Source organism: Pleurodeles waltl, chromosome 7 (genome assembly GCF_031143425.1).
Source record: "Pleurodeles waltl isolate 20211129_DDA chromosome 7, aPleWal1.hap1.20221129, whole genome shotgun sequence".
NCBI lineage: Eukaryota > Metazoa > Chordata > Amphibia > Caudata > Salamandridae > Pleurodeles > Pleurodeles waltl.
The window spans coordinates 1,268,896,311-1,269,473,026 of record NC_090446.1 but is presented as its reverse complement, the minus strand read 5'-3'; the positions used below and the strand labels follow the sequence as shown (position 1 = coordinate 1,269,473,026).

Here is a 576,716-nt window from a genome sequence, read left to right as displayed (position 1 = left end):
CAGCCACAATAGTCAGGTAGATTAGCTGCAGTGTGTGAATTAAAGATGGACAAACCTTTCCTTACAAGGTTACAGGGCCTGATTCTATCATACCGGATTTAGATTTTGGCAGACAGGATATTAGTCATTGTGACGGAGTAACCTATCTGTCAAGTTCTAAATCAGGCTCTTAGATGTTAAATTGTTACATTCTAATGGTAGTGTTACATTATGACCTGGCTATTGATAAATCCAACATCCATTGTTAATATTTGTAGGACGTGTGAATTTACTGAGATTATATATGGTAGTCCTTAAGAGATATACTCATTTTCTGACGCATTATTATATTTAAACATTAGAATGCTATATTGTGTGTTGATACTACATACATGTAAACACAGCTAAGAGTAAGCCCTGTAAATATGTCTCCTTTGTGAAAATGTAGTACACATTGCACTATGAGAATATTTACACATTGACTTTCGCCATATATTGTGAAGGCCCATGCAGATCCCACGGTCTGGCTCCCAAGTACTAATGTTACATGATGGTACAGAACTTAGCCAATGACTGCAACTGTTTGAAGTGCTTTAAGCAAAGGACAACCAACACAGATTGTGAACCTCGTGTGCAATGGCCCCAAGGGATACATGTTTTTCTTATTTTAATTTGTGTTGCCCTTTCCTGAGATGGTCAAGATTTGTCTATAATTGTACAACATTTTTTAGTCCTCAGTCTAGTAGCTGCAAAATACAGACCTCTTGTTCTGTAATCAGTACACAGGCTATTGGATGATGGCTTCTTGGAAGTCTACCGGAACAAGTGAGTTGCTACGTATTTCAAATGTTTAAATTATAGAAACTGTCATCTGTATGATCATTCATGTTGTTGCACTTGAGGTAGAAGTGACACTTACACCTGAGATAGTTGTACAACTTTGCTTCATGTGATGTGATTGAAGAGTGGGTACCATTATAGTATGCATTATAGTATGCAGAGTCTCTATTTTAGTAACGCTTAACAACGTCATATCATTGAATCAGAAATAACATGTTACAGAACTTTAGATAGATACAAACGCTGTTGATATGTTAAGATAATTATTTATGTCAGTGTTCAGAAATTGCACTCACTGCCTTATATTAGTCCTACATTTAACATACTTCACATCATAATGACGCATAATGTTGGATGGCAGCCATTAACAGTCATGGAATATTTTATAGTAACTGAACCTCAAGAAACTTTCAAGCACTGCATCACTACAATTCACATTGATTTCCTGCAGTTGTAAGATATGATCAAATGGAACATTTTACACATCATTGAGAGTAGTAATACATTAAAATGCATAGGTATTCTCCTTCAAGATTTTGTCTTAGGGTTGGATTTAGTGGCCACGTTCCCTCCCTTCCTATATATAAAAAAATAATCCCACTATAATTCTAGGCCTACTAACAGGTATGTTTTTGTCTTTACTACACTTCCATACTTGTGTCATTGTGGGTGTGAGGCACCTATCTAGGTAGTCCAGTGGTTAGGGTCATGAGTGAGGATAAGACAATGCATTTCTTGGATCTTGCTATCATCAACTCTGTTTATGTATCATACATGGGGCATTTGTGAAGGCATTACACAAATCTACACACTCAAAGAGGCCTGGATGGCAGACACCCTCCCAATTTGGTGCATGAGAGGAAGATGCGAAGGTAGGCAGCACACAATGCACCCTACCTTACTATTATATGGATTGCGTGCCTGTATCGTTACCTTTCATATAATAAAGTACACTCCCTTTCTATGTAAACACCACTCAAAGTTGGCTTGCAGGCTTACAGTACCTGACAATGTCGTACCTTGAGCCTATGTTTGTGTGAAGGCAGATTTGTGTGTTTCACAGATGACCTGGTGGTATGTAGAAATGTTAGAAATACACCTACATATCTGTGTGTTACAGTACACCTACACACATACACCCATCTTGATTCATGATGGTAAGTCTACAGTTGGTTACAGGAAATTCTGCACTAGCACTATACGATTATGTGGGTTCAATTGTATGACTTACACTTGCCCTAAGTGTGCTTACATGTAAGGATTATTTTATTATGTTTGTAAGTACTCATATTGGCAGTCTAACCATATATATTGTATGAATTATGTTATAACTCACCCTGTACATTTAGTTGGCCCTCAAGTGCAGCACGGTACATGGCCTCTACTCCAGGAACAACTCAGTTGAAATGAGTGATGCCACCTGCTCCTCCTTCGGTCCTAGTTGCAGCCTCTGGGTTCAGACCAGTTTCACCTTTTTCTTGCGTTTGTGGTCAGACAACCTTTTGTTACATTCAACTACAGTCATGCAGTTTATCTTGTCCACTATTACTTGCCACAATCATTCTTTTTGGCAAATGGTAATTTACAAACGTTCCTCATTTCTGGTCACCTTACTGATCAAAATATGGCTTTCATACTCTTCTGCACTGCATGGTAACCCCATCTACTGGGTTAGTCCTCTCCTGCATTCTTGACACCCTTCAATGCCTCCAAAATTGTGGTGTGGTAGCGCAAACAATTATTTTGTGCTGCACAGGATTTTGAACATTGAACATTGGGCTATTGTTAGAAATGGGGTTTTTTGGTTGGCAGTCAGGTTACCCTCTGTCCAAGCAAGAACCCTCACTCTAGTCAGGGTAAGTCACACACAATCCAAAATTAGTCTGTGCCCACCCTCTGGTAGCTTGGCACGAGCAGTCAGGCTTAACTTAGAAGGCAATGTGTAAAGCATTTGTGCAATAAATCATACAATACCATAATATAGCACCACAAAAATACACCACACAGTGTTTAGAAACATATATAATATTTATCTGGGTATATGCAGGTCAAAACGATCAAAGATGCAATATGAATTTGTAACGATATCACTGAAAAGTGATATAAAGGGTCTTAAGTCTTTAAAAAGCAAACAAAGTCTCTTTCAAGCACAAAGTACCTGGTTTGGCGTGGAAAATCTCCGCAAAGGGCCGCAGAAGAAGAGATACATGGAAAAATGGTCGATTTCTCCCCAGCACACACAGACTTGCGTCGTTTTTTTTCACGGGGGGAAGTCGTGCGTCATTTTCCTGCGCGCGGACAGTCTCTTTCTGTGGATCGCGGGGATTACCAGATGTCCCGGGTCTGTGCGTGGATTCTCCTGCTGTTTTCCGGCTGCGCATCGTTACGCGGGGCTGTGCGTCGAAGTTTCGCTCTCACGGCAGGCGTTGCGTCGATTTTGTCTCTGGGAGTCGGGGCGGCGTTGTCCTTGCGAAGCCATGCGCCGAAGTTCCGGTCGCCCCGAAGGTGTCGCGTCAATCAGCGTCGGTGTGCGGCGTTTTTCTCACCGCGGAACAAGATGTGCGTCGAAATTTTCGGCGCACGAAGCGTCCAAGTGAAAAAGAGAAGTCTTTTTGATCCTGAGACTTTAGGGTACAGGAGGCAAGCTCTATCCAAGCCCTTGGAGAGCACTTTTACAGCCAGACAAGAGTTCAGCAAGGCAGCAGGCTCACAGCAGGGCAGCCGTCCTTTGGAGAAAGCAGACACGTGAGTCCTTTGAGCAGCCAGGCAGTTCTTCTTGGCAGGATGTAGTTTCTGGTTCAGGTTTCTTCTCCAGCAAGTGTCTGATGAGGTAGGGCAGAGGCCCTGTTTTCTACTAAATTGTGCCTTTGAAGTGGGGGTGACTTCAAAGAGTGTCTAAGAAATGCACCAGGCCCCCTTTCAGTTCAATCCCGTCTGCCAGGGTCTCAGTAGGGGGTGTGGCAGTCCTTTGTGTGAGGGCAGGCCCTCCACCCTCCCAGCCCAGGAAGACCCATTCAAAATGCAGATGTATGCAAGTGAGGCTGAGTACCCTGTGTTTGGGGTGTGTCTGAGTGAATGCACAAGGAGCTGTCAACTAAACCTAGCCAGACGTGGATTGAAGGGCACAGAAAGATTTAAGTGCAAAGAAATGCTCACTTTCTAAAAGTGGCATTTCTAGAATAGTAATAATAACTCCGACTTCACCAGTCAGCAGGATTTTGTATTACCATTCTGGCCATACTAAATATGACCTTCCTGCTCCTTTCAGATCAGCAGCTGCCACTTCAACAATGTATGAGGGCAGCCCCAATGTTAGCCCATGAAGGGAGCAGGCCTCACAGTAGTGTAAAAACGAATTTAGGAGTTTTACACTACCAGGACATATAACTACACAGGTACATGTCCTGCCTTTTACCCACACAGCACCCTGCTCTAGGGGTTACCTAGGGCACAGATTAGGGGTGACTTATATGTAGAAAAAGGGGAGTTCTAGGCTTGGCAAGTACTTTTAAATGCCAAGTCGAAGTGGCAGTGAAACTGCACACACAGGCATTGCAATGGCAGGCCTGAGACAAGGTTAAGGGGCTACTGAAGTGGGTGGCACAACCAGTGCTGCATGCCCACTAGTAGCATTTAATCTACAGGCCCTAGGCACATATAGTGCTCTCTACTAGGGACTTACAAGTAAATTAAATAGCCAATCATGGATAAACCAATCAATAGTACAATTTACACAGAGAGCATATGCACTTTAGCACTGGTTAGCAGTGGTAAAGTGCCCAGAGGTCAAAAGCCAACAACAGGTCAGAAAAAATAGGAGGAAGGAGGCAAAAAGTTTGGGGATGTCCCTGCCAAAAAAAACAGGTCCAACAGCTATGCATTGGGCTCCTGCTTGATGCACAGCTGTTTTGCATCACCCAGGTAGATGTTGCATTATGGCGTGTTGCGCTGAAACTACAGCCTTGCATCACGATACGTGGTGCATCTCTCACCCTTGGTCATGATGCACCCTATTGTAAGTACAGTGCATCAATGACACACTAAAGTTGTTGTTGGACTTTTTTGCTTATGCAGGGTCATCCCCAATCTTTTTGCCTCCTGCCTCCTATTTTTTTCTGACCTGTTGCTGTTGGCTTTTGAACTCTGAGCACTTTACCACTGCTAACCAGTGCTAAAGTGCATATGCTCTCTGTGTAAATTGTATGTAATTGGTTTATCCATGATTGGCATATTTGTTTTACTGTTAAGTCCCTAGTAAAGTGCACTAGAGGTGCCTAGGGCCTGTAAATCAAATTTTACTAGTGGGCCTGCAGCACTGGTTGTGCCACCCACATAAGTAACCCTGTACTCATGTCTCAGACCTGCCACTGCAGTGTCTGTGTGTGTATTTTTACACTGTAAATTCGACTTGACAAGTGTACCCACTTGCCAGGCCTAATCCTTCCCTTTTCTTACATGTAAGGCACCCCTAAGGTAGGCCCTAGGTAGCCCCAAGGGCAGGGTGCAGTGTATGGATAAGGTAGGACATGTAGGGGGTCATTCTGACCCTGGCGGCCGCCACCGACCACGGGAGCACCGCCAACAGGCTGGCGGTGCTCCCACGAGCATTCTGACCGCGGCAGTTCAGCCGCGGTCAGAAGCGGAAAGTCGGCGGTCTCCCGCCGACTTCCCGCTGCTCGGGGGAATCCTCCATGGCTGCGGAGCGCGCTCCGCAGCCATGGGGATTCTGACACCCCCTACCGCCATCCTGTTCCTGGCGGGTCTCCCGCCAGGAACAGGATGGCGGTAGGGGGTGCCACGGGGCCCCCGTAAGAGGGCCCCACTGTGTATTTCAGTGTCTGCAATGCATACACTGAAATACGCGACGGGTGCAAACTGCACCCGTCGCACCCCTGCAACTACGCCGGCTCAATTCTGAGCCGGCGTCCTCGTTGCAGGGGCATTTCCTCTGGGCCGGCGGGCGCTCTTTTGGAGAGCGCCCGCCGGCCCAGAGGAAATGTCTGAATGGCCGCCGCGGTCTTTTGACCGCTGTGCGGTCATTTGGCGGCTCCCTCCAGGCGGGCGGCTCCCGCCGCCCGCCGGGCTCAGAATGAGCCCCATAGTAATGTGGTTTATATGTCCTGACAATGAAATACTGCTAACTTCGTTTTTCACTGTTGCAAGGCCTGTCTCTCTCATAGGATAACATGGGGGCTACCTTTAAATATGATTCAAGTGTAGATTCCCCTAGAGAGTAGATGGACATGTGGAGTTTGGGGTCCCTGAACTCACAATTTAAAAATACATCTTTTAGTAAAGTTGATTTTAAGATTGTGCGTTTGAAAATGCCACTTTTAGAAAGTGAGCATTTTCTTGCTTAAACCATTCTGTGACTCTGCCTTGTTTGTGGATTCCCTGTCTGGGTCAGTTTGACAGTTGGGTTGTTTTTCACCTCGCACTAGACACAAAGGGGGCTGGGGTGTAACCTGCATTTCCTGATTAGCCATCTCTGCTACGAGGGAGGGGTGGAGTGGTCACTCTCATCTGAAAGGACTGTGCCTGCCTCTGACAATGCCGGCTCCAACCCCCTGGTGTGTGTCTAAGGCCTTGCCTGGGCAAGGCAGGATTTCACAAGTAGGTGTGAGTCCCCTTTGAAGAAAGGTGACTTCAAAGACTAAAATGGGTATAAGACGGGCACCCAAATCTGCAGACTTTAGAAACACTTCTGGAACCAAGAGGAACCTCTGCCTGGAGAAGAGCTGATAGCTGAGGAAGAAGTGCTGCCCTGCCTGTGACTGTGCTTTGTGGAGCTTTCCTGCAGTGCTGCTTCTGCCAGAGTAAGAGGGCAAAGACTGGACTTTGTGTGCCTTCCATCTTGTGAAGAAATCTCCAAGGGCTTGATTTAGAGCTTGCCTCCTGTTGTTTGAAGTCTCAGGGACAGCAAAGACTTCTCTCTGCCAGCACCTGGAGTCTCTGGAGAGACTCCTGCTCCGACAAGTGGTGCCCTATCCAGTCCCTGGGCCCTTGAAAGGAAAGCTGGTGGAAATCCAAGGAAATCGACTTCGGATGACTCCGGACCGACGCCGCTGCTGAATCCGGTAACGCCACCTTCACCAGACGCCGTGACCTTCGCTGGAACGCGACGCTCTTCGCAGGCCCGACACCGCTGCAGCCCCGCTGAAGTCCGCGACTCCGTGGAAGTCGCCGTACCACATCGTGACCGACGCCGCTCGAAGTGCGTGGATTCAACGTTTCACACAGACGCCGAGATCCCCGACTTCGCGCATCGGCTTGTTTTCACTCTTCACCAAAGGTACTGTACTTGGGGGTCTACACGACTCCGTGTCCGGCGCCGCTGGTGTCGGCTTGTTGGGAACGACTCCGTCACGACGCCGTGTTAACATCTCATCGAAGCATTTTTGTTTCTAAGCGCTATTTTTGAGTTTAATCTCTAAAAATTCATAACTTGACTTGTTTATGTCGGATTTTTGTCGTTTTGGTCTTGTTTTGTTTAGATAAATATTTCCTATTGTTCTAAACTGGTGTTGTGTCATTTTGTAGTGTTTTCATTAAGTTACTGTGTGTGTTGGTACAAGTACTTTACACCTAGCACTCTGAGGTTAAGCCTACTGCTCTGCCAAGCTACCAAGGGGGTAAGCAGGGGTTAGCTGAGGGTGATTCTCTTTTACCCTGACTAGAGTGAGGGTCCTTGCTTGAACAGGGAGTAACCTGACTGTCAACCAAAGACCCCATTTCTAACAGTTGTGTAATGCAGCCCAATGCATTTTCATGCAATGCTACGCGGCGCTGTGTGAGCCTTAAGAAATCTGAGCCTAGATTTGCTCAGTTAAGGTGAAATGTTGTTTTTCCTTCAAAATGTACTAACCCTGTGTCTGAAATGCTCTCTGGGCTGCTGTTTGTACACAAATAACCCTTTCACGACACAGCACTGTGTGATATGAACTAAATCAGTCTTTTGTGGAGAGTGGGGTGTTTCCTGTGTGTTGACATTGTAACAGGCATGTTCATGGTTAACTCAGAGGTGCAACATAGGCCTCTCACGCCCCAGTTCCCATTTACTGCACCCACCTTCATGCTTGACTCAGGACATGTGTATGTCTGGGAGGAAGCTAATAGTGACATTTTAGGGGGGACCTCATTAAAGTACGGAACGGGAAGTAACATGTTTTTATTTTATATCACTAGGTTAACTGGGTCTGGGGGGCGGAACTAAAAATCTGTTAGCAAGTCCCACGACACGTACAGGCTATATTTCATGCACGTCACAGAGGAAATCTGTGTGCGCTCGAGTTGTGTGAAAATATCAGATACCATTAGTGCGATGCAGTATGCGTTGCAGAAGGCTGCAGTCTTGCAGACACTAGGCAACAGAGGAAAGATACAGATGACTGATTTACCGTTTTTTTTGGGGGGGGGTAGGGAATTCCTATTTTTTCTTTTTCTGTATTGAGGCTGAACGGCAGCATACACCAAACAAGGGCTTCACTGCCGGGCTGCACTTACACTCAGCTGTCGTTTCAAAGCAAAGGAGTAGGTCATTAATATCCTTATTTTAGCCTAATTTGTGCTCAGCTTGAGACGGAGGTATCAATTGCATCCAGAACTGGGGTGGCTTCTGCCCTTTTTATAGTAAATTTCTCTTTTAAAAAGAAAACACACCATATGACAACAATGTCCAAGGTATACGGATGCCAGGGTTTTACTTTTAAAAAAAACAAGATTTTACATAACGAAATACATTATATAAATTCTTTCAGCGAATGGGAATGAGGTTTATGGTGCTCTTTTAGCTTGAGGTACATCCCATCATGTTCTAGGTTTTCAACCCACGCGTCTTTCACCTGTTGATGGCCAGATAGCCTGAGGCCCACTCAAGGCCGGAGTATTATGCACCAAGTGAATAATGTACATCGTGCTATGTATGCAACAAATATAAATCAAGAGTTTTTGGCGTGTGCACATACTTTGTGTGAAGCACTAAACGTCAGGTGCTAAGGATTGAGGCAGCCAAAGGGGACCTGGAACCGGAGAAGCAGAATGCCTCTCTGTTGGCAAAATAACTCAAGTAACTATCAAGAACAAAGGAAAACCATACCGAACCCATGACCCCACCAACCATTGCGAACTTCCAAACTTCCTGGAAGCACCCCTGATTGACCTCCCTTGCTCCAGAGGTAATGTTTGTCACACTTCTGACAGACAAAAGGAGAACTGGCAGGTGTCTCCCACTCCTAACTGTGACGATTTAGGGTCACTCAGTCTCCGCCAGAGGAGGAACACTTTATCTGCAGGAAGAATGGACATACACCTATGCAAAAGTCTGTGCGGACCCTCTCCCTGGCACCTGGAAACAGTAGACATGCGCAGTAGTTAATAATTTGTAATACAAACCTTTATTATGAAAAGTCAGCTCATAAATATTGTGTATCAAAATTAGGGTAATTATAAGTAAATCTCAGCAATCATAATCTGAAACCAAAGTTTAAAAATACCCAAACATTTTAACAGCGCGCATTGCTACTTCCCCAAATAGATTGGTATACTTCCTAGCATATACCAAGATGTGTATTTTTACATATTCATTGCGCCATTAGTTTAGTTATCGGGGCACTTGTTCTTCTCCCTAGTATAAATGTGCCACTTCATGTATCCATCCCCGCATGCCTCAGACAGCTGTCGGTCACAAGTTGGATACCTGGTTTCCAGAAATTCCCCTCTCAGCAACTGCAGCCTGTGCGTCACCCCTCCCGTGCAGTCACTTCTCTTAATACTCTTCCTTCCAGTGATTCCAGTGCTGGAGAAATGAAGGGCTGCTCCCTTCACATCCTCTCACATCATCGCTGCATAACCTTAGGCAATGTCTCTGTCCCTGCAGCTGCGGACAGAATGCAAACTTTGCAGAGGCACACAAAATGCTAATCAAATGTTTAGGATCGAGCCTGCGTCGCATTCGCTTGCGCATGCGTATAGCTTGCAAGACGCTTTAGTTGTTAGAAAAGGGCTTGGAGCCCCATCCATGTCATGTCAGTGGTTCGTGGGCTTGCCTTTTAAAATCTGCTTGCTTTCATTAGTGGAAGGCATGCATACGTCATGCCTTTTCCAGTGGTTAAACCTCCTCGAGCGCAGCGTCCAAGTACTGAAAACATACGAGGCTCGCTGTTTTCTGTCTGATTTAGGACTACTTTTTCTCATTTTTCGCAGTGCGATCTCGCTTGTTTAGCAGCGCGATCGTGCTCATTTTTTTTACATTTAATGGGGCAAGAAAAGTCAGGTTGTGAGTTTACAACTGCCAATATCTCTAACTCGGAGAAATGCGAGACCCGGTGCATTTCAAATGCTTGTTTTATGGGCGAGCGCAAAGCACTCCGTCCCGTTCTGTAATTTCTTTTTGGGCTTCAAACCACGCCCATGTCACGTCAGTCACTTACATTGGTTCGTGGGCTTGCCTTTTAAAATCCGCTTGCTTTTATTTGTGAAAGGTATGCATACGTTATGCCTTTTCCGGTGTTCAGCCCACCTACACAGCACCGGTAAACTACTAAAAACATACGAGGCTCGATGTTTTCAGCATGGTGTCCGGACTACTTTATCTGTTTATTTTCCACGCAGCGCGATGGCGCTGCATTTTACATAGTGCGATCGCGCTGCATTTTTTTTCTTTACAACGCTAATAGCTCTAACTCGAGCTAATGCAAGACCCGTTGCACTGAAAATGCTTGTTCTTAATTCCTTTCAAAAAGTGATTCGGCAAGGCAAGCTGACCTTGTAATTTTGTTCTGTAACTTTCAGAAAATGGTTAGCACTGTACAGAAATACAGCAATCTCATGTGCACAGTAAGGAGTCGAAATGTCTCTGTTTTGCCAAAATCTGAATTAAGTATGAGGTGGTGTGTGTATATATATATATATATATATATATATATATATATATATATATATATATAAAAAACTCTCTTAGCTGAAAGGAAACCGAGTGCTGTACAGGGTCAACGAGAGGCATAAAGTCAATGAGTGATGAGTGGTAGCTGAACTGTGGATGGTCAATCCACTGGGATGTAGTAGTCTTTAAAAAGGTGAGTCGTCAACTCTTTCCTAAATTGTAGCAGCATTGGGGCAGCCCTGGTGGTTATAGGGGGTGCTGTGCCATGTATGACTAGTTCTGAAAATAAGGTTCAGATATATATATATGGCTGTCCCAGAGACACATTAGTAGTTCATTAAGAATGCTAGGGCCTGATTTGAGAGGCCCTAGCGCCACCTTAGCGGCACCATAGCAACATTTTTTTTTACACTAAGGTGGTGCTAAAGTGTCTTTTTACACACACCATATTTACAAAGTGCGCAATGCACGCATTGCTCCACTTTGTAAACCCTTGTGCAACATTATGCGTAAGCCAGGGGGGGCTGAGAAAATGGCACATTGTTTTGGCACTTTTAACACTTGCTTAGAGCAGGAGAGATTGGTATCTGTGCAAGTTCAACAGTTAAAACAACAGACACGTAGGTGCAAAAGTGGCTTCAGCTTTTCTCTATTCTTTGATGGTTTAAAAGGGAACCCCGACAAACACACATGGTAATGAGAATCCTTTGCTGTTGTCCAAAGGGGTGGTCGTGTGTGCACAGGATTTAAATTGAAAAGTGAAGTACATTAGTGGGATCTACAAGCAAAATAGAGTTGTTTTATGCACAATGGAGGAAAGAGAAGCTATACGAACTGCAACAGCTGCAGAGATTTTTAATGAGGCGACAAGTAGCTCAAACTTGAATGGCAAAAGTAGTGGAGTGGCGCAGAATCATGGTGGTGTGAAGATGAAATTACGTGAATGGGAGAAACTATCACGCAAAGAGATTAATAAATGGTGGGAACTTTTTACCCTGAAGAAATATGTTGAAGTGAACAGAATCCCAAGAGGCCTGCGAATTGGTATCATGCCCAGTCACCAAGATGCAAGCAGTGCACTGTTGGAAGAATGGGGTGCACATATCTTGGATTCATCAAAGGGATTAGTTTTGATATTAATCAAACATGTGGAAATAGCATTGAATAAAATTCAGATTGAATTGAAGGCTTTAGAACAAGAAATTGCGGGCATAAAATTAACTGAAGAAGAAAGTAAAATCAGGAGTGAAATGGCTTCAAAAATTCAACAACATGAGGAGACTGTGAAAACACGCAAACAAACTAAATTTCAAAGGGACAAAAGTGACTATGAAGAGGGGAGAATTTTCACCTTTGCAAGGAGATTTCAATATGCAAAGTTGAAGGAACAAATAGATGTATCCCAATTTGAAAAATCGGATAAATCAAGTAATGAATCAAGGTCAACTGATAATGAATCCAGTGAAGGAGAATCAACCTCAATAAATACACAGGGAGTAAAATTAACTTTGTTAAACGAGATGCGCCTCGCCCTCCAACCACAATCCAAAGATCAGCAAGTCAAAACAAGAGGGAGAGGAAGAGGACGAGGCGCAAAAGGAATAAACCCACACGAAGGGGACAAAGAGGGAAGACAAAGAAAAACCAGGGCTCAAACAGCGGCAACTTTCAAGAGCTAAATATTATTAATCTTTCCACCAGAGAAATGTCCCAATCGGAGGAATCTGTCCTAAAAAAGGGGCTACAATTCTGTCCCTCTACAGATTTGGATTTAGTACAAACACGCATAGACTTTTATAAGTATATACGCAAAATCAAACTTGCCAAAACCTTTGCGGAAACTAAAATGAAAGAGAAAAATGATCCACCAACACAGGAGTATGACCTTACTGTGGGAGATAAAGAGACGTTGATGACTCTGGTGAATTTAGATCTGGGAAACAAACCATTGGAAGTTACTGAAATAGTTAAACCCCTTGGGGCGGGCCTGACAGATAAAAGACCACCTTCCAAGTTTTACCCAGCACTACCAGCAGGGAATAAAATAGATTTATTTGCGGAGATGGTCATTCATGATCTTTATAAAAAGAATTGGAATAAGAAAGAGGAGAACTTAACTATACCAGAGAAACAGGCGTTGCACAGACTTCAGATGGAAACAATGGTTGAAATCAAACCTGCGGACAAAGGTGGAAACATTGTAATACAAAATAAACAGGATTATGTGAAAGAAGCGATGCGGCAATTGTCGGATAAAACCTGTTATGCACTTGCTACTGGGAACCCAGTAATAAAACTGAAGGAGGAGATAAATTTGTGTATCTTAAGGTGGGAAGATCAAGGCCTCATTGATCAAGTAGAGGCAAAATATTTGTTAGTGGAACATCCTGTAACTCCAACAATATACTTCCTCCCTAAAATTCATAAAAATTTGCAACATCCACCAGGTAGACCTATAATATCAGCCAAAGCATCTCTATTAGAACCTATGTCAGAATACATAGATTTCTTTCTAGCACCCTTGGCAAGAAATTTGAACTCCTATTTACGTGATACAGGAGACTTACTGTTACAATTGGAAGGGATACCTTGGCAGGACACCTATAAATTAGTAACAATGGATGTAGTTTCGCTGTACACGAACATTGAACATCAAATAGGAATCCAGGCATGCAAATTCTTTCTCAACCAAAGGAATATACGTTTTTATCAACACAATGAGATGCTTCTGGAAATGATTAACATTTGTCTAACAAATAATTATTTTTTGTTTAACCAACAACTGTATCTGCAAATTAAGGGCACGGCAATGGGTTTTTCTTTTTCTCCCAATTTTGCGAATCTGACGATGGGATGGTTTGAACAACGAATAGCTTGGGCAGAAGAAAACGAGATTTACCAACAAAAAGTAGTGACTTGGTTGAGGTTTATTGATGACCTTTTTCTTATCTGGGATGGTACTGAGTCAGAATTTGATGAATACTTTAAGATCTTGAACTCTAATGTAGCCAAACTTAATTTCACCTACGACATCAGTGCAACACATGTGACATTTCTAGATACAGAAATTTATGTTAAAGAGGGGACAATTCAGACTTCATTGCACAGGAAAATAACAGCTACGAACTCCATATTACATGCTAATAGTTTTCACCCACCACGAACAAAGTGGAACATTCCCTATGGTGAATTTCTACGAATAAAGAAAATCTGCTCAGAGCCGGAAGAGTGTGAGAAGCACTTGAAATTAGCGGAGGAGAGATTCCTGGCAAGACAATATCCGAAAAAGTGTTTAGCTCTGGCACAGAAACGTGTGAAACAATCATCAAGAGAACAACTAATTCATGGAGGAAACCAAGCCATTAAACATGCCAAACAACAACAGCTGAGGTTCATAACAACATACTCACAGAGTGCTACACAAGTTCGTAAAATCTTGGAAAACCATTGGGCAATTTTACAAATGGACCCAATAGTGGGGGAAATCATGGGACAATACCCATTAATGACTTTCAGAAGAACAGCAAACTTACGGGATAAATTATCGCACAGCCATTTCCAAACTACAAAAGCAAACTGGTTACAGAAAACTGGCTTTTGGAAGTGCAGCAGTTGTAAGGCATGTAAAATTGGGGTGAATAAGAAAGAGTACTCAACAAATACTGGCATGGAGAGAGTGATACGTAAGCACTTGAACTGTAAAAGTCGATTCACAGTATATGTGATTGAATGTCCTTGTGGGTTGAAATATGTTGGCAGTACCATATGTGAGACTAAAAAGCGAATTTTAGAACATATTCGAGCAACTATCAATATAGATAGGAGCTATGCAACAGCGAGACATATGGAACAGAAACATGATAGCAAGTGGGAACTCATGACATTCTATGTAATTGATCAGGTACTAAAATCAGAACGCGGTGGTGACAGAGAAAAGAAATTGCGTCAACTAGAATCCAGACATATACTTGATATCCGATCTCTCACCCCGCTAGGTTTAAACCAGGATGAGGAGTTATTTGTACACCTATAAGAGTTGTCATAGCTCATAAGATGTTGCCATTCATTTATTTTATGTTATTTCCACCAATTGATAAGATGCTTTCTTTCCCGTTGTCATTTGTCAGATAGACATACAATTTTGGTGCTATCAATATAAATTGACTGAAGGAATAATACCCAAACATTAATTTTCTTCCATCAGAAGTGCAGGATTTAGCGAGGGCCTTGTTTAAAAGAAACTTTGGGGATTGTGCTATTGTAGGTAACATGCAATACATGAATATGAATCCAATGTGAATATAAATAAAAAACTAATGAGGGCCCCTATATTTTGTTAACACACCTCAGAAATTGTTTTGAAGTCTCCATTAGTCGCTGAAACAAGATTTTATGACATATATTTAAAAATAATTTGATTTAATGAAATGCTATAAACTACATATACCAGAATGCAATGTGGAACTCAGTGAAAAACACCTTGGATTGTAGTCAAAACACTGTTACAATTTGGTAAATATGTATATAGAAAAACATTGAATTTTTCTTTGTTAAAGTATATATATTTAGTGATGTTATGGAGTAACTCTTGATAAGTGGTGTAACTTGAGTATTTTTTCTGTTACTTTGGAGTACTTTATTTTAAGCGCCGAAATTAGCACACAGGAAACACCTGTGAACAAGGTCTGGTGAGACCGAAACGCGTCAGGGGATTCCTGTTTGTTTGTTTATGATCTCACTAATGTATTAAAAGTTAAGGTATTTTTGGCACAACGACAGAGTGCGGTTTTCTCTTGCTAAAACAGAAAGAGAATCTTGTTTTTTGAAAATATGGTTGTCCTGCCTCAAACCAGCACCACCGGAGAATTAAGTGCGCCGTAACACGCAGATCAGGACATCTTTTCTTTCATATATATATATATATATATATATATATAAAAAACTCTCTTAGCTGAAAGGAAGCCGAGTGCTGTACAGGGTCAACGAGAGGCATAAAGTCAATGAGTGATGAGTGGTAGCTGAACTGTGGATGGTCAATCCACTGGGATGTAGTAGTCTTTAAAAAGGTGAGTCGTCAACTCTTTCCTAAATTGTAGCAGCATTGGGGCAGCCCTGGTGGTTATAGGGGGTGCTGTGCCATGTATGACTAGTTCTGAAAATAAGGTTCAGATATATATATATATGACTGTCCCAGAGACACATTAGTAGTTCATTAAGAATGCTAGGGCCTGATTTGAGAGGCCCTAGCGCCACCTTAGCGGCACCATAGCAACATTTTTTTTTACACTAAGGTGGTGCTAAAGTGTCTTTTTACACACACCATATTTACAAAGTGCGCAATGCACGCATTGCTCCACTTTGTAAACCCTTGTGCAACATTATGCGTAAGCCAGGGGGGGCTGAGAAAATGGCACATTGTTTTGGCACTTTTAACACTTGCTTAGAGCATGCGTTAAAAGGGGGCATGTCATTGAATACAATGGGCCCCTATGAACACTGCAGGAGTAGCGCCATATTTTGGTGCTACTCCTGCAGAGTACATCAATAGGGTCAGGAATTCTGACACAATGGCCCCCTACCCTGCACCATGGTGCTCCATATTTTAAATACAGCACACACATGGTGGCGGTAGGGGAGCACTAAAGAGTGCAGCGAAAGTGGCACAGCACTGGGTGTAGCGCACTTTACACTGCTAAGCGCTGAAAAGTACTCCTAAAACTTTCAAAAAGTTTGAAAAAGTTTGAAAAAGGTTTTTTTATGTTCTTTAAAAAGTCCTAAAACTTTTTCTCTCTTCTCTCTGTCCCTAAACCTTCTTCTATCATGTCTGATGTAGGAACTTCTCTTAAATTGGTCACTACAACATATGACAATCTTAACTTTAAGAGCCTAAGAAGTCTCTGCATTGATAGAGGTTTAGTGGTAGGAAAGAACCATTCTAGAGAATTTCTGTTTAACATGCTCATTGAGAATGATAAGGCCCAGGGTGGCCCTTCATCTGAGAAGTTGGTAGATAGCTCACACTCTGACTCAGGGGAGCCCTTTGAGGGAGGTGTACAGGGTTCTCTTCCTAATCTGCCCCTTAGCAGACCACATAGCAATGCTGGTAGTAATAGAAGCTCCCATCATAGTAGGGATGTTTTTGTTCCTGAAGGCCAGGTTGTTAGAGTGCAAGCTGTTAGGGGCAGGTCTCCCTCTGTTGAATCCAATATATCTTCTGTGTCCAATCATTCCCAACCCACCCACCCTGAAGACAAAATGTTAGAAAGGGAACTCAACAAGTTGAGAGTGGAAGAGACCAGACTGAAGCTTAAACAGCAACAGCTGGCTCTAGACAGGGAATCCCTAGATCTGGAGAAGGAGAGACAGAGGTTGGGGTTTGGACCCCATGGTGGCAGCAGCAGTATTCCTGATAGCAATCCTGTGAGAAAGCATGAATCCAGGAATCTGCACAATATAGTTCCCCCTTACAAGGAGGGGGATGACATTAACAAGTGGTTTGCTGCACTTGAGAGGGCCTGTATGGTACAGGGGGTCCCTCAAAGGCAGTGGGCTGCTATCCTATGGCTATCTTTCAATGGAAAGGGTAGGGATAGGCTCCTTACTGTTAGAGAAAGTGAGGCCAATAATTTTGCAGTTTTGAAGGATGCACTCTTGGATGGATTTGGCTTAACCACTGAACAATACAGGATTAAGTTCAGAGACACCAGAAAAGAGTCCTCACAAGACTGGATAGACTTTGTTGACTGTTCAGTGAAGGCCTTGGAGGGGTGGTTACATGGCAGTAACGTTTCTGACTATGAAAGCCTGTATAATCTTATTCTGAGAGAGCATATTTTGAATAACTGTGTGTCTGACTTGTTACACCAATATCTAGTGGACTCAGATCTGACCTCTCCCCAATGATTGGGAAAGAAGGCAGACAAATGGGTCGGAACAAGAGCGAACAGAAAAGTTCATACAGGGGGTGACAAGGATGGCAAGAAGAAAGATGGTGAGAAATCTCAGGATAAGCATGGGGATAAGGGTAAAACAAAAGATCCTTCTTCAAATCCTAAACACTCTTCAGGGGGTGGGGATAAATCAAATTCTTCCTCTTCTTCACAACATACACACATTAAAAAGCCTTGGTGCTATGTGTGTGAAAATAAAGGCCATTGGCAAGGGGATAAGTCCTGTCCAGGTAAACCCCCTGAGCCAACCACCACTAATACATCAAACTCTAGTGCCCCTAGCAGTAGTGGTAATAGTGGTGGGACTGCTGGCAACAGTCAAAGTAAGGGTGTATTTGGGTTCACTTATGGGTCCATCATAGAAACTGGGGTAGTCAGTCCCAAGACAGTTTCTGTCACACCTGGTAGCATTGGCCTTGCCACACTGGCTGCTTGTCCCCTTACAATGGAGAAGTACAGGCAGACAGTTTCAATAAATGGTGTTGAGGCCCAGGCCTACAGGGACACAGGTGCCAGTATCACTTTGGTGACTGAAAACCTAGTGCCTCCTGAACAACACATCATTGGACAACAGTACAAGATTATTGATGTCCATAACTCCACTAAGTTTCTTCCCTTAGCTATAGTTCAGCTTAGTTGGGGTGGAGTTACTGGCCCTAAGCAGGTGGTAGTATCACCTAGCTTACCTGTAGACTGTCTCTTAGGTAATGACCTAGAGACCTCAGGTTGGACTGAGGTAGAGTTTTATACCCATGCAGCCATGATGGGTATCCCTGAGGAATTGTTCCCTCTCATTTCCACTGAAATGAAAAAGCAAAGGAGATAAAAAGGCCTGAAAACTCAGGATCCCTCTCCAACAACAGGTGAAAAGGGTATCACAGTATCCCATTAACCACCCTGCCATTCAGGATACCATTCCTGTGGTGGGAGAAACCTCTCCTGGGGTGGCACCTGTACCAATGGAATCATCAGCTGGCATAGCTGTACTCCCTGAGGTGGAAGTACCTCTCTGTGGGATAACTAATATTGGTGAGAAAAAGTCCACCAATGTAGTTGACATGGAGCATCCCTCCAACCCTCCCAGAGAAACTTTAGTGCAGAAACCCTGCACTGCCTCACAACACTTAGGACAGCAACCCTGCCCTAGTGTGGAGCTCATAAGACAGCATCCCTGCCCTGCTCCAACTAAAGAGAAACAGCATCCCTGCTCTCTCTTACAGCCATATGGACAACGTTTTTGTCCAGCTATGGCTTTACTGAGACAGCATCCCTGTCTGGCATTCTCATCACTAGAAATAGGTCCAGTGGACAATTCCCACTGTTCTAAACTAAAACTTACTGAAAGAAACTCTGAAAATATATCTTCACATTGTTGGTTAGCTAAAAAACTTCAAACAGGGTGGTTTACATCCCCACAGGGAAGTAACCATATAGTGGATGATAAAGGGAGTAACCAGTCTATTGCAGAGCTACTCTCCACTTATCACCACTTAGACAATAAAGTCTCAACTGGCCAAGGTTAGCCTTATTGTCCTTCGTTTGCGGGGGGGTTGTGTGAGAACGTAGCCTCTTTCTAGCCTTGTTACCCCCACTTTTGGCCTGTTTGTGAGTATATGTCAGGGTGTTTTCACTGTCTCACTGGGATCCTGCTAGCCAGGGCCCAGTGCACATAGTGAAAACCCTATGTTGTCAGTATGTTTGTTATGTGTCACTGGGACCCTGCTAGCCAGGACCCCATTGCTCATAAGTTTGTGGCCTATATGTATGTGTTCCCTGTGTGATGCCTAACTGTCTCACTGAGGCTCTGCTAACCAGAACCTCAGTGGTTATGCTCTCTCTGCTTTCCAAATTGTCACTAACAGGCTAGTGACCAATTTCACCAATTCACATTGGCATACTGGTACACCCATATAATTCCCTAGTATATGGTACTGAGGTACCCAGGGTATTGGGGTTCCAGGAGATCCCTATGGGCTGCAGTATTTATTTTGCCACCCATAGGGAGATCTGACAATTCTTACACAGGCCTGCCAGTGCAGCCTGAGTGAAATAACGTCCACGTTATTTCACAGCCATTTACCACTGCACTTAAGTAACTTATAAGTCACCTATATGTCTAACCTTCACCTGGTGAAGGTTGGGTGCAAAGTTACTTAGTGTGTCGGCACCCTGGCACTAGCCAAGGTGCCCCCAAATCGTTCAGGGCAAATTCCCCGGACTTTGGGAGTGCGGGGACACCATTACACGCGTGCACTATACATAGGTCACTACCTATGTATGGCGTCACAATGGTAACTCCGAACATGGCCATGTAACATGTCTAAGATCATGGAATTGTCACACCAATGCGAATGGCATTGGGGAGACAATTCCATGATCCCCCGGGTCTCTAGCACAGAACCCGGGTACTGCCAAACTGCCTTTCCGGGGTCTCCACTGCAGCTGCTGCTGCTGCCAACCCCTCAGACAGGTTTCTGCCCTCCTGGGGTCCAGGCAGCCCTGGCCTAGGAAGGCAGAACAAAGGATTTCCTCTGAGAGAGGGTGTAACACCCTCTCCCTTTGGAAATAGGTGTGAAGGCTGGGGAGGAGTAGCCTTCCCCAGCCTCTGGAAATGCTTTGATGGGCACAGATGCTGCTCATCTCTGCATAAGCCAGTCTACACCGGTTTAGGGATCCCCCAGCCCTGCTCTGGCGCGAAACTGGACAAAGGAAAGGGGAGTGACCACTCCCCTGACCTGCACCTCCTAGGGGAGGTGCCCAGAGCTCCTCCAGTGTGCCCCAGACCTCTGCCGTCTTGGAAACAGAGGTGTTGCTGGCACACTGGACTGCTCTGAGTGGCCAGTGCCATCAGGTGACTTCAGAGACTCCTTCTGATAGGCTCTTACCTTTCTTACTAGCCTATCCTCCTTCCTAGGTAGCCAAACCTCCTTTTCTGGCTATTTAGGGTCTCTGCTTTGGGGAATTCTTGAGATACTGAATGCAGGAGCTCACCAGAGTTCCTCTGCATCTCCCTCTTCACCTTCTGCCAAAGGATCGACCGCTGACTGCTCAGGACGCCTGCAAAACCGCAACAAAGTAGCAAAGACGACTACTGCAACCTTGTATCGCTTCATCCTGCCGGCTTTCTTGACTGTTTCCTGGTGGTGCATGCTCTGGGGGTAGCCTGCTTCCTTTCTGCACCAGGAGCTCTGAACAAATCTCCTGTGGGTCGACGGAATCTTCCCCCTGCAACCGCAGGCAACAAAAGAATGCATCACAGGTCCTCTGGGTCCCCTCTCAGCACAACGAGCGTGGTCCCTGGAACTCAGCAACTCTGTCCAAGTGACTCCCACAGTCCAGTGACTCTTCAGTCCAAGTTTGGTGGAGGTAAGTCCTTGCCTCCACACGCTAGACTGCATTGCTGGGAAACACGTGATTTGCAGCTGCTCCGGCTCCTGTGCACTCTTCCAGGATTTCCTTAATGCACAGCCAAGCCTGGGTCCCCGACACTCTAACCTGCAGTGCACAACCTTCTGAGTTGTCCTCCGGCGTGGTGGGACTCCCTTTTCTGACTTTGGGTGGACTCCGGTTCCCTCCTCTTCTAAGTGCCTGTTCAGGTACTTCTGCGGGTGCTGCCTGCTTTTGTGAGGGCTCCCTGACTTGCTGGGCACCCCCTCTGTCTCCTCATCCAAGTGGCGACATCCTGGTCCCTCCTGGGCCACAGCAGCATCCAAAAACCCTAACCGCGACCCTTGCAGCTAGGAAGGCTTGTTTGCGGACTTTCTGCGTGGGAACACCTCTGCAAGCTTCTTCACGACGTGGGACATCTATCCTCTAAAGGGAAAGTTCCTAGTCCTCTTTGCTCTTGCAAAACACCAAGCTTCTTCCATCCAGTGGCAGCTCCTTTGCACCCTCAGCTGGCATTTCCTGGGCATCTGCCCACTCTCGACACTGTTGTGACTCTTGGACTTGGTCCCCTTGTTTCACAGGTACTCAGGTCCGGAAATCCACTGTTGTTGCTTTGCTGGTGTTGGTTTTCCTTGCAGAATCCCCCTATCACGACTTCTGTGCTCTCTGGGGGTTGTAGGTGCACTTTACACCTACCTTACAGGGTCTTGGGGTGGGCTATTTTTCTAACCCTCACTGTTTTCTTACAGTCCCAGAGGCCCTCTACAAGCTCACATAGGTTTGGGGTCCATTTGTGGTTCGCATTCTACTTTTGGAGTATATGGTTTGTGTTGCCCCTATACCTATGTGCTCCTATTGCAATCTATTGTAACTTTACACTGCTTGCATTGCTTCCTTTTGCTATTACTGCATATTTTTGGTATTGTGTACATATATCTTGTGTATATTTGGCATCCCCATACTGAGGGTACTCACTGAGATACTTTTGGCATATTGTCATAAAAATAAAGTACCTTTATTTTTAGTATATTTGTGTATTGTGTTTTCCTATGGTATTGTGCATATGACACCAGTGGTATAGTAGGAGCTTTGCATGTCTCCTAGTTCAGCCTAAGCTGCTCAGCTATAGCTACCTTCTATCAGCCTAAGCTGCTAGAAACACCTCTTCTACACTAATAAGGGATAACTGGACCTGGCACAAGGTGTAAGTACCTCTGGTACCCACTACAAGCCAGGCCACCCTCCTACTTTGGCAGTTCTGGCCTCGTTATAAACTTACTGACAAATGTATGACAAAAGTAAGCACTATCCTTGGACATTCCCAAACATGTCTTCACCCACCTTAGACATAACTATATAGTGTACACATCATGAAATGAAACAGAATAACATTTAGATACAAGCCTCCCAACACCAACGAGCACTGCACAATACTTATGGACTTTCATGAAACCTTGAGATCAGGAAATAGCCATATTGTGGCATATAGCTAGGGGTGGATGGTTAACTTCACTCCACTGGCAGAGATTGCAGAGATTTGCCACTCCATGTTCTGCTTGGGGCGCGGAGTTCTGCAAAAATTCCAAACACACCCTGTGGTTGAGTTTACAGTGCTCACCTCCGTAGAATTTATCTTTTAGAGGATTCCCTTTCCTTAGAATGATCATCAGTCATCTTGGAATGGGGAAGACCTGTAGTTTCACTTTCTCTTTGTCCATGTCTTACTCTTTACTGTCCTTCGAAGAGCTTGTGGAAAAGATGTCTCATTAACTCTCTCCCACCTCCTATTGGCTTGGACATGTTTGCTCCCGCTCCCTCCCAGCCCGGCAAGCCAGTGACAGCCAAGGCCTCTTCCAGAGCTTCCATGTTCTCCTAATGAGACCAAGAGTGTGCAGGGTGACCAAACCTTCCCACAACCAATCAGAGCCGCCCACCATGACCCATGTAGTACACAGAGGGGCATATTTACAAGCCCTGTGGTGCAGGGCAGAAATGTACTGTATTTACAAAATATGGTTCATTTCTTTCCTTTCCCCTGCACTGGCAGAAAAATTGCTGCCTAGTGCCAATGCAGGCAGCCTTGCACCATGGTGCAAGAGTGTCTGTGTTCTCAGCAGGATTATTTTTGTGCAGGAAGGGACGCCTACCTGCACAAAACAATCAAGAGAGGCAGTTTCCTCTTTCCATGTGTGCTGCAGAATGCAGCACACATGGAAAGAGGAAACAAGCAGGAGAAATACAAATATTTCTCCTCGTGACTGCCCTCGGGAGGCGTACAGTTTTGACACATTCCCAGATTTACAGTTTCTTGTAAATCTGGGAATGCATCAAAACCCATAAGTGTTGTGTGGGAACATCCACACAATGCCCATGGTACGCCCCCCTGACACAGTTTAAGGCAGCGAAGAGACTTGCACTGCTTTGCCTTACACCATATCTACAGAACCCTGAAAAGCCAACTCAATTGGCTTTGCCTGGCTTTGTAGATATGGGTCTGCACTATGTGCCACGGGTGTGCCACAAAGGTGATGCAGCCTGTCGCCCAGGGCTTGTTATTATGTCCGAGAGTTTCTCAGGCGTTTTACCTTAGATAATATCAGCACAGCTGGGTAGGAATGGAAATCGAGGAGCAAGGTCATGACATTTTCAGAACACTTCAAAAGGAAGATCGGGGTCGTTGACTGCAGACGACAACAGCATTACATCTCCCATCGCCTGGCCAACAGAATCCTCTCCTTCTTTTCCTCTCTGCTTGTGCTCTTCGACTTTCAGTATACCCTCCCTCCTTCTCCCGCTCACAGTCCGTCAGAGGTCAGACTGCTCTGGAGGGGTTGCTCCCACTGAAGTCTGTTTAATATTGTGCTAATTTGGCACCTCACTACCACTTCGGATCATTTAGAGCCCTTGGGAGGCTGTGAAATTGGAATAATGGGGGAATGGAATTAATACTGAGGAATCAGGGCCAGCAGTGAAGAGAATAATGAGAGTTTCAGGGTTCATTAGGGGTGGGCAGAGCTCCACAGAATCTCACAGAGTTTTAATGCAACTCAATGGAATTTCGCAGAGTTAAACTCTGCTTGTTCTGCCTAACCTTACATATAATGTGGCTTCTATGCTGTCCTAAAGAGCTGCCCCACTGTATACTGGACAGCCTCTACACATGCAGCCTAGGTCCCTGGTGTAAGCATGGCTGCAATATAAGCTGCCTTGTGTATGTGAATGAAGCGACACATCCTTTAACGTTCATCAAAAGATGCACCAAACCCCTATGTGTGTTGTTGTAGGTGATATTTGAACACATTAATAAATATTGACGTTATCACTTATAATAAATATTGAGGTTATCCACCATATATACGTTCATACTCTTTACAACTGGATATGGGATCCCCTATAATGAGATCCCTGATTTTGTCACAACTACTTCATATATTGAGATAATCATATTTTCCATGTGTTTTTGTATGGGCACACACATACTCCAGCAATTTTTGGATGAGTGGCTGCTGTCTAAGGGAAGCCTGTGATATGAGCAGCCTAACATTGCTCAGAGTGTTCTCAACAATCCTGAAGGATAGGAAGTGAGTGTGTTTGGGATAGTCATCATCAGTTACATTTTATGGCATAAATAGCAGTTTCCTAATCGAATTTCTACTTCGTTAATTTGTATTTTGGTCCCTCTATCTTGTACGTCATATTGTGTAGCTTGTATCATACAAGGTCAAGCAAGTAGTCCACAAATGCTTTATTGATACATACTAAGACACACAAGGCCTGATTTGTGTGTCCTTGGGCTGCATTGTAATGTAATGCTACACAGGACGAGTGCTTGGACTAAGGGCCATATGAACGAACACATTTTCCCATAGACATAGAATGGGTAAAACACTTTCCTACATCTGGCCCTAAGTTACGTCAGAAATCCGGAAGGTACACATTGCATAGATGTTTAATGGGCATTTTCAATCATACACCCATAAATCTTGAATATTGTTCAAACATTAATCAGGTAGTCCACCTGAAAATGGAGAAACATTGTACTTATGCCACACTCAGGCATCACCATAAAAACTGTCTTCATGACTATTCATTATGTTATATTTCCACTTATGATGCACTTAGCAGCTCAAGCTGTAATGGGGACACGCCAGTACTCTCCTTTTGACCCAACACAAACAAGCAATTTGATTACTGACCTGCATATATAAAATATGATTTTGAGGTAAACATTTGTGTCTTTCTATTCTTGAGACAATCCCACACGTTGAGTTAGTAATCAGTTACACTTCAGTAGGTCAATATATTCGCGACTGAGCAATGGCATGAGATAGCTAGTGGCTACAGCCAATGCTGGTTTCACACCAGTGAATGGTATGTGTCCTGGATAGCCATAGACCACCCATGCATACACTATCTAATGGGCTATATATATGTACTGAAATATGGTTAGATGATTCGCAATACTGGTACGGCTATGCAAATTGCTTGAAAACAGCCAACCGACATGTAAAGTGTTTAGGTACTTGTAAGTAGATGTGCCTTGCCCTTACTATGCAGTTCAATTTAAGTGTATAGGACATAATAAATAAGATACAGCACATGTGTAATTAACATACTGAAAATACTTTTTTGCAGAAAATGTAGATTATTATGACATATATTTATAAATTGCAACCTTTCATTTGTGTAGCCAATATGACTGTTGACGTAAAGAAAACATGTGTGTCCCAAAAAGCTTTGTACGAAATACTGCAGAAAATGGCAAAAGGTTTTGGCAAGATGGTCAAGCTGTATGAAAATAGAAAACTACAGGGTGCAAGGAATTAATTCACTGGTTTACACCAGCTTTCAACATCCACAGGAAGAACAGCTCCGTATGAGAGCAAGAAGGCCAGCTCTCATATAACCGGTTCATCTTCCAAGAAGTTGGGACAGCAAAGAACAACAACAAAGGTGGCCAGTAGGGGACTTGTCCTATTTTATGTAATGAGGAAACAACAGAAGGGTGTGGACACCTTCACTAGACATATTGACATGGTGAACAGCCTGCTGCTAGATAATAACTGTCCGCTACGTGGGTGGCAGCAGGCACTCTACACCATATCCCAATAACAGAGCCATGGGCACTCTCCCTCGTTTTGAGTTCCTATTTGTTCATAGTGTTTTCATAGCTTGCTGGGCAATTTTAAGTTATACAATAATAATTTAAGTGTAGGTTAGGGAACTTATTTAATGTTAACAATTAGATTTAGTATGATAGGTAATTTGGTGGGGGTGATTTTAGCTTTTTAGATTTTATGTTTAGTGATATACGTATAGTATAGTTAATGTTTAGGGTTTAGTATGTGTATATGTTGTATTTGTTCATGTGTGTTAAGAGGGGACGGGGGTTTGATGTTTAAAATGCCTTGTGTTAGATTTATATAATTAGTGATATGCTTTAGTATATATAGAGTAGTTAAGAAATTATGTTAAGTGGATAGGTTTTTAATAGTTATAGTTAGGATAGCATCAGTGTGCAGTGGTTTCAATATGTTTTACTACTTTAAGTGAGTGATTGATAAAAGTACAGTTTTACAATATTTTAGATGAAATCGTGGGGATTTACTTTATAGCCACAAATATGTAGCTGTTATAAATGTTTTGTAGTTGCTCAACATGATTTTTACAAATGTGTATTTGATAGGACATACTCTGACATTGGTCACGTGCTATTATGTAGACAGTTAGATACCACAGCCACAATAGTCAGGTAGATTAGCTGCAGTGTGTGAATTAAAGATGGACAAACCTTTCCTTACAAGGTTACAGGGCCTGATTCTATCATACCGGATTTAGATTTTGGCAGACAGGATATTAGTCATTGTGACGGAGTAACCTATCTGTCAAGTTCTAAATCAGGCTCTTAGATGTTAAATTGTTACATTCTAATGGTAGTGTTACATTATGACCTGGCTATTGATAAATCCAACATCCATTGTTAATATTTGTAGGACGTGTGAATTTACTGAGATTATATATGGTAGTCCTTAAGAGATATACTCATTTTCTGACGCATTATTATATTTAAACATTAGAATGCTATATTGTGTGTTGATACTACATACATGTAAACACAGCTAAGAGTAAGCCCTGTAAATATGTCTCCTTTGTGAAAATGTAGTACACAATGCACTATGAGAATATTTACACATTGACTTTCGCCATATATTGTGAAGGCCCATGCAGATCCCACGGTCTGGCTCCCAAGTACTAATGTTACATGATGGTACAGAACTTAGCCAATGACTGCAACTGTTTGAAGTGCTTTAAGCAAAGGACAACCAACACAGATTGTGAACCTCGTGTGCAATGGCCCCAAGGGATACATGTTTTTCTTATTTTAATTTGTGTTGCCCTTTCCTGAGATGGTCAAGATTTGTCTATAATTGTACAACATTTTGTAGTCCTCAGTCCAGTAGCTGCAAAATACAGACCTCTTGTTCTGTAATCAGTACACAGGCTATTGGATGATGGCTTCTTGGAAGTCTACCGGAACAAGTGAGTTGCTACGTATTTCAAATGTTTAAATTATAGAAACTGTCATCTGTATGATCATTCATGTTGTTGCACTTGAGGTAGAAGTGACACTTACACCTGAGATAGTTGTACAACTTTGCTTCATGTGATGTGATTGAAGAGTGGGTACCATTATAGTATGCATTATAGTATGCAGAGTCTCTATTTTAGTAACGCTTAACAACGTCATATCATTGAATCAGAAATAACATGTTACAGAACTTTAGATAGATACAAACGCTGTTGATATGTTAAGATAATTATTTATGTCAGTGTTCAGAAATTGCACTCACTGCCTTATATTAGTCCTACATTTAACATACTTCACATCATAATGACGCATAATGTTGGATGGCAGCCATTAACAGTCATGGAATATTTTATAGTAACTGAACCTCAAGAAACTTTCAAGCACTGCATCACTACAATTCACATTGATTTCCTGCAGTTGTAAGATATGATCAAATGGAACATTTTACACATCATTGAGAGTAGTAATACATTAAAATGCATAGGTATTCTCCTTCAAGATTTTGTCTTAGGGTTGGATTTAGTGGCCACGTTCCCTCCCTTCCTATATATAAAAAAATAATCCCACTATAATTCTAGGCCTACTAACAGGTATGTTTTTGTCTTTACTACACTTCCATACTTGTGTCATTGTGGGTGTGAGGCACCTATCTAGGTAGTCCAGTGGTTAGGGTCATGAGTGAGGATAAGACAATGCATTTCTTGGATCTTGCTATCATCAACTCTGTTTATGTATCATACATGGGGCATTTGTGAAGGCATTACACAAATCTACACACTCAAAGAGGCCTGGATGGCAGACACCCTCCCAATTTGGTGCATGAGAGGAAGATGCGAAGGTAGGCAGCACACAATGCACCCTACCTTACTATTATATGGATTGCGTGCCTGTATCGTTACCTTTCATATAATAAAGTACACTCCCTTTCTATGTAAACACCACTCAAAGTTGGCTTGCAGGCTTACAGTACCTGACAATGTCGTACCTTGAGCCTATGTTTGTGTGAAGGCAGATTTGTGTGTTTCACAGATGACCTGGTGGTATGTAGAAATGTTAGAAATACACCTACATATCTGTGTGTTACAGTACACCTACACACATACACCCATCTTGATTCATGATGGTAAGTCTACAGTTGGTTACAGGAAATTCTGCACTAGCACTATACGATTATGTGGGTTCAATTGTATGACTTACACTTGCCCTAAGTGTGCTTACATGTAAGGATTATTTTATTATGTTTGTAAGTACTCATATTGGCAGTCTAACCATATATATTGTATGAATTATGTTATAACTCACCCTGTACATTTAGTTGGCCCTCAAGTGCAGCACGGTACATGGCCTCTACTCCAGGAACAACTCAGTTGAAATGAGTGATGCCACCTGCTCCTCCTTCGGTCCTAGTTGCAGCCTCTGGGTTCAGACCAGTTTCACCTTTTTCTTGCGTTTGTGGTCAGACAACCTTTTGTTACATTCAACTACAGTCATGCAGTTTATCTTGTCCACTATTACTTGCCACAATCATTCTTTTTGGCAAATGGTAATTTACAAACGTTCCTCATTTCTGGTCACCTTACTGATCAAAATATGGCTTTCATACTCTTCTGCACTGCATGGTAACCCCATCTACTGGGTTAGTCCTCTCCTGCATTCTTGACACCCTTCAATGCCTCCAAAATTGTGGTGTGGTAGCGCAAACAATTATTTTGTGCTGCACAGGATTTTGAACATTGAACATTGGGCTATTGTTAGAAATGGGGTTTTTTGGTTGGCAGTCAGGTTACCCTCTGTCCAAGCAAGAACCCTCACTCTAGTCAGGGTAAGTCACACACAATCCAAAATTAGTCTGTGCCCACCCTCTGGTAGCTTGGCACGAGCAGTCAGGCTTAACTTAGAAGGCAATGTGTAAAGCATTTGTGCAATAAATCATACAATACCATAATATAGCACCACAAAAATACACCACACAGTGTTTAGAAAAATATATAATATTTATCTGGGTATATGCAGGTCAAAACGATCAAAGATGCAATATGAATTTGTAACGATATCACTGAAAAGTGATATAAAGGGTCTTAAGTCTTTAAAAAGCAAACAAAGTCTCTTTCAAGCACAAAGTACCTGGTTTGGCGTGGAAAATCTCCGCAAAGGGCCGCAGAAGAAGAGATACATGGAAAAATGGTCGATTTCTCCCCAGCACACACAGACTTGCGTCGTTTTTTTTCACGGGGGGAAGTCGTGCGTCATTTTCCTGCGCGCGGACAGTCTCTTTCTGTGGATCGCGGGGATTACCAGATGTCCCGGGTCTGTGCGTGGATTCTCCTGCTGTTTTCCGGCTGCGCATCGTTACGCGGGGCTGTGCGTCGAAGTTTCGCTCTCACGGCAGGCGTTGCGTCGATTTTGTCTCTGGGAGTCGGGGCGGCGTTGTCCTTGCGAAGCCATGCGCCGAAGTTCCGGTCGCCCCGAAGGTGTCGCGTCAATCAGCGTCGGTGTGCGGCGTTTTTCTCACCGCGGAACAAGATGTGCGTCGAAATTTTCGGCGCACGAAGCGTCCAAGTGAAAAAGAGAAGTCTTTTTGATCCTGAGACTTTAGGGTACAGGAGGCAAGCTCTATCCAAGCCCTTGGAGAGCACTTTTACAGCCAGACAAGAGTTCAGCAAGGCAGCAGGCTCACAGCAGGGCAGCCGTCCTTTGGAGAAAGCAGACACGTGAGTCCTTTGAGCAGCCAGGCAGTTCTTCTTGGCAGGATGTAGTTTCTGGTTCAGGTTTCTTCTCCAGCAAGTGTCTGATGAGGTAGGGCAGAGGCCCTGTTTTCTACTAAATTGTGCCTTTGAAGTGGGGGTGACTTCAAAGAGTGTCTAAGAAATGCACCAGGCCCCCTTTCAGTTCAATCCCGTCTGCCAGGGTCTCAGTAGGGGGTGTGGCAGTCCTTTGTGTGAGGGCAGGCCCTCCACCCTCCCAGCCCAGGAAGACCCATTCAAAATGCAGATGTATGCAAGTGAGGCTGAGTACCCTGTGTTTGGGGTGTGTCTGAGTGAATGCACAAGGAGCTGTCAACTAAACCTAGCCAGACGTGGATTGAAGGGCACAGAAAGATTTAAGTGCAAAGAAATGCTCACTTTCTAAAAGTGGCATTTCTAGAATAGTAATAATAACTCCGACTTCACCAGTCAGCAGGATTTTGTATTACCATTCTGGCCATACTAAATATGACCTTCCTGCTCCTTTCAGATCAGCAGCTGCCACTTCAACAATGTATGAGGGCAGCCCCAATGTTAGCCCATGAAGGGAGCAGGCCTCACAGTAGTGTAAAAACGAATTTAGGAGTTTTACACTACCAGGACATATAACTACACAGGTACATGTCCTGCCTTTTACCCACACAGCACCCTGCTCTAGGGGTTACCTAGGGCACAGATTAGGGGTGACTTATATGTAGAAAAAGGGGAGTTCTAGGCTTGGCAAGTACTTTTAAATGCCAAGTCGAAGTGGCAGTGAAACTGCACACACAGGCATTGCAATGGCAGGCCTGAGACAGGGCTACTGAAGTGGGTGGCACAACCAGTGCTGCATGCCCACTAGTAGCATTTAATCTACAGGCCCTAGGCACATATAGTGCTCTCTACTAGGGACTTACAAGTAAATTAAATAGCCAATCATGGATAAACCAATCAATAGTACAATTTACACAGAGAGCATATGCACTTTAGCACTGGTTAGCAGTGGTAAAGTGCCCAGAGGTCAAAAGCCAACAACAGGTCAGAAAAAATAGGAGGAAGGAGGCAAAAAGTTTGGGGATGTCCCTGCCAAAAAAAACAGGTCCAACAGCTATGCATTGGGCTCCTGCTTGATGCACAGCTGTTTTGCATCACCCAGGTAGATGTTGCATTATGGCGTGTTGCGCTGAAACTACAGCCTTGCATCACGATACGTGGTGCATCTTTCACCCTTGGTCATGATGCACCCTATTGTAAGTACAGTGCATCAATGACACACTAAAGTTGTTGTTGGACTTTTTTGCTTATGCAGGGTCATCCCCAATCTTTTTGCCTCCTGCCTCCTATTTTTTTCTGACCTGTTGCTGTTGGCTTTTGAACTCTGAACACTTTACCACTGCTAACCAGTGCTAAAGTGCATATGCTCTCTGTGTAAATTGTATGTAATTGGTTTATCCATGATTGGCATATTTGTTTTACTGTTAAGTCCCTAGTAAAGTGCACTAGAGGTGCCTAGGGCCTGTAAATCAAATTTTACTAGTGGGCCTGCAGCACTGGTTGTGCCACCCACATAAGTAACCCTGTACTCATGTCTCAGACCTGCCACTGCAGTGTCTGTGTGTGTATTTTTACACTGTAAATTCGACTTGACAAGTGTACCCACTTGCCAGGCCTAATCCTTCCCTTTTCTTACATGTAAGGCACCCCTAAGGTAGGCCCTAGGTAGCCCCAAGGGCAGGGTGCAGTGTATGGATAAGGTAGGACATATAGGGGGTCATTCTGACCTTGGCGGCCGCCACCGACCACGGGAGCACCGCCAACAGGCTGGCGGTGCTCCCACGAGCATTCTGACCGCGGCAGTTCAGCCGCGGTCAGAAGCGGAAAGTCGGCGGTCTCCCGCCGACTTCCCGCTGCTCGGGGGAATCCTCCATGGCTGCGGAGCGCTTCGCAGCCATGGGGATTCTGACACCCCCTACCGCCATCCTGTTCCTGGCGGGTCTCCCGCCAGGAACAGGATGGCGGTAGGGGGTGCCACGGGGCCCCCGTAAGAGGGCCCCACTGTGTATTTCAGTGTCTGCAATGCATACACTGAAATACGCGACGGGTGCAAACTGCACCCGTCGCACCCCTGCAACTACGCCGGCTCAATTCTGAGCCGGCGTCCTCGTTGCAGGGGCATTTCCTCTGGGCCGGCGGGCGCTCTTTTGGAGAGCGCCCGCCGGCCCAGAGGAAATGTCTGAATGGCCGCCGCGGTCTTTTGCCCGCTGTGCGGTCATTTGGCGGCTCCCTCCAGGCGGGCGGCTCCCGCCGCCCGCCGGGCTCAGAATGAGCCCCATAGTAATGTGGTTTATATGTCCTGACAGTGAAATACTGCTAACTTCGTTTTTCACTGTTGCAAGGCCTGTCTCTCTCATAGGATAACATGGGGGCTACCTTTAAATATGATTCAAGTGTAGATTCCCCTAGAGAGTAGATGGACATGTGGAGTTTGGGGTCCCTGAACTCACAATTTAAAAATACATCTTTTAGTAAAGTTGATTTTAAGATTGTGCGTTTGAAAATGCCACTTTTAGAAAGTGAGCATTTTCTTGCTTAAACCATTCTGTGACTCTGCCTTGTTTGTGGATTCCCTGTCTGGGTCAGTTTGACAGTTGGGTTGTTTTTCACCTCGCACTAGACACAAAGGGGGCTGGGGTGTAACCTGCATTTCCTGATTAGCCATCTCTGCTAGGAGGGAGGGGTGGAGTGGTCACTCTCATCTGAAAGGACTGTGCCTGCCTCTGACAATGCCGGCTCCAACCCCCTGGTGTGTGTCTAAGGCCTTGCCTGGGCAAGGCAGGATTTCACAAGTAGGTGTGAGTCCCCTTTGAAGAAAGGTGACTTCAAAGACTAAAATGGGTATAAGACGGGCACCCAAATCTGCAGACTTTAGAAACACTTCTGGAACCAAGAGGAACCTCTGCCTGGAGAAGAGCTGATAGCTGAGGAAGAAGTGCTGCCCTGCCTGTGACTGTGCTTTGTGGAGCTTTCCTGCAGTGCTGCTTCTGCCAGAGTAAGAGGGCAAAGACTGGACTTTGTGTGCCTTCCATCTTGTGAAGAAATCTCCAAGGGCTTGATTTAGAGCTTGCCTCCTGTTGTTTGAAGTCTCAGGGACAGCAAAGACTTCTCTCTGCCAGCACCTGGAGTCTCTGGAGAGACTCCTGCTCCGACAAGTGGTGCCCTATCCAGTCCCTGGGCCCTTGAAAGGAAAGCTGGTGGAAATCCAAGGAAATCGACTTCGGATGACTCCGGACCGACGCCGCTGCTGAATCCGGTAACGCCACCTTCACCAGACGCCGTGACCTTCGCTGGAACGCGACGCTCTTCGCAGGCCCGACGCCGCTGCAGCCCCGCTGAAGTCCGCGACTCCGTGGAAGTCGCCGTACCACATCGTGACCGACGCCGCTCGAAGTGCGTGGATTCAACGTTTCACACAGACGCCGAGATCCCCGACTTCGCGCATCGGCTTGTTTTCACTCTTCACCAAAGGTACTGTACTTGGGGGTCTACACGACTCTGTGTCCGGCGCCGCTGGTGTCGGCTTGTTGGGAACGACTCCGTCACGACGCCGTGTTAACATCTCATCGAAGCATTTTTGTTTCTAAGCGCTATTTTTGAGTTTAATCTCTAAAAATTCAGAACTTGACTTGTTTATGTCGGATTTGTGTCGTTTTGGTCTTGTTTTGTTTAGATAAATATTTCCTATTGTTCTAAACTGGTGTTGTGTCATTTTGTAGTGTTTTCATTAAGTTACTGTGTGTGTTGGTACAAGTACTTTACACCTAGCACTCTGAGGTTAAGCCTACTGCTCTGCCAAGCTACCAAGGGGGTAAGCAGGGGTTAGCTGAGGGTGATTCTCTTTTACCCTGACTAGAGTGAGGGTCCTTGCTTGAACAGGGAGTAACCTGACTGTCAACCAAAGACCCCATTTCTAACAGTTTGTGTAATGCAGCCCAATGCATTTTCATGCAATGCTACGCGGCGCTGTGTGAGCCTTAAGAAATCTGAGCCTAGATTTGCTCAGTTAAGGTGAAATGTTGTTTTTCCTTCAAAATGTACTAACCCTGTGTCTGAAATGCTCTCTGGGCTGCTGTTTGTACACAAATAACCCTTTCACGACACAGCACTGTGTGATATGAACTAAATCAGTCTTTTGTGGAGAGTGGGGTGTTTCCTGTGTGTTGACATTGTAACAGGCATGTTCATGGTTAACTCAGAGGTGCAACATAGGCCTCTCACGCCCCAGTTCCCATTTACTGCACCCACCTTCATGCTTGACTCAGGACATGTGTATGTCTGGGAGGAAGCTAATAGTGACATTTTAGGGGGGACCTCATTAAAGTACGGAACGGGAAGTAACATGTTTTTATTTTATATCACTAGGTTAACTGGGTCTGGGGGGCGGAACTAAAAATCTGTTAGCAAGTCCCACGACACGTACAGGCTATATTTCATGCACGTCACAGAGGAAATCTGTGTGCGCTCGAGTTGTGTGAAAATATCAGATACCATTAGTGCGATGCAGTATGCGTTGCAGAAGGCTGCAGTCTTGCAGACACTAGGCAACAGAGGAAAGATACAGATGACTGATTTACCGTTTTTTTTTGGGGGGGGTAGGGAATTCCTATTTTTTCTTTTTCTGTATTGAGGCTGAACGGCAGCATACACCAAACAAGGGCTTCACTGCCGGGCTGCACTTACACTCAGCTGTCGTTTCAAAGCAAAGGAGTAGGTCATTAATATCCTTATTTTAGCCTAATTTGTGCTCAGCTTGAGACGGAGGTATCAATTGCATCCAGAACTGGGGTGGCTTCTGCCCTTTTTATAGTAAATTTCTCTTTTAAAAAGAAAACACACCATATGACAACAATGTCCAAGGTATACGGATGCCAGGGTTTTACTTTTAAAAAAAACAAGATTTTACATAACGAAATACATTATATAAATTCTTTCAGCGAATGGGAATGAGGTTTATGGTGCTCTTTTAGCTTGAGGTACATCCCATCATGTTCTAGGTTTTCAACCCACGCGTCTTTCACCTGTTGATGGCCAGATAGCCTGAGGCCCACTCAAGGCCGGAGTATTATGCACCAAGTGAATAATGTACATCGTGCTATGTATGCAACAAATATAAATCAAGAGTTTTTGGCGTTTGCACATACTTTGTGTGAAGCACTAAACGTCAGGTGCTAAGGATTGAGGCAGCCAAAGGGGACCTGGAACCGGAGAAGCAGAATGCCTCTCTGTTGGCAAAATAACTCAAGTAACTATCAAGAACAAAGGAAAACCATACCGAACCCATGACCCCACCAACCATTGCGAACTTCCAAACTTCCTGGAAGCACCCCTGATTGACCTCCCTTGCTCCAGAGGTAATGTTTGTCACACTTCTGACAGACAAAAGGAGAACTGGCAGGTGTCTCCCACTCCTAACTGTGACGATTTAGGGTCACTCAGTCTCCGCCAGAGGAGGAACACTTTATCTGCAGGAAGAATGGACATACACCTATGCAAAAGTCTGTGCGGACCCTCTCCCTGGCACCTGGAAACAGTAGACATGCGCAGTAGTTAATAATTTGTAATACAAACCTTTATTATGAAAAGTCAGCTCATAAATATTGTGTATCAAAATTAGGGTAATTATAAATAAATCTCAGCAGTCATAATCTGAAACCAAAGTTTAAAAATACCCAAACATTTTAACAGCGCGCATTGCTACTTCCCCAAATAGATTGGTATACTTCCTAGCATATACCAAGATGTGTATTTTTACATATTCATTGCGCCATAAGTTTAGTTATCGGGGCACTTGTTCTTCTCCCTGGAATAAATGTGCCACTTCATGTATCCATCCCCGCATGCCTCAGACAGCTGTCGGTCACAAGTTGGATACCTGGTTTCCAGAAATTCCCCTCTCAGCAACTGCAGCCTGTGCGTCACCCCTCCCGTGCAGTCACTTCTCTTAATACTCTTCCTTCCAGTGATTCCAGTGCTGGAGAAATGAAGGGCTGCTCCCTTCACATCCTCTCACATCATCGCTGCATAACCTTAGGCAATGTCTCTGTCCCTGCAGCTGCGGACAGAATGCAAACTTTGCAGAGGCACACAAAATGCTAATCAAATGTTTAGGATCGAGCCTGCGTCGCATTCGCTTGCGCATGCGTATAGCTTGCAAGACGCTTTAGTTGTTAGAAAAGGGCTTGGAGCCCCATCCATGTCACGACAGCGTCTTTCATTGGTTCGTGGGCTTGCCTTTTAAAATCTGCTTGCTTTCATTAGTGGAAGGCATGCATACGTCATGCCTTTTCCAGTGGTTAAACCTCCTCGAGCGCAGCGTCCAAGTACTGAAAACATACGAGGCTCGCTGTTTTCTGTCTGATTTAGGACTACTTTTTCTCATTTTTCGCAGTGCGATCTCGCTTGTTTAGCAGCGCGATCGTGCTCATTTTTTTACATTTAATGGGGCAAGAAAAGTCAGGTTGTGAGTTTACAACTGCCAATATCTCTAACTCGGAGAAATGCGAGACCCGGTGCATTTCAAATGCTTGTTTTATGGGCGAGCGCAAAGCACTCCGTCCCGTTCTGTAATTTCTTTTTGGGCTTCAAACCACGCCCATGTCACGTCAGTCACTTACATTGGTTCGTGGGCTTGCCTTTTAAAATCCGCTTGCTTTTATTTGTGAAAGGCATGCATACATTATGCCTTTTCCGGTGTTCAGCCCACCTACACAGCACCGGTAAACTACTAAAAACATACGAGGCTCGATGTTTTCAGCATGGTGTCCGGACTACTTTATCTGTTTATTTTCCATGCAGCGCGATGGCGCTGCATTTTACATAGTGCGATCGCGCTGCATTTTTTTTCTTTACAACGCTAATAGCTCTAACTCGAGCTAATGCAAGACCCGTTGCACTGAAAATGCTTGTTCTTAATTCCTTTCAAAAAGTGATTCGGCAAGGCAAGCTGACCTTGTAATTTTGTTCTGTAACTTTCAGAAAAAGGTTAGCACTGTACAGAAATACAGCAATCTCATTTGCCAAAATCTGAATTAAGTATGAGGTGGTGTGTGTATATATATATATATATATACAAATATATATATATATATATATATATATATATATATATATATATATATATATATATATATATATATAAAACTCTCTTAGCTGAAAGGAAGCCAAGTGCTGTACAGGGTCAACGAGAGGCATAAAGTCAATGAGTGATGAGTGGTAGCTGAACTGTGGATGGTCAATCCACTGGGATGTAGTAGTCTTTAAAAAGGTGAGTCGTCAACTCTTTCCTAAATTGTAGCAGCATTGGGGCAGCCCTGGTGGTTATAGGGGGTGCTGTGCCATGTATGACTAGTTCTGAAAATAAGGTTCAGATATATATATATGGCTGTCCCAGAGACACATTAGTAGTTCATTAAGAATGCTAGGGCCTGATTTGAGAGGCCCTAGCGCCACCTTAGCGGCACCATAGCAACATTTTTGTTTACACTAAGGTGGTGCTAAAGTGTCTTTTTACACACACCATATTTACAAAGTGCGCAATGCACGCATTGCTCCACTTTGTAAACCCTTGTGCAACATTATGCGTAAGCCAGGGGGGGCTGAGAAAATGGCACATTGTTTTGGCACTTTTAACACTTGCTTAGAGCATGCGTTAAAAGGGGGCATGTCATTGAATACAATGGGCCCCTATGAACACTGCAGGAGTAGCGCCATATTTTGGTGCTACTCCTGCAGAGTACATCAATAGGGTCAGGAATTCTGACACAATGGCCTCCTACCCTGCACCATGGTGCTCCATATTTTAAATACAGCACACACATGGTGGCGGTAGGGGAGCACTAAAGAGTGCAGCGAAAGTGGCACAGCACTGGGTGTAGATCCACTTTTCTTAAATCAGCCCCTTAGTTTTCTAGATCCTGAGATATCATAACCTTACTCCAAAAGAGTTGTCTTTCATGTTTGCCTATAGTCAGGCCTGGTTTGTATGTAACATGTGTGTATTATACGAAAAAGCCGCCACACATGACACCACATCATATGCCACAATTGTCAGATTGACATTCATATGCCCCCATCTCAGAAGCATTGCATTTCATTAACTTTTGTAAGCACCGTTCGTATCTATATACAGTAGCCTACATGATTTAAGTAATCACCTATATAGTGAGCTAAATAATCTATCATATCTAGTCTTTATGTATTTTTGGTGTAGTGTCCTATACCATATTGTAATGTTATGGCATTGCTCCATGAGGAAAAACAAACCTAATTTGGTTCAAGCAGTTACTCTTTGCTTCAGACCATTTCATTTCCTGGAGTTTTATGTCATGTGGGTTAAGGGAGCGCTGAGTTTCATGCTTACAGGTTCCACGAGAAGACTCGCATGTCAGAAAGGATCAAGTACTTCATTTGTTCAGTTTACTTTATACTTGTGGGTTAAATGTTAACCCATTTCTTCAGTCAGTCCATCCTCAATTGGAAAACATTTTATGCCGAGTTTCTTTCTTTTTTCCAACATAAGTATTACAAATAATAATTAGAATAAGAATATTCTGTGCAGGACCTTCATCAAACATATGTACATATTCGATTATAATGCATTAAAATTAATCCATCAAGGCCAATGTTAGTATAGCTATTACCGAGGTCTATCTTAAGTGATTGTAAGCTGAACAAAAAAAACACAATAAATGTTCTTCAGTTTCTGGGTTTGATTTACAGGATGGACAAAGATTTGAGCTTTCAGTGAGTACATGCCATTCACTGCGAAAGTGGTTTATTGGCAGAGTCCTGCGCCTAAATTTCACAAAGAGCGATCAAGTGACTTTATCCACTCCATAAATTGTTCAAATTCCAGCACACATGAGAAACTTCTCAGAGAGGCTCCCACAATGTGACTGCAGGGCCGCAGCCACGGGAAAAGGGGGCATTTGCTGTCGGGCCGGGCCATATTAATCTTTGCCCCCAAAATGACCAAGGCAGCTGGCATAATATTTACAAAAACTCATTTTAAACCCAGTTTAGCCAAACAAACTGAATTCAAATTTGAATGCACACAGTCTAATTGGGAAAAACAATGACGTTCAGAAGGTGAGTGAGCAATAAAAATGTAATTTTCATCCTGTCACATTTGCTGCATATTCAAAGACAGAGTTTAAATATCAGGCTATGCCTTCTGATAAATTGGTCCTTTACCTTTAAAACATGTAAATGTTGTTTACTTTTCTTTCTCTGACTGCAAAGTGAAAGGAGTTTGTGAACTATATAACAATCTCGCTGGGTAACAGTAAGGGCCCCTGTAACTTAAGGCAGGGGAGGCACAAATTATGCAGCAAGGTTGACTCAATTATGCAACAAGAAAACACAAATTATGTGGCTTAATGCAGCACATTTGTGTTAGTATTACTACATTATTTTCAACTTTTCTTACATGTTAGCAATGTCCGGGCAAATGTTTCATTTAATTGGTATCATTCTACATCCAAATAAAGATATAAGTAACTGGAAGGTGACCAGTCAAACTTTAGAAACAGCCTTCTAATGTGCAGCATTTTTAGTAACCTTTGATCAGTTGGAGCTAGAAACAAATTATTTTGATGTTAAAATCAGCAGATTATGCAGCAGATGATAGATTTTTTGGCAAATTTGGCAAATTCGGCAAATTCATAATCATGCTGAAAACACCTTGCCACAGAATTGAATAATTCCACTGGCCTTGCGTAGAGGGAGTGTGGAAAGAGAGACTGTAAATTTGTTTCTAATACACAAAAATGAAAACACCTATGAATAAACTGTACACATATTTGAACAATTATCAGCAGTTATGAAAGCACAAATAAAGCCATTTTTGTTTTATAATTCTGAAATGTCATGGTATCAAATATATTAATAGGATGAAAACAAATCTTGATAATGCACAAATGATGAAAATTGTATTGTATAGCATTGAACCATTTGTACAGCGCTTACTACTCCTATAGGTGGCATTGAAGCACTTGCGTACATGGGCAGCAAGTTGCGCCACTTAGGATGGTGTGTGGTTGAGAGAGTGTTGTCTTTGTTTTGTGTTCTTACATGGGAAGTGTTTCCATGTTGTGCTTATTGACTACCGATGAGTAGTTATCTTGTTATGGGATGCAGTGCATAGCACTGAGGTGGATAATGGGGTGTGAGAGACACAGACACATAGTTTATGTTTTTTCAGTACACTGGCAGCTTTGAACAGCTCTGTGAGTACTTTCATGGTATTTCTGATGACTATAATCTGCTTAGATACTTACTGCACTCGGTTGCCCAATCAGAAATGACCTGTGTAGTTGTGGACCTGACTGGCATATTTGTAGGGAGAGAGACATGGAGAGATCTGTTGTTAGGTGCATAAGTACTATCATCCCATATTCCATATCATATGCCATTGTGAGATGTGCAGAAGCCTATTTATATATTTGGAACCTGCAGTCGTGAACTAGATTAAAGTCCTACGATTGATCTGCAGTGTGTGATAGATCTCTTCAGTTATTCCATGCCTGCTCATGTAATGATGGCTGGTTTATGGGCTGCACAGTACTGATGATAAACAACCTTCATAGCAGTACTGGTGATAAACAACCTTCATAGCAGTACTGATGATAAACAACCTTCATAGCAGATATGTCTTATGTCAATGTAAGAGGTGTAAGTTACAGTTGGCTGCAGACTGCTGAGAGTTATATTATGTGTGAGTCAGTAATGTTATCTATGAAATTACATAACTATATAATATCCTAGCAATCTGTGGGTGAGCCCTCCTTAGCTTATCTACCTACCGAAAGTAGTATGTTGGCTGCGTTGCGTCCAGTCTGTGGATTGTAAACTGAAGTTTGAGCTTGAGGATGTGACTGCCTTTCAGGGTTCTGTTGTTGGAATGAATGGTGGTGTATTTGTTGGAAATAACCATGTTTCCAACTGTCTTCTGAAGTGTATATGTTCCTGGATGCTTCTAATGTTGGCTAGTAGTGAGTTATCTGAGCTTGGCAGCGTGTACTGATAAAGCAATGCCTCCTACAGGTTTCCGATGGTAGTGTGATAGGATGATAAGTGGCGCAAGCCTGGAGTGCAGTGTTATGTTTTGTTTGTATTGCTTGAAGTTAGCTTACAGGTGTGGCGATCCTTTTACTTTGAGGCTCTCTGTACAATGCAAAGTGCTTTGACCATTGCCCTTCTCGCTATACTTAGTCAGTGGAGCGATTGCAAAACTGGAGTTATGTGTTCTCTTGGGTGAAGGCAGAGGACAGTCTTGCAGCAGCATTTTGGATGAATTGTATTTTGGGTATGATGAATGCGGATGCAGCAAGGTAAAGGTTATTGGCATAGTCAGGCTTGGAGATTACAGGTGGGAGCATAGCTTCCAGTTTCTGCTGGTGCCTAAGGTATGGCAGGATGCAATGTTTCACCGTTTACGTTATTCAAACATAGTTCTGAATCCATGGTTAACCTTGGTGTTAGCAATTGGGTCTCTAGTTGGCAGAGGTTTGCACCCTGTCGAAGTAGAGACCAAATCCTAGTCAGGGTAAGTCACAACCTAAATTACCCTCTGCTCACCCCTGGTAGCTTGGCACACAGCAGTCTGGCTGAACTTAAGAGGCAATGTGCAAAGTATTTGTGCAACACTTATTTCCAGTAACACAGTGAAAAACACCACAAAAATACTCCACACCAGTTTAAAGTATCTGAGTAAAACATGACCAAAAACAACAAAAATCCAATAAGAAGATCCGGAGGAATTCAATTTTAAAGATTTATGTGAGGATAGTGAATAGAAGTGCAAATCCCCAACACTGGCCATGCTGAACTAGAACAAAGACAAGTCCTGGCTGCCCGCGATGGAGCACAGGCCGGCTACAGGGACCCACTTGGACCCTTTGAGCAGAGTACCTTCAATCCTGGTGCGCAGTCTGTGTGGCACTGTTTTGCAAGGTTTTGCGTAGTGGTTTACGAGAAGCTCAGTGACGAGGCTCTGCAGGGCTTGGCATCACTGTGCGTCAGTTCTGATGGGCTGGCGGCTGGGCAGCAAGGCTTGGCGGGGCTTCGCTTCACCTGCTATCGAATCCAGTGAAGCTGGCAGCTGTGCAGTGAGGCTTTGGGGTCTTTGTGTTGCTTTGCAATGATTCTGATTAAAATCACAGCAGGCAGAGCACCTGAAGCTCACTTCCAACGGTCTAGGACTGGGCACCACTTAGCACAGTAGACTCCCAGATGGCAGAGACCAGGTACTGTAGCAGGTGAGTTCCAGCAGCCTTTGAAGTCCATGAGACTGCAGAAGAACGGAGGGCAAGCCAACAAGCCCTTGGAGATTCTTAGGTCCAAGGATATAGAGATCAAGTCCAGTCCCTCTCACTGCAGGAAAGAAGTAGCAGGCAGCAGGGGGGCACAGTAAAGCAAGTAGCAAAGTGGCAGCTCTACCTGCAGCACAGCACGCAGGAGGCCAGCACAACAATGTAGTTGCAGAGTGGCAGACCCTCCTGGCAGCACAGCAGTCCTTCTTCCTGGCAGAGTGTCCTTGGTTCCAGTAGAGATCTGATTTGGTGGGGTTTGGGGTCCAGTATTTATACTTTGGTGCCCTTGATCTGGAAGGTGGGAGAAGCTTCCAGAGGCAGACCTTTGAAACGTACAGATGCCATGTCTCCCCTGCCATGGCTCCACGCTGACTGGAGTATCAATACAGGGTAGTTGAGCCCTATCGTGGGTGGACAGGATAAGTATATTCAGATGTAAGGAAGGCAGTGTTAAGCACTGCCCACATCAAGCCAGTTAATGGCAAATTAAGGCTCAATAAGGCCCATCAAGTCACACCTAATCTCCCATTGTGTGTGACTGTCTAGAGGTAATACACAGAGTCCAGCTGTCGCCCAACCCAGACACATTTTCAGAGGCAGGCAGAGGCACAGAATGGTTAAAGTAAGAAAATGCCAACTTTCTAAAAGTGGCATTTTCAGATATACAATTTGAAATCCAAGTTCACTATAAGTTGTGATTTTAGATTGTGAGTCCAGAGACATCAAACTCTATGGGGGTCATTCTGACCCCGGCGGTCAGAGACCGCCGGGGCCAGGGTCGGCGGGGCATTCTGACCGCGGCGGTTCGGCCGCGGTCAGATGCGGAAAACCGGCGGTCTCCCGCCGGTTTTCCGCTGCCCTTGTGAATCCTCCATGGCGGCGGAGTGCGCTCCGCCGCCATGGGGATTCTGACACCCCCTACCGCCATCCTGTTCCTGGCGGGTCTCCCGCCAGGAACAGGATGGCGGTAGGGGGTGCCGTGGGGCCCCTGGGGGCCCCTGCAGTGCCCATGCCAATGGCATGGGCACTGCAGGGGCCCCCGTTAGAGGGCCCCACTTTGTATTTCAGTGTCTGCTATGCAGACACTGAAATACGCGACGAATGACCCCCTATATTTCTATCTTTTCCCATTTGTGAGTTACATTTAAAAGATGACTTAAGGTTCTCCCAATGTTATCCAATAGGAGAGGTAGGCCTTGCAATAGTTAAAAAAGAATTTAGCAGTTTTTCACTACCTGGACGTGTTAAAAGTACATGTCCAACTTTTTAAATACACTGCACTCTTCCCTTGGGGCTAACTAGGGCCTACCTTAGGGGTGACATACATGTAATAAAAAGGAAGGCTTGGTTCTGGCAAGTAGTTGCAGTTGCCAAGTTGAAAGGGTAGTTTAAAACTGCACACAAAGGATCTGCAGTGGCAGGCCTGATACATGTTTAAAGTGCTACTATAGTGGCTGGCACAGTCAGTGCTGCGGGCCTACTAGGGACATTTCATTTACATGCCCTGGCACTTTACTAGGGATTTACAAGTAAATTAAATGTGCCAATTGTGGATCCGCCAATGTTACCATGCTTTAAGCAGAGAGCGCATGCACTTTAGCACTGGTTAGCAGTGGTAAAGTGCCCAGAGTCCTAGAACAAACAAAATCAAATTCAGCAAAACGTGGAAGGAAAAGGCAAAAAATTCTATGGATGAGCCTCACTTGTTATTTGTTACTATATGTTCTTGGTGAGAAATGCACATAAAAGAGTAGAGAAAGATCATAATTCTGGAAGTTGAGGACTTCATAGCATTCAAATGGGAAGCACCCATTAAGCGGCATCAAAGAGAGATGTTATCACTGAGCAGGATCATAGATGCAAACCCTGAAACCACCACTCAGAACTTGAAAGGCAGTGCTTCTGGCTGCACATCCACAGTTCCTCTAATTGGAGATGGAACTAGTTTTCTCTGTAGCATTCTCCCCAACCCCGGAACATGTAAAGAACGTCTTTATTCCTCAGTATACAACCACACACTGCACTCTGATTACATAATAACTGTTAATAGCCATATCTCAACACCTCCAAGCAAGTTAAGTAATTCCTCTATTGAGTCTGCATAGAACTGCGAGGGTCCTAGTGCATTTAGTCTCACAACGCTATATCTCCCCCTTCTTAAATAAAAAGTATAAACCATGGTTACATTACATTTCTTCAATAGTCATTGAGAAACTTGCACAAGTTGGCCAGAGTGAGTGATATGTGGTAGTTGAGATGCACTCTAGTTGTGCACCGAGGGCGCAGCTTTTGATGCTTGATCAGGGCTGGTAGGGGGTGTTACCTCATTCATAATTGTAGAAGCTGATGAATGTCAAGGTAGGTGCTTAAAATGTTATGAGTACTGTATGTTGAACTGTCACGGACAATGGGCCATCACCATGTGTCATTTGCATATCACTATCCTCAGTGAGTAAACAGCAAAGACAGTGTCTGTTCTCCACTTTCATTTCTATCTGACCAGAACTCAGTCACCTTCATATAAGATTGATTCCTGAGCTTGTTGACGCCAGTCGGCATATGTATTCTTTCTGCACTTTCGAGAAGTGTCTGTGACAAGAACCTCATCAACCTTCAAAGGCCAGTCCACTGTGGCTCCTTCAAATATTAAGGTGGCAGGACTTTCACCAGTTGTGGAGTGAGAAGTTGAATGATAAGTACGGAGGGCTCGATACGGGGCCTGCTTAACTCAATCCCCTCCATTGACTTGGGGCCACAGAGATGTATTCTTTTGATGCTTGACATTTAGTCTGACCAGAAACTCCTTGAATTATTTGCTATTGAATGACAGACCATTTTCAGATTTGAGAATAGTGAGGATACCCCAAGCTGCAAAGACGTTGTCCAGTCGCTCGATGACCTTTTCAAGGGCTGTTGATAGCTCCTCTGCTAAAAGAAAGCGTGAATATTCATCAATGACTACCATGAGATGATGTCTGTTTCTTAAGGGCCTAAAGAAATCAATAGTAACTCTTTCCCAAACCTGTGCAGGAAGGTCAGACACTGTCAATGGATGCTGTGTCACTTTTGGGGGAAGGCAGTTGCAAAGATGGGACTCTTTTAGTTCCTTCTCAACTCGCTCGTCTAAGTGCGGGAACCACACTCGGTCTCATAGGGTTCTTTTTGTGGCTAATGTGAGAAATCAGGTTGTTGGCTGACTGGGGTGTGAGCTCTAGTCAAACAACAACCACAATCCCTTGCAGGGTGAGCCACACAAAGTTATTAATTTAACCTGATCTTAACCCTGGGTAGCTAGGCACAAAAACAGTCAGACTGAACTTAGAGGCAATGTGTTAAGTATTTATATAGCACACAAACACAATAAAAATCCCAACCAAATTTAGAAAAAAGGGAAACTATATTAAAGGATTTGACACCAAAACCATGAAAATCCCATTAGTTGAACCAGAGTTCCTAATTTTTGAAGTTTAAGGTTAAAAAAAGCAAGTCCTCATTTTTGGGAAATGGCCACGTCGGCACCTTTAGCATTGCAACCAAGGGTCTGGGAATGGATGGATACCTCTTGGAGATTCAAGACTCACTCAGGCTGGATCCAGGATTAAGATGGTGGGAGCCTTTAATGTCCCAGTGGCGTACAACAGGAGACCAGTTAAACTAGCCCTTGGAGTCACTTCTGAATCCTGGGTGCAGATGGTGATGCTAGGCTCTACAGTAGAGCTGGCCCCTGAAAGTTCCAACCAGGCTCCAGGCAGCAAAGCAGTCCTTCCAGGTACCCCAGCAGTCTGGTAGAGTGCACAGGAGGTCACAGCAGCAGCAGTCCTCTGAGAGTTCTTCCGTAGGTCCAGTAGTGAACTGAGGAGCAGGCCTGAGAGCCCTATTTTTATACCCTGGTGCCCTGCGGCTAGAAGTTGAGTGAAGTTTCCAGAAAGGTTCTTTGAAGTTCCAGGAATTTACTGCCTCCCCTGCAATGTCTCTTAGCTGGCTGTACTAACAATGCAGGGTTGTTAAGCCTATTGTGCAGTGGCAAAACCCAGCCTATTCAGATGCAAGTGGGGCTGGGCTTAGTTTCCTCCCCATCAAGTCAGTTAATGGCCCATTCAGGCTCCATTGTGTGACTGTCTGCGTGAATTCACAAAGTCCCAACTGTCAGTTAGACCCAGTCATGTGACCCAGGCAGACTGCAGGCACAGTGGGCTTAGGGCAGGAAAATGCCAACTTTCTGAAAGTGGCATTTTCAAACTTCTAATAATAAATCATACTTTACTATTAAAGAGGGTTTATCATTCCAGGTTCATAGATACCAGCCATGATATATCTATCACCTCTGATTTAGGAATTGCAACTTATTAATTTTAATGAAATATCCCCAGTGGCACCCTATAGGAGGGTGTGAGAAAACAGGGCTGATTGCAGAGGCCCCATAACTTTTTGCCCCCATTTCACACTTGTTGCTGGTTTTTTCCTGACTCTGATGGTGCCCTTGGTACTGCTAACCAGTCCCAGGGCCTGTGCTCTGTGTAAAATAGATATGCAAATTAGGCTAATTATAATTGGATAAGTTAACCTACCTATAAGTCACTAGTATATGGTAGGGTATGTAGGTTTAGGGACCACAGCATAGGTGGTGCACCCATAGGTGCACTGCGGAGGTGCCCAGTGTCATTTTAAAGGCAGCACTGCCTTGCTGGCTGCTTTTAAATTAAAGTTATATGCAAATTCGACTTTGGAATTAAAAGTAGTTCCAAAGTCTTAAACTACCTTATTTTTACATATAAGTCACCCCTAATGTGTGCCCTATGTGCCCCTAGGGCTGGGTGCCATGTAACTATAAGCAGGGACTTTATAAAAATAGTTTTATAAGCCCTGGTGAGGTAATAACAGCCAAATTCGTTTTTCCCTCATAGTAGTAAATGGCCTTCATAGGCTAGAATTGGGAGACTTTATTTAAATTTTTAAAGTCTCCTTAAATGATGCATACCAACAGTTTGGTATCAAATTAATTGTTGTAATAAATCCCACAACTTCCAGTTGTGGGATTTAATATAACTTGTCAGGTAAAGAGTTTTAAACTTTACCTGAAAAGTTTCCAATTTCAGCCCTGCATTGTTTTTGCTGCTGTGCTCTGATTAGCCAGCTTCTAGCAAGCCTAGCCAGGCTGCCTTGATGAGGTGCGAAGTGGCCTGGCTTCACACAAAGGAATGTGCCAGTGGGAGGGAAGCTCCACTCAGCAGATGGTGAGGGAGGAAGGGGGATGGCTGCCAAACTGTTCTTCAAAGGCAGAGAAGGACATTTGGAGCAACCAGCAACACCCCCACATCCTACAACCCCAAACAACTAGGTGCCCCCTTGATTAGATTAGGAAAGGGCAGGAGAGGGGTGTGTTTATGATTTTTAGCCACACCAGAGGGTGGGCTCAGCCATCAGCCATGATTGATTTTTGGAGAATGTCCCTCCTGGGACTGATTTTTGCCACACTTCCCAGGCAGTGGTCATCACAGGGGGAAGGACCCTGCACCTGATTGGAGAACCAGGACCCCCCTGCTTTTCACCCAGGAGCAAGGATAAAACTGGCAGACCTGCACCCACACCTCAGTTCCCTACCACATCCAACAAGGAAGAACAACAGAAGAAGAAGGACTGCCCTGCTGGACCTCTGGCTTGCACCTGGAACCTGCACTCAGAAGGACTGCACCAGCTGCACACTTGGGCTTCACCACAAGAAGGACTTTGCTTGGCTTCAACTGGTTCAAGGAGGGACTCCCTGTTTGCTACAGGTAAAAAATTGCTAACCAGAGTCCCCTGCACTGACTCCTGAAGAAAGTGACCAGCTGAGCACTGTACAGTGGCCAAAAAGGAGTTTGCGCCAGGTGCATTCTGGGAGTTGTAGTCCGCACCCCCCAAGGACCATCTCAGAACTTCTGGACCCTTGGGGTGAGCTGTGGACCTCAAAAGAACCTTAAAAGGACATCTGGGAGAAGCCCCAGAAGTTTGGAGAAGTTTGGAGAACTTTTGTAAAAAAAGCTCCATAGAGGGACCGACCCGCCGCGGCAACTCTAGTCGGCATGCCTCAACCGCGACCCGGCCTGATTTGCTGGTTCGTCCCGGTAAAGAAAATCTCCAAAAAAGAGACTAAGGTGGTCATTCCGACCCTGGCGGTTTCAAACCGCCAGGGCCGGGGACCACGGAAGCACCGCCAACAGGCTGGCGGTGCTTCCAGGGCCATTCTGACCGCGGCGGTAAAGCCGCGGTCAGAAAAGGGGAACCGGCAGTTTCCCGCCGGTTTTCCCCTGGCCCAGGGAATCCTCCATGGGGATTCCGACCCCCTTCCCGCCAGCCTGTTCCTGGAGGTTTTTACCACCAGGAACAGGATGGCGGGAACGGGTGTCGTGGGGCCCCTGGGGGCCCCTGCACTGCCCATGCCACTGGCATGGGCAGTGCAGGGGCCCCCTAACAGGGCCCCACCATGATTTTCACTGTCTGCTATGCAGACAGTGAAAATCGCGACGGGTGCTACTGCACCCGTCGCACCCCTGCAACTCCGCTGGCTCCATTCGGAGCCGGCTTCCTCGTTGCAGGGGCTTTCCCGCTGGGCCCGCGGGCGATCTTCTGGAGATCGCCCGCCGGCCCAGCGGGAAAGTCAAAATGACCCCCGTGGTCATTTGACCGCGGTGCGGTCTTTTGGCGGTTTCCGCCCGGCGGGCGGGCCCGCCGCCCGCCGGGCTCAGAATGAGGGCCTAAGTCTGAAGGTAAAAAGTTGACCGGGACCTTCCAGCCAGCGTACCCGAGGAGGGCTCCAGGGACGTCTGATCAAGATCCAGGTTTACCCCGGTCGAAGGATTTTCACCTCGAAAAAGAGACTAAGTCCGAAGGTAAAAATCTCCACCGAGGATTCCCGCATCGTGTATCCGGAGAAGGGCTCCAGGAGGTCGGATTGGACTGGCAGGTTTGTCCCGCTGAAGAAAATCTTCGAAAAAGAGACTAAGGGGGTCATTCCAATCCTGGCGGTCGGTGTAAAAGCGGCGGCCAACCCGCCAACAGGCAGGCGGTCAAAAAAATTGAATTCTGACCCTGGCGGAAACCGCCAACAGAGACCGCCACTTTAACACTTCGACCGCCACGGCGGAACAAACAAACAGCGAGGCGGTCACCACCAACAGACAGGCGGCACCGCCCACCCTATCACAACTCACCAATCCGCCACCTTTTCCGGGGCGGGAGCCCCGCCGATAAAAACACGGCGGAAACAGACTACGAACGGGAAAACGCTCACCTCTACACACTCCACGAGGAATCTGGACAGCATGGAACCAGAACTACACATCCTACCAGCTATTGTCTACCTGCTCCTCTACCAGGAGCACGAACGCCGGCACAGAAGACAACGGTGAGTACTGCACCTACGACACAGGGGAGAGGGGGGGGAAATTACAGGCACACACATACGCGACACACCCACCCTCACCCACAACTACCTACACATCAATGCAGAGCAACAACTCAGAGTGACACCCCCCAAACCCCCCGGAAGAATGCAAAGACAAAATAAAATGATCATGAAATTTAAATATATTGTACGGCTAAGTAAATAATTATTTCGAACATCTATAACTATATACACATATGTAAATTGTCCTGGCCAAATTGGGTTTCAGTCATTGTACGTGGGCCAATGGGCCTCAACACATGGGCAAAGCCCACACAGGAGACCCGAATCCTTTGGAGAGAACACTGCAGGGGCATCAGATAGCAAAACTACAGGCACCTCAGGGGGAAGGGAAGGGGGGGCACCTCAGCCACATGAGTCCACGACGCCAGTTCCACGAGGGGCCTCCATGGCCACTGTCCCATCCTGGGGAGTGCAAAGCCACAGTCTCTCAAGTCTTAACAGTGGGTGGCTTGCCCACTGACATATCCTGGGGAGTGCAAAGCCACAGTCTCTCAAGTCTCTACAGTGGGTGGCTTGCCCATTGACATATCCTGGGGAGTGCAAAGCCACAGTCTCTCAAGTCTCTACAGTGGGTGGCTTGCCCACTGACATATCCTGGGGAGTGCAAAGCCACAGTCTCTCAAGTGGATTATAGACTCCACTGGTACTGGAGGAGGCATGGTGCCCAGAGTGCATCGTGCAGCCCTGCCCGACACAGATCCGGGCCTGCCCCTTCTGCCAATGGGCCAGCGGTGCTTGACTTGAAGGGCACAGCGGAGTGGTGCAGAGACGGCGGTGCCCAGCGGAGCGGTGCTTGAGATGAAGGGCCCAGCGGAGTGGTGCAGAGAAGGCGGTGCCCAGCGGAGCGGTGCTTGAGATGAAGGGCCCAGCGGAGTGGTGCAGAGACGGCGGTGCCCAGTGGAGCGGTGCTTGAGAGGAAGGGCCCAGCGGAGCGGTGCAGAGACGGCAGTGCCCAGCAGAGCGGTGCTTGAGAGGAAGGGCCCAGCAGAGCGGTGCTTGAGATGAAGGGCCCAGCGGAGCGGTGCTTGAGATGAAGGGCTCAGCGGAGCAGTGCTTGAGAGGAAGGGCCCAGCGGAGCGGTGCAGAGACGGCGGTGCCCAGCGGAGCGGTGCTTGAGAGGAAGGGCCCAGCAGAGCGGTGCAGAGACGGCGGTGCCCAGCGGAGCGGTGCTTGAGAGGAAGGGCCCAGCGGAACGGTGCTTGAGATGAAGGGCCCAGCGGAGCGGTGCTTGAGAGGAAGGGCCCAGCGGAGCGGTGCAGAGACAGCGGTGCCCAGCGGAGCGGTGCTTGAGAGGAAGGGCCCAGCGGAGCGGTGCTTGAGATGAAGGGCCCAGCGGAGCGGTGCTTGAGAGGAAGGGCCCAGCGGAGCGGTGCAGAGACGGCGGTGCCCAGCGGAGCGGTGCTTGAGTTGAAGGGCCCTGTTCAGCGGTGCTTGAGACGGCGGTGCCCTGTTCAGCGGTGCTTGTCTTGAAGGGCCCTGTTCAGCGGTTCTTGAGACGGCGGTGCCCTGTTCAGCGGTTCTTGTCTTGAAGGGCCCTGTTCAGCGGTTCTTGTCTTGAAGGGCCCTGTTCAGTGGTTCTTGTCTTGAAGGGCCATGTTCAGCGGTGCTTGTCTTGAAGGGCCCTGTTCAGCGGTTCTTGTCTTGAAGGGCCCTGTTCAGCGGTGCCCTGTTCAGCGGTGCTTGTCTTGAAGGGCCCTGTTCAGCGGTTCTTGAGACGGCGGTGCCCTGTTCAGCGGTGCTTGTCTTGAAGGGCCCTATTCAGCGGTTCTTGTCTTGAAGGGCCCTGTTCAACGGTGCTTGTCTTGAAGAGCCCTGTTCAGCGGTGCTTGTCTTGAAGGGCCCTGTTCAGCGGTGCTTGTCTTGAAGGGCCCTGTTCAGCGGTGCTTGTCTTGAAGGGCCCTGTTCAGCGGTTCTTGTCTTGAAGGGCCCTGTTCAGCGGTTCTTGTCTTGAAGGGCCCTGTTCAGCGGTGCTTGTCTTGAAGAGCCCTGTTCAGCGGTGCTTGTCTTGAAGGGCCCTGTTCAGCGGTTCTTGTCTTGAAGGGCCCTGTTCAGCGGTGCTTGTCTTGAAGGGCCCTGTTCAGCGGTGCTTGTCTTGCAGGGCCCTGTTCAGCGGTTCTTGTCTTGAAGGGCCCTGTTCAGCGTGCTTGTCTTGAAGGGCCCTGTTCAGCGGTGCTTGTCTTGAAGGGCCCTGTTCAGCGGTTCTTGACATGTGTCTCCAGGGCACCAGATCCGGCCAATATTTGGAGTTCACTTGCCATCCGACTTCTCACTTGCGGGGCCCTCCTGTGCTGGAGTCCTGGGCCCGTGGGTGTCCTCCTTCACACCCGGAATGGGGCTGGTGGGGCCCTCCTGGGCAGCTCGCCTGCTGCCGGACTTGTCGGCCGTGCTGCCCTTGCCATCCTTCCATGATTCTCTGTGGCCCAGGTGGCACCCCACTTCCTGACGGTGCCAGGGTAGTGCCTTCGGAGGCTGCCGTCTCTGGCCTCTCGCGCCGGGCCTTGCCTTTCTTAGATTTTTTCCCAGGGGGTGGGCTGGCTGTCCCTTTACTGCTGGCCGATGTAGCTGCCCTTGAAGGTGGTGGACTCCAATATCCTTGGACTATGGTCCTTGTAGGTCCAGGGGTTGTGGTGGCTGAGGTGCTGATTGGACTCTTACGAAATGGAGGGGGTGGGTCAGGTGATGGAAAGAGGTTAATTTTGGACAGGAAAAACTTTTTAGGAGCAGTGGGAAGGGTAGGTGCAGTGGGTATGGGAGTGGAGGTAGAGGATGTGGTTGTAGAAGAGTCAAGTCTGGTGTCTTTGGGTGCAGGTGCTTGTGAAGGAGGCTGTCGTGAGGTGGATGGCTGTTGGGTGGGTGGCTGCCTGCGTTTGTGTGGTTTTGAAGAGGGGGTGACAGACACACTGGGAGAGGACACAGGGGACGTGTAAATGGCAGTGGGGGTGGTGACTGCACGTGTGCGGAGTGTTCTGGTGGGTGTGCTCGTGATGGACGTAGTGGCTGATGATGTTGTGCATGCAAGTGTGAGTGGAGACGTCACAGGGAGGGAGGAGGGAGACGAGGAGGAGGGGGACACAGAGGAGGCAGTGGCTGTTGGCATGTCTGCATGTGGCTGTTGCTTGTGTGAATGCTTGTGTGATGTGTGGTGCTTATGTGTGGATGAGCTGCCCTTGGGTGTTGAGGTGTGTGCAGGCTGGTCTGTAGGTGTGTCTGGGATAGGCAGAGGAACAGGGGAGTGGGACTGGGTTGAGGAAATTGGAGGAGGGAGGCAGGAGACAGGGACAATGGCTGCCGTCAGTGCTGAGGCCAGAGCGTTGAATGATCGCTGATGGGCAGCCTGACCCGAATGAATGCCCTCCAGGTATGCATTGCTCCGGTGCACCTCCCTTTCTACCCCCTGGATGGCATTCAAAAGGGTAAACTGCCCAACAAGGAGCGTCCTGAGGAGGTCAATGACCTCCTCACTGAGGGCAGCAGGGGTAACTGGGGCAGGGCCTGAGGTGCCTGGGGCGAAGGAGATGCCCGCCTTCGTGTGCGAGCGGGCACGGGGCGAACGCTGAGGGGCTGCTTGGAGGGCGGAGCTGGTGCGCTGGGTGGCGGCTGTACCTGTCGTAGCGGTGGGCACGGATGTTGCTGCCACCACAAGGGAGCTCCCTTCCGAGGATGTGTCTGTGTCGCTGATGTCTCCACCTGTCCCCGTTGTGGAGCTCCCCTCGCCCTCCGTCTCACTGGTGAAGTCCGAGTCGGTTGCATGGCCCTCCGGGGCTATGTGAGATGCAGCTCCCTCGTGCTCCGATGCCACTTCTCCTCCGTCTGATGATGCAAATGCACATATGTACAGGAAGAGCAGGAAAAAAAGGGGGGGGAATAAAGACATGTTGAGTGCATGCATTGGCAACACAGTTGGTGGAGAGGACAGACACAGAAGCCCCCTGCACTACGCCGCACACTTGGGGTACACTACTCAATCTTTGGGACTTGGCCTACATGCCTATGGACGACAACTGCACACATAGGTGACACAGGGCCATGGATAGCTGTACTTGGCACCCTACAGAGGTGGGGGGCGGGGGCACAGGGCCATGCCTTACGGAGGGGCCTAGCCTACAGAAATCGCCCTGGCCTAGGGATACCCACAGCCCTCCTCCCCCACCCAGACACCTCCACTGCGCGCTAAGATAGCAGAATGTGCTGGTACTCACCCCCTTGTGTCTGCTGTGATGTCCTCACGCGCCCATCCAAATCTGGGTAGGCCACCGCCAGGATCTGGGACATCAGGGGGGTCAATTGACGAGTGGCACCCCTCCTACGTTGGGAGGCCATCCCCAGCAGAGCCTCCGCGGTCTTCCAGCTCCCGCGGCGGATGTCCTCCCACCTCTTGCGGCAGTGGGTGCCTCGTCTGTTGTGGACCCCCAGGGTCCGGACGTCCTTGGCGATGGCACGCCAAATGTCGATTTTTTGATGGGCGCTGACCTATGTGACATGTACAGGGGGAGAAAATAAAATATCATCATTTTCTGCATGCTCGATGTGAGTGGCCCCCCCTCCCCACCCTTGCCATATGGCACATGCTCTCATCTGTCGTTTGATGCATGCCTCATTCGCTCCCCTCCCCACCATCGTTCATTCACCCCACTCAACCCAGGCATTGGCTATAAAGCATGGTCCCAGTGTACTTACCTGTTGGTCTGGAGGACCGTAGAGTAGCGCATACTGGGTGAGGACCCCATCCACGAGTTTCTCCAATTCTTCAAAAGTGAAGGCAGGGGCCCTTTCCCCAGTCACAGCAGCCATTGTCTCTTCCAGACCGAGGTCACAGCAGCACTTGCAGTATAGGTCCTCTCCTGTGGATGATCAGGTCTCGAGTGATTAAGCAGATAGAAAATGGCGGTCACGCCTGCGGCAGTGCGTACCGCGACCGCCGGCACACATCGTCATTGGCTCCTGAAACCCATAGGGTTCAATGTTAACCAATGCAGCTTTGCACCGCGGTCTTTGACCGCCTACCGCCACGGTGTGCCACGCCAGCGCATTGACCTCACATCCCACTGTCACACTTCACAGGTCAGGCAGCCGCCATTTCAAGGGCCCACATGGCTCAATTCCTACTGCGTCACACATGCCTAGGCCTTGCATCGACGCTCATACAAGCCATTCACTGCATAGAGAATCGTGTACTGTGCATGCTGTGGGAACGTACCTGTGGGTTGATTGACTCTGTGCTCCATGTTATCCTTCCTAGGCACCGTCCGCTGGGACTTGCGAGGAGATGGAGGAATCTTTCCGTGTACAGACCGCTGGTGAAACTGTTGACAATGGAAGAAAGACATGTCATATTGACATACAGGCTTGACCGAGCCACTATACAGGAACTGTGTGCCCAGCTGGAGCCAGACCTGATGTCACCCATCCGCCAACCCACAGGGATTCCCCCTCTAGTGCAGGTGCTGTCAGTACTCCATTTTTTGGCAAGTGGGTCATTTCAATCAACAGTGGCCATTTCATCAGGGATGTCACAGCCTATGTTTTCCAAGGTGTTGTCCAGAGTGTTGTCTGCCCTGATGAAATACATGCGGAGCTACATTGTTTTCCCTGAGGTGACCGATTTGGCTACAGTGAAGGGTGATTTCTATGCCCTTGGACATATTCCCAACATCATAGGTGCCATTGATGGGACACATGTGGCTTTGGTCCCCCCCAGCAGGAGTGAACAGGTGTACAGGAACAGAAAAAGTTATCATTCGATGAATGTCCAGGTGGTCTGTTTGGCTGACCAGTACATCTCCCATGTAAATGCCAAGTTCCCTGGTCAGTGCATGACGCGTACATCATGCGAAATAGCAGCATCCCTTATGTGATGGAACAACTACAGAGACACCGTGTGTGGCTAATTGGTGACTCTGGTTACCCCAACCTGTCCTGGCTACTGACCCCAGTGAGGAATCCCAGGACCAGGGCAGAGGAACGGTACAATGAGGCCCATGGGCGGACTAGGAGGGTGATCGAACGCACCTTCGGCCTCCTGAAGGCCAGGTTTAGGTGCCTGCATATGACAGGTGGATCCCTAATGTACTCACCAAAGAAGGTGTGTCATATCATCGTGGCCTGCTGTATGCTTCACAACCTGGCTTTGCGACGCCAGGTGCCTTTCCTGCAGGAGGATGGTCCAGATGGTGGTGTAGTGGCAGCTGTGGAGCCTGTGGAGAGTGAAGAGGAGGAAGACGACGAGGACGACACAGACAACAGGGACACAGTAATAGAGCAGTATTTTCAATAACACACAGGTAAGAATCAACACCGGCATTTTACATTTACTTACAGTCTCCTGCCTCTCTACTGTCTGTCCTTTTCCCCCAGTGTATGTTAACTGAGTTGTGACTTTCCCTTCCAATTTCAGAGATGTGGGCCCCACTGCGTGACCTCTGCTTTGTTTGCCCATGGACTACAGCTGTGTGACAGTGGTATGTTGTCATCAGAATGTAACTTGACATTTTGCAACGGTTAAGTTTAATACATTTGTTCAAAATACAGGCAGACTCCAGATTATTTTAGTGCAATAAGTGGTTTTATTAAAGTGCTCAATTTAGGGACATGGTTGAAAAATCGGTGATGGGTGATGGTGGAGGAATGTCCATGGCAGAGTCCAGATTCTCAGTCTCACAGGTGCATTGTCCATATGCCTGCGGAAGGTGGAGCAGGGGCAGTTTAAGGTTGGACAGGGTGACAATGTGGGACAGTGGGATGACATCAGGGGGTATCCTTTCCTGGCGGGGGTCTTGGCATTCTACTCTGTCTTCTTCCTAGATCTCAGGCCCCGCTTGCGGGGTGGTTCTCCTTCTGCAGGGGGTGGGGTTCTGGTGGCCTGTTGTTCTTGTGTGGGGGCCTCCTGTCCACTAGCGCCGGCGGAGGTGGTAGCCTGTTCTTGGTCCATGCTAGTGACAAGGGCCCTTTGTGGTGCCACAGTGTCCCGCAATGTGGTGACAATCTGGTTGAGAGCCACGACGATGGTGCCCATTGCAGAAGTAATGTTTCTCAGTTCTTCCCTGAACCCCATAAACTGTTCCTCCTGCAGTACCTGGATCTCCTGTAACCTGGCCAGTACCGTCGCCATTGTCTCCTGGGAGTGGGGGTAGGCTCCCATGATGGAGGAGAGGGCCTCGTGGAGAGTGGGTTCCCTGGGCCTGTCCCCCCCCCTGTCGCACAGCAGCCCTCCCAGTTCCCCTGTTTCCCTGGGCCTCTGTCCCCTGGACCGTGTGCCCACTACCACTGCCCCCAGGTCCCTGTTGTTGTTGGGGTGGTGGGTTAACCTGGGTGCCCTGTAGTGGTGGACACACCGCTGATTGACGTGTCCTGGAGACAGAGGGATGGGCCCGCTGGGTGGGAGCTGTGCTGGTGTTCCCAGAGGGGGGTAGGTCTGCTGTGGCCTGTGGCTGTGTGAGGGGAACCGACTGTCCCGAGGTCCCTGATGGGCCGGGCTGGTCATCTGGGTCCAGGGAGACAGAGCTGCTGTCATCACTGGGGGCCTCTTCTGGGGGTGGGATGGACATTTCTGGACCCTCCTGGGCGGTGTGGTGGCGTTCAGGTCCTGCAGGGGTATAAGAGTATGGTTATTGCTTTTGTGTGTGCCATATCGTGCAATAGGTGGGTGCCCCTGTACCGCAGTGCTGGCATTTCCTTGTGGGGGCTGTTGTGGCAGTGGTTTGTGGGGGAGATGGGTATGTGCAGTGGGCATGCTTAGGTGATGGGTGTCCATGGTTTGTGGTGGCATGCAGGGTTTGGTGTTGGGATGGGTGGGTTGTGATGGTGAGACATTAGCAAGGAGGATGTGTGATGGGGTGGGGGGTGAGGGTGAGGGTGGGGGTATGAGTTGGCATGCTGGATGGGGTGGGGGGGATGAAGTAGTGAAGATAAGACTTACCAGAGTCCATTCCTCCAGCTACTCCTGCGAGGCCCTCAGGATGCAGGATGTTCAAGACTTGCTCCTCCCATGCTGTAAATTCTGGGGATTGAGGTGGGGGTCCGCCGCCAGTCTTCTGCACCGCGATGTTGTGCCTGGATACCATGGAACGCACCTTCCCCCGTAGGTCGTTCCACCGCTTCCTGATGTCGTCCCGATTTCGTGGATGCTGTCCCACAGCGTTGACCCTGTCCACTATTCTTTGCCATGGCTCCATCTTCCTGGCAATGCTGGTGTGCTGCACCTGTGTCCCGAAGAGCTGTGGCTCTACCCGAACTATTTCCTCCACCATGACCCTGAGTTCTGCGTCTGAGAACCTGGGGTGTCTTGGGGGTACCATGGGGTGGTGTGGATAAGGTGTGGGGTGGAGTATGTGTTGATGAGGGTGGTGAGTGTGGTGGTGTGTGGTGTTTTGTGCGTGGATGTTGTGTGGGTGATGGTCTTTTGTGCCTCTGTGTGGTGGTGTTCTCTATTCTGTGCTGTCTCTCTCTGGCCTTCTCTCGGTAATTGTGGTCGTAGGGGTTTGTGGGTGATGTGGGTGTGTGTTTCATATTGTATTGGGTGTGTGGGAGTGTTGTGTGTATGTGTATCAGGTGTGTGTATTTCAAATTGTCCAATGTGGTTGTGTTTTGTAAGTGTGTGTGTATTTTGACCGCAGCGGTGTTTACCGCCAATGGAATACTGCGGTTGAAAGACCGCCGCGTGGATTCGTGGGTCGAAATGGCATGGGCGTTTCTCTGTTGGAGTGACAGTGGAGGTTTGGTCATCGCCAGTTTTTCGCTGCCCTTTGATGTGGCGGACTTTTGTGGATGTTGGGATTTTGACGGTTTGCCTGTTGCGGGTCAGAATGACCGTGGCGGTTTACCGCGACCGCGGCGGTGTTGTGGCGGTCTTCTGACCGGCGGTAAGCGTCTTTTACCGCCGAGGTTGGAATGACCCCCTAAGTGTGAAGGTAAACTTTTAACCGAGGCCTCCCGCGGCCTGTAGCTGAGAAGGGCTTCATCGCGGTCGGCCTGAAACTTTGACTTTACCCCGGTCGAGGTGCAACCAGATGAACCGATTGGCGCTTTTTGTTTCTAGGCGCTAAAAAACAATAATTCTTTAAAAATTAATATCTCCGGTTCCCCTTATCCAATTTTATTCGTTTTTGTGTCATTTTAAAGATAAAGATATAGGGGGTTATTCCAACTTTGGAGGAGGTGTTAATCCATCCCAAAAGTGACAGTAAAGTAACGGATATACCACCAGCCGTATTACGAGTTCCATAGGATATAATGGACTCGTAATACGGCTGGTGGTAAATCCGTCACTTTTCCGTCACTTTTGGGACGGATTAACACCTCCTCCAAAGTTGGAATAACCCCCATAATCTATTTTTATAAATTGGTTTTGGATTTTTAAGCTGTTTCCCGTGTTTTATTTAATTACTGTTTTGTGATATTTGAATGCTTTCCACTCTGGCCCTCATTCTGACCTTGGCGGTCGGCGGAGAGGCGGCGGTCGGACCGCGAACAGACCGGCGGTATTAAAAATGGCATTCTGACCGCGGCGGTCCCCGCCGCGACCGACCGCCACTTCCCCACTCCAACAGCCACGGCGGTCATGACCGACGGGCTGGAGTCTGCGCACTCCGGTCCGGCGGTCGACCCAAGACCGCCAACGCTATCATGACCCTGCTTACCGCCGCGGTTTCTTGCGTTCGGGAACCGCCATGCGAACCATGGCGGTAGGCACTATCGGGGCCAGGGAATTCCTTCCCTGGCACTGATAGGGGTCTCCCCCACCCCCCACTGCCCCCCCGAGTCCTCCCCCCACACCCTCCACCCCCCTGGCACCCCCCAGAGGTGGTACGAACCCCCTCCCCACCCCCACCCCGACATGCACATACACGCACCCCGACATGCACACACCCCCAACATGCACATATACACACCCCCTACACACACACATACACAACGGGGACACATACCCGCACACATACATGCCGACATGCGCACCCGCCGAACTACACACATTGCCCATAGGCACAGCAGCAATCCCCGCCCGCATGCACGCACTCACACACCCCCTCTACACACTCACACGCACACCCCCATGCACGCACACATCACACAACACCCCCCCACCCCCTCCCCTCACGGACGATCAACTTACCTTGTGCGTTGGTCCTCCGGGAGGCGACGGGAGCCATAGGGACGTGACCGCCAACAGAAGACCGCCAACAGAAGACCGCCACACAGAAATGTGGGTCGTAATTCTGGGGGCGGTGTTCTGCTGGCGTGGCGGTGGAGGTTGACCAGTCTCCACTTTCCCGCCGACCGCCAGTGTGGCTGCTGGCGGTATTCCGGCGGAACGCTCCCAGCGGTCGGAATACGCGCAGCGGCATACCGCCGCGGTCGGCGGTCTTTACCGCGGCGGTAACTCGGCGGTCTTGCGAAAAGACCGCCAAGGTCAGAATGAGGGCCTCTGTCTCCTAAGTTAAGCCTTGACGCTCGTTGCCAAGCTACCAAGGGTTGAGCTGGGTTTAATTTACTGAGACCTAACTGGACCTTAGTGGAGGTTAGTGGCCTATTGCTAAGTGTAGGTACCTACCTGCCCTTACCAATAACCCATTTTCCAACATTGTTGGTGAGCAGTGGTGGGATCCTGTACTTGTGTTCAGTATCACATTACAGTTTAAGTAAAACAAATAAAAAATCCTTAAAATTGTCCTAGTGCAAAAATTGTTTTTAATGTTTAATTTGGATTAATTTCAATTATTTAATTTTTGTGATTTTTCTAAATTCTTGTTTCCAATTTTTGCAAAAAGTTTTTGTTGACACAAAACTAGGGAACCATGGAGCTTGATCTGGCTAGCCTACCCACACTGACAGTAGTCCGGCTTAGGGGGTTGTGTACTGAAAGAGGGTTGCCTGCAACCACTGACCTCAGGAAGCATGTCCTGATCAAATCCCTGACAGCATGGGCTGAGGCCCAAGAGGTAGACTCAGAGAAGCTCCAGAGGAGGGAGGGCATCTGAGCCTAAGTGAGGATGTGGAAGACCGGTCCTCATTACATACAGTCACTAGGGGCAGACCCAAAGCTAGTTGGGGGATGGGGTCCCTTCAGGAGGAGAGAACCTGTCCCTCAGAGAAAGAGAGCTGGAGGCCCAGCTAGCATTTATAGCTTTGGAAGCACAGAAGCTGGCCCTAGAAAAGAAGAAGTGGGCAAAGAAAGAGAAAAGAGATGGTGGCAGCAACAGAGAAGTTGAGGTGTCCATGGGTGGGGGGGTTTGCCCCAGATTACCCAAGGGGGTGGTTCCTGCTTATGTAGAGGGGGATGATATAGACAAGTGGCTGGAGGCCTTTGAGAGGGCACTCCAAATGAGAAGGGTTAGGCCTCAATACTGGGGTTCCCTTTTGTGGGAGTTGGTCCCCAACTCAGGGAGGGATCGGCTTCTGACCTTAAGTGGGGAGGAGGCAGATTCATACCCTAGTATGAAGAGGTGCCTAACCAAGACGTTTGGTCTGACCCTAGAGCAGTATAGAATGAAGTTCAGGGACACCCGGAAGGTCAGTACCCAGTCTTGGGTTGACTTTGTAGACACCTCACTTAAGGCACTAGAGGGCTGGATTATTGGTAACAAAGTAAATACTTATGAGGGGTTATACAATCTGATCATGAGAGAGCACATCTTGACCAATTGTACCCAAGAAAGGTTACTCCAGCATCTAGTGGACTCTAAGCTGACCAACCCTAGAGAGCTAGGGGAGGCAGCTGATGAGTGGTTGAGAACCAGAGTGGGTGTCAAGTCCCAGGGGGGAGACTCCAAGAAGGGGGGGTCAGGTCCCCAAAAACCTAAGGAGGGAGGTGGTAAGCCCACCACAGAGACTCCCTCTGTACCCCAGAACCCTAAGAAGGGGGAGAGTAAATCCCACTCCCACACTGACAAGCAGGGACAGGGAGACCCAGGGTTAAAAAAGCTCTTGGACAGTAAGGCTTGCTTTGACTGTCAGCAGACAGGTCATTTCAGAGGAGATGCAGCCTGTCCAAAGAAGGTGGTTAGCACTGGGCTGTCCAGTGTAGCCATGGAGGAGGACTCCTCAGATGATGAAGTCCTCCTAGCATTGAGCTGGGAGACAGGACCAGATGATAAGCTGGTGATCCCTTAGGGTGGGAGTAGGCACCTCCACCCCATTCAGGTGAATGGGATCCCTACCACTGGCCTGAGAGACACCTGTGCCAGCCACACTATAGTGAGTGACCGGTTAGTGACCCCAGACATGTATGTCCCAGGAGAGACCAGGAAAGTCAGGATAGCCACAGGGGAGGTCACCTCCAAACCTGTAGCCATAGTGCCCCTAGAGAGGGAGGGTATCCTTGACTGGTTTAGGGTGGTAGTCAGTGCTGACCTCCCCCTAGATTGTATCCTGGGCAATGACCTCCCAGAGGTGAGTCTGGTCCCAGATGGGGCGGTCGCCCAGGGCGCCCCCCAACCCAAAGTTCTGGGGAGTCAGTCCCTACAGTTAGGAGACAGGGGTCCACAAGAAAAGGAAAGAAGAAAAGGAAGGGTAGGCCACTCTTAAAGAGAGTTCCAGGGAGCCAAAGGCCTTCTGCCCCAGTAGGGGGGGAGCCCGGTGTTGGCACTGGGGAGGCCTCACTTGACCCCAAGGAAGTCCTGAGTAGTCAGGCAGCTGTCCAGATGCAAGGTGTTGACCCTGCACTGACAGAAGGGAGAGTGGAAGGAGGGTGTCGGCCACAGGAGGTGGTAGCCCCCCACTCTAGACAGCAAGAGGGCTGCCAGGGCCCCCCAGTTGCCCCTAAAGCAGCTCAGACACCTGTCAGTAGAGAGCTTAGGGTGTGGTTCTGAGTACTGACAGCTGTCAGTAGCCTCTGCTGGGTGCTAGCCTTCCTGGCAGCACTGCACTTGGCCTGGGAAACAGACCCCAGGGCCAAAAGCAAAGTAGGCCCCCTGACCCTGTTGGTCATGGTGGGGTTGCTCAAGTGTTGGGTGACCTCTTTGGGTAAGCTAGGTGTTGTCCTAGCAAAGTTTGGAGTAGGGGAGGTGGGCACCTCACTACCCAAGTTGGCAGATAGAGAGGAGGAAGACCCCCCTAGAGGAAAGTTTCAGTTTGAGATGGGTCCTTTCACTTTTGGGATGGCTTCACTACCCAGAGGGAGTGGCCATGACAGGAGGATGTAAGGCAGAGTAGGCCCTGAAAAGGGACAGCCAGTTTTCTTCACTGTCTTCCTCGCCTAACAAGCCAGGAAGACTCTCCCAGGGTTGGGCTGAGTCTCCTGGGCGTGTGGGCTGGGGGGGGGGGGCTTGTGTGAGAAAACAGGGCTGATTGCAGAGGCCCCCTAACTTTTTGCCCCCATTTTCCACTTGTTGCTGGTGTTTTCCTGACTCTGATGGTGCCCTGGGTACTGCTAACCAGTCCCAGGGCCTGTGCTCTGTGTAAAATGGATATGCAAATTAGGCTAATTATAATTGGCTAAGTTAACCTACCTATAAGTCCCTAGTATATGATAGGGTGTGTAGGTTTAGGGACCACAGCATAGGTGGTGCACCTATAGATGCACTGCTGAGATGCCCAGTGTCATTTTAAAGGCAGCCCTGCCTTGCTGGCTGCTTTTAAATTAAAGTTACATGCAAATTCGACTTTGGAATTCAAAGTATTTCGAAAGTCTTAAACTACCTTATTTTTACATATAAGTCACCCCTAAAGTGTGCCCTATGTGCCCCTAGGGCTGGGTGCTATGTAACTATAAGCAGGGACTTTATAAAAATAGTTTTATAAGCCCTGGTGAGGTAAAAACAGCCACATTCGTTTTTCCCTCACGGTAGTAAATGGCCTTCATAGGCTAGAATGGGGAGACTTTATTTTAATTTTTAAAGTCTCCTTAAATGATGCATACCAACAGTTTGGTATCAAATTAATTGTTGTAATAAATCCCACAACTTCCAGTTGTTGCATTTAATATATCTTGTTCAGGTAAAGAGTTTTAAACTTTACCTGAAAAGTTGCCAATTTCAGCCCTGCATTGTTTTTGCTGCTGTGCTCTGATTGGCCAGCCTCTAGCAAGCCTAGCCAGGCTGCCTTGATGAGGTGTGAAGTGGCCTGGCTTCACACAAAGGATTGTGCCTGTGGGAGGGAATCTCCCCTCAGCAGATGGTGAGGCAGGAAGGGGGAGGGCTGCCAAACTGGTCTTCAAAGGCAGAGAAGGACATTTGGAGAAACCAGCAACACCCCTACATCCTGCAACACCAAACAACTAGGTGCCCCCTTGATTAGATTAGGAGAGGGCAAGAGAGGGGTGTGTTTATGATTTTTAGCCACACCAGTGGGTGGGCTCAGCCAGATGTAACCTCCAAAATTCAGATTCAGCCATGATCGATTTTTGGAGAATGTTGCCTCCTCGGATTGATTTTTGCCACACTTCCAGGAAGTGGTCATCACAGGGGGAAGGACCCTGCACCTGATTGGAGAACCAGAACCCCCCTGCTTTTCACCCAGGAGCAAGGATAAACCTGGCAGACCTGCACCCACACCTCAGTTCCTTACGACATCCAACATGGAAGAACAACAGAAGAAGAAGGACTGCCCTGCTGGACCCCTGGCTTGCACCTGGAACCTGCACTCAGAAGGACTGCACAGCTGCACACTTGGGCTTCACCACAAGAAGGACATTGCCTGGCTTCAACTAGTTCAAGGAGGGACTCCCTGTTTGCTACAGGTGAAAATTGCTAACCAGAGTCCCCTGCACCAACTACTGAAGAAAGCGACCAGCTGACCACTGTCCAGTGTCCAAAAAGGAGTTTGCGCCAGGTGCACTCTGGGAGTTGTAGTCCACACCCCCCAAGGAGCATATCAGGACTTCTGGACCCTTGGGGTGAGCTGTGGACCTCAAAAGAACCTTAAAAGGACATCTGGGAGAAGCCCCAGAAGTTTGGAGAAGTTTGGAGAACTTTTGTAAAAAAAATCTCAGAAAACGAGACTAACGTCGTCATTCTGACCCTGGCGGTTGAAAACCGCCAGGGCAGAGTGCCGCGGAAGCACCGCCAACAGGCTGGCGGTGCTTCAGGGGCAATTCTGACCGCGGCGGTAAAGCTGCGGTCAGAAAAGGGAAACCGGCGGTTTCCCGCCGGTTTTCCCCTACCCCAGGGAATCCTCCACGCCGGCGCTGCTTGCAGCGCCGCCATGGGGATTCCGACCCCCTTCCCGCCAGAAACAGGATGGCGGGAACAGGTGTCGTGGGGCCCCCTAACAGGGCCCCATTAAGATTTTCAGTGTCTGCAAAGCAGACACTGAAAATCGCGACGGGTGCAACTGCACCCGTCGCACACCAGCAACTCTGCCGGCTCCATTCGGAGCCGGCTTCATCGTTGCTGGGTCTTTCCCACTGGGCGGGCGGGCGGCCTTTTGGGGGTCGCCCGCCCGCCCAGCGGGAAAGTCAGAATGACCACCGCGGTCATTTGACCGCGGTGCGGTCTTCTGGCGGGGGAACTTTGGCGGGCGGCCTCCGCCGCCCGCTGAAGTTGGAATGACCCCCTAAGTCCGAAGGTAAAAAGTTGACCGGGACCTTCCAGCCAGCGTATCCGAGGAGGGCTCCAGGGACGTCGGATCAAGATCCAGGTTTAAAGAGACTAAGGGGGTGATTCCTACCCTGGCGGTCCGAGACCGCCAGGGTAGGGGACGGAGGATGCACCGCCAACAGGCTGTCGGTGCATCAAGGGCAATTCTGACCGCGGCGGTAAAGCCACGGTCAGAAACAGGAAACCGTCGGTGTCCCGACGGTTTCCCGCTGCCCCTGTGAATCCTCCACGGTGGCTCTGCTTGCAGCGCCGCCATGGGGATTCTGACCCCCTTACCGCCATCCTGTTCGGAGGTAACGGGTGTCGTGGGGCCCCTGGGGCCCCTGCAGTGCCCATGCCACTGGCATGGGCACTGCAGGGGCCCCCTAACAGGGCCCCACATTGCTTTTCAGTGTCTGCCTAGCAGACACTGAAAATCACGACGGGTGCAACTGCACCCGTCGCACACCAGCAACTCCGCCGGCTCCATTCGGAGCCGGCTTCCTCGTTGCTGGTGCTTTCCGGCTGGGCGGGCGTCCTTTTGGCGGTCGCCCGCCAGCCCAGCGGGAAAGCCAGAATGACCGCCGCGGTCTTCTGACCGCGGTACGGTCTTCTGGCGGTTCCCGCTTGGCGGGCGGCGACCGCCGCCCGCCAAACTAGGAATGACCCCCTAAGTCCGAAGGTAAAACTCTCCACCGAGGATTCCCGCATCGCGTATCCGGAGAAGGGCTCCAGGAGGTCGGATTGGACTGGCAGGTTTGTCCCGCTGAAGAAAATCTTCGAAAAAGAGACTAAGGGGGTCATTCCGACTCCCGCCGGCGGCGGTAACCGCACGCTCGGCGGGAGCCGCCGAATGACCGCACCGCGGTCAAATGACGGCGGCGGCCATTCTGGCTTTCCCGCTGGGCGGGCGGGTGACCGCCAGAAGGCCGCCCGCCGGCCCAGTGGGAAAGCGCCTTCAACGAGGAAGCCGGCTCCGAATGGAGCCGGCGGAGTTGAAGGCGTGCGACGGGTGCAGTGGCACCCGTTGCGATTTTCAGTGTCTGCTTTGCAGACACTGAAAATCTCAATAGGGCCCTGTTAGGGGGCCCCTGCAGTGCCCATGCCAGTGGCATGGGCACTGCAGGGGCCCCCAGGGGCCCCACGACACCCGTTCCCGCCAGCCTGGTTCTGGCGGTGAAAACCGCCAGAAACAGGCTGGCGGGAAGGGGGTCGGAATCCCCATGGCGGCGCTGCTTGCAGCGCCGCCATGGAGGATTCATTTGGCCAGGGGAAAACTGGCGGGAAACCGCCGGTTTCCCTTTTCTGACCGCGGCTTTACCGCCGCGGTCAGAATTGGCCTGGAAGCACCGCCAGCCTGTTGGCGGTGCTTCCGTGGTCGTTCGCCCTGGCGGTCAATGACCGCCAGGGTCAGAATGACCCCCTAAGTGTGAAGGTAAACTTTTAACAGAGGCCTCCCGCAGCCTGTAGCCGAGCAGGGCTCCATCGCGGTCGGCCTGAAACTTTGACTTTGCCCCGGTCGAGGTGCAACCAGATGACCCGATTGGTGCTTTTTGTTTCTAGGCGCTAAAAAACAATAATTCTTTAAAAATTCATATCTCCGGTTCCCCTTATCCGATTTTATTTGTTTTTGTGTCATTTTAAAGATAAAAATATAATCTACTTTTATAAATTGGTTTTGGATTTTTAAGCTGTTTCCTGTGTTTTATTTAATTACTGTTTTGTGATATTTGAATGCTTTACACTCTGTCTCCTAAGTTAAGCCTTGACGCTCGTTGCCAAGCTACGAAGGGTTGAGCTGGGTTTAATTTACTGAGACCTAACTGGAGCTTAGTGGAGGTTAGTGGCCTATTGCTAAGTGTAGGTACCTACCTGCCCTTACCAATAACCCATTTTCCAACAGAGGGTTAGTCTCACAGTAGTGAAAAGGGAATTTTGGAGCTTTTCACTACTAAGACATATAAAACTAAAAGGTACATGTTCTACTTTTTAATTACACAGCACCCTGCCCAATGGGCTTCAATGACACTGGGCATGATTTAGATATTGGCAGAGGGGTTACTCCATCACAACGTAAACGAATATGCCATCCGCTGTAATCTAATTCCGTTAGGATATAATGGGATTCATTTTTTGGAAGACGGGATATCAGTCACGATTGTGACGGAGTAACTCCTCAGTCAATATCTAAATCAGGCCAATGGTTTTACATTATTCTTGTTTATAATTTTCTAGTTTATTTTTTCATAATATTGAAAGCAATTTAAATCATTTCAGAATTTGATTATACATTCTTAATCACCACCCTTAAATCACTGTCTATCATTTTAAATGTTTGTGGAATGTTCTCTGCAGTTTTTTCTCTGATATGGGATGAATAATAATTCTTTAGTATTGAGGGTTTTAACAATTCTTCAGATTTTGCGAAACCTGCACATGTTATCTGTTAAACAATGTTATTTTCAAATCTAAAGTACTCTAAATGCTGATAGTAATTTATGATTCTCAAATTTGTCAATTTTCATTCCCCCAGACAGACTTTACCAATATCATTTTATTCCATATTGCATAAACGTTCTCAGCATATTCATCCAAAAACTCAAAAATTGAACACTTTGAGAATAGAAAAAGAATGAGTGAGGTTGGTTGCCTTTTGATTCTAAAAATATGTTTCAGCATCATCTTTAGATTTAAAACAAGGAAACTTTGCTTCAAATTCCAGCTTCCTCCCCATTATTGGAACTGGCCCATTCCAATTTTTTATGGTGATGTATTGTTCTGGTTGTATTCAATATATAAGTAGATACCAGTCTGCATACATGTTGCAGCATGGCATTTGCTTATGATTCTCCACATGAGATAAGGATCAGAGCTGAACATTGAAGTGTTTGTCTGTAACTCCATTAGCAAGCTTTTCAGAGTGTCTCTATCTCACTCATTTGTAAAAAGGCTTGGAGGTAAGGTGAAAAGTATGGGAATTTGAACAGTCTCTGCTAATCCTTGAACCTGATACAGTAATTCTTCCCAGTAGACAAAATTGTGAATGTTGTGAAGCACAGATACTGGAAGATGCGTTTTTTTTATTGCAATTGGGTTATTAGTTGGGGGGGATGAGGAACCATCTCTAGTAATAATCATAATCCTTGTTAGGGTGAACCACTAAAGTCACTAAATAAACCTGAGCTCAATATCCTGGTAACTATGGCAGAGAGCAGACACACTTAACTTAGCGTCAATGTGTAAAGTATTTATGCAATACTAAAAGGTAATAAAGTCAAAATGAAAAACAATAAAAATCCCAAAATGAATTAGGGACTGGAGATATGAATCTTTAAAGCAATTTTACAATGGCTGTGAGGGAATGTGAGTGGGCTACTTTGCCACGTTCTCCGTGGTCAAACATTTTACCTAGATATGAGTCCTGTAAGTCCCAATCCATCACAGGAGTACACTTCTGTAGACCCCAGGACCTCAGGGGAGGCACTTAGAGACTAGCAGTGTGTCAGGCAGAGGCCAAACGGCAGGTTTTCATCCATGTCAAGTTACCACTGGTCAGCTGTGCACCTGAAGGAAAAGGCCACGTGTAGGTTGTTTTCCACCGCTAGCTTTAACAATAGGTCAGCCTTATGGTTCTTTGAGTCCAATTCTTTTTCTTGGGTACAAAAGAGAGAGAGCAGGTCCAATCCTTCAGAGCTCTTCTCAGGTTGCAGACAGGAGATTCAGTCCTCTTCTGATGTTCCTGAGACCTAGGAGTGTTCTGAAGTGAAGATGTGGAGATGCCACATTTGTGTGTAATGTCACAGACTATTCAGCATGAGCAGGACATTTTCCTTCATGAGCAACTTTAATTACACTTAATCAATTAGATTAATTTGATAATTAACAGTCTGCTACCTTCTCCAGGTTTTTGATTATGAGTAGAACATTGTTTGCTTACAAGAAATATTTCACTGGTCCCTAAGGGGTGAGTACACACTTACCCACTTCGGAGGTCCAGTAGGAAAGGTAGAGGTGACAATGGACACTCCTGCCCTGTCCTTCTGATTGCAATTGTTCGGGAGAGGAAACTACCACAACTGATTTGATCTAGCAGGATGTTTTAACATCATTGACCTAAAAGATTTATTGATAACCCAATTCTGCCCTCTCTAATGGTGTGAAAGAGGTTTCTCCATTTTCCTGGTTTGAGGCATTCTCTGCATCCACTCAAATGACCAAACCATTGTCTATGCATGCTTTGGTCTGATAGGGAAGGTGGGAAAGATGCTGAAAATGATTTCTGGATGATCTCCCACGTACAAATCGTTCCTGTGAATCACAAATGAGAGAAGGTATTACCTTGTGCAACCTGGAGGCAAGTGTTTTTACTTAAGTCTTACTGTCCACATTAACCAGTCAAATACGGTGATATAAGATGGCAGCTTAATCAAGAGGATCCTTCCCCTATTTGGAAATGAGTGAAATGTTAGTCTTGTTGAAAATAGGCTCCACTGACCTGGTGGTGTCTGCCTTCTTAAATACTGCGTGACATTTTGGGGCTAAGAGAAGTTTACGGGTTTTATAATAATCTCCAGGTAATCAGCCTCCCTTGAAGGTTTGCAAGTGGGAAGGTCAGTTATAACACAACATGACGTATACTATGCCGTGTTGGCACTGAACAGCAAATGTTTATTGTAACGCAACTCAATAGTATTCACTTTATTGACCTCAGAAACATGAAAGTCTAAGTGGGATCACAGATTAAACCTGTGACCATAAGGTCAAATACACATCCCTACAGTTGATGCATTAATTCCCTGAGCCACTCAATAGGACAAGTGATATCTCCTTTAGGATAATTGTGCCCTCTAGGGGTACCCTAACATATTGAGAGAGTGCAGGGCATTTTAAGGGAGAACAGAAAGGAGTTTTTAGTCTCCAGAGTTTCAGCACACTCGGATCTGTAGAATGATACATAGAATGAGGCAAATGGCTCACTAATCACAGTAAAATCGGGCACCAAACACCCGTTTTCAGACAACTACAACTCCCGTTGACACAACTGGGGTGCTAGTGGTCCTTCTGCTTTCTTACAGGATTCATAATGTCTCTGTCTCAACTTAATGAGGCCCTTCTCTTAATTTGAAGTGAAGAGGGAGTTAAGTGCAAGGTGTTTACCTTGCAGTCATCTCAGTAATGAAGTTGTCAATGTTCTGTCATATTGTCGGTTTAATTGCTGATAGGCACTTCAAACTGAGATTACTCAGTCTTGGACTTCCTCTTGGAATCTAAAGGTTGCCTATCCAATAGCCCCACAGTATCGGGGCTGACGAGACTGCTTGGCTTTTCTCATCCCTAAATGTTTGTGCATATGATCTAAGATATCTTTTAGATCCCAACGGTTTATATTTTGTAAAAGGCATCTACCACTTCAAGAGTGGATACTCCATGTCAAATAATTTTGAAACGGTTAACATAAAGTGCATGGTTTGTCCATGGAGTGTACGAGGTGCCACTCGTCTAGGAGTCTGTCAGCCAAAGTGCAGATGTCAGTCTGTCCAGTCCTATCCCATATAGCATGTGGTGCAAGGTGCCAGTCCATACCTATAATGGCACTTGCCTTTCCGAATTCCGCCCATTATCTAGTGTGTAGCAATTGGAAAACTGTTTGCTCCTATTAGGTGCACGGACAGAACCTACAAAAATAGTGGATTCTAGCATTCTGAATTTCATAAAGCCATGTCTGCCCCTCAGGTTGATCGAGGACGTGAACAGCTTATGAGGGAACGCTTTCTCAACAAGGAAAGCCATGCCAACTTTCTATGGTGCTTCAGGGGGCATGTGTGGATGCTGCAGGGGGGCTATGAGACTACTGATAGTCATCTGCCTCCCCACCAGAAATGATGAGAATAATATAGATTAAAGAACCCAGAGGCCACCATCAGACATTGAGCACAATCAAGCAACCAAACATGCAAGTAGCCATACTTCATTTAAAAGAGGTTGTATACTTCATTTAAAAGATATTATTCTTGCAATGGTAAGTGCAAAGAAAAGGTAGTCGTTGTTGCATGACTCTTCGATTTCTCCTTTTTCAGTACCTCAACAATCTAATACAAGCCTTACCTATTGGATTAGCTCTTGTGTCTCTAACACTCACAGATGAGATTAGGATGTGGGATAAGTGAAGAAGAAGTAGGAGTGTGCTGTGTCTGGTCATGGGGCCAAGCAGGTCAGACCTCAAATGTATCCATAGATGAGGAGGCAAGCAAGTTCAAGGTAACCTCCAATCCACCACTTTCTGGGAATTTTATGTTTTTTCTTTCAGTCGTCACAGTCTTCACCGCAGGATTCAACAGGCCATATTTAATGTCCATATTTAATGTGTCAATGGCAAGAATTTGTTGCACTTCCTCAGACACGCATTCAGAACTAACATTTCTTCCTACAGATATTTGTGGGATGTGAGGAGTCTACCACTATCAGAACAGGCTGGTCTTCCATCATTAACGGGCTGTCCTTTTTAGGTTGAGCATAGCAGCAATGATTTTCCGAAGTGTTGGCATGTATCTGGCCTTTTAACCACGCCCACCGCACGCCCATCACTATCACTAGTTTGTGGGCTTGCCTTCCAAAAATCCTTTCTTTTCATTGGTGACTGCTTTACATTTGTCCCTCCTTAGGGCGGTTTTGTTACTGCCTTTGGGACTTACCCTGTTACGTGGATAATTGCACGTTTGCCGATAACATTGACTGCGAGCAAACTTTATTCTCCTTTTGTGTGTCTCCTTCACGCTCACAGCGGCTCTAGGAACGTGCCCTTGTTGGCATAGTTGCCCCCCACTTTTTGCCTGATATTGATGCCAACGTTGATTGAGAGTGTGGTAGGATCCTGCTAACCAGAGCCCAGCACCAGTGTTCTTTCCCAAAATCTGTACCCTTGTTTACACAATTGGCACATCCCTGGCACCCAGATAAGTTCCTTGTAAATGGTCCCCAAGGGCTGCAGCATGTATTATGCCACCCTACGGGACTCCTTACCAAGCACCTACACACTGTCTTTGCAGCTTGTGTGTGCGGGTGGGGAGCAAAAGGCAAAGTCGACATGGCACCCCTTTGAGGGTGCCATGCTCACAAACCACTGCCTGTGGCATAGGTAAGTCACCCCACTGGTAGGCCTTACAGCCCTAAGGCAGGGTGCACTATACCACGGGTAAGGGCATAGCTGCGTGAGCAATATGTCCCTACTGTGTCTATTCTTAGACATTGTAAGTGCAGAGTACATGGTCTGGGAATTTGTTATTATGAACTCCACAGCTCCATAATGGCTTCACTGAATACTGGGAAGTTTGGTATCACACTTCTCAGCACCATAAACCCACACTGATGCCAGTGATGTATTTATTTAACCATGCACCCAGAGGACATCTTAGAGATGCCCCCTGTGTTTTACCCAATCCTTTAGTGCAGGACTGACTGGTCTGTGCCAGCCTACCACTAAGAGATGAGTTTCTGGCCACATGGGGTGAGAACCATTGTGCTCTCAGTGGCCAGAAACAAAGCCTGCACTGGGTGGAGGTGCTTCATACCACCCCCCTGCAGGACCTGTAATGCCTTGCAGTGAGCCTCAAAGGCTCAGGCCTCTTGTTACAGTGCCAGGGGCACCCCAGCTAGTGGGGTTGCCCCCCCCGTGGACAAAGCCCCACTTTTGGTGGCAAGTCCGAAAATTAGGAAAGCAGGAAGGTGTGACCGCCCCAGCTGGGACCAACCCTAAGATGTCCAGAGCTGAGGTGACCCCCTCCCTGCAGAATCCTCCATTTTGGGTTACAGGACAGGGATCAATAGGGTTAGGTTTGTGTTCCCGTCCCCTAAAGGGAGTGGACACAAGAAGGGTGTAACCAGCCTCAGGGTCAGTAGCCATTGACTACTGTCCTCTGACCCCTGTAACAACCCTAAAGCCAGGATTTAAGGGCTCCCCTGGACCCAAGTTGTCAGATTCCTGGTGGCCTCACAAGAAGAAAGAAGAAAGAAGGACTGCTAAGCTGAAGCAAGCAGAGAAGAGGGAAGACAAAAACTGACTTGGCCCCAGCCCTACCTTTCTGTCTCCTTCTTTAAAGAACCTGCAAAAGAAAGCAACGCATCCTGTGGTGAAGCGACTTCTGCAAAGCCTCCGGAGGACTGCCTGCATCACAGAGGTCCAAGAACTCCCATGGACAGCGACCCTGTCCAAGAAAAAACAACATCTAAGGACTTCAGAACCTCCCCGGATCCGAGATACCCTGACCAATCTGCACCTGATGCCCACGGCCCATATCCAGGTGGCCCAACTGGCTAGAGAGGATATCCAAGTGATTCTAAGTAAGTGTCCACCTTGGCTTGACCTCTACTGCCCTCACGATGACACCTGCAGTGTGAATCCAGAGGACCCCCCTGACCGCGAAAGCTCTGGATGAAGATATCGAACACCTAAAGGTACACTGCACCCGCAGTGACCAGGTCTTGGAGAATCTGACCTCCAGTGCAGCAACGCTCAGCAGGCAGCCCACGTACTTGTCCATCCAGTGGTCTTCCTGAACCGACACCCTGGACCCAGCCTGCAGCATTTAAGTGACCCCTGGGATCCCCTCATATGAATGCATTGGGAGCCCCACACTCGGTTTGCACCCGGCCGCCCCTGCGCCGCTAAGGTTGTGAGTTTGGTGCCTACTTGTGGTCCCCCTGGTGCTCCTCTAAACCCTCCAAGTCTGCTCTCTGAAGACACGGATACTTACCTGCAAGCAGATCTGAAACCAAGTGCCCCCAGCCTATATAGGAGCCCATGTTAAACTTGCCTCAACTATGACCTCTGCTCCTGGCCGGCCCCGTGTTGTTGGTGGTGGGTGTTTGGGGTTAACCTGAACCCCTACCAGTGGACCTCCTAAACTCGCAGACTGGAACTGTAAGTGTTATACTTACCTGCAAAATTTATTAACTTTTCTTACCCTGAGGAACTGTTCTGAAAATTGCATTGTCAACTTTTAAAAGAGAATAATGCCAATTTATTCAAAAACTCTACAACTTACCAATTCCAATCAAAGTGATATTGATACATACGTGAAATCCTTACTCATTTATGTACTTACCTGCAACTTGAATCTTGTGGTTCTAGAAATAAATTAACAAAAGTTATTTGTGCTATATAAAAACAACTAGTCTGGAGTTAAGTCATTGGGAGTGTGCTTCTTCTACTGTCTGTGTGTGTACAGCAAATGCTTTGAACTACTCTCTGGTAAGCCTAACTGCTCAACCACACTCCCACAAAAGAGAGCATTAGTATTTTCTACTTTAGCCTCTGTTGAGCCTCTGGGAAACCCCTGGACACTATGGCCCTCATTATGACTTTGGCGGTATCTAAGCGAGACCGCCAAAGCCACGGGTGCCAGAAGTCTTCTGCCCACCATATAATAGTTACTGCTGGATTTCCACCACACTTTGGGTGGAAATCCGGCAGTAGCCATGTTGGCGGGCGGTGGCGTTCTGGCGTTGCTACCACCTGCACCGCACCTCCAGTAGGATGCCACCAGCAGTATTAAGACCATTAAGATGGCCTTGCAGTATCCTGCTGGCGGGGCGCTGCTGGGGGTGGGAGCACCCCTTCCCTGCTGGACAACCTCCTCACCAGACAAGGTAAGTCGGCGCCTGACATGGTAGGGGGGCGGGAGGGTGGTGAGTGTTGTGTGTGAGTATGTGGTGTCTGCGTGTATGTATGAATGTGTGTGTGCATGTGTGTGTGAATGTGATTGTGAGTGTTGTGGTGTATGCCTGGTTGTGTGAGTGAATGTGTGTATGAATGTTGAAGTGAGTGTGTGTTTGCATGTCAGTGTGTATGCATGTGAGTATGCGTGTTTGGATGTTTGTGTGTATGCGTGCCTGAATGCGTGTGAGTATGTGTGAGTGAATACATGTGAGTATGCATGTTTGGATGTTTGTGTGTATGTGTACCTGAATGCGTGTGAGTATGTGTGAGTGAATGCTTGTATGGAAGTGTAGGTGAAAGGATGTATGCGCCGTGCATGTGGGTGTCTGTGTGCATATATCCGGGGAACTGGGGTGGATGGTGTCATGTAAGTAGGGGAAGTGGAGGTGTCATGTAAGTAGGGGGCACTGTGACTGTAGGGGGTGGGGGCCAGGTGCTTGCTGGGGGATAGGGGGCCATCTACTGGTGACAATGAAGGAGTTCCCTGTCACCGTTAGCCCTGTCACCATGGTTTTCGTGGCAGTGCTACCACCGCGGAAACCATGGTGGTAGGCCGGATCATAATACCACGGCGGTCCTCTGTGGACCCCCGGGTCGGAGATGAACATATATTGCCCGGTGGTTCATATCACCATGGCAGTATGGGTGGAGATGTGGCGGCCAACCTGCCACACTCATAATGTGGCGGTCTTTACCACCAGCCTGATGACCACCTATTTCTCATTTTGATATAGTAAGTACAGAGCCAGCTTCCTACACCTGTGTTTTGAATCGGCTTCCTTATGTTAACTGCTTTACTTTTTATTTTCAGTTTGTGTGGCAAGAAAAGTCCAGTTAGTAATTTACAAAGTTAATAGCTCTAACTCGAGCAAAGCAAGACCTATTGCATTGCAAATGTTTGTTTTACTTGAAGCATCAGTCACACCTGTTGGTGGCACAACAAGCACATGATGATGGGACAAGGCTTGTTCGAGCCACGGGGATGTGGGAATAAGTCACGTTTGCTTTCTGAAATTCAGTCAGTTCAGAGAACAGGTAAGACAGGAGCTCCACCAAGAAGCTAAACAAATCTTCCTTCTCTGCCCTTTCTGGCATTCGGTACAGGCACATATTGTCATTGTGTGAATGGTCCCCTTACTGCAAGATTTTGCAGGAGGAAAAGGAAGAGTCACCTTCTGAACCCAGTATGAGTATCTATCCAGTGTGTCTCCCTACCACTGCTCAAGCCTCTTCTCTGTTGAGTCCAGATGCTTGTGGAAGGAAGCAATATTAGCATGCATAGATCTGACTTCAGTTGACATGTGTGAAGCCTTATAGTCCTGGGCATCCATTACCATTCTAGACTGGATATTTGTTTTGAGTCTGAGGGCTGATTCACACAGGTAAATTTACACTTTTTTGTAAGTTTATTATTTTTTACTATTCACAAACTCTGAGCTAATAGTATGTTTACAAATGCGGAGACCTTACAGTTGGAGCAGAGCATGCCGCACATAAAAAGATAGGCCTGAGCCGAAAATGAGCCAAGTGTCCTTCTAACATTGTGTCCCCCTCATGTACTTTCTGTCAGAAATCACTAATCTCGTACTGTGGAGCCAGCAGGATTGATGCACTCTTGCATCTGTCATCATCGCCAATAATGACCAACAAAAATATGAGGAACTGTGTGGGGTGGCTCATCCGCAATGGCGGACAAGCGTTGTCACCCTGGCCAAGAACCAGAAGATGAAAAGTAAAACAATAGTTGACTATCATTTTATTTTTCATCTGCTGGGTCAGCCAGCAGGTGCAGGGTGGGGCTGGGCCACGGGAGGTGAGAGGTGTAATGAGGAGAAAGTGCACTTAAGTGTGCATGTGTGTTTGGCCCTCCATCTCAGACCAACCCTGGTGCTGCTTTCATGCTAGCTTTAGCATGAAAGCAGCTCCAGGGATGCTGGGAAGCCTGTGCTGGTGTCCCAGGAAATGTTGGGACACCAGAAGAAGAGGAGTGGCAAGAAAAGCAGCAGGAGTCGGCTGGAATGGTGGAAAAGTATGTTATATATTTTTTTCATTGTTTATACCATCCCCGTTGTACCCCCCATTCTTCCTTGACATTTCCAACTGCTGCTGCTGGGAACAGTAGTAGAAACAGGGAAGGGGGATGGGATAGAGTGTGAAATAGAAACAACAGTCACCATGACTCTGGGTCGTCATGCTGCAGGATACTGGTGTTTGCTGGGCAAACTGGGTATCTGAAGGCAATAAGAAAGATCTTAATGCTCTGCAATGACAGTCTTGAAACTTTGTTCTTGGATGTAAAATGTATTATTCCTGAAACTAGAATACAGAAGAGAAGAGAACTTTAAAAATACATTCATTAACTTTTCCCTATTAGTAAGAACCTACTTGATGCATTGTGGCTATGCGTTCTCTGTGGAAGATGACTTTACTTACTACTTGAGTCTGGTGCCACTGAAATAGTTAATTAACAGGTGTTGACATTCTGTAGTTTCTATTTTAGCAATTTATATATGCCTTACCAAAACTGTAAAAACCATATGCACAATCATATATACATACCATTTGTAATAGTGTTTATTACTGAGATTTCTACTTGTTCCATTACAGGATCAAAGTCTAACAGTAATACTACAATCTTGCATTCCTTTGAAATGTTCAAAGTTAAAAGCTGAAAATTGTTTGTTTTCACAATGACTCAACTTGCAAAACACTTCTCTGTATTCCCAAACAGCCTCCTACAATCTGCAAAGTAAGAAACTGCTCTTTAAACCAGGAAAGGCTAACTCTGTGAAGCAGTCCTGGCTGCAGCAACATTGTATTACAATTAATTAAAGGTTCTGTAAAACATGAGGGAAGTTATACTCAATATGCCATGATGACTGCTGCTCTCTCAAATCAACATGAGAGTTTAGCGACTTCTGGGAAATGTGGTTCATTGTTAGGATGCGGTCGCTTAATGTGTTGTACTGACATGAACATTCTCACACCTGACAGGGACGAAACTCTGGAATGTCAGCTAACATTTCATTCGCAGGACTCAGAGTGAATGGCTAAGGAGTATCATTCCCCCACACCTCCTGACATTCCTCCTGATGCTCTCCATCATTATTCTACTGATCCCTCTAAGTGCAGCTGGAGAAAAGGATGGCCAGCAGCAGGATGTGTATACTGATTTGGCCTGTACTAGTCCACTGGATGTGGGTGAAGGGTGGCTGTGTGGGGAGGAGGGGCTGATTTAAAGGTGTCCAACATTGATATCTTGAGGGAGCCCAGCAGAATAATCTCCAGATAAACAAGGAAAAGTGTTGTGCAGAGCGTGTAGTAATTAGTGATTTTTTTTGTTTTGTTTTTTATTCATGGCATTTTTGAATGTGGAAGGAAGGGTGCAGGAGAAATTAAATTGTTTCAAATTCTTATGTACCCTAGAGGTTGGAGGTATGACAGTCTAGGTACCACTGAGCAGATATTGCAGTGTGCTTACCAGATGCATATGTGGAGTACGCTGCTTTTCTGCCCAGGTTCAAACAGAGATATATAGACCAGGGAGCTTATTGTTTGCAGACTTTCTCCTGTTTGTCTACTGTCAGTCCTCTCCCGGCAAGATGCAAGATTTCCATGTGAAACCGCATGCAGATGTTTGGTTCATTAAATGCTCAATACAAGTAGCACAATGTGTTAATTGAATGTTCAGTGCTTTCATTGCTGAAGTGCTGCTGTCGCGTAGGCTCTCATAATTCTAATAAGACAACTGGACTTTGAGCGGCAGAATGGCCTGCGGTGTGGGGGACTGAGTCTAACCCACTACAGGTAACACCTATCGCCACAATCCGGGTTTTGCTCCGGCTAACTAGTAGTGCCTCACCTCTATCCAAGGGCAGGGATGATTAGGCAGCCGAGCGCATGACATAATTGATTTTGCAGGGAAACCGTGGTCAATCAGGTCTCATCTGCTTCTCTCAGTTACATTAGTCTCAAATACACAATGACAATCAGAGGCAGTATATGTTTCAATAAGATTTTATTGAAGCGACTGCATCTTAGATAGCAAAGCATGGGCTGCAATAACCAGGACAATACAGCATGACAGGATTAAAATTGTGACAAGGAGAGTAAAGCATAAGAATAACGCTACCATATTGTCACTAGAGTCAATAGACTAATTCCTACCTAGGCTATAATAGAGCACAGCATGTTAAGCTCTAATTCTGCCCTTCAGGATCCCCTGGGAAGACACCATCTCCCATACCTGAGCAAAGGCCTGAAGTCTGCATAAGCAGCTGTATCTAAGCGTTCAGCAATCAGCAATCAGCATACAGTCATGGTCCTCTAGCTAGAATCTCCCTCTAACATGTAAGGGACAGGGAAGTGTTTTTATAATAAAACAGCTGATGTTCTGAGAAAATGTCCCTACGTAAGGATGTGTGTTTTCTATGAATACCAGAGACAAAACTCTTACCACGTTCACCTGCAACCTATCTTACTACAGCCGTGGACGAAGCACAGAGTGAGCAAGAATGTCTTGTTTGAGAACGTAGTGCTGGTCTAGGCAAAATTAGCTAGACAGAGAAAATAAAACAAGACCGCAAAAGTGGCTATTGTAAGAAAGATAAAATGAAGCTGAATAAAATATATCTAGGTTAAAGTGAACAGCGCAGGCCTCGTATGCTAAAGTAACGTGCATAGAGCTATAACTAAAATGGCTACACAACACTGCTGAGTGGCCATGTGCATGAGTGGTTGATCATAAGGACAGTGAGCACCAATCTTTAATTGCTTGAGAAATGTAGATTTATTATGGCAAAGGTGTTATTGAGGAGAATGGCCTCACACAAAACACAGTTATCTCATTACTGTGATTTAAATAATACTATTTTCAGTTTTTTTTGTGGGGTTGGCTCATGCTTTGGCTCTTACCCTAAATTCTCTGGCTTACCCACCTAAAGCACTGTACAGGAGGGGTGGCGACAACCAGTGAAATTTAACCCAGTCACAATATTTCTCAGCGTAATGTCCTTTATTTTTCTTGGCAGCTACAAAAAACTGAGTACTTGGAGGCTAAATTTCTCTGAACAAACAACAATGCGAATGAACCTGATGATGTTAGGGCTGCAAGACAAATCACTGGAGACAACCAAAGTAGAAAAGAATGATTGGTGTTGTGGTGCAGTAACAAGTAATCTGACAGCTAAGATCAGACTGTTAGTTGGGAGGGTGAGAATTTAGAGGGGCATGGGAGTGAGAGGTATATGACTGTGGGAGAGGTCAGACATCATGAGTCTAAAAGGTGGACAAAACTATTTTCCATAGTGGATAGAGATCAGGTACCTCCCCACAATGGAAAGAGGGATGGAGGGTTTCTCCGGGTCTGAATAGAATGGTCATCTTTAAATGTACAGGACCTGTACAGTTTGGAAGGAATTGACAGAAAAGTCAGGATGGGTAAGGCCAAACCTTAGAACCCAATTGATGGAAGTGAGGATTGAGAAAGAAAAAAGATTAGTCTGTTATTAGGACCTTGCATCAGAGTGCAAAGACTGACAATGTCTAAAAGGCCAGATACTGAGGTGAACAGTCCTCATCTGAATCTGGCCATACATCCCAAGTGACAAGATAGTTAAGTAGTATTTTATGGTACGACCCAGTGAATTCTCAGTGGAGGGACGTAGGTAGCATAGCACAAGGCAAAGATATACCTTCATGTTTGTCTTATGAGGTTGCTTATTAGGGTCAATGTTCAACTGCAGGATGTAGCCCAGGTCATCAAAGATTGAGTGCTGATCATTAAGTCTGTCAATTAACCTTTTTGTATTATGCTGTGTTCTCCATTTCGCTCATACATTAATTCAAGTAAGGGAAGTCCATTTACAATTCTTCAATATGCAAAGCTTGCCTACTTCCAGGACAGTGGCAACTCGCCTAAGTCTGTAAATGTTCATAATTAGGTTGTTGGAAGCATCACGCAGCAGGGACAACTGTGTGAAGATGGTCAAGTCAATAATAATTGATGTCCTCATTTGTGTTTCTTTTCACTCATTCCACTGTAGAATGTCAGTTTCAGGCATGATTACAGGACATGAATTATGTTACAACTTAGAAACTTCCATCTCCTGCAAAGAGAGTTCGGACTGAGGTTGTGCCAATGAATCTTGACTGACAATAATTCACCATTTTGGAGGATCATAAAGTAACTAAGCTTCAATTTAGCATCTAGAATGTCTCTGTCAAGGTACAGAAATTGGTCAGACTTGCCCTCTTCAGAGTAATCAGTTCTCAGCTACGTGGGCTAGGCTTGAAATAAGACTTTCTCAGTACACCTGTTGGACAAGGCTTCGAGCTTGCAGCCATACAGTACAGAATTCTGCCTAGGCCCTGAAATAAACATGCATAGGAGTAGCCTGTTGCATACAAGTGCATGGCCTATGGTTCTTCTGCTGCAATGTACTAGTTGTTTCCCTCTTGTGCAGAGTAGTGTGGTGAATCATGTTAACTTTAAGAGAACCTGAATTCTATCTGGATGAATGTAGATGGTAGATCTTTGAACTGTAGCTATTGCTGACACCTGCAACTGTAAAGTGTTTGATCATACTTGAGGATCAACTTGAGTGTTTGACTTTGAGGGTCCAGCAGTCATTCCTTTGTCCACAACCAGTATCAAATTTTGATAAGCCATTCGTGAAGTGTTCAGAAAAAGTTGCTTTATTTTTACAAGTGATGAAAGAAGTGAGAGAATGGTTCCATAGAAGTGATTCTCCTAAGAGGCTTGGGGAGATTCAAAGGCCTACTGACTTGCACTCAAACCTGTAAAAGCAGCTCCCAAGGATTAATGCTTATGCCTTCATGTGATGCAGTGAAACAAAATGGACTTCATTCTCTGATTAGTCCAAATAACCTAAGCATTGACTAAGTCAAAAGGTCTTGGCTAATTGAGGTGAATGTGTTCTTTTTTCAGATAGGTCAAAGTAAGTAAGTTTATTGATGCATAGTAAATTAAAACCATTACATAGTGTACATACATGAACAGAAACAGTTAAAATATTGCCATACTTATATAGTATAAGCACTGTAACATTGTAGTTAATAAAATTTTAGCTAGACAATAGAAGTGCTTCTAAAGTTGACCTCATTAACAAAAGAGGCAAATCTAAAACTAAACAAAATGACCCAATGTGTTAATGGGCTAACCCTGAACATGTGGGAGATCATGCCTGTGCACGTTTAGACTAAGGGGCTAGCAGCTTATCATAGCATGCACATGTGGAGCACTCTGGTTTACTATACTTGAATTACTAGGATTAGGACAGAAACACCGACACAAAATTGTGCTTTTATGTTAGTATTCCTAGTAAGGAGATTACTAGTCTGAGATCGCGAGCTAAAACACGATAATAAGGTAACCGGACTCAGCTGATCACTAAACTGCCAAGGGAAGCAAATTCAGTCATAATTATTCAGTGCAAAATCAGAAGGCTCTCTATCTAAGCATAAGAAACACCAATATAAGCACATTGGTAAGGAGCGACATGGGGAAGACCCTCCTAGTTCTCTTCTGATGGGATGAGCAACTCTTTAACATGCAATGAAAGTTTAGTGACTCTAGCCACAACCACTAGCTGTATGTTATGCCCGTTTAAAAGCGCCATCACAGTTGTGCAACAAGATCTGATTCAAAGAGCTTTTAATGCGGTATATAACGACTTCTTTCTCATGGGCGTAACGGCCGGGCAAATACACAAGAAATGTGTAACACTTTCGGTCAACAAACCACTAAGGTGGCAGGAAGGATCTGGCCAAGTTTGCTTGCACGATGGGACCAGATCCTGAAAAACTCCCATACGGATTTGAAGAAAGAAGTGTAGGATAGTGCCTGCAAGGTGGGTTGTAAGATATGCGAGGGGTGCCAGGTGGTGCATGGATGTATAACAAACAAATCGTGGTGTTGTCTCACCATGACTGCTTTGTCTGATGTCTAAGAATAAAGTTTAGAAAGCCTTGTTGATAATTTGTTTGAACAAAGGAAAAGCAATGTTGGTGTCCCATGCTTCATGTAAATTTAGGTTGGTCAAAGCTTGCCTAAGTATAGATAGCCAACAAGTTCTATAATCTGGTTGCAATCCCATTTTCTTCCAACATAAAGCGGCCAATGTGTCAGCAGGAGTGGCTCTTGTTAGACTTTTCATCCTTGGTGTGGTCTTCCTTAACTTTTTGCCTCTGTTCCCCAGGTTGTTCATGTGGGCTGGACTCTGATTTTACTGTTTTTGTTACTCTGGGCACTTTACCACTGCTAACCAGTGCTAAAGTGCAAGTGCTCCTTTACAAAATGTGTATGTAATTGGCTTATCTATGATTGGCATGTTTGATTATTAGTAAGTCCCTGGTACAGTGCACTAAAGGTGCCCAGGGCTTGTAAATCAAATGCTACTAGTGGGCCTGCAGCACGGGTTGTGCCACCCACATAAGTAGCTCTGTAATCATTTCTCAGACCTGCCACTACAGTGTCTTTGTGTGCAGTTTTAACTGTAAATTGGACTTGGCAAGTGTACCCACTTGCCAGGCCTAAACCTTCCCTTTTCTTACATGTCAGACACCCCTAAGGTAGGCCCTAGGTAGCGGTCGGTGTTAAAGCGGCGGTAAAACTGCCAACAGGCCGGCGGTAAAAAAAATGGAATCACAACCGTGGTGGAAACCTCCAACATAGACAGCCACTTTAACACTCCGACTGCCACGGCGGTACAAACAAACACCGCGGCGGTCACCGCCAACAGACAGGCAGAAGACAAGGTTCCACCCACTGTATTACAACAGTCCAATCCGCCACCTTTTCCGGGGCGGATTCACCGCAAACAAAAACACGGCGGAAACAGAACTTGGAAGGGAAAACGCTCACCTCTACACACCCCACGAGGAGTAAGGTCGCCATGGAACCCGAGCTCCAGATACTGCCAGCCTTTATCTTCCTGCTTCTCTACCAGGAACAACAAAGACGGCGGCAAAGACCACGGTGAGCACTGCATCTACGACACAGGGGAGGGGGGAGGGAAAAAAGAGTGACACACACATGCAACACGCAACACTCCCACCCCCACCCTCATCCACTACAACACACACACAAGTACATGTTGATACATTACATTAACAACCCCCAACTCCTCCTGGAAGAATGCAAGGACAAAAGGAAATGAGTCGAACGTTTGTAATCTATTCAAAAACATATACATATGAGTAATCAAAAATATATACATTCATATACATATATTTACACTAGAAACAAATATATAAACCAAGAATACAAGTCCAAGGTATTCCACCATCATAGTCCGTGGACCACTGGGCCCAAAATGCATGGGTGAGGCCCACACGCAATACCCGATCAAAACGGAGAGAACACTGCTGGGGCATCAGATAGAATTACAACCTCATTGGTAAGGGAAGGGGGGCACCTCAGCCGGATGAGTGCATGACGCCAGATCCACAAGGGGGCTCCATGCCCATTGATGTATCCTGGGGAGTGCAAAGCCACAGTCTCTCAAGTCTCTCCAGTGGGTGGTTTGCCCACTGCTGCATCCTGGAGAGTGCAAAACCACAGTCTCTCAAGTCTCCCCAGTGGGTGGGTTGCCCACTGCTTTTTCCTGGGGAGTGCAAAGCCACAGTCTCTCAAGTCTCTCCAGTGGGTGGTTTGCCCACTGCTGCATCCTGGGGAGTGCAAAGCCACAGTCTCTCAAGTCTCTCCAGTGGTTGGGTTGCCCACTGCTTTATCCTGGGAAGTGCAAAGCCACAGTCTCTCAAGTCTCACCAGTGGGTGGGTTGCCCACTGCTGCATCCTGGGGAGTGCAAAGCCACAGTCTCTCATGTCTCTCCAGTGGGTGGTTTGCCCACTGCTGCATCCTGGGGAGTGCAATGCCACAGTCTCTCAAGTGGATGTCTTTCTCCACTGGTTCTGGAGGGGGCTTTGTGCCCAGAGTGCTTCATCCTGCCAAGGACAGAGGTAGTGGATGTCTTTCTCCACTGGTTCTGGAGGGGGTTTTGTGCCCAGAGTGCTTCATCCTGCCAAGGACGGAGGTAGTGGATGTGAATCTCCACTGGTTCTGAAGGGGACTTTGTGCCCAGAGTGCTTCATCCTGCCAAGGACTGAGGTAGTGGATGTGAATCTCCACTGGTTCTGGAGGGGGCTTTGTGCCCAGAGTGCTTCATCCTGCCAAGGACAGAGGTAGTGGATGTGAATCTCCACTGGTTCTTGAGGGGGCTTTGTGCCCAGAGTGCTTCATCCTGCCAAGGACTGAGGTAGTGGATGTGAATCTCCACTGGTTCTGGAGGGGGCTTTGTGCCCAGAGTGCTCCATCCTGCTCGTGGCGGCCTCAGTAGCATCGGAATCTTTGGCCCTCATTGGCCGGCGGTGCTTGTTGCGGCGGTGTCCTGTTCAGTGGTGCTGGTGGCGGCGGTGTCCTGTTCAGCGGTGCTGGTGGCGGCGGTGTCCTATTCAGCGGTGCTGGTGGCGTCGGTGTCCTTGGCAGCGGTGCTTGTGGCGGTGGTGTCCTTGGCAGCGGTGCTTGTGGCGGCGGTGTCCTTGGCAGCGGTGCTTGTGGTGGTCTTGTCCGCTGTGCAGGTTTTCCCAGACTTGCCTGTTTTACTGTGCCCCTTCCCCACCTTGGATGGTGGCGCAGCTGTCTCCACACTCCCAACTGTACCCCTGGGAGAGGCTTTGGTGGAAGATTTTTTTCCTCTCTCCCGGCGGGCACTGGCCAACTTTTTGTGCTTTTGAGGTGGGGGACTGTCCGTGCTCTGGCTCCTTGGCACACTGGCTACCCTGCTGCCTGGCGCACTCCAGAAGCCGGTTACTACTGGCACCACTGTTCCCGTAGATGTTGTGGCTGAGGCGCTGGGTTGGGACCTGGAGAGGCGGGCCCTAGGAGACTGAAGGGGTGGGGGAAGTGAGGGGAAGAGGTCAAGGTTGGACAGGAAAAGTTTTTTGGACACACTGGGATGGGTAGATGGAGGGGGTTTGGGAGTGGAGGAAGAGGTTGTAGGAGGTGTACGTTTGGTGACTTTGGGTGAAGGTGCATGGGCTGGTGGCTGTCGTGAGGTGGATGGCTGTTGGGTGGGTGTGTGGCTGCGTTTGTGTACCTTGGGAGGTTGGCTCCCAGACACACTGGGAGAGGACACATAGGATGTATGAATGGTAGTGGGGGTGGTGACTGCACGTGAACGGGGTGTGGTGGTGGGTGTACTGGTGATGGAGGTAGTGGCTGATGATGTAATGCATGCAGGTGTGAGTGGAGACGAGACTGGGAGGGAGGAGGGAGACGAGGAGGAGGGGGACACAGTGGAGGCAGTGGCTGTTGGTATGTCTGCATGTGTATGATGCTTGCGTGAGTGCCTGTGGGATCTGTGGTGCTTATGTTTGCCTGAGCTTCCCTTGTGTGTTGATGTGTGTGCATGCTGGTCTGATGGTGTGCTTGGGATAGGCTGAGGTACAGGGGTTTGGTTCTGGGTGTAGGAAGTTGGAGGGGGGAGGCTAGAGACAGGGGCAATGGCTACCATCAGTGCTGAGGCCAGAGTCTGAAAAGCTCGCTGATGGGCTGCCTGACTAGAATGAATGCCCACCAGGTATGCATTGGTCTGCTACAACTGCCTCTCTACACCCTGGATGGCATTCAAAATGGTAGACTGCCCAACAGTGAGGGACCTGAGGAGGTCAATGGCCTCCTCACTGAGGGCAGCAGGGCTGACTGGGGCAGTGCCTGAGGTGCCTGGGGCAAAGGAGATGCCCACCCTCCTGGGTGAGCGGCCACAGGGCAAACGCTGAGGGGCTGCTGGGAGGGCGGTGCTGGTAGGGGGGGTGGCGGCTGTACCTGTAGATGCGGGGGCACAGAGGGGCCCGCCACCGCAAGGGAGCTCCCATTAGAGGAGGAGTCCGTGTCGCTGGTCTCAGCTCCCGTCCCCGCCGTGGAGCTCTCCTTTCCCTCCGTCCCACAGGTGGCTTCTGACTCCATTGTGTCACCCTCCAGGGACATGTGGGATGCAGCTCCCTCCTGCTCCGGTGCCACTGCTCCTCCGCCTGATGATACTAATGCACACAAGCACAGGGAGACCACAAAAAGGGGAGGGAAGACAGAAGATAGACATTTTGAGTGCATCCAATACCGCTACCGTTGGCGGACACTACAGACACAGACACAGAAGCCCCCTGCACTACGCCATGCACTTAGAGTTCCCTAATCAGTCACAGAGTCATGGGTTACAAAGCTATGCACGACTGCTGCACACATGGAAGTCACAGGAGCCTGACTAGGTGTAGTTAGCTCCGTACACAGGTGGGGTGGGGTGCCACAGGGCCTGTCTTAAGGGACCTTGCCTACTAAACTTGCCCTGGCCTAGGGGAACCCACAGCCCACCTCCCCCACCCAGACTCCTACAATGCGCGCTGAATCAGCTGAATGAGAGTGTACTCACCCCCTTGTGGCTGCTGTGATGCCCTCAAGAGCCCATCCAACTCCGGGTACGCCACTGCCAGGATCCGGAACATCAGGGGGGTCATGGTGCGACGGGCACCCCCCCCACGTTGGGAGGCCATCCCCAGCTGGGCCTCCGCCGTCTTCTTGCTCCAGCGGCGAATGTCCTCCCATCTTTTCCGGCAGTGGGTGCTCCGTCTGTGGTAGACCCCCAGGGTCCGGACTTCCTTGGCAATGGCACGCCAAATATCCTTCTTCTGGTGAGCGCTGACCTACAGGAATAGTACAGGGGAAAAGGAGAAGATATAACCGTCCACACCGTCACAGTCTTTGCCCCCCATCCCTACCCTTGCCATGACGCCCATGCACTCACCGTCGTTTCATGCACGTCTTATTCTCCCCCTCCCCTATCTTTCATCCACACCACTCCAAACAGGCATTGCCCATACAGCATGCTCACAGTGTACTCACCTGTTTGTCTGGAGGACCGTAGAGTAGTGTGTACTGGGGGAGGACTCTAGAAGCGGACGTCGCGGATATTAGCGTAGTCCTAGGTTGTATGTATTCCTATTTGGAAGGGTAACGTCAGTGGAATGTCAGTTGGAAATTACCGAGTGGAACAGCGAGGGGTGGGAAGAAGGGAATTTCCTTTTACGGACTAGGTGGTCTCACACACTATATAGTGTCATGCTTCATCATTTGACCACCTAGACCCACCCAGGTAGGACAGTGCCACCTGGGCGGACTCAACCTCACTGTTAAAGGAACAGGAGGGAGTGCGTAAATAAACTTGTTTCTGGAAAGATCGGGATCCAGCTAATCTACTGAAAAACTAAAAACACCTAAGCAGACACCTGTGAAGGAATACATACAACCTAGGACTACGCTAATATCCGCGACGTCCGCTTCTAGAGAACCCCGTACTTTTGTGTGTACTTTGAATTATAGGGAGCTAAGTACGGAGTGTTCCTCCATAGTTATCCCCCCTCCTCCCTCTTCCTCTCTCCATGTGTAATGATACTGGGGGAGGACCCCACCCACTAGTTTCTCCAACTCCTCCGTGCTGAAGGCAGGGGCCCTTTCCCCAGACACACGAGCCAGACTGAGGTCACAGCAGCACTTGCAGTGTAGGTCCTCTCCTGTCGAAGATCAGGTATCAAGTGATTGAACAGAGAGAAAATGGCGGTGACGTCCGCGGTGGTGCATACCGTCACCGCCGGCGTACATCGTCATTGGCTCCTGGGACCCATAGGGTCCAATGTTAACCAATGCAGGATTGTGCCGCGGTCTTCGACCGCCTACCGCAACGGTGTACAACGCCTGCGCAGTTACCTCATATCCCCTTGTCCCACATTACAGGTCAGGCAGCCGCCATTTCAGGGGGCCACATGGCATTATTTATGACTGCCTCACACATATCTAGGCCTTGCTTAAACACTAATACAGCCATATGTCGATTTTAAAACATTTTCCGGTTAAGTTGTGTTTACGTACCTCAGTGTTGGTTGACTCTCTGCTCGCTGTTCTCCTCCATAGAGCACGTCCGATGGGGCAGGTGAGCAGATGGCGGCATCCTCCGGTGTACAGACCGCTGGTGGACCTGTCGACAATGTAGGAGCGACATGTAATTATCACCTACAGACTTGATCATACCACAATCTTGGAACTGTGTGCCCAGTTGGAGCCAGACCTGATTTCAGCCATCCGCCATCCCACAGGAATCCCCCCTCTAGTGCAGGTGCTGTCAGTACTCCATTTCCTGGCAAGTGGGTCTTTTCAGACGACAGTGGCCATAGCATCAGGAATGTCTCAGCCTATGTTCTCCAACGTGTTGTCCAGAGTGTTGTCTGCCCTGCTGAAACACATGCGCAGCTACATCGTTTTCCCTCAGGTGGAGGATTTGCCTACAGTGAAAGGTGACTTCTATGCCCTGGGACATATCCCCAACATCATAGGTGCCATTTATGGGACACATGTGGCCTTGTTACCTCCCTGCAGGAGTGAACAGGTGTACCAAAACCGGAAGAGTTACCATTCTATGAATGTGCAGATGGTGTGTTTGGCCGACCAGTACATCTCCCATGTGAATGCCAAATTTCCTGGCTCAGTGCATGACGCTTACATTCTGCGAAATAGCAGCATCCATTATGTGATGGGGCAACTCCAGAGGTACTGTGTGTGGCTATTAGGTGAGGACATGGACCCAATACAGTGTGTCTGGGGATGTCCCTAAGAGTTAGTGTGTGTCTAACAGTTGCCCCTCGCCATTTGCAGGTGACTCTGGTTACCCCAACCTGTCATGGCTACTGACCCCAGTGAGGAATCCCAGGCCAAGGGCAGAGGAACGTTACAATGAGGCCCATGCCGGACTAGGAGGATTATAGAGAGGACCTTTGGCCTATTGAAGGCCATGTTCAGGTGCCTCCATATGACAGGTGGTTCCCTATTCTGCTCACCAAAGAAGGTGTGCCAGATCATCGTGGCCTGCTGTATGCTTCACAACTTGGCTTTGCGACGACAGGTGCCTTTTCTGCAGGAGGATGGTCCAGATGGAAGTCTTGTGGCAGCTGTGGAGCCTGTGGACAGTGAAGACGAGGAAGCAGAAGAAGAGGACATAGACAACAGGAACACAGTGATCCAGCAATACTTCCAGTGAGACACAGGTAAGAAGACAACACTGCCTGTTACATCTGATTTAATTCTTCTACCTCTAATCTGTCTGTCATTTTCACCCAGTGTATAGTCACTGAGTTCTCACTTTCCCTTTCGATTTCACAGATGTGGGTCCCACTGTGTGACCTCTGCTTTGTTTCCGCATGGACTAGAGCTGTGTGACATAGGTATGTTGACATTACATTGGATATAGCATTTTGCCACTGTTATTGTTAATACACATTTTCGAAAACACAGATTGACTCCAGATTGTTTTGTGATTTAAGGGTGTTTATTTAAGTGCTAAATAGTGGAGGGGGATGTAAAATGGTCAGGGGTGATGGTGGAGGAATGTCCATGGCAGAGTCCAGTCTATTAGTCTCACAGGTGCATTGTCCAAAGGGGCATAGGAAGTGGAGCTGGGGCAATTGATGGATGGACAGGGTGACAAAATGGGACAGAAGGATAACAATCAGGGTGGTCTCATTTCTTGGCGGGGGTCTTGGCATTGTTCTCTGTCTTTGCCATGGATCTCAGGGACCGCTTGCGGGGTGGTTCTCCATCTGCAGGGGGTGGGGTGCTAGTGTCGTGGTCCTCTGGCGGTGCCTCCTGTCCACTAGCGCCGGCGAAGGTGGTGGGCAGTTCATCGTCCAGGCTAGTGTCAGTGGTACGCTCCCATGATGTTGGAGAGGGCCTCAGGGAGAGTGGGTTCCTTGGGCATGTCCTCCCCCTGTCGCACACCAGCTACCCCCAGTTCCCCTGTTTCCCTGGGCCTCTGTCCCCTGAACCTTGTGCCCACTACCACTGCCCCCAGATCCCTGGTGTTGTTGGGGTGGTGGGTTAGCCTGGGTTCCCTGTAGTGGTGGACACACTGCTGCTTGACGTGTCCTGGGGACAGAGGTATGGGCCCACTGGGTGGGTGCCGTGCTGGTGTTTCCAGAGGGGGGAAGCTCTGTAGTGGCCTGTGCCAGTGTGAGGGGAACCGACTGTCTCGAGGTCCCTGATGGGCCGGGCTGGTCATCTAGATCCAGTTGGACAGAGCTGCTGTCATCACTGTGGGCGGAGTGGACATGTCTGGACCCTCCTGTCCGGTGACGTTGGGTAGGGGTCCTGCAGGGGTTTAAAAAGCATGATTATTTCATCTGTGTGTGCCATGGTGTGCAATGGGTGGGTGACCCTGTAGCCCAGTGCTTCTATTCTTGTGTGGGACCTTGTGTGATAATGGTTTAGGGGGGTGTATGGGTATGTGCAGTGGACATGCTTTGGTGATGGGTGTCCATGCTTTGGTGTTACATGCAGAGCTTGGGTTTGGGATGTGTGGTTTGTGATATTGGGACATATGTGAGGAGTTGGAGTGATGGGGGTGAGGGCGAGGGTGGGGGTATGTGATACCATGCAGGTAGGTGGGGGATGAAGTAGTTAAAGGTTTGAATTACCAGAGTCCATTCCACCAGCTACTCCTGCGAGGCTCTCAGGATGCAGTATAGCCAAGACCTGCTCCTCCCATGTGGTGAGTGATGGTGTTGAGTGCCAGTGGATGCTATTTTTCTTTCTGGTGGTGTCTCTCTCTGGCCTTCTGTCGCAATTGTTTTTGTAAGGGTTTGTGGGTGATGTGGGTGTGTGTCCCAAGGGCAGGGTGCAGTGCATGGTTAAGGTAGGACATATAGTAATGTGTTTTATATGTCCTGGCAATGAAGTATTGCTAAATTCGTTTTTCACTGTTGCAAGGCCTGTCCCTCTCATAGGTTAACATGGGGGCTACCTTTAATTCTGATTAAAGTGTAGATTCCCCTTGGGAGCAGATGGACATGTGGAGTTTGGGGTCTCTGAGCTCACAATTTAAAAATACATCTTTTAGTAAAGTTGATTTTAAGATTGTGTGTTTGAAAATGACACTTTTAGAAAGTGGGCATTTTCTTGCTTATACCATTTCTGTGACTCTGCCTGTTTGTGGATTCCCTGTCTGGCTCAGTTTGACAGTAGGGCTGGTTGCACCTCACACTAGACAGTGACACAAAGGGAGCTGGGGTGTAGCCTGCATATCCTGATGAGCCATCTATGCTAGGAGGGAGGGGAGGAGTGGTCACTCACACCTGAAAAGGCTGTGCCTACCTTCACACAATGCAGTCTCCAACCCTCTGGTGAGTGTCTGGGGCCTGGCCTGGGCAAGGCAGGATTTCACATTCAAAAGAGACTTTACTTTGAAGTAGGCCTACTTCAAAGGAGAAATTGGGTATAAGAAGGGCACCCAAAACCACAGACTTTAGAAACACTTCTGGAACCAAGAGGAAACTTCGCCTGGAGAAGAGCTGAATAGCTGAGGAAGAAGAGCTGCCCTGCCTGTGACTGTGCTTTGTTGAGCTATCCTGCAGTTGCTGCTTCTGCCAGAGTAAGAGGGCAAAGACTGGATTTGTATGCCTTCCATCTTGAGAAGAAATCTCTAAGGGCTTGATCTAGAGCTTGACTCCTGTTGTTTGAAGTCTCAGGGACAGTAAAGACTTCTCTCTGCCAGCACCTGGAGTCACTGGAGAGACTCCTACTCTGCCCTGTGGTGCCCATCTAGTTCCTGGGACCCTGAAAGGAGAAGCTGGCAGCATAAGGACAAGGAAATTCACGCACAGAGCGCCATGCGGGGAAAAGATTGACGCAACTCTGATCTGCGGCTGAAGAAACAACGCGCTGCCGGCTCCGCAGCTGAGAAACGACACTTGCAGGAAACACGACCAAAGAATTGATGCACAGAGTAGGAGAAACGACGTGCAGCATCGCTGACGGAGGCTGGGTGATCACAACCCGCGCTGCAGGGTTTTCGGATCATCGTGCGGCTGGATTTCCGACTCAAGTACCGCTGTGCGTGGAAAAACAACGCAAGGCCTGCCCGGACCCGAGAGTGCTGAGCGAATCAACGCATCACTCTCCTGCGGAGAGAAGAAACGACACGCCCCAACCTGGCCAAAGGAGAAACGACCCACAGTTCCTGCTTGTGAGTGGAATCAACGCCTTGCAAGCCCTTTTTGATGCACACTCGCCCGTGCGGGGTTATTTTTGACGTGCACCAGGTACATTTTCACGCTATCAGCGCTAGTGTGGGTTGAAAACTACTTAAAGACTCTTTTTGCATTTTTATTGATAACTTGACTTGTGTATTGTGGATTTTTGTCATTTTGGTATTGTTTTGTTTAGATAAATATTTCCTATTTTTCTAAACTGGTGTTTTGTCATTTTGTAGTGTTTTCATTAAGTTACTGTGTGTGTTGGTACAAATACTTTACACCTACCACTCTGAAGTTAAGCCTACTGCTCTGCCAAGCTACCAAGGGGGTAAACAGGGGTTAGCTGAGGGTGATTCTCTTTTACCATGACTAGAGTGAGGGTCCTTGCTTGAACAGGGGGTAACCTGACTGTCAACCAAAGACCCCATTTCTAACAGCTCTTAATTTCCAGCACGGCTTTTATTATTGCCCTCCAATTAATTGGGGCTTGATGAAACAACCTACGCTCCAGTCTCACCTGAGCTTGTGATATATGCTTCAGTAGATGGAAAATAGTCTAAAACAAAACTGACTGGAACTGGTTGAGCATAGGGGCATCAGTAAGGATCAATGCCCAGAAAGGTTGGCCTTGTTTAAAAAAGGGAGACCATTCAGGCCAGGAGCCCCATCAGGTCTCAACTTCTTAACTCAACTTCTTAAGCCTTAACCGTAGTTGTGCATCAGACAACCATTGGGTTTCCGAAGAGGTTTGCAGTTGGAGACTTGGAAGAGTACCTTCTAATTTAAGAAGAGCGAGCAGCATGTTCCTTGCTTTCTGATCCCCTGAAAATGCTGCCAAATTAAAGCCTGACCATTCTGCTTTCGAAATACCTATGTTGTGGTGACTGGATCTCCTATGTACAAGGGAGTTAGTTTCAGCCCAGAAGAGATGACTATTTTTCATTTTGCTTGAACCATACTTGGGTCTGATATGACCATTTGGCAGACCAGATGTTGTTCTTATATTGTTACCTTAAGGCTACTATCTGTTACCTATAGTCATTGCTGGCCATTGAGTCCTGTAGCCTAAGCTTTCTAACAGCCCTATTTAGTTTTCTTTTTTCCAACCAAAGTGAAAAGGTAAACCATGTGGCCCCTTCCTTGATGGTTTTATGATTTTTAGGGCCGACTGCTGCGAAACAACCCAAGAGCGTTGTAGTCAGGGACTCCCAGAAGTGCATCAGATGTGTAATTTGTAAAAGTGATTGTTTCCTACAATGCATATAATAAGAGCCACTGAACCATCACTGCTGAATGTGGTCAGCAACAAAGAATCAGGGCTGAAAAAAGCCTATTAACCACAAATGTGGTTTGATATGGGAGGAAAACAGAACAAAATGAAGGCTATTTAAGAGTATCTGGATGCTGCAGTTGGCAGGCGAAATAGCAAAATATGAGGACTAGTTAATCTCTTTTCTGACATGATGCGTACTGCATCACATGGGCTGGGACAATGGAGCAGCCTGAAGGACAGCATCGACATTACACTGTGTTGACATTATGTAAAATCTCTCCAATCTCAAAATTCTCGCACAACTATTTGAAAATGTAGGTGTTAGTCAGTTGCGGATCTCGTGGGGGCGGTGAGCCAGGCAGCACGGTGCGGTACGTGGCTGGGGAGGGGTGAAATGACAAAAAAAGAATAATAATTTGGAAAAAAATTACCTTCCTCGCCTTGCTGCGCCTCTCCACTGTCCTCACTGCAGGCACAGGCACCCAGCCTGCCTTGCGGTCAATCCTGACTCTGCTTTCATGCTGCTGGCAGCGTGAAAGCAGTGTTAGGATTGGATGGAGCACCTTGACTTAGCGCTCTGAGACAGAGTGGGAGCCTCTGTCTGCTCTTTCCAACCCGGCAACACAGTACCGGGTTGAAGATAGCTCAGTGCTCATGTATGTTTGGCCGGCCCGAGATAGCCGGCCAAATGTATATGCGCACTAGGTCGGAGTGTTGTGTACTCCCCCTGCATCCCTGTAATCACCCGTGGCACTGCCCCTTTTACAATAAAACCATAATAAACTAAGTTTATTATGGTTTTATTCTAAAAGTTTTGTATCTGCTGCTGCTGGTGGGAGGGGGAGCAATGTTACTCCACCTTTTTGTTTTAGGCACCGTCTCTGGTGTTAGTTCTTATTTTGTCAGATAATAAAGGATGACCACAAGTATCAGAACGAAAGGATGAATTCTGAGCTGGGTGAGGAGATCATGTGCTTACCAGGGGAACTTGAGAGCTTTGAGTTATCTTTTTTCTTTGAAAATATTGAGTTCAGTACATTCCAATATTTTCTGGCTTTGGGCCCTAGAGCTACTTGGAGTGATTGTTAAGAATATGACAAGCTCAGTTTTAGCTGCAAATGTAAATACTTTAAACAAACTGCAATACTGTACTTATGGATTTTTCACTGGAAATCCAATAAGTGAAATCTGTGAATCCATCTTTTTCTTTTTTTGTCTGTACTCTTGAAGGAGAGGCTCAGGTCTCCAACTGTGGCTAGCTTCTGCCTTCACTTTACTGCAATCTACATATGTGGGTCATTTGCATATTTCAACCTATTCTTTAAACAACTAAACTAACCCATTCAGTTGCATAATGGCATTCTGAGCTATTGTCTACGTGGTGCATGATCTTGATGCATATGTGTTTGTGGTGTATGTGTGTGCTATTGGTTCCTGTGCTTTTATGTGAGAGTTGTATGTGAGAGTTTTAGGTGTGTGTGTAAACGTGCTGTGTGTGCATAGATGTGTGTCTGTGTGATGTATCTATGGAAATGTCTGTGGTGTATGTGTCACGAGGGTGTGCACACACATGTGCCTGTGGTGTGTGGTAGTTTCAGGTAAGCATGGCTGTGGTGGTAGAACATTTTTCCCGCTGGTGGTGCTGGGCAGGGTAATCAATTCACTACAATTAGAGGGGTTCTAAAAATTCTAGTGTATAGAATGAGCATCAAATGAGCAAAAATCTTAAAACAGAAGGAAATTAACGCATGCTCCATCTGATTATTAATGATTAGGTTTTTCCACTTAGAGAGTTTGGAAAAACCTAACTGGTTTTTGCTGCAGCAGCTAAGTCTCATGCCAGATTTGTCTAATAAGGGAAGTATATAACGCTCCTCCTGATAAAATAAAATCCCTTTCCCTCCTCTACCCCCAACCCATGGCAGGAGCCCTGAATACATTACCCCCTCATGGGGTGATCCTCGTCCCAGTCCTAACATCTGAGAGACTGTCCCTCTACCAAATCGTGCATTGACCTGCGCGACAGGGCACTGCTATGGGGACCCTGCACTGCTCATGGGCACTGCAGGGGCCCCTGGTGGGGCCCCGGAGTACCCCTTCCGCCAGCCTTTTCCTGGCGGGGGAACCCACCAGGGAAAGGCTGGAGTATAAAGGGTTCATAATTCGGAGGGTGGTGCTGCTTGCAGCGCTTCCCTGTCGGATAATGATATCCGCCATCGTCAGGGTGCCTGTCGGCGGTAGCCTGTGGCGGCCCTCCCTTGTAAATTATATGGCAGTTCAGACCGCCATGCTGGTGGTGGTATTTTCCGCCGCCGCCGGCATGGCGGTCTGAACCGCCATGTTCATAATGAGGCCCTATATATTGGAAGGATTTCAGGATGAGTTCCGTCAGAGTCTGATGAGCAATACAGTTTTGGGCTCTATGTCTTCTCCATCCTCTTTGGCTTCTGAGGATGTTGCTACTTACTCTTCTTAAAGGTGTTCATGCTCTGTTTGATTAACTTCAGGCAGAACAGGACCTCACTACTCTTTTAGCCAATATGTAAATGGTGTCTCAATTTTTGTCCAGCTCTGTGTTTGGCAGTCTTTGGGCTTCTACATCTGCAGCAGGTGCTTCCATTTCGGGATGTAGAACTCTGTGGTTAAAACCATGGAAGTTGGAGGTGAGTCAGAGATCCATGATTTATAAACTACCCTTTTTAGGTCCCAAGTTATTTGGTCCTGAATTAAATGATATGGTGGGAAAAGGGGCAGAGGAGAAAAATATTCTAAAACCTTTTGAGCAGTTTGGGTAAAGAAAGAGTGTTTTTCAAACTACCCAAAGGTGTCTCTTTGAGGCTGAGGCTACGGTCGAGGGGCCATCTTCTATAGCAAATCCCGACCGACATTCTACCGCACTCATAACACCTAGCAGCCCAAGTCACTATATGGCAGTGGGAGGTCAGATCAGGACATTTCTACATCATTGGAGGAAGGAAGTAGCAGACTCATGGGTCCTTTTGATAGTGGATCATGGCTATTGAAACACGTTCAAAGATCAGCCCCCCGATCCGTGCTTGAAAGTCACTCCTCCTCCCAAGGACCCTTTAAAACTTCGGAGTCTAATGCCAGGAATACAGGCAAGCAATAATCCATGTTCCAACAGATCAGCGGGGATTGCGTTTTTACTAAAATCTGTTTTTTTTGTACCAAAACCAGATAGTTTCTATCGCCTGATTCTCATTCTAAAAGATTTCAATTTTTATTCTTCTAGAGCATTTCAGGATAATTTCTCTCACATCCATAATACCTCTTGTCATGAAATGAGACTATTTGGCAAACCTCGACCTACTGAATGCCTACTTTTATGTGCCTGTGCAGGTAGAGAGCCAGACTTTCTTAACCCCTTCGCTGCCAGGCCTTTTCCCCTCTTGTGCCGAGCCTTTTTTTGGCTATTTGGGGCAGTTCGCGCTTAGGCCCTCATAACTTTTTGTTCACATAAGCTACCCACGCCAAATTTGAGTCCTTTTTTTCCAACATCCTAGGGATTCTAGAGGTACACAGACTTTGTGGGTTCCCCTGAAAGAGCCCAAGAAATTAGCCAAAATACAGTGAAAGTTTTGTTTTGTTTTTAAAAATGGGAAAAAAGGGCTGCAGAAGGCGGCTCATGTTTTTTTCCCTGAAAATGGAATCAACAAAGGGTTTGTGGTGGCAAGATCGCCATCTTCCCAGCTTTCAGGAACAGGCAGACTTGAATTAGAAAACCCAATTGTTCAATATAATTTTGACATTTTACTTGGGCATACCCCATTTTTACTATTTTTTGTGCTTTCAACCTCCTTCCAGTTAGTGACCGAAATGGGTGAGAAACCAATGCTGGATCCCAGAAAGCTAAACATTTCAGAAACGTAGACAAAATTCTGAATTCAGCAAGGGGTCATTTGTGTAGATCCTACAAGTGTTTTCTACAGAAAATAACAGATGAAATAAAAAAATATTGAAATTGAGGTAAAAAAACAGCCATTTTTCTCCACGTTTTACTCTGTAACTTTTTCCTGCGATGTCAGATTTTTTAATGCAATATACCGTTACGTCAGCTTGACTCTTCTGGTTGCGGGGATATATAGGGCTTGTAGGTTCATCATGAACCCTAGGTACCCAGAGCCAATAAATGAGCTGCACCTTGCAATGGGTTTTTTATTCTATACCCAGTATACAGCAATTAATTTGCTGAAATATATTGTATTTCCGAAATGGCCACAAGATAAGGTGCTGAGAAGCAGTGGTTATTTGCACATCTCTGAATTCCAGGGTGCCCATACAAGCATGTGAATTACAGGGCATTTCTCAAATAGACGTCTTTTTTACACACTGTCTTACATTTGGAAGGAAAACATGTAGAGAAAGACAAGGGACAATAACACTTGTTTTGCTATTCTGTATTCCCCCACGTCTCCTGATAAAAATGATACCTCACTTGCGTGGATAGGCCTAGCACCCGCGGCAGGAAATGCCCCAAAATACAACATGAAACATCACATTTTCCCAAAGAAAATAGAGCTGTTTTTTACAAAGTGCCTAGCTGTGGATTTTGGCCTCTAGCTCAGCCGGCACCTAGGGAAACATAGCAAACCTGCACAGTTTTGAAAACTAGACACCTAGAGGAATCCAAGATGGGGTGACTTGTGGGGCTCTGACCAGGTTTCTGTTACCCAGAATCCTTTGCAAACCTCAATTTTTGCCCAAAAAACATTTTTCCTCTCATTTTGGTGACAGAAAGTTCTGGAATCTGAGAGGAGCCACACATTTCCTTCCACCCAGTGTTCCCCCAAGTCTCCTGATAAAAATAGTACCTCAGTTGTGTGGGTAGGCCTAGCGCCCGCGAAAGGAAATGGCCCAAAACACAACGTGGACACATCACATTTTTCCGCAGAAAACAGAGGTGTTTTTTACAAAGTGCCTACCTGTGGATTTTGGCCTCTAGCTCAGCCGGCACCTGGGGAACCCTAGCAAACCAGTGCATTTTTGAAAACTAGACACCTAGAGGAATCGAAGATTGGGTGACTTGAGGGGCTCTGACCAGGTTCTGTTACCCAGAATCCTTTGCAAACCTCAAAATTTGGCCAAAAAACACTTTTTCCTCTCATTTCGGTGACAGAAAGTTCTGGAATCTGAGAGGAGCCACAAATTTCCTTCCACCCAGTGTTCCCCCAAGTATCCTGATAAAAATAGTACCTCAGTTGTGTGGGTAGGCCTAGCGCCCGCGAAAGGAAATGGCCCAAAACACAACGTGGACACATCACATTTTTCCACAGAAAACAGAGGTGTTTTTTACAAAGTGCCTAGCTGTGGATTTTGGCCTGTTGCTCAGCCGGCACCTAGGGAAACCTAGCAAAACTGTGCAGTTTTGAAAACTAGACACCTAGGGGAATCCAAGATGGGGTGACTTGTGGGGCTCTGATCAGGTTCTGTTACCCAGTATCCTTTGCAAACCTCACAATTTGGCCCAAAAACACTTTTTCCTCTCATTTTGGTGACAGAAAGTTCTGGAATCAGAGAAGAGCCACAAATTTCCTCCCACCCAGCGTTCCCCCAAGTCTCCCGATAAAAATGGTACCTCACTTTTGTGGGTAGGCCTACTGCCCGGAAAAGAAAATGCCCCAAAACACTATCTGGACACATCAAAATGATCAAAAACAAAACTACCTGTTTTTGTGGGGGGCACCTGCATTTTTAGTCCTGGGCTCTGGAGCCATCTAGGGAGACCTACCAAACCCAGACATTTCTGAAAACTAGACACCCGAGGGAGTCCAGGGAGGTATGACTTGCGTTGATCCCCCAATGTGTTCTTACCCAGAATCCCCAGCAAACCTCAAATTTAGCAACAAAAATCACATTTTTCCAACATTTTTGTGTGGGATTACCGCACTGGGACAAATTCCATACCACTCAACGTTCCCCTCAGTCTCCCGGTAAAAATGATACCTCATTTGTGTAGGTGGGCCAAGTGCTTGTGAAAGGGAAGAGCCAAAAACATGTCGATATTGAGGGGGAACCAAAGGGGATCCAAAAGGGCAGTTTGCATAAAAACATTTTTAGGCTGACAAGTGCAGCAGAATTTTTATCGGTATAGATGAGACAATGCTGGGTGGTAGGAATTTTGTGGATTCCTGCAAATTCCCGAAGGTTCCATCACAAAAACCTGGGAAAAATGTGTGATTTCCAGTCAAGTTGGATTGCAGGGCATTGTGGGTATGAAAATGGTGCGGGTGCATGTGAAAGACACCACCCTGGAATCACCCAGATGTTTCATTTTCAGATGTGTCTAAGTCTTGTGGATTTTTCTACATGGCAGCGTCCCAAAGTCCATAAAGTGCAGCCCTCACCATTCCAAGTTTGATGATTTTGAGAGTTAGCCAAGGTCTCATGGGCCAAATGTAAAACCAAAACCCAAAATAATCAAATGTCTGCTTGCTTGCTGTGGGATAAGATGTTTTAGAGTGCAGGGGAGAGCTGAAAGACTGTTACCCCCATCAGTTGGGAAGGGGGCATAACCAGGCCCATACTGGTTGGTAGCCACCACCCCAATATTTTTTGTTTTTTTTTAATTCCCTGGCATCTAGTGGACTTTCTGTCCCCCGGGGTGTGGATCCGGGGTAATTGCCCCATCTGCCCACTAGTGGGCAGAACAACTTTGCCCACATTTATTTGGGTGGAGGTATGGCAATACCCCCAACCCTCTTATTTTTGAAAAAAAAACTTCCCTGGCCTCTGGTGGGCTTTCTGCCTCCCCCCCCCCCCCTTTAGGGCAGATGGACCTTCCAAAAATAGGCCCATCTGCCCCCAAGGGGGGCAAATATGGCCAACAGTAATGTGCCCCCATGGGGTGCAACCCTTACCCAAGGGGTTGCCCCCCTAAAGAAAACGCATGCATACACACACACCAATCCCTGGTGCCTAAGTGGTTTCTGCCCCCCTTTGGGGCAGATTGGCCTAAAAAAAAAAAACGGCCAATCTGCCCTCAAGGGGGGCAGAAATGTTCTAAATACAAAATTGCCCCCAAAGGGGAGCGACCCTTGCATAAGGGGTCGCTCCCCACTGCTAAAAAAAAAAAACTAATAAAATGTCCCTGGCTCCTAGAGGTTTCTGCCCCCCCTGGGGGCAGATCGGCCTACTAACAATAGGCCGATATGCCCCCGGGGGGGCAGAAATGGCCTAAAATAAATTTGTCCCCCTGCCCCCTTCCCAACCCCTTGGCGAGCGACGCTTGCCTAAGGGGTCGCTCCCCTTGCGTGACATTGGCGCAAAAAAAAAATCCTCGTGCCTAGTGGTTTCTGCCCCCCTTGGGGGCAGATTGACTACAATTGGCCAATCTGCCCCCAAGGGGGGCAGAAATGGTCTAAATACAATTTGTCACAAGGGGAGCGACCCTTGCCTAATGGGTCGCTCCCCATCTCTAAAAAAACAAACAAACAAAAAAAGAATTTGCCCTGGTACCTAGAGATTTCTGCCTCCCCCCCCCCCCACGGGGGCAGATTGGCCTAATAACAGTAGGCCGATCTGCCCCGGGGGGGCAGAAATGGCCTAAAATAAATGTGCCCCCGCCCCCTCCCCACCCCCTCGGGGAGTGACCCTTGCCTAAGGGGTCACTCCCCTTGTGTGACATTGGCGCAAAAAAAAAAGATCCCCGGTGCCTAGTGGTTTCTGCCCCCCCTGGGGCAGATTGACCTAAAATCGGCTGATCTGCCCCCAAGGGGGGCAGAAATGGTCTAAATACAATTTGCCCTCCAGGGGAGCGACCCTTGCCTAATGGGTTGCTCCCCATCTCTAAAAAAAACAAACAAACAAAAAAACACAAATAAAAATTTGCCCTGGCGTCTAGAGGTTTCTGCCCCCCCTGGGGGCAGATCGACCTAATAACAAGAGGCTGATCTGCCCCCAGGGGGGCAGAAATGGCCTAAAATAAATTTGCCTCCCTGTTCCCCCACGCCCCCGGGGAGCGACCCTTGCCTAAGGGGTCGCTCCCCTTGCGTGACATTGGCGCAAAAAAAAGATCCCTGGTGCCTAGTGGTTTCTGGCCCCCTTGGGGGCAGACTGACGTAACAAAAATCAGCTGATGGGGGCAGAAAAGGTATAACTACAATTTGCCCCCCAGGGGAGCGACCCTTGCCTAAAGGGTCGCTCCCCATCATTAAAAAAAAAAAAAAAAAAAACCACAAAAATAATTAGCCATGGTGCCTAGAGGTTTCTGCCCCCCCGGGGGCATATCGGCCTAATAACAATAGGGGGCAGAAATGGCCTAAAATAAATTTGCCCCCTGCGCCCCCTGACCCGCCCACCCCCTTGGGGAGCGACCCTTGCCTAAGGGGTCGCTCCCCTTGCGTGACATTGGCGCAAACACAAAGATCCCCGGTGCCTAGTGGTTTCTGCCACCATTGGGGGCAAATTGACCTAACAAAAATTGGCCGATCTGCCCCCAAGGGCGGCAGAAATGGTCTAACTACAATTTGCCCCCCAGGGGAGTGACCCTTGCCTAAAGGGTTGCTCCCCATCTCTAAAAAAACAAACAAACCCCCCCCCAAAAAAAATTTGCCCTGGCGCCTAGAGGTTTCTGCCCCCCCGGGGGCATATCAGCCTAATAACAATAGGCCACCCTGCCCCCAGCGGGGGCAGAAATGGACTAAAATAAATTTGCCACCCTGCCCCCCCCAGCCCTCCCGGGGAGCGACCCTTGCCTGAGGGGTTGCTCCCCTTGCGTGACAGTGGTGCAAAAAAAAAGGTGCCTAGTGGTTTCTGCCCCCCTTGGGGGCAGATTGACCTAACAAAAATCAGCCGATCTGCCCCCAAGGGGGGAATAAATGGTCTGAATACAATTTGCCCCCCCAGGGGAGCGACCCTTGCCTAAAGGGTCGCTCCCCATCTCTAAAAAAACAAACAAAAAAAAACACAAACAAAAAAAATCGCCCTGGCGCCTAGAGGTTTCTGCCCCCCCGGGGGCAGATCAGCCTAATAACAATAGGCCGCTCTGCCCCCAGGAGGGGCAGAAATGGCTTAAAAAAATATGCCACCCATCTGCGGAGCGACCCTTGCCTAAGGGGTCGCTCCCCTTGCGTGACATTGGTGCAAAAAAAAAGATCCCTGGTGCTTAGTGGTTTCTGCCCCCCTTGGGGGCAGATTGACCTAACAAAAATCGGCTGATCTGCCCCCAAGGGGGGCAGAAATGGTCTAACTACAATTTGCCCCCCAGGTGAGCGACCCTTGCCCAAAGGGATGCTCCCATCTCTAAAAAAACAAACAAAAAAACCCCACAAAAACAAATTAGCCCTGGCGGCTAGAGGTTTCTGACCCCCCCCCGGGGGCAGATTGACCTAACAAAAATCGGCCAACCTGCCCCCAGGGGGGCAGAAATGGCCTAAAATAAATTCCCCCCCCCCCCCCCCCCCCGGGGAGAGACCCTTGCCTAAGGGGTCGTTCCCCTTCCGTGAATTTGGTGTTAAAAAAAAAAAAAACCTGGTGACTAGTGGTTTCTGCCCCCCCCCTTGGGGGCAGACTGGCCTCATAAAAGTAGGTCAATCTGCCCCCAAGGGGGGTAGAAATGGCCTAAATATAATTTGCCACCTAGGGAGCGACCCTTGCCTAAGGGGTCGCTCCCCAACTAAAAGAAAAACAAAAAAAAATGATCCCTGGAGCCTAGTGGATTCTGCCCCCCCCGGGAGCAGATCAGCCTAACAATAGGCCGATGCAGAAAAGGCCTTGAAAAATATTGCCCCTATCAGGAGCGACCCTTGCCCAAGGAGTCGCTCCCCTCATGCCAATTTCAATTCTAAAAGAATTCCCTGGTGTCTAGTGGGCATTTCAAAAGCCGGATTGCTTTACAATCCGGCTTTTGAAATGCTCTGAGAGACTTCAAAGGGAAGGAAATTCCTTTCCTTCCCTTTAAAGCCTCACAGGCCCCCATCACATGATCGGAAGAGAAATGCTTTGCATTTCTCTTCCGATGGCGCTGGAAGCTGAGCTTCCAGCGCGATGAGGAAGTGGTCTCTGATGAGGTCAGCGCGCAAATGTGCACTGATGTCATCAGACGTCACTGGGGGGATAAGGGAGGTGTCGGGGGTGGAAGGGGAAGGGCTTCCCCTTCCATCCCTGCCTTTCGGGGGTGGGAGGGAAGACCTCTGAGCTCTGTGCACAGGACGTAATGGTTACGTCCGCAGCACGGAACCGGTTAAGGTTTGCTCTGGACAACAGTCACTTTCAGTTCCAAGTTCTGCCATTCAGCCTAGCAATTTCATCCTCCTGTCTTCACAAAGGTATTTATTGGCTCCAATTATTGCTTTCTTACATTTGAAAGGTGATGTTCCTTATTTTTACACGGATGATTGATTATTGACTGCCCCCTCTCCAAGATGTGGATCTGGTCTTCAATCCCTGAAGGAACCTACAAAAATCTCATCTGACTGCATCTTAGAAAAAGATTTTTATCGGCGCTCGATTGGACACTCAAGCAGGAGCAGCATTTCTTCCTGTGGACAGAATGCACTCTCTCCATTCAGGTGTGAGAGACTTGTTGACACTTTCACTGAGTTCTGCAAGATGCTGGTTAAGAGCATAGGGACTGTTGGTAGCCTCAACAGCTGTGGTTCTGTGGGCAAAGTTTTATTTGAAACCAGGAGTGAATCACATTCTCAAACATTGGGATCCCAGTTCATAGATGGATCTTATGGATCAGATGTCTCAGGATCTGTCATGCTGGCTGGTTTAGGGCCATCTGTTGAAGGGAGGACCTTTCCAACTTCTGTCTCCTGTGCTCCCGACTACAGATGCCAGTATCGGGGGCTGGGAAGCAGTGGTGGGTTAACAAGAAAAGAAAGCTCCCTGGTCATATTGGGAAAGTCACCAGTCCTCGAATTTGGGGAAACTGATGATTATCAGGATGGTCTTGGTAGCATTTCAGGACCTTTTAAGAGGGGAGAATGTAGTGGTTTAGACGGACAATCAAGTGGCAAAGGCATACTTGAACAGACAAGAGGGTACAAGGAGCATGCCCCTCAATCAGACTGCATCCCTGATTTGTTCATAGGCTGAGGTGTATGTTCCGGGACTGAGAGCTGTGCACATTCAGGGGAAGATTCATTTTTGGGAGGAGAGCCTCAGCAGAAATCTGCCTTTCCTGCGTGACATGCCACTTGTCCCTTCCTTAGTTTCATCTTGTCTGTCAGAAGTTTGTGAGTCTGTGGTTGGATCTATTTGCTTCCCTAGAGAATGCACAATGTTATCTTTTTTTGCATGGAGCTACCATACCCTCTAGCATGGACAGTAGATGCTCGGGCCTTCCCAGGTTGCTGTATGCATTTTCCTTCGATTCCTCACCTTCCAAATGTCCTCCAGAAGATCAGGTGTTCTTAATTGCAAAGTACTGGCCCAGACACCGTTGGTTTCCTCTCCTTCTATCTGTATACAGGGGTTGTTTTTTCATCTCCTACATGACCAAGCTCCTCTTCAGTACTCAATGCAGTCTCACCAAACGGGGAAGTGGTTGTGTTTGATGTCTTGGCTGTTGAAAGAGTAAGGTTGGAGAATTTAAGCTGCTCTTCCCAAGTAGCTGTTAAGATACAATCTTCTCATAAACAATCTACCCTGAATCATATAAACAATTGGTATCCCCTATCAAAATGGTGTTTCATTATATTTGAGGATACTACTTTTACTGATTCCTTTAAGATTCTTGATATCTTATGGGATGGTTTTATGAAGTGATTGACTGCTAGGACACTTTCCATCCAGTGGGTGACAATAAAGGTGTTCTGTACTTTTTCTGATGATTTCACCACTCTTTCTCCCTTGGTATTAAAGATGCTTAAGAGTTTCAAGGCTCATGGACTTTCTATTAGGAAGGAGGTTCCTTCTTGGGATTGTCTATTGTTTTACAAGGGTTGCAGGTTGTTACTTTTGAACCCCTTGAGGAAGCAGAATTGGCCTGGCTGTCTGCTAAAGTTGTGTTTTTGGTGGTAATTACTTGAGCAAGCCAGCTGGGGGAATTAGGGGCTCTCATTGCCATCTTTTCCTGTCTGAAATGCTTTCCTGATTAAATGGTACTTAGGCCAGATTCCAAGATTATTCCTTACATTTGATCTACCTTACATTATGCGCAGGTCATTTTACCTCTTTTTCCAGATCCTTCTTCAAATTCTCTTCCTTCTGCTGTAGATATGAGAATGGCTCTTCTGACTTATTTAGAACACACAAACATTTTTGTTCCTCAAACTCTTTGTTTAATGCACATCATTCTGTTGCAAAGAGAAGGAAGGTTTCTACTCAGATCCTGAGTAAATGGGTCTGTTAGGTCATTGCTCACGCATATTCTTCAGTAGGGGAACCTCTTTCAACTAATGTCTAGGGTTCCTCAACTAGCTCAGTTTCCAGTTCCTGAGTACAGGCAGGAGGAATTTCCTTGCTGGAGATTTGCCCACTTAGTCCCCACAAGAAGCTATCATTAATCACTATCATCTTTATGTTTGTGATGTTTTAGATCTAAAGTTCTGATTACAACAATGTATCAATTTGATTTTTTTTTTTATAAACATATATTGACATTTGTACTGTTAGGTCCAACTCTAATTTTGTCTGGCTCGGATACATCCTCAGATGTTAGGACTGGGACGAGGACCCAATGAGGGACAATTAACCTATTACATTTTTTTATTGTTTATTTATTGTTGAGGCAGGGAAAACAATACAAGGCAATAAGACTTAAGCAGTCAAACATGATAGCTAATACATCATGCATGACATGCAATCAAATAAGCAGCAGCTCAACAAAACCAATATGGGAGAGATCAACAAAGGACAAGAAACAATCACCCATAGACAGGAGTCAACGTGAAGGGTCCCTGCATAAATAAGAGCATCAGTTAATCAAAAGTGAAATACCAAGTGTCCAGCTTGAAAAAGGCAGTACCAAGATATATCCCTCAGGCAGCAGCCAGAGAGCAACTAAGTGCACAATGGCTTCCAGAAGTCTCTAGGTCTTGCAGAGTTTGGAAGGGAGGCAGAAAAATGTTTCAGAACATTCTTCAAATAGTCATATCTTTAAGATAATCTTGGAAACTAGGGGATTGCCACCCTCCTCCATTCCCTACATCATGGCAATCCTATGTTTACCTAACAAGATTGCAGTTGAAGTTAGCTTACGGAAGGTCTTAGGGAAATTTGTAACATGTCCCAAAAGAACAGTGTCATCAGAGATCTGAAATTCATGTTGTATCATGATCTCCACAGCATTCAGGACTTGGCCCCAGAATGCAGCAATACCTGGGCTGTTCTATGCCAAATAGAGGAAATCTTCATCCCTTATACCTCCTCCTATACACCAGTGTCCTTTTTGTTAATATACTTAGATAGGGTCATCAGGTTGGATAGGCCCTTATCAGGACCATATAGGGTATAAAGCTGAATCCACCATTGGGGGAGACATCTGTAGTCTGCTGGCAACAATATTTCCACATTTTATCCATGACCTCAATGCCAGGCATCTATACCAGCACAACTGTGCAGGCAGGTTCCCCATCTATCATGGACATAACAGCTGAATACAATTGTGAAAAACGTTTAATGGGGCATGGAGCAGACAGAAGGATGAATAGTGCTGGCCACTCTGGTGGCTCTTTAGGAAACATTTGGTAAAGCATATGGGCAGCATAGTACAACATGCCATAAGTAAAGATATCCAATAGTGTGTTTTCTGTGTCCCCCAAGAACTTCTGATATGGTTTAAATTCATGATTTTTTAGCAGGTCACCCAATGTAATTATATCTTTGTTGCTAAAATGAGTCATCATGGCTGAAGAGCAGTCTATCCGAAGGGGGGCATAGTGTTTGGTAGGAATGAATGAGGAGTATACCACAGAAACATCACATAGTAAAGAGAGTCTAGACAAAGCCCAGGCAATGCATCTCACCATGTGCATCTACTGCTCTGGTATAGCAAATCAGGAGTATAGGGCCTCCTGTATAAGAAGAGCATTAATTGCCCCTTTTTCCAGAGTGATGTGTGGGGCATGTAAGTTGTTATGTATCCAGTGCTGCATAAACTGAACCTCAGCCACCAAATAATATACCTAGAAAAACAGGTCACTGCAAATCCCCCCATCATAAGGCAGGTGTAACCAACTCCAGCTCAGAAAAAGCTGCCCAGGCCAAACGATTCAAGCGCAAATTAAACTGGTTAGAAAAGGTCTTGTTCAATGGGATGGGTATGTTCTGAAACATATAGAGCAACTTTGGCAGTATTACCATTGTAATCAGAGCTATTCTGCCTACGAGAGATGGTGGAAGAGGAATCCATCAATCTACTCATTGACTTAGTCCTGCAACATATTTCCTATAATTCTCTAGAAGGATCGTCTGTTGACCTACATGATAAATTATGCCCAAGTAGCAGACCAGTACCGTCTGCCACTGTAACAGACATGACAAGGAGAGCTGCATCATAGCACTTGTGAGGGGGGACTAAAATGGATTTCCACCAGTTAATCTGCGTTGGAAATGGCCCTCTCTACAGGATCACCCCCACAGATTTTGCCTTCCTTCTCCTACTTTTTTCTGGATTTTTGCTTGCTGGCCATAGGTCTCTGTGCACTTTATCACTGCTAACCAGTGCTAACGTGCTGTGCTATCTCCCCTAAACATGGTTTAATTTGTTTATACCCAATTAGCATATTTAATTTCCATTTAAATCCTTTTTACAGTGGTATACCATATACCCAGGGCCTGTAAAATAAATGCTACCAATGGGTCTGCAGCTCTTATTTTGCCACCCCCTTAAATAGCACTTCAAAATATGTCCGAGGCTTGCCATTGCAGCCTGAATGCAAAGTCCCACTGCCATGCCGACTTGGCATTCAAAACCCCTTGCCAAGCCTTAAACTCCTCTTTTCTTACATATAACTCAACCCTAAGTTAGGTACTAGGTAGCCCATAGGGTAGGGCGTTGTGTAATTAAATGGTAGGACGTCTACTTTTAACTTTTAAATTTGTTTTTCACTACTGTGAAACCTATCTCTCCCATAGGATAACAGTAGGGATTCCTTATTATATTTTTTGGCCTGTAATTCCTAATCCAGAGGTTGTAGACATATCATATTTGGTATCTAGGAACTTGTAATGATAAACACTCTTTAACAGTAAAGTTGGATTTTATCATTACACAATTAAAAATGCTTGCAGCCTGTCTTAGGTCACATGACTGGGTTTAACTGACAGTTAAGACTTTGTGAATTCCTCCCAGACAGTAACATAAAAGTGGGATTGGCAGAGCCTGAATGGGTCATTAACTGCCTTGATGGGGGGTGGAGCTAAGTGCTAAGCACAGCCCACTTGCACCTGAGGCTGTGCCCTGACTCCTCACAATAGGCTTAACAGCCCTGTATTGTCAGTGCAGCCAGTTTGGAACCAGGGTGAGGGAGGCAGGAAACTTCCAGAACTTCAAAGAATCTTTCTAGATACTTCTCCGAACTTCTCGGTGCAGTCCACCAGGGAATAAACATAAGGCTCTCAGACCCACTCTTCAGTTCACTACTGGACCTGCGGAAGGACTCTCAGAGGACTGCCTGCTGTTGTGCATTTTACCAGACTGCTGCTGTACCTGGAAGGACTGTTTTGCTTCTTGGAGCCTGTCTTTAACCTTCAGAGGACAGCCCTGCTCTGGAGCCGTGCACCTTCACCTACATCCCGGACTTCAGAAGTGACTCCAAGGGGTACTTGGCTGGTCTCCTGTTCAGAGCCACAGGGCCATAACAGGCTCCCACCATCTTGAACCGGCACCTGGACCCCATCTGAGTGAGTCTTGAACCCCCAAGAGGTCCCCATCCTCTCCTTGACCCTTGGTTGTGGTGCTAAAGGTGATTAGAAAGCTGTAGTTGACACTTTTATCTTTTAAGCAGCATTTTGAACCTTACATTTTAAAAATTCATACCTCTGGTTCTACTAATTGGATTTTGATGGCTGTGGTGTCAAGTATTATAATGTACTCTGTTTCTCTAAATTGATTTGGGATTTTTATTATGCTGTGTTTTCACTGTATTGCTGTTTGTATGCTGCATAAATACTTAACACATTGCTTCTAAGTTTAGCCTGACTGCTTTTTGTGCCAAGCTACCCAAGAAGCATGGTTAAATTAGTGACTTTTTGCAATTCACCCTGCAAGGGATTGCGGCTGTTGCTTGACTGGCGCTCACACCCCAGTAAAACAACAACCCAATTTCTCGCAAACTGAAAACCTGCCCATTGATGAATTGCATTATCTCATTTATAAGTCACCCTGTTTAGTGTCAGAAACCCATACCACCAGCAGAGCATCATTTATGTACATGGAAAACAAAATGTACCGATAGGCCAGATTATTTCCATGCCAGTTATGGAACTCTCTAAGGAGACATGCCAGAGGCTCCAGAGCAAGAGCGAATAGAGGGGGGTATAATGTGCAGCTTTTGAGCATACCTTTAGTAACTGAGAAAGCTGGGGCTCACGCTCCATTGGCTCCATCCCATGCTAGGGGGTCAGTGTAAAGGAGCTTAAACCATCTTATCACAGTCCCACCCAGTTCGTTCTAGATACCACCCACAAGACAAGTGGCCATTCAACAGTATTGAGCGTTTTTCGTGGCATCTAAAAAAATGACGTCAACTTTGAGAGTAGGATTCAATTCATATATGAGAGCCAAAAGTGGTCTAAAATTATCAGTGGAGGATCTTCTGGGATGAAATCAGATTGATCTGGTCAGACCAGATGGGGGAATCAGGGGTAGAAGTCTGTTCACTATTTTAGCTAAAATTTTGCTGTCTACATTTAAAAGGGACTTTTCAGGCTTGAGGTGAGTTATAATAATCAAATCCCTCATGGTATGTGGGAGTTTCCCTGCTTCGTATGCCTCTTCATGGACCTCCAGGAGAAAAGGAGTGAGCTCTTCAGTGTATGCTTGTAAAATTCAGCCAGGAGGCCATCACTGCCAGGAGCACTCATTTCTAAGCTGGCTGATCACAGACTTGATCTCTTTTATCGTGATCTGTTTATTTAGTAAGGTATATTCCTCAAGGCCTAACCATGCCAAAGTTGCCCTATTCAGATACTTGTGAATATCAGAATGTTCAACTTGCAGCTTGGAAGTGTACAAGTCTTTATAGACGGTGGCAAACATTGATAGACTGGCATCAGGAGTGTGTAGGTTCCGCCCCTCAGCCGTCTGTAGGTAAGTGATGTGGGAGGCAGCCCAATTAGTTTTTAAGCAGCTAAACCAGTGTCTTCCTTGATCAATTGCCCTCCTCATTGTGTCGGACTAACCTGTCTAACCTAACTCAGGAATTTCAGCTCTCTAGCTGCCTCCTCCTTGAACTCCATCAGTTTAAGTTGCATAAGAACTAAGAGTGACCCATCTTGATTGGAATCATACTGCTTTTCCAGGGAATGCAATTCACACTCTAGTCTACTGAGCCTGGCTCGAATCAATTTTAGGATCCTATTACCCTTTTCAATGCATTCACAATGGATGACAACCTTAAGGGCATCCCATAGGGTAGCAACTGATTAAACGACCCCCCATTTATCACAAGACAGTTTCCAATGGCTTGGCAAATTTCCTCCCTAAATGCAAGATCCAAAGGGATTTTAGGTTGGATTTGCCACAAATACATATGATCCATCCACTGGGCGGATCCAGGATTAACACCACTGGGGACTGATCCGCTTGGGTCCTAGGAAGATGAACTATCTACCTCAGCCAACCTACGACATCCTGTGATTCAAGTCAAAAGTCAATGCAGGAAGAGGTGTTATGTACCGATGAGTGGAAAGTGTACTCTCTGACTTGCCGGGTGTTGCGATCTCCAAAGATCAACCAGATCTAACTGCTGCATGACCCAAATGCACCATCCAAGTTCTAGTCTTTCACCAAGCATCCCAGGCTGAGCATTCCAGAGTCATGTTTAGAATAAGGTTGTAGTCACCCTCCATATATTGATGAGTGGATCCAACTGTGCACAGTGTTTCATTACTGTAAGAAAGAACTCAGGACTGCCCATATTCGAACCATATGTATTAACAAGGGTGACATGTGTATAATTTCCCAGACCTTGCAGAAGGATGAATATACCATCTGGGTCCAGTGTAGTTTTGATATGTTGAAAATGGACTGACTTACGAATAAGGATAGCCACTCCTCTGGAATAAGTGGAATATGAGGAAAAGTATCTATGAGTATCCCATGTAGATGCCAAGGTGTGTCCTCAGCTAGGTGGTAGGTGCGGCTCTTGCAAACAAAAATAAGGTCTACAGTGTGCCAGTTCATATAGGCAGGGACCTGCCTGCATTTACGATGGTTATTGAGCCCTCTCACATTCCATGTGGCCATTGTTAATGTGTTTTGGCCTATATCTTGGAAACAAGCAAACAACTATATTGAGCGCCAGTTAAAAAGCTTAGAAGTCAACTGCCTTACACCCATTACTTTGGACCCTGTACAACACAAGGTCTGCAACAAAATAGGTGCCTACATAACAAAATCGAATCCCACAGCTGCTGAAAGCCAGGGGGGTTGGGCAGAGCAACATATAATGCAATTTAGAATCAAATACCCGGCATGCACTTACAGCAACACTTCAACACAGCAATAATATGTCCGTGTCAAACGTAGTAGTACGGGCAACATGTCACCTTTCAGACCAGAGAGCACCTTGTTGCAGGACATATCCACAGATCAGTTGAGGCTAGCAAGAGAGATAAATAGGTGTTGATCTGTGCTATACAGTCAGGGCATTGCAGTCCAGCAGAGGAAGAGATCATTTGATCTCCTCTATGGATGATCTGGTGTCATCCTTCTCGCGCAGTGAGCCTGAAGCCCAAGATGGCGCATGATGCTGAAGAAAAAATAGAGCGTCTCCACAGTCTGAATTCACCTATGTTTTGCTCTTTCAGGTGAATCTATGTCATGCCAGATAGAGCATGGTATACTGAATGCCCTGTTTTTGAAGTTTCTTCTTAACTGGGTGAAAGTTCTTCCAGGCATCTTGCACTGTCTGAGTAAAGTCTGAAAAGAAAGAGCAGCACATTCACTCGTAGTGCATTTTCTTGGCTTCCCTACCCAGGTGTAGTACTTGGTCTCAATCCCTATAATTAAGGAACTTGGCAATGATGGGACATGTGGTGCACCCGGTATCATCTTGGGGGCCAAACATCGATGCGCTCTCTCAACAATGGATTCCAAAATAACCAGTATGCGCACATTATTCCTCCATGATTTAGATTCCAAATCTTCATTTTTAAGAATCATGCAATGGAGTTCTTCCTGCATACAGGAGCAGCTCGGGGATGCGGAAGGGGTGGCGTGGCACGCAGAGGAGGGGGGAAATAAACATTAAAGTAAAATAAATAAAAAAATAATTACCTTCCCTCACCTCTGCGGCTCTCCTCTCCTCCTTCGCTGCAGGCAGGTATGGGCTCCCAGCCTGTCCTGCGTCCAATCCTGACGCTGCTCAGGATTGGCTGGGAGTGCCCAGCCAGGAAGCCCCCAGGCAGACTGGGAGCCTGTGCAGGCTCTCTCCAGCCCGGCAACTGTGTTGTTGGGCTGTAGAGCACACACTATGCATGTGTGTTTGGCCGGCCCGAGACGGCCGGGCAAACGCACATGCGCAGTGAGGGCGAGTGCTATGCACTCCACCTCACCGCTCGTCACCCTAGTGGCTCCGTCCCTTTAAAAGAAAACAATAATAAAAAAGTTTTAAACAAAACAAAGTTTATTATCGTTTTGTTTTAAAGGTTTTGCAGCTGCCGCTGCTGGCGGAGCACAACGCTCCTACATCCTAATGGAGGAGCCACCCTGCCTGCATACCCTTTACCTGTTTGGATTTTTGCGCATAGCTAAACTCAGTGTCGGAAATCTGCTGTTCAGCAAATGCGATGCGAATGTGCTGTTTGTTAAGCTGGCCCCATATGTCATTCATTCTTTGTGTCAGTGTGTCTATTTTAATATCTACTGCTGTGAGGCTGGATTTAATGTCTAACAATAATGATTTAATGTCCACAGTTGAGAGGGATTCCCCCTCAAATTATGTTGTCCCTGTGAAAGCAGTGGGTATCGTCAGGAGTGGAGTACTTAGCATGTTTCTTTGATTCAAACACCAGACAAGACGGTCTAGTGTCCATTTTGCCCACGATGACCAAAAAAGTGAGGTTAACCAATCCTTAAGACTACAAAACCAGAATCAACCACTCCCCTGGAGACAAAGCCCCAAAGCATTGAACATTCAGCTGGTACAGATGATAACATCAGAAACGGTTATTGGGGCCAGTCCATAACCACCCTCACTGTAAGAGGAGCACCACAAGGATCTTCTAGTCTCTAATGTGAGGGATAAGGCCCCAGGAGGCAAGCAAACCTCAGCAAGCCCAGTCAATGATAAGAAGAGCTACCAAGCATCACATTGAAGTGGGCCGCAAATGAGTAGAAATCACCAGGAATCCAATAGTGCCATAACGTTCAGCATCCGTACAAAGATATTCACTTGTCCATATCACATGCCAAAATCTCACTTCATAGTTCAGTGTGCTTACTGCTGAGTCAGCACCCTCTTTAGCACTGTACCACCCAGTCCCATCAGATCACATGAGGCCCGTTGCTTGGTTTGATCGACAGCCGGAATTAGCCGTCATTGGCTATCTCCTGCAGCTTGCCCGACTGCTAGGGAAACCAGAAAGGGCATACCCAGCTCGGTGGCAGTCAGGCCAAAGGTAACACTGGGTTATTTCCCAAAGTGGAGGCATCGTCCAGCTCAGCCTCCTCCGCCCCTCCATGACTCCGGGTCAATGCAGGAGGCCTTCCTCTGATGTGTGGCCATTCACACCTGCACCAGCACCACACCTACATCCCAGGGTGCCAGGAGTCGAAGCCCATCATCCCGCATTGGTGTGCTGGAGGCAGGCGATTGACGCTTGTTAAGGGAAGGGCATGCTGAACTTTGAGCACTAGCTGCAGAGCTTGCCTAGTGTGCCACCATCTTGTTACGCTGCTTCGCCATGCCTCCACACGTTACTTACCTGTAATCTGCATTACCCTGATCAGGAGGACCCTCATCCCAGTCCTTTTCCCTCCCTCCCTTCCTCCCTTCCTGGTTGCACATTATAATCCACAGCTTGGTAACACAACAGGCGGAAGTGAGGGGGTAGTGATTTTCTTCTTTTTTTTTTAAGAATTTAAAAAGAAATAGAAGAAGTTCTTACGTGCTACGCCTGTCGGTAGAGGGACAATACCTCAGATATTAGGACTGGTACAAGGAGGACCCCTAATCGTGGTAATGAAAATTACCAGTAAGTAATGGCTTCATTAACTATCTGCTCAAAGCAACTGGTAAATGTATACAGTAAAACCTCATATAATAGGGGATTCTGTGTGTTTTAGGACCAGAAAATTCTGCCCAATTAGATAATTATACATTCCATGGGGTTTTACTCGTAGCTGCAAGGTACTGGGACGATTTTAACACACAGTAATTCTAAAATTGCATGCAATTATATTTTGTACCCATACCGTGCAACTCGTAAGTAGGGCCAGTGTGGGGAGCATGCTTTTGTGGTTGGGAAAGAGGTAGACGAGATGGCAGTCCGAGGCATTTTTTTTGAAGATGTGGTTTAATGGTGCATTATGATGCAATATCCTTAAATATAAAAATGAATTGAGTCTATTTTTAATAACAAGCATTTGCAATGCAATAGGTGTCACATATTTCGAACACGTTATTTGCCATCTTCTGAACAAAGCGCCCACTAGCAAAAAACAAAAGAAAACATGAGAAGAAACTGAGAAAAGCCGACTTAATAAATAAAATAAAGTTAGCTTTAAAAAATAAAACTTTTTAATTTTGTGCCTGCTGGGCACGTTTATGCCAGCCACAAGCCTTCTGTTTGCAGGGCACTCAAAGTTAAAAACAACGAATAGTACATCGATCACATCGGGAGCAGCAGACGGGCACTAATTAAGTTGTATCAATTAGTGCTTGATCCCTGCACCACACAGAGAAACTGAAGTGATGCCAGGCATGTCTTGTCGAATTATGAGACTGTAAAGAAGAATGACACGCAAACCACTAAATGGCGAGTGACACACAGGCTCCTTGCCCTTTACTGAATGCAACAGAGTCTTGCATGCAAGACCCATGCACAAGCGCATGCACTTGCAGGCTCGAACCTAAAAAAGGAGCTATGTAAAAGAGTCTTATAATTATACTCCAAGCTCATATTACATTTTGATATAATGTATTTATTAGGACACACATGACTACGATTGGTGCTCCCTCTCCAGCCAGCATGCAACTGTCCGCAGAGAGAGCCCCGCACAATCATAATACATAGGAACAAGAGAATCCATACTTATTTAACATTCTAAACGTTAAAGATACATACATATCTACCATACATAAGTAATATACAAAGAGCTACTAAAAGTCAGAGTAATTTTAGCCATGCATTCACAAAAATGCAAATACAAGTTGGTTTTCACAAATTTATAATAGTTGTGAACTTTATAAAGGAGTTATATTTGACATTGGTACCTTTCATGTGCCTCATTCTTTCACTTAAACACACAAAGAACAAAGGTGCCTTTTCTGCATAATAATATATAGGATTTTTATAATTGCCTCCTATGTCATGCCCACAGCAATTGGGACTTTGAAATCATCCTGAACTGGGCAATTACCCACACATAAGGATGAGTGGCTCTCACATATGAGAAGCTACAGAAGGGGCATGTTTGTTCTTTGTGTGTTTTGATATTTAAAAAAGGGAAAGCATAAATGTATACCCCTGTAATTAGTCTCTTCTTCCCCCAGCCCTCCATTGTGAAAGGGCAGTGTGTGTTGTCATTCTTTCAACCTCCTTTAGATTCAGTCATAAGAGTGACAAATGTTTGTTAGCAAATGCCCCCTTTTTGAGGCTACATAATGTAAAATTAGAAATACATAGCACGCTAATGTGCAGTGGTTTGTTAAATGTTGTTCTCTGGTTGCTCCATTATGAAGTGACCTCTCACTTCATTTGAACAAATAATTATTGCTGCAGTGAAAAGAAAAATGATACTGATTGAAAGGCCTCTTTGTTGTCCAGTATCTTTCTGAACTGCCTCCCGGTTGGGCTACTGCAGCACAGGCCACAACCCTTGTTCCAACAATGTTGTGTATGGAAGATTCACTGTGGTGTTGAGTGCATTATCTTTGCTTACACTCAAGCAATATTACCCTGGACCTTGCCCGAGGCTGCCCATCCTTATTGTGAGTTGGTCTCTGAATGATTTAGAAGTTAAGATTTTTTTACAATATGTGGACTTTGAAAGCAGAGTAAAGTACCACTAGGAGCACTAAAACTACACAAATTAGAAGTCTAACCAAGGAGTGAGGCTTATTTCTCCTATTTTTAACCAGGCTGGTAACTGTTAGGCTTCCTGTTCTGCTTATGGTTATAGACTTCAGGTTTCATTCTCGAGCTTTCTGGGCATGCAGTTCAGAAGCAAGAGTTAGGAAAAACCTTCATAATAATAATGTGATTTTTGTATAGTGCTTCTTACCATATTTATGTTATTTCTAAATATCAGGTGTTATTGTTACTCAATGTAATGGTACACAACATGCCAATGAAGTAGATGCTTTGTTATCTTCCTATCCAGACCGTGTTGTGTGCTTGTGCTGTGCCCCTTTGCGTGCCAAATCTTAGTTAAATTGCCTATGGCAGTTTGCATCTCTGAAACGGTTTGTAAACTGCTGATTTAATGGAGCGTCTCTCAACTGCAGTTGAAAAGCCACCTATATGTATAATTGACTTTATATCCTACATATGCGATGGCAAATACAGAGCTGGGGACTTTAAGAGGGTTTGAGAGCTAAATATGTTCTTCTCTGTTGAGTACCCCGTTGTTTATTCAGCACAATACATGAACATGTAAGGAATACTGCATGAGCAGCCACTTTTATTATTATATGTAGTCATTAAAACCTCAACGTATAGTTTTAGTATTTACATATTTGCTGCTTCAAATAATACGAGGTGCAAGGAGTACATTTTAGGTAGTTGTGTGAACTTCTGAAAATGTATTTTTGCTTGCATGTTCCATGAATGGCCGCTGGTGAGACTCGAACTCGTAGACACGTGAGGCCAAAACCAAAAGCTTCTTCGCTGTTTCTCTCTATAACGAAAGAAATGGAGTCGTTTATCCACGTCATCGAAGACATTGTCTCCAGATCTTACCTTTCTACCTACAAATCACTGTTTTCCAGTGTTCTTCTTTAAGTAGACGGATGGAAGAAAAACTAGACTACAATACCCATTATATTATGTTATCACATGAAAGTCCAAGACCTGAAACTGTCCGTAATGACCTGGATGGGGGTGGTCTCCCTACTTTTAACTCTTGTACTGGTGACAGCCTTTTGTGCCAGTGCATGCATATTTAGCATAACCAGAAGATGCATAGGATATACAATGGAAGGAAGGAGGTTACATTTTGCAGGGTAAAGTGGCCTGGCTTACATGCCTTTTCCCAGTGAAGTGGCGGGGGGGGGGGGCGATCAAATTGGCTCAGTGGAACTTGCCTCTGGCAAAATCTTCCTCCAGGTCATGGCGTACACTGTTTCTGGTCTTTCAGATGATAGCTTAAGCATTCTGGGTATTGTACTCTAATTTTCCTTCCATTCACCTAATTGCACAAACAGACCTGAAAACAATGCTTTGCGCGAGGCGAGGGGCCAAGGACTGGACACAGGCGGTCATTCTGACCCTGGCGGTCAAAGACCGCCAGGGCGGAGGACCGCGGGAGCACCGCCGACAGGCCGGCGGTGCTCCAATGGGGATTCCGACCGCGGCGGTAAAGCCGCGGTCGGACCGGCACCACTGGCGGGCTCCCGCCAGTGTACCGCCACCCCATTGAATCCTCCAAGGCGGCGCAGCTTGCTGCGCCGCCGAGGGGATTCCGACCCCCCCTACCGCCATCCAGATCCCGGCGGTCCGACCGCCGGGATCCGGATGGCGGTAGGGGGGGTCGTGGGGCCCCTGGGGGCCCCTGCAGTGGCCATGCCACTGGCATGGGCATTGCAGGGCCCCCCGTAAGAGGGCCCCTACATGTATTTCACTGTCTGCTGCGCAGACAGTGAAATACGCGACGGGTGCAACTGCACCCGTCGCACAGCTTCCACTCCGCCGGCTCGATTCCGAGCCGGCTTCATCGTGGAAGCCTCTTTCCCGCTGGGCTGGCGGGCGGCCTGAAGGTGACCGCCCGCCAGCCCAGCGGGAAAGTCAGAATTACCGCCGCGGTCTTTCGACCGCGGAACGGTAACCTGACGGCGGGACTTTGGCGGGCGGCCTCCGCCGCCCGCCAAGGTCAGAATGAGGGCCACAGTGTCTGCAATGACCGCAGGCAGAAATAGAAACTGGGAGGCTCGCTTGCAAAAGTCGTGTTGTGAACCGTCTGGAGCCCATGAAGAACCGCTGGCGGAAAGGCAACGAATCTTTGGGTGAGGCAAGAGGAAAAAACCTTACAAATAATAATTGATTGCGATGATTTCTGGGATGACTCAGCAATTGGTATTGCAGCCGGTTTTCCTTAAAGGAAAATGAGTTGCAATACACTCGAGAAAATGAAACCATTTGGTTTCATTTTTTCAGAGCAGGCAGTGGTCCATAGGACCACTGCCTGCTCTGAACAAATATTTTTAGAGCCATTCACAAAGGGGAAGGGGTCCCATAGGGACCCCTTCCCTTTTGCGAATGGGTTAGCACCCACTTCACATGGGTGCTAACTGCGAATTGCTTTGCGACCGCGTTCGCGGTCACAAAGCAATTCTTCTTTGCGATGCGAATCGCAAATAGGAAGGGAAACACCCCTTCCCATTTGCGAGTCGCATTCCCATTTTGCAAGTTGGTAACCAAGTTACAGAGTTGCAAAATGGGAATGTGCATCGCGATGCGCGTTTTGCATGGCGCAAACTGCGAATTTCACAGTTTGCGCCATGCAAAATGTTTCCTGCATCTGGCCCCTAGTGTCTGAATTGCACAATGTGAAACCATAAACATAGGAATGATCGCTGCTTCTCCACTTAACCAATTGCTTAAACCGAGCAAAATGTTTTATTTCGCTTTCCTTGCTTTGTGTTCATTATCACAAATGAGAACCTCAAAATACATGACTTCAGGGTGTGTGCTGCACAAAACCTTCTTTTGTTTTTGAAACTATAATGTTCATTTAAAATAGAAACCCAGGCCAAGAAAAGAGTGTACATAAGAACTGACTTGCCTCCTAGCTCACCTTTTGCATTGTTGTCAGGGTGGGGAGCAAGAGTGAATATTTCTAGATTCTTGTTTGAAAAATATTACTTTAAAAATATTTCTCAATTCACTGATATATTCTGGTGTACTAAAATAAAATGGTTCTACATGTTAATGAAATACACTTTTTGAATTTTGAACAGATTTGATAATGCTTTTACAAGTTTTCTGCAAATATGTCTTTAAAAATGAATGTGTTTCTGATGTTACGTTGTGCAGGACACCCTAGCTTCTTCCTTTTTTTAAAACTTCAACAATTCACCCTAGATAAATGCTTCCTCGTTTAATCAACATCTTTTTAATGGCAGTGCTGAGTTGAGTAAACAGCAGCCCAGTCCTGCTGTTAACCAGGTGGCCGAGGGGCCGCAAGTAAAAGCCGAAGGGCCGCATGCGGCCCACGGGCCGTACTATGAGTATCACTGTCCTAGAGAGAAGAACCACCAACCGATTCAACCTTAATTCAGGCTTGGCGTTTTACCAGTGCATGTTTTCACTAAGAAATGTAATCCAAATAGGGCAAAGACAGGCATGTGAGCATGGGCGTCAATTCACCAAAATTCCAGGGGTAGCGGAAGTGACATCACACGCCATTTAACCTTTATATTGACTCACACACACATACCTACACATACAAACACACTCTCTCACACATAAACACTCTCACCTGGAAGCATGCACACAACATACATTTAAAAGCATTTTTACTTACCTTAACAGCTAGATTGTGTCATATTCCAGCTAATTTGTGTAATACTAAAAAATTGACAGAAAAACAGGAAACTGGAGCCTCAACCGTCGTCTATGTGTGTTAGAACACATGGAGTACTATTCAAACCTTTCACACTAGCTTAGACTCCTTGGCGCACCCTTGTTTTTCTTTTTCTTTCTTTTTTTAAGGAGTGAATGCATTACAATAAGCTTGTGGTGCAAAGCTAGCTTAAAGACAATGTTTACCTTTTAGGTAAATACCAGCAACTTTTAACAATTCATTCCTGCTTTCTGTTTGATTTTAAGGTTGAGTTGGGGCATTTCAGTTATGTATGTTTTGTTATATTATGTAAAAAAAAAAAAAAGCTGCTTCTTCTCACAAAAATATGACATGGCACATCAAGCTATTCCATACCACTATCACAAAATTGCTCACCAACTGGAAAACTAACTATGCGTCACAAGATGCTAGCCCAACAGACCATAAAGCTTTATAATGTAGCAGTGCTTTCTTGCACGTACACAGGCATCTCCAAAGAAAGGCCTGATACATTGTTGCGCTTTATTATGTTTGCTACAGTGGTAGTTTGGCATGAGCAGGCAGGCTTAACTTCACAAGCAAGGTGTAAAGTATTTGTACCAACACACACAGTAATTCAGTGAAAACACTACAAAATGACACAACACAGGTTCAGAAAAATAGATAATAGTTATCTAAACAAAACAAGACCAAAACAACAAAAATCCAACATACACAAGTCAAGTTTTTAATTTTAAAATGAATAAGAGTCTTATGGCCATTTGCACGAATATTTGGTTTTGAGACTCACAAATTGCGAGTCTTAGCGACTCACAATTTGTGAGTTGCAAAACCTGATGCACAACAGTGTCATTGACACTGTTTGCGTTTCCCAATGGGCTTGCAAATGACCTACCTCATTAATATTCATGAGGTAGGTCGCAATTTGCGACCCGATTGGGAATGGCCTCCCTCACAGGGATGGTGGCCTGCTGGGGAGAGCAGACCATCATGTCTGTGACTACTTTTAAATAAAGCAGTTTTTTTTTTTTTTTTTTTTTTTTTTTTAAATGGGCCCAGTTTACTTAAAGGAAAATGGGATGCATTGAAAAAACGAAAATGAAAAGTTTTCTTTTCATTTTTTCAGAGCAGGCAGTGGTTCGTGGGACCACTGTCTGCTCTGAAAAAATATTTTGACTACCAATCACAAAGTGGAAGGGGCCTGCTAGGACCCCTTCCCGATTGCGTATGGGTTTGCACCAATTTGAAACTGGTGCTAACTGCGATTGTTTTGTGACCGCATTCACGGTCACAAAACAATCCTACATCGCACTGCGACTTGTAATTAGGAAGGAAATACCCCTTCCTAATGGCGACTCACAAACCTATTTTGCGATTTGGTAAATAGGTTACCGAATCGCAAAATAGGGTCTGTACATACCAAAATATTTTTTTCCTCTCACAAATCGGGCAGTTTACAACAAGAAAAATGGTAGGTACATCTGGCCCTTAATCCTTAGAAAACAGTAAGAATGCTGTTATCGCACAAAGGTACCTGGGTAGTGTCAAAATAAAGCCGCACGCCGAGTCTGCGTCAAAAAAGGCCAGCGATGCGTTGATTTCCTCACTCTGAAGATAGACCATGCATTGTTCATCCTCCAGTTGCGTCGGCATGCATCGTTTCTTCTCTCCCGCAACAGAGCGATATGTCGATCGGACTGACATCTCTGGTCCGGGCAGCCTTTGCGTTGATTTTCTGCACACAGTGATGTTGCATTGAAATCCTGTCGCACGGTGTCAAGAAACCGCGCTACATAGGGGCTTGCGTCATTAACAGCAGCTGCTGCAGGTGTTGCACGTCGTTTCTCCAGCCCCATTGCATTGATCTTCCAGCCGCGATGCAGGTGGAATGTCGTTTTTAGCCGAAAGGCTGGCAGTGCGTCGTTTATCAGCCGAAAATCAGGTGGTGCATCAAAAGTTTCTCTGCTCGGTGTTCTTTGCATGGGTTTCTGTCCTTTTCCACCAGCTTCACCTTTCCAGGGCCCAGAGACAGGTTAGGGACCACTTGGAAGACAGGACTTTCAGCTGAAACCCCAGGTGCTGGCAGAGAGTAGTCTTTGATGTCCCCGAAACTTCAACAACAGGAGGCAAGCTCAGCTCAAGCCCTTGGACATTCTTCACCAGTGGGAAGTTGCACAAAAGTCAGTCTGTGTTCTCTCTCAGGCAGAAGCAGCTACTGCATGCCAACCCAGCAAAGCACAGTCACGGGCAAAGGGGCAGTACTCCTCCTCCAGCTTCCAGCTCTTCTCCTTGCAGAAGTTCCTCTTGGCTCCAGAAGTAGTCTGATTTTCAGGGGGTTTGGGTGCTCTTCTTATACCCCTTTCTGCCTTTGAAGTAGGCCTACTTCAAAGAGAAGTCCCTGTTGTTTTCAAGATCCTGCCTTGCCCAGGACAGGCCCCAGACACACACCAGGGGGTTGGGGACTGCATTGTGTGAAGGCAGGCACAGCCCTTTCAGGTGTAAGTGGCCACTCCTCCTCTCCCTCCTCTCAGCCCAGATGGCTCATCAGGATATGCAGGCTACACCACAGCTCCCTTTGTGTCACTGTCTAGAGGTGATCTGCAAACAGCCCAAATGTCAAACTGACCCAGACAGGGAATCCACAAACAAGCAGAGTCACAGAATGGTTTAAGCAAGAAAATGCCTGCTTTCTAAAAGTGGCATTTTCAAACACACAACCTAAAAACCAACTTCACTAAAATATGTATTTTTTAATTGTGAGTTCAGAGACCCCAAACTCCACATGTCTATCTGCTCCCGAAGGGAATTTGTGCTTTAATAATAGTTAACCTTTGGGAGAGATGGGCCTTGCAACAGAAAACCAAATTTAGCAGTATTTCACTGTCAGGACATATAAAACACATTAGTATATGTCCTACCTTAAACATTTACTGCACCCTACCCATGGGGCTACCTATGGCCTATCCTAGGGGTGCCTTATGTATAAAAAGGGAAGGTTTAGGCCTGGAAAGTGGGTACACTTGCCAAGTCGAATTGGCAGTTTAAAACTGCACACACAGACACTGCAGTGGTAGGTTTGAGCCATGTTTACAAGGCTACTAATGTGGGTGGTGCAACCAGTGCTGCAGGCCCACTAGTAGCATTTGATTTACAGGCTCTGGGCACCTCTAGTGCACTTTACCAGGGACTTAATAGTAAATCAAATATGCCAATCATGGATAAGCCAAGGTACACATACAATTTATACAGGAAACACTTACACTTTAGCACTGGTCAGCAGTGGTAAAGTGTCCAGAGCAAACAAAAAAAAGCAAAAACAGAGTCCAGCACACGGAAACAACCTGGGAAGTAGAGGCAAAAGGTTAGGGGAGACCATGCCAATGATGACAGGTCTGACAGTTATAGTCTAGCAAAGGTAATGATGCGCTATAATGTAGCAGCGCTTTGTTTTGAGGTTGCTTTGGAACATACACTTGTCCTTGTTGTGCACTCACGTTGCTGAAAATAAACACTGATTTTGTTCCAGGTGGTAGCACATGTAATAAAGCGCTACATGTCACGCTTGTGTGAGAATGTTTTTTAAAACCAACTTTTGTGTTGTTATATGGTAACCGGAGCTGCGTATTGACAAAATGATCAGATAAACACACAAAAGGTTGCTTTTAGAAAAATATTTATGCTGAACGTGAAACCAAACAAAATATAATTTTATATTGTAGCAACCATAATAAAGCACTGTAATGTAGCAGTGCTTTCTTTTGTGATTTCCTTTGTACACACAAGAAAGCGCTGCTATGTTATAGCTTTTTCATGCGCTTTATCACTTTTGCTGCAGACAGAGGAAGAAGGCAAATGGAAGTGATTAGGTACATGCAGGGACACTGGAATTATGTGGCAAGAAAGGACCGAATTATGAGACAGGGTTGAACATTTTATGTGGGAAGAAAAGTCCAATTAAGCATTTACAATAGCTCTGACTCTCTCAAATACAAGACCTATTGCATTGCAATGCTTGTTTCCTGTTGCAGTATAGTGCTGCTTAATGGTGATTATGAAGGATAAGCACGTGCGCAAGTATCAACAAGAGTAAATACGTTTACCAGTTGCTACTTTTGGGTTTGCTAAACTCCTAATTATGCCTTTTGTACTGGTGTATTTTAAAGATTTATATTTTTATAATATTTGAAGTGGTTTTTTCTACTCATCTTTTTTTTGTCTGTTGGATAGCTTTTACAAATGACAATGAAAAAACAGTCGGTGCTCATATGCTCCTAGAGAGCCACTAATTTGATGGACCAAAGAATATGGAGGCAGAACGGTAAAGGTAAAAAGCCCAAAAATGGTACACATTTGATCTTCGCTTCACAGCAGATGAAAAGGGGCTTTCCCCACAAAGCACATTTGCAGGAAAAGCAGCAAATGCTGCCTCTCACCACCACAGACCTATACCCGGTAGCAGGTCTGTTTACTTATCAAAACCGCAAGTGATGGTGCCAACATACCCAATGACTGAAGAGGAGTGGTCCTTTGCCCCACCCTGTATAAACTGTGTTGTGTACTGTGCCAACATGTGAATAACACTTTCCGTGGGCAATCGCTAAAGAAGGGCTGACTGAAAGGCTCTTTTTACGTGTATATGTTATGTACTATTCACAAGAGATTAGTCTGTACCCCAGGCCTAACAATGGGCCACAGATGCATTTTCCCATTTTGTCACTTTTCATCTCTGGCCTAAGAGAACAGTGTACTGCTGCATGGTGGTCCTCCACAACTTTTAGGGAGGGGATGCTCTTTCTTTATACTATGTTGGAAAGGCTGGTCTGCTTCAATGTGAAGTCACATGGTCTCCAACAGTAAAGCTGTAAGTATGTAGATCTAAAATGTGATATTAGATTTGTAGAATAACCTCTTGTCTCTGTGTTGATGCACCAGAGAGCTTAAAATGTGTCCATAATGTGCTGAGAGATGCTTGCTTGTGATGGGACAATTTAAAACAACCACTGGCAAAAGCGAATAGATCTGTCTGATAATCGACAACAAATGATTGGTGAGAATGTGTATGTGTTGGTGTATTGTGTATTAGTGTATGGGTGAATGTAAGGATGAGTCAAATGTTAGATGGATGGATGCATGAGTGCAAGGATGAGTGGCCAGGTGCCTGGTTGGCGATTGTTTGAGCACATGGATGGATGAGTGAGGTGCATGGATTAAAGCACAGATTAATCTAGTCTTTTACTCAATATTGTATTCATTTTCTTGCGCATCAGCAATATGGTGCACATACTCAAACTGATTAATAAAGAGGCACTTTCAGGTATAAGCCAGACATGCTGGTTTTGACACTTTTTATTAAGTTTGGTTCCACTGGTGGAAGCAGTAGCAAATTTCGAAAGATTCCAGCAAGCAACACTTCAAGAGGAGTGACAGAGATGTTGCAATTAACAATTTGTGTGGAATTTTGTTCTGGTGAGACTAATACACTGTAGTAGAGTGGTGTGGTTTGCTCGCTGCCATGATAGCTGCTCAGGGCAACTAAATATTTAATTGTGACAATGTTGAACTGTGGAAAAGCACACACTAGAGATCCTGATTCAATACTATTTACTGCAAAGATAAACCAGGAAATAACCGAAAAAGTATGTAGAAATCCATATTCACCAAAACCTGTGCTTGCACATGGCAACGCCACTGCCCCACTTGCAGACCTACCAACTTAAAAATATATGTTCACCATGTGTGAGAGATTATAATCCACAGTTTGGTAACATAACAGGCGGAACTGAGGGCGGGGGGGGAGTGATTTTTTTTTTTTTAAATAATTGTAAAAGAAATAGAAGAAGTACTTGCATGCTACGCCTGTCGGGAGAGGGACAATCCCACAGATATTAGGACTGGTACAAGGAGGTCCCCTAATAGGGGTAACGAAGATGACCTCTGTCTTTGAATGGACAGTAAATCTGACAAGGTGAGAAGAAGATTTAAATGTATTTTACAGAAGGTGAGCACTCATGGAAGAATACAGTAAATAAGCTATGCTCCACATGAGGAGCAAACTCAAGCTGGGCAGGTTAAAACAAATAAGACAGCAAATGGAAAACAAGCAAATGTTAAAAACAAAATACAAAGCCAATGGTAAGCAATTGGGGGAATGCATTCCCAGGGAACCTTTCAGAATGTTGCCAAGAAGTTGTTAGCAAACCAGACAACTGCGCTGTTTGGTAGGCTTTGACCTAAAAATGACTTTATGAAATGGTTGTAGGACTAAGTCCCTAGGGCTCGCTAATATTAATTGAACTTATATGAGGGTGGTTCAGAGGCTATGTAATAATAGATGTTCTCAGATAAATCACGTATCTATCAGTATGTGGATGTATTTGAAGTATGAAGATTGGGTCTCTAAGTTCAGAAAGGTTATGAATGTATTTTCACCATGTGGCTCGAGAGTAACTTTGAGGTAATAGCAGGTAGATTGTGGCATTATCTTTCTCAAGTGTAATGAATTGATTGCCTTAGTAAAAAATCTTGCTGAATATATAGACACCTTGGGGAACCACTACAGATTTTGTGTTGCAGATAAATGATTTGTCCCTTTTTAAAAGAAACATAACATTGGCAACAGTAAATGGCAATAAATCAAGGAAATTGTGGAACGGTATACTGTATAATTGAAGACAAATCTCTTGCCCATACAAGTCTGAGAACTTCTTGGAAGTTCTATAAAGCTGAAGCTACGTTTAGGCATCCAGTGAAATTTGTAAATGCAACCTTTTTCTAATTTATATACATTACACTGCCCAGTAAACCAGCATTAAAAAGCCTGCATTTCACTGTGCCCCTTCTCCTCTCACCATAAGTAATTAAAGAATGATCAACACTTTCTCGAAAGCCTATGTCGAAACATTCTGTTGATGATGTTGATAACCTGGGCAGTACCATCCAATAACATGAAGTCGATACTCTATAGATGAAAGCCACAGCTGAAGCCCTCATTAACAACTTGGTTCTTTGCCTTTACAAAGCTGGTACTCCTTATCTAGCTCTGCACTTCTTCTTCAAAATTGTCTAACAGCTTTTGCAACAGTCAGGTTGGCCACAACTTTCCACTTCAACACCAAATTTCTCTGAACCATGATTGTAGGAAAGTACCATCTTGCCTGGCATGTTACCCCCATATTTCACTGTATATATGTTGTTTTAGTGTATGTGTCACTGGGACCCTGCCAGCCAGGGCCCCAGTGCTCATAAGTGTGCCCTGTATGGGTTCCCTGTGTGATGGCTAACTGTCTCACGGAGGCTCTGCTAACCAGAACCTCAGTGGTTATTCTCTCTCTGCTTTCCAAATTATCACTAACAGGCTAGTGACCAATTTCACCAATTCACATTGGCATACTGGAACACCCTTATAATTCCCTAGTATATGGTACTGAGTTACCCAGGGTATTGGGGTTCCAGGAGATCCCTATGGACTGCAGCATTTCTTTTACCACCCATAGGGAGATCTGACAATTCTTACACAGGCCTGCCAGTGCAGCCTGAGTGAAATAACGTCCACGTTATTTCACAGCCATTTACCACATTACTTAAGTAACTTATAAGTCACCTATATGTCTAACCTTCACTTGGTGAAGGTTGGGTGCAAAGTAACTTAGTGTGTGGGCACCCTGACACTAGCCAAGGTGCCCCCACATTGTTCAGGGCAAATTCCCTGGACTTTGTGAGTGCGGGGACACCATGTCACGTGTGCACTATACATAGGTCACTACCTATGTATAGCGTCACAATGGTAACTCCGAACATGGCCATGTAACATGTCTAAGATCATGGAATTGTCACCCCAATGCCATTCTGGCATTGGGGAGACAATTCCATGATCCCCCGGGTCTCTAGCACAGAACCCGGGTACTGCCAAACTGCCTTTCCCGGGGTTTCACTGCAGCTGCTGCTGCTGCCAACCCCTCAGACTGGTTTCTGCCCTCCTGGGGTCCAGACAGGCCTGGCCCAGGAAGGCAGAACAAAGGACTTCCTCAGAGAGAGGGTGTTACACCCTCTCCCTTTGGAAATAGGTGTCAGGGCTGGGGAGGAGTAGCCTCCCCCAGCCTCTGGAAAGGCTTTGATGGGCACAAATGGTGGCCATCTCTGCATAAGCCAGTCTACACCGGTTCAGGGATCCCCCAGGCCTCCTCTGGCGCGAAACTGGACAAAGGAAAGGGGAGTGACCACTCCCCTGACCTGCACCTCCCGGGGAGGTGCCCAGAGCTCCTCCAGAATGCCCCAGACCTCTGCCATCTTGGATTCAGAGGTGTGCTGGCACACTGGACTGCTCTGAGTGGCCAGGGCCAGCAGGTGACATCAGAGACTCCTTCTGATAGGCTCTTACCTTTCTTACTAGCCCATCCTCCTTCCTAGGTAGCCAAACCTCCTTTTCTGGCTATTTAGGGTCTCTCCTTTGGGGAATTCTCCAGATACCGAATGCAAGAGCTCACCAGAGTTCCTCTGCATCTCCCTCTTCACCTTCTGCCAAAGGAACGACGGCTGACTGCTCAGGACGCCTGCAAAACCGCAACAAAGTAGCAAAGATGACTACTGCAACCTTGTATCATTTCATCCTGCCGGCTTTCTCGCCTGTTTCCTGGTGGTGCATGCACTGAGGGTAGCCTGCCTCCTTCTTGCACCAGGAGCTCTGAAGAAATCTTCCGTGGGTCGACGGAATCTTCCCCCTGCAACCGCAGGCAACAAAAGACTGCATCACTGGTCCTCTGGGTCCCCTATCAGCACGACGAGCGTGGTCCCTGGAACTCAGCAACTCTGTCCAAGTCACTCCCACAGTCCAGTGACTCTTCAGTCCAAGTTTGGTGGAGGTAAGTCCTTGCCTCCCCACGCTAGACTGCATTGCTGGGTGCCGTGTGATTTGCAGCTGCTCCGGCTCCTGTGCATTCTTCCAGGATTTCCTTCATGCACAGCCAAACCTGGGTCCCCGACACTCTAACCTGCAGTGCACAACCTTCTGAGTTGTCCTCCGGCGTCGTGGGACTCCCTTTTCTGACTTTGGGTGGACTCCGGTTCACTCCTCTTCTAAGTGCCTGTTCTAGTACTTCTGTGGGTGCTGCCTGCTTCTGTGAGGGCTCCCTGACTTTCTGGGTGCCCCCTCTGTCTCTTCATCCAAGTGGCAACATCCTGGTCCTTCCTTGGCCACAGCAGCATCCAAAAACCGTAACTGCGACCCTTGCAGCTAGCAAGGCTTGTTTGCAGTCTTTCTGCGTGGGAACACCTCTGCAAGCTTCTTCACGACGTGGGACATCCATCCTCCAAAGGGGAAGTTCCTAGTCCTCTTCGTTCTTACAAAACACCAAGCTTCTTCCATCCGGTGGCAGCTTCCTTGCACCCTCAGTTGGCATTTCCTGGGCATCTGCCCACTCTCGACACTGTCGCGACTCTTGGACTTGGTCCCCTTGTCTTACAGGTACTCAGGTCCAGAAATCCACTGTTGTTGCTTTGCTGGTGTTGGTTTTCCTTGCAGAATCCCCCTATCACGACTTCTGTGCTCTCTGGGGGTTGTAGGTGCACTTTACACCTACCTTACAGGGTCTTGGGGTGGGCTGTTTTTGTAACCCTCACTGGTTTCTTACAGTCCGAGCGACCCTCTACAAGCTCAAATAGGTTTGGGGTCCATTTGCGGTTCACATTCCACTTTTGGAGTATATGGTTTGTGTTGCCCCTATACCTATGTGCTCCTATTGCAATTTATTGTAACTTTACACTGCTTGCATTACTTCCTTGTGCTATTACTGCATATTTTTGGTATTGTGTACATATATCTTGTGTATATTTGGCATCCTCATACTGAGGGTACTCACTGAGATGCTTTTGGCATATTGTCATAAAAATAAAGTACCTTTATTTTTAGTATATCTGTGTATTGTGTTTTCTTATGATATGGTGCATATGACACCAGTGGTATAGTAGGAGCTTTGCATGTCTCCTAGTTCAGCCTAAGCTGCTCTGCTATAGCTACCTTCTATCAGCCTAAGCTGCTAGAAACACCTCTTCTACACTAATAAGGGATAACTGGACCTGGTACAGAGTGTAAGTACCCCTTGGTACCCACTACAAGCCAGGCCAGCCTCCTACAATGATGACCAACACATTAAACCGCACCTGTTTACAGGGTCACTGGAATTATGGAGAGGGACAAATTATGCAGCAGGGTTGAGTAAAATATGCGTCAAGAAAAGGCTAATTATGTGGCATTATGTGTCACGTTTTTAATAGTATTACTTCATTATGTCATTTGTTTTAACAGTCCATTTGGTGTTCGCTCTACAGTGACCCCCTCAGCAAGAAAGGCCTTGGGGCCCAGATGCCAGGCAATAGAAGACGACGTGTAACCCAGATCCGCCAAAGTGGAAAATGTGTGCCTAACAGGACCTGATATCACCTTAAAAGTGTTCTCCTTCTGAAGCCTTACGAATCACCTTGCACGTTCTACTTGGATATTACACTCAAGAGTTTTGGAAGAAGGAGGTCTAAAACCCCTCGGGTACCCATCTGGATTTTATGAGACAAGAGTGAGGTAAAATATTTCATAAATACTAAAGGAGAGGCCCATCCGGACTGTGCCATTGGCAGGCTGGGGGGAAGGCGTGAGATTCAGAGCAGCATGAGCCGGATTTTCATTAGTTACATTTCAATCAACCATGACATTACTAATGCTACAGCTAGCGCTATGCCGAGGGCGCGAGCAGCAGTGTTAAACAGAGACATCTTATTTACTTGACATATAATGAAATCTAGCCTTTCAACTTCAAATCGTTCGATACAACCTTGTAACACGTGATCTGATGCAAAATGTATGCTAATTAGTGATTTCAGAGCAATTGCTTATTCAAAATGAGATTAAACTCCTTAGAGACGGCGGCACTGTCAGTAATTGTCATCCAATTATACGATTCCGCTTTTGTTTAAAAGAAATGCCACTCATAAATTTCCCTCCGGTTAGATGAGGGTTGACTTACAGACGCAGAGGGTAACGATACAATGTCATTACCACAGAAATAACTACATGAGCTGGCGCCCACGGTGGCAGTCTCTGAAGTGGCTAGAAGAGCAGAGTGCGTTTATAGTCGGGGGCTTTGGGACACCACATTCACAATGCAGTGCATCAGCCTCATATGCAGTCACCACCTCCAAACCAACGACCTGTTCACCACTGCCAGCCGCGTGGCTGTGGCGAGCAAAGTGGAGTGGCTGCAATGCGTCGCCGACAGTCAACTACGCGTCCCAGCGCCAGCAGTGCTACTGAGTGCCCAACTAAGCAAAACCCAACACTTTCTCCTTCGATCAGCACGTTGCCAGCCCACTGGTCCCAGGCGCACTCTCGAAAGTTGTTTGCAGGTTGCTGTAGTGCTGATCTAATGGGTGCACATTCAACACAACCTCGTGAGTCCCACGAGTTAGAAACTAACAGAAAGGTAAGTATGCTGAAGCAGATGCCTTAATTAGAATTTTTAATGAAATGTTTACCTATTTTGAATAATGACTTATGTAGAAAAATGAATAACGTAGAAAAATAATGTGCATGTTTTAAAATGTGACCCCGAAGAATGGCCACCAGTTTTCAAGAAATGTAATAATTTATAATTAATACGTACAAAATCTTGAAAATGTATTAGATTAATATAGTAACAATATGTCGTATTAGGGGTTATGAATTATGTTCTTGCTTATTAACTGTAGGCCTTAACTTAGCGAGTGTCTTGGCCTGGTTTTGCCAGGCCTCATGCAGAAGCTGTACTTCTTAGCGTTTAATATGAAATGCTGACAGAGGGAACTAACTGTGAAATGCACATTGTTTTAATAAAATGGTTAGCAGAAACTTTCTATGGGAACCAACGGACAGGAGATGAGGTCTCTAGTAATGTATCAAAATGTGTGTAATGTGCATGAGATGTACTTTCCCAATACATGAACAATGAAGACACTGACTGGAGACGAAGATGCAACAAATTCGATACCTGACGAGCCGGATGATGAGAACATCGTAAAGCAGACCAATCAACGACATGTGAACTGTGAAATATTAGAATTCATAGATTTAGTATATGGACACAATTGGACAGAGTAATAACGTATGATCAATTGACCAATTGGAAACTGGGGGATAGTTTGGGGAACTTTGATATAACAACGTGACATAGGGAAAAGAGCTCAGATCTTACCCCGTTATGAGATGTGATATTGACTTTGAAGAGATCTGAGATTCTGTCATTGGGCTCATTCTCTCTGAATGAGAGCTTGATGTTTTGCCGATCGATTGATGACCTGAGGAGGAAGACTGATTCTGCTTGCTGACCTATACTGTGGAGGGGTAGATATGAAAATGACTAAATTGCATTTTTATGACTTTTCTTTCTAGGTACCAACTGCCCTGTCTTAATACTTTCTTTAGGTAGATGTTTTCCAAATTTGTGTTCTAGATTGTTTTCCATGAAGCCCCACATGCTGATGCTAATCTGGGTTAGTTGAGGTTATTCACATGACGACTGACAGATTGCAGAGACAAATGGTTGACGGACTATGGGGGTTATTCCAACTTTGGAGGAGTGTTAATCCGTCCCAAAAGTGACGGTAAAGTGACGGATATACCACCAGCCGTATTACGAGTTCCATAGGATATAATGGACTCGTAATACGGCTGGTGGTAAATCCTTCACTTTTCCGTCACTTTTGGGACGGATTAACACCTCCTCCAAAGTTGGAATAACCCCCTATATTGCTGAAGTTTATGGACATCATAGCTTTGCTGAAATGGGTTTTACTAATGATTTGTGCTGATGCATTGGAATGTCTTTTGATTCAAGCTTTGATTAGATCATGTTTCTTGCGACTTGTTGATTAACAAGCATTGTTAAATTAATTTGATTTTAGTTGATGATTAAGATTCATGACTTTAGTATTGTTAATATAAGGGACATAAAACTTACTAAGCTTATAATTAAAGGTGTGGGTATTCATGGCTGAAGAGTCATGGTGTGTGAATTTTACTGACTACACTGATTATTGATTTAAATAATGATTATTGATTATTGTGCATTGATTATTGTCTCTGTACTTGAACTATGGTAAGAACACCTTAAACTAATCAAAAGGTTCATCAACCTATACGCGTCCCCTTGTAATTTTCTTATTAAGGACCGACACAATAACAGTAGAAAAAAGCAGAAAAAGACAAGTCCTGGGGCGAGGAGTGAATGACTTTCAAAAAGGAGGGACCAAGAAGGCAAATAACCCACTGGCAAGCAAGGAATTTTAAAGGACAACCAACTAGACGAATCAAAAGCATTGGGAGGAGTCAAGCCCACAATGTACATATAACAGATCATCCTGACAGCGGAAGCGCTGTCTAGATTTGACCTAAAAAGCTTCTGAGGCTGCGTCTACTGTCCTGTGGAGGTGACAAACATCCCACACCAGCTGCACAGCACTGCCATGCATGAGCTGGAAACCCACTATTTGCAGCTCACCTTGTGTTCACCGTGTAATGTTGGCTCTAACATGGGGAACTGTGTGAACAAAGCTGATATGAGTGAAACACAGTGGCGCCAAGTGAGTTGGCATGTTTGCTGTGTGCACATCAGCCAAACATATGGTTAATAATTAACTAGCAATACCTGTGCCTAGGGTACTCTGTTATCAATTACAGGCAAGAGCGCTATTTGCTAAATGTTATCATCGCTGTTTCTGCAAGTTTACAATTGAGAGAACAAACTAATCATTGGAAATCTATTGTGCTATGCCTGCACAAAATTGTATAGGATGCAAGCAATACAAAATATACATATGTCAGGCATACAACTGCAGACACTAATAAATCACTTGTTGGTGCTCCAGTAATTACAATAAAATATATACTATTCTTGTGGTATCTACATCTGTTTATTCAGCAGAATATACTGTGATCTCTGCAGAAGATAACTTTCATGCCCCCTTGGCAGAACGTGTATATCCATTATATATATTGTATTATGATGTGTATAGTGCTGCTAAAGCTCTTATCTGCAGAGGTACACAGTGTGGCTACGTGGTTGGAATTGTGTTGTCTTTGTGTTAACCTATGCGGGATGTGATTCCATGTCATGCGTGATGAAAACTGAGGAGCGGTTTTCATGTTAAGGGTCACATCACTTGGTGATGCAATGGATGAGTGAGTGTGAGAGATTAGGTACATTTTTTTTAGTTTGTGGTATGCTGTCAGCACTGATTACCTTTGAAGGTCCTTTTATTGTGTTGCTAATTTTAAAAAAAATCATAATCCGTTTTCCTGTGCTGGATGGGGCAGAATGTTGTCTGCTCAGGCATTTTATGGATCTGTGGTAGGTAACAGGCCTGGAGAAGAAATAAAGAGGAACCAAAGATCTGTCAGGACAGACTCTGTTACATTATGAGGTGTCAAGTATGGAGATTTGGTAGGATGCACTGCATTACAATCAACCTTATTTCATTACAGGATATCAGCACTCAGGATATGTGACTATATGGGACTTGCTTTACGTAATTTGGAATTTTAAACTAGACAAAGACAGACTAAATTTTAATGCTCATCTGAGCAGTGTGCAAAGAGCAGTTGTGATCCCAGGGATGGACTCGCATTCCAATCATCAAAGCGAATATCAGTGATTATCATGCATACTTTTACCACTTGCAACATATTGTGTTACATCGTTGAGCTTCACCATCAAACCGATGGGATTTTATTGAGATATATTTTGCAGCTGGTTTATTAGGGGGAGGAGGACCGCTAAATATACACATATATATATATATGTTTAATGAAAACACATTTCCCCCATCTGTAAACCCTAACGAGCCTTACCATCCCTTATCCTTGTCCATCCCTGAGCCTTAAGTACAATTTACTAAGCCTTACTACCCCTGCTATTCGTGAAGCCTAAAACCTCCAATCTATTCCTACCTATCCCTGATCTCTAAAAACCCTTTACTACACCCTTAATGCACTGATCCATGAACCCTAAAAATCCCTTACCCCTAACAATCCATAAACCTAAACCCCCCTTCCCATACTTTACACCTATCCATCCCTGAATCCCTAAAACCTTTTAATACCCCTCACCCTTACTGTTCCTGAACTATAAGCACATTATTACAGCTTATATCTACCCATACCTGAAAACTAAAACTCCCTGTTTTAAGTGAGTTGAGTAATTCTACTTACATTATTATATGTATAGATGTGTGAGTATATATATATATTTATATATAATTCCAGTCATGGCTGGCAAACTGGCAGGGCTGGGGGGAATAAAACAAAAGTAAAAAAATATTTTAAAAAAAGTACCTTAATCGTACCACTGCCATTCTCTGCCTCACTCCAGGCACAGGCTCCCAGACTGCGCTGCAGCCAATCATGACGCTGCTCAGAGCAGCGTTATGATTGGCTGCAGCACCCTGGCTGGGCGGCCTAATGCAGGGAGCCTGGGCTTGCTCTCCCCAACCCGGCAACACAATGCTGTGTTGGAGAGAGCCCTGTGCGCATGGGTGTTTGGCCAGCCCGAGACGGCCGGCCAAACATACATGCACACTGAAGGGAGTGCTCTGTGCACTCCGCTCAGTGATCCTCACCCCATGGCCCGCCCCTTTAAAAATAAAATGATAATAAACATTGTTTATCATCATTTTATTTTTAAAGGTTTGCTGCTGCTGTTGGCGGGGGCGACGTTCAACCACCATAGTGGAGGGCCCACCCCTGTATATTTCTAAATGCAGACATACATTGTTAAATAAAGTTACATATGGATATGTACACTTTTTTATATACATACATATCTATACATATATATATATATATATATATACATACATATATATATAAATACATATATGATGTATTTTATTTAGTGCAAATAATTTTAAAACTTGTTTGCAAATAAATTAAAAATGGGAAAGTAAAAGACAGTAAAGCACATTGACTGGTAATAATTCATTAAAAGTTAGACTGATGTGTAAGTATGCAAATAGTACGACAGAGGGAAGATGGTCCCTAAATACATGGACCTCAGAAGACTCAGGGTCCAAGATCTGCATGGAATCTGTGGTTCCTGACATTCTATAGTACAAATGTTGTTCCACGTGTACAAGTCAAAATGATTCTTTTGGATTATATATGTTAGAAATTAGAAAACGAAAGACCATGCAACACAGGGCAACGGGTCAGTCCAGTTCCGTTACTGGCTCTCTTACACAGACAGCAACAGCATTTGTTCCTGATCTACCTGTAATGAAAATAGATGTGTTTGACCACTGAATTTGTGTTGCACCACTTTGCATATTACGTGTTCAGAGTTCACCAGTTGCTTTTGTATTCAGTTTAGCTGCCTACTGGCTTTATAGTGGCATTAGACATTGCAGTTGAGACATTGCAGTTGAGCTGTGTTTTTCCACATGGTAAACTAAGCTTGTTTTTTTCGTATTTCTTTCTCACCGAACATGAACAGTTCATGATAAGAAAGTACATATTTTTTGTTTTCTTCAGTGCAGGGAACAGTTCGGCCTTTGGAGGAGAGCCTTGAAATGCTGGCCAGTTTTCAACGTTTTTCTTCCAACTCTGACCTATAGTAGCCAGCATGTTTGAATATTTCCATCTGAGAGGGGGAGTCTTCTAGAAGGCTCCTTCTATGGTTGTATAAGCTATAAAAAGGTGGCCCTGCTCAGTAGTGAGGGAATTCCAAAGACCTCTGTCAGGACTGTACATCAAATGCCTGACACTTGTCCCGTGAGGGTGGCTATCTCTTTCTCGCAGTTGAACGGGGTCATCTTCCTGCTGGCATGAGAAACATGAAGAGCTTGGCAGGCCCTACCTTGATTAATTTTTACTTTATTCTTTGCTTTGCAATTATGCTATAATATAATCACATATATTTGCTGTGTACATTGAAGTTGAGAATCATTTTGATATATTTTCCTTTCATTGCTGTGACTATTTTTAAACATGTGCTTTGGACCTGCTAATCTCTTTTTAGGAACCTCCTGGTGAAGTAATAATACATGTCTTCTTTGAACTAAGGAGTGCATTCCAGAGATTTTTGTCAGCTCGGTCATTAGTGAAAGCATAACACTACCCAAAAAGTGTCAGACATAGTGGGTTAATACTTTGCTTTGCCAAAGATTGTTTTTTCCATTTGTTTTGTAAGAATCAACAGTCCTTGCTCACGATTAAAGAGGTGGCCAATCAAAAAATCACCAAAGAATGCTCCGTGGCCACGGTTGCTGGCCCTTTTGATTTGGTACCTCTTGAGGATTTTGTCAGCCCTCCTTTGGTGGTGGTGCCCAAGAAGGAATCAGTTGAGTTCTGCCCTGTCAGCCCTAAGGTGGGAGCTCAGTGAATGAGACTATTGACCCTGGGATATACTTAGTACATTATTACATTATTTTATTTCACGATTTGGAACTCCAAAGAGGTCAACATGTACATTCATCTACAATACAGAAGATAAAAAAAGAATAAAATTTATACCAAATATATACTGACTAACTTAAATACTGCACATAAAGCGAGGAGCAGAGGAAAACGAGGTTGTCTTTACAGTATAATATAATCAGGTAACCATCACTTGTAACTTGAGATATCAAACCATATTTCCATAAAAAGCGGCGACCATCACAAAAGCCTGTCTTTGGTCACTTTCGTTTTCTCCCCCCCCTACCTAATTACACATATAAAAATCAATGCCTAGCATTATGGTATGAGACCCAATATTAAAAGAAAAATTAGATACCAGTCCACAAAAGGTTTAGTACATACAACAGTATTAATAGGTTCTAGAAGGGCCCAAGACAGCGCATCTCAGGCTGTAAAATATCATAGAGCTTTAAGATTGTAGCGACCTCAATGCGTCCACCAGAAGAGAGATAAGTTCAATAAAGATTTGAAAAAGACTTTAACAATTTAAAAATCTTAAAGCAAAATATTTCGTTCGGAGGATTATACATAAATTTCGGTGTCTCATCTGGTGGACATATATTAACATTAGCACATAACCGTTTCAACCATTTTTTCCTCAGCTCAACTAAGTTTGGACAAACAAATAGAACATGCCTAAAGTTTTGTATCTCCAGCTAGCAGAAATCGCAGATATTTGAGGATCCATCCGACTTGGCAGTTCCATCCTTAAAAGGTAATCTATTAAATCTCAACAAGATTAAAAAACATCCTACTCCATTCGGTAAATTCCACCATAAATAGGGTTGTGGATAATTAAAAGTCACTGAGTTAGTTACAGTCCTAAACCTCCATTTTTTTTTTAACAAAAACTCCATGTCCAAAGAGACGCTTTTTCCCCTAGTGCCTCTTTTAGGCTCTTTTTAAAAGACCCGGGGTGTTGAGATAGAAACGAGTAACCATCTAGCTGCAGTGGTTGCATAGCAATGTTAAAATGTCTATAAAACTGAGATTTATCTCTTAATGAACCAAATATTTCTCTATATGCTAGGAATCTTAAGGAAGACTCTGCACTCTGGGCTAGGCAGAAGGCTCTCTAAATTACCGCAGATAGGCCCTTTGTATAAATAGTCTTGATGTCAAATTCTAGCCTTAAGGCAGACACCGAAACCAAATTATTACAGGAGACCTGTCTTCTTAAAATCCGTCCTTCTATCTTGTTCAAAAACTCCCATTTTGTAATTGCTATTCCTTCTATGGCATACAGAAGGGTGGAAGGGATTTTTGCTTGATAAACAGAGAGTAAGTAAAAAAAATGCAGCTGAGCCACAGCATTATAAGAGGCTAATATCCCATGGGACTGCAACAGAACCTTGCTGATGTTATTATCTATTTGGTCTCGATCGGTAAGGGAACAGGATAACATTTTTCCCAAAAAGCAATAGGATTTCACCTGCTCCAAACTCTGCTGACCCACAGACCATGTAAGCTTATTTTTTTCAGGATTTATTCCCCAAGAAGCATACCACTTGAGATTTTATCACATTTATTTTTAAGTGATGCTGTTTCGAGAAATCATATAAGGCAGCTAGCCGCCTGTTGAGACCTTTCGGGGTGAGATCAAACACCAAAATGTCATCCACATAGAGAAGGCTCGAGATTGAAGTGCCTCCGATTCTAGGTGGAAAACCTTGGGTGTTCCCTAATACCGAGAGAAGGTCATGAATATATAAAGAAAAGAGCAGGGGTGCCAACAGGCAACCCTGTTTTAAGCCATTCTTTGTTGTAAATTCTGAGGACAAACCCTGCTCCCCCCACCTAGCAGAACTTTACACCATGATGGAAAGTGCAGGGCAATAATTAAGCATAGCAAATTTGTAGGAACCCCCAATTTTTATAATTTAATCCATAATATCTTACGGTCCACCCTGTCAAAAGCTGTGGATAAATCAATACAAGCGGCATATACTACCCCACCTCTAACCAGGACATATTTTTCATTTATCGTTTGCACTAGAAGGATATTGTCCAGGGTATTGTGCTCCTTCCTAAAGACTGCCTGTTCAATAGGGAGGATCAAATTTTCTTCAACTCAAGTTATTAAATGCACAAGTATGCTTTTAGCAAAGATCTTACCAACGGCGTCCAGTAGGGCTATTTGCCGATAATTTATAGTTAAGGATGTATCACCCTTTTTATACAGAGGCACTATGATACTCCCCTTCCAAAACCCCGGAATTATACCATTTGAGTAACAGGAGTGAAATACTGGGTTAAGAATCTTTGCCCAGAGCAAGGGCTCTTTTTTGATTACTGCCATTGGGGCCTCATCTGGGCCTATTGCTCCTGAGGCCCTCATTGACCTTATAAACCCCTCTATCTCAGAGATTGAAGGGGCACCGAAACCTTCAGACTCCAACCAACTAACAATCTTAAGGTCCAGTACAACAAACTCAACTTCCTCATTTTCCGCATACAGGGAGAGAATGTAGTCCCTCCATTCTGAGTCGGCTGTCGGAGGGGCTGAGGAAGTTTTACGTGACCCACAACCTTCAGAGATGAGTGACCAAAATGTATGAACATTTTTAACCCTGGCTACTTCCCTCAGGTCTATCCAACGCTGATCTGCCTCCTCCTTCCTTATTCCCTCCTTCATCCGTACTCTTCTCCTCTAGAGAAAGGAAATTCTTCTACTCCTCTCCGCAGATTCCCATCCGTGCTGCAACCTAACCAATCTATTAATTTCCCTATTCAAAAGGAGAAGAGGGAGCCTTACTTTCTTCTGTGGAGGTTTAGTGCATTTTGACTAGGCTCTCCTAATGAAATTTCCCATGAACTCAGAAAAACATTTTAACGGATCTTCATTACAGTCATCAAACTTTCTCGAGACCATTTCAAGTGATTCTTTCACAAATAAAATTTTCAAAGGAGACCAATAGATTCTACCTGTTTTCCCATTAAAATTGACAATGTGGCCCTTAAAATTGCAAGTCTCAAAAGGAGACATTTGGAGTTTTAGCCTAAGGCTCAAAATCTTATGGTCACTAAATGGAGTATCAATAATAGTTATGCCCTCCGCTGCTTGTGCTAAGGAGTAGGAGGCCAAGAGATGATCAATGATGGAATTACTCAGGCGAGATTTATCAGTAAAGGCTGCAGGGGAGTCCTACTGGAAACAACCATTCAGAATTATACAGCTAAGTTCCCTCATGCCTTGTAATAAAATATACCCCCTTTTGTATGTCTTAACGCTTGTAGGAAATAGGATAGCAGGAATGTTGAGGATAGATTCCCTGACGAGGGCCACATCAATGCCTCTACATTGCAGTTGTTCACAGTTTACTAAAATCAAGTTTACAATTGTTTTGGAATAAAACCAATCTCTTGTATTTACAGAGTCAAGACCCTGCATCAGGAGTACACAAGAGATGTCATCACTTTTGATTAATTTTAACTCCGGAATATCTCTAAGACAAGATATTAAAAGGGAATGGTTTAAAAGTAAATTGGAATCAAATAAAACGCAAAACTCAAGGCATGATGTCGTCTCAGAAAGACTGGAAGGATTCTCCATCTCACAATTGACTGTTCCACTAACCAAATTGTCAGAAATTAAATACGGAGTTATTAAATTTGCTTGTGAATTACAAAATGAATCAGCGTGTGGGTTAAGAGAAGATGTAACCTTCTTTACAATTGGTAATTCATCTGATCCATCCAAGGGAGGATCCCAAAAGGGAACTAAATCAAGTTCATCCTTAGATGAAATCTTCAGAGTCTTTCTGTAGTATGTCATGAAAATGTATTAGCTATAATTATAATATATCCTTTAGTTGTATATATGTTGTAGTTTGTATATTACAGTTCGCATAGTAATAGATGGTATAGTCCGTCTTCCCCTCCAACTGGGAGCATCTTTGTCTCTTCTGGACTGGGAGTTCCATGGGGATGACAGTTGGAGTGGTGAAAATACTGGACCTGCTGTGGATGGAGTTTCTTACCCTGAGAATGTACTAATAAAACAGAAATGGAAGTAAATCACCTGCTGTGGATGTCTTGAATAACAAGGAGCTTACTTCACTTTTGGCAACGAGGATGGGATCTCGAACCTACTTCAAGTTTGTAAGAAACTTCAATGCAAATTTGGTATTTAAAACTGAAGGTGCTTTGTTTTATTCCTTTTACATCTTGTTTTCTTCCCTCACGTAATATTTTCAAAGGAAACCACTTTGTTTCCAACTTTTGTTCAAAATTGCCTTTTATTTTAATGTACGCTAGCACTGGAACGTGCTCTAATATTGGATAAACAAGCGCATTAATCAACGCTTGTTGTTACCTAGCAACGCTTCTGCGTACTTGGAAACATTGACACGTGAACACTGGCACTTGCACGGAGCAGCGCGTGCCGTATCTAAGCAACGCCCTGGCGTGCTTAGCAACAAAGTGAAGAATACACAGAAACGAAGCAAAGATTACGGCGCCCAGTGTTTACATTACGTGTTCCCCGGCTCCCCGGCATCTCCCAGTCATCGTCCTGGCAACACAATTAACGCTTCTGAACAATGATTATGGTGCCGTATCTAAGCAACGTCCTTGCGTGCTTAGCAACAAAGTGCAGAATAAACAAAAACGGAGCAGAGATTACGGAAACTCTTAAACGTGGTGTTGAGATCTGACGCACATCATGCGTTTTTAACACTGATGTGCACAGTAAAATAAGAATCTCCCCGGTATCGTCCCAGCAACACAATTAACGCTTCTAAACAACGCTTCTGCATACATGTTTAACAATTTGGCCAGTGTTTCTCTGTCTATCACTTTTAACATTGGTGTACATATATAGATAATAAAGATTGGCTTTAATACATTTAAGGTGTATATAAAGTAGTAAATCCTACATTTTATTCAACAAAATTTCAACAATATGCAGAATATCACGCCTCTTCCGTTTTTTCTATCATTACCTGGTGAGCCACCTATTGCATGGAACAAATGGAAGAAGATTTTCCTTACTTACATTAGAGTGTGTGGGAGTAATTTATCAGCAGACAGAAAAGCGTCACTTCTTCAACATTGTTTAGGAGTCGAAGGTCAGGAAATTTTGGAAACTTTACCTTCTATTGAATCCCCGGATGGTGCGGAAGGAGATACTTCTTTAAATGAATTTGAAATAATTTTGCTAAAACTTGATAGACACTATTTGCCTAAAGTATCTATAATTCTTCAAAGGTATTACTTTGGAAAATGCAAGCAAAGTGACTCAGAGACTGTGGAGGATTTTGTGACAAATTTACGTAAGCCAATGCAAATTTGGTACATGTGTGGAAGAGCGCATCCATGACCAGTTTATGCTTGAATGCAAAAACTATAAGATCAGAGAAGAACTGTGGTCGAAAAGTGAACCTACGTTGGATGAAGTATTGCTCATTGCAAAACAAATTGAGCATTCAGAGTTATGCATCGAGGACTTACGGAAATCTAAGCATGAAACTAAAAATGTTCAGGTGGTGGCTGCAAAAGCTAAATTTAAGACTGGTACCATTGTAAAATCTAAACTGTTATGTTTCAGGTGCAATTCGTCTTCACATTTGGCTAACAGTAAGGATTGTCCTGCAATTAGTGTTATTTCCAATAGGTGTGGGAAGAAAGGGCATTCTGCAAAATGTTGCAAATCTCTTGGGAAAGTGAAACCTAAGGTAAATGAAATTGTGTGTGATAGTGATGATGACAAAGATCACGATTTCATTCTTCAGGTGATTAATGACGTAAATTGCATAAACCATATTCGATGTGAGTATCCGTCCGATACTGTGGAGGTTGAAGGTGTCAATATTTCCATGATGATGGACTCTGGAGCTAAGCTAACTTTAGTTTCTCAATCTGACTACATCAAATATTTTTGTGGTAAAGTAACTCTGCTTGAACCTGATGTTACACCATATAGTTATGGTGGGAAACCAATTGAATTGAAGGGATTTTTTTAATGCTTTTATCATTTTCAAAGATAACAAGATTGACAGTAAAGTATATGTCCCTGTGGTAGGAGATACCATCCTAAGTTGTCCGCACCAAAAGCTGTTAAATGCAAGTTTTTCAAATCTGAAATTACGTATTTAGGTCATGTCATTTCAGGTGATGGAGTAAAGCCTAAAGGGCATTTAGTGAAGTCTATTGTTGATTTATCTGCTCCTGTGAAGAAAGAGGAAGTACAGGAGGTATTTTTAGGCATGGCTGAGTTTTATTCTAAGTTTGTGCTAAATTTTGCGAAGAGGAGTTCATCGATCAGGAATTTGCTCAGGAAAGGTGTAGAGTTTGACTGGTCTAAAAAATGCCAAGAAGAATTTGATGATTTAAAAAGGCCTTATCCTCTGCCCAGTTTCTCAGTAGTTTTCAACCGGGTTTGCCTTGCTATATTGCTACTGATGCTTCAGAAAAGGGACTAGGATGTGTGTTGAAACAGCTGAAAAATGGTGAGATTAATAATATTGCCTTTGCATGAAGAAGTTTACGTGGGGCAGAGTGTAAGTACTTCACTATTGAAAAAGAAGCTTTGGCTATATATTGGGCAGTTAAAAAATGTAAGCAATTTTTGTGGGGAACATTTTTTGAAGTGCAGAACGATCATAAACCTTTGCGTGAGGTTTTCGAGAAGAAGGGCCTAGACAACATTTCCTCTCGTATATGCAAATGGGTAGTAGGACTTCAAGACTTTCATTTTGTGGTGAAGTATTTGCCATTGTGTGTGAACAAGACTGCGGACTGTCTGTCTAGATTGACGAGAAAGAGTTACAATGAAGATGATAATGACACTTCCTGGTGGGTTGTTGACGATGTTAACCGGTTCTGTGCCTTGGACGAGGTCACCTCGTCCAAGGCTACAGTTCCCCTGTGCCTTGGACAAGGTCACCTCGTCCAAGGCACAGGGGAACTTGGGGGAGCGCTAGTGCGCCCCACGTGCACCCCCTTGCCCGCCAAGGCGGGGATGGAAGGGGAAGACCTTCCCCTTCCACCCCCATCCCCCCAACCCCCCTGTGACATCAGCGCGCGAGCGCGCGCTGATTTGTCACAGGGGCCTCCCCCATCGCGCTGGAAGCTCTGCTTCCAGGGCGATTGAAAGAGAAATGCAATCACTGGGGGAGGCCCGGAGGGGCTTCAAAGGGAAGGAAATGTATTTCCTTCCCTTTGAAGTCTCTCCCAGGGTTTCAAAGCCGGATTGCTTGCAATCCGGCTTTTGAAACCCCACTAGACACCAGGGATTTTTTTTTTTTTTTAGAAATTGACATAAGGGAGCGACCCCTTGGGCAAGGGTCACTCCCAGGGGGGGGCATTTTTCAGGAAGGCCTTTCCCAGGGGGGGCAGAAACCTCTAGGCACCAGAGATCCTTTTTTTTTTGTTTATGTTATTTTTTTTAATGTTTTTTTTTTTTTTTTAGGTGGGGAGCGACCCCTTAGGCAAGGGTCGCTCCCCTAGGGGGCAAATTATAATTAGGCAATTTCTGCCCCCCTTGGGGGCGGATTGGCCTATTTTGATGAGGCCAATCTGCCCCCAAGGGGGGCAGAAACCACTAGACACCAGGGAGTTTTTTCTTTGCGTGAATTTCACGCAAGGGAAGCGACCCCTTAGGCAAGGGTCGCTCCCTGGGGGGGGGAATTTATTTTAGGCCATTTCTGCCCCCCCTGGGGGCAGATCGGCCTATTATTAGGCAGGGGGGCAGAAACCTCTAGGCGCCAGGGCAAATTCTTTTTTTGTGGTTTTTTTTTGTTTGGTTGGTTTTTTAGAGATGGGTAGCGACCCATCAGGCAAAGGTCGCTGCCCTGGGGGGCAAATTGTATTTAAACCATTTCTGCCCCCCTTGGGGGCAGATTGGTCAATTTTAGGTCAATCTGCCCCCAAGGGGCAGAAACCACTAGGCACCGGGGATTTGTTTTTTGGCGCCAATGTCACGCAGGGGGAGCGACCCCGTAGGCAAGGGACGCTCCCGAGGGGGGGTGGGGGTTGGTGTGGCAAATTTATTTTAGGCCATTTCTGCCCCTCCTGGGGGCAGATCGGCCGATTATTAGGCCGATCTGCCCCCAGGGGGGGCAGAAACCTCTAGGCGCCAGGGCAAATTTTTTTTTTTTTTTTTTTTTTGTTTGTTTGTTTTTTTAGAGATGGGGAGCGACCCATCAGGCAAGGGTCGCTCCCCTGTGGGGCAAATTGTATTTAGACCATTTCTACCCCCCTTGGGGGCAGATTGGTCAATTTTAGGTCAATCTGCCCCCAAGGGGCAGAAACCACTAGGCACCGGGGATTTGTTTTTTGGCGCCAATGTCACGCAGGGGGAGCGACCCCGTAGGCAAGGGACGCTCCCGAGGGGGGGTGGGGGTTGGTGTGGCAAATTTATTTTAGGCCATTTCTGCCCCTCCTGGGGGCAGATCGGCCGATTATTAGGCCGATCTGCCCCCAGGGGGGGCAGAAACCTCTAGGCGCCAGGGCAAATTTTTTTTTGTTTTTTTTTTTTGTTTGTTTGTTTTTTTAGAGATGGGGAGCGACCCATCAGGCAAGGGTCGCTCCCCTGTGGGGCAAATTGTATTTAGACCATTTCTACCCCCCTTGGGGGCAGATTGGTCGATTTTAGGTCAATCTGCCCCCAAGGGGCAGAAACCACTAGGCACCGGGGATTTGTTTTTTGGCGCCAATGTCACGCAGGGGGAGCAACCCCGTAGGCAAGGGTCGCTCCCGGAGGGGGAAGGGTTGGGGGGGCAAATGTATTTTAGGCCATTTATGCCCCCCCCCCGGGGGCAGAAACCTCTAGGCGCCAGGGCAATTTTTTTTTGTTTTTTTTTTAGAGATGGGGAGCGACCTATCAGGCAAGGGTCGCTCCCCTGGGGGGCAAATTGTATTTAGACCATTTCTGCCCCCTTTGGGGGCAGATTGGTCGATTTTAGGTCAATCTGCCCCCAAGGGGGCAGAAACCACTAGGCACCGGGTATTTGTTTTTTGGCGCCAATGTCACGCAGGGGGAACGACCCCGTAGGCAAGGGTCGCTCCCGGGCAGTGGAGGTTTGGGGGGGGTGGGGGATCAAATTTATTTTAGGGCATTTCTGCCCCCCCTGGGGCCGGCTGAGCTAGAGGCCAAAATCCACAGGTAGGCACTTTGCAAAAAACACCTCTGTTTTCTGTGAAAAAATATGTTGTGTCCACGTTGTGTTTTGGGCCATTTCCTTTCGTGGGCGCTAGGCCTACCCACAGAAGTGAGGTACCATTTTTATCGAGAGACTTAGGGGAACGCTGGGTGGAAGGAAATTTGTGGCTCCTCTCAGATTCCAGAACTTTCTGTCACCGAAATGAGAGGAAAAAGTGTTTTTTTGGCCAAATTGTGATGTTTGCAAAGGATTCTGGGTAACATAACCTGGTCAGAGCCCCGCAAGTCACCCCATCTTGGATTCCCCTGGGTTTCTAGTTTTCAAAAATGTGCTGGTTTGCTAGGTTTCCCCAGGTGCCAGCTGAGCTACAGGCCAAAATCCACAGGTAGGCACTGTTTTCTATGAAAAAATGTGATGTGTCCACGTTGTGTTTTGGGACATTTCCTTTCGTGGGTGCTAGTCCTACCCACACAAGTGAGGTATGATTTTTATCGGGAGACCTGGGGAAACGCTGGGTAGAAGGAAATTTGTGGTTCCTCTCAGATGTGAGGCATGGGCTTTTTTAGCCAAATTTTGAGGTTTGCAAAGGATTCTGGGTAACAGAACCTGGTCAGAGCCCCACAAGTCACCCCATCTTGGATTCCCCTAGGTCTCTAGTTTTCAGAAATGCACAGGTTTGGTAGGTTTCCCTAGGTGCCGGCTGAGCTAGAGGCCAAAATCTACAGGTAGGCACTTTGCAAAAAACACCTCTGTTTTCTTTCAAAAAATTGGATGTGTCCACGTTGCGCTTTGGGGCATTTCCTGTCGCGGGCGCTAGGCCTACCCACACAAGTGAGGTATCATTTTTATCGGGAGACTTGGGGGAACACAGATTAGCAAAACAAGTGTTATTGCCCCTTGTCTTTCTCTAAATTTTTTCCTTCCAAATATAGGAGAGTGTGTAAAAAAGACATCTATTTGAGAAATGCCCTGTAATTCACATGCTAGTACGGTCACCCCGGAATTCAGAGATGTGCAAATAACCACTGCTCCTCCACACCTTATCTTGTGCCCTTTTCGGAAATACAAAGGTTTTCTGGATAGCTATTTTTTACTCTTTATATTTCAGCAAATTAATTGCTGTATACCCGGTATAGAATGAAAACGCACTACAGGGTGCAGCTCATTTATTGGCTCTGGGTACCTAGGGGTCTTGATGAACCTACAAGCCCTATATATCCCCGCAACCAGAGGAGTCCACCAGACGTAACAGTATATTGCTTTCGATAATCTGACATTGTAGGGAAAAGTTACAGAGTAAAACGTAGAGAAAAATTGATGTTTTTTTCACCTCAATTTCAATATTTTTCTTTTTCAGTTGTTATTTTCTGTAGGAAACCCTTGTAGGATCTACACAAATGACCCCTTGCTGAATTCAAAATTTTGTCTACTTTTCAGAAATGTTTAGGTTTCTGGGATCCAGCATTGGTTTCATGCCCATTTCTGTCACTGACTGGAAGGAGGCTGAAAGCACAAACAATTGCAAAAATGGGGTATGTCCCAGTAAAATGCCAAAATTGTGTTGAAAAATTGGGTTTTCTGATTCAAGTCTGCCTGTTCCTAAAAGCTGGGAAGCTGCTGAGTTTAGCACCGCAAACTCTTTGTTGATGCCATTTTCAGGGGAAAACCACAAGCCTTCTTCTGCAGCCACTTTTTCCAATTTTTTTGAAAAAAACGAAATTTTCACTGTATTTTTGCTAATTTCTTGGCCTCCTTCAGGGGAACCCACAAAGTCTGGGTACCTCTAGAATCCCTAGGATGTTGGAAAAAAAGGACGCAAATTTGGCTTGGTTAGCTTATGTGGACAAAAAGTTATGAGGGCCTAAGCGCGAACTGCCCCAAATAGGTAAAAAAAGGCCTGGCACAGGAGGGGGAAAAGGCCTGGCAGCGAAGGGGTTAAGGTTTGTGCTGTTACGGATGGTTGCATTTCTGAGGAAGAATGGCTGCAGGAGATAGAGAACGATGGGGAGATGTGTGAGATCAAAAGGCTTCTTAATTCTGGTATTTCTCCTGGCAATGGTGAGAATATTGGGTTGCAATTTAAGAAAGTCTGGAATGAAGTGTTTGTACAAAGAGGAGTGATAATGAGAGGAAGTAAGTTAATATCAACCTCGTGTTTACGAAATCGTTTAATGGATCTTGCTCCTGGAGGGCATCACTGTATTTGCAAGCCTAAAGAGAGGATGAGAAGTGTATTTTGGTGGCCTGGCATCGATTTATCAATAGAGAGGATGATTCGTGATTGTGTAGAGTGTAAGTTGTCGGACAAATCCATTAAACTTAGGACCCAACCTATGATATTAAAGAAAGTTCCCAAGGAAGTGTGGCAAGAGGTCTCTGTAGACATCATGGGTCCTATCAGCTCAGGATGTTCTCCTAAATATGTTCTGGTTGTCATGGATGTATTGTTGCGTTGGCCTGAAGTATTAATTACCTCAGAAATCACATCCTTGACTGTAGTGAATTTTTTGTCGGAAATATTTGGGAGGGAAGGAAATCCTAAATGTATATTGACTGGCAATGGAGTTCAATTCACCTCTAAGTTGATGTGTGAATTTCTAGCTTCTAGAGGAATTGTTAAAAAAAAATGTGCCTTATATCATCCAGAGTCCAATGGCATGGTAGAACGGTTCAACAGGACTCTGAAAGAAACCATCCAATTGGCTAAACAGATCGGTAAAGGATGGGAAAAAATGATAAAAGATCGTGTTGAGGAATATAGATTTACTCCTCACACAAGCACGAATAAATCTCCTTTTCTTATGTTCAGAAAGAGAGTTCCACACACTAAGATGAGTCTTCCACGGGTCACACTTTATGAAAAAGAACGCTTTGACTATGATAAGTGTAAGAAGTCTGCACTAAAGAAAGAATTGGATTGTCAAAATAAGAGGAAAAAAACCTATGACACAAGGAAATCTGTGAAGGAATTGCATATAAGTGTGGGTGACAGGTCAATCTCATTACAGTAAAGTTTTTAAGGTGGTCAAAGTCTTCAAAGGGGCAATAAAAGTTGATGATGGTCGAATATGGAATCTTAATAGAGTTGTAAAAATTGGGTGATTCTATCTATCTCATTTTGTTTCTGTTCTGGTTTGTTTAGTGGGAGTGGAGGTGGTGTAGTATGTCATGAAAATGTATTAGCTATAATTATAATATATCCTTTAGTTGTATATATGTTGCAGTTTGTATATTACAGTTCGCATAGTAATAGATGGTATAGTCCGTCTTCCCCTCCAACTGAGAGCATCTTTGTCTCTTCTGGACCGGGAGTTCCATGGGGATGACAGTTGGAGTGGTGAGAAGACTGGAACTGGTGTGGATGGAGTTTCTTACCCTGAGAATGTACTAATAAAACAGAAATAGAAGTGAATCACTTGCTGTGGATGTCTTGAATAACAAGGAGCTTACTTCACTTTCCAATTGATAAACCTATCCTCCGATGGAACTTTAGTGATGTCTTCCATAGAACAGGGAATTCCTGTAGATGTCTGGACATCGAACTTTACCTTCTTAGGTCTTCTTTTGGAAATTCGCCTTTTAGCTTTTCTTCCCTGCTTTTTCCCTTTTGAAGGCTTTTCCATATTCCCTACATTGTCTACTTTCTTACTAGATTCATTGTGCTCCACAATCGAGCAGATGGGGAGGATCTTAGTCTGTGGTAAAAAGATAGGGAATGGGACCACTGGGGAGGTTGGCTTTAACTCCGGATTTACTAGCACCGAGGAACTCAACTGAGGAAGTGCGGGAGAAAATACGCTTTCCAGAGAATAGTCAAAGTTTTCAAAATTGAAAATGCTGTCCCATATCGCGGGGTTAAGCGACACCTGTGGTTTACCAGCCTGGGTTCCCTTAGTAGACTGGACTGGATATTTGGATGAGTTCACGTTCAACTTTACATCAGAGGAACACAACGGTGTACTAGGACAACTACCCCCGGTTCGTTGGGGACTTCCTTTGCAAACATCGGGACTATGACTATCCGAGTTAGATCCTCTTTCTTTTGACCAGTCAGGGCTTTCAATATAGCCAGTAGGGTTTCTTGAGAATGGTCAAAACTATTTATCGATTTTTCTAACAACGCTAAGATAGAAGATAGTATTCTCTCTAAGCATTTAAAAGACTCAAAAAATACTGTATGTTGGTCCAAAGGAGCACTTGGTAAATTTCTAGAGAACAAAAACTCAGGGGAAAGAGAAGGGAATGCTGGAGATAATGTGGGATCCGTAGATGTACTACTTATAAGTCTTAGGCGAGGAGATTCCTTTCTTCCAGCTAAGGACGAGGAGATGCAGCAAGAGGACAAGCTCTTTACGTCATATGATCCTTTCACCTCAATGTCTGGCAAGGTGAAATCCCCTATATCCGGGGGGGGACCCGAGTAGAAGGAAGATAGATTCATGTTCTCCAGGTCTCCCCCAGCGATAGGCGACTGCCTATTAGGGGGAGATGGAGCCAAAGCCTTTCTGGAAATAACAAGACCATCAGAGATTGCAGAGGCTTCCTTCTTGGATGGAAGTTCATCAAGGATCTCCTTTTGCAGAAAAGGCAGGATTGTACAGCAATTTTTAGTGTTCAGGTGAGACATACTCTTGTTTCTTAGAGGATTTGATTTAGTCTCTTTACATGCCCGGTTAAGAAAGGCTCTGCCCATCCGAAGACGTTTGGCCGTCATGTCCAGGAGAAGGATTACCATGGACACCTGGCTGATGGTTCTTTTACCTTTCTTTTACCTTTCAGCTCCTATATTCGGGTCCCTCGGGCTCTTTGTCTGCTTATTGACTCTTGTTCAACGCTTTACGTTCCTAACTTGTGACTTATTTCCCCACTTGGATGGTTTTGTATAACTGGAGAGACCTGACTAATCTAAACGGACACAATAAACCAAAGTAGAAGGGCTAAGGAAAGATAAGGTAAGCCAAAAGGTCCTTTAGGCAGGCAAAGTATTGAACCGAGGCACTTCTAGAGACTTTAGTTGCCAAGCAGGGCACACCCAAAGGTTAATTATGACAATGTAGACTTTGTCTATAATATTGACCTTTTGTTCTGTAGTTTTCGGCTTCTACCTTGACTGATACTCCTGAGGAAAGCTCTACCGGAAAACACGGCGTAGGATGGTAAGCCACACTCGCACCTATGTTGCTTCAAACTGTGTGACCAGAAGAGTGAGGCAAGGACAAAGTAAGGTGAAACATAACCAAGATGATGGGGAGGGTTCTCCAAGGCCCGGGGACCCACTTCCCAACCACCACAAAACAGCTACTTGCCAACGTAGAACAACCCCCTGCCTGGTCAGAATCCACAGGCCACCTGCCTCCAACAGTCCGGGCAGAGTCCAGGCAACGTTGCTCTTGCAGCGCTGAGCCTCCGAGACTCCAACAACTCCCACGCTCTTCTGTGCACTTCTGGGCTCTTCTGTGCTCCTCTGATGCTCTGCTGACCACCCGGCCACCTGCCTCCACCAGTCCAGGCACTGTCCAGGCCACGTCACTCCTAGGCGCCCGGTGCTTTGCTGCACCGCCGAGCCTCCGTGGCTCCCACCTCTCCTGCTGCTCCTGCGGGTCCTGCATTCTTCCGTACACTTCCGTGCTCCTCCAAGGCTCCTCTGACCACCCACCATCCCAACCAAATAGAGGGAAGTGGCCACAAAGGCACTATCTGAAAATCCGCGGCCGAAGCCGCGCTCACAGCTGCCGAGATCGCTGATCCCTTACCGTCAATAGGAACACAGTGGAGCTAATCTCACTACAATTGGCACCCCTGAGGTTTGCAGAAACAGGGACTTTATACTTAGTAAAATATGCTTCGTTTGAAGCCATTGCTATGCTGCATAAGTTGGGCACAGGAGCACTGTTACCAAAAGTGGACTTTGAATCTGCCTTTCATTTGTTGCCAGTGCATCCTGATGATTTCTGTTTGTTGAGATTCCAATGCGGGGTGCGTTTTACTTTGACAGGTCTATCCAGTCAAAGCGACCTCTGACCTGTTTTGGTCCAGAGCTCGCCCCCCACGTCAGCAGCACCAACCTGCTGTCTCCTGCCTCTGACCGCCTCCCACGCTGCTGCTAGCGTGTTCGAGGCCCTGGTAAGCCTCACTTGACCCGTGTGCCGCTTTTTGCCGTCTTGTAAGTGTTTTTCCGATTTTTCAGCGCCTTGCGCTTCTGCCCCCGTTGTGCCCCCTGATTGCTGTACCCCGATTGTATTTTGTGCCATTAGTGTATTTTGTGACTGTTTTTCTAATTGTGCCCGACTTTTTTGTGCCTTGTTTTTCGTGTTTTCGCCCCTTGGGCGCTCCCCCTTGCAGTTCTCTCCCTGCCGCTGCCTCCCTGCGGCCCCGCCCCCCTCGCGCCCCCATTCGCCGCTCCCTCCCGCCTCCCGCCTCCCAGCTGCTCCCCCCTCCCTTCTTAATGGCTGGCGCTGCGCGTCGCGAGTGAGCGACCTCTGACCTGTTTTGGTCCAGAGCTCGCCCCCCACGTCCGCAGCACCAACCTGCTGTCTCCTGCCTCTGACCCCCTCCCACGCTGGTGCTAGCGTGTTCGAGGCCCTGGTAAGCCTCACTTGACCCGTGTGCCGCTTTTCGCCGTCTTGTAAGTGTTTTTCTGATTTTTCAGCGCCTTGCCTCCTTGCGCTTCTGCCCCCGTTGTGCCCCTCTGATTGCTGTACCCCGATTGTATTTTGTGCCATTAGTGTATTTTGTGACTGTTTTTCTAATTGTGCCCGAATTTTTTGTGCCTTATTTTTCCTGTTTTCGCCCCTTGGGCGCTCCCCCTTGCAGTTCTCTCCCTGCCGCTGCCTCCCTGCGGCCCCGCCCCCCTCGCGCCCCCATTCGCCGCACCCTCCCGTCTCCCGCCTCCCAGCTGCTCCTCTCTCCCCCCTCCCTTCTTAATGGCTGGCGCTGCACGTCGCGAGTGAGCGACCTCTGACCTGTTTTGGTCCAGAGCTCGCCCCCCACGTCCGCAGCACCAACCTGCTGTCTCCTGCCTCTGACCCCCTCCCACGCTGCTGCTAGCGTATTCGAGGCCCTGGTAAGCCTCACTTGACCCGTGTGCCGCTTTTCGCCGTCTTGTAAGTGTTTTTCTGATTTTTCAGCGCCTCGCCTCCTTGCGCTTCTGCCCCCGTTGTGCCCCTCTGATTGCTGTACCCCGATTGTATTTTGTGCCATTAGTGTATTTTGTGACTGTTTTTCTAATTGTGCCCGACTTTTTTGTGCCTTGTTTTTCGTGTTTTCGCCCCTTGGGCGCTCCCCCTTGCAGTTCTCTCCCTGCCGCTGCCTCCCTGCGGCCCCGCCCCCCTTGTACGCCCATTCGCCGCTCCCTCCCGCCTCCCGCCTCCCGCCTCTCAGCTGCTCCTCTCTCCCCCCTCCCTTCTTAATGGCTGGCGCTGCGCGTCCGCGCCGCTGGCGCGCCCGGAGGCGTGCCAGAGGCAAGCCCGTCTGCGCCCGGCTGCGCCTGGACCGCCCCCAGCGCCACCCCCCCTGTTCCTCACACCCCCCGCGCCCTATGCCTTCGCTACTCGGCCAGCGAACTCCTCGCCCTCAACCCTGGCCCCTCCTCAGAGTGCTTCCTGGCCACCCCGAAGCACACCAAAGGACCTTTTTCCTGCCGCACCTGCAACTTCACCTGCAACAAAACAACGAAACCAGCAACAACCAACACCAACCACCTGCACTGCATCCTCCTCAACACACGCTCCGCACGAAAGCACGCCATCGAACTCTGGGACCTGCTCGACACCACCGCCCCAGACGTAGTCTTCCTGACCGAAACCTGGTGGAACGACTCCTCGGCCCCTGACATCGCCATCGCCATCCCTGACGGCTACAAGATCACCAGAAGAGATCGCACCAACGGAATCGGCGGAGGAATAGCCATCGCCCACAAATCTACCCTTAAGATCCACACCCACACGGACGACACCCTCAAGACAGCCGAACACCTCCACTTCCAGATTCACACAGACCCCAACACTACCCTCAGAGGAACCCTCATATACCGCCCTCCAGGACCTAGAGCCCTCTTCAGCGACGCCGTCTCCGACCTCGCAAGCACCCACGCCCTCGCCTCTTCAGACTACATCCTCCTGGGAGATCTAAACTTCCACCTGGAAAACAAGAATGACGTCAATACCGCATCACTGACCACCAACCTCTCCAACCTCGGACTCCGTCAGCTGGTCAACACTCCCACCCACATCGCCGGCCACACCCTTGACCCACTCTTCACTTCAAGCAATCACATCTCTTTCAGCCACACCTCCGAACTCCACTGGACCGACCATCACTGCGTCCATTTCCCCTTCCAGAAAAACACCGAACACCACCACACTCCTCTACCGCCGCACCGCCGCTGGGGAAAAGTCACCGAAGATCAACTTACCAACACCCTCGCCAAAAACCCACCACCCGACCCCACCGACCCGGACTCCGCCGCCACCAACCTCCAACAATGGATCCTCGACTGCGCCAACATCCTAGCCCCACTAAAGAGACCCACCGCCAACCAAGAAAGAAAAAAACAGCCTGGTTCACAGACGAACTGACCACCTCCAAACGCACCTGCCAGAAACTCAAGAAATAATGGATCCTCGAGCGCACACCCGAGAACCTTGCTACCCTCAAGGAAGCCAACCGTGAACACCACCAACGGATCCGACTCGCGAAGTGCTCCCTCTTCACAGAACGCCTCAACAACAACGCTCACGACTGCAAGGAACTCTTCGGCATCGTGAAGGAACTCGCCAACCCCAACGCCATTGTCAACGACATCCCTCCATCCCAGAAACTCTGCAACGATCTCTCCACCTTCTTCTACCAGAAAATTGCAGCCATCCACGACAGCTTCAACACCTCACCTCCGCCAGACCCCACCCCTAACAATTCCTCCCACGCCGACCACATCACCACCTGGACCCAAGTAGACGACGCCGAAACCCTAAAGACCATGAACTCCATCCACTCAGGATCTCCCTCTGACCCCTGCCCACATCACGTGTTCAACAAAGCCGACGCCACCATCGCCCCCGCACTCCGAAAGATCATCAACCTTTCCTTCAACACCGCTACCTTCCCGGACAGCTGGAAGCACGCAGAAATCCAACCCCTCCTCAAGAAACCTAAGGCTGACCTCAACGATCTCAAAAACTTCCAACCGATCTCCCTCCTCCCTTTCCTAGCAAAAGTCATCGAGAAGCTCGTCAACGCACAGCTCGCCCACTACCTAGAAGACAACTCCATCCTTGACCCCTCCCAATCTGGCTTCAGACGAAACCACAGCACAGAGACTGCACTCCTCGCTGCCACAGATGACATCAGACTACAAATGGACAACGGCGAAACCTCAGCCCTGATCCTCCTAGACCTATCAGCCGCCTTCGATACAGTCTGCCACCGCACCCTACTAACCCGCTTACACGAAGCCGGCATCCAAGAAAAGGCCCTCAAATGGATCTCCTCCTTTCTCTCCGGCAGAACCCAGAGGGTCCAACTCTCACCTTTCCGCTCCAATGTCACCAACCTCATCTGCGGCATACCCCAAGGCTCCTCACTAAGCCCAACGCTGTTCAATGTCTACATGGCCCCCCTCGCACAACTGGCCCGCCAGCACAACCTCAGCATCCTCACCTACGCTGACGACACCCAACTCGTCCTCTCCCTGACCAAAGATCCTCTCACCGCCAAAGCCAACCTCCACGAGGGACTGAAATCCATCGCCGAGTGGATGAACAACAGCCGCCTGAAACTCAACTCCGACAAGACGGAAGTCCTCATCCTCGGGCGCACCCCCTCGGCCTGGAACGACTCGTGGTGGCCCACCGCCCTGGGCCCCCCACCCGCCCCAGCCAGCCACGCACGAAATCTCGGCTTCATCCTCGACTCCACCCTCACCATGTCCAAACAGGTCAACGCAGTCTCATCCTCCTGTTTTAACACCCTCCGAATGCTCCACAGGATCTTCAAGTGGATTCCAACAGGAACCAGAAAGACAGTGACCCAAGCCCTCGTCAGTAGCAGACTCGACTACGGCAACGCACTCTACACAGGCATCCCAACAAAAGACATCAATGACTCCAACGCATCCAGAACGCATCCACCCACCTGATCCTCGACATACCCCGCCGATGTCACATCTCCCCTCACCTGAAGGACCTCCACTGGCTCCCCGTGGACAAGAGGATCACCTTTAAACTCCTCACCCACGCACACAAGGCTCTACACGACACCGGACCCGCCTACCTGAACACCAAACTCAACTTCTACGTTCCCTCACGACAACTACGCTCTGCCAACCTTGCCCTCGCCATCGTCCCCCGAATCCAGCGCAAGACCTCAGGCGGCAGATCCTTCTCCTACCTCGCCACCAAAACCTGGAACTCACTCCCGACCTCACTGCGCCAGACCCAGGACCTCCTCACCTTCAGGAGACTCCTCAAGACATGGCTCTTCGAACGATAGCAGCACCACCCCCCCCAGCGCCTCGAAACCCTAACGGGTACATAGCGCGCTTTATAAATTATTGATTGATTGATTGATTGATTAGGGTGCTCTGTTTCTTGTACAGAATTTGAAACTTTCAGCTCTTTCCTTGAGTGGGGTTTAAGAAGGTGATGGGTACCAGGTGGTTACTGCACTGCCTGAATGATTTCTTCTTCCTTGGCCCCACTGGCTCGTCACATTGTGCAGAAGTTCTTGAGCGCTTACTTGCTGGGACATTTTGGAGGTCCTTCGGCAAGGGTAAGACTTGCAGCCTGTCCACTGTGATCACTCCCTCTGCATTGAGTAGTATTCTGTGGTGGGTGGGTGTAGGCTTCCTGAGGATAAAGTGGACTTGTTTAGGAGCTCCCTGAAGGATTGCCTGGTAGCTAGAAAGGTGACTCTTCATCAGTTGCATATTTTAGTCAGTCAGCTGAACTTTGACCTCCGCATCATCCCTCTGGGGTGGTCATTTTCTAGATATATGGGCCTTAAGCAAAAGCACTATTGGGCGTGGCTGTCTTCAGGGCTTAGGCAGGGTTTGAAAATTTGGGATTCCTTCCTTCAATGCTTTAATGGAACTGTGGCATGGGTACCCCTACCGCATTCTAGCACAGAGTTAGGTCTGTTCACAGCCTCTGCAGAAAGTGTGGGTTTTGGAGCAATCCTGGGTAGCCGCTGGTGCACACAGCAATAGCCAGTTGAGTGGTGTCAGATGGTTTTGGTAAGAAACTTTGGCCCTCATTACAACATTGGCGGCATAGACCACCTACCGCCACGGTGACGGCAGCCAACATACTGTTGCCGTGGCTACCAGCCGCCTACCCGCATTATGACCATAGACGGAATTCCGCCAAAAGGCTGGCGGAATACCGTCGACGGTCATGGCGCCTGATGGCGGTAAGGTGGCACTGCTGTCAGCAGCAGTGCCACGCCAGCAAAACACCGCTGACCGTATCATGAGCAATGATACAGCCTGGCGTGTTTTGCTGGCGGAGTCCCGTCTCCTTCCGGAGGACCCCCTGCAAGCAGGTAAGTCGGGTACTCCAACAGGAGTGAGGGGTGGAGGGTGTTGTGTGTGTTTGGGTAGGTGTCTGTTTTTGTATGCGTGCATGCGGTTGTGAGTTGCGTTGAATGAGTACGTGAATGACTGAATGTGTGTGTACATGTATGTTGTGTGTTGTGAATGAGTGTGTGTGACAATGTATGTTGATGTGTGTTGCGGTGTGTGGGTATGTATGTGTGCATGCGTGGGTGGATGTGGGTATGCGTGTGTGTATGAGTGTGTATATGTTCACGTGTGGGTGTGTAAATGTGCGGGATGGGGAGGGTGGGGGAGGACTCTGGGGAGGGGGGTAGGAGAGATCCCTATCAGTGCCAGGGAAGTAAGCCTATTAATACGCATTTCAGCAACTGTAAAAGCATGATTTTATGTTAAATTAGTTTTAAAAGCACAGATCATAGGCAATGGGGATATCAAAAAATAAATGGAGTATTGAAAGGAAACAGCCAGAGAGGTCGGGACTGGCGTTTTCAAGTGTGAGCACAGAACCTTGTATTGTGGAGGAAATTGTGTTAAAATCACATCTCTCAAAGCAATAGAAAAATGAAAGTAACTCAGCATGGACATGTGTTTGCCGACCGAGAATGTTATTAATATACAATGCAACTTATTTTCGGGCACATAACATGAAAGTTGCACAGATCATATCAAATGTATGGTAAGAAATGGTTGAGTTAACAACGAATATCAGTCCGTGGAATGGAATGCGGGCTGATGCAAATACAATGATCTGGTAGGTAAGCAGAAGGGTCCGACACGCAAATAACTAGTGTGGGCCCTGTTTGTTTATTGACATTGTCGATGTATTTGAATCCAAGCTTCGCCCATTATAATTCAAATGTGTCCCCAGTGTTGTGCATTTTACAAATATCCGCGCAGTCTCACAGTGATGTTTGGGAAATGGCAACACCAACGCGGCAAACACAATAGTTGTGACTGAGTGGTGCCTTGTAACTCAAGGAAGACACATTATGTGAAGTAATACTTGACATCTTGGAAGGAGGAATGTAGAATGATTTACTAAAAGTTCGGATTGAGTTGGATTCAGTGTTTTTAAGCGTAGCAACTTTTACGTTGTCATAAAAGAAACCATTTTGCCAGCAAATAGTAAACCTGAATAAGATTTGTTTGGAAATAAAAATAAAAAAGTGAATCAAAGGTAAGGTGTGCCTTTCTATGCAGGGAAGGGCGCTAGTTATCAATGGTGCAGCATGAGTAGTTACACCGGGGCCTATGAGAGAATTACTACACCCTTTTAGTGGGCATTGAAAGGAGACGAAAGGATAATGTGTGTGGGTTCCGGTGACCAGACATCCCGGATTTCCCTGGACAGTCCCGGTTTTCAGTGCACTGTCCCAGTGTTTCGACGCTATTGCTAATTTTAAATAAATGTCCCGGTTTTTGAGAGAAAGGTCACATCATCCTGCAAAGGAGAACTGAAAGGCATGCTTTCCTTTCCACAAGCGCCTAAAGTCTGCCGGGCAGCACAGGAGGAGCCTGCTCCCAGCAGAGACAAAGTGGGGAAGAGTGGGCTTGGGGGTGAAAGGTGTAAGTTCTGCCATTGCTGAAAGTATTAAAATAGCTATGCAAAAGGAAACAGGATGGGAATTTCTGGAGAAAAAAAAATGTTTTTTACATGGGCTTCAGTTTCACCGAAATGTCAGGGGTAGGGTAAGTGACATCACATATCTGTTGACCTTAATGACATCACAGACAGAGACAACATATGACCCCCATCCCTATTATTTTTCCACACCGAATGTCACATGCCCCTAACATCACAACAATTGAGGATTTGCGTTGAACGGTATCACTGAGTAAAGCAAGATTGCACTATACTCTGCTTTGCATTATTTTGTAGCTAGGGGCCTTCCATGGATGGTGCATTGGCGCTCCCATTCACAAACATTGGTAGACAGGAATTTGCATCGAATCAAAAGGCGTTGCGGGGAGAAATGCTTTCATTTCTTTTTGTTTTTCCTACAGCACACATGTAAGGAAGGAAATGCCTTAAAGCATAGTTTTTGTACTGGAAGGCACTCCTTCCAGGAGAAAGCCTATGTTTCAGAAAATGCACATACTTTGCACTTCAGCACAAGGATATGTGTGTTGGTGTATGGCTGCCAAAAGTGCTAATTTTATGACAAGACCGGAGGCTCCTATTATGCTTTCTTTTCCTGCTTTATTTCAAACAGCAGCCAAGAAGAAAAGCACGAATCCCAGGGGATTGCAAACAAGCAACCAATGGGATAACAGAAACTAAGATCATTAACCAATCAATGCAGAGCATCACATAAGATATACCTATCCCTCTTTTCTTGCTGCTTGCAGTCAAGATAAGTATACCCTTCATTGCTCCTTATATTATCTGTTATTTCCTTGTATTTATATTATATTATATGTTCATTTATTATCGTGTTAAAACTCTTGTTGTATCGTTTCTTGTGAATTTTTGTAATACTTGGTAGTTTGACACTTCAACACGTCTTTTTTCTGGAATCTTCTATCCTGAACACCGGACCTCTACTCTGGCAGCTGGCTTCAGTCCAACACATTCCTTTCACCGCAGAGGTCGAGGTCGCTGGGTGAAAGCTTTGACAGCTCCATTGATTTTTTCTGCCGCTTCACTGCCATTCTTCGTTTCCTTCTAAAACATGAGTTAAAAGCTTGAAGGCTTTTATTGATTTTGCAATTAGCCACGCTTGTATAAACAAAAGCAGCTGAGACTGTTCATGGAGAGCAGCAGTAATTCTTCTCAAGAGTTCCTTTCGGTGAGTCACAGGTCATTAACCTGAAAGCCTGTGTTTTCAAATTTAACCCTTTTAAACACCGTTTTTTCTCTCTTTGTCATAGCTATGGATTTTTCAGACTGCTTTAAATCTAATGAAGACTCTCAAGAAGACTTCTCCTATAATTTAAATAGCTTCATTCAATCCTCTGTCAAGAAAGCAGTTTCTGCTTCTATGGACAAAATTTCTAAACAAATTCAGTCCACTATGTCCTCATATCTATCTCAATCGCAAATGGCCCATTCTGCGGGGGAAAGCAGAAAGCGCAAAGCCCCGGAGGCTTCTCAAAGTCAGTCTAATGACTCGTCTGCGCTTATGGTTGGTGAGTCAAACTCACACGGGATAGAGGACAAAGTCCCTCAAAGGCCTCCCAGTTCGGAGGGGAATAAAAATTTGGGTCAAAAATGTAAAAGTAAGTCAAAAAATTTCCCCAAGACCCAAAAAATTGTGATTGAGGATATTAAAGATACCGATGACAATGCTGATTCTATTGTCTCCTCGTCAGACATTGAGGACGATAATTACTCTAATTTTTGGATCGGACCTCTTCCTAAAAAATAAAAATTAGCTTCATCTAGCCAATCCCATCCCCCCCTCTTAGATTCTGAAGGCAACCCCATGTTTGACCCTGGACTAATCCACCATCCTAATTCGACAGAATGGGTTCCCTCCGATCATGTAGCAAAATATATTTTAGCTAAATTGCGACTTCCTCTAGACAAACAAGTTCGTTCAAGACTACGAGCTGAATGTCCCAGACCTTCCCTCCCGTTACACATTACCGATACCCCTGCCATAGACCCGTCCCTCCTAACATTCTTCTCCAACTTTGGCAAGGACCCACGCAAAGGGGTGGACAGAGCATGGGCTCTATGTCAAGATAAAGTACTGGATCTGGTCGGGCCGTTATCCCGCATTTTTGATCTAGCTGAATCAGCTAGAGCCAATGATGAGTCTATTGACCCAGAAGAACTCTCTCTCTGGACTCAGAGAGCTTTTTGCTTGCTGGGTAATGCCAACTCAGCCATGACGCATGAACGCCGTAAAGGTCTTCTGCTTAAGCTTGACCCTAAACTTGCAAATTTGGCGTCTAAAGATCCAGGAGCCAAAGCCGATGGCTTACTGTTCGGGGACAATTTCATAAAGGAACTAAGCAAATATGTTACCACTTTTGCTTCAATTAACAAAGCCCAACAATCACTTAAAAAGGTTTTTAATTCTCGGGTTTTTGTCAGGGCCGGTAGAGGCAGAAGCCGCTCCACCGGCCGCCCTTCCAGAAACCAAGGCTTCAGAGGTTCATTTGCTTACCAGCAACAACAGCAACAAGACTTTCGTCCCCAGTTCTACCCCCAGCGCTCCAGAGGATACAGAGGGAGGAACCAACGCAGATCCTACAACAATTCAGGTAAACCTTCCTTCTGACCATCCTTCTGTAGGGGGTCGTCTAAAATTGTTTCTCCACAAATGGATAGAGATTACCTCAGATCCCTGGGTACTCAACACAATCAAAGGTTATTTAATAGAATTTTACGAGAGTCCCTATCAAAACTTTCCGCTGCCCCCTCTCAAATTTTCAAAAGAAATGTCAGACCTAATCTCTGCAGAAATACAAGAGCTTCTTCAGAAACAAGCTATTCAACCGGCATTTCCCCTTCCTTCAAGCTTCATAAGCCCACTGTTTTTAGTAATAAGAAAAAACAAGAAAATCAGACCAGTCATCAATCTCAGGCAACTCAATCACTTTGTTGTATACAGACACTTCAAGATGGAAACCATTCTCCAGCTCCGAGATTCCCTACTTCTCAACGACTGGATGGTCCGTCTAGATCTCCAAGACGCATACCTAACAGTTCCAGTTCACTACTCTCACAGAAAGTTCCTTCAATTTCAATGGAATCTCAATACCTATCAATTTACTTGTCTTCCCTTCGGTCTCTCTTCAGCTCCTTGGTGTTTCACAAAGCTAATGAAACCTATAGTAGCTCTTCTTCGATCTCAAGGTTTCAGATTAATAATATACTTAGACGATATTCTTCTAATGCATCAAGACATTTCTATTCTGAAGTCCCAACTCGCTTACACCATCTCCCTTTTTTCAGACCTAGGCTTCCTAGTAAACCAGCAGAAGTCAATATTTACCCCTTCACAAAAGATGGAATTCTTAGGATTCCTGATCAATTCCCCTCAAGGTCTCCTTCAACTCCCGATCTCATAAATAAAACACATCAAATCCGAGATAACCCTATCTTTACAGCAGACTTCTCTCTCCCTCAGGTCTCTTGCAAGAATTGTAGGTCTTCTTTCTTCTTCAATTCAAGCAATCTTTCCAGGCCCTCTTCACTATCGGGCTCTTCAGAGATTAAAAATTCGTCATCTTCGCAAAGGTCTTGCTTATTCAGATTTCATCCCCCTCGATCTCGAATCCCGTACAGAACTCCAATGGTGGCTGGATCACCTCGAAGCCTGGAACGGCAGGACCATCTTTGCTTCAGTCCCAGATCTTGTGTTAGAATCCGATGCAAGCCTAACAGGTTGGGGCGCAAGGTGTGGTCACATATCGACTGGAGGCACATGGTCTCGACAGGAGTCTTCATTGCACATCAATTATTTAGAGATGCTTGCAGGCTCCTTTGCAATAAGGACTTTCACCAAAAACAAAGTTTCTTTTTCCGTACTCCTTCGTATGGACAATCTTACAGCGGTAAGATATATAAATCACCTTGGCGGTACCAAATCCAAACCACTAGCAGAACTGGCAAAAAGTTTTTGGGATTTCTGCCTTCACAGAAAAATTTCAGTTCAAACGGAATACTTACCAGGTTCTCTCAACTCAGTCGCAGATTGGTTTTCTCGTCATCTTTCAGACTACAGCGACTGGAAACTTCACTCTTCAGTCTTCAACTCTATCCATCACAAGTGGGGTCCCTTTCACACAGACCTGTTTGCATCCCGTCTGAACACTCAGCTACCTCGTTTCTTCAGCTGGAGACCAGACCCTCATGCGTTAGCGACCGATGCCTTTCTCCAACAGTGGGATTCCGCAACGCACTATGCATTCCCTCCGTTCATAATGATATACAGAGTCCTCAATCATCTCCGACGACAAAAAGCCACTATAGTCTTAATAGTTCCGTTCTGGCAAGCTCAAGTATGGTTTCCCACTCTCCTGGAGTTAGCCGTCGACTTTCCCGTCCTGCTATCCTCCTTTCCCTCACTACTTCTCAATCCTCAAGGTCTTCCCCACGATCTCATTGTCAACAAAACCCTGTTTCTATCCGCTTGGAAAGTCTCAGGTCTTCATCGTCTTATCCAGGAATTTCACTCGAAGCTTCAGCTTATATCAACAGCTCCTGGGCTCCCGGCACTTCCAAAGCCTACAAGTCAGCGTGGTCTATCTGGTCTAGCTGGTGTTTGGGAAAATCATGCGATCCCTTTTCAGCAGATCTAACTTTAATAGCTAACTTCCTGGCCTCTCAGGCTAGCGCAGGCAAATCTTACAGAACCATTAATCTTTATAGATCAGCATTGTCGCTACATCTTCCTCTTATAAACGGAAAACCAGTAGGAGAACATCCTATGATTTGTCGTTTATTAAGAGGAGTGAAATTTTCCAATCCACCAATTCCCAAATACTCCACCATATGGGACGTCAACCTAGTCCTTCAAATGTTTATCTCTTGGCAAGATAATGAATCTTTATCTCTGAAAATGCTTTCAGCCAAATTAACAATGTTACTGTGTCTTGTCTCTATAAAACGTTTGTCAGATGTAAGAGCCTTAGATATCTCGGCTCGTCAATTCACTCCGTCTGGTATTCTATTCAATGTGTCCCGTCGTACTAAAACCAATATTACCTCTGTGTTTTATCCCTTTTTTCCAAATCAACCAAAACTCTGTGTAGGAAACTGTTTAAAAGTTTATGAACAAAAAACGGCCGATCTTAGAACATCTTCTGCTTCCCAACTTTTAATCTCCTTTAGGAAACCTTATAAACCGGTTTCTTCTCCTACCTTGGCTCGTTGGGTCAAATGGGTAATGTCACTAGCGGGCATTGATACTTCAAAATTTGGTGCCCATTCTGCTAGAGGTGCCATGGCATCAAAAGCCTTTTGGGCTGGCTCAAGATTGGAGGATATTCTAAGATCGGCAGATTGGTCTAATGATTCTACCTTTCGTACATTTTATTGTAAACCTGTTAATTCAGCAACTTCTATTGTAATTGACATGCTTTAAACAAGCATAATAGGAGCCTCCGGTCTTGTCATAAAATGTAGATTTTCCAAGTAGTTTATGATGGAAAGTCTTAATTTTATTAAAGACACGGAGGCGAGTATTATCCCACCACTTATTGTACTAATCTTGTTATCTCCCTCCCTTTCTAGCCAATACCAACGCTTCAGCATCCTCCTCAACTTAAGTCAGCGGATGCCTTTCCTTCACGAGGATCTCATTCACCACGACTTTCACGAAGCTCGGATCTGTACACCCAGCATCTGGTTAAACCATACATTGTTCCTAATTTGGACAGAATTCAAGACTTTTTTGCTCTAATTCTAGCAATATGTTTGATCTGTTGTATAGTACCTTTGTTTAAATCTGTTTCTTGACTGTCTCGCAAACGAAAAGAGGGCTGCCTGCAGTCAGGATAGGTATATCTTATGTGATGCTCTGCATTGATTGGTTAATGATCTTAGTTTCTGTTATCCCATTGGTTGCTTGTTTGCAATCCCCTGGGATTCGTGCTTTTCTTCTTGGCTGCTGTTTGAAATAAAGCAGGAAAAGAAAGCATAATACTCGCCTCCGTGTCTTTAATAAAATTAAGACTTTCCATCATAAACTACTTGGAAAATCTACATTATTCTCCTTTTATGATTACACTAATAAAGCAGGAACATTGAAATATATTACTGTGGATGTGAAAGTGTTTAATAAAACAGGATTTGTGCTCATGCGGTGTAAAAAGAAAGTTATAATGAGCACCCTGGTGTTTGCATATTGAAAAAGCATGTTACAAATGTAAATGGCATGAGTGAAAACACTTACTGGGCATTTAACATGAAATTAAGAAATATTTTACCAAATAGTAAGCTAGAGAATTGTTAAGTAAATTGAAATTATTAGTGAGAAAGGAGTACCAGCCGACCAAAAAACATGGTGATTTTAGGTAAGCATAGATTTCAATAAATGAAAAGGGAAACATTTGTGTCTGTGGCTTAAGTTGTTTCATGGTAAAGTTGTACTGTTTGTATAAATCTCTTTGAATGCAAATGCCTCGTCCCTGTCTTCCACTTTACGAATGGTTGCATCAATTAAGAGTAATCTCAGGAAATTGCAGCGTCAAAACATAGCTTTGGAGACTAAGGCTTTCATTATGACTGCAGCGGTCTTTTCCGAAGACCACCACAGTCCCCGGAAGACTGCCAGTGCTGGAGGTCTTCTGACTGCCATATTTTGACTACCACCAGATATCTGCACCACTGGCTGTCAGATATCCGGCGGCATTTGCAACGGCGGTCGGTGGTGCTTAGGAGGTTCAACCGCCAGACCCGACACGCCAGAAAAAGACAGCCCACAGATTTTCAACCAGTAATTCTGTGTGGCGGTCTTCTGGTGGTGGGGCGCAGCTGGCAATGGTAGCGCCGGGTCCCGTCCCCTCACAAAGGAGCACCTAATTTGAGGTAAGTTTTGTCCACAGGGGGAGGGAGATGGGGGGCGTGAATGGGTATGTGTGAGTTTGTGAATGTGTGTATGCGTGTCATGAATGTGGGGGGTGTTTGTACTTGTGTGTGTGTATAAATGTGGTGGTGGTGATGTGTGTGGTGATGAATGTTTATAGTGGGTCGGGGTGCATGTGTGTATGCATGTGGACAGGGTGGGGGTGTGTGCAAGGGTGATTGAGTAAGGGGGAAGGGAGGTTTGAGTGAGTGCGTGCGAGCAGGTGTGTGTATCCTTGTATGTGTATATGGGGTGTGTGTGTGCGCGTGCAGTGAGGTACGATTGAAGATTGGAGGTGTGGTTGTGTGAAGATGAGTGAGGGGGGTGGGGAATGGAGAGTGTATGCGTGTGTATTTGTAATGTGTATGGGTATGTATGCGTGTCTATGGGGTGAATGTTGTGAGTGTGTGTGGGTATGTCTGTGTGTGATTGTGTGTGTGTGGGTGCATGCGTGCGTGTGTGCAGAGGTGTTTGGGGGGTTATCCCGGTGACAAGAATGCAAGTTCCTTTCATCCAGATACCATTCACCAGCATTTTCCTGGTGGTGAGACCACCAGGAAAATGATGGCGCTGGCCCGAATCGAAATAACCTCACCGATTATTCGCCTTCTGCCTGGCTGGAATTGGAAACCTCCAGCCCGATGGGCCACGGTAAAGCAGCGGGAAGGGCGGGGAAGCAGCAGTTTCGCAGTGGCCAAACCGCTGCAGTCGTAATATGGCGTTCTTCACCGCCTGTCCCGCGGCGGTGAGTCTGCCACTGGACCACCAGGATCATAATGAGGGGCCTAAATGTGGCCCAGCAATGACTGGAAGAAAGATGGCCTGGTGTATTGCTTACCACTGTCTTGGAACGTGGGACATCAAAGGATGGCTGTAGAATAATTAGGCAAAAGACTAGATAGACTTGCATTTCATTTTGTATTGTTTAGTGTAGCAACTGTTACATTGTCATAAAAGGAACGAAGGAAATATGCTTTGAATACATTTGGGAATGTAATGACGAGAAAGTTGGTGGTCAGGAGATTAAAGCTTCAGAGATGCAAAAATGTGTCCCCGAATAAAGAATCAGGTGCTGCATGGGGCGTTTCTGTGTGCTCCGGGTGATGTGCCTCAGTAATTAGTCTTGAAAATAAGCACGCACGGGAGAGCAAAAACTGTAAGTTTAAAACATACAGTAAAGCGGGATGGGAAAATATATAATGAAAGCTCTTTGTTAAAACATACCCACGAAGCAGGTAAATATATGCTTTGCAAATATAAGCAAAATGTGTTTAAAATGCATAAGTGTGTTAATAAATCATTTGACAATGCCAGATGAGCGGATGTTCTGGGCATTTTAAAATCAATTGTTTTGGGTTGGAGCCGTTGATAAAACCCTGTTAATGGAGAGAGAAGTGTGATGACGAAGCATATATATGTGATTAAGCTGTGTTAAAAGAAAGTAATACAGAGTGCATGGGAGTGTGCGTATTAAGGAAGAACGTTGAAAAAGTAGACAGCAACAATGGCACTTTCTGTGCAAAGCAAACATGAAGCAAAAACAACCCAGAGCTCAAAAATGAGGAGAATAGCTGCAACACAAAACGCAGTGTGTCCAATTTAGGCAACAAAAAGCACAAGTGAGAGAGATTGAAAACACATGCACTCTCATGGAGAGCTTACACAAAAAGAACAAGCATGTGCAATGCAATGGGTCTCGCATTTGCAGACTTAGAGCTATTAGTGTTGTAAAGTCCTAACCAGACTTTCATTGCCACATAAAATGAAAATGAAAAGTAATACAGTTTTACATAATCAAGCCGATTTAAAGCACCACGCCATGTTCATGAAGGAGCACACATAATAAAACAGAAGTTCGCTCACAGTAAAACATATCTGCAAATGTGCAGCGAGATCGCGCTGCGTAGGACATAAAAATGAAAAGTAGACTTGAAACAATGCTGAAAACATGGAACCTCGTATGTTTTCAGTAGTTGGCCAGTGCGCTCAAGGAGGGCTAAACACCAAAAAGGACATGATGTATGCACGCTTTTCCCAAATAAAATCAAGTGATTTTTAAAAGGCAAGCCCACGAATCAACGAAACTGATGGGCATGAGGTGGCCGTGGTTAAAAGCCCACAGAGAGATTACAGCAGGATAGAGTGCTTGCACACTCGACCCCAAAAAAGTAGTTCACTGTAAGTGAGCATGGAAATCATTCATTCCAACACACTGTAAGGAGGCAATGCTCCATGGGAGTAATAAACACCAAATTGACAAAAAACATCAAGTAAAAAGCATTGGCTCAGCCAAATAAGTCTCACCAATGTTGGCTTTATCATAATGCTTTTTTTTCTTATTCGGGGTGGTGATGGACAACATAAAGGGTGAGAGATAATGGCCACACAAACAACAGGAGGGAGGGAACAAGCAATATGGACAACAGGAGCCAAAATAAAGGGCTGTGGCACAGCCAATGCGGGCTTTGTCATAGTGTTATTTTTTACCTTATAGCGTATGGGGGACAACCCAGACAACAGGAGTGTGAGATTTGAGTGGGAAGTAGCAACATGGGCAAAGCAAGGGTGGGAGTGAAGAAGCAATACCAACAAAAGGAGTGTAGGGAGAGACAAATGTGGGTGAAAACAGTGGCAACCAAGGGAAAGCTTTGGGTGGGCTCAAAGCCCCTGTATGTTCTTGTTAAGCTCACAATATCTCTTGCAACAGACAGCACATGAGTTGTCTAGTAGGCATGACCCCAAAAAAGAAGGAATAAACTACCTGCGTAATAAAGCCCTATGCTGTAAAGTACCTAATAAGCATTGTCACTGCAAATAGGTCTGGCTTATGAATGGACTGTCAAGCCAGACATAAATTATCCAGTTATCTAAAGCACTTTACAATGGCACTTGTGTACCCCTGAAAGTTCAATCTCAGGCAGCTGGATAAATAAACAAAATGATCACAGCTGTGTGGAGGGCATGCACTTGTTAGGGTCAAGCCTGCGTTGCATGCGCTTGCGCATGCGTTTCACTTGCAAGACACTTTAGTAGTTAGAAAAGGGCTCGGAGCCCCGTCCATGTCACGTCAGTGTCTTTCATTGGTTCATGGGCTTGCCTGTTAAAATCTGCTTGCTTTCATTAGTGGAAGGCATGCATACGTCATGCCTTTTCCGGTGGTTAGCCCTCCTCGAGCGCAGTGACCAAGTACTGAAAACATGCGAGGCTCACTGTTTTCTGTCTGATTTGTGGACTACTTTTTATCTTTTTTCGCAGCGCGATCTCGCTTGGCAGAAGTTGAGCGCTTTCCATGACATTGACTGTGTTACATAGTTAATCTGCACTTTTGCTGGTTACGTAGATAATTGCACTTTTGCCAATAGGTTGCACTACGAGTGAACTGTAGAAGCGCGATTGTGCTCTTTTTTTCCATTTAATGTGGCAAGAAAAGTCCGGGTGGGAGTTTACAACTGCTAATATCTCTAACTCAGAGAAATGTGAGACCCGTTGCATTGCAAATGCTTGTTTTTAATGTGGAAGCACACAACTTTTGTGCAATCAAAGCATTTACTCCTTGCATTTGAGTCCAACCAAGCTCCTCTCCTGGTAATTCTAACATAATTGTCTAGTGAAAGCAGTGCTGTCCAGGCAGACCATAAAAATTGCCTATCTGGCACTGCGTGATGAAGGCTGTGTGGAAAAGGTACCACATAGAAAAACCTGCATGGTAAAGGTAACTATCACCACCGCAAAAACTGAACTGGTAACAACCTCAACAAGAATCCTGTAGCTGTCTGAAGAGGCAAAAGGCGCTTCAAACAAATAATGGCTAAAGGGGCCTGACTGTAGTGCCCAGTGGCTGAGGGTAGCTGACAAAGCCACCTTTCTTCATGTTCCTGACAAAAGGCACTGACCTATCAAAATGTTCTGGCTATCACCAGACCCAAACTTTCCATTCCTATTCTTTTTTATAAAGAGCGGGTTCATCCAGTGCGATGTACAGAAAACATTCAATTAACATACCTGTTAGAAGTAGGATCTCTAGTTGGCAGTCAGTTTGAACCCTGTCCAAATAGGGATCCTCACTCTAGTCAGGATAAGGGAGATACCCATTCAGATAACCCCTGCTCACCCCCTTGGTAGCTTGGCACGAGCAGTCAGGCTTATCTCAGAACCAATGTGTAAAGCATTTGCACATAACATACAGTAATAGGGAAAAACACTACAAAAGGACACCACACCAGTTTAAAACAAGCATTTACAATGCAACGGGTCTCGCGTTTGCTCATGTTAGAGCTGATCGCGTTGTAAACTCCTAACCCGACTTTTCACCTATGGGCAAAAGTGCATTTATGTGCATAACCCGAAAAAGTGAAATCAAGTATGTAAAGCGCTCAACTTCTGCCAAGCGAGATCGCACTCGTAAATGAGAGAAAAAAAAGTCCACGAGCCCGATGGAAAACAGCGAGCCTCGCATGTTTCCTGTAATTGGTCGCTGCGCTCGAGGAGGGATAGCCACCGGAAAAGGCATGACATATGCGTGCCTTCGACTAATGAAAGCAAGCTGATTTTATTAGGGAAGCCCACGAACCAATAAAAATCACTGACGTGAAGTTGACAGGGCTCCGAGCCCTTTTCTAAATACAAAAGAGGCTTGCTGCGATACGCATGCGCGAGCGCATGCAATGCAGGCTCGACCCTAAAAATAGCTAATATTTGTGTAAAACAAGACCAAAACGATAAAAATCCAACATACAGTGCTAAAGATATGAATTTTGTAAGATTTATCTTAAAAATACAGTTCCTTGAAGTCGATAGCTCCACCTGGGGTTATCACGGTGTCGTAAGCAACCAAACCAACATTTCAGACCGGCCATGGAGTCGCAGGCCAGTTACGGTGTCGGGAAGACCCGCAAACAGTACCTTGGATTTGTAGGGCATCGTGATCGTCGTGGTGAGCTATGGAGAGAGGCGCTGCTGACGTTGCAGTGTTAGTTCCAGAGTCAGTGCAGGAGTCATCAGGCCCTTGAAGTCACACGCGTTGCAGAACGAACTCCGGGCTGATGAAGTCAGGAGTGCTGGTGTGGATGGCGTCTGGGCTGTGGAGCGAAGTGGGACGATGCGACGTGCAATGCCCACAGGTCACGGTGCAGGCAACGGCTCGGTGATGGTGTCCAGCAGCGTCGGTGTGACCAGGGCTGCGGTGTGAAGTGGGGCAGTACAACGTGTGGTGTCCACAGGTCATGGAGCAGGCAGCAGCATAGTTGTTGCTGAAGCGCTGCCATCAGTAGGCCCAAGCCAGCGGTGCGGGACGGGACAGTGCTTTGTGACCCTCACAAGTGGTGTCCACAGACCACGGTGCAGGAAGGGATGCCTGGTGACGACACTGGTGTCGATGGTGCTGGCGTCGGTGGACAGGGACTGAGGTGCGGGACGGGACGGTGCTTCGTGCTCCTCACGAGCAGTGTCTACAGGCCACGGTGCAGGCAGCAGCACCGGTGGCAGCAGGAGCATCGTCGTCAGGGAGGCCCAGGCTACGGTGTGAGCAGGCGATGCTGGAGTGCAGGGCCCACAGGTCGAGGTGCGAGCAGCGGCTCAGTGAAGTCGTCTGATGGCGGTGTCGGTGAGTCAGGGGCGTGGTGTGAAGCGGAGCAATGTGACCATGCGGTGTCGGCAGGTCATGGTCCAGGTTAGCGGCATCGTTGGTGGCGTTGCAGTGGTTTCTCCTCTTGAACAGCACAAAACACACAGTTCCCAGTGCTGCAAGTCGAGGAAACTGAAGTCTTTGGTGTCCCTGAGATTTCCAACAGGAGGCAAGCTCTACTCCAAGCCCTTGGAGAACTTTCTCAAGCAGGACACACAGCAAAGTTCACCCTATGCACTCTTTTCAGGCAGAAGCAGCAACTGCAGGCCAGTCCGGCAAAGCAGCACAGCAAAGGGACAGTACTCCTCCTCCAGTTCTTCAGCTCTTCTCCTTGGCAGAGGTTCGTCTTGATTCCAGAAAGATTCTAAAAGTCTGGGGTTTTGGGTCTTCCTCCTATACCCCTTTATGCCTTTGAAGTTGGCAAACTTCAAAGCAAAGTCTCAAGTGTTTGAAGGATCCTTCCTTGTCCAGGCCAGGCCAAAGGCACACGCCAGGGGGTCAGAGACTGCATTGTGTGAGAGCAGTGTAGGAGGCTGGACTGGCTTGTAGTGAGTACCAAGGGGTACTTGCACCTTGCACCAGGCCCAGTTATCCCTTATTAGTGTATAGGGTGTCTAGCAGCTTAGGCTGATAGATAATGGTAGCTTAGCAGAGCAGCTTAGGCTGAACTAGGAGACGTGTGAAGCTACTACAGTACCACTTAGTGTCATATGCACAATATCAGAAGAAAACACAATACACAGTTATACTAAAAATAAAGGTACTTTATTTTTATGACAATATGCCAAAGTATCTTAGAGTGTACCCTCAGTGAGAGGATAGGAAATATACACAAGATATATATACACAATAGCAAAAATATGCAGTATAGTCTTAGAAAACAGTGCAAACAATGTATAGTTACAATAGGATGCAATGGGGAAACATAGGGATAGGGGCAACACAAACCATATACTCCAAAAGTGGAATGCGAACCACGAATGGACCCCAAACCTATGTGACCTTGTAGAGGGTCGCTGGGACTATTAGAAAATAGTGAGAGTTAGAAAAATAACCCTCCCCAAGACCCTGAAAAGTGAGTGCAAAGTGCACTAAAGTTCCCCTAAGGACAAAGAAGTCATGTTAGAGGAATAATGCAGGAAAGACACAAACCAACAATGCAACAACTGTGGATTTCCAATCTAGGGTACCTGTGGAACAAGGGGACCAAGTCCAAAAGTCACAAGCAAGTCGGAGATGGGCAGATGCCCAGGAAATGCCAGCTGCGGGTGCAAAGAAGCTTCTACTGGACAGAAGAAGCTGAGGTTTCTGCAGGAACGAAAAGGGCTAGAGACTTCCCCTTTGGTGGACGGATCCCTCTCGCCGTGGAGAGTCGTACAGAAGTGTTTTCCCGCCGAAAGAACGCCAACAAGCCTTGCTAGCTGCAAATCGTGCGGTTAGCGTTTTTGGACGCTGCTGTGGCCCAGGAGGGACCAGGAGGTCGCAAATTGGACCAGGAGAGAGAGGGGACATCGAGCAAGACAAGGAGTCCTCTCAGCAGCAGGTAGCACCCGGAGAAGTGCCAGAAACAGGCACTACGAGGATGTGTGAAATGGTGCTCACCCGAAGTCGCACAAAGGAGTCCCACGTCGCCGGAGACCAACTTAGAAAGTCGTGCAATGCAGGATAGAGTGCCGTGGACCCAGGCTTGGCTGTGCACAAAGGATTTCCGCCGGAAGTGCACAGGGGCCGGAGTAGCTGCAAAAGTCGCGGTTCCCAGCAATGCAGCCCAGCGAGGTGAGGCAAGGACTTACCTCCACCAAACTTGGACTGAAGAGTCACTGGACTGTGGGGGTCACTTGGACAGAGTCGCTGGATTCGAGGGACCTCGCTCGTCATGCTGAGAGGAGACCCAAGGGACCGGTAATGCAGCTTTTTGGTGCCTGCGGTTGCAGGGGGAAGATTCCGTCGACCCACAGGAGATTTCTTCAGAGCTTCTGGTGCAGAGAGGAGGCAAACTACCCCCACAGCATGCACAAGCAGGAAAACAGTCGAGAAGGCGGCAGGATCAGTGTTACAGAGTTGCAGTAGTCGTCTTTGCTACTATGTTGCAGGTTTGCAGGCTTCCAGCGCGGTCAGCAGTCGATTCCTTGGCAGAAGGTGAAGAGAGAGATGCAGAGGAACTCGGATGAGCTCTTGCATTCGTTATCTAAAGTTTCCCCAGAGACAGAGACCCTAAATAGCCAGAAAAGAGGGTTTGGCTACTTAGGAGAGAGGATAGGCTACTAACACCTGAAGGAGCCTATCAGAAGGAGTCTCTGACGTCACCTGGTGGCACTGGCCACTCAGAGCAGTCCAGTGTGCCAGCAGCACCTCTGTTTCCAAGATGGCAGAGGTCTGGAGCACACCGGAGGAGCTCTGGACACCTCCCAGGGGAGGTGCAGGTCAGGGGAGTGGTCACTCCCCTTTCCTTTGTCCAGTTTCGCGCCAGAGCAGGGCTAAGGGGTCCCCTGAACCGGTGTAGACTGGCTTATGCAGAATTGGGCACATCTGTGCCCAACAAAGCATTTCCAGAGGCTGGGGGAGGCTACTCCTCCCCTGCCTTCACACCATTTTCCAAAGGGAGAGGGTGTAACACCCTCTCTCAGAGGAAGTCCTTTGTTCTGCCATCCTGGGCCAGGCCTGGCTGGACCCCAGGAGGGCAGATGCCTGTCTGAGGGGTTGGCAGCAGCAGCAGCTGCAGTGAAACCCCAGGAAGGGCAGTTTGGCAGTACCAGGGTCTGTGCTACAGACCACTGGGATCATGGGATTGTGCCAACTATGCCAGGATGGTATAGAGGGGGCAATTCCATGATCATAGACATGTTACATGGCCATATTCGGAGTTACCATTGTGAAGCTACATATAGGTAGTGACCTATATGTAGTGCACGCGTGTAATGGTGTCCCCGCACTCACAAAGTTCAGGGGATTGGCTCTGAACAATGTGGGGGCACCTTGGCTAGTGCCAGGGTGCCCTCACACTAAGTAACTTTGCACCTAACCTTTACCAGGTAAAGGTTAGACATATAGGTGACTTATAAGTTACTTAAGTGCAGTGTAAAATGGCTGTGAAATAACGTGGACGTTATTTCACTCAGGCTGCAGTGGCAGGCCTGTGTAAGAATTGTCAGAGCTCCCTATGGGTGGCAAAAGAAATGCTGCAGCCCATAGGGATCTCCTGGAACCCCAATACCCTGGGTACCTCAGTACCATATACTAGGGAATTATAAGGGTGTTCCAGTAAGCCAATGTAAATTGGTAAAAATGGTCACTAGCCTGTTAGTGACAATTTGGAAAGAAATGAGAGAGCATAACCACTGAGGTTCTGGTTAGCAGAGCCTCAGTGAGACAGTTAGTCACTACACAGGTAACACATTCAGGCACACTTATGAGCACTGGGGCCCTGTGTTACCAGGGTCCCAGTGACACATACAACTAAAACAACATATATACAGTGAAAAATGGGGGTAACATGCCAGGCAAGATGGTACTTTCCTACAAGCAGGCTCAGTCCTTTAAGATGTGAATGACAGCTCTAACTCAAATGGCACATCAGGTTATGCAGGACACCCCCGCTCCTTTTGTGGCACCGTCTAGAGAGGTGCAAAACAGCCCAACTGTCAAACTGACCCAGACAGACAATCCACAAACAGGCAGAATCTCAGTATGGTTTAAGCAAGATAATGCCTACTTTCTAAAAGTAGCATTTTCAAACAGACAATTTAAAAACCAACTTCAATAAAAGATATATTTTTGAATTGTGAGTTCAGAGACCCTAAACTCCACATTTTTATCTGCTCTCAAGGGGAATCTGCGCTTCAAGGATATTTAAAGGCAGCCCCCATGTTGACCTCTGAGGGAGAGAGAGGCCTTGCACACTGAAAACCGAATTTGGCAGTATTTCACTGTTAGGACATATAAAACACACTAGTATATGTCATACCTCAAACATACACTGCACCCTGCCCCTGGGGATACCTAGGGCCTACCTTACGGGTGCCTGACATGTAGTAAAAGGGAAGGTTTAGCCCTGGGATGTGGGTACACTTGCCAAGTCGAATTGGCAGTTTAAAACTGCACACACAGACACTGAAGTGGCAGGTCTGAGCCATGTTTACAGGGATACTAATGTGGGTGGCACAACCAGTGCTGCAGGCCCACTAGTAGCATTTGATTTACAAGCCCTTGGCACCTCTGGTGGACCTTACCAGGGATTTACCGGTAAATCAAATATGCCAATTCTGGATAAACCAATCGACAGTACAATTTACACAGAGAGCATTTGCACTTTAGCACTGTTTAGCAGTGGTAAAGTGCCCAGAGTCCTTAAGCCAACAAAAACTGGTCAGAATAATTAGGAAGAAGGAGGCAAAAAGATTGGGGATGACCCTGCAAAAAGAGTCAACAGAACAACAGTTACCAACAGTGCAACAGTACCCTTGCCTAACTTGAAGCTAATTTATTAATTATGGATTAATTAAAGGTTGAGTTCACCTCATCAGAATCTGAGGGCGTGAAGGGTACTCCAGACATATCTCAGCAGCGCTCAATGCAGGTTTGAATGCTAAAGTAGCAAGAAGGGGGTCACTGATTTCGACTCTTGCTGCTTGCCCCTACTGTGAGCTGCAGGTCACAAGATCAAGCAAGGCAGACTGCGCCTCTTATCCTCCTGAGGTCTGCAGATTTGTTACCTTTAAATGGGTAATAATAATCGCTGTTGCCCTGTTGTAATATATTCCCGTGTAGCCGATTTGAGAGAAAACTCTCCAGGTGTATATTGGAATATTAGAAGAAGGTCAGACTGGGATTCAAACGCTCTCCCACTAATGTAAGGAACGTAATGACAGAAATTGCGGTGACAATGCTGAATATGCGAATTAGGCTCTCGTCACTGCTGCGCTCAATGAAGTTCACCCCGGAGGTAGGAGGCCCCTGACATAGTCCCTCCCACCCAGCGAATGGGCGCGGCTGACAGTTTCTTCTGAAAAACTCTTAGACTGAAAAACGCCGCCGTGTTACGGCTGACAGCAAGGTACGAATACTTTCAGACTAATTGTCACTGAGCGAGGCTGTGCAAACGGCAGCGGCTTTTACCACCACGAGCAGGGTTGCGCTTAGTAAGTACGACTTTTTTCCATTCACAGTTCAAAGGAAGTATGGTTGCTTGGGGTTAAATGAGCCTTCATGTTTCTATTGGCGGTTAGTAAACATTCATCCCTAAATTTAGTGAATTGTTGATTGGAGTGAGAGTGCGGGGGCAATGGCTGCTCAGCAAAATCTAACTGTAAACTGGATGTCGCATGTCACCTCCTTTGTCGGGCCACGTAGTCCTCTATCCCTCTGAGGCCGATAAAAGTAACACGACTTAGCTGGGTCGTGATAACACCTGGTCCTAGTGCCTGGAGGGAACATAGTCCGTAGACAGTTTGCGTTATCTCTACTTAACATTTCGTCGTTAAAAATATACCGCTCGAGGGTCATTTTGATCAAAATCCGATTCATGTTGAAATGCATTGACTGTTTTGAGGGCTTACACAACGGCGCGGCTTTTGTTTTTTTCCCTACACAAAGGGTGCATGAACTACGATGTCGCACCTTTTCACATGAGGGGGGTCACGCACTGGCGAGTCCCCTTCGAAATACCTGCAAAGACCATTATCAGAAACCATGGCTGCTATTGGGCAGAGAGACAACGTGGCGTAGCTGCCCGAGCTGCCGACTTTGGAACCAGGTTGTATCTTCTCGGCGTCGGCTGACCATTCTGTGAGTTTAGACATCGTTTAAACTCCCTTTGTCTTACCAAAAACGTAACCGTGATAGCTGGTGCTTATTTAAAGCTGTTTCATAACTTTGGGTGCAGTTCGCGCTATATAAAACTGTAAACAAATTGTTTTAAAAAATCAAACATTACATGTGGAAGAGCACGTGCTTTCCTCACAAACTCAGCATGGTATTTTTCAGGGACTCCGTATTTCGAGAAATAAATTGTGTGTTATCTCAAGACAACAAAGTAAAATAAAAACTAACCCGCTAAAAGCTATGACGAAATAAAACGGAGGTGATATTCCGGTCTGATGAGATGGACACTCTGCCTGTGGGGGGGGGGGGGGGGAAACCACCTTCTGGTCCTCTTTTCGGGGAGGAAATCTACGCCACCTATGGAAATTAATGTTCCTGCAACTGTTGACATTATGTGATTTAAATATGCAAAGGTATTTTAAATAGGAATTCGGCGGTGCTGTAAGCACGCCCCAAAACGGCGAATGAGTGATAATGGTATTTAGATTTTTTTTTTTTTTTCTTATCACATTTGTTGTGCATTCATAGAGTTGAAAATTGAGGTTATGTTAAATGTAGAATTGGAACGAGAGAGGATTTTGTAAAGTGGTACTGGCACAATCTTGTTGGGGTACAAGGAGTTTGTAGGAACGACCACGGGGCACACCTCGCAATTTTTAAATGTCTGTATATGAACCGTACAAATTATTCAAAATGTAACAGCAGTTAGAAAAGCATAACGAAAACACCTTTTTTTTTTGCAGTTCCAAAGTAGGATGAAAACAAAGATTTTAACACGTTCCAAACAAATTGAGGCACTTTACTTGGTGAAGCACACATGATAAATATTTGAGAAATCTGATTTCCACATGTGATTTGTGTGCTATATAGTTCAGTCAGTAAAAATGCAAACTTAGTGGCCATTTCAATGGGAAATGTACTGTCGGTAAATGGCGGTGTCCTGCCATACCCCGCTTTTGTAACCTCCGTCTGACTAAGCTCTAAAGTGTGCCACATAACATGCCTTTACCACTCTCTTGTGGCGTGGACGTGGCTCGTTTGCTGCACTTGTTCTTAGCGTTACGCTTGGATTTTTCACAATCTCTGTAACTTCAGTGATGTAACACTGAAGCGTCCCTGAATCTGGAAATTGTTCCAGCAGCATTGGAAATATGGCAATCAATCAATCAATCAATGCATTTATAGAGCGCGCTACTCACCCGAGAGGGTCTCAAGGCGATGGGGAGGTAGGGTGAATTACTGCTGCTCGAAAAGCCATGTCTTGAGGCGCTTTCTGAAGGCGAGATGGTCCTGGGAAGTTCTTAGGTATGCGGGGAGGGAGTTCCATGCTTTGGCTGCCAGGTAGGTGAAGGATTTTCCTCCTGCGGTGGTTCTGCGGATACGTGGGATGATGGCGAGGGTGAGGCTGGCTGAGCGAAGCTGACGGGTGGGCGTGTAGAACGAGAGGCGGCTGTTGAGGTATTCGGGGCCCATTCTGTGGAGAGCTTTGTGTGCGTGGGTGAGGAGCCTGAAGGTGATCCTCTTGTTTATGGGGAGCCAGTGCAGGTGTTTCAGGTGGGCGGATATGTGGCTGTGGCGGGGGATGTCGAGGATGAGGCGTGCGGAGGTGTTCTGTATGCACTGAAGACGTTTCTGTAGCTTTGCGGTGGTCCCTGCATACAGGGTGTTTCCGTAGTCCAGATGGCTTGTGGCGAGGGCATGGGTAACTGTCTTTCTGGTTTCGGCAGGGATCCATCGGAAGATTTTTCGGAGCATGCGTATGGTGTTGAAGCATGATGACGAGGAGGGGGTCCAGGATGAATCCGAGGTTGCGTGCGTGGTCTGAGGGGGTTGGTGCGGTGCCCAGATCCGTGGGCCACCAGGAGTCGTCCCAGGCGGAAGGGGATTGTCCGAGGATGAGGACCTCCGTCTTGTCTGAGTTCCGCTTTAGACCGCTGAGCTTCATCCATTCCGCGACGTCTTTCATACCTTCCTGTAAGTTGATTTTGGCAGTGGTTGGGTCTTTGGTGAGGGAGAGTATCAGCTGGGTGTCGTCGGCGTAGGAGATGATGTTGATGTTGTGTTTGCGTGCGATGTCGGCGAGGGGGCTCATTGAAGAGGGTTGGGCTGAGCGAGGAACCTTGGGGTACGCCGCAGATGATCTCGGTGGGTTCTGAGCGGAAGGGCGGGAGGTAGACTCTTTGGGTTCTGTCGGAGAGGAAAGGGATGATCCGGTCAAGGGCCTGTCCTAGGATTCCAGTGGAGCGGAGGCGGGTTATTAGGGTGCGATGGCACACGGTGTCGAAGGCAGCCGAGAGGTCCAGGAGGATGAGGGCGGTTGTTTCTCCGTTGTCCATCAGAGTTCTGAAGTCGTCGGTGACTCTGATGAGGGCGGTTTCTGTGCTGTGGTTGGCCTGAAATCCTGATTGGGAAGGGTCGAGCGAGTTGTTAGCTTAAAGAAAATTGGTCAGCTGCTTGTTGACAATCTTCTCGATGACCTTGGCCGGGAAGGGGAGAAGAGAAATGGGGCGGAAGTTCTTCAGGTCATTGGGGTCAGCCGTGGGTTTTTTCAGGAGGGCGTTGAATTCTGCGTGTTTCCAGCTCTCGGGGAAGGTGGCAGATGAGAACGAGCTGTTGATGATGCTCCGGAGATAGGGGGCGATGATGGAGTTGGCTTTGTTGAACATGTGATGGGGGCACGGGTCCGAGGGGGAGCCGGAGTGGATGGTGTTCATGGTGATTCTGGTCTCCTCAGAGCTGATGGGGGTCCAGGCGTTGAGTGTAGTGGTGGGGGCTGTTGGTTGGTGGTGGGCGGCAGGGTCTGGGGTCCGAAGCTGTCCATGTAGGTCTGCGATCTTTCGGTGGAAGAATCTAGCGAGGGAATTGCAGAGTTCTTGTGAGGGCTTGATGACGTTGGAGCTGGGGTTGGAGAGCTCTTTGACGATGTTGAAGAGTTCTTTGCTGTTGTGGGTTTTGTTGTCTAGTCGCTCTTTGAATCATGTCCTTTTGGTGGAGCGGATCAGCTGGTGGTGTTCACGGGTGGCGATCTTGAGTGCTAACATGTTTTTTGTGGTGTGTTCTCTGCGCCAGGTTTTTTCGAGGGTACGGCAGGATTTCTTGGATTCTTTGAGGGCGTCCGTGAACCACAGGGGTTTCCTGATGCTGGTCCCGCTGTCAGTCGGAATGGGCAGAGTTGGCAGTACAGGCACAACCCCGTTCTTTCATAAAACGTTAAGAAATGTTGTTCTAAAAGCATGTGATGAAATTGATTGGTTAACAATGAAACACTTATGATTCTCCCCCCCCCCCCCCCCCAAACTCAATGGAACGCTGACAAGGATGACCTACCAGGATTATTCCAAACTTGGTTTGCATTATGATTAACTGGATATACAGGTTCTGAAGGATTCGTGATTTTAAGGCAATTTGTAGTATTTTTGTATTTTTACCACTAAGAGTACTGCACCATATACACTTTAATTTTCTATGTGTACTAAAAGATTGGGCATGCATTGAGGAGAGTGGCTTACGCCGTCACAATCCTTCTACGTCTATCTATGTATGAATTTCACTAGACATTTGGTTATGGTTTATCGTGCCGCATAGCACGACCTTGTAGATCACAGCTTTGAATTTTTAAGTGACATATCTCAGTGAGTTAATGTTGTTGCAGAATTCAATTTCCCTCCTAAAAGCTACAATCTTGGTAAAATAGCTGTGTTTGTAATGGGCATGTTTGGAAGGAGAAAATAGATGTTTATGATGCGCAGTAGGAACTTGGTTATAAGCTATCCTGTTTAAAAGACCAAAGCAAGATCTGCCTGTTTCCAGCAACTTGGATGAAATGAATGACACAAACTGTGAGAATTGTATAGGCCTCTTTGAAGGGTAGGTGTACAGTAATCAAACTGAGAGGTAATAAAGACATAATACATTTTTTAAACACTAAATTGGGGTTTGTGGAATGTTTTGCAGGGCCCTAGCAGAATACCAAGCATGTTGTTCAAATCAGACCTTGAGTACAGGGTATGCAGTCTTAGAGCCGTATGTGCAAAGTATAGGAATTATGATTTCCTAATTGCAATTTAGGAAATCACAATTCCTAATGTAAGACAACTTACAGACTTTAGATGGCAATTCCTAATGGGATCTCAAATGGATCTACCTCATGATTATTAATGAGGTAGCTTGCAATTTGCGACCCACTGGAAATTGGAGCCATCACAGCGATGGTGGCCTCCTGGGTTCAGCAGACCACCAGGTCTCTGATTACTTTATTAAAAAGCAATTTTTTTTCATGAATGCAACCCGTTTTCCTTAAAGACAAATGGCATTTGTTTCAACAAATAAGATGAAACGTTTAAGTTTCATTTTTTTTTTTTTTTAGAAGTAGGCAGTGGTTCCATAGACCACTACCTGCAAGGGACCACTGCCTGCTCTTAAATATTTGTTTCAGCATTCAGAAAGTGTAAGGGGTCCCAAGTGGACCCCTTCCCATTTGCGAATGGTTACCACCACTCTTGAGGTTTCAGTAAAAAAGAATGTTTTGCAACTGTAATTTGGTTGCAAAACATTTATACATAGCATTGCAATTTGGTAATTGGAAAGGCTGCCCTAAACAAGACTCTTCCAAATACCAAATCGCTAAACACAAATTGTCATTTGGTAACATGTTAGTGGATTGCAATTTATGTTTTGCACATATGATAAAGCATTTCTGACCAAAACAATGCTGTTGTATATATGACCCTTAATATGTTATTTAGAGCCACGTGGCAGATTCCTCAGGTTCCTAATTGCTCCAGAGGTTGTCCACTTCACTTCCTTCGTAAAAGGGTGACATTACTAATTTTCTATTAATTGCCCTGCTAGACATCACTGTAAAAGTCTACACTAGTATCCCTTCAGGTGAATTAGAAAACTTTTGAATAAGCGCTTAATAACCTGTTAAACAAGGTTTAGGCCTACGATTAGCACAGCGGCGAGTGTTGTAGCCATGATGTTTATGATCTTTCTAGCATCTTGATGTTAGGTAAAGGGATATGGGGGCGTCAGAGGACTTGTTCACATGGTATATAGAATATTTTACAGCTGCCTTGGACAGTGTGAACTGTTTTAGTTTGTAAGGAAACCACTTTGCCCGGGTATTTCAGATGCTTTGAGAGGTGTCGCCTCTCTGTACTCAAACGTGTGTCAGGGTAAAGGCTGGTAATAGTCCTAGAGTCTCAAGATGAGAAGACACCAATAAAGGCCTGAAGCATATCTGCATTTGGGCGGTTGTATGAGCAATCCCAAGCAGATATCTTTATCATGCATGCCTTTCCAATACTTCTCTTTAGCATTACCCACCCTTAAACTAAATATGTAATTACATTTCTTGGTGGGGGGGGAATGGAACCCCCGAGCCCCACTTTCTTGTTAAATTTACTCCTAACATTCTTTTACCACTGCCCACCCCTAAAGCCTAACATTACCTTTAGCACTACCTACCCTTCAATGCTAAACTTAGCCTTACTGTTATGTGAGTATACGTACACTTAACTTACCATGAGTGGTAAAGGTATAAGTGGTAAAGGCACAAATACATGTGTGGTAAAGGTATCCTTGTAAAAATTGCTTCCCCATTTTGTCTCCTCTATTCTTTAGCTTTGGCTCCTCTATTGTTTAGCCTTTAAACTGCCAACCTTGGGAGAGCCTGGGAAAAGTCAAGGTCATTCCCCCTAAACATAGCCTCGCTTCTTCTACAACTTCTTCAATGGAGGGTTCTGTTTATTTTGAATTAAACTACTATCCCTTTTGAGAGGACGGGAGAAGGATTATGGGATTTGAATATAGTTAATAAACTGGGCGCTAATACTTCCAAAATAAAGATCCTGGGGCCATATGTACGAACACTTTTTCCCATAGACACAGAGTGGGTAAAAACCTTTGCTACATCTGGCCCCTGGTGCTTGGTTGACAAGAAATATATTAACTAAGACATGGTACTCGAGTCCCACTAGATCGAGGCACAGGCTCCCCTAGACACCATCTCTTTTCCTTAACAAACGATTGTCATAGAATCTTCCCCTTAGAGAGGACGTATGTATAGGACACTGCATGGTCCTTCTGCGTAAGGTCATAAAGACCAAATTAATGCTAGTCCTGTCTTGTGGACAGGAGGCTTTCCCTTTTATAATAGCCAGCAGTTCGGACCTTAAGAATAAAGTAAAACTTTAAGGTTTTCTTTTTGTTTACCAATGGGAAGGCCAGTTCACAGAGGTGCTTAGGCTTACCAGACAAGACCTACTGTCTAAGGCTGCATTTCCAAAGTACTGCCACCAGGTGAAAAACCCTGTGGAAGGCACCCTTAAAGCTGGATGTTGTCAGGCACATCTGACATTGGAAAATGGATTACAATCAAATCCTTGGGATGATTGTGTGTCCTATTTAGCCATGCTGCATAGCATCAAGGATGCTGTACAGCAGTGGTTACCAACCTTTTGACTTCTGTGGACCCCCACTTTCTCATTAGTGGAACCCGCGAACCCCCACTGAATCGTTACTGGAATCCGGGGCCCCCCCCACTAAGTCATTACTGGAAGCCTAAACACTGTTGATGAATTGAAATGCAAAACAATTCACAAAGAAAGAAACCAGCATCATCAAACACATCAACAAATGATAACACATTTTATTTAATTTGCAAACAAATATAAATTGAAAAAAACATTTCATTTTACTAGGAAGGTCAGAGCTTTTCTAAATTCGATTGAAGCCACACATCGTCTATATAATATATTCTGTTTGATACACCTGCACTGCTCCCACTAATCAATGTGAAGATACTCATTTAATTTTTAGATTCCACATTTTTAATTTACTTGACATTTACAGTATGTTTTATAATTTTCAATTGTACATTTAGTCACTTTATTTATATAAACTTTATTCATCTGTTAATATTATTTAATTTTCCAAGCAGTCACGGAGACCATGAGGAAGTTTCAGGGACCCCGAGGCTCGGAAATACTGCTGTACAGTATTGCTAAAAAAACATTTGAAAAGCCAATAGGTCCCAAAGACGATCATTTTGGCCTTGCCACTGCTTGTAATTTTTGCCACTACCTCATGGCTTTCATTGGCAAAGTTATGGCTAGCTCTCCCAAACCTCAAAATGCTACGCTTTTTCTACTTCCCTCAGCTCTTTTACCCTGGAATAACTCCAGATAAAGAAAAAGCCCCTGAGTCTTTAAGCAAAATGTTGAAAATCAGTACTCACTTTGGTGCATATATAGGCTATGGGCATTCACAAAGCTGCAGTGCTCCACCCAGAAACTTGTAAAAGTGGCAGATGTCGTGTGCACTTCTGGAAACCTTTTGCGAATTGCTGTCTTGCATGTGAGAATATACACGTTTATGTTTTTTTTAACAGTCCCAAAAAATGCGAATACCCTTAGTAAAGTGTTTTTTTTTTCCTTTTCTCTACGAGAAAACATTTTCTCCAGCGAGAAACCCATTCTCGTCCAACCCACCATTTTCTTTGAGGGGTTTCCTTCGCCATTCCACCATGGATAGGGTTTAATGCCTTTCACAGGAATAAATCTTCGAACATTTATATGGTGGGATAGGATCTAAAAATAGTTTGTAAATGATCCAAATCACATTCGTTTGTGGGTGTTTACAATCGTTCTACGGCATTAACACATTGGAATGCCCACGACGTACCCCTGCTCGCACAGTTACACAGTAAGCATTATGTGGGCATTTACCAGTGCAAAATCAAAACATTATGAATTGCAAAATGTCGTTTGCACTTGTAGATTTAGGTGTTTACATATGTAAGTAAAAAGTATGTGCGCGAGTGGCTTTGTTAGTGAAGCTCAAATATCCGAATTCTCAGAACAAGCGTTGGCGTAGCCACTAGGTCTTGCCCTTTAGACCCTAAGTGTGGAGTCATGCAGCACAATGTCCTGGGTAATGGGTCGCCAGGGATTTACCTTATTCAGCTGACAACCACTGACAAAGCTAATAGTCCTATCTTATTTCAGGTTTAGTGTCAGTTGTATTGTATCTGAATGCAATAATGGACAGAGGCAGCAAAATACCAGGTGGGCGACACACTAGTATGATACACTCTCAACAACGGCTAGAGCACTGTGGCGTCGGGAAAGGAGCAACTTGTTCCCCTTGAAAGGCACTCGATAATTCTAGAACCAGACAGAAGCAGCCTGTCCTTTGGGACCTGCAGCGATGTGCCCAGGACTACTGCAGCCTGACCCAAGTGACTGGAAATCGGAAAGGACTTCCTTAGAAAGGACTGGGTCTTGCTCCACCTACAGTTTTAAAAACACAATTAGGCGATTTCCCTAAGTCCTGATTTTATCCGCCAGAACTGGGCCTTTCTTTTGGAAATTGATATCAAGTGCTAGACTACGGTACCCAAAATGCACTAGGATGGGAAAGGACGGAGCAGAACAGAACCATGCATCCATTACATGGAGCGTGACAACCCTTAGTGAAATTGCAGTCGTTTTGGTGGTAAACATCCTCAACAATGACACCGGAACCAAAACGTCGTTGTTAACGCAAGCGGAACCACACTTGCGTTAACAACAACTCCCTTTTTCTCTGCCTTAACCACGCATGTGCTGAACAACGCACATGCATGGTTAAGACGGAGAAAAAGGGAGTCCGCATCGGGAGAGGACGCGGTCAGGCAAGTTGGGCTGGGGGTAGTTTTGTTTTTGGGTTCGGGGTAGGGGTAATTTTGTATTTAGGGTGGGCGGCGGGCTTTTAGAGGGCAGGGTGTCAGGGTCATTTTGTATTTAGAGCAGGTGGGGAGTGGGTTTGAGGGGCGGGGGTCGGGGTAATTTTGTATTGTGGGTACTTTGGTTTTTAGGGTAGAAGTGGGGGTTGGGGTAATTTTGTATTTAGGGTGGGTTTTTAGGCTGTGGGTGGGAGGGTAATTTTGTATTTAAAGGTGGGGAAGTTTTACTTTTGGGGGTGGGTGTTGGTTGTTTTTAGGGCAGGTTGGGGGTAGGTTTTAGGGCTCAGGGTGAATGAGGGGTATAAGGGTAGCTTTTAGGGGTGGGTGGGGGGTCAGGGTCGTTTATTTTTGGGGTGGGTGAGGGTAGTTTTATTTTGTGGGGGGGTCGGTAGTTTTATTTTTGTTGTGGGGTGTCAGGATAATTTTGTTTTTAGGGGTGGGGAAGTTTTATTTTTGGGGTGGGGTCAGTTGTTTTTGGGGTCGGTAGGTTTTAGGGCTAGGGGACATGGGGGTATTGGGGTAGTTTTTCAGGGTGGGTGGGGGGGGTCAGAGTAGTTTTCTTTTTAGTGCAGGTAGGGGGTTGGGATAGTTGTATTTTTAGAGAGGGTGGGGGGTGCCAAGCGTAAACCACGAATGCCGTTCCACACATGCCTTTACTAGACATGCCTTTGCAATGAAAAAGCGTTGTAAAGGCATGCGTGATCAAGGCATTTGTGGAAATAACGCGGTCATTGTTCTGACCGCGTAGTTCAGGCATGTGTCGTTGGCGCATGCGTTCTTCCATCATACATCCGGATTCACACCACAAGTGTGATTTGTATAGCGCTTACTGCCCCTGATGATGCGTGATCAAACAGCACATTCCACCAAGACTGTCCGAGCTTAACAACATGTGGTTCATTTTACCACATACAAAACAGCCTCCTCGTTGCGTTTCACGGAGGAAATGAAATAGTCTGTTGTTCAAGAAGTGCTACAGGTTGGCGGGGAGTAAGTACTTCCTTGGTATTAATCAGCAGCCTCCTGGCACATGTCACATTAACTGAAGCAAATGGGGAGGGGCTTCTGTAAAACTTTAAACCAGGGCAGAACAAAGTGATTATCCAGAGCACAGGAGCTATTTTTATTTTTTTGGGTGTGTTGGTGGTGTCTGTTGTTTTAGGCATGGAGTGGCAATACACATAATGAAAATTAGCGGATGCCAGATTGCAATGAATTAAATCTGTTTACTTACGGCTTATGTGTACTCTCAGCTGGAGATGAACTGCAGGGCAGAGCGAGACCTGCACTGCCCTCACCGCTGACCAGAAATGGATATTCCCAAAAGGCGGTTTCATGCTCTTGTACCCTTAATTGAATGCACATAGCCCAAGGACTTGGCAGCAACAAGAGAGAGCTGTTTAAGGTCAGAGAACTGCTAGGAGAGCAGGCAGCTACTTTTAACCCCCTTCATTGGTGCGGTCAGAACAAAAGCATGTTGGCATCGCTGGATTTTGTTCAAGTAAACAAGCGGGGGGTGTTTTATCCCCGTCTGTTTATACAGGTGAGATGAAGATTCTGACACACTCTTTGCTCTAACACAAGAGCTTTCTTTTTGATGCTTCAGCTTAAAACACGCTGTCCATTTTGGAAAATGGAATTCAGGCGAGTGCTCGCATAAATCATGCTCCTAGGGCTCAGGCTGCACTGATTGCCTGGGCATTGGGCAGTGATAACTGAGCATCGGTGGGGTTCAGCATTGGCATGTATTCATTGTTCATAAAAAAAATAAAAAAAAGTGAATGCCTGTTTCAAAGAGGCAGCACAAATGCTGCCTAAGCGAGACCTAAAAAAGATGTAAATGGACACTTGCAGATTTAAGTATGTCATAGGGTGTCATGGGTGTAGCTATGACCTTTTGGAATTCTCACAACTCTATCATTCTTATGCTGTCTACCATCACTTCATTTTGCTTTTAATGTAAGCATAGAGCACATTCCAGTTTTATCAGTTCATGCCTCATTCTAATGTTGTAAATTAATCTTGTAGTGGCCTTTGTTTGACTGTTACTATTTCACAGCATACCAGATTGTGTCCATTTAAAACTGTTCTTTTAGTTATTGTTTTTTAATATGCATGCCATGGAGTGCATTTATAACTGGACTCCTTTATGTCATGTTGTTATGTATTTTAATTGAAGACTACATTTATACCTGCAAATCAATTAAATCTGTATGTCCTGCATATATGGCTCTCTAGTTTGCTTTCAGTGATCTTGTATATCGTTTTTATATAAACCTTTAACTATTACGCCAGTAATTGAAGCCTAGCAGTCTATTCCAGTTTCCTGTCTGTGGGCCCAACGGAGGCAGAGTTGTTTCCGCCATGGCCAAACTGAAGGTCCGCCCGCAATTAAATCAGGCAGGCAGACCTTCATATTGGAGGCAGGCAGACCTTCATTCGGAGGTATGTATGCTCTGTTGTGATGGAGTATCCATACTATCAATATGTAAATCTGGCCCCGTGTATTAGTCATATGTCTTTCTCTATCGATCTATCTTTGTAATACTTTTCCTCTGGCCTCAAGAAATCTACTTGCCCATTTGCTATGGTGAGTCACACTTTATCAGGGTGAGCAATATTTAGGGCCTACTGGCCCGGTCTGGTTAGAGAGCTCCTGGCAAAGAACAAGTGTTCTGAAAGAGAGCAATAAAGATGCCTTTAAACCTTATTTTTGTCTTGACCCATTTTGCTGTGCTTCTATGAAAGATAGAGGTCAAATATCAGCTTAGGCTGTTTTACAGATTGTTGCTTATTTTATCCTAGAGATTGGTGTTTACAAGATCCTCTAACAGTCAACGAAATAAAAGTAAAGCGAGCTGCCTGATAGTCATGCTGGGGTACAGGCAGTGTAAAATAAAAGGATGTAATATTTTTCCAACACACAACATTTAAATAGCTTGTAAAGTAATTGTACAAATAGTTCTCTCTCTCTCTCTCTCTCTCTCTCTCTCTCTCTCTCTCTCTCTCTCTCTCTCTCTCTCTCTCTCTCTCTCTCTCTCTCTCTCTCTATATATATATATATATATATATATATATATATATATATATATATATATATATATATAGTTATGAAAGCACTTATTAAACTTTTAAAAGTTTTGCAGTGTTGATGGAAACAGAGTTTAATAGAATCAAAACACCTGATTTGGTGATGTGCAAATTATAAGTATTTGCTGAAATCCAATTTCCACACATTGTTTGTATACTGTACAGTTTTATTAGTAAAGCTGCACGTCAGTGAGAAAGTTGGTGGCTATTTCAATTGGAAATTTGCTGTCTGTAGATGAGTGTGCTACCACATCATGCTTTCATAATATATTTATTGAAAGTGCATTTTTAAATGTTTAGTCTAATAAATCAAATAAAAATGTTTTTGCAGAGCAGACAGTCGCGGCTTGCGCGAAGCAGAAGGGGCATGGACAGCATGCGGTTGGAGGGGGATTAAATTAATTTAAAAAAACAGTTTCCTCCTCCGTTGCGCCGCTCCTCTCCTCTCCTCTCCTCCATCGCTGCAGTGCAGGCACACGTTCCCAGCCTGCCCTGCAGGACCTGAGATGGCCGGCCGGCCAGCCAAACACACACTCATTGCTCACCCCCCCCCCCCGTGGCACCGCCACTTTCCCCCAAAAACAATAATAAACACAGTTTATTATCATTTTTTGGGAAAAGGTTGCCGCTGTTGGCGGGGGCGACGCTCCTACTCCCTTATGGAGGAGCCGCCCCTGAAAGCAGACATGCTGAACTCACATATTTAGAGAAGCTCTCATATGTGCTAATGGAAGACAGGCGCAACTAAACAAAATAAGTCCTATTTTCCTAGGATCACACAATCTGAGACCAGATTATGGGTCAAGCGCATTATGGTTAGGTCGAATAGCTGTCAAGTCACTCGTCCTGCAGGTCTAGTAATATTTTTATGATTTTTCGAGGCCTGTCTCCATCTTTGTACACAATCTGTCTATTTGTCTTCTCAACCCCCATCTGCCTTTCTCTTTGCAATCTCATCTGTCTCTTTGTAACCCTTTCTGTCTTTTATTTTTTGCAACCGTCTGTCTTTGCAAATCCATTTGTATGTCTAGCTTTTGATCTGCAGTGCAACCCTATCTATCAGCCTTCACAAGTCCTATTGATCTGTCTCTATATCTATCCATATTTCTCTATCTTTACACCTCTATCAATCTTTGTAGTTAGGCAACACTATCTATCTATGCAAAACTGTATCTTTGCACACTGTTTATGCACTGCTACCTAGCTATGCAACTCTGCCTTCGCTAGCCTTTCTATATTTTCAACCCTCACTATTTATTAGTATTAATAATGGTTTACAAAGGAAAGCATTAGCAAGAGACTGGCAGCCAACACTAGACCGATTGGATTTTGTTTACGGTATGATGTTTGCCAAGACTTTTTGAATTTACTAACAATATGTGAATAACTTAATTAATCATAGGAGTTTTCAGTCATACTCTGTACATTTGTCTATTGCTCTCATTCACGTTTTTCTTCCACTCATTCCATCATGCAGCATGAGGCGGTGGTCATCCCACTTCAGGGAGTGGCTAATTCCACTATGATTTATGGCATGCTGCCCTTTCGTAATGAGCACATCCACACAGTCGTTTCTTCAACTACTTTGGTAATGTGTGTTTTTCGATACCAAAAAATCTTTTTCCTCTAGCCAATATAAAACCAAGTCAAAACGTTTGCAGTCAGCACCAAACCAGTTAGTTTTACCAATGCTTGTCCTATAGGTGGAACACTTACGAATTTTCAAATTTTGTTTCAAACTCATATGAGAATTTGTTTGAGATGAACATGCACAAACAAATTACTTTATGAATTGTACCCAAAGGTGAATCTGGGGATACAGAAGGCCAGAAGTTGTTGCAGTTAAAAAAAAAGTTTGACATTGAGAAGGTTTTGTCCTATTCGATGTTTTTTCATTACATGAACATGTGTATTATTCACGTGTAGATCGACTATAGCTAATGTGGGGCTGCATTTTATAATGGCTCATATCTCGTTGCCATCTTATTTCATAAACGTGTGCTCTTGTTTCTAGGAGAATCCTGAACTCGCAATTAACAAACGTGATGAGTCTTTGCTTGCTTTTGCATATGAAATGTTTTAATTTACGTGATCACTGCAAAATGTTTTGGTGAGTGGCCGAACGACACCTGCAGACTGCAGGCTGGTCCAGTGTATCTTTTTATGTTGCAGATAACCAAGTTTGAAGGTCGTTTAGAGAACTTCATTGTGTAGTATCTGAAGAAAGCAATGAGACATAGATTGTATCTCTATGCCTTAACCTGATTGGAGCGTTTATGGGAACCATGTATAGGTGTGGCAAATGGTAGAATTGTGTGATTTAAGGTAGGGCAGTGTAGAATACAAATTGGACGTACTTTGATCCACTTTTAAGATCGCTCCGAGCAGAGTAGGGTACTCTCGTTATGGGATAACTGATTTACATAACTGTTCCTTTTAAGGCAACTTTATAATCGTTTTTCTTCTTGTCAGACTATGATCTGAAGTTCATATTTACTAATGCATGCATGTATTCATAACTGATTGACCCTAATCTGGTGATTTTGAATTTTAAACCTTTTAAATCTTTAATAAACCTTTATGGTTCGAAATCTTAGCCACTCTGTGGCTTCCTTGTGAAGCCTAATGTGCGTCATGTTATTAAAATGTATTGATTTAATGACTAGGCTCAGTCATGGATTTTGATTCCTCATATAGTGGTTTATGGATCCCAAATTTGCATGATGAAAAGCGCTAACAACCTCGTGCTTATGTGATGTCTACATCTGCAGGTCCCTTTTTCTTTGATTCTACCACCTGGTAATAGGTGTGTGTTTTTTTTTTTTTTTTTTTTTTTTTTTTTTTTAAATCCACAAAATCATGTGCTTGCACAAATAATATTACAAACACAGGTTTTTTCACATACCGAATTCTCTTTACAATTTCTATCTTATCTGCAACATGAACGAGTTTATATTACATCTCTTTTGCAGTGATGAGAAATAAATCCACTGCGAATAAAAAGGGAGGGTGAGTTATATGGTGAGAGAGCTTGAGAGAGTGAACGGGAGTAATTGTTCATGTTACTTACCAGTAATCTTCTCTACCCTTAGTCTGAAGTCCTCATCACGATCATTTACTTGTGAGGTGAACCTACTTAATTGACAGGACCAAAAACAGGAAATAGGAGTGGATTTGCCTTAATCCCACCCATTGATGTCGGTATAAGTAATGGCCAATCACATTCCTCTTCTTTACATACCAAGCCATTTGGGGCCAGTAGTATCAGGGAGGGCTGTAATGACTGTGACGAGCACTTCGGACTAAGGATAATGAAGATTATTGATTAAGTAACTGGGGCATTATAACCACGTCCTCGTTCCAGTCATTTACTCATGAGGAATACCAACACCAATACTGTCCGAAGAAACGGATGACCTCAGAAGTAATAACCAGAAAACATACTTTTGCTTTCATATTAGAAAATGAAACCAATGCAGACCAGAAGAAAACAAAGTGCAAAGAATCTTCAAGTATTTAAAACGTGATTCCAAAACTTTGTGACCAAAGTCATTCTTATCAGCACCCACCCAGGTGAATGTTGTAGTGGCGCAAGGAGGTGTGAGGAGAAGCCGAAGTGCCCGCCCAGCAGATCTCTCCCTCGAGACAGGAACAAAACAGGAAAAAGGAATCGAATTAGCCATTACTCAAGAGTATAGGACTGAATCTATAAGGTAGGAATAATGAAAGAGATAAAGAGTATGTCATGAGTTTTGAGCAAGAAAGTTAAAAATACTGAAAGGATGAAAGAGACAGAAAATGAAATTGAGTGATAGAAAGAGATCATGAGTCTGTTGGAGCCTAAATGCATGGGAGATTGTAAAAGTGTAGGCTGGCCAATGTAAGAGATACATCTTGAAAGGCATAGTGAGGGATGGAAGCAGTATTGAGGAGCGAGAGAAAGAGACTCTTTAGATAGTGGAATAAGGGGAAGAATGAATTACGAAGGGTAAGCCAGTTGGCATTCTGTGGCATGGCATCACATGGATCAGGCATTGGCAAACGGTGGTTTGGGATGCGGTAAATGGGGCTGTGTGCACAGTAATTTTGGAGCACTGCTCATGTCTTGTGGTGTTTTCTCGTTCTAGGCCCTCATTAATAGTGACTCAGTTAAATCTGATATGTGTGGTAACTCATATCCCCATACATATTACAGTAATAATGGGTTTTGTGATGAATATTGGAAGGTAAAACCTGCCAATATTTATCGGGAAAAAAAAGAGTCCGGTGCGTGCAGATTTTGGTCAAGAAGCATCCCAATCAGCTCGTTATTCCTCAAACAGTCGTAGTTGGTTTCCATTTATTGGACCTCATAAATTCCAACATTGCCTCAAACAGAATACTTTGGCTTCTTATAATCTATGTTATCACTTTGTAGATACGTTTTAAATTGCCTTTTTGCATAGAAGATGTTTTACAATCCTGGTCTTTTACGACGTGTAGATAATGGGTTTCACTGTTAACAAGCTCAAACATTGACTTTTAGAATGATGCAAGAATCTGTTGCTTAACTGGCTCACCTATTTTACTGGTACTAATTGTTGGCACAATATATTCCCCAATAAAGTAACTCCATGGATTGCGGCTTTCAATGAAAAATGTTTTTGTAATTGGCAGGTTACATGTTTTTACTATCAAATATTCAGAGGTGTAGCTTGCTTTGCTACAAAGCACCAAGAGCTGAGTAGGTTAAGCACCTGACACAATAATCTGTTTATAAACTGCAAGGGATACGTTTGTGTCAGGACAGGGTTAACGCAAACATTCATCTTTCTGAGTACACTTGAATTCGAGCCATTATTGAGTTATAAGTAGGGATCCCTGTTTTCCATTTTTACAGATAAATACAGACAGAAAATATTATTTTTCCTGACTGTACTTATTTTTAAAAGAAGAAAAATACTGGTAATTTGGCCTCATTTGAGTGATTCTCCGTGCTGCGATTAATGACTTAGACCAGGACCTCTACATATTGGCAGCATGAGGAGTTAAAACGAGAATGAGATTTGCTTAAATTACTGCATAATCTCAACTAGCATTTGTGCTAGTATGCTATTGTTTTCATGTGGTTTTATTATTTTATTTTTTTGGCAGTGTAATGTGCACAAACTTGCCAGGCACCAAAGTATGTATACACGTTCATCTGTTGAAGAAATGCTGAAATATACAAGTTAAAACCTCATCTGGTTACCATACAAATATGGATAAATACCATTAAGATGGCCAAAAAAATATGGATAAATACAGATGGAAATGTAAACAAAAAAATATATATATACCATAAAACCGGGAACCTTACTTATAAGTTAGTAAAAAAGAATATATATATATATCCATCTTCCTTGCCTACAGCATAAAACTTGCATATTTTGCAGAAAATCGGGTTGTCTTTTACATGTAAAGGCATGTCCTGCCGTTTACTATAGACATATTGTGCCCTCTGGAGAGCTTTCCCTGTTTTTCTACTCTTTCTTTTTAACAAATTGTAAAGTGTTGTTTAAAATGAGGCCATAGAAAACCAATGACTGGCACTATCGCTGCCTTGGTAAAACTGTGCACACGATGAGCACCAGCCTAGGGACACTTTTACTTTTGCTCGCGTTTTGCACATGATTTAGCACGAGAAACCAATCCGAACGTGGTCCTAGTACTAAAAAAGACCCGAACTGCTCACCGCTCAGTTTCCAGGGAAATGCCACATCAGTAGCGTAAAGGAAAATGTGTTCCGAACTGTTTAAAATAAAGAAGACAAGCATTGGTCAAGCCAGTAGGACAGGCGTATAACTGAGAGCAAGTTTGTGTGTGATATTGTGAATGTGTAAGGCTCTGCATGTCAGACTAAGTAAATGTGTGATAAATTCATGCATCCACTCATCTGTCTATCCATGCACTCTATCTGCCCATGCACCTGGTCACTCATCCATCCATTATGCCACAATTTGAAGCAAAAGCACATTCTTCATTTGAAAGTTCGACCACCTGACTTTGCCAGTTCTTCCTAACGTGCATGTTTATAGTATGGTAAATGAATGGGGGTCAAGGAGTAAAATATATTTTCTAGCTCTGAAAAGGAGGGTTCGGTGCCATAATAAACCACTGCAGAGCGTGTTTCCGAGATCGGTATGGAACTGCAAGGCAGTGCTCAGGAACACAATATCATAATATGAGTGAAAGGCAACGCTACTGAAAACAAACTCGCAAAAGGAGGCTAGATGTAAACTATTTTAAGAGGAGAGTGGGGCACTTGAGTAAAAGCTAGTTGTAGGTGAATGGGTGATGGAATCGGGAACAAAATGTTACTTAGAGTCGGGGTCAGGGGCACAACACACGGCCCGCCAGACCAGTGGTGCAAGGTGGAGGGGCGTGCTTGTAGAGGCTGATGCACCAGAATACCATGGGTAGCAGAAGAGACAACATAGGTTACATTACCCCTTGATTACATCACAGAAATGTAGCACCCATGACCGCAGTGACATCACTATAAGTGATGTCATCCAATATGTTTTTTTTTTAATTTTTTTTTATTTTTATTTTTTTAATAAAAACGCTTTATTTACTTTTCTCCTCAAGTTATATCGGGGCTCCTAGGCCCATCACTGTCTAAGCAAACAAAAATAGACATAGCAGCGCTGGCTATCAGTACATACCGTGTCTCAGAAACAGACAATAATAAAGGCAGCGCATGCAGGGCTGATGTTTTCCCTCCTCTCCTGTTCGGGCAGTGATGCCGCACCATTTTTAATGTCCACTTGGAACCCTATTTAATTATTAAGTGTTATTCGTTTATCTGGAATTGGGTCCGGGTGTATCCCTCGTGTCTCCCCCCCAACCAGTCCATATTTTGTAATACTTTTGGAGGCACCCCCTTGCTACATATATAGGCCTTTCCAATCCCATGCAGAAATCCATACCTTGGGCCCTCTCCTCGATCGAGGGAGCATGTGCCTCCTTCCATGCCTTTGAAATATCCCTCTTAGCAAGTACCAGACCCAGCCATAAGTGCGTTTTTTTATATTGTGTGCCTCCAAGCCCGTTGGTGATATGTGGGAGGATCTATTTGGGATCCCTTGAAATGTTCCATTCCAACATGTCCTCCAGCTGTTTCATCCAACCTTTAATCTTGATGATATAGTGTTCTAGAAAGTGGCACAGCATGCTTTTTGACTGTGGTGGCACCTTTTATTGTGCAGTGATTAGCACACTGACTCACAAATACAGATCAAGCACACAAAGATGCTATCAACAAAAGCCACCATATAAACAGGAATACAAAAGTGCAAGGTGTTTTATAAAGTACATGAATGGTGTTTTTTTTTTTTTCTTTTTTGGGGGGTGGGGGGGTTTACACATAATTCAGATATCTATACCTTCACCCAGGAATGAGCAGAGAGAGAAACCCTTAGAGCAGAAAGAAAGTATCGCACAGCACACTGAAAAGCAATCAGTTACCAGCGCAAGTATGGACATAAGAGACCTCAACTCATAAATTCTAGTGAGTCTGTGTGGTGTTATTTTTTGGCGCTACCGAGGTACATTTGTGCACTATTAGCATTCTCACTGTTTTCTAAGGATTAAGACTCTTATTCTTTGAAAATCTATACCCTGACTTGTGTATGTTGTATTTTTGTCATTTTGGTCTTGATTAGATAAATAGTATATATTTTTCTAAACCTGTGTTATGCCATTTTGTAGTGTTTTCACTGAGTTACTGTGTGTGTTGGTACAAGTACTTTACACATTGCTTCTGGAGTTAAGCCTGCCTGCTCGTGCCAACCTGCCAAGGGTAGTGAGCGGGGATTGACTGAGGGTGATTCTCCTTTATCCTGACTAGAGTGAGGGTCCTTGCTTGGACACGGGATAACCTGACTGTCAACCAAAGACCCCATTTCTAACATTGGTGATCAGCGGTTGGGCTTGGACTTGTATTTGTACTTGACATACAGTGATTGTGTACACTACTCAGGGGTGTGGAATTTATTAAAATATCTACTTGTCCAGGGGACAGGTTGCTTCTCAAATCTACTTGTCCTGTAAAAAGATCTACTTGTCCCTTTGGTGCCATGTAGTGTGGCGACAAATTATGGCAGCAATTAATAGCCTCTCTGATTATGCCAGGGCTACTACCATAGTAGGGCTTGAATACTTGGAGTTTCAATCCCTACTGTAGCAATTTCCTTATTTTGCCACCTTTCTGCAGATCTGCATACTGGGGCTGGAGGAAGCAGTAAGCAATAGTTCCAGGGCTGGAATGCCTTTGAGTCTGCAAACCTACTAACCTGCATGTTTTAAAGATTTTTACCAGCTTCTCTCTAATATTTTCCCATAATAAGAAAGGTTGGACATTTACTCCTGACAATGGCAGAATTAGAACTTCTTCCAGGGTTGGGAAGAAAGTGGCTGGAGGGAAAATGAACTTGCAAATTCTCAATAGATTTTCACATGAGCAAATCTACACATCATATTTACCCACGGTAAAATACAGTTCACAAATAATTTATAGGGGTACGACATATACCATGGGTGCACTTTTGTGACTTTGTTTAAGAATTTGGGGCCACAAGTAGGTAGGTTCAGATTTGTGACCTGCAAATTGCAAGTCGCAAATCCGAATGTAGGATGGTGTCCTTGACACCATCTGTGATTCGCAAGGGCTTCGCAAATGCCCACATCATGAATAATCATGAGGTGGGTCGCAATTTGCGACCCCCTCACGAATGGTGGCCTGCTGGAGACAGCAGACCACCATGTCTGTGACTGCTTTTCAATAAAGCAGTTTTTTTTTTTTTTTGTAATGCAGCCAGTTTTCCTTAAAGGAAAACGAGATGCAAAACAAAAACGAAAAATGAAACGTTTTTGTTTCATTTTTTCAGAGCAGGCAGTGGTCCGCAGGACCACTGCCTGCTCTGAATTTTTTTTTACAGTGACATTCACAATGGGGAAGGTGTCCCATGGGGATCCCTTCCCTTTTGCGAAAGTGTTAGCACCCATTTGAAATGGGTGCAAACTGCGATTGGTTTGCGCCCGCGTTCGCGGTCACAAAACAATCCTACATTGCACTGCGAGTTGCAATTAGGAAGGGAACACCCCTTACTAATTGCGAGTCGCAAACCCGTTTTGTGATTCGGTAACCAGGTTACTGAATCGCAAAACTGGGTTTGTGCATCGCAATGTGCTTTTTGCACGTCGCAAACAGCGAAAGTCGCTGTTTGCGACATGCAAAAAGCTACCTACATGTGGGTCTTGGTCCCTAATTAGGTCTGGTGTTAACAAAGACATTTTGTTTTTATTAAACTTCTATTTCTCTCTCTTTCGGCTGGCTTTACTGTGAGTGATCGCATTCTGCTCTTCCACAAGGAGCATATTGCCACACAAAGTAGTTTTGTTCAGTGTCAGGAACTACAGTGGCAATCGGTGACGTAACGAAACTGGAGGGTGCCCCTTTGCAAAGAACATGGAGGAGCCCCCTCTCCACACTCACTCAGGGCAGGTGCTGTGCTGACGGGGCCCCCTGGAGGGCGGCTGCGGGGCCTTTGTTATGCCGCTGGTGGCAACGTGTGCTTTAAGAGTTAAAAAACTTTTTGGGGGGGGTTTTGCCAATGTTTGTTACAATGTTGAGGGCCTGGTAGCTCCCACAACAATAAAGTGTTACAAAAGCCATGTCAAAACAAGACACGCATTGATGAAACTAAAAGACGTATAAAAGTATGTCAGATCAGTTGGCTTTGTCAGTGTTTGTTTATTTTCATGCTTCCCATAATCGTGTTGAAAATGGTTACACTGATTTTCCATTAGAAATATTTTTGGGAAATACTAGCATGCATCAACACATTTTACTAAATGACACTTCATTTGCATATAATCAGAGAGCATTCTGGGAGCATTATACTTAGCCTCTTAGTCTAAACTTTTCAAACATGTGTGTACACGTTTTTTTTTTTTTTGTACTGGAACCAACGTCAGTAGTGAAGTGTGACCTTAAAACATTTCTTTACAGCACGCACCCTAATAATGAAGGCTTTCAAATAATGAACCATAAATATAAGTTCGAACAGCATTAGCTTTTGGAAACACATTACCTCAACTGCAGAGAGTTCAACTCTCTGTAAACAGGCAGCCAAAGGGTTTGTGCTGCAGGGGGTTGGGCCTACTTGTCCCAAGGACAAAGTAAATATAAAAACTTGTTGCCCTTGACCCCAAACAAGATGTCCCGGGCGTCGGGCGATAGGAATTCCACATCCCTGCTACTGTTTTCAGTGCAGACCACTACGTGACCACATACAGCTTGTTTTGGCTTTTTCTCTTTTGGATTGTTTTTTTATTTTTTTCCTACTTCCATATTTTTGGTGATCCTTGATTTACTTTTTTAACTTCATTGTGAACTTGTTTTCTGCCTTTGAAACTTTGCACTTTGTTGACTTTTCATCATGTCCCAATCTGGAGATGCATCAGTTGGAGCTGCTTTTGACTTAGGGAAAACGGAGAGCTATACAGGGGCTCATTTGAAGCAGTTATGGAAAAATCTTGCCTGCCCCATTAAGGGCTCCACCAGGAAGGAGGAGCTGCAAAAGGCACTGAGGGCCTGTGTGACAACCACGGAAGCTGAGGGGCACACACAGGAGGATGAGGAGGAGGAAGAGCAATCCATACACAATGGTATAGTGGGTTGGCCTGCTATGTCCAGGAAGAGGGTCTCCAGGGCAGGTAGCAGTGTCTCATCTAAGGGTATGACTCCCGAAGAGGTACAGGACTGTCAGGCAGAGAGGGCTCATCAGGTGGAGTTACAGAAACTGAAAATGGAAATGGAGGAGAGAAGGTTGACCATCGAGGAGAAAAAGATGCAGCTGGCTCATGAACTCAGTTTAAGGGAGCTGGATCAGAGGAGCCAGTCTAGCAGAGATGGTGGCAGCAATAGCACAGTGCAGCCTGAGAGGGGGTGCACATTCCTAAGGACCTTGTGAAGGATTACAAGAGGGAGTATGACATACTGTTGTGGTTTAAGCGGTATGAGTCTGCTCTCCATATGAATCTGGTCCCTGAAGCTCATTGGGAGGCTGGTCTGTGGAAGCACTTTGAGGTAGAGGGGAGGGATACTCTGACATCCTTAGGGTAGGTGAGCCCCTGAGGATCCCCTATCATGAAGGAGGCCCTGATCACAAGGTATGGTCTCACTCCTGATCAGTATAAGGACAAGTTTAGGTCCTATAAGAAAAAGGAAACCCCAGACAGTAAGGTAACTACATATGAGGGGCTTTACAATCTGATTGCTTGGGAGCACTTGTACAGTTTGTTTTCCAGAGCTGCGCCAGCACCTAATTGACAGCAAGCTGACTGACCCCAGGAAGCTTGCGCAGGAAGTGGACAGATGGGAGAGCACCAGGGTCCAGAAGAGGTATGGGGGAGACAATGCCAATGGTGGGCAGGGTCCCTCTCAGACGAAAGGGGGGGTAAGGGTAAACAGGAGGAGTTCTCTAAAGGGCCCCAACCTATTTCCCAGAGTAAGGATTCCCAGCCCCCCAGTGGAAAGAAGCCATGGTTCTCCAAAGAGAAACCTGTGAAAGGGGGTCCGCCACGCAAGTGTTAAGCATGTGACCAGCTGGGTCATATGAGGGAGGGACCCTAAATGCCCCAAGAGTACACCAGCACCCACTGGTGGTCAGACCCAGGGTTTGGCTAGTGTAGCACTTGAGGAGGAGTTGGTTCCAGGTGGGTGGGAGCCAGCTGAGAGGACCCTTGTCTCACTAGGGGACAGTGAGATTGTCCAGAGAACCCTAGTGCCTGAGCACACTAAAAAGTACAGGCAGTGGGTGACCATTAATGGACAGAGGGTGGAGGCTCTGAGAGACACAGGAGCCAGTGTGACTACAGTGAGGTATCTGAAGAGCAGATAGATCCCCGGGTACTTCACCAAGTAGTTGCAGTGGACAACTCAGCACCTGTGCAGAGTGGCGCAGGTTCCCTTTGAATTGGGGGGGGGGGGGGGGGGGTCCTCAGGTTCCTTGAATGTAGCTGTGAATCCAACCATGCCTGTAGATTGCTTGGCAGTGAGCTGCAGGATTCCTCTTGGAAGGAGGTGGAACACAGGTCACACTTGGAGCTGTTGGGTCTGCCTGGGTGGGTATGCATATCCACCAGGTCAATGGCAGCCTATCAGGGTGGTCAAGAGCCCCTGGGGCCTGAAACAGTGGCCCAGGGGACTGCTGAAAAGAGGAAGGGCAGAGGGCGTTGGAAACCGGCTCCAGAAGTTCCCACGGTCTGGGAGGAGGTGGAACCTGACAGTGACGCCCTGGAGCTACAGGGGAACAGGTGGCTGAACTGCGTGAGGTTCCTGAGCTGTAACAGTGGCAGCAGGAATGGGGCCCACCAGGGAAGCATTCTGTGAGGCACAGAAGACATGCCCTACTCTAGTGGCTTTGCGGCAGCAGACTGCAGACCTGGCAATTGGCAAGGAGCTAGGATCTCACCTGATCTACTGGGAGGACAGCTTCCTGTATAGTGAGCCTAAGGTTGCTAACCTGGGTCAGCCCGTGTGCTGGTGGTACCCCAGTGCTTCAGAGCCTTCCTACTGGGTCTGGTTCATGATGTGCATTTAGCTGGACATTTGGGGCAGGACAAGACCTTTGAAAGGCGTGTCACCCACTTTTACTGGCCCCTAATGCACAGGCACTCAGATGCTCATTGCAGGTCTTGCCAGACTTGTCAGACAAGTGGCAAGAGTGGGGGGAGGGGGGGGGGAATGTAAGGCTCCCTGCTGTCGAGATGGGGCCACTCACCTGAAAAGCAGGATGTCTGCAGGGGCAATGGTATGCCCCCGACCTCCTGGAACACCCCTCAGCACTTCCTGGTGGACACAGAAACCCCGGCAGGTGTTCCAAAAGGAAAGGGGGAGTGGAAGAGAAAAGAGACAAAATACTGCTACTTCTTGCCGGTCCAGCCAGGCACCATGTATCTTCCGGGGGCAGGTCGTTGTTGACAGAGTGATAGTAGAGTGCACTCAACTTCCTTGAAACTGAATCTCTCTTTTTGATATGGGCACAGGAGCTGTAGAAGAACACCGGGATGCTCCAGCACTTTTCTTGGATAGTAACTGTTGGCACAGTTATTAACACTGCATTACCAAAAACCCAAACTGAATACCATAACAATAAGTACTGTGACACTAGGGCTTCACAGAGATTCACTGTTGCACACTACAATTAAAACTGTGGTTGCACTTATCATGCACAAGAAGACAAACAAGGGCATTAATTATATCACATATAACTTTCCTGCATGCATAGGGTTAAACTGAAAGGAACAAAAACAATCCAAGAAATACAGATGTCCAATCTGGGTTCAAACAGTTAGGGTGGCACAGTTTGGTTTGGTTTCACTGTGTGTGTGGCAAAACCCTTAAAAAAGCAAATTCCTCAAGCCTGATACACAGGCATGAATGACACAATATAAATCCAAGAGTTATTCTATTAGAGAAACAAAAGTCACGTAAGTGCTCTTTTAAAATTGCACTGTCACTTTTTGTAGTACTTGAGCTCAAACAGATTTCCTGAAGCACATTTAGGCAAGTAACTACAATAATAATGTAGGATGTTCAGAAATGCGTTTGTCACTTCAAGATAAGCACTCTGCCAAAATACGAGATCTGAAATACACCAGCTGTTATAGGAAAGCTCGGTGCTCAAAGAACAAACTCCCTGGAGAATACTAGGCACTTAGCTGCAGTCTTTTCCTGAGTGCTGGAGGAATACCTGGTGTCAGCTGGTACAGGAACGAAGGAAAGAATTTCCTCAAAAGTCCTGAATAAGAGGATGACAGCAGGGGCTGGACTGGCAAATCATATGCTGAGATCAGGAAGCAAAACAAAGCCAATCAGGGAGGCATGCTTCACTCTGCTATTTATAGCCAATCAGGAAAGCAGTTGAGTTTCCACATGTGGATGAGTCGCCAAACCCAATTAGAAGCACATTTCTACACCTGCTCACATTAGCAAACAAGCATTGGTAAAACAAACATTGATAAAAACAATTGTGTAACACAGCACATTGTTTACTTAGAAACATGAAGGTTTAACCAAGAACAGAGATATGATTTAACCCTAATCCCTGGGGATGCTGACTGATAATGCAGGAGGCACCTTGGGGATTCCTGACACCCTCCAACCTTTTCCAGTGGCTTGTACCCCCTTTGAGTGGGTCGGTATTGACATTGTGGGGCATCTGGATCCCAAGACAGCCATGGGCAACAGGTTCATCCTGGTCTTGGTGGACCATGCCACCCGGTACCCAGAAGCCATTTCTTTGAGATAAATCACTTCCCCTGTGGTGGGTCGTGAATTGATTGGGGTTTTTACCTGCATGGCATTCCCCAAGGAAGTGGTATCTGATAGGGGTACCAACTTCATACCCACGTAAATGAAGTCTCTGTGATAGGAGTGTGCGGTAGTGTACAAGTTCACCACTCCTTACCACCCCCAAAGCACTGGTCTGGTTGAGAGATTCAACTGTACCTTGAAAGGCATGATCATGGGCCCGTCAGAGTCCTTGAGGCAGAAGTGGAATGTCCTCTTGCCATGCCTTCTGTTCGCCTACAGGGAGGTGCCTCAAGAGGGGCTTTGATTTAGTCCTTTTGAGTTACTGTATGGCCACCATGTTAGGAGACCTTTGAGTCTGGTGAAGGAGGGCTTAGAGAAAGCCCCCCAGTAAACCTCCCCAGGATGTATTTAGCTACATGCTGGCTGTCAGGAACCAGACTGCCAGCTTCAGAGCTCTTGCCCAAGAGAATCTGGAAGCAAGCCAGGCAGACATGAAACGGTGGTATGACCAGAATGCCACTCTGGTTGAGGTTCAGCCTGGTCAGACAGTGTGGGTGATGGCACCAGTAGAGCCTAGGGCGCTCCAAGACAAGTGGACTGGGCCATTTGAGGTGGTGGAGAGCAAGAGTGAAGTCACCTACCTGGTCGACTTGCGGACTCCCAGGAACCCCCTAAGGGTCCTGCACGTAAACCGTCTCAGTCCACACTGAGCGGACTGAATTGTCCATGCTCCTAGCAACAGATGATGGGGTGGAGGAAGATAGTGAGCCTCTTCCTGACCTCCTGTCTGCTGGAGAGGAGAAAGATGGGTTTGTGGAGGGAGTAAACCTCTTTCCACCCCCCCCCCCCCACCTCAGAACAGCCGAGGGACTGTAGCTAGGTATTGGGTCGGTTTGCCTCCCTGTTCTCCCTGGTTCCAGGGGTCATACACTTGTGTGTACACATGATGTGGACACTAGGGACAGCCCATCCATTAAACAGAAGGTTTACAGGGTGACTGATAAGGTCAGGCCTAGCATCAAAGATGAGGTGTCCAAGATGTTAGCCCTGGGGTGATTGAGTTTTCTAGCAGTCCTTGGGCCAGCCCAGAGGTCTTGGTCCCAAAGGTTGCTGCTCCTGGTGCCACCCCAGAACTCGGGTTCTTTATGGACTACCGGGGTCTAAATGCGGTCACTAAAACTGACATGCACCCCAACCCGAGCTGATGAGCTTCTAGATCGGTTGGGAGTGGCCCAATACCTTAGCATGTTTGATTTGATGTCTAGGTATTGGCAGATTGCTTTAACTAAGGGGGCCAAGGAGAGGTGAGCATTTTCTACCCCAGATGGACACTTTCAGTTTAAGGTGATGCCATTTGGGGTGAAAAATGGCCCTGCCACATTCCAGAGATTGGTCAACCAGGTGTTGACTGGGCTGGATACCTGGATGACATTACAGTGTTCAGTACTACTTGGGAGGAACACTTGCAGCACATCTGCAGAGTGTTGGAGGCCCTGCAAAAGGCAGGCCTCACTATTAAGGCAAGCAAGTGCCAAATAGGGCAGGGTTCAGTGGTGTATTTGGGACACCAGGTGGGGAGTGGCCAGGTGGCACCCTCCAGCTAAAGATTGACACCATTCTGGCTTGGGAGCCTCCCAAGACCCAGACTAAGGTGAGAGCCTTTTGGGGCCTAACTGACTATTACAGGAGGTTTGTTAAGGGATATGGCACCATTGTTGCCCCCTTGAATGAGTTGACTTCCAAGAAGCAACCAAAGAAGGTGACCTGGAACGAGGCTTGCCAGACCACTTTTGATGCCTTGAAGTCTTCCATGTGCACAGCACCTGTGCTGAAGACACCTGACTACTCCAAGGAGTTTGTGGTGCAAACAGACACCTGAGAGCATGGCGTATGAGTAGTACTCACAGCTTAATGAAAAAGGCCTAGATCAACCTGTAGCCTTCTATAGCAGGAGGTTACTTCCCAGGGAACGTAGGTGGAGTGCGATAGAGCGTGAAGCTTTTGCTGTGGTCTGGGCACTGAAGAAGCTAAGACCCTACTTGTTTGATACTCACGTTTGGGTTCAGACAGACCGCAGTCCCCTCAGACTGTGAATGCAGATTAGGGTTGAGAATCCAAAATTGTTGAGGTGGTCCATTTCCCCACAGGGGATGGACTTTACGGTGGAACACCACCATGGCACAGAACACCACAATGCTGATGGTCTGTCCAGGTTTTTCCGCCTTAGTGATGAGAACTCCCATGAGGCTATCCAGTGCTAAAGTGCAAGTGTCCTATGTAAAATGTATGTGTCATTGGCTTTCAATGATTGGCATATTTGATTTACTGGCAAGTCCCTAGTACAGTGCACTAGAGGTGCCCAGGGCAAATGCTACTAGTAGGCCTGAAGCACTGGTTGTGCCACCCACATTAGTAGCTCTGTAAACATGGCTCAGACCTGCCACTGCAGTGTGTGTCCAGTTTTAAACTGCCAATTTGACTTGGCAAGTGTACCCACTTGTCAGGTCTAAACTTCCCTTTTATTACATGCAAGGCACCTCTAAGGTAGGCCCTAGGTACTCCCATTGGCAGAGTACATTATATGTTTAAGGTGGGACATATACGAATATGTTTTATATGTCCTGATAGTGAAATACTGCCAAATTCGGTTTTCACTTTTGGCAAGGCCTATCTCCCTCATAGGTTAACAGGGGGGCTGCCTTTAAATAAATATATTTCCCTTTAGGAGCAGATAGACATGGAGTTTAGGGTCTCTGAACTCACAATTTAAAAATACATCTTTTCGTGAAGTTGGTTTGAGATTTTGTTTTTAAAAATGTCCCTTTTAGAAAGTAGGCATTTTCTTGCTTAAACCATTCTGTGACTCTGCCTGTTTGTGGATTCCCCGTCTGGGTTAATTTGACATTTGGGCTGTTTGCACCTTTCTCGAGACAGTGACACAAAGTGAGCTGGGGTGTAGCCTGCATATCCTGATGAGCTATCTGTGCTAGGAGGGAGGGGAGGAGTGGTCACTCACACCTGAAAGGGCTGTGCCTGCCCTCACACAATGCAGTCTCCAACCCCCTGGTGGTGTGTGTCTGGGGCCTGGCCTGGGCAAGGCAGGATCTTACATACCAGAGAGACTTTCCTTTTGAAGTAGGCCTACTTCAGAGGCAGAAAGGAGTATAAGAAAAGGACCAAAAACACCTGGAAAATTAGATCACTTCTGGAATCAGGAGGAAACTTTGCCAAGGAGAAGAACTGAGGTGAAGTGCTTCCCTGCCTGTGACTGTGCTTTGTGGAGCTATCCTGCAGTTACTGCTTCTGCCTGTGAAAGGGGACAAAAGACTGGACTTTGTTGTGCATTCCTGTTTGTGAAGCATCTCCAAAGGCTTGAACTGAGCTTGCCTCCTTTTGTTGCAGTCTCAGGGCCTTCAGAGACTTCCCCTGCCAGCACCTGGACTCTCTGCTGAGACTCCTGCCCTGCCAAGTCGTGCCCTATCCAGTTCCTGGGACCTTGAAAGGTGAAGCTGGCAGACAGACTGCAAATCCACGCACAGACCGCTGTGCAGGGAAAATGTCATCACACCTTCTGTGACATGGCTGATAAACGACGCGCCGCCGGCTTCGTGGCTGAAATCAATGCTGCGCCTGCATCGCGGCTGGAAGGTCGACGCAACGCGGCTGGAGAAACAATGCTCAACACCCACTTACGGAGGCTCATAATGACGCAAACCCCACGCAGTTCGGTTTTGTCATACCGTGCAACCGGATTTTCAACATAACATCGCTGGGTGCAGAAAAACAACGCAAAGCTTGCCCGGACTCGATGTGCCCGTCTGGATCGATGTATCGCTGTCTTGTGGGAGAGAAGAAACGATGCACACCGACCCGACCGGAGGAGGAACAACGCATGATCTCGCTTGTGAGTGAGGAATCGACGCATCGCTGGCCTTTTCCAATGCACTCGCCCATGCAGTGTTATTTTGACACTACCCAGGTACTTTTGTGCACTAACAGCGTTCTCACTGTTTTCTAAGGATTAAGAGTCTTATTCTTTGAAAATTCATATTTTGACTTGTGTATGTTGAATTTTTGTGGTTTTTGGTCTTTTGTTTAGATACATATTACCTATTTTTCTAAAGCTGTGTAGTCATTTTGTAGTGTTTTCACTGAGTTACTGCATGTGTTGGTACATATACTTTACACATTGGCACGATCAGGCAGGCTTACCTTCAGAAGCAATCTACCAAGGGCGCGAGCGGGGGTTGACTGAGGGTGATTCTCCTTTACCCTAACTAGAGTGAGGGACCTTATTTGGACGGGGGGGTAACTTGGCTCCCAACCAAAGACCCCATTTCTAACAAGTGGCATAAGATAGGCAGGATGTGCAGTGTGTTCCCAAGCCAAGTAGTGATAAATACTGTTAAAACTCACCTTTGCCCAGCAAAACTTGGGGCTCACAGTGTGGAGGCAAGGCATTGGCTGACAAGTGTCCTTAAGCAGTGGTTTGCTAGTAAATTAATGCTGGAGCAGCAGAGCAGGCATGTTGGGAAGCACTTCCAGTAATGAAACCAGCATAGGTTTTTAAAAACTGCTCTTCACAAAACAAAGGTTCTTAATTTTCACTGAGAATCTGGCAAGAGAGGTGCAAAAACACATGCTCTCACACTTTTTATAAGGGGGTAAAAGGCCACTTTAATAAACAGGTCTGGCAATAAATAAACACAACCTTTGCCATCTGCCCTATAAAACTACACATTACAAAAACACCCACACACCCAACCCCTCCCTCTTATATAGTTTACCCTGGTAATGACCCCCTTCCATCCCAACCTTGTACTCAAATGCTATACCCCTAGGCCCCGTTCTGCACCTGCATTGTTACCCTTGTCCCTTCATCCTTCTGGTCCTTGCTCATTATCCCTGACCTCTCGTTGGTCTACCTTCGTACCTCCCTCCCATCGAATAAATGGCTTTTTACCCACCTACAACCAGACCCTCCTACCAACAGCATAACAAAGAATATAGACCTGCCCCTTCAAAGCCTCTAGAATACACCTTTAGCTGACAAAAAAGTACTGTCACCAGGAACAAGACTCACTTGACTAAAACAACTATGGGTAGGGCGGGAGGGATGACAGCTAAGAAAACCACACCCTACTCCTGGATGTGACAGCGGCCAAAGAGGCCGCCCATAACCCCTCTTACAACACTCCCTTACGTCCCACCCAGTACCTAAAATACACCAATCATTCACCCAGAGCGTGGTGGAATGCACCACCACACTCTATTAGCCCAGGGGGAAAACTGGCAAGCCCAATGCCCTCCAATCCCTATTGAGCGAGAGAGGCGCAGAAACACCATGCTCACAACTTTTTAAAGGGTAATAGAACAGGTTTTGAAATATATATAAACACAGTCTTGGTCGTAGGCTCCACAAAACTACCCAGTCTCACTAATCATTACAAAAACACCTAAACACCCAACCCCTCCCTCTAATAAAGTTTACCACCATAATGATCCCTCCTATCCCAACCTTGTACTCTAATGACATACCCCTCTGCCCCGTTCTCTGTCTGCATAGTTACCTATTGTAGGAAAGTACCATCTTGCCTGGCATGTTACCCCCATATTTCACTGTATAAATGTTGTTTTAGTCAATGTGTCACTGGGACCCTGCCAGGCAGTGCCACAGTGCTCATACATATGTGCCCTGTATGTGTCCCCTGTGTGATGCCTAACTGTCTCACTGAGGCTCTGCTAACCAGAACCTCAGTGGTTATGCTCTCTCTGCTTTCCAAATTTGTCACTAACAGGCTAGTGACTAAAATTACCAATTCACATTGGCATACTGGTACACCCATATAATTCCCTAGTATATGGTACTGAGGTACCCAGGGTATTGGGGTTCCAGGAGATCCCTATGGGCTGCAGCATTTCTTTTGCCACCCATAGGGAGCTCTGACCATTCTTACACAGGCCTGCCAGTGCAGCCAGAGTGAAAAAATGTGCACGTTATTTCACAGCCATTTACCACTGCACTTAAGTAACTTATAAGTCACCTATATGTCTAACCTTCACCTGGTGAAGGTTGGGTGCAAAGTTACTTAGTGTGTGGGCACCCTGGCACTATCCAGGGTGCCCCCACATTGTTCAGGGCAAATTCCCCGGACTTTGAGTGCGGGGACACCATTACACCTGTGCACTGTACATAGGTCACTACCTATGTACTGCGTCAAAATGGTAACTCCAAACATGGCCATGTAACATGTCTAAGATCATGGAATTGTCACCCTAATGCCATTCTGGCATTGGGGGACAGGGGTGTGGAATTTATTTAAATATCTACTTGTCCAGGGGACAGGTTGCTTCTCAAATCTACTTGTCCTGTAAAAAGATCTACTTGTCCCTTTGGTGCCATGTAGGGTGGCGACAAATTATGGCAGCAATTAATAGCCTCTCTGATTATGCCAGGGCTACTACCATAGTAGGGCTTGAATACTTGCAGTTTCAATCCCTACTGTAGCAATTTCCTTATTTTGCCACCTTTCTGCAGATCTGCATACTGGGACTGGAGGAAGCAGTAAGCAATAGTTCCAGGGCTGGAATGCCTTTGAGTCTGCAAACCTACTAACCTGCATGTTTTAAAGATTTTTACCAGCGTCTCTCTAATATTTTCCCATAATAAGAAAGGTTGGACATTTACTCCTGACAATGGCAGAATTATAACTTCTTCCAGGGTTGGGAAGAAAGTGGCTGGAGGGAAAATGAACTTGCAAATGCTCAATAGATTTTCACATGAGCAAATCTACACATCGTATTTACCCATGCTAAGATACAGTTCACAAATATTTTATAGGGGTACGACATATACCATGGGTGCACTTTTGTGACTTTCATTAAGAATTTGGGGCCACATGTAGGTAGGTTCAGATTTGTGACCTGCAAATTGCGAGTCGCAAATCCGAATGTAGGATGGTGTCCTTGACACCATCTGTGATTCGCAATTTGCGACCCCCCGCGAATGGTGGCCTGCTGGAGACAGCAGACCACCATGTCTGTGACTGCTTTTCAATAAAGCAGGTTTTTTTTTTTTTTTTTTTTTTTTTGGTAATGCAGCCGTTTTCCTTAAAGGAAAATGAGATGCATAACAAAAACGAAAAATGAAACATTTTCGTTTCATTTTTTCAGAGCAGGACCACTGCCTGCTCTGAAAAAATGTTTACAGTGATATTCACAATGGGGAAGGGGTCCCATGGGGCTCCCTTCCCTTTTGCGAAAGTGTTAGCACCCATTTGAAATGGATGCAAACTGCGATTGGTTTCGCGCCCGCGCTCGCGGTCACAAAACAATCCTACATTGCACTGCGAGTCGCAATTAGGAAGGGAACACCCCTTACTAATTGCGAGTCGCAAACCCGTTTTGTGATTCGGTAACCAGGTTACTGAATCGCAAAACTGGGTTTGTACATCGCAATGTGCTTTTTGCACATCGCAAACAGCGAAAGTCGCTGTTTGCGACATGCAAAAAGCTACCTACATGTGGGTCTTGGTCCCTAATTAGGTCTGGTGTTAACAAAGACATTTCTCTCTCTTTCGGCTGGCCACACAAAGTAGTTTTGTTCAGTGTCAGGAACTACAGTGGCAATCAGTGATGTAACGAAACTGGAGGGTGCCCCTTTGCAAAGAACATGGAGGAGCCCCCTCTCCAGACTCACTCAGGGCAGGTGCTGTGCTGAAGGGGCCCCCTGGAGGGCGGCTGCGGGGCCTTTGTTATGCCGCTGGTGGCAACGTGTGCTTTTAGAGTTCAAAAACGTTTTGGGGGGGTTTTGCCAGTGTTTGTTACATTGTTGAGGGCCTGGTAGCTCCCACAACAATAAAGTGTTACAAAAGCCATGTCAAAACAAGACACGCATTGATGAAACCTAAAAGACTTATAAAAATATGTCAGATCAGTTGGCTTTGTCAGTGTTTGTTTATTTTCATGCTTCCCATAATCGTGTTGAAAATGGTTACACTGATTTTCCATTAGAAATATTTTTGGGAAATACTAGCATGCAACAACACATTTTACTAAATGACACTTCATTTGCATATAATCAGAGAGCATTCTGGGAGCATTATACTTAGCCTAAACTTTTCAAACATGTGTGCACACGTTTTTTGTTTTTTTTTGTACTGGAACCAACGTCAATAGTGAAGTGTGACCTTAAAACATTTATTTACTGCACTCACCCTAATAATGAAGGCTTTCAAATAATGAACCATAAATACAAGTTCGAACAGCATTATCTTTTGGAAACACATTACCTCAACTGCAGAGAGTTCCACTCTCTGTAAACAGGCAGCCAAAGGGTTTGTGCTGCAGGGGGTTGGGCCTACTTGTCCCAAGGACAAAGTAAACATAAAAACTTGTTGCCCTTGACCCCAAACAAGATGGTTCCACATCCCTGGGGGACAATTCCATGATCCCCCGGGTCTCTAGCACAGAACCCAGGTACTGACAAACTGCCTTTCTGGGGTCTCCACTGCAGCTGCTGCTGCTGCCAACCCCTCAGACAGGTTTCTGCCCTCCTGGGGTCCAGGCAGCCCTGACCCAGGAAGGCAGAACAAAGTATTTCCTCTGAGAGAGGGTGCAACACCCTCTCCCTTTGGAAATAGGTGTGAAGGCTGGGGAGGAGTAGCCTCCCCCAGCCTCTAGAAATGCTTTGATGGGCACAAATGGTGCCTATCTCTGCATAAGCCAGTCTACACCGGTTTAGGGATCCCCCAGCCCTGCTCTGGCGCGAAACTGGACAAAGGAAAGGGGAGTGACCACTCCCCTGACCTGCACCTCCCAGCGGAGGTGCCCAGAGCTCCTCCAGTGTGTCCCAGACCGCTGCCATCTTGGAAACCGAGGTGTCTGTGGCACACTGGACTGCTCTTAGTGGCCAGTGCCAGCAGGTGACGTCAGAGGCTCCTTCCAATAGGCTCTTACCTCTCTTGGTAGCCAATCCGCCTTCCTAGGTAGCCAAACCTCCTTTTCTGGCTATTTAGGGTCTCTGCTTTGGGGAATTCTTCAGATAACAAATGCAAGAGCTCATCAGAGTTCCTCTGCATCTCCCTCTTCACCTTCTGCCAAAGGATCGACCGCTGACTGCTCAGGACGCCTGCAAAACGGCAACAAAGTATCAAAGACGACTGCTAGCAACCTTGTATCGCTTCATCCTGCCGGCTTTCCAGGTGGTGCATGCTCTGGGAGTAGCCTGCCTCCTCTCTGCACCAGGAGCTCTGAAGAAATCTCCCGTGGGTCGACGGAATCTTCCCCCTGCAACCGCAGGCACCAAAAGACTGCATCACTGGTCCTCTGGGTCCCCTCTCAGCACGACGAGCGTGGTCCCTGGAACTCAGCAACTCTGTCCAAGTGACTCCCACAGTCCAGTGACTCTTCAGTCCAAGTTTGGTGGAGGTAAGTCCTTGCCTCCCCACGCTAGACTGCATTGCTGGGTACCGTGTGATTTGCAGCTGCTCCGGCTCCTTTGCACACTTCCAGGATTTCCTTTGGTCACAGCCAAGCCTGGGTCCCCGACACTCCTTCCTGAAGTGCACAACCTTCTGAGTTGTCCTCCAGCGTCATGGGACTCCCTTTTGTGACTTCGGGTGGACTCCAGTTCACTTTTCTTCTAAGTGCCTGTTCAGGTACTTCTACGGGTGCTGCCTGCTTCTGTGAGGGCTCCCTGCGTTGCTGGGTGCCCCCTCTGTCTCCTCTTCCAAGTGGCGACATCCTGGTCCCTCCCGGACCACAGCAGCACCCAAAAACCCTAACTGCAACCCTTGCAGCTAGCACAGCTTGTTTGCGGTCTTTTTGCATGGAAACACCTCTGCAAGCTTCTTCATGACGTGGTACATCCATCCTCCAAAGGGGAAGTTCCTAGTCCTCTTCTTTCTGGCAGAACTCCAAGCTTCTTCTAACAGGTGGCAGCTTCCTTGCACCCTCAGCTGGCATTTCCTGGGCTCCTGCCCACTCTCGACACTGTTGCGACTATTGGACTTGGTACTCGTGTCCGGAAATCCACTGTTCTTTCATTGCTGGTGTTTGTTCTTCCTGCAGAATCCCCCTATCACGACTTCTGTGCTCTCTGGGGGGTAGTAGGCGCACTTTACACCTACCTTGGGGTGGGCTATTTTGCTAACCCTCACTGTTTTCTTACAGTCCAAGCGACCCTCTACAAGCTCACATAGGTTTGGGGTCCATTCGTGGTTCGCATTCCACTTTTGGAGTATATGGTTTGTGTTGCCCCTATACCTGTGTGCTCCTATTGTAATCTACGGTAATTTTACATTGCTTGCATTACTTCCTTTTGCTATTATCTGCATAATTTTGGTTTGTGTACATATATCTTGTGTATATAACTTATCCTCACACGGAGGGTACTCACTGAGATACTTTTGGCATATTGTCATAAAAATAAAGTACCTTTATTTTTAGTACTTCTGTGTATTGTGTTTTCTTATGATATTGTGCATATGACACCAGTGGTATAGTAGGAGCTTTACATGTCTCCTAGTTCAGCCTAAGCTGCTTTGCCATAGCTACCTTCTATCAGCCTAAGCTGCTAGAAACACCTCTTCTACACTAATAAGGGATAACTGGACCTGGCACAAGGTGTAAGTACCTCTGGTACCCACTACAAGCCAGGCCAGCCTCCTACACCTATGTCCCTTCATCCTTTTGGTCCTTGTTCAATATCTCTGACCTTTCTTTGGTCTGTTTTTGTACCCTGCCTCTCATCTAATGTTTTTTTTTTTTTTACCTGCCAAACAGGAAAACCCAAAGGTGTTTCCTGCCCCACCCCAAAAACTTGCAAGTTCCCCAAGTGAATGCCTAATCCCACAATCTTTCGCCCAAGAGATTAGCAATCCTCAAACATAGTTCCAATAATTAAAACTCCTTACCAAAAAAAAAAAAGACAAATGGACCCCGTCTTGTCTGAACAAGGAAACATCATTCTGGACAATCTCCTTGTGCACTAAAACTGAAATATCATGCCTGCCACAAAAGCCTAGCATCTCCCTGTTAACCTTCTTCCTCTGACTCTTGATAGCCCTAAGATTTCTCACTCCCCTCCAATACCTCCGAGGCACCAACTCTGTCCACAGAATATGCATGCCGGCCCATTTCTCCTTGATACATAACAAACCAACTTTCATTGCTTTCAGTAAACCTATCCCTGACAATGACGCCAAATTGTTTTCACCAGGGTGGACCACCAGCAAATCTGGACAAAATCCTGTAGACAATCTGTTAGATAGAGCACCCAACAATTCGCCCCATCGCATGCCACTCTTCCCTCCCCACCATAGTACTACCCAAGCTCCATCCAAACCAAGTTGATGACCAAAATGCCTCTTTTCAGCGTGCTTTTCAGCCCAGCGAATGAAGGAATACCCAACTATCCAAACTGTAGAAATTGCACTCTCTGGACCCACCACACAACGTAAAACGTGAAAGAAGTTTAGCCCCCATTTCATGTCAAGAATTGCAGTAGCATTTATTTCTCCATTGCAAACACCCAGCAAGTTCGACCTGATGTAGCACTTGAAACAATGTGACTCCCACCATCCCAACTGTGTAATCCCACCATCTGTAGAACCCAATCTCTTAGCTTCAGTCGCAGCTCCTATACGAAAGGAATGTGTTCTGTATTCCCTTGATGAGATCCCCAACTTACCAAGTGCTTTTCTCAGCAGCGATAGTGCCTGTAAATAATACAACGTGGACCCATCTTCATGCACAAACGCGTAATTCATGTCAGCCTCCAAATACGGTGCAAAAGAGAACCAGCAAGACACTGGAAATGACGAGGGCAACTGGATGTATCAGTTCTTCCCTTCCTCTACTCCATTGGTCTGTTTTTGGATTTAACTATTCAGATTGAATGTATGTCGGAACAACGCATGCCTGAACAACGTGGTCGGAACAACAACTGCATTGTTACCACTAATGCCTTTATAACGAATGCCTTAACAACAATTTTTCGTTGTAAAGGCATTCCTGGTAAAGGCATCAGTGAACAGCATGCATGGTTCCAGCATGCGTCCCCCCTGGCCTCCGGCCCCACCCCTTAAAAATTACCACAACACCCCCACCCCGTCCCTAAAACTACCTCATCCCCCCACCAGCCCCTAAAAATACCCCACACCCATTCCTAAAATTATCCCGACGCCCGCCCCTAAAACCACCCCATACCCCCACCGACCCCCCCCCCCCAAACCCCTCAAACTAAAAATACCACAACCCCACTCCCCTAAACCGCCCAGTAAACTACCTCTCCTCTCCCCTAAACCTATACCAACCTGAGCCCCCAAAACTAAAAATGCCCCACTTAGCTGATCACGTCGTCCTCCTCAGCCGACTCCCTTCTTCTGTGCCTTAACCACGCACATGCGTGGTTCAGCACATGCGTGGTTAAGGCACCAAACAAGGAAGTTGTGGTTAACAAAAGCGTTGTTCCGCTTCCCATTCAGATTCGTATCCCCTCACCCCCCCTCCCTGACTTTGGAAATCAGTAAACTATCCTGTCCCTTCTGGTCCAACAGTTCCACTATACGGAAAGCACTATGAAACAGCCAGGACATGCAAAGAGCAGCGACCGACTCATCCACCAATTCACCCTCCTTCAAGTCACCTTCCTCCTCAAAGTCTAATATTTCTTCTCCCAGTCCTTGAAGACCCACAATGGCCCCAGCACGCCAGCTAGTGCTTGGCTGTTCTCCGTTCTCGGAACAACCATCTGATCCAACGGCAGAGTCGACCCTGTCCCTCGTTGTTGAGCAGGTCACACCGGAATCTGCGCTCACTTATGACAGGTGCCCAGGGGCTGCTCCGCCCCTCCCCCCCCCCCTTACTGGCTGCCTTACAATGTGGATAACATCTTTACGCGGTTAAGGGCACTGCTCCCTAGGACTGCCCAGTCCTGGAAAGACATCGCACCCAGACAAACTAACAACCACCCCAAGGTTGCAGACAGAAGCTCAAACCTTCCCTACTCTGTGTACCACTATGTGCTCCATAAAATGAATATTGTTGCTCATTTCGCCTTTTGTCTGAACTAAAATCCCCCAGAAAACTTAACCCCACCATAGCTAGATCCTGTGGCTCCTCCTGTAATGTGCCATTGTCTTCAGCCCACTTCTGAACTTAGTTCAGCATGGGGCAAACCCACATAGGCACCAGTTGATGCTCCCACAGTTGGCCTCCTTCACCTAAATTTAGCTGCACCTTATTTCCCAACTGCCCCTACACACTCATTTTGTTGTGCAGTGCATGGGAGTCCTACTCTGAATCCAAGATGACTGTAGGCTCTTTGGTCCCCATGAGTGCCACCCTCTTGAAAGGCACTCCTAAGGGTCTTTCTTCTAATTTGGCAAGCAACAATTAATCCATTGCTGCCATTCCTTCCCCAGAGCTTACGTCACCACGCATCTTGCTCTCCTTTACGTTCCAGGCAGGAGTGTGCCATTGACTGGAATTGCTTGGCAGTGACTCCATGTCACCGCTAACATGTGACCTGCAGCTCTCTCCCTTCCACCAAGTCACACTGTCATAGATATGCCCGACCAGCACGCAAGGCGAGGGCCACTCCTCAATATTGCAGCACTAAAGCCAGGGTGCGGCATGAAACATGCATTTTGGCAGCCCTTGTAGCACCATCCTGTCCAGGTAAAGTGCACACCCGCCTCCCCAACGTTCTCTTATGTTTGCATTTTTTGGGCGCTGCAGGCGAACCGCACGCCAATACCGCTGCAGCCACACTTTCTGCAGATTCCTGTTGTGGGTGCCTTAGTCCCACCCACAGCTGTTCTAAATCCCCCCCCCCCCCTTGAATCAGGACACTCACTTCCTCCTGCAGCCATTACCGCGCATGCGCTACCCTGTTAACGTTAGTCATTTTGCTCTGAAACCACTATTATGATAAACTTGCTGGAATAAGACTCCCACCAACCACTATCCCAATGACCGTTACGAAAACCGCACCCTACTCCTGGGTGTAACAGCGGCCAAAGAGGCTACCCACAACAACAACCCCTCCTAAAACCCTCCCAAATGTCCCAACCACTACCTAAAATGCACTAATCATCCTACCCAGAGCGTGGTGGACTGCACCACCACACCCGTTTAGCCCAAGGGTAGACTGAGCAAGTTCCGCCCCCCTCCCCCACCCCCCCCCCCCCAAACCTTCTATTTAGTGCACTTTCAGCAAGCACCTCATGTTTCAATCTTAATTGGATAGGTGGCAAGAGACATGTGATCTGACCTTCACTTCAGCATAGTTAACTGATGAATGATGACAGTAGGTATTTAATGCCTTCTTATGGAATGCTGATTTAAGAGAAGGCAATTTCCATAAGGAAAAGTTACAACTTGAAGCGGAAAATGTCTGAACAATTCTTTCCTGACTGAAGGATGGTAGTGGTCACTTGTATTTCGAAAACCATATAGTTACTGGACTTTAATGCTTTGTAGGTCACATCTGTACCAGTCTGATTCGCGAAAGGCATCTTGGAGAGTTTCAGAAAGTTGACCTGTGGCTTGCCATTGGCTTTGTAACTTAAGTTTTCTTGGTCCAATTTGGTGGCTGAAGAGTCTCCAAGTTCACTTTTTCCCTCTCATGCCAAAGCTTTATTTACAATATCCTTCCAGAGTCCCCTTCCGTAAACAGGCTTGTAAATCTTGTTTCTTGTCTTGTCACATTTGCTGTCCATTCAAAGACAGAGGACAAATGTTAAGCTGTATCTTCCAGAGAGCTCACTGTTGGCTTTTGTCTTAGGCGACTTAAGTGAGTGTTTTGAGGAAAGATGAATGCAGAATTACTTTTTAGGTATAGACCGATAACTATCTTGTTTTTGTGTGTGCTATTTTTTAGGTCGAGAATAGCAGCGCGCAAGCGCTGCTTTTCCGACGTGTTGGTATGTATCTGGGCTTTTAACAGCACCCACATCTCGCCCATCACTACCACTTGCTCGTGGGCTTGCCCTTCAAAAATCCTTAGATATTAGTAAAAGCTTTAGGTTTGTACTCCTTGGGGAGGTTTGGTCACGCCTTGGCCATCGCCCCAGTTATATGGCTAATTGCACTTTTGCCTATAATTTTGTCTGCACGTTAACTTTTTCCTTTTGTCTCTCTCTTCAGGTTGATGCTTATGGCGGCCATTGCGCTGTCAATCGGCTCGCTTGTTTGAAACTGTTTTACTTTTAATTTTCAATTTGTGGCAAGAAAAGTTCGGTTAGGAGTTTTCAACGCTAATAGCTCGAAGTCGAGCAAATGCGAGACTTGTTACAGTGTAAATGTTTGTTTTTCCTTTTCTATCTGCATCTTTTTGTGAATACAACTTTGCCCCCTTTCCCTAAGCAGGTAGCATGTGAGAGCTTTCTGCGTATTTTTAGCTCGGAAAGATTTGGTGCCTCAGTTACTAGGACGGGTTGTTTTATAGCTGGAGCACGTTGCTTGCTGCGGTTGTTTTGAAGAATGTTTTGTTGGAAATTACTTTTCCTTCGCTGCAGGGAAAGAGACGGATTGCATTTCTCACTACAGAGGCAGCTAGTGGCCTCTGCTAGCAGACGGGAATGTTTTGTATTAAATTCGTGTCCTCTCACTGAAGGGAAAGGATCAGATTGCATTTGACATCTCTATAGCCCTAAAGTCGTTGCAAACTTAAAAAAAAAGTGCTGTTCTCGATTGCAACATTGTGTTCATTATCAGCATAAAAACTCTGACGGCATAAATAAAAGTTGTTGACGGCTAACCTCTCTTACTGCATTGAATTATTTTTGTATATAGTGTTATACCACACTTCTGAACATACTATACACAGAAAATAATTGAAAAAAATACAGCACCCAAACGGGCATGTTTAAAAAGATATTTTAAATGATGTAAATAAAGGCATCACCTACAACAGATGCCCAAAGAGGAGTGACTGCTTTGCGGTGAAGTGTGCTCAAAACACGGCTGCTGGAATTAAATGTGCGAACATGGTATAGTATGGCAGCGTAATCTTGAAGCCAATTTGGGCCGCTTCAATCCATTTACAACAACTCCCGCCCCTTCAGCTCACTCTTGCAGCCTTCTGCTTTCTCCCATTGTGACGTGGGCCTCTTCAATCCATTTGCAGCCACTCCCTGCCCCTTCAGCTCGCTCTTGCAGCCTTCTGCTTTCTCGCATTGTGTAGTTTTTATCGTTTTTCTCTTCCTCCGTCTTTCCCATGGTGTTTTTTTGCTCGCATTAGATGCTTGAGGCAGAAAAATAAGCGCCGGCCCTCAAAAATAAGTGCTGGTTCTCCGCACAAATTAAGCACTGAGGTCGCCAGAGGGCTTGGTGTAATTCAGGCCCCACTTCAACCTACATCCCCAACCCTCCTCGCCCATTGCATCTACAATATCAGTGTTCCAGCCAGTGTAAACAGCAGTTACTTGATACTAGTGTTCGTTGCATGTTTAATGGGCGCCCTTTCACCCCCCATATAGTCACAATGGTGTTTTCAGTGCGGGCGCGCAGTTTCACTATCTGTGAATCTGTTATAACTTTCTGATGCCAATTCAAACCAGATGCATTTAATTGTATCCGACACTAGTTTGTAATTGAACTTCCATTTCCTGTGTAGGACTGATCGATTTTTGCACTACTTCTTTGGTGTATTGTATACAGATGTTAATAAGGGCTCAATTGGTTCACGTCTAAAAATTTGGAATCAAATTGATAGGCATTTCATACTAGGCCACCCTGTGTGATTCTGGGCACATCTTTGTTTTTCCTAGTGACCCGTTATGCAATCAAATAGAAGTAATAATATAAAGATGCAATTTAACTAGGCTTCCCGGACTAAGGACAACATATAATGTGGTATACAGGTCTTCTCATTCAATCGCCTGTAATACATAAAAATAGTGATGCTTTTAGTAGTCCACAAAGCTTCTACATTTGATTGTGTGCTTGGTATTGAGGGATAATTTATTTATAGTGTGCCATACCACTATTCTACATTTTCCACATAGAGTATACAGAAAGCCAATTTAGTACACAATAAAGAGAAATGTCACTCCACATAATTCCACTACAATCCACATAACTCCATGCCATATAATTGCACTACACTCATGGCACATAATTCCACTTCACATAATTCTTCTCAATCCATGTGATATAATTCCACTCAATACAACACAATTCTACGCTATGCTACACCATTCAGTGCCACATAAATCTACTTCACATTACATAATTTCATTCCACGTGGCGCCACCTAATTCCACACTGCATAATTCGACTCAATTCAATTTTACTCTACATCACACAATTGTGCTCCATGTCACACAGCTGCGCTCCACGCCAAACAATCCCACTCACACAATTCCAGATCTCGCAATCCCTCGCTACAGTCATGCCACTCCTCACAATTCCCTACAAAACAATTCCACAGCAAGTAATCTCATTCCACACAATTCCACATACTTCAGTCCACTACAAATAAATCCACTCCACATAATTCCATTCAATGGCACACAATTCCACTCTGTGCCACACAAACTTCACACATAATTCTGCCATATGCTACATAGGTCTACTCAACCCAACAGAATTCCACACTACACCATTTTGTCTCACAATTGCATGTCACACCACACTTCAGTGCACAACACCCAATTCCACTCCACACCACATAATTCCATCCATATAATTAAACTCATCACCACATAATTCAGATGCTGACCGAAGTGTATATTTCCACTCCACAAAATTCCACTCAAAACTCCACATAATTCCACTACAGTTGGCGCAAAACAATTCCACTTATCACAGTTCAGTGGTACACAATTCCACTCCACAGTTACATGCAACATAATTCCATTGCATGCCACATAATTCCACTCCACACCACATAATTCCCCACCACATCACTTATACCACATCACTTAAATCCACTCAGTGCCTCATAATTCCACTTCACACAATAACACTGTTACACTACTGCACCCTCCCTTTGCTGCTTTCCACATCACACAATTCCACTCATGCCACACAATTACACTCCACTTCATGTAATTGCACATCAGACCATTGCACTCTGTCACATGATACAGCACCACACAATTCCACACCACTCCATTCCATGCCAAATAATTGCTCACATGCACATAATTTCACTCCACATGTAATTCAACTCTGCATAAATCCACTCTGCACCCCATAATTCCATTCCATGCACCACAATTCCACTCCTTGCCACACAATTCCACTCCGTGCCACACAGTTCCACTCCGTGCCACACAGCTAAACTCTATGCCACAATGTCAATCTGTGCAGCGCAGCAGAATTCCATGTCACACTAGTCCCCAAAACACTTAATTCTACACTATATAATTTCACTCCAAAACACACAATTCCATGCTACCTAATTCCAAAACACGCCACGTAATTCAACTCCACACACTTGCACTCTATTCTACACAATCACGCGCCACAGCGCAAAATTCCATGTCTCAGAATTCTACTCCACGAAATTACATTCTACAGCACATAATTTCAGACCACACCACATATTTCTACAGCACATAATTCTAGTCAAAGCCACATAATTCTGCTTCACATATTTCCACTCTCACATAATTCTACTATATGCCACATAATTCCACTACATGCCACATAGTTCCACTCCTCACAATTGCACTTGATGCCACATAATTGGATTCCATGCCACATAATTCTAATCCACTCAATGCATCCGAATATTGTGCCACACAGTTACATGACATACAGTTCCAGGCAACATAACTCCAATGCACGCTGGAGATAGCTAGTATACACTACATAATTTCACACCATACCGCATAATTGTACTCTATGCCACACAATTCCGCTTTATGCTACAAAATTCCACTTTATGCCACATAATTCAGCTGCACTCCATATAGTTTCACCCCAGTTATATGCCACACAATTTCCTGCCATATAATTCTACTACAATCACATAATTCTAGTCCATGCCACATAAATCCACACCACATAACTCCCCTCCACGCCACATAATTCCAGTTCCACACTCACTCCACATCACATTGCACTCCACACATTTCTGTGCCACATAGGTCCATGCCTCAATTCCGCAGCCCATTCCACAATAGATAATTCCACTTTATGCCACATAATTGGACTCCACTTCAACCACATAATTCCACTCTTTTCGCCAAAATTCCACATTATTCCATTCCACACAATTGCACTCCACGCCACACAACTCCACACCAAATATTTTCACGCCAAGTCACATAGTTCCAGAGCACACAATTCCACTCAATGTGACCTAATTCGACTCCACTACACGTAAACCCACTCCACATAATTGCACTCCACACAACACAAATTCACGTGCCATACAATTTTACACCATGCCACACATATGTGCTATGCCACATAATTCTGTGCCACCCCACTCAATTCCACACCATATAAATCCACGCCACATAATTCAACTCCTTCTTTCAAACAAGGCCTTTCTGAACCAGTTTCCTGGCCCTTGATCGCAGCACAGCTGTGATCGATGGTCCGGAAACCCCACTAGGTACCAGGGGTTTCCCCCTAGGGAAACCATACAGCTACAAAAAGAAAAAAAAAAAAAAAAAAATTATATATATATATATATATATATATATATATAATCACTTTTTGTCAATACGTGTGTGGTTTCCCTGGGAGCTGCGATCGGCCCCCAGGAAAACTGGACCCACATATACTGTAAAAGTGATATAGATATAGATACATTTGCCACCAGTTGTCTTGCATTTGGAGCTTGGGTCTTCAAAGCAATGCACATACTTCAACTGTAGCTTTTAGGCAGCAGTAAAAAAAAAAGTCAAGAAAGTCTTGTGATTATGTTTCTGCTACAAAAGGATCAGGCTTTTGTCTAGTGGCAGTTTTGATGCCATAAAGTAGCGCAGAAGGTCTATACACCTACTGCAAAGATCAAATCTGTATTTTATGTAGTAAGCTGAGTACATTAGTAAAGTCAGCCATTACCTGCGCTATAATACAAATGAACTTTATGTGCAGGGGGCTATGGCGAGATGAAGGGCACTTTTGCTGGGTGGTAGTGAGGGAATCCGAGGAGGAGGTCATGGGAGTGGGAGCACCAATAATGATTGTTGGACTGGATGCTTGAGGCGCTAAAGACTGTGACAATTGGTATGTGACAAGGTGAAGCAACAGTGTGTCTTTTTTTTTTTTTGAACGTCTTGAAAGAATGTGCTGATTGAGGGAAGAAGCGAAGGTAAGGTGACCTCTACTGTTGCACGTATCACACACGCACACCTACCAGCAGTTTTGTGAAAGTCTACGTCGGCTAGTGTTTTAGAGCAACAGTTTATCCAGAAGCAGAGATGGCATCTCGTTGGATGACTGCTGCTCAAGCCCTCACTCTGGTTATAGAGGACAGCTCTGACGTAGGATCACAAAATTCCTACCGCCCAGTGTTTTCCCCACGTGTCCTGGTAAAAACACTACCCCACTTGAGTGTCTGTACCTAGTGGCTTCATCCGGAATGGATCACCCCAGGGTCAACAGTTGCCCTCATGTAAGTACCAACATTGACCGTTGTATGATCTTTTCCTGTCGCGGGCACTAGGCATACCCACACAAGTGAGGTACCATTTTTATCAGTAAACTTTGGGGGAACACTGGGTGGAAGGAAATGTGTGGCTCCTCTCAGATTCCAGAACTTTCTATCACCGAAATGTGAAGAAAGTGTGTTTATTTTTTATTTTATTTTTATTTTTTTATTTTTTGGGGGCCACATTTTTGAGGTTTGTAAAGGATTCTAGGTAACAGAACCTGGTGAGAGCCCCACAAGTCACCCCATCTTGGATTCCCCTAGGTGTCTAGTTTAAAAAAAAATGCACAGGTTTAGTAGGTTTCCTTAGGTGCCGGCTGAGCTAGGGGCCAAAATCCACAGCTAGGCACTTTGCAAAAAACAGGTAAGTTTTCAATGTAAAAATGTGATGTGTCCATGTTGCGTTTCCTGTCACGGGCATTGGCATACCCACACAAGTGAGTCTTGGGGAGACTTGGGGGAAACACAGAATAGCAGAACAAGTGTTATTGCCCCTTGTCTTTCTCTATATTTTTTCCTTTCAAATGTAAGCGAGTGTGTAAAAAAGACATCTATTTGAGAAATGCCCTGTAATTCACATGCTAGTATGGGCACCCCGGAATTCAGAGATGTGCAAATAACCACTCCTTCTCCACACCTTATCTTTTGCCCATTTTATTTTATAGTGCTATTTGGTGTAATTTGTCCCTTATGTTTATCCCTTCGTAGTGTTCTGTTCTGGCCCTCTGTGCTAGTGGTTCTACTGCAATGGCAAATAGCAGTGGAGATAGTGAGCATCCCTGCCTGGTGCCTCTTCCCACGTTATAGGAGTCTGAAATAGTTCGCCCCGTACGTATCCTTGCAGTGGGTGAGGCGTATAGCAGATTAGCCCATCTCATGAATTCGGGGCCTAGTCCCATCCCTTTCATTGCTACTTGCAGGTAATCCCATCTGAGGGTATCAAATGCTTTCTCTACATCCACCACTAGTACCGCTGCTGTGGCAAGGTCTGGCACTCCTGAGTGCATTATTCCTATCAGTCTCCTAATGTTTATGGCTGTATTACGGTTTGGGATGAAGCCTGTCTGATCAGGGTGAATCAATTTTTCCATATGTGGCATCAACCTAGTTGCAAGGATACTACTCAATATTTTATAATCCATGTTCAGCATGGAGAGCGGGCGGTATGATCGCACGTCAGTGGGTGGGCGATTCGGCTTCGGCAGTGGAATTACTATGGCTTCACTCGTGGGTCTAGGTAGAGTGCCCCTCTCAAGTGCCTCCTTGTACATTTCACTGAGCTTTGGTGCTTGTATGTCAGCATATTCCTTATAAAATTCTGCCGGAAGCCCATCTGCCCCCGGGACCTTTCCTCTAGCCATTGCCCCCACTGCCACAGTCACCTCCTGTGCTGTTATCTCTCCCCCTAGTGTTTGTTGTTGTTCTTCTTCTTGTCCCAGTGTTTTAGTCCAGATATTCTCCAGGCCTACCAACCGGTCTGGCTCCAGGGGTGTAGTGGGGGAGGTGTATAGTTCTTTGTAGTAGTCGGCAAAGCTGGAGTTAATCTCCTTCTGACCATATAGTCTCTCGCCTTCTTGGCTCACTATCTCCATCACCAGCGACTGTTGTCTAGGTGAGGAAACCAGCCAGGCCAGCAATGCTCCCGCCTTGTCCCCCTCCCTATGTTGCCTGTTTGTGTATTTTTTATAATCAAACTTCCTGAGTCTTTCAAGGGTATTCGCTATTTCGTTTTTAGTCTTGGTTATGCTAGGAGCCAAGCTAGGGTTATCTGGTCTGTTACGTTCCATTAATCTTTGTGCTTTTTCTTGTTTTTCCAGTTCCCCTTCTATCGATTTCTTAACCCTGTGTGTTCCTGCCATGCATTGACCCCTGATTGAAACCTTGAATGCCTCCCATTCTTATTCCCGGGTGTGGGTCGAGCCTGCATTGTGCGTAAAGTACTCCTTAATTGCTTATCGGATTGTGTGCTGGTATGCACTATCCCCCAATGCCTCTACTTTTAATCGCCATTCCGGTATGGGAGGGTGGTCGCTTCATCCAGTCTAGTGTAAGTAACAGTGGGTTGTGGTCTGATATTGTGCGGGTCAAGTATTCCGCTCTGCGTACTGTACAATTTATATCTGGGGAAGTCAGGATTGCATCTAGTCGGATATGTAAATCATGCACTGGTGAATAGAAAGAGTAATCGCTTTCCATCGGGTTGAGGTGTCTCCAGGAGTCTATCAGGCCCCAGTTCGACTGCCAGCCTGCAAAGCCTCTGGCTGTCCCCCGAATAGGGGAGGTTTCTAGCGGCGGGTGTGATCTGTCTAGTGCCGTGTTTTGCTATGCAATTGAAGTCACCTCCTATTAGTACTGTTTGGGTGAGGTAAGTTCCCCATTTTCGGGACATCCCTTGTAGGAATGTGTTTTGATCCTGGTTTGGGGCATAGATACCCGCCAATGCGATGTCCCTTCCATCAAAACGCCCCCTCACCATCACAAAGCGCCCATCTCCATCTATCCGCGCATCTATTTTTTGGAAGGGGGTACCTGGGCGTATCCAAATCAGGACCCCTCTTGAGTATGCTGAATATTCTGTGGCATATATTTGTCCTCCATCTTTTTGACAGTGCTATTACCTCCTTCCCTATCAGGTGAGTCTCCTGTAGAATCGCTATTTGTACTCCTCGCCGTTTAATCTGATTGTACACTTTGTATCTTTTCCCTGGGCTGTTTAGACCCCAAACGTTCCAGGTAAGTATCTTGCAATTTAGTGATCTATCTGTGGTCATCTTTTATGTAGAGATCTGTGTCTCATTTACGCCTACCTCTCAGCTTCCCGAGTGACTGCGCCCCGGAGTCCTGTCTAATTTGCCTGATGTGTGAGTCTGTTCCCCCTGGTCTTTGCCCCATATTTTAACTTGTTAACTTATCTTTTAAACAAACCCCTAGCCCCAGGACCAGTTTCCCAACTGTCCCCGTCCAAACTTTCCCCAATTTAACAATCTTTGTGTGTGTGGGGGACTGGTCTAGTACCGTGTGCCAAGCCCTTAGGCCCCGTGCCAACGCATGTCTGTCTTGTTGCGTAGTAGAGCCCCTTGAGCTCCTAAGCCTCATTTATTTTTGTTGCTCTTTACTTGTGGGTTGATCATTCGGTCATGGAGCCTTGCCGTTGCTTCATTTCCCTTTATTGTCTTTCTGGTCTGGGCTGCCTTGTCCATGTCCCTTATATCTAGTCTTCTGTTATTGCTTACCCTCTGTTCGTTTCTCGTCTGTTCTCCATGTGTTTTTTTTATCCAGTTAGCCTTCAGATGATCTCGTCCGATGATCTTGGGGTGACCCTAGGAAGGTCTTCAGTTGTGCCTTGCAAGGAGCAGGATATTTCATCTGGTCCCGAATCTTGTTCCTGCTCTGAGAAGGGTTCAGATCGTTGTGGGGATGCAGCTGCAGTCTCCCCAAGTTCCAGGGCCGCCACGGCTCTCACTGCGTCTTGTTTTTCTTTAAGTGTTTGTGACGGTGGTGGGGCTATGTCCGTAGCGTATCTTTCTTTCTTTCGTGTTGGCCCTCGTCTTTTCCTGTTGTTTTCTGTTGTGCTGTGTTTCTCTGAGGCTTAAGTCCTCCATCCATTCCTGCACTTGTTGTGGAGTTGTAAAAGAGAGTGTGTTATCTGTGAAAATCTTTAGTTTTGCTGGAAACATCATGGCATATTTAATGCCTTTTTCTCTCAGGCGGCGTTTGACCTCCAGGAAGGTGGCTCTTAATCTTTGGGTGTCTCTGGTGAAGTCCGGGAAGATCATTATCTTTTGTCCCCCTATGATAATTTCTCCCTTTCGTCGTGCTTGCGATAGAATGAGATCTCGGTCTTTAAAATGCAAGACTACTATTGGTCGTGGTCTGGCTCCGGGGGGAGGGGGTCTTGCTGGTACTCTGTGGGCTCTCTCGATTGCAAAATATTGCGATAGGCCCTCTGGTGCTATTTCTTTGCGTATCCATTGTTCCAAGTGGGATTCCATGTCTGGTGCATCCTGTTCTGGTCTCTCTGGGACGCCCACCAGTCTTAGGTTGCTTCTTCGCGCCATGTTTTCGGCATCCTCAGCTCGTGTTTCGAGTAGTTGTATCCTGGATGTCAGTAAGGACACTGTTTTAGTAAGAGTTTTGTTTTCAGGTGTAAGTTGTGCTATTGTTTCTCGTTTACTGTCATTCTGTTGGCTAATTTTCTGTGGTCGTCTCTGAGGAGGGTTAGGTCAGAAGATAATGTGTCAATTTTGTTCTCTAGAGCTTCTCTGGATGCCCGGATCGCTTGTAACAAGGTGCCTAATGTAGTGCTCCCTTCTGTTTCTCTGTGTGTGTCTCCTCTTTGTGGGCCTGCCTCATCTCCTGGGTTTTCTCTTTCTTTTGGCTTGCCCATGGTCATGGAGTTGTTTGTGTTTAGTTAGTTGTTATCCTTGTTCTCCAGTTTCGTCTCCTCTTGTTGTTTTCCCTTCTTCTCTTTGCTATTTATTTTATTACCTTCCTCCTCCTCCTCCTGTCCTCTCCCGGAGTTTGGTACCCACTGTTTTGTAATTTCTTGTTTGTTCTGCCCTTTGCTAGCCTTTTATGCTTTTGCCGTCCCTTTGTATGTTGATCTTTCCTGTAGCTGTTTGATATTTGGTTTGCCTAAGGGTGCCCCCCTTCGACTCCGATTTGCTGATTTTCACCCTTTTTTATTTCCTGCATCGTTTCTGAGGGTCCGGTTCGGGCGCTCTACTTTACTCTTTCAGCTTTCGCCTGGTGCTTCGTGCCGTAGGCAGCCCGTTCCCTCGTCCCCAGAGGAGGAGCGCGGTCAGCCGTCTCCCTCGCGGTTGAGAGCGTCTCCTGGCCTCGGTATGTATTTCCTTTCAGTTATTTCAGTTCGTCTCCTCTCTCGGTTCTCGAGCAGAGGGCTAGAACTATGGTATCGGATCTCACTGTGCCTCCCCTGTTGTGTTTCTGTCCCGGCACCTTCGCGCCCCCGCCGCTTACTTGTTTTTTTAGGTCCGGGGGGGTCGGTCCCGGTTCTGAGCACCTGCTTCGCTCCTCGTGTTTCTTTCCTGGCGGCTGGGCTTGTTTTCTCCTCCACTCGTCACTCGCATTCAGGGCACGTTATCGCTTCCTCGTGGGGGCCGCCATTTTGTTTTTCTGCTCCCATTCAGCATTGGGTTCTGGGATTCCTTCAAAGACGGCCGTAGCGCCTCAGACATTCATTTATTCGGAGCTCCGGAGGCTCCCCTCCATTTCCCCAATTTGTTTTGGGCGGTTTCGGGGCCCAGGGCATCAGGATTATTGTGCGTTGGTCGGTGGCTGCCGGGAGCTCCGCTTTACGCGTGCTGCTCCATCGGCCTCTAGCCACGCCCCCACGAGCTTATGTGGTATTAATGTGCATTCTACCACAGGGGCTCCCATACATGCCTCCTTCATGCGTGGGAGGGGCCTGCTAGGAGGCAGCAAAGAGAGAGCAGCGGACAGATATATATATATAATGGAAACAAGCAAAAAGAAAAGCAAGCATTTGCAGTGGAATTGGTCTCGCATTTGAGTTAGTTATTGGTGGTGTAAATGCATAACTGGACTTTTCTTGCCACATAAATTGGTCAACCCTGCAGCATAATTTGGTCCTCTCTGCCACATAATTCTTGTGACCCTGCATATAGGTAAAACACTTCCATTTGCTGCTGAGAGTTGTGCCCTGGCGACCTTGAACATTTCTTAGATTTCTTTTAGCACCATTTTCTTTTAATTTCTTTTCAGTGTGGGTGTTGTGTGAAGGACTGTTACTGACATTTTCAGAGAAATGTGTTCGTTTCATGCAGCATCCATTTAAAAAAAAAAAAAAAAAAGTTTCATTAAGACCAAAACAGGACCTCACATATGAGAAATGGAGGGTGTCACTGAGATTATTTGTAGTGATATTAGTGAGCTGCCGCTGTGCTACAACTTTTGAAAACACACATCACTATCCCTGAATATTCGATGCAAACACATTATGATTTTGGACGGGTGTACCTGTGCATTGTCGGTGACCTGGCCCAATTGGATGGGAACTGGATCATAAATTCAAATCTGTTACGATCAGTGGCCCCTAAAATACGTTTGGGGGCAAAAATAAATTTACAAACTTCACTTGCCACACCCAAGAAGGTTATGTAAAAAGGGAACTGTCCTGAATTATCCTTTAATACTGGAGGGTGTGAACTAATTAGTATCTCACAATGTGCAAGAATTATCACAGTTGGCAGCTACAGTAAAATCTGTGCGAAGTGAAAGGTGTTTCTTCCTGTGCTAAGATTGTATTGGCTGAAAACAACCGCAAACATGCATTTCTCTGACAAATGTGACTTACCTCGTTCTTTTTTAGGGTCGAGCGTGTGCAAGCGCTCTGGTCCCTTCTGTAATCTCTCGGTAGGCTTTTAACCACACCCATCAGTTTGGTTGGTTCGTGGACTTGCCTTTTAAAATTCGCTTGATTTCATTAGTGAAAGGCATGCATAAGTCATGCCTTTTCCGGTGTTTAGCCCTCCTATACAGCACCTGTAAACTACTGAACACATACGAGGCTCTGTATTTTCCGAATGGCTTCTGCACTATTTCTTTTTCCTATGCAGCACGATCTCGCTGGGCAGTAGTCAAGCACTTTGCATCACATTGACCCTGTTACATGGATAATTCTACTTTTGCTGGTTACATGGATAATTCTACTTTTGCCGATTACATGGATAATTCTATTTTTGCCGATTACATGGATAATTCTATTTTTGCCGATACGTTTCACTGCAAGCTGACTTCTGTTTCCTTTTCTGTGTCTCCTTCACGCTCCTGGCAACTGTCGGCTCGCATATGTGAAACTGTTTTTACTTTTCATTATCAGTTTGTGGCAAGAAAAGTCTGGTTACGAGTTTACAACGCTAATGGCTCTGACTCGTGCAAATGCGAGACCCATTGCATTGCAAATGCATGTTTATTCTATTATCAGCAAAACAATTGAATGTGGAAATGTTCCAGGGGACGAAGAACAACTGAGGTAAAAGACATCTTACAAACATGGATACATGTTGGCATCTCTGTCAAAGAAATGCCACCAGCTGTGAGATTCAGGCTCTAAATAAAAACTATAGTGTGATGAAAAAAATATTTATCTTATACAAGGATACAACGGATAATTATGGGTGGAAAAACTGCTGACGCTTGACACCTGTGACTAAATGCACTTGCACTTCTCGCGTTTCTCACAAGGTTTTCTAGCAAATCACAGTGGTTCACAGTCAGATTGAACTTCTTGTTCTGCAAGTTAATGACATCTCCTTAAAAAATCCATTAAACAAGGTTATTTCCGATTTTTTTGTTAGCTATAATATGAGAAGACTGTCTTATACAATGTGTTAGAAATGGGGTCTTTGGTTGACAGTCAGGTTACCCCCTGTTCAAGCAAGGACCCTCACTCTAGTCAGGGTAAAAGAGAATCACCCTCAGCTAACCCCTGCTTACCCCCGCTTATCCCCTTTGTAGCTTGGCAGAGCAGTAGGCTTAACTTCAGAGTGTTAGGTGTAAAGTATTTGTACCAACACACACAGTAACTCAATGAAAACACTACAAAATGACACCACACTGGTTTAGAAAAATAGGAAATATTTATCTAAACAAAACAAGACCAAAACGACAATAATCCGACATACACAAGTCAAGTTATGAATTTTTTAGAGATTAAACTCAAAAATAGCACTTAGAAACAAAAATGCTTCGATGAGATGTTAACACGGCGTCGTGACGGAGTCGTTCCGAACAAGCCGACACCAGCGGCGCCGGACACTGAGTCGTGTATACCCCCAAGTACAGTACCTTTGGTGAAGAGTGAAAACAAGCCGATGCGCGAAGTTGGGGATCGCGGCGTCTGTGCGAAACATTGAATCCACGCACTTCGAGCGGCATCGGTCACGACGTGGTGCGGCGACTTCTACGGAGTTGCGGACTTCAGTGGGGCTGCAGCAGCGTCGGGCCTGCGAAGAGCGTCGCGTTTCAGCGAAGGTCACGGCGTCGGTGCAGGCGGCGTCACCGGATTCAGCAGCGGCGTCGGTCCGGAGTCGTCCGAAGTCGATTTCCTTGTATCTCTACCAGCTTTCCTTTCGAGGGCCCAGGGACTGGATAGGGCACCACTTGTCAGAGCAGGAGTCTTTCCAGAGACTCCAGGTGCTGGCAGAAAGAAGTCTTTGCTGTCCCTGAGACTTCAAACAGCAGGAGGCAAGCTCTAAATCAAGCCCTTGGAGATTTCTTCACAAGATGGAAGGCACACAAAGTCCAGTCTTTGCCCTCTTACCCTGGCAGAAGCAGCGCTGCAGGAAAGCTCCACAGAGCACAGTCACAGGCAGGGCAGTGCTTCTTCCTCGGCTATCAGCTCTTCTCCAGGCAGAGGTTCCTCTTCGTTCCAGAAGTGTTTCTAAAGTCTGTAGATTTGGGTGCCCTTCTTATACCCATTTTAGTCTTTGAAGTCACCTTTCTTCAAAGGGGACTCACACCTACTTGTGAAATCCTGCCTTGCTTAGGCAAGGCCTCAGACACTCACCAGGGGGTTGGAGTCTGCATTGTCAGAGGCAGGCACAGTCCTTTCAGATGAGTGACCACTCCACCCCTCCCTCCTAGCAGAGATGGCTAATTAGGAAATGCAGGCTACACCCCAGCTCCCTTTGTGTCACTGTCTAGTGTGAGGTGAAAAACAACCCAACTGTCAAACTGACCCAGACAGGGAATCCACAAACAAGGCAGAGTCACAGAATGGTTTAAGCAAGAACATGCTCACTTTCTAAAAGTGTAATTTTCAAACACACACAATCTCAAAACCAACTTTACTAAAATATGTATTTTTAAATTGTGAGCTCAGGGACCCCAAACTCCACATGTCCATCTACTCTCTAGGGGAATCTACACTTTAATCATATTTAAAGGTAGCCCCCATGTTATCCTATGAGAGAGACAGGCCTTGCAACAGTGAAAAACAAAGTTGGCAGTATTTCACTGTCAGGACATATAAACCACATTACTATATGTCCTACATTATCCATACACAGCACCCTGCCCTTGGGGCTACCTAGGGCCTACCTTAGGGGTGCCTTACATGTAAGAAAAGGGAAGGTTTAGGCCTGGAAAGTGGGTACACTTGCCAAGTCGAATTTACAGTGTAATAATACACACACAGACACTGCAGTGGCAGGTCTGAGACATGATTACAGGGTTACTTATGTGGGTGGCACAACCAGTGCTGCAGGCCCACTAGTAACATTCTATTTACAGGCCCTGGGCACCTCTAGTGCACTTTACTAGGGACTTAACAGTAAAACAAATATGCCAATCATGGAGAACCAATTACGTACACATTTTAAACAGGAGCACTTGCACTTTAGCACTGGTTAGCAGTGGTAAAGTGCCCAGAGTAATAAAAACAGTAAAATCGGAGTCCAGCACACATCAACAACCTGGGGAACAGAGGCAAAAAGTTAAGGGAGACCACGCCAAGGATGAAAAGTCTAACACAATGTTTAAGCTTAAAATGTTTTTCCCTTATCTGTACTGTCGGTTTTAATTGCTTGTTGTAAAACTGTGCTTTTCATAGTTTTAATTAGACAGCTGAATTTTGATTTTAGACCTAAAACATGTATATTCCCCATGGACCTATCTAAACAAAGATCTCAATTTAGAGTTTGATGTCAAGATTCTTAAGTGATTTCTCGATTTAAACTGAAGGCCAGATATATATGCTGTCATTGGAAATTTGCCTCTTTGCTTCACTGTCTGCCACGTACTCAATTCTGCAGGGCTGCAACAAAGCAATACCTAAAAAGACAAGTGTGTTATTCGTAAGTAACCATTCACTGTGCAGGTTGGCAGCAGTCTGGATTTATCCTATGTATAGGTTACCACTGCATGGCAAAATTAACATTGGAAAATTTAAAGATATAGGCCACTATTGAGGTTGTGCACATCTCCAATGGTACACGCACAGTGATGTCCACCAGCCCTTGTCAGCGGAGGTAAACAGATTTTGTAAAAGCAGAGATAAGAGAGCAGCAGTGGCTTAAGCAAACTAATGGGGGAGGGATTCAGGGCCATATGTACGAACACATTTTCCCATAGACACAGAATGGGCAAAACTGCTTGCTACATCTGGCCCTCAGTTATTATGAACCTAATCTTGTGCTGACCTAACAGGTGGCTCAATCATGCCTATTAATCCATGATCTGGAAACAGCTGCAGAGTCTGCAGAACAATCGGCCATGGACTTCTGGCCTCCAATGGCGCACAGTGCCCACATCTAAATCTGATCCTTGTGCCCAGCCTCCGCTGCTACTCCAAGAACCGGACATCACTTAAAAATACAAGTCAAAGGTCTCTATGATTTTAAAGTGCTTATTGAGTTCTATTTTGTAGATTAACATCGAACATAAACATTAAATTCAAATAAGAGAGACGGTATCTCACTTTTAAAAATGACTATGTATATAAAAAAAAATCACTTGTGTGCTTTCAACTTAAAATTTGCCTGGCCGGACCCTTTAAAATGAAATCATAATCCGACAGATGAACACGGCCTGTACCGTAAAAATGTGTCTTCTTCCCACCATGTAGACTTTGCGTGTTTCCCTGATTCACACATGTATTTGGGAAGGAATGTGGAATATTGGGACAGCAGTGGAAAACTGCAAATTGTGCAACCGAGAAACACAAAGTGGAGCTAAACTGGCAAATTACTTTACTTTAAGCAAGGCCTAAGCTCGGACTTAGGGTGTACTTTTTTCACCTGTAGTTCACCGATTTAACATTGAGACTACACTTGTGTGCCGCTTATTTTGCTTTCACTCTCCTAGGATGTCTCTGCTTCTCCCTGTGTCAAACCATCCATCAGCCCCCGCTGTCTGTTCAGCGGATAAACCGCGCCACAGCAGCTCCCTGGATCCCCATGGATTTCACAGTCGCCTTGGTTTGAGAGAAACAGCAGGACACACACTCTACCAAGTCTGGCGAAAGGCTGAGAGAAGCCCATGTTAAATGAGAATACCTGTGATCGAGTTCGCTCTATATGAAACTTCAAAGAGCTATAGACAGACAAAAGAAAAAAGGAGCACACCCACTCAAAATTATATGGTCGATTGTGCAATAATCCATGCAACACTCGGTCTGCAAGGCCTAACAAAACAGCCTCAAGGTGAGACAAACATAAAGCATTTACCAATTAAATTAAGGGATTTTTTTAAAGTGGGGCCAGGAATGAATTAAAGTGGTGGGTGTGAGATAGGTGTGGTTAAAGCCCACAAAACCGATTACAACATGTCAAAAAGAGCACCACTTGCGCGCTGCTATGCTCGACCTACAAAACACAGCCTGTCTGTTGTACAGGGAATTAAAGTGTTGATTATAGATCAGCGGCACTGAGATATGACAACTCTTTATCACAGGGGTATCCTTTCAGCCCAATTGTTAACATACCCCCGCGCTTCCGGGGTGTAATACAGCAGACAATTACTGACTGTCTGTGGTGGAGGTGGCAGTGATACATGGGGATGTTGAAAGTTAAAAAAAATAATAATAGGATCTTGAGGGAGCAGGAGGGGTGGATAGTACCTGAATCATGTTGGCAGCAGCTGACTGGCATTGATAAGTTAAATTGATCTTTGCTTGGTCCCTGCTCCGCAGCAACCATCGGAAGTGATGTTTCGGTTGCAATGACCAATTAAGACTGCTGTAAAGAAGAGTGGCTCTAAAGCAGACAAATGGTAAGCAATGGGCGAGCTCCACGCACTTTTTGTAAACTATTGTCTTGCAAGCAAAACGCATGTAATAGTGCAGGATCGACCCTAAAAGTGAGTAAAAAAAAAGTTACAAGTTCCGACAAAGTATTACACCTTTCACTTCTCTATACATAAGTAGCACCCCCAACATCCACAAACATGACTGGAAGATTAAGAGTTCCAGAAACCAGTATTTGTATCTCTGTGCCTGCTGGTAGCCAAGGGTTAGATGCAACCAGACTGTGTTGTGAGGGGGGAGCAGCACAATCAGTCATTGAGGGGTAGCATCCACCATACCTTTTGACTCTCAGTTGAGGCCCAAAAATTTAACTCCAGGAGCCTGTTCAACTCTAGAGCTCGAGACGTTTCAGTGGAATTCCAAGGGAGGATGAATGGACAAAGAGACAAGATCACGGACTGAAAAGAATAGTGCACTTTAGGAGCCAATTGTTGCAATATGCCTTCTAGGATGAGAAGACAGAAAATTGGAGTGATAGATGGTAAATCACAGATAAGGAATGTAACTTGCCCACAGGTGCTCGTTCAAGCATCCCAAAATCTTTGTACAAAGTAGCAATCTTTGTACGGTCTGATTTGAGTATGCAGCTGTTGCCAATGTGAGAATCCCAAGGAGGGGGCTTTAGGTCTGCCCACATGTTGGGAGCCAGGAGTACTCCATTTAATTGGGCAGAATTTATGTACTTGCTGCAACAAAAAGTGCTTCTTGCACTTTCATTGGATCCTGAGGGGTTCCTCATGACCCAAGGTGACCACCACATCAAACGTAATGACATAGCAGCATCATGGAGGAACCACTTCATTCATTTTTTTGTTTAGAACCAAAAGTACGGATACATCCAGCTAGCTTTATGTTCTTGCTCATTTTGTCAGTGTAATTTCTGTGATGTGTGTATTTCAGTGGGAGCTTTGTTCAGTTTGCTCTGGGAATTCACATAAGACCGGGGTAAAGGGAAAACACAGTGCAGATGTCTGCTCAGAGGCATGCAGTTCTTATTGAACCAACCTGTGTGCTCCTGCCGCCTCTGTACACTGCCTCAAGCTCAGGAAAACCCGGATATCCGCTCCAAGTATGCAGGGCTTATTGAACCAACCTGCCTGTTCCGAGTGAGTGCACTTGCTCAATCTCACTGAAGGTCATCTATCGGCTTCAAGGCACGTATGCCTCGCTGGGAAGACAGTAGAAAGATGGTCTGGAAATAGGACTTTGCAAAGCAGCACCTTTCACACAGGGCACATCCCGATTACAACTACCCTATATACCCCGGAATCAGAAGTATCCTAGAGGTCATAAGAACCTGAGACGATGTCTGTGCAGTCAAGAAGAATGGAACTTGCTAACATGCTAACAAAATAACTGTGATAATGTATGTCACACATTTTTTATATGCAAGATATTGAAAACGCAGACACTTGGAAAATGATTACCCATTACTTGCACCCAGGAGCATTGATAAATCTACAAATTGAATGTTACATACCATTGAGAGAATGCGCAGAATAAGAACAACAATTTCAACAAGACCGAGGGCTGTGGAGGTGCTCATGGAAATGGTCAGATTTCGAGGTCCAAGTCCAACTGTCCGTAGGAGAAAGACTAGAGAAGTATGCAGTAAAAGTGTATTGGTAACATCATCCATTGCATGATATTCCCCTGGGTTTTTATCTTCTGTAGCTGAACCCATTTTTGTTGGCTTTAGTACTCTTTGCACTTTGTCTATGCTCACCAATAGTAAAGAGCTTGTGCTCTTCCTTTTAAACATGTTAAAGTTGCCATCCACTGAATTGACTCATTTAATTTACTTATAAACCCCTAGTATATAGCACTTTTTGTACCTAGGGCCTATAAATTATCTGCTATTAGTGGGCTGTTAGACTGTGTGTGCAGTTTAACCTTCTGCCAGGCGTAAGCCTCCTTTTTCAATGCATTTAAGTCGGCCCTAAAGGCTCATCAGGCATTGTGCATAGTATATAAAAAGTATGACATGTGTGCCTAAGTTATACAAGCCCTGGCTGTGAAAAAACTACAGAGTCAATTTTCACAATGGCAAGGCTGGCTCTCACATAGCAGTACACTTGGTTACATTAAAACACTTTATAATGCATAGATTCAGTTTGGGAATAGCTAAAACCATAGTTCAAAAATTCAAATTAATAGTAATTCAAAATGCAATCTAGTGGTCTAGGTGGATCCTAAATTACTATTTTGAAAATTTCACTTTTAGAAAGTTAAAAGAACAGATAATGGCAGGAATGCAAACAGGTTTAATCCATCAAACCTTTTTTTGTTTTGCCCAACACATAACCCCAGTTTGGACCCAGTCATATGCAAATCAGTCTTGAGCCTGCTCCCCATGGGAACAGTCCAGGAACTGACAGGCCCTATATATATTCCTGCAAACAGAGGGGTCCAGTGGACGTAACAGTATATTGTATTTGAAAATCTGCCATACTTAGAACAGGTTACAGATTAAAAAGTAGACACAAATGGCTGTTTTTCTTAAACTCAATTGTGGTATTTTTCATTTCAACTGTTAGTTTCTTTGGGAAAACCTTGAAGAATCTACACAAATGATCCCTGGGTGATTTCAGAATTTTGTCTACTTTTCAGAAATGTGTAGCTTTCCGGGTTCCACCACCTATTTCTACCACTAACTGGAAGGAGGTTGAAAGCACAAAAATGGAAAAGATGGGCTATGTCCCAGTAAAATGCCAAAACTGTTTTGAAAAATATGTTTTTCTGATTCAAGCCTGCCTGTTTCTGAAAGGTGGGAAGATGGTGAATTTAGCACTGCAAAGCCTTCGATGATGCCAATTGCAGGGGAAAAAACAGATGCTTTTTTCTGCAGGACTTTCTTCCTACTTTTTCTAAAAAAAAAAAAAAAAAGAATTAGCTGTATTTTGGCTGATTTCTCTGTCCCGCCACAGAAATCCACAAACCCTAGGTAGCTATATAATCCCCAGGATGTTGGGCGGGGGAAAAAGGAGGCACATTTGGCATAGATCACTTGTGTGGACAAAAGGTTATCAGGGCTTAAGTGTGATCTACCCCAAATAGACAAAAAAATGTGCTTAGCACAGGTAATGGGAAAGCTTAGCAATGAAAGGGTTAATCATTTAAGCTGCAGAGAGGAAGGACTTTGAGCAGATCTGTGTATACCAGGAAGTAAAGAATAACTCCTCTAGGTTTTTTGGAAGTAGTAGCCACATTAGGTTAGTGACCCAGTTGATGCGCACATTGGATGTTGAGCAAGGACGTTATTAGAATATTTAATAATTTAGGAAGAAAGGATTTGAATAAGGCAATAGTCAGTACATTCTCTACCCTCAAACGGACCATAGATTTGTAAATGATTTCTTCTGTTCAGACTTTTCCAAGTCTTTGATGTCTTTGTGAAACAGAACCCTGTGCCTGAAGGGTGTTCACTTTTAGGGCGATGTCTATAAATGTGTGCAACTAATGTGAGACATCTGTCCATAAGGAATTGTAATTCTGCATTTGTCTCTTCCATATAAGGACTTAAGGCCCTGATTTATTTCAATAAAAAATCATTGATGCAGGAGGAAGAGATTTTGTTGGGGAGAGTGGGTCTTTTTTTTTTAGTCCTTGTTGATCCTTTCCCTGTGACCAGAGGCTGTGAAGATAAATTGGAGGTAAAGGCAGCAGTCGCGGCTCTAGGGGATTCTTGGGGGTGGGGTGACGTGCGGGGGGCACGGGAGGAAATAATAATAAAATTACATTTTCAAAAACAAAATGACCTGTGCTCCAGCGCCGAGCTGCTCTTCTCCTCGCCTTCTTCTGGATGCTGCAAGCTCACGCTCCCCGCCTGCCGCGGGGCCAATCCTGATGCTGCTCAAAGCAGCGTAGGGATTGACTGGAAGCACCCAGCTAGGTGCTCCCAGGCAGACTGGGAGCCTGTGCAGGCTCTCTGAAGCCCAGCACACGCTCCCCGCCTGCCCTGGGGCCAATCCTGATGCTGCTCAAAGCAGCGTCGGGATTGACTGGAAGCACCCAGCTAGGTGCTCCCAGGCAGACTGGGAGGAGCCTGTGCAGGCTCTCTGAAGCCCAGCAACTGTGTTGCCGGGCTTGAGAGAGCCTACTGCGCATGTATGTTTGGCTGAGCTCTCCCCCGTCAGTGCACATAATCCCCATGGCCCGACCCTTTCAAAGAAAAGGATAATAAACATGGTTTATTATCATTTTCTTTGAAAGGTTTTGCAGCTGCTGCTGCTGGCGGGGGGGGGGGGTGAAGGCAACGCTGCTCCTCCCTTATGGGGGAGCCGCCCCTGAAAAGCAGCGCCTATGTGCAAGGGGATACACAAGTCTTCCATGACTAGTATTTGAAAAATTGTATAGGAGGTCTTGATTATCTATGGGAGGGAGACTTAAATAGTGTTTTGACGTTTTTCAGTATACCCCTAAATGAAGAGAAGTGTAGAAGTATTATTCATGTCCTGAATAGCAAAGAGTAAAATGTTACTAGCAGTCGCCTTGCTAAAACGTAGAGTTTAGACTGAAAGACACAATTAAGGTCTGTGATATTGCCAATTTGGGCATCAACGAGGATACACTGAAATACATATGTCCATAAAAGGAGAGAGCCAGATGCAGAGTGAACTTCAATATAACAAAATGCTGAGAGGCCAAAAATAGACCAATAATGAGGATACCCTGTTGTAATTAATGACTTGTGTAAGGCTTCGTGCAGTTAATAAAATATACAGTCAAGCAAGCATGAATTCTCAGGAGAAAGCAAACCTGGTTTTGGTTTTGAGCCAGCGATTATGGAAGAAGGCAGTTAGAGCGCGTCCTTGCCCTTCCGGGCTAGGCCGACATCCTAAAACGGCTGGCACTTCTGAGGAGAGAAAAGCGTGCAGTAAACATGAAGCGTCACCTCCCGCGACAACTAGCTCCATGAATGACTGTGCCTGATCTGCTGATATACAGAAACTAATTCGCTTTGTGATTTAGCATACAAATGTAGGTTCAGTAAATCTAAACTGTTACACACATAATTCACCTGTGTTGGACCAATGCCATTCAAGAGGTAGGAAATGGCTTTTCCCAGGCGATTATTGAATTTTGTGATGAATGTTGGACGATATTTACCGGGCGGGGGGGGGGGGGGGGGGGGGAATACCAGGGTGAAGCTACTAGTGGTGCAGCCAGTGCAGCGCTTCGGGGCGAGGGGCCCAGCCAGCGGTGCATCTTTATTTTACTGGCGCACCTCTCTGAATGCATTTTTGTGGGCTTCTTGGTGAGGAGTGGATGGGCTGCAGGGGATGCCCAGCAGATCGAGACAGCGATGCCACGGTGAGGGAGGGATGCTTTCAGAGGCTGTCCTGTATGCATTCTTGGGGTAAACTCGTGCCACACCGACCTGCTTTCCAATAGTACCCTTTTAGAAGCATCTGAGAATAACCCTGCTCGTTAGTCAACGAGCACTGTCGGACTGTGTTGCATTGGACCTATGGCGACTGCTGCCTTACCTCGTAGTGCGCAATGGAAATCAAGGCTTAGACACAGAGGCACAGAATATGGAGGGGAACCCCCTCCTGACTCAGACCAGGTGCTGTGCTGAAGGCCCCACCCAACCCCCCTAGAGCTGGGGGAGGGGCACAGTGGGGGCCTTTGTTACACCTCTGCCTAGACAAGTGGCTCAGAATCCGTGTTGAAATAGCCCCATTTCCGACACACTCGCTGGCGCTGTCCTGCTCCAAGTTAGCAGTCGTTTGCACCAATCTTTCCAGGATCAGGTTTCAGGGGAATAGTCAAGTACGACTTTGTACCACAAGCTCCATGGCCATTGAGTTATAGCCAAACTGTCAGTCTTCCGAACAACAAGTAGTCTTTGGCCTGCGGCAGCGAAGCTCCCCTCATATTAGTCTTCGCAGAGTCAGGTGCGAGTAGGTTCTCTGAAACCCTGCTCTTTTTGTTTAGAAACAAGAGCGGTGAAAGGTCACTGCAGTGTGTTAAACTGATCCGCGGCACTGCCTCCGCAAGGTCACATCATACCACCACTGATGATGATATTATTTGCTTTCAGTCTCCTTCCTGACCTCGCACTAGCTTGAGGAAATGGGCATTTGGGACACTCATTGGCCAGTTGCTTCACTAACAGACTATTCAGTGTATAATCACTACACTATCTGAGGGACAAAGCAATTTTACCAGGATGACACAGGTTGGATAAGTCAGGTGGGTCCAAATAGCTGCCATCCCATCATTTCCTTGCACAGATCAAAAAAGTGTGATACCAGCGTCCCAGTCTTGGAGACCATCTGTTACATAGTGATATATTGAAGGATGTGGTATCACTTTGTGTTCATTTTTTCCTTCCCATTGTAATAGTGGCCTAGCAATTGTGTATGAATAGGTGAACCTGAATGTTCACCAAGGTATGCTCCAGGTTGTTTCCAAGGCTTTATATAGCTTGTTTGTAGATTACAATGGTGCTCATTCATCTCATAGGCAGTAGCTGTCATCTTTGGTAGTCAATGCTATGTTATTAGCCCTCCCGTTTTTATGATATATATATATATACATATTTTAATTTCCATCTGTGTTTATCCATATGTATTTTTCGGCCGTCTGATCAGTATTTATTCATATGTATGTTGTTATTTGTGAACAAATTAAATGAAAACTTGTATATTTCCAAATGTATTTATCCAATAAGTGTGCATTTACACTTTCCTTTAGGTTGAGCGTAAGCGTACGACCTCTTAAATATATTTAAGTATACTTCTGTACACTTCCAGCAATTTTATTTGTTGGTTTGTGTGTCATTTAAAACTCCTTGCTTGCTAGTGGTCAGTCATGCCTCTTTGTCCCCTCCTTCTGTGTGGGAGCAGGGACCAACTACTGTATAATTACGCTTTGTCCTCTTTATCTGGTCTGTAGGGGATTTTTAAAAAACATTCTTTCCTGCTCATGTCTAGGGAAGCTTCCCTTTTCATTTGCAGACCATTCCTTCTTTGAGTTTAGCCTAACTGTAAACTAGGCTATAAATCAGGATATTATCTTGGTCACATTTGGTCTTTGTGGGCTCTCTGCACCCTCTCTTAGCTGCCTGGCTCCCACCATTCCTTGGCTTGGATTTCCTTTGTGGTGTGTGCCTGCTTGCAATCCCTGTGCTGACACTAAAGGTGGAGGATTGCTTGTTTTTATTGCCAGTTCCCTTGTGTCGCCAACCTCGGTCTCCTTTAATTCCAGCCCAGAAGGGCTGGAATTTACAGTGTGCTTTGGAAATCTGACAGAGCAGAGGCTTTCTCTAAAATATGGTAACATTTGCATATACCCTGTTGCCATATTTAATTTACATGTAAGTCCCTGGCATTTAAATTAAATGATAGTAATGGGCCTGCAGCACTGGTTGTGACATGCACTTAAGTAGCTCTTTTAAACATGTCTCAGGCCTGCCACCACAGAACCTGTGTGAGCAGTTTTGAATTGCCATTTCAAGCTGACAAAATAATCTTTTTACCTGGCTCAAACCTTTCTTTTTAATACATAATAAAAAATTGTTTTCCACCACTTCAAGGCCATAGCTGTGATTTTTATGTTGTGGGAGGTACATCTGTGGCGTGATCATCTGTTTCTGGGAAACCAAACTGGAACCACCCTTAGGTAGTAGCAATAAGAACCTTTGTTGATGGGTTTGGCACTGACCAATATTCCAAAAATGATTGCCAGATGTTTTTCATAACTCCTATAAGGCACTATTTAAACAAATGACTATGGATGTGCCTCTCCTCCGATGCCAGCACTATCAGTGGTTATGATGTGCCAGTTTACTACCCAATATGTGTATGAAAACATTGTTAACTTGAGTGAGTAATTACAATACAAGTAATTATTTGTGTAAGTGTTTTTCAATTCTGTGTCCCTGTTCAAGTTGCTGTATTACTTTCAAGCTGAGCAGTATCATACAAGGAGGGACTGCCACCAAAAAAACACACAAAAACGAGCTTTAGATAGTGCATGATGGCCTCTGCTGAATTTCATGGTGGATGTTTAGCCTGATAAAAGCAATCCATGTACTTGTTGCTTTTGTGTAACTTTCCCAAAATAAAAATATAAAAAAATATAATACATAATGGCAATATTTCCATTATTTGCTGCAGGCAAAGGAAAAAGGTAGATGGAAGTGCTTTAGTTATATGCAGGTCCCCTGGATTTATGTGGCAGAGAGGACCAAAATATGCAGCAGGTTTGACCAAATTATGTGGCAAAAAAAGTCAAGTTGTGCATTTGCAACGCCAATAACTCTATCTCAAGCAAATGCGAGATCTGTTGCACTGCAAATGCTTGTTTCCTTGTGTCGGCTGAGAGCTGCTGAGAAGGGCAGGTATGGAGATTTGACAGGAAGTCTCTAGCACTGAAAGCTGTGCAGAATCTGCTTCTGCTCTGCCACACCCTGTGATGAAATGAAGGAAACTTTCACGGATGAGCTGTAAAACAAAGCGTGTTTAGATTCGTGTCTCTTGTTCCCCCAACAGAAGTTATTTTTATTTTTTTTCAATGCACATGCATTAAACAAGCCGTGGCGCGATCGACAATAGGGAAAATACTACTTTTGAAATTCTACAAGTCACTTAAGAGCCGGCAAAAAAGAAACCAGGAAGGTGGCTTTTCCAAGGGGCCAGTAGGAAGAATGTGCACAAAGTGTCCTTCACTTCACTGAAGGAGGGGCTGCAACTGCATCTGGCCGCTCCACAGTGGTTGTGAGCATTAAACATTTAAAAAAAAAAAAAATCTGCCTCCCGAGAGACTGCAGACCGTGCTCACAGATGCCAAAGTTTACTGGTGCACAAAACAAAGCACGGACGCTTGATTAATGGCACTCCAGGGCCGCCCAAATGAGATTAGGAAAACGCCCCTGTGCTCTGGTAATGATAGTAAGCTCTGTACAAATGGCAACAACTTAACTGCTAGAAAAGGCCAGTGCTTATAACGCTGCCACATTACGAGGGGTTGCGGGGGCTATACACCTCGCAGTCCCCTCCACGAGGCAGACACAAGATTGTCAACTCAGTGCCGCTACTCGAGGAGCGAATGTAGACCATCTGGTTGGGTGACCAGATTTTGAGGTGCAAAACCCGAGACAGGTCAGACATAAAAGAATGACTAAAGACTTTACTCTCACTTTTATATCTGGCCTGTCCTGTTTTTAGGTTCAACGTGTTTTATACTTTTAAGTCTACTTAATATATGGGTTCAAGCCAATTCCAGCGATTTTCATTTGTTGGTTCTAGTGTCCTTCAAAAATCCTTGCTTGCTATTGGTCAGTTCTGTCTCTTTGACCTGCCTTTTTCACTTTGGGAGCAGTACAAATTACTGTATAATTACGCTATGTTTTGTTTATCTCTTCTGTAGGGGACTTTTTATTTCTACTTTTTGTCTGCTTATCTTACACTGTGGGTGTGTGTTCTAGAGCAGCCACCTCGGGCAAGTCCCTCCTCCCGCCCCAGCTTCCTCTGAAACATCAACCCAACAGCAAGGGGGTGCTTTTCCAGGGCCAGCTCATCCTCGTTTATCTTAGCTCCCATGGTGGGCTTGGAATGAGAGCTTTAAATTCCTTGTTGTCGGGCCATAGCTGGAAAAGACCAGCTGCGTGCTCCGGTGCTACTTAAAAGGGAGTGCTCTGCTGATTAGCGACTGCAGCCATGTTGTTTGTATGAGCATGATCCCAACAGCCTGCATTTAAATAAAGCTAATATGCAACTTAGAATGTATTCAAACAATCTAAATACATTGGAAAAAATAAGAAAAACATACACATAACACTGTGATGGCAGCTCTGGACTGAACAAGGCTATAACTGGCATTGCCTCTTTAAGGGGTCCCTTGAAACTGCCTCGCTCTCTCTAACTCGACGAAATGCAAGACCATTGTTGCTTTCCCGGTGCCTGACTTCATCGGCTTGGAGCTGTGTGTTTGTGAGATGGCATGCCTGTATATTCATGTATTTGTTTTGCCTCAAGAAACATTACGGTCTCACTGTTCTTTGATTCGGTGAGTTGTAACCTCATGCTGCTAACATGAGTGAACATTTAAAAAAAAACTTTACTTCAGCACTCCACGGGCATGCATGGCTTTCCTTACCCTTTTTTTTTTTTTTTTTTTTTTTTACTGTGCTCGTTTCTTTTCTTTTACTTTTGTCTGACCCCCTTCGTGGCCAAAGCGACTGACTTGAGTTTCAGTGAGGTCAGTCCTGACCGAGTCGCAGTAAAACCTCTCCCGACCTCCGGTGCAATAGAGCAGCTGCTCTCTGCTTGCACTGCACCATGGCACCATAGTATTATTCATCAAGTGACCGCCGCAATTCGACATCTAAATACGGCAGCAGTCGGATTAAGAATTCTCCTACACTGCATGCTTTCTATGGATGTTAGCACAGGGCCCGTGGGCCCCACCAATGACATTAATTACTTTGGCCTAGTTGTTTCTTCACTTGGCCACTCAAACTGTGCTGAGTCGGGGTGGTTGCTGATGGTCACTACTGGGACTTCTGACCCAGTTGTTTATTAGACACTGTACTCTTGCGCTTTATTATTGCACATCATTAAATATGCAGCTGTACAGTTTAGGAAGTGGTGTATTATGCCACATGTTTCAAAACTAAATTCTTTGAAGTACCCAAAAGCATATATTAAAATCTGCCTGCAGTAGGATCAGATTGCAGCACTTGCTAGTGTTCTAGACGAAGGTGCAGGCCTTGGGGGTAGCTTTGAGCTTTACCCCTGCACGTGAGATGTTGAGTATCACTAAAACCTGCTGGGAGTGTATTGCCTCACACCCTGCTCACCAAGCACTCCATGTCATATGTCCAGACTCATCGAAACAGATTATGGACCACATGAGTGTGTGACTGGACCCCTTGGAGATTGAAAAGGAGTGATCCTGTCAGGTTAGAGTCCAACCACCATTGAGAGTACTTACCTCTGCATTAATCTTAATATTTGTCATGTACGTGGTTATGATGGGAAACAGGATAGTTTGAAAAAACTGTTAAATGTAATTGGCGTAATAAAATAATAGAATTCATAAATGAATAGAACATGAATATTGAATATTTGTTAACTAATCTGACTGAATTAGTGCCTAGCATGAAGGCAGCCTGATTCTTAAGGATTGACTAACAGGGCTAGAAGACGGGGAAATCAAGCATGGCTCATGAATAAATGTTAGTAATGCCACTGATTCTTCGTCTACACAAAGGGCAGCAGTCTTTTCTGTCTTTTACCCTTGTTCATCCCCTGCACCACACCATCCTATGAAAGTTCCTTTGCAGTTATCTCCAGATGTAGAAGATCTTTAATTGGTTATATATATAAACACACACACACACACATACATACACAAATTTACAAGACTACATATATGAAATTAGCTATGGCTTGACCTCCCACCTTTCACTCCCAACCCACCTCTCTGCTCCCCACTCCATCTCTCTGGTGGGAGCAGACAGGAGACAGTGTTGTCTGACAGTAACAGATATATTACTTTAATTATTTCATACTTTGTAGGGGTCTTTCACTTGTGCTTCCCTAGATGGCCTGACCTTTGTCCCAAAAACTGGGACATTTATTTAATATTCTGACCTTTGTCCTAAAAACCGGGACATTTATTTCAAATTAAGAGAAGCGTCAGGACACCGGGACAGTCCTTTAAAAACCGGGACCGTCCGGGGAAATCCGGGACGACTGGTCACCCTACCATCTGGTGTGTGACTGACTCATCCCCAGGTCTGCTGGCCGTTCTGGAAACCCACAATGTCCCTTTAGACCGTAAAAGGGGTTGGGAAGGGTAAAATTATGTACAGAAGCGATACAAGAAAATCAATTCATTTCCTTAACTTTATGTTTTGCGGGAAAAGACATTCCAATATAAACTACTAAAATACAACACTGCCTGTGTTACATTCTCAGTCTGACACAGACTGAATTTAAAACGTTAAACAGTTACTGCACTGACAATTCTGACTTCTTCCCCACCCTAACAGAGGCGCCGGTGCTAGGACTAATATTGGTCTTCGTTTAGATAGAACACACCTCGAGTTAAATTGTCTCCAGGTGGTTAAATAAGACTTTGATGGCTCAACTCAAAGGCACTCTTTTAATCGATGTTGGTTAGATGATAAGGTTGAGTTGTGAAAACGCGTCCCGTCTTAAATAATTTATTAGTCTGGGACTCGTTTTAGGCCAATGAATCTTTTGACCCTGATTGAAGACACCTTAGGACGAGACAATTAATCAACATAGCAATCAATAGATCATTAATGTTATCAATACTCACAATAGCCAATCAATCGAATTAATCAATAACATCAATAAAATTGAAACACACCATGTCCTTTCAGTCATGAATAACCACACAGAATTTAGTAAGATTTATGATATTTATTCCCTATTGATTACACTCTACTATCAAGTTTATTAGTCTCAATACCAGAAAACACATCAACACTGTCATAATATGACAACTCGACTAAGATTTCTTCAAAGCAAAATCATGAACATTAGAACAAAGCACAACGTCAACATGGGTTATTCTCAGCAGAGTATCATTAGCACATTATTCAACAAAGCATAGATTCAGTCATTTGTCTATTTGCGTCCGTTTAGTGAATTCCTTAACTAACCTCGAATCAGCATGAGCATGTTGGGCTTCATGCAAAACAATTTAGCAACGCAAATTTTGAAAACATCTAACTATGGTCTCTATCAAAAGAAGCAGTTGGTACCTAGAAAGAAAGGCAAACAGACAATTACAATTTCATCATCATATAGTTACCCTCCGTAATGAGTAAGCATACAGAGTTAGTCTTCGTCCTCAGGACATCAGTTGATTCGCCGTAAGCCAAGGAACACAGCAAAGTTCAGCAAGACGGGTAATAAGGGACACTTTCCTCATAAGGAGGAAAAGTATGTATCAGGTAAGGAATAAGCTGGGGATGGTTAAAGTATCAGAAGAATAAACGGCAAAGTCTCAAAGAATAATGGCAAAGTATAGCTTAAGACAGAATAATGGCTCGGTGGAATGGCAAGGAATGGTGAAGAATGGCATATAATGGCTCGGAAAAGGCTGCTTTCTCCTGGTGTCATGCGGTTATATTAAAATTGTCAAACAAGTCTCTAATTTCCAATTGGTCAAGTTTTAGTGCATCATTATCTCCATCCAATAGTCCAACGGTCACCCCATTAGAGCTTTCCACTTTTGACCGTTCTCACGCAGCTCATTGGTTCCTGGGTTTGACGCCTCCAACGGGTAGAATGTCAGGTGAGGAATAAGTGACATTTGTTACTCAAGTCAGTAGTCTCATTGTCTTCCCTAGTCTAAATGACCTTGTACCTGTTGCCAATTACACTGTTGCGCTCCACAAGAATGTCTCCTTGAGCAAGTCGGGTTCTCATGAGAAAATTTACTACCGTTATACAGACATCTTCTAGCTTCTGGAAAAGTACACTACATGTCCGTCAGCACATAGCACGTTAGAAAAACACATTTTATATGGAACCGGACAGCTAGGCCCCAACTCATGCTAACTAAGGCCTAGTGATTAATTAGCAGAACCTTAACATATAACTATTAATACTAATACAAAATCATACATTAGGACATTAATAATCCATCATTAGTCAATTTCATTAATCATCGAATACAATGGTGGCCACTCCCCGTGGGCACATTTCATACACACGTTTAGTAAAAGCACATTAATACATTTTCTATGCGGCATCATTATGCATTAATTCGTAAACATTTTATGTTAATTTTGATTATAAAACAGTTGTCCTTGCTGGGATTCGCACATCCGACATGCACAATCCACAGAGATCTCTGTAGCAGCGAGCATCGAGCCCACTGAGCTGGTCTACTGCTTGAGCAGTCATTTCTGCAGCAAGTTTCTCATCTGTATAAGTAGCCTAGAAATGTGGAATGTCCTCCAAGTACAGCAAAAAGGACAAACGGTAAGCTGTATAATAAGCTAAAAGATATAAAATGCATTGATAGCAGAGGATATAAAATGCTGGACACTCCCATTTAGTTCCCCTTCTGCACAGGGGTGTGTACAGTTTAAACTCACTATTTTTGGTTCCACGCATTGTGTGAGCTCTGGAACATGAAATTTCATTTTCAGTAACAAAGCACACAAATGCTTATATTACAAAAAAACGGTAGTTCCTGGTTAATTAAATGCATAGAAACTGATGCAAAACGTTCTGAACCAGTGCACTTGTAGGCTTTTAGTACTTACATCAGTACCTGCTGGGAGGAGGAGAGCTGCTGGCTGTCCAATTCGGTCTCCAGGTAGAGAAAGATCGATGAAAGTCAATTCACCAAAATGCCTTAGGTAGTGGAGGTGACATCACACGGCAATTAACCTTCACTCACTCATACACACATGCTTCCAAATATACACACATGCTTACACTCGTTCTCACTTTAACACACTCACCTGAAAGCACGCACACAACATACAATTAAAATCATTTTTTAGTTACTTCATCTGCCAAAGAAGGTCGTACTCCAGCAAATTTTAATTTATTATTTTATTACACTAATTGTGAATAATAAAATATTATTCACTATTAGAGTAATAAAAAAATTGACAGAAAACCAGGGAAGCAGAGTTGCCCTTGTGTTCCTGGCACTGAATCTGCCCTTTCTGAGGCCAGGGGTTGCAAAGGCAGTGGCAGGGGTCGTAGCTGTGGCCTCTGGCAACTGCTAAATGACGTCCATGGAAAGATCCCGAAATCTGTGCTGCTGGTAGGCAGGGAAAGTCTGTGTCAGAAGCTAAGAAAGCACAACTGCAGCTGCGTTTCAGAAACAGACCATAGGCTGCAGCTTTCCATGAAGGGGTAGCTAGGGAAGTGAAATCCATGGCATCTTAGTGCACCCTTCTAGTAGTATTGTTCTCAGTAGCCAGATCCCAGCAGGCCTAGCAGTGATCATGGAGGACTTCCTGCTAGTCCTTTAAGGGCCGTGCTCGCCGCACTCCCTCATGGACCACATTTGCCTCACAAGTTGGAGCCAAAACAAGTGTCGTACTTTTTCAGTGATTGAAAGTAGCCCCGTGCCCCTTGCTTGGAGGGGCTCCAGGAGCTGACATCTAGGCCTGTATGACTGAAATGCACAAAGTTGGGGTCCAGGGGAAGATGATGGAATAAAGCTGTCATTTGCCTACCCATGGATCTCTTGCCTACTGCCAGTGACATGCTCTGTCACTGAGTTAGGTGCTCTCCTCCAATCAAAAAACCAGCAAGTTCAACCAGCAACAATGAGGAGCAACCAGTGACTGGGGAAGATGAAACAAGAAAAAAAAGCAGTAAGGAAGGAGCTGCAGACAGATGGAATGGGTGGGGGGGGGCAAGAATTGGACCTCAATTTGCATTTGGAGCAGCAGATGGGCACTGATTAAGTTGAATCAATTTGTACTTGGTCTGTGTGGTACATAAGTATTGGGTGTGATGTTTGGCCTGCACAGGTCGATTACGGAGGCTGTAAAGAAGTGTCTCACCGAAGCCAGAAAATGGTAACTAATGGGTGGGCTTCAAGCCTTTTTTGTAAACAATAGTGTCTCACAAGCAAGAGTGCTCTCAAAGTCTGGACCCTAAAAATACAGACAGGAAACAGTTTTCTGTCTGTACTTATCTCTACACATCAGCAAAAATGGAAGACTGGGAGCATAATTTATGATAAAACTGTTTTGAGGTCATATTGTGTGAACCAAAAAGCATCATCTTAATTGTTTTATTAGTTTACACAAATAACCAGGATATACAACTCTTAAAAAGTAAACTCTTAGATTAAACTTTGTTCTTTATGACATGTGATAATGTTTCATATTGTTTCTGGTTACAGCCATCACAGCACCTTCCTTCTTTTTGTTATTGATGGTTTTCCATTGTTTTTATTTTTTTATTTTTTTATTTTTTAAACCACTGTTGATTTTGGGACATTAGTTGGTGATGAACCAATCAGAAAAGGGGAATACACAAAGTGTGAAGTTGTTCTACGAGTTTATGGTTCTCCCAAATCCCAACCTTCCATCATATCCCAAAGGTACACAAGCCATCATATCCCAAAGGTACACAAGCCATTATATCCCAAAGGTACACAAGCATGCCAGTCTGCTTCCTGGGTGTCCAGTCATTTCATCAAAATCCAGTCTTCTGGAAAATGCTTCCATCTATGTTGACTTTTACCTTTTTCTTTTTGTGAGAAACCAGAGTTCTTATGTTAAAGACACTAAAGATTTTTGAGACTCATTGATGGAATACAGTGGGAGGATGCATTTTGGTTGATCACTTTCAGTGTAACACGTTTATATACAAGCATTGCACATGTTGATGGTTTGAAGGCAATGGAATTCTTCTTGAGAAGCAGATTCCTCAACTTTTATGAGCATAATACCATGATCTTGCAAATGATTGATTTCTGTCTTAACAATGTTTTTACTTTTTAGGTCAACTGTACAGTCAAAAGCAAGGGACTACCATGGGCACATACTTCTCCAGAGCTATGCAAATTTATTTGTGGGTTGGTGGGAGAAGCATGTGGGCTGGGTAGAAGAGTGTGAGGAATAGGTAGATAATCAGGCAAGCAGCAGAATTTTACTTTGTCACCCTTAATTGCAATTACCTAAATCTGCATTTCACCACCCACATTAGTCAAACAGAGGTATCCTTTTTAGATCTAACAGTATTTGTGAAGGATAACAAGCTGCACACCTCTGCTCAGATGAAACCGGCAGCTGGCAATTCGTTACTACACATAACGGGCATCATCCGAAAGGCAAAAAGAAATAGCATACCATATGGGGAATTGCTGTGCATGAAGCGCAACTGCTCGACCGAGGCTGATTAACAGGCTGCAAAAGCACAGACCCTGGGTAACGTTAAGAGATGGGGTTACCCACTACCTGTCCTGCAGAAGGATAGGGAAAAGGAGCGGATACAAAAATGGCAAAGTGCTTTCAGAGAGAAGGGCAGATACCAACAAGGAAAATCAGGGTAGAGTGATCAGACTACTCTACAAGTTCTTTCCAGGTGTATAATGTTCTTAAGAGGAATTGGCAAATGCTATGAGCAGATAATGTGATAGGTGACTAAATATCTGTACAACCTCTAGTCGCATATAAAAGTGCGTCATTTTGAAGGATCATCTGGTACATAGTAATTTCAGGAAGACAGTGACATGAGATAAATACTGTAGATTTTTTGTGTGTACCAGGTACAAAGCCTGTACAGTGAATAGGAAAGTCGAGGAATATGACTTTCTGAGATCTAAGAAAAAAGAACGAAATACGCTGTTAAACTGCAACTCAGATTATACCATCTAGCACCTTGTGTGCCCTGTAAAAAGAAATACATAGGGAGCACCACAGATCCAGCAAAAGAAGTGTGCAAGAGTAAATGAGGGCGATCACGAATAAAGACCCCTTGTACGCTGTACTCTGTCACAAGACATTTTGAAATGAGACACCAAAATGATCATAACCAGCTGAGATTTTTTTGCCTGGAGCAAGTACCAACAGAGGAAAGGAGAGGCAACAGCATTCGTAAGTTAAGGCAACTGGAGTTAAGGTATGTTTGTAAATAGGTAATTTGCAAACTAAGGTTCCAGTAGGTCTTACCAGTGATGTGCTTTGGAATCACGTAGGACTGTAACAACCCAGGTATTTGTTTGAAGCTGAAAGTCAGTGGAGATTCAGTTTTCACTATGGGTGTTATTAGTTTAGTTAGGACGGGGGCAACGGGGTGTAATCTGAGATGGGAGGAGGTAGTGGGACATGATGCACAGAGGAGGAGGTTTATACGGGAGTCCAAAAAAGGATGGTAGTAAGAGGAGAAACTCTGAAGAAATTGAATAACGTCTGCCCATCAAGGGCGTGTTTGTTCAATTCTTATATTTATTTTGCACCGTACACTCCTCCACAGAATAGGATGGTGGTAAGAGGGGACTTCAGAAGCAATGGAAGAGCATCAGACCATTGATGGACACGACTGTTTAATCCACATATTTGTGTGGCACTGTCCCTCTGCAAAGAATGGTATTAAGGAGGGAACTCAGAAGTAATAGAAGAACATCAGCCCATTTGGGACGTGACTGTTTAATCCTTATTTGTTTTGCACTGCTCCCCATCTCATTTCCCCCTTGCCCCCCCGTCAAACTATGAAAGAGTGCCAATTAATGGAGTTACTACATACACTAAATAGTGATGGGGTCTAGGTACAGTGAATTAATCATGTCAGAGTTTTGTTTGGTATGATTGGTGATTATTTGTGTTTGCCTTACATCAGGAGGGAAATTGAGAATATCTGGTGTGCCCCCGTTTATAAGTCAGTGAAAATTGCTGCTCAGCAGCCCTGTGATGGACTAGGTGCAATATTTGAAGTGGTATCCTTTCCCATTATGGTGAGAGGAAATGCATTGAACGTTTGAGCTGGATGTTTATAGATGCTCATCTTGCATTCAGATAGATTGTGTAAACTTACAATGAGACCTGTCCAATCATGTATTATAATCTTTAATTTATATTGTTGTCTTACGACAGTATGCTGCTTTATACTACATATGTGTTTTAGAATGACTTCCATGTTTGTTTTTGCACTTAAACTTTGCATTTTATTGTCAGTATGACTCTTCTGTTTGTTTTCAAGTTTTTATGGTCACATGACAGTTATAAAGTTGGATATGAGGGTTGGTGCACTGACATTGACACAGATCCAGTGCAGAAATGTCTGTCTTCAGCAATAATTTAACTTTAAATTATATGCCTGTGAGTGCCTGACTTTCTCTTGGAAAGGACGTGTTTGGTGATTTGAGGGTTGCACCCCCACGGATGTTTGATTTGATGGTCACCTTGTGGAAAAGTTGCTGCTCAAAACCCTAGTCCATGCATTGGCTATGGAGACACGCTATATGCCTGGTGCACTGGAAACATAGTGTCTGATGTCTTTGGCCTGGTCTCCTTATTATATTGCATTGGGACAAAAGCAATCGGTCTAGCTTAATAATTGTGAAAAGCATCTGTTTAAGCCATTACACCTTTAACAGCTGGTTATCATCACATTGTGTTACAGACTATGGACAGGTATTTTGTTAAAAGTAATCTCACAGATTACTGTAGTAGGCAAGGAGTTTGGCCTGAACCACCCACTTTGACAAACCCTTGGGCTTTTTCACTAAAAGGATTCCTGTTAAGCCCTTTTGAGAGGGGTTGAATATTGTTATTTTATAAACGTATGCATGCTGGTTGCTAGTTTGTGCACTTGAATACACCCGTGTTGGATAAACCGTAAAGCCAATGTTAAAGAGTAAAGGCTTAGTTGGAAAAAGTCATATCAGATTTCAGAGTTTTGGCCAGTTTATTATGACATGTTATGACAAAGCCAGTGGGCCTGAAAAACTTATTGTGAAAAATGTGCATTAAAGACAATAGGCTTTTAAGGATGGACGGATTTCTATTACTGTATGCTAATCCTGTTGCAGTTATTTTGTTAGAAGAACATTTAACATATTACAATAGTAGGCAATACGTTTATGGTTGGTGATCCACCAGAACAAGTTGTAGGTATAGAGGATGTGCACTACAATAATCCTGTGCAGGCTCTTATAGAAAAGATATAGGGGGTCAATACAACCCTGGTGGACGGTGTTAAAGCAGCGGTAAGACAGCCAACAGGCTGGCGGTCTTTTTTTTAGTATTATGACCATGGCGGTTACCGCCATGGTCATCCGCCGCTTCACTGTTCCGCCTGCCAGGGCGGAGACGACCGCTGGGCTGGAGACCTGGGTCTCCAGCCCGGCGGCCGTCACAATAACGCCGCCGGTATTTCGACCCGGCTTACCGCCGTGGATTTCCAGCGGTAGGAATTCCTTCCCTGGCACTGATAGGGGTCTCCCCCACCCCACCTCCCTCCCCTACACCCCCCACCACCCCTGCCACCCACCAAAGGTGGCAGGGCCCCCCTCCCCGACCCCCAACATCACATAACTCACACGACACGCACGCAGGCACCACCAACACACATACACGCACGCACACACCAACACACATGCACGCACACACCAACATACATGTCTACATCCACACACTCAGTCAGACACGCACACCCATATACATACACGCACACATCCATACAGACATACATACAGACATACACGCACTCATTCCCAACACACGCAACACACCCGCACTCACACCTCCCCTCTACATACACAGACGCACACCCCCATGCACCCCACCACCCCCCTCCCCTAACGGACTATCGACTTACCTTGTCCGTCGATCCTCCAGGAGGGGACGGGAGCCATGAGGGCTGCTCCGCCGATACCACACCGCCAACAGAACTCCGCTGCGCCGAATCACAGGACGTGATTCGCTGGGCGGTGTTCTGTTGGCGTGGCGGTGGAGGTGGAGCAACCTCCACTTCCCCGCCGCCCGCCAGTATGGCTGTTGGCGGCTGTCCATCGTAAAAAAGACAGAGAGCAGCCCACAGTCCTAATACGCCGAGCGGCAAACCGCCACTACTGGCGGTCTTCCGCACGGCGGTCCCTCGTCAGTCTTGTTAAAAGACCACCGAGGTTGTAATGTCCCCCATAGTATTTTGCTTTGCTAACTGTAATTTTTGTATGTATTTGTATTTTTATAACTGTATGCCTGATGACTGCAAGATGGGTGCCTTGTGGAAAGCTTATGCTCAGTACAGTGTGCTTGGGTTGGTTATGGTGACAAGCTAATGAGCAAGGCTATATGTCTAATTGTTTATTTTAGCAGCAACGATTAAATCAATATGCCTGACATAGTGATTATGAGAAGCATATGTTAAATACACTTTGGTTGTTAAGAACCAACTTTGTGAAATGTAAAGTGAAGGTTGTTTGCACTTTTGAATATATCTGTTTACATATGTAAATAAAGAGTGTGCATAGCTTTGTCAGTAAACCCTAAAAATCCTAATTCCCAGGAACAACTGTAAATGTGCACGTCCAGGTTTTGTGCGTAGATTTCACATTGTGAAATTGTCAAAACGTGTCCATGTTATAGTTTTAAGAATTTTTTGTGTGCGAACAAAGCAAGTGCATTTCATGTCTTCTTTTTTTTCTTCTTCACGAGATAGACGATTCATCACTGTGCAACACCTTCCAACACCCCCCCCACCATTCTCATTTCCATTCACACTGTGGAAAAATTATTTCAATCAATCACTGTCAGGAGAAAATCAGTGATGGCTTTGGAGAGGAGTTTGTGAATACATACATGTAAGTTTGAAGATGTTCAGAAACTTCCATGACGTTCACCCCCTTCTCCCCCACCGCACAACCTTGAGACACCAACTCAGAATTACCTCCTATAGAAGAAGATTCACTCACATGGAAACCTCCTCGTGAATAAACCTTTAGGTCTGGCGTTTCAGCTCTTTACATCCACTAATGTCTGGTCCTTGGAGTGAGAAAGATTAGCTAGTCATCAATGTATGGATCGTAACCTCTTCCCCTGTTGTGAAGTACACCTACAATTGGAACCAACACCTTGGAAACCACTCCAGAGGTAGACCTCAATCATAAAGGGAGCAGAGCAAATTGGAATGTCTAAAGAGGGGGCCAAATCGGAAGATGAATATGTGTCCTCCAATTTTAGGTGATCATAAAATCTCCTGCAACAACCAATGGTATGACAGACTGTGGAACATCTGTTAAGAATGCAGTCAAATAAGATTTCTTAATTTCTTCAAATCCTTTTGTCAACAACACCCTTTCAATATCTAGCATGTCAGATCTCGAGACGACTCACTTCAGCTGTAGTTCAGTTCCCTTCAGCTGAATGTTCTGAAGGGAGATCATACCATAACATGAAGAAATAAGGGTGACGGGGTAAAGGAGGCTAGGAAAAGGGAATGTGAACAGACCATTAAGATAGGAGAATACCGCAGTACCCTTTTTTAAATGAATTGTCAGCCCATTTCGATTTACATCCTTCAAGTTGATGATCATGCTAACCCTCCAGTAGACCTCAGGACCAGAAAGTCAGGCAAAAAGTATCCCCTGCCCCATACTTCAAGAGGAACCAATGAAATTGCTTGTTTTCCAGCAGTGACGTGAGGGCGTCTTGATTTTTCCTAGAAGGTAGCCAGCCAGTGACCAGAGTTCCTCAGTCCTCTCAAGTAAAGGCAGGGAAGACGAAGGTGAAGGAGTAAGTGTTAGTGTAGCGCAAATCACACTAGTAAGGGGTAACGGATCACTGTACACTAATAGGTATCTTAGGAAATGATAGACAACCTTGCACATAAAGTATGGACTAAAATAATTTGACTATATTTAAGATATTTACAGCTGCATTTTAGGCATAATGAAAATTCTGTGATTTTCCAGAATCTCATGATTTTTAGTCACTCAGGAAGATCTGGATTACTACCTTAGTTCCCAGGTTCCTCAGTTTTTAGCCAGTAGATTTCATACACTCTTGATTGTATGGCAGAATATTGAGAACAAAACTGTGAAATCATACTATTGTGTCAAAATTGTCTACAAAAATAACTTTGCATACTTTTCACGTAACTACCAAAATATAAAGGAAATACATAAATATTTATATGTGTGTGTGTGTATATATATATATATATACACACACACAACTTACATACAGACAGTAATAATGTTATGTCATTTATTTAAAATGAAAATATAATTGCAAATTTTTAATACTAATGTAAATTAAATATATAGGAAATGTGTGTGGATATTGATGATTGTGCTGTGTAATTGCAAGCATGTGCTCTAGAACTCTTCTTTGTTTTGTGGATTGTGCTGCCTATGTATAACATACTTCAAGTGCACTTTAAACAATACACACAAGTTAGAGTTACAATCAGCTCTCAGAGAAAGCAGCAAAAATTAGAGAAAAGCAAGGAGAAGGTACACACATAGTGGGGGAAAAGGCAAGGAGAAAGTAGTGATAACAAGGGAAAAGCAAGGAGATGCGACACAAGAAATTAGGGGGAAAACATTGAGAAGACCGGCGCAAGGGCAATGCAGCAGCATGGGGATAGCTCGGCCTGGAATTTTCTCCCGAGAGGTCTTTATTTTTTATAACGAATTCCAGATGACTCCCTGGAATGGAAACTTTCCTAACATTAGTGCTAAGTCTACAAGGGTTGGATCTGGCACACTTAAATAACCCCTAAGCCTGTTATGTTTGTACTGTCTGCTTTGCTTGTGGTCAAATGTGTACAAAAAGTATCCTTTGACGGTATAGGCCTCCTAAATGTTATTTTTGAATGGTCATCAAGGTGTTTAGAAAGTATATCATCTGTCTGAAGAACGTACCGGTGTTTATGAAAAATGTGTCTGATTTGGTTTGCTATATTACCATAGGTAGTGACGAATCTGGTAGTTTCGGTTTCTGACTTTTTAACTTGTTGTGTACTGACTAATTCCTCCCTGCGGGTATTGCCAACTCTTTCTCCTTTCTCTTAATCAGTTTCTTTTTCTATTTGAAAAGTTTCTTGATTGCTACAATTTCCCCATAGGGAATGCTGCAAATGAGATTCCTGGGATGGTTGCTGGATGCATACAAGACACTATTGCTTGCGGTCTTCCTGCGAAACAGTTTCGACTCCAGCATGGAATCTTGTGCTTCTGTTTTAAGATCAAGAAACTCAATGTATTTGTCGTGACTGTCGCAACCATGGGCCAATTTACGAAAGAGCAGTGAACACACATTTTTAAAGAACACTGCACCTCAACTCAGTTATAGTCCAATCATGCTTTTAGAAACCAGCTCTATCTCCAATCATTCACTGATTGGAGACAGAGCTGTAATTTTCTTCTGACACTTGTACAACATTGTGCTGCCCTTTGGCTACATTTGCACTATACAAATTCCACATAGATATATCCATTATATATCTAATGCAGGTTCTACATGGTCTCTCCCGTTTGGCAGATTATTAAATGTTTGCTGATCAGTGTCTAAAATGTGAGTTTGTGGTCAGATGTATAACGTTTTAACGTACACATTTAGCCCCAATCAACCAGGAACATCAAGCCATCCTTTTGTGAGCAGATTGTGAGTTTAGTCTTTGTGAGGGTTCGGATGCTTTCTATTTTATTTACATTGGGCCAAAGACATGGCCCTTTCATGGGCGTGGCAGAGCATCAATCTTTATTTGTGACAGTTCATACTTAACTTGGCCATACTCAATCTTCATTGATCAGACAAAGTTATTTCGAGCTGTTCTGTCTTATTAGACAGTCACTTGCCAGCATTGGGCTGCCAGTGCCTTCTTTGCCTCTTTTAGTTGAGCCCGATGTTCGGCATGCAAGCCATCCCCTTCAGGCCATCTTAGAGACTACAGAGTTGACTCCCTTATGAGCATGATCACTAGACTTTGCTAATTTCTTTGAGGTGTTGGTTGGTAGGTGAATGTTGCCAGCCACAATCTTGCCTGAGCCTCCATGGCCCTTCTGAAATTGCACCCAGTGGTGGCCCTGAGTAGCCCAACATAGTTACTTTGGCTTTGAAATCTTTAATTACCCAGTGCCCAAGGTGCGATTAATCCTTCTAACTATGCTTCAGCTAAGTATGGAGACTTGCATCAGATCAAACCATTTGCTCGTGATCCGTATATGTTGGGACGGTATTCACTGCACCCAGTAACACAAATACCTTTGAGCAAGGTATTTTCTAGGTGCAGTGACTATTTCTATTTGGAGTTCTGGTGGATTGCCTGTAGTGTAACATGTGACTTATGTATTTATTAAACTTAAATCTGCCATGTTCTCTTCATAAACTTCAGTAGGCTTAACCGGGCGAAATCTTTAATGGTGAAAACAGAGGGAGTTTTATAATAATAGCATAACTGAAAATGTTGTTTCTAGGGCGGGAGCCAGACATTTATCCTTAAATTAGGAGTCTTGGATCTTTGAGTAAGGACCTTCCTCAGCTTTCTGCCGAAATCATGAGGTAAATTTAGATTTGTTTGCACACATATTGGGATTTCCCAGTGACCAATTTAAGTATAGCAAACCGGAGCACCCCACATGTGCAAGTTAAGATATGCTGCTAGCCCTTGGCCAGAATATGCACAGGCTGGGTTTCCCAAAGGTCTAGGTCTAGGCCATTAACACATTGCGTCACCTTGATTAAGTCTAGATCTTCTTTTCTTGTTAAGGAGAACAATTTTAAAATGAAACAAACCCCTTTTTATGGGCAAACGCAAAGTGGTCCGTCCATTCTGTAATATCTCATTGGGCTTCAAGGCACGCCCATGTCACGTCAGTCATTTACATTGGTTCGTGGGCTTGCCTTTTAAAATCCGCTTGCTTTTATTTGTGAAAGGCATGCACACGTCATGCCTTTTCTGGTGTTTAGCCCACCTACACAGCACCGGTAAACTACTAAAAACATACGGGGCTCGATGTTTTCCACCTGGGGTCCAGACTACTTTATATGTTTATTTTCCACGCAGCGCGATCGCGCTGCATTTTACATAGTGCGATCGCACTGCGTTTTTTTTCTTTACAACGCTAATAGCTCTAACTCGAGCAAATGCGAGACCCGTTGCATTGAAAATGCTTGTTTAATATGTCACATTGGTTACGTTGTGTAAGCATGGTAATATCTGAATTGCTTCCTTTATGTATTTGCTACGTGTAATGGTTTTAATTAACTATGCAGTAATAAACTTAATTACTCCTAGTTGTCCGATAATTACCCCACGTGTTAAATAACTAATTTGGTACTCAATGCACCACAGCAGTTTCCGGAGACACATTTTTCAATATATTGAGGCTTGGAGGATAACCAGAAAAAGGGTGAAACGTCCCATAATCATTAATTATGTTCTTAATCGCCTCGTTGCTTTTGTAAGTAAAGAAAGGTTGGAAATGGGTTCTTCGTGTGCTGTTTTGGGTCCTGGTGATGTTAGGATGTGCTCAGTGCCTTTCTTGTTCACAGGTCAGGCACCTTTTCTCTCAGTGGTCCTCTCCATCGACTTAATCTCCAACTCTTAATGCGAGCAACTGAAATCCAAAGACATTTTGGTAAAAATAAGCAAATGCATGGAATTGCTGAGCTGCAGAAGGGAATTCTGTATAAAGTCGTGGGACTGAAACATGTAGAGAGCTTGGTAGAGGGACAGAGAAACGGTGTGTGTTTCCTCTCAGCCAGGGTGTTTTAACCAAGGGATGACTGCCGGGCATGACTTAAAAGGAATACATACTCCAATCACCTTTCAAAAAACATGCCAGGTGTTTAGTGAAAACATCACGAAAACAAAACCCACTTGCCGCAGGCTAAGCCAGAGCCTGCTGCTATCCGGCGAAGGAAATGTGTGGATCACTTCATTATAACGTCCAGTGAAAGAACCGCCAGGAATGAGCACGTCTCTCAGTAGAGGAAGTGTTACTTATTTAGTAGTAATTATTTTTCGTTGTGGGTTTATGGTGACAGTATATTGGTTTCTTGCTCAGTTTCTTAAGCTAACTACCACACTGCTCGTATTACAGCAAGGACATACGCACATTCCACTGACTGTAGCATTTTAAGATCGATCACCAGCAGTGGTGTAAGGAAAGCTTGGGGGTCCCTCCTGCGAGGAATGGTGAGGGCCCTTTGTTCCGTATACAGGCTCTGGCAGTCGCCACTCGCCATAAAGAAGTACTTTACTTTTAGACCACACCCACAAAAAAAGATTACACTTTAGTGATACTGTTGGAGAGCACTGTTAACTATGTTGTCTTAATATGCTCTGCAATCGAGACTGGTTTGGTTTGAGTCACCAAATAGGAGTTTATGGGATGACTTTGTGACTCTTATCCCAGGTCTCCCCGTGTATGGTCAGCCCATCTCCCTGCTCCTCGATTCATTTACAGGTCAGGGAAACACGTGTATGTCCCTATGGCACAGCTTCTTCTGCCTTACCAAAGGGAAGTTACTTCTGAAGGATTTTTAACTGGAGAATAGCGGCAAATGTGCCACCCTACTTGGAGAGATCGTGTCTGACACAGTGATTAATTTGTAAGTAAAAGGTGCTGGTGCTCAGAGGTTTCCTCTGAAACACGCAGCAGCTGCATTTAAATGTGCGAGCACCGGACAGGCAGCGTAACCCTCTTTAAACCATTTACCAGCACTCCCTACCCCTTCCGCTCACTCTTGCAGCTTTCTGCTTTCTCTCTTTCTGTGCTTTTCCGTCTTTATCTTCCACCTTTCCCATATGTGTCTTTTGCTTGCCGTAATTGCCTGATGCAGAAAAATAATTGCCGGTGCCCAGCACCGGAAACCACTGGCTCAAATTAAGCACTGGTTTAACACCATGCAAACAGTATTTGTTCTGTCTCCACTCGATATCAGAACTATGCCATGGCGGTCCTGGACAGAAATAACCCAGAAACGTCCCACACATAGAGCAACATCTTAAACATTGGTTGTGTGCTTTTTAAGTCAGACCTCCCACTTGGGTGTCTGTTTAAGTAGAAAATTTATGTGAAGCCTTGCCCACCATGGTATGGTGGGCCTGCGGTCAATGTGTTCTTTTTCGCCTTGGAGGTAGGTGCTGCTTCAGAGGAAAAAGTCTGCCTACTGGGCAGCAAAGTCCAAGATCCGCATAGCTGAGTTAGTGGAGGCAGAGTCACCGATAACCCAGTCATAAGGGTGTGGGCTTGCCAAAACCTGTGTGATGCACCAGGACCAGACTGGCCTACAAGGTAATCTGGAAGTGGCAGCAAACCTGTGTAATCCTCTCATTTTTGCAAAACAACTAGCACGCGTGTCTTTCAAATTTGTCCTTTTTAGGTCGAGCATAGCAGCGCGCAAGTGCTGCTTTTCCTGGCGGGTAGTTATCTATTTGGGCTTTTAACCACGCCCAACACGTTCACTCGTTCGTGGGCTTGCCTTTCAAAAATCCTTTGTTATAACTGGCAAATGCTTTACATCTGTCCCTCCTTGGGGCAGTTTGGTTACCGCTTTGGCCATCGCCCCGGTTACATGGCTAATTGCACTTTTGCCGATAGGTTTGGCTGCGAGCGAACTTCTTTTACCTTTTGTCTGTCTCCTCCACATTGATGCTCATGGCGGCCGTAGGCTCACTTATTTGAAACTGTTTTACTTTTCATTTTGAATTTGCGTGGCAATAAAAGTCCGGTTAGGAGTTTACAACGCCAATATCTCCAACTCGAGCAAATGCCAGACCCTTTGCAAATGCAATTTTTTCTGTCTTTCAAAGTTTGCAGCGTTTGATTCCGCCAGACAGCAGATGAGTTATTTTAAACTTACTTCCTCCTCCATGCCTTTAGTGTTGAGGTGGCACTGGGCTTCTTCTCGCCTCCTTGTGGTTTGTGTCAGCCCCTAAGGGGAACCGCTGCCTCAGATTACGAGTGTTCCACAGGCCGAAGGTGTTTTTTCATGACCTTGCCAATCAATACTATTTTCATATGTTTTGTTGTGACCCCCTCCCCTCTCACCCAGTTCATGTGCTGCTTAGTAAAAGAGTCACCTAACAGCTCCAGTTCATCATGCAGAAAAACTCCACACGCCCTCTGCCGCAGTTACTAACTCAAAGCAGAGTTTTCATTAAAGATGTGACAACATCTGCATATGTCGTCACTCACTCAGTAACGTGAATACAATATACAAGGTGACAGCGAAGCACCCGAGGTGCTTGCTGTGCATGATTGAGGATCTCTTTCACCAGGATGCCACTGGTTAGAACCCCGGGAGGGCCGCCCAGACCATCATGCTTGTGGTGCCGAGCCGATAAATATGTACGTATGATTTGGGGGGAGAAGCAACAGTAACACTTTCTTTTTTTTATTTTTTATTGTTGTCTTCACCCCTAGAAGTCCATTTAGGAATATGCTGTAGAAAAATATTATTTTTAGATTCAACCACATGAATTAAATTGGGTGGTTTACCGATTTGCATTATACGCCTGGAGGCTCATACAGGGAGTGCAGAATTATTAGGCAAATTAGTATTTTGACCACATCATCCTCTTTATGCATGTTGTCTTACTCCAAGCTGTATAGGCTCGAAAGCCTACTACCAATTAAGCATATTAGGTGATGTGCATCTCTGTAATGAGAAGGGGTGTGGTCTAATGACATCAACACCCTATATCAGGTGTGCATAATTATTAGGCAACTTCCTTTCCTTTGGCAAAATGGGTCAAAAGAAGGACTTGACAGGCTCAGAAAAGTCAAAAATAGTGAGATATCTTGCAGAGGGATGCAGCACTCTTAAAATTGCAAAGCTTCTGAAGCGTGATCATCGAACAATCAAGCGTTTCATTCAAAATAGTCAACAGGGTCGCAAGAAGCGTGTGGAAAAACCAAGGCGCAAAATAACTGCCCATGAACTGAGAAAAGTCAAGCGTGCAGCTGCCACGATGCCACTTGCCACCAGTTTGGCCATATTTCAGAGCTGCAACATCACTGGAGTGCCCAAAAGCACAAGGTGTGCAATACTCAGAGACATGGCCAAGGTAAGAAAGGCTGAAAGACGACCACCACTGAACAAGACACACAAGCTGAAACGTCAAGACTGGGCCAAGAAATATCTCAAGACTGATTTTTCTAAGGTTTTATGGACTGATGAAATGAGAGTGAGTCTTGATGGGCCAGATGGATGGGCCCGTGGCTGGATTGGTAAAGGGCAGAGAGCTCCAGTCCGACTCAGACGCCAGTCAGGTGGAGGTGGAGTACTGGTTTGGGCTGGTATCATCAAAGATGAGCTTGTGGGGCCTTTTCGAGTTGAGGATGGAGTCAAGCTCAACTCCCAGTCCTACTGCCAGTTCCTGGAAGACACCTTCTTCAAGAAGTGGTACAGGAAGAAGTCTGCATCCTTCAAGAAAAACATGATTTTCATGCAGGACAATGCTCCATCACACGCGTCCAAGTACTCCACAGCGTGGCTGGCAAGAAAGGGTATAAAAGAAGGAAATCTAATGACATGGCCCCCTTGTTCACCTGATCTGAACCCCATTGAGAACCTGTGGTCCATCATCAAATGTGAGATTTACAAGGAGGGAAAACAGTACACCTCTCTGAACAGTGTCTGGGAGGCTGTGGTTGCTGCTGCACGCAATGTTGATGGTGAACAGATCAAAACACTGACATAATCCATGGATGGCAGGCTTTTGAGTGTCCTTGCAAAGAAAGGTGGCTATATTGGTCACTGATTTTTTTTTGTTTTGTTTTTGAATGTCAGAAATGTATATTTGTGAATGTTGAGATGTTATATTGGTTTCACTGGTAATAATAAATAATTGAAATGGGTATATATTTTTTTTTGTTGAGTTGCCTAATAATTATGCACAGTAATAGTCACCTGCACACACAGATATCCCCCTAACATAGCTAAAACTAAAAACAAACTAAAAACTTCTTCCAAAAATATTCAGCTTTGATATTAATGAGTTTTTTGGGTTCATTGAGAACATGGTTGTTGTTCAATAATAAAATTAATCCTCAAAAATACAACTTGCCTAATAATTCTGCACTCCCTGTATATTATATACTTAGGATTCTAAACACAATGTTGTAAACATTCTTACAAAATTGTGCACACACTGAAATAAAACAATATTTTTCCATTCAATATACTACAAACAACATTTTACAATATTCTAAACTACAGCTGTTAGACAATAACTGTCACATTTAAACAAGATTTCATTAATGGATTATTGATGTGTGTAGACAGGGCACAATTACATCTGGGCTCAGAAGCGGTAATCTCTACAGTGATAATTTCAATGGTAGTAATCTCAGCAGTGGTAATCCCTGCACTGGTAATCTCAGAGGTAGTAATCACAGCAGTGGTAAACCATACAGCGGTAATGTCAGAGCTAGTAATCACAGTAGTGGTAATCTCAGCAGTGGTAATCCCTGAAGTGGTACTCTGAGGTAGTAATCGCAGTAGTGGTGATTCAGCAGTGGTAATAGTGGTAATATCAGCAGTGGTAATCTCAGAGGTAGTAATCGCAATAGTGGTAATATCAGTGGTAATCCCTGCAGTGGTAATCTGAGGCAGTAATCCCAGTAGTGGTAACATCAGCAGTGGTAACCCCTTCAGGGGTTATCTCAGATGAAGCAACCACAGTAGTGGTAATCTCAGCAGTGGTAATCGCTGCAGTGGTAATTTCAAAGGTGGTAATCTAGGCAGAGGCAAGTGTAGTGGTAACCTCAGGAGTGTGGTAATCCCTGCAGTGGTTCTTCTCAGAGGTAGTAATCACAATGGTGGTAATTCACCAGTGGTAATCCCTGCAGTGGTAATCTCAGAGGGGCTTGTTTCAACGTATTAGATTCTATGTAGCGGTATATGGATACTTTAGGTGGTGACATACCTTCGTGCTGGGTCCTTGGTCTGATATGTTCATTGCATTTGCATGTGAATAATGCTAAAACATCGTCTGTTTATAGGGAACAGAAGTTCGCTCGCAGTGAAATTTATTGCAAAAGTGCAATTATCCATGTAACTACAAAAGTGCAATTATCCATGTAACCAGCAAAAGTGCAAATATCCATGTAACAGGTCGATGTCATGAAAAGCACTCTATTGCTGCCCTGCGAGATTGCGATACTTACAAAACAAAGAGGAAAAATAGTGCAAAAACCATATGGAAAACACGGAACCTAGTATGTGTTCAGGAGCTGGCCGGAGCGCTCGAGGTGGGCGAAACACCGGAAGAAGCATGACGTATGCATGCCTTCCACTAATGAAATCAAGCAAATTTTAAAAGGCAAGCCCACAAACCAACCAAACGGATGGGTGTGGTTAAAAGTCCGTAGAGAGGTAACAGGGAGGGAGCGCTTTGTACTTGACCTTAAAAAAAAAAAAAAAAGCACCAACACCATTTTCTAGTTCTGTTACCGATCTGAGCGTTGGCTCAATAACTAAAAATAAAAAACACACAAGTGTTTTTTTTTTTTTTTTTTTTTTTGTTTGGTTTTAAATGGAGTTGAAGCAAAACACGGGGCAGGATCAACATGGAGGGCACAGGGGAGTGGAACAGAAGCAATGGGCAAAGGAGAAATGTGGAGGGGGTGAGGGAGGAACATGGGCTAACAGGCAACAAGGCAGTATGGGGTTGCAGAGGAGAGGAAGGGGCAGGTGGGGGGGAAGCAACAGGGAAGGTAAGGGATGGGTTAAGAGGAGAAGCAGCGGACAAGAGAGCAGTGTGTAGCGAGCGGGAGAAAAGCACATGAGCGTGAAAGCAACAGCGGAGGTACGTAAGTTTGAGCACAACATGGAGGGATGGAGAGAAGCACATGGATGACAGAGAGCAACATGGAGTGCAGGAGATAAAAGTTAATTTCCTCCTGTGCCAACTAACCTTTCAATTCTTTTCACATTTACTGGATTGTACGGAGAACATTCTTATATTCCATCCTCAACAAGACTCAAACTTCACACTCGCATAAAACACATGCTTATGTGTACTTTTCCATACAGTGCTTCGAGTAGATATGAAATGCCATATCCAGGAATAAGCAGTCTAGGTACTAGTTTAGTCATAGTACTGTCAAGACTAACTATGGAATCTTCTTTCTCACTTTGATTCTGAAGTCGCATATTGTAGTTCTGAAAGTTGTTTTAGATGCTATTAGAGCATACCACCTCACTGGGAGTCAACATTTTGAGCATATTACTACTTTCCCTATCCTGCCCCAGTGTTACCTTGCATGATGATTGCTTGATGTAAAATGAAATACAAACTGCTGCCCCACCGCATAGCACAGAAATAGCAATTTTTCTGGAGCTCTGCTTCCTTGAAGCTACAATCTCCCAGATATAAAATACAGGAGACCATGTCACAGATTTTCTCAGGTTGTGCTCTGAATGCGTGGAACTCCCTCAGACTCCAGAAAACTGCCTCTCATGGCACATTCAACAAAGATCTAAAATACCCTCTCTTTGAATAGCATTTCCACCAAGGACATCTTAAACACTATGGCCTTCATTTAGGTTTAGAAAAGGTGTAACGGCTCTCTAAATGCATGTTCACAGTGGTACATGTTGGGCAGTTGGAGTTATTAAGAAAGGTATAATTTAGATCCATTATTGATGACATCGACTAGTTTCATGGTGGAGTCATGAGCACCATGCCCTATCTGCTCCTTTACATAGAAGAATGAACTTAATGTAAATGTTAGTTATTATTTTCAAAATAGTCGCAATGCATAATCTCACATTTTCTGTTTTTTGTTGTTGTACAACAACGCGCAATCAGTAAAATCGCAAGATTCAGAGCTGTGTCTCACTGAATCACAACTTTTGGTGAGTTTTCTATCACTGCTTTTTAGGGTTGAGCGCAGAGCACTCCTCCCTGCTGTATTCTCTCTTTGGGCTTGTAACCACACCCATGTCACTCCCATCAGTTTAGTTAGTTCTTGGGCTAGCCTTTTAAAATTCACTTGCTTCTGGTTCCATTAGTGCAGGGTTCTGCAAAGTCGGTCCTGGAGAGCCTGGTCCATGCCAGATTTTTAGCATATCCACATTTAGAAAAAGATTTTTAAGAAAGCTACATTTTTCTAAATGTGGATGTGCTAAAAATCTGGCATGGACCCGGCTCTCCAGGACCAACTTTGCAGAACCCTGCATTAGTGAAAGGCATGCATACATCATGCCTTTTCCGATGTTTAACCCTCCTCCAGCACACTGACCAACTACTGAAAACATACAAGGCTCGATGTTTTCTGAATGGTTTCTGGACTACTTTTTCTCTTTATTTCGCAGCACGATCACGCTGGGCAGTAGTTGAGTGATTTGCACGACATCAACCCTGTTACATGGATATTTACACTTGTTGATTATATAGAAAATTGCAGTCGTGCCAGTTACATGGATAATTGCACTTTTGCCCGTACGTTTCACTGCGAGTGAACTTCTGTTTCCTTTTGTGTGCCTACTTTGCGCTGGTAGCGGCCGTGGGCTTGCTTATGTGAAACTTTTACTTTTCATTTTATGTGGCAAAAAAAGTCTGGTTAGTTATGTAAAACTGTTTTACTTCTCATTTCCAATTTATGTGGCAAGAAAAGTCCGGTTAGGAGTTTACAATGCTAATAACTCTAACTCAAGCAAACGCGAGACCCATTGCATTGCAAATGCTTGTTTGTATATATTGGCAACTTTGTTAGCAAAATGTTAAGCTAATGGGGGCCACATATGTCTTTGGTGTCCAGGCTTAATGTCTGTCCCAGTCCAACCCTATGATGCACTAAAGTTTTTCATTGTTTGCTACACTCTTGTAATTTAAAACTAGCTTAGTTTCTTGTTATGCACACTTGCTGCTGGGATATCTCTCTCTCTCTCTCTACACACACATACAGTATATATTTATCAGTTGCATAATATGCTGTTTGTTCCCATTTGGTCTTATGCTTTGGCCACTGCATTTCCTATATCCATGCTATTGTGGCTTCTAAATACTCCACATTTCTATTTTTTTGTCTCACAAACTGTGCTCCCAATCGATTTAGGCCCACATGGGCATCCAGTGATGTAGATTGTGTATTTATTTTTGCATAAGATGTGTTGCCTTATCTTACGTTGGTGGCCACTTGCTGTTTGGAATTCTTGTTTATTGATTGCGATTTTGCAAGCTTTGCAGTGTGCCTTCTATCCATGAGTTTCTTATGTTACTGTAATGGCTCTATACAATTTATCTTTCAAATGTATTGCTCGTCTGAAAGTCATTTCTGGATGATCCCCTACTATGTTATTTAATGTGAGGTACAATTTCAACAGCCCCAATGTTTTCTCATGATTTTTTCGTACTTCATTACATTCTTAGGAGTATGTAGTAATGAGTCTGATTGATTCGCTGTTGGTTTTCTTTGCTTTTTCCTGTAACAGGGCAACTCTATTTCTTTCTCTTGTCCTTGCACAAAATATTTTTAATTAGTGTGCTTTCTTTGGTATATTGCATAATCATTCGCACTCTTTCTTCAGATTCTCTTTCTCTTTTATTAAACAGAAACTCCTCACATGAAATTAAAATTTGTAATAATAAAATCCAAGTTATATTCATTATACTACTACTAGGAAAAAGTAAGTTAAAAATGGCAGTATAAAGTTAACTAAACTAATGGTGAGAATAACAGAATTTGAGTTGTAAATAACAAATGAAGTGAATTTGCTATTTGGTTACTTCTTTACAGAATGTTGGAATTTCAATATGATTGTATTCTCCCTTAGAAAGATTGATTGTGAAATTTTGCATTTAAATTACTAATTTATGTTTAAACTATAACTCCCAGCATGCATCATGTGGGTATAATATTTTCCACTATAAAAGGAACTTGTAGTGTGAACTGGATGTTTGAACTCGAAAAAGACCATTTGGTCGAAACGCGTTGTTCTGCTTTCTTGTTTCAAATAAAATCAAGAATTATTGTACCTTGGTGGAGTGCACTGCTAAATTTTTGATGAAATAGTTATTTTTGGGTTGGTTCACCCAGAGCGGTTGCACCAGTATTTTTCGAGCGCGGCGCCTTTCATTGAACCGTTTTGCTCTTCGATATAGATATATATAGGCTTTGAATTTACTCTCACGAAACCAGAGTAATTTGGCAGGTATAGTTAGTTATTTCAGGTAGCTAACTCGCAGCCTAAGGTAAATATAACTTGTGCCTCTGCAAAGCACAATTTTCTCTTCACTAATCTGACTGATAATGTTTCAATTATATTTTTAATGACATTATAAAAGTTGCAATGAGTGCTGTAATATCTAGGGTAATTAGCAGGGCATGGCAAGGACGCAAGTTAGTTACTGTACTGTAACTGCTGAATTTCTCTGATTTTGTGCAAGTAAATTCAGAACCTAATTAAAACATCCCTGTAACCTTGGGTTTCTTCAGTGAATTCCTGTGGTGTTTTTAACTTAAAGTAATTTTCATTACTATACATTAATCCAACCACCGTTGTGCAATGGCCTTAAGCTGTGGACGGCGAGAGTTGGCCACAGGGCCTGGTCTGTGGCCAGTCCCTGCAGCCAACCCACCTAACCATCCAACCCTGCGCACAGCCTTTGGCTGTGTGTGGCGGGAGTTGGCCACAGGGCCTGTCTCTCTCGGTGTGAGAATAGGTGTGAGAGGGTGTCTCTGGGTGTGACAGTGGGTGTAGCAAGTGTCTCTGTGAGGCGGTCTGTAAGTGTCTGTGTGTATATGTGAGAGTCTGAGTGGATCTGTGAGCGGGTGCATGAGGGTCTGAGTGGGTCTGTGAATGGATCACCCCGAAACTTTCCATGCGCAGCAAGAATCACCAGCACACTTTTTGGGGGAAAATTTGTCAGATGGTATCAAAGATATAGGTAAGTCAAAAAGCACTTTTTCTATGGTCCTAACTATAACTGCCTACTACCCAAATAGTACTGCCTAGTATTCACTGAAAAAAACAAAGGTTAGAGGGACATTATAATAAGGCTCTGAAGTGACACGCATAAAACCATGGAAAATTAGCTGATATAGTTAGTTATTTCATGTATAACTCGCACCCCCGCCATTAGCAGTTTTCTCATTAATAATTTAATTGCAGATGTTGCAGCAATATTATCAGTTATGCCATAGATGTCATGAATAATGTAATATGTGGGATAATTAGCTGTGCATTGGTGAGGGCGTGAGTTATAGTTACCTTACGGCATGAGCTATAGATCCTTTAATAACGCTAACTATAACAGATTAATTTCTATGGTTTTTTGCTTGTAAATTCATAACCAAACCATAACGTCCCTCTAACCTTTTGTTTTTTTTCAGTGAATTTCCAAGATGTTTGAAATGCTAATTCCTAACTATAATGACCCTGTAACCTTCTTTTTTTTTTTTTTTTTTTTTTTCAGAGAATGTCTGTTTTTAGGTCGAGCCTAGGCAGCACATGCACTGTCTCTGTGAGACATGCTGTGTTCAGTAAATGGGCTTTAACCACGACTACTCTTGCCATTCGTTCTTTGGTGTGCCTGGCTTAAATGCTTCACTTTTATTGGTGCATTGTGCTAATTGTCGAACTTTTGAGTGCTAAGTTCCCACCTAGGGAGCTTTTACTAAGAGAACATTTTTGTTGGCCCGCCGCCCTCCTCCCATCTGGTTTTGGTTTTACCTTTCATCCCAGCCTCGATCCTTTCTCCTCACGGCTGGTTTTCTTCTCCAGCTGGCACTGGCTCTGTTGAAGCTATTCCTTTTCCACTCCCTCACTTATAGCGAACAGTGTCTGCGAAAAGGGCAGTGGATTTATCTTCCCCATCAAACACACATGCAAAAACACCCACCCACCCACCCACTCACTCCCTCACCTCCTGCTGCTCATGCACGAGCTATTGAGGTTCTGTGTCACCATAGGCATCAATCCCCATGCTGTGCATGCCCTTTGGCTGTGCAGGTGGGGGTCGGCCACAGGGCCTGTCTTGTGGCCAGCCAACCATAGGCATCCAACTCCATGCCACAAACCAAATGGGCGGGACTTCTAGGTCATTTTGCATCTTTGCAAACTCATAGTACTTAAAAGGGAGACCAACATGCTCCATTCTCAACAGGAGATGACACAAAAAACACTTGTCACAGTCACTACAGAATATATTGGGCATTCACCTCCAACAAGGATTTCAGTTAATTTTTAAAGGTGGAACTGAAGAGAAAACACACTTGCTTTGCCTTGGCCAAGAGCAAGAAGTTAGGTTGATTTGAACTTTTTGGAAGCAGAGCTTCAGCTGGGGTGCCTGCTTTGTTTATTTTTGTAAGTTCTTCCTTTTTGAAGTTTATTTTCTGTGAAATGCGCATCAGTGCCAGAAGTATCCTGACCTGCTAATTTATAAAAAAAGGGCCATAGTTATGCACAAAATGTCTACCCACCTAGGGTAATTTCTACTTGCTAATTAGTAAGTACTTGTGACAGGTAAGTAAATCGTTACGCCAGTTAGTAGGCAGAACACTCATTTATGGCTTTTTTATTTGCTTCTTTAATTAATTGTTCTTTAAACTATTCTCTACTCTTGGTGCACGTCTTTAGGATGTTTCCTTCTTTTGCTCTTTTCAAGACCATCATCATTGTGCACAGGGCCAGCCCTGGAGGGGTGGGGGATGGGGTGGTCCCTGGGGCTGAAATGTATGTATTGGGCATGCCCCAGGGAGGTGGCCGCCCAGGGGATAAATATGGCGCAGGGGGAGCTGCGCATCTTCCTCCTCCCCCCATTTAAAAGTATGAAGCCCAGGGGGCGTGGTGGTCCATGGGGCAATCTGAAAACCAGGAAGGGGTTCTGTGATAACCTCCTAGTATTAGCAGTCCTGGGGAGATGAGGCCTTTAAAGGCCTCCAAAACACCCTGGTCAAGGCTTTGCAAAGCCTGGGGCACAAACTGGCACTAGGGAGAGGGCCACATGCACTCCTCTCCCCCATTTAAATATGCCCCTGGAACCTGGCCCACCTGGAGGCTGAAAGAGAAACATGTGCGGGAGACCACACTTCATCAAAAAACAAACAAAAAAAATGTTTTGGTCCAAGTAGGGTGCTGGGGCCCCCCAGGGATCCTGCCTGGACCAGGCCCTGGGGGTCAAAATATTCCTACCCTGCCCACTTTCTCTTTTCACTTTTTTTTGGGACACAGCTGAGTTAGTTCTAAAATGGCTGCGCATGGACTGTTGTATCTGCGGAGGCCCTGCATCCCTAGATGTACACATTTCTTTTTCATTTTTCAAAAACTACTGAATGGATTTTTGCCAATTTGCAAAACAGCCTCTTTGTGGACCAAGAGCTACCTTTCTGCCAAATTTGGTATAATTCCGTCCAATGGTTCAGGCTGTAGTAGCGTTCAAAATTCCTATGGGAAATTGCATGGGGAAAATGCATTTTGGGACCCATCCTTTTTCTCTGCCCCCGCTGGACAGATCACCCTGAAACTTTCAAGACAACAGCTGAAGTGAGTGGCAAACTAGTTTTGAAAAGTTTGATTCATAAAACAGCGCCAAAGTTATTGGCAAAACAAAAAATGCTTTTCACATAGAAACTAGGTCCTAACTATAGTTACTAACTGGCGACCACCAGCAGGTAATATATATAAATAGAAATATCTATATATTATGAGCCATAGACTTCTCACTGCTAAAGAAACATGGTTTGACTACAATGAGATATAACCTAGTAATTCATTTACAGATTTCACAACCAATAGACATTGTGAGTGTTAGTGCCTGGCTTTATCTTTATTACTTTATCTAAACAAATTTGAGGTGATTCACTAAGATCATCTACTGGTGAATGGTGAATTCTAGGACATTAGTATATCATAATCCGAGAAGCAAATTAGCTTAGTTTTTTAAAAAATGTTTGAAAAAGGGATTCCTGTCGAAGTTTAAGAAAAATGCAGCCAATATGTGATTTTAAAATTTTACCTCACATCTTTCCAATGAGCATGTCTAGAAATTCCTAGCTTTTATGGCTATCTCGGACACAAAAATAACTGAATATTCCTGTAATTCTGGATCAGCTTTAGCACCCAGCAACAGTATCTGTCTACAGGAACCAATCTAGAGTACCTTTCAGAACATTGCGTACCTCGTAAAAGTATTACATTCTCAAGGAGACATGTTTATGCAACAGGAGAAATACTGGGTCCGTTATTCCTTTGTTCAAGTGTAATTTATTATAGCCTTAGAACCCACCGTAGCGGGCTCTACCGGCCATTAAAGGCCTTCGGCTCGGGCCTTTAACGCGGGTGCGGCCTTTAATGGCCGGTAGAGCCCACTATGGCGGGTTCTAAGGCTATTAGAACATTCTGCCACTAAAGGGCAGAATGTTCTATCAAATAAAACAAATTCTTCACGAAGCCCGAGGGTATTAAAATTCCCTCAGGCTCCATGAGGCTTTGTTCACAGCTGGTGCTGTGAACAAAGAACATTGGAATGTTGACGCTCTGGGCTTTTACTAGTGACTAAAAGCCTGGAGCTCTCCATTGTCTGAAATGGAGCCCCCAACATTCCAATGTTCTAATAATGAGGAAGTTCTGTTCAACACGTTTTTAGCCTTGAATGGGTCAGTCCACTATACAAGCTTCCAGAATCATTTAGTAAGTATAAATAGAAATGTAATTTCCATTACATCTTCCCAGCTGAAAGTTCACACTTGCCAGCTGACTCTCACTCTGTACTTTTCTCTGGCACATTTCAAGTAGAAGTGACCTACATAGGAAAATATTCTGAAACCATAAGGTTGGGCACATACACTGCAGTATATATGTGACAAGGCAGACCCGCAAGGCACCCCGTGGTAACGCATAAAATTAAATAGGGACTCTTCAGCTGGGAAAAAGCTACACTATCTTACATCTACTCATATGAAATCTATCAGCCCAGGCCATGGCCAGGGTGACTTTGAACAAGTAGATCATATCAGACTAAGCAGATGGTACCTGACTTTTAGAATCAGTGCTGCTGGAGTCTGTGATTCATCATTGTCTCGACAGAACAGAAGAAAGTTATGGCATCGTAACCTCCCAACCCTGAAGCCAGCCAGATGGTCTGTGGATTCTCTAAGGTTGGATCGGACATTTTTGCCCGGTGTGTCTATTGCGGAAAAGAGATATATGCCTGATGTTTAGAACAAGAGAAGGATTCCGAAGTATGGTTTTGCAAAGATGAAAGACTGTTTCTCTTTTCTATGGCCGATGACCGGTTCTTGAAGATTGAGTATTCATGGATGAATGGACTGGGTGAGAGAAACCTCTGGTAATCAGAAAAAAGGCGGGGTCATAAGGAGTACCACATTTCAAAAGAGAGCAGACAAGCCACGTATGATTTGGTGATGATGGGAAAGTCTGCATCATTAGCCACAGAGATAAGTGCAGGCCCGTTAAAAGAAACAGAAATGTTCTCATTGTTTTTAGGTATTTATTCTTGTCCGCAGGGATATGAGAATAAGGAATCTTTTCTCATCACAAATGTGAAATTTCAAAATTTAAAATAGTCAGCTCGTTTACGGGTTGGGAGCTTTCTGGGATACTTAGAAGAAGCTGTTGTCTTGGAGATAAAGTAAACAGCTTGTATTTTTCAATCTCACAGTTAGAGCTGTCCAAGGAGAAGATACCCCCATCAAAATGAAAGCTGATGGGTAAGCAGTTTTTCTGTATGAAGAGAGAGAGGGACAATAAGTGAGTAGGTCAGGGTTATGATTCTTGGGAACTTGCCTAAAGAATTCCAAGCGGTCTGCAGAGATGATTGCTGTGTCAAGTTCATTCAAGTGGTGGCCCTTAACAAAAGATCCTTCATGGTTAGAACGCAAACTCTGAAAGTAAGTGACACAGCTTTCAAGTGAGTTCTTCATCTAGTGTGCCTATATTTCTAAGTAAGTTCTAGGATTCCTGCCTGCCCTCTCAAAATAAAGTTGATTTTTTTTTTATCGTCTCTCCTGCTGGATTCACCTCTATCTAGAAACATACTCCCATATCTAGAAACAGAGGAAACATCAACGTTGTGAGCTCCACAAGTGAAAGGAAGTACATCATGGGGAGACGTGCATGCCCCCCACACTTGGGAGAAGTTCGGTACAATTACCAGCATTGCAGGATTCCCTTAGCCACTGTGGTGCAACAGCATGAGAAGTAGCTGAGCAAGATTTGTGTCAAACAAAATGAGCATGATGTGTCGGCAGTGCCAGTATCCCCTCACACAGCACAGCAAATGAGCATCCGTGAGGACATTCTTCATGCAGGTCAGGCAGAGAACTCCGCAGCTGTGTGCGTCTCCCTCACATGAGCCGCATCCCTTGCAGCTGTTCCTCGCAGCAGGAGCAGTTGCTGTGGCATACTTTCTTACATTTGCGCAGCAAAGACAACAGCAGTGCCATCTCACAAAAGACATACCCAATAGGAAGCAGTGCCACAAGACATGTTCACAAAACATAGACAGCAGGAGAAGCAACTGCCCCCTTAATCGGACACAATCCACTACACAGGTCCTGAAGCTGGGCTCAGCTGTACTAGCTGTGACAAAGGAGTGCTGGTGTTGGGATAGGGGGCTCACTTCCCACCATAAGCACGTTCTTAATCCATACCCAGTCACTCCTTCCCAGTAATTTCTACTCGTTCAGCATCCACAGTTTCTCTGTACCTGTCCTCCCTGTCATAAACTGAAAGATTACTTTCTTACCACATTTCCTGGTGGAATCACTTCTCATACTGATGGACACGTTCACTGCCCGCCACAGTTTGACTCGGCCTCGTTCCACTCTCAGGTAAACATTTCTAAGATTGTTGTGTGTTTTGTGGTGGATACTCTCTCTTGAACCGTAAACTTGCCTACATTCAGTGACCAAAAACAGATTTATTAGGTTTCAAAAGTTCTAATAAGCATAATGATAATATCACTGAAAACGATAACGTGGCCTTTTCTCCTGTGATATTATTAAAGGAAGCTCTATCACTTGTCCTGATGCGTGCTGCATTATGTTTTTGGCTTATAGATGTATTTCTGGCAACGGTGAAAAGCAGAACTGCCTTCTTGAGTGCATGCACACCTGCTCCTCATAACACATAACAAAGGGCTTGTCTATAAATTATTAACCAGCATCTCTTTCAATTCGCCTCACGCCTGACCTGCAGCTTTAGGCTCATTACCGGAGGTGCAGGGTCAGCAGGAACATATTTCAGTTATGTAGTTTTAAAGATTGCTTTCAAGTGCATTAGTCCAATTCAAGACGCTAGGTTGAAGTTGATGAGCAAACAGCCTATGATTAGAATACTTCATTGCAGCTAGCATCAAAAATGGTCAGTCACCTGCTGTTCGAATAGTTTGGCCATCACAAGATGTCCTGACAATATCCTTCAGTCCTGACTTGCAGCACCATGATCTGTAGATCCATGTCTGTTACAAGGAATTCCCCCAATGTGCCTCAGTCCGTTCAATATAATCATAAGATTATGCCAGTTTGGCAAACTTTTCCCCCGGTGCCTACAAACAAGCAACAAACCCTATTCACCTCAGCAATCTGCCAATATGCTTAAGCGTATTCAAACTGCTATTTCAGGAACCTGACCTTTGCACACAGATCTGCCAAAGCAACTCTGATATGTAGCACCTATCAAGGTCCTGTCAACCTAGGACTCTGCTAATGCTCCTCAAGCCAGCTCTAGCATGGGTTGGGGTTGTAGCTGACCCATCTCATGTCTGGTGGCTTTAAGACAATAAATCAGCCTCAATGCAATGTGCCTTACAAAGAGGCATCAGCACTGCACACCTCTCTCTCAAAACATCAGCTGTCCAGAGCCACACAAGACCCCGATACCTGATCCTTCCTCCTTTCTCTTTTCTCTTTTAAACCCTAAAGCATTGTTGGACTTCTCCTTCTGACACACACACACACACACACAGGCTCAGATTGAAAGGGATCTTCCTCTTCAGGTCATGGTGAGCACGGAGTCCTCAGAAAGCCTGGTGCACGCAGCTCAGGGTTGAATGGGAGACCGATAAACACACAAGCAAACAAGCACAGAAGCGGAGGGGGCCCCATCAGCGCTCACATATTGCAGGGGCAGTAGGAGGGGGCGTTATGCCGCTGATCCCAAGACTGCATGGCAGTGTGTAAGGAAATGCCTTCTTGGCATGGTTACCCCCTGACTTTTTGCCTTTGCTGATGCTAAGTTATGATTTGAAAGTGTGCTGGGACCCTGCTAACCAGGCCCCGGCACCAGTCTTCTTTCCCTAAACTGTACCTTTGTCTCCACAATTGGCACAACCCTGGCACTCAGGTAAGTCCCTTGTAACTGGTACCAAGGGCCCTGATGCCAGGGAAGGTCTCTAAGGGCTGCAGCATGTCTTATGCCACCCTGGGGACCCCTCACTCAGCCCATGCACACTGCCTCACAGCTTGTGCGTGCTGGTGGGGAGAAAATTACTAAGTCGACATGGCACTCCCCTCTGAGTGCCATGCCAACCTCAGACTGCCTGTGGCATAGTAAGTCACCCCTCTAGCAGGCCTTACAGCCCTAAGGCAGGGTGCACTATACCACAGGTGGGGGCATATGTGCATGAGCACTATGCCCCTACAGTGTCTAAGCAAAACCTTAGACATTGTAAGTGCATGGTAGCCATAAGAGTATATGTTCTGGGAGTTTGTCAAACACGAACTCCACAGTTCCATAATGGCTACACTGAAAACTGGGAAGTTTGGTATCAAACTTCTCAGCACAATAAATGCACACTGATGCCAGTGTGCAATTTATTGTAACATACACCCAGAGGGCACCTTAGAGGTGCCCCCTGAATATCAACCCGACTTACAGTGTAGGCTGACTAGTTTCTTCAAGCCTGCCACACACCAGACATGTTGCTGGCCACATGGGGAGAGTGCCTTTGTCACTCTGTGGCCAGGAACAAAGCCTGTACTGGATCGAGGTGCTTCTCACTTCCCCCTGCAGGAACTGTAACACCTGGAGGTGAGCCTCAAAGGCTCACCCCTTTTGTTACAGCACAACAGGGCATCCCAGCTAGTGGAGATGCCCGCCCCTCCGGCCACTGCCCCCACTTTTGGCGGCAAGGCTGGAGGCGATAATGAGAAAAACAAGGAGGAGTCACCCACCAGTCAGGACAGCCCCTAAGGTGTCCTGAGCTGAGGTGACCCCTGCCTTGAGAAATTCTCCATCTTGTGAGTGGAGGATTCCCCCAATAGGATTAGGGATGTGCCCTCCTCCCCACAGGGAGGAGGCACAAAGAGGGTGTAGCCACCCTCCAGGACAGTAGCCATTGACTACTGCCCTCTCAGGCCTAAACACACCCCTACATTTCAGTATTTAGGGGCTCCCCAGAACCTAGGAAACTAGATTCCTGCAACCTTAACAAGAAGAAGGACTGCTGACCTGAAGCCCTGCAGAGTAGACGGAGACGACAACTGCCTTGGCCCCAGCCCTACTGGCCTGTCTCCCAACTTCGAAGAAAACTACAACAGCGGCGCATCCAACAGGGACCAGCAACCTCTGAAGCCTCAGAGGACTGCCTTGCACCCAAGGACCAAGAAACTCCTGTGAACAGCGGCCCTGTTCAAAAACCTGCAACTTCTTTGCAACAAAGAGGCAACTTTAAAGACTTCATGTTTCCCGCCGGAAGCGTGAGACTTCCCACACTGCCCTCGACACCCCGGCTTGACCTGCAGAAAACCAACACCTCAGGGAGGACTCCCCGGCAACTGCGAGCCCGTGAGTAACCAGAGACGACCCTCCTGAGACCCCACAGCAATGCCTGCAGAGAGAATCCAGAGGCTCCCCCTGACCGTGACTGCCTGTAACAAGGGACCCGACGCCTGGAACCAACACTGCACCGCAGCCCCTAGGATCTGAAGGAAACGAACTCCAGTGCAAGAGCGACCCCCAGGCAGCCCTCTGCCTAGCCCAGGTGGTGACTGCCCCAAGGAACCCCCCCTGTGCCTGCATCGTTGAAGTGACCCCGGGTCCCTCCATTACTTCCTATGCAAAACCTGACGCCTGTTTGCACACTGCACCCGGCCGCCCCTGTGCCGCTGAGGTTACTTTCTGTGCCTTCTTGTGCCCCCCAAAACTTCCCAATCCCTCCCCCCCCCCCCACCCCTGGTGTCCTACTAAACCCCCTGGTCTGTCCCCCCCCCCCCCCCCGAGGATGCGGGTACTTACCTGCTGGCAGACTGGTACCAGGGCATCCCTGTTCTCCATAGAAGCCTATGTGTTTTGGGCACCTCTTTGACCTCTGCACCTGACCGGCCCTGAGCTGCTGGTGTGGTAACTTAGGGGTTCAAGGCAACCCCAAACAGTGGGCTACCTATGCCCCAACTTTGAGACTTGTAAGTGTTTTACTTACCTTCAAAACTAACCTTTACTTACCTCCCACAGGAACTGTTGATTTTAGCACTGTGTCCACTTTTGAAATAGCTTATTGCCATTTTTACAAAGACTGTGCATGATATTGTTTTCATTCAGAGTTCCTAAAGTATCTAAGTGAAGTACCTTACATTTAAAGTGTTTAATGTAAATCTTGAACCTGTGGTTCTTAAAATAAACTAAGAAAATATATTTTTCAGTATAAACACCTATTGGCCTGGAGTAAGTCTTTGAGTGTGTGTTCCTCATTTATTGCCTGTGTGTGTACAACAAATGCTTAACACTACCCTCTGATAAGCCTACTGCTCGACCGCACTACCACAAAATAGAGCATTAGAATTATCTATTTTTGCCACTATCTTGCCTCTAAGGGGAACCCTTGGACTCTCTATATACTATTTCAAAGTAAGAAATAGTGTGCAGAGAGCCAACTGCCTACACAGTGCCTCTTATAACACCCAAAGAAGATTACATTAGACAGGACGCTGCAGGTCTGCCTCCTTCAGGAACATATTGTGCAAGGTGACTGGAAGCCAGTAGGACCAGACATCGTCAGCCCTTAGTCTATGTAGAACAAAAATAGAAGAGATGACTGAAAATGGTGCAAAAAATAATACAGCAATAACACAGTATGTCACAATTTTCTCTCCTTGCAGTTCTACAGCACGACGAGGCACAGAAATTAACATTGCATACGCCACAACATAAGTGCACCTCAGAAGGAAAACACACTGAAACACACAGAGGGCATCATTACGAGTTTGGTGGGCAGCGGAGGCCGCCCGCCAAACTCTTTTGGTCGGAAGACCACCAGTTCTGTCTTCTGCCCGCTGGCCCAGTGGGAAACTACCCACAACATTGCCGCCGGCTCAATTACAAGCCAGTGTCAATGTTTGGGTGCAATTCAGGCAGTGAAAAGCACGACAGGGCTGCCCATGGGGGCCCCTGCACAGCCCATGCCAAGTGCATGGGCAGTGCAATGGCCCCCATGGGGCCCCCAGCACCCCGTCTCTGCCATCCTTTGCATGGCAGTTGAACTGCTTGCAAAAGTTCGCACACACAGGAGTCCTAATCTTCAGGGCAGAGCTGCTTGCAGTGCTACCATGGCACCGCCAGGGAATTGGCTGGCGAAAAAGTGGTGGTGCCAGCGGTCAGATTGTGGCGCTTTTGCCATGGTCATAATGTGGATGTCAGACCGCCGCATTGTCTGACCGCTACCTCGAGTCTGACTGGCCTAAGACCGCCAAACTCATAATGAAGGCCAGAGTCTTAGGAAGATCAAACATCCAAAGTCCCATAGTGAGTGGCACGGAAAACAGCAAAATTATTCACCCCTTCAGAACTAGAGAGATCGCAAGCGTTCATAGTTCCAGGGAGGTGGATACTGCAGAATCATGAGATGGTCCCTGAGGGTCCCCTGAGAAATGGGGAACACCTAGAGAATCATGAAAACTGCACCCGATTCCACCAGCCATTCCGAATTTCCCCCAGTATTCCACCCAGACATTTGACCTGCTTTCAGCATTTAAAGTGTCTGGTTGAAATATTTTCCCTCCCTCGAGGCTTGAGAGAGTTTTTAATGCTTGAAATAGTAAGAAGCCTAAAGCAATACACACTCCTTGGCTTAAAAGAATAAATGCCTCAAATAAACACACCCCTTTCCACAGTGGTTATTACTGACCCATTCACACTTACACACGCACACACTTTCTTCCACATGTTTAAGAGCACCGAGCGAGAAAAGCCCCAACCCTGATACTCCACATTTCCCTTATTTCTTCCAACCTTTAACCCATCCTTTCAACATTCCATTTTTTAATGCTTGCACGTTTTAGTTGGTAGAGTGAGGGAAACATACCTTTGCCAAAATCATTTGTAAGAATGGGGCCAAACTCTGCATTTTATCACACGGTTTAATAACCTGTTAAAAACGTTAGTTTTACATGCAATTTCAGGGGGACTGAAAATATTACAGTATTTCTAGTCTATCAGACAAAAGAAATCTTGGATAGGGGGACTGAGAAAAGGAGACAAGGGGGTTAAAATCCCTCCAAACATCTTCAAGAAAGAACACCTTTTAAGACATGGTGGTAAAATCAAGCATTTTTCAATCCTTGTTCCCTAAAATGTGATTTAAAAGATTAGGTTGTATAAAGACGGTGCAATTAATTTTGGTATGCAATTTGACATAAATATGTATGTAGCATCTTTCCTCACATCTGCCCGCACCTAATATTCCCCTGCTTGCATTTTTCCTTTCTGCCATCAATCAGTAGACTCAGGCCCTCATTATAAGTCTGGTGGTAATAGGACCGCCAGACTTGTGGTGGTGGTCGGACTGCCGCAAATGCAGCGCTCTGACAGGCACATTATGACTGTGGTGAAAGCGCAAAGGTCTGACTGCCAGCACGCCACTTTTTCGCAGGATGACAGTCTTAACGGTGCCTGCGGTCTTAATCCGCCAGTTCAGAGCTGCAAGCAGCACTGCCCTGGGGATTACTACTGCGGTGTCCGTCAGCTTTTGCATGGCGATTTCACCTCCATGGAAAGGCTGGCGGAGACGGGTGCTGGGGCCCCATCGTGCTTTTTACTGCCTGAAATATATGCAGTGAAAAGCGTGACAGGTGCTATTGCACCCAATGCACCACAACATTTTCACCAGCTCGATTACGAGCCGGTGTCAATGTTGTGGGTAGTTTCCTGCTGGACCAGCGGGCAACTCATATTAGGGCCGGCAGACGGAAGACCAAACAGGCGGTCTTCGGACCTAACGACTTTGGCGGGCGGCGGTGAGTACTGAAGATACAATTCAGGTCAAAGATTCAGGATGCAAATGTGGCCTTAAAGTCACACCACATCTTATAGGCTCATGCCTTAGACTGTTGTACTTATGATTGTTTTAGAAAGCATTATCTATACAGAGGATGGAATCCATCAACATATGCCAAGGAAGGACATGCGGGAAATGAAATCGGCAGTATGTGCCACAGTCCAAGTATGAATCATTATTAAATAGCTGTTTTTAATATATGCTGTAAATGCAATTATTTTCATTAGTTTGATGCTTTCTGAAAAATAGATATCTTCTTCCCTAATGCCAGCTTTTCACTTTAGGCAGATGGATAAAGTCCCCCCCACTCCGGCAAAAATGTGTATTTAATAAAATAATTAGAAATAAAAGAAATTTGAAGAGAAATGAGAGAAGAAAATTAGAGAAGGAAAAAAGACAAAGGAAAATAAAGAGCAAAAGAATGAAAGGAAGCATGAAGCCGAAATTACAGAAAAATAAGGTTGAAGATGAAATAAATTAGATATAAAAAGATGAAAGGAGCAGAAATACAAAGAAAGGGAAAGATATTGATGGGACGAAAGGCAAAGGGAAAAGGAAAAGAAAAACATGGTTCCTGGTAAGGAAGACTGAGGTAGACTGGAGGAATAAGAAGGTAAGAGGAAACTAGAGAAGGAAAGAAAATAACAGGAAAAGGAAATACAGAACAAGCAAGCGGAGATAGGGAAAAAAAGAGTTGAAGAAAGAAAAGTAAGGGGAATGAGAACTTGAAAATGGGTTTACAGGGAGAAAGAAAAGAGAAAACGAACAACAAGTAATGAATGCCAAGCGGAAAAAATAGGAAGCAAAAAAAACTTATAGAAAGCAGACATGGACGTGCTGAGAATTATTTTGAGACCAAATAGGAGGTGTGAGAGATGAGGTGAAAGCTGGGGACAGATAAAAAAGAGGCAGGTGAAAGCAAAATATAAAGGTAAGGGAGAAATATTGAAATAGTGCAATACAAATCATACAAAAGAAGTACGAGAAATGTTCAGAAACATTTGTTTTTGGGAAGAAGATTGAAACTGAGAACTGTGTATCCACCCATACTCACTTTTGGTATTGCATCCCTTATTCAAGGCATCTTCAAGATACACTATATTCTCCCACTCCTGATGATACCTATACTGGACCCTGATGGCATTTCTAACTACCAGCCCATCACCCATCTACCTTTTATCAGCAAGATTATCCATAATCAGTCTGTTTGCAAATTTAAGGTCACATCAGCACCAGCCATTAATCTGGCTTTAGACCAGTGATACAACTTCTTTAAAAATCATTGGGAGGATGCCCATCAGATCACAGATAAAGAGAACCCCATTCTATTGCTATTACTGGATCTTTCAGCTGCCTTCCACGGTTAACCTTCCTGTTCATATCCACAACATGAAGTAAAGGAAGGGATTCACAGGAAACTCCCTTCACTGGTTATGTTTCTACCTATTTAACGGAAATAAGTTCATGCACATGGGCACCTTAAGATAGCAGGTGATCTCCATCACCTGCAGCTTAACCTTGCCAAAAGAGAACTTGTGTTCTTTGCCAACAACAAGCAACACCTAGTCCAAATCATTCTCAATGACATTTACCTGGATGTATATGTCCCCGTGCCATAACCCAATGCCAAGTTTCTCGGATTTGCCCTAGACACCAATTTCAACTTCAAGGAGCACATGGTTGAAAACGAAGCTTGCACAATACCATTTCTCTCCACGAAACAAAACTGCAACTATTCCTCCCAGAAAGCAGTAGTAGTAGCAGTTCCGTGGTCCAGAGCCTACCAGCGTCTGCAGTGCCTCTCCCCTCTCCCTAGCTCACATAAGGATATCCTACTTGCTGCAGCATGCTTCATGAAGGGCTTGGAGAAATATTAACCACATGACCACAACCCTGACGGAATTCCACTGGCTGTCCTTGCTAGTTCATTATAGTGGCCCTTAGATTAGGTACATTTTCTTGGCATATTGGGAGCATTAAATAAATCATCCTGCACCTCCCTGATATAAAAAAAAAAAAAAGGTCCTACCTGCCATATTAGAGGTATTCTTGGCAATACAGTGACCATCCAAAGCACAGTGGCAACCATTTTTGGCATAAAGTGGCCGCATTGCTATTGATAGGCATCCTGATATAAGTTTCACATTCCTGAAATTAATGGCTACCACAGTCATTGGATGGGACACACTGACGTAAGGTTGTGATACTTAAACATGTGATGCAGATTCGGACAATGTATGGCAATAGTGCATGTAAATAATTGATGATAATTACAAGTTGATATTTGGGAGCCAAAGTCATGCATGTTCTACTACAGGTGATATTTAGGTGGAAAACTAAAACTGAGGGTTTTTAGTTCCATCACCCCTTCACATGCAGCCTATGAAGGGACATCAGAGCCTGTGTGAATGATTTGTGGTTTCAAAGCAGAGGATAAGCACTGCAAAAACTGCCATTTTTTAGAACTGTAAAAGAATGGTATAACACCTATCAGACACGTAGTAGAAGACGGATGTGGAGACACTGTTTGACTGGTAAAGATGCTACCACTCCGAAAGCATTCTACATTTTCAACAGCACGGCACAGTTTTAGACTTTTCCTACTGGATGTGTAGAAAATACTAGGTAACTGGGCCCAGACACAGGAGGTAGACCTGGTAATACAGCCCCAGCAGCGAGGTTTGTATTTTCACCATTCAAGGAGAGAGAGGTTTTCTGCAGCCATTGTTAAACTTTTCCTGGGCACTACAACACATTCAGAAGGTTTGCATGGTAATCTAGTTTATGGTGGAGATTGGTGTCAACAACCTAAAAATGTTAGCTGATGTCATAGGTGTCCTGGATGTTTGTTAGTGGATGGAGACAGATGAACCAAAGTAAACAGACAACTGTAGCTGACTTGTTGAGTTATATTTGAGCAGACACCAACATTATCCTCCCAAGGTATTGAGTTTCCTATTGACATAGGACAAACTCGGGTCACTGACCCTCACAGTTGTGAAAAAACGAGATCCCCCTCCTAGAAACTTTCTTTGACTTGATCTTACACCAGTAAATATACAGTGTTCCTTTGTTGCAGTTTACTCATGGATGCTTTCTGCTGTCACTTACTTCTGTGCACCTTGAGCTATGGGGTGAATAAAGAGTCGTTCATATTTTGGATAAACTCACCAGCTCATTAATGTGGCTAGAGTCAACTTTCTGTCATAGGTCATCTCATAGACACAAAATGAAACACACAGAGAAGGGCTTTGGGTCAATCCCTTTAAACTCTTGTTTGTCTTGGCCTCTTTCTCCAACTCCTTGTTCGCACCTTCATTTTTCTTTTGCACCCAACTGTAATACAGTTCTCCTGCTGAATTTACAATAGGTGGGATTTTTTTATGTTAATGCAACTGAATGTGATTCATCATTCGAAATGTGTGTTTTCATGTAAAAGTATCTCTAAACTCCAGTTGTTGTCCCACCAATGGAAACTTAGCACCTAGATGTCTTTATAAATGTGATGCGTACTCTTAAGGGTATATAAAAACATCTAGTGGGTTGTGCCAAGATTGGTTATGCACGGAGTAGTGATTTAGCACCAAAACGCGATGTGCACCGAAATGTGATCTGCACCGTAATGTTTTTGCTTTGAGTGATTTCACACCAAATGGGCCACACTCATATGTACCAAAGAGAGATTAAGTTCCTAGTAAAATGTAATGATTATACGTTATATTAGACTTATGCAAGTTGTGCTGTATTATTAATGACCGGTATATTTTGTTTTGTGTTCACAAGTCTATAATACCACTGTGTGGTCATGTGCCTTATGCTTCACGTGTGTGTTAAATAGGTTATATTTTTGTTCAAGGAAGGGAGGTGTTTTAATCTTGAGGCTGCTTGAGATTCCATTCTAGAATAGGCATATTTGATTTCTTTGACAAATTTTCAAACTTTGGAGCAGAAGTTGCTCCCATTGGAGTATTTTTACATTTGTGATAGCAAAGATCATCAAATAGTTCATAGAAAGGGCAATTTGAATAAATTAACAAACTGTATTGCTTTGGGCATTTAAAAACATTGTAGTTCGCACACATATAATGTGTTATGTATGGGGAAGATGTACTATCAACATATCGAGTATATTAAGTCATAAGTACCCTAATATTTAAAATGCATTACAGTTGGTCATAACAGCTGCACAATTATGATGACACCTTATCAATTAGGAGCGCTAGCAAGGCCAATCAAACACTTCACCCTTGCTCGACCCTACTACTAACTCTAAAACATATTAAAAGAATACATGAGGTGTGACAAAACAATTACAAATTTCAAAAATACATCAATCGTATAAAGAGTGAAAGCTGGCCCTGGGACCATAATCTAAAATGTGTTTAATCTTAGTCAAACCACCCAAATTGTAACCTCGCACATTCTCTTTTTATTTTTTATTGTATTGTCTTGATCAGGTATGCTTGAAAAATACTCAGGATGTGTGGAATTTAACTCAAAACACACATTCTCTAGTGATGAACAACCTTCAGAATTCACATTCCAAAGATTTTTCATTTAGGAAATCTTTTACAGCAGTTTTACATTGAATCAAAGACTGAAAAGTCGCTCTTTACAACAGTACCAGTAACACAGTATGCAAGAAGCCTGCCCTACTGGATCCTTAATCAGAATCCCCGTTGAATGTGCCTCCGATAAAGACGAAAGAAGGTCGAAACATTAAAAAGCTTTCGTGACTAATTACAGTGGATTAATTCCAGCTCGATCATTGCTTTAACAGGATGAATCTCTCAAACCCACCCACTGAGGGCACAGATTTCACTCTGAACGCATACCAAAGTGGCTTTTCTATCGGTTCAGTTAATTTCTTTGCAGAATGTATGAGAGCTAATACCAAAAATTTGCTTTAGGTTTCACTGAAGCTAAACGTAATAAACCACCTCCGCTGCCCGCATCAAATCTCCAAATACGTGTACAATGAGGCTTTTGCTATTTTTTTCCCCATTTGTTTAGGGCTTTCCTGTCTTAGTTATTTCCCTACCAAACACCAGCATATTCGACTTTGGCAGTGTTCGTTGTAAGATAATTGTCATAGCAATACTTTTCCAGGTGTTTTATTGTGTGCTGTAATCCTATACTGATTCTGCCCAGAACAATTTGTCTGCATATCGAAATTCTCATCCTGCCGCTCAACTAATGCTGGTGGGCAGGCCCTGCGGGTAGTTAAAGCATTACTGCTGTCAGAAACGTACATGTTGAACAAAAGGGTTTGTGAGAGCAGACCTCTGTTAGGATATATTTTTCCAGTTAAGAAACGCATTGTCACCAAATTTCACCTGTAGCCGTCTGTCATTATACAGCTTTTAGATAGCCCGTCACGTTGCTGGAAGAATCCCCCGTTTGTCTAGTTTTCTCCAAGGTCTGTTTGCATCGACTCTGTCAAACGCAATTCTAACATTAATAAACCAGGCTTACAAGTCTGGGCGGCCTTGTAACAGCAGTCAAAGGCCAAGTATATTGCCTACGGTTTAACAGTCTTCTCTAAACCCTGTGTGGTACGATGGTACAATGTGTTTGTCACTGGCCCATTTTGTCATATCTTTTTAAAGAAGGGACACAGATTTCAGCTTCTACAGCGAATAGTGCAATCATTTGATAGTTGCAGGGGTCATTCAGCGGCACTGCTTATCTAGTGGACAAAGAATAGATCCCTTCCAAGATAATGAGAGCACAGACAAAAAGTGGCAGGCATAATATAATAGATGCAGCCAGATAGCCCAATAATTATAATCATATTTAAACAACGGGTTATGAAACATGGCCCTGGTGGCCCTCAACATCTCACTTATGTTATGTCTGCAACCACTTTGGGTGACGACGAGTTTCTAACCCCCTTTATCAGCTTTCCTATGTAACTGAGAAGCAGATGTAACTGGGATAGGTGATGCATGAAACTCCATGTTAATCCTCTTTGATTTGTTCCATTGTAGAATACTAGATGCTGGATTTTCTTGAGTGGAGTCGCATTGTTCACAGTACAGTGCACAAGCCGCATGTTGTTTTGCCTTTCTATTTATATAGGACAATATATCCTTCATGTACGTATAGTATCTAGGATGTTTCATCCTTTTTCATTTTGTGCTTGTTTGGCATTCCAAATATGTTTGTTGTCTTAACACATTCTTCTAAGGCTCTATATGTTGAACCCATCAGCACTTACTATGTTTGGTTTCAGCTGACAAATCATTCATGTTATTGGTTTCTTATTTGTTGCATTGCAGTTAATCCAGGTGTTTCTTTACTTTACCAGTTGACCCGGCCATGCTCGTCAGGCTTATTATAAATTTCGTAATTTGATAGTTAATCAATAACTCCATGCCAGGAAGGACAACGGGATGAAGTAAAAATCATAGCGAAGGATTGTTGTCAGGATTTGTTACAAACGTTGCTTTCCAGTTGTTTAGATTGCTGGACAGTGCTACGCTCCATTTTAATTTCAGCGATTTCTGATGATCAAACTCGGGGACCAGGTTAACTTTACCAAAAAAACCAACTTCATGGTTATTTCCTGAAAAACGTGATCATTTTCTATTATTTTGACAATTCAGAAGTCCCTATTGTATTTAAACAAAGTTAGGGTGACAAATGTTTAGTCCAAAACTCCTGCAATCTATTTGGCTACTCAAGTTAGCCTTGCTGGACTATCATATAGATATCAGCTATTTAAACTTGTAAATGAAAAAGTTGCAAGATTAATATGAACTGATATAGTTCTAACCATCTTCCGGTCTTACACATTTTCTTACTAGATTAACCAAGCTCTGTCTTGTTCTACAAATCAATCTTCAATTCAAACCTTTTTAGTAATGGTTTACAAGAAGTCACCTGTTAATATTAACTCAGTACTATCATAAGTCTTTGTCTCATATGTTGTGGTTATTAAGCTTTGTAGCACTATCCTTTTGCACTTTAGCAGACAGATGCATTAAAGCATTAAATAATGAAATATTACACAAAGCTTTTACAATATAACCCAAAGTTTTTGAGCTATTGTTGCCTCTAGATCTAATCAAAGCTGCTTTTACAAAAGTTTTGATTTCTTTTATAATAACATCTGACTTAGTAATCAAATAAATAGCTGGACTAGCAAGATGCCAGTAACTGCCAGTTACCCTGGGGGCAGGGGGCGCTTCACCAGCCCATATATATATATATATATATATTTTTTTTTCTTCAGTGAACTGAGTCCTAAAATGACTGCCACAGCAGTGTGAAATATGTATACATTTTAACCTTTATTTCTCAAAAACTACTGAACTGATTAACACCAAATAAAAAAAAAAAATGCATGCTTTCTGGACCAAGATCTATCTGTCTGTCAAATATGGTGTAAATTTATTCTGCACTTTTGGCTAATTTTCTAATGAAACAATGAATAGGGAAAACATGTTTTTGGACTCTCTCCCTTTTTCTAAGCCCCCACTTCACAGATCACCCTGAAACTTTCCAGGAAGGAGTGGAGGTGAATGAGTCTTTTTTTTTTTTTTTTTTTTTTTTCTAAAGATTTGTCAAGCAGTGCCAGAGTTATGAGCAAACCAAAAAAAGGGTTTTCCTACAGAATCATGGTCCTATTTATAACGACCATGTTTTTATCACCACTGGGTATTTTTTTTGTTTAAATACATCATGAAAAAAACAAGCATTAGTTATAGTTTGGGAAACATTATTGTTTCTTTACAAACGAAACTTAAACTACACAACATTAGAAATTCTAAAGTTATAGTTAAACCACCATTTTCAGATTATTTTAACTTTATTCTTTCTAAACAGATCAACTTAAATTACACAAATATATTAGAAATTCAAAAGTTCTACCTTACATTTATAATTTGTGCACCACCTTCAAATTACTATAACTTACTCACCTCCATGCACACTTTTGTAAACTCGCTCGCCTGAGTACATTAACTATGACTTGCACCTTCTCCATGGACTGCTTATATCCTTTCTTTCATATTACATCACTTTTAGCATGTTAAATTGTAGCATTGCTAATCAGATTCATTACATGTCTTATAAAATCATTTATAAAACACTGTTCTTTATAGAGAAGCGAGCTATAATTAATGTACTCTGGCTAGCGAGTTGACAATAGTATGTATGGAAGTGCACAAGTTATAGTAATTTGAAGGTGGTGTGTAAATTATAAATGTAAATTAGAACTATAACTTTAAAATTAGATTAAAGTTTAGTTACCTATAGCTAATGTTTAATCTTTGTTTTTTCATTGAGTTGGAATGTTTTTTATTTTCTAATAAGAGTTTCAAATTGTAGAGTGGGGTGTCATCAGGTGGAGTGTAGTTAAGTTCATTGGCTACAGTGGAGTGGTATGGAGTGGAATATGGTTGAGTGGAGTGGCATATAGTTGAGTGGTGTAGAGTGGAATGGCAGAGTGGATTGTTGAACAGTAGAGTGAAGTGGCATAGAGTTGATTAGTGCAGAATAGAGTTAAATAGCGTGGAGTGGCATAGAGTGGAAGGGCTTAGAGTGGAGTGGCATAGAGTGGCGTAGTGTACAGTACAGTGGTGCACTTTCCAATAAGGTAGAGTAGAGTGAAGTGAGGTAGAGTTGAATAAGGTAGAGTGGGGGGAATAGAGTAGAACAGTGTGGAGTGGCATAGATGGGAGTTGGGTACAACAAAGTGGTGTAGAGTGGTGCACAGTGCAATAGCATAGAGTGGTGTGGCACACAGAGGAGTGATGTACAGCGGAGTGACGTAGAGTGGTGTGGAGTGACGTTGGGTGGAATAGTGTAAGGGAGGGTGGAGTGTATTAGAGTGGAATGCATGGAGTGATGTAAAATGAAGTGGTGTACAATGTAGTGGCATAGAGTGGTGTGGAGTACAGTTTAGTGTGGAGTGGCATAGAGTGTGATAGTGGAGAGTGGAGTGGTGGCATAAACTGGAGTGGCATACAGTAAAATAGCGTAGAGTGGAATCATGTGGAGTGGCGTAGAGTGGAATACAGTACAGCGGAATAGCATAGAGTAGAGTGGAGTACAGTAGAGTGGCATAGCGAAGAGTGGAATAGCATACAGTTGAGTGACAGAGTGGAATAGAATATAGTGCAGTGGCATAGTAGCACGGAGTTGAGTGGAATCACTTGGAGTGGCATACAGTGGAATAGCATAGCGTGGAATAGTGTAGAGTCGAGTGGTGTATAACTGGGAAACAGGAGCTTCCAGATGTGTGAAGGTTCACTCTACTCAACCCTCCTTTCTGTATGGTATAAAGTGCCAGAGGGCTCCTCACTAAGCCCCACACCTTTTGCACTGTATGTACTCTCTCTAGCTGAAATTGTATGGTCACGTGGTCTTGCCTTAGTGTCATATGCAGATGATTCACAAATCATCATGGCCCTTACACCTGTCATCCGAACCTCCACTTAACTTAATTCATGCCTTAAATAGGTCACAGACTGGATGACCGCAAACAGTCTGAAACTCAACTATGAAAAAATTGAGGTATTTGTGGTTGAGAACAACAGGTCAAGATGGCTGGAACTGCCTTGGCCAGAACAACCTGGAGAACTACCTGAGCCTGCCCAAGAAATACAAAGTCTGGGTTTCTGGATAGATGACAAACTTGCAATGGGAATGCAGGCCAGAAAACTGGTGGGACCCGGTTTTGGTATCCTGAGATCCCTCAGGAAGTTCTTATGTAGGTAACCACAATCTACTAGGAGAATAGTGGTGTAGGGCCTAATAAACTCACGTCTAGACTGTGGTAACTCCCTCTACTTAGGGAGTCCAAAATGCATGATGAAAAGACTCCAAATGGTTCAGAAGTCCACAGCCGGAGTCCTTCACCAAAAACCTAAGCACCAATCAGCCAAAGTAGCCGTACTACCCCTTCATTGGCTCCGGTTCAATAGAGAATTTATTTCAAGGCTGTGTGCATCATGCCATCCATGGAACAGGCCCACTCATCATCCGGAATCTATATTACCTCCTATTTCCCCGGGAGGTCTCATCGATCAAGCAGTTAAGCACTCCTTTCGGTGCCCAAGATCCAAAGAGAGATAAGCGGTGGCCGCTCCTTTGCTTATCTTGTTCCCAAGCTTTGGAACACCCTTCCTGCCTCCCTCATGAAGTCAGCAGGCAAACGTCTGCTTCAAAAAACATCTCAAAACCCACTTTTTCTGAAGCATAGGTTTTAGCCCAAAGGTTCCTGCAGGTATTCTGGAGAGGTTGTTGTAACTAACCCCTGGAGGCCCTGTCAGTTAGTTATGTGCTACATAAACACAACTGAATTGAATAGTGGAATAGCGTAGAGTGGAATGGCCTACAGTAGAGTGGAGTGGCATGTTGTAGTGTACAGAGAAATGTTATGGAATAGAGTGGCCTAGAGTGGACTGGTGTGTTGCACACTGTATTAGAATGGTGTGGCATAGTGTTGTACAGTGGAGTGGCATGCAGTGGTATAGGGTGGAGTAGTGTAGTACACTGGAGTATAGTGCAGTACTGTGTCATAGAACAGAGTTGAGTAAAGTAGCATAGAAGAAGTTGCGCAGAATGGTGTCGAGTGTTGCAGAGTGGCATAGAGTGGAGTACAGTGTCATAGGGTGGAAGTGTGTGGAGTGTCATACTGTGAAATAGAGTGTAGTACAGTGGAGTGGAGTAGATTGCAGTAGCCTAGAGTGGAGTTGTATAGTGGATCCGAGTGGAGTGGAGTGTTGTAGAGTGTCATGCAGTGTCATAGAGTCTAGTAGCATAGCATACAGGGGAGGGGCATACACTGGATTAGAGTGTTGTGGAGTAGCATAGAGTGTAGAGGCGTGTTGTGCAGTAGATTGGCATGTGATACAGAGGCATGCCTTACAGAATCTTTGAGTGGAGGGGTGCAGATTGGAGTGACGTAGACTTAAGTGGCATGTCGAAGAGTAGAGTGCCATTCCATGGAGTGGAATGACTTGGAGTGTTACACAGTGGAGTGGACTGTTGTTGAGTGGAGTGATATGTCGTAGAGTGGAGTGGCATGTCAGAGTGGTGTATGATCAAGGGTCTTAGAAAGGAGGGACATAGAGTGGAGGTGTGTAGCGTGAACTGGGATGTCGTAGAGTGGCATGTGGTAGAATGGCCTGTCACAGAGTGGAGTGTAGTGCGGTGTTGTGAAGTGGGGTGGATTGTCATACAGTGCGGTGAACTGTCAGAGTGGGTGTTGTAGAGTGCAGTGGCGTGTTGTCAAAGTATTGTTTAAACAGAGGTAGTGTGAAATAGATGAATGGATTTAGATGAATTGTGGTAGTAATGTAGACTATGGGGTGCAAAGGATTTTTATTGTAGATCTACATTATTCAAAGGTTTTAAACTTTTACGGCCTCATTCACATACATAAATGCACATGTTTGTGTAAGTTTACAATTGTTTGTTAGTCACAAACGTATTTCTACCACTGGTATTTTTACGACTGCAGAGTATTCACAAATAAAAAGATAGGACAGTCTCCACAGTCATAAAGGTTGTACTAGTAAAATTGCTTTGCAAATAGCAAACAATTATAAACTTACACAAACGTTTAGGTTTGCCATTGTAAATAAGGCCCATAAGACACAAACACATAGTGATATATGGTCATTTCAAGGTGTACCACAGTACCGGTGGATAACAAAACAGTATAGGATTGGCTAATGACTGCTCTTACAATAGTAGAAGACGGAGACATTGTTTAGACCACACCTTGAATGTGTTCTGGCTTTTACGTGTAAATATAGTGTCCTACTGTTTTATAAGTGTATAGGAAGGGATGTCAGCTTATATGAATGTGCAAAGGTAAGTAAAAGTTTCTTAATTTTTATATTTTAGAAAAAGTTTGTGAAATACAGCCATAATTCCATATTGTTTAGAATTGGGATGAGTTTGAATGGTAAATCTTGTGTAGTGGATTTCTTTTTTTTTTTTTTTTTTTTTTTTTTTTTACCATAGGCACATTTAAAAAAAAAAATTAAAAAAAATACACTGTATTACACTATATTTCCCCTTACAGCCCAGAATGCAGACTATGTGGTGTAAATAATAATTTGTCCTTCCAAAATTGAAAGTGTGAAATATAGTTTATAACACACGTATGGCCTGATCTAAATCTTAGCAGAGGGGTTACTCCGTTACAACGGTGATGGAGATCCCAAATCTAAATACCGTAGGAAACGATGGTATTTAGATTTCAGCGGACGGGATATCTGTAACTGTTGCAACGGAGTAACCCCTCAGCCGGTATCTAAATCAGGCCCTTAGTTTGCGTTCTGGATTTCAAAGGGAAATATAGTGTAATATAGGCCTTCATTACGACTTTGACCGCCAAAGCCAAACCCACCAGACGACCGCCAGTGCTGGTGGTCAGCAGACCGGCATATTACGAGTGGTGGCTGCTCACTGCCATTTGTGACACGGAAAGCAGCCATGATTCGTCCTGGCGGTCGACAGTGCAGAGGCTGTTCCCTCGCTGGCACCGCCACACCAGCATGACTCCGCCCGCCGTATTACAAGCCGTAATACGGTTCGGCGGTGCCCTGCTGGCGTGGTGGTGGCGGTGAGGGAAGACTGCCACGACCCATCCCCTCCTGGACATCTTCCTTGTCTCACAAGGCAAGTGGGCATCCGAAAAGGTAGGGTGGGGATGGGGTCTGTGTGTTTGGGTATGTGTCTGCGAAGGGGGGGTGGTGAATGTGTGAGTATATGTGAATGAATGTGAATGAGTGTGTGCGTGTATGGGGGTGTCTGAGTGGATGCATGTGAGTGAGTGGGGATGTCTGAGTGAGTGGATGTATATGTGTGTGCATGCATGCGTGCATGAAGGGGGAGGGTTGTGTGTGTGTGGATGGGTGTGTAGGTGTGTGACGGCAACAGGAATGGAGATTCCTGTAACTGGGTGCGTGACCCTCAGGTTTTCCGTGGCGGGGTGACCACCATGGAAAGCCTGGCAGTTTGCAACCTTGTAATCCGGACAGCGGCCTGAGGACTGCTGCCGGATTGGAGGAGGTCACCGCCAGCCACGGCGGAGCAACCTCACCGGCGGGCCAGATGGAACTGTGGAGGTTTGGCTTCAGCCAAACCCCACAACTCGTAATATGACGGTCTTCACGCCAGCTCCGCTGTAAAGACTGGCAGACCCGTAATGAGGGCCACAGAGTTTTTTTTTATTTATTTTTTTTACATTTTTGATTTATTCCTATCAGGTGCACAATACTACACTAGATTTAGAACGCAGACTAAGTGTAAAATAAATTTTAAAAATTAAATATGTAAAAAAAAAAAGAAGAAAATGTATTACACTGTACACTATTCCTCCTTAAATATAATGTAGTGTTAATTGTTTTACATATATATATTTTTCTTAATTCAAGTACTACAGTATTTCCTACATTGTACAGCAGTAATCGGTTAGAAAAATATAACTAATTTTCCATATGTATTACCTCTTTAATAAAGTGGTAATCAGTAGAGATCAAAAATAGAACCTACAACTTACGTATATATAAGGCCCTATCCCAGAACAGAGCCAAAATGTGGTCTAAACAAGATGGCTAACTTTAACTTTTGTAAAGGCATTCATTAGCCAGTCATATACTACTTAGTCATCGGCAAATACTGTGGTTTACCACAAAATTAGTGTGGTATAGCCTGGCCTGAGAGCACTAAGAATCTTTGCCTTCTAACTAGAAAACTATTGAATGGATTTTCATGAAAAAGCAAAAAAGGATCCTTTCCAGACCAATATCTATATATATTCCTGGCAAATTTCATGAAAGTCTGTTCACCTGTTTTGCTGCTACATCTGTCTAAAACGTCTATGGAATATGCATTGATAGAAAAAACGTTTTGGAGTTCCCTTTTTTCTTTGCACCCCTTTAACTAAACATGACAAAACTGTGCATCATCTGCCAGTGCAGAAAAAAGGCACCTGCTGAGCTAGGGGTGATGGCACTACAGTGCTACTCTACTGTGTGTCTGCCTCAGACTACGTCCCTGGTTCCTGTATGTGTCAACGTGCTCCTCCGGTCCTTAACTCATCCTTCTTGCGATGACCCCAGGCCTTGGCCTTCGTCATGATGCAGTATTGCATGGTCATGTGAGATATGTGCACGGCACTCACAGCCAATAAGCGGGCAGCTCACGGACACACTATCATGCCACCATGATGTGCCGGGAAGGCAAGGCAGTTACGTGACGTTAACGTTCAACTAAGTTAGTGAAACTGCTAAGGTGCCACCCTAGCTTTAAAAAAACAAAAAGCGCACAAAGGACCTATATAAGCCTAAAAAATAGGCAATCGCCAATGGAGTTTTATGCCACACAAGTGGGAAAATATTACACATTTGTGCGGGAAATAGCGCAATCTGGCAACACTGACCACTGGAATGACTGCTGAGTGTTCTAGGCTTGCGTTGTAATGTTACGCTTATTGCATTGTGTGTCAAACATCACTCCTAACAGCCAATGCCCTTGAAGCACGAATGTCTGCTGCATGCGAAGAGGCTACAAATCTGTGGTGTAAAGCAAAGTGATGGGGGCCCGCATGCAGAATGTGATGAGGGGTCCTGGAGTCTCTAATGTCTCACAGATATTCATTGGCTTTGGGCTCAAAAGGGGCCGCGTGCAGGTTTGGGGGCCCTCTGAAGTATTGGAGGCACCCTTGTATTGCAGGGGTTGCAGCCTGCATTACACCCTATCTAACATGAGCAGTTATCAGCAGAAGAAGCGATCACTCGGGGGGCTCCACTACTCTCCAAGGCGGTCTTGAAGGCTCTGCTTAAAAGAAAAACTTAACAGAGTAATTTGTTTTTGTTTTTTCCAGGCCTGTGTGCCAGCATAAAGTCAAAAACACAAACGGTACTTGCAAACTGAGGGGAGGCACACTTACATGTTATGCCCCTGCTGTAAATGCTTGCGCAGGCCGGCAGTTTTTCTGGAATTTAAGGTCAGTTGGCCACTTGAAAGACGAACAGTCCAACATCCAGTAAAAAATATACAGTATGAAAAAATGCAAAGTGGCAGTGTAAACAAAATAAAGACCTCGTACCGATAAATTGTTTCTGTTAATAAAGGCCGTCTTTACGCCTTGGAAATCGATTAATATCAAGTTTTCTCCCACCTTCGACGGCCCTTGCAGACAGGTTGGATGAGAAGATTTGATCCATTTAAGTTGCCCTCCACACAGAGCCCGTGAGAGCGCAGAGAGAGCGTGTGACTGCAAAAGGAATGATCTCCCCCTAGAGGCCTAGACAATAGTGAAACCCTAGAACCTTCTGAACATCATAACAAAGTTTCATAATAAGCCATCCAAATAAGAACATAGGAAAAAACATACCAATGTACACCTTACTGGGGTGGGGGGTTTAAGGGGGTGAGCGGCTATATCAGCCTGCCACCTGATGACACCACATGAAATTTTGGAGAATGGCAGTCAGCATTAACTTGTGGGAAGAATTCACCTCAAGTAAAGGAGATGGGGCAGCAAATAGAGCATTGATTGGCTGGGGATTTTTTTTAGAGTTACATTGAGATTAGCAACCCTGCATCCTCTTGGGAATGAAATTGTGACATCCTTTTACCATTTCATAACCAAGAAATAGCTGTTAACCTTACTGATTTCAGTATTATCGTACAGAACAATTGATCTGTTTTGTGTCAGTTGTTCAAATGTTAAACGTATGTAAATATTAAAACGGTCTTTCTAACCCCTCGCGTGTGATCAGTCTTTTTTTTAATGGAAATTAAGTGTATTCTTTTCAGTATTTCAAGTAAGCATGAGTCGAGTTGGGTTCTGGGACACAACTTGGAAACGGTAGACACAGGGTACACAAGGTTCATTCCATCACAATATTTCCCAGGGGTCAGTGCTTAATTTGTAAATGAAATGGTGCCAGTGCCCAAAGCCATCCTCCTTAACAGGCGGCTGCTGCAATTAAAGGTGCGAACACGGAATACTGAGGCAGCGTAATCCCGAAGCAATTTTAGACCTCTTCAATCCATTTAAAACCACTCCCTGCCTCTTCAGATCACTCTCGCAGCTTTCTACTTACTCCCATTGTGACGCGTTTTTTTTCTTCTCTCCCGCAGTCTTTCCCAAACGTTTATTTTGCTCGCAGCAAATGCTTGAGGCTGACGACTAAGCACCGGCCCTCAAAAATAAGTGCCGGTGCTTAGCACCGGAAACAACAAGCACAAATTAAACACTGCCAGGGGTACTGATATCTTGAAGGTCCGCGGTTACCTGTGAAGCGGCACGTAACGGGGTTCGCAGCATGCTAATCATTGGTGTAAATTCGAGTACGTGCCTTTGGCTCGAATTGAGGCCTAACATCACTAAATCAAAAATATATCAATGACAATGAAGCCTGCTAGGCCCACAAGGATGACAGAGAGTAAAAGTTTTGCAAACCATTAAGGTTCATTAGCAGATTGGCAAAGTTACAAACTCCAGTTATTCAAATTAATCATAAAACAATAATCACGTTATAAAAGTGTTGTTTAATATAATCCAAAACGAGTCAGAATAACAAATACAACCTATTTAAAGTTATCCTATGCAAAGTGAGGAAATTCATGTTTTCCTGGAAGAGCAATGTCCTATAGCAACGAGGATTCAAATGGGAGTGGTGGGGGTTAAGTGGTAGGTGTCAGCATGAAAAGCCTTTAAAGGCAGAGTGAAATAAAGATTCTGAAAGAGGAAAGGATTATTTTACGAGTTTAACTCTTTGAGTAGGAGCAAAATAGGACATGCAGTCCCAAGAGAGTAGCAAGGGGCATCTTCTGAAATAGTAGATCGGAGCATCCAGACAGCTACCTCAGCACTGTGCAATTAGAACATGCTTTTCAACAAACTGCACAACTCCCTGCTTTTCCCATGAAGCGGGAACCGATTACGATTGACTGTTGTCTGATAAAGAAACTTCATCAGTGTTCTCATCCATGGCACATTCAGCTGCAAGGCCTCCAGGGGGGATATCCTAGAAAGGGTGGTACATCTCTGTAAGCAAGTCCACAGCACAGGTGTAGAAAATTCATTATTAAGCTTTCAGTGAAACTCGGAAAAAGAAACGGTTCTTGCAGAATTCAAAAGATTTGTAACCATCGAGTACATTCAAGCTATTGTAGCTCAGCTCCTGAAACGAGAGAGGGAGTGAGGGAAAACAGCCGCCAAAAGCTCATTTTCGATATTGGCACACTAAGGTCTGTATTAACTACGGCTAGTTTAACATGAAATCACTAACTATAGTCACCCTTGATATGGGAATGACACTTTTTGTATGTATTTGAGGCCTAAAATAATATGCAGGTTAAACCAAAGGAAAGTGGTGACAGAGCATCCTGCATCCCCCTTGTGTGGAGGCATCTCCTCAAATCAGGTGAAGCAATGGCGACTGGTGGCATATCGGGACAGCCTATGCGGTGCACAAGGCAATAGGAGCATTCCATTGAGGCTAACCATTCATTCACATGCCTATGATGCAAATGTCGATCCCCTCTCAGCATTTCATATTCAATACAAACCCGTTAGTCAGTCGAGCTCCTTCTTTTGTCATCACTTGAAAAATGTAGTTGTTTTTCTGTCATTTTTCCTAACATTAATCTCACAAAATATGTATCCCAGTATTTCAAACCCCTCACTTGTATTGAGGTTGCTATTTGCAGTATTATAAGTTAGCATACATCTGTTGAGGCTCTAGTGGTGGGGAGGGCGGTCAAGGGAATGCTTGTTCTCTTCCTCCCATTACAATGTATTCCCTGTAGCAAAGGCTGTGGGCAGTTAACAGAATCACGTGCTGTTGTCCTGTAGTGTTATTTGGGTGTTGACCACTGATGTCGTGTCGCACCACTTTGCACCTGGCTTATCTACATTGTCACTTTAGTGGTCCCTGGTTATAGACTCCATTTTGTATTCAGCCTAGGCTCCACTTTGTTACGTTGAAGTATTTTTCCGTGCAAAACATGTTATGCAACGTGTTTTCCACTTCTGCGTGTTTTCCTTATCACCGAAGAGCTAGGACTGGTACATAATATGTAGGAGGTAAGCAGTCAGTACAATAAGAATGTACCAGGCTGGTGTTAATTACAGGAAGGGAACGATTTGACTTTGGGGAATAGTGCCCTGGGATGGTGGCCAATTCCCAACACATTCCTTTCAAAGTTTACCTAAACTAGCCAGCATTTTTTGAATATTTCCTTCTGAGAGTATTTTTTTTTTCTAGAAGCCCCTTTCCATGGTTGTTTAAGATATAAAAAGGTGGCCCTGCTCAGTAGCGGTGAATTCCGAGACCTCTGTCAGTATTGGACTTCAAATGCCTGACATTTTCCCATGAGGGTGGGGATTTCTTTCTCGCAGTTGAATGGGGTCATCTTCTTGCTGGCATCTGTCAGGCCCTACGGTGATTAATTTTTATTAATTGTTTGCTTTGCATATGACTATATATCTATATATGAATATAAGTGTTTGTATCCTTGCATGTATATATTTGCTGTTTATAGATTGAAGATTCTTTATACATGGTCTTAAGTTGTTGTTGCACATTTTGAAAGTACACTTTTTACTATTCAAACCTTCCTTCACAAACCTTGCAAAAAGCTATATTGTCTTCAGATTAAGGAGTGCATTTCAGAGAATCTTTTCGACTCATTTCAGTGTGCATATCTTGGCCCAGTCAAAAGTAAAGCAAAACATCCCTTCAGCTTGTTGTTTTTTTTTTTTTTTTTTTTTTTTTTTTTAGCTCGCTGTCAACTGTTTTAAGGCTACATAGTGTAAAACACTTTTGTAGCTTGCCATTCTCAACCAATCAAACTAATCTGTTCATGCACACAGGTACAGAGAAACAACAAACTCAAGGCTGGATAGTCATAAGGATATTTAACTTTTCAAGGGATGTTCTAAATTGCTTTTCAGACTAGACTTCAGTAATCTAATGAACATTTTAAATCAGGTTTTTCACATTTTATGAAGTGCACACTGCAAACTGAATGCCATCTTCCTGCTTTCATTTGAACGTCTGTGACATTAAAGACGTTTTCTAAATTGCACAATTTCATCATCTTCATCCCTATGAGCACACCGCCAGCAACACCCCCTCCCAAAATCACAACTGAAAAAGCATCACCAAAGAACCATGGATCAACACACTCAACCTACACCATCACACTCTGAGGATGCTGACAGGAACTCACAATGCCTCAATGATTGGCTCACCACCTGTGCCAACAACCTTGCCCCCTTCAAGGCCAACAAACCCGGGAAACCCCCCAAAAAAGGCAAAATGGTACACAGACTCCCTCAGGAGCCCCAAGAGACACTGCAGACAGCTGGAAAAGAAGTGGCGATTGCCTCAACCCTCGGACAGCAGCTACAAGGACACATTCAAAACCAACCACTGTGAGCTCATAGAGGCAAGAAGAGGGCCATGTTCCAGAGAATCGAAGCCAGCAACAACAACCCCCGAAGAGCTCTTCAAGTTCGTCAAAGAATTAACGCACCCCAAAGCCACATACAACTCCATTACCCCATCGTTGGATCTCCGCAATCAACTCTGACTCCTTTCACAACAAAATCTCCAACGTACAAGATCTTCAACCTTTCTCCTCCTCCCACGGCCCTCCTTAATGCACCTCAGGCCTTCCCCTCCCCCAGGAGCACAAATCTTTCAAACTAGACACCACTGAACACTAAAGAAATCACAACGATCATGGCATTCACCCACTCAGGTGCTCTCACTGATCCATGCCCTCACCGCCTCGTTAACCTCAGCAGCAAGCTTAAACCTGTACTATTTCTATCATCACCACATTCATCACTACAGCCACATTCCCAGATGCCGGGAAACTAAAAGATGAGGAGGATTGTTCTTGAGGAGAGGTGACTCCTCTCCTGAAGAAACCACCCGCAGAACCAAATGTCCTCAGCAACTATCGACCGATCTCGCTGCTTCGCTTCCCCAGAAAAATCTTGGCTAAAGCCATCAACAGGCTTCTTTCCTGCTACATTAAACTACACAAACTCCTTGACAACTCACAATCAGGATTTCGCAGCAACCATATGTAGGAGGCTGGACTGGCTTGTAGTGAGTACCAAGGGGTACTTACACCTTGCACCAGGCCCAGTTATCCCCTTATTAGTGTATAGGGTGTCTAGCAGCTTAGGCTGATAGATAATGGTAGCTTAGCAGAGCAGCTTAGGCTGAACTAGGAGACAAGTGAAGCTCCTACAGTACCACTAGTGTCATATGCACAATATCATAAGAAAACACAATACACAGATATACTAAAAATAAAGGTACTTTATTTTTATGACAATATGCCAAAAGTATCTCCGTGAGTACCCTCAGAATGAGGATAGCAAATATACACAAGATATATGTACACAATACCAAAAATATGCAGTATAGTATTAGAAAACAGTGCAAACAATGTATAGTTACAATAGGATGCAATGGGGACACATAGGGATAGGGGCAACACAAACCATATACTCCAAAAGTGGAATGCGAACCACGAATGGACCCCAAACCTATGTGACCTTGTAGAGGGTCGCTGGGACTGTAAGAAAACAGTGAGGGTTAGAAACATAGCCCACCCCAAGACCCTGAAAAGTGAGTGCAAAGTGCACTAAAGTTCCCAAAAGGATATAGAAGTCGTGATAGGGGAATTCTGCAGGAAAGACACAAAACAGCAATGCAACAACAATGGATTTCCAAACGAGGGTACCTGTGGAACAAGGGGACCAAGTCCAAAAGTCACAAGCAAGTCGGAGATGGGCAGATGCCCAGGAAATGCCAGCTGTGGGTGCAAAGAAGCTGCTACTTGACAGTAGAAGCTGAAGATTCTGCGGGAACGACAAGGGCTAGAGACTTCCCCCTTGGAGGATGGATGCCCCATGCCGTGGAGAGTCGTGCAGTAGGGTTTTCCTGCAGAAAGACCGCAAACAAGCCTTGCTAGCTGCAAGTTGTGCGGTTAGGGTTTTTGGATGCTGCTGTGGCCCAGGAGGGACCAGAATGTCGCCAATTGCATCAGGGGACAGAGGGGGCGCCCAGCAAGACAAGGAGCCCTCTCAGAAGCAGGCAGCACCCGCAGAAGTGCCGGAACAGGCACTACGAAGAGGAGCGAAACGATGCTCAACGGAAGTCGCACAAAGGAGTCCCACGTCGCCGGAGACCAACTTAGAAAGTCGTGCAATGCAGGTTAGAGTGCCGTGGACCCAGGCTTGGCTGTGCACAAAGGATTTCCGCCGGAAGTGCACAGAGGCCGGAGTAGCTGCAAAAGTTGCGGTTCCCAGCAATGCAGTCTGGCGTGGGGGAGGCAAGGACTTACCTCCACCAAACTTGGACTGAAGAGTCACTGGACTGTGGGAGTCACTTAGACAGAGTTGCTGGATTCAAGGGACCTCGCTCGTCGTGCTGAGAGGAGACCCAGGGTACCGGTGATGCAGTTCTTTGGTGCCTGCGGTTGCAGGGGGACGATTCCGTCGGCCCAAGGGAGATTTCTTCGGAGCTTCTAGTGCAGAGAGGAGGCAGACTACCCCCACAGCATGCACCACCAGGAAAGCAGTCGAGAAGGCGGCAGGATCAGCGTTACAGAGTTGCAGTATTCGACTCGGCTACTTTGTTGCAGTTTTGCAGGCTTCCAGCGTGGTCAGCAGTCGATTCCTTGGCAGAAGGTGAAGAGAGAGATGCAGAGGAACTCTGATGAGCTCTTGCATTCGTTATCTAAGGAATTCCCAAAGACAGAGACCCTAAATAGCCAGAAAAGAGGGTTTGACTACTTAGGAGAGAGGATAGGCTAGCAACACCTGAAGGAGCCTATCAGAAGGAGTCTCTGACGTCACCTGCTGGCACTGGCCACTCAGAGCAGTCCAGTGTGCCAGCAGCACCTCTGTTTCCAAGATGGCAGAGGTCTGGAGCACACTGGAGGTGCTCTGGGCACCTCCCAGGGGAGGTGCAGGTCAGGGGAGTAGTCACTCCCCTTTCCTTTGTCCAGTTTCGCGCCAGAGCAGGGCTGAGGGGTCCCTGAACCGGTGTAGACTGGCTTATGCAGAAATGGGCACCATCTGTGCCCATGAAAGCATTTTCAGAGGCTGGGGAGGCTACTCCTCCCCAACCCTAACACCATTTTCCAAAGGGAGAGGGTGTAACACCCTCTCTCTGAGGAAGTCCTTTGTTCTGCCTTTCTGGGCCAAGCCTGGCTGGACCCCAGGAGGGCAGAAACCTGTCTGAGGGGTTGGCAGCAGCAGCAGCTGCAGTGAAACCCCGGGAAAGGCAGTTTGGCAGTACCAGGGTCTGTGCTAGAGACCCGTGGGATCATGGGATTGTGCCAACTATGCCAGGATGGTATAGAGGGGGCAATTCCATGATCATAGACATGTTACATGGCCATATTCGGAGTTACCATTGTGAAGCTACATATAGGTAGTGACCTATATGTAGTGCACGCGTGTAATGGTGTCCCCGCACTCACAAAGTCCAGGGAATTGGCCCTGAACAATGTGGGGGCACCTTGGCTAGTGCCAGGGTGCCCACACACTAAGTAACTTAGCACCCAACCTTTACCAGGTAAAGGTTAGACATATAGGTGACTTAAAAGTTACTTAAGTGCAGTGTAAAATGGCTGTGAAATAACGTGGACGTTATTTCACTCAGGCTGCAGTGGCAGGCCTGTGTAAGAATTGTCAGAGCTCCCTATGGGTGGCAAAAGAAATGCTGCAGCCCATAGGGATCTCCTGGAACCCCAATACCCTGGGTACCTCAGTACCATATACTAGGGAATTATAAGGGTGTTCCAGTATGCCAATGTAAATTGGTAAAATTGGTCACTAGCCTGTTAGTGACAATTTGAAAGAAATGAGAGAGCATAACCACTGAGGTTCTGATTAGCAGAGCCTCAGTGAGACAGTTAGTCATAACACAGGTAACACATACAGGGCACACTTATGAGCACTGGGGCCCTGGCTGGCAGGGTCCCAGTGACACATACAACTAAAACAACTTACATACAGTGAAATATGGGGGTAACATGCCAGGCAAGATGGTACTTTCCTACACCATAGCACTGAGATTGGCACCATGATGGAACAAGGACACTTTGCAGTCCTAATATTGCTCCAACTCTCTGCCACTTTTGATACCGGCTCCCACCACACACTCATCACCAGACTCCATGACACAGGAATCCAAGGACCAGCTCTCCAATGGATGCCCTCCTTCCCGTCCGGAAGAACGCAATGCGTCAGGCTGCCGCCTTTCACCCCCAAACCCAAAGACGTCATCTGCGGAGTCCCACCAGGGTCATCCCTCAGCCCCACCCTCAACATTTACCTTGCATCCCTTGTGAGGATCACCCGCTCCCACGGACTTAGCATCATCTTGTATGCAGGTGACCTGCAACTCATCCTGTCCCTCTCAGAAGACCCAATCAACACCAAAACAACTTTAAACGCTGCATGACAGATGATGCCACCTGGATGTCCACCAACTGCTTGAAACCCAAAGCACAGAAAATGTAAGTTCTGATTTTTTGACCCAACAACTTACCCTGAGACACCACCTGGTGGCCCACTGAACTGGGACCTACCCCGACCCCCAGTAACTGGGTTCAAAACCTGGGCATCATCCTGGGCACTGAGCTCTCCATGAGACTCAGGCACATCTGACTGCGTTGATTTTGTTTCAACATACTCCGAATGCTCAGAAAAATCTTTAAATGGCTCCCGCTGAACACCAGAAAGACATTCACCCAGACTTTGATTACAAGCAGGTGAGACTAAAGCTGGGCCTTCTACTACGGAATACCTGCCCACCTCATGCACAACCTCCAAACCACCAGAAACATCCCTGCAAGACCTGTTCTCAAGCTACCCTGCTGCACCTACATCAGCCTCAAGTCAGGAAACTGTGGGCTCTCCATCCAGAAACATGGTCACTTCAAGATACTCACCCTTGCCTACAAAGCACTACATTAGAAGCAAAGACTTTGAACGCCCTCCCCCAGGACATCCTAACAGCCACCACCCTCATAACATTCCGCAAGAAACTGAAGACCTGGCTCTTCGTCTGATGATCCTGACCTTCCGCACCTACTCAGTGACAACAGACCCACCCATGTGATTAGTCCATGCTCTACAAATCATTTTACATTACATTCTACAGGTTCTTAGGTAGGGTGATCCACCTTTGTGTTCCACCTACTTATAATCTGGATCGTCATTTGGAGGCAAGTCACAAGTTTAGTGCAAGAGACAGACTTAATGGGATGCTTAGTAGAGGTCGCAAGTTGGTGACTAAAGCTTGGGCTTCTAGACCTACTGTATAGGACCATAAAGAAAGCTCTTCGTACCACTTTAGGTTTGGAAAGGCATAGGAGTACAACTGAAAATTAAGTCAGCACGATAAGGGGTGTTAGAGGTTAACAATATAAAATGAACTAGAACAAGTGTAGCTTTTGCAATAGAAATTTGGGAGGTCATTTGGGAGCATCTTAATGTAGCTGATTCAAAGTCAATGAACATTAATGAAAGGATGAGGTAGACATGAGTCTAATGTAATGTGCACATACTTCCCAGCCATGAGGGCTCTGTGGCCCATCAGCTTCTCGTGCTAGACGCACCACTTTCAGCCATAACATGTCATGCTACCTCCTCAGCTAGCTGAAACCCCCAATATTGTAAGTGGTACAGAAGTGCCATCCAACTGGAAAACAGCATCTACCTTTGTCTCGCGACCACCTCCCTTATCACCAGCTGCACCCTGAGTCTAGGATCTCCCCTTCAGAGTCTCCCCCCCCCCCCCCCCCAAATCAGGTTTCATCCCCATGCAGATGTAACACAGAATCTTGAAGACTCCTAATATTATAATGTGTTAACTTTAATTTATTTATACTTCATCTTCTACAGTTAGAGAATTGGAAATGGATCTTGGTTGTTGAGAGGTGGGGCAGATTAAGTGTAGTAGTGAAGTTCTAACACTGTGCCTGAGTATTATTGAAGGTTCTTTGAAGAGCATCTTAGCAGTCGTACCTGCGAAGCCAGTCAGCACCAACTGACAATCTGAAGAAGAGAATGTGAACCCTTATATGTGGTCCAAACATAAAAGCAGAATACAGCATATCTCTACCCCTTACACATTAACAACATTGTCATACCTGGCATTTCAGAGAAATGAAAGTAAAAGAGCAGACAATATGAAACTCTGTACAGCAAGCTGGATTCAAAGGTAATCTCAATCGAAAACATAATCATTCAACCATCTTGGAAAATTTCTCACTCACAGGGTGTAACCTGTGTAAAACTTGTACATGCTCTTGGCCCATCGCCAGAAGCCAGGCTTTCACCAGGCTGATTAAGACCATTGCCACATCCTAGTTCCAAATCGGACATCTGCATAGTAGGATTGATGGGAACACTACTCTTCCGCAACAAAGCTGTGATATAGCACACTACCTTTCTGATAAAGGGCGACCCTTCTGCAATTTCGTTTTTGACTATTCATCAACTCGATCCAGTTCCTTAACCTGTTTCTTTAACATGTATGGACCTTTACATTTAGAAAAGGTCAGTTAATCTACATGGTTTTACTTTGACACAATGTTCCGCTGAAATCCGTTTTCTGCATCGGGGCTCTTCATTTCTCTCCACCTCTAAGAATAGAATTTAATCAACCTGGAGCTATGTTTCGTACCTCTTAACTGATGAAAAAGTGTACGATGTATTAAAGAATTGACAGTGGTTCTAAAAGCCCACACCATGGCGTATTCTTTATGTGAAAAGGTTCACACATTGTTTTCACTGCCTTTCTTTCCAAAGTCCCACTAGAAATCTACAAATCAGACTTTGGGGACAGTAACACATTATTTCAAAATTGTTCCAGAAAAATCAGGTATTTTTATATATGCATATCGAATACACCTCCTGAAAATAAAGACCTCGTTGCCTCATTGTCAGGAATTGAGCTGCCTCATATTTTGAAATTGTAGTAATGATTGGAGAAGTCTTCACATTTTTTTTTTAACATCTAAACCGTTCCCAAACCTGGATCTTGTTGAAAGTTAAATGATTGTGACTAGTTTACATATACATATCGGGATGCACCCCACTGAGGAAGTGGATCTGTTACTCAAACAAATTGTTTCACTGGATTGCTTTATTCAAATAAATACTTGTTAATAAACTGTACACATATATAAAAAAATACCTGCAGTTAGGAAAGCACAATTGAACCACATTTTTTGTAATTAAGAAGTGTGATGGAATGGTCGGACTGCCGCCTGTGCGGTGCTCTGAGCACAATACTAAGGCCGCGGCAGTAGCACCGTGGTCGAACCGCCAGCACCACCATTTTTCGTCTGCCTGACAGCCTGTCGGTGCTGGCGGTCCTAATCCGCCAGGGGATTACAACTATGTTCTTCACCAGCGATTTCATGGCGGTAGCACCGCCATGAAAAGGCTGGCAGAAAAAGGGTGCAGGGGCCCCCCTGACCAGCACCGTCACAATGTTCACTGTCTGCTTTGCTGTGCACTACAGTATTGCCACTGGCTCAATTACTAGCCGGAGACCATGCTGTAGGCCGTTTCCCACTGTGCCAGCAGGCGGTAGATGTGGTTTCCGCCTGCTGACCCAGTGGGAAACTGATATTGGGCCCGGTGGGGAGGCAGCCATAATGGTACCAACCTCCCCGTCAGGATTTCGGCAGACAGGCTTTTCCCGTCCGCTGAAATTGTAATGACCCCCTTAGTGATGAGCAAATAGATGAATATTTCTGAAACCTGATTTCCACATATTATCCTATGTGCTCTACATAGTTCTAATTTTGTAGCCATTTTGAAGGAAACCACTGTCTGTAAACAGTCTGCTACCACACCATGCTTTAATGATATATTTGCAAAAATGTACTCTAACATGCACCACTGGCTACTACCACACCCTTGCCACTCTCCTGCTGAATGTGCATGATTCATTTGCTGTACTTGGTCTTTGTGACCCTGTTGGATATTTCAGAATCCCTATGATTTTAGTGCTGTAGCATTGATGGCAGCACCACCACCTGGAAAAATGTTGAAACTGACTAGGAACTCATGACATCTTTGATTCCCTGAAGAAGTCCAAATTTGCTATTTCATGGGCAGTGCATTTTTCTGGAGGCCCACCATTGCCTGCACTATGCCCATGTCTGCTACCCGTATGAGACCCCTCCGGGTCCCTGCGAATGCGGATGCACTGGTGTGATTAAGAATATTGGAAGCCCCGCTGTCATCATAGCGTGGACTGCAGCAACATGTGGAACAGTTGCATATAGCGGAAGACTGCGCTCCTTTCCTAAACTGCATGGACTTTGCGAAACTCTCGAAATCTTTCACTTAGTTGTGGGCACGAATTTAACATTGGTTGACAATGTTTTCTATCAGAAGGGACACAAACGGCTTTCTCAGATCATGACAGTGCATGTCTCTTGCCAGATCCCCTAGATCTGTGTGTCTGCTGAGAATTTCTTTTACAAGAAAGAACATAGGGGGTCATTCTGACCCTGGCGGTCATGGACCGCCAGGGCCAATGACTGCGGAAGCACCGCCAGCAGGCTGGCGGTGCTTCCTGGCCAATTCTGACAGCCGCGGTCAGAAAAGGGAAACCGGCGGTTTCCCCCTGGCCATAGGAATCCTCCATGGCGGCGCTGCAAGCAGCGCCGCCATGGGGATTCCGACCCCCTTCCCGCCATCCTGTTCCTGGCGGTTCTTACCGCCAGGAACAGGATGGCGGGAACGGGTGTCGTGGGGCCCCTGGGGGCCCCTGCACTGCCCATGCCACTTGCATGGGCAGTGCAGGGGCCCCCTAACAGGGCCCCATAAAGATTTTCAGTGTCTGCTCTGCAGACACTGAAAATCGCGACGGGTGCCACTGCACCCGTCGCACCCCTTCAACTCCGCCGGCTCCATTCGGAGCCGGCTTCTTTGTTGAAGGGGCTTTCCCGCTGGGCCGGCGGGTGGCCTTCTGGCGGTCGCCCGCCGGCCCAGCGGGAAAGTCAGAATGACCGCCGCGGGGGTCGGAATGACCCCCATAGTCTGGGAAGAGCATTTCAGAGCAAACTCCGCATGGAACTGCAGCAAATCCTAAACTCATTTTGTTTCTTAAAACGCTGAAACCCTGGCTTAGCTGTTTACCATTCTTGTTGTTTTCTGCTTCTTACTTTCTCTCTCTCTTTTTGCTTCTTGTCCTAGAGCCATGATGCCTTCAGTTGGACTTAAGAAATAAAGAGATTAAAATTATAAATAATAAACTCAATAGAATTCAAAAGCACAATCTTGCAATCAACACAGTAGTAAGGAAACACAATAGAATACAACATATCAAAACAACTACAACAGACAACACAGCCATTCCACATACACAAGGCAGCACAAAACACACAAGATATCGCAATGGCACAATTGCACGACGCAATACCAGATAACCATTCACCACAAAACAAGAAGGCATCATAACACACTAGTGCAGCAAATATCAAAGCATCTTAAAGATAAATACAACACAATAACAAAAGGCAACAATACAAAATAACTTTAGAAAAGAGCAAAACACAAACTTGCAGCACAAGCTGTCAAAAATACAAAGGTAAAACACATTGTCATAGTTATACTGCTACTTGGAGTTTTGTTCTGTTTAGGTGTAGTATTCTGGAACATTGTTGTCTCGTAGTGTGGCTGTTCTTCAGATGTGCACACATGCCCTGGAGGCAGTTGCTTACTGTCCTACCTAATATTTGAGGTTAGGTCAGACTTGGGCTTTCCTTCTTGTATGAGACAGACGAGTGTGCATCAGCTATAATTTTACTCCAGTTTGTGTAGCAGTCCAGCTTCTTTCTAGGGCCTTAAAGCAAATGTACTCTTTGCACGTGAGCCCGCTTTTGTGAATACATGTGCCAAATATGTTTTTACGTATTGTTAAGCCTTGAGCGTATTTTATTTGTTTAAGAAATTGCTAATTGAATGTTGTTCCATTTTTGATATTTGAAACATTGATGTTCTAGTTTGCAATTTCTTCTTTGTTTACAATTCTAATATAAGGCTGGATGACACTACAGCCCTTCAAATAGGGTGTAGCAATAGGTAGAGTAGATCATTAGATCACAATGATGTGAACTGCACTTGTAAATTGAAAGTAGTGCTTAAAGTTGTGGACATAGTAGACTTTACAGTTCACACAGTGGTTTGAAGTTGGATTATTAATTGGGGAAATGAGTATAGTCAACTCAGAGCAGACAACAGTATAATGAAGTAGTGTTAAGTATTGGAAGTTAGTTGGAGAGGTTAAGTGTCAAAAGGAAGAGGGCAAGTAGCTGGTGGAATTGGCGAGAGCTTCAGGTAGTGATGAGATAGATAATCTATCTCAAGCTGGCTCTTATGAAAAGAGAAGAAGGGGAATCAGGGTTCGCTAGCTAATAAGTCAGCAAAGCCTGGGAGCTCCAATTTAGAGGATAGGTTTGAGTAGAGTATCAAGATGCATTTGTGATTCAGGAATATTTCAATTTTCAGGTGATGTTTGAAAGATATTGTAAAACAGGACTTTCTTTTCTGTTGTCGTCCCTGACTGTAGGATTTAGGACTCTTTTAAACAGTGTACGTTCTCCTTAAAATATCTAATGTCCCTCGATTACAACTAATTGGCTTAATTTACTTTCCAGGAAGGCCAAGGAAGGTGGCACAAGAAGTCTCTAGCACCATTTACATTACATTACATATATAGGCTGCAGTGTGTATTTGCAGACCCCACATATATGACAATAACATATGGTTTTAGGAGGCACCGCTGTACTCTGCCTGGGTAGCAGTTTGCTTGCCATGGCTGTGTTTTTTTTTTTTTCTGTGGCAGGCATATTCAGAATGTGTTTTCAGTTATAGAGCTAACAGTGCTCAGCCAGATTATCAGCTTCTTAGAAGTTCTACTGAAACCCACTGTGGTTTCATTCCATCATATTTCCGGCTCGCATCTTTGGCTGCTGTGCCTGGATGAATGGCCACACCCTTTTATCGTCCACTTATTGGTGCAGTCTACATTGTAGTTTAGGGGTGATTGGTTCCCCTGTAGTGTCCCAGATTGTGATGAGGATCCTACACCCCTTTTTCCGAGGGCCCTCTTGTTTTTCAACCCGCCTTGCTACAGAGGTACTGAAGGTTTTCTATGTAATATTTTCTTAATGCTTGGTGTCCTGGTGAAGGTGTAAAGAAAAATAGTGTGTTCGACTCGCACGTAGGTCAATGTCTTTTAATTTGCCTACTGCTGCAGTCCACATATGGAGGAAAAAACACAATGTGCCTCTTTGACATTTGGACTTTGTGTCTACAGCTGAGGCTTTTTTAAGGATTTAGTTTGGGTTGGAATAACTCTGTTATGTTGGGAGCAAAGCTGATTCTGGCGTATTGGGTTTAGAATGTATATTTGATCTGTGTTTAATTGTTTCCTGTTTTTTCTAAGGAATAATACAATGATTTATTAATGAATTTAGAGCAAATGAATTGATGTAGGCAATAGTTTTTATTAATAAGTGATTGATTGGGCTTTGAGTTGTGTTTTGGTTTTCATGATATGATGGGCACTCTTTGCCCTGTACATCCCACTACCGGTTGTTGTAGTATTTTTTTAAATAAAAGTACTGCAGTGACACATGGCAAGGAAAAGGGCCGTTGATCGATCTAAAGCCACATCTATTTTATATATTAGCTATGTCACCCCTAAAATGTTCTCCATAAGCCAGCAGAGCTAGGTGATATACAAATTAGCATTCTATGTACTATGCATAGGATGCACTGGCAAGTAACTGTTATATAAGCTGTTTTCACTCTGCAGGTACAGCTGTGTTGTCAAGGAACAGGCATAGCTATAAATAGAATCACTGCATCATTTTCCCATGAGTAGATATGAAATAGTTTCATTAAAAGTTATTTTCAGTTAGTTTCAAAAATCAAATTCAGTGGTGAACGTGGAGTTGTGATTACATTAATGGGAAATACATTTTGGAATGTGTACTTTGTGCTGCATGTGGGAAACCTGGTTTAGAAGTGGTTTGCCTCTGTCCTGCCCTAGAGATCCAGTACACATCTGTAGCTGACTTGCTAGCAACCTTCCTCCTGGAAAAAGTTGCCCAGCCTCTGGTAGCAGGAAGGCAGAGATGTAGTCAACATGGGGCACCTTAACATGGATTAGTCATCTGGGAGGCACATGGAATCAGCTGAAAGAACAAGGAGCAGCTCTTTCTTTGACTTTGAGATGCCGAACTTGGTCGTCAGAAACAAATCTCTCTACTGTCCTTAATCTTATTTCGATCGTTTTGATGTCTTTTTTTTTTATTGAAATGTTTTTTTATTAGTTTGGGATTTTTATTTTGCTGTTGTCCTTACTTTGGAATTGTTGACGCTACTGGAAACTAAGGAAGCTTTCTCTGAGAAATTGCCTGCTGCTGGGCACTGCATCCACCAGGGGTTGAGCAGAGTTTCTCTTAGAACTGTGTTGTCACTAAACTTGGGTGTGTATATTAAGTTTGTATTAAGTTAGTGGGGTACTCCTTTCCAAATTAATAATCCGGTTTGTAACAGTTATGAAGCAAGGCCGTGCCTAAACTCAATGGATACGCTCTCCCAAATCTTAATATTTGAGCTGGAGAAGGAGTAGGGTTGATCTGAATCCTGGTGGCAGTGCAGGGTTTCCAGGTGGCAATTTGTGTTATGAAGAGGTCTCCGCTTGCCTGAGAATTTGCAGTCCTTCAGGTAGTGGAAGGTTTTTAGTTTCAGTGCTTTCAAGACTATACATATTGGTCTGAATGTACATCAAACTTAAAGATCAAGCCATTTGGGTTTGATTAGTTTAGGTGTCATTTAATAATGCGTTCGTTCTGCACATGCATTAACGACCACTTTTGGAGGGAGATGCCCCAATTGCAGGAAGGCCAACAGGTATCAATATTCCATGGTGAGTGCTTGAATGACGTGAGCTCATATTTAGGTATGAATTCTCTCGATTGATTACAAATGTTTTAGCTAGCAATGAGCAATATGTAACCTGTGCATGTCTAATATATGTAAATAAATGTACACAATCAAATGTACAAAATCGTCCACTGTTTATTCCAGCAGGGATTTTCTGGATTTACGAAAGAAAGATGTGCAGGACAGTCATGCAGCTTAAATGCAGTATGGATACAAAGATCTGAGACCAGATTAGATAAACAAAACATCAGGAGGGCTAATTTAAAGTGTGGGCTCTGTTGACTGGTGCCTTAAATAGACAATTTTTTAACTCTTTAAACAGTGGCAAATTATTTTCATCACTTGAATTTTAAAGAAATTTGCTGCTTTTGGCTTTAAAATGTTGCAGTTTTTGTAGACCTCTATAACATAACTACAGATCACAACACACCACAATACCTCAACACAAAACATAAACACAACAACAAACTGGGTTCAAAACAATCAAAACAGAAACGCAACACAATGTAATAATGTAACATGAAACACAACATCACAAACAAGAATATAATCCACACCACAACAAAATGTTACACTATAAACAAAATACATGTCTGCTACACAGTAAGACAACCTAAAAACACAATGCAAAAATACATCACAACTGCACATTGGAATGACACATAGTAGCGCAGTAACAGTGGAACAACAAAATAGACACAATAAATACATCAACTCAATACACCACAATTACACAGTAGTGCACTTTTTACAACAGTAAAACAACCCACAAAGAACACAAATTATTAATAGAGCAACAGCAAAACAAATAACACAGCACTGCAAACGTGTGCTACTGTGATGTTTTGTATCGGCATATTATTAAATTGCCATGCTGTTTTGTATCCGTGTTGTATTGTGTTGTTTGTGTCTTGTTATTGTGGTGTGTTGTTATGTTTTATTGTGTTATTGTTTTCATTACTTTTTACTTTGTTATTCTTTCATGCTTGGGTTATTATTTTGTGCTATGTTGCTGCTACTGTTGTTTGCTGTGTGCTGTTGTAATGTGGCGTTGTTATTATGGTGTAGATATGCCTAAGCACAGTTTGTCTGCTTAAATATGCATACATATTCTTGTTAAGCCTGGGCTGTGTTCAGGGAGTTCTGCTACGTTGAACTCTGCGAAGTGCCAAAAAAACTCTGGTGTGCTATGGCGGAGTTCCATGAGCAGCAAAGTTTGGCTAAGTTGCGCTGATTTTCAGCACCACGAGTTTCTCCTGCACTGTAAAATTGTCACAAACGGTATCACACTGAGCACTAGAGAGTGCTACCTTCATTCTGCTGCTGAAGTAGATTTTCTACTCGAGCAGCAGTTCCTCAACATGAGCGCACCTTTCTCATCAGCATTCGCAGTCTACCGAGACAACTCACGTTTAGAAATCTCACTCGTTAACTTAGTGATTTCTCTTGCTCGCCAACTTAATGTTGGCGAGCGAGAGATAAAACTAAGCACTGTCACTTCACGGAGTATTTCTGGAACTCCGTGCTCCGTGTGGAGTAGGGAAAATTCTGCCAACACCGCAGGCGGAGCAAAATTCTTTGTCCACCCCTAACTCTTGTCACCCATTACCACCCTCACAAATCTACTTTCATAACACAGTGGTAAAAGATGTTTGTACGTGTGTACCAAGAACTAAATTACCTTACCAGTAGGCGCTAATAGAGCCAGCCAAAAATGTTTTGTGGTTTAGCTCACAGAACATGCATGTACAAGTCAAATACAGGAGGGTCAGATCCATCACAGACTTTAAGGATAGCAGAGTTACATTTTTGTACATACAATTAATCAATATGAAACGTATTTACATAATAAGTTAGCCTGTAAACCTGCTATGTATCCAGTCCACGTAGATCTACACCAGACACCTCATAATTAAGGTTATAAACATGGCATTTAGCTGCTAACCAAAAAGAGGCAACATAAAACTAGCAAATGTATAGTTGCACTTTTTTCAGAGCTTGCAGTCTTGATTCACACTTGTGAACCGTGGAAGACGTTGGACCACATTGCGAGCACAGCCTGTGTTCTCACATTTGCAGCCCTAGTTTCCATGTCGTCTTATCTAGTATGCATTCGTCTCCAGGAACCACCTGGGAAAAGAGAGATTGGCAGTGGATGGCGGGGGCTTGGTTTTGTCACTAGGTCTCGCTTCACTTCACCCACTTGGCCAGGAAGTGCATTTACACGTACAGTGTTTAAAGGACCACCAATGCACGTCAGTGTGGTCACTGTCCTTGGCACTCGTAATTTGGGGTATAATGAAGTATAATTAAGTACTGATGGAGTTAAGGGACTGTGAAGCTTTGGGGATATTTCAGTTCGTGAACAGCATAGTGCAGTGTCACAAATTGGGTAGGGAGAAGGTATGTATGTATGTATGGCAGCAGTTTCACTGCATCCTTTGGTGAGCATTCTTTTGGTTGCAACAAAATGTACACCCACAATGCATATTTCTCATGAGCAAGTATTTGAACTTCCATTTGAGCAAAATGTATTTCTTTTGCCTGTTTGTGCTAGAGCAGATTGGGAGTGTGAGTTTCTGAACCTCCACACTGTGCCACCTGCTTATTTCATTTATGAATGTCACTAGACTTATTGTACCTTTTTGTACTGTTCAAGGTTTAATCTGTTTTGGTCTTTTCTCCCTGCCAGGGTTCACCATGTTCTGGGACACTGACACATATGTGATGGATATCTTCATTTTCCGCTCCATTGTTGCTGCTGCTGCCATCTTCTACATCTACAAGTATGTCATAGTTGTCGCTTCAGTGGTTTCTTGATTACGATGACATTTGTGACCCACTAGGTTGAAACCAAATGTATCAATGCCTAAGTCATTGCTGTACTGTTCATTGTGGAAAATCAACTACAATCATGGGCCTCATACATTAAGAGACATGGTAGTTCTTGCCATTGTTTTTCATGGGAACAATCAGCCAAAGTACCTGGGCAGTAATCTGTAGGTGAATTCACTGGCTGTAATAGCACCTTACACTGAAGGTTACGAGTTACATGCCTTTATACACTGGCTGTACTTGGTGGCTATTTAAAGGCTGGGGTCAGAGATATTGTTGGCTATCACTGGTTAGACTTTGGTAGGCTGTAAGCACTTGTTGGGAATCCTTGAGTGAAGTAGCTGGGAGGGATGCACAGTACATCCCAGATATTTAGGTGATAGAGGAAAATCATTCACTTGAACGTATTCGTAAAAAAAAATATTTGTTTCCATAGAGCTCAAAATAAATTACAATTACATCTACCAACAATTTGAAGGTGCTGCAGGGACAGCCCAGTGGTGCAAATTCAATTTAGCTTCAGTTATAAGAATCATCAGTTTATAAACTCATAGCAACCGCTGTTAACCGCAGTCAACCTTCTTCCACCCTCACACTCTGAAATGTTCACTGCTTTTGACTCTACCATCCTTTCTTTGCTTTTTGGGCATCACAGACCTACCACAACAATGGCTTGTATCCCATTCCTCCATCACCAACCACCCTGTCTCCATTGCCTGGCAAACCAAGTTATCCACATGTAACCCATTTACCATGGACCTTCCTTTAAACTCCATTCAAGGACCCCTCTTTTTCTCACTAAACACTTCGTCCCTCTAAGACACCAGCTCCTCCTCGTATGGGATCTCATACCATCTCCACCCTCATAACACCCAAATTGTTTCTCAGTTTTTTCTTGTTTCGCCATCCTTCAGACATGTATTTACGTCTTTCTGCTATCCATCAACTCTTCTAAAACTGAGATGCTACACTTTCCCTCGTCTGTACCTATCTCTCTAACTGCTTCCATTCATTGTTACCATGGTGCTCTTAATTTTGGTTCCACTGCTAGAAATCAGGGAGTTCATTTCAGCCCATCTATGAAAAAGCACTCCTTCATAAACACATCACACACTGCAGTACTGTATCAAATGGTTACAATATGCGGAAGTCATTCCTATATTGTATTCAACATATCCAAAATGCTCCAACTCACTAGTACTACACGGTCGCTTAGTGGGCCGACCCCAGTATTCATTTGCACAAGAACCATATACATTCTAACTTGTTATTCAACCGCCTCATCATACAGACCCAAACATGAAAGGGACTTGCTCTCTTCCAAAAGTAGGGCTGTATCCCAAACCACATCTCTAACGTGTGCTGCTGCACTCCAACCCGAAACCTAAGATTATCCATAATCTCCTAGTCTCACCGCAGGCGCTGTGCACCACTTCTAGGTTCTGTGTATTTTACCTTTTAAGGTCTACAATGGCCTGGGCAATGACAATGATGCTTTGGAATGCTCCACAGAACAATTGCCAGTACCTTCTGTTATTTGCAAGCTTCCATCACCTTTTGTGTGTTTGATGTCCTTTGCTCGCTTTCATTTGGGATCCACCTCACCCCTCACTTTCGAAGCTTAAGACCAAGTTTCTTGGGGATTAATGGACCGGAATATGAGGTGGTGCTGCAGATTACCATTACGTGTTAGACACAGTCAGTGTTCAGCAGAAAATCAGTGGTGTAAGGATGTAGAGATGTAGATTACTGCTAAGGATATAAGTGTCCTCTCTTGGGTAGATTCGATGCATGGGCTACAGTGTAAGGAATTCTCTGTGTTATCAGTTGTTAAATGCACTCATCATGGCACTAGTAGGTCGGAGTGACGGTCACCAACAGATGTTCTACGGTAAAACAAACCAATTCATATTTGGATCACATATTTTCTCACACAAGGACTTTTCTATAATACCTGCACAGACTGACAATCCTACTTACGGATATATTGGCACAGGGGACATACAGGGAGTGCAGAATTATTAGGCAAGTTGTATTTTTGAGGATTAATTTTATTATTGAACAACAACCATGTTCTCAATGAACCCAAAAAACTCATTAATATCAAAGCTGAATATTTTTGGAAGTAGTTTTTAGTTTGTTTTTAGTTTTAGCTATGTTAGGGGGATATCTGTGTGTGCAGGTGACTATTACTGTGCATAATTATTAGGCAACTTAACAAAAAAAAATATATACCCATTTCAATTATTTATTATTACCAGTGAAACCAATATAACATCTCAACATTCACAAATATACATTTCTGACATTCAAAAACAAATCAGTGACCAATATAGCCACCTTTCTTTGCAAGGACACTCAAAAGCCTGCCATCCATGGATGCTGTCAGTCTTTTGATCTGTTCACCATCAACATTGCGTGCAGCAGCAACCACAGCCTCCCAGACACTGTTCAGAGAGGTGTACTGTTTTCCCTCCTTGTAAATCTCACATTTGATGATGGACCACAGGTTCTCAATGGGGTTCAGATCAGGTGAACAAGGAGGCCATGTCATTAGATTTCCTTCTTTTATACCCTTTCTTGCCAGCCACGCTGTGGAGTACTTGGACGCGTGTGATGGAGCATTGTCCTGCATGAAAATCATGTTTTTCTTGAAGGATGCAGACTTCTTCCTGTACCACTGCTTGAAGAAGGTGTCTTCCAGGAACTGGCAGTAGGACTGGAAGTTGAGCTTGACTCCATCCTCAACCCGAAAAGGCCTCACAAGCTCATCTTTGATGATACCAGCCCAAACCAGTACTCCACCTCCACCTTGCTGGCGTCTGAGTCGGACTGGAGCTCTCTGCCCTTTACCAATCCAGCCACGGGCCCATCCATCTGGCCCATCAAGACTCACTCTCATTTCATCAGTCCATAAAACCTTAGAAAAATCAGTCTTGAGATATTTCTTGGCCCAGTCTTGACGTTTCAGCTTGTGTGTCTTGTTCAGTGGTGATCGTCTTTCAGCCTTTCTTACCTTGGCCATGTCTCTGAGTATTGCACACCTTGTGCTTTTGGGCACTCCAGTGATGTTGCAGCTCTGAAATATGGCCAAACTGGTGGCAAGTGGCATCGTGGCAGCTGCACGCTTGACTTTTCTCAGTTCATGGGCAGTTATTTTGCGCCTTGGTTTTTCCACACGCTTCTTGCGACCCTGTTGACTATTTTGAATGAAACGCTTGATTGTTCGATGATCACGCTTCAGAAGCTTTGCAATTTTAAGAGTGCTGCATCCCTCTGCAAGATATCTCACTATTTTTGACTTTTCTGAGCCTGTCAAGTCCTTCTTTTGACCCATTTTGCCAAAGGAAAGGAAGTTGCCTAATAATTATGCACACCTGATATAGGGTGTTGATGTCATTAGACCACACCCCTTCTCATTACAGAGATGCACATCACCTAATATGCTTAATTGGTAGTAGGCTTTCGAGCCTATACAGCTTGGAGTAAGACAACATGCATAAAGAGGATGATGTGGTCAAAATACTCATTTGCCTAATAATTCTGCACTCCCTGTACATGTAGGCAACGCATGCACAGACTACTCATACTGACCCACAGGCACATAGCCAGCATGCGTACATGGACTGCACAGGTTGTGTGCCTATGTAAATCGTTAATTATAGTTGCATTTATATAGCGCTTACTACCCCTGACGAGGCATTGGAGCACCTAATGCCTGGCAGAATGCTGCTCCGGAACCCAAGGTTGGTGGTTACTCCAGTGTTATTAGTTACTGTTGTTAATAATGATATATATAAAAAAAATTAAAAAACACACAACATTTTCTTCAACTTTTAATTTAAGTACTTAATAGCAACGTACAGCCGGTCTGGCATTTAAAGATGAAAAGATGTCGACATCAACAACAACTTTTGTGTTACAATAAATGCACGAGGTTTCTTTTGAGCACTTCAACTCAGATGCGTAAAGACACACTTAAAACAGTAACGTCTGCTTTGTCTGTCAAATGCTGTAATACAGCAGTCTCCAAAAGGAGAAGGCCACATCCACAAAAGCAGCATGCCCAGAAAGAAGACAGTTACATATTTAAATTACCACTGCCTTATGAAACTAAAACAAAAATGCTCTAAAACACTCAGAATGCCTGAAATCCACTCATAACTTTGAGAACGTATTAAAATGGGACATGGCATCACTCAAGGTCATCCACTGCAAGGGTCTGAATAAATGAATTACTGAATGTTTTTACCTACAACTAAAGTGTGTGACTGCGATTGTAAACAAGGTGTTCACATGCAAACACCCTTTTTAGGAAAAGTTAAAAACAAAATCCCTTCATACCTCGAAGAATTGCTACAGACCGAGCCTTCTTCTTCCCTAAATTTGTCATAGTTTCCCATAATCTTCAGATCCTTTTAATATTGGTGGGAGGTGTGAGATACCAGTGCTTCCAACAGGGTGCTCAGGTATTTACCAACCAATGTAATTCGAATCTACATTAAATTATGCATGCTAATAAGAACTTTTCACATCCTAGACATGTTACACTGCCAACATAGTGCACCAGAGAAAGCCTACTTGTGTACAATAGTGCTGAATTGTAGGCTTGCCTTTTCACTGTAATCTTATCCTGAATGAGCCAGCCCCATGTAAGGTGTAAATGATCTTTCATCTTAAACATAGCATGACTCTGAATTACAGCAGCCTGCCAGACCTCAGTGCAGCGTAACAGCAAAGCTACCCTGTGCTATTATGTTATGATATAGTATATCGCAAAATCTGAAGCATCGCTGAGTAGGTAGGGCTAAGAAGGGCAAAGAACAAGACCAGCCATACTCATTTAGGGTAACAACTTGGCAAACCTTACCATGCCCATAGCCATTGGTCCTACATTTTCAGAGCTATGAAAAATCAACTTGTCTTCCTTTCAAGGAAAGCAGCTCTTCAACATTTAGTGGTACCCTTTGGGCCAGTCTTTGGAGTTGGAAATATTTCGTTTGAATCAGACCTCATGCCAAGCAGATGTGGCAACTCTTAGGCAGTATTTTGTCAAAAGATAAGACTGTATTTCTTTTGCAGGGGGATGGGGTCAAGAATGGCTGGGGTAGTCATGCTTTCCAAGTGCTGGGATAAAGACCTGGATTTAGTCAAATCTTCCCTGCCAGAAATCTCCTTGGACGTCTTTCTTCCCCTTTTTGTCCATGTGCTGCGTGTGCTGCATTTCCTATTGAAGGCAAGAAGTAGGGGGGCTAACGCAGGTGTACAGCCTCAAAAACAAAAAGACCAACATTTTGGCTGCTTACCTTTTTGTAAGTGTAGTCGGGAAGGGCAGAGTCATGAAAAGCAACCTGAGTCAACTTATAAATGTATTTATTTTTTAAACTCTGCTGCAAAGAAATTGACAACCAGGAGAAACATGACCATAACTCTGCCTTCTGGCTTAAATAGTCACAAACGCTGCATTTTAAAATAGCTTGAGGAGATACAACACCTGTTGCAGAGATCTTTGCGTGCCCAGTAAATCTCAAAGTTTAATAATAATGGTAAGATAATTCTGGTGATTAACACACTTGCTGGAGGAAGCTCTGTTTTATTTAGTCAAAGTTTTGATTCAAAGTAGCATAGAGGGTGATTGTATCTTCTACAAACCACATCATGTAACGATTCAGATGACAGATTTTATTTTGTGTAGATAGGTGAATGCTTTCAACACATAGATTATTTTGTTGCTTGCAGTTTATAATTTGCAGTCCTTCTAATAGAGCTCAGTGAGCTCGCCCCTCGCCTCCAGCACGTTGCTGCTCGGACACGAAAGCAGTCAGTTTGCAGGCACTGTTGAATGTGTCCAGGTATCGCTTAATTACTCTGGGGCAAATTCAGCATATTTCACTGTGGCTCAACTTCTTGGCAGGGGGGATGGTGCCCACCCTGTGAAAATAGTAGGTGGAAGCTATCAACCTGCATGTACCCCCTGGTTTGTGTCCTAAGCTTAGGATAGTGCTAAGCTCTTAGTGAAAAGCTACAAAGCAGCTGTAAGGAAGAACTTACAAATATAGCTGTGCAGTGAATTTCAGGTCTGATCGAAAAAAGTACTTAACCTACCACTGAGAGCACCATTTAAAAAAAAAAAAACATATATATATTGATTTTTGAGAATGATACAGCAAGTTGTATTGGAAGACCATATAAAAAGACTGTTAAATTACTATGATTTGAAGCTCTGGTCAACTTTGGCTGAGAGGATAGTGGCACAGTAAAGTTTTTATTTTTTATTTCCTTGATGTGTATGAAATTCGTGCTCCTCTGGGACCAGCATGAAGTCTCGTAATTTAAAATAACATGTCTGATTTGTATCCAGCAATGCTTCAAGCAACATACGGTTTACACGCAAGTCATGGCCCAGCAGTTAAAGGGCTGCCCAAGCAGCAGTCTTACGGTTTTATCTTGGAATAGTCTGGAAGAGAGTGCATGGTTTATTTTGGAACTTCATTAATTTTTTATAGCATGATAAACATCATGTTACTGTTTTGAGATTTAGTTTAAATGTGGGTAGTTTAACATTTGTTTACAGCGAATCATGCATTTTCACATAGGTTACTTTACCGCCATCATTAAAGTCGGATAAATTGCTCTGCTGACAACCTGCTTTCTACATAAAACAAAATATGAATTTATATACCAAATCAAGTCAAGGGATTATTTAATGGTTATATCCCTACCACCTTTACCACTGTAAAGTGAATGAATGTAAAAACATCAGAAATGTTCTGCCTTTGCTGGTGTTAATAGTCTTCTTTACTTGGGGAGGGACCCCAAAATAAAAATATAAGTATAATGACAATATTTTCATTTTTTGCTGCAGATACAGGAAGACGGTAATGGAAGTGCTTTTGGTATATACAGGGCCACTGGAATTATGTGGCAGAGAGGACCAAATTATGCAGCAGGGTTGACAAATTTATGTGGCAAGAAAAGTCCAATTATGCATTTACAACACCAGTAGTGCTAACTCAAGTAAATGCAAGACCTACTGCATTGCAAATGCTTGTTTATTTAATGGAGGAAAATGTGTTTAGTGCTAGTAGGTCAACATTCTGTGGTATCTTTTTGGGTCTGATGCCATAAGTGAGTTAGAAAGTTGGCGGAGTTTGTATTGGAGCAGGCATTTGGAATCGAAGGTCTAAGGATGAAGTCTGCTGTATAGGGCTCAGGAACAAAAGCTCATTTCTTTAATACAAGAACAGCTTGATATACAGTTGGTTCAATACAGCACTACATGATCTAGTGGGTCCTACCGCTTGATTGAAAAGGCACATTAAAAAATGTCATGATTCACGCAAGTGTTTGGACTAAGTGAAAATGTACATTTCCTCGCTCAAGACTGATACCACAATTCTTATAGTCCGATCATGTTCAGCATGGTCCTTATCCCCAATAGGAGTTTGTCCAGGGAGGCAAAAATGACACCTGCACTGTCTTTAAAAAGCTAATACAACAAATACTGAAATACAGTGACAGTTAATCCGCTTTCACTGAAAACATCAAAATGGTGTAATAAAGGCAGTAAGGTGTCTGGTTTTCGGATGCAGTATCACATGGTGGTACACTGAAGTCCGGTCAATTGACATACACCACTTAACACCCCTTGTTAAGGCCAACATCTCAAAAATTTTAGGAAGCAAAAACTTGTTAATAATTATCACTGATGTCAATGCAAAGTCTAACTTTGCCAGTGGCATGTCGCAGCACCACCTAACCACTCACTAATTATCTTCAATAATACCTTTTTTGGACAGCTTGTCTAATTAATCCTTAACTTCATCCCAGATACAAAATAGTATGTTTCTCACTTTTTTCTGGTATGATTATCTTTTAAAATAATTTCATACGGAAATACTTGGAGCTCTCCAGCCTTGCCAGAAAATACCCTGCAGAACTCCTTACACATCGGTTGTGAGAAATAGTCCTTACCATTTAACAACATCACCTGTTCAGGGCTATTAGGATTCAGGGTGATGACCAACTTCCTCTGATCCAACCACCCCAATACAGCTAGTCCTTTTTCAAAATATTGTTTACCTTCCAATTCTCTGCCTTTGAAATCTAATTTAAAAACACAACACCCCACCATTGGTATTGATTCACCAGTAAAACCTTTAGGGTGCATATATATGGGAAGCAAATGCCCCCTAAGGTGTATATAAACTGCTCTGCCCTACAGACGCATTAATAATGTTGAAGGGAGAACCAGAATCTATTGTAATGTCAACTAAGGGCCTGAATTAGAGTTTGGCAGAGGATGTTACTCCGTCACAAAGGTGACGGATGTCCCGTTTGATGTATTAATATCTCGTTACAGCCTCTGGAGATTGCAATATGACAGACTGGATACCATCCCGGTTGTGACAGAGTAACCTGTCCGCCAAACTCTGTCAGGCCCTAAGACACCTCCTATCGTAATAAAACATACTGGATTGGATCTATTATGCAAATTGAACCTTTGTACATCATAGTTGTGCAGCACACTTGGGTAATACGTCCCATGACACATAAAAAAAGAGTGGGCAGCATTTTTCATTTGCTAGATATTCCTTGTTGCCACATCTGTAACACCCCTTGCAGTTGTTTCGGGAAAATCCTTGAGATTTGTCTTTGAACAATCTAATTTTCTGTTTCGGTACCTTCTTCAAGCGAGAAGTAGTAGGCAAAAAAACCATATATACAATTTCTTTCTTTTCAGTATTGTATAATGCTCTCTTGGCACAACATTTCGAAAGCTCTCACATCTTTAAAAGCGACATTTCCATTTGCCCAAAGTCTTTCTTGGACATTCGAATCGTTAGTGTGCTCTACAATTTGATTTCTGATGAGATCATCATGGAGGCTACTAGATTTACACGAAATAGCAACTTTTTAAGCTCTGCCACATAATCCTCAGTGTGTTCTTGAGCATCGTCCTTACATTGGAAAACAGTGAAATGATCTATGGAAATACAAACATGCGGTGTGTAATGATTATCAAACTCATCCAGATCTTTTGAAAACACATAATTTTCTGTAGCTGACCTAATTTTTATAGTATTTTTCCTTCTGTTAGTACACTCTTAAACCCTCTGGATGCAGTGTATGAAAAGTAATCTTTCTTTTTTTCCTGGGTGGGAGGCAATTCCTCCCCCAAGTCATCCACATTTGTGGAAATGTAATTCAGAAAATTGGCCTTCCATTGTGAACAGTTCACTGCTTGGAAGGCCTGAGCTAGAGCTATTGTGAAGGTTTGGGCACACATGTTTATGGGAGAGGCAAATAAAATTCCAGTTGAAATGTATATAAGCGAAATTTAAAGTAACTTAGAATGCACTCACCATGAAAATAGAATACACTCTGTTTTGTGCCATGCAGTACACCGCTAATAAGAGACAGTGTTCTGTGAACGCACTGAGTAAATATGTTGTACAGTTCCAATCAATTTAGAGGAAATGCTGCAATTTGAATGCAATCGTGAGTCTTCCAAGATGGTAGCTTTTTAGGGTCTCACAGCCTGATCTCGCATGACGCATTGCGCTAGGATTTGTGGGTCACGACACCGTGTTTGGAATCCAGGGGCATAACACTAGGGAGTGGGGATGCTGGAACACAGCATGTAGAGGCAGTGAGTGTGTTTACTTACAAATGAGTGGCCTGAGCACTCTCAGGTGAATTGTGACTGTCCAGCCTTGCAAACCAGGGTCTTCAGAATTCACTATGTGGAAATCTAGGTTGAAGCACAGTTCCTCAGGAACAGTAGTCTGCAACATCTTATGTTGGCAAGAACATTGTTTGTTGCAAAGCAAATGCTAAAAGTCTGAAAATATGTGGAAAAGGCTGTGTAGTAGTGTAGATTCAGTTCCTATTTGTTACCATTTCATTCTAAGTAGAGTCCTCACATTGTGGTATTATTTGCAAAGACGCACAAAATAACAATGTTACAAAATGCTTGCTTGATTCCATCTGGAAAAGTTGCTCTCCATCCTGCACATTAAAGAGTAACATCAACGATCCCCTTCTCCTTGTTTCTCAGTATGACACACCTCCGTCTTCTCCGGAATACCCCTGGAAACAATCATTTAACAGCAGAACCCAAACTTAAGCCTTATTCATGTAAAAGAACAATCATATCATCTTCTGGTACTGCACCCTCAACTTCACTTGGTATCCCACTTTCTCTGCAAGGCATTTATTTTCTTAAGTCTTGTTGAAGACTTATCAGTTCCTTCTTCCTGTCCAGTGTTGAGGGCTCGTGTCTGAGAACAGCAAGTCTTGAGCCTCCTTGGTTCATCACTTTCTACTGCCTCACTCAGTTCTCCTAGTTCTGATCTTTTTACCGTTCCAATTACTGTGGTGCCAGAGTTGCCCCAGTGCTAACTAGAATTTTGTGAAAGCCAAGATGCTTTCTTCACAATATCCTTATTCACTTGTATTTGCATATTTAGCAACTCAAGCAATGCCTTTCTGATTCCAGCTAATATACACTTCACTGCCATTTCAGCACAAACCCCAAGGACCCAAATGTGTTGGTAACTGTTATCTAGCATCTTAGTCCTCCCCTCAGCTCTCCTACTACACTAGGTACGAATGTCGTTGTCTTCTTTATTCTGGCCTCTGCCATTCACCTGATGATCTTGGTCCTGCATATTTTTTCACCCCCATAATTTTTTGCTTCACCATTAAGTCATTACCAGAAAGACCTCCCACTTTTGCTTTCAAACTTTTCTTCACCACCTTTATGGTGCCTGACTACTTTAAAATCACTATGCAAAGCAGTAATATATCTCAATATAATCCTCTCATCCTGAGTTCTGCCAGCTTCTTCAGTTGGTTGCGACGGACCTTCTCTTAGCACTGAATTGTGTCACTTGTAGACAGAAAATGCACTCTTCATCCTTTTGTCTTACTAGCTTGTTCACTATTACGCAACAGCCCCAAGGGACAGCGGAAAAAGTCTAAACCGCTCTACACCGTCATAGTATGAGCTGTCCTGATTAGGCAGTTTACAAGTTGATCAAAGACTCATGGCTGTGCAGGGAGTCCTCTATGGTGGGAACTCGTTTAGCGTGTTTCAACCCGCTTAGTAGCCTAGAGAAGATAGGCTTTCCGTTGCCACCAAGCCATTGCTTTTATCTGATGCGTTCATGGAGCTATCTGATCCTGCGGTGAGTCTGAGCCTCCCTGCGCTACTCCAGTTACACTGCAGCTAACCAGGTGTCTCGAACTTTGTGCCCCGCCAAGGCCTTTGGGCTGAAGGGGGCTCAGGGGGCCGGAGCAGAAACCCTTCCAAGGCCCTCAAGAAATGCGTGCCAAAATGGGTGTGCACACAGAGGGGGACCGGAAGTGGTCTCCCCCCCCACTCTTTCACTCAATCCCCCGAGCCCTCTGGACAGGGCGGAAGCAGAAAGGGGGCAATAAATATAGTTGGCCCAATAGGGGCCAAAGTATTTTTTTAATTTCCCCCACGGTGCCTCAGGGGTTTGGTGGGAGCTTAAAAGGAGGCCCCTCTTTATTACCCGGGCGTTCGGGCAGCAACACAAAGAGGACCTACCTGCAGCAAGGAGACATCGGGATGCGCAGGCCAGCGGCGAGGCTTCCTGCAGGCTGGGTGAACCACGCAGGGTGAGGGGTCGGTGTCATTGAGGCAGGAGTGACTGCCCAGAGTGAGCCCTCTGAGCCGCGCTGGTCCAGCATCTGGGATGCGAACCACAGGAGGACCATCAGTGGCTGAGGTCCATCAGTGGGATCATCAGAGAACCGGCAGCGGGGGTCCAAGTAAGGGTGCGGGAGCTCAGAGCCATCCAATCCCTTAGTTGACAGCAGGCCCGGTCAGAGTCGTGCTGTGGAGGCCCTGACAAGAGAGGCAGAGTCAAGCGTGAGTGCATGGGCAGCAAGGCCACGCCCCTCCCCATCTCAGATAGCAATTAACCCCTCGGCCGCCGGCAGGAGCAGTGAGAGGCCCGGGGAACTCAGGTCGGGTGAGGGGGAGAGAGTGGCAGCGAGGCCTCGCCCCCTCCCCATTTCTTCAAAAAGCGACCTGACCAACCTCCCCTCCCAAACCCCCTCCCTCACTCCCCGGCTGTCAGCAGGCAGCACAGGGCAGAGCCGAACAGGAGAAGGCATGCAGAGAGGCCACGCCCCTTCCCCACTCTTAAAAAAAAAAAAAAAAAAAAAAAAAAAAAATGAAACCCTCGGCTGCAACGTGAGCAGCGCGAGGCCGGGCAGAACTACAGTAATATTAAACTAACTAATATGACCCAAACTAATTGGGGCACACGAGCGGCGCCTGGAGGAGACCGCGCTGGCTTATATGTAAAGGCAAACTTCAATTGAAATACGGCATAAGCCCACTTGTTTTTAGAAAAAAAAATTGGGGGTTTTTACAGCAACCTTGCTGGCCAGGTGAGCAATATATATATATATATATACACAGCCAGTTTTTTTCAACTACTTCACAGAAAGAGTATTTTCGCAATGCAGGTCAACCGGGGACAGCCTAAAAAGGTGTCGTGACCCGAGTAGGCCAGGAACAATGGCGGGGAGCAACCAGGGACAGCCTATAAGGCAATGCAACCTGAGTTGACCAGACAGCAAAGCAGAGTGGGAAGCTAGGGACAGCCAGGTGGGCGACACGACCAGGCTTTGACCACAATCGCAAACTCAACCGGGGACAACCCAGTCGGGGTGATGCAACCCTGACGGCAGCGAGCCAGAGACCAGCAGCAACACAAATCAACATGGAGAACCCTGGCGACCACCAAGAACTTGACCTAGAGGAAATTATCAGGGCAGCAAGGGAAGCAGCAGCAGCACACAGCAAAGACTGGACCCTGAAACAGATCAGGGGAGGTGGAATAAGCGATGGCCCAACGCAAGAAGAACACACCAACGACAGGTCTAGCGACACAGCCAGGGATGAGGGGGAGCCACCCGGAGAGTCAAAGAAGTGGCAGCGGAATGCAAGCAGAGGAGGCAAAAAGGGACAGAAATAAACAGGCGAGCTATCAGCGGCAAGGGCCCCAGGTCCAAACAAGCGAGCAAAGGCGAATAATGTTGAGCAAACCATTGTGATTGTCCAGGAATGTTTAAAGTCAATGGCACCTTTACTATTTGTGAAGCAGGGAGAAGCATGCAAAGCAAAAGGGTCCACGGGGTGGAAACCAGGGGGGCGCGGCCCCCAGCCACGTCCGGGGGAAGGGGTCCCCAAAGACTAGAGCAGAAGCGCCAAGCAAGCGTTCCCCATCACCTGACCAGGGGGAGGAGGAGTCAACATCCACAGGCGCCAGGGCGCAACCAACCCAAGTCTGCGGCAGTGACACAGAAAAGGAAGTGCACACGCGGCACAGCCCATCAGCTGGGGGGGTTGGCCCCGAAAGCATACAAAAGGGGCAGCCTGGGGAGGTCATACATGGTAGCCCGAACACCAGGTCTGGCAAGTATATCAATAGTGGGGAAAGAACGAATCTGGCGCAGGGAGTTTGACATATTCTAACTCCAAGAAATCCAAGTCAAAAGTTTTTATATTTGACCACAGTTGAGAAGAAAGAAGAAGAGAAGAGAAAGAGAAACGAGGTGAGGAGGCGAGAAGAATTTTGACAACTGGCTGGATGTGTTTAGGATAGTGGCCTGTATCATAGTTGAAAAAGTTCCACACTGCGCAAATGACTTTGTGCCTCATGTATCTTTGACTTGTAGAGCCATGAGGCAATTCACAGGGGACTCCTGGCTAGTTTACGACAAAGGCTTCAGCCTAAAAATGCAGGCTCACCCAGACATGGAGTGGGATGAGGAGGACGTGGCAGGTTACATGCACAAGATGATGATAGCAAGAGAGGCCAGAGCCAGGCAGGTAGGGTGAGCAGTCCTTTCATAAAGGAAGGCAGGAGAAGGTGAAGCCCTTCTACAAACGGCAACAGTACACACAGTGGAAGGGGTCACTGACGGGGAAGGGAACAACAGTGGTAGGTTTCAAATATGACCAGGACGAGTGCACTTAGGGGGCGGCTTGCAAGTTCAGACGTGCTGCTCCACATGCGGGGGCATCCTGCAGCTGAATGCAAAAGGGGTAGAGGAAGCAGCCACAAAAGGGATCAAAAAAAGTAAGCAAAGCAGCAATGTACCCTGGTTAGGAAGAGAAGTGGAGTTGGCTAGATCCCCCCCCCCCCCCCCCCCCCCATAAACAGAGGCAAATTGAGGCAGTTAGCCAACGAATATGATAACAAAATGGATGCAAGCTTAATATGCGAAGACTCTGAGCAAGGTTTTAGAATCCCTTCAAGAGGTAAGACACCGAAGGTAGAGCCAAGGAACCTGTGCTCAGAAAGTGAACAGCCTGAGATAATAAGAGACCAAATTAACAAAGAGAAGGAGCTGGGGCGGGTAGAAGGCCCATTACAAGGGCCTCCCCTGCCGGCCTGATCATATCTCCCCTGGGAGTAGTCCCGAAAAAAGAACATGGCAAATTTAGGTTTATTCACCACCTGTCCTACCCCGAGGGGGAGTCAGTGAATGATGGTATTGACCCTGATGACTGTGCAGTGGGGTACGTGTCAGTGGATGATGCAGTAGAAATAGTGCACACAAAAGGGCGGGGTGCCTTGATGGCGAAAGCAGGCATAGTTGGCATTCAGGCTTCTCCCCGTGCACCCTGAGAGTTACCATCTCCTGGGTTTCAAGTTGGAATGGGAAACATATTTTGACAAAGCTCTGTCCATGGGTTGCTCCATATCGTGCCCATATTTTGACAAATTCAGCACTTTCATAGAATGGGCCCTGCATAAACAACACCCAAGGGGTAGGGAAACTACACTACATAGATTACTTTCTATTCATAGGGCAGCCCAGCAGGTCAGAATGTCAGGATTTATTGGAGGCATTCCAATCCCTAAGAGCGGAGCTGGGGGTTCCGCTGGCAGAGGACAAATCCACGGGCCCTACCACCAAGTTAGTTTTCTTAGACATAGAGCTTGACTCAGAAGCGGGCACATCCAGCATGCCCCAAGACAAATTTCAGGACCTGGCAAAGGACATTCAGAAGTTGTGGGGCAAGAAGGCCACGCTGGGTGAGCTCCAAGAGTTAATTGGAAAATCGAATTTCACAGCAAGAGTCATACCAGCAGGAAAGGTGTTTGCCAGGCTAATCATGCATTTGACAAGGGGGCTGGTGAAAAACCACCACCATGTCAGGTTGGACTCAGGGGTGAAGCAGTATTTCTGGACATGGCTGTCATTTTTAGTAGAATTTAATGGTACCTTAATATGGGGAGAAGGCTGGGTGTCTGCAATTGATTAAACTTTAACCTGATGTCGCAGGCAGCATAGTTTTCGAGGCCATATTAAAAAGGTAAATGGTGTGCCAAGAAGTGGCCACGGACATGGGCAGCATTGGGACTCACAAGGAGCATCATGCTACTGGAATTATTCCCCATTGTAGTGGCACTAACAATCTGGCAAGAACAGCTGAAGGACATGAAGATCACACTGTGGTCAGATAACCAGGTGGTTGTACACGCGATTAATAGAGGGGCATCCCAGTGCGCAAGGGTATTAAAATTGTTGGGTCACCTGATAAAAATGAAACTAGCAAACAACCTAGACATTAGGGCGAGGCACGTCCATGGCATAAATAACACTAAAGTGGATGCACTCTCTTGATTCCAGATGGAGAGATTCTGGAGCTTAGGTCCGGGAGCAGAACGAGAGATGACACCATTTCCCGGCAGCCTGTTTGGACTGGTGGAGGTGAATTGTCACTACTGATAGAACACACCCTAGCCCCAAAGACAGTGAGATGCTACATCACATGTGCAAGAGGTCACAGGTTTAAGGGCTTATGAGGAACACCAAGAAGCGACAAAAGTAGTGGAGAAATGTATGCAGTGGGCTTTCACACAGAAGAAATCCAATTCATGGGCGCAGGCACATTTAACCGCAGTGGTGCATTTTAGTAAGTTAGTAACAGGAAGAGATACCACCAACTCCCACTACATAAAGGCAGCGATGAAATGGTGGCACAGGCTAGAAATCTGGTGATGCCCTATTGAATTCCACACACTAAGACAGCTGGTGGGGGTGCTAAACAGTATATGCCTGAGCAATTTTGAAAGCAAGCTTTTCAAAGCAGCTTTTACGCTTGCATTCTTTGGAGCTTTTAGGGTAAGCGAAGCTGGTGGCCTTCTCCGAGGTGGGGAGCTCGAATGCATGCATACAAAGCCAGGACATGCGAAAAGTCCAGAAACGCATGCAAATATTACTAAGGAGATCTGAAAACCAATCAGTTGGGAAAGGGGGCAAAAGTGGAGCTAAGATGCCTGGGCAACCATGAATTATGCTCAGTGTGCAGCGTGCAGAGGTACTTAGAGCTGAGGCCGGCGAGGCACAGTACACTTCTTAAGCACGAGAATGGGGAGTGCTTGAGCACATTTCAATTCAAGGCAGTGCTTAAAAGGGCGCTGAGCAGGGCAGTACTCACAGCAAGCGAGTTTGGTAAAAACTCGTTCCAGATAGGGGCAGGACTTCAGCGGCACAACACGGCCTGGCGGCTGCAGACATGAAAGCAATTGGAAGGTGGAGCTCAAATGCCTACAAAGGCTGCATCAGAAGGCAACACCCAAACAAGCATGAGTAGAAGCCCTCACCCTCCTCACCCCCACCCCTTTCACACCCGCACCTACAAGAACAGAAGGAATGGCTGGGGGTAAAATAAACAAGAACCTCACTCTCCCCTTGTCACTTTGACATACAGGTGTGGAACACAGAATGGCATGGGTGAGCGAACACTCCTTTGTACAGAGAGCCAGAGTCTGGTGACAGACCAGAGGCTCCAGGAGGGAGCAATGCCCACAGAGAACAAACATAGACTGGTTTGGTTTCCCGGATTTGAAATGGGAGCACCTACAGACCACACTAGGAGAGCTGGTAGGCACATGGCTCACAGAGTCGGATGTGGTAATAATGCACCTACGGGGCAATGACCTAGCTCAACTGGGTAGGAAGGGCCTACCGGAAAGCATCAGGAGAAACCTCACTGGGCAGCAAGGCGGCTGGATAGCACAATGCTGAAATGGTCTGAGATCATCCCAGGACAGAAGTGGAGGGGGGGTGGCGGCGATTCAGCAGGAGGATTAGACAAATCAAGAAAAAAGCTAAATGTGTCAGTGAAAACATTTTGCATCACAAATGGCTGGGAAAGCATCAGACTGGCGCTAATCAGCTTGCAGAGACTGGAATACTTTGAGAAAGACTGGGTACGCCTGTCTTCATTGGGGACAGAGGTGTTTTGGAACAACTTATGGCCGGCCTTGTGGCTAGCAGGCTGCAAATAAGATGGATTGAATTGGAGGGAGTAGCCTATTGGGTGGTAATCCTAAGGCGGCATGGTGGAAAAGGAGCATTAAAGAACAAGGAAGGTCACACCCAACACAGCGGGTTGCAGGGCTACTTACCTTGGGATGCCTCACTGCAGGGTAAGGCAGTTTGGGGAGGTACACGAAACACGGCACTCGCAGCCCAGGTCCACCTGAGAGCTGGACACAAGGACTAACCAAGGTATCGAGTTATGCCTAAAATAAAATGAGTACCCCCCTACCTAAAAAAAAAAAAAGGGAATAACGTCAACCCCCAAGAGGCAAGATACCGAAAGGACTAAACGCTTGAGTGATTTATGGCAGATTGATTGATGGGCATGTGATATGCAGATATAGGCAATTTATGGGGTTGTTAATATGCCAAAAGTGATTTATGGCCAAAATGTACAAAATGTAAGCATGAACTTATGGGCTTTCAACCTCATGGATAACAATGTGATTTATTGAAACTCATGGCCTTAATTGCATGCCTATGATAAGACACAATGATTAATGATCCTCGTAAAAGTAGGGCAAACCTGCTGTGAATCACTGTTAATGAACTGCGGACAAACATTTCCCTAACCAAGAAACTGATTCACGTACTGTTGTGAGTATTTGGGGGGACCGGAAGTGGTCTCCCTCCACTCTTTCACTCCCCTCTGCCCCCCACCGCCCTTTCGAACCCTCTGCACAGGGCGGTAGCAGAAAGGGGGCAATAAACATTGTTGGCCCAATGGAGGCCAAAGTATTTTTTTTAATTTCCCCCACCGTGCCCCAGGGGCATACCTCCACAGCTGAACACCGCTTTAATTACCCAAGTTTGTGCAAGCCATTTGTTGGCTTTGGAGACTCCCAAAGGCTCTAATTTTCCCAAGTGGATCTAGAAAGGGGAGTTTGGCTGAGAGCGCTACAGGAGTAACGCCACATGGGAGCTTGCCCAGCACCACCCTCAACAAGTTTGGCTTTAATGCGTCAGACATGCAGAAATACACGCAGACTACTAATGCCTCATTAATGTGCAAAAAGCCTTTCTGTGCCTTCTGTTTTTGTGCTCTGTTCTTAATCCCACAGGTATGTGGTGCACTGCAGTCGGTTACGCAGTGACAAACACAAAAGGTTTGTGCGCATATCCATAGCTGCTAAGTTTTCACATTGCTCAGATTGCTTTTTGTGTGCCATGTCTATGGTTTCAGTGTACTTATGAGTGACATTTAACTGCCAAAAGTGGGGCATTTAAAGTGATGCTTACTTGCAAGTAAAGCAACGCAATGAAGTGCATGTAAAAAGATAAGTACCATAAATTACACCTTTTTGAGAAACTAGACATTTTAAAAATGTCTTGAAACTGCTGCAGAATTCTTAAAATAGCAGTTAACCCTTGAGTAGCACTAACCCTTTGCTGCTGCCTATCCTGTACTGGGTGTACTACATTTTTAAAACAGTGTGCATATTCATAGTGCTTTCAGTCGAAGGCTGCGACCACCCGTTGGAATCACACAGAGAGGCTGCAATGCCGAAGCGACTGCAACTTCTGCATTTTGGGCTAGTGGAGCTTGGACCCTGTTCTGCATGCCTGACTTGGGCTTGGGGAAAAGTTGCTTCCCCACCCTAGACCGAAGCAGAGACTCCAAGGGTCAGTTGGCTACCCCCACCCCACCCCTAGAACTGCACTGGGGACATCAAAGCTGAAAGAGCCCAAGACATACCTCTGGTAGCCACTACAGCATTTTGCTGCAACTGGATGCCGGGCACCCTAAAGGACAATTCGGAGATAGCCAAAAGGTGCACCCATGTTTGCTGGACTTGTAAGTATAGTCTGTGACCGAATTTGTCACTGAAGGCAGACTCCAGCACCCACCACATAACCGCTGTGTTGTAAAATCACGAGGTCTGCATCAGCAGCCTTTGGAAGCCTGCAAAGAGGACTTTGTGGGACCCCGAGATCTGTGGACAGAGTCACCACCACTCACCTATGGACCAAGGACTCAACCCAACTTCACTGTGGACTGCACAGCATCAGGACCATCTTTGAGCATCTTGCAGATGCCAGAATGAGGTGTGGGATACCTGCTCACCCACACACATACCTTGTATTTCTCAGCAGCTTCATCTGTGGGACTCCCCGTGTGACGTCCTTGATCGGTGCTTTGACTATCGGCATATTATGCACTTGTGCTGTTCTCAGAAGGTTAGCTGAGCTTCAGTGGCATAACATTAGCACCTGCGGTGGGGGGCGGGGGCAAGCTCTGGGGGGTGGGGGGGGGGGGGGCTTGGCACACTACCCTAACCTTTATAGCTGTGACTGAGACTAGGGTGGCCTTTATGTACTTGGCAGGGGTCCCCCTCAAGTTTCCTTACGCCACTGCTGAGCTTTCGTCCACAAACACTAAACATTTAAGCATTGTGATTACTAAAATGAGTGCAATATTCTCAGGCTGCTGCAGACTTTGAAAACATCCTGCCTTCAGCCAGACAGTCCCGTTCCCCCAGGCCCCACAATACATATGGACGCAGATAATGTTTGATATTGTTTTATTTCAGATAGGACGGGTGCCCACCTGTCTTAGGCAGTGGTGATTGTCTGCCATTGCTGGGAAGTGCTCAGTGGGCTGATGCTGCAGGACAATTCGCGTTGACAGACAGAGATTCTGTGCCACTATTGAGCACAATTGGTATTCTCCTCAGTGTGGGGGTCGCGCGTGCAGGCCAGCCCATGGACTTAATGTGCCACTTTGGAAGTGTCGGACACGGCAAGGAAAAACAACGCTGCCACCCACCACTTATCAGTGTCTGACTCTGGGCAATAGCACTCTTCGTGGTCACAGAGGGACACACTGCCGGTCAGATTTCCTACTGCAAGAGACACCAGACTTGCTTGAGTAATAAATTCATCCTTGGGGCACCACAGTTCCTTTATTATGTACTGCGTAAAGTCAGTGCCGTAGTACAAAGTAAACGTTAAAGCACGGGACAGCAAGCTCTACTAGTACAGCGCACACAAACGCCATTGCTTAATTAAGTGGAGAGTGTGCCTGGGGTGGTCCGAGAAGCGCTATAATTGGGTGACTAATGCACTTTAGTGCTGTGATGCTGCCACCAGCACTAAAATGCGTCAATCTAACTCGGGATGCCTGGTACTTCACAGAGCTGAATCATGCCCATTTGCCTTTGTGTGTGGTAGCACATTGAAGCCATCTGCTGAATTTGCAAATGCCTTTTTTTATTTTTTATTCTGCAAGGCATTTAATAGTATGAGGTGTGCCTGCCTTGAAGAAAGGCGTTGAACAGAAAAAATATTATTTCTTGATGATCTTGCATATGTACAGCTCTACATACAAAAGTATAGTGCGTTGTTCTGTTGAGACCAGCTTTCAGAAAGCAGGAAGTGAAGAACTGGGTAGTATCATATACTAGGGCAAGTTCATTGTACATTTTTTTCAGTAAGATGAATTTTGCATTACGCAGACATTGGAGAGATAAAGTGAGTTTCCGGGAGCCATTAGAGTTGTCATTTTCAGAAAGCGATGTGCTGTGGTTATGAACATGGAAATCAAGATGGTACAGAAGTGCAGAAAGTCGCCCTTAGGTGCCAAGGTAAGGAAAAGCCTCCATCATACCAGTCCCTAAGTGATGCTGCATGATTAAAAACAATGACGTGAGCTCCCGTTTAACGCTGGCTAGAGGCTGAATACACTTTGAAACTGTATATGCCAGAGATTTACTTAACAAATAATGTATTATCCTTCTGTTCAGACCTGGATTTCCCACATGCTGTCGGGGTTTCTGTTTTATTTTTGCTGGCAAGAGAAAAGCTAAAGGACACGGTGAAGATTATGAAAGGAAGATGTGCACCGCACCCCGGGTGAAGGAGTGGCATTCAAATTATTGTTTAATTCAAATTCTGGCCCCCTGGTAACAATCTGGCACACATGATATCACGCGATGATCTCGGCCTGGCTGTATAGTTTTAAAAGAAAAATTAACCAGCTGTCAAAATATGTTTTTAAAAGACAGACCGTTTCAAGGCCTTGTTCTCACTACTACCGATAGACCTGTTAGCACAAACAAGCTCGCATGAAGCGGTGGCTTCCTGCCGAGACGCGAGAGCTGAAATCCAATCTAGGCCATATAGGCCAAGCCTCAGCATTTCCTGAAGCGCTCACGTTTTTTAAAGAGCGTGAGCCTACCTTAGACTAGTATTTCAACCAGTTTAGCTCGTTCCTGCATTGACTTGACTTTTTATACACCTTGTGAATTCATAATAATGGTAAAGGTCAGTGCCAAGTCTGCAGTCATGTTTTACGGAAATGTAGTGGTGGGCCTAAGCTGGGCGCAGAGGTCCCCCAACTCTTCAGGGCGCCTCCATTCATCCCGAGACCAACGCATATGTTTGAGATATGGGCGTTTTAGGGGCCGCTCTTCAAATTCTTCACGAGGGTCATCATTTTGTGTTACCCACCAGGTCCTTTTAGACAAGCTTTCGCATGCACAATTTGAGGCTGTATCAAATAAACTCGTGGCCACTTTCTGTACTTTCAGGATGTTTCACTGAGATTTACCTGCTGAAAGCGAAGCAAGGATTATTCCAGCGACGCTCGTAGTGAGGGCATAGAGCATTTAAAAAGCAAGATTTTCTAATTAAATAAACATATATTGGATGTGGAACATTCCTTTATAACCGACTAGTCACGTCATTTATTTTATAGAGGGAAATACCGATATTAAGTCATTTTCTAAATTCTCCAATAAAGTAGCTTTCAAGTTTGTGATTGATCAACTACATGAGCAGGAATCTAGACCGTGGGACCTTCACATCTTGTCCCTTTAAACACTTTCTCTCACGCATGAAATAACCCCATACTGGCCTAATATCTGCGAGCAAATCCCTTTTCAAATGTAAACTCCTATTCAAAGGGCTCAAAACACAAAAAATACATGGAAATTATTTTTGCAGGTCCCCTTTTATGTTCAGAACACATTTTCAGCTACCTTGCAATTCACAAAGGTTTCCACAGATCCTGCAACAATGAGTTTCCTGCGATTTTATGAATTTCATCCTACTTCCATGCGTGAATGACAAAGAAAATGGAGCTGCACTTTCAAACGTCTTTACTATTTTTTTTTCTTCAGTGTGGAGGATTCGGTTGCCCAATACCTCATCCGGCCTTGGGGTATTCTCCACTCATTCCCTGCCTGGATATCTTACGCTTGAATTAAAAGGTTAACCAGTGAAATCATACAACCTCCTTGTGTGGACCAGGAGAGACCTGGATAGAGGATGCCTCCTGATATTGACAAGTGTAAACCTCGGGTCATATCCAGGGTGAAAAAGTGGCATGCGAAATTTGGTGAATATGAGGAAACACAAAGGTCTCATTGTGTCCACCACCTTTCTACGCCATTCCCACCCTGAAACCCCACTCTCTACCCCAAGAGCGGTTTTGTCAGCACGTAATTTTACGCCATAAGAGGAAGATGATGTACTGGTTAAACAACCCATTTGTGCACTGACCTGCAGCGTAGTTGCACAAACGGATTTGTGAATAGGCTCTCAACACAAAACGCAGGTTTGCAGCGAGGAATTTAACTATTTGCACACCTTAAAGTCATGGGGGTGGACAAATATCTGGGTGAATCGTCCACTGTAAGAGGTGATTCGGGATCTCTGGTTCCCTTCACATAATCTAGCCACCAACCGGGCTTCCAGTGGTGGGTTTTTCTGCAAATGTGAGGGAGGCCGAATCTAATAAGCTTTACTGTATAAAGCGGAAAATGCCATTTTATCCCCAGAAATGTAATACGTTATGCATACCAACAGTTTGTGCTTTCTAATTGCTTGTCGAATACTGTTTAGAGAGGTTTTTAGCAGCAAAGATTTATACATTTTTTTTTAATATTTGTGTGTTTTTCTGTTTTATCTGTTGAAGACACACATCCCTACATACAGATAACCTGTGTTTTATTCGTATATCGGTGGAAGCCTTGGTGGCATTAGCCACACCATTGTGAGAAAAGCCCTAGGACCATATTTATACTTTTTTTAGCGCCGCATTTTCACCGCTTTTTGATGCAAAAGCGGCGCAAACGTACAAAATACAATTGCATTTTGTGAGTTTGCGCCGCTTTTGCATAAAAAAATGACGCCAATGCAACGCTAAAAAAGTATAAATATGGGCCTTAATCACATACATGTATTTGTAGCCCATTTCCTCTTGACTCGAGGCTCACTCGTGTTTCTTTTCTTTTTACAGGTATACTGAAAACTCCACCCGATGTTATCTATCGCTTCTCCTCTTCTCTCTGTCCCTTATAGTTATCTTTGTTGACATATACCTTTACAGGTAAGCAATTGTAGAGTTTTAAAGTATACCTTTGTTGTTTTTTATCGATCTACCTTTGCCCAAATTATTTGATGCTGAGCAGTTTGAGATAAAATAATTGGTATGACAGACAATGACTGAAATAATAAATCAGTTGGTCTGCAATTAGGCACAGTGGTACATAAGTGTGGTTCTCGGGTTATTTGCTGGTAATCTTACTTTGAATCTTCCTTGAGTCAGTACTTACTCCCTGAGGTGCGCATAAAAATACAATAAAGAGACACCCCTTCACTCAGAAATGTGACCTGGAACGATAACAATGCCAGTAAGTGTGCCCGTCTTATTCTTCTTGTTACTGTATGGTCTTTGTCGCCACGTTCTTTATCCATAGCACCACCCCCTACTCTGATAAAAAGCCACAGGCCCCTCAAAACATCTTGCTCCACCACCATTTAATTCCACTTAAATATACAGGCAAGATCACCAGTCAACACACCACCCAGGGCAGTCTTTGTTTCTTTACCCCAAACCATTGTCGTTCGTTATCATGATGAGTCTAGGAAAGTAAAGATAATTACTCGGGCGTGGCCTAGGCAATAGCCCATCACAACATTGCTTCCTCTCAGTAGTAAAATTACTGGTGTAAAATAAACCCATATAGACATGTCCACAGTGACTTGAAGGCACCTAATGCCTTACCCCTTTTCTCCTGGAGCACTGCCTGCCTGAAGCATTTTCTACAGCAATATGGACCTCCAGTCACGGAGACAAAGGGCCAGATTTACAAGGCCCTTGCACCCCTTAGTGCCACATTAGGGGCAACATTTTTGCTGCAAATGTGACGCTAACGGGTCACTCCCATAGCACCATATTTACAAAGTGGCACAAACTAAGTTTGTGCCACCCTGTAAACTCTTTTCACCACTTCATGCATACTATATGCATGATGTATGCAAAAAGGGCGTTCCCTCATCAGAGGGTCGCTAAAAATGGCTCAATGGAATCTACAAGACTCCATTGCGCTATTTTTAGCGTCATTTTTAACCCCTGCTTAAAGCAGGCATTAAAATAAGGTTTCCATTGATTTCATTGGGCCTCTTAACACTATACTGGATTAGCGTAATCTTTTTTGACGCTAATCCAGTTTAGCATTACAATAGCGTAAAAAAAATGTTATTTCTCTGAACATATGCCATGGTACGCCATATTGTAAATACAGCGCTACCATGGTGGCATTAGGGGACGCAAGAGGGCCGCAAGAAAGGTGGCGCATCACTAGTGATGCGCCACTTTCTAGTAAATATGGCCCAAAGTCTTTCCCTGAGAAAGAAAGACTGCCTCCGATAAGCCCCAAGTGGTGCACTGATGAAGTCACTTGTTGACCTTACTGTAGTCAAAGCATCTATAATATGCGCATAAATCTATGGATTTTAAATATGTGGCATACCATAGCTGAGCACCTTGACAACTTGGTGCTTAAGTTGGCCTGGATCAACTAGTTATTTAGTATGGTTGAAAGTGATGTCATGTGTTAATGGTACAAGGACTTGGTTGAACGGTCTAGGGGAAGGTTTTAGGCCAAATAGGATAACATGAAACTGCAATATGCTGAATGCCATTGACAAATATCAGTGGTCCAAAATGAGATGATTTACGAGAACATGAACATAGTGTCTTGGAATAATATTAATCAAACCTTTCCCTCAAAGTATTGGAAGTCCTCAAAAAACTTCTATGTGAAATAACCAATGGATATAAGCCCAGCTCTGCTACAAGATCTGAGTGTTCGCATTGTGCTGAAACAGTTGGAATATCCTTTCTCTCAGCGTGACAACTTGAGAAGCTATGAGGGGCGAGAAGAAAATGGAATTGAACAGCTCCAATGCAAACTCAATTATGTGTCAATTGTTTTACTTTACCTATCCTCTAGTACTACAGGATTGGTCTCCCAAGTTTTGCGAAAGTGAGAGAGACAGTAAATCCTGAGTCTTGACTGGTGTGTTCAGTATGTGTGAAAGTTTGTCATGCTAGTGTAAATTGCATTCTTAGCACAATTTTGAATTTCACAAATTATGCAAAATATTTTAAATCACTCCAATAACAAATTTCGTAGACGTTTTTGGTGTAGGGCACTAGTTTGAGCAGAAAACGTCTCACAGGGTTAAGGTAAAATGTGTTGCATTTTCTCTACAAAGCAGTCCCACTCCTTGCATCTTAAGTGACTTTTCAACGTGAGCTATTCTACTTGCGATTTTCACTTGAAGCACCCTAAAATGCATTTTGGGTAATTGCTGCTTACTTTTCTCCAGTTTTGTTGATATTGTGCATATCCTCTCAAAGGAGCCAAGGTATGTTATGTAATTTCAGGCTCCCCTTTTTCGGTTGAACCTTGGTAGCGCATGCGCTGTCTCTTAGAGACATGTTGTAATCAGGTTATGGGCTTTCATACCGCCTAGTAGCTTTTCATTTGTTGTTAGGTGTGTCCTTGAAAAAGACTTCTTTGGATTGGCTAATGTTTTCTTTTTAGTCCCCCCCCCCTTGTGCTAATTTGTTTCCTCCCCTGGAGCAGGGACTAACTACTTGTATTGTTCCACTGTAGTTGTTATCTGTTGTTTCATGCAATATTTGTTTCATTGGTTACTTGTCTGCTTCTTTACAAGTTGTGTTTGGAACTCGTCTGATGAACAAGCCCTGCACTGCTTGCTGCCCCACTTCCCCTGCTCTTGCCTGCTCCCCAGGTACTTCCCTGTCGCTCCCTCTCCTCGGGCTGCAGCTGCCTCCTCCTCCTCCCTCCTGCTTGTTTGGCTCTTTTCTCCCCTGCAGCCCGTGCAGCATAGCTTGACTCCCTCCACTTTTCTCCTATGTTGATGGACTGTTTTTATGAGTGCATCGGTTTACTTTTGATGTTGGACTTCTGAGTTAATCAGTGTTTGGAGTTTTCCGTTTGCGTTTGTTCTTTTTTATGCTAGACAAATATTAATTGTGGGATATTGGAGAAATGCTTACAACGTATAATTAAGGTATTGCAGCTTTATGTTTGGTTTGCATTTTGTCCGTTTGACTTTTATAAAATGATGCCAATACCTCTGCAGTGCAGCCACAGTGCTTCACCTGCGCTGTCACGCTGGTATGTGTCCTGGGAGATTTCTACAACCAATAGGTTGCAGCATGCTCCTTCCCCACAGTAGAACCTAAAAGGCGTTTTAAATTGATCATAGGAGCCCAAAAAGGCGAAACCACCTAGTCCGGTCGATACAGCGCTGGCCGGACTGCCCACTGGTACATTTGCAGTAGCTAAGATCGTGCCTGTTGGTTCACATTCCTGGGAGCTGCAGCCACTTGAAAGCCAGAGTAGCCAATGTCCCTCATTGGCTAGTGAAACAACCAAAATGGGGGTTCACTTCCACCCCACATCCTTTAGCCATGATACTGCCGCACCTGCTGATTTTATAATGCATGTGTTCACATGAAAAAGAGAAATATCCTGGTTAACTGTTTAGATTCTCACCCGCAGGTATTGGCAACTTGCATTTTAATCTCAGCTTCCTCAATAAATGGTTTGCTCATGTGCAGATTGCTTTCCCTTCCTTGTGCCTCTGCTGTGTTACCAGTGGGGACAGTAGTTTTTCTTATGCCTACTCCCTAAATCGTTAACTTGCATGCGATTTACTGTCATACCTCTCATTATGGCATACAACCTGCTGCTAGCCGTTTACTTGTATACCTTGTGTGTCTTTAACTAATGCTCCCAAATTACAATTTTATAATAATAAAAACTTCACAACTGATGTTAGTACAGATGACTTGGGGCAGATTGTAGCAGCTGTTTATAATTCTTATCTGTATTTTCACTTGCAGTGCTACACAATGGCACAGAAACGAACCCAATTGCTGTCAGTGGGAATTATTGGGGCTTGTTATTTGCCCATTTGCACTAGTTTCAGGGTAATTCAAACCACATCCCAACATATTCACTGCACAAATCAAGAGCAGACACAGAGGCCGTGTGTTTTTATCGGGGACACACACACACACACACCACCACCACCACCACCTCATCCTCCTCCTCCTCCTCCCATCCTCCTCCTCCTCCTCCTCCTCCTCCTCATCAATCATCATCATCCTCCTCCTCCTCCTCCTCATCCTTATCCTCCTTCTCATCCTCCTCATGGGCATTAACAGACAGGGTCAAGATATCAGGCACAGTGTGACTTCGTAAACAGACTCTTCAGATTTGCCATTTACATATTGTGAAATACATATACTGTATTTCCAGTAGGAGTGTTGGTATCATAGATGATACGTCATATTGTTGCTACCACCAGATTTAGCAGACTGTAAACCTGTAGAAAGTTAATTAGCCCAATCCTGCACAATTGGTATCATGTGCTCACTGCATACACAAAACACATTCTGTAATTAGTGTATTGTGAGCTCAGTGCAGCCAGACACAGACTAACAATGCTGCAAAAACAGACTCAAATTGAAGATAACTAATTCATGTTGTTTCAACTTTTAAATCTTTCTCCAAAAAGTGAGTGTGTCAGTGGTTCAATCTAGGTGGTGTAACATCTCTGGTTAGCTTTGCTCCTCCCTCCCTCACACTGCGCCCTCTCATCTCTCCTTCACACTTCCAACAACTCTGTCATCTCATCAATCCCTCACACTCACTGTCTCCTCTGTACTGCCTGCTCACACATGCTGCCTTCCTGTACCTCCTCGCGCTGAGCACTCATCCACTTTCTCACGCACTCTTCCCACCTCTCTCATCTTGTTGACTTTAGGTCTTCGAGCTCAGTTTCTTTCCTGTGCCTTTTTAAGGTTTCCATCTCTCATCCACACATTCTCCCCCCCCCCCCACCCCCTTCCCCCTTCTTGGGATGTCTTCTGCGTACACAGGCGCTCCCTTTTTATGTATCCGTCTCCTGCTCGCTCCTTCTTTCTCACTTTCTCTCACACTCTTTTAGCTCCACTGTCTCGAGTTCATTCACCACTTCCTGCATTAACTACCTATCCCTTTCTATCTTCCTTTCTATCAATTCTGTGCACCTCTTACCCCGTCTATTCACCGCGTCACATAATTCCACTACACAGATGCACTGCACACCACCCAGTTCCACAAGTAGCAATTCCAATATAACCCACATAATTCCACTTCACGCTTCGTACATCCAGTACACTCCAAACCAAAACACATAAGTAAAAGACATTGTAATTTACAGCGCCAATAACTCAAGTGTTCGGGAATGAGAGACCTATTGCATTGCAAATGCTTGTTAAACTTTTCAAAAAGAATAGATGAGGGACGGAATGCTGAACAATGCAAACATTCACCCCCAGTCACAAACTTATGGGTTTAATCCATTGTTTTTTTGCCCACCAAGCCACCCCAGTGTGGACCCAGCCTTATGCAAATCAATCTTGATCCTGTTCCCTGTGTGAGCAGTACAGCCTGAACTGCTAAGCCAGGTCTTCCCTGGACCGGAAACAAGAATCCTGGAACTGGTTTCATGGTATCACCGTTCATCAGCCAGGCTAGCTTGAATCCAGTGGCGCAATGAGCATGGGACCCACGTCTAGGCACATCCTCCCCACTTAAGGTTACAAAAGCAAAAAGAACAGATGATGGGTGGAATGGTGAACAATTCAAACATTCACACGTAGTCACAAAAATCTGGGTTTAATTCATTGTTTTTCTTGCCCTCCGCGCCACCCCAGATTGGACCCAGCCATACGCAAACCAGTCCCTACCCTGTTCCCTAGGGTAACAGTACAGCCTGAGCTGCCAAGCCTTGTTTCCTTCTTCATGGTGGACCTGGTTTGACAGATCAGCCTGTATTGTTCCCTTGGGGGACTTGGTAAGACTGATTTACATATAGCTGGGTTCAAATTGGGGTTGTGTGGTGGGCAAAAAAACAATGGATTAAACTGTTCTTTGTGACTGGTGGTGAATGTTTGCATTGTTCAGCATTCCATTCATCATTTGTTCTTTTTGCTTTTGTTGAACTTTTGCAGCACTTTCCTGGGCTTCCACTGAACGGTCTCACATGGCATCACCTTTTGTTTTAAGAAAGTGTGGCATTTTGACTAACGGTTACTGTAGGAGCATTTACCAATATTTCATGACTTCAGCTAGCCTTTGAATGTATCAGTGGGCTTTTGATTCGGGTCTGAATTGTACATAGTTTCCTCTAATAGTTCTGAAACTGTCTTTTCCATTGAAATGAAGAATTTAAAAAGTGATAAGTGGAATACTTGAATTAATCTCACCACTGGTAATTACTCGAGACCCATCCCATTCCATTGTTTAATCTCACCACTGGTAATTACTCGAGTCCCATCCCACCCCATAATTTGTTTTTGCCCACCATACCAACTAAAACTGGAACCAGCTGTATGCAAATCAGTCTTGGTCTGGCTCCCATAGGAACAGTCCAGTACGAACTAGCAGTCAAGATCTCTTCTGAACAGAACACAAGTAACCCCAGACTGGTCAGCTTGAATCCTGTGGAAGAGTGAGCAGGAGCCCCACGTTTCTAACATATCTGTTGTACATAGGGCATCTTAGTTGGTGGAATGCTTAAATTTATCTCAGCCACTGGTAATTAGTAAGGTCACATCCAAGTCAATCACTTTGTCCTCACCATACTACCTCAAACACAAATCAGCCATATGCCTATCAGCCTTGGTTCTGCTCCAACAGGAACGGTCCATCATAACTGCAAGGCTAGGTCCATCTGAAGGAGAACATAAGAAACCTCAGTCTGTTTTGGCATGTTTCAGCCCCATCAGTAGGGTGCATCTTGAGTCCTGTGTTACAGTGAGCGCAGGAATTAGCACCTGGACAGACCTCATCAGCTAGTTCTCCATCGTCCAGTGTGTGCGATGCATGTATCGGAGTTACTACCTTATTCACTTTTATAAAAGCTAAAGCTCTTACATTTTTGAAAGCCACATCAGACAGGAACTTCAACTGACTTTTTATTCACTGCTGTTTTGAAACAGTCTACAACAACGTGTCCTACAAGCAGATGAGAAGGCTTTGATACAAGTCCAACAGAACTTCATGAGAGGGTAATCGAGTAATACAGAGACCAAAATGCGTTATAAATAAACAGTCCCCACATTCTTTACATGTATTCTTATCATATAAATCACTTCTGAAAGGACAAATTCCAGAACAGCACAGTCTGTTTCAGGTCACAATTAAACACCTTGGCAAACTGACTACTGCACTTAACACGCCTCTTTTGGCTTCATGCGAAGAGCTGGAGGCTCCTAAATATCTGAAGCTTGGTAAAGTGTATCCACAACCAGCCTTCTACCTTTGTAAGAAAATCAACAAAAATGAGCCTTGGAAGCAAGCAGTAGCTCTCAATTTTCCAAAGTTCCATCTGGCAGATGTGGCAATGCGAGAAGGCAGTCAGTGTGCAAACTGGGCTTTCAGTGATGAAATGGCTTTCTAGCATATTCCAGAGCCCATGAAGATACTTGTTCCAAGGCTTAGGGAAAGAAAATCTGACACATTTGTGATGCCATTCAACCGTTAAGCACTGTCAAATTTACAGTCTTGTCTATGCAAGTTGCATCAAAATTACTATCAGATCCATCTGGACCGTATCCTAGATTGCGGCGCATTCTCCTGGTTTGTGCTAGTAGGCAGTTTATTTGGAGAAAGAAAGATCATTAGTGCCCGTAGTGGCTTATTTGGAGCCAGCGCAGAAGATGTGTTCGCCAAGTTTTACTTTGACAAGGATGTAGCGACCATCTCGGTCTGACCAAGTCTTGAATATGGTGAAGGGAAGTAATTTTCGTAGATCATGACACTGCATTTCCTGGAAGATCCGGAGTCTGGTTATGAGTTTGCTGAGCAGCTGCTATATAGTGCCTACCCCACCCATTCATGATGCAGTTTCTCGGATTCCAGGCGGGAAAGGTGGGTTTCCTGCAGTAGGGCGAAATCCACGCGCTTGGATTGTAAGTAGGACAGTACCTTTTTCAGTTTAATATAATGCGTTAGGCCGTTAACATTCCAGGAGATGGCATGTAGTGTGGAGGCAATCTTGGACACTGGGTGAGACATTCGGGCAGTTGACAGGGTGGACCTCGGGGGAGTGTTTCATAGACTAAGAGGACAAAGGTTGAGGGGACGGGGGGTAGGGGAGCCAATGCGCGAGGGAACGAGAGGCGGAAGAAGAGGGAGAAAGCGGGGGGGGGGGGGGACAGTGAGGTGAGAGTCCCTCTGCTACTGTGGGGAGGGATATGTCCGCTACTGTGAGTGAAGTGTATGAAAGCAAGGAGAGTGAGAGGGGGAAAGAAAAGAAAAGGGGAGGAAGTAGGGGAGGAAGAAGAGAACAGTGAGACGGTCCTGAGCCAAGGAGGAGACTTCAGCAAAAGCTGGAAACTATGAACAACGGGTCTAAACTTGTGTGACCAGAGCACCGGGGGGCCCCCAGGAGAGGGTCAGGCAGAGGGAAATGGGCCATGCAGAGACAGGCCAGCAATGGAGTGAGGGGAGGGAGAGAAAGGGGAAAAGCCATGGCCTGTCCCCAGGGTGAGAGGGTCAGGCGACTGTAGAGCATCCCAAGTTGTGCGAGTTCGGTGTACAGAAGTGCACCAGGGCATGAAGGAGGGCTGCACAGTGATCCAGGATGGTTCGAAGTGCTCAGGCAGTGCAAGGTGGTGGAATGGTCGAGACTGTGATGGGGCGCCCGGTAGCCTGTAAGTGGGTCTGGCTGACCCCTTGGGGATGGGGGAGGAATAAGGGGGAAGAGTGAGAGGAAGCTAAACAGTGATTAGGGCCGTCCAATCCATGCAACAGTTAACACAAGGTAATGCAACAAGGGGCAAGTAATCTGACCAGCAGTGGATACCGTGTGAATGTGACATGCCTAATCATTTGGGGGCAACAGTCCCCATATCAATACAGACACATTTTGGCTCAAGACAACTTATAGTAGCATAACCAGGAGACATGCAAACAGAACATGCAGCACATTATCATAAACAGTCAGTCTTAAAGGCAGTGGCATAAACGACAAACGGCAATGTGGTATCGCTGAATAGGAAACAGGGTAATAGCCCCAGTGCATGTATTAATGCACATAGAGATGCAGTCAAACCTTGTACCATGGTTCAGAGGTAGGGCTGGCAGTGCCTGCCATAGGTCCCCCTAAAAGGGACACGAGGGTTAAGCATGGAAACTGTATGCACAGCAGTTATGTAGATGCAGTGAATATACGTATCCACTCATCGTACAGGCACCGCAAGGTCTGATTGTCGGCAGTTGATACAGTGGGACAGCCCACCCTGGTGAGAGGCAAGTCTTATTCACCTGTGGGTGTGGGTTTCAGGGAGGATCTGGATTTGTCTGTGCCCTGGTCTTGAGTGAGGGCAGCCACCGCTTTCAGAGCTGTCTCTCTGCCATCCTGTGACCTAGGGGGTAGCTCTAGGACCCTGCCTCATTTCTGGTTCCCACCAGTACCCCAATGGCTGTTAGAGGCAGGGGAAAGAGAGGATGTGTCTGGGGAGGTAGAGGCGGTCAGTGTGTCCAGGGGAACTTGTTCTATTGGCTAGGCGAGCAGGTTTTCCAGGAATAAACAGTGCTTTTGGATCAAAAAAGTCTCTGGATCTGCAATCTTTCGTTATCCAAATACAAGCAGGCTTAAACAGGCCAAATTTAATGTCCAGTTTCTGCAGTTGCGGTCAAAGAGCCAAAATGCCTTCCTTTTGGTGTTGGTGTCCCGGGAGAAGTAGGCAGTGATGCGGATTTCATGTCCCTTGAAGTCTTATGGGCCGTGGGTGCGGGCAGCAGTTGTCGCACCTGTTCATGTCGTAGGAAGTAGGCCTCTCCCAGATGCATCCTTGTGTGGGGACCCATCCTGTGTGCCCGTTGGAACTCCAAAGGGGTGAGGGGTGTGAGGCCGGTAAGGGTGTGGGAAGGACATCCTTGAGGGAGGCCCTGGCATCTGTGCCCTCCGCCCATTCCGGGAATCCGAAAAACAGACATGGTCTCTACGGCTTCTGTCCTCAGTCTATCAGCTTGTTCCGGATGTACAGCAGCTCCTGGTCCGTGTCCAGTGGGGCATTGAGCCTGTCCTCCACTGTTGTGTGGCGATACTCCATCCCTGTCACCCTGTTTTGGAATCCAGCAATGTCAGTTTGGAGGGATCGAGATTCCGCAGCAAAATCTGAGATTTTGGAGTCCATGCCCTCCAGGCATCTGCTGACTGCTGTGGTTTCCTGAAAAATACGCTCCATCGTGACATCTGAGCGTGGACCTGCAGAGGCTTCTGGTGGGCCTGAAGTAGCTGCTGCCTGCTGGGAGGACATGGAGCATTGTTCGAGAGAGGGTCTCAGAGAAAAGTAGCTGACGGGCATGTTTTCCGTGACTTGCCTAAGGGTATTGCCGAACCAGGTGCCCGCAACCGATTGAGGTGTACCCTTTTTAGGGGGTGTAGTGAGGGCGGTGTGGTGGACAGCGCCCCTCATGGCAATGGGCAGCAGATACAGCAGTCTGGTCAAGTGCAGATATGTGCCCCAATGTTGTAGCAGTGGCACAGGGTCCGAGTACCAGGGACAGTCATCTATTAAACTTGTGATCCTGGTGCATATCCACATGATGGGCCTCTTTCCACAGGATGGCGCATGTGAGAAGGAGGCAGTGAGGCAGGATGGGGAGCTGCCAGCCCTATAATTTACTAAGGTGCCCTTCGATGTGTAAGTCAGGTAGAGGGTGATCGACCTGGGGAGGGGGGTCATGCGAGGTAAGGACCCTGCAGTTGCCACCTGTGGGGGTAAGGGGGCCCTGTTGTGGTTCAGGGGAGCCCACCTCAGGACCCTCCATGAGTCTCAGGGAGGGGGGTAGGACACATAGTGGTTCGTCCTCCATACGACAACAGAGAAGCACAGCCCTTCCCCTTCATCTGGGTCCAGTACACTATGGGCCTGCTTGTCAGTGGTCTTCTCTCTCAGGAGCAGTAGGGAGGGGGGGCCCATGTGGTGGGTCCAGTGGGTGAGGTGTAGTGATGAGGCATGTGTCAGGCGTGTATCCAGCGCACTGGCACAGTGTGCATGAATGGGCCCAGGCAGGCTGAGGGCCGAGCACCCAGCAGGGCATTGGAGCGTGATGTTGGGGGGGCTGGATTCAGTGTACAAGTACTGGGCCCTACTTCAGGGTCAGTAGTAATCCATGTCTCATCACAAAGAGTAGGCCTTGCTTATTGTGGAGAGGGCCTTCCCCCACATAGCCTGATGTCATGCTCTGACGGCAGGAGAGACGGGGTGGGTCCCCAGTGCCCTGCCCGGGGTCCGTTGCAGTGGGGGGTTCAGGTTTCCTGGTGGTCTCTATAACTGGGCGATGGTTGGTAGAAGAGCAGGTCCAGTCACGCCCTGCGGGCGCACAGTGCATGCCATGCAGCAGCATTGGAAATTGAGGCTGCAGTTTTCCTCACTGCCGCAGGCCTGACTTCGAGGTGTGGACCTTGATGCTCGCAGCAGGTGCCACAGGCCCACAGTGGGCTAGATCAAGCGGTCGGAGCCCTACCTCTGTCTCAGGGGTCATAAAGGGGGGTGAGTAGGCGTGCCCCCACAGCTCCTCGGGCTCCACTGTTGCCCCCTGGTGCACACTGGTGCGCGTAGCTCGATCAGCAGGCAGCCATCATTGTTTGAGGCCAGACCATGCCCCTTGGAGCGACTGCTTTAAAGCTGCTCTGTGCTTCCCTGTGTTGTCGGCAGCCTGCCTGCTCTTTTAAAGGGGATTAGAGAACCCCTTCATGGTGGGTGCAGTGAGTGCCTGTACCTGCCTGCAAGGGGATATCTGGGGAGGGGGGTCCATGGGACTCCCTTTCCCACCTTTAGAGGGCTGCCATCGTGGGGTGCACTGTCATGTTGCAGAGGCAAAGGGATTCCCTTACTAGCATGGGGCCACATCACCATGCAAATGAGGAAACACCCTCTGGTGATAGTGCTTTGTGTGCCAGCATTATCTGTATTACAGATAGGGCTGCACAAGTGTCTGCGGCCCTTTCTGTAATACAAAAGTGCCCCAGGGTGCACATGTCTGTTGCACCCCTGGGGCACATCTAGAATTCGGCTCCTGGTACTTAGCCTGTTGCACCCAAAAACTATACATCCATTCACACTTAAATTACTCGTGGGGTCCCTGCACTTTCCAAAGAAGCACAGCATGAACAAAACATTTTTTTAAATGCAACCTTTAAGAAGCATGGTCTAGGTGTAATCACGAAGAACCTTAGACTTGAGCCCTCTCCTTTACTCCCAATCTTACTTTTTGGTACGTCCTAATAAAGAAGCCAAAGTGAAACAAGCATGTTCAAAGCCAACAGGTCTGGCCCTTTTGCTAGGGCAGATATGTTAATCGTTGGGTCAGTGTTTGTAGTTGACCCCCTCCCCCACGGCCCTAGAAAGAAAATGCCATAACGAAGCATCATCTTGGGCTACAACAATAGGGACACTGGGAATAATATGGGGTTTTATGCTACTGCATTCTGTGCAATCAAAGCACCTAAACATATATATTAATTAGTCACCAAACAGGAACTTCTGTAAGCCCCAATAGCACCCATATAGAGTGAGTGCCACAGCTAGGAACTATGGATCAGGTTTTTTGATTTCAAGAGAGAAAATGGCAGGCACACAGGGAACAATTGCTCACCATCATTGATGAGCAAGGCATTTGTGTTAAAATGTGTGGACGGATAACCTCAAATATTTCTCTGCTAACCATAACTTCATTTTAACATTTTTGTAAGAAGAACTCTGCATTTTTTTTTTTTTATCATTTACCACATGAAACAGTTCACTTCGACCAACCAAACATGGGAAGCCATACATCCATATCTGAGATGGACAACAGCGTCTGGCTGTGCACAGCCACCCTCCTCTGCCATCGGATTTCGGTCATTCACAGTGAAGGGTGGCTTCTGCTGTGGGCAACGGGATTGTCTTCTGGGACCCATCCAGAAGTGGAAACCAGAACTGAACTGCTGCTAGGGCCTGCTCCCAACACACGGCATGATTTAAACATCACGTGTGGCCTTTGGTTAAGCACAACCATAGTGCACTGAATACGTTTTTCAAAATTTTCAGTATTTGTGAACCCTGAGACCACCCCTCCCCCCATCACACCCCGCCCAAACAACTTGCTCCTTGGGACTCAGCGAGGGTCAATAATTCATTAATCCAGTATAGTATTTGCAAATCCTCTGGTAAGGACAATTATTTAAATATTCATTCTATTGCCAAGGGGTCCATTTGGTGGCATCCGATATGGGCCTGGTGGTCAGGCTAGGTTCACCCTTCCCCAAGCTGGTTGCACCATATTTGGCATTCCGGGCAACAACAGAATTTGTTTGTGACGCCCAGCCAATAAGACTGCAGCAGATTTGCAAATGCAAAGCAGATTTGTGAATCTGCAATGGAAAACAAGAGAAAAAAGCTGCCCAGTACATGGTGTGCGTGCATTTTTAGGTCTGCCCTTCGAGACAGCTTTATGTCTCTCCCCAGCTATTGTTTTTAAGAAAAAAATATATATATACTGTACATATGGAGGGGCTTTCCGTCAGCCCTATTTATTCGATGGTCTGTTAAATAATCATTCACCCTTTGCTCGGTCCACCACAGCATGGGACTGTGGGTCAGTCTACTTCAACCATTGTAAAGATCTGTCAGCGAGCACGTGTGCACATGTGTACTATAAACTCCTGACATATTGTCATGCTTCGGGAAGCGCCTGTTTTAATTTTATCATCTGCTGTTTTTCCAGAAAGCATACCCAGTGGTTCACAGGTGAAGAACTGAGTTCCCTGACCAAACTGTGGATATATGTTCTTAGGCCTGAATCGATTTGTCAATGGAAACATGTCTAAAGCATGTTTACACTTTCATCCATATATAGTTGGAGCACGGTCTGGGGCACACAGAAGCAGAGTACAGGGGCGGAAGGGGTAGACCTCCAGTCTTGGGTCTTGCAGTATTGCGAAGTGAAGTTTAATAGATCACACCACTTCTCCAGTGCTTACATCCCAAGTTAGTATTCATGAAAACACAGCTTAGTGGGTGAGTACAGCTGCAGATCAGTAATAAACACTTATGGCAAAGCTTTTCAACCATCGTACAGATAAAGAGTTCTTGAGAATCTGACAAAGTGACACCCGTTATTAGTGGCAGGAATGTTCATATTGTAAAGTGTTCTTACAGGTGTTCATTATCTTTAATAGTGTAATCCTTATAGTGCATTGCCAAAAACCAGCAGGTTTAACCTCATCAAGATGAGGGTGGAGGGGATGGATAAAGGTTTACTTATTAATGCAGGCATTTGGCCAAAAAAAATAGAATGTGCTGCCTAAAAATGTCATCTAGATGCTTGCTGTAGAAAAATTGCATTTATTGTTTTGGGAAGAAAGTAATCACCAAGCATAATTGTAATAGAATTGTACCAGTGCTTTCTAGCAAGATGATGAGTGTAAAGCAAGTATAGAATCTGTTTTTAGTTTCAATGCACAGCGCAGGAAAATATGAATATTTGTGCAAAGATATGGTAGTATTGACTTTGTTTGAACACGTACAATTGCGGCTACAAATAAATTAAAAAAGATAACGAATGGAAAGAACAATGGTATTGGCAGAGTGAAGTGTTTGCCCACCCTCCCTGTCACAGAAGTGCATTTCTTTGTAGGTGAATGTGCATATATGGTCAAACAAAATGCACTTACAGTGCAAGAGAGCCAATGGCTGAAAAGGGGTGACTTTTCAATTCTGTTTTCTGAGATGGGGAAAAGCAAAATGTAAATGATAGATGAACAGACCAATGGATGATGAGAGCTGGACAAAAAGACCCTCTATGTACATATCTATGTAAATATTTATGCATTGTTTATTTGTTATTATATGAGGCTGGTTATATTTAATTTTGCAATGGGCCACTTATTTCTTCAAAAATATAGTCTCTACGTTTAGGCCTTATTTGTAGTTTTTAGTTCTTTGAAGATTTTTAGTGCATTATGCATATCTTGCTCCAAGAATGAATAAATAAAAAAATCTCTTGGTTGCTAATGCCAGTCCTCTTGGCATTGCCGTTTCTGGTTTGATGTGCATTCATGAATCCTGTGCCGATTTGCGAGTCTACGGAGAATCCACCAATAAATTATGCAGGTAGCTCAACAATCTAACCTTTTCATGCGCAGACCTGAATACTTATTGAATGCTAATACTTCGAGTACTTACCGGTAATTGCAATACTGAGTCCTTCTCTCACTTAAATTCCTAACAACATGATGCCTCTGTGCCTCTCCCGACCCTTTCCAAGTATACATGCTCCTTCCCCCTCCATACTTCCTGTTTCGTCAACAAGCCCCGAACACACAGTTGGTCTCGACACAGGGCCCGAAGGAAAGGAGTTAGGAATCTAAGCAAGAGAAGGACTTAGAGCAATGCAATTACCGATAAATAATCAAAGCATGTCCCCCTATCCTTCTGGCTTAGATTCCTAACACAAGATGTACCAAAGCCAAGAAAGCCAGTACAACTGGGCACATAGCAGAAACAATCTACCAAAGTCAGAAAAAGGAAAATAATAGAAGCTTCCCCACTGGACCAACAATAACCACCACAGCAGAACCCCAAATGAGCCGCGAAAGTGTGAGAAAGGGAAAGGGTAATGCCCAATGAGCCTTTTGACAAAAGCCTAACAGGAAGTCCCCTGACACTGAACAAGGACAGCCAACAAAGGTCGAATTGACTAACCCCAAACTCCCAAAGGAGAAGGAACACCAAACTGGGAAGAAACCAAAGAAGTAGAGGCCCAAAGGTGACAAAGAGGAGACCCACTGGAAGGGCATCACTCACCAAAAAAACAGCTCAGCTCTCTGGAGGACCCGGGACAGCAGACAACGCTCCACATGAGACCAAGGAACCAGACAGAAAATAGATAAAAGAACCACCAAGTGGAACTGAAAATAAGAGTGTATACCAAGACTATAAAGCCGGTTTCAGGCACTAAAACACCCACTTGGCAAGGAACTGCAGGAAAGGAGTCCCATCAAGAAAGAGACCCCATGTCCTCAAAACTACACACTGAGGCAACAGCCAGCAGAACTAACACTGCCAGGGTGATCGAAAATCCATGGAATGGAGAGACCCAAAACAAATGGGGAAATGCAGAGCCCAGAAAACCGAGGAAGTGCCCAGGCCAAATAGACTGAGAAAGCAGAGGGTGAAGATCAAAAGCCATTGGGACCAGGGTGACACCAGCCCCCGAGGATCATCAAAAGAATCCCAATGAGGCCAAATGCCCCTATTACCACTCATAGCAGTGACAAGGGGGAAGGACAAGCCCAAAAGAAAAAAAAATCGGGTAGGTACTGGAAAGCCTGAGGAATAGTAACTGCAAAAGGCAGCAACTGCTGCCCACCACCACTGCCCCAAGGACACCCAAGGACGAGCAGAACAACCCAGTGGATGGATTCCTAGAGACCTGACTAGAAAATGCGCTAGCAACAGTAAACCCCAGAAATATGTAATCTTCACATTCAGACTCTAGACCTCCAAGTGGAAGCAAGCAAAAACACGGTCCTGGAGAAGTGGAGAAACCGAAGGAGACAGAACCGTGGGAATAGCCCCGCTTTCTCACCCCAAGAAGAGCAAACCAGGAGGAGTGGGACAATGCCGGAGCCACTATAACTGGAGCAACCACCTACGGCTCCCTACTCAGAAAACCTTAGGGGAAAGGAAAAGAGAGTAAGCAACAGAAGACCCACCGGCCAAGGACAGGACAGAACCTCTGTACCCTACCCACAGTCTCTTACCACCTGAAGTAATAAGTGGGCAAGAAGAGATGTAAGAGGAGGTGAAAATAAATACACCACCAGACTTCTTCACCACAGACAGACAATACTAAACAACGTAGGTGAAGGGCAAAGTTGCAAGGGGAGCAAAACATCCTGCTCAACCAGTCCACCCGAGGGGACAGTAGACCCAGAATATAAAGGACTCTCCAAGGAGGAGATGGCCAGGCACCCAAAAAGAAGAGCTAACCCAAGATAACCGAGAGGAACAGGACTCTGCCCTTCCCTGGTGGCCGCAAAATGAGCATGCTAAGGGATGGCAGACCGGAGCAAAACCACCTGTTGAAGACTGATAAAAAAAGGGCAGGCAAGGTGCAAAACGGACAGTCCCAACACCTCTCCATGTGGCAGACAGTACACATGGAACGAAAGACCAAAGACCCCCCTCCAAAAGGGAGGACATCCAGGCTCCAGCCATCACTAACAGGGGGGGATGACTTAAAGAGCCCACCTGCAAAGATTCAAGGGCCTCAACTACCAAACCCACTGCAAGTCTTCTGAAACTAGAAGAGGAGTACAAAGCCAATAAGCCAGGAAACTATTACTAAAAGAGGAAAAGTCAACATGAAACCGAGCTCAGAGGAAGCCACCCGGAGAGGCGGAACTGGAGACTGAATCCACTGCACCATGCTGACTGGTAGGGTAACCACCCCCAAACCAGAGTGAACTTAGGTCCCATAAAGACCACATCCAACTCTGGAAGCAAGAGACTGTGCAACAACTAGAAATCTGAGGAACATGAACCAGAAGAAAAACTCCAAAAGGCCTGTAGGCAAGGAAGGATGCAGCCTGCAAAGCGATGGGTGCCAACAAAGCACTTTCAGGGCCCCCGAGGAATGATGCTGTGCAGGGATAGCATGAAAAAATGAAGGATTCTCATAAGAACGCACACAGGAGAGTAGCCACCCGACACCTGCCAAAGGAGAAAGGAGTGCATCCCCTACTTCCTTCTGTTAGCGCGTCTGACCTTATTTAGTTTCTAAATTTCATTTTAAGGAGACGCGTTATCGGTTTGCTGGACCTTTCAACTGTGCTTAGAGTATTTACCACCATAAGTCACAAATTCAATGCAAATCATCAATAATATCAATCAACAATATCAATAATCTTTAGAGTCAATAATCTCTCGCACCATGACCCCTCCTGCCATGACTAGCCACACCTTTATATAAATGTTTAGAAAATGTATTTCTTTATATTAACAATGCTAATGTTATGTAAATTAGTCTTAAAACCATCTGATACACATACAGAAACACTGGTTGACCAAACCTTCTAAAGACTCTCAGTTTAACTAGCTCATTAATTACTAAGCATTCAAGAGCTACAGTACACAACAATAGTGCAAATAGCTGCCCAATAGAAATAGCATACATTTAGGTTCAGCAAGTGAAACAACTTCAGTTCTTTCTCAAGATCAATTTACCAACATTTCTGAGTCTCCTTAACTAACCTTCAGATTAGAATAGCATGTTTGGGCTTCATGCAAAAATGATTTAGTCAAAGTTAATTTGAAAAACATCTAGCTAGGGCTCTAACAAAACAGCAGTTGGTACCTAGAAACAAAAGACAAAATTCACACCAAACATTAGCATTTTGTTATACCTCTCCTCAATGTGGATCGGCAAGCTGCGATTATCTGCATCAATTGGACATCTGTTCAGTCAGCATCAGCAACAGACCAAGAAGGGGATTGGTTCAGATACGAGGCTCTAAGCAATCCAAACCATCATAAAGCAAAGTCTAGGGATTCGCATTAAGCATCAGAAATTAAGCAATAAATACTCTAGGAACGCATCAGCTCCTCCAGCAAAATAGAATAAACAGAATGCTCTATTCCTTGAACTGTAGTCGGGTTAAGTTAAAATTGTCCAAAGAACTTCTCATGTTGCTATTGGTTAGAAAATCATACGTTTAAAATTAGTCCAATAAGAGCTAATTTCTAAATCTAAGATATAACTAAACTGTCTTTCACATGTTGAGGATTGGCTCCTCTTCTCCTGTTCCCATTGTCCGACTCGTCTGGTAACAATATTCTAGCACTCTGTTCTCCAGTTAGTACATCCATTGTTGGTTCTTGGGAATCGCTGCCTCACGTATCACACTATAAAATGTAACTTTCTAAGAACTGGACATTCTAGCAAGCAATTCTCATGAGAAAGTTAAGGATATCAGCTAACGTTTAGTCAGACCAGTAAAAAGACAAAACATGAATTACTTTCTCTAACCAGCCATTTTATAGTAATTATTTAAACACTGCAGCTTAACATGAGGCTGTGCAACTAGGCTCAAACCTTGTTAATTTAAGGCCTACAATTTAATAAAGCAAATACATAATAGGTAATCATTAATATGAGACACTACTACATTAACTTAAACATGAGCACATCCATTTATATTAATAAGTATTTAATAAAGACTGTTTGTCCACTCAAGTGGGCACATTTTCCAAGTTTGCACATTATTTTCTATGTTAACAACATTTTATGCAGATTACTAATTCAAATTACATAAATATTTTTTAGTAAAAAAATCAGCCTTCACAATCCCTCCTCTGATGACTAAATATGTCATCGTATCTTACTTTACTTCATTCAAAATTTTGGTTCACCTAGAATTTTGACTCTTTGTAATTAGTCATTCCTTTTCCTAGTTTCGAGTTTATTCTAAAGTAATTTTCCATTTCTATTTCTTCCTTCTTCTGATCATTCTCCAGCTTCTTCATTTTAATTACATGATAAGATTTATAAATTCCCCATGCTACAATTAAGCAAATCACAATAATCAATACTACCTGTATTATTTTCAACATTATACCTTTCCCTTGACTGCCCAGTCAATTTCCCACACATGTGAAACCTTGTCCAACCTTTTCCCAAACTCCGGGTTCTTTCACATCAGTACTGTCATTAGTCAAATTAGTAATAAGGCTTCTGATTTCTTTACTATTATCAGGTATATATTTACAACAGTGCTGCGATTTCAGCATTTTACGGACTCCGCCCCCCTTAGCTATAAGGATGTCTAACGCAAAGTAGTTCTGAAGAGTCCCAGATCTTATTGCAGCTACTTCAGTGTCCATAAAGGACCAAGGCTCCCGAAAATCTTGTCAACATGTTCTCCACAATAGTAGATAGCTTTCAAATCTTCAAAGAATTTAGAATAGCTTCTACTGAAGAAATTATAGCTCCAAATATATCTCCAACTATGCCGGAAGCAGATTCTCGTTTCTGCCTCTTCAATTGTAAGTCATTTGACTTCAGTGTTTCTTTCACATTATCAAGAGGATAATTTTTCGGGAATACGACTCCCAAATAACATGTGCCATATTATCCTCTTGAAAGACGGTAATAGGCATTTTGTCCACAAATAATGTAAACCCCAGGGAAGGTTGGGTCTTGTCCATTTAACATGAAAGTCCATTTGCTCTGGAATATAAACACGTCTACACTCACTTGTTCCCACAAACAGTGTCAGTCCTAGACTGACGTCTACGTATGCAAAGTTTTCCTATATGAAGTGCATCTAAAGCTAGCTTCCCTTGTATCGTATCTATACTAAGAGCGGGGTCATTTCTAAAGTTTCTTTTATCTATGCCTTGCTCCATCCTTGTTTTCAGTATTCTACGTCTATCTTCAGTCTGGTCTAAGAAACCTTTCTCTACAGGTTAAAACAAGCAGGTAAGGTTGTTGCGGTGAGCAAAACAGTACCAAATGTTATTGTGGGTTCGAAGAACCCTCTTCCTATAACTATACCATGGCCCTTGGCGGGTTTGCTCAAGTTCTTAATAATGGGGATGTAGTAAAACACAATATCTTGATTGAAGTAGAAATATTGTATGTATTCCTGGTTGTAAAATCTGCTTAATTAAAAGACTACAAGTAATACCATAGGTTAGAGGCAAACTATGATAGGTAATTCCTTATTCCACTGATGAAGGAATCTGTGTGCAAACATAAGAATCTCTCACATCCATCGTCTCAATATACTCCTGAAGCAAGTGATAGAAAATGTTAGTAGAGAGCTGCTTGTGAAGTGTCTACCTGCAAGTATCTCTCATCCAGTTCGACCTTTTCTAAGGTGGTAAGCATAGGCTTAGCCTTTACTAAAGAAGTGCGGTTAGTCTCTGGGTGTCTCATGAAATCCATGCTCACAATCAATATAAAACATGGTATCATACCGGCAATTGCTAAACCTATACCTACGTACTTGCAACATCTACTCTTCCTAGTGTGTCTATTAGGGTTGCTCATGATCTGTAAAGAATCAGAAAGCAGAAGGGAAAAAAGAAAAAGAAAAAAATATGTATGACTATGCAGCGAAAATCAAAAACAAAATCTTCAGTCTTCTTTAGCACTTATTTAGAGCTTTCAGTCTTTCTTCCAGGACCCTTGTAAAAATAGGCAGTTTTGTCAAAATTGGTTTTAGCAGCTTGTTAAATCAGGTTATCAAAGTCTTTTCTAGTTACTTTCAATAGTTTCTTTTCTGCTTCTCCGTTTACAGTTTTCAATGGTTCAGTTCATTAATCTTCAAGAGCCAAAATATTGACCTGGAATGTCTTGATCAAAACAAAAAGACAAATATTATTTCTGCCATTCACTTGTTGTTACGCCCATTCAGGACCTGCATACCTTTTGACTTGCAGTTCTTTCTTTTCAATCTTCGATCTCCATTTGACTCTTCACTCAAATCTTCCTTTCTTGTTGTGTCTGCTTCCTCCTCAATTGTCGTCACTGTAACTGCTTCTTTCCTCTTTGCTTGTGATTGCAGCCACTTCTCTCCTTTCAATGATCCTTTGGTCAATGCTCTTTTCAGTGCTGGATTTGTGATTTCTGCTTGTTCTGGCCATTTCAGATTTGTGGATGCACACATCTTTGCAATTCTTGATTTCAATTCTTGATTCATTCATTTGCTCCACAGGTCCTGATGCTTCAGAGTGGTAGCTACAATCCAAACAATCACCAGCACATATCTCAATCCTCCATGCACAGGCATCTCAATAAAATCCATCTGCATCTTGCTAAATGGACCTCCAGCTCTTCCTATGTGGCTCATATTACCCACAGTCCTTTTACCCACGTTCATCTGCTGACGTATGACACAACGGTGGCCAATTGCTTCAGCAACCTGTCTAAATTTTGGGTTAAACCAATACTGTTTAAATGTTCGAACCATTGCATCCCTCCTAACATGGGCTTGACCATGGTAATACCTCACCATTTGAGACAACAGACAATTTGGTAGAACCATCTGACCTTCTCCTGAAACCCAAACATCGTCTTCACACTTAACACATTTTAACTTCACCCAATTCCTTTTTTTCATCCCTGTCAACATTATCCTGTAACGCTCTTACTTCTTCCACTGTGTCAGTAATATGCAAGGTATAACTAGTACAGTTCTACTCTTCCTTTGGAAACAATTCCCACTTATCCTTACATGATATACAGTTCAATGCGCAGAACCTTGCGACTTGATCCGCATATCCATTTCCCATTGACACAAAATCTTGTGACTTCTGGTGGGCACTGTTGGAAAACGGGTTATTGGTAAGGGCAGGTAGGTACCTACACTTAGCAACAGGCTACTAACCTCCACTAAGGTCCAGTTAGGTCTCAGTAAATTAACCCCAGCTCAACCCTTGGTAGCTTGGCAACGAGCGTCAAGGTTTAACTTAGGAGACAGAGTGTAAAGCATTCAAATATCACAAAACAGTAATTAAATAAAACACAGGAAACCGTCTAAAAATCCAAAACCAATTCATAAAAATAGATTATATTTTTATCTTTAAGATGACACCAAAACGAATAAAATTGGATAAGGGGAACCGGAGATATGAATTTTTAAAGAATTATTATGTTTTTAGCGCCTAGAAACAAAAAGCGCCAATCGGGTCATCTGGTTGCACCTCGACTGGGGGAAAAGTCAAAGTTTAAGGCCGAGCACGATGGAGCCCTGCTCGGCTTCACACTTAGTCTCTTTTTCGAAGATTTTCTTCAGCGGGACGAACCTGCCAGTCCAATCCGACCTCCTGGAGCCCTTCTCCGGATACGCGATGCAGGAATCCTCGGTGGAGATTTTTACCTTCGGACTTAGGGCCAGATGTAGGAAGAAAACATTTTGCGAGGTGCAAATTGCGAGTACTAGCGACTCGCAATTTGCACCTCGCAAAATGTTATGCAGAAAGGTGTCTCGGACACCTTCTGCGACTCGCTATGGGGTCGCAAAGACCCACCTCATGAATATTCATGAGGTGGGTTGCAGTTTGCGACCCCATAGCGAGTCTAGGCACTCACTGGGATGGTGGCCTGCTGGAGACAGCAGACCACCATGTCCATGACTGCTTTTGAATAAAGCAGTTTTTTTTTTCTCTTTGCAGCCCGTTTTCCTTAAAGGAAAACAAGCTGCAAATAGAAAAAATACCGAAACCTTTTTGTTTGCTCTGAAAATATATATTTTTTTGCATTCACAAAGGGGAAGGGGTCCCCTGGGGACCCCTTCCCATTTGCGAATGAGTTACCATCCACTTCAAGTAGATGGTAACTGCGAGTTGATTTGCGACCGCTTTCGCGGTCACAAATCAACTCTACATCGCGATGCGGTCGCAAATAGGAAGGGCACACCCCTTCCTATTTGCCAGTCGGAAACACATTTTGCGAGTCGGTTTCTGCATCGCGTGAGGCCTTTTGCGCCTTGCAAACGGTGTTTTTCACCGTTTGCGAGGCGCAAAAGGCTACCTACATCTGGCCCTTACTCTCTTTTTCGAGGTGAAAATCCTTCGACCGGGGTAAACCTGGATCTTGATCCGACGTCTATGGAGCCCTCCTCGGATATGCTGGCTGGGAGGTCCCGGTCAACTTTTTACCTTCAGACTTAGTCTCTTTTTCTGAGATTTTCTTTACCAGGACGAACCAGCAAATCAGGCCGTGTCGCGGTTGAGGCATGCCGGCTAGAGTTGCCGTGGCGGGTCGGTCAAATGGAGCTTTTTTCCAAAAGTTCTCCAAACTTCTCATAACTTCTGGGGCTTCTCCCAGATGCCCTTTTAAGGTTCTTTTGAGGTCCACAGCTCACCCTAAGTGTCCAGAAGTTCTGAGATGGTCCTTGGGGGGTGCGGACTACAACTCCCAGAATGCACCTGGCGCAAACTCCTTTTTGGCTACTGGACAGTGGTCAGCTGGTCGCTTTCTTCAGGAGTTGGTGCAGGGGACTCTGGTTAGCAATTTTTCACCTGTAGCAAACAGGGAGTCCCTCCTTGAACCAGTTGAAGCCAGGCAAAGTCCTTCTTGTGGTGAAGCCCAAGTGTGCAGCTGGTGCAGTCCTTCTGAGTGCAGGTTCCAGGTGCAGGCCAGGGGTCCAGCAGGGCAGTCCTTCTTCTGTAGTTCTTCCTTGTTGGATGTGGTAGGGCTCTGAGATGTGGGTGCAGGTCTGCCAGTTTTATCCTTGCTCCTGGGTGAAAAGCAGGGGGGTCCTGGTTCTCCAATCAGGTGCAGGGTCCTTCCCCCTGTGATGACCACTTCCTGGGAAGTGTGGCAAAAATCAATCCCAGGAGGCAACATTCTCCAAAAATCCATCATGGCTGAATCTGATTTTTGGAGGTTACATCTGGCTGAGCCCACCCACTGGTGTGGCTAAAAATAAACACACCCCTCTCCTGCCCTCTCCTAATCTAATCAAGGGGGCACCTTGTTGTCTGGGGTTGCAGGATGTGGGGGTGTTGCTGGTTGCTCCAAATGTCCTTCTCTGCCTTTGAAGACCAGTTTGGCAGCCCTCCCCCTTCCTGCCTCTCCATCTGCTGAGGGGAGATTCCCTCCCACAGGCACATTCCTTTGTGTGAAGCCAGGCCACTTCACACCTCATCAAGCCAGCCTGGCCAGACTGCTAGAGCCTGGCCAATCAGAGCACAGCAGCAAAAACAATGCAGGGCTGAAATTGGTAAGGTTTAAAACTCTTTACCTGAACAAGTTCTATTAAATCCAACAACTGGAAGTTGTGGGATATATTACAATTAATTTGATACCAAATTCTTGGTATTCATCATTTAAGGAGACTTAAAAAAATTAAATAAAGTCTCCCCATTCTAGCCTATGAAGGCCATTTAGTACCATGAGGGAAAAACGAATTTGGCTGTTTTTACCTCACCAGGGCTTATAAAACTATTTTTATAAAGTCCCTGCTTATAGTTACATGGCACCCAGCCCTAGGGGCACATAGGGCACACCTTAGGGGTGACTTAGATGTAAAAATAAGGTAGTTTAAGACTTTGGAACTACTTTTAATTCCAAAGTCGAATTTGCATATAACTTTAATTTAAAAGCAGCCAGCAAGGCAGGCCTGCCTTTAAAATGACACTGGGCACCTCAGCAGTGCACCTATGGGTGCACCACCTATGCTGTGGTCCCTGAACCTACATGCCCTACCATATACTAGGGAATTATAGGTAGGTTAACTTAGCCAATTATAATTAGCCTAATTTGCATATCCATTTTACATAGCACAGGCCCTGGGACTGGTTAGCAGTACCTAGGGCACCATCAAAGTTAGGGGGCCTCTGCAATCATCCCTGTTTTCCCACAGGCACTGCATTTCATCACAGCTTTCTCTTCAGGCATTTAATAGCTTGTAGCAATTCATGGATTCTCTCACCATTTCTCACAGGTGAATGAGAAGAGGTCAGGAAACATCTCTGTGACCACAGCTGGCCAAAGTCATGGACTACTCCAAATACATACTGACTGTCCGTATAAAGAGTAACTTTAAGCTGCGCAGAAACATGGCATGCTCTGGTAAGAGCTACCAATTTAGCCATTTGTGCAGAGTGCACTCCTCAAAGCCAGAACGCTTCAAGTATACCGGAAATTGGGCACACAGCATATCCTTCTCTCAGTGTTCCTGTGCTATCTCTTAAACAGGAACCATCGATTTAAAAACTATTTGGTCATTTTCTTCTAATCCGGTATCTTTAATGTTGGGTCTTGGTTTTGTGCACAAATCAGTTACTTCCAGAAAGTCATGTTCAATTTCCTTCAAATTGTCAATTTCAACGTTTTCATTTGAAAGAAAGGTTGCTGGGTTAAGCACTGTACAACTTTTTAGAGACACATTAGGGGACCTCAGGATAATGTTCTCCTACCCGGTCAACCTAGTATTAGTAATGTGTTGTGTTTTGGTTCTGGTGAGTAAAACTTCAATAGAGTGAGGGACCATGACAGTTAAAGGATGTCCCATCACAATGCTCTTACTCTGAGTGAGGCTCAATCCAACTGCTGCAACGGAATGCAGGCAGCCTGGTAAAACTACTGCAACCAGGTCGAAAGTAGCTGAAAAATATGCTACTGGGTGGTTTACACCACCATGGACTTGAGTCAAAACAGACAAAGAACATGCATCATGGTCATGACAGAACAACATGAAGGGTTTTGTGTAGTCCGGCGCTCCCAAAGCCAGGGCTTTGCACAGACTTTCTCTCACTTCACTAAAAGCTTTCATACATCCTTGATCTAACACTAGGGGATCAGTAACTTCCTTGTGAGTCAGCTTCTGCAATGGCTTTGGAATGACTGAAAAGTTGGGAATCCACTGACGTCAATAGCTCACCATTCCCAAAAACATTCTGACATCTCTGTGTGACTGGGGGATTCATCTGTAATATGGCTGTGACACTTTGGCCCGTATTTATACTTTTTTAGGGCCACATTTGCGTCATTTTTTGACGCAAAAACAGCACAAATTTATAAAATACAATTGTATTTTGTAAGTTTCTGCTGATTTTGCGTCAAAAAATGACGCAAATACAGCCCTAAAAAATTAAAAATATGGGCCTTTCTATGAGAATTTTTCTAGTTCCTTTTTTAATCTGGTGTCACAAATATTTCACTTCTTTCTGGCAATACTATAATTTGACTGGGGACACTATGTCAATTTTTTCCTAAGTTGTTCAGTAAGGCAATGGCATCATACTTGCATGCCTCTTTAGTCTTTGATGCTTCTAACAGGACATCAATGTACTGTACTATGGTGGATTGGAAAAGCATTTCCAATGACTCCTAGTTCTTTTTCAAAATCTGGTTGAATATGGATGGTGACTCTGAAAACCCTTGAGGAATTCTGCATCAACAATAGACTTGATCCTAAAATTTGAAACAGAAAAGATATTGACTACCCTCATGAAGAGGTACATAAAAGAATGCTTGTGACAGGTCCACCATTCAACATTGCATGGGATCTGAAACAAAATCACTGCTAGATTTGGCACTATGAGACAACATTTAATCACAATGTTATTTACTTTCCTTAAATCTCGAACAATCTGAAACTTCCCACATGGCTTCCGCAATCCCATTATCGGTGAGTTACATGGGCTGCTCAGCACTTCTTTTAGAATGCCTTGATTTACAAATTCTGCAATAATGGGAGCAATCACTTCAATTGTGTCCTGTCTCATATGATATTGGGGTATCTGAGGAAAAATCGCATTTGGCTTGATTAGGACTTTAACTGGCTCCACTCCTTTGATTAGACCAATGTCTTTTCTTGTGAAATCCCACACTTTCATCTTAACTGTTAAACCGGAAGGAAGATCTATCACTGTGAAAACTGGAAAGAAACTGATCAAAAGGTATTCTTCATTCACTGTGCCACAATCTGTTTCTGCATGTAAGTCATGTTCATCTTCACTGTTTGGATGGTAATTCCATCATTTTGAGCAAGTAATCGAACACCTAGTTTTGCACAAGTCCCTTCCTAATAAGGATACTGGACTTGAATTACAAACTACGAATTTGTGTAACCCTTCGAAATTTCCAACTTTGACCTGGACTGATTCTGTAATCGGGTTTGGAACCCCTACAATCTGTACTGTTTTCCCTGAAAGTGGCAAATTGGGGACTTCTGCAGTTCTCACAGTTGAGCGGGTAGCTCCTGTGTCAACTAAGAATTAGACTTTGTGACTCATCACTTTTCCCTTCACGTATGGGCCTTTCTGATCTACTTCTAATGAAGTTGCTAACATGCATTCTTCTTCATCCAAACTTTTACTCACTCAATCATCATTCACCTCATCCTCACTGTGTAGCGGGAATTGGTGTACTGTGGTATTATTCTAGTTAAACATTTGACTCGTGACCTGTTAAAGAAGCATCACCTGCTGCTGCGCTATTGTGGCTTGAGGTATTTGAATTTGCTGTCTAGGTACCATTTGCACTTGAGTTTGTATTTGCTGTGAATGAAACATCTGCAAACGGGGCATTTGCACTGGTTACATAGACTGGAAATTTTGCATTGGGTTCACATTATTTTGAAAATTGGTATTTTGACCCCTCATTCGTGCTCCTCTCATATTTGGGAAAGAATTGATTATATTTGTTGGTTGAACATTGCCTTCCTGAACTAACATCGGACACTCCCGTTTCCAATGTCCGAGGCTTCCACAAGAGTGACATGGCAACAATCTTTTCATTCCTTGTACTTCATTCTGAACTACCACAGTATTCAAATCAGGACCACCATTCACACTTCCCATTCTGCCATGAGCTCTACCTCTTGCCTGATTCTGAAACACCACGTTTCCCTGCTGTTGCAGGGAATTTCCCTGCATCCCTGTTTGTCCCTTTAATCTGCATAACCATTGCCTTCTCCTTCAACTTTCTCTGCTTCAACTCAATCTCATCGCTACAGTACTTTGTATACTGCAATACTTCCATCAATCGGCTTCACTTGCCAACAAATCAAATAGCTCTTAATCATCTGGCTAATTTCAGGTCTCAATCCTTCAACAAATCTGAACACAAAATAAATCATGTCTTTCAGCTCAATTGTTTTTGTCCCACTGTAATGCTTGAATGCCTGTAACAATCTCTCATAGTATGCATGAATTGACTCCTTACCTTCCTGAGCTGACCTGTCAATTCTCTGCCAGTCAATACTCTTGGGCAAAATTCTCGTTTTCAAGAATTCATTCACCTTATTGTAATATTTAATTACATCAGGAGATGGTGCACCTGTTGTTGGATCTCTCTGTGGTTCTCTTGTTGGCAATCTATGCTCCTCTCACACTCTACCCATAAATCTGCGGGAACCACTGTCTCTAACAGGGTATTCGAATCCTCCCACAGACAGGTTTGTGAATCTCACAAAATATCTGTTTGTTGGTACCACTCTACTGGTTTCTCTCTCAATCTGGGGTAATCATTCGTAAATAACAAGATGTCACTCCTGCTCCAGGGGACATGGACAAAGTTTCCTCCTGGAATCTCTCTCACAGGTAATATTTTTACTGGGTCTTCAGCTTGTTGTATGCTTACAGTAAGATTTCCAGAATCCCTTTTTCTCTTGTCTCTTTTCTTCAACCACCTGCCTTCCCATTTGTCTAATGCTCCCCGTGTTTGAATGCTTTGAACTAGTTCTCTAATGTGAATTTACATTCCTGGTATTCTCATGTTCTCAAAATCCTTTAAATCAAATTCTAACCTGCAACTTCTCTCTAAATGGTTTGTTTTCTCGAGTTCTATGTCATACTTCTCTGCCAAATCTGCTAATTTCTGATGTACTATTTCTGTGTTGTTGGTAATCAGTCTGCACAGGTATTGCAGATCTTCTTCTCTTTATGAATCAATCTTTTCTAATCCCATGACTCCTTTAATCAAGTCTTCTGCTTCTAATCTAAGCTGTGTCAAATTTAGGGCACTTTTCCCGCTGGAACCACCGTGGGGTACTATTCGGCTTCTCCAATGATTCAGTTAACTGTTGAGCTGTCAACCCTTGCGCTGAAATGTTATTGGTACCTGCACCTGGCATTTGCTGAAACCTTGGGCTCGGGGTTTCTGGTGTTACCATGCTTGGATTGGGGCATGCTTCGAATGTTCCCTGACTATTTGGAGGCGTTCTACAGGAACCTAAGTCAATCAGTAGGCCTGTTCCATTAAATGTCGGTCTCATGGGAGTCATCATTCTTGCAAGAGCCCTCAAATCTTTCCCTCAGCATGCTTGGGTTCAGTATTTTCTGCTCACTACTCTTCTTGTTTCCATGTGCGAGCAACGGTATTACCGGACCTATGGTGACTGGTACTGACACAGCATCTGGATTTGGTCTAGTATTTGACTCTCTTGGGGACATTACTCCTGTATTCGGACTCATCAATGAGGGCATCTCGGACTATGATGCTGTTATAGGGTTGTACCTCTGAATGGTCTTTGCTTGTATTGGGGACATTGAATTAGGTGTAGACTCTAGCTAGATCAGGGCCAGTTTCTGGTAAAGTTGTTCTACTAGCACTACTAAGTTTGTTGCAGTATCTATAATTGGCACATCTGGGTAAATTCTTGGTATGTCAATTGTGGCATAGGTCTTTGAATTGCAGAGACATTTGGAACACTACGGCTAACCTGTTCCTGACTGAGTCGATTCAATCAGTATCTGAACTGTAGGATCTACACTAGCGCTTGAACTTCTCTCATGTGCTGCATATGGGGAGGACAATTTCTCAGTAACTGCAAAATGAATTTATCATCGTCTGAGCCTTCCTCACGTGTCAGTGACTTTCTAGACTCTATCGATCTCTGTCCTTTGTCTTCCAAAGGATATGTCCCTTCTTTCTAGTGCTTTTTCTAGTCTTTTTCCCGTTCGCTTGGGTAATTGCAGGAAACAATTTAATTCCCTGCAAAGTCTCAGTTCTGCAAAGTTTCTGTTCGCTGTCTCACCTAACCTCTGCTGGTGTCATCCAGGTTTTTCCCATTCTTCTCTCAAATTTCAGTTGCTGTTGCTGTCTGACTCCTGTTTCCCAAACAGCTAAAGCCTCAAACTATGCTGGTCTCAGAGGAGGTTTCAAATCACACAGTACTCTCCTCAAATTCTCTACAATTCTTAAATTAAAAGTTCTGTGGGCAGGGAAAGCTAAGTTCTCCTCTTTCTCTGTCTCTTTGCACCACTGCTTTAGCCAAAGACATGGTGCAGCACCTTGTTCTTCGAACACAGTAAAGGCAAGTGTGCCTTTTGGTGGTGTAACTTCTCCTGTACTAGCTGGAATATATGTATCTCCTCTCAGGGCACTCTTTAATGCTTTGAAAAATGTCATTCTAGCTAATTTAAGATACTTTCAATCAAATCAGGAAGTGACTTTTAATACCCAAAATCCTTTTCGCCTACCTTCTCAACCAATGACGCTTCACAGTTGTCAGCCAATCCTTTTGGGGCACTAACCGACCTATCCCAGTGCGGCTCTAATGATGTCACACCCACATGTGCAGCAGCTGACTTTCGGCTTGCCGTCCTAAACTCAAATTCACACAAAACTAATGCAAAATATTGCGAGCACTAAGTAAAATCAAAACCCAGTTTGTCTGTTTACTACAGGTAGGTAACGCAATCGCTTCAGAAACCTTACAGATGTTTCACTGATGGCCTTTCGCTCTAACAGCTACTCTTTCTTTCTCAGTTTCCCTGATTTGCAAGCAAAATTCGACCCTCAAATTTCAGTCTCAGCTGGTCATTGGGTCTGTCCTGGTACACATAGAACTCGCCAAATTTCAGTCAACAAGCCTTTCACTCACTTTTGACACGCACTCTCGATTTGTCAACTACGTCTGATATTAAACAGACAAATTACAACATAAACCAAGTGTCTAATACTCTTTCATTACTCCAGAGTTTTAGATCTCGCAGGGTCCAACAACCATGTGGACAATTTTTGAGCACAAAGCACTACACACATGTGAAGTTCGACAAGTTCCCTACTCTTACTCTTCAGAGTACGCAAACTCCTACTACAACCTCATTTGGATTACACACCTCTCACCTGCAATTTGCTTTAAGCTTGTGCAAGTGCAAAACCTATTCATTCACACTGTCACTAGAATGCCGAGAACATCCTCAAACAAGCATTGGCAAGCTCCAAGGTTCTGGGAAAGTCATAGTGAGGGCTCAGGGAGACATTCTCTCTCCAGTTTGTACCATTGGATATGAAAATCTTAAGCTTTACCAATTTATTTTCCCAAGTCTACAAATTATTTGATCTCCTAAGGAGACTACCCATCCAACTCTTCTATCACTTTCTGAGAAAATGGTCCTTATGATTGCCTTTTAAGGGGGCTAATCATCCTGCTCTCTTACTGTTTCTAAAAAGGGGGAAAAAAGGACCTTATGATGGGCTGTTAAGGAGACAAACCGTCATACTCTGCTACCATCTCTGTTAGCGCATCTGACCTTACTTGGTTTCTAAATTTAGTTTTTAAGGGTACTCGTTAGAGGTTTGATGGACCTTTTGACTGTGCTTACAGTAGTTCCCACCATAAGTCACAAATTCAATACAAATTGTCAATATCAATCAACAATTTCAATAATCTTTAGAGTCCGTTATCTCGCAAACCATGACCCCTCTTGCCATGAGTAACCACACCTTTATGTAAAGGTTTAGAAAATGTGTTTCACTACATTAACAATGCTAATGTTATGTAAATTAGTCTCAAAACCATCTGATACACATACAAAAACACTAGTTGAGCTAACCTTCTAAAGAATCTCAATTTAACTAGGGCATTGATTACTAAACATTCAAGAGCTACAGTACACAACAATAGTAAGAGTAACTGCGCGATAGAAATGGCATACATTTAGGTTCAGCAAGTGAAACACTTCAATTCTTTCTCAAGATCAATTTATCAACATTTCTGGGTCTCCTTAACTAATCTTCAGATTACAATAGCATGTTTGGGCTTCATACAAAAACGATTTAGACAAAGTTAATTTGGAAAACATCTAGCTAGGGCTCTAACAAAACGATTGGTACCTAGAAACAAAAGACAAAATTCACATCAAACATTAGCATTTTGTTATACCTCTCCTCAATATGGATCCGCAAGCTGCGATTATGTTCGTCAGTTGAACATCTGTTCAGTCAGCATCAGCAACGGACCATGAAAGGAAATGGTTCAGAAACGGGGCTCTAAGCAATCCGAACCATTATAAAGCAAAGTCTCTAGGAACGCATCAGCTCCTCTAGCAAAATAGAATAAGTAGAATGCTCCATTCCTTGCTCTGTAGTTGGGTTAAGTTAAAATTGTCCAAAGAACTTCCCACGTTGCCTTTGGTCAGAAAATCATTTGTGTACAATTGGTCCAATAAGAGCTCATTTCTAAATCTAAAATATAACTAAACTGTCTTTCACATGTTGATGATTGGCTCCTTCTCCTGTTCCTATTGTCCGACTCATCAGGTAACAATTTTGAAGCACTTCATTCTCCAGTCAGTACATCCATTGTTGGTTCTTGGGAACATTGCTGTCTCACGTATTACACTATGAAATATAACTTTCTAAGTACAGGACATTCTAGCAAGCAGTTCTCATGAGAAAGTTAAGGACATCAGCTAACATTTAGTCAGACCAGTAAAAAGACAATACATGAATTACTTTCTCTAACCAGCCATTTTATATGAATTATTTAAATTCAATTTACTATGAGGCTGTGCAACTAGGCCCAACCCTCGCTAAACTAAGGCCTTCAATTTAATAAAGCAAATACATAATAGGTAACCATTAATAAGAGACACTACTACATTAATTTAAACATGAGCTCTTCGTGATTAATGGTGGCCACTTAAGTGGGCACATCTTCCAAGTTCGCACAATATTTTCTATGTTAAATTTTTTTTATACAGATTCATAAATCAAATTACATGAATATTTTTTAGTGAAAAAATCAGCGTTCACACTTCTGGCCGTAGCAATGGTACCCATCACAAGCTGCCCGCTAACAGGATGTGAATAAGAGCGCACCCCCTAAATCTGTGGCAGAGAGGTCAAAACAAGTGTACTTGTGCAAAACAAGACCAGAACCCAGCCTTTACGACAGAGTCCCAAAGAGGGACAGGCCGGGAGCCGACCTTCTACATCGCCAAAATCAGAATGCCGGATTAGACCAGACAGCAGAGCGGATGCTCCTGCCTTGATAGACCTTATGCTTGCAGAGAGTCAAAATCAGTGAGAAATAGGGAGTCACTGCCCGCCAAAGGACATGTTAATTTACTGTGTAGCAATGCACCCGATGGCACCTGTTAACACCAGTAGGCTATGCTTTGTTTTTTTTTTTGTGTGTGTGTGTGTGTGTCTCCCCACGGATGTTCTGTAGTGCCATGAACTGATGGTACCACTTAAAATGGCCACAGAGTCTCCAAATGCATTCATGATGCCTTCACGCTAGAGAACACATCAACCATGTGCAAAAGTCAACACCCTAACTACACCCTCAAAAGAAGAAAAACATGCCACCAGAGCCATGCGCTTAAAGGCCGGTGTGAGCGCCTGAAAGAATACGCAATGCCCATTTGCACACACCTGTGCAAAAAAACTCCAGAGCAGTAGGAACATGCGAGAACCTTGTCTAGAATGTTGGCATGCGGTACACAAATTACAATAAACGTGTAATGCTAGGAATGGATGTTAATGCCCAAAAACAATACAGAGACATTGTTTTAAACTGCAATTTTAATATCATGACGTTGTATTGCACGTTATTGCATTGCTGTAGTACTTATTCTTAATCACCTAGGCAAAACCTAATGCATTTACCAATGCTTGTTTTGCACGGCGTTCAGGAAGCTACAGAGAATGCTTTGCCACTTTCTGGTAGGGGTCAATCCACGACTAATTCTATTGCAAGTTAACTAGTGCCATGCGGGCCATTGAACACAAACTTCATGCAGTTGCGGAGCAGTTAAATAATGTCACGGGCTAGCATAGATGAGCAAGGGATAGCACTGGCAAAGACAGTGTTGTGACAGATCCAACCTATGTTCTCACCCCAGCCACACAGTGGCCGACCAAACAGTTGTGTGAAAAGGGCCAATCTGGGTGTAAATGTTTAATCCTTGTTGATCATACAAGAAGATGATCAGGGCTCCAAGACGAGTGGAGCATAGACTCATTCTGCACATCACCCCCTGCAAAGAAGACAAAGGGCACGAGAACCTGTATGAGTGATAGAACAAAATAAATGAAAGGTTCCCCATTGCTGCAGCCAACTCAAAATTGTAAGATCTCTGCTAAGGAGGATACAGCCAAAAGGATTCTCATTTTACTTGCTTTTACTTGCTTTTATTTGCACCACAATAGGGAACCTGGAGGAATGACTGGAATCCTTTATGGAAATTTTTTCAAGACTACTGGGGGCAAATGAAAGCTTAACTTGCCCTGTGTGAGAACTTGGATTGACAACATGTGCACCTTGTTCACCCCAGATAGGAAAGAGCAGGTCATACTTCTGGGGCTACTGAGCATTTACTCGTCCTCCAATGTAATAGTGGAGTAACACATGGTGTCAACTCCCTTGGGCAGGATGGCGCAGTCATGATTAACTGCGGGATCACCCTACCCAAGCTACTGGCTAAATTCAGAACTTGGAATCTGGCTTACCTGTGTTTAAAAACTAGCACCCCACAATGGCTAGACCTTATAGGAAGCTACAATGCCATTTCATTATAAGAGACATGGGCCACTAACCTGTGTTGTATCTGGGGTTACACATTGTATTTTACAACAGTTAACCCAGGTTTTTCAGGGATGGCTCAAGGTGGGCTACTAACCTTTATCAATCACATTTCCAAGTCGAGTGATTAGAACAAACCTAGCTTCCTGACACTTTTGATTCCTTTGGATAGAGTACAGCGCTAAAAAGCTTCTGGTAATTACCATACTTGTTTTGATAATCGTGATAGTGCCACTGCTGTGAGCTGGAAGTTAGAGTTAGAGGGATCATGCACTAATTCTGGAGAACCTTTCTCACTATTATGGATGTGAGTAGTATGGCATGGTCACTTGTGGCTTAATTGACATTTAGGGAGAATCATTAACACATTTTACCCATAATTCATATGGTGATGCCGTTAATAAGCTTTTTGTTAAATACCATCTCCAGTATGCTTTTGCCTCATTTACTAAATTCCTTGTTCTAAAGCCAACATATATGGTTTGGGAACACTTTAGCATCCTTCATTGTATTTTGTTCTCTGGTGTTTGGGTTAGGTTTTGTTCTCTATATCAAGTTTTAGATAATGTTGTCAGTGATCATAATTTACTCCCACTATTCTTTTACTGTATCGAACCTCCCGTTGAGGCTCATAGGCTGTCTGCACCTTCAGGTGCCACAAAAATATTAAGGTGTACTGCAGACATGGGAAAGAGTGGACACCTTAAAAATATTTAGTACTATTGTTACACATAATAAGGAAGAACTTGTTGTGTTTGAATGGCAATGGGGGACCATTAGAGTTCACCACATGTTGCAACTCACTGTGCAGCTCCATTATGGAACTCTTGCCTCTGCCAGTTTCTAACAGTATGCAAAAACCTTTAAGATGGTTTGGTTCAGTTTGCTCTAAAACACATGAGTAGCTGCTAAAATCTGCTGACCACATTCAGAACTTTTGAGGGGTTTATAAATTGGCTATAGCAACTAGAGAAAAAGAAATCTGAACTGAGGCTTCTGCACCTTTTATTAGCTGCTAGAACCCTGAAAGACTTCCGGGCATTTTGTTAGGTTATCAATCACCCTTCTTTTTCAATAATTCGACAGGGACCGGGATTGATACTGCAATTGCATCCAGTGCGTGGGGCGATCATTTTAATAAGATGTAAGGGGTAAATCTGACTTGCCAAACAATTTTGTGGCATAAGAGAGGATGACGCACACAGCAGGAATGAAGATCGAGTCATAATGGCCATAAATAAGTGTCCAATAGGGAAAGCACCAGGTCCCGATGGGGTCCACACAGACCTATTCAAAGAAAACACAAAATTTTGGGCACCTCTGTTTGCCAGTGTTGTGAATGCTTTTTGTAAGGTAGGGCCTCCCAAGTCTTGGTCACACTCTATAATAGTGCCTATTTTCACAAAGGGAAATAGAAGCGACCCAAAGTGTTACTGCCTGATCTCATTGATTAACTCTACCGCCAAGATCATGAGTAGAATTATTTTATTCTAGGCTGTCTATAGGTTTTTGGCATGGTCCCTCATTGGAATATTGTTATGAGTAAGGGGCAGCTGTCCCCCTGGGTTCCTCCTTTTAACAGAGGGCCCCTGTTAGATTTTAAGGGGTTAAAAGTCTCCCTAGGCAAATATGGCAGACCAGTCTCCCTTAGTGACCCTACTCTTCTTTCTACCCAATTAGTACATGAAGATGAGTTTCTTGGGTGGGACTGGTTACAGAGTGTTTTATCCAGTGCCGCCCAGAACAGTCGCTTGTGAAGCCCTCATAATTAGCAATGAGCTCAAGATTATTTCTTGGAATGCAGCTGGAATAAAGAATAGTAGGGAGAAAAAATGTTGTGCTCATGAAAAGCAGAGCTGATATGTCTCCATGAGACAGAGTGTGGGGGGCCTGGTATGTGAAGATTTTCCTACACTGGAGTGTGAAGCACAACCTTCTTGGACAGTGGTTCCCAACCTGTGGTCCGGGGACCCCTGGGGGTCCGTAAAGCCTTCTCAGGGGGTCCGCGAGAGCCTAGAAAATTAAAAAATATTGACAAATTAGGTCCCCAGCTTCCAGTAATGACTCGGGCGGGGTCCCTGGATTCCCCTGATGATTCAGTGGAGTTCCCTGGGTTTCATTAATGTTAAAGTGGGGGTCCACAGAAATCAAAAGGTTGGGAACCACTATTCTAGGAGAGGCCATGCAAAGGGAGGGGTAGCATGTTTGTTGTCTACTTAAGTGGAGGTATGAGTGTTATAAGACTCCAAGTAATTTTTTTAATGGTAATAACTTTAACGCTGGAAGTCATCAAGGGTCTCTTCTCCCCCGGATGGGGCTGCCTTCAGGTTTAACAAGAAGACCGGGTGGACACATTGGCAGTATAAGACAAGTATGTGGCTGCAAGTCAAATCAGAAGCTACCCTTAATACTTTAGGTAACTGGGTAGGAGATTAAATAGAAAGTTTTGATAAGTTTATGAAGCAGTTAATAAAAGATGTTGGTCAAAGATGTTAGTCAAAAACCTTCATCAGACGTGCCAGGGCAGCCTCTCGTCCTCTTTTGTTAATAAATTGGGAAATAGATGCACTCATTAGAGAGCAATACTCTGCTCATGATCCTAGTAGGAAAGTTAGGGTGCGCCTATTCAAGAGGAAAATAGCTTGAGTAAAGGCCCGCTTGAGGAGAATAGGCTCTGGATTACATTAGGGGAGGCAGTAGTAAAAGGCCTGCCAGGACCTTTTAGACATTAGTTGGGGATCGCTGTTGAGTAAGAGCCAGAGCCCTCCCTTCACCTTTTGAGGACTCAAGATGGGTTTCTTTTATCAAGGGCCTTTATGCTGTAAATGAGCAGGAGATTAATCAACGTTTAGTAAAAGGGGTTTCTCGTTCTTATGGCCCTCCCTCTGACGAAGAGATTATGGCTGCAATCCGTGGAATTTGTACTTCAGCAGCAACGGAGCCAGATGAAATCCCTATTTCTGTATATTTAAAAAAAATATATGCCTCTGGAGTAAATTCCCTTGCCCGGTCTTTAAAAGCAGCTATGAAACAAACGGGATTCCCCCATCTTGGACAGGAAGTGTTATAGTCACATTTTTGAAGAAGGGCGACTGTAACCTGCCAGAAAATTATCGTCAGATCGCCTTTCTTGATGCTGTGGGCAAAGTCTTTGCCAAATGTGTCCAGGTCCAACTTTCTGAATGGGTGGAAGAGAATAAAAACCTCCCCATGGAGCAAACAGGGTTTAGGAATAGACATGGGACGCTTGATAATATAACGGCCCTTCAGGTATTAGTTGAAAAATATGTTGTAACTAGGGGAGGAGTCTTATATGCAGCTTTTACAGACTTCTGAACAGCTTTTGTTAAAGTGGATCGCCTTTTGTTGTGGAGTAAGGTTTCAAACTTGGGTATGCCGGGCGCCCTTTTAGACTTAGTCATTTGCCTTCATTCAGATACTTGGTGTAGGGTGAATTTGTGTGGGGACAGGGGTTTGTCCCAGGTTATTCCCTCCTTAAATGGCCTAAAACAAGGCTGCCTACTTGCCCTGCTCCTCTTTCCCCTTTATATTTCTGATCTCCCGAACTATTTGGTATGGCACCATTACTTTGAGGAACCTGTTTTGTTTGCTACCTCAATGTTATTAAATTCTCTGTATGCCCATCCAAATGAAATGTTTAGTTATAGAGTTTTTAACTTTTTTAAGTGTTTTTTAAAGTTGTATTAATGATGTGCTAATGATGTTTCGGAAATTGAGGATGCTAGGCATCCTTATTCGATTCACTAAGTGTTTCCTTGTAATCGGATAAAGCTTTAGCCGCTTCATTTTGCTTAGAGGTATGACAATTATTTTAATTTATTTTTTTATGTACTAGAGTTTAACCAGAAAATTATCGGCAGATCGCCTTTCTTGATGCTGTGGGCAAAGTCTTTGCTAAATGTCTCCTGGTCCAACTTAATGAATGGGTGGATGAGAATACAAATTCCCCATGGAGCAAACAGGGTTTAGGAGTAGACATGGAACGCTTGATAATATAACGGCCCTTTAGGTCAGAAAGACACTGGGCCTCGCAAGGCCTTGTGGGACATCTGCATAGGTGATGTACGGCTCTCCCTCTGTGCCGGGGAGAGGCCGCTTTGCTTAAAGTCATGCGGCGTGGCGCCGCCACACTCCTCTTTGCTTGGGGGTTGTTCAGTCCCACCCAGACATCCCCTGCATGTCAGCTTCATTGCAGGGCAGCGCAGGGAGCCCACTTCGGCTGCCCTCGTGTTTGGGGGGTGTCCGGTCCCACCCAGACACCCCTGTCATGTTGCCTTTTAATTGAAGGGGAGCACGGGGAGCCCACCCCCAGCTGCCCTCTTGCTGGGGGATGTCCGGTCCCTCCGTGACACCCCTGTCAGGGAAGTAACATTAAGGAGCGGCCTAGGGAGACTACTCCCAGACGCTCTTGCTGGCTCCCTGCACAGCCAGCACCTCCAGGTACCAGGAGCCGGCCCTTCAATGGGTGTCTGCCTGCTTCTGCGGGCATACGTGCTGCTGCGGGGCCCAGACGAGCCGCCTGGGGTGGGAGTGCAACGGCACTTCCCTCACCTCTCCTTTTCGTCTTGGCCCCAGGATGGGGTCAGGGGCTCCACTCACCACGCCGGGGAGCGTAATGGTGAACACCACCTTCTGCTTCTTCATGGAGCCCCAGGATGGAGTTTGGGGCCCCTCTGGCCACTTTTCACGCGGGGCGCACCCCCTAGTTTTTCTTCCAGTTGGACCCCGGGGTATGGTCCAATGGCCCCGGCACCATCTTCACGTGGAGCGCAATGGCGATCTCTGGCTTGGCCTTCAACCGCCGGGTCGACCTCAGCGATTTTCGCAGGGGAAGCAATGGTGTCCCCTGACTGTGCTACTTAGCAAGGCCCTGGGATAGGGTTTGGGGCCCCCTTTCGCCATTTTCACAGAGCGAGCGATAGCGCTCCCTGCATTCTTTCTCTGTGGGGCCCCGTGATGGAGTCCGGGACCCTCCCAGCTCTCTTTACACGGGTTGCCATAGTGGACCCCGGCTCTACTTCTTTTTGGGGGAAGCCCCCAGGCCTTGGCCCACCCCAGGGCATTGACCAGAGCAGCGGCAGAGCCCCATGCGCTTCGCCTATCGTGCAGAAATAGATCAAAGGTCATAAATCTTCCCCTTGGTATATCTCGGGCCCTCGGGGTCTGCTTTTGATGTTTCTGGTGTCATTTTGCTCCTGGTGACGAGCCATTGCCACCAGGAGCCTTTTTGTTAGGCCTTATGGCCTAGAAGGGTCCCAAATTGTAGGGAGCCAGTCCCACTGACTCCTTGCACCAGCCATTCTGTGGCATGCTCTCCTTGCGCTAGCCCAGCCTTTACCCCATCTAGCCCTCAGGGAGAGTAAGGGGGCCGGCTTCCCTGGGATGTACCTTGCTGGGCCTGAAGTCCTTCGGAGGCAGAGTTTCTGCCCCAGGGGGCAGTCAGGGGGTTCTTCTTTCCAGTTGCCCATGATGCCCGTCTGCAGTCCCAGTATCCAACAGTGAAGCACAGCCAAGAGAGAGAGAGCTCTCCCCTGTGCAGGACTTTTTAAGTGGGGGCGAAAGTGTCCAGCAGGCCTGCACCTCTGACCTATCCAGAGGAGCCACATCTCTTCCTTGCCCCTTCCCCTCTTCTGGGATAGCTCAAAATGACATCATCTAGGAGCTAGTGCTCAGAAACTCAGCCCCTCCTTCCTAACATTCCTTTTGTGGCTTCTTCGCCCATTTCCTGGAAAGGCTGACAGCTGGCTGATTGATGCAAGGCCCTGCTCAGGCTGCTGGATAGAGCAGTAATTGACCCTAATCCTGAGCTGAGTCAGAGAAAGATGACATGCCTGGATGACCGACATGTTGTACAACTATGCTTTTGTAACCTACTGCATCATTCTTTTCATACAGGTTACAGTGTACATTGGTGTGAGTGTCCCTACAGTGAAAAGACAGTAAGCCACTGACTATCCCTCAGATGACTACACCCATCTTATGACGCCGACTCCAGGTCACCACCTACTCTGCAGAGTTCCTTCTGAGCCAGGCTACCTAAATGCAGTTCTTGGGCTGCCCACGCCAGGAACCCTCCCCGAGCAGCCCTCACACGGGTGCACACTTGTGTGTACACATGATCAACTGTAATAAGCCCGGGGCCTCCTACTCTTGCTGCGCCACAGCAGCCTTTCCTTAGCAAGGCAGCGCCAGCGGTAAACTCGCGCAGTCCATTTTGCCATGAGTTTACTGTGGGTGAGTATCTGACTAGGAGGCTGTTAGAAATGGGGTTTCTGGTTGGCTAGGGTATGCACCTCAGCCAGGCAGAACTTACCCACTCTAGTCAGGGCAAGGGAGTTACACATCCAAGATAACCCCTGCTCACCCCCTTGGTAGCTTGGCACGAGCAGTCAGGCTGCGTAAAGCGTTTGCACAACACACACATACATGTGACGCAATATCCCCACTACAAAGGAAACACAACACCAGATTATATGAAAATACACTGTATTGTACACAACGTAATTATTAGACCAACATCACATAACAGTACTATCCTGCTACCTTAGCAGTTGTCAGAACGTTACACATTAGTTACTCTGCAAACTAGCAGTAGTCACACATAACACACAGGTTACTCAGTATTCTGCAACATAAGCAGTAGTCAGGAAACACGTAATTACATTAGAACACTTGTCATAAGAATATCATAAAACGCCCATAGTAGGAACATTAGAAAATCTATGGCAAGTTAAGCAAACATATTAGCAAGTCATGCCCATAAAAGGAACATGTGCACCCATATGTCAAAGCATCAGGGAACAGGTAGGCAATACATCATAATGAATAAAGTCTGTAGAAAGAACTTTAAATTATCAGCATATTGGTCCATGTTAGACAGTACCTGTTTTGATGAAGCAGGCACCCTCCGTGCCTGAAGAAAAAGAAGAAAGGGGGCCCCAGCGCTCCTCTGCGCAAAATGGGGGCCCCTGACAATGTGGGGAGCGAGGAGGGTAGCACACACCTCCCCTTAACGAAAAACGGGCCCCTCGGGGGACCGTAAACGCTGGGGGCCCCCCCAGGCCTCCACCGGCCCTCTCGAGGGGGGCGCCCCGGTCAGGGAAACCTTTGAGGTGGGGAGGGGGGCGCCACGCACCCCCTCCGGTTGAGAAACGGGCCCCTCCGGGGACCCGCAAACTCCTGGGGTCTCCCGGGGCCTCCGTCGGCCCCTTCACCAAGGGAGACCCCTTTATTGAAAAGCTGGCCCTCGCAGGGGCCCCGAGGGACCTGGGGGTGCAGCGAGCCTCCGATGAGGCTGCTGCCCGTTCCCCCTGGCCACCGAAGCCTTCCGAGGCTTCTCCCGGCGGGAGAGAGGCGTCGTCCTCTCCTCCCGCCGCCTCTATGGCTCTCCGGCCCAAGGCAGGGCCTTCCGGTGCCCCGGGGGGACTCCCAAGAGTAGTCCTCGCCCCAGGGGCACCAACAGGAGCACGCTTGCTCCTTATAATAAAACAGAGGTTTCCTTCGTGCCCTGGGGGCACAGTGCTGAGCGCGGACCTCGCGCTCAGGGCTATTTTCCGAACCCGGCTGCGGCGGTGCTTTTCATCGAGCGCTTTTCACAGCGCGACGACAATTAGGCGGCCTGGGCTGCGGCGGTGATTCTACACCACAACAAAAGCGCTGGGGAGGGCGCAAAGGTCTTCCCTTAAGCCTGGGTTGCGGCGGTGATTTTGCCCAACAACAAAAGCGCTTTAGGGAGGCGCCAAGGTCCTCTTTTACGCCCGGGTTGCGGCGGTGATCTTCTGCAGCATTTATCCACCAGAGCGCTTTTCCCCCAAGCGCTAAGGCAACATCATTGGAAGATCGGTGCAGGGGTCAGGGGCCACAGCACCCTGCCCCTGGGAACAATAAGCAAGGAGAAGGTACAGGGCTGGTGGGCCCAGCTACAGGCCAGCACAAGGGGTGCAGATGGTGGCAGTTCCTCCTAGGGACCAGGCAGGTCACAGGTCAGCACAGCAGCAGCAGCAGTCCATGGCGGTTTCCTGGTGAGTCCATTCATCAGCGTCCTGTGTCAAGTTTCAAGTTCCAAGAATGTTCAAATTGTGGGGAAAATTCCCCTGTACTTATAGTCCTTTTTTACAGTGTTTTACAATGACAGGGAGAGGAGGTTCCAGCCAGTTACAACTGGTTCTGGGAGTGCCCCCTCTCTCCTTTCAGCACAGGCTCCAAACATCAGTGGGGGGTTAACGACCCTATTGTGTGAGGCCAGGGCACAGCCTTTACAAATGTAGGTGTGCCCCGCCTCTCCCTTCTCTCAGCCCAGGAAGACTATTCAGTATGTAGATGCACCTCAGTGACACCTCCACCCTCCCTGTGTACAGGCTGTCTGAAAACTATGCACAGAGCCCCAACTGTCACTCTGCCCAGACGTGGATTGGAGTCAAGCTGCAAAACACCCGAATTATAAGCACAGATAAATGCCCACTTTCTAGAAGTGGCATTTCTGTGATAGTAATAAAAAATACACCCACACCAGTAAGCAGTATTTATTATCACCATCACAACCATACCAAACACGCCTACGCTACCCCTCATAAATCAGACAATACCCTTTACACATAAGGCAGGGCATTTCTAATGCAATCCTATGAGAAGGCAGCACTCACAGCAGTGAGACACTAAGTTAGGCTGTTTGTCACTACCAGGACAGGCCAGGCAATATAGCACATGTCCTGCCTTTCTACATACATGGCACCCTGCCCATAGGGCTAGCTAGGGCGTACTTTAGGGGCGACTTACATGTAGTAAAAGGGGAGTTCTGGGCCTGGCAAGTAAATTTAGATGCCAGGTCCCTGTGGCAGAAAACTGCGCACACAGGCCCTGCGCTAGCAGGCCTGAGACAGGTTTGAAAGTCTACTTCAGTGGGTGGCGCAAGCAGCGCTGCAGGCCCACTAGTAGTATTTAGTTTACAGGCCCTGGGTATAGAGATACCACTGTACAAGGGACTTATAGGTAAATTAAATATGCCAATTAGGTATAAGCCAATCATACCAAGTTTAGGTGGGAGAACACCTGCACTTTAGCACTGGTCAGCAGTGATAAAGTGCTCAGAGTCCTAGAGCCAACAGCGAGAGGTCAGAAAAACCAGGAGGAAGGAGGCAAAAAGACTAGGGATGACCATGCGTATGGCCAAAAGTCCAACAGAGGCTCTCTCACAGTAAAAGGTAAAACACCAGGTGGTCAAAAAGCGAAAAATCAGGGTGAACCAGATGGTCAGAACCATCCTCTCACATACAGCTTAAGCCCTACATGAACACTAGAGGAGACAGACTGGGAAAGGTATTCCACTACACTGCTGTGTGTGCAGAGGTTTCTGTGCCCTTTGGTGACCATTAGGACTCACACGGATCCTCTGTATAAGGGCTTTTTTTGCATTGGTGTCACCAGTCAGGTGACCCTGCTAATGGAAGTGTGCTGGTTCCCTGTGCCCTCACCCCAGTTTTAACCTTTATACCCTTTTTCCTGTGTCCGTGCGGTCCTTGACTCAGTGCTGCTGGGCAATAAGCAGCACTTCATACACTGGTAGACAAAGGGTCCCTGGCCGCACCTATCCAAGAGGGATGCCACCATATCCTGTGCCCTTGAAAATTTAGTAGATTGAATCGGAGATGGAATCCAACCCCCACATGCTAGATTCCACTTAAGGATTCATCATCAACCACATCTGATATTAATTTAATTGGATTTGCTGTTCATTTAGATAGTGAGGGTAGGTTCTGAACTCCAGTTGAAATTTAGCTGTGATTGTGATCCTCTTCTCAAGTCTGCTGAGTGCCGCCTAGAGATTATTTGCTTAAAGGGCAGGGTCTTACTTTCACCACTACCAAGTCTTATATTCCACATGAAGTATCGCTTCTCAGTGTGTATGATGGCTGGCTCTGACTCTTCCATACTTGTTTCTCTTCTGCTGCTTTTTAGGGTTGAGCGCACAAGTGCTCTGGCCCCTGTTGTAATCTCTCTTTGGGCTTTTAACCACGCCCATGTCACTCCCATAAGTTAGTTGGTTTATGGGCTTGCCTTTTAAAATTTGCTCGATTTCATTTGTGAAAGGCATGCATAAGTCATGCCTTTTCCGGTGTTTAGCCCTCCTCAACAGCACTGCTAATCTACTGCAAACATACAAGGCTCCATGTTTTCGGGACGGCTTCTGGACTACTTTTTCTTTTTATTTCCTATGCAGCGTGATCTCGCTGAGCAGTAGTCTAGCACTTTGCATGACATCAACCCTTTTAAATAGCTAATTTCATAACTGCTGATACGTTTGACTGCGAGCGAACTTCTGTTTCCTTTTGTGTACTCATTCATGCTCATGGCGTGGCGCTTTGAATTGGCTCATTTAACAACCTACAGATTTCCTCCAGGCAAAGTTAATAAATGTCCCCAGTGCTGTGTCCAGCCAAGTAAGAAGGCAAAAAGCAGTTTAATTTTTAACCTGTTTTTCTTATGCCAGAATCCACAGGGAAGAGACAGCGATTGTCACTGACAACAATAACAACAAAGTGAAAAAAAATGCCTGTATGGTACTTAGACTGAGTGGTGGCTGGTGACTGCAACAGGTGGGGGGGCATAAGCCCATACATGATATTACACTCTTCAAGTGAGCATAGTAAGTGGGACCAAACCTTTCAGAGCTAGCTGCTTTTGCCCCATTAGTCACAAATTGGAAGCACAGCAGTTGAACTTTGCCTTTCATCCTCCCAAGCTTAATACAATTAGAACTACTGCGCTAGCCTATCTTTCAGACCTGGCTAGAGGCAGATAGTGTGCCTGCCAGAGTTCCTTCTCACATTGGCCAACATTACCAGGCTTTGGCCCACCATTCCAATTACTTTCACCTATACACATTATTGATGCACACTCACTCACCCACACTCAACAATTCCCTCACCCTGACCCTGTTTCTTCCTTCACTCAACGACTCATGTTCACACACCTACATTACGCTTCCCACTGTATCTCACCCACCTCAAATAACCAATCACCCATAGTTATCCACCAACTTTGGAGCCCTCGCCAAACAGCATTTATGGACAGAGTTGTCATGTCCTCTGACACTGAAAGATGTGCACACTTGGAAGGACTACATACTGGCCCTTTAACACCTGTCCTACTGGCATTGGTAGAGTGCTTGGCAGATGGAGTGATTCGCCCATTTAAAAACACAATATCCCATGAAAACAAAAAAACTACATGTAGTGGTTTTTCTAATGTTGGTTATATTTCCTCTCAAGACTGTATTTCTTTAATGTGGAAGTGAAAAAAGTAGATGCCCCACGCTCACATTAGAGCTATAACATGTGGGGGGAAAACAAGCACCAGAAGCCATAACTATTAAGTAATTTACACTGACCACATCGTAGATGGAGCAAGAATATGAATTAGTTATGGAAATGAGAGAGAAAAGATTTAGGGCCAGATGCAGGAAACTATTTGCGATTCGCAAACGGCAAAAAATGCAGTTTGCGAGTCGCAAATTCCAGTTTCCAATGCAGAAATGCATATTGCGAGTCGGGACCGACTCGCAATATGCATTTCAGAATCGCAAATAGGAAGGGGTGTTCCCTTCCTATTTGCGATTTGGAGTGGTATGCAATACCATTTGCGACCGCATATGCGGTCGCAAAGGGTGTCGCAGTTACCATCCACTTCTAGTGGATGGTAACCCACTCGCAAATTGGAAGGGGTCCCCATGGGACCCCTTCCACTTTGTGAATGGACCCAAAACATTTTTTTCAGGGCAGGTAGTGGTCCAAGGGACCACTACCTGCCCTGAAAAAATACCGAAACTAAAGGTTTCGTTTTTTTTTTTTTTTAGTGCAGCCCGTTTTCCTTTAAGGAAAACGGGCTACACTTAAAAAAAAAAAAAAAAAAAAAAACTGCTTTATTTAAAAGCAGTCACGAACATGGAGGTCTGCTGACTACAGCAGGCCTCCATGTTTGCGAGTGCCTAGACTCGCTATGGGGCCGCAATTTGCGACCCACCTCATTAATATTAATGAGGTGGGTCATTGCGACCCCATAGCGACTCACAGACGGTCTGAGACACCGTTCTGCATACCAATTTGCGAGTTGCAAATTGCGAGTCGCAGGGACTCGCAATTTGCAAGTCGCAAATTGGCTTTTTGCTACATCTGGCCCTTTGAGTTTTGTTTCTCTACACGCGGATACTGAAAAATTCCAACTTACTTGTGATTTTCAGACTGTGCACTGTAGGGTGAATTAATTGAAACTCTGAATGTGTTTCTTCTCAGCTGTTGCACGCACAAAAGAAACTAGAATAGTGACCTCAATGCCAGCCTTACTATTTTAGTAGGGAAAGGGGTTTGGTTAAATAATCTTGCGTTCCCACCCTACCCCATCCTCCGAAAGATGGTAATGGTCGGTGGAAAGAAGAGCGCCTTTGCAGGCTGAGTGGCGTGTAGATTTCTCTAACACGGGCTCGAAAGTAAAACGCCCAATGTTTTCTATTATTGGAGATGCAGGAGGGAGAAGGAGACTGACATGGGACGTCACCACGTGCACTAGAAATCCAAGGGCTGTGCATGGACGAGCCCTCTCGGTGCCAGAGCACCACGTTCAGACATGCGCAATTTGAAATGCTGTCAAACTTGCTTAAATCGACGGTCAGGCGTAATCAACATTCGCTCATTCTAATATCACTAAGTGGATGAAGCCACAAAATGCTAGGGGCGTGGCCCCAGCGCCCTAATGCAAAATCCGCCACTGCTTTGACTGTCAGGACACTGGTGTACTTGTTCCCACTCTCTGATATAATATGTTTTCTGGAAACATTTCACTACATTAGACATGAGCAAATTAATAATTGACAACATCCACCTGTTATTTTTCTGTTTTTTTTGTTTTGTTTGTTTAACTGTGGGAAGTCCCACAGAGTTAGGAAAGGGCAAAGGAGTGATGGAACCTTCCTCTGGCTATCCCGAAGTGGCGACCATGTACCTTATGCTAGCAGTGTGTGAATGATAAATTCCCCCTTACACAGGATTATTAACATTACTTTACTCTTCCAAAAGCATCGGTGTACACTATGGGGTGAGAACTCTGAAGTCACAGAATAGAGAGCATTATGTTTGATGTATCAAGGAGTTTTACCTATTCGGTATAAAGTAGGGAAATGTGTAAATACGTAAGGACCTTTCTTTCAAACTCATCTGCATTGCATGTTGGGTATTCAAGAGACCAGGTCCCAGATGTATTCGGTAAGAGCGACTGCAATTTGTGTACCCATGTATACTGAACGCATTACTATTTTGCCAATCTACCTATATACCAGTAGGTTGGTTCACAAAATACTGAACTGTAGTTGGTTGCAATTCGATCTACCTGAAACTTACGAGGTAAGTTGCAAATTGCAACCCACTATGGTTCATTGTCATCATATGGTGGTTGACTGCTGGGGTCAAAAGACCACCATGTTTATGAGACCTTTTAAACAAAGAAAAAAATTTCAAATGAAGCTTATTTTCCTTAAAATACTAGACGAAAATTAAGTTTTACACGATTTTTTTTTTTTTTTTTTTTTTTTTAGCAGTAGGCCATTGTCAATGGCCACTGCCGATTTATGAAAATAACTTTTTCTTTCACAAAGGGGCAGATGTACCCTGAGAACCCTTTCCCATTTGCGAATAGGGTGCCACTTCCTTTGAGGTGTCAGTAAAAAGAAGTAAAGTTTTGCGACCAGATTTCGATCACAAAACATTAAAACATACCATAAGGAAACCGTATTTGGAAGGGATGGCATAAACATGCCCATACCAAATTTGGTATGGTTTCCTGATCGCAACAAATGATTTAGAAACGCTTTTCTGACTCATTAAATGGTCTTAGAACAATTGAAAAAGCGTTTGCAAACATTCTTATTTACAGATACAGAGGACTGCAAACGCTGAAACCCTTTGTACATCTGGCACCAGGTTCGCTGAAAAAAAGTTTTAAGTCCATGCTACGAGAACATTATCTTCTGCACAGTCTTGTTTTCAGTTGTTTACGAATATACAGTAAGGAGTTCTTATACAGTATTATCATTCAGTCTTGTTTGTAATAGTGGTGCATTCCATAGCTTGACCTCTACTCTGTGTAATAATTTGTTGCTCATAGTAACTTTGTTAGTTTTAGAAATGTAGAACAAATAAAAAGGTGGCATCCTAGTTTGTTCATGGGGACCATAGATGTTAAAATACTTATCAAGGAAGACATGAAACCGGTGGGGGATTGAGATGGCAACAGGAAGTCCTTCAGCGTAGTTGGGCGCAGCTCTGCTGCAGTTGCGGAATACATCTAAAGAAGTCCGACTCTGGCAGGCTTTTCCCAAACTGCTTCCTTTTACACAGCTGGGGCACTTAGTTAAAAATCATTGCTGCGCAGGCTGCCTTGTCATGGTTATTTATTCAGCGAGTTTTTTGTTTCTCAGAGACAAACCCCATTCATATTTTGCCTCTGCGAACCAAAAAAAAACAACGGCCATTACATGCAGAGTGCTTTTGAGGTCCAGCGCGCAAGCGCTCTGTCGTGTTCTAAGTCGTAAGGGATTTTAGCCTCGCTCACCGCACGCCCATCATCACTCGTTCATGGGCTTGCCTTTGAAAAACCCTTTGTTAACATTGGCATTTATGTTTGTCCCTCCTTGAGGCGATTTTGTTACTGCCTCGGCCATCGACCCTGTGCCATGGATAACTGCACATTTGCCTACACGTGTGACTGCAAAACTTATTTTTCTTTTTGAGTCTCTCTTTTGCGTTCATGCTCATGGCTGCCGTGGCGCTTTGAATATGCTCGAGTATGTCAACTATTTTGCTTTTCATTTTCAATGTATGTGGCACGAAAAGTCCAGTTAGGAATTTACAACGCCAATAGCTCTAACTTCAGCAAACGCGAAACCCATTGCATTGCGAAAGCTTGTTTTATCTGGTGCAGCGATTAGCATCCCCATAGCTCTGAATTGGGCATCTCTAGTCCCACAAATGACGTTGTCAGAGTGATCATTGATCATTAGGATATTGATGGTGAAACAAAATGCCTTATTGTATGGAAAAATTAAGTAAACCCTATTTACGCATTTGTCTCGCACGTAACATGCGCGGTGATCATGTTTCACTTGGATCTGTGTGTTTAGGGAGAACATCATAACAAATAAACTGTTAGGGAGAACCCAATATAAAGATATCTAAATAACACACATTTTGCTGAATGTTAAATGTCCTGCTACTGTAAATCTTTTAATGCATTTCGTCATGGAGAAAAATGTTTTCTTTGCCCTCGCCCTTAAATGCTTCACTCTAAACTCAGTTTAGCCCTAATCCTGGTACTAAACCTGCCTTAAATGCTAAAACTTTGCCTAACCCTACAGATCCTATCATTGGTTCCAACCGTACAATAAATATTTAAACTTTGCCGAACCATAAAGCTCATTTTAAATCTAATCCAAACTATTATCCTAGCCCTAATTATGGCCGTTACTCTAACACTAAACCTAAGACACAGTGTAATTCCCACAATAGTTGTTTGCATGACCTGATACTAACTCTACCCTTCCCCATACATTTACACCTTTATTAATGTTTTCTATTTATTTTTCTTTATTGCAAATATACATTTATTATAATTTTTCTACATTTAAATTTAGCTGCAAAGAATTTCTTTATAGGGAGTTCTCCAGAACCACATAACTGTTTCATTTCAGTTATCTTTTGTACGTATTATCATACGTTAATGGCAGCTTCTAGCTATTAAAGAGTTGTTGGTTAGTAATTCCTATTGTGGCTAGTATCGTCCTTAATACGCCAGAAGGATTTGGTATTACTAATTTGCGTGCTCAAATATTTAAAAATAAGGATCACCACCAACCTAGAGGAAAGATTGATAGCATCATCTTCTCTTTAGGGAAGCATAGAGCTGATGCTGCAACTGAAAAATGGCTAGACAGTCATTCACATTCCTTGGAGGTACAAACACATACTTTTACATCACATACAGGCGAGAAATACTATTTAGGCCAAGACCGAATCCCCTTTAATAGGCAGACCCAGCTTGTAGGGTGTATTGAGGCTCAAGAGACAGCTGATATGAGACCTCCTGTTGCACCATCCAGTAACCTTTGCTATAATAATTGATTTTAACTTCCTATTCGTGTATCATAAAATCAAAATATGAATGGACCAGGCAGATTTCAGAATGAAACTGGATATATTCTTAGAAATGAAAAAAGAGGCCCCCTATTTCATCAAAATACTTAACCAATTTTTTTTTTTTAAAGACAATGTGACACAGAAAAAGATTGCCATACTGGGAATACTGGAATGTTAAAGGCTTTCAATCCGGGCTCTGAAAGGTAAGAATACACTTTGAAACATACAGTATTGGAAGCTCTATCTGTTCTTTAGAAATAATTGTTCCGTTTCTATGTGTAGCAGCAACTGAAAAATCAACCTGTATTTGCTAATTACATTCCCAGTGAAACCCTCATCAAATTCACATTTCATATACCTTTGTGTTATTTAAATTGGCTGTTTTTCTTGTAAACACTTACCTTCTAGATCTAGGCCTGTTTGTTTACCACACACGCTCTCCTATCCAAGATTTGCAGCGCGTTTAGTACCTGTCTTTCCCGTGCCCTCCAATGCTGCTCACATAACTCACAGAAGAAAACAGGCAATAGCAGTATAATTAGGTCTGTGTGATTATTATTATTTTTTTTTTTAATACGTGAAAGTGCTTGTTTGTTGCTAAATGTGTTTTGTGTGGATGGATGAATAAGCTTGAGGATAATTTGTTTTGTAGAGGATGGATGGATGGAAGAATGTCAGCATTTTAAAACACATTAGACTAGTGATATTGGTCCGTACTTAATAGGTTGTAAAAACACTTTATATGGAGTTTAACAGGATCTCCCAAAAAATTTTTTTTTAGTTGATGGTAAATAGTGCATTTTAAAGCACTTAGGGCCACATGTATCAAACGTTTTTGCATTCGCAAACCGTGCGAATCACAAAATTCGGCCGTTTGCGAATGCAAAAATGCCTTTCACAATGTATGAAAGGCATTCGCGGTGCAATTTTAAGGAATCGCAAAATACCGATTCCTTAAAATTGCGACCCCATTTGGAAAATCGCAAATTGCAATTCTCTAAATAGGAAATCGCAAATAGAGAATTCTTATTTGCGATTTCCAAAGGACACGTATCAAGCATTTCCTAAATGCGAATTGGGCATTTAGGAAATGCAATTACCACCAAATCTAATTTGGTGGTAAGCATGTGCAAATTTAAAAAATGCATGATAAATGCATTTTTTAAATTGTCATGTAGTGCACTCATGCCCCTAAGGCATATGGGTGCTTCACATGTCCGCAAATATTTTTTTGGGGTGCATCAGAGGGGGCCCTTAGTCCCCAGCACCCTGGGGTTTGCATTTTCTAATTTTTAGACATGTTGCACAGCAGCTGGGCTGCTTATCCAGACTTACCAGCACAAGCCTAACCTGTGACTATGTATTTATCTTCTTAAATTTCCAAAATTCGTGACAGGAAAGAGTGTAAACATCTTAGGCATGTGTCAGGCTCTGGACATGTGAGGCTCTGTCTGTGCGCAAGTTTCTACCAGTGGTTTCTGTCAGTGTAAGTGTATGTACCTGTCTGAAACTGTCTGCTAGAGATCCTTTCTGCATTTGTGTCTGTGTGGTAAGGAAGAATTATTTATGGAACACCCAAAGGACTAAGCAGTAGTATGCTCACAGAGCTATAGCTGGTCGCCATGTGCCATGAATGTTGTTTCCTTTACTCTTCAAAGAGCAACAACAAATTTTCCAACACTGTCTAATGCGGCCTTAAGAAGCAAAGGGACAGATGTACGACATCGAGTTTTGCGACTTGCAATTTGCGACTCGTTTGCAAGTCGCAAATTGCGAGCCGCAAAACCTTATGTACAACAGTGTACTTTACACTGTTTGCGATTCGCAATGGGGTCGCAAATGACCTACCTCATGAATATCCATGAGGTAGGTCGCAATTTGTGACCCCATGGGGAATGGCTGCCCTCACAGGGATGGTGGCCTGCTGGAGACAGCAGACCACAATGTCTGTGACTGCTTTTAAATAAAACTTTTTTTTTTTTTTTTTTAAATGCAGTCCGTTTTCCTCAAAGGAAAACGAGATGCATTTCAAAAACAAAAATGAAAAGTTTTTTTTTCAGAGCAGGCAGTGGTCCGTGGTACGAACAAAATATTTTCTTTGACATTCACAAAGGGGAAGGAGTCCCATGGGGACCCCTTCTTGTTTGCGAATGGGTTAGCACCAGTTTGAAACTAGTGCTAACTGCGATTGTTTTGTGACCATATTCACGGTCACAAAACAATGCTACATCACGCTGCGACTCACAATTAGGAAGGGAACGCCCCTTCCTAATTGTGACTCGCACACCTATTTTGCAATTCGGTAAATAGATTAGCGAATCGCAAAATAGTCTCTGTACATACCAAAATGATTTTTTCCTGTCGCAAATGGTCCGATTCTGCAAATCGGAACGTTTGCGACAGGAAAAATGGTACTTACATGTGCCCCACAGTTCCCTCCTTGTATAGACTGCTTAAACTATGCTGTGGAAGCCAAACCAAACACTGACGAAGGTTTGTCTTTTGCATAGCACATGGACACACTGAATAAAACCACATACATGTGTGAAGAACAGTATGTTTACAGATATCCATGTACACACATACCAGTTGATAGCATCATCCCATTCTGTGCAGGTCAGAGGCCAGGAGGAACACCGAATCATGCTTTGCTGAAGCATGAGTGTATTCGAGTTTATCAGAGTTCCATATGCACAGGTTCACTAAGTCTCAGACCATTCGACCAGTCTGCAGAGCCCCTCTCCTGTCGAAGGGGACCATCCACAGGCTTGTAACAATTGGTCTACCCCCTATTGTCACTCTGTGAGGTAGAGCGATTAATTAGCTCCTGGACAGTCATTAGTGTAGAGTGTTGCAAGGCTGTTATTGCCAGGTTGTAAGGGTACTCTCAATGGATTCCTCGAAAACCACATTTCTTCTGTTGGCATCCCTTGATACCTTCTTAGAGGCCAAAAGGGGCAGGGTGCTGTGCAGATGAATGGCCACCGCCCTTGATCCCTAGGAGCAGCAGATCACGTGAAACCCTCTACCATACCCTTCACACACAAGGAATGGGCAGTTAATGCCATGTAAGTGAGTTTCTTAGAACATCAAGATTGTCTGTTTTATTGGTATGCCAATTGCATTACAGCCCCTCTCTTGATACGGTCAAGGAGCCTCTTAACATTCTACGTCATTACCGAGTGGGCCCCGTTGTGCTGATAAAGGCATGGGTTGAAGCACCCTGGTGTAGGTTGTCAGCATTGCCCCAGTGTGGGGGCAGTAGTGGCAGCAGGAGAGGTAGACCCCTGTAGAATTTTGCGTGGGCATATGGGTAGTGAGTGCAGTACCCAGAAAAGTCAAGCAACAGAAACAAACTATACAGAAACAAAGTATACAGCCAAAGAGGAAACAAACGAAGAACAAACCTTCAGTCATGCACTCACCTGGTTCCAACTGTGGGGGCGATGCTGGACCTCCAGCTGGGGCTGCACAGTGTAATAATTAACGGCTGCCTAGTTCTACTGACAGCCCCCAGGGGGTAAAGGAATGGGATAAAACAAGAAAAAGATGAATCCATGTCACTGTGTGAACTGCTAGACTGCCTTCTGCACTACCTAGATGGTAGGAACTTTCTGGACCTCGATATTCTCTATACATATGCGATACACTATAATAAAAAAACAATGTTACCTATATATATTCCCAACTTGGAATCTCAAACAATATTTTGAGCATCTGGTACACTTCTAGGCAACATCATAAACTTTGCATGAAAAAGAGCAGTGATCAATTCAAGAACAAATGGAGATCTTCCAGAGTTCGGGAAAATATAGGATTTCTGATTCTAAACAAATACAACTTCAGTCTCTAGGAACGTATTCCAAGGTACTCGCTACAACTTGTCAAGAAACACAATGAGAAACTTTCTCTTCATGGATAATGAGTTCAAAGCGCCACACAGAAAAGACCGTAGCACTGGGCCTCAAGGAGAGGGTTTAATACTCCAAGTATTAAAAGTTCAAAATCAAAAATGGACTTTCACATTCAGGAAGATAATTCTCAAAATATTGCTAGTCTATGGATTGGTGTGCACTAACCTGAGAGTTAAGTACATCGCCTTACCAATACTGGAACTGGAATCTAAGGGAGCAGGAAACTCTGTAGAAGAATTTCAAGAAGAGGCGGGAAGCGCCTCAGATGCCAGAATCACAGAGTCATTAGGAGCGCTTGGAAGACTAGTTCACTGGAAACTCTGGGTGAATCATGAGATGATCACAGGGAAGAAGCGTGGGCAGGACTGGAACACAGGCAGATGAGTGCAGGACCAATGCTTTTGTATGTCAGGAACAGGTTAGAGGCCAAGCCCCACTGCAAGTTCAAGGAGAGTGGTTATACAGGAAGCCCTGAGTGTTTCAGAAGGACAACTGACCAACTCAGAACTGTGGAATATTCCAATGAGCCTGGTGGGAAATGCATGTGATACATAACAAGGGAAATGGGCCTAACAGATAACAGATGCAAACAGTAATTGACCTATAACTATTACAAAGGAACCCAAGCACCTGATGGTACAACAGAGGAATTGTGACTATCTCAACTAGACAAGAGATATGTGCAGGTGCAAACTGGATGAAACTTGCATAGCAACACAACAGCAGGGTCAATGGTTCAGACTTGTCGTAGTGGAGACCAAAGAGAGACCACGGGCCTGAGAGGCACCACTAGGGGAGCAAGCATGATTGGGATTATTGAGGTTAGGGAGGTGCGAGTAAAACCCACTGCACATAAGGCACAAGATGGAGTCCCATCCTGAAGAAGCATCTGTCGCCCGCATCCAACATGAACACAGAACTAACTTCGGATAGGTCTACTCAGATTGTATAGATGGTTAACCCATCCACCGCTAAATCAGAGGAACTAGTCCACTAAGAACTGTCATAGAATACAGTGGTGCTGACCTGCAACAAAGAGTTTTATAGAGGTTCAAATGCTGGCATCTTGTCCTCTTTAAGATCCTGTCTTGGTCAATGGCTCCAGCCCCTCAGCAGATCTTGTCTGGGCCCCCTCCTGGTCCATAGGCCCCTCAGCCGCATCCCAGCCCCATCGTTCCACCTACAATTTTTTGTCAGGGTCCAAAGGGCCCTTCCTCCAGTGTTGGGAGTGGTTCCACTGCCTTGTCTCCATTGCCTCCACCCAATCACCCCCTGTTTTTGGAAGGGGTGACCAACTGCCACGGGGGGAGCTGGTGTGTGGTCTGCTACCGGGTGTATGACAAAAACAGGACTTAGAGTCATGAAGAACTCACAGCTAAGCAAGGAAAGAAGCATATAGCAGAGGTTCATGGTACACAACTGCTGCTTCACTTGATCATAGGATTTGCACCACGTCAGGACCTGGCGAGTGTAATCAGGTAATATCATGATGCGACCTGATTGGTACATCAGATGCTTTTTGCCCCCTCGCCCCTCAGAACAGCACCTCTGTCACTAGAGTTAAAAAATCTCACTATCATCAGGTGTGGAGAGGTTACAGGGGGGCCCTTTCAAGGATGAGACAAGTGGACAAGCCCCTCTCATCGATCCTGGAGCGGACCCATTGCTCCAGGAATATTTCAGGGGCCGAGCTGTCCACTCTCTGGGAATCCAGTAAACCGGAGGTTGTTGCGGCGGGTATTTTCAGCATATTCCATTCAGTACTGTAAAGCCTTTGTATTGTAGGAAAGATGGGCCACCTCGGAGAAGAGGCCCTGCACAGTGTCCTTCAGTTCAGATACCCTACCCCCTGCCTCAGTCACCCGATCCACCATCTGGCAGAGGTCTTGGAGCTAGAGGGCCATGTTTATGCCATCCCCTCTCCTATCTTAGGAAAGTATTTAGATCTTTGAAGAGGGGAATACTCAGTCACAAACGTGACAGATACCCTGTTTGTCATATGACGATTCCATTATATCCTATGGAGATCATAATACAGCAGACATGGTATTAGTCACTTTTTTGACAGAGTATTCCATGTGCCAAGATCTAAATCAGGCCCTTAGTCTCAAGCACTGCCTTGGAGTTTTGAATGGCCTGCAAGATGACTGACATGTTGCGTTAGCTTGGTGTGTCTGTGGCGTCAGGTTCTCTTCCCGGGCCCCCCTTCCCACCCCACACGGGGGCTGTGTATTTATCCATTTTTGCCTGGGTGACTTTATTTTGGGCCATCCGATTTGCGGTCTGGGGCTCTGGCCGTCACTGAAGGGAGCTGATGTAGACTAGCCCCCTGAGCCACTCCTCTGTCACAGCAGCCCTCTGTGGGACAATACTAACATGTGAAGGAGGTCTGACCCGCTTGCCCTGGATAGAAACATCAGGGGGCATGAGCAGTTGGACCTCAGTAGGTGGGTTCAGGACTCCACCCTCTCCAGGGCTCACCACTCCACTGTCTAATTCCTTATGGGTTGAGGGTGGGGCAGCAGGCCAACTCCACATGCAGACATAGGAGGAGACAATGCCCCTTGGGCCCTTATCCCCAACCGTCCTGATGCACCCTAGGTGAGCGTGGAGGAATGGAGAGAGCAAAAATAAAGATAGGCTCTCCCCCTTCTCACAATCCCTATTCACTTACGTCCTCTCAGGGGAGCTCTGTATCTTTTGTCTGGGTCCAACTGGCCCACCCAAGCGGCTTTTGCCTCCAGCAGTCAAGTTCATTTCAGCACCCCTGCTCAGGGTGGCCACGGGCCTCTCAGCCCCGTCAACATGTCTTCCAGAGCCACCTGGGCCTGACCACCTTCATTGGGATCAATAGCAGGGCCGCCAATACACCTGTTCCGTCCCTCACTCCCAACAGCCAGCCCCCACCGGAGCGATTGACAAGCCGCTGGACTGCTTTTGCCACTATTCACAGGGTGCTCGGGGGCCCACTCCTCAGCCTCAGGTTGCCATTTTGCCTGTGTTGCCCGCTAACAACACAGCTCAGATCTGTCTCCTCCTTCGAGCCACCAGGCCCGGCACCCTGCTGCTACCTCCTGTCCAATCGGGGAGCTCACTTAGCTCCGCACTGACCCATTTGCACGCCAGCACTCAAAACAGTGGACATCCCTGCCATCCAGGTCATACCGAACTACCTAATTTTTAATGTTTTATTTTATATTTAAGGACACAGGAAGTGAATAAGCATAGTTCTAAACAATTTGGAGTAAAATACATACGCACAAAGACAAAAATATTCTATTTCTATTTCATGAAAGTAAGGTGAGGGTTGAAAAAAAAAAAGGGAAAATAAGAATTACAAGAAAAACAAAGGTAACCTGCAACTTGCATTATTCTGATAGCTTGTACAGTACCCTATTGCATACTATTTTCCATTTACCCAGTCTTGTTAAGCTGATCAGCCAAGGCTCCGCTTGTGGCCAATTGTGGCTTATGCCTTAGCTTCCAAAGCCAAAAGATTGCTTTTCTTGGCATTGACTAACTCAAATTCACATGAATTAACTGAAAGGAAAAACTCTCCCTAGTGCAAGAATGCCAAAGAACCACATTCTTTAATATCCTTTTCTAGATCAATGTACAAATGTATAAAAACATCCTTCAAGAAATCAGGGGCTAATGGCCTTATGTATTAAGCCCATATCACAAACTGATGTAACATACCTTTGTTTCAACTAATTCAAAGAAATAATAAGCTGATTATTGAGACTGTTGTGGCATGGCACCAAAGAAAGTAGCTGCAATATTCTAAGTTCTGTGCCCAGTCATCCAGATACAAATCTTCTCATCCCAGTGACCCGAGGTGGCCTGGCTGTGCAGGTGCAGCCTGGACACATGATGCAGCCTGCACCAGCCTGAGTCCTCAGGACCGAAGTGATGGAGGTGGAGGTGGCATGAGCAGGTCACTGCCCCACGAAGTGAAAGACTTATGCAAGATGGACTGCAGCACAGCTCTCACCCAATTGGTTCTACTCCTCATCATGATACCAACAGTGCGATCCTGGGTCGGCTCTGCTCTGGAGGAGGTGTGCAGGGGCCCCTCAATAAGAATGTTTAAGGTGAGAGAGTAGAAGACAGACTCATGTGTATGAGCAGTTCATGGTGATCTGGACCATGAGAGTTGCTGGGTAGGAGGAGGGGGTCTGCTGGCCCATGCCATATCAGAAACCATATTGATCCCCTAGAGTCACCACCTGCTTTGACAAACTGAGTTAGAAAGTAATGCCTGTCAGTGCTGTGACCTAATGTAAAATTCTTAGAGAATGTGTCTACTTGTTTTAGAAGCATGCGAGACAGGAATAGACACCTGGAACTGCTGTACTCGCCCAGCTGTAGCCGTTTTATCAGGTGGGTGTTGAACAGGCCCCATCTTGGATTCTGCAGCACTTTGCATCGATGCCTATCAAACTGCCTTCCCAAAAGTGTCTCCAGTAGCCCTTGGGTTGTCAACAGCCCTCCACCCAGGAGAAGGTCAATAACTACATGGACTAGAAAACACTTGTATGGCCATTAATAGCTCATGAAACAGCGGGAGACCACCACTCTGCATTAAACAGTCATTAAGATCCATAGCTTACAATTGAAACTGGTTCTTTTAGCAGTTTGAGGTGGCCATGAGAGTAAGTAAAGTTAGAGAAGTGGACCTCAACCTTGCATTGCTGCATTAAGCCCTGTGTAACATGGTAGAACAACTTATCAAAAACACAGACAGGACTGCAGTTCTAAGGATGTAGCTGTAAAACAAGCTGCTGAAGGCCAATATCAACTTGCTCCTTGAACTTTGGCTAGAAGAGCCAGTGTGGAAAAAAAAAAAGTTTCTATGAATGATCATTCCCCCCCCAGTGTTTACTGAAAGTTAATACTGGTTTTCGAGCTCCGCAGGCCACCACTGTGCAGTATACAGGGTATGTGCTCTGATCCCCAAAAGATGGTAAAATTGGTAATCCATGATTGGCATATTTAACATTGTAAGCCGACGTATAAGGTGCAGAAACCAGTGGCATGTAATTTAACTGTCATCTCTGGACTGCAGCACATGTAGTGCCATCGACTAGACTAACCCGGAACACATGGAATCAGGACTACTTGTGTAGCTTGAATTCTGCAGTTTGTAAAAACACAGGCAAACCTGTCAAATAAGGCTTTTAACACAAAGTAGCATTTCTTTTAAATATTAAATAAGTTGAGGTTTGCTGCTCACAATTTTGGGTGCTTAGTATTTACTGGCTATGGCCCTCTCTGCAGGGTCACCCCCCAAACCTTTTGCCTTCATGCCTCCATTTTTGCTGAATTTGCTTTTTTAGGCTTTAAGATGCACCACTGTTAACTAGTGCTGAAGTGCTTGTGCTCTCTCCTCTAATCATGGTAATATTGGCTTACACTTAATGGGCATATTTAATTCATTTATGAGCTCCTAGTAAAGTACACTACATGTGCCCAGTGCCTGCAAATCAAATGCTACTAGTGGGCCTGCAACACCAATTGGTATGCAGTTGCAACCTGTCATTTCGACCTGGACAAATAAACCTCTTTCCCAGATCCAAACCTTCCTTTTTAATACATATGTCACCCCTAGGGTTGGCCCTGGAAGGTTTACATGTCCTGGTAGTGAAAGGGACTTAACATTTTTCACTACTGCAAGGCCTCTCCCTCCCATAGGATAACATTGGAGTTGCCTTATTACGTTTTCTCTAAGTGCAATTTTCAAATGGGAAGAGAGAATAAGTTCATGTTTGATGTCTCTGGTATCACAATTTGAAATTTTAACTTATGGTGAAGTCTGATTTTAAACTGTAGTTCTGAAAATGCCACTTTTAGTAATTTTCTTGCCTTAGCCATTTGGTGACTACAGCCAATCTCTGGTTACATGACTGGATGTAATTGGCAGTTGGGCTTTATACATTCCTCCTAGACAACCACACACAGTGGGAGTGTAGGTGTGACTGGATGGGCCATCACTGTCAAGATGGGAAGAAAGAGCTGGTCTCAGGCTGAATTGACTGTGTCCGTGCTCCACACAAAGGACTTAACGAACCTGCACTGTCACTTGGACCCAGGTGAGGGGAGGTAGGGAATTATATTTAGCAGGAAAAGGTACTCCACCAATGTATACCCTTCAGTATATTTTAAGTATATTCCATTGCCACCACACAGTTGTCACTTCTGGGAATGGTGATGCGAATTTGTAGGCCATGTGTCAAACTCTTTCAGAGGGCCACAGGGCATGCAGGGGCTACTGGGCTCAACCAAAGAGGTTGGGGCCTTTTACTCCTGATGTTTTGGGCCCGACCTACTATAGGTCCTGCTCAACTGGGCCAAATACTCCTTCTGCACTTGACTCTCGATGGTAGCTTTTGTCAAGCAGTCAAGGCTCCCTCTGGAGTGGGGGAACGTAGATACAAACAATAAATAAGTGTCCAGCCAAATGCTTGCTTTTATAAAATAAAATAAAATAGTATTTTATTTAGAATTCTACACATAAAGAGGAAAACGATGTTCAGAAGCAACAACACATTCCACCTTGAGGTTGGGGCTCTCATAGTTTCAGGCAAATCCCTGTCCCACCCTCCTTCATGTAACATGTCCAGGGTTATTCCCCATTTACTGGTAGTTGCACTAGGGAATGCAAAATTTTAAAACGTACCCAAAAGTGCTCCCATATGGCCTGGTTTCAGTCTTGCCCACTCCAGCAGTATGGCATTGGTGCAACGAGTACCTTCTCCTTGGCTGCTCCAAAGTTTGGTTCCTGTACAGGGAAGTCAGGATGCTCATGATGGATGCAGCGCATGCTCTTCCTGTCGAATAGCACGGCCGGTCGGGTTCTAGTGATTGGAGCTGCTCCTTCTCTGCAGACAAAAAAGGTAAGTTCCTCTTCATCCTGGTGTAGTCCTCTAGCTCATGACCGGAGCTCCAACATCCTCACTGGCGTCTCATCTAACATCAGGAATTTTGTCAGGAATAGATCATGGTGTGCAGGCTCGATTTGCATGGTGATAGCTTCTTCAGTATGGTGGGAATGTCAGAACTTGAGGCCAAAGTGATACCAGTAGCCCCTCCTGTTGTACAAGGTTGCCGTGTTACTTGTGATCAGGGCTTAGAATCTCCTTGGGTGATTGTCCTCCCTACGGCGGTCCCTCCTGGCATATGGGGTTGCCAGTCTTGGCAGTAACATGTCCTGTGCACCTGGGCCAAACCAAGTTTACTAGTGACCTCTTATGGCATATGGTGTCACTGAGGCGCAGCAGTGCAGCTTGAGGCTTCCCGTCCAGCTCTTCCAATATGGCTCAGGAAAACACGTCCCTCTCCTTGCCTCTGAGGGTTGCGGAGCTGATACTGTACATTGGCAATGGCCTGATCGGTGCACAGCCTCACACCTTGCTCAGATAATCCTACTGCAGGGCTCCCCACTGGACCTCGCTCCCTCCAATGCTGCTCTCTCCCTCACAGGGCACACTGGTCTTGGAAAGTAGGCAGGAGGTAGTGCTCCATGTTCTAGAGCAGATGACCTTGGTGCCCTGGGTGATGTTCCCTCACCGAGTAGGAAGTCTGACAGAGCTTCCCCTTCTCGCACAACCTGTCTAGCTGCTTGGCAGGTGACACATTTTTAGAGACTCAACCTCCAATTCCTATAGTTCTTTTCCAGACACCAAATGTAATTTAGGGTCTGGGTGTTCAAGTTTTAGGTTCTGCTTCTTTTCAAGTGGGTACTTCTCCTTTTCTTCTTCCTTCATGGAAGAGGTCTGCCTGAGCAGGCATGACTTTGAAGCTGATTGTCCACAACACAATTAACACCTGGATGTTAGCCACAGTGATACATGCATCGAAAGGTTAATCCCAGACCCCCAGCCAGACTCCTTGTGATTCTCTTATCAGCCCCATCTTTCTTCCTCAGATGTGTCCAGGCCCCTTCCTGATCTACCGCTGAATTAAAAAACAGACTTTTGAAATGTAAAGGGAGTCCCTTCCTTTTCCTTCCAGTGTGTTCCCACCCAGCACACAGGAATGCAGCAATATACAAATCTGTCTGGGGGATTCCTCTCCTCCTCATGTCTTTACCAGGCAGACCAAGGCTTTCCAAAATGTAACCCAGGGTCCTTCACATAATGTAACATCGCAGGCACCCTTCCTTAGTGTACTTTCACAACACACTTTGGGTCCAGCACTGTTACCTCTGTGCATTGTACCCTTACATGCACACATGCATTCAGTACACCTATTCAGTCTGCATGCACTATTCAGCACTGAAGCCTTTCTCTTTAACCAGTGTGTGCTCTTTACAAACACACACTCTGCCAGCTCACACACTCACTATGTTTGGGCTGCACAACACTTCATCCTTCATACTGTATCACATGCAAGTACACATACACCCATCACATGCTGTCCCTGTGCGCACACTACACCACACTACATCTCTCATGTAATGTAATCTTCCTAGGCATACAAACGTCTAGTACATGTACTAATCACACATGCATAGCGTAGTACAGCTTCATATTTGTACAGTACCCTTCCCAAGGACACATATAATCAATGCAGAGTCCCATCCCTTGTGCTACACAGCATTATACAGCTACCTGATGTAGGCTAAGGGCGAGTTAAGCACACAGCAGCAGAACTTTTAAAAAAGGCTTGTGAGCCACTAGGCCTTACTCCAGTGACACAGGGTAAAAAGGTCTTGTTCACTACTACTGATTAACAAACTATATGCTGCCACCACCGTGCCTTTGCTGCTTAACTCTTCTACCTTCCAGCCTTTCACTGCAAAAAGAGTAGCGCTTGGGTGCCCTTCCTCATTCAAAAGACTGTAATCCACGAAACATGCATATGTCATAGCACACACGCATGATCCGTGTTTGCCTATGACAAAAATATCAGCATTACTGATCCAGACAAAGGTACAATTGAGCACTCAAGACAGGGGTACACATCTCTTACCAGGGGACCTTTTAGTCCCAAAAGGTGCCTCTCCCAGATCAGAGCACCTCAAACCACCTGCTAACCTGGAAAGGTTGGATGATCAGATCGGTAAAATTGGCTGGAAAGTCCATCAGCGTTCCCTTGGCTCAATCTGGCTCTGTTGCCCCACTACAAAGATTAACCCTTGCAAAGAAATTGAACTGCTCACCAACTTGGGGTTCTCTCCCTTCATAGAAGTCAGCAGTTTTAGAAGCTTATGATCTGTTTGCACCACAAATTTAGTGCCAAACAAATATGGGCGAAACCTATGCGGGCCCCACAGTATGGCAAAGCATTCCTTCTCAGTCACCACCAAGTTCTGCTTTTTGCATAGTAATCACCAACTCATAAAGGCGGCTACCAGACAATCTCCACATTTGTTTTCCAGTTGAGCTAACACAGTTCCAACTCCTTTGTCAGAGGCACCTGTCTATACTGTCTATACAATCAAAGGCAGACTGCAGTTAGGCATTTTCAATACTGGTGCACTGAATAGTACCTTCAATTCCTCAAATGCTTTTTGGCACGCATCAGTCCACATTACATTCCTGGACTGCTTCCTAGAGGTCAATGTAGTCAGTGGGGCATCTCCACTTCCATAGTTGACATCAAAGTCTCAGTAATACTCGGCGAGTCCTAAAAAAGCCCTTACTTCTGTCTGAGTAGTAGGTACCTCCCACTCCATCACAGACTGAATTTTGGCACCCAAGGGGTGAATCTTCCCATTACCCACGTCATACCAAGGACAGACTACGGAGGACTGCCTCACCTGACACTTGGTTACATCGATGGTCTGTTGTGCCTCCTGTGTCAGTTGCCAACACAAGTTCTAGGTGCCTCACATGGTCCTTCCATGAATTGCTGAACAACACAATATCATACTCCAGGTAGGCTAAAGAGGGGTATCCCACATGACACGTAGTTGCTTTGATGGTCAGCTTTGCTTACAGTATCCTTGCCAACACCTGTTCTGTATTGACTACTGCATTATCATCCAGGTCGGCAACACAGAACTCCACTAGCCCTGCAAGGGCATGGTTCACCAGGTGCTGAAAAGTGGCAGGAGCATTCTTCAACCAAAGGGCATCACCTTAACTGATACAGCCCCTCTTGTGTAGCAAATGCTTTCTTCTCCTTACCATTTGGTGCCAACACGGTCAGCCAATAATCACTGGTCAGATCCAAGGTACTCAAGTATTTTGGGACACCTAACTAATACCCATGTTCATCTGCTGTGGGAATTGGATGGGCATCGGTCTTGATTACTTCATTGAGGGCTTGGTAGAAAGCAGAATCGCAAGCCAATAGACCCTTGCTTTGGTACTATAATCATCGGACTAGATCAAGGACTAAGATCTCTTGACTCCCAGAGGCAACATTTTGTCAGCGTCTGGCCTAAAGCATCGCTGAGCCTTGTCAGACATTCTGTACATTCTGCCCTTCACTGGCAGACTATCATTCTTGTCTTTCATGCACACAGACACCCTGGAGTTAGCGAAAAAAGATTGGCAAACCGTCCTAACACCTTTCTACACTCTTTCTACTGCTCTAGGGAAAGGTTAACCCCCTTCCACAGTACCGTTCGTCATGTCACTATGTAGTAAGTCAGGAAGAAACTCAACGTCCTCTGCCATAGCCATGACATTCACTGTGTAGTCACCTGGAGGTAAGGCTTCAGCCTGTTCACATGGCACACTCTTTTGGTTTTCCTGTGGCACCTGTGTCCATCAAGTAATTTACGTCAGGCACTTTCTGAACTACTTTGGATGGCCCACACCACTTGTCCTTCAAAGCCCTGGAGAAATTAGTTTTTAGCACTAACAGCTCCTGCCCTTCGTGAAACCCAGCCAGCATTGCTTTCTGGTCAAACTATTCCTTTATCAGCACTTCGCTAGGCTGAAGGTTTTCCTTTGCCTGACCTGTATTGCGCCGTCGACTTCCCGTAGCTAAATTCTTCTATAGAGACTGAGGTTCTCTTCCAACCTTCTCTTAGTAAAGCAGGTGGACCCTGCTCTGGGTGTCCATGCAGATGTTTAAGGGGACTTAATCCAACTACCTTTTGTGGAATCTTGCGGTAGACAAACGAGACATGGCAGGAGAAGATCCCAATTCCTCCTGAGGTTCTCTGGCAGATGTTCCCATCATACTATTTAGTGTCTTGTTAAACCTGTCCACAAAACCATTGGGTTGTGGGTGGTATGCTACGGAGAAGTGGTTTGTCACATTGCTGCACTCCCCAAATACTTTAAAGTGTAGGGCTTCAACATGTGGACAGGCTCCTAATGCAAAATCCTTTACAGGATCTTTGGCTTGCCTGATTAGGGTCCCTCTGACCGGGTTGTTTTGGTAGCTTGACCATAACCCTTAGACTCTTGAAACATCCTCCCAAACCTCAGCTTATTGGAGGACAATAATGGACAAATGAGACCTGTTTGTTCTTGTGATAGCTCACGCTCTGGTCCCTTTCCTTTCCCTTCTACTTTTCCTTTCTGCTTCTGGCCCACAACATGCCACTAGTGTCTGTATCAGTGCTTAATTTGAACCAGTGCTTTCCAGTGCTCGGCACTGGCACTTTATTGACAACACAGCATTTATGACAGCCTGTCACATGATGGCGCTTTTTGTCTAATTTTGGGGAGCACAAAATAGTTGTTTAATAATTCAATATGCATAAAAATGCTACCCCAAACTATAAAAATAACTTCAGTGGCAGATATTAGTCATTTTTAATGTATATTAAAAGTCTGAATCATCGCACTTGAAGGAGTGTGATGGTTAGTTGTGTTGAAAATGTAATTGGCGGCAGTGACAGGTGCAAATGGGTGGTGCAAGCTGCAGTAGCCTTCTGACAAGGGCCCTGGCACTTATTTTTGTTTTACAAATTGCTCACTACTCTGAACGTGGACAAAGTCTATTGGGCAAGAGAATCCAGTAGATATGCCATTTCTGCTTTACAAAGTTAAATCCCTAGGTTTACTTCCATGCTAGATTTCAAGCATCATTGTACCCAATCTGTCTCAAATTTAAAACGGTGACATTATAAAGTAATCTCTGCCCAAAGATAATTGAACAGGGCCATTGGTCTGAGCCCTCAGGTTTTGTTTGCTGTTGGCATGAGTTCGGATTTCTGACTGTTCAAAATTCACAACACTTCAACAGTGCATGTGGAAACATGCTTATTTTTTTACTCCACTTAGGGGTTATTTTCACCTTGGAAAAACCTCTTCTACACCTCCACCAGTTTTAAAGCATGTGTCATTCTCCTTGGTGCAATAGGAAGGAGTTCACTCCTGCACTTGATAGGAGTAAATCCATGTCCATTTCCCAGGTGGAAAGATGTCTGAAAGGAGCTTGTGATTATCCACAAATAATATTCACTTATGTTATGTTGATTTGTGTAGCACACTAATCACCCACAAGGGTATCTAGGCTCTTGTGCAAGTGTGTAGTGTATGGTCCCAAGGTGCTTATATGAAGAGCCAGGTCTTCAGCTTCTTGCAGAGCTAAGTAAGGAGGAAGCTCTGATGTGTTGACGGAGGTTGTCCCATGTCTTGGTTGTGATGTAGGAGACTGAGCAAAATCCAGTTTTACCTTTGTAGATGCGGTGTGTGTGTTAGAGTGAGGCAGAGCATAGGTGACTGGTGGGTTGGTGAAAGTGTAGGCAGCTGTCCAGGTATTCTGGTCCTGTGTTGTTTAGGAATTGGTATGTATACATGAGAAGTTTGAATTGGATGAGCTAGTGAAGCTTCCTTAGGTGCTGTGTGAAGTGGGTGTGGGGTGGCAGGTGGAGTATGAGTCTTGCGGCAGTGTTCTGGATGGTCTGGAGTCTGTGTAGGAGTTATTTGAAGATTCTGGCATACAGAGTGCTGCTGTAGTCCAGCCTGCTGGTGATGAGTTCTTTTGTGATGGTCCGTTTGGTGTTCTAAGGCAACCATTTCAAGACCTTGTACAGCATGCATAGGACGTGGAAGCAGAAGGTGCATATTGCGTTGGCTTAAGCCGTCATGTTGAGCTTGTCAATTATGATAATCCCTAGAAATGCATGATCAGTCGGTGTTGGTCCTAGCTCTGATGGCCTCCAGGTGGAATACCATGGGGAGGCCTTGTTGCTGAAGACAAGTACTTCTGTCTTGTTGGAGATGAACTTCAGGCAGTTCGTTTGCATTCAGTCTGCTACCATGGTCATGCAGTTGTTGAAGTTGGTTCTGGTGGTGTTTGTTTTGTCTATCAGGGAGAGGGTGAGTTGGGAGTCATCAGTGGAGGAGATGATGGGTGAGGTCTTGTGAGCCAATGATGTTGGCGAGTGGTGTCATATATATATATTGTTAAAAGAATACAGCTGAGGGGCAATCCCTGTGGGACACCCCATATCAATTTCTTTGTCTCTAATGACCCTTTGGGTTCTTCCCAAGAAGAAGGAACAGATCCATTTGAGAGCAGATCCTTGTATGCCACTGTCTTGGACTTCTGATGAGGGTATTTTGGGATACTGTTTTAAAGACCGTGGAGAGGTCAAGAAGGCTGAGGGACTGCTTTTGCTTTTGGTGCTGTGGTTGTTTTTGAAATCTTATTGTGTGTTGTCTAGAAGTTGGTGAAGTTCAAAGTGGGTTGTGAATTACTTGTTAACGACCTTCTCAATCACTTCGACTGGATAGGGGAGCATGGAGAAGGGTTGGAAAATTAACTTGTTACTTGAACAACCAAGGAGGCTGCTAATTTAAACAACCAGTCTTCAAAGAATAGGCAATTAGAGTATGTATGATGTTGAAGGAATGTTATCTGACAATTCTACTCAATGAAAAAAGGAAGGAATTCCCTACAAGAACTCCAAACTCATTTCTATTGGAAGCCTTAAAAAAAAAAAAAAACAGCCTCTACTTAAAAATGCAACTGGGCTTGAATGCTGTTCAAGGACGATGCTGCAAAATGGTCAATACTAATGAATAGGAATATAAAAAAGACTGGGCTGGATTCCAGCTGCTCTCCACACCAACAAAAAGCACTGACTGATGGCTCAGAAATACAAGCACAATTTAACAGCTGCAACGCTCGCTAATTAAAACTACTTCCATTCTTTTTAAGTCACACACGCAAACGCTCTAATGTGTTGTGATCTATCTGTGGGCTTTTAACCACTCCCACCACACGCCCATCACTATCACTCATTCATGGGCTTGCCTTTCAAAAATCCTTTATCATTGGTAAATGCTTTACGTTTGTCCCTCCTTCGGGCAGTTTTGTTACCGCCTTGGTAATTGATCCTGTTACATGGATAATTGCCCTTTTGCTGATATGTTTGACTTTGAGCGAACTTCTTTTTCCGTTTGTGTCTCTCCTTCAAGCTCATGGCGGCCATGGCACTTTCATTTTCAATGTATGTGGCAAGAAAAGTGTAGTTGGGAATTTACAATGCTAATAGCTCTAACTCGAGCAAACGCAAGACCCATAGCATATGGCATTGCAACTGCTTGTTTGTAAAGTGGCAAAATAAAGAATTTCTGCTTGGGCTGAGCCATAGAAAAGTATCTGAACGCAAATTACTTTATATGCATTCAGGAAACCAGTGACAAGACGGAATTTCCAGTAGAGAGCTATGGTGAAGATTTCACCACTGCAGAAAAACCTAAGAATTAAAGGACACTCTAAGGGCGTGGATTATCCATTTACATCACAACTATGAAGGCCTTTAAATTAATAAACCTAACACTGATTAATCGTAAATGTTGGGGATAAAGATGGAAAATTGGATCTAAGACCAGCCAGCTCACTACTGATAATAAACATATATACTAATCTGGCCGCCAGTAAAAAAAAAGAAAACTGCATCAGCAAGATATGCAGAGATACAGAGATTTCCCATGGATAGTCACAGAAGACTTTAATTTAATCCCCAGCACTAGTCCGTGGAGAGATTGCCTCATATAACAGATGCCAGGTGGGCCATCCAAATCAAGACATAAGTGCAGAACAAGCAGATTAGCAAGGCCATATATTTCTCCTGTACTCTAATCCCTTAGCCTTTGTGCTCTTAATGGCCATCTTAAAACAGACTGATCAATGTCATACATACATATTACCTACAAGAGGCCATCAGTTTTACATTACACTTTTGTATCAATGATATTGAATGAAAATTAACATTTTTGTTGTAGATTAATGATGACAAAGCAACTATATGCCTCAGAAGCAACAACAAACCTGGAACCCCACTCATAGCCGTAGGCTTCTCTTTCAACTAGAATTGTTGGAAATTAGTAGAATGGCATGCTTGCAATTGGAAATGTTGGAAAACTGCTATAAATAATACAGATGGAGGGAACAAAATCTAATTCCTGCCTGCTCCCAACTTCCAATCCATTTGACCTCCAGCCTCATAACAGTAAAAAACAGAAAAAAGTCAGGCTTGTTATTAACTGCATTGAAAAGGGACCCGCCCAACTAATCAGCAACAACGTATCTCAGTATGCATGGATATATCACATAAAAGCATTATACGAAGACACTGCAGTCGATCAAATTGAAAGTCATAGAAAAAATGTCCCCTTTCTGCCCTCAGAATATCACAGAAAACAGATAAAGGACTGCATGTGGAAAATCAGGTGAGCAAGGCTTCGGTCCAGATGGACTGCCAACCATTATATTCAGACAGAATCCGGAGTGTTGGACAGAACTCTTCTACAAATTATTCTAGTACTGTCCAACCGCACAAAATATACCTCCAACTTGGAGCGGCTAAATACTCCAACCCATGTACAAAAAAGACCCTTAAGCCAGGCCTAACAGCTACAGGCTAATAGCATTGTTACACGTTCAGTCAGAGTACTTGCTCAGATTGTTACTTGCTAACGTCTGGTTCGGGGCCTGGAAAAAAAAGGAAATTTCCTTCAATCAAACAGGATTTAAAGCAGTTACCAGCACCACAGATAATTTGGTAGCATGATTGTTAGAAATGGGGTCTCTGGTTGGCAGTCAATTTTCACTGTGTCCAAGCAGGGACCATCACTGTGGTCAGGGTAATGGTGATATACACCTAGGATAACCCCTGCTTCTCCCCTTGGTAGCTTGGCACAAGGAGTCCGTCTTATCTCAAGGCAATGTGTAAAGTATTTGTACCAACACACACAGTAATAAAGTGATAACGCCACAAAATAAACACAGCACAGGTTTAGAAAAATAGCCAATATTTATCTTAATAAACAAGACCGACACGACAAAAATCCAACATACACAAAGAAAGTTATGAATTCTTAAATTAAAAAGAATCTTACCCCATAGAAAGCAATGGATGTGTTGTTGTTAAAGTACCTGATTTGTGTAAAAAATAAAGCTGCACACGTGAGCGTGCATTGGAAAGGTCAGCGTTGCATCGATCCCTTACTCACAAGTGAGGCCATGCGTTGTTTTCTTCTCTGGTCAGGAAGGCGATGCGTCATTTTTCTCTCCTGCAAGAGAGTGATGCGTTGATTTCTGGATGGGCACCTCTGGTCCGGGCAGGTTCACGTTGACGCCCAGAGACTATGCTTATGAAATCCACCCACCCAGTGATGAGGAACCGTGCTGCGTGGGGCTTGCATCGATTTCAGCAGCCACAAGCGGGTGTTGTCATTTCTCCAGCCGCGATGCTGGTGGTGCATCGATTTCTCAGCCGTGGTGCAAATGGTGTGATGTTTTTAGTCGCTTTGCTGGTGGTGCGTCAAATTTTTGCCCGCATGGCTCCTGTGCATCGATTTCAGTCTTGGATCCACCAGCTTTCAAGGGCAAAGGGACTGGATAGGGCATCACTTGGCAGGGTAGGAGTCTCAGCAGAGTCCAGATGCTGGCAGAGGAAGTCTTTGATGGTCCTGATACTTCAAAATAGGAGGCAAGCTCAGTCCAAGCCCCTGGAGACACTTCACAAGTAGGAATATACCACAAAGTCCAGTCTTTGTCCTCTTTCAGGCAGAAGCAGAAACTGCAGGCAAACCCAGCAAAGCTCAGTCACAGGCAAAGGGACAATACTCCTCCTCCAGCTCTTCAGCTCTTCTCCTTTGCAGATGTTCCTCTTGAGTCCAGAAGTAATCTAACAGTCTGGGGTTTCAGGTCCAATACTTATACCCCTGTCTGTCTTTGAAGTAGGCAAACTTCAAAGAAAAGTCTCTGTTGCTGACAAGATCCTGCCTTGCTTAGGCCTGGTTCCAGGCACACCCCTTTCAGGTATGAGTGTCAGCTCTTCCCTCTCCACCCTAGACCAGGAGACTCATCAGGACATACAGGCTACACCAAAGCTCCCTTTCTGTCACTTTCTAGTGGAGATTCACAAACAGCCCAACTGTCGGTCTGACCCAGACATGGAATACACAAGCAGGCAGAGGAACATAATGGGTAAGCAAGAAAAAGCCCACTTTTCTAAAAGTGGCATTTTTAAACTGACAATCTAAAAACCAACTTAACCAAAAGGTGTATTTTTAAATTGTGAGTCCAGAGACCTCAAACTCCGGAGCCCCCATGTAAACCTATGAGGGAGAGAAGTCTTGCAACAGTGAAAAACGAAATTAGTAATATTTCACTGTCAGGACGTTAAACACATCACTACATGTCCTACCATACACAGCACCCTGCCCATAGGGCTACCTGTATACAAAGTGAAGGTTTGGGCCTGGCAAGTGGGTAGACTGGCCAGGTTGAATTGGCAGTTTGAAACTGCACACACAGACACTGCAGTGGCAGGTCTGAGCCATGTTTACAGAGCTGCTCATGTGGGTGCCACAAGCACTACTGCAGGCACACTAGTATCATTTGATTTACAGGCCCTGAGCACTTCTAGTGCAATTTACTAGGGACATACTATTAAATCAAATATGCCAATCATGGAAAAGCCAATTACAGATACAATTTACACAGGGAACACTTGCTCTTTGGCACGCCAAGGATGCCAGGTCTAACAATTATCTATAGTAATATAGAATGCTATGCATAAAAACAGGTCATACTTCTGTTTCATTGATTCTATCATAGCATGTGACCATGTGAACAGAAATTTACTCTGGAAAAAACTAGTGACACATCACCTACAATGTTGTACATGCCATACAGCTTTTGTACTTCTACAATTGAGCTTGGCCCAGATCAGTCACCATTGACCACGATTTGCACTCAGCGAGGGCTGAAGCAAAGCTGTGTACTTGTTCTGATGATTTTTACCTATACATAACCAGTCTAAGCACACAATTGTATTCAGTCATCTCAAAAACACGAAGCATCCGCCCTCAGCACTTTGCGTCCTTGGAGTATGCCAATGACACGGCCTTTTAAAAATAACAGCAATCCACCTCCAGAAACTGCTAAATGCTTAGAATTATCTATTGTAAGTAAAACCAAATGGACATAGGTTTAGAAAAAAAGAAATATAGTGGATTTTGGGCAGAAAAAAGGAAAGGGGCTTGATACTGATAACAATATAAATACTTGGAAGCATGGCTAAATGATGAAGGTTATTCGCAACATCTCAACACAATAAAACCTAAAATCGCCCCTCTTTTTTATTCTGTTATTTGCCTTTCAAGCGTTGCTGTGCAAAACAAGCAACCAGTATTTAACCCCAATATGCAAGGTTATCACAGCAAAATTCCTCCCCAAAATCGCATATGGAACAGATGCTTTCCAAGACAAATTTGGGGCATCCCTTAACACTAATCATAAAAAGCATATCAACAGTATTAGACTCCTAAAGAACGCATCGCAAGCCCAGACAAGGCTGAAGTTTGGCTAAACAGCAACTCGTAGCACAAAAATCAGACTTTTTAAAATACCTGCATACATTAACACATGCATATAGTGCAACCTTGAAATACCTTATCTACGAAGAAATACTAGCCAGTCTGGTCACCAAGAAGAATTGATGGTCGTCATTCTTTACTACAGCCCTCTCCTCTTTGGGAACAGAAGCTCTGTGGAAATGGGCGGTGCCATATGGCCCTTTCGAAGAACTGCTTGAGGATGCTAGTAAAAAGGAGCTAATTTACCTAGACAAACCAAAATTCAGCAAGAGGAGCCGTGCATGGCTAACAATAACTTCTTTCAGACATCGTCAAGAATATCTAACAGAAACATTTACAGTATACAATACATTTAGGGTAATCGAATTGTCCTTTGGGATTATTCCCTCCAATTACCTACTCCCAAAGTGGTCAAAACATTTAGCTACACAAACCTGCCAGCTCCACAAACACACGGAAACGCTGTCCCACCTGCTTTGCACGATGTTACTGAACAGCCGTAGACTTTCGCTACAAAATTCATTTAATCAGTATTCTAGTCACCCCTGTTGACATGACCGAATCTTCTGCATATGAGGGTAACCTCCCCATGTCTTTACCAGTTATATGTAATTTTTGAAAAATGTTGATTGGCTGCTAGCGAGGCAAAACAATAACTGACAGATTGACCCATTAAAAAAACAAGTTAGTGACTGCTTTATTTTTTCAAAACGTATAGTCTCTAACAAGCTATTTAAATTATTTGAAGTGGCAGGTAACTGTAACGAGAATCAACAAAAAGTCATGTTAAATGTTTTTGTAAAGGTCATTGGTAAGGTGTAGGAAAGTACCATCTTGCCTGGCATGTTACCCCCATTTTTACTGTATGTATGTTTGTTTTTGCCTGTGCCACTAGGATCCTGCTAGCCAGCACCCCAGTGCTCATAAAGTGTGCCCTGTATGTGTTCCCTGTGTGGTGCCTAACTGTGTCACTGAGGCTCTGCTAACCAGAACCTCAGTATTTATGCTCTCTCTCTCTGCTTTTAAAATTGTCACTGCAGGCTAGTGACTAGTTTTACCAATTCTGATTGGCACACTGGAACACCCTTATAATTCCCTAGTATATAGTACCTAGGTACCCAGGGTATTGGTGTTCGAGGAGATACCTATGGGCTGCAGCATTTCTTTTGCCACCCATAGGGAGCTCAGACAATTCTTACACAGGACTGCCACTGGAGCCCAAGTGAAATAACGTCCACGTTATTTCACAGCCATTTTACACTGCACTTAAGTAACTTATAAGTCACCTATATGTCTAACCCTCACTTAGTGAAGGTTAGGTGCAAAGTTACTTAGTGTGTGGGACCCTGGCACTAGCCAAGGTGCCCCCACATTGTGCAGGGCAAATTCCCTGGACTTTGTGAGTGTGGGGACACGCGTACACTACATATAGGTCAATACCTATATGTAGCGTCACAATGGTAACTTCGAAAATGGCCATGTAACATGTCTAGGATCATGGAATTGCCCCCCCAATATCATTCTGGTATTGGGGGGACAATTCCATGCATCCCTGGGTCTCCAGCATAGAGCCCGGGTACTGCCAAACTAACTTTCCGGAGTTTTCTCTGCAGCTACCGCTGCTGCCAACCCTCAGACAGGTTTCTGCCTCCCTGGGGCCTGGGCAGCCCAGTCCCAGGAAGGCAGAACAAAGGATTTCCTCTGAGAGAGGGTGTTACACCCTCTCCATTTGGAAATAGGTGTGAAGGGCCTGAGAGGAGTAGCCTCTCCTGGCCTCTGGAAATGCTTTGAGGGGCACAGATGGTGCCCTCCTTGCATAAGGCAGTCTACACAGGTTCAGGGACCCCCCCCTGCTATGGCATTAAACTGGACAAAGGAAAGGGGAGTGGCCACTCCCCTGACCAGCACCTCCCAGGGGAGGAGCCCTGAGCTCCTCCAGTGTGTCCCAGACCTCTGCCATCTTGGATGCAGAGGTATGAGGGCACAATGGAGGTCTCTGAGTGGCCAGTGCCAGCAGGTGACGTCAGAGACCCCTCCTGATAGGTGCTTACCTTTCTCTGTAGCCAATCCTCCTCTGAGGGCTATTTAGGGTCTCTCCTGTGGGAATCTCACCAGATAACGAATGCAAGAGCTCACCAGAGTTCCTCTGCACTTCACTCTTGAACTTCTGCCAAAGATCAACCGCTGACTGCTCCAGGACGCCTGCAAAACTGCAACAAAGTAGCAAGAAGACTACCAGCAACATTGTAGCGCCTCATCCTGCCAGCTTTCTTGACTGTTTCCTGGTGGTGCATGCGCTGAGGGCTGTCTGCCTTCACCCTGCACTGGAAGCCAAGAAGAAATCTCCCGTGGGCCGACGGAATCTTCCCCCTGCCAAGGCAGTCACCAAACGTCTGCATCACCGGTCCTCTGGGTCCCCTCTCTTCCTGACGAGCGTGGTCCCTGGAACACAGGATCTGGATCTAAGTGTCCCCGACAGTCCAGTGGCCCTTTTGTCCAAATTTGGTGGAGGTAAGTCCTTGCCTCCCCACGCCAGACAGTAATCCTGTGTACTGCGTGAACTGCAGCTGCTCGGGCTTCTGTGCACTTTTGCAAGACTTCCTTTGTGCACAGCCTAGCCCAGGTCCCCAGAACTCTGTCCTGCATTGCCCAACTCGCTGAGTTGGACTCCGACTTCGTGGGACTCCCTTTTGTTGTGCTGAGTCGACCATCGTGCTCAGATCTTCTGAACGCCTGTTCAGGTACTTCTGTGGGTGCTGCCTGCTTCTGCGTGGACTCTGTGTTGCTGAGTGCCCCTTTTGTCTCCTCCTCCAAGGGGCAACCTCCTGGTCCTTCCTGGGCCCTGGCAGCACCCAAAATTCTCAACCATGACTCTTGCAGCTAGCAAGGCTTGTTTGCGCTCTTTCTGCATGGAAACAACTCTGCATCCTCCAGCACGCCGTGGGACATCTTCTGGCCAAAGGAGAAGTTCCTGCCACCTTCTGTTGTTGCAGTATCTTTGGCTTCTTCAACCCAGAGGCAGCTCTTTTGCACCTTCATCTGGGGTTTAGTGGGCTCCTGCCCCCCCCCGGACACTTGCGAGACTCTTGGACTGGGTCCCCTTCCTTTATAGGTCCTCAGGTCCAGGAATCAGTCTTCAGTGCCTTGCAGTCAGTTTTGTCTTTGCGGAATCCCCTACCTCGACGTTACTGTCTTTCTGGGGTAGTAGGGTAACTTTACTCCTACTTTTCAGGGTCTTGGGGTGGGGTATCTTGGACACCCTTAGTGTTTTCTTACACTCCCAGCAACCCTCTACACACTAGGCCTGGGGTCCATTCGTGGTTCGCATTCCACTTTTGGAGTATATGGTTTGTGTTGCCCCTAGGCCTATTGTCTCCTATTGCATTCTATTGTGTTCTACACTGTTTGCACTACTTTTCTAACTGTTTACTTACCCGATTTTGGTTTGTGTGTATATATTGTGTGTATATTACTTCCCTCCTAAGGGAGTATATCCTCTGAGATACTTTTGGCATATTGTCACTAAAATAAAGTACCTTTATTTTTAGTAACTTTGAGTATTGTGTTTTCTTGTGATATAGTGCTAAGTGATATAGGTGGTATAGTAGGAGCTTTGCATGTCTCCTACTTCAGCCCAAGCTGCTCTGCTACAGCTACCTCTATCAGCCTAAGCTGCTAGAACACCTCTAATCTACTAATAAGGGATAACCGGACCTGGCACAAGGTGTAAGTACCACAAGGTACCCACTATAAGCAGTGCCAGCCTCCTACATAAGGGCATCCTGGTGCTGAGCAGGTGTGTGCCTAGCCCTGCATATGATAGGTTGGTTAATTAAAGATCTGGCCTTCAGCTTCTTGTGGAATTCAAGAAGAGAGGAGATAGCTGTGATGTGGAGTGGGAAATTATTCAATGTTTTAGTAGCAATGTAGGAAAATGCCTGTCTGCCTGATCTGGTTCTGTGTGTATGAGAAGTTTTGTACCAGTGTGCTTGTGTATAGGGAGTCAGTCGAGCTCTCAGAGTTGTAGTGTGATGTGTGAGTGTGACTGAGACTGAATTTTTTCTGCTGACTTTTGGATGCTTGTAGTCTTCTTGTGAGATGCTTGGTGGTTCCGCCATAGGAGGTGTCCAACTTGCCGGTGACTAGGACATGAGTGATGTTTTTTTCTGGTGTTGCTATGGAGCCATTTGAAGATCTTCCTCAGCATTTTCAAGGTGTGTAAGCAGGGTGCAGTGACTGCATTGACTTGTGTGGGCATGCCCATTGCTGTCAGTGTTGATTCCAAGATTCCTGGAGTGGGTGTGAGTCTGAGTCTGGCAGTCCACCAGCTGGAGTCCCATGGTGAGGTGTTCTTCTCAAAGATCACTACTTCCATGTCGTCAGTGTTGAGCTTCAGACAGTTGGCTTTCATTCAGTTAGCACATGCAGGCTGTGAACTTGTTTCTTGTGTTGGGGTTAGCGGCTGCACGATCATAGAGGGTGGTGGCCTGACGTGTGCTGTTGGGCGTGCCAAGTCTCTATGGAGTGCCTGGGCCTGCCTACCATGACAGGCGTGTCATGTGCCTGTGTGGCCGGTGATTTAGCAATCCAGTAATTGCACTTTAAACAACGTACTGGCCTGCACAATCTGTCATGAGACACTGAGGGTCTGAATGCTTATTAGCGCATGAGGATGCAAGGTTGAAATTTGCACCAATCAAGAAATAGCAAATGTAAAGGTCATGTAGTTATGTTGTATCCATGTTGTATCTGAAGTTTGAATTCCACGGCAAGCTCCACGTTTTTGCTGACCCAAAGGAAGCGGCGAAAACAGTTACTAAAATATCCCTCTCATTCTAGAAGAGAGGAAGGGCTCAATCAAATATATTGGGTGGTCTACACCTTAGTGACAGAGTCCGCAGTCACTGAAGTTGACCATGGTTTGTTATTTTTTGTTTTGTGTTATTTTTGTGTTATCAGATGCCATTTACTGGCTTTGCTTGTGGCTCAAAATCCTTAGTGTAAAGACATTATTACCCAAATGGGGTGTGGGGCAGTAAAAACTCCTCACTATGAATTGCAGGCTCAACTGACTCATGCCACAAGGATAAGCTGAGACAAAAGTAACTCACCGTTAGTACTTGTTAGCATGCTATGAAAGTGCTAGTTGAGATGTTTTGTACAGCCTGAAAACAGGCCCAAAGAATACTTATGGCTCTTGGGTAGAATGATTATGCTCCGCTAACATGGTCATGGCAAATAGCGGTCAAGAGGATATATGATGCTTACCCAAGTAATATAAAAAGATCTAAAGGTAAGATTAGCATGTACAGTATGATCTTAATGCATAACTAGATTTATAATCTTGCAAGAATGCAATGGCTAGTTTTGGTGCTCATTATAGTGCTCATATGTATTTCTGTTTCAGGAGGTTATAATGGAAAGTTCTTTCGAGAAGTTTGGTCTCAGTTTGGGAGATGACTAGAGGGAGTTGGGAGTTTTGTTGCTGTACCTCGTGGGATACAGGCATGTGAGAATTCATCTGAAGATATTTTTGCATGCTCTTGGCAATCACTAGTTATAGAAGATATGGGCTAACAAGTGTGCTGGACAACATATTTAGGAATACCAGAGACAGCATAGTAAAATTCATCACGTGGTACGTAAGAGGTATTAATAGCCATTGTAGCGCGCTTCTGGTGTTAGCCTACCAAGATAGGTATAAAATTGAAATTGCATTATCGCAAGATACTCATTTGGCTACCACCCACCCCCCACAGTTTGTCAGAAATTTGGCAGCTTATAGATATTTATCTCCTTATACAACATCAGATGATGAAGGACGCTGTATCACACAATAGAGATGAACTGGACTGCAGAAAATGATAGTGAATATATATGCCCTAATTTTGAACCTGCATTTTTTGAAAGAGTAAGGAAGAGCCTAACTGATTATGCAACACATTCTGTAAATAGAGGTAGCAATTATAACTTGATGCTGCAACTCAAACTGGACAGTGCTGGAAAATGGATAGTCAGGTGCAGGTAGCACTTAAAGACATAGTGGCACAATTTGATTTATTCGCTTTGTTGCATACTCATGAACCAGACTCCTTCATATATACCTTTTAATCATCTGTACATTGCTCAATCAATCAGCATTTATAAAGCACAACTTATCACCCGGGGGATCTCAAGGCACTGGCTGGAGGATGCGGGTCAGTAGAAGAGCCAGTTTTTGAGGTCCTTCCTGAACTGATCCTGCGAAGGGGACTGCATTGTGTTCCAGGTCTGCGTGGCAAAGTAGAAGGATGTTCCTCCGGCCATTTTCTTCTGGATCGTGGGGACGGTGGCAAGGGGCAGTTGAGTGGAGTTGCCTGGAGAGTGTGTAGAAGGAGAGACTGGATTAATGGCTGGATACAGGAGGTGTTACTAGCAGGGTAGACTCTATTTGTCTCGCACTCTTTGACCATTCCCCAGTAATTCTATACTCAATAATTCCCTCTATTACATGCGTACATAGACTGTGGCACTCAAGACTGACTGCCCTGCTTCATCCGGTATTCAAAGATTGAATCAAGCGGGCAATCCTTAACTACTTTTCAAACAATCTGGGATCAGTTGAGACACCTGCCACACTATGGGATGCATTCAAGGCAATAATTCGGCTAAATATTTAGCAAAGGCAAATGGCATCCTCATGGCAGTTTGAATGCCCTTGACAGGCTTGAGTCAGAAATCAGTGCCTTGGAGTCGAATTAGAAAATTGGGTCAGACCCGTCAATATAGGCTGCTCACAGGATGAATACAGCACTAATAGAAGAGCAACCAGGAGCAAGGAAGAACAAAGGATGGGTGAATATGCAAGGGAAAAGCAGAAGGAATAGTGAATGAAAGAAAGCAAGGCAGTATGGATATGTGAGTAGGTGAATGAATGAGTGGGTGACAGGATGAGTGAATTGATAAGTGGATGGACACGTGAAAAGATGGCAGAGAAACGGATTGATTGATAGGTAAATAAATGGACAAATGAAAGGTAGCACCGTAATGGGATGGATAGGCGATTGGACAGGTGAAACGATGGATGGTTGAGTGGGTGGGTGAAAAGATAAGTGAATCACAGAGTGGACTGATGGATGGATGGGTGGATGATTGAGTGGATGTACTGATGATGGATGGCAGAGTGGATGTATGTATGGATGGATGGATAGATGGGTGGCTGAGTGGATAATTGGATGACAGACTGGTGGGTGGATGGTTGGATGGCAGAGTGAATGGACGGATGGGCGAGTGGATGGGTAGACGAATGGCAAAATGGATGGATGGCAGAACAGAAGATTGGCAGAGCAGATGGATGGTAGACTGAATAAATGGATGAGATATGAAAAGACTGATGATGCAAGAAAGAATAGGTACAGAATGTAAAGCTAAAATAGTGGATAACAGTGGGTGGATGGAACAGAGAAAGGATGAATGAATAAATGCTTGGACAGGAAAGACAATAGAGCTCTTCTAGGGAGGTTTGCGATCACTTGCTGCACTTGCTTGGTGCCATCAGAGCTTTAGATCAGCGTGGGGGGTTTCTTTATTTTCTTGCTACTCCCTTGCTGTGCACTGTCAGTGACCTGTCCAAAGATGGCATGAGAGAGTTGAAATTGGACCATCAATTCAAAGACTCATGGCCAAATTCTTGAAGGTAAAGTTCCAACTGGACTTGTATGGGACTGTATCAGACCCGAGCGCCATCAGTTGGCATAAACGTTTGGGTCCAACCCAGTCTAGCATGACCAGAAGGCCCTGGTTGGCTCTTTATGCTTTTAAATCATACATTTCAGTTTACTCTTTAAAAATGTATACCTTGACTTTTACTTACTGGATTTTTTTGTCATTTTGATTTTGGTTTGTTCATTAAATTGACATCTATTTTTCAAACCTGCTGTGGAGTCTTTCTTTGGTGTGCTCACTGCATTACTGTGTTAAGTCTGACTGCTCTGTGCTAAGCTACCGGACATTAAGTACAGGTTGATTATTGGTGTGTATCTGACTTACCCTGAATTTGATTGTGATTCCTGCTTGGACTGGGTGCATACCTCTGCCAACCAGAAACCAAATTTCTAACACAGTGGTGTTCTCTTTGCTAACAAGACATTTAAAACTTTCTCGAAATATGTGAATGGCGGTGAGGGCACATCATTGCCATTAATGTACCAAAGGTTACACCGTTCTTTCACTCACATATACAACACCATGTCCAAGTAGCATGCAGAGTGGAAGGTGCTCACATTGATTGTCTTATCCCAGCCCAACTAAGATGATCATGAAGTTGTATAACACTATAATTATTGACCTACCAGCTGAAGAACTATATCTTAAAAGTAAATTGAAACCCCAATTGGAAAATGGCATAACCGGCACAGCAGCCCTTCTGCTCTCGACAGATAAAGTATATCTCTGCAAATGGTAACTTCCTTTTAATTCAAGTAAAATAGATACACCGGACATACTACAGACAAGTCAGCAGGGCCAGATTTGGTTTGACAAGTGATTCGAACTGCTGAAAGACAGGTAGGCTGACATTTTACATTTCACATGAGTGTGTTCCCCAAATACAATCATTTTTGTGTAATGTTACACCTGTGCTAAAGGATATGACGGCTCCCAGTCAGTACTCCCCCCATTGATGGCATTGTTAGGCTAGGAAACCGATGTTCTCAAAAAATATTGTAACTACGTTGCACTAGCCTTATCGTTGGCAAAACGCAGAGTAGCCCTGACCTTGGGACGGAGCAGTCCCCCCAAAATGGAATACTGAATGGGAAGTCTTCTCAACATTCTTTTAACAATTAATGCAGTCCTTCTGTGGCATACTCTAGAGATATGTAGGGCTTATTAAGGACATATCTTGCAAACATGGCTGTACCCTGCTTCCATTTGCAAAGTGTGAACTGATATGGATCTTGTTGTCAATATTAGGTACTTTAAGATTTCAGGTTTTGTAAGGATATGATACTGTTGCCAACCACGATTGTATCAAGCTGGTGACTTACTGATTTTAGTCTATTAGCTCTACTATGGTGAATACTTCTTATGGGACATTTGTGTGTTGCTTAGGTCTCACCACAAACACTACTGGAGGTAGAAAGATTATCTTCACACATTTGCCGAAGATCAACCCTCCAGATGTAACCAGACTAATGCAATTTAGACTAGCTTTAAGAATTTTGTAGACAGGTGGATTGCTCTCGTATACTCCTAGCAGAAGGATCAACATTTACTCATTCTGGCCTTCCTTAAGCTCCCACCAGTGAAAGAAATGATGGTGAAAATATACGGTCCTAATTTTTGATCCTGGGTTTTTGAAACCGATGGCATGCCAACACTTCAATCAAACTAAAAGTGTGGTTGTTCAAAGCTTTGTAAAACGTTTGAAGTGTTTTGTAGGCATATATCATAGTTACATGCTGATGGGTTGCAACATTTTATAATGGCAGTTAATGTTCTCTTTTGTGTCAAAACTTTTACTCCTTTTCCTTTACTGTCTTTTCAGATTAATCTACGAGAAGCCAAACATCTTACAACCTCCGTGAGTGTTTACTGCCTTTCTTTTTCTGTTAATACAATTATTTAAGTGATTTTGTGTATGAAGGCATGTTGTTGTATCTATTGAAATCTCGGACCGAGAAACTGAAGGCCGGCCAATGATGTGCCTAAACATGAAAAAATATCTCCTATGTTAACTTGAACTCTTCACAGCTTCATGAGTGAACAAAGTGTAAAATGCCAGCTACTCGTAAGGGGTTTAAGAAAGGAGTGGAGAGGATGGTGCTTTAAAGTGAACTGGAATCGAGATTTTGAAACAGTTTTGATCTTGCATTGAACTCATTTAATCCTTATTGAGAAAAAAGCCTGAAGACATGCATGTTCAGACAGCCGTTGAGCAGTTAGCTTGAGTGTTTAGGAATTCCGCCTTTTTGTCTCAAAGGAACCAGTCCCTTTTCACGCAAATTGCTTTTCATTCTCACAGACCACTAGCCCATTAGGGTACCCGTCTCCAGAGGTAAATTTTATCTGATCTAATGAAATAGAAGGCATTGTAGTTTACAATCGAATCAGGGTGTAAAGAAAAGAAGTTCTTTGGTGGGTGACAAAGACCCCAATCAACAGTGAGATGCAAACCATGCAAGGATCGTCTGTGAAAGTGACATGCCACTCTTCCTAAAGCCTCCATCTAGCTTGACCCTGCATTTTGTGACCCCTGGTTTTGGACAGATCTATCTTTGTAGCGCCCATTGCAATAATCCAAGACAAAAAAGGAGGAGCATGGATGTTTTCTCTACATGGTTAACTCGGATTTCCTCGGAAATTTTACTGACCAACATTTTGACCTCAGTTTTATAGAAGTGTCCAAGTGTAATCTGGATACTAAAGAAAATAAATATTGTTACATTTATTCAGTGTGCAGATGAGAAGAACTGTTATGCTTTTACTGCATAGCTTCACCCAACAAGCTATCCTCAGTTTATTTTCTCTACGTCAGCCAGCGAGGCTCTTCTAATTTGTCATGTACCCTTTAGCTGGAAACGAAGCTGAGTGTTTGTGTAGGAGTAGTTTTGCAGATAGTATAAGCCTATGAAGGGCATAAGAGATTACATATAAATATTAAAACTGTCTTGAAGGACACAGCTGTAATTGGCAAGCAGACCTGCCTCTGTTCAATATTTTGGCTTCTTTGGCTCAGTTTCAGAGAGAATAAGGGCACAGGCCTTGTCTAACACCCACAGCAGGGACAAGTTAATCAATAAGCAAATAATGTTTCTCAGTTTGAAATGCGATAGAGAGATCTAAGAGGAACAATAATTCCATCTCTCTTATTAACAATTGAGGAGGTCTATTCACCATGTTGGGTAATAGTTAATCATTGGCTGAATGCCGATTGTTCAGTCTAATCCTGCTCATGGTTACTTTCTAGAAGCAGAAGATTACTCGCAACTGTTCTTTCACATAAAAAATATCACAGAGCACCTCGGAAATATGTTTTATCGACTCCATCCTTCTTTTAACACTAGAGGCTAACTGCTTTTCACCCTGCTGTTAGGAGTGTTCAAGAGTTGAGGCCAACAAACCTTCAATGATTTATTTTCTCTAAGGAAGCACACACGCGTCTCTAAATTTGGTACCCTTTACATTGACAAAGAGTTGAGTGTTGTCTGTTCAGGCCTGATTTTGCAGATAGTGTAAGCTTATGAAGGTAATAAGAAGCTGTATATAAATATTACATAATGCAGGACGACAATGAAGACCACTTATTAACCTCGAGGCTGCATTGCACAGAGTACCAGCACAAAGAAGCTTGTCTGACTCCTGCAGCAGGGACAAGGTAGTCAAGCAGCATAGGATGATCCACAGTGTGAAATGCTGCGGATAGATCAATGATGGCCAAGAATCCCATCTCTCCTTTCTCGCCATTTTATGGGGCATGTTAAAGGCAGATTTGAGCAAATTAAGTCTGAAGCTGGGTATTAACCATTTTTTCTCCTGGAAAAAGCAAGCAGTACCTCAGCAAGAACATGTTGTAACTACTTCTCTATGCGTTTACTACTAGAGGATGACATTTTTCACCCTGCCAAAGGGTGTGCTATAAATCAGCAGTGGCAGGATGAAAATAAGCTGCCGGACATATTGAGCAAATGGCTACAAACCAATAAGGCATACTTGAAGTATTGCTTATGGTTGGTGATTTCAGAGGACTTCACTATGGTATACAGAAAAGTGATGATGGAATGCTTGAATTAATCTTAGCCACTGATACTCAGGCCGCATCCCAATCCATTGTTATTTTGCATACCATGCGACCTTCGTTTGGACCCAGCTATAGTCAAATCGGCCTAAGCCCTCTTCCAATGACAACAGTCTACCCCTAACTGCCAATCCAAGTCCTCACAGAATAAGAACACAAACAAAAGAGGACCGGTTTTACCCTAGTTATGGGCTCAACAGCCAGGTATAGCACGGCTCAAAGTTTTAAAAAATAGCTTTACTCAGGCTGAATTTCAAAGTTAGAGAGCATTATAAAGGCAGAGAACCTTTGTAGAGATGAACACCATACATGCTACTGATTGACTGGCCATCCCGAAAACAGAAGTATCAATCAGTCATAGTCTGTAAAGCAGGGGTTATCACCTCGTGGGGTAGCTAGGTGCTCAGGATAGTTGCAGTGTGCCCGAGCTACTCCTCAAAGAGACAGGTCTTGAGTTTTTTCTGAAGTCGAGGAGGGTGTGTAAGGTGCGGAGGTGGAGGGAAGGTTGCTCTAGTTCTTGGCCACTAAGTAGGAGAAGGAGCGCCCTCTGCAGTAGCTGCATCAGATTCTCGGACCTGGGCAAGGGTTGTCGAGCGGATCTCCCTGGTTGGCTGGTGGAAGGAGAGTCTGCGGTTGTTTGGTTGGGTCCGAAGTTGTGAGTGCCTTTTGAGAAGTTTGAATTTGCACCTCTTGTGCACCGGCAGCCAGTATAGACCTCTGAGAAAGGGGGGGGGGATGATTTGAGTTCTTCTAGGAAGACCTAGGACGAGTCTTGCTGCTGTGTTCTGGATGGTCTGGAGGCGGTGGAGCAGATGGGTGGGGAGTCCCACTTAGAGATTGTTTTGGTAAACTAGTCCGCTGGTGATGATGACTTGGGTGACTGTTTTTCTGGTTTTAATGAGGAGCCATTTGAAGATCTTCTGTAGCATAGGGAGGTTGTGGAAGCTGGAGGAGGCCACTGCGTTTATCTGTTGTTTGAAGGGGATTTTGCTGTTTATGATGAGGCTGAGATTGTGGGCATGGTCAGTTGATGACCGGGTTGTCCAATTGTAGAGGGCCACCCTGAGTCATCCCAAGGGAAGGGGTTGCTTCCAAAGATGATCACTTCCGTCTTGTCCTTGTTCAGTTTCAAGTAGGTGGATTTCATCCAGAGGGGGGTGTGTGTCATGGCGTTGCTGAACTTTTCTATGGGGGTGGTGTGGTCTTCGGCAAGGGAGAGTATTACTTGGGTGTCAGCATAAGATGATTTTTGAGTCCATGGGAAGAAACAATCTTCCTTCTGGCCCAGGTTGAAGAAGCAATGTGGGCATGGGTCATTGGGTGAGCTGGAGTAGGTTGAAGTCATGAGGGCAGCTGTTTCCTGGATGGTAAGTGGCTTCCAATCCATGATGAGGTGGCTGGGGGAGGTCTCGTACGGGGTCAGAAGGTGTTCGATGCTGGTGGGTTGTGATTGAGGGATACTGTAGTTAGCTGTGATTTTGTCATGGAAAAAGTCAGCTAGAGAATCACAGAGTGCCTGGGTGGGTTGGATAGTGTTTGCGGTGGCTGCTGGGCAGGAAAGCTCTTTGACGATCTTGAGAGTTCCTTTGGGTGGTTGGTGCTCTCCTCGATGTGGCTGAGTAGGGTGATCTTTTTTACTTCTTTGAGGCAGAGATGATATTTGTTTAGAGGAACTTTGAAGGTGGTCTGGTCTGCGGGGTCCCTGCTGCCTCACCACCACCTTTCTAGCCTTTTGCATTCTCTATTCAGTGTGTATAGTTTGGGGGTGAACCACATAGTGGGCTTGCTGGATCTTGTGGGGGTAGAGTTCCTTGCCTGACCACTTTGTTCACACCATTGATAATCCATTGGGAGAGATCGCCGGCATCTTGTTTGAGGTTTCCAGAGAGGATGGGTTTGCTGGCCTGGAGGAAAGTGGTCCATTGGGTCTCTGTGACTTCCCCCATCTGTGGAGTGGGGGTGGTTGGGGTGTGTTGGACGTCTCCTTTCTGCTGGTTTTGGTGCAGTGTACCCAGGTGGTGGTGAGCTTCTTTGTGTGGCTGACCTTGATTTTTTCACTGGTTGTGAAGATGAGGTCCAGGGTGTGGGCTAGTATGAACTATGTGGTGCTATTATGAGATATTAGGAAACCCAAATAGTTTCCTCATCAATGAATGTTATTCACCTTTTCCTTGCCTGGAGATTCTCCTACATTCCTTGTTTCTATTTAAACTACTACCTTTTCTAGGCAGTGCCATCTCTCTACATATTTGCATAACTGCTTCCGTCCTTCACATCTTCTCTTGTCTTGTGGCCCTTCTCAGATTTATTGGTGTTGCCCTTATATTACCTCCTGTAGATTGTTAGCTAGTCCTCCCATTTCCCTAGGGCACTCTTCAAACATCTGTCTCTCCACTTGTTTCCAGTTGAACTACTTTGGGAGATTAATTGTCCGGTGAAGCTCCAAAAGATTCACAGAGTTCCAGCGTTTTGTGCCTTCTATTTTTTCTGCTTTACTTCTCAAAAAACTATGAACTCTTTTTAAATTATAATAGCATAACTTGTTCTTCAGTCACAATTCTACTTTTGCTTAAAGTTACATAAAAAAAAGTTTTATGACTTGCTGAAGTTATTATGTGGCTTTTTTTGACATCTGTAAAAGTAGTATCCCCTCTTTTCACATAGCTCGCATTTTACAAAGTTGAATGATTGCAGACTGCAGTTCTGCAACTAAATCCTTAATTGTTTAATCTATTTGGACGTTTGATAACTAATACTAAAAGATTGACACTAATAGTATTATTTGAGCTTTGCAAGCTTTTAAGAGATGTTTTATTTAGCCCTGCAATTTTGAAAGTAAGCAAAAATGTGTAAAGTCAGTCACCACCCTTTGATTTGGGCAATCAGACCATATGGGGATGGTGTGGCGTAAAGGCCTGAGCTGCTGACTTCGCAGCTGGGGCAGCCAGGTTTGAGTCTCTGCATTGGCTCAACATTCTGTGATTCTGAGAAAATCACTTAATCTCCCTCTGCCCACAATTCAGCGCTTTGAGACTGTATACGGGTCTCGGAGACCGCGTCTTCCCTACCTTGGATCCGCCATTATTCGGCAGGCTCCCTCGAGACGGCGTTGCGTTCCCCTGGCAACGAGGGGACACCGCGCCGCAGCAGCTGCATCAACTTCTGGGTTCCGGAACTTGAAAAGGGGAAGGACGGCGATCCTAGGGCGCGGCAGGCCACGGAGAGAACGCCGACCCTGGGAGCAGCTACACAGACAGCCAAACCGAAGACACAGGAGCCCGACACCAGAGGGGGTGAAAAGACGCTGGAAACGGCAAAAGGAGAGACACCGAGGACGCGAGAATCCCGCCACGACCTCGGAGGGTCGTGGCTTCGGAAGGTACGGTCCCTCCTAGGCACAAGGGGGTCACGGGGAACCACGAGCACTGGGGAAGGGTACCAGGGAGGCGGGAGGAAGGGAAGGGAGGGTTATTGAGTCACAAAGGAAGGGGAAGGAAAGGAGCCAGGAACTGCACAGACACCAGGAACCCCAACCCCCCACCCCCTGTGACACATCCTCACCGATCCACCCTGCTTGCTACCTTTCCCAGTATGAGCACAATAAACAAAACCCGTTCCTACAGAAGGACTTACCCGTTTCTTTCTTTCCTTCATGCTCCCGGAATCTGAGCGAGGGGTCCGCGTCTTCCACCATCAGGACAGACCAGAGGGAGAGGAAACCTAAGGAAGAAAGAAGAAATTAAGGAGGACAGAAAACCTGAGTCTTACCAGAAACCTATAAATACCGAACAAGTGAATATCCTGTGAAAAGAAACAGAGAATAAAACTTAAAGCATAAGACCCATATACCACTTCTCCGACTCTGCTTTATCCGCTCGTATACCAGCCTACCACAGAGACTCTGACCCAGACTTTACAAATCCTGGATTTGTTTATTTATGAGACCAAATTGTTGATTATTGCTCAATGTCTTTTCTTTTTTTTTAACAAAAAATAAATACCGAACAAAACGCTCGACCTCAACACACAACCTCATCATAGTGCCTCCACCTCAGCACAGCTTCTACCCTTTTCAGTCAATGACCATGGCGACAATATCAAGACTAGCCCATAAAATCAAATAATAATACAGACAGTTTACAGAGTGCCATGTTCAAAGCAATTTCTATCTGCAATTGAGACCAAAAAGACATCCATGCTAAATTAGTCATTGTCTATGCAGTTATATCTCATTTAAAAAAACTAAAACTTTAATTTGAGCCACAGTTCTTGACCAACCGTTGCCATGAAGTGGATCCATTCCTGAGACTTTAACACAGCACTTAATAATTTTGTATTATGTCAATAGAATTCGGATCAGATGTGCCATGACCTACATTGAAGCCCTTTATCGTGTTTGTTATTTAATTACACCTTCTAGCTGAGCTTCTCGATCATTCAGGGGATCCTCCTGATAGCATCAGTTGTAAGTAGTGGCTTTGGCTAGTCCTGCATTTGTGGCATTAATGGCCTTGTCCTTATATGGTTTGATTTGCTTGCTGTCCTTGGAGCCACCCATCTCTGCAATACACAGTAGAGAAGATGCCACTAGACCATCATTTTTCAGCTTTATGCCAAGGTTTTCTGTGGTGTTCGGAGTCTGTACCACTGCATAGGTAAACTGAGAAACCCAACTCTGGTGCCTCTACATTCCATGTTTGATAACACAAGGGTAACCATGGAATCCATAGGGAGCTGTGTAAATTAGCAATGTTCTCAAGAAACAGAGGTCAGTAATATATAATAAATAAACAACAGCTCATGGAAAACATAATGCATTCCAAAAACAATGATTTAAAAAAATAAATCAAAGAAGCAATTTCAAGTGTATAAGTGACAGTGGGGAAAAAAACATACTGGGTGCTCATGTGACAATGACACAAATGAGCGTATCACAATTTTCGCAATCTGTAAGCAGCCTGTACATTCAAAATAAGTAAGAGAGGTCTGCTCAGTTAGTCAAAGGCATTTCGATACACATACATAAAGGGATCATCAGCAGGCATCGGACATACCTTTTCACAGTGAACCAATTAAGCCTGTAGCGTTTATCATTGGCTTGACACCAAAACCTAATTGGGCCTACTGTATTAAACATAAGCTTTCCACAAGGCAACCATCAGGCATACAGTCAGAAACTTAGAAATGCATACACAATTACAGGTGGCAAAGCAAAATACTGTCTTGCTAAAGAGGGCCTAACAATGAAGATCACGGTGCACATCTTCTATCCTCATGCTTTGGCAAGTGGGTAATCATCCCCAAATCTCTTGATCACAACAGTAGTCTGTAAGATTCCATCCACCAAAATACTTCTCTGGAATTTTTAATAACGAGTAATACATACCCATAAATCCCTGTTGACTAACACATGCTTTTCACAACAAAACCGTCAAGCCCATTGCCTTAAATGTTTTATAATTAGTAGGTCAGACATATACCCTTGATCACTGACTTACATACAGATTTAACTCAGACAAGCTCTATTGAGTAGAAGCTTTTCCACAAGGCAAATGGTGCAATAAAAAGCACACATTTTCAGTGAAAGCACACATTCTATGCCAAATCAAAGTCTGTACTCTCGTGATCCAGCATGTGGGAGGAACTTAGGCCCCTCTCTTAGTGATATACTTCAGAAGAATCTTTTTCTCTTGATTGTATAAGTTTTTTGCAACAATTGCCAGGCATAAAAATGATATAGGTAGATGTGTGACTCACTCATCACAATGTTCAATTCACTTTCTTGCATGGGGAAGTACAAGGGAACCCCATTTAGGCATAGGGCTGCCATATCCAGCATTATGTGGGTGAGTTCAAGCAACACACTTCCTCCCCCGAGAGAAGTCTTGGTCCCAGTATTCCCTCCTGTCAATATTTTTTGTGAATTATGCATACTATATTTCTCAACTGATAGTCTACTGAATTCCATTTTTTTATCTACAAGATGCCATTCATATAGGTAAATCATCAATTATCTGCTTTGTTTTTTCCCATTTCATTCTTCCTATCCAGTGTTTTCCCCCTCCTTGATTTTGAAATCTGATTAAATGAACTTTTTATTTATCTGTTTGCGTTGTCATGCAGTCATTTCAAATTAATAAGCCAACACATACAGGAAAGGAAGACGATTGTGCTGGACAGAGATTCATGCTATGTTCTCATGCATGCAGTATGTAAAATGTGCTTTAGGCAAATGTCTTATGAAAATTATTTTCTGAACTTCAAGTAAGAGTTTAAAAGATGACAGTTCTAAGGGGTGGGGCCTTGATACTGTAGTGATCTTACTTTTCCTCTTAACCACTTACATTTGATTGGCGCTAACTTCCATCAAGCCTATTCTTTATTGGACAAGGTTGTGGACCAACAAGTGCATGACCCACTACAAAGAAGCTCTCCGGGATATTTTTGCAAATTAGGGCAAGACCAAGCCTTCCTGTTGGCCCATGTCACCACTCTAAAAAAAATATGGGATGCACATACTTCTGGGACAATCCTAGTACAATGGCAATACACAGCATAAAGATGATCATCAAGAGTCTACACTCTGAAAGTTTGAGCGCCCAGTGGGCACTTTTGAGGAGTTGCTTACTCCAGTCATTTCTGGCCACCAAATGCTCAATAGATTATGAACCATGCTTCCAGAAGAAAAAAATTAGATCCTACACCTAAAGTTCAGATTTGGAACCTTGCCAGTTGTGCCCTATACCAAAAAGTGGTCAAAGAGCACAAGTAGTAGCGACCAACTAGTGTATGTTCAAGCTCTGAGGCCATGAGTCTGTTTGGTGCTACGTACTGCAAGGCATATACACCCAGAGAGTGTGAAAGGAGATCCTTAGACCACTATTTTAGCCCACAATATAAGAAGGTGGAGTCAGACATTTTCGCTATGCAGCTGGGCAGATTCAGAACCCCTTATTGAGAAAGTGGCTTCCTACGTCTTCTGGGCATGGAAATTGACCAGATGCAATCTCACTATTAAATCAGGGTTTAATACAAGAGACTTGGCAATCCTGCAGGGGCCAACCTGCAGTGGGCCAAAATGATTTTAGACATTTCTCTTTTTTCTCACCAGCGTAAAATAATTTGTTTTAAACTTTCCTTGAGCTGCTCTGTTTTGTATGGCCCTCGGGCTGAAGCTAATAAATACATTAAATTGAATCGAATTGATAGCCTGGGATGACAGCAAACAAGTTCCACCACTTCTCAGATGGCCCATTATTGACAAACTGTATATGGGAGCTAACATCAGCACAACATATCAATTTACAGTGAGACAATTTTGCTCCACATGAGCTGAAGAGAGGATGGTTTACAAAACCTTAAAGGTTTATTAACAGATTAATCGAAGTTGCAAAAGCTGATCATTTAGTAAATCAGTATATTGAATCAGCATAAATATCAAATCTATTGTTAAATCTGAGATAATATATTGTGTAGATGAAAAAGCAAATCATTACAAGAAACGCAAAATAAAGGCTGTATTGGTTCAATAATGGAACGTCCCTAATCTAAATAAAGAATCAAAGAATGGCAAGGGCAAATCTTGAGCGGAAGTTGTCAGTCTCAAATGAACCAAAGTAAGGCCCCAATTTATACTTTCTGATGCAAAACTGCACTAATGCAGCTTTGCGTCAAAAAAGTTAGGGCTGACTAGCGCCAGTTTTCAACGCCACTCGGGCGTCAATTGTATACTTCGACACTGGGTGGCGGTAAAAAATGTTTAGAGTAATTTTTTTCCACGTTAACCATTGCGCCTTGTCCTAAGGAAAAATGACGTTAACGGAGGAAAAATTACTCCAATCTGGTTTACGACATGGAAACACGTCGCAGAGCGGAAATGCACCATTTTTGCCCGCAATAGCATCAAAAACAGATGCTAACAGAATCAGTGCAAAGCAGCCCCAAAATGGATTCCAGAAGCCAGGAGAGACCCCAGGGAAACCCCAATCAACCAGGAACAGCCATCAGGACACAAACAAGACCTAGGGGAGGGAGAAGAAAAGGAGGACGTGTCGTTTCAGCACAGAGGAGCACAATCACTGGTGAGAGAAGTGACGGAGCATCAAAATGTTACTCTGTCACCTCCAAATTGGAAGGAAAGAGGCAATCTGGCAGCAAATTGTGGATAAGGTCAACAGTTTGGCAGAGGTTAGGAGAACTGTGACTGGGTGCAAGAAACACTGGCATGACTGCAGTAGAAGGACCAAGGAAAAAATGGCACGGAACAGGAAGGCAGCACTGCAAACTGGAGGTGGGAGTCGAGCACCGCAAGAGGACATGGATGAGATGGTTGCAGCAGTCATCCCGGAAGAAATTGTCACAGGCATACAATGCACAGGACAGTCAGAACAGTCCAGAATACCAGGAAATGCCACAAATGCAGGGTAAGTTGCGTTGGGGAAATATATGCCTAAATGTCAAGTGCAAGAAGGGGGACGCACATAGGACTCACACAATGTATGTCATAGGAGCACAGAGGGATACAATGCACACTAAGCAACCTTCACCATGCCATCGTAAGCTTACCCATGTACCTGCACCTTGGGAGTGCCATGCACCATTGAAACATACACAGCCTGGACATATTAAGAACCCCACGCCTAAATACCCACATGTACAAATGCAGCACATGGGATGGCATGTATAATCACTGTGCCACTGGTTGTGATATCACTAAATCCCTTGCGTGTAGTCACATTAATACCACTAACATGACCAAGACATCAGAGACCAGGTAGTCAGTCAACACCATTCCTGGGGCAACTACACAGTGGTGTCCCTTGCTGTAACATTTTCTAACAGCTTTGCCTCATTGCCCAAACGAATGTGTGTCTCATCTCACAGCACACTAGTCATTGCAACTGTCCCAACAGTCCCCAGGCATGTGCCGGTAGCACCACCACACTAATAAAACACATCCACATGAGGCAGCCATCCCTACATCACAGTCAGGGTGTCCCCTGGGAGCATGGAACAATTGACTCAACAGGTGCCGGTGGAACAGCAGGCTGGACTGGACACACCAGCTAAACTGAAGTTGTGTTCAACCACACATATTGATGCTGAACTGAAATGTACCCATACACAAAATATGTGCCACAAAAAGCAAACAGTAGGTCACAACAGTTACAGGCTGAGCCCACAACTATTTGGACACAACCATGTCAGGCACATGGGAACTGGGAAATAAACACACTCATACAGCACATCTGGGGTATGGCTTTCACGGGCTATGGTGCATGGGCAAGCCGGTGTTGGTAAGACTGCCAGTGCAGTGTACCCACTGCACTTGGGAGTATGAGTCACACGTTGGGATGGCGGCTGGTAATATGTCTGCACATGATAGTTCTGTGGGGCACACACTAGACAATATAGATGGATCAAATACACCTGGAGCGTAGTGTTGAAGGTATTACTGGTCTGGTGTCACAGGAGGATTGATGCAATGGCCAGTCTCAACTGCTGGTAACCTGCCATGTCCAGGCCATTGGCCCATGGTGCATTACACATTGACAACAGTTGCCACCACCACCTGTGCTGTAGGGGGTGAACAATTACACAGTGGCAGTCAGGTGCCCCTTGGACTGATGCACATGAAATATGAACTACCTCAGGCCCTGACCTGAGTAGAACTCCTCAGAATTGGCAATGTCCATAGACACATTTACCATCAGGCACTGTCACAAACAGAATGATGTACAAAGTAGAAATTTCATATCCATATTGGCCATCCCTAGGTTCAAACCTGTGCTTTTGTCACATGTGATGTACTGTCACCATGCTGAACTCATGTATCATAGTGCAAGGAGGGCTGCACTGAGGGGGAGGGCATAGTTGTTCAGTAAGGTAAACAACCTATTCCGACAGGAGTAGACCAGTACTCTGCCAGGTCCATGAGCGCTATGCAAAGTAGCGCACAAACACAAATCACAACATGAGGAGACATCAATGGCAACAAGAGCACAGTGTGGCGACTATTCCATCCCTGGGGTGGTGCAAGGTCTCAGCACAGCATGGGTGTATGTGAAACATGTAAGAGTAAGATAGGCGAAAGTTGCCATGTGTGGTGCTCTGCCATGAGCACAGCAACACACATTATAAGGCAACACCATGCAAATTGATGCAAAGGGAGGGTAGTACAAAATAAGAGGCCTTACCAGCCAAATAAAGCCTCCCAGCTCCTTTTCCCCCATTCTGGTCAGCCTCCCCCTGCCAGACATTGCACTGGGGTACAGGTTGAAAAAAAATGTGTACAGTAAAATGGAGAAACAGAAATAATGAAAGGAAAACCGAATACCCAAAAATTCAATAACCCAACTAACCCAGACAGACACCCGACAGCACATGTACAAGGTAAAATACACTAAACACAATAAATTCACAGAAACTGAGACAAATGACAATAAAATACAACAGTAAACATGACAGGAGGGACAGCACAAGATAGACTAAATCGCAAGAAGACACCACCAATCCCAAAATGCAACCACACAGTCAAAAGAGGCACAGACTGTAAAGAGAAAGTGAAAGTACACCCACTGTACCTTTCCTGTGAACACGATATCCTATTACATCACTTCCTGTGCCCTTGCGACACGATTTGTTATGCGTGTATTTTGTTGACGCATCTGATATTTGCATGAGTATTTCTGACGCATGACTTGGGTGCGTCAATTTACATATACGCGTTACCCTTATGCATTGATTTCACAGTAAATCAGCATTGTGAGGAGTGCGAAGGTGGAAAGTACGCTAAGGGCCCCTGGGTCATGTAGTTTGTGTTTGCAGATATTGTTGACGCATTTGCGTCTTTTTTTAAACATTTTTCTTTTTATTCTAATCTTGATTGCTTGATTTTGAGATTTGTTGATGTATGCACCCCGTATCAGCATATTAATTGTATGTGCTGGGCTTCAGTATGACATTTTGTGTATGGCCACATGTGGTATTCCACTGTACAATGGGATTTGTTTGTGATTGTTGTGTTACACCAATGTGTGTGTTACAAAATCAACAGCATGCAAATATCTACAATTCATGCATATGTCTGTATGTGTGACAACAGTGTATCCACATATGTTAGGCTGTCAGTACTATGCAAGCGTCATGGTATGTGATTGTGATTTGTGTTCCCTTATGTGCTTAGTATAGTTGTCTTATAGAGCATCACATTTCATGCGACATTCACAGCTCAGGGATTGTTGATGGTGGCTGATGCTTGCAATTGGCAAATGTTATGTGATCTTGAGTATGAGGATGACTTGTGTGTGGACTACACATATGTCTGACATGGGTACATCTTTGCTACATACTGTGATTTACACACACTGCCTACATTCCTACCATTTCATGTATTGAGCACAATAGCCAGTTGAAAATCATAACATTTTGCTTTGTAATTACAGTTACTTTGCAGTGGACCTGCAGCCATAGCTGTATATGTTTTCATCCATTCTGATGGCCATTCCATAGACATGTCCCTGCAAAGTGTGAGGTCATGTGTTCCCTGTAACAGGATTGAGCACCATGGCAGTGGCAGGTGTGATTTCCATGGATGTACTGCACATGCTCCATTTCTCTTACTGCTTGTCATACCTGGGCTAATCATGTTGGGCATAGTCACCAATGATGTCCTCACCTTGTCAAATCTGCTCCAAGTAGCCATTCCAAATCTCACACTGAGTTGTGTTAGTGGTCTGTTCAAACATTACAGTCTCATCATATTTTGACATCCACTGCCTCATGTGTAGACCCCTTATTTAGGTCATTTTTAGACATGTTGTTGCTGTGTGTGAAGTGCTATTGTTATACAAGTTGGCAGCATGGCTGTAAATTATGTTGTGGTCCATAAACTGTCCATCAGTTGTCACATTCACGTGATGGAGCTAATTGTGATGCATGTGATAGTAGCAGTTCACATTTACGCTTCACATGTAATGATGCTACAGTACTCTTCAGATTTGTATTTGTGACATGCTCCCTGAGGTTAGACTAATATCCTAAGGTATATGTTGGAGAGATTGAAGACAGATTGTGTGGATGAGTGAGATGTTTATTGACCAAATTTACAAGGTGAGTTACGTGACGATTATGTGAAGAAGTTCTGTACAATTTGCAGTCTGCTGCATATACCAGCAGCTGTGTTGTGGTCTTCCCCCTCATTTACTTCTCCACCATCGTCGTCCTCCTCCTCAGGACAGTCATCACCCTGCTTATATAATGGTAATTCATCCGTACACATATGTTGTGCAGGATGGCACAAGTCACTATGATCTCGCAGACCATTTCTGGGGCATGTAGGAGGCTGCCTCCAGGCACCTGAATCTGGACTTCAGGATGCCAAATGTCCTCTCCACAATGATCCGTGTCCTCCGATGTCCCTCATTATATGCACGCTCTGCTGCTGTGCTTAGGTTGTGAAATGGGGTCATTATCCATGGCTTTATGCCATAACCCGTATCCCCTGCAAAAGATTACAGGAGTAAATCTTTGTTTGGGCTTGACAGATGTAGGTCGTGTAGCATGGCAGTTGATATTAGGATCTGGTTGTGGCTCATATGTATTTGTGTTTTGGTGTGAGTTCCTAACCTTGTGTGATCTTTCCACAGCACTAGGTTGTTAGACATGACAATGTTGTGTATGGGTCAAGGACCTAGAACACTTGATTTGGATTCCACACTGATAGTCGTTATGTATGTACCATGCGTTTTATAGTGCACTTTTTTATCAGTGTGCCATCAGTAGACGGGACATGACACATCCTGACAACGCAATGGGGTCAGATGTGGTGGCAACATGATAGCACTACATTGCCTAGACATCCCATTCCTTTTGACATGTCATTGCAGATGAGGTGTGACACTTAGGGCCTATGAAATTGGTTAGTGTGAATGCACAACATGTCTCCTAAATTGGCTGCTGTGTCCTGCAACATTTCAACAATGCAAGGAGCGCCATGTGTGACATGTTACTTAGCAAACCTTTGTTGTCCCCTGCCCCAGTTGCATGTGTAGCCGCACACAAACACTACCTACCCTACATCAGGGTACTTGGCTATCTGCTGTGTGGAGGTGGATGTATCTGTGCTGTACAGTACATCGCCCTGGACTTTTGATGGGCAGTTGGCTCTTTCTGTGTGTGCAGCATGCATTTGTGCCACATTCATCTGAGTTCATAGCACCGTCTACCTCCTATTTGCAAACTGCATACTGCACCCCTGGGGTGGTATTTTTTTGTTGGCACTTCCTCCGGTCTTAAGGGACAGCAACATGTGAGTTTGCACCTTCATGCTATGTATCTTCTAGTGACAGACCTGCAGCGAGAAACATTGCACACCCCTTCCACGCTACATGCAGCATGGGAGGGTAGCCAATTTATGCTGTCGCTTAAAGTAACGTAGGGTCGTTCATCTGCCAGTATGTACATACAGTGCAGGCCATGACTATAGAACTGTGGGCTATTACATTGTTTCCTTGGTGTTCCAGAGTGGCAGCTAATGTTTGTGTCAGCCATGAGGTGTCTAAGGGTGTATATCCCATTGTCACTGGATGATCAACATAACTAGCAGTGTCTCTCCTATCTTTCAAAACAATAATGTGCATTTCTACTGTCGGCACATGCACAGTCCAGGCCAGGGGATGTTGCTCAGCTACTTAGCAAATGTGTCCCTTGGCACAGTGCATGTGTGGTCAGTGATGTCCTGTTGTCTCCTACTGGGTCCCACTATGACATCCATGATATGCACTGTCTGACTGTGTCTCTGCCCCCTGTTAGGCCATTTCTTGTATCTGGTACAGACATGATGGTGTTGTGAGTGTTGCATGTGAGGTTGCACTAGAGTGACTGTGGTTCCTCTTCTAACACATCTGGCACATGGTATGTGTTGGTGATTGATCTTGTATTTCTATCTGTGAGCGCCACTGAGTCAGGCAGATGTCTCTGCACACTACAGGTAAGTTAGGTATGTGTTGATGAGATGCAGTAGGTATTGGCGCAAGTTGTGTGGTGTTTTATATTTGTTCTGGCAGTGGTTAGCATTACATGACTTGAGACATCTGTGCCTATTGGGAAGTTACAAGACATGGGCATGGTGGATGCCCTTGATGTGTCTATGCTATTGTTTGTTTGGTGTTGTGTCCGATGTGTACATAGTGGGCAACCTGAGGCCACTTGTATTGGTCAGTGTAGTTCTGCTGTTTTCAAAGGGTACATGTCTGCACCTGTCTCTCCTGTGGTGTGTGTCAAGTTATGGGTGTATTACGTACATGTGGGTGTGTGCATTGGTGGTGTGCACTGATTGTGCTGTACTGCAGCATGTTGCATATGTGTTATCTACTGCACGTGTGTGTGTAACCCTGGCCATATGTTACTGTAGTGGTGTATGTCTTGAGTGTCAGACAGGGTTGAGGTGTTGTGTGTACATTACTAGATTTGTAGACGTACCCACAAGTAGGCCATTTCCAAATTGTCCATCCTAGAGCAATCGTACTGATCATACTGTGTCAAAATGTTTATGAATAATCTGCGGTGGTCCACCATGCCCTGCACATTAATGGGATGTGTGTGCTTTGCAATTCCTATATAAGTGGTCGGTTGCTGCAGGTGGTAGGAGGCGGACATGGGTGCAGTCCATTGCACTGAGTACATGTCACAGTGCCCGTTCCTCGGGATCTGCACGCTGCTGAACAAAAGGCCCTCCTCCCGGCGTCACCAACTCAGAAAGCTATTATAGCACAGAGTTATGATGAAGCCAGGCGGGGGAAGGGAGGTAGGGTAGGGACCTGCATGGAAAGAGATCTGAAAAGAAAAGGTTAGAACAAATATGCATATACTCATTCATAACAGTATAACTCCCCATTAGACTCTTAAATAAAGGCGTCTCTGTGATATCAGATTGAGACCCTTTGTGAATTGGGCATAGCCCCTTCTTTGAATCATGGAACAAGAACAAACTGCAACCTCTGAACCTAGAGATGGCAAGAGCCTTGGACATAGTCTGAATATCAATCGTGTAACCACTATACATTCATAAACATAAACGTTTGAGCTCAGCCTAGAAATTCTCAAAGACTTAAATATGTATCTCACATATTCTCAAAGACTTAAATGTGTATCTCACATATTATGCTTCCCAAAAAACAATGAAACTATAATTTGCTTATCTCTGAAACGTTTTCACATTGACTACCCAGGCCTGAAAGTTTTACTCATTGAATTAAAGCGCTTTGTTTGTTGGGCCGAAGCGCTTTGCTTGTTATACATGAAGCGCTTTGTTTAATATGCCAGAGAGCGCTTTTACTTGCTTTGTCTGAAGCGTTACACTTGTTATGCTAAGGGGCGCTTTACTCATGTGGCCTGAAGAGCGTTGATTGCCGTGCCAAGGGCGCTTTACTCATGTGGACTGAAGCGCCTTGATTGCCGTGCCAAGGGCGCTTTACTCATGTGGACTGAAGCGCCTTGATTGCTGTGCCAAGGGTGCTTTACTCCTGTGGACTGAAGCGCTTTGATTGCCGTGTCCAGGGTGCTTTACTCATGTGGACTGAAGCGCTTTGATTGCTGTGCCAAGGACGCTTTGCTCATATGGACTGAAGCGCTTTGATTGCCGTGCCAAGGTCACTTTACTCATGTGAACTGAAGCGCTTTGGTTGCCGTGCCAAGGGCGCTTTAGATGTGTGGCCTTAAGCTCTTTGCTCGTTGTGCTAAGGGGCGCCTTACTCATGTGATCCGAAGTGCTTTGATTGTCGCGCCAAGGCCACTATACTCTTTGAACTGAAAACACATTGCTCGTTATGCTAAGGGGCGCTTTACTTTTGGAAGTAACAACCCCCTTCAAGATTGGGCTCATCAAGACCTTACCGCTACAAGTACGACCTACTCGTATCTGAATTCACCATAGAAACAAGGCTACTCCGATTTACTGTCAAGCTGCCATGCAGGAAATCTGCTCTTCTTCAGAGGAACCCCCACGAAGTCTGACTGCATCAAAGTCTTCAAAATAGTGAGCAATGTGCTTGGGTGTGGCTGGGCTTTATAGGCCTGCCACACCCCAAGATGGCCGCTGCCTCTAGAAACCTGGGAATTGTAGTCCATGCCTAAAATAGCACTGATAAGTGCATCTTGTCCACCAATGTGCTGACCCTGCAGCTACATGAGCTTTACCACAGGGCAGGCGACGCTGATGACCACTTTTTGGAACAAGAGGGGATGACAAGTGGTGCGCATGAAGTGCCGCAAATATGTGCAGCGGAGTTTTGGGCGGGACCTGGACCGCGCACAGCTTTATTCCTGACCGCACATGTGGGAAGCCTTGGATTTGATAGAAACCCTGTTTGTTCTCCTGCTGCTTTTACTTGGTGTTAGGGAATCTGATGTGGTGTCAGGGAGATGATTGCGTCTAGGACCTTTTGCAGGAATGCAGAGACCGACGGCTATGAGACACCAGCAACCAGTGCACCCGTTGTTTGGAATGAGCCACTTGCCAGCATGTGCACACCAGCGAGCAGCTTGGTTATAGGTGGTATGTTGTGTGGGGTCTGCAGGCTGGCTGCAATTTGTGGCTGTGTTGTGCAGCAGGTGTAGAGTGGCTTGCTGGTTCAGTCTATAAGTCCTAATTCCTAATTCTGTACAGGTCCCTGAGGCCAAGGAGGGTTGCCTCTCCTGCCTTCTGCGTTGCCTTTGTGGGACTGTTGTAATGGTGGTGATTGCTGGAGATGTTGCTGTCCTCTGCGCCATCTAGCAAGCTGTATTAGTATCAACTTCATCTTGTCCTGTGGGTTGTAATGTTGCTTCTGTGTGTTTTCCTTAAGTAGTGGTGTGTTTGCCTCATTTTAGCACCTGCCCTGACCCAGGTGTTACATTTTGACCCAAATCAGGGTTAACGTCATTTTTTGGGTCTGCCTCCCACCCGTGCGTCTTTTTTTGCATCAGTGGATAAATATGGCGCTAGTGTGTTTGAGTCATTTTTTGGACGGGAACGCCTACACTGCATCTCATTGATGCAAGGAAGTTTCACGCATCCGAAAAATGACGTTAACACCATTATTTTTATGCTAGACTGGTCTGGGGTCAAAATATAAATATGTTGATAAGTTAGCGCCGGATTTGCGTAAAAAAAAAAAAAATGATGCACGTCCGTTGCAAACAGAGTATAAAATATGCCCCTAAGGCTATTCGAATATAGTCAGAAATGTTCAAGAGACACGCTCAAGAACCAAGTATAGGGGAAATCAGCAGCGTTAGGAAAAGGTCTTCCCTCAGCAAAGTCAGGTCAGTATCTGCCAAACTATCCTAAGACAAACAATTAAAAGTACTTTGGCCCTGATTTATACTTTTTGGTGCAAAACTGCACTAACGCAGTTGTGCATCAAAAAGTTTAGCACCGGCTTGCACCATTTCTGGTTAAAAAAAAAAAAATGACTCTGACCAGCCTAGCGTCATTTTCTGATAAAAAACCATCCATACCACATGACTCCTGTCTTAGAAAAGACAGGAGTCATGCCCACCATCCCAGTGGCCAGAACAGGGGACCAGGGTCCCCTGGGCATGGCCTTTGCACCCAATGCCATGTAGGGGGCCCCGCTTCAGGCCCCCCAATGGCACTTTAAGAAAAAAAAAGAAAAAAACTTAACTGTACTTACTGGGGATGGGCTTATTCCATGGTGTTCCAGGGTTCCACCACGAAAATAGACCCACAGGTCCCCTAATGCCTGCCCTGACCCAGGCACCCTGTAAATCATAACAAATTTCCAATGAACTTTGTAAGCTAATATTTCTAAAGGCTAAACAATGGGCTGTTCTCCTAACAACGCAGATTGTCAGACACTTGTGAAAGGAGAAAACATAAAAGCAATTGCAATTAACCTTAGGCTCAAACTAAAACTTTGAACAACTTTAACCCACTCGCAGTTAGGCTCATGTCAGAAAAAAACTGGTTCATTGTGAATGCACCATAAACTAATGATTATATGAAAAATATGTAGCATGTGAATTTATTGCCACATATATTAACACATAGGTTACCATTTTAGTACATGAATTGGCACACGATTAGTAATGATTAAGGGGCACTAAAATGCACGGCTCCAATATCTTCCCATATGTGCAACTCTCTCTCTGTCTCAATCTCCCCAAGTCGTCTTCCCAACAATGCAGAATCCTTTTCATGGAACAACCAGAGGATCCACGACACTGGAAAGCAGGTAAGGTAACTCCGGCGAGACATTGCACACTTTCCATCTTTTACAGTCAAACTACTAAGCACCAAAACAACTAATGTTAAATAGGAAAAGCTCTATAATAAAACATATCAATTGAAATAATTTTAATAAAACTTGAAATACTTGAAAAAAATACATTAATGCTGTAAAATGCAACCTACAAATTAGCAGAAGATAAATTGCTTATTTTATATAAAGATACATGTTTAAGATAGCTTTCGAAAATTCATATGCAAGAAAAAATAAGAAAATTCAGCCTAGAGGGTAGCTTATGCAGCCATCCCCCCTGTTGTGATCCTTCGGTGTGACGCCTTGGTAGACCTTTTAAAAGCACATACTTTCACAGCACACCACTATTGACTGCCAGTAAATTTAATTTTCACTGACTTTCTCAACCACATTGGCTGGTCCAAACTTCACTTTGCCTTTGAATTTGGTTGTGGCAACTTTACTTTCCCCAAATTTCTTTTGGATGAAACATGGCTTCTAGTTCTTTTCGAAGAATCACACCTCTTTTTGTTTTTAATACAAGGATGATCAATTCTATTCCCAGCATCTTCGACTTGATTGTCCATTTCTTCTTTGCTTTTGTTAACAGGAGTTATGAATACTCTTCTCAACCAAGCTGGTCGCAAAGAACTTTGAGAAACTCTATCTTTTAATGCACAAAAAAGGTGTCACATTAGTGTTAGTAAGTGGAGTGGTGCGATATGCCCACAACATGGCACACCGCATATTCAACATCAATGAAACGAATGATACGCCCTCCTTATACATTCATCCACAAGGTTGTGCTTCCTTTCAGCCAAAACCTCACACTTGTTGTGATGTAAACTACATAATTTGCATTTGATTCCTGCAATTTCCAAATGTTCTCATTTCACCGAAAGTGAGTTGCACTCCTTTGTCCGGTACTAATTCTGAAGGATAGCCCTCTCTTGCAAAAATACCCTTTAAGAAAACAATTGCACTCTGTTTGGTTCATGCACAAAATCTAGACCCCAACCATTTGGACAATTTACCAGTATCCGGGCAAATTTATATTCTGGAGGAACCCTACTAAATGGACTAAAATAATTGATACAAACCTTGTTCCTTAGTGTTTCCTTCATAGATTATCTCAATTTGGGTGGAACTCTAGATTTGAGAACCTTTTAATTGTACATGCAAACACTGCGTTTACAAATCCTTGTTTCTACTACTCTGTTCACTGCTGGCCACCAGTATACTTCTCTAAGACTTTTTTGGTTCACAGACAAATTTCTTTTGTGGCTAATTTCTACTAATGTATTCCTTACTTGGCATGGAGGAACCCATGTATTCCCAGAAACAAAAAACTTCCCTGCAGAGATACCTGTGACTGAACTTTACTGTAGGCTTGTACGTTAACACTTGTATTACTCTCTTGTCCCACTCTTTCTGAAGTATTCAGTGAATTTAAATAGAACATAGAACACCATCCTCAGACATGTCCTTCATTCATTCTTCTTCACTGATGTATATGTTGCCACACCAACATATACTGTCCTACACAGCTTTCAGCTTCCTGCTCTAGCATGGTCCTTGGTGATTAGCTTCAGGGTTTGATGCTCCAGCCACCACGGAACGGTCAGTTGCAAGACTGCAGCAAAATGGATGGACATGAGTGCTTAATACAGTGAAGATGAGTCAGCGCAACATGAACAAACCTATTGACCGGGACGCCTCTTACCTCTCCTTACCTACCTTTATGCTGCCGGGTCTGATTGAACTGACCCCAGTGCACGATCCAGAGCAGAACACAGACTCTTTCCTTAAAGGAGCCTGAGCAAACTTGTTGTGTTTGGCTGTCATTGTGCCAATGAGACTGCTGGATTTGGGTGGCAGCACCACCAAGTTGTGGAGAACTGAGTCCAGTTCCACATCATGTGACAACTGTCAGCCTAACCCTTTCGGCCAGTTAACAGTACCTCACCAGCACCTGAAAGTGGTGGTGATTTGTGCCAGCCATACACATGACATTCTGATTTCTCAGGGAAATCGTGGTGCAACAGATCTCGTCCTTTTCTCTCAGTTACATTCTCCTCACACATGCAGAGACAGAACAGAAGTAAAAACTGGTTCAATATACTTTATTGAATCATTTGCGTTCTAGATAAAATGGCATGTACTGCAATGATTAGAATAGTGAAACATAATAATAAAGCAGTGACAAAGAAAGTGAAACACAAGAAATATCCCACCATAGTGAGAGAATGCTAGGTGTTGGAATTCCTACCTAGGCCACTAAAGTACTACTAGAGGACAGCAGTGTTAGCCCTAATCTGCCCTTCAGGATCCCTAGGAAGAAACCATCCCCCATACCTGAATTTGGTAGTAGCAAAGAGGGCTGTTGGTCTACTGAGAGTCCTGTCCCATAAAGGTGGAAAATACATCATGTCTCAGCAAACAGCTGCAGTGAAGCAACAGCATGCAGTGGCAATTTTCTGGCTGGAACTCTCCCTCTAACGTATTGGGGGCAGACTGATGTTTTATAATAAAACAGCTGGTGTTCTGGTAAAACTACCCTAATGTAAGAATGTGTATATTTCTTGTGAAGTGGCAACACTGTGTTGTTCCACTTTGTACTGACAAAATTTTGGGGTCCAGCCTTAAGCAGAACAAAGAACAAGAACGTCAGACTAAAAGGAATGAAAACAGTTTTTGTGCGGGAAGTGTATGAGATAAAATAAAATAAAAATATCACCGCAGAAAAGAGCTTCTGCTCAGAAAATAAAATTTATCAAATGAATTGTTACTAGGCTAAAGGGCGAAAACTGCAGGCCTATAGCTAGAATAATGTGCCCATAAAAAGCTTCTAAAGTAACCTCATGACAAACTCTTAGTTTATCTACTGCTATTAGAGCTGAGGACACCTCCTTGTTTACCCCCCAAGCCCCTTTCTAAAGACTCACCCCTTTCAAAATCCAACACCTGCCTGATGCTTGTTTAGAATCAATCTCTCCACTGCCAGAGGAGTATTGGGGATAGAATTAAGTAGAGCAAAATTAATTTCACCTTGGAGTTTCAGATGGGGCGAGGACCATTGCAAAATCCCCAACATACTGGTCACTGTAAGTCAGCAAGAGGAACAATGGAGTATTCCAGATTTGCTGAACTTGCAAGATATATTTTTTCCTTATCAGAACATGCTGTAGCATGGAGACCTCTGTCTTACATATTGTACATGATGCCCTCCCTGCTCACAAATGAAGACGCCCTGCCTCTTGATTTTTGCTTGACCTCTCAGCTACTTTCAACACTACAACCATCCCTCCCTCAGCCATTCCCTGGAGTCTCAAATAGTTTTCACCAGCAATGTCCTTTGCTGGTTCCCCTCCTACCTTTAAAACCAACACCAGTTTGTTCACAATGGCACCTTCGGGTCCCAACAGATCACTATCACCTGCAGAGTTCCCCACATTTTCATACTATCCCTTGTCATCATCGCCCTCTATATGTAGCCAGTTGATACTGTACTCACAAATATGGTATGATGATGTACAACTCTACTAGATGGGTGTCCAGTGCCTACCTGAAGCCAGACCCACCCAAGATATAATTCCTATTAGTTGTGAAGTACAACAAGAAGCACTACATACCTGACTCCATAACATAACCCTTGACACCTTTAGACACCAACTTTCACTGAATGCAATGTCACTTGGATTTATCCTGGACACTAAGTTTGCCATAAAGGAACACATTATCAAATGAATTGGTATCAGCTCTCTTTTAAAGAAAGTGGAACCTGTTTCTTTCAGAAAGTGGCTATAGAACTGTTGTTCAAACCCCCATACTCTCACATCTGAATGGCAGTAATCCCCTGCTCCAAACTCTACATTGGCACCTATTAGGACACTGCAGCAAATCTCAGTCCAGGGCCTGATGAATATGATTGCATCATCCCCTTCCCAATGGAACTTTATCAGCTCCTCTTGCTGGACCTCACCATTGTCAAAACCAGCTACATCATTTACAAAGCTATCACAATTCACACCTCTGCTTATCTTGTAGACAAGCTCACCATCTCTAATAGTTGTCAGGACACCGCAGCAAGGACATCATCAGACACAGACTAAGAAGCATAAAAAAAGAAGGCACCCTGCCTTTTTCATCTATGCATCAAGAATCTGGAGCAACATCCCTTTATGTATCAGGACCACCTCAGTGCTGCTCCAGTTTAGGAATACATTGAAATTAACCTCTTTAAAGAACACTACAGCACAATGTTTTAACAGTCCTCAAACCAGCTACCTCTCCTATCACTCTTTGACTTTGTACTTGTGACTTTGCACAGTGCTCCACTGCCTTTTAGCTAAGTTCATGCTGTATATATTTCATATTAAAATAAATACACACATGCATACAGAGGGAATTGGACTTCCTCCAACCAAAACCGATGTTTAAAATGACCATTTATGCACACAGGCTGCTGCTACAGGTTAAATGAAGGGAATTAACAAGGACAGATTTTGGATGGATGTATTTTTGAGACTTCTGTTACCTTCCAAACAAGATTGGAGCTGGAACAATCTGACGGAAGTAATATTGAGATACAATGGGACCACACCAGAAGTGATGAGACTCCATTCCGTGATGAGGAAGATTTGGTAAATTTGTACCTTTCTGGATAGATGACAGCCTGCTTCTATAGCTTTCTCCTCTTATGTTCAAGCTGTTAGGGCTTCAATACCCAGCTCATCATCTGAGCAGTCCACTCTCTCCTCCTTATATTCTTATTGTGCTACCATAAGGAAGAGAATAAAAAAGACTGTACTACTCTCAAAACATGACTTCTAACACAACAGATTGCCATCCAGAAACTTTCTAAACAAGTTGGGGCCCTTGGGTTAGAGAAGACCACTCAAGCCATCCAAGACCAGCAGCAGGAAAAAACGTAGGTCCATGTTTATGGAAGCTTAGCGTCACCTTAGCGCCATTTATTTTGGAGCTAAAGTAGAGCTAACTTTACTCCATATTTATATTTTGACACTAGACCCGTCTAGCATGAAAATATTGGTGTTAGCGCCATTTTTAGAATGCACAAGCCCACTTTGGGTCAAAGAGATGCAAGGTAGGTGTTCCCGCCCTAAAAATTATGCTAGCCCCCCAGCGCCATTTTTAACTCCTAGTGCAGAAATGATGCGCAGGTGGGAGGTGGGCCTAAATAATGGGGCAAAGCCCGCTTAGCGCCATTATTTAATGTCTGGTCAGACCAGGGGTTAATGTGCAGGTAGGCCCATTTTCTATGGCTAAACACCATGGAATGGGCACAAAGATGCCCACCCCACACCCCAGCAACACCACCACCAACACCACAGGGACGCTACAGGAGGAGGGAGCCCATCCCAGATAAGTTACAGGTAAGTGTATGTGTGTGGTGTGCCATTGGCGGCCCCTTACATGGGCCCCCCTGCCTGGCACCGGGTATGTAGGGCTTGCCCGGGGGACACTGGTCCCCTGTAGTGGGCACTGGGAAGGTGGTAATGACTCCTGTCTATACTTAAACAGGAGTAATTTTTTTGCTGCTTGTGTGTCAAAAAATTACGCTAAGCTGATTAGCGGCAGAAAATTTGCCACTACTCAGCCTAGCGTCATTTCTGACCCACTAGAGCCAATTCCCCTGATGCCACCCCCCACTGGCTTGCATCTTTTTTTAGGGCGCCATCCATTTCTCAGCACCATTGTGCGTCATTTCATAAATATGGTGAACGGATGGCTTTTAGGAATTACGTTAGCCGGTGTTAAAAAAAAAAAAAAAAAAAAAAAAAAAAAAAAAAAAAAGGACACACAACTGCGTTAGTGCAGTTGTGCGCCATTTTTCATAAATATGGGCCTTAGAATATTGCTTTTAAGCTGGAGGATTGGAAGAATAGGTTGTGGTAGAACAATCTATGAGGTTTTTGGGATCACCGAGAGACCGGAGAGGGGTGACCCTAGATGGTATATTGTGTCAACTCTTGCAACAGGCTTTCCTAAAACTCACTGAATGGAACATTGATAGTCAAGTTTAAAGATTGCTTTACTTCTGGGCAGGAGAAGCAGAAAGGCTTGGCAGGCACGAAGCACACCGCACGTTACCTGGGTGGAGGTTGCATGCAGTCACCACTAGTTAGAGGAGCGGACTGGCTGCTAACTAGCCATCTAATGGCACCAGGGGAGGAGAGCACAGCCTCATTGACACTGAGTGTCCCCTGCACCTGCCCCTGAGTGCCCCCTGTCCCTGGCACCTGTCCCTGTAGTGCCTACAGGGGATGAAACATCCACAGAACCAGTGAGGCTGCAGCACCCCTAGCAGGTGCTCAGCACACCACACCCTAGCCCAGAAGGCCTCAACTTGAGCACATGGCTCAACTGAAGACTCTGGGAGGGACCAAGCAGTCTAATACTGCGGCAAGCGTTTCGGGTGAAGAAAACCTCCAGAGACGGTGCTCAAATCTGCCGAACGCCTGAACAACAGGAAAGGAAAAAAAAGAGAAGAGAAAAAACAAACCTGAACTGTAGCCAGGTTCCCTCCCACGAACTGAATAGCTCCCTGTCTCCCATGCTGTTGCGGAGACCGTGGCTGGGAAAACCAGCATGTGCAATGCACTGGGTCTCACATTTGCTCAAGTTATAGCTATTAGCATTGTAAATTCCTAACTGGACTTTTCTCGCCACATTAATTGATACTGAAAAGTAAAACAGTCGACATAAGCGAGCCGACTCAAAGAGCCGTGGCCGCCATTATCATGAAGGAGGCACACAAAAAGAAAACTAAGTTTGCTTGAAGTCAAATGTATCAGCAGTCATGCAATTATCCATGTAACAAGGGCAGTCTGCAAGCAGTAACAAAACCAACCCAAGGAGGGACAAACGTAAAGCATTTACCAATGATGATAAATGCTTTTTGGAAGGCAAGCCCACAGATGAGTGAAAGTGATGGGTGTGCAGTGGGTGTGGTTAAAAGCCCACAATACTTACAACAGGTCAAAGCTCTTGCATGCTGACCTAAAAAAACACAAGTCCTTTGGCTCACAAAAATGGGTTTAGTAAGAGAAGGCAAAAATTAAGGGGGTAGGGCGTTAGGATGTCACACAAAAGATGGTAATTCCCAACATTATATAAAAGACACAGCCCCTCCCTCCCCACGGGTCCCAAAACCCACAAAGGTGCAAATGAGCTTATGCACCTGTGGGATGTGTATGCCCACACAAAGCAGAATGGACTAAATACTTGGTGGGTACCAGTGCTAGTATGATTTCCCATAGCTTGTATCATATTAGTGTTCATAATTGTGGTAATTTATGGGATACTGTGGTCAACCAGGGCATCTATCCTTGGTTGGCAGTAGCTCATGTGAGTGCTTGATAAAATGACAACCTGATGTTTGAGAATTAAAAAAAAACATAATCCAGACAATGATAAGCAAGGTTACAAGGATTACCGAATCAAGATATCTAAAAAATATAACGTGAAGAGAAGGGATGGCTGGTTTCTACAGCTTTAGGACACGCTAGACACTTTCTACAGATTTTTGAAACATTAGAGATTATCAGGAGATTTTCTATTTCTGCCAGGAAACGGGAATGACTCAAACCAGGGAAGGACAGGAAGAGTTGAAGCTTGTAACACAGTCCAGCTACTCTGCATTGTTCCCATTCCAGGTTGGGCAGGGGACTTTATTATAGCGAGTTTTTAGAGGGAAGCGACCAATGCGGCTCTTCGTCCTTCCAGACTCAGCGGTCCTCTAGGACCACACTTATTTGCTGGCGGTAGTTGTACAAAGAAGCAACATGGAGGTGGATAAAGGGTATTCAAGGGATAAATATACACCAAGCAGCCCCAGAAATATTGGGGTGCGGTGCAGGAGATGGCGTGGCTGGGAGAAAGACAGTGACACCCGGATTCACAAACTATATGAGTGCAGTTTAAATGTACTTTTTCCTGTTATTTTTGTCAGTGGTCTTAGAAGCGTAGTTGTGATTTTTCACCATCGTCTCTCCGCTTTTCCATGCGTTGGCAATTTTTTTAAATAATCCTGCACCCTTTTTCACATATGTTCTGCCTACTTTGGCTTGATGGTTAGATTTAAATTATTTTATCGTTGTGTTTAAAAGACTATTTAAACCTCAAAATATACCAAAATAATAAATACAATAAAAAAGTATTTATTATTTGGACAAAAACAATTATATTGATTACCTAAAGTCTTTATAAAGATTTAAATTAATTTAAATTAGCACGGGGGAAAAGTGGAGCTCTGCAGAAATGGCGTTTTCCTCGAGAAAAAGTGTTTGCTTTCAGAAAGCCAAGCCATTATATATATTTTCGTTTTGGTCATGTATTCCTGAATTATAAAGGGGGAAGGAGTTTGCATAATATCCAAACACTCTTGGAGGCACTGTTCCTGTAAGTGTTTCGTATTTATGAATTAGAATTTAGGCTAAGAATAAAAGATTTTTTTCCTTCAACGTATTCACTCACCGAAGAATCGTTTACCTACCACGTATTTCTGAAAACACTTCAAATAGAAATAAACTGGTAGTCATGCAAAGCGCTTAATTATTGCCCGGTGAGATCGTGCTGTGTAGGAAATAAAGAGAAAAGGTAGTCCAGAAACCATGCGGAAAAAATGGAGCCTTGTGTGTTTTCAGTAGTTGGTCAGTACGCTCGAGGAGGGCTGAACTCTGGAAAAGGCATGACGTATGCATGCCTTTCACAAACAAAATCAAGCGATTTCTAAAAGGCGAGCCCCAGAACCAATCGAAGTGATGGGCATGACATGGCCATGGTTAAAAGCCCACAGAGAGATTATAACAGGTCAGAGCACTTGCGTGCTTGACCCTAAAAAGCTGCATCTGACCAAGAGTTCACTGCACGCCCCCTGGTGGTGAACAGCTGCCACCTCATGCTGCCTTAAAGCTGACAATAGGAGCGGCAACAGAAGAGAAATAGGATGATTACCTGCTTCCAGAGAGAATTTGGGGCACATTCGATCAGATTGCAGTGAGGTCAAAGTGTAAAGAGATGCGGTCTTCCCCACCAAACCCACGTACCTGTGGCTCTGGGGGCAGCTGCTTGCAAGCCGAGGAAAGTTCAAGATGAGGAAAGTCCATGATGAGCAAAGAGAGGATTGCACACCCTCTACTGGCAGCTTGCCGTCACTACACTTATGAGGAAGGCTCTGCATTACCCCTCACGGCTGTCTGTTCCCTCGGTAGGACAACAGAAACAGACTGGTTTTCTCTGTGACAGTCCCACGCCCCTTGGGAGCCAGCCAACACCACAGCAAGTGAGAAGATGCAGGCCTGTAGGTAGGTAGCTAGAGTGCGCCTTTGAATAGATACTGCAAAGCAAGAATTAAAAGCCTGGTTACCTGCTCAGTGCCCACAAAGGAGACGCTGCTACTAATGCTACAGAGGAGGAAAGGCCCAGTGTGGCCCGAATGAAGAGAGATCTGTTGACCTTTTACTGAAGCATCACTGCCACATAGCAGGCCAGAGACTGTTCAGGAGTGCCCACTATACCTAAACACTGAATGGCCCATTATAGGCGTGAGGAGAGTCACGGAAACCCTTATGTGGCAAACTGCCACCATCTTAAGTAAAAAGACTACCCTCACCTCCAAGAGCAATCTCGTGTGGCACCCTTGATATTTTGACCTGGAGAATCAAAGTATGGAGGAAGCTGTAGACTGGATCAAAGCAGGTAAACCGATCTCAACTGCCATCCACAAAAAGGCTGATGCACCTGTAAGAGGAGAAGCAAGGAGCGAGCAGCAATTTGTCCCTGAAGCCACACCGTTACCTACCACCACGCTGTGGCCCATCACCGAGAAATTCACACCGACTGATCAATCCTGCTAGGTGCTCACAACCCTAGGCAAGACCCTGTGCTGCAAAAGTGCAGCCTCGAAGTGCAAGCACTGGGCCTTCGAGCTAAGAGTAGGCGGAAGGATGGTTATCTGCCATCCATGTAGTGGAGCACCGAGAAGATCCCTGAGGAGGGGACATGCGAAGTGTGGATGGTTGCGACACTGACCTGAAGGGAAGAGTCAAGTCCTACAAACAGGCCAGGACCTGCAAGAGGTCAAGGACTGGAGAGGAGACACAGTCCTACGAACAGGACAGAACCTGCAAGAGGTCCATGACGGGAGAGGATGACAGTCCTACAGACGGGATCTGTGAGAGGTCCATGAGCAGGGAACCGGTGACACGTAGTTGGCGTCACATCACACGTGAAGAAAAACAAACACATGCGATGCATAGCTTGATGCCACTTCGCACGAGAAGAAGAAGAAAGCATGGCATGATGCCACATGTGCAAAGGAGAACTGAAAAAGGAGAGGAAAGAAGAGTGTGTGACTAGAACTGTCACACTGAAGGACCTGACAATAATAAATGTGCAGGAGAAATGATCAGGTATGACAAGACCGAGGACTCATGCCACTACATGAGTGCACCTACCGACACAAGGAAGCCACCGATGTGGAGTGACGTCACTGGTGACAGCCCAGCTGGAGAATCGAAAGTAATCCTCACGCATGCGCGAACCATGTATCGACCCCAAGCTTCAAATGCAATTGTCCGGCCACAGTCACTGGCTTCTTGATGAGTGAGCATACCAGCTAACAGCAGCACATGCCGTAAGAGAAGAACAGCACTAGCAACACACCAAACTACGTGGATGCAAAGATCCTCCAGTCACCCTCACTCCCTGCAAGTCATTGCCTCCTTTTTGTACAGGTTGTCTAATGGTAACACCACCCTCATGCCATGTGCATCATTGTAACAACCAGAAGAGCGTATCACCAGTGGAGTGGAGCCTTACACATGCAAGCCAAGAGACCAAGGAGGCACTCCTTGCATTGTGAAGGACAAATCATCCAGAAACCGTTAGCCCTACGTGCCCCTATGTTCTATTGGGAAGCACACCCAACCATGAGTCATCTATCCTTATGGTTGCATGAGCAACTCACCTGGCAGTCTTGCAGCGGATCCTGTGCAGCCTACTCAGCCTAGCATAGACTACGCAGTCCCGTAGCTATCTATCGAAAAGGGCCTCAAGGGAATCCCTGCATGAGAGATGGGCCTGAAGCTGCTCCACCGACAGGTACCGGGAGGCACCGGGCCTAAGAGGAAGATGTCCAAACATCATCAATGATGTCCCAGTCCTTGCAGGGTTGTTCTTCATGGAGCCAAGAAACCCAAAAAGAAAGCTCTGCAGCAGACCCCACCAATGCTCCTGATGCACCCTAGTTTGAACTGTTGACACCAACTCCAACACTGTGAGAACAGGTGGGACTGACCAACATTGTATAGGTGGACTGTAACCTAACTGAAATGCTGTTGAAGGACCTGGACTCCTTCTACCCCTTGTGCGTGTCCTGAGTCGGATGCTGCCAACTACACCTACTCACTTGTCCAGTGCTGTCCTGCCAATTGCTTCTAGAGACTGAGAGACTCAGTGCTGTCTAGTTTGTTTTATTTATTCCCATAGGTTGGACTTGTTTTGTTTTCGATTAAAGTTTGGCAGGGACGTAGTGTCCGGATGGACACATACTTGTTTCCTGACACTTAGCTGTTTTCCAGCCACTCCCTGAGGGCTGGCTTTACACCTACCCCACACCCATTCAACACAGGCATCAATAGTGACGTGACGCCTGCCAGTGAAACAAACCAGGCACTCAAGCCCACGGCCAGTTTTTATGTAGCACCATACAATGCAGTGTCTGTGTCGGCATTGTCTAGAGCATGTGGTCCTAGGCCCCATAACTTCACATCCTGCAGATGCTTCTGCGGTCACCGAGTCCACTCCTACAGCTGTAACTCCTGCTGTTGGTACATCCTGCTGTCTTGCCTCTGTTACTAACTCCTGTTGCTGATGCCCGTAACTCATTCTGCTGTCATATCCTGCCAGTCCTACTACAGTCATAGCATGTAACTCCTGCTGCTTTCTTATATTGCCAATCTAGCTGACGTCGATACATTCAATGCTTGCTACTATTTTATCTATCCAGCCCAAGTGCTATCACACTTTAGTTCTGCTGTCACTTCCTGTTATTCCTGCCAGTCCTGCTCCTTCTTTCTGTCATGGCAAAATGGAGTCATTCTGTGCTGTTCCAACTGTCAGTCCTATTTCTATCTCCACTCAGGTTTGCCTGGCACATGCAAATAAAAAAAGTGAGTAGATGGCGGTGAGCTGCATAGAGCCCAAGCGCATGGCTTAACTTCAAGGATACAGAAATAGCAATGCTTTATATCCTGGATCTAGCTTCTCCCCGTCATGCAGTCTAGTACTTCACCACTCCGATAGTTTTCCCCGGAGTGGTGTTAAAGCTTCACTAGTTAAAACGTTACAAGTCACCTCTGCATCAGGAAAAAACTGAACAATAAGCAAGCGAGCACTTATGTCTATATTTGACTTTTAGCCATTTTCAGTCTGAGTGCATGTGACACTGCAGACATGTTGTCATTAAAAGTACTGGTTTTAGGGATGGGGAAATGAAGATAGTGCTGTGGAGGGAGGGTGACAGAGGAAAAATGTAAGGGAAATAGTTAGAGAGAGCAATACGAGATCAAGCCAGAAACAAGGAACCGAGTGCTAAAGCGGTAGTGCCAGTATGAATGAAATAGTTTAACAAGAAGGAGATGGAGAAAACCCAAGTGTGCCAGAAAAGTAGAGGTGACGGAACAGTAGAAGGTTGCAAAGAGGGGTAAACCCATCTGCATATCATACACCCCTTAAAATAAGCAGCTGGCTTTGGCTAGTGGTGTGTGTTGCAAGTCAGTATCGAGGTGTGATATGAGAGCCCTGCAGAGCTGTGTGAGCTAGGTTATCAGTTTATGGTGCTGTTTGAGCTTTACTGGGAGAGCAGTTCATTTTGCAGGTCGGAAGGTTGGTTTTCAGACTGTAGTATGAATTACTCTAGTCCGGAGTACAGTAGCCATTTTCCTACTTTTGTGACCTTAGCCCTAACATATGATGAAAATCTTCTTCAACTATCCTGGCACCCACGTGCAGATCAAGGTACCTGAAACGTGACCTGCAGCATCCCCATGTACTCGGATATCGAGAGGCACACACAGGCACATTTTTCAATTGACTTTCTAGTTGATAAGCTATAACCTTGTCATACCTTTACAGAGGCCTTCCCCGCTCAGTGTTGAAGGCAATAGATGGAGAAACCACTGGCCTCGAGGATCATTTTAGGACAAAATGTCCCTCTTTTTTTCCACTCCCCCTCACTTATGTATTCACATTTTCTTCTCCAATTTCTCCATTTTCATCACTTGTTTCATCTTTGATCTGTAACTCATACTCTCCGCTTCACTCTCTTCTGTCCTACACACAGGAGTGGCTCGCGGGGCTGTGAGCGCGCGCGGGGGTGGAGGGGTTAATTAAAAAAAAAAAAAAACATACCTGTGTCGCCGCGTTGCTCTTCTCCTACTCTACAGACAGGCTGCAGACCCAGGCTCCCAGCCTGCCCTGTGACCAATCCTGACGCTGCTCAGAGCAGCGTTGGGATTGGCTGGGAGCTTCCAGCCAGGGGGTTCCCAGGTAGACTGGGAGCCTGTGCAGGCTCTCTCCAGCCTGGCAACACAGTGCCAGGCTGGAGAGAACAGAGTGTGCATGTGTGTTTGGCCGGCCCAAGTCAGTCGGCCGAACATACTTGCGCAGTGAGGGAGAGTGCTGGGCACTCCCCCTTAGTGCTAATCACAGCCTGTGGCCCCGCCCCTTATACCAAAAAAAGATAATAAACATAGTTTATTATCGTTTTTTGGTAAAAGGTTTGAAGCGGCTGCTGCTGGCGGGGGTGGGGGGGGCGATGCTGAGCGGAGGAGCTGCACCTGCTTGCACATCCTTCTCTCAACCACACTTCTGTCTTACTCCTACTCTTGCACAATCTTTCATTTCCCTCCCCTTTCTCATCCACTTCTATCTCTCAACCTCCTCCTTTCTTTCTTCCGCATCCCTTACTTCTGTCACACCTTTTTAAGTTTGTCATGCTAGGTGAAAAGTGCATTTTTCTGTGCCCTTCCTCCAGCAATTGTGCTGCATGTATTGATAATGACATCGACTGATGTAGGATACCTAGGTATCCACTTGTTAATTCCTTCGCAAAAACTTCTGTCTCACACAGCATCCTGCCATACCCACGCTACCTCTATTTTAAACACACACCACTTGTACTCCTTCCTCAGACACACAGCCTGCCTACATCCTCGTATTTCTCATCTTCCTCATCCACTTTCTTGATCTCCCATGCCCTCTCAAGATTTTTTCACAGGCCCCAACCCTCTACATCTTCTAACACCCTGCTCTCTTCTTCTGATATACATTCCTCTCACTCGCTGCACACCACACTTTTATTTTCCCTCTCCTTTCACCATCCTCATAACTCTTAATGTCCTTTTCTATCTTCAGTTCTCACCTTCTTATGACTTCCTTCTCATTAAGTTCTGTCTCAAGCACACTCGCCTACTTTCCAACCCCCACCTCTTGCTAAAACCTTCCACCCTACACACACTCCCTTCCTTCTCTCAAATCTACCTTTTCTTAATCCCTTCTCATGCACCATTATCTCTCACACGACTTAACCTCATACACACTGACATATCGCCTTCATGCCTTTTCTTCTCATCTGCTTCTCAATCTGCACTTTCTCTCTCGCATTCTCTCACTCACACAGGCACAGGCATTTCAAGAATGGCTGTGTTGCTCCATGTTGTAAATGTCAAACTACAGTTTTTCAATCTTGCACCTGTGAAAACAAACCAGTGCTAAAGAATTAGCCAGTATCGACCTTGAAAACAAACCAGTGCTAAAGAATTAGCCAGTATCGACCTAGAGGCTTTCTGATGTCAGTGGAGAAAATCTTGTGGAGAAGTAAATGCGTAAATCAATGCAGTGTTGATTTAAAAAACGTGTCTATTAGTTGGAAAGAAAGCATCAAAATTAAGGTTTTTGGCCCATAGAAAGGGTGAGACTAAGTGTTGATTCAGAAATTGCCCATGTTTAGGAGTTTTACTTAAGTAAGGGGGTCATTCTGACCCCGGCGGTCAAGGACCGCCGGGGCCAGGGTCGGCGGCAGCACCGCCAACAGGCTGGCGGTGCTCCGCAGGGCATTCTGACCGCGGCGGTATGGCCGCGGTCAGAACAGGAAAACCGGCGGTGTCCCGCCGGTTTTCCGCTGCCCTGCTGAATCCTCCATGGTGGCGCAGCTTGCTGCGCCGCCATGGGGATTCCGACACCCCATACCGCCATCCTGTTCCTGGCGGTTCGCCCGTCAGGAACAGGATGGCGGTATGGGGTGTCGTGGGGCCCGCCAGAGTTAGAATGACCCCCTAAATGTTAAAACATTCTGATTTGGAGCAGTCCTGCCACTACCTAAGTAACAACCCTTAAGTCAGTCACACCCATGCCAGCCTCTACGAAAAGGTTTTGAATGCATGTGTATCGTGCAATCCCTGCACTGGTGTTACTCCTTTTCAATTTGTTAGAAGCCACCACTGATGGTGCAGGCCTCACCTTGATGAAGCTTATGTAGTTGCCAGCTAGGAAGGGAAAACTAGCCCATTTTATTGAAAGAGAAGGATTTAATAGCACTGTGACATCACGGTCTGCGGTGTTAGACCATGTGATTGTGCACTGTTTGTTAATTAGACCCCCCCCCCCCCCCCACGGCCTGCACAATTTCTTAGACCTGTGCCCTGCATCTCACATTAAATCGCTGGGCGGATAACCCCAGCTGAACTGTTGTCAAGTCTGATGTGTTCTGCACAAGGGCAGAACCTGTCACTGGAGTGATCCGTGTCTGCACCATCTGGTTACTTTATTGGCTTTATTGACTGCTGTGAATGGTACACAGAAAACTTCCTGCCAGAACATTGCCTGTACCAGCAGAATGTGAATCGCTGCTCATCTTTGCCTCCATCCATCCATGCAGCTCTCAATTCAGCCATCGTTCTTTCTATCTATTTCTTCATCCAGCCATCCTTTCTCCCCGGTCACCCATGCTGCTGCCTCCAACTGCATTTATTTGTAGGCTTCTGTTTGTGACTAAGGTCTGAGATCAAACTTAGAGGAGCCCCGGGGGGGGCTGTCTTTTTATGTCACTCTTGCAGATTGTTTTCATCCCTTCTTCTCGCGGGTTTCCCGATTTCCTCTTCCTTCTTCCTCCTTCCCTGTGTTTCTGTTGCATCTTCTTGTCCAGAGTCTGGTGATGGAAAAGAAGTCCCCAGAAATGTAAGTAACGAAATGCAATCATTGCTTATGCATAGGCCTCTGTAGAGCCAATTGCAATAAACAATTCACGATAACACTAGTGCAAGAACAGCTTTATGATGTGTTGCCAGTAACGGAGGATACCACAAACTTAATACATGAGTGCTTAATGAAAATAATAAGCTAATACTTGTAGCTGAACTTCTTTAGGAGCCCTAGAAATGTATTTAAAAAGGTGTGTATCTGTCTGTCTTTTGTGCCAGAAAAAACTAGCTGTTATTTTATGACTAACGTGGAAGGATTTGTATGGTCTGTGGTTATAGTACTTTATATAGCATCACTAGTGCTATGTGAGATCGTTGTCTGTAAGATTAATGTAACATCACAGAAATGACTGCTGTCGGACTCTTGTACTCTGAAAGGTAGTTCTAGTGCCTGAGGCTCTGAGATCTTCCTGTCCTAAGGGACTGGCCTGTTGTCTACTGACTGAGATTATGCGGTCTATGTAACCTTTCTAACCCCAACCCCTTCAAGTAGATGGTTAGTTATCATTATAACACAAAATATCTACTTTGAACAAGCAGCATGGTGAAGTCGAAGGTGGAGAAAGGTAAGAAGTAATGCTATATACATCTTTGAAACTGAAAGGACAGGCATGTGACATTTTTACCCATATTATTTAATTGCATTTATAGCCTATGGAATTTTAGTCATTGTTTTAGGGAAATTGGAGTGAAGAAATGTATGCGTTGGCCTCCATTCGGCTCACTAGACCCCAAATTACAAAATGCCCAGGCCTTTGAATAAAAAAATCCTACACATCAGTCAGCACTTGCCAGGGAGATAACGGCTTGCTTATAGCCTTGTAACGATTTTAATGTTTTATCTTGCTCTTCCTTCTCTATTTCAATGCAAACTCACTTTTTTGCTATATATTCAGTCGGTTCCATTACATACTCTGACTGTTTCATTATATAGTTAATCTGATTCACTATAGATATTTAGATTGTTTCAATCCATAACGAGTTGTTGGTTCAGTATAGGCTGTTAAAGAACTATGGCATACTAAATATGTTGCAGTGAATGCTGGGTTTCAATACATATTCAGACTCTTTCAGATTTAGGATGATGAAGGTGGCTAGTACACCCAATTTAGACTTTCAGTGGGTGAGGAATATTCAACAAAAATGATCCTTCTGGTAAGGCGGGAGCACTTTCAGTGCATCTGTGCATTTCCAGCCTGCCTATCATGTCACAGTAACTGTGTTTTTTTTTTTTTACAAACACTTACGCAGGTTGTGGTTCTGAAATTTGAAAAAAGCAATATCACTGATCAGTGGAAACAAGTGGAGAGTGTATTCCCCTCATCTGGGGCACATTCTGCTTTTTTTCTTGCCAGGAGGAGTTCCCTGTTTTGGATTTGTATGGTGGTCACTGTTAGAAAACAAACAGTTTGGGAAGTCCACCCTTAATTTGGGTGGGCTTTTGGATGATGTGGAGATGGTGGTCCTCTCTCTAGCTTGAAAGCATTGTATCGGAAATGAGCCTTTTCCAAAAAAGTATAAGGTCATTTCTGTATTTCACATAGTGTGGTTCTACACTTGTAAAAAGATTTACTCGCACACTGATATTCTTGTGAGTACGTTTTCACCTGGTCATTTGGGGTGGTAATGACCAGGAAAAAAATGTGCCTTCTCTAAGAATTGAAATCTTTTGGAGGAAAACAAACATTTTCTTAGCTCCCTTCTTCCCTGGAAACAGTTGAGAATCTATCATGGACAGTTGTGAATCCGTTTCCTGGATCGGAAAGTTAAAGGGAATGCCAGTATAAATGGTGAGAAACGTGAGGGTAAAAGCATTCTCTGCATTCAGAATATAGGCCCATACTTAAGAGGGTTTAGCACCATCTAAAGATACATTAGCGTCATTTTTTTGTGCTAATGTGGTGTTAGATGGCCAAAAACATCGTCCGATATTTACAAAGTGGCGCAGTGCTTGCATTGTGCCACCTTTAAACTCCTTGCACCACATTATGTCTGTGCCAGGCATAATGTACGCAAGGGGGGCGTTCCCCTGTTAGGGGGGGCCAAAAAAAGGCACAAAGAAATCTAAGACATTTCTTTGCATAATTTGTATTGCCATTTTTAATGCCTGCTCAGAGCAGGCATTAAAAGGAGGCTCCGAATGTTTTCAGTGGGCCTCTGGGGGCCTTGCAGGATTAGCATCAACATTTTTTTATGCTAATCCAGCAAAGCACCGAACTACCATAACATTTTTTGACGCTAGTTCCCTAACTACTGCCATGGTGTGCTGTATGTTAAATACGGCACACACCTGGTGGTATTAGGGGTGGAGTGCTTATGGGTGCAAGAAAAGTGGCTCTGCACTATGTGCAGCGCTTTCATAAATCTGCCCTATAGTGAGCTTGCCCATTTGCGCTCATTCTCCGATTTGCATTTGAGCAAATATACTTGTAAATGCAAAAGTGGAAATTTCAGTGCCCCTGAAAAACTGTCAGTCGCAAATCCCAGTTAATCAAGCTAGATAATGTGTGTGTGCGCGTGCCTGTGTGTGTTTTGTAACACTGTTTAAAACGTATGGGTAAACCTACAGAACAGATTAGCTATTTGCGTTTTTTTGTTAAATCTGCCCTTTTGTATTCTTTCAGTTCCTTACAAAGTCAAACTGTTGCCATTATTATTTTAACTGCTATTGCAGTGGCAGAGGGTATGAAAGGAGCACTGGTATGCCGCGTTTTCACGCGCCTGTGAAGATGTTTAGATCTATGAGATGCAACCTCTTCGAACTGAAGGTTGGCTCGGGACAACGTTTTATGTTTTTATTTTAGGTCTTTTAAATTGCCTTTGATAATTGAAAAGCTATAAAATAAACACTGAGTCATAATGGGTTTATGAGTTTGGAGATATAACCTCAGCAAGTCCTGTATCAGGCGATTGTGCTGGGTTTTATTATCACCGTTTATGATGGTTTGATATGGATTAGCAGGAGAGATGGATCCTGGAAGCTGGGGCTGGTGCAAGGTGAGTCCGGGATCCGGCGCAGGAAAGGTTTCATAGGGCAGGACAGGATGTAAATTAACTGGGGGAGCTTTGCAGGCCCCACTGTCCTGTAGGGAGTCGTACTTCCGCCCTCCACCCCTGCTACATGGGATTTTTATTCGGGGAGTTTGCGCACCCGGTAACCTGCCCGCTGACATAATTACAAAGTTTTCACTTTGCTTATGACTGACAGTTCCATGTTTTCAAGCTACCAATGTGTGACGTTTCAAAGCCTTTGTTATGTGCGGCGTTTTGAGTGTCTCTTTAATAGCAAATGGAGCTAAGCAGTTATTTTCATTTCAAAATAAGTATCAGAAATTGCCCCCTCTGCGGATGTAATGGTCTAGAACAGTGGCTCCCAACCTGTGGTTTGGGGACCCATGGGGGTCCGCAAAACCTCCTCAGGGGGTCCGTGACTGCATAAAAATTAAATAATAACAGATTAGGTCCTCATCTTTCAGTAATGACTCATGGGGGGAGGGTCTCTGGATTCCAGTAATGATAAAGTAGGGGTCCACACAAGTGAAAAGGTTGGGAACCACTGGTCTAGAAAATGCCTACAGGACACCTACATGGTTCCCGAATTGCCTATGCCAGATCACTCAGCTGTCTATTTTTTCAACATGACACAAAGCAAGTAGCAGCTGTGCTACCTATGGGTTTTTCAAAACAAGCCCCCTTCACTTACTCATCTAGAGCAGAGATGAGTGCCACTGGGCAGTTGTATGTAATATAAAATCTTTAAATTGTCCTTCATGGCCCCTTTAAATGTGATCAAAGACACTAGTTTATTACAACTAAAAACTCACAAGGAAACCGTGTAAGGGAGCTTTGTGGTCAGGGAACACATGGAGCAAAATAGTATGGAAAAAATAGAGGTAGAGGATCAGGGAGAAGGACTGATAATGGCTAGAAGGATGACGAGATGAATGGGGAGATGGAGGGATGGAGAGGTGGGTGGATGATAGATGAGTGAACAAAAGAAACATGGAGAGATGATGTAAGGAAGGATGGGGAGAAAGTTGGATTTCTGAAAAGGTAGAGAAAAGAAAAGAGGATGGATGGAGAGACAAAATGGATGCAAAAAGAAGGAAAGATAGAAAAGAGTCACACAGAAGGAAGACCTGAAAGAAAAAATGAAGACTAAAGGGAGGAAAGAAAAATTAAAGACTGATTGAGAAAATAAGCAGAAGTAGATGAGAAACTGACACAGTGAGGGAAGAAAAGAGTGAGATGCAAAGAAGAGTGAAAAGGATTACAAGAAGGAAAGAAACAAAGTAGTATGAGGCTCAAATAGAAGGAATGACGTGAAAGGAGAAGGCAAAGAAGAACTGAGAATTAAGGTGGACAGAGGATGGAAGGAATGATTAAAAAATGGAAACAATGACAGAAATATGGAAAGAATTAAAGAAGGAAAAGAAAGAAAGCAGGCGATAAAAAGAAATGTAGAAAGAAGGAAACCAGCATGAACATAAAGAAAAAAATAAGGACATAAAATCAGAAAAGGAAAGCCAAGGAAATAAATATGATAGCTTGATTTATTGGCCTCCACACCTAGATCCGTAGAGTGGATAAATTGTCTTGTGCACCACAAATGTACCAGAATGTTCCTTGGGTGCTCTTTAACACCTCCCTATAAAGCCTCTACAGATTTACTTCTGACTGTTCTCTCTCCTCTCTGTGCCTTTCCCTACCTTGCACTCTCCACCTAGACTGTTTCCTGACACCACCACCTTCTACCTCTATTCATTTGCTCGTTTCCCTCTTTACTCTGCTTCTTCTTTGTGTGTTTCTCTTCTCTACTGTCTCCCCTTACCTCTTCTCTCCATTGTCTCGCTTCCCCTCATCTGCATCTTTCCTCTCTTCTACCCCACACCTCCAATTGCACCCTCTTTCCTTTTTCTCATGTCTCTGCTCCTTTTATTTTTCCCTCTTTCCTCCATTATAACCCATCTCTTTCTGTCTGCTGCCCTCTATCCTCCTTCTCACCCCCCTTTTAGTTGGTTAATGTCACACTCCTCTCCATCTGTTTGTCTCTCCTGGACCCTCTCTCTTCCTCTTTAGCTCAGCTCATCTCCATCATTGTTTCACTCTCATCCCTCACTTCCTTCTTTTTTCTCTCCCCTCTCTCTTGCCTCGTTCTCTTCTCCCTTTGTCTTCCTTCTCGTTTGTTTCCCTTCTTCTCTTGTGCGATTGCTAGCATGGGAATTTACACACTAGTTATACATAGCATCTCACTCTTTCGCTCAAGCAATGTGAAATGCAGACAGGCTCTTTAATTGTGTGCAGCATGCTCAGTGCAGTGATGCGTAGACAAGCACTGAAATGCGTTAGTCTAACCTTGATCCATGGTACTTTGTCAGTTGGGGTCAGCTCCATTTGTGGTTGCTGTGCTGTTCGTATTTACTCAAACGGAACACAAACAGCTAGTTCTAAAATGTAAATTAAGCAGTCGCAGAGCAAATAGGCCTGGATTTCATGTGCTAATGTAGAAGAACCTAGAGTTATCACACTGATGATAGACTCATATGGACAGCAGGCATGATGCGTGGTGCCAGAAAAGTAATGGTAGGGGAGAGGACAAATGAGCAGGCTCAGCTCCTCCACCTGCAACAGCTGCAAACCTTTTACAAAAAAACCAATAATAAACTACATCTGCATACTGATGGGGCTTCCTGGGCAGGAAGGGTGGAGGGGCTCTCACTTACACTTCAAAGGCTAGTGGCATGACCTCACACAAAGAACTGATACGCCCCCACAGATCTCCTGGTGGACAGGGCTTGGTGAACTGGTGCACTTTAAAACTACTCTTTTAAGTTTTCCTTCATGTCAAAGGCACATTTGCATATATATATACTGGGTCTGTGACCTCCCTCAAATCAGAAACTTCTGGACATACAACTGGGCTCAGTCAGAAGGACTGCCATGCTGGCCAAAGGACTCATCTGGACTGCTTTTCTGGAAGTACCACTCTCCTGCTTAGTGCCTTGCTGCCTGCTACTTCCTGACTCTTTTGGAAGATCTTTGCCTTCTTCCCACAAGTGATCTCTATGGGATTGAACTGAGCTTGCCTCCTGTTAGGAAGCCATCAAAGACCTCACCAAAGAGAGACAGTCCACTGCATCGGAAAATTGACCTAGTGCCTGCAAAATTCAACACAGCACCCGGATTGCAGCTGAAAAATTGCTGCATCACCTGCCGGATCAATGCAGTGCCTTTTTTTATCCGCCCAGTAAGGTATGGATTTTCCACGCATCATCCCTGGGAATCAAAATATCCCTGCGCCGCAGTAGGGAGTCAAGTCTGCGCACTCAGAAATCGATTAATCCCCTTGCTCGCAAGGAAAGAATCAACGCATTACCTCTGCCACGCTGGAAAAATCCACACACTGCTTAATTTTCCAATGCATCACCTTCTCTTCGGCCCTCTGCATTGTTATTTTTGATACATCCCAGGTACTGTGATTCTTATGGATTAAGACCCATTTAAGCCTCTAAAAAGTGATATCTTGACTTGTGCACATTGGAATTTTGTCATTTTGGTCATATTGTATTCAGATAAACCTTATCTTATTTTTTAAACTGGCGTGGAGTACTTTTTGTGGTATTTTCACTGTTACTGTATGAGTTATTGTACAAGTACCTTACACATTGGTTTCTAAGTTAAGCCAGCCTGCTCTGTGCCAAGCTACCCAAGGGTGAGCACAGGATAATTTAGGTTGTGTTGTGACTTAGCCCGAGTAAGGTTGTGGGCCCTACTTGGACAGGGTGGATAGCTCTGCCAACGAGAGACCCAATTTGTAAAACACACACATCCATCGCAGCAGCTGCAGAGATCGCTCCTTTCATTACATCACCGACAAGATCTGGAACAACTTGCCACTCCACCTCTGAAAAGTACACTCCCTGACCGAGTTCATAAAGAAGCTCAAGACCTGGCTTTTTGATGGAGACATGGCACCCTCAGCGCCCAGGTACCCCTGGGGTGACAGTGCTGCGCTAAACAAGTGCTGATTGATTGATTGACTGACTGACAAACCCACTTGCAAAGATTACACACACAACATCCTTACACAATTAGGGTAAGGCAAAGAGGTCAGGGATGAGATTAGGTCAATGGTATAAATGACAAAAGGTTTGCAGATAGTCTTATTTTCAGCATGTGAACAGCTTAGACCGAAAGATAAAGTGATGTATGGGGTAGCAATGAACTGGGAAGAAATGTTGAGTCAGAGGGATGGGTGACTTGGTGTTCCCTAGCTGAAGCCTTGAATTGATGACAGGTGTGTGGCGCCACAGTTGATGGCTTGCATAATTTATACTTGGACTGAGCTTTAATTATTAAAGCATTTTAGCAATACATTTACGTTCACGGCTAAACATAGTTTTATTTAGGCCTGATTGGAATACAAAAAAAATACCTGTCGCCCTTTAATGGTTTTAATACTGTGCCACAACTGTGTGTGGTTATGCAGAAGTCCACTGCAGCAAGGGGTAGAGGATTGCGGTGAGGGTTTGTGAATGCAGGCAAACTCTTAAGATTGTGAACATGCACAAACTCCACTCTGCCTCTTTCCCCTCCTGAATATGGTTGGAACTTTAGACTAGCAAAGAACCGAAGAAACGCTCTAGAGTTAGAAGGGAACAAAAAAACCAAAGACTTCTTGGGGGTGTGGGGAAGAGGTTTCTCCTCTGGAAATAGGGCATTTGTGCTTTGGTCTATTTTTCCTAAATGTGAACGTTATTCCATGCGTACAAGTCCACATTGTAGAAACTGCAGATGTCACACGGCCAGTGTTTTGCCTTTTGGCTGTTGCAACTTTCAGATGTGTTACTGGAAGTTCCCAAAAGTTGAGCATGTACACTTGTATGCTAAAGTTTCTCAGTGGGTGTAAGTGTATGGCTGCATGAAAGTGAGAATGATGACATAGTTACCTACCCTGCTCTTATAACTTCCCAAGCTGTTGCAAGAGGAAGCTGTGTGCCAGGCAGGGGCAGGGCGTGTGCAGTACATGCCGTTCTAATTGCTCCTTCTTGTTTGTTTCAGAAGAACAAATGTGATGATTGTCACTCCGTGGCTGGCTCCTGTGGTCTGGACTGGGACTTTCAACAGAGACATCCTGAACCAGCAGTTTAAGGACAAGAATTCCACCATAGGCCTGAGCGTGTTTGCACTAGGCGGGTATGAACAGATGTGAAAGTATTAATTCTGCATTGTTTCAGCATGATTCATGTGCAATCAAGTAAAGGTAAATCTTACACGGGGAGGTGAGTGTATTCTCAGGATACACATCGCACCTGCACCTGTGAGTCTGGGGAAAGTGGCAAGCTTTGAGTTTGTGGAAAGGTTTAGATCATAAGTACTGAACTTCTTGTTTCTTCAAAAGTGTCAGGTAAGACGTGTCCAAGAGTCTCTTAACAAACGAAACCACATGCTGGACACTGTGCCTTCTGGTACTTCTGAGACCAAGCGGACTACCCAGGTCAAGTGTGCCATAATCAGGGGTTGAGCACAGCCGAGGTTATCTCTAGCGCTGTAATCAACAGTAATAGTGATATCACCGCCGCAGGAGGCTGACCATTTCAAGTGGGACCACTGATTTGTACCCAATTGGTTAATACGTGAGTTTTTCTGAGTCTTTTTACATTCAGTGTAAAGCATCCATACTGGATGGTGTGGTATTGATTAGTTCACACATTGTGAATATTCAGAACGTGGCCTCTCCTCCCGGGGACTGATGCTAGGATTACAGAGGGGACCCTGGTTCCAATGAGGGATATAGTAGAACTGGGTGAGTTGGTAATTTTGACAACATTTCCCCTGCCTGTTCCCAGCTTATCTCACCACCTTACACCCCCATAGTTTCCCTTAGAGATTTCGCCTGCTTTCAGCAGTTGGTGTCACTGGGAGTTTGATCATGAATCTTGGAATCTCGTTGGGGCGGTAACTCCTGTTACCAGTTCCATCAGTCAGGGGTGTGGAATTTATTAAAATATCTACTTGTCCACGGGACAGGCTGCTTCTCAAATCTACTTGTCCTGTAAAAAGATCTACTTGTCCCTTTGGTGCCATGTAGTGTGGCGCCAAATTATGGCAGCAATCTCATTATGTAAGAGCTCTGATAATAGCCTCTCTGATTATGCCAGGGCTACTACCATAGTAGGGCTTGAATACTTGCAGTTTCAATCCCTACTGTAGCAATTTCCTTATTTTCCACCTTTCTGCAGATCTGCATACTGGGGCTGGAGGAAGCAGTAAGCAATAGTTCCAGGGCTGGAATGCCTTTGAGTCTGCAAACCTACTAACCTGCATGTTTTAAAGATTTTCACCAGCTTCTCTCTAATATTTTCCCATAATAAGAAAGGTTGGACATTTACTCCTGACAATGGCAGAATTAGAACTTATTCCAGGGTTGGGAAGAAAGTGGCTGGAGGGAAAATGAACTTGCAAATGCTCAGTAGATTTTCACATGAGAAAATCTACACATGCGTATTTACCCATGCTAAAATACAGTTCACAAATATTTTATAGGGGTACGACATATACCATGGGTGCACTTTTGTGACTTTCTTTAAGAATTTGGGGCCACATGTAGGTAGGTTCAGATTTGCGACCCGCAAATTGCGAGTCGCAAATCCGAATGTAGGATGGTGTCCCTGACACCATCTGTGATTCGCAAGGGCTTCGCAAATGCACACCTCATGAATAATCATGAGGTGGGTCGCAATTTGCGACCCCATTGCGAATGGCGGCCTCACAGGGATGGTGGCCTGCTGGAGACAGCAGACCACCATGTCTGTGACTGCTTTTCAATAAAGCCGTTTTGTTTTTTTTTGTAATGCAGCCCGTTTTCCTTAAAGGAAAACGAGATGCATTACAAAAACGAAAACACAATGGGGAAGGGGTCCCAGGGGGACCCCTTCCCTTTTGTGAAAGTGTTAGCACCCATTTGAAATGGGTGCAAACTGCGATTGGTTTGCGCCCGCGTTCGCAAAACAATCCTACATTGCACTGCGAGTCGCAATTAGGAAGGGAACACCCCTTCCTAATTGCGAGTCGCAAACCCGTTTTGCGATTCGGTAACCAGGTTACCGAATCGCAAAACTGGGTTTGTGCATCGCAATGTGCTTTTTGCACGTCGCAAACAGCGAAAGTCGCTGTTTGCGACATGCAAAAAGCTACCTACATATGCGTCTTGGTCCCTAATTAGGTCTGGTGTTAAAGACATTTTGTTTTTATTAAACTTCTATTTCTCTCTCTTTCGGCTGGCTTTACTGTGAGTGATCGCATTCTTCTCTTCCACAAGGAGCATATTGGCACACAAAGTAGTTTTGTTCAGTGTCAGGAACAACAGTGACGTAACGAAACTGGAGGGTGCCCCTTTGCAAAGAACATGGAGGAGCCCCCTCTCCAGACTCACTCAGGGCAGGTGCTGTGCTGAAGGGGCCCCCTGGAGGGTGGCTGCGGGACCTTTGTTATGCCACTGGTGGCAACGTGTGCTTTTAGAGTTCAAAAACTTTTTTTTTATTTTTTTTTTGCCAGTGTTTGTTACAATGTTGAGGGCCTGGTAGCTCCCACAACAATAAAGTGTTACAAAAGCCATGTCAAAACAAGACACGCATTGATGAAACTAAAAGACTTATAAAAATGTCAGATCAGTTGGCTTTGTCAGTGTTTGTTTATTTTCATGCTTCCCATAATCGTGTTGAAAATGGTTACACTGATTTTCCATTCGAAATATTTTTGGGAAATACTAGCATGCATCAAAACATTTTACTAAATGACACTTCATTTGCATCTAATCAGAGAGCATTCTGGGAGCATTATACTTAGCCTCATAGCCTAAACTTTTCAAACATGTGTATACACGTTTTTTTTTTTTGTACTGGAACCAACGTCAGTAGTGAAGTGTGACCTTAAAACATTTATTTACAGCACTCACCCTAATAATGAAGGTTTTCAAATAATGAACCATAAATACAAGTTCGGACAGCATTATCTTTTGGAAACACATTACCTCAACTGCAGAGAGTTCCACTCTCTGTAAACAGGCAGCCAAAGGGTTCGTGCTGCAGAGGGTTGGGCCTACTTGTCCCAAGGACAAAGTGAACATAAAAACTTGTTGCCCTTGACCCCAAACAAGATGTCCCGGGCGTCGGGCAATAGGAATTCCTCTCGTAATGGGGCTGCTGGAGTTTGAAAAGACCTCAGAACGACAAACAGAGCAGCTTTCAGTGCCGAGAACAGCCTCCCCAGGAAACTAATCTTTGAGAGGTAGTCTTTTGATGGAAGCATATTTTGGGGGACCTAACAGCAAAAGCTACCGTGTTCTTATGCCAACTGAGTCATCCTGTCCTTACATAAGAACTGATGCTTGCCCGAGGAAGGGGTTGAATAGCTGTGGGTGCAGCAAGAGCCAACAAGCCTGAAAGGGGCAGGTTTGCCTAGAAGGAAAATCATTTCACCTCAGACTGGTGCCCTGCAAAACAGATAAGGCTGGATATTAGCCTACATGTCTTGCTGCAACACTTGTAGCTGTGGCTCATCCCTACCAGTCTTCCCAAGGGACCTGCTTGTTTGGCAATCGCCGGTATTTGCATTGGGTTGTTCCGTCTTTTTGGAGTTTATTTTAGCTTGCTGCCCTCTCAAGCCATGAAGTATTTGCCAGTGGCTATTCTGTGCGCAGTTGCCACAGTTTTCAATTGCACTGTATATCAATCCCAGAGTGGGGGTCATACCCCTGGATTTAGTGTCTGCTTGGATGATGCTGATGGTGGTCAAGGGAGTAGCTGCTGTTGGTTGGCTGCTTGATGGCTTCTACTGGAATATTCCTACAGCCAGCATGTTTCCATTCTCAGAAAATACATGTGAAAATAAATGATGCAGAGAAGCGGGCCAGATCGTGATTACACTGCTTAATGATGGCTGAATGTATTGCTGTTGATAACAAGTATGTCAATGAGTGGCTTACTCTTGTGCAAAATAATGTAACAGTTGACCCAGATGCATTTGTCATGTGCCATCCTGCTGCTGATGTCTTTCAGATTGACTTGGTGAATTTGCCAGTACAATGTACATGTGTCATAATGAGTTATTTCTGACGGGTAATGCTCATTTTGGATATTGCTCCAAGAAACTCTTGGACTTAGGGTTACACCCTTTGTGGTGCTCATATTTTCATGAGCGACAACACACTGCATGACCAGACCTGTACACAGACAGACTTTGGCGACAGATGACCTATGGTCATTGGTGCAGGTCTTTTTACCTGCACCCCAGTGGATAAACTGACTTCTGATCTGCCTGTGAAAATGTGTATAGTGTGTCCAGTTTGCACCGATTGTTAGAGGTATGTATGTGAAGTAGTGCTTGGATGCATGATAGGCGAGTTACTACCAGTTTAAGATTCTCGCTATAATGTGGGCCAAAAGGTTTTAGGGTTCCTCATATGTTTACTAGACGTCAGAAATGGGCTGCCTCCCGTTCGCTGCATGCCTCCTGTATTGCTGTCCAAACCTGTTGCAGACTTTGTAAAGGTTGTAAATCAGGCTTGGATTCACGTAACTTTCAAAGGAGCAGCAAGAGCTTTTTATTTCCACCTTTCCTGGTCTTTTTCTATGCCAAGCCAGTTCCAGCAATTCAGCATACGGCCTTCAGCTTTTTGCCTGAGCAAAGAACTACAACTAAAGCCATAGCCATGGCCACACACCTACCAGACAAGCATTGGCAATGCCAGTAGGTCTGGCTTTAAAGGAATGTTGTATGGTAATGTGAAGCATGGAAATTGATATGTATTTGTGTGTAGTGTGTCCAATTTCCACAGAGTGGGAGAGGAATGTACGTGTGGTAGTGCTTGGATGCATGATAGGTGAGTTACAGATAGCTCCTAAAAGTTGTCTTGTGCTGCTGAAGAAACTCAAAGTGCATTTTGTTCAAGAGGTTTTCATTCAGTACTCTGCAGTGCTATTTATTTGTGCCTAACTGAGATATTGTAAATGTCTCATGTTTACTCTGTCCATTTACATTTTCAGTTTACAAAGCTGTGCTAGTCTACTATATGGCCACAGCAGTGCTGAGTGATGGCTACAGCTGGTCAATTTCTTAGACTCACATAACCTTCCTCACTGTTTTCAAGCTATTTTGATACCTAGACATTCCACTGAGTCTCCACTATTTAAAGTAACTCAATCTCTTAAGCTTTTAGATAGTGGAAAAAATGCTTTGCTGATTCTTTCAGATATGTCGGTGGCCTTTGATACAATTTCTCATGGTATTCTCCTTCAACGTCTGGCAAAGATAGAGATCTGTGAATGCGCTTTGGCCTGGCTTAAATTTTTCTTAGAAAATAGAAAGCAGATTATCACATTGGGGCCTTTTAGATCAAAGGATAAATTTATTAAATAGGCTAATTATGGTGTCCTCTACTGCTCGTCACTGAGACCAACCTTCTTCAAGGTGTATATGTCTCCCCCTTATTATTCTTTTCAGATCATTTGGTATTTCCACCATGTTTTATGCAGATGATACACAGCTTATTCTTGCCCTTAACAAGAATCCCACCAGCTTTAAGCGAAATTTGAAAAAATGCCTTTCGGAAGCTGTTACATGGATGTATGAATATTTCCTAAAGTGCAAAATCCAATAATGTGGAAATGTTTACCTTTTAGGAAGGACAACCAGTTTTCTGTCTTGGATCGTTTGTCTGTCAATCATGATGGCCCTGCTTACTAATGTGGTGCAGAACTTGAGTCAACAGTAATTTGCCTTTTAGCCCCCATGTGAACACTATGTATGGGGTACATTTTTTGTGATTAAGTCTCTGAAGAGGTTTATTGACTTTCTACCCTTTTCACCAAGGAAAGCAGCTGTTCATGCCCTGATCACCTCAAGGCTTGACGATTGCAATCTGATCCAGAAGCTGCAAGAGGTACAAAATGCTGCAGTGAAACTAGTACTTCAACTCCCCGTCAAAGCAGTGGCGTAAGAAAGGCCCCCACAGCCCTGAGCTCCAGGGCCTCCCCTAAGCACAGTACCCTGGAGTGAGAGCTCCTGAGTGAGTTTGGAGGGGAAAATCTCCCTGTACTTTGCAGGGGGCCTCCTCAGGTTTCATTACACCACTGCGCCAAAGTTCTATCGCAGATGGGTTGCTGGAGCTCCATTGGTCACCAGTTGGTAAATGGATTATTTTCAGAGCATTAACTATTTTGTACAAACCATATTATCAAATTGGTCCAAAAATCCTCTGATCGTTTTGTTCCCTACATTTCATAGAGTATGTGGAGATCTGCCTGTAATAATCTAGTATTTATCCCGAAGTACCAGTTACAATCCAGTGAGGAGGCGGATCTCTATCTGTTCTCTGGGCAAAGGCATGGAACAATCTTCTGCTCACTCTAAAGCAAGTTACCAGCCTTGCTACTTTCAGAAAACATCTGAAAATATGGCTGTTCACTCAGTCCTAAGTGTTTTTCCAGAGGTACAGGTTTTTTCTTTTGTTTTAGTTATGTTAGTGCCAAGATGCTCCTTGAAATAGTTGCTGCACTTTACAAATGCTAACTTTATTCATTCATTCTCAGTGCTGTTACTCAAGTCATTCCAAGGAGCAGCAGAGCCGGACATTTGCCATCCCAGCCTCACCTGCGAAATCTTCTGACAGACCTGAAATTAAATCTAGGCTGCTATAGGTTTGCCTGTAGCATTGTTTAGTACCCATTTTTTCAATTTTTAAACTCTCAACTAGTTGTAAAATAACAACACAAATATCTCAATCTAATTGCAGAAGTTTGACATCTCCATAAGGTTTTTAGAAGTTTAAAATACATTCAAATATATTCCCAAAAACATAAATTACTGATAAATTTACACATTTGAAATAGAATTTGCAACTCCATTGCACACCTGTATTTAGATGTTGCCTTACACCCACAGGTATGTGGAATTCCTATTGACCGGACATCTTGTTTGGGGTCAAGGGCAACAAGTTTTTATGTTTACTTTGTCCTTGGGACAAGTAGGCCCAACCCCCTGCAGCACAAACCTTTTGGCTACCTGTTTACAGAGAGTGGAATTCTCTGCAGTTGAGGTAATGAGAAGATAATCCTGTTCGAACTTGTATTTATGGTTCATTATTTGAAAGCCTTCATTATTAGGGTGAGTGCTGTAAATAAATGTTTTAAGGTCACACTTCACTACTGACGTTGGTTCCAGTACAAAAAAAAAAAACGTGTACACACATCTTTGAAAAGTTTAGGCTAAGAGGCTAAGTATAATGCTCCCAGAATGCTCTCTGATTATATGCAAATGAAGTGTCATTTAGTAAAATGTGTTGAAGCATGCTAGTATTTCCCAAAAATATTTCTAATTGAAAATCAGTGTAACCATTTTCAACACGATTATGGGAAAGCATGAAAATAAACAAACACTGACAAAGCCAACTGATCTGACATATTTTTATAAGTCTTTTAGTTTCATCAATGCGTTTCTTGTTTTGATATGGCTTTTGTAACACTTTATTGTTGTGGGAGCTACCAGGCCCTCAACATTGTAACAAACGTTAGCAAAACCCCCCCAAAACGTTTTTGAACTCTTAAAGCACACGTTGCCACCAGCGGCATAACAAAGGCCCCATAGCCGCCCTCCAGGGGGCCCCTTCAGCACAGCACCTGCCCTGAGTGAGTCTGGAGAGGGGGCTCCTCCATGTTCTTTGCAAAGGGGCACCCTCCAGTTTCGTTACGTCACTGATTGCCACTGTAGTTCCTGACACTGAACAAAACTACATTGTGTGGCAATATGCTCCTTGTGGAAGAGCAGAATGCGATCACTCACAGTAAAGCCAGCCGAAAGAGAGAGAAATAGAAGTTTAATAAAAACAAAATGTCTTTGTTAACACCAGACCTAATTAGGGACCAAGACCCACATGTAGGTAGCTTTTTGCATGTTGCAAACAGCGACTTTCGCTGTTTGCGACGTGCAGAAAGCACATTGCGATGCACAAACCCAGTTTTGCGATTCAGTAACCTGGTTACCGAATCACAAAACGGGTTTGCGACTCGCAATTAGTAAGGGGTGTTCCCTTCCTAATTGCAACTCGCAGTGCAATGTAGGATTGTTTTGTGACCGCGGGCGCAAACCAATTGCAGTTTGCATCCATTTCAAATGGGTGCTAACACTTTCGCAAAAGGGAAGGGATCCCCATGGGACCCCTTCCCCATTGTGAATGTCACTGTAAACATTTTTTCAGAGCAGGCAGTGGTCCTGAGGACCACTGCCTGCTCTGAAAAAATTAAACGAAAACGTTTCATTTTTCGTTTTTGTTATGAATCTCGTTTTCCTTTAAGGAAAACGGGCTGCCTTACAAAAAAAAACTGCATTATTGAAAAGCAGTCACAGACATGGTGGTCTGCTGTCTCCAGCAGGCCACCATTCGCGAGGGGGTCGCAAATTGCGACCCACCTCATGATTATTCATGAGGTGGGCATTTGCGAAGCCCTTGCGAATCACAGATGGTGTCAAGGACACCATCCTACATTCGGATTTGCGACTCGCAATTTGCAGGTCACAAATCTGAACCTACCTACATGTGGCCCCAAATTCTTAAAAGAAAGTCACAAAAGTGCACCCATGGTAAATGTCGTACCCCTATAAAATATTTGTGAACTGTATTTTAGCATGGGTAAATACGATGTGTACATTTGCTCATGTGAAAATCTATTGAGCATTTGCAAGTTAATGTTCCCTCCAGCCACTTTCTTCCCAACCCTGGAAGAAGTTCTAATTCTGCCATTGTCAGGAGTAAATGTCCAACCTTTCTTATTATGGGAAAATATTAGAGAGAAGCTGGTAAAAATCTTTAAAACATGCAGGTTAGTAGGTTTGCAGACCCAAAGGCATTCCAGCCCTGGAACTATTGCTTACTGCTTCCTCCAGCCCCAGTATGCAGATCTGCAGAAAGGTGGCAAAATAAGGAAATTGCTACAGTAGGGATTGAAACTCAAGTATTCAAGCCCTTCTATGGTAGTAGCCCTGGCATAATCAGAGAGGCTATTAATTGCTGCCATAATTTGTCGCCACACTACATGGCACCAAAGGGACAAGTAGATCTTTTTGCAGGACAAGTAGATTTGGGAAGCAACCTGTCCCCTGGACAAGTAGATATTTTAATAAATTCCACACCCCTGCACCCATTTCAATTCAGAAAGTGTGCATAAAAATACAGCACTTTCTCCATGTTGTTGTGAAGCTAGAAAAACAGCCATGGTTGTAACCTTGAAAAGGAAACCACAACATGCAGCAATGCTCCTGTCTGACGACCTGAGGAATGAAGTCTACATATGAAGGAGAAGTTAGACAGCCTTTGGAAACCAACATTGGCAAAGCAATTGCTCTCCAATATGTGAGATCTATTGGCTTTGTAAATGTTTTTAAGACATGTTGCACAGCAGCATGAGATGGAGTGAAACATAGCTTGAAGCCAATAAAAAAAGTGCTATGACGCTGTCAGCATTGACCTTGTTGTAGTTCCTGTTTTTTTCTAAAGCATGTTGCACTCCAGCCTGCACTGCGGTGCAATATATATATTTTTTTTAAGCGGGAGGGGGAAGCAGTATAAGGGGGGGAGCATCAGTAATAGGTAGTGAGATGGGGGCATGGGAAGAACAAAATGAGGGAGATGCGAGGGGCCGACAGGAGTACCAGATAGTGGGGAGGGAGCATTGTAGAGGGGAAGAAAAAACAGTACTTCAATCACAGTATGAGCCATGGACCGGCACTAATTAAGTTGAATCTGTGCTTGGTCAGTGCTCCACAGACAGGAACGGAGGTGACGCTTAACCCTGTTCTAACCAATTAGAAGGGTGCAAAGGAGAGTGACACTAAAGCCAACAAATGGTAAGCAATGGGCAGGCTCCAAGCTCTTTATTGTATACAATAGTGTCTCAAGTGAGAGTGAATGCATCACATTCACTGTCACAGGCTCTACCTAAACAGAAGGAAGAATTGACAAACGTGTGTAAATGTATTTAACTTTTGCTTGGAAGAAGCCATGACCCGTTCAGATGAACAGGCCATCCTTACCCTAATTTGTGAGATAGTAACAGAACTGGAATCAGGCAGGAATGACAGGACAGCAACTTCCCCTATTGTCTAATTCTTGCTCTGCTGCATTATTGTACTACAGTACCTTTCCATGAGTCAGTTACAATAACATCAAGAATATCACAACCAACTCTCTGCTTTGTTTTACAGCACATGACTGATGTGATAGTAAGCAAGATGTTTCATTAAATAAACAGTTCAGTGGTGAAAACCTAGTTTTACAGAACTGCGTCTTTATCCAAAGTGGTCGCTTGCATAGGCGCTTCTGTGGCACACTTGTACACATTGTGCTCCATAATCCGGATGAAATACTCTGGAAAGTGGCTTCCTCAAAAACTGTCCAGAAAACCTGCAACAGTGGAACAAACCACCGCCTGCAAGAGTGGATGAACTGGGAAGTGATCGTTGAAAGGAGGCCTAACAGGAAGTTCATTGAGATGATTTGCTGACATGACGAAGGCAAATAAGTCCATCTTTGGCAATTTTTCAACCCTCCGTAGTAAACACAAATGTTAACGTATTTCTGACGAGTTACATCATTGTATTCTTTAAAAAATAATGTTACAAACGCATTCAAATAACAGCTGTTTGCTTTTAAATACAATAATTCCGTGGAAAGGCTCATACTGAACACATTGTAGAACAAGCAAAAGCTGACATATAACCGACCTCTTAAACTTGCGCATATTGAAACCATAATTGTTTTGTTATTGTTCTGGCTGAAGGGAGCTGGACGGTGGCTCATGCAGAGTACCGACCCTGGAGGAAGATTCTGCAGCCATTAACCCCTTCTCTTTCACTGCTTTGTGACCCCATTCATTCAGTGATGCCTGTGACGGCCTGTGCATTATTTCTTCAGGACGGAAATACAGAACTGTGCAGAGCTTCTGTTGTCAGTTTTTCAGCTGCCCTTACACAACATATACCAGAATAGGAAGAAGCCAAATTTCAAGTCGTGAAGGCACGCGACTTTTCCTTGTCAGGGCAACTGTTTAGTGATTTTGCAATTTAAAGACTCCAATAATTCACACTGACCCTCATGTAGGAAACGTTTTAGCATTTGCAATCCCTCTGATGTTGTAAATCTGAGATTTTAAGAATGCTAAAACTATTTCAGATGTGAAAATGTTTACCAAGTCGTTAAATGGGTTTAAAAATGGTATCAGAATTGTAGTTTGGAAGGGACATGTTTTGGGCATCCCTTCCACATAGCGATTCTTACCCTGATGTAGCAATGTATTGTAAGCGGATTACTGCCCTCCTCTCCAAGTAATAACTATTTCACATGAGCAGAGTGGATCCCTTTTTAGACCCTTTTATCCATATTGACAAAGTTTCAGAGAGTGTAGGTAGTGGTCGACACGATCACTTCCTACTCTCAGGAAACGTTTTAGAAAAAAACTGTTTTTAATACAGTCCTGTTTCATTTAAGTAAATGGTTGGAAATCTTTATTTAAACACAGTCACAGACATGGTGTTCTGCTGTCCCTTTCAGGCCACCATTCCTGTGGTTATGGCCAATTGCACAGGATTACAAATTGCTACTTGTCTAATGAATATTAATTAGGCAGGTCGGTATGGCCTCTGCCTCTCGTTATTTTGTGAACCAACCAATTTGTATATAGTTCGCAAAATAGTAATGCATTTGCAAAAAGTCAGTTTGCCTTTTGCAGCCACTTTTGCAACTTGAATAGTAGTACATGAGGTCCACTGTTTGAGTCATTGAGAGCAACCGCAGCTCATGAACTGAGAGGGTACCAGATAATTACTTAGTGCAGTGGGGTGCCCTAAGGAAATTTGGTCAAAGACTGATCAAAGAAATTTGCTGGCCATTCCCTGCTTTCTGATTTAAGGAAGGATTTAGATCTCCTTGCCCGGCCTCTGTCCTCTCCTCAGGCAGGGTCGGTTTGAGACCGAAAATGGGCACGGGCAATCCAAAAAAGTGGCCCACATTCGAACAGTGCAGTTTTTCACAAAACATTTCTTCGTTAGTATCAGTGGGCTGCTTTTTGGAGAAATGTGTGCTACATTAAGCATTTTAAATCATGAAGGGTAAAGTAGCACTGTTAAGACTGGAAACACTGTAGTTGTAAAAACTGGAAATGTACTTTTGGTTCAAAGTTGGTTGTGAGCATCCCACCCCCAATCAACTGTGTCCTCGACCCTGATTATGACATAAATCCGAAATCTTTAATTTTCAGTATCTCGCTCCTGTTTCTGCCCCCTCTTTAATAATACCAGCAGTGAATTATAATATATTATTCAATATTGGTATAATAAAAAAAAATGTCTACTCTCGCTGCAGCCTGAGTCAGCAGATCTCCATAATGGCTGGCACAGGCATGCAGAGGCACAGGCACCGCGCCAGCCATCAGAGAGATTAACCAGGCCTGGCAAAGTCCTATCCTTGGGCTCAGGGTCCTGCCAGGCTTCAAGTCCTCTTCATTAGTGACACGTTGTAGCATCACTGCTACTGGTAGCACTGGGTGCTTTTACTGTAATCTCTACAATGCCCAGCACCGCCTGTCAATCATGCTTTCATCTCATCCTCTCCCATCTTGCGCAGGGGAGTGGTGTTGGTGAGAGTGCAACTCACCGTACCCCTCCTTGTGACAAGGTAGAAGGAGAGGTGAAAAGGCTATAACCTGACAGCTAGAACCTACACATCACTCTGCAGACTCCAGTTTTCTGCTTCAGTTCTCAAGGCTGGTAGAAGCTGTGCTCCTGCCCTGAAGGTCTAGCCAGTACAGTCGGCTGAAGCACAAAGGCTCAGCAAGCTAAAGGAAAGCAAAATAAAACCCTGTGAATAAGTGTGTATTTGTGTGTATGTGAGTGATAGTGTACCTAACTGAGAATAAGTAGGAGTGAGTCGGAATAAATGAGATTAATTTAGATTTAAAGAGCGAGTATAACTGAGTACATGTGAGTGTGAGATAGAGTGACTGAGTGAGTGAGAATAAATAAGAGTTAGGGAGGTAATTATTGGCATATGAGGTGCCCAGGCAAAAAATAAACATATAGGATGTAATTATTGGCATATGGGACACTTGTGGCAAAATGCTGGTACAAACATTGTAATTGAGACCCTCAGAGGTGATTTGCCACGCTTTATAAATCCTTGATTGGTTATAGTTTTTCGTATAAGAAAAAACGATGGCAAAATGCTGGCACTGGAATATTGGAGGTAATTCATGGCATATGGGGTGAGGCACCCATGGCAACATGCTGGTGCTGACACACTAGTTGTAAATTGTGGTATGTGGAATGCGTGTGGTAAAATGCTGGCACTGGCATATTGGAAATCATTGTTGGCGATTAGGATACCTGTGCAAAATGCTGGTACTACCATACTCCAGATAATAATTGGCATTAGGGAGGGAAGCCAGGGCATATTGAAAGGGGGATGCAGGCAACCATGACAACATTCTGTCCTAAACCATACTAGTGGTCATTTTGACCTATGGGTCACCCATTATATATGGGATGCATTCATACCAAAATTCTTTCCCTGGCACAATAGAGATACTTATTGGCATGCAGGGACACATACTATACACTGTGACTTAAATGGGGATTATTCATGGAGTTTATCCTTTTCACTAAATTGGCACACGTTTAAAGTACTTCAGCATTTAATAAGTGCCCTTACAGAGCCAGTGGTTTTTTTTGTTTTTACAAATGTAGGTGAATACTGTGCTGTAAAATATACTAGTTGACCTAGTTTTTTAAATTCTGTTTTAGGGGGGAGAAATCCCCTGGAACCTTCCCAGAATTTGGGTGTGCTCTCTTTGCTCACTCACTGGAATTTATATAAAGTATTACACCCCCACCCCTTCAAAAACAACTAGACTCTACTGCATACTTTGCAAACCCTATTGCTGCTTAAAAGCAGTGCCTAATTTGTAAATAAAAGTGCTTGTGCCCAAAGCTCTCCTGAAATACGCAGCTGCTGCAATTAAATGTGCAAGCATGGAATACTGCAGCAGTGTAATCCTAAAGCCATCTCAGGTCTTTTTAATCCATTTACAACCACTCCCTTCCCCTTCAGCTCACTCTTGCAGCATTCTGCTTTTTCCCTTAATGGCGTTTTTCCCTTAATGGCGCTTTTTTATTTTTATCTTCCTCTGCCTTTCCCATGTGTCTTTTACTTGCAGTAAATAATTGAGGCAGAAAAGTGCCAGCTCTCAAAATTAAATGCCAATGCGTCTCACTGGAAACCACCGGTTCAAATTAAGCACTGTTTAAAGGTGACTTAAAATTGGGAGTAGGAGAGATTATTTGGAGTTCTTTTCATACTACAGGCTCAATGTCTGCAAGTAAGACTTTAAAAATAAGCCATCAATATATATAACTTTTAAACTCTTGCAAACAATCTTACCTCAAGAGCGGGAAGGGGGGCTTGCTGGTGAAAATTGCCAGGTCCCCATTCAGGAAAACTACAACAGAAGAAGCTGGCAGGGATAGCTTAGAAGCAGGTGAAACTGGCAGACAGTACATAGCACAATAATTAGGGAATTAACTTGTGCAAACAGTGTGCCTGATGTCTCTGCTACAGGTCTGTGGGGATTTCTGGCTGCTTCATAAACGCAGTGAAGTGGGGATACACTGCAGACTGACTTACTGCAATTGAGTGTTGCCTAAACTTGAGAAAAGGTTGATAGTTTTCATCCCTGTCTCTAGTCCTCCTGAGCTGGTGAAGATGGCAACTCAGTGGGTGGACAGAGCAGGTAATGCTAGGTAGGAGTTGAATGAGAAAGGGCTTCTGGAGGTGTCAGTTCAGCAGCATAGTTCGAGTTGGCAGTGTGTGAAAAGCAGCCCACAGGTGAGGTGTGAAGGCACTAAATAGTAGGCAGGTGTGGACTCCAGCCAACAGCAGGTCAGAGACAATGGGTGGGCCAGGTAATTCCGACTCCAGGCAATAAGTGGCTTCTGATTTTTCCTGGTTTGACCTGAGTCGGCTACCAATTACACTTTAATGCGCAGAAGAGTCTTTCCTTTAATGACATCATCACTGCATGAGCAGAGTTTCATGATAAGCATGGTCCGGTGATGCAGTGGGCTAATGCATCCATTACAGGTTTGATCTCATGGTCACAGACTCAAACTCCAGATGGTTCACTCAGCCTTTCTTAGTACTGAGGTTAATAAAATGAGTGCCATCGAGTTAGGTACACTGTAGGAAAAGAGGGGGGATCCGGCTCATTCGCTGATCTGGCAGCTGAAACTGAGCTGGATCTGGAATCCAGGCTGGCCCGAGTGAAATATACTGACTTTGTTCTGGTGTAATTTGCCAATATTGGCAAACATTCATCAGTGCTAGCAGGTTGCTTGATTTCTGCTCAACGCAGCTGCCTGCAGTGGGTGAGGGAGGTTTCTTATTTTCATGTCCAGCATGGCTATCAGAAAGGTTCACTTTAAGGGCCCCACCTTTCCTTTTATTGGTATCTCATCATGATTGGGATATATCTGGAACCTAACACCTAAATGCCACTGTAATGGAGGGAAATAAAGGTGCTCACTTTGTTATAACTTCACAAATGCTCAAGAGAAACTACAATATGGAGTTAGATTTTTCACTTTTGTCAACCCCTATATGAAAGCGACATGCATAATTGTATGTAATTTCTTTTATGGAGTTATGTGTCCCAATGAAGAGCATTAAAGAGATCTACAAGTGTGTAAATCAATTTATAGGAAATTACATAAGTCGGATATCTTCCGCATTGGTTGGCACCATATGTTAAGAATGCTCGGTATGGAGAAACAAAGCAACTTTTAAATACTATACAGTGGTTGGGACTGTCTGCACTAATGATACTTTATTGTTACCCAATTAACACTTTTTTAGTAATCTCAGAATAACGAAAGATTGATTAATAAAATGCTTCTAAATCCATGCTTTGCACTATGCATGCAGCTCCTTGATGCTAGTGTATAGCTAAACCTGCTGCTGTGAGTGGAATATAACTATTGTCACTGGAATTATGCAATTCTGTGGAAGTTGTGTTTTCCCCATAATTATGGATTTGCCACATTTTATCAAAAAGTTGATTCTAACTCAGTTGCTTCAGAAGTTACTAAAAATGTGGCAACACGTGTTCTGCGCATTAGAAGGCTCTTCACAAAGGCTGACTGGTCATTTTTCAGTTGCTTACTGTTGTGTTTGGTTGTTAAATTGATACTAATGAGGTGAAACATTTGCCCAGGCAGGGTTACAATGTTTAAAAATACATAATTTGTATTTCTTTGCCACATAATTTGGACCTCCCCTGTAGCATAATTTGGTCCTCCCCTGCCACATAATTCCAGTGGCCTTCATCATAACTTATGTACTGAAAGTAACAAAAGGACCTCCGTAACAAAAGAATTAACTCGCTGACCTATAAAATATAACTCTGTGATCTGCAAGCTACACGTTGTGCTTTGTAGCAGGCACACTAACTCTATGTGCTAACTTAAATTAGTCAAAACTGTGCCTAGACAGAACACAGATATCTCGAGCAAGTGTGTGTCACTCTCTGAAAAACTGGGCATATGCTAATAAATTGAATAATGAAATTTAGGGCGGCCAGCCCGAGGTGAAAATGGCCACAACACCTCCTCTAACCTTCCAGCGGGACCTTTCACCCTTTGCGCACTGCCCTCCCACCCCCGTCCACTATGACCTAAATGTGAAGGCCTGGAGGAGAAATGGACCACATTAAAGACATTGCTTTAGTTCTGGGCGGACTGGTCCATGGGGCCAAGGTGAGAACAGCCCAGCAGGAGCACAGCAACAGCTGGCTTCTCAGCGACACCTCTGTGCCCAACTCCCTTCCCCCATCCACCATGGGCGGAACATAAAGCCACACTAGGGTTCGGATCAAGTAAATGACACAGCTTGTAGGCTAACCCGGGGGAAGGGGACAAGGAGAAATGTTGCAGAGGCCACAACATCACTTGGCCTCTTAGCATCTTCACACTCTTCCCTCCCTCACTCATCATGGCCTCAGTTTAACAGGCTGGTGGAGGAGTGGTAGAGGAAGTACACTGCTTCTAGGGTCGGAGCAGCCCCACAGGGGCTAAGGTGAAGATGCCACTACACTGGCCACCCAATTTCGCCGCTCAAAGCCCAGGCATCCCTGCCCCCTCTCTAAATTATCACTGTCTTTAGCCTGCCTTCTGTGTCGGCCTCATAGGACAATGGCCTGGACAGTAGGAATGGCAGGGGGCACGGAGAACAGTAGGGCAGTATGGGCAGTTGGCAAAGGTCTTCAAAACAAGCATTTGCAATGCAATAGGTCTCGCATTTGCTTGAGTTAGAGCTATTGGTGTTGTAAATGCATAACTGGACTTTTCTTGCCACATAAATTGCTCAACCATGCCGCATTATGTGGTCCTCTCTGCCACAAAATTCCAGTGACCCTGCAAATAACTAAAGCACCTCCATTTATCTTCTTCCTCTATCGGCAGCAAAAACTGAAAATATTGCCATTATTTATTATATTTTTTATATTATTAGTATGTGTTTTTTATAATACCCCTCAGATTAAGTTTTCAGACTGATTATTAATGTAGGAACATAGTATATTAATTTACTTACTGCTGAACATGAACAGACATGGTGCACAATAAAAACGAAAACATGACCAAATAGAAACCCTAATACTTCAGCCCATCTACCATGTAAATCGCATACATTCTCTCCTTATCTCATCACTAGTAACACTATCTACAACCAGAAACGCCTCTGTGCCATAGAAGAGGGCACAAAATAATGGTTATTTAGGTGATAGTCTTGTTTTGAAGCTCAGTACTTAAATTAGAAGAATTAAAATAAGCACGAGTTTGGATGATAACTCCACAGCAACTCATAATTGGCTACAAAATTACATCTTGTTAAAGCAAGACAAAAATGCCTATTTCCTATGAATCACACCATCATTAAGGTGACAAATCAATGGTGATTCATTCTTGAACAGTATGATTTTCAAAAAATGTTGGCAACTATACAGTATCTGAAGGAATCACATTTTACACACTGATCTGCGTCGAGGAAAAATAAGAGTTGCAATTTTTTGCATAGAAAGTAGTTTTCAAGTAATCAGATTAAAGCAAAGTTTGCTCTCACTTGTTGCTACGTTCAGAATGTCCTGTGGAAAACAAATGTAAATAAATATTGACTACAAAGTTAAAGTAATAAAAAAAAAAAGAGTAGCGTGCTTTTATTTTGGGTTTATGTTCCCCCTAAGATCCGAAAGCGGACAGATAAGCACTGAATAATAACAAGCAATACAAACGTTAATTATGACGAAAACTGCTTTTTGCACTGGGTGCATCCAGCCCTAAAAGTCGAACAAACAAGTAAATGGTGAAAGTTGAGGAAGAGGCTGTGAGCGGTGGTAAAGGGCCAGCAGCAGCAGTTAATTAGCAGATTTTAACAGATGATGCTGTTTCCTGATACAGCACGAAAACGATAATGAAAAACAGAAGCAGAGCGACCTGTGTTTAGGAAGAACACTGCTCTTTACGCTCTGTGCCAGCGCGCCATAAAAGTAGGACAAACGAGCTGCAGTGTGTAGGTTATCCTACCCCCCGCTGTTACGCTTCCAGGCTCGCGGTCGGGTAAAAGGGAGCGGCTGTGAGCAGTGGTATATGGGCTGGCAGCAGCCTAGTTAATTAAGCTGCTTTAGTCAGAGGTCGTCTTGCAGCACGAAAACAATAATACAAAAAAGTAAAACATTTGGCACTAGCGAGCCGATTAGAATCGCCTCAGCCGCCATGAGCACCAAATAGAGACACAAAAGGAAAAAGAAGTTCGCTGGCAGTCAAACGTATCCGCAACAGTGCAACTATCCATGTAACAGGGTCGGTCCCCAAGGCTAACAAAACCGCCCCAAGGAGGGACAAACGTAAAGCATTTACCAATGTCCTCAAAGCATTTTTGAAAGGCAAGCCCATGAACCAGTGAAAGTGATAGGCGTGCAGTGGGCGTGGTTAAAAGCCCAGATACATACCGACACCCGGAAAAGCAGCGCTTGTGCGCTGCTATGCTCAACCTAAAAACCAGCCCTCAGGTGGCACTCGGGTACTGGCCCATGCCCGATTGCCCACTTTGCCGATCTGACCCTGTCCCCAGGTGACATTGACACTTATCTGTGTCTGTCATGCCTGTCACTGCATTTTGTCAGCATTCCATCATCTTCCAATAAAAGGCCGTCTAATTAGGATGGAAAAGTATGTTTCAAGACATGCAGTACCTTGCATTACTATTATATGTAACATTAGTGAATAGCTAGGTGTAGATATACAGTGGTTACTCCTACTTTTAGCTGCGGTCTCTATTTCGTCTGTCCCTTCAATAGTACCCTTGTATATTAAGGCTGAAACCTTTCCTCTGGTATCTCCGAATTCCTTTTCTAGGGCTGACCAGCACCAATCCCTGTACTGTACAAAGCACAGGTTCCCAATCTGTGCGCCACGGCACTCCAGTGTGCTGTCAAATCTAGCATTGGGCGCCGCAAACAGATGCATACAGTTTGGGAACCATTGTAGGCTGCAGAATATTTCCGAAGAGCTGCACTGGTAATTTGAGTCTCTTCTGTGGAAGGTCACCCTTAAGCCACTGCTCCCTCCTCACCTCCCCCCAATCCTGAATGGGTGACGAAGTGCAGGCACGTCCGTCAGCGGTACCTGCCGCGAGATGAGCCCTGCAGGCAGACTCCGCTTCTGTTCCTGATAAGGCTCGCTACGGAAGTGGGAATGCGTGATGTCACTACTTCTGTGCGAGGCGTTAAGATCCCCGGTTTACACACTGCACACCACAAATTGAACTTATATTCGCCTATAAATAACGGAAGATGTTACAGCGCATCTGAACTATCGACCCTATAAGGATGAAAGTATGATTTTGGTACGCAGACGTGTGAAACTGTTACCTGCTGTCTTCCGCAGCAGATGATCAACCCACAAAGCTATCCTGCAAGCTTTTGTCTCAACTTGCTTACATTTCCTGGTTTTCTTTTGTTCTGTACTTTTGCACTAGAATGTAATTTTGCAAGACGGTGGCCTACTACACCTTATTGCCCCCAACAAACGTGATGAACAGGCAATTTTTATATAGCACTTGATACGTTGCCGCACTGTCCAGCCTAGGCGTTACTGCTAACTAAACTGTTAATATAATAACGTGCATTTCATTTATCCATCTGTTGCGCACTCTACTCTGAAATATAAAAGTGCATGCACAAGCTGATGTCTGCTTGTGTCATGGCCACTTGCAGCTCATTGGAGCAGCGTTTTGCTTACTGGGTGTGCATGGTTTCAGACTTGCGCTCTTGTCCTAGTACAAATAGACCACTGTTGTGACGGATTCATGTTTTTTTGCTCAAGTTTCCGTCTCAAAGACGTTGCTGCCTGTAACACATCGTTCAGTGAGTGTTCTGCTTTTATCTCAGGCTGAGGCACCCTACATCCTTACCTGTGGTCCCCATATTCGTCCCCCGGGTTTCTGTAGGATAGTGTGTGCCTCAAATTGTTTGTACTGCTTGCTGCTGTCTTTAGGCCTATCCATTTCTTCCCATGTTGCCATATATGTGCTTGAAGGAACTAAACACATTTTATATAAATTGACACAATTTTGTTTTGAACTCGCATCATGGAAATTTTGGATATTCATACTTTTTGACTAGGTGAGCAAAGATGGACTTTAGGTTTGCTTATGCATCTATGAATTTAATACCTTCATCTGCTTCATGTCAATTATTGTCACAGAGAAAAATGGACGTAATCCTGAGGCCTGGTTTACATCACCCCACTAGCCAAAAAAAGTAACGTAATGGGGAGTCACAGGCAATAAGTCAAGGGAACCGTGGGTCAAAAAAGTTTGAGAACTTCTGCCACATACTAATCCACCACTAATCCTTTGGATTCTGAAGTAGCGTGCTACTCACTGAAAAGTGCTTCAACACCTTGTTAGTGGTAGTAAGCGCTATAAAATGACAATTAGGGAAAACTTAATAATGGAAAATGTAAAGTTAATACCCTAGTGTTCCCATTATCCAAAACCTATAGTTCCCAATAACTATTGTGCATTCATCAAAATCTGCTTATGTCCTCATGTGAAAACTGGATATTATTTACACAATTTCTGTTCAAAGGCCTTTGATGGTGGTTTTAATTACAGACTAGGAGTTATTTGCTTGTGTTACTAACTAAGCATTTATAGTCATCTGTTGCATAATCCCTTAGAAATTGTGGTAAGGTAATATTTTGTCCGTGACTGCAGCTGGTAACCCTTGCCAATAAAACGCCAAAAAAAAAGGTAAACAAGCATTGGCAAAGTCGTTGACTCATGGAAGTAACATGTTTTGGCTTTGCCAGTGTTGTTTTTTAGCTCAGCTAACAGCAGTGAAAATATACATATCGACGGTGGCCTTCTTGGAATGGCTTTAAAATCATTACTAAATGCAGATTTAAATGCCATTTACAGGTGGCCCCCTTTAGGTGTGCTTGCAGCTGCAGCAGCTATCTTCATATGCTATTTGGTTTATTTTTACAAATCCTGTCAGGAGCAGGTGATGGAGAGAGGGAAGGACAGCAAGAAAACAGTCCCTCTCAGACACTGCAAAGTAGTGGTAGGCTACATCATCCATCCAGAACACTGTGAGACTCAAGAGGGTCCTTGGCGAGGTATACATAAGAATAGGGATGAAAGCCATTGAGCCAGGAGCTGGGAAGTGAGATCCAATCACGAGAAAGGGGCTGACAAAAAGTCCACTCTAAGTATATGTAATGCATGGGAAACAAGAAGTCTTGACCTACAAATGAAGTGATCACTGTTTCTTTCTTTCATTGTCTAATGTTGTTACATCTCCTTTTTCCTCAGCTATTGGAAGCTATTAAAAGCGTTCTTGGAAACTTCTGATAAGTTCTTCATGATGGGACACAAGGTGATATACTATGTTTACACAGATCAACCGGACAAAGTTGAGTGCACCACGATTCATAATGATCGAGAGTGTAAAGTTTACAAAACCTCATCATATGATTCCAAGGCAAGAGTTTTCATGAAGCGAATGGAAATTCTGCACCTCGACATCAAGTCGAAGAAGATCGATGTGCAGTATTTAGTGTGTGCTGATGTTGACATAGTGTTCCACGATCAAGTGGGTGTCGAAATTTTGAGTGACCTCGTTGCCACGTTACATCCTGGATACTACAAAACTGATCGCAGTTACTTCACTTATGAGCGGCGCACATCCTCCCAAGCCTATATCCCAAGCAATGAAGGAGATTTCTATTACCAAGCTAATTTCTTTGCAGGCAAAGTGCAGGAAATTTACCAAATGACCAAGAGTTGTGACGAAGCCATTAAAATAGACGATTCCAATGGCATAATTGCTGTTTACCATGATGAGAGCCATTTCAATAAGTATCTGCTCCACCATAAACCTACAAAGATTCTTTCTCCAGAATACATCTGGAGCTGGACCATTAGACGGACATCAGACATACAAACTATAAGAGTAATTCATGGTGAAAAAAATATATAAAAATGGCTTCTTCCATTTGCATTTTGGTCGTTTCCAAGCCCTGATTTTATTCGGGGAGTAAGATTTATTTAAGTGACTAAATGAGCCATCAATCATTTCCGTCTGCATGAAGGTCCAAGACTAAAATGCCATAATGTATTTTTAAGAAACAGAAGGCCGAACTCTTCACCTACACGGTCTAGGACAATGTCCTGCATAAGGATATCGTACATAGGACATAGAAAGGTATGCATCTGCAGTTAAGCTAGAGATGGGATAGGTTAAAGGGAATGGATGTTTGTTTTGCAATAATGTTGGCCCTGTTCACCAAAACTGCACCAAACTTTAAACTTTAGCCCAAAATGCATAATCTATTTTAAGTCAATCTCAAGGAGTTGCACGTGGAGATTTAAAGGTGGGGCACCTAAACACACCTTTCTAATTTTAATTCTGATTGGTAAGTTTAAAGAAGCAAGGCTATAGAAGTAAAACATTGGCAAACCCAATAGGTCTGGCCTTGTAGCATGAAGTAAACAATAAAGTAATGGGTTGGATGCCTGGATTAATCTCAACCACTGGTAATTTCTTGAGCTACATCATAGTCAATTGTTTTAAGCCAACAGCACATAGATCATTACACTGTTAGTCAGCGCATTGCATCCTTAGATCTAAAGTGCCCTTACCTTGTAGTGCTTTACATCAAGACTACTTCAGATTGCCTTGCATGCATTTCAATTCAAAGTTAATTTAAAAAGGAAGTGTAATTATTTATAATTAATTTAATGTTTTACTTTTGTAATAATAGTTTAATCATATATTTGAATTTTTTTTTCAATATTTTTAAACTGCTCAAGCATGAGCCCTAAAAAAGAAATTACTACCCTTATGCAGTACTCATCCCAATCCCTAAAAACGTAGGCCCATATTTATACTTTTTGACGCAAACCTGCGTTACCGTAGGTTTGCATCAAAAAGTATTGCGCCGGCTAGCGCCATTCCATAATGCTGGCCGGACGCCATATTTATGGAATGGCACTAGCTGGCGCTAAGGCCCTGTTAGCGTCCTTGGTCCTAGGACGCTAACAGGTCCGGGGAGGCATAGGGGGGGAACAGGGGCTTGTGCGACAAATTATGGCGCTACACTGATTAGAGGCAAAAGAATTGTCTCTAAGCAATGTAGCGCCATTTCATGATGCACAACCCCCATGGACATGGCTCCTGTCTTAATAAAGACTGGAGCCATGCCCACCACCCCAATAGCCATGCCTAGGGGATGAATGGTCACTAGGCATGGCCATTGGGGCCAACGCCGTGCAGCCCCCAATTCAGGGCCCGAGCGGTGTTGGGAAATAAAATTAAAATACTCACCTGAACTTACCTGAGATGGGTCCCCCATCCTTAGGTGACCTCCTGGTGTGGGTGGGGGTGTACCTGGGGCCAGGGAAGGACACCCGTGGGCAATTTCCATGGTCTCTGACCATGGAAATCTGCCTACAGGTCCCCTTATGCCTGCCCAGACCCAGGTGTTAAATAATGGCACTAAGCAAGCTTAACGTCATTAATTAAGGCCCCCATCCCCCTGTGCCGGATTTTAGCACGGGGAATAAATATGGCACAAAGGCCATATCGCCCTTTTCGGGACGGGAACACCTACTTTGCATCTCATTGACGCTAGGTAGGTTTTCACCTCCAGAAAACAATCTGAACTCCATAACTTTGCCACTAGACATGTTTAGCGCCAAAGTATAAACATGGAGTTAGGTTTGTGCTGAATTAGCGTAAATTACGTGAATTCAGCACAAACCGAGTATAAATATGGGCCTTACTATCCTTATACACGACCCAGCCTATAGCCCTATAAGCTCCTTCCTAAGCTATGCAATACCTATCCCCGAGCCCTACAAACTACTACCCCTAAGCACTAACCAGGTCGGAGCCTCAAAATTCTTACCTACCCTTATAGATATTTAAAACATTGTAGCTTTTATGCATTTTATTTGATCTTTACATACTTTTATTCACTGTAAATATTGTTTTCTTAATTACCTACATTCATTTAATTTTGTTTGCTATTAATATTTTAAGTAAACAACCTTAAAAATATGTATGTATTAGAGTAGATGTACAAAAATATATGTATATTTATGATTGAGTCATTTTTAGCCATTAAAAAGTAATGTATCTGTGATCTAAAGTACTTCAAATTTAATGCTGAAATCCTACCCTTGAAGTAAAACTCATGATGCACTTATCTGTGATGTAGCGTCCCATGATATATATGTAGTAATGTTTGCACATTGTCTTATACATGCAGACATGCACATATATGATGGTTGCATTAGTAGATTGATGACTGTATGGGTGTATAAATGGATGAAAAGCTGGTTAGGTGGTTGTAAGTGATTGCAGTAACCAATCAGTAAGAAAGTGAAGGGGTGTGATTGCATAGCTGAGAAGTGCAAGTATTGGGTGTCAGTGGGTGGATGAATGTTTAGGCATTCATGGACGGACAAATGTCTGTTTATTGTGAATGTAAAATGATGAATGTCCAAAAAAGGAACTCCTTGTCAGATGGGGAAGCTTCTAATACAATTACAATCATAACAAAATTGCCCCATTTGCAATACTTTGATCGAGGCTTGGGTTTTCAGTCAAGAACATTCACTGTATGTTAGGGTTTTGGACAAGTAAACACATAAGACTTAAGTTACACATCCAAAATACAAAGTAAATACTCTCTAAAATGGGCATTTTGAACTGGCTCATGGTATCAAAGGAAGTGGATTAATTTGACAGTCCTGTTGACAAGGGATTCTAAATTGCAGTAACCAATGAGTCTGTATTATCTCTATAGAGGAGGGCCCATTGTTTTCTGCTGGTGAATCTTCTAAAACCCTGTTTATATGTTTATTCGGAGAGACCTTCAGTGAAAGACAGTGCAATATTGCTGTCTTTAATGCAGAGCCTTGTACACACTTTGAGAAGGGCATGCCCAAACAGACTGAAAATATCAAGTCACAGATAAGTAAAATTAACATCTCTGGCCAAACCCTATTGATAAAAAGTCTTATAGAATACGTATTGCTTCTTATCTACAGCTTACTCAAGGGTGTAAAGTATTTCTAGTGCAATACCTACATTAAATCAAGCATTTGCAATGCAATAGGTCTCACATTTCCTTGAGTTAGAGCTATTGGCATTGTAAATTCATAACTGGACTTTTCTTGCCACATAAATTAGTCAACCCTGCCTCATAATTTCATCTCTTCCTGCCTTATAATTCCAGTGGCCCTGCATATAACTAATGTACTTCCATTTACCTTCTTCCTCTATCTGCAGCAAATAATGAAACTGTTGTCATTTAGCATCCTAATTTAAATCTGCCATGTTAATTCCAGTAGAATACCACTTTCACCACCCCACCATCAGAGTTGCTGGCTGGCTAACAATTCTCCCAAAAAAGGCACAAGACAGCCACAAAGAAGACATAAAATGGAAGGGTCAACCAAACATACCGAGTGTTCAAACAGTCATAGTGTAATAAGGATGCTAAGTTGGCCTGGAACATGGTCATAATTGTAATAAGAAGAGATTATTAAAACATATACAATTATCATATAAATCTTTATCAGAAATAAATGTTGGGCATTAGACTGTAATGCTCAAAACAGCCCTTAGAGGGCACCATAACAAAAATATCAATTGTAAGAAACATGGTCATGTATCCATATCATTAGCCCCTGGAGGGCATAACCCCATGAAAAGAACAGGAGAAAGTAATGCAGTATACCAATACACTTAGCCTCTAGAGGACATTTATAGGGCTAGCAGACCTACTTCAATGATATTACAAACAAGGCTTTTAAAGAAAAACATATCCCACCTGTAAAACAAAAGTTCTAGCCACAAGAAAACTTAAGACACTGAATGGTGGAGGAGTTGTTGTTTTGGGGTCCCCAATAACCTAGTTTGGGGCCTCAAAGATGATGTAGACAGAGTGTTTTGAAGGTGCTCTCATTCTCCTAAGACCACAACAGGGAAAAATGTTTTGTAAAAGTAATGCCCTGCAAAGCATTGTGTGGCAAGTTTTTGTGCCACAAATATTATAGTATGTTAAACAGTACCCAGAGATCATCATGGTCATGTAACCACACAATAAGCCCTTAAAAAACATAACCACATGGAAAAAAGATTAGGCGTAAGTAACGCAGTGTAATCATATGTTTAGCCCCTAGAGAGTGTTGTGCATTGCACATTATTTTCAAGGCTAACAGGCTTATTTCAATGATATGACAAACAAGGCCCATAAAATATAACTTCACCCACCTATAAAACAAAAGTTCCAGCCATGAGCGAGCTTAAAAAGATAATGAATGGTGGTAGGGGTTATTATTTTGGAGTCTCCACTAACACAGCATGGAGACCCAGGGATGATGCAGACAGGAAGAGCACATTGTGGTTAATGTTTTGAAGGTTGTCTCATTGTTCTAGGACCACCACAGGCTTAGTTATGAGCAAAACTGCCTTGTAAAAATAATGCCTTGCAAAGCATTATAGCATTATGGGGCAACCGCAATGCTCAGAACAGCTGCTGGAGAACACCATAATAAAAACAGCATTTGGAAGAAACATGGTCATGTAACTATAGAGCTAGCCTCTAGAGTACATAACCACATCACAAGTAAATAGCTTTTAATAATGTAGTGTAACCATATATTTAGCTCCTTGAGAATATAGTGCATTACACATTTTCAAGAATAGCAGGCCTACAGCAATGACATTACAAACAAAGCCCTTAAAACATAAGCTATTCCCAGCTATAAAACAAAAGTTCCAGCCATGGGAGCACTTAAAAAGAAAAAATGTAGGGAGGGGTTAATATTTTGGGGTCCCCAATAACTTAGAGTGGGGACCCAGGGATGATACAGACAGAATGAGCATGTTGTGCAGAATGTTTTGTCGGTGGACCCAGTGTCCTAGGAACACCACAGGCTGAGCTATGAGCAAAAATGTTTTGAGAAAGTAATGCCCTGCAAAGCATTATGGGACGAGTTTCCTGAGTTATATGACTATTGTGCCAGGAAAGGCACTTTCGCTTTGAGGATTTCTGTTTTATGTAAAGCATTAACCAATTTCAAGTGTTTTAAGGGGAAAGCCACAAGAAATGACTCTGATTCGGTAACCGTGAACAATGTGGCCAGCACTTCAGTACTGCGATCAAGTTTGTGCTGAGTGCATTGGCCGCCATGCAGCACAAAGGGGAGAGACAAAAGAAAAAAAAATAGTTTGCCCACATTGAAGTATAATCTTCAGTCATGCAATAATCCATGTAACAAGGGCAATCTGTAAGGCATGACAAAAACAGCCTCAAGAAAGGACAAATGTAAAGCATTTCCCAATGACATCAAGCTATTTTTGAAAGGCAAGCCCTGGAACAAATGAAAGTGCAAGGTATGAGATGGTGTGGTTAAAAGCACGCAATACTTACAACAGGTGAAAGAGCTTGCGGGCTCAACCTAAAAACGCTTTTTGGACCAACAGCGAGCATTGTGCCAAATTTGGTGTAATTCTGTTCAGCTGTTCGGGCTCTGTGTGTTGAAAATTAACATAGTGAACCCACTTTTTTTTACCCCTCCTTTTTCTCAGCCCCGCTTGACGATTCACCCCGAAACTTACTATGCACAATAAGACACAGCAGGAGGACACTTTTATTTGGAAAATATTTTGAAGATTTGTCAAACGGCACCAAACCTATAGGCAAGTCAAAAAACTCTTTTCCTATGGAAACTAGGTCCTAACTATACCTGCGACTGCCAGTGACAGACAGACAGACAGACAGATAGACAAAACATTTTTGAGGGAGGTCACCAGTAGGTAGTTACAGTTGGGACCTACTTTCCATAAGAAAAGCATTTTTGTTTTGCTAATATATTTGGTGTCGTGTAAGGAATCATCACAAAGTTGTAAAAACTAGTGTGCCAGTCACTTTATCTGCTGTCTGGAACGTTTTGGGGTGATTTTGGCAGAAAGCTACAGCTTGGTCCAGAAAGACCTCTTTGTAATTTGGTGTAAATCTGTGAATTAGCTTTGGAATTACTAAATAAAAAAGATTGATGTATATCCCTAAAAGACAAATAAGCCTCAAAGGCGAAACCCACTGACTTTGAAAATGCTTTTTATTTTATTTTTATTTTTACCCCAACATAAGAGGGAGTTGTTTTGGACCATGTTTTAGACTCAAAGGAAGCCAGTCATTTTGTCTTCATACAAAGTTATAAACATATTTCTTTTCCAGGCTAATCTGTGTGTTCATTACCCATTACAATTCTAATCTCTCATGCAAGGATGCTGTTTGAGATCATGGCTACGCTTTATAGAATCTTATTCAGTAATCCATTTATTCAATGAGATCCATTGAGGTTAAAACAGAGCACAGAGAGCATGGTTTATTGATAAACAACTTGCAGTATTTTGTCAGACTGGAAAAAAGTTGTGAAAATGGGCCAATGAGGTCAAGATACAGCTTTATATGGCTCCTATAATACATTGATGACATCACACATGATGCAATGTATGACAATAGGAATGGGGGGCGAGGCCAAGATGCGACCGGAGCGGCAGCATAAACTGCAGCTCCGATCACTGGCCCACACAAGTATCCTGATAGAAGCGTCCTGGCCCCCCCTTTTTGGGGAGCGAGGATCACCTAGGGTGCTGCCGGGGGGCCGCATTGCTGTCCGGTGCCGCAGAGGCTGAAAAACGGAATCGTAGAGGAAACATAGAACTGCTGCCATCTGAGCGCGCGGAGAGCGCCTGCCCGGCTGTGTCCCACATCCACCCAGTGGCCGGCGTGCTCGCTATGGTGTCCTTGCTGGATTCTCTGCATCCCATAGCTGCTGCTCTGGATCGCGTTGGACCGCGGTGGCGGACTGCCGGTGCCTGAGCCTCATCGGAGGCACAAGAGGTGCTGCCCTACAATAGCGGCGCCGGCTGCGCTCTCCCTGTGCGGCACCGCCCCTCTTCCCTCGCTTCCTACCGGAGCGAGATTGCGTGGGCTCCGTCCATCGGGAGAGAAGGCCGCGGGAGGGGCCGACGCCCGACCTTCCCCCCGCCCGCCGGGGGCTACCTTCAGCATTGCGGCCGGCCTGGAGGCCGCGCTGCGCACACAGCACTGCCGCGCGGCCTAACGGGCCGCGGCCGCCATTTTTCCTTTTTTTTTATTTTTTATTTTTTATTCTAAATCTCTGAATTCTCGCCCGGCTCCAACAACAAAGTGAAACCCCCTACAAGGTGTGGCACTGTACCCAGACAGTACCCCAACTGAGGTATTTCAGGGCACAATCGCGCAGTGGACTCACGGATTGTGCTGCATCATCCTCTTACTAACGTGTCGCGCTTCACCTCGGGAGGGGTGAGGCAACAAAGACTGGAATAAAGAATACGTAGGACCCGGATGTTTGTAAAAGGTGAGCCCTTCAGTGACTTTTATCGTGCCGCAGTGCGCTGCCGCGCTAGTCCTCCCCCTGCGCCCTAAGGCTACCGGAACAGTTCTAACTTTTAACAAACTCCGCAGTGTTTCGCCTTCAACCCAATAACATCATAAACCCTTATCAGCGTCTTAACTTCTAGACTTTGTAAGCAGCAATCAACGCATTAGACTATTAATCTTCAATATCACTGTCCTGCCTCTACCTCATTTGACCTCAACGTCCGGGCCGGACTGGTGTGACGCCTGACTCGTCTGCATACATTGCTAGGTGTTCACTTGTTGCGCTTACGCCCACGTAATACTGCACTTACCAAATGGTCAAACCAAAGACCCCACGCGCACCTCCTACCAAAATGGACCACAACACTTCATCCTCCTCAGAGGCCCATGCCACCACGCAAGTGACCTTGCAAAAGCTGGAACTCACCCTACAATCACATACGTCACAATTTGATAAGATACTGCAAGCTATTCTGGACACTAGGTCCACCCTGGAAGCTTAAATAGGCTTGGTAACAGAAGAACTCAACATACTTCGCACTGATCAACACGCTCTAGCAGACAGAGTGACCGAACTTGAAAAAGACACTGCAACCCTACCCCGGTCTGTGAATGATTTTTAATCGCAATTAGCGCACCTATCATCAGAAGTGGACTCCTTAAAACGCAGAGCCGAAGATGCAGAGAGCAGGTCCCGCCACAATAACATTCGGTTGGAGGGTTTCCCTGAACGTGTCGAGGGCCTAAGTGCTGAATTATTCATAGAGCAATGGCTCACCGATACAATCCTCAAAGGCAACATCCCGAAGTTCTTCTCGGTTGAGAGGGCTCACAGGATCCCCGGCAGACCCCCCCACCTGGTTCACAACCGCGCCCGCTCATAGTAAGACTCCTTAACTATCGCGATAGAGATCTCATCCTTCAGCTTTTCCGTAAATCTGCTCCGGTAAGCTTTGAAAATGCGCTGATCTCCGCTTATCCAGACTTCACAGCAGAAGTACAGAAGAAACGTAATTCTTTCTACCGTGTTAAGACATGTCTCCGCAAACACAGCATCAAGTATGCGCTGATGTTCCCAGCCAGACTCTGAGTGCAGGACGACACTCGCTCTTTTTTCTTCACAACTCCGGAAGATGCCTGGACTTGGCTATATGCCAAAGGTCTAGCCGACCCTCCAGACACAAGCACTCTGGACGACAATAGCCTTCGCCCTATTCTCGGCCGCAAGCAACGCAAAAAACGGGGAGCTAAACCCTCGCCTGAACAGGCACAGTCCGAACGTTTCCGGCTCCTGCAGGCCACATCCCGCTTCGTTAATGCATCGCCCACTACCTCACCCACACAAATGGACGTGGATCGGGAACAGGACGTAAACTCGGACTCAACGGACACCACGCGTGGTCCTTTCCTCACAACACGATCAGCGGACGACATCTGCTAAGCAATAAAGTTCCACCTACTCCCGTTATTTGGATACGTTGTCGCGACTCCCTCTCTTTCTGGCTGCTTCGTGGCTAACGGATGTTATTACCACACTCCTAACTGTGGTGCGCAGCCCGCGTGTGCCCTCCGGGCGGTAGACCTTGCACTTTGAACCATGTGTAACTTGGGCAGGGTAAACCCATGCCTCTACACCAATGCCCTCTGGTACCCCCCTGTTCCATATGTACCATTCTTTCAAGCCGGCAATTGCCGGAAATGTTTTCTATCTATTAATAATTTTAGTGTTGTTATATTTCGTTTTAGTGTGCACCTCTCTATTTGTTGAATGGTTTTGTTACAGCTCAGCTAACTGTAAATGCGGCAGCAAACGTACATGTCATATATATTACAGCAATAGGAACACAGCTCACAATGCAGTAGTCACTGACTGGCCAGCCCTAGCGAGTAGGCACCACAACACTCTCACACCGGGGGTACTAGATAGCCACCCCTCCGGTTACACGAAAACCACAAAAATATTATGGCCACCCAAACGCACCAAGGTACCTTGAAATATAAGATACTTACATGGAATGTTAGAGGTATGGCAACCCCACGGAAACGTCAAAGGGTTTATGCCTTTCTTAAGAGGCTTCAAATACACATAGCTCTATTACAAGAGACACATCTTTCTAAACCCACGCTGGAAAGCACACGATCAAAATGGAAAGGTCAATTCCATGGCACCACTTCCTCTTCTTTTGCCCATGGAGCAGCCATCTGGATTGCCCCAGGGGTCCCATTTGCCCTATCTCGTACACAGTGCGACCCAAATGGTAGACACGTGTTACTCGAGGGTACCCTTGACGGATCCCCCTTAGCCCTGGTTGAACTGTACTCCCCAAATGTAAATCAATGAGATTTTCTATCCACGCTTGCCACCGGTAATCTCAGTGATCCCACGCTAGAGTGCATCTGGGGGGGAGAATTCAATAGTGTCCTCGACACTCACATGGACCGCTCGTTCCCTCCACTCGCCACGTCCCCTTCCAATCGCGCCGCACAAGCTCTAGCAAGCTGGGCATCAAATAATGGTCTGAGAGATGTATGGAGGGTGAGTCATCCTGTCCACTGCGAATACTCTTTCTACTCCCCCGTACATAAGCTACACACCAGAATAGATATGATCTTTGTATCTGCAACCGTAATTCACAAAGTATGCAGTTCTGAATACCTAGCGCGCACTATATCAGACCATAACCCTCTATGCGTCACAATGGCATGGGGCCACACGCACAAGCGTATACCAACATGGCGACTGCAGCCAGAAGCTCTTTTAGACCCACCCTTCCAAACGGATATATCCAAAAAACTAGCTGATTACTTTCTATTGAACAAGAATTCAACCTCATCCCGCGCTATAGAGTGGGATGCCCACAAAGCGGTGATACGCGGACACTGTCTCACGGCCACGGTTGGGGTGAGAAAAACACTTACCAAAGAATTACAAGATTTGGAGGTAAAACTTTGCGGTGCAGAGAATGAGAACGCCGGCTAAGACTCCACACCAACAATATTGAACTCGCTCAGAGCTGCCCATAAGGAAGCAGACAACAGACTGAGCAAACACGACTATAGACATTACATGGCAAGACAACATGCTGAGGGAGACAGGTCGGGCAGGCTACTGGCCTGGCTGGCCCGCCAGCCCTTACAGCTTACACCCATTGGTGCGATACGTTTAAACCCGGATGTCATTGTTAACACTCAGGTGGGCATCAACAACGCTTTCTCTGCATACTACCGCACCCTTTACACATCTCACCCCCCCCCCCCCCCCTCCGGAGCGGCACCTCACTGACATACTACACTCTGTCTCTCAAAACCAACTTATCCTCGACAATACCGCTACTCTAGATGGCCCTATTACTATCGAAGAGCTGCGTTTAACTCTATCCCAAATGGCACGTAGCAAAACTCCTGGCTCAGACGGTCTACCAGTAGAATATTTCAACTCCAATGCTACCCACCTCCTACACCCACTCATAGAGGTATTCAACGAAGCACACCACAATTTACAGTTGCCAGACTCTATGCGCAAGGCTCTGATAGTCGTCCTCCCAAAAGTGGGCCGCGACCGTCTCGATGTTAAATCATACAGGCCGCTCTCTCTACTCAATACAGATTGCAAATTATTAGGGAAAATACTCGCAAATAGGCTCCTCCCCTACCTACCAAGCCTGATACACCATGACCAATCCGGCTTTATTCCTGGCAGAAGCACCTTCTTAAATATCAGAAGACTCCTGCACATAATGCATAGCAACACAAACGTCGAAGCAGTGGCCATCTCCCTAGATATTTAAAAACGCTAAGCTGGAATTATCTCCTACGAACACTCAAAGCGTTTGGTTTCGGTCCCGGCTTCATCAGCTGGATCGAAACGCTCTATTCCAGGCCCACAGCCCGTGTCAAGAATGGTCGCATTATCTCCGAAGCATTCCCTATAGGTAGAGGCACCAGACAAGGCTGTCCACTATCTCCTTTGCTATTCGTTATTGCCATGGAACCATTAGCAACTAAACTACGTAGTTACGCACACATATGCGGCATTCCGGAGCTGAATACTTATCACATTGTATCCTTATATGCAGACGATGCCCTAATATACTTGCGCAACCACTCGACATCGTCAGGGTACTGGGCTCCACCTGTAGCTTAATACCTTTTTGGAGCTCGCTCCCCTTATCCCCCATGGGCCGAGCGGCGATTGCCAAGATGCTTATCCTTCCTTGGTTTTTATATTACTTTACTGCCCTACCGTTGTGCCTACCACGCTCGTTTTTTACCAAACTGCAATCAATATTAACCGACTTACTCTGGGGTAAAGATAGACGCAGGGTAGCGTTGACTATAACTCAACACCCGCAGGAGACAGGGGGGCTGGGCATGCCCAATTTCGAGAGATACTACGCAGCAGCCCAATTATCGTGGCTATCCACATGGCTTTAAGAGACTCCTGCTGAAAGCATAATGTTGCAGACATATATAGCCCCGAAGAGGTTGCTGTCTATAATGCTATCGGGCCCTCCCACCCACTCCCAAAACTAATACTGTTGAAAGCAGCTCGGTTTTGTTGGCGCAGATACGTCCAAGGTAAGACTTCCTCTCCCCCTTATTCACCCTCGCTACCACTATTCCAATTGCCGGGCACCCAAATCCTCTCAATACATCACGACACGCGGGAAATAAACACACTGATGGTGGGCGATATAAATTCTAGCTCTATGACGCACTCCTTTGCGGAACTGGTGTCTGCTGGAGTGCTGCACAACGGGGCCTTCTTGACATATAGCGCCATTAAGCAGCTACTTAACAACCTCTGGGGCATCGGTAGCGCTGAGCCCCCTGAGTCCCCATTACTTACCATCATCCTTACCATGGGCTCCACAAAAGGCATCATAACTAAATTATACAAAGCATTGCTGGCGGCAGTTTGTACCACCCTGCCGCATGTTAAGGCACGTTGGGACTCCGTCCTTCCCTCGCCACTACCTCAAAAATCCTGGATCGCAGCTCTTGCAATGATCAAATCAATATCCCGGAATCCCCACCTGCGCTACACCCAATTCAATTATATTCACCACTCATATTTCTCCCCAGCCCGCATCCAAAGAATATATCCGAGCACAACTCCGACATGCCCAAGATGCGCCACCCCGGCAGCCGACTTCTACCATATGGTTTGGAGCTGCCACTCAATAAACTTGGCCTGGCTCTGCGTTACGGACACCACAACTGACATCTCATCTCACACCCTGTTGCCCACACCAGACTCCTGTTTACTTGGCATACGCCACCGCACCAGAGAAGATAAACAAATACACAGATTCATAGATTTAGCATTCGTTGTTTTCAAATGGCTAATAGCAACGCATTGGAAAGCCCCACACGTCCCTTCCCACGTGTCCTGGCTTCATGACTTACACGTCCGAGCGCAGGCTGAAGCTCAGACACTCCGTTCACTGCAACACAAAGGTCTCATTCAGGAGGGCCCGAGGTGCGGGACACATTTGTGGTGGCAATAGAAGCCAGGGATGACATGTACCCCCGTGAGTAGGGCATTATACACACCTACCACATCTCTGGCTGACGCCGTCAGCACGTTAATTAAGTTGCCCTAATTTCACTCATTCTCAATTACACCCGCCATAAACGCCCTCACCCCTCTCCACAATGCAATCTCATGTCACACTAGGATACTCTCCCTGCGGTCAAATCCACATGTAGCCCATACCAAGTTTATTCAAAATCACCTCTGCCCTGTAACCTACCATACTCCGCAAAACATAAGTCACTCCTTAGTTATGTCCCCCGTCTTACACATACATAACAGCTGTATCCCTTCGTTTTTTTTTTTTTTCTTCCCCCTCCTCCTGTTGGGGATTACCTACACTAGCAATGACATTCATAGCGATTAGCCGCATCTTTAATTAGCAATTAGTTAAGTACATAATCTTCAAGCTGAATGCTGTTCTATTTTCTCCTTCTTTCCATCTCTACGTTGTTTTATATTTGCTTCTCCTTCTTCCCGCTCCTGTGTTACATTATTGTGTGATAATGCTGTGCAAGTTCATATAAGCAAACAAACAGATCGTAGAATCATTAACACCCAATGTATCGTTGTGTGAATGTTACGCTTAATAAACAGATTAAAAAAAAAAAAATGTATGACAATAGGAATATCGGCAATGGTAACAATGACATCAATATAAACCGATAATTAAAGGTATATATAAAATACGGGCATCTTTTGAGAGAAACATAATTTCAGTATGTTAGCATCTGAGGTCCAGATGGTTGTCAACATTCCAGTTGTGTCGCTCTTAATTTTCCACTAACGGAGCCCTGCAGACAAGAAACCACATAGTGGACTCTCACTTGTACTGCCTCAACAAGCAGGATGGACTATGAAAAGATCATTTTCAACTGGTAGCACTACTTTTAACCACCTATACTGGGGAGAAGCTTTGATGCCACTCAGTGAGTGCCAAGGCAATAGGAGCTCTCTATCCTTTGACACTGTACACAGTGAGGAAGGAAAGGAGTTACACCATATTCACTCTGATCAAATCCATTAAAGAAATTGAAAATACTTGTGCCCTTTATTGCTACCACAAAGCAGCTGTTTTGTAGGGGGTACGTAAAGGGGGTCTCTCTTAGAACATAGATGTGTCAGCCTAACAGCAGAGCCTGCAGCTACTCTGTTCCTGTGACACCCGTCACCAGTGGATTAAGAAAACAAAAGTCTGCTGCTCTGTGGAACCTTTAGCCCTTCAAAGGCTAAGATGCAGAGGTGTAACCACACATGATGTGACCAATAATGTACTTTGTGATATCACCAGGAATGCAATGAACCTTGATTTAAAGACTGTGGAATAGCTAACTGCCAATATGTACAACTTTTCAGTGTCTAGATCGATATCTTAGAATCACTTCAACTACAATGTTTTCAGTGGTTTGTATTGGGATGTAACAGCTATGAACCCACTTCATTTTTTAACATTTTGTTGTTGGGTCCTTTCATATCAACTGAAAACGAGCAAAGAGGTATACTGTAAGGTCGCAAAACTGCAGAGTACACACAACTTACCACTTATGTTTCTCATGCGTCACTCATAACCCCCAACACGGAACCTGTCTGTACATGGTGGTGGACCTTTTCAGCAGTTAACACAGCTCTAATGTCTTTATGACAAATTGGGTGAGAAGGCATAGCACTGGGTGATCATACAAATCAGTTGTGAATTTGTGAAAATGATCTGAGTAATACCCATGAAGGAAAAGCATGGCATAAACCATGCAGGTAGGCAGGAAGCAATTTGATCCTTATCACTGTTGAAAGAGTGAAAATGCATCATGATCCACCTGAAGCTTCACATCTCACGATTCATGGCCTGTTCCCACAGTTAATAATAGTAATAAATAGCATATTATACTCCGAGCATCTGCAAGAATACTGTTTATTGGGTCACATTCACTTCATTGTCATGGCACGCATTTGTCTTTTCTTTTCATTATACCTTTCCAACACACCTGACTACCTCTACAGCGTGCTATAATTTTCAATATCAGGACAAACAGAAGCACTTAGGCAAATTATAATTCTCATTGCACCCATCGCAAAATATGAACACATCCGCAACAGCACTAGGACCATGACATGGATGGGGTGGGCTTTACAAAAAAGAAAAAAATACAAGAAAATGGACGAGAAAACAGATAGCCAGACAAAAGTTGAAACAGGGAGATGAAGCGTTGGCAAGAATGAGTGAAAAAAAAGCTCCAATTTCACACCCGCATACGGCCTGGAAGGAATGTGCAGAGTTCAAGGTTTTTCTGACAGAATGCCACACGTTTTTATTTTTAGATCATCTAAAAGAATACTTTCTGCTTTCATGATAAAATCCCTGACCTTACGAAAACCAAACAATACTGCCTGTGAGTAAGTGAGGCTGTTACAGCGGTAGCTTTTAAGGTGGCCGTCGAATGTCCGAGTTTGATCTGAAAACAATACACCTTTTTTCTTCAGACAAGACACAGCGCTTGTGCTTTGTTGGTAATCCAGTAAATGCCCGAGTATCACGGGATAAGCACGTTTTAAAAAAAGAAGACAACGGCTGATAGCGCCCACCCAATTAATTGGTTATGTTCATCCCAATAAAAAAAGTTCAGACATTTGTTGCATTTTTTGTGTTGCTTTACATATTTTTAAGTATGTACAAATCAAACGTTTGCCTTTGACAAACAAAGTTAGTGAAGAGATTGAAGTGGCATTGTAATAGAAAAGAAACTGAGAGAGCGTAGCTTATATATTCTATATTAACATTAAATGTTTATGAACTAATGTGTAATAATGCCGCATAGAAAATGTACTAATGTATTTTGCTATAACATGCGTTTGAAATGTGCCCACGGGGAGTGGCCGCCAATGTATACGGGGACTAATGAAACTGACTAATAATGTTGAAATATTATGATAGAATATAAGTTTGCACTAATGTTAAAAAGGATATGTATTAGACTTCTGCTAATAAATCATTAGGCCTTCAGTTAGCATGAGTCAAGGCCTAGCTGCCTGACTCTCATATTAAATGTATTTTTCTAACGTGGAGTGTGCTGACTTGCTAAAGGACATGAACTCTTGTTTTTTCAAAAAGTTAGAAGCTGAATGTAACTGTAGTAGATCTGTTCTCATGAAATTCAACTTGCTTATAGAAACATTTTAGCTGAATGCAATAGTGTAGATCATCCGAAGGTACAAGGTCGCCTAAATCGGTACAGACAATGGAGCCACTGACAGAAGTTGCGCAAAGGACCCCAAGACTATGAAATCATACCGGACATTCCACCCGCTAAAGACGTCAATCATAAGGACCAATAAAATACGTGAGAACTGTTATGGGGTGACAAATTCGATGAGCTAATTTGATGTTAATTGGTTACAGATAGTGGGGTGCAACCCCTTGTCCAATTAGGTTTTAGGGGAATGTACAACGAAAAAGGGATAAAAACCTATGACACAGGGAGTTACTGAGATTGGTTAGGGAAATGCTATTGATATGATCAAGAAACTTTGTCACTCTGTTTGGTGACTTGCTGATTTTACTTAGAACCATCCTTGTTCTTATATTGCCCGTTTACACTTTACCTCCTTATGAGGGAAGTGCCCCCTTTTGCCCTTCCTGCCGGAGCTGAGTCCCTTTTGATGGCGAATCAACTGATGTCCTGAGGACGAAGACAGAACCTGAATGCTGACCCCAAATTCGGAGGGTAACTATATGACAATGAAATTGTGATTGTCTGTTTGCTTTTCCTTTCTAGGTACCAACTGCTTCTATTTTGACAGAGACCATAGTTAGATGTTTTCCAAATTGGTGTTACTAAATTGTTATGCATGAAGCCCAACATGTCAATGCTAATTCGAGGTTAGTTAAGAGGGTTCACTAAAACTGACGCAAATAGACAAATGACTGAATCTATGCTTTGTTGAATGATGCGCTAATGTTACTCTGCTGGCAATAACATATGTTTACGCCGTGTTATGTTTTAATATTCGTGATTCTTGCTTTTATGAAATCTTATCAGAGTTGCCATATTGTGACTATGCTAATAAGCTTCTTGGTTTTGAGATTAATAAACTTACTAGTAGAATTGTAATCAATAGGGAATAAATATCACAAAATTCATACTAAACTGGTGTGGTTATTCATGACTGCAAGGTCATGGTGGTTTCCGAGTTTTATTAATGTCTTTGACTAAGTTGAATTATTTTATTCTGGTAAATGTTGATGACGTTATTGACGTATTGATTGACATGCTGATTAGCTATCTCGTCCTAAGGTGTCTTCAATCGGGGTCAAAAGATTCATTGGCCTAAAACAAGTCCCAAAGTGAGTAAATTAATCATAAAGGGACACGCTAAAGGTTCTGGTAGCAGAGCGACGGTTTAGGCCCTTTGGGGCCATAGGACAGAGGACCACTGTTTTAAATTGTTTTTCTGAGATAATGCAGATTGGAGATGTGATGTGTTTCTAAGTTCCCCATGACTTTCCCGGAATCTCGGAGCCTGCCTAAGTGAGTTGGGTATGTTCTTGGCGTTTTAGTATGTGTGGTGTAGAATTTGCGCGTGCTCAGCTTATGCTCATTGCAGGTGATTTGTGAAGTATTGGGTGTTTTAGGTCAGGTCATATTGTTTTAGTAGGAGTGGGCGTACTCCGCAGTATGAGAGTAGGGAAGTCGGCATACTTCATGTGAGTGTGGTGCTTTGTGCTAAAGAATTGTCCACGTGGTTGTTGGTGATGTACGGACCCGTCGTGGTCTAAGACTCCGGAGTATATTGACAAGTGTAGGAGACACTTGGGTTTATGTTGTAATTTGTGCGGTTTAATAGGTCAATCAGGCGTGGTTGACAAGTCGAGTTTGAGTCAAATTGTGTGAGTAAAACCTTCGATGGAGATTTGGCAAGTTCTAAAGTGCACTAGAACGAACCATTGGCAAGTCGAGAGTAGGATTTGCAGGTCGAATTCTGCTTGCGAGTGCGGGAGCTCAGAAGGAGAGAGTAGCGGCCGAGGCTTCAAGTGAAATCTCTGTAAAGTTCTGAAGCGAATGTGTTACCCTTCCTGTAGTAAACCGGCAAATTTGGGTTTTTGTGGTTAAAGGTGCTCGCAATATTATTGCATTAGTTTTGTGTGAGGAGGACAAGCCGCAAGACTTTGTCAGCTGCAGTGTGTGTGAGTGTGTCTTCAGTGGTGCCGTGCTGGAATAGGTCAGTTGCCGAGAGGGGTCGCGCATGGATTGGCAGCCGTCCGTGAGAGGCAATAGGTGGAGAAAGGTGGGTGAAGAGTGTTCTGGGAATTAAAGTCACTTCCTGATTAGATCCTAAACAAAATAAAAGACGCAAAAATTACGTTTTTCAAGGCTCTAACGAGCGCTTTGAAGGGAGACGCATATATTATGGCGAGTGAAGGGGGGCCTACACCGCCTGAGGGTACTCCAGCTTATATAGTAATGGAGGAAAAGGGAGTCGCATCATGTCTTTGGATGAAGCAGTGGTGAAAAGTGGCAGAGAAGGAGGGATGTTTAGTGTTTCCGGAGCATGGGACGTTTAATACGAGAATTTTAGAAAATTTGAGGTGGATGTTAAGCGTACAAAAAACACCCCCGAGGCCAGCCCAGTATGAGGCATTAGCAGTCTGGGATTTAATGGCCATACGACAAAGACAGCAAAAACTTGAAAGGAGAATAAAAAGGGCAGAAAATACTTTAGCCGAGGCTAGATGTGACAATGAGAGCAGAATGTGGAGAAGGGGAATAGTTGACGGACTCAAATTGTTTCCAGCAATAACACAAGAAGATGAAACACAGGGAAAGAAAGCCACCTGTAAGACAGACAAGGGCTCGAGTAAGCCTAAAGAGACTCAGAGGTCTTGGGTAGATGAAGATGACTCAGACGACGTAGAGTTCCTTAATCAGTTATTACATGATCGCCCGCCACCATATGCAATAAATGACACTGCTCCGAGCACTAGTGCGGGTCCTGAGAATCGGGCACAGAGTAAGGGTATCTCAAGTACAGTGCAGACAAGTGATACAGTTTTGATACAGAATGGTGTCCGTGTACCCACTGCACCAGACACGCAGATACAGTTGCAAGCTCCGCCACAGATTCAAAGGATTTATCCAGATGTCCCAGTACTAGAAACAAATATGAGTCTGATGGTGCCGCCTGATCCGACATATACGAGACCAAAGCTAGTGCAGATTGAGCCAACTCCGCAATTGCTGCCCCAGCCGCAGCAACAGTTGATTCCGGGTTACACCCCAGTTGCAAAACAGCATTCAGTACCTACAGCACCCGTGATGGGTCAGCCCATAGGAGTTAATGCTCCACGGGGTTTGGGACCTGGTCAGACACCAGCTGCCATATCATTACCAATTACTGTTGGTCCACCAGTACCGCTGTATGCGCAGGGTAAGCCTGGCGTGTGTGATCAGGGAATAATCACCCAAGAGGCAATAAGAGGAGGGTTCACAGGAGCTCCCCAGTTAATGACACCAAGAGAACAGGCAGCAGAGGGACTCGGTCCTTGTTAGACCTTAGTCCGATTGGGGATCCTTTGGAGGCAATGAGGCAAGTAGGGTTAAGTGTGCTAGCCCGACAGACAATGAGTACAAATACATCACAAACACCACTGATGCAGTCAGGGAACATTTAGTTGCAAGGTTTTTCTGCGCAACAGTTGAATGAGTGGTTAGAAAAGGTCCATGCTTCACAGACTACTGCAGTGACCGCAGAAAAGTCAGAAAGAAAAGAATACCTGAATTTTGTGAGACTGGGTGTAGAAGCTGCGGAACTAGTGGAAGGGACAATGGGGGTGAACAGATTAGAGTCATACACAGAAGCAGAACTGAGGTATCTAGGCCCCAAAATCACTAAAGAAGTGGGCAAGGTGCATCAGAGGTTGGCAAACCTAGCAGACGAATACGTTATAGATATTGAGAATACTAAACATTTGAAAAGAAGCTACAGATTGGACTTTGATTCTAAAGATTTTGATCACACCAGGTCCACTGGAATGAAAGCGCATCTTAAAGAGATACTGCAAAGTGCGCAAATCTGGGGAGCCTTAGATAAGTGGGAAGGCAGATGAGCAAAGAAAAGAGATAGAGAAAGGTGACGGTCCGGAACCAAATCAGGCTAAAGCTGCACCGGACACGGGGCCAATAAAAATATTACCAATTAGAGAAACAGCCGGAGGAGTTCTAGTCCATGTACCGTGGTCTAGGGAAGACATCCTGTCATTCACAAATGATTATCCCAGGTTGAGGGAAAAGCTGATGGAATGGTACCAGCAGACAGATAGGTTTGTGAAGCTTGCGAAATGTCTCTGGGAGGACTTGAATACCCTGTTTGAGATTATAGTTCCACCCGATTTATGGCTTGAGTGCAAGAGAGGTGTGGACTGGCCGACGCAGGAGCCGGCAAGGGATAAGGTGACTGGAGCACCATCTGAGGAGGTGATGAAGTATTATCATAAAGTGATTGAGTTTTTGAAGCAGAAAGTGACTGACTGGCAGAAAATAGATTGAACCTCACAGGAGGCCAAAGAGTCGATTCACGCTTCCTATGAAAGATTTTTGAAAGCGTTCAAACATTACAGAGGCAGTGAGACCATAGAAACGAAAGACATGAATCATCTTGTGTTCAGGTTTGTTGAAGGACTGAGACCAGAGATTAGCCAGATGATTAAGAATCATTTGATCTGTTGGCAAGCAAAGCAGATTGATGAGGTGTTGCAGTATGTGAAATACTGTAGTGATGAGATTGAGTTGAAGCAGAGAAAGTTGAAGGAAAAAGTGATTGTGATGCAGATCAAGGCAGCGCAAGCAGGGATGCAAGGAAATGGGGTACAGCAGGTGATACAGCAGCAACCGCAGGGAAATGGCATGTTTCAGGCACAACCGAGAGGTCGAGGTTTTGTGAACCGCGGTCCACACTTGAATACTGTTGTGGTTCAAAATGATCTGAAGGGGATGAAAAAGGTGTCACCATGTCACGCGTGGGGCATTGGAAGCGGGAATACCCAATGGTGGTGCAGGGTGGTGTTGTTCAACAAAGCAATGATGTCGGTACATTCCAAAATATGAGGGGTCCAAAAATGAGAAGACAAAATCAGAACTTCCAGAATAACATGGTTCAGATGCAGGGGTTACAGCCCATGCAGCAAATACAAATGCCACGTGTTCAACCAGCACAAATGCAGCAGGTACAACAGCAGGTTCCCATGGTACCTAGACAGAAAATGCAGATACCATTAGCTCCGATGGAACAGTAACAGGTGATGATTCCTCAACAGGTCACAGGTCAAACTATGAGTCAAAATAACATAGTACAATAGTTCCCATTGCGTGGTGAGGATGGAATAAACGATGAATGGTCTGATGATTGTTCAGATAGTGAAGAGTGCAGGCTTGCATCATCCCTAGAAGTAGATCAGAGGGGATCCTATGTAGAGGGAAAGGTGATGGGTCACAAGATTTCATTCCTAGTTGATACAGGAGCTACACGCTCTACAGTCAGAAGTGCTGAGGTTAAAAAATTGCCACTTTGGGGCGAACCATAAGGGTGGTAGGTGTAGCAAATCAGTTCCTGACAAACCCGATCACAGATCCGTTCCAAGTTGAGATTGGCAACTTCCAGGGATTACACAAGTTTGTAGTTTGTGATTCTAGTCCCGTATCCTTACTAGGAAGAGACTTACTGTGCAAAACGAGATGTTTGATTACCTGTTCCAATGAAGGAATTGAGGTACAGACGAACAGTGATGATGAAGGGGACGATGGCCAGTTCTCAGAGTTAAAGACGGAGACTGCAAATGAGGAATACCCTTTGATAACACTATTCCCGATGCTTACAGTGACTGACTTGACACCTGAACTGCAGGGGACAGTGACTGAAAAGGTGTGGGACCTGACAGGAAAAGAAGTGGGACTGATAAAGGGAGTAGAACCAGTTAAAGTACAGGTTAAGCCAAACGCAGTGTTTTCCACATGGCACAAGCTGTCCTCATCCAGGTATTGCAGATAATTGCAGACTTTGTAAAGCAAGGAGTTCTGAAAGAGGTATTGAGCAGCCCGTGTAATTCACCAATAATGGGTCTGAAAAAGCCTTGTGGGAAAGTCAGAATTGTGCAGGACTTGAGAAAAATAAACGAGATTGTAGTAAAATGTTGTCCCATAGTGCCAAATCCAGCAGTAATCATGTTTCAGGTTCCATGTGATGCAGTGTTTCACAGTTGTGGACCTGTCTCAAGCATTCTTTTCGGTGCCTCTTCATGAGGACAGCCAATTTCTCTTCAGTTCCAAATTCCTGGATAAGGTGTACAGTTGGTGCTGAATTCATCAAGGGTTTTCTGAGTCACCTTCCATTTTCAATCAGATATTGAAGAAGGATTTGGAGTCGTTAGAACTGCCTTTCAGTTCGACTCTAGTGCAGAACATTGATGATTTGTTGATTGCGTCCAGAACAAAAGATGACTGCAGGTATGACACAATTGCCTTACTGAACCATTTGGGAAAGAACGGATAAAGTGTCCCCAAAGAAGCTGCAATACTGTTAAAAAGAGGTGAAGTACTTAGGTCACTTGATTGAAAAGGGCTCCAGGAGAATATCCAAAGAGAGGGTGACAGCTATACTGTAGATGAATCACCAGACAACTAAGAGAGATGTCAGAATGTTTTTGGGAATGGTGGGCTACTGTCGTCAGTGGATTCCCAACTTTACGAATATCTCCAAACCATTGGTGAAATTGACAGGCAAGGAAGTGCAGGATGACCAAGGTACCATAATCATGTCCAAGAAAGAGATGGAGGCATTCATGGAATTGAGGGAAAGCATGTGCAGGGCACCAGCTCTAGGTATGCCTGATTACACAAAGCCTTTTCTACTGTTTTGTCATGAACGTGATGCTTGTTCTTTGTCTGTCTTAACACAGGTCCATGGAGGTGCAAACCGCCCAATAGCATATTTTTCAGCTACTTTGGACCCAGTCGCAGCGGCCTTACCGGGTTGTTTGTGCGCAGTTGCAGCAGTTGGTCAAAGCCTCATGCAGAGTGAAGGCATAGTGATGGGATATCCCTTAACCGTAATGGTTCCACATTCAGTTGAAATTCTGTTAACCCGAACCAAGACTCAGCACATGACAAATGCTGGGCTGACGAAATATAAGACCATTATACTGGGGTCTCCAAATGTTTCTCTCAAGAGATGTACTGTATTGAACCCGGCAACTTTACTTCCTGTTGAAAATACTGAGATTAATAATGCTGAGGAAGTAGAACATGATTGTCTTGAGGTAACAGAACTATGCACCAAACCCAGACCTGACGTTAAGGATGCACAGTTAGAAGAAAATGATTACATTATGTTTGTTGATGGTTCATGCTTGAAAGACTCAGTCGGAATACTGAGAGCTGGTTATGCAGTGTGCACAAATACCGGTATTCTAGAAGCCTCCTGGCTCGAAAGAGCGTACTCGGCACAAGTGGCTGAATTAATTGCTCTTACCAAAGCATGCCACACAGCTGAAAATCTGAAAGTCACTATCTATGCTGACAGCAGATACGGATTTGGAATTGTGCATGATTTTGGCCACTTGTGGTCACAGAGGGGTTTCATGACCTCTTCTGGTTCACCAGTGAAAAATGGCGAAAAGATTAAGGACTTGTTGCATGGGATTCCGTTCCCTCTTGAAATTGCCATGGTGAAATGCAATGCTCATGTTAAGTCACAAGACTTTGTGTCAATGGGAAACGGCTATGCAGATCAAGTCGCAAGGTTTTGCGCATTGAACTGTATATCGTTCAAGGATCAGTGGGAATTGTTACCCGAGACTGAAAATGAAACATGCTTGAACTTTGCATTAAGAGTGGTTGATACATTAGATGAGCTAAGATCACTGCAGGGCTGTGCTAGCAGAGAGGAAACATGCTCCTGGCAGAGAATGCAATGTATACAAAGGTCTGACGACTTGTGGGTCTCAGAGGAGGGGGAAATGGTTTTGCCAAACAGTCTTTTGTCACTGTTGGAAAATGGGTTATTGGTAGGGTAGGTAGGTACCTACACCTAGCAACAAGCCACTAACCTCCACATAGGTACAGTTAGGTCTCAGTAAATTAATCCCAGCTCATCCCTTGGTAGCTTGGCAACGAGCGTCAAGGCTTAACTTAGGAGACAATGTGTAAAGCATTCAAATATCACAAAACAGTAATTAAATAAAACACAGAAAACAGTTTAAAAATCCAAAACCAATTTATAAAAATAGCTTATATTTTTATCTTTAAAATGACACAAAAACGATTAAAATCGGTTCAGGGGAACCGGAGATATGAATTTTTAAAGTATTATTATTTTCTAGCGCTTAGAAACAAAAAGCGCCAATCGGGTCATCTGGTTGCACCAGGACCGGAGCAAAGTCAAACTTTCAGGCCGACCGCGATGGAGCCCTGCTCGGCTACAAGTCGCGGGAGGCCTCGGTTAAAAAGTTACCTTCTGACTTAGTCTCTTTTTTGATGTTTTTCTTCCCCGGGACGAACCTGCCAGTTGAATCCGACCTCCTGGAGCCCTTGTCCGGATACGCGAAGTCGGTTTCCTCGGTGGTGATTTTTACCTTCGGACTTAGTCGTTTTTTCGAGATGAAAATCCTTCGACCGGGGTAAACCTGGATCTTGATCCGACGTCCGTGGAGCCCTTCTCGGATTCGATGGCTGGGAGGTCCCGGTCAACTTTTTACCTTCGGACTTAGTCTCTTTTTTGGATGTTTTTCTTTACCGGGACGAACCACGAAGTCAGGCCGGGTCGCGGTTGAGGCAAGCCGGCTAGAATTTCCGCGTCGGGTCGGTCACTTTATGGAGCTTTTTTTCAAAAATTCTCCAATCTTTTCCAAACTTCTGGGGCTTCACCCAGATGTTCTTTCAAGGTTCTTTTGGGGTCCACAGCTCACCCCAAGGGTCCAGAAGTTCTGTGATGGTCCTTGGGAAGTGCGGACTTCAACTCCCAGAATGCACCTGGCGCAAACACCTTTTTGGCCACTGGACAGTGGTCAGCTGGTCACTTTTTCAGGAGTTGGTGCAGGGGACTCTGGATAGCAATTTTTCACCTGTAGCAAACAGGGAGTCCCTCCTTGAGCCAGTTGAAGCCAGGCAAAGTCCTTCTTGTGGTGAAGCCCAAGTGTGCAGCTGGTGCAGTCTTTCTGAGTGCAGGGTCCAGGTGCAGGCCAGGGGTCCAGCAGGGCAGTCCTTCTTCTTCTTTAGTTCCTTTCTTGTTGAATTCTGGAGGGGATCTGAGGTGTGGGGGCAGGTCTGCCAGTTTTATCCTTGCTCCTGGGTGAAAAGCAGGGGGGTCCTGGTCCTCCAATCAGGTGCAGGGTTGTCCCCCTGTGATGACAACTTCCTGGGAAGTGTGGCAAAAATCCATCCCAAAAGGCAACAGTCTCTAAAAATCCAACATGGCTGAATCTGATTTTTGGAGGTTACATCTGGCTGAGCCCACCCACTGGTGTGGCTAAAAATCATAAACACACCCCTCTCCTGCCCTCTCCTAATCTAATCAAGGGGGCACCTAGCTGTCTGGGGTTGCAGGATGTGGGGGTGTTGCTGGGTTCTCCAGATGTCCTTCTCTGCCTTTGAAGACCAGTTTGGCAGCCCTCCCCCTTCCTGCCTCACCATCTGCTGAGGGGAGATTCTCTCCCCCAAGCACATTCCTTTGTGTGAAGCCTGGCCACTTCACACCTAATCAAGGTAGCCTGGCAGAAGCTGCTGCAGGCTGGCCAATCAGAGCACAGCAGCAAAAACAATGCAGAGCTGAAATTGGCAACTTTTTAGGTAAAGTCTAAACTTTTTACCTGGACAAGTTATATTAAATCCAACAACTGGAAGTTGTGGGATTTATTACAACAATCAATTTGATACCAAATTCTTGGTATGTAACATTTAAGGAGACTTTAAAATTTAAAATAAAGTCTGCCCATTCTAGCCTATGAAGGCCATTTTACTTCAATGAGGGAAAAACAAATTTGGCTGTTTTTACCTCACCAGGGCTTATAAATCTATTTTTATAAAGTCCCTGCTTATAGTTACATGGCACCCAGCCCTAGGGGCACATAGGGCACACCTTAGGGGTGACTTATATGTAAAAATAAGGTAGTTTAAGACTTTGGAAGTACCTTTAATTCCAAAGTCGAATTTGCATATAACTTTAATTTAAAAGCAGCCAGCAAGGCAGGCTTGCTTTTAAAATGACACTGGGCACCTCAGCAGTGCACCTAGGTGTGCACCACCTATGCTGTGGTCCCTAAACCTACATGCCCTACCATATACTAGGGACTTATAGGTAGGTTAACTTAGCCAATTATAATTAGCCTAATTTGCATATCCATTTTACACAGAGCACTGGTCCTGGGACTGGTAAGCAGTACCCAGGGCACAGCCAAGAGTCAGTAACCACCAGTACCTATCCAGAAAGAGTGGGGGTGATCAGGCAAAAAAAAAGGACTTTCCTACAGTCACAGTTTGCAAGGTTTTACCATGGTCAGGCACATCTTGGGAGAGACGCAATGATCAGGTTGTTCAAAATTGATTGGTTCAATCCGAAATTCAGACAAGCCGCAGAGGTTATCTGTCACAGGTGCATCATTTGTCAACAGATGAATGCAGGAAAAGGGACTGTGGTGACTTTGAGCCACATAGGGAGAGCTGGAAGTCCGTTTAGCAAGATGCAGATGGATTTCATTGAGATGCCTGTGTGTGGAGGCTTGAGGTATGTGTTGGTGATTGTGTGTGTTTTCAGTCACTGGATTGAAGCTTACCCTACACGTAGGAATGAGAATCTTACAGTAGCAAAGCTGTTGCTTAGGGAGTTAATACCACGTTTCGGATTCCCGATCTCTTTAGAATCAGATAGGGGCAGACACTTTGACAATGAGGTGATTAAGCTCTTGTGTGCTGCATTGGACATTGAGCAGAAGCTGCATTGTAGCTACCGCCCTGAAGCATCAGGACTAGTGGAACAGATGAATGGTACCTTGAAGTCGAGAATGGCAAAAATGTTTGCAGCTACCAATATGAAGTGGCCAGATGCATTGCCCTTAGTACTGTTATCAATGAGACACACACCTGACAAGAAAACAGGACTATCCCCCCATGAAAATTTGATGGGCCGAGCTATGAGATTGCCCGCAGTACCTGCAAATGCTCTTGTGAATATCACGGATGATATGGTGTTGGACTACTGCAAGGGTCTGGCTGATGTGGTCCGCTCTTTTTCTCACCAGGTGGAGGCTAACACATTGCCACAGATCAGTGATCCAGGTCACATCTGAAAGCCGGTGACTGGGTGGTTGTCAAGAAACATGTGAGGAAGTCGTGTTTGGAGCCACGTTGGAAGGGGCCATATCAAGTAATACTGACAATAACCACTGCTGTGAAATGTGCAGGCGTTCCAAACTGGATACAAGCCAGTCACACAAAGGTGACGTGTCCAACTGATGAGGAACTTGAAGTGTCCAAAACAACAACTGCAGAGAAGGAAGTCTCAGGGCCGGAGAGTATTCAAAGGGGAACTGAGACTAAAGGAGAGCCCACTGAAGATGGCTTAGTCCCTCAAACAGTAAACGAGTTCGAGAGAGGTGACAATGAGCCTATCAGAGCGGAGGCAGCCGGAGAACCGAGACAAGGAGAGGTTCTCCCAGAAGTAGACAGATACAGGTTTGAACTTGAGCCCATAACAGACCCTGAAGACGAGGGGGAAGAAGCAGGAGGTCAAAGGGCACCGACTCCTCCTGAGCCACTTGCAGGTCCGTCAAAACAAAACACCATAGCACGAGGAGGGCGCTGTTGAACGTTCCGAAAGGCCAAGCAAGAAGAAAACACATAAAGGAGATAATTGGCCGGAATCACAAGCTGCAATAGAGAAAGTGGTGCCTGGAGACACAATAGAGGAAGAAATTGATACAACTAGAAAAGAGGATCTCAGTGAAGGAGAGTTTCAGAGTGAACGCAAACTGAAAAGAAAAAGTCGCAAATAAAAGGTACGCAGGTCCTGAATGGGCATATGCAACATCAGCTGAATGGCAGCAAGAAATCTTGGCGTTTTGTTTTGGTCGAGAAGTACCAGGTCAATACTACGGCACCTGAATTCAACTTTAAAAGGAGACTGTGTTAAATTGAAATTGAAGTTGAGAGCTGTAAAGCTGAGAAAAGAGACAGAAAAATTACCGGATGTGACACTGATAACCTGAATTGACTCTGAAAACCGATTGACAAGCTGTTAACCTGATTGGACAAAAGGGTCCTGGAGTGAGTGAAACGCTGTAAATACTCGCAGAGAGAAAGAGAGACTTTGCATTAGAAAAAAAAAAAAGGAACTTTTATATCGTTCTCAAGTTGATTGTTTGCTTTGTATTATTTTGCTATCTGATTCATTACAGATCATGGCTTACACTAGAGGTAATAGCAAAAAGGGTAGTATGTGTGGTTGGTTAAGTGCTATCTTAGGTATTGTGTGTGCAATAATAATTATAGGTGTGATTGTGGGAATGCCATGGTTGGATAAGAAAGTGACTAACAATGCTTCAAAATCTGAGACTGCTACTCTAACACCGTGGGAAAAGTTTGAGCAGGATGCAAAATACTTGCATGAGGGAACTAATCCAAAAGGGGAATTCTCTACTAATGTCTTCTATCGCTTGCTGAATTGAGTATGTTGACACAATGAATGCAAAGAATTGTTGTGTGTAAAAGGATTCCTTCATCAGTACAAGAAGGGGTTACTTATAATAGTCTGCATCTAACATATCGGATAAGCTGTAGTCTGCTATTAACAAGATTTTATGATCAAGAACATGTGCAATATTTTTACTCTAACTTAAATGTAGTGTTTTCCTTTGTGCCTGTGATTGAGTTTCTAAACAAATTAGCTAAAGAACACAGCATAAAATTAGTTAGGGGTTTCTTTGAGCCGGCACTAACATTTGGGACAGCTTATACGCACCGCAATAATCTAACCTGCTTACTAACACCTGTCGAGAAGAGCTTTTTAGGTCACACTGATGTTAGACGCAAAGCACTGAAAAAAAGGCTAGAAAAGGGGTTAGAAAAACGCACATATGCAAATGATTATGCTTACACCGCAATAAAGACGCAGGGCAAATTAGCTATAGATGCATTACATGTAGGTAGGCTTTGTATATATAGGCCGAAATCTGAGAATGACACTTTATTTGTGGGAACGAGTGAATGCAGGCATGTCTTTTTGTTTCAGAGTTAGTGGACATTCATGTTAAATGGACAGGATCCAGCGATCCCTGGGATCTATTATATATGTGGACTTAATGCTTATTACCGTCTCCCTAGGAGATGGTATGGGACATGTTATTTGGGAATAGTTTTCCCAAAGATCTACCAGATTGATGACTTAAAGCAAATTCCTAAAATGTCTGAATTACAACATGCTAGACAAAAGAGAGAGACAGCGGCTGCTGTCGTTGGTGACATATTTGGAGCCATAATTCCTTCAGTAGGGGTTATCTTAAACTCCATAAAGATTCGAAAGTTGTCTACTATTGTGGATAACATGCTGACAAACTTCACAGGGTCTATACTCCTGATGGATACTGAACTTGCTGCGGAAAGAGATATGACTCTTCAAAACCGGCTTGCTTTAGACATTCTTTTAGCGAAGAGAGGCGGAGTCTGTAAGATGCTTAATGAGCACCATTGTTGTGCGTTCATACCGGATAACAGCAAAAAGATTAGAGGTATGCTTACTAACCTAACGAGATAGTGCGAATTTGAAAGAGCTGAAGGAACCTGGAGTTTGGGAGAAAGTTGGGAAAGGAATTACCAAAGTAGGGAATTGGTTTAGTAATATTTGGAACGGGGTTCTTGCAAAAAATATTAGGGGTTCTATTGATTGTTCTGATTTGGTTATTGGGTTTATGGGGATCATGCAAAATTAATGAAAGAATTAAAAGAAATTAGACAAAATGTAGTAAAAGAAATGAAGAAAATGAAAGGGAGAAAATGTTCAATGAAATTTGGGAAAGCTCACACAAAGGGCAAGAAATGCGCATCATGAAGAAAGTGAAAGGTTGAAAGGGAAAGGTTCGTGTGATGACAGGTGTCATCAGAGGAGGGACTGAGAGAGCGTAGCTTATATATTCTATATTAAAATGAAATGTTTATGAACTAATGTGTAATAATGCCGCATAGAAAATGTACTAATGTATTTTGCTATAACATGCGTTTGAAATGTGCCCACGGGGAGTGGCCGCCAATATATACGGGTTCTAATGAAACTGACTAATAATGTTTAAATATTATGATAGAATATAAGTTTGCACTAATATTAAAAAAGGATATGTATTAGACTTCTGATAATAAATCATTAGGCCTTAGTTAGCATGAATCGAGGCTTAGCTGCCTGACTCTCATATTAAATGTATTTTTCTAACGTGCAGTGTGCTGACTTGCTAAAGAACATGAACTCTTGTTTTTTCCAAAAGTTAGAAGCTGAATGTAACTGTAGTAGATCTGTTCTCATGAAATTAGACTTGCTTATAGAAACATTTTAGCTGAATGCAACAGTGTAGATCATCCGAAGGTACAAGGTCGCCTAAACCGGTACAGACAATGGAGCCACTGACTGAAGATACGCAAAGGACCACAAGACTATGAAATCATACCGGACATTCCACCCGCTAAAGACGTCAATCATAAGGACCAATAAACTACATGAGAACTGTAATGGGATGACAAATTCGATGAGCTAATTTGATGTTAATTGGTTAAAGATAGTGGGGTGCAACCCCTTGTCCAATTAGGTTTTAGGGGAATGTACAACGAAAAAGGGATAAAAACCTGTGACACGAGGAGTTACTGAGATTGGTTAGGGAAATGCTATTGATATGATCCAGAAACTTTGTCACTCTGTTTGGTGACTTGCTGATTTTACTTAGAACCATCCTTGTCCTTATATTGCCCGTTTACACTTTACCTCCTTATGAGGGAAGTGTCCCCTTTTGCCCTTCCTGCCGGAGCTGAGTCCCTTTTGATGGCGAATCAACTGATGTCCTGAGGACGAAGACAGAACCTGAATGCTGACCCCAAATTCGGAGGATAACTATATGACAATGAAATTGTGATTGTCTGTTTGCTTTTCCTTTCTAGGTACCAACTGCTTCTCTTTTGACAAAGACCATAGTTAGATGTTTTCCAAATTGGTGTTACTAAATTGTTTTGCATGAAGCCCAACATGTCAATGCTAATTCGAGGTTAGTTAAGAGGGTTCACTAAAACTGACGCAAATAGATAAATGACTGAATCTATGCTTTGTTGAATGATGCGCTAATGTTACTCTGCTGGGAATAACATATGTTTACGCCTTGTTATGTTCTAATAGTCGTGATTCTTGCTTTGATGAAATCTTATCAGAGTTGCCATATTGTGACTATGCTAATAAGCTTCTTGGTTTTGAGATTAATAAACTTACTAGTAGAATTGTAATCAATAGGGAATAAATATCACAAAATTCATACTAAACTGGTGTGGTTATTTATGACTGCAAGGTCATGGTGGTTTCCGAGTTTTATTAATGTCTTTGACTAAGTTGAATTGTTTTATTCTGGTAAATGTTGATGATGTTATTGACGTATTGATTGACATGCTGATTAGCTATCTCGTCCTAAGGTGTCTTCAATCAGGGTCAAAAGATTAATTGGCCTAAAACGAGTCCCAAAGTGAGTAAATTAATCATAAAGGGATGCGTTAACGAAACCAAGAACTAAATGTAGCGGGCATAGTTCAATGCTTGATGCAACCCATGTTTCTGCAAAACTGCATGGTATTCACCCTCTTCTAGTTGTCCAAGATTCTCAAATCATTAAATGTATATAGCAGTGGTCTACACTCAGCGTCCTTCCACCCAACAGATATTCTAAAACGTACTGCTCAGCTGTACAATCACTCACACACACTCAATCTCTCTTCATAGCGGTCTCAGCTCCTCAAACCCTAGACAGAACTGGTGTGTGTCCTGTAGCCTCCCACGTGTCCCAAATGCACCCAAGCCAAAGCCTTGCCTAATCAAGCAAAGAGTTTAAGGGCTTCTCCATAGGAACTACTTAGACAGCATAAGAGAGGTCCCACATTGTTATCCTAACTGGGGCCACCAAAAAATAGGTGCAGTCCAGGACAGGGCCTTACAGCATTCCTCCTCAAACACAGACACCTCTTCCCTCCCAAAAGTCAGATAGCAAAGGGAAATGAAAGTGAGTACAAATAATCTGCTTCAGGTCTAACTTGTGTCTCTCACTTCAGCTTGTGGGACGCATAAGTAAAAGTATCAACACAGACATGTAATGTGTCTCTTGCAACATCAGCATACCAACCACACGAAAGGGGTGCCCGGATCAACAAAGCGCTTACTTGCCCTGCTAGTGACTTAAGATGCTACAAGAATGTGATAACATAACATTTATTTGTGTGGCAACGGCCATGAAGAACAGAATCCACTCCAGGAGTGGAAAAACTGTTGGGGACCTGGGCTACCGGTATGTGTAAGTAACAGGTCTAGGATTGTAAGGTGGGCTGAACCCGTGGTTTCCTGTTGTTTACACCCACTGGTTAAGTCAAATGTTCACCTGTAACCCATCTTAACACATACGCAATACAGCTTAGTTATACCTTAAATGGAGGTCTTGGAGCACCAAGCGACACTTAACAATAGCACAACCTCCTACTGAGCACAATAGACGATTTCTGGCACCTTCATGCACACAACCAAGCCATTTAGGTGACAAAGCATTTGATACCTCAATACCACATCCATTCAGATAAACTAATACCGACGTACACTGGGTCCAAAGCCATATAATGGAGAAATATTTCTGATGCATGACATAAAATAGCCACCACCTAAAGCAAGGCACCGGACAACTCTATACGGTAACACATCAAAAACGGGAATGTCCTTAGACACACAGAACGAACTACACACTGTACAATAGATATAAATATATATAATCAACATTTACCAGATCAGACCCTATCCAACATGACTTGCATGTTAACTACATCAAATGCAACCAAATAGAATATAAACAAACATTCTGATTCCCTTCAACGAGAATCTAAGAACCATAAAGGGCCCCATTCGACGCCCTAGTTTCTGAATGCACTGGGTGGCCATACAGAAGGTTTAAATGCCAAATGGAAATGCACTCAACATAGCATGAAGTAACATGCACATTCTGACAGTAGTGCAAGAAATAAGACCTACTATAAAAAGATGAATTCTCTTCAAACACAGCTGGCTTTTACTTAATTCAGAAAGTCCCCAATATTTCAGGGACAGGGGCCTGTTTGGAATTTCCGAGCTCTTAGTCTTCCTAAAAGTCTCTAGTTTGATGACCTAACTAATATGCTAAAGATTTACACGGGCTGTCCCGTATCTGCTAGATTTCTTTTCAAGAAATCTCAAATTGCTTTCGCTCCATACATTAAAAAGAAACCAAAGTACCTCAAAGAGAAGCTGTAAATCTCGGGTACTTTAAACCACTTCGGGTTAACCATGACGAGGTTTGACATCCAGAAATGCTGCTTTCCAATCATTGCACACTGCCCTTACCTTCCGGTCACAAAAAAGTGCAAGACCAACGTATTTAAACAATATAAATCTCATGTAGGCAATTTGAAATCTTTAGTAAAAGCGTTCTGCGCCCTGTCTAGGAATAATTATTATTTACTGAGAAATTATCCAAATCTATAGCACAAAGGTGTAAAATGCCTACTCTAATACTTGTATTTAGGGAACCAAGACTGCTGGTTCAGCTACTGATAGAGTGTTCCGTACTAATAATTTACCTGTATTTGGACGCTCTTTAGGCCGATGAATCTTTTGGCTAAGTGGGACCCTCGACACCCTTAATCAGTCAATTTCATTAAATCAATAATCAATAACGAACATAAGCAATACCCTGATCAACATAACACTTAACAATTAATCCAGAATACATTTCGGCGAACCCTGACCTTTCAGTCAGGAATAACCACACCAGTTTATTCAAAGTTAGTGAATTTATTTCCCTATATTAACAAAGCTAGCACAATATAGATGTGTCTCAACACCAAATGATAAACATAAATGAACATTAATAGCTGTCCATAACGACGAAACAAGTGCAATCTATGCAGCATTTGAATAACAAGGCATTCGATAATAGCAATGCAAATCACTAAAACTATAATCTGTAATGAACTAATTGCATACATTTAGTCAGCATAACAAGGTCTCAAATTGCATCGTGCAACAAAAGGAATCCTCATCTAACCTCAAATTAGCATCGGCATGTGGGACTTCATGCAAAAACAATTTAGCAACATTAATTTAGAAAACTCCTAACTAGGGATCTTATCAAAATCAGCAGTTGGTTACCTAAAAGAAACACAATGCAATTGTACAATTTCCTTTCATATTTACCAATTACGATCAGCATACAAGGAAGTCTTCGTCTCACAGGTACCGTTTCTCGATCAGCATGGGTACCGTTTCAATCAGCATGGGACGGGGCAAAGGGGCAGGGGTGGACGGGGCAATTGCCTCACGGCGGCAAAATAAAACTACAACTTCATGCAAAGGGATCAAAGTTAAAGTCTCTAGGGCAAGAATCATTTAAAGTCTCTTTCTCTCGATTAGAGAAAGCATCAAAGTCTCTTTCAAAATGGCGTCGCAGCAAGGTGGGCCATAATAGCTACAAAATGGCTGTAATGTCCGATGGGTAACGGCTACTTTCTTCTCGTGCACCTGGTTTAAATAGACAACAGTTCAAATCCAGTAGGGTCTTCCATTGGAGGGTTCATAGGTTAGCTTCAAATTATCCAATCAAAAACAACAGTTCTCAAGCCTTTACTTAAGCATACATTATCCTTGGAGATGGGTACGCAAGTTGCAACATTTTATACCAATTAACTCACTTTCAGAGCTTCCATTGTCCGCACCTGCAGATCGACCTTGGAGCAAAGAGAAAAATATGCCAGGCTGGCACGAAACCTTAAGATAAGCATGTGAACGATCTCAGTGGAAAAGTACAGCTTCAAGCAAAAATACACGTTTATTAGCACATTGGAAAAATACGAGCATCTAAACCGTGAGACCAGGTAACTAGGCCGAAGCCTCCGCTAAAGTAATGCTAAGCTAAAGCATTTCAAGCAAGCAAATCATAGCACACGTTTACGATTATGTCGGATTAGTGCAATTCTAATACATCACGTTATATAAAGCACGCTTATAATGTTGGCAAACTACTCTAAGGGCACATTTTGTCCCCGTACAATCTTTATTAGTTCGGTTAAAGTCACACATGATTATTTCACACTACGTTTAAGCGCTAATAAATGTAAAACCTTCATTTCTGCTTCATCAATCCCTCCTCTGATGACTACTTGTCATCACACAAACTATTCCCACAAATTTTATTCCATTAAAATTCTGTCAGTTCTCTTTTCCTTTTAGTTCCCCTAGTTTTCGCTTTGTATTCTTCTGCCATTCTTTTCATTATTTTCTCTTCCTTCCGTCTTTTAATTCTTTCCATTATCATTATTATTCCCCTTTTTATTCCCCAAATTCCAAATATACAAATCAGTACTATTAATATTCCCTATATTATTTTTAGTAATATTCCATTCCAAATTCCCCCAATCCAATTTCCCACTGAAGCAAGTCCTTTTCCAACCTTCTCCCACACTCCTGGTTCTTTCAATTCCTTCAAATCTGCACTCTCTTTTGTTAGATTAGCAAGCATTGTTTTAATTTTCACACTATTATCCGGAATATACGTACAACAGTGTTGTGCACCAAGCATTTTGCAAACGCCGCCATCCTTTGCTAAAAGAATGTCTAAAGCAAGCCTGTTTTGAAGAGTCATAGCTCTTTCCGCTGCAAGTTCAGCATCTATCAGGATTATAGCACCTGAAAACTTTGTCAACATGTTATCCACTATAGTAGACAACTTTCTTATTTTGATGGAATTCAGCACAACTCCCAATGAAGGAATCATGGCTCCAAATATATCTCCTACCACAGCAGCTGCGGTCTCTCTTTTCTGGATACGATGGGATCCAGATGTCTTTTGAATCATCGATAGGTCATCCAGCTGATAAACCTTTGGGAACACTATACCCAAATAACATCTCCCTCACCATCCTTTCGGAAGACGATAATAAGCATTATACCCACAAATGTAATATACACCTGGAATGACAGGGTCAAGTCCGTTCATCATGAATGTCCATTTGGCCTTAAAGATAAACGTATGTTTACACTCACTCGCTCCTACAAAAATGTTATCATAATAAGATTCACCTCGATATATACAAAATTTCCCTACATGCCAAGCATCTAAAGCTATTCTCCCTTGTGTTTTTATTGCGGCAAAATCATAATTATCTACTGAAGCCCTCTTATGTAGCTCCTTTTCTAATTTCGCATTCATTTGTGCCCTTCTATCATCTGTGCGATCTAAAAAGCTTATTTCTACTGCAGAGAGCGAGCAGGTAAGATTCTCCCTATGAGCGTGAGCCGTTTCAAAAGGTAGCATTGGCTCTCAAAATTCCCTCATTATTTTAGCATCCCAATCTTTAGCAATCTGGCTTAGCTGCGCTATTATAGGAACATATGCAAAGGTAACATCATAATTCGAGTAAAAATACTGTATGTTAGTTTGACCATAAAATCTAGACATTACTATACTACATGTAATCCCATAGGTAAGAGGCATGTGGTGATATGTCACCCCTTCCTTTACTGATGTCGGTATCTGTGTACACACATAACAATCTTTCGCATCCATAGTCTCAACATATTCTGTTAGCAAGCGATAGAAAACATTATATGAAAGCTCCTTCTTATCATGCAAGTGTCTCATCTATTTCTAATCTTTTCAATGCGGTTAGTTCAGTGACAGTAACAGGAGCAAAAGTAGAAGCGTCAATTTTCTCATTCTCACCCTTTCCATGCATTGCAAGCACTATTGCCATTATTATTAGTACGCATGCAATTACCAAGCCTATACACACATATTTACAATATTTCTTTCTGCTGTTTTGCGTCATGATCTGTATAGAATCAGAGAGCTAGAAGCACCTATAAATGAAACTATTTAGCAATTCAGTTACAAAGCTGAACGAGCGCAATGTTCACACAGTTTTCTTCAAGAGGCCAGTCACTTATCGGTTAGCAGCATTTGTCTCAATTCGGCAATAACTCAGTCTTTATCAGTTCAGCAAGTCTCTCATCCGGTTTAGCAATGTCTCAGCTGGTTGTTTGTTTCACGTTATATTGTAGCAAGCGATATCATTTATCACCCTTTCAATCAACAGAGTCCATAAAACTTTTCTTTTCTATTGGTATCTCTTCTTCTTCGTTCTCGAGGCTTAGAGATACAAATTCGTCGGTCCAATCGTCATTGACTGCATATGCCCATTCTGGACCGGAATATCTCCTATTCGGTATCCTTTTCCTTTTCAATTTTGCTTCTCTTTTCGATTCTGCCTCACTGGTACTTTCCTCTTTGGCCAAGTCTTTTCCTTCACTTGAGGATGGTACCACGACAGACACTTCCTTTCTTTTCTCTTTCACTTTTGGCCTTTCTCCGTCGTTTAAACTTTCTTCAGTCCTTTGTTTTACTGGTGATATACTTAGTCTCCTCTTTGCACCATGTCCATTTGATGGACCTGCGACCCTTTCTGTGGAAGCTTGAACTGTTCTGTTCTGTTCTGCCTTGTCCCCTCCTTTTGGGGAATCGATCACGTTCTCTTTTTCTTTTTCTGTATCGTCTGCTTCTGGGAAAGCCCTCCTCTGATCAGGCTCTCCTGCTTTTTCACCTTTTTCGAGCCCTTCGTCACCTTTACTTTCGTCAGGCTCTGTATCACTTTCAGCTGCTTCAGGTTCTTTGTCACCCTCAGCTGCTTCAGGCTCTTTGCTACCCTCAGCTGCTTCAGGTTCTTTGTCACCTTCAGCTGCTTCGTCGCTGTCTGAACTTTCTCCTTGGTCTTCCCCAAGTGAGTTAGTCTCTTCGTTCTCAGAGAATATCTCTCTCTCTCCTGTTTCTGCCTGTTCGCTTTCAGTTCGGTTTTGTTCTGTCTCAGCACTCAGCACTGTTTTATCAGGCACTGGCAGTTTCAGCGCTTCAACTTCCTCATCTGTGGGACACAACACTTTCTTTGTGTGACTGGCGTGAATCCAGTTGGGAACCCCCGCACACTTCACAGCGGTAGTTGTCGTCAGGATCACTTGGAAAGGGCCTTTCCAACGGGGTTCCAGACACGACTTCCTCACGTGCTTCTTTACCACGACCCAGTCACCTGCTTTCAGTGCGTGTCCTGGACCTTGGATCGGTGGTAAGGTGGTTGCTTCCACCTGGTGAGAGAAAGAGCGAACCACGTCAGCCAGACCCTTGCAGTAGTCTAACACCATATCATCTGTAATATTCAAAAGCGCGTTTGCGGGAACTGCAGGAAGTCTCATAGCCCTGCCCATGAGAATTTCATGCGGAGACAATCCAGTCTTTCTATCAGGGGTGTTTCTCATTGACATTAGCGCCAAGGGCAATGCGTCAGGCCATTTCAAATTTGTCGATGCACATATTTTCGCCATTCTTGATTTCAGTGTACCATTCATCTGCTCCACCAGTCCTGATGCTTCAGGGCGATAGCTACAATGCAGTTTTTGCTCAATGTTCAGCGCTTCGCAGAGTAACTTTATCACCTCGTTATTGAAGTGACTTCCCCTATCTGATTCTAAAGAGATCGGGAATCCGAAACGTGGTATCAACTCTCTCAACAATAGTTTTGCAACTGTAAGGCTGTCATTTCTACGTGTGGGGTATGCCTCAATCCAGTGACTAAAAATGCACACAATCACCAACACATACTTCAGACCTCCATGCACAGGCATCTCAATGAAGTCCATCTGCATTCGACTAAACGGGCCACTTGCTCTACCAATGTGGCTCGCGTTCACAACTGTTCCCTTTCCTGGGTTCATCTGCTGGCAAGTGACACATCGATGGCAAACTGCTTCTGCAGCTTGACGAAATCTGGGGTTAAACCAATCAGTTTTGAACAATCTTATCATGGCATCTCTCCCTAGGTGAGCTTGCCCATGATAGAACCGCGCAAGCTGTGATAAGAGACTGTTTGGCAAAACAAATTTTCCCTCATTTGAAACCCATAACTCGTCTGGTCTCTTTATACACTGTGATTTAATCCAGGAATCTCTTTCGTCCTCCCTGACGTTATTCTGTAATGCTTTTAATTCATCTATTGTATCTACGACCTTTAAGGCAAATGCTTCAGCTGGTTCGAGTTCTGGCTCACTTATCGAATTCCATTCATCCCTGAGTAATATACAGTTCAAGGCACAAAATCTTGCAACTTGATCCGCATATGCATTTCCCAGAGAAACATAATCCTGTCCTTTTGTATGAGCACTACACTTTACCACTGCAACTTCGGCTGGCATTTGAATGGCATGTAACAATTCCCTTATTCTCTCCCCGTTTTTCACTGGGGATCCTGAAGAAGTCAGGAAACCTCTCTGTGACCATAGTTGTCCAAAGTCGTGCACAATTCCAAACCCGTACTGACTATCAGTGTAAATGGTGACTTTCATCAATGCAGACAGTTGACATGCTCTTGTAAGGGCTACAAGTTCTGCTACTTGTGCAGAATAGACTCCTTGAAGCCAGCCCGCTTCCAAGACACCTGTTACAGTACATACAGCATATCCTGCTTTCAAAATTCCCATCCCATCTCTTAGACATGAACCATCAACAAAAACAATTTGGTCATTTTCATCAAGCTTAGCATCCTTAATGTCAGGTCGAGGTTTTGTGCAAAATTCAGTCACCTGAAGGCAGTCATGCTCGACGTCTTCAGCGTTCTCAATTTCAGCATTTTCACCAGGAAGCAAGGTTGCTGGATTCAACGTAGTGCACCTTTTCAGCTGCACGTTCGGTGAGCCCAGAATTATCGTTTCATACCTTGTGAGTCTTGCTCCGGTCATGTGTTGCGTTCGGGAGCGGGTCAAAAGTATCTCAACTGAGTGAGGGACCATGACTGTTACTGGGTGTCCCATCACTATTCCTTCACTCTAAGTGAGGCTGATACCAACTGCTGCTACGGCGCGCAAACACCCTGGAAGTGCTGCTGCGACCGGATCCAAAGTAGCTGAAAAATACGCTACTGGTCTGTTTACGCCACCATGGGCTTGAGTCAAGACAGACAAAGAACATGCATCACGTTCATGACAAAACAATGTGAAAGGTTTTGTGTAGTCAGGCATACCTAAAGCTGGAGCCCTGCACATGCATTCCTTTAGTTCAATAAAAGCATCCATCCCATCTCCTTTCAACTCAATTTGATCCAAGGCATCCTTCTGGGTCAGCTTCAGTAAAGGCTTCGCTAGAGTCGAGAAGTTGGGAATCCACTGGCGACAGTAGCCCACCATTCCCAAAAACTTCCTCACCTCCCTCCTTGTCTTGGGTGGACTCATTTGAAGTACACTTGTTATTCTTTCCTTCATTATTCTCCGTGACCCCTTCTCTATTTGGTGACCCAAGTATTTCACTTTCTTCTGACAGAACTGCAATTTGGAAGGAGACACCTTGTGTCCATTCCTTCCCAAATGGTTCAACAGAGCAATGGTATCGGCTGTGCAGCCACTTTCTGTCTTTGATGCAACCAGTAAGTCATCAATGTACTGTACTAGGGTTGACTCGAACGGCAATTCTAATGCTTCCAAATCTTTCTTTAAAATCTGATTGAAGATGGACGGTGACTCAGAGAACCCTTGAGGAATTCGACACCAACTGTACACTCTGTCTAGGAATTTGAAACAAAAGAGAAATTGGCTGTCCTCATGAAGAGGCACAGAAAAGAATGCTTGTGACAAGTCGATGACTGAAAACCACTCGGCATCGCAAGGGACTTGAAACATTATCACAGCTGGATTTGGTACGACAGGGCAACACTTGACTATGATGTCATTTATTTTCCTCAAGTCCTGCACTAGTCGGACCTTTCCACTTGGCTTTATTAGTCCCATTATTGGTGAATTACATGGACTGCTTAACACTTCTTTCAGTACCCCCTGTTTTACAAATTCGTCAATAAGTTGGGCAACTTTCATGAGGGTATCTTGTGCCATGTGGTATTGTGGGGTCTGGGGAAAGGTTGCATTGGGTTTTACAGTCACTTTCACTGGTTCCACTCCTTTCATCAATCCCACCTCTTTCCCTGTTATATCCCACACTTCCTTTCCGACTGTTTCCCGTAATTCAGCTGGAATATCTTCTTCAGTTATCATCGGGAAAAGACAAATCAGAGGATACTCTTCATCGACAGTTTCCATCTCATCCCCCTCTACACTGTCCTCTTCTTCCCCATCACTGCTCGTCTGAATTTTTATTCCCTCGTTCGAACACATAATCGAACAACCCAATTTGCACAACAAGTCTCTCCCTAACAGTGCTATCGGGCTTGAGTCACATACCACAAACTGATGTACCCCTCGATAGTTACCGATGCTGACTGGTACCGGATCTGTTATTGGGTTCGTTAGGTGCCTGTTTGCTACTCCCACCACTTGAACTGTCCTCCCTGAGAGTGGCAAATTTGGTACTTCACTGCTCTTAACAGTTGAACGTGTGGCTCCTGTGTCAACCAAGAATGAAACACGATGACCCATTACTCTTCCCTCTACGTACGGACCCTTTTGATCAACTTCCAAGGATGCTGCAAGCACACAATCTCCTTCTTCTGAACTTTCACTCTCCCATACATTGTTTATTCCACTCTCACTGTGTAGTGGGAACTGTTGTACTGTGCCATTTGTACTCATTACCTGACCCGAGACCTGTGGAGGAACCATCACTTGCTGCTGACTCATTGGTGCCAAAGGTATTTGCATTTGCTGATTAGGTACCATGGGTAACTGCTGTTGCATTGGCTGCATTTGCGTCATCTGCATACGGGGCATCTGCATCTGCTGCGGCTGCATAGGTTGTAATCCCTGCAACTGATTTACGGTTTGAAAATTTGGGTTTGGACCTCTCATTTTCGGTCCCCTCATTGTCTGAAATGCATTGACATCATTGTTTTGCTGACCAACACCTGTACCTTCCTGCACCACCATCGGGCACTCGCGTTTCCAATGACCGACGATTCCGCACACGTGACACGGCATCACCTTCTTCATTGCCTGCACACCATTCACAACAGTGTTCAAATCCGGACCATTATTCACAAAACCTCCTCTGCCTCTGCCTCTCGCCTGTGGCTGAAACATCATATTTCCCTGCAACTGCGGCTGCGGTTGCGGTACCTGCTGTTGGAACCCTTGCATCCCTTGCAAACCTTGCAGACCTGTCTGAGCTGCTTTAAGTTGCATCATCATCACCTTCTCTTTCAACTTTTTCTGTTTCACTTCAATTTCGTCGCTACAGTATTTCTCATAATTCAACACCTCATCAATAGGTTTCGACTGCCAACAAATCAAATGCGACTTTATCATCTGACTTATCTCTGGTCTCAGCCCTTCCACAAATCTGAACACAAAATGAAGCATATCCTTCGCCTCTATTGTTTCCGTGCCGCTGTAGTTTTTGAACGCCTTCAACAACCTCTCATAGTAACTATGAATCGACTCTTTAGCCTCTTGGGCAGTTCGATCAATCTTCTGCCAATCCACATTTTTCGCGGCAACTTTCGTTTTCAAATGCTCAATCACCTTATAGTACAAGCTCATCACCATAGGTGATGGTGCACCCGTATCCCTGTCTCTCTCCGGTTCACTTGTCGGCCAACCTACAGCTCTTTTGCAATCCTCCCACAAATTTGCTGGAACCACAATCTCAAAGAGGGTGTTCAGGTCTTCCCAGAGACATTTTGCAAGCTTCACAAACCTATCAGTCTGTTGATACCATTCAATCGGTTTCTCTCTCAGTTTGGGAAAATCATCCGTAAAAGACTGAATGTCGCTTCTGTGCCATGGTACATGTATTAATTTTCCCCCTGCTGTCTCCCTCATTGGTAACATGGTTACTGCCTCGCTACTCTGTGGTCTTTTCTCGTTGAGCTCTGTAGCACTGTCCCTCCTCTTTTCCTTTCTCTTTACCCATCTGCTTTCCCATTTGTCTAAGCACCTCCACACTTGTGCACTCTGCAGCAATTCTCTAAGGTGCGCCTTCATACCTGCTGACCTCATGTGTTCAAAATCTGTGGTCCCGAAATCCAACCTATAGCTTCTGCTCAAGTGTTGTGTCTTGTCTATATCCACCCCGTTTTTGTCAGCTATTTCCTGCAAGCTTTTATGTACCTTATTCACTTCTTTCGTAATCCTGGGACATAGATACCTCAGCTCTTCTTCCGAGTAGGACTCTAACCTATTCACACCCATAGTCCCTTCCACCAATTCTTGTGCTTCCATGTTCAACCTGACCCTATTCAGATAGTCTTCTCCCTTCCCACTGGCTGAACTTTGTGTGGAATTCAAACTGTTGAACCACTGTGTCAGCTGTTGCGCATTCAACCCCATCAGTGTAGCATTCACATAGACCGCCATTGATGGTTGCGGCAACTTTTCAGTATTCGATGACAGCGGTATCATCAGTGGGGGACTCGACCTCACCAGTGTTGACTGAGCACATATGGGGCTAAACTCCATCAAGGATCCGGGTCCAGTTGGCTGAGCCGCTATCGGAGTTATCCCTGGAGTGTTTTCTATGCACCTCCTTTCTGTCCCATTCTGCAGCATTGGTCCCTGACCGCTCATACCTAAGTTAGGCTGACTGTACAGAGGTACCGGTGGACCTACAGTAATGGGTAGCGATATCGCATCTGGGTTTTGTCCATTTCCCATGTTCTGGGACATGTTCATTCCCACACTATGGGTCATCATTGCTGGCATGCCCATCTGACTCCCCGTCATCTGAGCATGTGCATTTCCCCCCTGCATCTGCTTTTGAGGCATCAGAAACTGAGTTGATTCGGCTTGTGCCAATGCCGGGCTGTGACCATTCTGTACTCCCCTTACGGTTGGATCTAGAATCATTCCTGCACCGTTGTCACTACTATAGTATCCTGGGATCTGCGGCTGATAATTTTCTACTTGTTTCAACATGGGCACATCTGGATATATTCTCCTAACCTGCGGTATTTGCGGGGTGAACAGTAGACTCGGGTCCTTAGATCCCGATGATGCTCCTGAACTCTGACTTTCACCGTTCTGTACCGATGCCGGAGGGGCAGAACTGGTACTTGGACCTTGTCCACTCTCTGCATAAGGTGGTGGACGGTCGTTCAGCAATTGCATGATTAACTCCTCATCCTCTAACTCCTCTTCTCTTCTCAACTTTTCCTCGTCCTCTCTATCCTTGGAACACCTCCTGTTTGTCTTACAGGTAGCCTTCTTGCCTGTCGTCTCTTCTTCCTTAGTAATTGCGGGAAACAATTTTATCCCCTGCAGTACATCTGACCTCCACCCCTTCTGTGCATTATCCCACCTAGCGTCCGCTAGTGTCTTTTCTACCTTTCTTATCCTGCTCTCGAACTTATTTTGCTGTTGCTGTCTAGCCATCAGTTCCCAAATTGCTAGAGCCTCAAACTGTGCTGGCCTTGGAGGTACCTTCATGTCGTACATCGTGAATCTCAAATTCTCTAGTATCCTTATATTGAATGTCCCATGGATCGGGAATGCTACGCTCCCATGCTTCTCTGTCAGCTTGTGCCATTGCTTTAGCCAAAGGCACGGAGCTACCCCTTTTTCCTCCATTACAATGTAAGCTGGTGTACCTTCGGGTGGCGTCTCTTCTCCTACGCTCGCTTTAATGTAAGACTCCCCCTTCATCGCACTTCTTAATGCTTTAAAAAATTTCATTTTTCTCGTCTTTTATTTCACAAAATTTGTAATCAGTAGGTGACTTTAATTCCCGGAATACTCTTCGCTTGCCTTTCCCCTTCCAATCGAGCCCCACGGACTGCGTCCAATCCGTGCGTGACCCTTCTCTGCAACCAACCTATCCCAGCGCGGCTCCTAGTGACGTCACACTCACACACACTGCGGCTGACAAAGCCTCGCGGCTAATCCTCCTTCACTCAACTCCTCTCGTAACAACTTCTTGCATGTATCGCGAGCTACCAAAAATATAAAACAGATCTGTCGGTTTACTACAGGAAGGGTAACACAACCGCTTCAGGACCTTAGGGATTTTTCACTAGCCTCGGCAGTTATTCCATCTTTCTCGGTCCCCACTTTCGCAAGCAAATCTGACCCGCAGACCTACTCTCAACTTGTCAATGATCTATTCTAGTGCACTTAGAATTTTGTCAAAGCCCGAAGTCGAAGTTCCTTTCACTCCCTTAACACACGTACCGACTCGTTGACCACGCCCAATCAACCTACTAAACCGCCCAGACCACAACATAAATCAACATACTCCGGAGTCTCTTGACCTCGCAGGGCCCGTCTCAACAACAACAACAACCACGTGGACCTTTTTATGCTCAAAGCGCCACACGCACATGAAGTTCGACGACTTCCCTACTCTCACACTCGGAGTCGCACCTCCGCTATTTCTATGAAGTTCGACGACTTCTCTACTTCTACACTCGGAGTCGCACCTCCGCTATCCTCTATAAAGAAAAAATTCCTCGCAACCTTTTCACCCAATCTGCGGCAATAAGCTGTGCAAGCGCAAAACCCTAATTTTCACTCATACCATCACTAGTACCGCCAACGCTGATTCCACTCCTCCATTCTGTTCATTCGCAAGCTCCGAGATCCCGGGAAAGTCGCGGTGGACCTAGCCCAACATCATTCTGTCAATCTGTTTTATCCAAGAAAAATCTAATTCAACTTCTCGAGTGGGATCTCAAAGGGCGTAACCGTTAATTCAACACCATGTACTTTAAGAGTACGAGGTCCCAAAAGACGTAACCGTCCTCTGCTACCATCTACTGATAGAGCGTTCCGTACTAATAATTTACCTGTATTTGGACGCTCTTTAGGCCGATGAATCTTTTGGCTAAGTGGGACCCTCGACACCCTTAATCAGTCAATTTCATTAAATCAATAATCAATAACGAACATAAGCAATACCCTGATCAACATAACACTTAACAATTAATCCAGAATACATTTCGGCGAACCCTGACCTTTCAGTCAGGAATAACCACACCAGTTTATTCAAAGTTAGTGAATTTATTTCCCTATATTAACAAATCTAGCACAATATAGATGTGTCTCAAAACCAAATGATAAACATAAATGAACATTAATAGCTGTCCATAACGACGAAACAAGTGCAATCTATGCAGCATTTGAATAACAAGGCATTCGATAATAGCAATGCAAATCACTAAAACTATAATCTGTAATGAACTAATTGCATACATTTAGTCAGCATAACAAGGTCTCAAATTGCATCGTGCAACAAAAGGAATCCTCATCTAACCTCAAATTAGCATCGGCATGTGGGACTTCATGCAAAAACAATTTAGCAACATTAATTTAGAAAACTCCTAACTAGGGATTTTATCAAAATCAGCAGTTGGTTACCTAAAAGAAACACAATGCAATTGTACAATTTCCTTTCATATTTACCAATTACGATCAGCATACAAGGAAGTCTTCGTCTCACAGGTACCGTTTCTCGATCAGCATGGGTACCGTTTCAATCAGCATGGGACGGGGCAAAGGGGCAGGGGTGGACGGGGCAATTGCCTCACGGCGGCAAAATAAAACTACAACTTCATGCAAAGGGATCAAAGTTAAAGTCTCTAGGGCAAGAATCATTTAAAGTCTCTTTCTCTCGATTAGAGAAAGCATCAAAGTCTCTTTCAAAATGGCGTCGCAGCAAGGTGGGCCATAATAGCTACAAAATGGCTGTAATGTCCGATGGGTAACGGCTACTTTCTTCTCGTGCACCTGGTTTAAATAGACAACAGTTCAAATCCAGTAGGGTCTTCCATTGGAGGGTTCATAGGTTAGCTTCAAATTATCCAATCAAAAACAACAGTTCTCAAGCCTTTACTTAAGCATACATTATCCTTGGAGATGGGTACGCAAGTTGCAACATTTTATACCAATTAACTCACTTTCAGAGCTTCCATTGTCCGCACCTGCAGATCGACCTTGGAGCAAAGAGAAAAATATGCCAGGCTGGCACGAAACCTTAAGATAAGCATGTGAACGATCTCAGTGGAAAAGTACAGCTTCAAGCAAAAATACACGTTTATTAGCACATTGGAAAAATACGAGCATCTAAACCGTGAGACCAGGCAACTAGGCCGAAGCCTCCGCTAAAGTAATGCTAAGCTAAAGCATTTCAAGCAAGCAAATCATAGCACACGTTTACGATTATGTCGGATTAGTGCAATTCTAATACATCACGTTATATAAAGCACGCTTATAATGTTGGCAAACTACTCTAAGGGCACATTTTGTCCCCGTACAATCTTTATTAGTTCGGTTAAAGTCACACATGATTATTTCACACTACGTTTAAGCGCTAATAAATGTAAAACCTTCATTTCTGCTTCATCACTACCAGTGCACCGCAAAAAAAAAAATAGCACTGGAATAGTCCATATAGAGTTTAGATCTCCCACTGTATCCGGTTTCTATAATCTGTGATCCGTGTCTTATATTTGTAAAATAACATTTGTATGTAGACCTAACCTGACACGTCTGCTGCTCTGATCCTATGAAGCACTGTTATTTTACATGAAACACAAGATGGTGTTTGTAATGCATCTGCCTATTATTAGCAAGACCACGGGCAGGGACCACGAGATGATGGGCTTTGCCGTTTAAATGCACCTGCAGTTTTTAAAGTGAACTAATTTAATCTGATGATCCATGTAAATCATTTAGGAATCGTCAGGGGTCGCAGAGACTCCTGGGTTTCCCTTTCTGACCCCTGCATTGAGATCCCAAGGGAACAACAACAGAAAACAGTTTACTTCCTGTAGTCCTTGCTCATTTCAGTCCCCAGTCAGCTCAGAGTGGAAGAAGAGGAGGAGGTGCAGGAAGTAACGTTTTCTCCTAAAGGAGAAGGAAATGACCGGGTATGAGAGACAAGCTGTGCAGTTCTGTGCCTTCTGCCGTGTATGTGGGAAGAGAGTTGCTGCAAGTGGTTACGTAGGTGTAACTGGTTATGGTGCCATGGAAAGGGTCTTTACAACTTGTAAACATTAATTTATAAACGTTATCCTTAGGAGTTGTGTATGTTGCTGTTCATTTAAATTCCACCTATTTCTTGAAGCACAAATTATTATAAAAGTAACACTATCTGTACACACAGAATAACACTAGTGAAATACTTACATCTTAAAACCAAGAACACTTGAGAAAATATTTGAATCTTGGAATTCTTTTTTGAAAATGCTAATTAAAACTGAGGGGTAGATTTACTAAAGACGTGCTCAACACAGTGCAGCAACCAAGTTGCTGCGTGGCATTGTGTGAGATGGCACGATCACCGGTGGGACATAGACATTATGGTGGTCATTAAGAGTTTGGCTGGCCGCGGAGGCCTACCGCCAAACTCTTTCCGACCTCAGACCGCCTGTGCACCCTGAACCCCACCGGCCCTAATAGGACTTCACCGCAGGACTGGCGGGTGGAAACAGTGTTTCCGCCTCCGGCCCTGCAGTGAACAGGGCCTTAACATTGACGCCGGCTCCTAATGGAACTGGCGCCAATGTGGCAGTGCAGCGGTCCACTGCCCGTAATTCGGGCAGTGGAATGTGCAATGGGACAGTGCAGAAGCACCCACAAGTCCCCCATTCAGCCAGCCTTTCGAAAGGCTGGCGGATGGGGACTCCTAATCCCAAGGGCAGCGCTGCCCTGGTGGATGTGAATCCACCAGGACCGCCAGCCTGCTGGCTTGCGGCAGCCTGGAGGTGTTGATGGTCTGACCGTGGCGGCTCCGCCACGGTAATAATGTGGCGGTCCCACCGCCAGCCTATCGGCAGTGGGGCCACCACCGCAAGTCTGTCGGTCATGCGACTGCCAGATTCTTAATGACCACCATAATCCATTCATATAGAATGGGACTTCAGGTCATCCTTCTTTCGCAATTGGCATGAGATGTTGTTAAACACATCTTGGATCATTTCAAAGTAGCATTTTATTCTCAGCTTTCTATCAGCATAGATGTGTTTGCTTGCTTTTTGTGGAATGCATGAGGAACTATTTTATAACTGAAAACAGGCTGTCCTAACACATTTACATTTTTATCTAATTCGTGGATTGTATATTTAAAGTAATTTCTTAGTTTGCACTACAACACAAATGAGTTATTTGCTTTAGTCATTGGTGGGCTAGGAGACATGAGTCTCTGAACTACTACTGATTTAAAAGGCCGGTGCTCCTTTTACCAGGAGTGCTGTGAATGCTATTAGCTACCATGCTAGAACCAGGAAAGTTGCAGATATACTCTGCAGCAGATATCCTTAAAGGAGAATACACTTCCTAGAAAGCTGAAGTTGCACTAAATAGCCAGAGGATGCCTTCACAAAAGAATACAGTAAAGATCGAAGGCTGTAGTTGGGACTATATTCCAGACAGATATCCTTGCATAGGAGGGAAGACTGCAGTTGTACTGAAAGGAAGACGGTATAATCACTTAAAATTATAATATAATTATAATACAATTGTAATGAATGTAGGACCTATGATAAACAGTCTCTTATTAAAGATTCATGGCAAAGGCATAACAATCAGAAGATGACCAAGCTTTCTGAGTGTCATAGTTGTTCCTTAGTGAACAATTAATGGTTCATCCAGTTCAAACTTTTCCCAGCATCCTGTTGTTTGCATTCATTTAAAATAAAAACATCCAGTTGCTGAAGTGGACAGGGTCATTGACCTATACTTTCTGCTGTGGTCGGTAGGACCATTATTTGCGTAACATTTGAAAAGACCAACGGTAAAGAGTTTTGATTGAGAGCCTCTATGTATGTATTTAATTTTGTATGATATTTGTGGAAAACCTGAGGCTGGGAAAGCAGGTAAAGCTATTAATAGGCCAGACCTAAAAAGGGATGGGCCAGAAGTGATGCACAACCATTCATAGAAGGGAAGCTTTAAGTGAATATTCTGTTATATGAGTGCAGGGGCTACACTAAACAGTCTCTTTTTAAAGAGTAATGGCAAACAGTCAAGAGTAGGCATAAAATTCAGAGGATGAAAAAAACGTTTGTGTGTCATAGCTCTTCCTGTTATTTGTATTAGTTGGAAATGGGCCTCCCTACAGAGTCACCCCCAAACCTTTGCCTTCCTCCTCATACTTTCTGCTGGATTTTTGCTTCTTGACCTCAGGACTCTTGTACTTTACCACTTCTAACCAGTGCTAAAGTGCTTGTGCTTCCTCCCCTAAAAATGGTTTGATTGGCATATTTAATTTACATGTAAGCCCCTTGTAGAGTGGTATACCATATACACAGGGCCTGTAAATTAAATGCTACCATTGGGCATGCATCACCAATTGTGACACCCACTTAAATAGCACTTCAAAACATGCCCCAGGCCTGCCATTGCAGACTGAATGCAGTGTCCGACTGCCATTTCGAATTGGCATTTAAAACCTTTTGCCAAGCCTTGAACTCTACTTTTATTATATAGCCCAATCGGCAGGGTGCTGTATAATTAAAAGGTAGGATGTGCACTTTTCAGTTTTACATGTCCTAGTACTGAAAAACTCCCAAGTTCGTTTTTCACTGTTGTGAGGCCTACCCCTCTCATAGGATAGCATTGAGGATTCCTTATTGCATTTAATAAGTTGTAATTCCTAAACCAGGGATGTAAATATGTCATGATTGGTACCTATGAACTTGTAATGACAAACACTTAATGGTGAAGTTGAATTTATCGTTACAAGTTAGAAAATGCCACCTTTAAAGAAAGTTGGCATTTTCCTGCCATTAGCCCTCTGCGCCTGCAGCCTGCCTTAGGTCATCTGACTGGGTGTAACTGACAATTGAGACTTTGTGAATTCATCCCAGTCAGCCAGCCAGTAGTGAGATTAGCAGAGCATGTGTAGCCTTCCCACTTCCAGGATGGGGGAGGGGAAGCTGAGCACAGCCTCACTTGTACCTGAATAGGTTGGGCCCTGCCACCACACAATAGGCTTAACAATACTTTATCGTCAGTGCAGCTGGCTAGGAGCCAGGGCGGGGGAGGCAGGAAACTCTTGTAACTTCAAAGAACCTTTCTTGAAATTTCTCCCTGGGTATAAAACTGGTGCTCTCAGAACCAATCTTCAGTTCAATACTGGACCTGCAGAAGGAATCTCAGAAGGCTGCCTGCTGGTGTGCCCTGCAGTGCAGTCTATCAGACTGCTGCTGTATCTGGAAGGACTGCTTTGCTGCCTGGAGCCTGCCTTGAACTTTCAGAGGCCAGCCCTACTGTTGAGTCCTGCTTCTTCACTTGCACACCCAGGACTTCCAGAAGTGACCGGAAGGGCTAGTTTTCTGGCCTCATGTTCAGAGCCACAGAGACCCCCTATCTTGAACCAACATTAGTACCGAGCCTGAATGAGTCCTGAACCCCCAAGAGGTCTCCATCTACTCCTGGACCCTTGCTTGTGGTACTAAATGTGCCCAGATGCCCAATTTCCAAAACTAAGTACTTAGATAAAATTGGCTAAAAAGTGCTCTGAGAACCAGGAGGAGGCTGGGACCAACCTGCTCACCTATTCGCCCGAGGTGCATCGCCGCTTGGATTGATTTTGCAACTTCTCTCACTACGTTATTCTCCGCAGCAGCAAAACCATTTCAGCGGCCCTTCAGGAAAGGGGTATCTGACCTCATGGAGCTATATTAAGCTTCAGCCTTTTGCTTCAGTCTGCTTGAGATTTTCGACTTCCATTTCGACGACTAAGTCCAATGGTAAAATCTTCACCACAGCTTCACTCCTTGACTGTCCGATGACGAAGGTCCCTCCTTGGACGCTCCTGCAGCCTTGCCCTACTGAACTTCTTCCTCCTCAGACTCTTTTGTCAAAGATTTTTTTTTAAGTCCAAAGGTAAGTGCTGACCGGGCCCAATCCTCTTTGTGTATCTGAACTGAGCACTGTCGTGGTCGTCCTTTACTTTTGACTTTGCCCTGGTCTAGCACAACCAGATGTCTGCAGTTGGCACTTATTGCTTTTAAGCACTATTTTGAAGCTAAAATTTTAAAATTCATAATTCTGGTCCTACTGATTGGATTATTGTTGTTTTGATGGCAAATAATGTATTACATTTTACTCTATTTTTCTAAGGTTGTTTGGGATTGTTATTTATTGTATTTTCACTTTATTGCTGTTTGTGTGCTGCATAAATACTTTACATATTGCCTCTAAGTTAAGCCTGACTGCTTTTTATGCCGAGCTACCCAGTTTTAAGCACAGGTTAATTTAGTGACTTTTTGTGGTTCGCCCTGCAGGGGATTGTGGCTGTTGCTTTACCAGGGCTCACATTCCAGTCAACCAACAACCTAATTTCCCACATTATTCTTTTATTATCAACTATATTTCTGAACAGCAGTGCAAGACCAAAAAGAAAATAAATCTGTCCTTCTTGCAGTATATATTTATAAGTAGGCATTGGGAATAGTGAGTTATACAGCCTCTGTATTTGTTCTCATTAAAATTCTGAACCATACTTTAACCATACAAAACAAAGGCATGAGTGCACACTGACAAAGATGACATTTTGATAAACATGCATACAGCACTTCCCCACATCTGAGTCCAAGTTTTCCTCAGACAAGTGCTGGAAAGTTGAAGTGGCAGTACTTAGCCTGCAGATGTCCTTAAAGGAGAGTCCAATGGAGGTGGAAACTTTGATGTCCTGTACTGACAAACAGTTGTCCTCAGGGGAAGAAAACAAGGGTGTTTGAAAACTGAAGTTGCGCTATACTACTAACAGAGGGCCTCACAGAAGAGTGCAATGGAAATGGAAAGCTTCAGTTGCCCTATACTACTAACAGAGGTCCTCACCGAAGAGTGCAATGTAGATGGAAAACTTGTTACAATCTACTACCACCAGAGGTCCAGTGGTATCATAGCCCTTCCTAGACGTACACTTCCACTTTAAAAGAACAAGTTATGCAAAAGGCACACATTGCTGACATATTCAATACATGGAACACTGCACGTATGTCCAAGTGTTCCTCAAACAAGTGCAATAAACAAACTGATTACCCTTTTGCAAGATCACATTTGCCATGTACTGACTTCAACTATTACATTTTTCCTTTGGTATGTGCACCGGAAAGGAAAATGGCAACTGCACAACTGTTCTGGGTTAAATACCATCTTAGAATATTTGCACACAATGAGTACACGCAACTTTCACACCAGCATACTGGAAAGAAGTACAAGGGCTGCAAAGCTTCTGTAGTTCCTTCAATTGTTAGTTGATGTACCTCTCTTGTCAGATAGAATTGCTTGAAATATCAGTCACAAAGTAGAGCATGTGGTTCTTGAACAAGGAAATTTGTGTATACAGTCTTGCCATTCTGCCTTGTCCTTGTTTTTCTGAAGAATAAATAAATATACCAAAGCTGGTTAATGGTGATGAGTCCACATTGCAACTTAAAATAAATGCCTAGAGCAGTCCTACCCAAACGTTTTACAGTCACAATAATTTTTTTAGTACAATAAACTTTTTCGACCTACCTAGCTTTAATAGACATGAAGCAGGTGATTTGTTAATGTAATAAAACATCACATGGTAGCACATTGTTATTAGCAGACAACAGGTTTCCCATTAAAATGGTCACTACATTTGCACAGGCATCCAGTTTTATAAAAAAAAACTATAGTGCACACAAATGAAAATGTTCAGAAATGTGGTTTAAGTGTCTATGTAATAATTGTTTATCATCAAGTAAAGGGTCTTAATTTTGTCTGATCCTACTAAAATCTTTGTTTCCATCAGAATTACAACAACTGTGTATGTGTACAGTTCATTTACTGGTATTTATATTTTGTTGTGTGTTAGGAGCAAAATGACATCCTCCAGCTTTCCTTTTAATCTGTACCCCAGCAATATTGTCAAGTAAGTCACATTATTTTTATTTCTTTGACTGGAAAATGAGAGGAATTTGTAAGAGTTTGTAAACACCAGATTCTGTATTAAAAGATAATTAGCAGAAGACATAGCCTGGCATTTGAGCCCTATGTATGAAGTGCAGCAAATGTGATGTGATAAATACAGAATTTAAAAGCATCTTGATTTATTGCCTTGAGTTTAGTGACCCACAAAAATGTGGCTTGCAACCCACAGTTTGGGAAACATTGGTCTAGAGTGTTATGGAAATAGGTGATGACACCATAATCTCACGGGAAGTGCTGTGTCTATAAAGTTCTATTCTTGGAGAACTGTATTTATGTGTGTGTGTATATATATATATATATATATATATATATATATATGTATACAGAAAGGCAAAACCGCAGGAATTCAAAATTAAGCATTCAATTGCTGATGTGTGCAGGGTCTATACACCTATACTTTGTGCTGTGGTGCGGGTGGGAATATTATTTGAGTAACATTTGAACAGGCCAATGATGAAGAGTGTTGATTGATAGCCTTTATATATGAGTATATTTTGGTATGGCAGTTTTTTAACACCTGAGGTTGGGAAGACAGGTAAAGCTGCCTTGAGACCAGACCTAAAACGTGATCGCCAGAAGTAATGTGAAACCATTCATAAAAGGGAAGCTTTAGGTGATTATTCTGTTTATTGTAAAGTACAGCCTTCAAATATGATGTAAATAAGTATGTAAATTACATTTGTCAGATGTTATTTTGGAATACAACGTTTTATCTTAACAGCATCTTTTCACTAAAACATGATTTTATTGGAAAATAGCACTTGACATACTTATGTACATCATACTGACAGCGCTTACTCTTCATGCAGATTGAGTTCTTTTTAATGGAAGTGACTTCTTTTATGATAGCGTCTGTAGTCATCTAATTGTCACTGCCAGATGCTGCTCCTCCCAAACAATCCACCTCCAGCATTATGATGAAAGCACCCTGTAGCAGGCAGGATAATACAAACTATGGATAATAACCTGACTGTTGAAGATGAATGTTCCTTTAGGCTGAACCAAGTTCTAATAGGCACTTTATCAAAACAATGGCATACAGGTGCTCACCCGAACAAGCTAAATGCTGAAGGAGATAATTCCAGTATGTGTGTTATTTACATTATGTTGAGACGGGGCCACTCACTTGAAAAGCAGGATATCTGCAGGGGCTATGGTATGCCCCCGACCTCCTGGAACACCTCTCGTCACTTCCTGGTGGACACAGAAACCCTGGCAGGTGTCCCAAAAGGAAAGAGGGAGTGGAAAAGAAAGAGACAAAACACTGCCACGTCTTGCCGGTCCAGTCAGGCACCCTGTATCTTCGGGGGGCAGGTCATTGTTGACAGAGTGATAGTAGAGTTTGTGCACTCAACTTCCTTGAAACTGAATCTCTCTTTCTGATATGGGCACAGGAGCAGTAGAAGAACACTGGGATGCTCCAGCACTTTTCTTGGATAATAATAACTGTTGGCACAATTACTAACACTGCATTACCAAAAACCCAAACTGAGTACCATAACAATAAGTACTGTGACACGAGGGCTGGCTTCACAGAGATTCACTGTTGCACACTACAATTAGAACTGTGGTTGCACTTATCATGCACACGAAAGACAATCAAAGGTATTAATTATATCACACATAAATTTCCTGCATGCATAGGGTTAAACTAAAAGGAACAAAAACAATCCAAGAAATAGAACTGTTCACTCTGGGTTTAAACAGTTAGGGTGGCACAGTTTGATTTGGTTTCACTATGTGTGTGAAAAACCCTTCAAAAGCAAATTCCTCAAATCTGAAACACAGGCATGAATGACACAATTTAAATCCAAGAGTTATGCAGTCAAGCAGATTTCCTGAAGCACATTTAGGCAAGTAACTACAATAATAATGTAGAATGTTCAGAAATGCATTTGTCTCTTCAAGATAAGCACTCTGCCAAAATACGAGGTCAGAAATACACCAGCTGTTCTAGGAAAGCGATGCGCTCAAAGAACAAACTCGCTGGAGAATACTAGTCACCTAGCTGCAGTCTTTTCCAGAGTGCTGGAGGAATGCCTTGTGTCAGCCGGTACAGGAACGAAGAAAAGAATTGCCTCAAAAGTCCTGAATACGAGGATGACAGCAGGGGCTGGACTGACAAATCAGATGCTGAGATCAGGAAGCAAAACAAAGCCAAGCAGAGAGGCCTGCTTCACTCTGCTATTTATAGCCAATCAGGAAACCAGTTGAGTTTCCACATGTGGATGAGTCACCACACCCAATTAGAAGCACATGTCTACACCACACTCAATTAGAAGCATGTCTACACATGCTCACATTAGCAAACAAGCATTGGTAAAACAAGCATTGATAAAAACCAATTGTGTAACACAGCACATTATGTTTACTTAGAAACATGAAGGTTTAACCAAGAACAGACATATGATTTAACCATAATCCCTGGCGATGCTGACAGATAATGCAGGAGGCACCTTGGGGATTCCTGACACATTATATCTGGCAAACAACTAAGGCAGCTAAGGCTGTGAAACCAGTCCTAAAACACTCCCTGTATACATTAAACCTGGCAAACAAAGTCCAGTTACTCTCATCAGTAAACCCCGTTTAAGGCCTAGGGTGCACAGATCCAGACAAGGCCTATGGGTACTGGGACTGTGGTACTGGGCACAGAATGTGGTCGCAGGCTAAGACGATCAGTGATGCTATGTTCCTACTGGGAGTGAAGGGCATGGCCAAGGGACACTGTCCTGTGCGCACTAGTTTAAGACTTGAGAACTAGGGTACTGGGTGGATATACTGTAGGAGATGGGGAGGGGGGATCAAAAGTAAAGAGCATGGCAAGTGGCTCTGCCTATGATTATTCTGCTCATTTTTTGTCATGCTCACCACAATTTGCTATCATGTGTCGGCATAGGCTGTTGTTAAATACCTTGCTCAGCTGGCACTATTAACCCCTTCGCTGCCAGGCCTTTTCCCCCTCAGGTGGCAGGCCTTTTTTTAGCTATTTGGGGCAGGGCACGCTTAGGCCCTGTTGTACTTTGTGCCTTACGCAGGGTCATCCCCAGTCTTCCTCCTGGTTTTTCTGACCTCTCGCTGTTGGCTCTAGAACTCTGAGCACTTTATCACTGCTGACCAGTGCTAAAGAGCAGGTACTCTTCCATCTAAAGATGGTATGATTGGCTTATACCTAATTGGCATATTTAATATACCTATAAGTCCCTTGTACAATGGTATCTCTATACCCAGGGCCTGTAAATTAAATACTACTAGTGGGCATGCAGCGCTGCTTGAGCCACCCACTGAAGTAGACTTTTAAACCTGTCTCAGGCCTGCTAGCGCAGGGCCTGGGTGTGCAGTTTTCTGCCACAGGGACCTGGCATCTAAAGTTACTTGCCAGGCCCAGAACTCCCCTTTTACTACATGTAAGTCACCCCTAAGGTACGCCCTAGCTAGCCCTATGGGCAGGGTGCCATGTATGTAGAAAGGCAGGACATGTGCCGTATTGCATGGCCTGTCCTGGTAGTGACAAACAGCCTAACTTGGTGTCTCACTGCTGTGAGTGCTGCCTTCTCATAGGATTGCATTAGAAATGCCCTGCCTTATGTGTAAGGGGTATTGTCTGATTTATGAGGGGTAGCGTAGGCGTGTTTGGTATGGTTGTGATGGTGATAATAAATGCTGCTTACTGGTGTGGGTGTATTTTTTATTACTATCACAGAAATGCCACTTCTAGAAAGTGCTCATTTATCTGTGCTTATGACTCTGGGCAGAGTGACAGTTGGGACTTTGTGCATACTTTTCAGACAGCCTGTACACAGGGAGGGTCGAGGTGTCACAGAGGTGCATCTGCATACTGAATAGTCTTCCTGGGCTTAGAGAAGGGAGAGGCGGGGCACACCTACATTTGTAAAGGCTGTGCCCTGGCCTCACACATTAGGGTCGTTAACCGCCCACTGATGTTTGGAGCCTGTGCTGAAAGGAGAGAGGGGGCACTCCCAGAACCAGTTGTAACTGGCTGGAACCTCCTCTTCCTACCATTGTAAAACACTGTAAAAACTGACTATAAGTACAGGGGAATTTTCCCCACAATTTGGAGACTCTTGGAATCATCTTGGAACTGGACCCCAAAGGCTGAAAGGATTCACCAGGAACCGTCATGGACTGCTGCTGCTGTGCTGGCCTGTGACTTGCTTGGTCACTGAAAGGACTTGCATCCTCTATGTGCTGGCCTGTGCTGGGCCCCTTCTCCTGTGGGCCTGTTTCTTAGTTGCTGCTCCCCAGGGGCAGGGTGCTTTGGCCCCTGACCCCTGCAACAGTAGGAAGCTCGAGGAGTGCTTCAAGAGGGGGCCGATTTAGAGCTTTGGAAAGACAGCTTTCTTGTGCTGTGGGGGCATCACTGCCGCGACCCGGGCCATGCTTCAGGAAGCGCCGGAGTCGTGCTGCCCTTTATGCCCTCGGGGCACCAGAAAACTGGCTTCGCAGAATAGCGGAGCAAGTGTGCTCCTATCAGTGGCCCCGGCGCAAGGTCTGCTCTGTGGAGCACCCCCGGGGCCCCAGAAGGCCCTGACTTAAGGGCCTGCACCGCCGCAGCCCAGGGGAAGACAACGAAGTTGTCTGCCGGCCGGGCAGGATTCCCAGGGCGCGGCCGGGCCCGTTGTGAGCCTCCGGTGGGCTCAGTACTCGCTCCAGGAGGAGCGCATCGAGGGACTGAGGTTCGCTGTGTCCCCGCTCTCCGCTTTTAGTGTAGCCCAAGGATAGCTGGGGGGGGAAACCTCATCGGAGGTTCCACACGCCTCCGGGCTGCTGCATCCTTCTTTTGGGGCATTGTGTTGTTCCCCCTCCCCCGCATTGGAGGGCCGGTGCAGGCCCAGGGGGGGAACCCCTAAAGATCAGGGACCACAGGAGAGGCCCGTTGCAAATTGGCCACCCCCACCTCTTGTCCCTAAAGTCTTGGGTGACCTTGGCCCCCCACGGGAGGGCCGGTGGAGGCCCGGGGAGGCCCCCAGTGATCACGGGTCCCAGGAGGGGCCCATCAGGAATACTGAGAGGGTGCGTACCGCCCCTCTTGGTCCCAAATGCTCACAGGAGTCCCCCGTTTTGCGCAGAGGAGCAGCGGGGGCCCCAATTATCGTTCTATAGGCACTGGAGGTGCCTTCATCAAACCAGGTACCCCTAAAAGGATCCATATATATAATCTAAAGTTCTGACTAAAGATTTTGTGAATTAATATATATTGCCTAAAAGAAAAAGGGAGCACACTGCCTTGCATTCAAGCGGAAAATAGCCCCAAGGCATCATGGTAAATGCAGTCATTTAAATATAAATAGCAAGAATTTTTCAAAAAATTATTCACCCTTAGTAGGTGCAGCAAGTGCCGTATCGCTGTAGAAAGTCTTTCACCTAAGGTAGGTGCAGCGAGTGCCGTATCTCTGGACACGTGTTTCTGGCTTTCGGCCGTCATCAGCAGAGAGCGTATGTAACTGAAGGGGTCGCTTGAAATGCCGCCAAACGTCTTTACAGGTTTTTGTACCACTCAGTAGGCACACAGGTGCATCGCCAGTGCTCGTCAGCAAGAGGCTCACGGGAGCCGTCATTTAGACATCCAAAAAGAAAAAGGGAGCACACTGCCTTGCATTCAAGCGGAAAATAGCCCCAAGGCATCATGGTAAATGCAGTCATTTAAATATAAATAGCAAGAATTTTTCAAAAAATTATTCACCCTTAGTAGGTGCAGCAAGTGCCGTATCGCTGTAGAAAGTCTTTCACCTAAGGTAGGTGCAGCGAGTGCCGTATCTCTGGACACGTGTTTCTGGCTTTCGGCCGTCATCAGCAGAGAGCGTATGTAACTGAAGGGGTCGCTTGAAATGCCGCCAAACGTCTTTACAGGTTTTTGTACCACTCAGTAGGCACACAGGTGCATCGCCAGTGCTCGTCAGCAAGAGGCTCACGGGAGCCGTCATTTAGACATCCAAAAAGAAAAAGGGAGCACACTGCCTTGCATTCAAGCGGAAAATAGCCCCAAGGCATCATGGTAAATGCAGTCATTTAAATATAAATAGCAAGAATTTTTCAAAAAATTATTCACCCTTAGTAGGTGCAGCAAGTGCCGTATCGCTGCAGAAAGTCTTTCACCTAAGGTAGGTGCAGCGAGTGCCGTATCTCTGGACACGTGTTTCTGGCTTTCGGCCGTCATCAGCAGAGAGCGTATGTAACTGAAGGGGTCGCTTGAAATGCCGCCAAACGTCTTTACAGGTTTTTGTACCACTCAGTAGGCACACAGGTGCATCGCCAGTGCTCGTCAGCAAGAGGCTCACGGGAGCCGTCATTTAGACATCCAAAAAGAAAAAGGGAGCACACTGCCTTGCATTCAAGCGGAAAATAGCCCCAAGGCATCATGGTAAATGCAGTCATTTAAATATAAATAGCAAGAATTTTTCAAAAAATTATTCACCCTTAGTAGGTGCAGCAAGTGCCGTATCGCTGTAGAAAGTCTTTCACCTAAGGTAGGTGCAGCGAGTGCCGTATCTCTGGACACGTGTTTCTGGCTTTCGGCCGTCATCAGCAGAGAGCGTATGTAACTGAAGGGGTCGCTTGAAATGCCGCCAAACGTCTTTACAGGTTTTTGTACCACTCAGTAGGCACACAGGTGCATCGCCAGTGCTCGTCAGCAAGAGGCTCACGGGAGCCGTCATTTAGACATCCAAAAAGAAAAAGGGAGCACACTGCCTTGCATTCAAGCGGAAAATAGCCCCAAGGCATCATGGTAAATGCAGTCATTTAAATATAAATAGCAAGAATTTTTCAAAAAATTATTCACCCTTAGTAGGTGCAGCAAGTGCCGTATCGCTGTAGAAAGTCTTTCACCTAAGGTAGGTGCAGCGAGTGCCGTATCTCTGGACACGTGTTTCTGGCTTTCGGCCGTCATCAGCAGAGAGCGTATGTAACTGAAGGGGTCGCTTGAAATGCCGCCAAACGTCTTTACAGGTTTTTGTACCACTCAGTAGGCACACAGGTGCATCGCCAGTGCTCGTCAGCAAGAGGCTCACGGGAGCCGTCATTTAGACATCCAAAAAGAAAAAGGGAGCACACTGCCTTGCATTCAAGCGGAAAATAGCCCCAAGGCATCATGGTAAATGCAGTCATTTAAATATAAATAGCAAGAATTTTTCAAAAAATTATTCACCCTTAGTAGGTGCAGCAAGTGCCGTATCGCTGTAGAAAGTCTTTCACCTAAGGTAGGTGCAGCGAGTGCCGTATCTCTGGACACGTGTTTCTGGCTTTCGGCCGTCATCAGCTGAGAGCGTATGTAACTGAAGGGGTCGCTTGAAATGCCGCCAAACGTCTTTACAGGTTTTTGTACCACTCAGTAGGCACACAGGTGCATCGCCAGTGCTCGTCAGCAAGAGGCTCACGGGAGCCGTCATTTAGACATCCAAAAAGAAAAAGGGAGCACACTGCCTTGCATTCAAGCGGAAAATAGCCCCAAGGCATCATGGTAAATGCAGTCATTTAAATATAAATAGCAAGAATTTTTCAAAAAATTATTCACCCTTAGTAGGTGCAGCAAGTGCCGTATCGCTGTAGAAAGTCTTTCACCTAAGGTAGGTGCAGCGAGTGCCGTATCTCTGGACACGTGTTTCTGGCTTTCGGCCGTCATCAGCAAAGAGCGTATGTAACTGAAGGGGTCGCTTGAAATGCCGCCAAACGTCTTTACAGGTTTTTGTACCACTCAGTAGGCACACAGGTGCATCGCCAGTGCTCGTCAGCAAGAGGCTCACGGGAGCCGTCATTTAGACATCCAAAAAGAAAAAGGGAGCACACTGCCTTGCATTCAAGCGGAAAATAGCCCCAAGGCATCATGGTAAATGCAGTCATTTAAATATAAATAGCAAGAATTTTTCAAAAAATTATTCACCCTTAGTAGGTGCAGCAAGTGCCGTATCGCTGTAGAAAGTCTTTCACCTAAGGTAGGTGCAGCGAGTGCCGTATCTCTGGACACGTGTTTCTGGCTTTCGGCCGTCATCAGCAGAGAGCGTATGTAACTGAAGGGGTCGCTTGAAATGCCGCCAAACGTCTTTACAGGTTTTTGTACCACTCAGTAGGCACACAGGTGCATCGCCAGTGCTCGTCAGCAAGAGGCTCACGGGAGCCGTCATTTAGACATCCAAAAAGAAAAAGGGAGCACACTGCCTTGCATTCAAGCGGAAAATAGCCCCAAGGCATCATGGTAAATGCAGTCATTTAAATATAAATAGCAAGAATTTTTCAAAAAATTATTCACCCTTAGTAGGTGCAGCAAGTGCCGTATCGCTGTAGAAAGTCTTTCACCTAAGGTAGGTGCAGCGAGTGCCGTATCTCTGGACACGTGTTTCTGGCTTTCGGCCGTCATCAGCAGAGAGCGTATGTAACTGAAGGGGTCGCTTGAAATGCCGCCAAACGTCTTTACAGGTTTTTGTACCACTCAGTAGGCACACAGGTGCATCGCCAGTGCTCGTCAGCAAGAGGCTCACGGGAGCCGTCATTTAGACATCCAAAAAGAAAAAGGGAGCACACTGCCTTGCATTCAAGCGGAAAATAGCCCCAAGGCATCATGGTAAATGCAGTCATTTAAATATAAATAGCAAGAATTTTTCAAAAAATTATTCACCCTTAGTAGGTGCAGCAAGTGCCGTATCGCTGCAGAAAGTCTTTCACCTAAGGTAGGTGCAGCGAGTGCCGTATCTCTGGACACGTGTTTCTGGCTTTCGGCCGTCATCAGCAGAGAGCGTATGTAACTGAAGGGGTCGCTTGAAATGCCGCCAAACGTCTTTACAGGTTTTTGTACCACTCAGTAGGCACACAGGTGCATCGCCAGTGCTCGTCAGCAAGAGGCTCACGGGAGCCGTCATTTAGACATCCAAAAAGAAAAAGGGAGCACACTGCCTTGCATTCAAGCGGAAAATAGCCCCAAGGCATCATGGTAAATGCAGTCATTTAAATATAAATAGCAAGAATTTTTCAAAAAATTATTCACCCTTAGTAGGTGCAGCAAGTGCCGTATCGCTGTAGAAAGTCTTTCACCTAAGGTAGGTGCAGCGAGTGCCGTATCTCTGGACACGTGTTTCTGGCTTTCGGCCGTCATCAGCAGAGAGCGTATGTAACTGAAGGGGTCGCTTGAAATGCCGCCAAACGTCTTTACAGGTTTTTGTACCACTCAGTAGGCACACAGGTGCATCGCCAGTGCTCGTCAGCAAGAGGCTCACGGGAGCCGTCATTTAGACATCCAAAAAGAAAAAGGGAGCACACTGCCTTGCATTCAAGCGGAAAATAGCCCCAAGGCATCATGGTAAATGCAGTCATTTAAATATAAATAGCAAGAATTTTTCAAAAAATTATTCACCCTTAGTAGGTGCAGCAAGTGCCGTATCGCTGTAGAAAGTCTTTCACCTAAGGTAGGTGCAGCGAGTGCCGTATCTCTGGACACGTGTTTCTGGCTTTCGGCCGTCATCAGCAGAGAGCGTATGTAACTGAAGGGGTCGCTTGAAATGCCGCCAAACGTCTTTACAGGTTTTTGTACCACTCAGTAGGCACACAGGTGCATCGCCAGTGCTCGTCAGCAAGAGGCTCACGGGAGCCGTCATTTAGACATCCAAAAAGAAAAAGGGAGCACACTGCCTTGCATTCAAGCGGAAAATAGCCCCAAGGCATCATGGTAAATGCAGTCATTTAAATATAAATAGCAAGAATTTTTCAAAAAATTATTCACCCTTAGTAGGTGCAGCAAGTGCCGTATCGCTGTAGAAAGTCTTTCACCTAAGGTAGGTGCAGCGAGTGCCGTATCTCTGGACACGTGTTTCTGGCTTTCGGCCGTCATCAGCAGAGAGCGTATGTAACTGAAGGGGTCGCTTGAAATGCCGCCAAACGTCTTTACAGGTTTTTGTACCACTCAGTAGGCACACAGGTGCATCGCCAGTGCTCGTCAGCAAGAGGCTCACGGGAGCCGTCATTTAGACATCCAAAAAGAAAAAGGGAGCACACTGCCTTGCATTCAAGTGGAAAATAGCCCCAAGGCATCATGGTAAATGCAGTCATTTAAATATAAATAGCAAGAATTTTTCAAAAAATTATTCACCCTTAGTAGGTGCAGCAAGTGCCGTATCGCTGTAGAAAGTCTTTCACCTAAGGTAGGTGCAGCGAGTGCCGTATCTCTGGACACGTGTTTCTGGCTTTCGGCCGTCATCAGCAGAGAGCGTATGTAACTGAAGGGGTCGCTTGAAATGCCGCCAAACGTCTTTACAGGTTTTTGTACCACTCAGTAGGCACACAGGTGCATCGCCAGTGCTCGTCAGCAAGAGGCTCACGGGAGCCGTCATTTAGACATCCAAAAAGAAAAAGGGAGCACACTGCCTTGCATTCAAGCGGAAAATAGCCCCAAGGCATCATGGTAAATGCAGTCATTTAAATATAAATAGCAAGAATTTTTCAAAAAATTATTCACCCTTAGTAGGTGCAGCAAGTGCCGTATCGCTGTAGAAAGTCTTTCACCTAAGGTAGGTGCAGCGAGTGCCGTATCTCTGGACACGTGTTTCTGGCTTTCGGCCGTCATCAGCAGAGAGCGTATGTAACTGAAGGGGTCGCTTGAAATGCCGCCAAACGTCTTTACAGGTTTTTGTACCACTCAGTAGGCACACAGGTGCATCGCCAGTGCTCGTCAGCAAGAGGCTCACGGGAGCCGTCATTTAGACATCCAAAAAGAAAAAGGGAGCACACTGCCTTGCATTCAAGCGGAAAATAGCCCCAAGGCATCATGGTAAATGCAGTCATTTAAATATAAATAGCAAGAATTTTTCAAAAAATTATTCACCCTTAGTAGGTGCAGCAAGTGCCGTATCGCTGTAGAAAGTCTTTCACCTAAGGTAGGTGCAGCGAGTGCCGTATCTCTGGACACGTGTTTCTGGTTTTCGGCCGTCATCAGCAGAGAGCGTATGTAACTGAAGGGGTCGCTTGAAATGCCGCCAAACGTCTTTACAGGTTTTTGTACCACTCAGTAGGCACACAGGTGCATCGCCAGTGCTCGTCAGCAAGAGGCTCACGGGAGCCGTCATTTAGACATCCAAAAAGAAAAAGGGAGCACACTGCCTTGCATTCAAGCGGAAAATAGCCCCAAGGCATCATGGTAAATGCAGTCATTTAAATATAAATAGCAAGAATTTTTCAAAAAATTATTCACCCTTAGTAGGTGCAGCAAGTGCCGTATCGCTGTAGAAAGTCTTTCACCTAAGGTAGGTGCAGCGAGTGCCGTATCTCTGGACACGTGTTTCTGGCTTTCGGCCGTCATCAGCAGAGAGCGTATGTAACTGAAGGGGTCGCTTGAAATGCCGCCAAACGTCTTTACAGGTTTTTGTACCACTCAGTAGGCACACAGGTGCATCGCCAGTGCTCGTCAGCAAGAGGCTCACGGGAGCCGTCATTTAGACATCCAAAAAGAAAAAGGGAGCACACTGCCTTGCATTCAAGCGGAAAATAGCCCCAAGGCATCATGGTAAATGCAGTCATTTAAATATAAATAGCAAGAATTTTTCAAAAAATTATTCACCCTTAGTAGGTGCAGCAAGTGCCGTATCGCTGTAGAAAGTCTTTCACCTAAGGTAGGTGCAGCGAGTGCCGTATCTCTGGACACGTGTTTCTGGCTTTCGGCCGTCATCAGCAGAGAGCGTATGTAACTGAAGGGGTCGCTTGAAATGCCGCCAAACGTCTTTACAGGTTTTTGTACCACTCAGTAGGCACACAGGTGCATCGCCAGTGCTCGTCAGCAAGAGGCTCACGGGAGCCGTCATTTAGACATCCAAAAAGAAAAAGGGAGCACACTGCCTTGCATTAAAGCGGAAAATAGCCCCAAGGCATCATGGTAAATGCAGTCATTTAAATATAAATAGCAAGAATTTTTCAAAAAATTATTCACCCTTAGTAGGTGCAGCAAGTGCCGTATCGCTGTAGAAAGTCTTTCACCTAAGGTAGGTGCAGCGAGTGCCGTATCTCTGGACACGTGTTTCTGGCTTTCGGCCGTCATCAGCAGAGAGCGTATGTAACTGAAGGGGTCGCTTGAAATGCCGCCAAACGTCTTTACAGGTTTTTGTACCACTCAGTAGGCACACAGGTGCATCGCCAGTGCTCGTCAGCAAGAGGCTCACGGGAGCCGTCATTTAGACATCCAAAAAGAAAAAGGGAGCACACTGCCTTGCATTCAAGCGGAAAATAGCCCCAAGGCATCATGGTAAATGCAGTCATTTAAATATAAATAGCAAGAATTTTTCAAAAAATTATTCACCCTTAGTAGGTGCAGCAAGTGCCGTATCGCTGTAGAAAGTCTTTCACCTAAGGTAGGTGCAGCGAGTGCCGTATCTCTGGACACGTGTTTCTGGCTTTCGGACCTCATCAGCAGAGAGCGTATGTAACTGAAGGGGTCGCTTGAAATGCCGCCAAACGTCTTTACAGGTTTTTGTACCACTCAGTAGGCACACAGGTGCATCGCCAGTGCTCGTCAGCAAGAGGCTCACGGGAGCCGTCATTTAGACATCCAAAAAGAAAAAGGGAGCACACTGCCTTGCATTCAAGCGGAAAATAGCCCCAAGGCATCATGGTAAATGCAGTCATTTAAATATAAATAGCAAGAATTTTTCAAAAAATTATTCACCCTTAGTAGGTGCAGCAAGTGCCGTATCGCTGTAGAAAGTCTTTCACCTAAGGTAGGTGCAGCGAGTGCCGTATCTCTGGACACGTGTTTCTGGCTTTCGGCCGTCATCAGCAGAGAGCGTATGTAACTGAAGGGGTCGCTTGAAATGCCGCCAAACGTCTTTACAGGTTTTTGTACCACTCAGTAGGCACACAGGTGCATCGCCAGTGCTCGTCAGCAAGAGGCTCACGGGAGCCGTCATTTAGACATCCAAAAAGAAAAAGGGAGCACACTGCCTTGCATTCAAGCGGAAAATAGCCCCAAGGCATCATGGTAAATGCAGTCATTTAAATATAAATAGCAAGAATTTTTCAAAAAATTATTCACCCTTAGTAGGTGCAGCAAGTGCCGTATCGCTGTAGAAAGTCTTTCACCTAAGGTAGGTGCAGCGAGTGCCGTATCTCTGGACACGTGTTTCTGGCTTTCGGCCGTCATCAGCAGAGAGCGTATGTAACTGAAGGGGTCGCTTGAAATGCCGCCAAACGTCTTTACAGGTTTTTGTACCACTCAGTAGGCACACAGGTGCATCGCCAGTGCTCGTCAGCAAGAGGCTCACGGGAGCCGTCATTTAGACATCCAAAAAGAAAAAGGGAGCACACTGCCTTGCATTCAAGCGGAAAATAGCCCCAAGGCATCATGGTAAATGCAGTCATTTAAATATAAATAGCAAGAATTTTTCAAAAAATTATTCACCCTTAGTAGGTGCAGCAAGTGCCGTATCGCTGTAGAAAGTCTTTCACCTAAGGTAGGTGCAGCGAGTGCCGTATCTCTGGACACGTGTTTCTGGCTTTCGGCCGTCATCAGCAGAGAGCGTATGTAACTGAAGGGGTCGCTTGAAATGCCGCCAAACGTCTTTACAGGTTTTTGTACCACTCAGTAGGCACACAGGTGCATCGCCAGTGCTCGTCAGCAAGAGGCTCACGGGAGCCGTCATTTAGACATCCAAAAAGAAAAAGGGAGCACACTGCCTTGCATTCAAGCGGAAAATAGCCCCAAGGCATCATGGTAAATGCAGTCATTTAAATATAAATAGCAAGAATTTTTCAAAAAATTATTCACCCTTAGTAGGTGCAGCAAGTGCCGTATCGCTGTAGAAAGTCTTTCACCTAAGGTAGGTGCAGCGAGTGCCGTATCTCTGGACACGTGTTTCTGGCTTTCGGCCGTCATCAGCAGAGAGCGTATGTAACTGAAGGGGTCGCTTGAAATGCCGCCAAACGTCTTTACAGGTTTTTGTACCACTCAGTAGGCACACAGGTGCATCGCCAGTGCTCGTCAGCAAGAGGCTCACGGGAGCCGTCATTTAGACATCCAAAAAGAAAAAGGGAGCACACTGCCTTGCATTCAAGCGGAAAATAGCCCCAAGGCATCATGGTAAATGCAGTCATTTAAATATAAATAGCAAGAATTTTTCAAAAAATTATTCACCCTTAGTAGGTGCAGCAAGTGCCGTATCGCTGTAGAAAGTCTTTCACCTAAGGTAGGTGCAGCGAGTGCCGTATCTCTGGACACGTGTTTCTGGCTTTCGGCCGTCATCAGCAGAGAGCGTATGTAACTGAAGGGGTCGCTTGAAATGCCGCCAAACGTCTTTACAGGTTTTTGTACCACTCAGTAGGCACACAGGTGCATCGCCAGTGCTCGTCAGCAAGAGGCTCCCGGGAGCCGTCATTTAGACATCCAAAAAGAAAAAGGGAGCACACTGCCTTGCATTCAAGCGGAAAATAGCCCCAAGGCATCATGGTAAATGCAGTCATTTAAATATAAATAGCAAGAATTTTTCAAAAAATTATTCACCCTTAGTAGGTGCAGCAAGTGCCGTATCGCTGTAGAAAGTCTTTCACCTAAGGTAGGTGCAGCGAGTGCCGTATCTCTGGACACGTGTTTCTGGCTTTCGGCCGTCATCAGCAGAGAGCGTATGTAACTGAAGGGGTCGCTTGAAATGCCGCCAAACGTCTTTACAGGTTTTTGTACCACTCAGTAGGCACACAGGTGCATCGCCAGTGCTCGTCAGCAAGAGGCTCACGGGAGCCGTCATTTAGACATCCAAAAAGAAAAAGGGAGCACACTGCCTTGCATTCAAGCGGAAAATAGCCCCAAGGCATCATGGTAAATGCAGTCATTTAAATATAAATAGCAAGAATTTTTCAAAAAATTATTCACCCTTAGTAGGTGCAGCAAGTGCCGTATCGCTGTAGAAAGTCTTTCACCTAAGGTAGGTGCAGCGAGTGCCGTATCTCTGGACACGTGTTTCTGGCTTTCGGCCGTCATCAGCAGAGAGCGTATGTAACTGAAGGGGTCGCTTGAAATGCCGCCAAACGTCTTTACAGGTTTTTGTACCACTCAGTAGGCACACAGGTGCATCGCCAGTGCTCGTCAGCAAGAGGCTCACGGGAGCCGTCATTTAGACATCCAAAAAGAAAAAGGGAGCACACTGCCTTGCATTCAAGCGGAAAATAGCCCCAAGGCATCATGGTAAATGCAGTCATTTAAATATAAATAGCAAGAATTTTTCAAAAAATTATTCACCCTTAGTAGGTGCAGCAAGTGCCGTATCGCTATAGAAAGTCTTTCACCTAAGGTAGGTGCAGCGAGTGCCGTATCTCTGGACACGTGTTTCTGGCTTTCGGCCGTCATCAGCAGAGAGCGTATGTAACTGAAGGGGTCGCTTGAAATGCCGCCAAACGTCTTTACAGGTTTTTGTACCACTCAGTAGGCACACAGGTGCATCGCCAGTGCTCGTCAGCAAGAGGCTCACGGGAGCCGTCATTTAGACATCCAAAAAGAAAAAGGGAGCACACTGCCTTGCATTCAAGCGGAAAATAGCCCCAAGGCATCATGGTAAATGCAGTCATTTAAATATAAATAGCAAGAATTTTTCAAAAAATTATTCACCCTTAGTAGGTGCAGCAAGTGCCGTATCGCTGTAGAAAGTCTTTCACCTAAGGTAGGTGCAGCGAGTGCCGTATCTCTGGACACGTGTTTCTGGCTTTCGGCCGTCATCAGCAGAGAGCGTATGTAACTGAAGGGGTCGCTTGAAATGCCGCCAAACGTCTTTACAGGTTTTTGTACCACTCAGTAGGCACACAGGTGCATCGCCAGTGCTCGTCAGCAAGAGGCTCACGGGAGCCGTCATTTAGACATCCAAAAAGAAAAAGGGAGCACACTGCCTTGCATTCAAGCGGAAAATAGCCCCAAGGCATCATGGTAAATGCAGTCATTTAAATATAAATAGCAAGAATTTTTCAAAAAATTATTCACCCTTAGTAGGTGCAGCAAGTGCCGTATCGCTGTAGAAAGTCTTTCACCTAAGGTAGGTGCAGCGAGTGCCGTATCTCTGGACACGTGTTTCTGGCTTTCGGCCGTCATCAGCAGAGAGCGTATGTAACTGAAGGGGTCGCTTGAAATGCCGCCAAACGTCTTTACAGGTTTTTGTACCACTCAGTAGGCACACAGGTGCATCGCCAGTGCTTGTGTGTCTAATTGACGGCTCCCGTGAGCCTACGAGCTGACGAGCTCTGGTGATGCACCTGTTCGCCTACTGAGTGGTACAAAAACCTGTGAAGACATTCGGCGGCACTTCAAGCAACCCCTTCAGATATATTTTCTCTCTGCTGATGACGGCCGAAAGCCAGAAACACGTGTCCAGAGATACAGCACTTGCTGCACCTACTTAAGGTGAAAGACTTTTTGAAAAATTTCTCTATCTTTAAATCAAATGACTGCATTTACCATGATGCATAGGGGCTATTTTATGCTGGAGTGTGAGGCAGTGTGCTCCCTTTTTTTTTTGTGTGTCTAATTGACGGCTCCCGTGAGCCTACGAGCTGACGAGCTCTGGTGATGCACCTGTTCGCCTACTGAGTGGTACAAAAACCTGTGAAGACATTCGGCGGCACTTCAAGCAACCCCTTCAGATATATTTTCTCTCTGCTGATGACGGCCGAAAGCCAGAAACACGTGTCCAGAGATACCGCACTTGCTGCACCTACTTAAGGTGAAAGACTTTTTGAAAAATTTCTCTATCTTTAAATCAAATGACTGCATTTACCATGATGCATAGGGGCTATTTTATGCTGGAGTGTGAGGCAGTGTGCTCCCTTTTTTTTTTGTGTGTCTAATTGACGGCTCCCGTGAGCCTACGAGCTGACGAGCTCTGGTGATGCACCTGTTCGCCTACTGAGTGGTACAAAAACCTGTGAAGACATTCGGCGGCACTTCAAGCAACCCCTTCAGATATATTTTCTCTCTGCTGATGACGGCCGAAAGCCAGAAACACGTGTCCAGAGATACAGCACTTGCTGCACCTACTTAAGGTGAAAGACTTTTTGAAAAATTTCTCTATCTTTAAATCAAATGACTGCATTTACCATGATGCATAGGGGCTATTTTATGCTGGAGTGTGAGGCAGTGTGCTCCCTTTTTTTTTGTGTGTCTAATTGACGGCTCCCGTGAGCCTACGAGCTGACGAGCTCTGGTGATGCACCTGTTCGCCTACTGAGTGGTACAAAAACCTGTGAAGACATTCGGCGGCACTTCAAGCAACCCCTTCAGATATATTTTCTCTCTGCTGATGACGGCCGAAAGCCAGAAACACGTGTCCAGAGATACAGCACTTGCTGCACCTACTTAAGGTGAAAGACTTTTTGAAAAATTTCTTTATCTTTAAATCAAATGACTGCATTTACCATGATGCATAGGGGCTATTTTATGCTGGAGTGTGAGGCAGTGTGCTCCCTTTTTTTTTGTGTGTCTAATTGACGGCTCCCGTGAGCCTACGAGCTGACGAGCTCTGGTGATGCACCTGTTCGCCTACTGAGTGGTACAAAAACCTGTGAAGACATTCGGCGGCACTTCAAGCAACCCCTTCAGATATATTTTCTCTCTGCTGATGACGGCCGAAAGCCAGAAACACGTGTCCAGAGATACAGCACTTGCTGCACCTACTTAAGGTGAAAGACTTTTTGAAAAATTTCTCTATCTTTAAATCAAATGACTGCATTTACCATGATGCATAGGGGCTATTTTATGCTGGAGTGTGAGGCAGTGTGCTCCCTTTTTTTTTGTGTGTCTAATTGACGGCTCCCGTGAGCCTACGAGCTGACGAGCTCTGGTGATGCACCTGTTCGCCTACTGAGTGGTACAAAAACCTGTGAAGACATTCGGCGGCACTTCAAGCAACCCCTTCAGATATATTTTCTCTCTGCTGATGACGGCCGAAAGCCAGAAACACGTGTCCAGAGATACAGCACTTGCTGCACCTACTTAAGGTGAAAGACTTTTTGAAAAATTTCTCTATCTTTAAATCAAATGACTGCATTTACCATGATGCATAGGGGCTATTTTATGCTGGAGTGTGAGGCAGTGTGCTCCCTTTTTTTTTGTGTGTCTAATTGACGGCTCCCGTGAGCCTACGAGCTGACGAGCTCTGGTGATGCACCTGTTCGCCTACTGAGTGGTACAAAAACCTGTGAAGACATTCGGCGGCACTTCAAGCAACCCCTTCAGATATATTTTCTCTCTGCTGATGACGGCCGAAAGCCAGAAACACGTGTCCAGAGATACAGCACTTGCTGCACCTACTTAAGGTGAAAGACTTTTTGAAAAATTTCTCTATCTTTAAATCAAATGACTGCATTTACCATGATGCATAGGGGCTATTTTATGCTGGAGTGTGAGGCAGTGTGCTCCCTTTTTTTTTGTGTGTCTAATTGACGGCTCCCGTGAGCCTACGAGCTGACGAGCTCTGGTGATGCACCTGTTCGCCTACTGAGTGGTACAAAAACCTGTGAAGACATTCGGCGGCACTTCAAGCAACCCCTTCAGATATATTTTCTCTCTGCTGATGACGGCCGAAAGCCAGAAACACGTGTCCAGAGATACAGCACTTGCTGCACCTACTTAAGGTGAAAGACTTTTTGAAAAATTTCTCTATCTTTAAATCAAATGACTGAATTTACCATGATGCATAGGGGCTATTTTATGCTGGAGTGTGAGGCAGTGTGCTCCCTTTTTTTTTTGTGTGTCTAATATATATTGCCTACCTGTTTTATGATGTTTTTGTGTGCATATGCAAATATTCCTTTTATGGACATGCTTGCTAATATGTTTTTCTAACTTGCCATATGTTTTCTAATGTTCCTACTATGGGCATTTTATGATATTCTTATGACAAGTGCTGTGATGTAATAACGTGTTTTCCTGACTACTGCTTATGTTGCAGAATACTGAGTAACCTGTGTGTTATGTGTGACTACTGCTAGTTTGCAGAGTAACTAATGTGTAACGTTCTGACAACTGCTAAGGTAGCAGGATAGTACTGATATGTGGTGTTTGGTCTGATAATTACGTTGTGTACAATACAGTATATTTTCATATAATCTGGTGTTGTGTTTCCTTTGTGGTGGGGATATTGCGTCACGTGTGTTGTGCAAGCGCTTTACACATTGCCTGTGGGATAAGCCTGACTGCTCGTGCCAAGCTACCAAGTGGTGAGCAGGGGTTATCGTGGACGTGTAACTCCCTTGCCCTGACTAGAGTGGGTAAGTTCTGCTTGGCTGAGGTGCATACCCTAGCCAACTAGAAACCCCATTTCTAACAGGCCCTCAGAACTTTTTGTCCACATAAGCTACCCACGCCAAATTTGTGTCCTTTTTTTTCCCAACATCCTAGGGATTCTAGAGGTACCCAGACTTTGTGGGTTCCCCTGAAGAAGGCCAAGAAAATAGCCAAAATAAAGTGAAAAATTCCTTTTTTTCAAAAAATGGGAAAAGGGCTGCAGAAGAAGGCTTGTGGTTTTTCCCCTGAAAATGGCATCAACAAAGGGTTTGCGGTGCCAAAATTACCAGCTTCCCAGCTTTCAGGAACAGGCAGACTTGAATCAGAAAAATACATTTTTCAACACAATTTTGGCATTTTACTGGGACACACCCCATTTTTATGATTTTTTTTGTGCTTTCAGCCTCCTTCCAGCCAGTGACAGAAATGGGTGTGAAACCAATGCTGGATCCCAGAAACCCAAACAATACTGAAAAGTAGACAAAATTCTGTATTCAGCAATGGGTAATTTGTGTAGATCATACAAGGGTTTGCTACAGAAAATAACAACTGAAATAAAAAAATATTGAAATTGAGGTGAAAAAAACAACAATTTTTCTCTATGTTTTACTCAGTAACTTTTTCCTGCAAAGTCAGAATTTTGAAAGCAATATATTGTTACGTCTGCTGGACTCTTCTGGTTGCGGGGATATATAGGGCTTGTAGGTTCATCAAGAACCCTAGGTACCCAGAGCCAATAAATGAGCTGCACCTTGCAGTGGGTTTTCATTCTATACCGGGTATACAGCAATTCATTTGCTGAAATATAGAGAGTCAAAAATAGGTATAAAAAAACCTTTGTATTTCCAAAATGGGCACAAGAAAAGGTGTTGAGGAGCAGTGGTTATTTGCACATCTCTGAATTTTGGGGTGCCCATACTAGCATGTGAATTACAGGGCATTTCTCAAATAGACGTCTTTTTTACACACTGTCTTATATTTGGAAGGAAAAAATGTAGAGAAAGTCAAGGGGCAATAACACTTGTTTTGCTATTCTATGTTCCCCCAAGACTGTCGATAATAATGATACCTCACTTGTGTGGGTAGGCCTAGCGCCCGCGACAGGAAATGCCCCAAAACACAACATGGACACATCACATTTTTACATTGGAAACTGACGTGTTTTTTGCAAAGTGCTTAGCTGTAGATTTTGGCCTCCAGCTCAGCCAGCACCTAGGAAAACCTACCAAACCTGCACATTTCTGAAAACTAGACACCTAGGGGAATCCAAGATGGGGTGACTTGTGGGGCTCTCACCAGGTTCTGTTAGCCAGAATCCTTTGCAAACATCAACATTTGGTCAAAAAAACACTTTTTCCTCACATTTTGGTGACAGAAAGTTCTGGAATCTGAGAGGAGCCACAAATTTCCTTCCACCCGGTGTTCCCCCAAGTCTTGCGATAAGAATGGTACCTCACTTGTGTGGGTAGGCCCAGTGCCCACGAAAGGAAATGCCCCAAAACACTATCTGGACACATCAAAATTATCAAATACAAGACTACCTGTTTTTGCGGGGGCACCTGCGTTTTTGGTCCTGGGCTCAGCAGCCATACAGGGAAACCTACCAAACCCAGACATGTCTGAAAACTAGACACCCGAGGGAGTCCAGGGAGGTGTGCCTTGAGTGGATACCCCAGTGTTTTCTTACCCTGAATCCTCAGTAAACCTCAAATTCAGCTAAAAAATCTAATTTTTCCCACATTTCTGTGTGGGATCACCACACCGGGACAAAATTTCCTACCACCCAACGTTCCCCTCAGTCTCCTGGTAAAAATGATACCTCACTTGTGTAGGTGGGCCAAGTGCCTGTGACAGGGAAATGCCAAAAACATGTCAAAATTGAGGGGGAACCAAAGCGGGTCCAAAAGGGCAGTTTGGGAAAAAAACATTTTTAGGCTGACAAGTGGGGCAGAATTTCTATCGGTATAGATGAGACAATGCTGGGTGGTTGGAATTTTGTGGATTCCTACAGATTCCGGTAGGTTCCATCACAAAAATGTGGGAAAAATGTGTGATTTCCAGCAAAGTTGGAGGTTTTCAGGGCATTGTGTGTAAGAAAATGGTGCGGGTGCATGTGAAGCACACCACCCTGGACTCACCCAGATGTTTAGTTTTCAGATGTGTCTAGGTCTTGTGGATTTTTCTACATGGTAGCGTCCGAAAGTCCAAAAAGTGCAGCCCTCACCATTCCAAGTGGGACGATTGTGAGAGTTAGCCAAGCTCTCATGGCCCAAATGTAAAACCAAAACCCCAAATAATCAAATGTCCACTTGCTTGACGTGGGATAAGATGTTTTAGTGTGCGGGGGAGAGCTGAAAGACTGTTACCCCCTTCATTTAGTAGACTTCCTGCCCCCCCGGGGTGTGGATCGGGGGCAATTGCCCCATCTGCCCACTGGTGGCCCATTTATTTGCGTTGGGGGTAGGGCCATACCCCCACCCTCTTATTTTGAAAAAAAATCTTCCCTGGTCTCTGGTGCGCTTGGGCCTTTCAAAAATATTGGGGGCAGATATGGCCAACAGTAATGTGCCCCCATGGGGAGCGACCCTTGCCCAAGGGGGCTCCCCCCCCCAAACAAAACACACACACCAATCCCTGGTGCCTAAGTGGATTCTGCCCCTCAGGGGCAGATCGGCCTAATAAAAATAGGCAGCTCTGCCCCCAAGAGGGGCAGAAATGGCATAAAATAATTTGGCCCCCAGGGGAACGACCCTTGCCTAAGAAGTCGCTCCCCTTGCGTGAAATTTCTTTGCAAAAAAATAAAATTCCCTGGTGTCTAGTGGTTTCTGCCCCCCCGGGGGCAGATTGGCCTAATAAAAATAGGCCGATCTGCCCCCAAGGGGGACAGAAATGGCCCAAAGATAATTTTGCCCCCAGGGGAGCGACCCTTGCCTAAGGGGTCGCTCCCCACATATAAAAAAATAAAACAAAAAAATCCCTGGTGCCTAGAGGTTTCTGCCCCCCCCTGGGGCCAGATCAGCCTAATTACAATAGGCCGATCTGCCAGAAATGGCCTAAAACAAATTTGCCACCCCCCCCCACTTCCAGGAGAACGACCCTTGCCTAAGGGGTCGCTCCCCTCAAGTGAAACTGACAAAAAAAAAAATCCCTGTTGTCTAGTGGTTTCTGCCCCCCTTGGGGACAGATTAGCCTAATAGAAATAGGCTGATCTGCCTCCAAGGGGGGCAGAAACGGCCTAAAATAAATTTTGCCCCCAGGGGAGCGACCCTTGCCTAAGGGGTCCCTCCCCACATATAACAAACAAACAAAAACTAACAAAAAAAATACCTGGTGTCTAGGGGGTTTCTGCCCCCCTGGGGGCAGATCGGCCTAATTAAGCCCCAGGGGAGGCAGAAACAGCCGTAAAATTATTTGCCCCCCTGGGGAGCAGCCCTTGCCCAAGGGGCCGCTCCCCTTGTGTACATATAATAAAAAAAAAAAAATCCCTGGTGTCTACTGGTTTCTGCCCCCCTTGGGGGCAGAGTGGCCTAATAAAAATAGGCCGATCTGGCAGAAATGGCATAGAAAAATGTTTGCCCCCAGGGGAGCGACCCTTGCCTAAGGGGTCGCTCCCCACAAATAAAAAACACACAAAAAAAAAAAAATCCCTGGTGTCTAGGGGGGTTTCTGCCCCCCCACCCCAGGGGGGCAGAAACAGCCAAAAAACAAATTGTCCCCCTGGAGAGCGGCCCTTGCCCAAGGGGCCGCTCTCCTTGTCAAGTAAATAAAAATCAAAAAAATTCCCTGGTGTCTAGTGGCATTTGCGATCGGGCAGCAGAAATGCTCAGAGAAGCCTGAAAAGAGAGGAAAGGCCTTTCCTCTCCTTTCAGGCTTCTCTGCCCCCTCCACGTGATCGGAGGAGAAATGCTTTCGATCGGGCGCGCCGGAGGGAAGGCCTCTAATGAGGTCAGCACGCAAAAGCGTGCTGATGTCATCAGACGCCACAGGGGGGGGCGGGTGGAAGGGGAAGTGATTCCCCTTCCATCCCTGCCCAGGGGAGGGGGGTGCCTGGCCATCGAGGGGGAGCGCTAGCGCTCCCCCCAGGGCCCATAGCAGGATGAGGTGGTCTCGTCCTCGGTACCGGGGAACCAGCGCCGAGGATGAGATCACCTCGTCCTTGGCACCCAAGGGGTTAATATGTCCTGGTCTATAGCACAGGCCATAACTAGGAATAACTGGAGTTGGGTAATTGGCCCAAGAATTGGATAAATACCACACTGTATGTCTGCTTGGGTCATGCTGTTGCAGGGTCCCAGACATAGAGTATTATTATTAAATTATTACAACTTATAAAGCACATGGCAACCTAAAAGGTTTCCTTAGCCTGGGTCTTCAAGTCATAACCTTTCCAATTAGAAGGCAGATGGAAACGGCCTGGTTTTTAGCTGCTTGTGAAAAGCTGTGAGCGATTTACAGGCCCACAGTGAATGTAGCAGCTTGTATCAAAGCTTGGGACCAAGAAACGCAAAAGCCTGGCCACCCTAACAAGACTTCCTGATCCTGGGAATTATTGCCAGATCCTGATTGCTAGATCAAAGTGTGCAATTTGTACAGTACCCAGCTACCAAATGTCTCAAATACACAGGGCCTGTGTTGGCAAGGCACTTGAGCATGTAACAAAGAGTCTTAAAGTGGACTCGCTGTTCAGTGTGAAGCCAGTATAAAGTGTGTAGTAGACTGGCCAAAGAGATAAATCTGAGTGCGTGAAGAAATAAGTGGGCTGCGATATTTTGGACTACTTGAAGCCGTTTCACCAAAGCTTTTACAGCACCCTTATGTAGTATGGCCTGGAAATCACCAAAGCTTGGACCACAGTATTTTGAGCAGGAGCAAGAATACATGGCAAGATCTTCCTCAGCCATTTAAGGATGCCAAAACAAGTGGCCACCACCTTGTTTATCTGGTCAAGCAAAATCAATTTGTTGTCCAGCCGCACTTCCAGACTTTTAACCACCTGAGTTAGAGTGGGACATACCCATGTTTGCAGGCCAAACATGAGGACCCCAGAGGTGAGGATGATTGCCCACAAGCAGAGCCTCTGTCTTGTCCCCATTAAGTTTCAGATAATTGGTGTTCATCAATGCTGAGACCTGGGCAATACAGATGCTAAGAGCTTCTGTATTGTGGTTATCCTTAGTAGATAAGGATACCACAATTTGAGTGTCATTGACGTAAGAAACAAATTGTAAGAACCATGGAATTCCACAATCTCACATATAGATTGAACAGCAGTCGGCTAAGAGTAGAACCTTGTAGCACTCACAAGGCTAGGTGATGAGGTCTGGAGCTGTGTTGGTGAGAGTGCACCTGAAAGGTGCAGTTAAACAGGAAGGAACTGAGCCACAACAAGTCTCTGCCCTGATTACCCATTCATTTAAGCCTACAAAGCAGAGTGGAGTGATTCACAGTGGCAAATGCAGCACTGAGATCTAAAGGAATCTGTGCTGCAGTGCAATCTGAGTCCATCCACTTGGCCTGGAAGATATTCCGTCACACAGAGAAGGGCCGACTCAGGCCCTCATTAAGATTTTGGCAGTCTTCGGGCAAGACCGGCATTCAAAATCCCGCCACCATCCTGCCGGTGTTGGAGGTACAGTGTCCGCCGTATTACTAATCACAAACACCAAGCCGATGAAACACAGCCAAAACTCCAACACCGCCAGTGCCACTGATGGTGAAAGAGTGACTGTCCGTCCGCCGGGGCCGCCACGCCTACACAATTCTGGCCTCCATATTATGAGTTACAATTCAGCACAGTGGAACATGCACAGCGGTAAACCATTGGTTGTGCGCACCACGGCGGGCTAGAAAATCACCGGAAATAGAATGCAACACCAGATTGGACAGCCCGAATACCCCACACCTGAAACATACACACACCTGTTCACTGCACTACAATACATACCCCTTCACACCCCTACAAACACTTGTAAATATCACCACGAGCCAGAGATGTACAGCCCACAAACCACTGCACATTGAGCAATAGTTTACACGCACCCACACAACAATCATACGCGTACCACAAACCCCCACAAAAATCATCCGGCCGCAGTGCACTTCATACGCAGCACGCACGCACCCCCACAACATGTCACGCCACAAGCATTCACGCTTCACAAGTCCAGCAAACATCACTGTCCAGGAAAACCGAGCTACAGCAGAAGATCATTGACAGGGTGAATGCAGTCGGCAGCTACCCACGCACAAGGGAGGACATCAGAAAGAGGTGGAATGACCTCAGGGGGAAGGTCTGTTCCATGGCGTCCAGGCACAATATCGCCCTCAACAAGACTGGTGGTGGACCCCCACCTCCTCTCCTTGACCTGACAACCTGGGAGGAGAATATCTTGGTATTGCATTGTCGGGGCCTGACAGGAATCATTGGAGGGATTGATACTGGTAAGGAA

The 576,716-nt window shown here is 44.7% G+C and overlaps 1 protein-coding gene across 5 annotated transcripts; it reads left to right on the top strand.

Moving 5' to 3' along the window:
- Window positions 1–179,078: 179,078 nt before the first annotated feature.
- On the top strand, window positions 179,079–496,866 carry LOC138246160 (histo-blood group ABO system transferase-like). Of its 5 annotated transcripts, none has more exons than XM_069200461.1 (7): window positions 179,079–179,241; window positions 321,862–321,955; window positions 345,631–345,720; window positions 397,366–397,440; window positions 429,427–429,462; window positions 474,269–474,400; window positions 496,179–496,866. In XM_069200461.1, exons 2-7 carry the CDS (start codon window positions 321,870–321,872, stop codon window positions 496,843–496,845), a joined length of 1,086 nt encoding a protein of 361 aa, XP_069056562.1. In that variant the 5' UTR covers window positions 179,079–179,241; window positions 321,862–321,869; the 3' UTR covers window positions 496,846–496,866. The 5 variants fall into 5 exon arrangements, with proteins under 5 accessions (XP_069056562.1, XP_069056560.1, XP_069056563.1 ...); XM_069200459.1 differs by having other exon boundaries at window positions 474,266–474,400; XM_069200460.1 differs by lacking the exon at window positions 179,079–179,241 and adding an exon at window positions 181,253–181,264 and having other exon boundaries at window positions 474,266–474,400.
- The last annotated feature ends 79,850 nt before the right edge of the window (window positions 496,867–576,716 follow it).

Coding starts and splice junctions, on each gene's coding strand:
- LOC138246160 (XM_069200459.1), top strand. CDS start 321,870: ATGTTCTGGGACACTGACACATATGTGATGGATATCTTCATTTTCCGC. Junction 321,956..345,630: donor GCCATCTTCTACATCTACAA/GTATGTCATAGT, acceptor TTCTTTTTACAG/GTATACTGAAAACTCCACCC. Junction 429,463..474,265: donor CCAAACATCTTACAACCTCC/GTGAGTGTTTAC, acceptor TGTTTGTTTCAG/AAGAACAAATGTGATGATTG.